This window comes from Schistocerca piceifrons, chromosome 1 (assembly GCF_021461385.2).
Source record: "Schistocerca piceifrons isolate TAMUIC-IGC-003096 chromosome 1, iqSchPice1.1, whole genome shotgun sequence".
In the NCBI taxonomy this organism is placed as follows: Eukaryota; Metazoa; Arthropoda; class Insecta; order Orthoptera; family Acrididae; genus Schistocerca; species Schistocerca piceifrons.
The window spans coordinates 469,068,317-469,645,032 of NC_060138.1; the positions used below are offsets into that span (position 1 = coordinate 469,068,317).

A 576,716-nucleotide genomic window follows, 5' to 3' on the forward strand; every position below is an offset into this window, starting at 1 on the left:
ACTAAATGTGTAAAACTTATAAGTAATTCTTGAATGTAAACGGTATAATGATTATTAATGAAATCTTCTGATTAGTAAGAAGTTTATGTATTTATGTGTATTTAAAATGATGATATGTGTAAAATGTACAAATAACTAATGTATGAATAATGTATAATGTGTAAAGTATAATGTAAAAATTGGTAACAGCTATACTTTTATGACTATGTAAAATGTATTTTGATGAAGCCAACTGCATGGTAAATATGCTGAACGGCTAATAAATAAAATAAATGAAACATATATGACAAAAATGTCACACAGATGTTAAGAGGCCCTCACCACACATTCAATATCATTGTCAATATGTCAATATAATGACCATCTAAGTGGGAGTATCATTGTATTGTCACTGCTGAAAATACTGACAAACAGCACTGATGACAACAAAAAGATTGTCCCTATTACCAATACATAATGAGCATTTGAGGATGAATATTATCAGTCTGACAATTCACCATTCTGTCCCTTGCATTTTCTCAATTTGGTTTCTGCACAATACAGCCAGTACACTCTAAGTTCAACCAAATTTAGAATTTTAAACTTTTTAAAATTAAGGAAGACATGATGGCTTAATTTATTTAATGTTACAGAAACAACCCATGTCTATGCAGTCAGTCCTCAAAAGTATTTTTGAACAAATATTTAAAACAGGCTCGCTAATAGTGTTTGTGCACATTGAAACACTAAATTTAAGACACTCAAATAACCTGCCTGTAGCCAAAAGTTTCCAAGCTTGTCCTAACTGCTTGTTGACTGATACTACTTATGTCATCTTCTAGCTATATTTCATTTTTCAGTTCTTTCTTAGATTAACATTAGTAAATAATTCTTGTCCATTATGGATGTATTATAAAATTGCAACAGTTGAAACTGAAGACAATTTACAATGATAGCTACAACCATTTGCCTCTATAGGCATTTATTTTTCCATGATGACATTTCAAGATGCCTAGCATCCTACCTTCAGATATTTACATTTATTCATGTGCCATGAACATTATTTCTTTACTAATGGCTTTGCAGAATTTTGTAATGGAAGTTTTTAAGACAGCTATTATAAAATATCATAAGTAAAGAAAACAATGCTCATGACATTCAAATAAATGTAAACATCTGAAGATGGGGTAGACATAAAATGAATATACTCTCAAAACCACATTTTTGAGTCATAATTTGTTGGTGTGGTATATCAGGAAGGGGTGTCATTCACATTGTTGTATTACCTCATAAACATTGATGTAACAGATGCAATAGTTTTGACTTTATGATCGCTAGAAGTGGTGCTGTCACATTACATTGAGGCAGCCAGCAAGCTCAAGTAAGTATATAAATCAGCACTGCAGGTCACCAAAGGATGCATAAAGAAACAGAGCAAATTCATGCAAAGTAAGGACAGGCAGTTTAAGAGTACTGAAAGTTGAGAGTGGATGGGATAATGAAATGTAGAAATGTGTTATCTTTACTGAAGTGACAATACAATGAATGTTCATACTATTTTCATGTTATAGTAATTAATTAATTGATGCTTATAATTAATAATAATAATAATAATGAGCGTATGGCATTGGTGGCCGGGAGACCCCTCGCGGGGCGGTTCGTCTGCCGCTCCACAAGTTCTTTAATGCCACTACGGCGACTTGCGAGTGAATGAGGGTGAAATGATGATGAAAGACACACAACACCCAGTCATCTCGAGGCACAGAAAATCCCCGACCCCACCGGGAATCGAACCCGGGACCCCGTGCGCGGGAAGCAAGAACGCTACCGCAAGCCCACAAGCCGCGGGCATGCTTATAATTATTTGGCAGTGATTCTCACCAAAATATTCTCTTCCTTAAACTCCTATCATTCATATATTTGCACTATGGCCTCTGGTACAGTTCTGGCTGTGTTTACAGTTTGTGCACAGGGTCTTGTTCTGTGCTGCTTAGTGGTTCTGTTTATTAATTTTAATATTTTTTTCAGTATAGGTTGCCTATAAGTACATTTTATTTGGTATCATATATTACTTTACAGATGCTTTTTGTCAGAATTTTTTTATGTGAGTTACATTATGTTTCTCTATGTCAGTTTATTCGGTTGATGTTTGAAGCTTATTTTGCTTTTATAGTAGTCCAGGATAGGAACACACTGGATTAATTGTAATGTCATCCTCCCCTACCCAGTGGAATGCATCATTCTTGAGTTAAAAAGAACACTGTGCAACCTACAACTATTTTTTTAAATGGTAGCAATAGCATTATGGTTGTATCACCATGCCAAGATGGAATGGAGTAACTTTTATTAGGAAACAGTGAAGATTTTTGTGAATTGGGGTAGTGATAAGCTGTGTTAGTGTTATTTATGAATAATAATGATAATGATGATTATGACAATGATATTGATGAAGGTGATGATGATGATGATGATGATGATGATGATGATGATGTATGAAGAATTATTTGTGAAAAGTAACAGAGTAGTATGGGAAGTGGGAGAATGAAGTCATGATTAGGGCTAAACTATCTTGAAATATAGTGAATAATGTTTGTAAGTTCATAAAAAATGTTGGAAGAAAATAAATAGAATTGTCTGTATATTGAAGTCATTGTATTTGAAGTACTATATGTATTAACTTGTTTTTCAGCAAAGACAAGTGGAATAAAAATAAATGTGTTTTAAGTCATCTTGTCTGCTTATGGGACTAAAAGTAATTGCTAACAACATCTGAGGTAGGACACATACTGAATTAAGTAGTAATGTTTTAATACAGGTACAACTGATTCCTGGGAAGATGCAAAAGAAATTGAGAAATTGTAAGAAAAGTAGAGATTCCTGATGAATATCAATCTAACAAGAGGAATGCTGATACCACTAACCATTTAAAACAAATTGCTGGAGTTTCATTTCAGTTTGTTCATAGTAGTGTTAGTTTAAGAATGATTTACAATGTGTATAAGAAAAGTAATGAAACTGAACTTTATCTACCAAAGTTCTTTCTAATGTCGCTTTTTTTTTTCCAAATAACAGTATTGTCCCTTTCAAAGTAGTTCGCTTCAGCAGCTATACAGTAGCGGAGTCATTGTTCCCAGTCTTGCTAGCAGCACTAAGAGTCTTAAACTGACAGGGCCTTTAACACAAACTTTTGAATGTTCTCAAGAGTCCCAATGTGATGTCCTTTTAAGACATTTTTCAACTCTGACAAAAGAAGAAGTCACAAGGTCTCATATCAGGTGAGTAGTGGTCCTTTGAAACAACACAAATGCCTTTTGAGGTCAAAAATTCCATGATGGAAGTGGCTGTGAGATATGGGGCATTGTCATCATGCAGCATCCAGTTGTCCGCTATGCCCAGTCTCATGCATATCATACTTTTCTTGAGCTTTTCCATGACATCACTGTAAAATGCTTGGTTGACAGTTTGTTCTGTAGAAACAAATTCCTTAAACACAATACCCCTACTCTCAAAAAGCCAGTAAGCACTGTTTTGATATTCAATCTGCTCATTCAAGCTTTCTCCAGTCAAGGAGATGTTTCAGAATGCCACTCCTCACTTTGATGCTTTGTCTCAGGATGGCACTCAGAGATCCAGGATTCATCACCTTTGATCACTTACCGAACCATTCTGACAATCCTTTCAAGAAGATCAATGCACATATTTCTTCAATTGTCCCTTTGCCTTAGATTTGAGGCTTTTTGCCACCCTTTTGGCACAAACCTTTCACATGTGCAAATCTTCAGTCAAAATTTCATGTACAATGAAAGTGTTTAAGTTCAGAAGGTCATTATCCTTTTTTATTGTTAAGTGTCAGCCCGATCTCACAAGGCCTGCACATGTTCAACATTTTTGTTGGGTTTTAAAGCTGAAGGTCTCCCTGACTGAGGTTCATCTTCATCATGTCCTCAGCATTCCAAAAATTATTTGTGCCAGTGAAAAAAAGGTGCTCTTGATAAGATATGTTCCCCATTGGTGATAAACATCTTAGTAAATTAGCTTACTACGCCTATTTTCACTCATTACTTTCATATGGCATCATATTTTGGGGTAATTCATCACTGAGGAATAAAGTATTTATTGCACAAAAGCGTGTAATCAGAATAATAGCTGGAGTCCACCCAAGATCATCCTGCAGACATTTATTTAAGGATCTAGGGATATTCACAGTAGCTTCTCAGTATATATACTCTCTTATGAAATTTGTTATTAACAACCAAACCCAATTCAAAAGTAATAGCAGTGTGCATAACTACAATACTAGGAGAAAGGATGATCTTCACTATTCAAGATTAAATCTAACTTTGGCACAGAAAGGGGTGAATTATACTGGCACTAAAGTCTTTGGTCACTTACCAAATAGTATCAAAAGTCTGACAGATAACCAACAAGTATTTAAGAAGAAATTAAAAGAATTTCTGAATGACAACTCCTTCTACTCCATAGAGGAATTTTTAGATATAAATTAAGACAAAAAAAAAATATTAAAAAAATAAAAAAAAAATAAAAATAAAAATAAAGAAAAACAAAAAAACACAAAAAAATAAAGTTGTTATATTAACTTAAGTATGTTGTTAAATTAACCTAATTATGTCATGTATTGGAAAATTCGACTCGTTCCACATCATTACAAAATATCGTATTCATGATCCATGGAACTAGTATTAATCTAATCTAATCTAATCTAATCTGGCCTGTTTCCAACTTTTCAAAGGTCACACTTGTGGATTCACCTAATTTAACATGAAAATTGGTTGCATATAATTGCTGTGGACTTCAACCATCTCCAGCCACATCAGATCTGTATTCCTGTTGTACAGCATGTGTACTCATTACTTCCAGTAAATGTTTCAAATGGATCACTCTCTTGTTTCCTTCCCAGTGTTTGATTTCTTCTACCACTTACCCCTAACGTTTAGGGCCATGGATTGCTATGCAGTTTTCAACCCTTATGTTGTGCTCTGCTCTCCTGCAGGTCTGTCACATTTCTGGGACTCCCTGTATATATCAGGGTGCTTGAGAAGATGACAGAGCTGTTTTTGTCAATACAGAGTGTTTGTAAGGCTTTGTTTTCATCAAGCGCTGCACATGATGCTTTCAAAAAGTTTTTCTGTTGGTTGCTAAAAACAGAAACTACCATTCTAAAAAAAATTCTTCAAGCTTTATTTTAGTTAATTGTAACCAAGACAATATAACCATTAGATGCAATATACAGTATACCTACATTATTTGCTGACAATAACTGGATGGCTGTAATTAAAGCATAGCTACTCACAGTGTCACAGTGTGGGCGGTAATTATAATATGGTAGCAAAACTTGTTAGTTATTGTGACATGTTAATGCAGAACTGATAGACACTAGAAAAAAAATTAGTTCCAATTTTGGTCACCAGGTGTTGGGAATGCAAGAAAGACGTATAGAAATGTTCACACACGTAATGGATTAGGAATGTGACATGGACAGAAAATGTCATACAAGTGAGAAAGACATAATTTTGAGTTTATTATTAACCACAATTTATACAGTTTGTTCAATATGAACATCAGAGGTGTCAGAGAGACGCTGTACAGCACCACATTTGCAACTGATGGCTAAAATTCAAACTCATTTTTTTCCAGTGTTGTTTGGTTCTGCAGTAACACATTAGCGTGGCTACCTAGTTTTGATGCCTTCCAGAAATTACAGCCCACACTGGATCTCCTTGAGTAGTGGCACTTCAATCATAATCACCTGGCACAATTGTGTGTGAGTGAATTCCTAAGGGACCAAACTGCTGCTGTCATCAGTCCCTACTTAAACTACCTTGTGCTGAGAACAACACACACACCCATGCCCAAGGGAAGACTCAAACCTCCAGCAGGAGGGGCCATGCAATCCGTGACATGGTGCTTAAAACCGCGCAGCCATTCCACGCAACCTGGTACAATTAGTTTGAATTATATCTTCCACAATGATATTAAATCCAGCATGTAAAAAGCTTCTTACTGAAGTGCAACACTAAGATGAAAATTTTCTTGTTTATTATCAATATCCTAAATGGTATATTACAGGAAAACAAAATTTAGAACAATGTTATAGAAAGAGTGTAGGTAGTAAGTGGAGATGAGATGGGAGATACGATACGGAGAGAAGAATTTGACACAGCACCAACAGACAAAGGTGGACACAAGGTGTGAGGGTACTGGAGTGTAGTATCTGTAAGTGGTTGTTCTTTGGAGGGTGACATTGGCCAGTGGTGCAGAGAGTCACAAGTAGAGGCAGTTGTTGAGAGGCTGTGGAAGGTGTAGGCTGCGTGAGCCAAAGGCGGATGCGTAGCGAAGGATTTATCTCTATGTTTAATAATAGTGGCACACAGTTTGAATAATAGTGTGTTTATGTTTGTGCAGTGTGATAAAGGAAATAAATTAAATTTTACCAGTTCTTAATGCGTCTCCATCAGTTAGTACCACACCATTGCATTTACCAATGAACGAAGTCTCGATATACACGGTCAACTACAACAAGAGGATTGTAACATAATAATCATTAATTAACCCAAATAATCTCCAAGGAGAAGGGAGATTATAAAGGCATCTGGAATACATGGGATTCCTTCAGAACTATTGAGAACCATGGGAGATCCAGCTATGACAAAACTGTAACACCACCAAAATACACTCAGACTTCAGGAGGAAGCTAGTAGTTCCAGTTCCAAAGATGGCAGGTGCTAACAGATGAGAATACTACTGACTTCTGTGTTTAATAAATACTTGTTGCAAATTATTGACACAAATTATTTACAGATGAATGGGAAAGCTGGTACAAGCTGATCTCAGGGAAGATCAGTTAGAGTTTTGAAGAGGTTTATGAACACATTGGGCAATACTGACCCTACAGCTTATCTTAGGAGATAGAAGAAAGGTAAAGCTACATTTTTAGCATTTGTACATTTATGGAAACCTTTTGATAACACTGAAATTCTGAAGGTAGCAGAAATAAAATACAAGGAGAGATAGTTTATTTACACCTTGTACAGAAATCACATTGTATTTACTAGAGTTGTGGGATATGGAGGGAAAATAGAAGCTGAGAAGGGAGTGAAACATGGTTGTGGTCTTCCCCTGGCATTATTCAATTTATATACCAAGTGAGCAGTAAATTAAACCAAGGAGAATTTTCTAAAGGCAATTAAAGATCATGGAAAAGAAATAAAAACTTTGACGTTTGCTGATGACATTGTAGTTCAGGCAGAGACAGCAAAGGACTTGAAGTAGCAGTTGAACAGGATGGATTGTGTCTTGGAAAGAGATTATAAGATGAACATTAACTAAAGTTAAAGCAAGGGCAATGGAATGAAGCCAAGTAAAAACAGATGATGCCAAGGAATTTAGATTAGGAAATGGGACATTAAAAGTAGTAGATGAGTATTGCCATTTGGCCAGCAAAATAACTTATGATAGCCAAAGAAATGTATTTCTGAAAGAGAGAAATCTCACAATACCTAATACAAAAGTAATTAAATGGAAGTCTTTTCTGAAAGTATTTGTGTGGAGTGTAACTTTGTACGAAAGTGAAACACTGATGATCAGCAGTTCAGACAAGAAGAGACTTTTATTGCTATAGAATGATGTAGAAGACTGAATCAGTAGATCAAATAATTAATGAGAGGGCACTAAATTGAATAGGGACAAAAAGAAATTTGTGACACTACTTGAGGTAAAGAAAGGAGAAGTTGTAAGGACATGCCCTGAGCCTTCAAGGAACAGTCAGTTTGCTAATAAAGGAAAGATTGGGGGGCTAAAAATTGTAGAAGGAGACCTAACTATGGATACTGTAAGCCAGTTGAAATTAAGTTGCAGAAGTTATTCAGAGATGGAGAGGCCTGCACTGGATAGGCAGGAGATTGGCATCAAACCAGTCTTCAGACCTGAAGATCTCAACAACGACGATACCCGACTGAGTGAAGGATAATTTTCTTGTCCTGTAAAACATCTTACATAACATCAAAATCAAAGTAATGAGCTGGGAATCAATGGTGAGAAGCAAAAATGAGAAGAAGAGTTAAACAGAGATTGAAGCATTTTGTAACTTATGTGAGACAGCAGTGAAATTTTGAACTGATGCTTCTTAATTCAACATTCAGACGAAAGGTGTAGTTCTTTAATGTGGACTTCTTCACTGTTGCAGCTTCTCCTATGCTGGTAGCTGCAAACTTTTCTCAGATTTCAGCTTTCTGCTAAAGAACAGAAAGTACTTCTTGAGAAATACACTTACATTCCTCCATAAGTTACATTAATATAGTTCTTCATATCAAAGAATGAACAGTTTTGTTTTGTGGGCTATATCCAATTTCCTGTAAGTTATGCATTTTTTATTATACTAGAGCATGTTAATTTGTAGAGGCCACTTGAAGATCTTAAATTAATGATTGAAACCTGAAGACATTTTTTATGTATAATTTTAGTGTGCAAGGGAGTAGATGCTACAAAACAATTGCCTGTAGTGTAGAGATTACAAAAGAAGCAATTGTATGTATATATGATAATATATGCTCCATGTACAAATAATACAGACTTCAATTCAATATAGAAACATAAAGAGAACTGCTATAACTGTATTGGTACATACAGTTAAGTTATCCAACATAAGAACAGAGAGGGGCTGGCTGTTGAAACTGACTGGTTACCAATGTGAGCACTCTCTCACAGGTGACTTGCAGGTACTTGTAAATAATAAACACAAAAAATGATAACCTCCCCTACCTAGAAAATAACTCTCAATAGTAAAAAGCATAGCAATAAGACACCTTGATTGTTATTATTTCTCATAATCATAAAACTAACAACACGGAATTTTAATGTTGCTAGATTTAATGTCACATTTGACAGGGGAAGAAATGTGTAGAGATCAATATATAGATATGAGAAATGATATGCAAACATGTAGTCTAGACCTGATGCTAAAGGAAATAGGAATTTTACAGCAACAGTAATGCAAGTAAACTGTACTAGCAATAAACAGTGATGATAAGTTTAGTACAGGGGAGTACAGTTCAGAAGTCATTCCTTACAAAGCTCAGAATTCAGGTAAGGTTGTAAACATTAAAAGGAGCTAAACTACCTAAAGAAAGTAGGTATTTGTAAGTAGAAGATAGATAGATGCTTCCTATTGACCAAGGTACAGTGCCAAACTAGATGAAATGATGGGTTGTACGGGTGCACCAATGAAAGGATGACCCACCCCAAAAATAGGAGTGGAGATGTACAGTGTGATGCTGTCATAGTGAAAATGGGTTATTATTGGGAATTAACTCTCTGTGGTGTGATGTAATTACGCAATTCCTACAGTGGAAGGACACTGCTGAATTTGATACTTACTTCAAAGTTATAAGGCAGGTAAACTTACCAGAACTTACAATCCAAATTGTAAATAATTTTTATGATTGGACAATGACAGGTGTCTGAGAGTTGTAAGTAAATCATGGTGCAAGGAATTTTAAGCAAATAAAGAAAAGTCTCACAGCAACAAAAGCATTGCTAGTTGTTCCGAGCATGTGACTCCTCTAATTAATGGCTGAACCACAATGTAATAAAGATATAGCAAAATTACCTTTGCTCACTGTCATGTATCCTGAAAATTATCTGAAAATTTTGGGTTCAACAACTAAACTGTGACCAGGTCTCTGATCATAACTGGGGAAGGTTCCTTTGCAATTTTGAAGTGTTTTGTATTCTGTACATGCAATGTATAAGAAGCCTAATGTTAATTGGACACACATAACCACATGTTTGGGTTTTTAAGCATCTTTAGGGGAGGTTTGGTTATTTAGTCCAAGTAATTAGTTTGGTTTATTAATAAAATGATGATTGTTGTGTCATGTTGCTACCCTCTCCACTAGGCATCAATGGTAGAGTGTTAGAACCACTTTTCAGTGCCTGGTGAGGGGAAGCTGATGGAGTGATTTCTGTAAAATAAGTGGTAATCTTTATTCTCTGACCCATTGGTGAAGAGCCTCCCAGTGTGGATCCTTGGGAGGGGAGGTGGGATGGATACCAGTTTTTGTGGATTATCTTTTTCTTTCTGTCTTTGGTTTTAACATTCCTAGTCTTTACTTTCCTTTTTTCTCCATCTGGAGTACCATGCCTATCCTCCCTCTCTTCTACAATTAACAATTTCCATTGTGCAAACTCTTCTCCTAACCCATATATCAAAACCTGTTTTCTCAGGATTGCCAGAGATGTAGCATGTGCACCGATAATTACCGGAGGATGTAGAGTTAATATAGAATTTCATGAAAGTTCATGATGGATTTATGAAGCTAGGAAAGCAAATGATTTCCATATTTTATATATACATAGTTAAAACACATTTGAAAATGTAGGAATGGCATGCAATGGATGTATTTTGAAATCACTGTCACAACTGTGATTAAAGTAACAACCTTTAGTAATACCAAACCACATAAACATTTCATACTGATTGTAACCCAAGTGTTCAATGACAATTATATAGTGAGCTTAAATTGTTATTGGTATAACCTGGTAAGGAGTGACATATTTGGAGAACATACCCAGTGGCTTCCATTTCCTTTCACTGAAGGACAGCTCTTTGCAATGGATGGGCTCAAATGACCCAAAAATGTCAACTGATTGATGTGGAACTGTGCTGCCAGAGGGGGGAGCTTTAACTGAGAGTGGAGAGCCATATGACACGGTCGTGGTGTCATGGGTGATCAAAAAACGCAATAATTAATGTTGGAAGTAGTGACTTACAATGTCTGGTAGTGTCTTTTCTATGAGTGTGATACTCCAACAAGACATAAGTGTGTGATGCTCTAATTTTACTGTTCTTAAATGATCAAATATGAATATCAATTAACTGTCAAAAATAGTTGTATTATTCAGTGTGTATTACTTTATGTTTGATTGTTGCAGCGTTCCCAGGGCTCTATTTGCGATATTTTCAAATATAGTTGGGTTGTATTAACTGAAGAGTATCTTATTCCACTTTGATAATTTCAGCTAAATAATGATGAGATTTACAAATGGACACCAATGCGACTGATATGGAAACATCAACAATAAAAGAAAGAGTGATAATGCCAGTATCGACAGTGACTGTGAGTAGTAACACATGTATTCAGACTGTAGTCTTCAGTGAATTTTAACATTGCTATGTACTGTGATTATTCTTATTGTAAGCAGACATTTATTCAGTCTATAGCTTTCAGCAAATTTAGACATTGCTACATACTGTGACTATTCTTACTGTGAAAAATAAAAACCTTGCATATACACTGTTATAGTTCCTACACTGAAAGTGAAACGAAGACATACTCAGAGGTAGTCATGTTTGTTATTTTGTTAATGGCGATTGCTTATAAAGAGAAGAAGAGAGAGTAATTCCCTGTATGGTGGTGGAGTTCTGCTTTTGGGATGGGTATCAGACAATTCAGTTGACTTTTGTTGTCAGCGACATCAGGTTTTTTCCATTACAGTCTATGTAATTAAGATAAGCTGACTTTAAGTGTTGGCATTCATAATCTGAAGTACAAGTAACATTATTAGAATGAGCCAACCTGAATGAATACTTAGTACGAATGGATTATGTACACAAATCAAGATTTTATTTATTTGAAATTTAAAGAAATAAGTATGTAGTCGAAATAAAAGACTAGTGTTTGGCTTGTAATTCTACAAAGAATTTGCAGTGATAGTAGTTTTTTAGTCTGTTGTGAATGTCACATGTTTATGGCAACATCATTCGTCTAAGAAGAGGGCTGAGAGGTATAACATACCACTTCTGCAAACTGATGTGTTACACAATGTTTATAGCACCAAAGAATAACGATCACCAAATATACTGTTAAATTCCATTAGTAGGATTAGTGAGATTGAATGTGCATATTGTGTGGAAAATTTGTATCATTTGTGCATGTTATAGAGCACGTTGGACACAGTGTTTCTGCAAGGAGGTATGAAGCTAGCAGTTTGGCCACACTTTGTGGCACCTGCTGGTTTGGTGATTGCTCCAAGCAGCTGTGTCCCTTCCTTGGAGACATGCTGCACTCCATGGAATAGCGTGTACCATGACAATGAACTACATCACAGAAGAGAAAAAAAGAGGGTCAATGTAGCTCGTTCTTCTCTTAGTGATATATAGATTTTGAGAAAGGAATTTTGTATTTCACTCTTATTATCATCATCCATTTCACTTTTCACTTTGTTATGGAGGACTTTCAGTTAGAATGTGGTGTAAAGCTTTAGTTAGGAATTGTTAAACTGTAAAAGTACATCAAAATCAGAATCAATAGATGAAGTCCCTCTCAGAATACGTATCAAATGTGGAGGAAACAACTGAACCTACATCATAAAGAGCACAGAAAGCTCAGACACTTACATTCCTGTTATTTGTTTATTATATCAGTAGAGAAATCAAGCCACTACAAATCAGGTTAAGTCCCTCTGTTTCACAACTTTGAAATAAGCCTCAAAACCAACTACATCATACTTCAGTAGAAACTTTCAGTGACACTCCCTTCCTCAGAAGGCTATCTCTCAACCACCACCAAGTTTCTAGTCCTTTTGAGTTTAGGTATAGCCTACAGGTTACAGAGCCCATGGCAAATGACAGGTAGCCCGCATGATATCATGAACTGAGTGCGGAGTTGTGAGGTATTACATAGGCTTCGAGTGTGGGATTCTTGGATTCAGTAAGCTTTTAGCAGCTGTGTGAGGACCATCACCTGCAAGTGAACTTTTCTTTAGTTGAATTTGTTTCAAGTAGTGTACCTTCATATCAGAAAATGGTCCACAAACTGACAGAGATACTAGGTAAGCACAAAAAGTCCTTGCTTAATTATGAGTAATATGTTTATCTTGCTTTTGAAAAGGATATAGCAGTCCATTGCTTGTTGTGGGTGTTAAAGTGGGTTTTACTTTCTGTGTACCTGGTTGTATTGTAAATTACAGGATGAATAAGGAAAAAAGTACTTCAATATTTTCATTTTCAAAAGATGCAAACACTCAGGCTAAGTGACCACAAGCAAGTCCTCATGCAATTTCACTCATGGGAAGAATTCTGTAGTTTGTGCTAAGCATTTTGCTTTCTGGATGACCATCCTACGCATTTTGCTTCCTGGATGACCATCCTACATGTCTCTTTATCTGTCTGCTGGAAACAAATTGTCAGAGGAAAGAGCAAAAAAGAATTTGTGTTGAGATGAACTAAATATCAGTGTAAGGTGTGAGCAGGACAAGATTTGAACTATGATGCTTTTACATAGAGAGTAAATGAACTGAGTTTAAGTGATTTTTGTTAGAAGATTGCCAAGATTTTCACTTTATTTTACAGACTTTGTGCCAAAGATGTCTTATTTATAACATATTCTATAAAACTTTTAAGAGACTTCAGTACAGAAATATGTTTCAATAGCTGCAAGGTGCCTTCCAGTAACTGTAGGGGGATATTATGTGATGCTCTACATTAGAGAATTTATTTTGCCATATGAGTAACTTTTAGAATGGCAACTGTGTGGATGTTAAGGTCAAATTCGACAATGTTTGTTCCACAATAGATCAATTTATTAGTGAGTTAAAAAGTGATAGTGAACAGTTAAATTTTACTAGAAAGCTACAGTCTGTGGAGGAGCAAATTGAAAATAGTTTACTTAATTGACCACAATCTTCCCCAGAGATTATCCTGTGTGCCTCCTGTAATCTTGCCCTCCTACACATCACTACTAAAATTCTCAGTCCCTGCAGAAGTTTTCAAAGCTTCGAGAGGCATAAGATCTACAAAAGAAAAATTTCTTACTTATCTCGTTTAAGAGAAAAATGTCATCAATTGCACCCAAGTGAGAAAATTGTGAAAGTCCTTTTAGATGAAACACATATTTCACCAAAGATCACATACAGAAGTGGCTGTTTACAGGGAATCTCAGAAAACGATGAAGTTGCAAACAAAATCCAGGCATATATGCTGACTTCTTTATTTTCCAGTATTGTGATAATGATAACATGATTAGTCTTTTTCCTTCAAAGACACTTCATGCAAATAAGCTCAAAGATCTTGCTCTTAAGGTCATTAAAACACTAAAAGATGTGAGGTACACCATTTTGTCACGGATAAGTGATAGTAAGAGAATCAGCCACAATTCATTTCATTCGTTGTGGTAAAACTAAAGAATTTCGTACCTAACAATATTACAAAAAGGATAGTTCCTACTCACCATGTAGAGGAGATGCTGAGTCACAGATAGGCACAACAAAAAGACTATAACAAAATGAGCTTTCCGTTAACAAGGCCTCTGTCGAAAAAAGACAACACATATTCAGTCGCACACACACTCATGCAAACACAACTCACACACACAATACTACAGTCTCTGGTGGCTTTATCTGGCTTCAGCTGCCAGAGACTGTGGGCATGTGTGTGTGAACTGCATTTGCAAGAGAGAGAGAGAGAGAGAGAGAGAAAGTATTTGTGTGTGTCTGTTGTCCTCTTTCAACAAAGGCCTTGTTGACCAAGACCTCATTTTCCGACAGTCATTGTGTTGTGCTTACCTGTGACCTAGCATCTTCGCTATATGGTAAGCAGCAACGATCCTTTTCATTATACTGTTCGTTTCCATCCTGGATTTTCCATTGTTCGAATTTCATACCAAAATCATGTAATCCAACAAAGAAAATATTTTTGCTTTTTGACACTGTTCATACATTTAAAAATATACATTAAAATGGGATGAATAGAAACAAAAGTGAACTTTCGATTAAAAATTTACTTATTGCTTCTTAATATAAACAATAACATTACCCCTGTCACCATATGATTATTATTAAATTATTTTATTTCAATAAAATTTTAAAAAATATAAACGTGGTATTTCTAATCATCCTGCTGATAAGGGGGAATAGAAACAGTGCTGTAAAACTATGGTTGTTTCTGTTAAAAGCAAACAGAGGTGGCTAGAAACTATGAAATATATATTTTTAGATTAGGAAATAAATATATAAACATTTATTTCGCAAGATAATGGTTTATTAATGTAAAAAGTAAGTAACACAAACAGACACATACATACACACAAAATTCAAGCTTTCGCAATAAACCGTTGCCTCATCAGGAAAGAGGGAAGGAGAGGGAAAGATGAAAGGAAGTGGGTTTTAAGGGAGAGGGTAAGGAGTCATTCCAATCCCGGGAGCGGAAAGACTTACCTTAGGGGGAAAAAAGGATGGGTATACACTCGCACACATACACATATCCATCCACACATATACAGACACAAGCAGACATATTTAAGGTCCTTAAATATGTCTGCTTGTGTCTGTATATGTGTGCTCTCTGTTGGATCTTCTCTATCTCTTCTATCAACCCTATCTGGTACGGATCCCACACCACTGAGCAGTATCCAAGCAGTGGGTGAACAAGCGTACTGTAACCTACTTCCTTTGTTTTCGGATTGCATTTCCTTAGGATTCTTCCAATGAATCTCAGTCTGGCATCTGCTTTACCGATAATCAACTTCATATGATCATTCCATTTTAAATCACTCCTAATGCGTACTCCCAGATAATTTATGGAATTAACTGCTTCCAGTTGCTGACCTGCTATTTTGTAGCTAAATGATAAGGGATCTATCTTTCTATGTATTCACAGCACATTACACTTGTCTACATTGAGATTATAATACAAGCACACAAAGGGAATATAGTGTCACAGAAGTAGGTATACAACTAAGATATTTCTAATTTCTAATACAAACTATAAGATCACGTGTTTTCAACTTAGAATTCAGGCAGAGAGAACAAACATTTCTTTGCCAGGAATAATTTAAGTTTAATTTTAAAGATATTTCCATCATAAGGACATAAGTCTTTTGGCAAGTTGTTAAACCAAATTTGACCACTGATGTATGGGCTGTGATCTGTTATTTTTAACTTTGTTCTTTGCCTAAAGTAACTATTTTTATTTCTAGTGTTGTGGTCATGTATGTCATTGCATCTTCTTGAATATTTTTGATGATTTACAAAAAATAAAATTACCTTATATAAATACAGGGAATACACTGTAAGGTACTTATGTTGCCCAGAAATCTCTCTAACAGAATCATTATGACCCAGGATCATTTAGTAATCACGAAAGCGTTACAGAGATGATAGATAAACTCCAGTGGAAGACTCTGCAGGAGAGATGCTCAGTAGGTCGGTACGGGCTTTTGTTAAAGTTTTGAGAACATACCTTCACCGAAGAGTCCAGCAGTATATTGCTCCCTCCTACGTATATCTCGCGAAGAGACCATGAGGATAAAATCAGAGAGATTAGAGCCCACACAGAAGCATACAGACAATCCTTCTTTCCACGAACAATACGAGACTGGAATAGAAGGGAGAACCGATAGAGGTACTCAGGGTACCCTCCACCACACACCGTCAGGTGGCTTGCGGAGTATGGATGTAGATGTAGATGTAGATATATCAACTATTTGTTTTGTTTGTATTTTAAGAACATCTTCATAATTATGTAAACAACACTGATGTTTGCAATAGTCATCACTTTTTTGACTCTATAAATAAATAAATGTTAACATCAGATTTGATGCAAGAGAGGTCATTTTTTATATGGTCAGGAATTGTGTTTTTCGCATACTCCTCCAGTGATGAGGTTATATTTTGATGGCATATTTGAATAGCAACTCTGAAACAAGAGAGATATGTTAGTTGTGCATATAACATAGCTAGAAAATGGATAATAGGTTTTTATATAATATTAATATGGCTTACTAGAGTTTTTTTTTTTTTTTCAAAAAAAGATCTTGCTGTAATGGGATAAATAGAAACATCAAAACTGTTATGTTTCTACTACCATTTTTTATTGATGTTACAGGCAGTATTTACAATGCCATTAACTGTCACATGAAGAATACGTTTACTTACCAGAGAAGTTCAAAGCACGTAGAAACATGTTTTGCAAAGTTTCAAGCTAGACACTAGGATAAAAGTCAACTTACAGTGCTACCAAACAATCATAACATAATTTCCTTATTGCTCTAAAGTATTTCCAAGCCAAAAACAATAATAGTTAAAAATAATGCCCAGTACAAACTTATAGTACACAAAGTAATTATGTATATGAAGCTTTGTCTCTATTCACCCCGTTGTTTCTATTCATCCTGTTTTATGCTTCAAAAGAACTGGTTAAATCAATGTGATAACGAACAAATATTTTGTATTTCCTTGTTCTCAGGACTGTTCTAAAGTTTTAACTGCTAGTTTGAAAGAGCTGAAGATTCTCCATCTTTCAGAAGAGGGTATATTAGTTAAGTTAGCACCACCATTGTCAAAGACGGTATTGCATCCCGCAAATATTCAATGTCAAAATGTTTTATTGGCAATGCAACTTTCTGATGAAAAGGATGTGTCAGCTCTATATTGATTTTTAAGGAGAGGGTTCCATAAGCAGTGCAGAATTTATTTAGATTATTCTTTTGTTATAGGAGAATGTGAATTTTCATTATCCTAACACTATTGTCATTTCAGAGACTCATTGCGAGATCCAGTACACAGTGTTCATAACGCCAGTACACAGTACTTGATAAATTTTGCAAGTTCCTAATGCACTGGAAAAATGTACCACCACCTATATCTCCCTCCAAACATACTGGAAAACTACCACCTAATATATTTTTTCCTTGCTACATAGAACAACAATAATCATTCATTTAACTAGATATGTTTTCGGTATTGTTGGTTGGTTGGGTGGCTCAGGGGAGGGGACCAAACAGTGAGGTTGTTGGTACCATCAGACTGGGGAAGAATGGGGAAGAAATTCAGCTGCGCCCTTTCAAAAGAACAATCCTGGCAGCGATTTTTAGTGAAATCATGGGAAACCTGAATCAGGGTGGCCGGACGCAGATTTGAACCATTGTCCTCCTAAATACAAGTCCAGTGTGCTAACCATTGCGCCACCTCACTCAGCAGCACTGTTGTGGGCTGCAAATACTTATTATTAGGTAAGCTTCAAATAAATCATCTAGAGAGTAGGTAGGCAAATGTATGGTGCATGTTACCATGTGCCAGTTTCACAGATCTTAAACTCTGAAAAGAAACTGAAAATAATGAAAATGTTAAACATGAGGTCTGCACTCTTTGGAGACTTCCGTTTAAAACACCTGACACTGAATTTTGTAAAAATACCTGATGAAAAAGTGTCTATTAGGAATTTAGAACATGTTCATGAATATGTAAATGAAATAGGAATCCCTGAAAATGATTTAAGTGTTCTGTTTCATATTGGTGGTTGTGCATTTCATTGCTTATTGAAATTTGTAAATGAGAGAAATGAATGCAGAATACTTTTTGTTACTGCTTAGACTTCACTACAAGTAGAATAAACAGTGATATTAAAGCTAACAGTTATCCAGTCTGTGCAGAGGTGCCTTAAAGCAACCATCTGATTGAAGGCTACAAATTATTTCAAACACTTGTATATGATGACTTTAAACATTTGTTTCTAAGCAGCACAAATCATAGGCAAGTGCTCAAACAGCTTTTGGCAAAGATGCGAAAGAAATCATTTCAAAAACATGTCACATTTTGGGTAACATTTTCACAAATAATTATTCTAAAAGAAGTATCAACTTCCTTGCAATCTACAGCAGATGTAAGTTAGTTAAATTTTCCAAATAAATGTAGATTTATGTATAGTGATGTGTGTTACGTTTTCAATTTTTTAATTCTGGATGTTCATTTTTCTTCACCAAATGATAAAGAAATCATATTTTTCACATTACATCAAGTTCCAGTAATACCAATTTCACAAAAGCTCAAAACTGAAGCAAACTTTTAAGTAATCCCCTTTGAGCTAAGTCAACAATAGTAGGAATAGGATAGATTGCTACTCACCGTAAAGATGACCCATTGAGGTGTAGACAGGCAAAACAAAAAGACTTTCACTGTGCCTGTCTGCAACTCAATGGGTCATCTTGATGATGAACATCAATCTATCCTATTCCTAATATTGTTGTTATTCCATCCTGGAGTTTCCAATGTTTGGCACTAATACTGCTAAGTGTGGATAAAATTTCAGTTTTCCTTTCTCACTTCATTCACACCTGTTATGTAATCTGCACGAAATGTGCAATGTATGATGATTTACATGGGCACACCAAAATTTCCAGCTGGAAATGGCACCATGAACTACTAACACTATCACACCTGTCACTAGAGGCAGTCACAGCCCTCCCTTCATGAAAGCCTTGGTTTAGATCATCCTTGCTTTATACTATTCATTATATCATTTATAAATAATAGTACAGTATCCTGTGTAATATTACACCTCTACTCCTGTATTTTGATGTAAGTGACTCCTATCTCATCTACAATGCTTACCCAGTTACGAGGTTCCTCATCTGCTGTCTCTAAAGTATACCCCTCTGTGTTCCAGTCAACAAGACCAAAGGTTATTTACATCACTGCAAATCTATTACTCTCCTGCAGCTTTGAATGGTCCTGTGTACGTGTCATCTGGAAGAGAGCTTGTCATTTTGTCATTGAACGGTTATGTAAGTTTACTTACCCAATTCCTTTTCTTCACCTCTACATGTCATTTCTAACATACAGCACCAGTGAATGTGAGAGAGATGGTAATGGTTGTATTTTTACCACAACAATACATGGCATCCTATTATATACTCATTATAGATACAGTTATTAATGCCTTCCTTGAGATTAGCTTGTATATTGGAAACGCATGGAAGTACTTGCTACTTTATGTCAGCATTCAAATTCTTAACTCTCCATGCTAGTCTGCCAATCTGCACATATGTAATTACATTTATTAGAACATGTAAGGGCAATTTGTCTGCTCTGTGCAAAATTTAGGCCACTTCTAGATGTTATCTTTGTGGTTTATGGACTCATAGAGATTGTCTTAATCTTCCATCTAATTTGCCATTCTCCCCACATATAACTACATTTATTGGAATATGTTAGGACTATTTGTGTGCCCCATTTAAAAATTGGGTCTCTTCTAGATGTTATCTTTGTGGATTATGGAGTCACAGAGATTGTTTTCCTTGTACGTTTAGTGCTAAGAAACACTCATGAGAGAAAGCATATAACCATTCTGTTGTCAGTGTAACTGTGGCTCACATCTTGTTATCTACTATGTATAAGATAGATAAGGGAAATACAATTTAAAAAGGACAGGGTAGTAGGAGAAGGAGAGATTCTTATACAAAAATCTAAATTGTAAAAAATATAAAGGTCAACTTGAGCCTTTTAACTATCGTTCAAAAACGTTCACCCACATTGTGAACCCTCCTGAGGTCACTATGGCTCTTAACTATCATTTCTGTGTGCCCATTACATCAAACAGAGCATTCTGAGACACTTTTTTACATACCCCTCTCAACCCACAAACTGTACCTCAGTTTGCTTAAGGGCGCAAGGCTGCCTACATTCCACCTAAAATTTCCTCTTCTGTCTTTTTTTTAATTTTTCAAAAGTATTTGAAATCACTATTTGACATAACATAATGTTCAGGTGTAAAGGTATTGGTAAGCTTGACTCAGTCTTTTTCATAAGTAATCACTTTACTCTGTGTCAGCACTGAGCGATTTGTATTTAATATTATTTTAATATTATGAAAATATCCATAGATAATCTTATGTAAACATCAGACACGTCATAAAAATAGACATCACATGCTACAAGACAACAAAAATTAAAGTAATTACTCTTAAATTTTGGCAAGAATCTGTTACACAGTACTCCGCCTTACAGAATACACTTGGAAACAACTGAGTCAAAAGTCATAAGTGAAAATTGTTTTGATGCCACTGACAGTGGAATACATATACTGGTACTATTTTTGTTAAGACTGTAAGATAGGCAGCTTTCAGAGGTTGTATTAAGGACCAAAACAAGGAAAATAATGTCTACTTAACATGAGCTCTAAAATGCATACCTTAAGAGCTAGGAGCACTTGTTCATCTTTAATACTGTAAAACACATAACTTCTACTGCAATATCTTTGGTTTCCATATTCTGGACCAAAATTGCCTGTGAAAATGGGCTCTACAATGCTTGCTTTAAGAGCTATGAGCTCTTTTTCATTTTTGCTATTGTGAAACTCATCTCTTCTATTGAACAAGTGTCCATAGCTCTTCAGGTATACAGTTTAGAGCCCATATTTATGGCTCACTTTTTTTCTTGTTTTAATCCATACTATATCCTTCAAAAACATGGAAACCAAAGAGCATGCACTAAAAGAGATGCGTTTCATAGCACTAAAGGTGAACAAGTGCTCGTAACTCTTAAGGTATGCAGTTTATAGTCCATGTATGCTGGCCATTTTTTTTCTCTTTTTGGTCCATACTACCAATTCTGAAAGTTGCCTATTGTATAATACTAGCAAACTGCTAATCTGGTACAAATATTCCATTGTCAGTAGTATCAGATAATTTTTGTTTATAACTTTCAACTAAATCATTTTCAGAGCAGGCTCCCTTACCCCGGATTGATACATTTACCCTTCTCCATGATCCCTGTAAGTTTGAAACAAACAATGGAAAATCCAGGATGAAATAATGTCAGTATTATGAAAAGGATAGATTGCTACTCATGATATATAGGAGATACTGAATCGCAGATAGGAACAACAAAAAGACAGTGAAACCAGTAAGCTTTGGGCCAGAAAGGCCTTCATCCAAATCAGACAACTCTCTCTCTCTCTCTCTCTCTCTCTCTCTCTCTCTCTCTCATATAATCACAACTCTCTCTCTCACACACACACACACACACACACACACACACACACACACACACGCGCGCGCACGCGCGCGCGCCCGCGCGCGCACACACACACACACACGACCAAAGTCTCTGGCTGCCAAGACTTCATCAGCCGGAGATTGTGGTTATCTGTGTATGAAGTGAATTTGTGTGTGTGTGTGTGTGTGTGTGTGTGTGTGTGTGTGTGTGTGTGTGTTTTGTCTAACTCAGATGATGGCCTTTCTGGCCAGAAGCTTATTGGTTTGACTGTCTTTTTGTTGTGCCTTTCTATGACTCAACATCTTCACTATATAATGAACAGCAACCATCAATATTACTGTCACAAATGTACTAAAGTTGAAATGCAAACTTACTCATTGGGCAGTGTCATATGTGAAACTGACAGGGCATATAGCCCAATTAGAAAAAGAAAATGCCAGGCTTAGAGAAGAAAATGTAAACAAGACTGTCTGTTCATTCACTAGTGCGGCAGCCACTGCTCCACTCATTCAGTCATGACAAAATCAAAAATTGAGACCACACAAGTTAGGCAAGGTAGCACACTTTTCATTAAATCCAAGGACAAGAAAGATACAAAGGAGATACAAACATGTCTGACAGAACTAACTGGCCCAAAAAAAGAAAAGATAAGAATTGAGAAAATAAAGACAGTAAACAATATAATGAAAACTGGAACACAAACAGGAAAGGAAACAGAGAAACTGAAATAAAATTCAGAGCTAAATAAAGAAACGATAAGTGAGCCACCTTGGAAGTAGAAGCGGAAAGTGATAGTGTATGATGTCCCAGTTATCATGCCAGAAAGTGAATTAATTAAGTCACTGTATGAACAGAACTTGGAGGAAATGACATACAGGAAGCAATTCTTAGCAAATACAAAACTCAGATTTAAAACAGGCCCATGGGAGAAGCTGATAGCAAATTATGTACTGAAGTTAAATCCAAAAGCCAGAGCAAAATTGGTTATGCAGAAAAGAATGTACACTGGATTTTGATTAACCACTGTGACGGACTATGTTGCAGTCAACAAGTGCTATAACTACCATGACTATGGGCACATTGCAAAGCACTCTAAGGAAAACAAACCAACATGCTTCCACAATGGAGAGTGTGACAATCCACAAAAGAACTCTATAAATACCAAGCAAGTTCCAGTGTGCAAAAAGGAAGAAATCGTGCAGCCAACAAGGTAAAGACTGCGATGTACCAAATGTTCTTGTAGTGGGGAATTCAAAAAGCCAAATATAGATTTTGAACCATTGCGTGATCCACTTATGAGCATCACATGAAACCCCAGAGTAAATACAATCTCAGCAAGTATCATATTGACAGTCGAAGAAGATGAAACACTGTCCAGGAAGAAAATTATTAAACCCAAGCCCACTGATCAAGCAGATTATAAAATTACCTGCCATCTTTGTAGGAAATGGAAACCTCCATTGAAAAGAAAGTGAGAGACAGAAAGAGGCAAAATATTCTGGTCCAGTGTGTAGGAGAGAATGAGAAGAGACATAGCGACACAAATGGAAAATGTAACTAACCATATAGAAAAGGGCAATAACGAGATGGACAGTAAAATGCTAATAGTAAGAATAATAAAGGGTAGGTGTGGAGTTTCTGGAGGTAGCTAAGAAGAAAGGAAAATGAGGAATGGACAGCATGCCTATTTCTAGAAAACAAAGACTTAAAGAAGGACATACTATCAAATTCAGAAAAAGTTGAAAGTGCAATAAATGCCAGGTGTGAAAGCACACAACACATTTTAGTAGCAGGGTGTGCTAGCACGCAACAGCTGATAGAGGAATATTGTGAAAATACACAGGTCATAAAACTTATAGATGGCAATGTGAATTACCTAAAGGATACAAACAGTGGTGGACATGATATGAAGAATGGAAGAAGTCTATTGCCAGACCCACAGCCTGATTATGAAATGTGTGAAAATGAAATAGACTGGCTAAATTAGAGGATATGCATATGTTAACTGTAGCAATAAGACACCTGGCTAGGCAAAGTTATCCAGAAGGCTGTACCATAAATTTTCCTGTCACAGAGGAAGTTGGTCATATTCTGCTCAGTATCAACAACATGCCAGCAGATACAAAGAAACTGCAGACTCTGTTTGACGTCATCTTTAAGAGGAGACAGGATACATTTGATATCGAGCATCTGTACAGGCAATTAGTGATGACACATGGCTGAATTGTATATAATTACATGTTACCATGGCCCCACAGCTATGTGCACACTAGGGTCCTGTAGCATTCACTTACAATTAAAACAAACCTTGACAGCAGTGGAACAGAGACAAATGATTAAAATCAGCTAGATAAATGCAATTCACAGTGCCACGGTGATGCAAGAATCTAAGAAAGTGTTAGAGGAGTTTGACCAATACATACTATTTATACAGGGGCATATACCAGAAATGGGACATTTCTCCACATTCCAGTTCCAGTGCAGATGATAACATTAGGTCAATATTCAATGGCTGTTATAGTGGTACCAGATAAAAACATAACAATGACAAAGATATATCAACTCTGTGACAAAGATGAGACAACAATAGAAATAATGACTTCTTTAGGGAAATTTTACATAAATCAATACTTTCAATACAGCCAGGATATACAACCACACATAGAAAACTTAAAAATAGCAGCAGTACTGGGTCAACATGACAGACACATTTTTGTAATGGACACAGACACAAAATCAATATTAGGGCATAGCAGAGTAATGGACGTAAGAGGACTCTGCCCTCAGGACATTATACAGGAACTTGACCTTAATGTCATGAACAGGTGACTCAACCCATCCACTTTTCAAAATCATGCAGGTGCAGCAACAAATATAAACATCACCTTTGCAAATTCAAAAGTCAGTGACCATATTGGCAACTGGAAAGTCTATGATGGACTTACAACAGTTGACCATAATCCCATTCACTTATTCACTTCACAATTACAAACACAGATAATGACTTACACATTAAATCCATCCTGAGTGATAACACAATCTACATAGAGTTAATTGGGAACTTTTTAAGTCAGAATTCAAGATACAAAAACTGTAAGGAAGCAGATCTGATGTCAATGCCAAAGCGTACGAATAGGTACAAGCACTGCAGACAGCGCAAGACAAGGTGATCTCAACATTTTTAGGAAATCAAAATGGTTTAAAATTCCCTGGAGTTCCACCCTACAGTTCTTAAGACATAGAGCAAGGCAGGTGAGGAGGTACTACCGAAGATCTTTAGGTGTAACAGAATGACAAAGAAGTCTGATTTTCTACTGAACAGTCAAACAACAACATAAGGAACTACTATATCAAACAAGAGTAGAAAAATGTAAGGTTTACATTAAGGACCAAAGATAACAGATGTTTAGGGTTTTCTACACAAATAAGATACAATCACCCACTGAATTATCAACCCTGAGAAGATCTGACTGCACGATGATGGCAGAGTGGGAAACATCAGTTCAGTACCTATTCAGAACTTTGTTGGTGGACAATACAATGATGGAAGACACAGAAGTCCATCAGTATCTTCACTCTAAATTACTAGAGAAGCATTTGAATAACAGTGATGTGATTCCATTTGCCCAGGAGGAAGTGAGACTGGCAAAAGTGAGGTTAAAGAAGAAGAAAGCATTAGGACCTGGTATAATACCAGCAGAAGTGTTGCAACAGCTAGTGGACAAAACAGTGCCATATATAACAGCGTTATTAAAAGACTATCTTTCACAGGGTTGAGTGCACAGAATCTGGAAAATCTTGAATATCACTATACTAAAACAAGGTGAAGGCAAAGACCCAAAAAAACTGAACTTTTACAGGCTGACTTGCTTGGTAAATGCTCTAGTCAAAGTACAGAAAAAGCTTATGTGACACCACCTGAAGGACATTTAGCAGACATGAGCCACTTGCAGTACAGTGTTAGGAAAGTGAAATCCACCAAGGATGTGATAAACAATGTAATGAATACTGTGAACACCTCAGATGACAAGTATGTTATAAACATAATGATTGATATTGCTGGGCATTTGGTAATTTGTTGCGGCCTGCCCTGTTCAAAAGACTGAAACAGATGGACTGTCCAAAGACTGTCTATAATGGTTTACAAGATTATTGCACAGACAGACAGGTGCAATTAGAATATCCTGGAAGGAAATTATGAAAGACGTCCCAAAATGCTGGCCACAGGGCTCTGTTTGTGGTCCAGAATTCTGGGATGTAGGTATACAGCCATTACTGTACCAGCTTCAGAGTATAACAAACACTAGAGGCTGCATCACCTATGTAGACATTCTGAAAATTATAATACATGCTAACAGAAGGGCGATATCAGAGAAAAACAGTAGGGTGATTCTTGAAAGACTAAGCAGCTGATGCATAGAAAACAAATTAATGATATCAGTGCCCAAAACAGTTTATATGTTACTAAAAGAAACATTATCAAGAACAAGAAATCCCACAATCAGAGTAAATGACCAACCTGTGACAAGAAGATCAAACACGTGTACATGTGCAAACACAACTCACATACACATGATTGCAGTCTCTGGTAGCTGAAGCCACAATGCCAGCAGCAGCATGATGGGTGTGGCAAATGGGTGGGGGTAAGGAGGAGGTTGGGGTGGGGAGTGGGAGTGATAGTAGAGTAGGGGTGAAGGTCAGTGAAGTGCTACTGGGGCGCATGCAGGGACAAGTTGGAGAGAGGGTAGGGCAGTTAGGTGCAGTCGGTTGGTTAGACGTAAGGCCGGGGAGAGGGGAGTGTGGGCAGGGGAGGGGGGGGGGGGTAATGGAAAAGGAGAGAAGTAAAAAAATTGGGTGCTAAATTAAAAGGAATTGGCCGTAATATTAATGTTTTATTGATAGTAGGATCGATTTTCGATCACATAGTGATCATCTTCAGTGCTGTACAAATTAAACTCAGACACTGGTATCAAGTTATCAATAACCAAAACTGAGAAGCGATCACGTGAGAAAAAGATTGACTAATCAATGGAAGGATAATTTTTTACGAGTCAGGGCGTGGACTGTCAGAAGCTTGAATGTGGTAGGGAAACTAGAAAATCTGAAAAGGGAAATGCAAAGGCTCAATCTAGATATAGTAGGGGTCAGTGAAGTGAAGTGGAAAGAAGACAAGGATTTCTGGTCAGACGAGTGTAGGGTAATATCAACAGCAGCAGAAAATGGTATAACAGGAGTAGGATTCGTTATGAATAGGAAGGTAGGGCAGAGAGTGTGTTACTGTGAACAGTTCAGTGACATGGTTGTTCTTATCAGAATTGACAGCAAACCAACACTGACAATGGTAGGTCAGGTATACATGCAGATGTCGCAAGTTGAAGATGAAGAGGCAGAGAAAGTATATGAGGATATTGAAAGAATAATACAGTATGTAAATGGATATGAAAATCTAATAGTCATGGGAGGCTGGAATGCAGTTGTAGGGGAAGGAGTAGCAGAAAAGGTTACAGGAGAATATGGGCTTGGGAAAAGGAGTGAGAGAGGAGAAAGACTAATTGAGTCCTGTAACAAGTTTCAGCCAGTAATAGCGAATACTCTGTTCCTTAGACAACCCAAATAAAATGGTTTTTTATCTTTTTTGTAACAAAACTGAGCTGCAGATTTGAAGAGAGCTATACACAGCAAGTGGCTAGAATTTTTACAATATCTTTCTAAACCCTCAATCTCTAACCTTGAAAATTTTGGCAATATCTGCTTTTGTTCCCTAGATACAGCGATTCAAATTTACATTACATGTATATGTAAAATACACATGTAAAATACAGTGTGAGGCAAAATTCAAATAACAGCAGCAAATTACAAAAATTTTAACTCAACATTCTCTAGGTATTTGTCCAGAACTGCCATCTTCCCATTTTCAAAAATCTTTGTCTGTAACTGAGAAACACCCCAAAAACACAATTTTTGAGTACTGAAACTGAGCTGCAGATTCCAAGATGCCTATGCACAAGAAATGGGTGTAATTTTTACTATACATTCCTAAGACCCCAATCTCAGACAAACTTGAAAATTTTCTTGATATTTTTATCTGCTTCTGAAATAAAGAGTTTCAAAGTTACAGTACTTGTAGACATAAAATACAACATAAAATCTGTTGTGAGGTGAAAATACAGTTTATAAAGTGACATAGCATAGAGAAATATGCTGTAAAGTGTCTCTGTTATCAACAGACTGGTTCTGGGAACCTCATGTTGTACTACTAAAGCACATAGAAAATTTTCGTGTGCATGAAATTTAGTTTCACATAAGTAAACTATTAAAATTTTACTGATCCTTCAATTTCTTTCATGTGAGTGACATATCCTACTTCAGCAGGGAATAGGAAGAAACAAGCAGAAAAAGCACAAAAAAAAGGAAATAAGCTCATTTTTGGAGGATTATGACTGTAAAGTCAGGTTACCAGCTGCCTCATTTCACCTTCCTCGGGATCTTTCAAACTTTTTCCAAAAGTTTGGTATGCACACACATTCACATTTTTTTAATTCTGAGAGAGAAGAAAACTGTAGTGGCAGAGAGAGAGAGAGAGAAGTAACAAATACTGGACGATAGTAATCAGTGATTGTGGTATAGAAAGAGTGAAGAAGATGATGACAGCATGAGAGAAAGAGAGGGACACACTGCAGTGGAACATATTTCACAGCAACTGAACAATGCTAGGAAAAGAGTGAAGGAGACAGTGCCAGTGGAAGAGGAATAAAGAGATGGAGAAAGTAGAAATAGGTGAGAGAAAATGTAATGAGAAACAGAGCCTATGACAATACCAATGAGGAAGAGAGAGACAATGACAATGAGAAGAGACAGCAACAGTGGGAAAGAATAAATAAAGTAGTAGAAGTGAGAGAGAGCAAGAGGGAGGCAGTGAAAGAGAGAGCAGACAGTACTAGTAGGACAGAACAAAAGAGACTGTGGCCATGAGACAAGAGATAAGGGCAGTTAGAGAGACACAAAGAGATAATGACAATGAGTTGTACCGAATAAGTGAGTAAGACTGGGCAAGTGGGAGTGGATGGGTATGAGCGACTTACAGTGATGAACTAGAAGGTGTGAGCAAGTTACAGTTAGGTGAACGTGTGTGAGTGAGAGGGGAGTTGCATATTAAACAGTGTTGTGTATGTTAACTTTCCAAAGATTAGATTAGATTAGATTTGCTTTCATTCCAATTGATCTGTAGTGAGGAGGTCTTCCAGGATGTAGAACATGTCAGAAAAACAATAATACATGACAAATATTTGCAACTGAAACAAATAAGCTAATGTACCTTCCACAGGTCACAAGAGTAATGATCATCATTTGTTTTAATGAACACTATACGAAAGAATCATTTTACAAACACTAGTGCACTGAATTTAAAATAAAAAAAGCTTTTTTTTTGTAAGGTTATAAACACGTACTGAAATTGTACTTACACACACACAAATATACACACACACACAAAATAAAAAAAATAAAACCAGTTGGTTCTACTGAGAAATTCATCACTGGAGTAAAAGGAATTGGCCACCAATAAATCCTTTAGGCTTCTCTTAAACAGAATTGCATTGGTTGTTAAGCTTTTTATGGCTGCTGGCAAGTTATTGAAAATGTGTGTTCCTGAACAATGCACGCCTTTTTGTACAAGAGTAAGTTACTTTAAATCCTTGTGGAGATTATTCTTATCTCTAGTATTGATTCCATGAATTGAGCTGTTGGTTTGAAAAAGTGATATATTTTTAATGACAAATTTCATTAAGGAATAAATATATTGGGAAGCAGTAGTTAGTATCCCTAGTTCCTTAAACCGGCTTCTGCAGGATGTTCTGGAGTTCACACCACATATAATGGCACGTTTTTGTGCCTGTAAAACTTTAGCTTGGCTTGATGAATTACCCCAAAAAATAATCCCATGTGACATTATGGAATGAAAGTAAGCATAGTATGCCAGCTTTTTCATTTTTATATCCCCTATGTCTGACACAATTCACATTGCAGGTAGAGATTTGTTAAGACACTTCAGCAGTTCTGTGGTGTGCTCCTCCCAGTTGAATTTATTATCAAGCCGTAATCCCAAGAATTTAACACTGTCCATTTCTTCTATCTGCTTGTCATCGTATGTAAGGCATATACTCGTGGGACACGCCTTACAAATTCTGAACTGTATGTAGTGCATGTTTTCAAAGTTTAGTGACAAACAATTGGCAAGAAACCAGTAATTAATTTCCACAAATATTTTATCAGCCGATCTTTCTAAGACTACACTTGATTTGCTATTTATTGCAATGTTTGTATCATCAGCAAACAAAACGAACTTGGCATCTGGTAATGTTACTGATGAAAGGTCGTTGGTATACACAAGAAAAAATAAGGGCCCTAAAATGGAACCTTGTGGGACTCCACATGTAATTAGTTCCCAGTTGGATGATGCCTGATGCTTAATACATGTTTCTTTCCTAATAACACCCTTTGTTTCCTGTCAGAGATATAAGATTTGAACCATTTTGCAGCATTTTCTGTTACACCATAATATTCTAATTTACTTTAAAGGATATTGTGATTTACACAGTCAAATGCCTTTGACAGATCACAAAATATACCAGTTGCCTGCTATTTTTTGTCTAATAAATTAAGCACATTTTCACTGTAAGTGTAGATAGCCTTCTCAATTTCATAACCCTTTAGAAATCCGAACTGCGACTTTGACAGTATGTTATTTGAGAATGCTAGCAAAAGTGAAATTGGATGGAAATTTGATGCTATTTCTTTATCTCCCTTCTTAAACAGTGGCTTAACTTCAGCATATTTCAACCATTCAGGAAATATTCCACTGATAAACGGCTGGTTACACAGATAGCTTAATATGTTACTTAACTCAGAATCACATTCTTTAATTAACTTTGTTGACATTTCATCATACCCACTAGATGTTTTTTATTTTAAAGATTTTATGATGGACATTATTTCTGCTGGGGTAGTGAGGGTCGAATTCATATTATGGAAGTTACTTGAAATGTCTGGTCTGAAGTATTCCACAGCAGTATCTACAGAACCTGACAACCCCATCTTTTCAGTAAGTTATAAAATGTTTGTTAAAAAGTTCTGCAACACTATACACATCTCTACCGATGTATCATTTACTCTTAATGCTATTTGTCCCTCTTCATGTCTGGTTCTACTAGTCTCCTCCTTCACAATATCTCATAGTGTCTTTATTTTGTTATCTGATATGACTATCTTTTCCTTGTAATATATTTGCTTTGATGCCCGTATTACAGTCTTTAATATTTTGCAGTATTTCTTGTAATGTGCTATAGCATCAACATCAGAACTGTTTCAGATTGACAGATACAGTTTTCTTTTTGTTTTAGAAGATACTCCTATTCCTTGAGTAATCTGTGGCTTCTTCGTAGACTTTGCTCTAGCCTTGGTTGGTTTTAGGGAAAAACAGTGTTCAAATAAGGTAAGCACTTTATTAGCAAAAGTGTTGTATTTTTCATTCATGCCATGAGCACTGTAAACATCAATCCAGTGAATGTCTCTCAGGAGTGTCCTAAAATAATGTATTTTTGGCTTATTGATTACCCTCTTGAGCTCAGATTTAACAGATTTTATATCATGTTCCGTATTAACATTTAACAGAAGGAACTGCATGTCATGGTCTGGGAGCCCATTGACTATTGGTTTTGTAATATAATTTTGTTCATTGGACTTTTCTATAAAGATATTATCAATGGCTATTTGTGAGCAATTGGCTACCATAATGGGGAACTTTACAGTGGGAATTAAGTTGAATAACTGTGTTACTAACTCAAATAAGTTCTTATTGGGAGAGTCTTTAAGTAAATCTACATTGAAATCACCAGCAACCACTATTTCTTTGTTTTTGGTTGTTAAATGGGCCAGTACAGCTTCAAGGTTGTTTATGAACAGATTAAAGTTACCTGCAGGTGTTTGATATACACATAATATTATGAAGGATTTTTTGTGAAATTCTACTTCTGTTGCACATGCTTCCATATGCTGTTCTAGGGAAAATTTATGAATGTCTGTGTTCTTAAATTTATGACAGTTCCTGATGGATGTGGCAACTCCTCCTTTCTCCATTTCTGCTCTACAAAAGTGAGATGGTAACGTAAACCCTGTAACACTTAAAAGTTCTGTACCAGTGGTCACATGATATTCAGAGAGACAAATTATGTCAGCTGGGTTTGAGGACTCTAATTCATTTATGCAGATAATTAACTCATTAATTTTATTTCTCAGTCCTCGAATATTTTGATGCAATAAAGATAGCTGACATTTCACATTGACTGAGTTAAAATTGGGTAGAGGTGAACTATCTGCTGACTGTTGAAGATTCTTAACCAATAACTGTTTATGCTGATGTAATAAGCTAGAATTATGTTTTTTGGTTTCTTTCTCAAACTGAAGGTTTTTCTCAGTCCTAACTTCTCTTAAAATTTGGTTTCTTTCTGTCCTCCCTACCCTAAAAAAGGGTCTTTTCTGAACCGTATGACCACTGGTATTTTATCACTCATGACACTGCCTTCCCCCTTTAACTTTACTGCTATTTTCCAGCCAGTTTACCCTTCCCTTTCCTGTTGAGGTGAAGGCCATGCCTAGTATAATCCCACCTATTGAGAGAATCAACAGGAACCACACCAATGTGTGACCCTGCACCTGACAAAAGCAGCTGTTCTAATTCCAAATTAACTCTCTTGACAGAAGAGTTCAAATGAGGTCAGTCATGGCACCCAAGAACAGATACAAACTCAACGCTAGTATTTGATGCTGATGCAATCTCTGCCAGGTCACACTCCATACTGTACCCAGGATCTCTTTCAATACTATTACCTGCCCCACCCACTATAACCATGGTGTCTTCCCTAGTGAAATCTTTGCAAAGTGATCCTGAATCCTCTGTCACCTGCTCCAGCCAGCACTAGGCTTAAAAAAATTAGTGACCTGGTATTCAGATTTTAGTTCATCCTGCAAAAGTTGGCCAACACCTCTTCCATGGGAACTACCTAACAACAACATTTTCTTTCTCTTTACTGATTTTCCTACATTCTTACTTTTCAATTTGCTGCTGAAAGTTTGTTGTACCCTGTCTACACCTGCAACTGCTTGAGGCTCACCAGCTTCTAACTGAAGCAACAGGTCAAATCTATTTTCCACATTCACCACAAAGCTGACAGACAAAGTTCTAGGCCTGTTCCTCCTGTTGCCTGTTGCCACTTCCCACCTCTCTTTACCCTTCTCCCTCCTTAACCTGTCAACATCTCCCCTGGTCTTGTCTAACTCAGCCTGAAGGGTGGCAATTTTCCCCTCCTTTTCTAGTATCTTCCTATCTATACTACATATCCTATAAAACCACTGATGAGTCTCATTTATTTCCCCTGTTCCCATGCCACTACAGTCACCCACATGGAAAAAACTACAGGACCCGTCACACCAAAGCCCCGACCTAACAATTCTACGGCAAGTCAAGCACTTTTCAGTCATGATAAACGTAATAGTTTATTAAGAATAAGTCAGTTAAATTACAGATAAACACAAAAATATGGTTCCACAAATTTGGCCTATACGCAACTGTGTGTAAACAAAAACAACAGTTTGGGAGCACTTTAAAAGATGCTGTGGAAGGTAGAATGAGGCATCTGGTACTCCACTTTTCAGTTAGTCTTTTAAATAGGAGCATATTCACCTTTTTTGTGCTCTAATAGAAGCATTTTTCCACAGGTAAGTAATAATCCATATTCTCTTAATTTAGGCTAATGTGTTTATCTGCAGCAAATGATCTTTCTCCATTGCAAGAAGTGGCAGATAAATATACAAATGAGGAAACTGGGGAAAGTATAAGGTTGAGTAATTCCAGAGCCTTTGACTTTCACCACCAAAAATTGCTCTAGCTTCTCTGTCAAACAAAATAATATTAGATCTGTTTATTCCAACAAATCTGTCACTAATAATCATGGTGTCCCAAAATATTCACATTGTTGATTCCTGATCACTTCCTCAGCTCAAATCAAAATTAAAAGAAGAAGAGTGTAAAATAACCTTGAGGGCTGAAGGAAGATTAGAGCATGGCTGCTTCTCAGTGGTTTGCAAAAATGCAGCATTCCAAAGTAATGACATTATAGCCCTGCTTGGTGAAAGCTCTGACATTACTGTTGAAAAGAATGGTTTATCATTGCTTATGGGATTTCACATTTTATGGAGCAAAATGGAAAAAATGCACTATTATGCATAATAGTGTAATATTATGTGCTAAAGGCAGAGAAAGGTGATTAATACCAAAAAAAGTGTAAAATATGTCATATTAAGTATAAAAACTGCAATATACATGAATTTATTTCCTGTAAGGTCAAAATATGACAAAATGTACAAGAAAACCCTGAGGCTTGCAGTGACACAGCATGAATGGCACTTATTTGTTTAAAATGTCTGAAATTTTATCCAATCCACACATAGCTGTGCCCATTAGCACATCACTTCTGGGATCAGGGGGTGGGGGGGGGGGGGAGGGGGGGAGGAGATAGTTGACCTTATATTAGAAGACTGACATGTGTTTTTATAGTAAAGAGATAATACATTATATTAGAATTATAATTCATTTGGTAATAGAGTAAAGTTATCGCATTGCCAATTCTTGAGTAATTTTATAGACCAAATACTATTCATATGAAGGTCTCTAGAGCAAATTACATACATAAATTAAAAAATACATATGTTTTCATAATAAATGCAAAATATAAGCCCTTGTAAGGTCCTCACTAACAAATCCTCCCCCCCTCTGGCCCTCATTTCACAAAACCATGGCTACATCCTTGGTTGTAGTAGTGAGTAGTGTAGTCTAGAATCATAAATTACAGTATTTGTGATCTACCAATGCCACATTGTGTATTAAACCAGTAGTGTGTTCCTTCTGGATTCCAGATTAATAGATCTCTGTGTGCCAGATGGCCAAATAGTAGTATACAGGTATTTTCTTTCCTTTTCTTAATTATTATTAATATTATCAATTATTACTACTGTTTTAACATAGTTATTCTATGTAGATTTCCCAACCCCTTAAATACCATAATGCTTAGTTATTACTAACACATTTTAAACTGTGTTAAAATAGCATGTGCTTCATTTGTGTTAATTCAAGTGCATCATTCAATTTGGTGTTTTATATAGATAACAGACTACAAGAAAATAGGAAATAAATAATAAAATCTACTCTTTTCTTTATCGGTGAAAGTTTGTAACACCATCATATAATCACCCTTCATATCTGTTCCAAAACTTCAGTTAAATTTCTTTTTGTCAAAATATAATAATCTTTCCTAAAAGGTTGATTTGCTAAAATATCTGGTGAAGAAGGAGTGTTAATGATTAATTTGACATTTTGATTGTTATCCTCCTCCATAGTTGAGAAAATGGAATGGAAAATGTCTTATCAGCCAGAACGTTATGGCCACCTACCTAATAGTCAGTATATCTATTCTTGACTTGGATAACAGCAGTGATACATCATACCATGGAAGCAATGAAACCTTGGTAGAACACTTGGATAACAGCAGTGATACATCATAGCATGGAAGCAATGAAACCTTGGTAGAACACTGTCTCTGCACATACAAGTCACGTAATTCCTGTAAATTCTGGGAAGGGGAGTGATGAGCTCTGACACCATGTTCAATCAATGCCAGAGTTGTTCGATTGGGTTCAGATCTGGTTATTTTGGGGGCCAGCACATCAGTTGGAGCTTTCCACTGTGTTCCTTGAACCATACCATCACACTCATGGCCTTGTGACATGGTATATCATCTTGTTGAAAAATGCCACTGCTGCTGGGAAACAGCAGTGTATGATACTCCTTGGCCATCACGATGCCTTGCACAAGCTCCACTGGTCCCATGGATGCCCACGTGAATATTCCCCAGAGCATAATGGAGCTGCCACCAGCTTGTCTCTGTTCCACAGCACAGGTATCAAGGAGCAGTTCCTCTGGAAGATGATGGATTTGTGCCCTCCCATTGGTATAATGAAGAAGCTATCAGGATTCATCAGACCATGCAATGCTCTGCCATCATGCTGGCATCCAGTGCCAGTGACCACAAGCCCATTTCAGTCATAGTTGCCAATGTTGTGGCATTATCAGTGGCACATGCATGTGTTGTCAGCTGTGGAAGCCCTTTGCTAGGAGTGTTCAGTGCCCTGTGTATTCAGACACACTTCACTTGTACTGTGCCCAGCATTAGAGTCTGATGTTAGTTCTGCCACAGTTCACCACCTATCTTGTTTTACTAGACTGCCTAGCCCATGACATGTGACATCTGTAATGAGGGGTGGCCGCCCAACCTCAAGATGTCTGCATGTGGTTTCACCACCTGTTTAAGAAACTTACCACAGCATTCCTCAAACACCTGATAAATCATACAGCTTCTGAAAATGCACATGCTGAGTCTCCATTCTATCATAGTCTGCCCTCAGTCAAACTTAGATTGCACACCTTCCCAATTCTACACAGAGACAGCATGCTCACTGATATTTCATGCACCATGCCTGTGTCTGACTGACAGTCATTCCTAGCCATGTGTTCCTGCTATCACCTGGTGGGTTTGTATCAATAGTAGATCAGTGGCCACAATGTTTGGGCTGATCAGTGTATATCTTTCTTTGAAATATTAAAACTTACAGTGTCTAAGATTTGTTTTGTTTCAATATTTAACGCAACAAAACCTGTAATGAATGAACTTACCACAAAACAGAATTGCATTGGTTGTTAAGCTTTTTATGGCTGCTGGCAAGTTATTGAAAATGTGTGTTCCTGAACAATGCACGCCTTTTTGTACAAGAGTAAGTTACTTTAAATCCTTGTGGAGATTATTCTTATCTCTAGTATTGATTCCATGAATTGAGCTGTTGGTTTGAAAAGTGGTATATTTTTAATGACAAATTTCATTAAGGAATAAATATATTGGGAAGCAGTAGTTAGTATCCCTAGTTCCTTAAACCGGCTTCTGCAGGATGTTCTGGAGTTCACACCACATATAATGGCACGTTTTTGTGCCTGTAAAACTTTAGCTTGGCTTGATGAATTACCCCAAAAAATAATCCCATGTGACATTATGGAATGAAAGTAAGCATAGTATGCCAGCTTTTTCATTTTTATATCCCCTATGTCTGACACAATTCGCATTGCAGGTAGAGATTTGTTAAGACACTTCAGCAGTTCTGTGGTGTGCTCCTCCCAGTTGAATTTATTATCAAGCTGTAATCCCAAGAATTTAACACTGTCCATTTCTTCTATCTGCTTGTCATCGTATGTAAGGCATATACTCGTGGGACACGCCTTACAAGTTCTGAACTGTATGTAGTGCATGTTTTCAAAGTTTAGTGACAAACAATTGGCAAGGAACCAGTAATTAATTTCCACAAATATTTTATCAGCCGATCTTTCTAAGACTACACTTGATTTGCTATTTATTGCAATGTTTGTATCATCAGCAAACAAAACGAACTTGGCATCTGGTAATGTTACTGATGAAAGGTCGTTGGTATACACAAGAAAAAATAAGGGCCCTAAAATGGAACCTTGTGGGACTCCACATGTAATTAGTTCCCAGTTGGATGATGCCTGATGCTTAATACATGTTTCTTTCCTAATAACACCCTTTGTTTCCTGTCAGAGATATAAGATTTGAACCATTTTGCAGCATTTTCTGTTACACCATAATATTCTAATTTACTTTAAAGGATATTGTGATTTACACAGTCAAATGCCTTTGACAGATCACAAAATATACCAGTTGCCTGCTATTTTTTGTCTAATAAATTAAGCACATTTTCACTGTAAGTGTAGATAGCCTTCTCAATTTCATAACCCTTTAGAAATCCGAACTGCGACTTTGACAGTATGTTATTTGAGAATGCTAGCAAAAGTGAAATTGGATGGAAATTTGATGCTATTTCTTTATCTCCCTTCTTAAACAGTGGCTTAACTTCAGCATATTTCAACCATTCAGGAAATATTCCACTGATAAACGGCTGGTTACACAGATAGCTTAATATGTTACTTAACTCAGAATCACATTCTTTAATTAACTTTGTTGACATTTCATCATACCCACTAGATGTTTTTTATTTTAAAGATTTTATGATGGACATTATTTCTGCTGGGGTAGTGAGGGTCGAATTCATATTATGGAAGTTACTTGAAATGTCTGGTCTGAAGTATTCCACAGCAGTATCTACAGAACCTGACAACCCCATCTTTTCAGTAAGTTATAAAATGTTTGTTAAAAAGTTCTGCAACACTATACACATCTCTACCGATGTATCATTTACTCTTAATGCTATTTGTCCCTCTTCATGTCTGGTTCTACTAGTCTCCTCCTTCACAATATCTCATAGTGTCTTTATTTTGTTATCTGATATGACTATCTTTTCCTTGTAATATATTTGCTTTGATGCCCGTATTACAGTCTTTAATATTTTGCAGTATTTCTTGTAATGTGCTATAGCATCAACATCAGAACTGTTTCAGATTGACAGATACAGTTTTCTTTTTGTTTTAGAAGATACTCCTATTCCTTGAGTAATCTGTGGCTTCTTCGTAGACTTTGCTCTAGCCTTGGTTGGTTTTAGGGAAAAACAGTGTTCAAATAAGGTAAGCACTTTATTAGCAAAAGTGTTGTATTTTTCATTCATGCCATGAGCACTGTAAACATCAATCCAGTGAATGTCTCTCAGGAGTGTCCTAAAATAATGTATTTTTGGCTTATTGATTACCCTCTTGAGCTCAGATTTAACAGATTTTATATCATGTTCCGTATTAACATTTAACAGAAGGAACTGCATGTCATGGTCTGGGAGCCCATTGACTATTGGTTTTGTAATATAATTTTGTTCATTGGACTTTTCTATAAAGATATTATCAATGGCTATTTGTGAGCAATTGGCTACCATAATGGGGAACTTTACAGTGGGAATTAAGTTGAATAACTGTGTTACTAACTCAAATAAGTTCTTATTGGGAGAGTCTTTAAGTAAATCTACATTGAAATCACCAGCAACCACTATTTCTTTGTTTTTGGTTGTTAAATGGGCCAGTACAGCTTCAAGGTTGTTTATGAACAGATTAAAGTTACCTGCAGGTGTTTGATATACACATAATATTATGAAGGATTTTTTGTGAAATTCTACTTCTGTTGCACATGCTTCCATATGCTGTTCTAGGGAAAATTTATGAATGTCTGTGTTCTTAAATTTATGACAGTTCCTGATGGATGTGGCAACTCCTCCTTTCTCCATTTCTGCTCTACAAAAGTGAGATGGTAACGTAAACCCTGTAACACTTAAAAGTTCTGTACCAGTGGTCACATGATATTCAGAGAGACAAATTATGTCAGCTGGGTTTGAGGACTCTAATTCATTTATGCAGATAATTAACTCATTAATTTTATTTCTCAGTCCTCGAATATTTTGATGCAATAAAGATAGCTGACATTTCACATTGACTGAGTTAAAATTGGGTAGAGGTGAACTATCTGCTGACTGTTGAAGATTCTTAACCAATAACTGTTTATGCTGATGTAATAAGCTAGAATTATGTTTTTTGGTTTCTTTCTCAAACTGAAGGTTTTTCTCAGTCCTAACTTCTCTTAAAATTTGGTTTCTTTCTGTCCTCCCTACCCTAAAAAAGGGTCTTTTCTGAACCGTATGACCACTGGTATTTTATCACTCATGACACTGCCTTCCCCCTTTAACTTTACTGCTATTTTCCAGCCAGTTTACCCTTCCCTTTCCTGTTGAGGTGAAGGCCATGCCTAGTATAATCCCACCTATTGAGAGAATCAACAGGAACCACACCAATGTGTGACCCTGCACCTGACAAAAGCAGCTGTTCTAATTCCAAATTAACTCTCTTGACAGAAGAGTTCAAATGAGGTCAGTCATGGCACCCAAGAACAGATACAAACTCAACGCTAGTATTTGATGCTGATGCAATCTCTGCCAGGTCACACTCCATACTGTACCCAGGATCTCTTTCAATACTATTACCTGCCCCACCCACTATAACCATGGTGTCTTCCCTAGTGAAATCTTTGCAAAGTGATCCTGAATCCTCTGTCACCTGCTCCAGCCAGCACTAGGCTTAAAAAAATTAGTGACCTGGTATTCAGATTTTAGTTCATCCTGCAAAAGTTGGCCAACACCTCTTCCATGGGAACTACCTAACAACAACATTTTCTTTCTCTTTACTGATTTTCCTACATTCTTACTTTTCAATTTGCTGCTGAAAGTTTGTTGTACCCTGTCTACACCTGCAACTGCTTGAGGCTCACCAGCTTCTAACTGAAGCAACAGGTCAAATCTATTTTCCACATTCACCACAAAGCTGACAGACAAAGTTCTAGGCCTGTTCCTCCTGTTGCCTGTTGCCACTTCCCACCTCTCTTTACCCTTCTCCCTCCTTAACCTGTCAACATCTCCCCTGGTCTTGTCTAACTCAGCCTGAAGGGTGGCAATTTTCCCCTCCTTTTCTAGTATCTTCCTATCTATACTACATATCCTATAAAACCACTGATGAGTCTCATTTATTTCCCCTGTTCCCATGCCACTACAGTCACCCACATGGAAAAAACTACAGGACCCGTCACACCAAAGCCCCGACCTAACAATTCTACGGCAAGTCAAGCACTTTTCAGTCATGATAAACGTAATAGTTTATTAAGAATAAGTCAGTTAAATTACAGATAAACACAAAAATATGGTTCCACAAATTTGGCCTATACGCAACTGTGTGTAAACAAAAACAACAGTTTGGGAGCACTTTAAAAGATGCTGTGGAAGGTAGAATGAGGCATCTGGTACTCCACTTTTCAGTTAGTCTTTTAAATAGGAGCATATTCACCTTTTTTGTGCTCTAATAGAAGCATTTTTCCACAGGTAAGTAATAATCCATATTCTCTTAATTTAGGCTAATGTGTTTATCTGCAGCAAATGATCTTTCTCCATTGCAAGAAGTGGCAGATAAATATACAAATGAGGAAACTGGGGAAAGTATAAGGTTGAGTAATTCCAGAGCCTTTGACTTTCACCACCAAAAATTGCTCTAGCTTCTCTGTCAAACAAAATAATATTAGATCTGTTTATTCCAACAAATCTGTCACTAATAATCATGGTGTCCCAAAATATTCACATTGTTGATTCCTGATCACTTCCTCAGCTCAAATCAAAATTAAAAGAAGAAGAGTGTAAAATAACCTTGAGGGCTGAAGGAAGATTAGAGCATGGCTGCTTCTCAGTGGTTTGCAAAAATGCAGCATTCCAAAGTAATGACATTATAGCCCTGCTTGGTGAAAGCTCTGACATTACTGTTGAAAAGAATGGTTTATCATTGCTTATGGGATTTCACATTTTATGGAGCAAAATGGAAAAAATGCACTATTATGCATAATAGTGTAATATTATGTGCTAAAGGCAGAGAAAGGTGATTAATACCAAAAAAAGTGTAAAATATGTCATATTAAGTATAAAAACTGCAATATACATGAATTTATTTCCTGTAAGGTCAAAATATGACAAAATGTACAAGAAAACCCTGAGGCTTGCAGTGACACAGCATGAATGGCACTTATTTGTTTAAAATGTCTGAAATTTTATCCAATCCACACATAGCTGTGCCCATTAGCACATCACTTCTGGGATCAGGGGGTGGGGGGGGGGGGGAGGGGGGGAGGAGATAGTTGACCTTATATTAGAAGACTGACATGTGTTTTTATAGTAAAGAGATAATACATTATATTAGAATTATAATTCATTTGGTAATAGAGTAAAGTTATCGCATTGCCAATTCTTGAGTAATTTTATAGACCAAATACTATTCATATGAAGGTCTCTAGAGCAAATTACATACATAAATTAAAAAATACATATGTTTTCATAATAAATGCAAAATATAAGCCCTTGTAAGGTCCTCACTAACAAATCCTCCCCCCCTCTGGCCCTCATTTCACAAAACCATGGCTACATCCTTGGTTGTAGTAGTGAGTAGTGTAGTCTAGAATCATAAATTACAGTATTTGTGATCTACCAATGCCACATTGTGTATTAAACCAGTAGTGTGTTCCTTCTGGATTCCAGATTAATAGATCTCTGTGTGCCAGATGGCCAAATAGTAGTATACAGGTATTTTCTTTCCTTTTCTTAATTATTATTAATATTATCAATTATTACTACTGTTTTAACATAGTTATTCTATGTAGATTTCCCAACCCCTTAAATACCATAATGCTTAGTTATTACTAACACATTTTAAACTGTGTTAAAATAGCATGTGCTTCATTTGTGTTAATTCAAGTGCATCATTCAATTTGGTGTTTTATATAGATAACAGACTACAAGAAAATAGGAAATAAATAATAAAATCTACTCTTTTCTTTATCGGTGAAAGTTTGTAACACCATCATATAATCACCCTTCATATCTGTTCCAAAACTTCAGTTAAATTTCTTTTTGTCAAAATATAATAATCTTTCCTAAAAGGTTGATTTGCTAAAATATCTGGTGAAGAAGGAGTGTTAATGATTAATTTGACATTTTGATTGTTATCCTCCTCCATAGTTGAGAAAATGGAATGGAAAATGTCTTATCAGCCAGAACGTTATGGCCACCTACCTAATAGTCAGTATATCTATTCTTGACTTGGATAACAGCAGTGATACATCATACCATGGAAGCAATGAAACCTTGGTAGAACACTTGGATAACAGCAGTGATACATCATAGCATGGAAGCAATGAAACCTTGGTAGAACACTGTCTCTGCACATACAAGTCACGTAATTCCTGTAAATTCTGGGAAGGGGAGTGATGAGCTCTGACACCATGTTCAATCAATGCCAGAGTTGTTCGATTGGGTTCAGATCTGGTTATTTTGGGGGCCAGCACATCAGTTGGAGCTTTCCACTGTGTTCCTTGAACCATACCATCACACTCATGGCCTTGTGACATGGTATATCATCTTGTTGAAAAATGCCACTGCTGCTGGGAAACAGCAGTGTATGATACTCCTTGGCCATCACGATGCCTTGCACAAGCTCCACTGGTCCCATGGATGCCCACGTGAATATTCCCCAGAGCATAATGGAGCTGCCACCAGCTTGTCTCTGTTCCACAGCACAGGTATCAAGGAGCAGTTCCTCTGGAAGATGATGGATTTGTGCCCTCCCATTGGTATAATGAAGAAGCTATCAGGATTCATCAGACCATGCAATGCTCTGCCATCATGCTGGCATCCAGTGCCAGTGACCACAAGCCCATTTCAGTCATAGTTGCCAATGTTGTGGCATTATCAGTGGCACATGCATGTGTTGTCAGCTGTGGAAGCCCTTTGCTAGGAGTGTTCAGTGCCCTGTGTATTCAGACACACTTCACTTGTACTGTGCCCAGCATTAGAGTCTGATGTTAGTTCTGCCACAGTTCACCACCTATCTTGTTTTACTAGACTGCCTAGCCCATGACATGTGACATCTGTAATGAGGGGTGGCCGCCCAACCTCAAGATGTCTGCATGTGGTTTCACCACCTGTTTAAGAAACTTACCACAGCATTCCTCAAACACCTGATAAATCATACAGCTTCTGAAATGCACATGCTGAGTCTCCATTCTATCATAGTCTGCCCTCAGTCAAACTTAGATTGCACACCTTCCCAATTCTACACAGAGACAGCATGCTCACTGATATTTCATGCACCATGCCTGTGTCTGACTGACAGTCATTCCTAGCCATGTGTTCCTGCTATCACCTGGTGGGTTTGTATCAATAGTAGATCAGTGGCCACAATGTTTGGGCTGATCAGTGTATATCTTTCTTTGAAATATTAAAACTTACAGTGTCTAAGATTTGTTTTGTTTCAATATTTAACGCAACAAAACCTGTAATGAATGAACTTACCACAAAACAGAATTGCATTGGTTGTTAAGCTTTTTATGGCTGCTGGCAAGTTATTGAAAATGTGTGTTCCTGAACAATGCACGCCTTTTTGTACAAGAGTAAGTTACTTTAAATCCTTGTGGAGATTATTCTTATCTCTAGTATTGATTCCATGAATTGAGCTGTTGGTTTGAAAAAGTGGTATATTTTTAATGACAAATTTCATTAAGGAATAAATATATTGGGAAGCAGTAGTTAGTATCCCTAGTTCCTTAAACCGGCTTCTGCAGGATGTTCTGGAGTTCACACCACATATAATGGCACGTTTTTGTGCCTGTAAAACTTTAGCTTGGCTTGATGAATTACCCCAAAAAATAATCCCATGTGACATTATGGAATGAAAGTAAGCATAGTATGCCAGCTTTTTCATTTTTATATCCCCTATGTCTGACACAATTCGCATTGCAGGTAGAGATTTGTTAAGACACTTCAGCAGTTCTGTGGTGTGCTCCTCCCAGTTGAATTTATTATCAAGCTGTAATCCCAAGAATTTAACACTGTCCATTTCTTCTATCTGCTTGTCATCGTATGTAAGGCATATACTCGTGGGACACGCCTTACAAGTTCTGAACTGTATGTAGTGCATGTTTTCAAAGTTTAGTGACAAACAATTGGCAAGGAACCAGTAATTAATTTCCACAAATATTTTATCAGCCGATCTTTCTAAGACTACACTTGATTTGCTATTTATTGCAATGTTTGTATCATCAGCAAACAAAACGAACTTGGCATCTGGTAATGTTACTGATGAAAGGTCGTTGGTATACACAAGAAAAAATAAGGGCCCTAAAATGGAACCTTGTGGGACTCCACATGTAATTAGTTCCCAGTTGGATGATGCCTGATGCTTAATACATGTTTCTTTCCTAATAACACCCTTTGTTTCCTGTCAGAGATATAAGATTTGAACCATTTTGCAGCATTTTCTGTTACACCATAATATTCTAATTTACTTTAAAGGATATTGTGATTTACACAGTCAAATGCCTTTGACAGATCACAAAATATACCAGTTGCCTGCTATTTTTTGTCTAATAAATTAAGCACATTTTCACTGTAAGTGTAGATAGCCTTCTCAATTTCATAACCCTTTAGAAATCCGAACTGCGACTTTGACAGTATGTTATTTGAGAATGCTAGCAAAAGTGAAATTGGATGGAAATTTGATGCTATTTCTTTATCTCCCTTCTTAAACAGTGGCTTAACTTCAGCATATTTCAACCATTCAGGAAATATTCCACTGATAAACGGCTGGTTACACAGATAGCTTAATATGTTACTTAACTCAGAATCACATTCTTTAATTAACTTTGTTGACATTTCATCATACCCACTAGATGTTTTTTATTTTAAAGATTTTATGATGGACATTATTTCTGCTGGGGTAGTGAGGGTCGAATTCATATTATGGAAGTTACTTGAAATGTCTGGTCTGAAGTATTCCACAGCAGTATCTACAGAACCTGACAACCCCATCTTTTCAGTAAGTTATAAAATGTTTGTTAAAAAGTTCTGCAACACTATACACATCTCTACCGATGTATCATTTACTCTTAATGCTATTTGTCCCTCTTCATGTCTGGTTCTACTAGTCTCCTCCTTCACAATATCTCATAGTGTCTTTATTTTGTTATCTGATATGACTATCTTTTCCTTGTAATATATTTGCTTTGATGCCCGTATTACAGTCTTTAATATTTTGCAGTATTTCTTGTAATGTGCTATAGCATCAACATCAGAACTGTTTCAGATTGACAGATACAGTTTTCTTTTTGTTTTAGAAGATACTCCTATTCCTTGAGTAATCTGTGGCTTCTTCGTAGACTTTGCTCTAGCCTTGGTTGGTTTTAGGGAAAAACAGTGTTCAAATAAGGTAAGCACTTTATTAGCAAAAGTGTTGTATTTTTCATTCATGCCATGAGCACTGTAAACATCAATCCAGTGAATGTCTCTCAGGAGTGTCCTAAAATAATGTATTTTTGGCTTATTGATTACCCTCTTGAGCTCAGATTTAACAGATTTTATATCATGTTCCGTATTAACATTTAACAGAAGGAACTGCATGTCATGGTCTGGGAGCCCATTGACTATTGGTTTTGTAATATAATTTTGTTCATTGGACTTTTCTATAAAGATATTATCAATGGCTATTTGTGAGCAATTGGCTACCATAATGGGGAACTTTACAGTGGGAATTAAGTTGAATAACTGTGTTACTAACTCAAATAAGTTCTTATTGGGAGAGTCTTTAAGTAAATCTACATTGAAATCACCAGCAACCACTATTTCTTTGTTTTTGGTTGTTAAATGGGCCAGTACAGCTTCAAGGTTGTTTATGAACAGATTAAAGTTACCTGCAGGTGTTTGATATACACATAATATTATGAAGGATTTTTTGTGAAATTCTACTTCTGTTGCACATGCTTCCATATGCTGTTCTAGGGAAAATTTATGAATGTCTGTGTTCTTAAATTTATGACAGTTCCTGATGGATGTGGCAACTCCTCCTTTCTCCATTTCTGCTCTACAAAAGTGAGATGGTAACGTAAACCCTGTAACACTTAAAAGTTCTGTACCAGTGGTCACATGATATTCAGAGAGACAAATTATGTCAGCTGGGTTTGAGGACTCTAATTCATTTATGCAGATAATTAACTCATTAATTTTATTTCTCAGTCCTCGAATATTTTGATGCAATAAAGATAGCTGACATTTCACATTGACTGAGTTAAAATTGGGTAGAGGTGAACTATCTGCTGACTGTTGAAGATTCTTAACCAATAACTGTTTATGCTGATGTAATAAGCTAGAATTATGTTTTTTGGTTTCTTTCTCAAACTGAAGGTTTTTCTCAGTCCTAACTTCTCTTAAAATTTGGTTTCTTTCTGTCCTCCCTACCCTAAAAAAGGGTCTTTTCTGAACCGTATGACCACTGGTATTTTATCACTCATGACACTGCCTTCCCCCTTTAACTTTACTGCTATTTTCCAGCCAGTTTACCCTTCCCTTTCCTGTTGAGGTGAAGGCCATGCCTAGTATAATCCCACCTATTGAGAGAATCAACAGGAACCACACCAATGTGTGACCCTGCACCTGACAAAAGCAGCTGTTCTAATTCCAAATTAACTCTCTTGACAGAAGAGTTCAAATGAGGTCAGTCATGGCACCCAAGAACAGATACAAACTCAACGCTAGTATTTGATGCTGATGCAATCTCTGCCAGGTCACACTCCATACTGTACCCAGGATCTCTTTCAATACTATTACCTGCCCCACCCACTATAACCATGGTGTCTTCCCTAGTGAAATCTTTGCAAAGTGATCCTGAATCCTCTGTCACCTGCTCCAGCCAGCACTAGGCTTAAAAAAATTAGTGACCTGGTATTCAGATTTTAGTTCATCCTGCAAAAGTTGGCCAACACCTCTTCCATGGGAACTACCTAACAACAACATTTTCTTTCTCTTTACTGATTTTCCTACATTCTTACTTTTCAATTTGCTGCTGAAAGTTTGTTGTACCCTGTCTACACCTGCAACTGCTTGAGGCTCACCAGCTTCTAACTGAAGCAACAGGTCAAATCTATTTTCCACATTCACCACAAAGCTGACAGACAAAGTTCTAGGCCTGTTCCTCCTGTTGCCTGTTGCCACTTCCCACCTCTCTTTACCCTTCTCCCTCCTTAACCTGTCAACATCTCCCCTGGTCTTGTCTAACTCAGCCTGAAGGGTGGCAATTTTCCCCTCCTTTTCTAGTATCTTCCTATCTATACTACATATCCTATAAAACCACTGATGAGTCTCATTTATTTCCCCTGTTCCCATGCCACTACAGTCACCCACATGGAAAAAACTACAGGACCCGTCACACCAAAGCCCCGACCTAACAATTCTACGGCAAGTCAAGCACTTTTCAGTCATGATAAACGTAATAGTTTATTAAGAATAAGTCAGTTAAATTACAGATAAACACAAAAATATGGTTCCACAAATTTGGCCTATACGCAACTGTGTGTAAACAAAAACAACAGTTTGGGAGCACTTTAAAAGATGCTGTGGAAGGTAGAATGAGGCATCTGGTACTCCACTTTTCAGTTAGTCTTTTAAATAGGAGCATATTCACCTTTTTTGTGCTCTAATAGAAGCATTTTTCCACAGGTAAGTAATAATCCATATTCTCTTAATTTAGGCTAATGTGTTTATCTGCAGCAAATGATCTTTCTCCATTGCAAGAAGTGGCAGATAAATATACAAATGAGGAAACTGGGGAAAGTATAAGGTTGAGTAATTCCAGAGCCTTTGACTTTCACCACCAAAAATTGCTCTAGCTTCTCTGTCAAACAAAATAATATTAGATCTGTTTATTCCAACAAATCTGTCACTAATAATCATGGTGTCCCAAAATATTCACATTGTTGATTCCTGATCACTTCCTCAGCTCAAATCAAAATTAAAAGAAGAAGAGTGTAAAATAACCTTGAGGGCTGAAGGAAGATTAGAGCATGGCTGCTTCTCAGTGGTTTGCAAAAATGCAGCATTCCAAAGTAATGACATTATAGCCCTGCTTGGTGAAAGCTCTGACATTACTGTTGAAAAGAATGGTTTATCATTGCTTATGGGATTTCACATTTTATGGAGCAAAATGGAAAAAATGCACTATTATGCATAATAGTGTAATATTATGTGCTAAAGGCAGAGAAAGGTGATTAATACCAAAAAAAGTGTAAAATATGTCATATTAAGTATAAAAACTGCAATATACATGAATTTATTTCCTGTAAGGTCAAAATATGACAAAATGTACAAGAAAACCCTGAGGCTTGCAGTGACACAGCATGAATGGCACTTATTTGTTTAAAATGTCTGAAATTTTATCCAATCCACACATAGCTGTGCCCATTAGCACATCACTTCTGGGATCAGGGGGTGGGGGGGGGGGGAGGGGGGGAGGAGATAGTTGACCTTATATTAGAAGACTGACATGTGTTTTTATAGTAAAGAGATAATACATTATATTAGAATTATAATTCATTTGGTAATAGAGTAAAGTTATCGCATTGCCAATTCTTGAGTAATTTTATAGACCAAATACTATTCATATGAAGGTCTCTAGAGCAAATTACATACATAAATTAAAAAAATACATATGTTTTCATAATAAATGCAAAATATAAGCCCTTGTAAGGTCCTCACTAACAAATCCTCCCCCCCTCTGGCCCTCATTTCACAAAACCATGGCTACATCCTTGGTTGTAGTAGTGAGTAGTGTAGTCTAGAATCATAAATTACAGTATTTGTGATCTACCAATGCCACATTGTGTATTAAACCAGTAGTGTGTTCCTTCTGGATTCCAGATTAATAGATCTCTGTGTGCCAGATGGCCAAATAGTAGTATACAGGTATTTTCTTTCCTTTTTTAATTATTATTAATATTATCAATTATTACTACTGTTTTAACATAGTTATTCTATGTAGATTTCCCAACCCCTTAAATACCATAATGCTTAGTTATTACTAACACATTTTAAAGTGTGTTAAAATAGCATGTGCTTCATTTGTGTTAATTCAAGTGCATCATTCAATTTGGTGTTTTATATAGATAACAGACTACAAGAAAATAGGAAATAAATAATAAAATCTACTCTTTTCTTTATCGGTGAAAGTTTGTAACACCATCATATAATCACCCTTCATATCTGTTCCAAAACTTCAGTTAAATTTCTTTTTGTCAAAATATAATAATCTTTCCTAAAAGGTTGATTTGCTAAAATATCTGGTGAAGAAGGAGTGTTAATGATTAATTTGACATTTTGATTGTTATCCTCCTCCATAGTTGAGAAAATGGAATGGAAAATGTCTTATCAGCCAGAACGTTATGGCCACCTACCTAATAGTCAGTATATCTATTCTTGACTTGGATAACAGCAGTGATACATCATACCATGGAAGCAATGAAACCTTGGTAGAACACTTGGATAACAGCAGTGATACATCATAGCATGGAAGCAATGAAACCTTGGTAGAACACTGTCTCTGCACATACAAGTCACGTAATTCCTGTAAATTCTGGGAAGGGGAGTGATGAGCTCTGACACCATGTTCAATCAATGCCAGAGTTGTTCGATTGGGTTCAGATCTGGTTATTTTGGGGGCCAGCACATCAGTTGGAGCTTTCCACTGTGTTCCTTGAACCATACCATCACACTCATGGCCTTGTGACATGGTATATCATCTTGTTGAAAAATGCCACTGCTGCTGGGAAACAGCAGTGTATGATACTCCTTGGCCATCACGATGCCTTGCACAAGCTCCACTGGTCCCATGGATGCCCACGTGAATATTCCCCAGAGCATAATGGAGCTGCCACCAGCTTGTCTCTGTTCCACAGCACAGGTATCAAGGAGCAGTTCCTCTGGAAGATGATGGATTTGTGCCCTCCCATTGGTATAATGAAGAAGCTATCAGGATTCATCAGACCATGCAATGCTCTGCCATCATGCTGGCATCCAGTGCCAATGACCACAAGCCCATTTCAGTCATAGTTGCCAATGTTGTGGCATTATCAGTGGCACATGCATGTGTTGTCAGCTGTGGAAGCCCTTTGCTAGGAGTGTTCAGTGCCCTGTGTATTCAGACACACTTCACTTGTACTGTGCCCAGCATTAGAGTCTGATGTTAGTTCTGCCACAGTTCACCACCTATCTTGTTTTACTAGACTGCCTAGCCCATGACACGTGACATCTGTAATGAGGGGTGGCCGCCCAACCTCAAGATGTCTGCATGTGGTTTCACCACCTGTTTAAGAAACTTACCACAGCACTCCTCAAACACCTGATAAATCATACAGCTTCTGAAATGCACATGCTGAGTCTCCATTCTATCATAGTCTGCCCTCAGTCAAACTTAGATTGCACACCTTCCCAATTCTACACAGAGACAGCATGCTCACTGATATTTCATGCACCATGCCTGTGTCTGACTGACAGTCATTCCTAGCCATGTGTTCCTGCTATCACCTGGTGGGTTTGTATCAATAGTAGATCAGTGGCCACAATGTTTGGGCTGATCAGTGTATATCTTTCTTTGAAATATTAAAACTTACAGTGTCTAAGATTTGTTTTGTTTCAATATTTAACGCAACAAAACCTGTAATGAATGAACTTACCACAAAACAGAATTGCATTGGTTGTTAAGCTTTTTATGGCTGCTGGCAAGTTATTGAAAATGTGTGTTCCTGAACAATGCACGCCTTTTTGTACAAGAGTAAGTTACTTTAAATCCTTGTGGAGATTATTCTTATCTCTAGTATTGATTCCATGAATTGAGCTGTTGGTTTGAAAAAGTGGTATATTTTTAATGACAAATTTCATTAAGGAATAAATATATTGGGAAGCAGTAGTTAGTATCCCTAGTTCCTTAAACCGGCTTCTGCAGGATGTTCTGGAGTTCACACCACATATAATGGCACGTTTTTGTGCCTGTAAAACTTTAGCTTGGCTTGATGAATTACCCCAAAAAATAATCCCATGTGACATTATGGAATGAAAGTAAGCATAGTATGCCAGCTTTTTCATTTTTATATCCCCTATGTCTGACACAATTCGCATTGCAGGTAGAGATTTGTTAAGACACTTCAGCAGTTCTGTGGTGTGCTCCTCCCAGTTGAATTTATTATCAAGCCGTAATCCCAAGAATTTAACACTGTCCATTTCTTCTATCTGCTTGTCATCGTATGTAAGGCATATACTCGTGGGACACGCCTTACAAGTTCTGAACTGTATGTAGTGCATGTTTTCAAAGTTTAGTGACAAACAATTGGCAAGGAACCAGTAATTAATTTCCACAAATATTTTATCAGCCGATCTTTCTAAGACTACACTTGATTTGCTATTTATTGCAATGTTTGTATCATCAGCAAACAAAACGAACTTGGCATCTGGTAATGTTACTGATGAAAGGTCGTTGGTATACACAAGAAAAAATAAGGGCCCTAAAATGGAACCTTGTGGGACTCCACATGTAATTAGTTCCCAGTTGGATGATGCCTGATGCTTAATACATGTTTCTTTCCTAATAACACCCTTTGTTTCCTGTCAGAGATATAAGATTTGAACCATTTTGCAGCATTTTCTGTTACACCATAATATTCTAATTTACTTTAAAGGATATTGTGATTTACACAGTCAAATGCCTTTGACAGATCACAAAATATACCAGTTGCCTGCTATTTTTTGTCTAATAAATTAAGCACATTTTCACTGTAAGTGTAGATAGCCTTCTCAATTTCATAACCCTTTAGAAATCCGAACTGCGACTTTGACAGTATGTTATTTGAGAATGCTAGCAAAAGTGAAATTGGATGGAAATTTGATGCTATTTCTTTATCTCCCTTCTTAAACAGTGGCTTAACTTCAGCATATTTCAACCATTCAGGAAATATTCCACTGATAAACAGCTGGTTACACAGATAGCTTAATATGTTACTTAACTCAGAATCACATTCTTTAATTAACTTTGTTGACATTTCATCATACCCACTAGATGTTTTTTATTTTAAAGATTTTATGATGGACATTATTTCTGCTGGGGTAGTGAGGGTCGAATTCATATTATGGAAGTTACTTGAAATGTCTGGTCTGAAGTATTCCACAGCAGTATCTACAGAACCTGACAACCCCATCTTTTCAGTAAGTTATAAAATGTTTGTTAAAAAGTTCTGCAACACTATACACATCTCTACCGATGTATCATTTACTCTTAATGCTATTTGTCCCTCTTCATGTCTGGTTCTACTAGTCTCCTCCTTCACAATATCTCATAGTGTCTTTATTTTGTTATCTGATATGACTATCTTTTCCTTGTAATATATTTGCTTTGATGCCCGTATTACAGTCTTTAATATTTTGCAGTATTTCTTGTAATGTGCTATAGCATCAACATCAGAACTGTTTCAGATTGACAGATACAGTTTTCTTTTTGTTTTAGAAGATACTCCTATTCCTTGAGTAATCTGTGGCTTCTTCGTAGACTTTGCTCTAGCCTTGGTTGGTTTTAGGGAAAAACAGTGTTCAAATAAGGTAAGCACTTTATTAGCAAAAGTGTTGTATTTTTCATTCATGCCATGAGCACTGTAAACATCAATCCAGTGAATGTCTCTCAGGAGTGTCCTAAAATAATGTATTTTTGGCTTATTGATTACCCTCTTGAGCTCAGATTTAACAGATTTTATATCATGTTCCGTATTAACATTTAACAGAAGGAACTGCATGTCATGGTCTGGGAGCCCATTGACTATTGGTTTTGTAATATAATTTTGTTCATTGGACTTTTCTATAAAGATATTATCAATGGCTATTTGTGAGCAATTGGCTACCATAATGGGGAACTTTACAGTGGGAATTAAGTTGAATAACTGTGTTACTAACTCAAATAAGTTCTTATTGGGAGAGTCTTTAAGTAAATCTACATTGAAATCACCAGCAACCACTATTTCTTTGTTTTTGGTTGTTAAATGGGCCAGTACAGCTTCAAGGTTGTTTATGAACAGATTAAAGTTACCTGCAGGTGTTTGATATACACATAATATTATGAAGGATTTTTTGTGAAATTCTACTTCTGTTGCACATGCTTCCATATGCTGTTCTAGGGAAAATTTATGAATGTCTGTGTTCTTAAATTTATGACAGTTCCTGATGGATGTGGCAACTCCTCCTTTCTCCATTTCTGCTCTACAAAAGTGAGATGGTAACGTAAACCCTGTAACACTTAAAAGTTCTGTACCAGTGGTCACATGATATTCAGAGAGACAAATTATGTCAGCTGGGTTTGAGGACTCTAATTCATTTATGCAGATAATTAACTCATTAATTTTATTTCTCAGTCCTCGAATATTTTGATGCAATAAAGATAGCTGACATTTCACATTGACTGAGTTAAAATTGGGTAGAGGTGAACTATCTGCTGACTGTTGAAGATTCTTAACCAATAACTGTTTATGCTGATGTAATAAGCTAGAATTATGTTTTTTGGTTTCTTTCTCAAACTGAAGGTTTTTCTCAGTCCTAACTTCTCTTAAAATTTGGTTTCTTTCTGTCCTCCCTACCCTAAAAAAGGGTCTTTTCTGAACCGTATGACCACTGGTATTTTATCACTCATGACACTGCCTTCCCCCTTTAACTTTACTGCTATTTTCCAGCCAGTTTACCCTTCCCTTTCCTGTTGAGGTGAAGGCCATGCCTAGTATAATCCCACCTATTGAGAGAATCAACAGGAACCACACCAATGTGTGACCCTGCACCTGACAAAAGCAGCTGTTCTAATTCCAAATTAACTCTCTTGACAGAAGAGTTCAAATGAGGTCAGTCATGGCACCCAAGAACAGATACAAACTCAACGCTAGTATTTGATGCTGATGCAATCTCTGCCAGGTCACACTCCATACTGTACCCAGGATCTCTTTCAATACTATTACCTGCCCCACCCACTATAACCATGGTGTCTTCCCTAGTGAAATCTTTGCAAAGTGATCCTGAATCCTCTGTCACCTGCTCCAGCCAGCACTAGGCTTAAAAAAATTAGTGACCTGGTATTCAGATTTTAGTTCATCCTGCAAAAGTTGGCCAACACCTCTTCCATGGGAACTACCTAACAACAACATTTTCTTTCTCTTTACTGATTTTCCTACATTCTTACTTTTCAATTTGCTGCTGAAAGTTTGTTGTACCCTGTCTACACCTGCAACTGCTTGAGGCTCACCAGCTTCTAACTGAAGCAACAGGTCAAATCTATTTTCCACATTCACCACAAAGCTGACAGACAAAGTTCTAGGCCTGTTCCTCCTGTTGCCTGTTGCCACTTCCCACCCCTCTTTACCCTTCTCCCTCCTTAACCTGTCAACATCTCCCCTGGTCTTGTCTAACTCAGCCTGAAGGGTGGCAATTTTCCCCTCCTTTTCTAGTATCTTCCTATCTATACTACATATCCTATAAAACCACTGATGAGTCTCATTTATTTCCCCTGTTCCCATGCCACTACAGTCACCCACATGGAAAAAACTACAGGACCCGTCACACCAAAGCCCCGACCTAACAATTCTACGGCAAGTCAAGCACTTTTCAGTCATGATAAACGTAATAGTTTATTAAGAATAAGTCAGTTAAATTACAGATAAACACAAAAATATGGTTCCACAAATTTGGCCTATACGCAACTGTGTGTAAACAAAAACAGTTTGGGAGCACTTTAAAAGATGCTGTGGAAGGTAGAATGAGGCATCTGGTACTCCACTTTTCAGTTAGTCTTTTAAATAGGAGCATATTCACCTTTTTTGTGCTCTAATAGAAGCATTTTTCCACAGGTAAGTAATAATCCATATTCTCTTAATTTAGGCTAATGTGTTTATCTGCAGCAAATGATCTTTCTCCATTGCAAGAAGTGGCAGATAAATATACAAATGAGGAAACTGGGGAAAGTATAAGGTTGAGTAATTCCAGAGCCTTTGACTTTCACCACCAAAAATTGCTCTAGCTTCTCTGTCAAACAAAATAATATTAGATCTGTTTATTCCAACAAATCTGTCACTAATAATCATGGTGTCCCAAAATATTCACATTGTTGATTCCTGATCACTTCCTCAGCTCAAATCAAAATTAAAAGAAGAAGAGTGTAAAATAACCTTGAGGGCTGAAGGAAGATTAGAGCATGGCTGCTTCTCAGTGGTTTGCAAAAATGCAGCATTCCAAAGTAATGACATTATAGCCCTGCTTGGTGAAAGCTCTGACATTACTGTTGAAAAGAATGGTTTATCATTGCTTATGGGATTTCACATTTTATGGAGCAAAATGGAAAAAATGCACTATTATGCATAATAGTGTAATATTATGTGCTAAAGGCAGAGAAAGGTGATTAATACCAAAAAAAGTGTAAAATATGTCATATTAAGTATAAAAACTGCAATATACATGAATTTATTTCCTGTAAGGTCAAAATATGACAAAATGTACAAGAAAACCCTGAGGCTTGCAGTGACACAGCATGAATGGCACTTATTTGTTTAAAATGTCTGAAATTTTATCCAATCCACACATAGCTGTGCCCATTAGCACATCACTTCTGGGATCAGGGGGTGGGGGGGGGGGGGAGGGGGGGAGGAGATAGTTGACCTTATATTAGAAGACTGACATGTGTTTTTATAGTAAAGAGATAATACATTATATTAGAATTATAATTCATTTGGTAATAGAGTAAAGGTATCGCATTGCCAATTCTTGAGTAATTTTATAGACCAAATACTATTCATATGAAGGTCTCTAGAGCAAATTACATACATAAATTAAAAAAATACATATGTTTTCATAATAAATGCAAAATATAAGCCCTTGTAAGGTCCTCACTAACAAATCCTCCCCCCTCTGGCCCTCATTTCACAAAACCATGGCTACATCCTTGGTTGTAGTAGTGAGTAGTGCAGTCTAGAATCATAAATTACAGTATTTGTGATCTACCAATGCCACATTGTGTATTAAACCAGTAGTGTGTTCCTTCTGGATTCCAGATTAATAGATCTCTGTGTGCCAGATGGCCAAATAGTAGTATACAGGTATTTTCTTTCCTTTTTTTAATTATTATTAATATTATCAATTATTACTACTGTTTTAACATAGTTATTCTATGTAGATTTCCCAACCCCTTAAATACCATAATGCTTAGTTATTACTAACACATTTTAAACTGTGTTAAAATAGCATGTGCTTCATTTGTGTTAATTCAAGTGCATCATTCAATTTGGTGTTTTATATAGATAACAGACTACAAGAAAATAGGAAATAAATAATAAAATCTACTCTTTTCTTTATCGGTGAAAGTTTGTAACACCATCATATAATCACCCTTCATATCTGTTCCAAAACTTCAGTTAAATTTCTTTTTGTCAAAATATAATAATCTTTCCTAAAAGGTTGATTTGCTAAAATATCTGGTGAAGAAGGAGTGTTAATGATTAATTTGACATTTTAATTGTTATCCTCCTCCATAGTTGAGAAAATGGAATGGAAAATGTCTTATCAGCCAGAACGTTATGGCCACCTACCTAATAGTCAGTATATCTATTCTTGACTTGGATAACAGCAGTGATACATCATACCATGGAAGCAATGAAACCTTGGTAGAACACTTGGATAACAGCAGTGATACATCATAGCATGGAAGCAATGAAACCTTGGTAGAACACTGTCTCTGCACATACAAGTCACGTAATTCCTGTAAATTCTGGGAAGGGGAGTGATGAGCTCTGACACCATGTTCAATCAATGCCAGAGTTGTTCGATTGGGTTCAGATCTGGTTATTTTGGGGGCCAGCACATCAGTTGGAGCTTTCCACTGTGTTCCTTGAACCATACCATCACACTCATGGCCTTGTGACATGGTATATCATCTTGTTGAAAAATGCCACTGCTGCTGGGAAACAGCAGTGTATGATACTCCTTGGCCATCACGATGCCTTGCACAAGCTCCACTGGTCCCATGGATGCCCACGTGAATATTCCCCAGAGCATAATGGAGCTGCCACCAGCTTGTCTCTGTTCCACAGCACAGGTATCAAGGAGCAGTTCCTCTGGAAGATGATGGATTTGTGCCCTCCCATTGGTATAATGAAGAAGCTATCAGGATTCATCAGACCATGCAATGCTCTGCCATCATGCTGGCATCCAGTGCCAGTGACCACAAGCCCATTTCAGTCATAGTTGCCAATGTTGTGGCATTATCAGTGGCACATGCATGTGTTGTCAGCTGTGGAGGCCCTTTGCTAGGAGTGTTCAGTGCCCTGTGTATTCAGACACACTTCACTTGTACTGTGCCCAGCATTAGAGTCTGATGTTAGTTCTGCCACAGTTCACCACCTATCTTGTTTTACTAGACTGCCTAGCCCATGACATGTGACATCTGTAATGAGGGGTGGCCGCCCAACCTCAAGATGTCTGCATGTGGTTTCACCACCTGTTTAAGAAACTTACCACAGCACTCCTCAAACACCTGATAAATCATACAGCTTCTGAAATGCACATGCTGAGTCTCCATTCTATCATAGTCTGCCCTCAGTCAAACTTAGATTGCACACCTTCCCCATTCTACACAGAGACAGCATGCTCACTGATATTTCATGCACCATGCCTGTGTCTGACTGACAGTCATTCCTAGCCATGTGTTCCTGCTATCACCTGGTGGGTTTGTATCAATAGTAGATCAGTGGCCACAATGTTTGGGCTGATCAGTGTATATCTTTCTTTGAAATATTAAAACTTACAGTGTCTAAGATTTGTTTTGTTTCAATATTTAATGCAACAAAACCTGTAATGAATGAACTTACCACAAAATCAGATAATATAGCTACACAAAATGTACTTTCTTTGTTATTTTTATGACAGTAGATTCTAATTCAGTAATTTGGGTACTTAATTTTAAGTTTTCTTTATACAAGTCTCTTATGTTTTCCTGAAGATTTTAATTTGTGATTTATAATTTGATCTTTAATTCATCACCTTGGGCTTCAATACTCACATTTAATTTGAACTTATTTGCATCTGAATTAGAACTCTGAGTACCTATGTTTGCATTAACTCATCCAGGAGGTCCTTTCCCTGAGACTTTAATTGTTCAAACTGTTCATTAAGATGTCTGAATATTTCTTCTATGTTTTGCTCCAGTTTCCAAGTCAGGATAGCCATACAGTTACAAAATAAATACTCCTGGTTTAAAACTGATCTGTCCTTACTAATAACTGTCACCATAAATATTTCCCCTCTGAGGCATCACTTCCATTGTCATGGTATGCACTTTTCCATGGTGTGGTGTGCTTCTCTGAGAGTATTACTTGGAGTAAGTGCTCCTCCAGCAGGTACCGTAAATGCTTAGTAACACTGCTACTATTGTCCCGTCTCGGAGACAGACATCTCCTACAGGGCCAAGGTACAAAGAACAAGCACAAACAACACAAATTCCCAACAGTTTACAATTCTAAACTACACTCCTGGAAATTGAAATAAGAACACCGTGAATTCATTGTCCCAGGAAGGGGAAACTTTATTGACACATTCCTGGGGGTCAGATACATCACATGATCACACTGACAGAACCACAGGCACATAGACACAGGCAACAGAGCATGCACAATGTCGGCACTAGTACAGTGTATATCCACCTTTCGCAGCAATGCAGGCTGCTATTCTCCCATGGAGACGATCGTAGAGATGCTGGATGTAGTCCTGTGGAACAGCTTGACATGCCATTTCCACCTGGCGCCTCAGTTGGACCAGCGTTCGTGCTGGACATGCAGACCGCGTGAGACGACGCTTCATCCAGTCCCAAACATGCTCAATGGGGGACAGATCCGGAGATCTTGCTGGCCAGGGTAGTTGACTTACACCTTCTAGAGCACGTTGGGTGGCACGGGATACATGCGGACGTGCATTGTCCTGTTGGAACAGCAAGTTCCCTTGCCGGTCTAGGAATGGTAGAATGATGGGTTCGATGACGGTTTGGATGTACCGTGCACTATTCAGTGTCCCCATCGACGATCACCAGTGGTGTACGGCCAGTGTAGGAGTTCGCCTCCCCACACCATGATGCCGTGTGTTGGACCTGTGTGCCTCGGTCGTATGCAGTCCTGATTGTGGCGCTCACCTGCACGGCGCCAAACACGCATACGACCATCATTGGCACCAAGGGCAGAAGCGACTCTCATCGCTGAAGACGACACCGTCTCCATTCGTCCCTCCATTCACACCTGTCGCGACACCACTGGAGGCGGGCTGCACGATGTTGGGGCGTGAGCGGAAGATGGCCTAACGGTGTGTGGGACCGTAGCCCAGCTTCATGGAGACGGTTGCGAATGGTCCTCGCCGATACCCCAAGAGCAACAGTGTCCCTAATTTGCTGGGAAGTGGCGGTGCGGTCCCCTACGGTACTGCGTAGGATCCTACGGTCTTGGCATGCATCCGTGCGTCGCTGCGGTCCGGCCCCAGGGTCGACGGGCACGTGCACCTTCCGCCGACCACTGGCGACAACATCGATGTACTGTGGAGACCTCACGCCCCACGTGTTGAGCAATTCGGCGGTACGTCCACCCGGCCTCCCGCATGCCCACTATACCGCCCTCGCTCAAAGTCCGTCAACTGCACATACGGTTCACGTCCACGCTGTCGCGGCATGCTACCAGTGTTAAAGACTGTGATGGAGCCCCGTATGCCACGGCAAACTGGCTGACATTGACGGCGGCAGTGCACAAATGCTGCGCAGCTAGCGCCATTCGACGGCCAACACCGCGGTTCCTGGTGTGTCCGCTGTGCCGTGCGTGTGATCATTGCTTGTACAGCCCTCTCGCAGTATCCGGAGCAAGAATGGTGGGTCTGACACACCGGTGTCAATGTGTTCTTTTTCCCATTTCCAGGAGTGTAATTAACTAATAACAAATACTTCCACTGAGGCAACTGTCATTAGCAGCCAGGTAGACATTGTGTAACACATCTGTTCCCTTCTATTACCTTTCTTATTTAATATGTTAATTGAGGAGCCAATAACAAAAGTGAAAGAAATGTGGGCTGGAAGCAAAATTGACAGTATGCATATTCACCACATCATGTTTGCTTGTGACATTACAACTGTAGCACACTCAGTGAAGGGACGAAATAAAATGCCTGAGGTCATAAACCAAGAGATACAAAAACCAAACTAAAAATAAATAAATACCAAGAAGACAAAAGTTATGATCACAGACAAGAGAGCACTTGGACCTAAGTTTAACCCAAGAATAGGCAGTCAGTAACTTGAGGAACTAACTGGATTTCGTGATCTCAGAAGCATTTGTGAATGGAAACAATAGATGCGTTGATGACATCAAGAGAAGTGTAAAACTGGCCATGAACACCTTCCAAAATGAGAAGAACCTTCTGCTGAACAAGCACATCAGTGTCTATATAAGGAAAATATCTGTAAAGACTTTTATAGGGAGTATCCTGAGACAGCATATGAAACTGAGGTACCAACAAAGCAGGAGAAATCTGGCCTCAAAGCTGCAGAAATGTGGTTCTGGAGAAGAATTTATTTATTCTTCATAATTATAGCCTATTATATGACAAGCTAAAATAGGCCATACAAACCACATTTCCTTGGGTAGTAATAAATTATGTATTAACTGTTTATTTCTGATAATTAATTTTTAAAATGCTACAACTACTTCTATTATTACAAAACTACAATAAAACCATTAACGAGTTGTCCAGCTACTAATACTACTATAAGCACTACATAACCTATTGTCTGTTCATTTATTGTGGTGCATTTAATTTGTAGATGGTTGTTTCCACTACTGGATCCATCCTAGTACTACCCCAGTCAACAGACTTTGTCTGCTGGATTCCTTGGGCATCGGGCAGCACATCAGCAGCATTTCCACTATTGCAAGTAATTCCACCCATGACTGTTGTCTGCAAGTTGACACCTCCATGATCATTTGTACCAATGCCATGTAGATTCTTGGGACAATATTTCATTCAGTGGTTTCTGACCTCAGCTATCTTCTCTCTATCCGCTAAGTATGAAGGTTGTACCAAAAGTAAGGTTCCCATATTTTTACAAATAGAAAACATTGTTTATTGTTATTAATTTATACATTGTTGAAAAGCTTACACTTTTGTCTATTTTTCAACATAGTCTCCATTTTTTGACACACTTTTATAGACAGTGCTCCAGCTTTTGTATTCCTAAGTTGAAGAAGTCTCCTGCCAACCCGTTGAGGAAGTGTGTGACCTTTGATCCGACTTTATCATTGCTCTTGAAGCGTTTGCCACTTAAGTATTCCTTTAGCTTGGGGAAGGGGTGATAATCTCTGGGGGCTAAGTCCAGGCTGTATGGGGGATGGGGCATAACAGTCCACCCAAATTCCTGTGTTTGACGAGCGACGTGGGGTCGAGTGTTGTCGTGAAGAAGCACTACTCCCTCCATTAGTCATCCTCTCCATCGATTCCAGATTGCTCACCAGAGTTTGGTCAGTGTTTCACAATATCTTTCTGAGTTTATTGTCATTCCAGGTTGCATGAAATAGATGCGGAGTACCCCCTTCTGATCCCAAAACACAGTTGCCATAACCTTTCCTGCCGACTGTGTTTGTTTGAATTTTTTTGGCGGCGGTGAACCAGATTGATGCCACTGATGAGATTGTTGATTGTTTTGGGAGTGTAATGAAACACCCACATTTCATCTCCCATGATGATAGAGTCCAACATCTTCTCCTCGTTGCCTCCCCACTCACACTGTTGAAGAAACTTGCGAGCACAGTCAAGGCGTTGCTCCTTGCATCCATCAGGCAGCATCCGGGGAATGCAGTGAGCACACACCTTACAATAACCCAACATTTCTGTGCTGTGGGAAGCTTCAGGAATGCGTTAAACACGTTCACGGACAGTGACCCTCCGATCTTTGAGCAACTCTCTGTTGATCTTCTCGACAATTGCATCTGAAACCAGCAGTCTTCCACTTCATTCTTCATCGGGAACTTCTATGTGACCCTCAACAAATGCCCTGCACCATTTGTGGACATGCTGAATGGACATGCACTCTTCACCATAAACCTCAGTCAGCTGCCGATGAATCTCCATGGGTGGTAACTTCCTTGCATAGAGATTACTGCTCGAGCCTCACACTTGGCAGGAGCAGTGATCAACACTTCCATCTCTGACACCAGCCAAGCCAACACTGAGCAATGCAGCAAATTGCGGACAGGTGGGCTCGAGAGTGGGAGAACCACTACATGTGGCACTGTTGTCGGACCTAGCACCTTCCCTCGGGGCTGTAGCTCATTGGAAACCTTACTTTTGGTACAATGCTCATACATTGTCTAACTTGGATGGTGGCATGCAGACTTATGGGTGAATGCCCCATGAAGTCTTCCTTGGCCTTCATGGATACTGCGGCAGCAGTACCACCCAAGATGCACCAGGTTGACTCACTCCTTAGTACTGCTTTGGGATCCAATCTCATACCTTATGTGCAATACCCCCCCCCCCCCCCTCCCCGCAACTTCAGAGAGTGCACAGTCTCACAGTGTGTGTTCTGGTGTGCCCACAATGTCACAGTTGCATCTGTCATTCATCTGTCTTTTGATTTTGTACCTTCATGCTGCATATGGGCCATGGTCAGTCATGTAATATATTAAACCACTTAATGGGTTAAGAAATCTCATTTTTTAATATCTGTCTGATGTTAGAGAGAAATTTGTATGTTCTCCTGCCTGTACCTGAAGTGTCCCATTCATTTTTCCATGTATTTTTTTTGTAATATGCGATATTTCATCAACTTTTTTGAATTGGTCTCAGTTCCAAGCAACCTTCACATTTCCATTTGGTTGCCTTTCTCTTACCAGTAAAGAAGAATTTAAGAGCTAGCTGGAATGACAGAAAAATGAATGAGATGGTTTTGTAAGAAATAGGAGAGAAGGAAGAACAATTGAAAGTGATAGGCCAGCACAAAGTAAAAGTAATTGGATGCTTAATTACAAAACAGCTTTGAAGAGATGACTAAGACCATGCTGTTTATAAAAAGTATGATCAGTGAGATGGGATGTTCTTCACAAATGAAGATGAAGAAGACTGCTGTGGCTATGGAGGGGCTTAGCCCTTTTACAGAAGAAAATGTAATATACCCAGTTTCATAAATATCATTCACAAAAATTTTAATGACATAAACACAAAACCCAGTAATGACATCTACACCACAATGAAAAAGAATTTGCTGTGTAAACAGGTGGTTACTTTGAAGTTTATGAGATGTTTTGTTCTACAACCCATTCATTTAGGTAGCAAGTTCTTTTTCCATAAAGACTGGACTGATTTTTTTTCTGCCAAACATGTTTTGGACAGGCACCCATCTTCAATGGCTGAACAGTGCTCTGTATTTAGGTATTGATTCTTGCCACTGAAATAGGGTAGATATATGCAGATGTAGGTATCTGGTAGTGAGTGGCAGCAGTCTCTAAGAGACTGTGGGACAAAATGTTCTCTTACAAGATTTCCTAACAGGCACACCATTATAAGCACCCTATAAATTTCTTTTTCCATTCAGAAAGTGATTCAAAGTAAATACTTTAATGAAATTACATTCTCAATAAATGTCTTATCCCTAACTTTGTTGGTAAAACAAGACAAGCTGAAGAGTAAACAATTACTAGAAACAGTTGAAAATAGATTGTATTATTAAATTATTGGAAACTGGTCATTCATTTACAATAATCAATCTCCAGAATGAGGTTGCAGAGTATGTCACTACTCAAATACTACATTTCCTGCTGTACTGAAACACTTGGTTAAATTTTTTAAGTATTCTGTGATTTTTCATGTCATGTCACTCAACACACAAATATAGATTACTTGTATCAAAGGAAAATACAGTTGAGAAAACTAATTAATTTGAGACGTAATTGTGACCATTATTTAGCTTCAGGAGGTGAAATGTGTAGCACTGCCAGATGTAAAAGTGACACACTAGCTCCTTTATCATGGAGGAGAAAGTGATAGGTTGTGGAAGGCTAAAAAGGAAGGGCTGATCACTCAGATCCTGGAGTGAGATGGACTCACCTGTAGCTTACAGTGTTGCTGGGGGCAGACAAAGACCCCTGGGAGCCAGGTTTTGAATCTGTTCAATACCTCTGCACCCCATATTATCTTGATTCTTACTCATACTGATTTCTCTCAGTCTTCACAATTAATTAAATGTCATGATATTGCTTGCATTTCCTTTATTAAAAATTACAAATCAGCAACAAAACTTTATCCCTTTTTCTAACATCTACATATATGTACTTATCATGCAAGCCATCATATGGTGCATGGTGGAGGACTCCTTGTACCACTACTACTCATTTTGTTTCTTGCCCCACTTGCAAATGGAGCAAGGGAAAAATGGCTGTCTATATGCCTCTGTTTGAGAGCTAATTTCTCTTATCTTGTCTTCACAGTCCTTATGTGAATTGTACATTGGCAGCAGCAAAACTGTTCTGCAGTCATTTGCAAATGCTAGTTCTCAAAATTTTCTCAATAGTGTTTCACGACACGAATATCATCTAGGGCTTTATATTTGATTTCACAAAACATCTATGTAATACTCAAATACAGATGAAACCTACCAGTAACAAATATAGCAGCACTCATTTGAACTGATTTGATGTCTTCCCTTAATTTGACCTAGTGACCACTAGTTTTCTATATGTGGCCTCCTATATGTGGCTGTCTATATGTGGCCTCCTCCTCCTAATAAACCTATGTCAACAATTTGCCTTCCTTACTGCTGTGACTGTGTCCAGCGTCATGCAACTGGTATTGTATTTGAACATTACATGATTGTTTTTCCCACTCATCTGCATTACGTTGCATTTTTATACATTTTGAGCAAACTGCCATTCATCATGCCAAATATAAAGTCATCCAGTATCCTTCTATAGTTGCTCAGTTATGATACTTTCCCATAAAGCTAATTTGGTGGACAATCTCAGAAGAATGAGCAATACTACAGCTGAACCAACAGCAACACCAGGAGCTGAAGAGCCATCAGTAACAACAACAAAAGTGAATATGCAGTCAGGGTCATCAAGGAAAACACCAGAAACAGTTTTAGAAAAGAAGAAGGTATCCACAGTCAGCACTAAGTCACCAACAACATCCTATGCAAATATCTTGTCAAGTGCCACAAATCAGTCAGCCCACGACATCCAAGTGGAAACAGCAAAAAATGTGCAGCCACACTCCAAATCAGTACCACTGGAAACTGTGACAAGATCTTCAACATGAAAACGCAGACCTCCAGCCCACAGCCAGGATTTTTTATGGGCGAGAACACCAGTAGCTCCCTGCTAGCAGCAAACCAAAGAAAAACAGGTGCAGAGCAAAATTTTCATGAACCAAAACTACAAGAAAACCCGGTGAGTGGTGTCAAAATTCATTCCATTGGAAAACAGTCACTATTATCCTTTAAAATATTACACCATAATGAGCAGTCAATGTTTAATAAGTTACTAGAAATAGATCTCTTCCTAAAAACAAAGCCACACTTAGATGTTCTCTGTATTACTGAACACTGGTTAACAGAAGACAAAATTTAAAAAAAAACCACTTGGCGAATTTACTCTAGCTGGTTATTCTTGTCGGAACAAAAGTAAGGGAGGTGGTACAGCAATCTATGTCAAAAAATATTTAAGATACAAAAGCCTCACAAAGTACAATAATATGCAAATAGAAACAGACTTTGAATTCTCCTTAATTATCTTAACAGACTATAACCTACTGATACTGAATGTATATAGAGCCCCTGATGGGAACATCCAAACCTTCAAACACTCCCTCGAAGCACTACTCACAAAAATTCACTCACTAAACAAAAATCTATTAATAAGTGGAGACTTTAATATTGACTTCCTCACACCTGGAAAAAACAAAGACGAATTGTTGAATATTACAAATTCATTCAACCTATCCCCAACTGTAAACACACCAACCAGGATCACAAAAAATTCAAAAACAGCTCTAGATCAGATTTTCATAAACACAGACAAACTGCACCACTCAATCGAAGTCATCAGCACAGGTTACAGTGACCATGAAGCCCAAATACTAACAGCGAATTTAAATTACATAGGACAATATCCCACAATAACTAAAATGCAAAGGCAATTTAATGATGATAATATAAGGCTTTTTAACTATCTGTTAAGGGCTGAAAACTGGGCAGAGTTCTATATAGAAAATGATGTAAACTACATATTTAATTCCTTCATGAAACATTTCTCCACCACTTCAATACTGCATTTCCACTGAAATCCAGGAAAATCGGAAACAAACACACAAACTCATGGGTAACAAAAGGGATAAGGATTTCCAGCCAAAAAAAGCGTGACTTAAAAAATCACATGAAACACCATGATGTCGATGATCAGTTTAGATCATATTGTAAGACCTATTTTGCAATCTATAGGAAAGTTTCCAGAATGAGATTTTCACTCTGCAGCGGAGTGTGCGCTGATATGAAACTCCCTGGCAGATTAAAACTTTATAAGAAAGTTATCCAACAAGCAAAAAAATTATACAATGATAAATTTATAAAGGAATCTAACAATAAAATGAAAGGCTTGTGGACAGTTGTAAAAAATGAAACAAACAGTAAGCAGCATGTTATAAACAAAACATTAAAACTAAACCTAAATGATGAAGTCACATCAGATCCCCAAAAAATAGTAAATGGTTTTAATGACTATTTTAGCAAAATAGCAGAAAACCTGATAAAGAACAACTGCCACAGACCAAATGCTCAACACCAAACACTAATAGAAACCGCATCATTACAGGCATCAATGTTCCTTCACAAAGTCTCCAATCCTGAAGTACTTACAGTTATAAAAGGACTAAAGAATAAGTACTCCAGTGGTAGTGACAATATTCCTGATTTAATTGTAAAGAAATGTGGAGAATCCATTGTAGAACCCCTAACCCACATAATAAATGCATCCTTTACAAATGGAGTTTTCCCTGACGTACTAAAGACTTCTAAAATTACCCCACTTCACAAAAAGGGCTCTAAAAATGATGTAGCCAATTACCGGCCCATAGCACAACTCAGCTCATTCTCAAAAATATTTGAAAAATTATTTTACACCAGATTGGAAGACTTTACTAATAAACTATCCTTATTGACAAAACACCAGCATGGTTTTAGAAAGCAAAAGACAACTACCACATTATTTATGAGTATCTCAACGAAACCTTAAAAGCACTGGATAATAAGGAAATCAGTACTGGTATCTTTTTAGATTTATCCAAAGCGTTTGATGTAATTGACCATACCATACTCCTTAAGAAGTTAGCAAATAAAGGTCTAAGAGGAATGGCAAACAAATGGTTAGAATCTTACCTGTCAAACAGATTTCAAAAAGTTGAAATTAATTTTGAAAAAAAGAATACAACCACCCATCAATCTACTGTCCACTCCTCTGACACAATGCCTATTAGATATGGTGTGCCACAAGGCTCAATCCTGGGACCCATACTGTTTCTGCTATACATTGATGATATAAGCACAAAGCTTGCTACAGGACATACCACACTATTTGCCGATGACACAAGTATTCTAATAACTGGTACTGATACAGAGGACCACAACCAAAAAATTAAACCGCTTATGTCGTCACTCAGCAAATGGTTCAACAAGAACAAACTGATTATAAACATACAGAAAACAACCTACATCAACTTCAGACTCTTATCCCAAAAACAAGAAATGCCTGATGTGATTCTAAATAACCAAGAGCTTATGTGTGTGGACTCTGTCAAGTTTCTTGGCATATGGCTTGCAGAAAATCTTAAGTGGGAGACACACACAAATTATATCTCAAAAAAGCTCTCAACTGTGTGTTACATTTTAAGGATACTCAAAAAATCAGTCACAAAATCTGTTCTCATACATGTATATTATGCTTACTTCCATTCTACATTACAGTATGGAATCATATTTTGGGGGAACTCACCTGGAGGTAGATATATTTTCAAAATGCAAAAAATGGCAATACGCATAATATGTAATCTAAGACATAATGAATCATGCAGACAACATTTCAAAATAAATGGAATTATGACACTGCCCTCTGCTTACATTTATAATATCGTCTCATTTGTCAAGTCATACCTGTTAAACAATGACTGCACACTAAAATTCAATGGAGATATTCATAACTATGCAACAAGGCAGCAATCTGACCTACATATGATTCAGTCCAGAACTACCTGCTACCAAAAAAGTGTTTTAAATGTTGGGATAAAAATGGATAATAATTTACCCAATGAAATCAAAGCAACAAAGAACCCAAGAGCCTTCACACATAAGTTAAAAAAATATCTCTTGGACCATTGCTTTTATGCAGTTGATCATTTTTTTGAAAGGGGTTAAAAATGTAAAAAATATGATAAATGTTCAATTAGGTCTGAAAATTATATACTGTGCATGTCTATGAAATACACTGGACTACTTTACTATTACATTTCTATTGGCTGTTTGTATTTTACCATACAACATTTGCATTTACTGTTTTGTTAAAGACAGCTAACTTCCTCATTGCAAAATAATGTAAAATCAATTTATTAAATATTACCTGCAAATATGTTCCCTTGACCTATCCAATGTCATATGTAAAACCTTACATCTCTTTGATTTGTATTAACTGTTTTGTTGAAGATAGATAATTTCCTTGCTACAAAATAATGTAAACATCAATTTGTAAAAATTACTGTAAATGGCTCTCTTGACCTATCCAATATCATATGTACAGCTGTACAATACTATGATTGCCTGGATCAATAAAAATACAATACAATACAATACAATACAATATACTACAGCCTATACACTGCACTATCATCAATGATGTTTTGTCTATCGTGTCCTCACTACAGTTGGGACATCTCATCCTTGGGTCTGAGTAACCCAACTTTCCATTTTAAACTTCTCAAATCCATTCCTCTCTTTTCCCTGTGGAAGAAACTATTAGTTCCAAAAGCTAGGCAGTTTATCACTTCTGTTAACAGCAGTACACATTTCACCTCCTGAAGATAAGACAACATGAAACAGTTCTGAATAAATGGAGAGAGGGAGAGAGGGGGTGGATGGTGGAAGGGGTAGGGAGAGTAGCCCTTGGAGCATGGACATAGAGTGATGTTTGCATTACACTGTTCACAAAAGACATATTTCCAGATCCTAGTCTGACATACAGTTTTAGCCTGTCACATACCCTGCAAAAGAGGCGAATAGAGCCATTTTGCTGTCAAATATATTTGTCAGCATTTGCCACACCTCATAAAATCCCCAAACAAATCTGCACCTATACTATAGACTAGGAACATATACTCCAATATGCCACAATCATTAATAACAAACAAGAACTGTGTTTTAAATTTTTCAAGTGATAAACACCTACATTTCAAAGAGAGTAAAATCATTTCTGGCTCACTCTCATAATTTGTATTTCACTCACATTCATGTGTATTCTTGTATCTTTAAGAATACTGGTATCAGACATCACCACCATATTGCAAAATGCAATATGAACATAAAAATTGGAGAATTGACATGTATAAAGTCTCCAGTAATCCAGACAGAAATTCACACATTTTGCTATTGGCCAGCCCAATATCTGATAATGAATGGAAATGACTCCCTTTTGCCATGTTTGCACAGGTACTGTGCGCATAATATATACTGGTATACCTACAGTGTGTTAGTTAAAGGGCATGTGAGCAAACACACAGGGAACCTTAACCTGCTTGCACTATGCACAGAACTACAAAGAATGTAGTGCTGGATACAAATAGCATGTCTATGTCATGCTGCACAAACTTTGCAATTCTCACATTTGTATTTATAGAAGGAGACCATAATGTATTGTCAAACAAAAGCACAGTTTCAAACACACTTTGTCACTGATCTACAGTTTGCAACATCAAACTCTGTATTTTTCACTGGAAGAAAAATGACTCCCTGCTGTGTTCTTTAAGAATCAATACTTATGACTGTACAGTTATAAAGAGCTATTGGTGATCAATACCACAAATGAAACTAATATAAAACCAGAAAAATAAGTTAATGGCAGCATCAAAAACTGACATGAAGGATGCTTTTAATAATCTTTCATGCTGTTATGAGGTCATGGCACCTCCTCTTCACCAATCAACTTTGGTCCTACATGGTAGTGACAATTATTTCCACACATCAATTGGAGGCATAAAGTCTGTAAATGAGTCTGCAATCATGTTTGGCACTTTATCCATACACTGAGTTGACAAAGTTCGTGGGATACATCCTAACACTGTGTTAGACCTCCTTTTGGCAGGTATAGTGCATCAACTCAGTGTGGCATGGCAACAAGTCATTGGAAATCTCCTGCAGAAATATTAATCCATGCTGCCTCTATAGCCATCCACAGTTGATAAAATGGTGGCAGTGTAGGATTTTGTGCACAAACTGACTTCTCAGTTATATCCCATAAATGTTTGATGGGTCACCAAATCAACTGTCCAGAATGTTAATGAAACAAATTGCAAACAGTTGTGGTCTGGTGACACTGCGCATTGCCATCCATAAATATTACATCTTCGTTTGGGAACATGAAGTCCACGAATGGCTGCAGATGGTTTCTATGTAGCTAAAAATAACCATTTCCAGTGAGTGATCAGTTCATTTGGACCAGAGGACACAGCCCACACTATTATACAGCCACTATCAGCTTGTACAGTGACAACTTGCATCCATGGCTTTATGGGGCTAGCACCACACTTGAGCCCTATGGTCAGCTCTTATCAACTGAAATCGGCACTCACCTTACCAGGCCACAGTTATGCAGTCACCTAGGGTCCAACCAACATGGTCACAAACCCACAAGAGGTGTTGCAGGCGATTTCATGCAGTTAGCAAAGTCTTTCATGTCAGTTGTCCATTGCCACAGACCTTTAACACCAAATTTCACAGCACTGTCCTAACAGATACTTGCATTGTACATCCCACGTGGATTTCTGTGGTTATTTCATGCAGTGTTGCTTGTCTGTTAGCACCGACAGCTCCATGCAACTGCGGCTGCTCTTGGTCATTAAGTGAAGGCTGTCGGTTGCTTGTTGCCCATGGTGAGAGATATTGCCGAAGTTGCTGAAATTTGGATTCATGGCACACTCTTGACAGTGTGGTTCTCGGAATATTGAATGCTCTAATGATTTCTGAAGCAGAAAGTCCCATGCTGCTAGTTCTGACTACCATTCTGTGTTCAGAGACTCTTAATTCCTGCCATGCAACCACAATCACATCGGAAATCTTTTGTCGTCAAACACCTGAGTACAAATGACAGCTCTGCCAATATGCTGACCTTTTATACATTGTGTAAATGATACTACTGCCATCTATATATGTGAATGGTGAGGGTATGAGATTTCCCAGAAGTTTTGTAGCCAAAGTTTTTGGAAATAAGTCATTTCATTCATTGAGGGTGAAATCTCATACCATTTTTGAATATAAATGAACAAGCTTTATTAGCGGAAAGTCTGTTCATTTGTTTATCTCAAACAATTGTCCAAAAGTGAAAAGTTTAATTATTATGTAAGAGGATCTATTAAGGACCAGGTCTTGTTTCGTATGTTTTATTATTATTGTCCGTGGTATCCCAAAAGAGCTTCATGCTGCCTAAGGGTTTTTTTCCCCCCCTTAGGCATTAATAAATCAGTGTGGATGAGTTCTGGTTCTGCTAGAAGTTGTATTCTTCTACAGATGTAAGAAGAATTATCTATGAGTCAGGGGTTTACAGACTTTTGGAAGCTGAAGACCAGTGCAGTGCTGAGGTAAATTGTAAGTTACCAAACCCTGTCACCCTATCACTATCCCATGACTTTTTTCACCTCAATGCAAATGTCTGCATTGGTCATGTATTACTATTTAATCTGAGATGACCAGCTTTGGCCACTGCTATCATCAGTCTAAGTGAACTTGTATCTTCTTACAGTCACTCAGCTTTGAAAACTTACCGTACAGCACAGCATCATCAGCAAACAATCACAGACTGCTGCCCACCTCTCTGCTAAATCATGCATGTATATAGAGAACAGCAGTAGTCTAGTCGCACTTCCCCAGGGCGCTCCTGTATTTTATTTTATGTTTATTGTTAGAAAAAATTTTAACCATGTAAAATCATTTTAATTAAAGACTATGTATATTCTATTTTAAACTACTAAACCTGTTATAATGATCTTTTATGTGCTCAGCACTAACTCAGTCTGTCAGCTATAGCTTGTGTTTGTGTAAGTATGGAATTGCCTCAGGCCATCACCAGCATATGTTATGTACATTTATGTACAGAATGTTTGACTTGATACTTGTATTAGAATACTTTTAATGGTATGTAATGGCTGTCAGCCATATTATCTGTTTTGTGTATTCTTAGATTTTCTGTATATTTGGCCTTCAGCCAGTTGAACTTACTACTGTCACACTAGTTTTTATGCTGTTTTGTACTGTTACAGGGCTCTTATGAATTCAGCTACAAATACATTTAGCCCAAATGGCACCACACAGTATTGAAAACACTTACCTCCATACAAAAAAGGCAGCATACTTTCCAGAATTAATTTCAAGTGGGATCTAGTGAAATCCAAAGGTCAAGTCCAAACTACTCATGAATTTTATATAATCAAATTTGTGTGACAGCTTGTCCATATTCTCAGAATGGTCATTCTCTGTGATAAGAAGTTTATTAAGGTGTCTATAATCGAAAACAATTCTCACTCCACCATTTCTCTTACTAACCACAAGCAAAGGATTATTGTAAGCACTCCTACTTCTCTCAATTACTCCCCTTATTTCCATTCTCTGAATTTCTTTCTCAATACCTTTCCTTTTTGAAACTGGTATAATATAGGGTTTGAGAAAGAAAGATTGAAGATCTCTAAGGTAAAGCATTGTATTGTATTGTATTGTATGTTAACCAGGGACCTAGAAACAACGGAGAGGCTCTGTCCCCGCCACAGCCACAGTGGTCCACAAACCCATGATGACTACCGCAGTCCACTTCACCCCTCTGCCACGCCACACCGAACCCAGGGTTATTGTGTGGTTCGGCCCCCGGTGGGCCCTCAGGGAATGTCTCACACCAGACGAGTGTAACCCCTATGTTTGCGTGGTAGAGTAATGGTGGTGTACGCGTACGTGGAGAACTTGTTTGCGCAGCAATCACTGACATAGTGTAACTGAGGCAGAATAAGGGAAACCAGCAAGCATTTGATGAGGCAGATGGAAAACCACCTAAGAACCATCAACAGACTGGCAGGTTCACCAGACCTAGACGCAAATCTGCCGGGCGGATTCGTGCCGGGGACCAGGTGCTCCTTTGCGCCCGGAAAGCTGTGCGTTAGAGCACACGGCCAACTGGGCAGGCAAGGTAAAGCATACACTGATAGCTTTTCACTTTCCCTGGTCTTTCACTGAACACATTTCTAAACTCCAATAACAAATCCCGAAGTTGATCCCTCTTGGTCATTAAGAGTTGTAGCTTCCCTCGCTTCAGAGCCTACTACACTTCCAAAATCCTGATCCTCAGTATCAACTTTTTTATTATCATCAATCATCTGGTACTCTCCTTGGTTCACAATATTTTGCAAATAGCTACATTTTTTCCCACAGTTTAAAATATGGAAATAAGTTTTCACATAAATATTATCTAGGTTCCAAAATAAACAATTCTTTAGCAAACCATCCAAAACAAGCCTCAACTTTCACTTTCCAATGCATACCGAGAATTATATTTTCTTCCAGATTAGCGATCACTAAACTTCCATGTTCAAAGGTCTTGTCTTCTGTACAAAAAGTTAAAAGTACTTGAGATTTTACTAATTTGCTTTGCTTACCTGTAGTTCCTCTTACTTATACACTTACAATGGGAATTTCCACAAAATTGTTACTACACTTGATATTGTCCCTAAATTGCTCAGATATACCACAAATTGGGCTACCTATATCAATCAAACAGTAACCTTCCCACTGATCAGTTTTAATTTTATTGTAAGGACACCAAAAACCTGAATCATCCTCTCTGTTAGACACTTCATGCAAAAGATCACTTTCAATTTCATCAAATGTTACATCCACACTGTCTTCACAAGGTTTTATCAGTTTTACAGGTATCATAACATTATGTTGATTTCTCATGTTGTCAGGTAAAGATTTAACACAATGGATAGATTCCATGGCACAACTAACATCACTTGTTACAGAAGGAACGCAAAACACGATACTGTCAAAATTACACTTCCTGCTTAGATCCTCTTTCACTTCATTCCACCAACTGGGATACAAATTCTGACTAACCACAGCTAACTTATTCCAGAATGGACCTTTAGCTATGTTATCATCAATCTGGCCCCAAACAAACTTCAAAAAGTTTTCATCTTTATTCTCCAGCCTCAAAGATTCCTCACATTTACTGTTTAGATCACTACTCGGCACGACATAAATGAAAAACTGTTTTGACTGGACTGGTAGTCCATGAGTCTCTCTTACAACCTCACATACATCACTTACCTTACCTGTACTGTCAACACCATTTACAAATAACTCTGAAACTTCATTATTCTTAAACTCCACAAATACCTGATAATCATCATCATCATCTTCCTCCAAAATTACTTCATCAACAACATCACTAACAATCCAAGTCTCATCTCCATCCAAGTCATTCACTTACATTCATTTGCAATAAGCCACCAGTCTGAGACTTCAAAGCTCTCTTTCATGTCTATATCAAAAATACCACTTAGTTCAGGTCACCTGATTTACATACATCAACAACACTATTTTTCAACCAAGAGAAGAAATCATCAGTGCAAACTACATCAAAATTCTTACTACTCTCACATTCTGGTTTGTGATTAGCATTTACATTTTCTAAAACATCAACTTTTTCATTCATATTTTTAACCCCTCTGACAACCCATTTTTCAACTCTGAAACTTGCTTACTAGGTTGATCTATCTGATCTTGTATTCTGTCCATTTTGCTATTGTTTTCAGTTCTTATTTAAGTTAATTGATTATTAACTGCACTAAATTTGCTATTGTTGTCTGTCTTCATTCCCTCTGCTTTTGCTAAAATTAACTGCAAATCATCAGCATTTACTGTTTCTTTGCAGTCTACAATTTCACTCAGCTCAAATATGTCCTGACTGGATCCTGCAGCTTTCATTTCTACCTCACTTTTGCTTTTGTCCCTATTCATTTTGCTAACAAGCGCATGACTCCACAAACAAATTAACTTCACAAACAGTTTGTACTTATCTTTCCTTTCTTGTGTCCCTGGTTGTAGTTGTAAAGTCCTCTTCACTTTCCTTTGATATGGTCCATCATTACTGGTAGTACATCATCACTGTTGGCATGATTTGCTTTGTTGAGCAGCATTCAGTTTTTTGCTCATGTGATCAAAAATTTATTTGTTCATAAATTTCAAAAATTACCAAAATAAGGCACTTTCTGCACCAGAAAAAACTTCATTATTAGCCAATTAATCATGGATGATGCCCACACTTGTAATCTCCTCCCTCCTTCCAAGTTGCAGCTATTGTTCACAATAAGCAAAGTCTTTTCTTAAGACTTGAGAGAAGTTTGTTGTTGTTGTGGTCTTCAGTCATGAGACTGGTTTGATGCAGCTCTCCATGCTACTCTATCCTGTGCAAGCCTCTTCATCTCCCAGTACCTACTGCAGCCTACATCTTTCTGAATCTGCTTAGTGTATTCATCTCTTGGTCTCCCTCTACAATTTTTACCCTACACACTGCCCTCCAGTACAAAATTGGTGATCCCTTGATGCCTCAGAACATGTCCTACCAACCGATCCCTTCTTCTAGTCAAGTTGTGCCACAAACTCCTCTTCTCCCCAATTCTATTCAATGCCTCCTCATTAGTTATGTGATCTACCCATCTAATTTTCAGCAATCTTCTGTAGCAACACATTTCGAAAGCTTCTATTCTCTTCTTGTCCAAACTATTTGTCATCCACGGTTCACTTCCATACATGGCTACACTCCATACAAATACTTTCAGAAACGACTTCCTGACACTTAAATCAATACTCAATGTTAACAAATTTCTCTTCTTTAGAAACACTTTCCTTGCCATTGCCAGTCTACATTTTATATCCTCTCTACTTCGACCATCATCAGTTATTTTGCTCCCCAAATAGCAAAACTCCTTTACTACTTTAAGTGTCTCATTTCCTAATCTAATTCCCTCAGCATCACCCAACTTAATTCGACTACATTCCATTATCCTCATTTTGCTTTTGTTGATGTTCATCTTATACCCTCCTTTCAAGACACTATCCATTCCATTCAACTGCTCTTCCAAGTCCTTTGCTGTCTCTGACAGAATTACTATGTCATCGGCGAACCTCAAAGTTTTTATTTCTTCTCCATGGATTTTAATACCTACTCTGAACTTTTCTTTCATTTCCTTTACTGCTTGCTCAATATACAGATTGAATAGCAACGGGGAGAGGCTACAACACTGTCTCACTCCCTTCCCAACCACTGCTTCCCTTTCATGTCCCTCGACTCTTATAACTGCCATCTGCTTTCTGTACAAATTGTAAATTGCCTCTCGTTCCCTGTATTTTACCCCTGCCACCTTTAGAATTTGAAAGAGAGTATTCCAGTCAACATTGTCAAAAGCTTTCTCTAAGTCTACAGATGCTACAAACGTAGGTTTGTCTTTCCTTAATCTTTCTTCCAACATAAGTCGTAGGGTCAGTATTGCCTCACGTGTTCCAACATTTCTATGGAATCCAAACTGATCTTCCCCAAGGTTGGCTTCTACCAGTTTTTCCATTCGTCTGTAAAGAATTCGCATTAGTATTTTGCAGCTGTGACTTATTAAACTGATAGTTCAGTAATTTTCACATCTGTCAACACCTGCTTTCTTTGGGATTGGAATTATTATATTCTTCTTGAAGTCTGAGGGAATTTAGCCTGTCTCATACATCTTGCTCACCAGATGGTAGAGTTTTGTCAGGACTGGCTCTCCCAAGGTCGTCAGTAGTTCTAATGGAATGTTGTCTACTCCCGGGGCCTTGTTTTGACTTAGGTCTTTCAGTGCTCTGTCAAACTCTTCACGCAGTATCATATCTCCCATTTCATCTTCATCTACCTCCTCTTCCATTTCCATAATATTTTCCTCAAGAACATCGCCCCTGTATAGACCCTCTATATACTCCTTCCACCTTTCTGCTTTCCCTTCTTTGCTTAGAACTGGGTTTCCATCTGAGCTCTTGATATTCATGCAAGTGGTTCTCTTTTCTCCAAATGTCTCTTTAACTTTCCTGTAGGCAGTATCTATCTGACCCCTCACGAGATAAGCCTCTACATCCTTACATTTGTCCTCTAGCCATCCCTGCTTAGCCATTTTGCACTTCCTGTCGATCTCATTTTTGAGACATTTGTATTCCTTTTTGCCTGCTTCACTTGCTGCATTTTTGTATTTTCTCCTTTCATCAATTAAATTCAGTATCTCTTCTGTTACCCAAGGATTTCTACTAGCCCTTGCCTTTTTACCTACTTGATCCTCTGCTGCCTTCACTATTTCATTCCTCAAAGCTACCCATTCTTCTTCTACCGTATTTCTTTCCCCCATTCCTGTCAATTGTTCCCTTATGCTCTCCTTGAAACTCTGTACAACCTCTGGTTCTTTCAGTTTATCCAGGTCCCACCTCCTTAAATTCCCAACTTTTTGCAGTTTCTTCAGTTTTAATCTACAGTTCATAACCAACAGATTGTGGTCAGAGTCCACATCTGCCCCTGGAAATGTCTTACAATTTAAAATCTGGTTCTTAAATCTCTGTCGTACCATTATATAATCTATCTGAAACCTTTTAGTATCTCCAGGGTTCTTCCATGTATACAAGCTTCTTTCATGATTCTTGAACCAAGTGTTAGCTATGATAATTTATGCTCTGTGCAAAATTCTAACAGGCGGCTTCCTCTTTCATTTCTTAGCCCCAATCCATATTCGCCTACTACGTTTCCTTCTCTTCCTTTTACTACTGTTGAATTCCAGTCACCCATGACTATTAAATTTTCATCTCCCTTCACTACTTGAATAATTTCTTTTATCTCATCATACATTTCATCAATTTCTTCATCATCTGCAGAGCTAGTTGGCATATAAACTTGTACTGCTGTAGTAGACGTGGGCTTCATGTCTATCTTGGCCACAATAATGCATTCACTATACTGTTTGTAGTAGGTTATCTGTGCTCCTATTTTTTTATTCATTATTAAACCTACTCCTGCATTACCCCTATTTGATTTTGTATTTATAACCTTGTATTCACCTGACCAAAAGCCTTGTTCCTCCTGCCACTGAACTTCACTAATTCCCACTATTTCTAACTTTAACCTATCCATTTCCCTTTTTAAATTTTCTAACCTACCTGCCCGATTAAGGGATCTGACATTCCACGCTCCGATCCGTAGAATGCCAGTTTTCTTTCTCCTGATAACGATGTCCTCTTGAGTAGTCCGCACCCGGAGATCTTCGAATGGTGGACTATTTTACCTCTGGAATATTTTACCCAAGAGGATGCCATCATCATTTAATCATACAGTAAAGCGGCATGCTCTCAGGAAAAATTACAGCTGTAGTTTCCCCTTGCTTTCAGCCGTTCGCAGTACCAAAACAGCAAGGCCGTTTTGGTTAGTGTTACAGGGCCAGATCAGTCAGTCATCCAGACTGTTGCCCCTGCAACTACTAAAGAGGCTGCTGCCCCTCTTCAGGAACCACACGTTTGTCTGGCCTCTCAACACATACCCCACCATTGTGGTTGCACCTACGGTACGGCTATCTGTATCGTTGCGGCACGCAAGCCTCCTCACCAACAGCAAGGTCCATGGTTCATAGAGGGGTTGAGAGGAGTAAGATTACAATGAACTTTTTAGTTGACTTATTTTTTTTCTTGTAGAGTTGGCTCCAGTTCTTCTTGCCTAGGTGTCTGATTCTTGAAGCTAAAATTCTCACATTTTAGGTTCTCACGGTTGAATTGATCTAAATAATTTTGAAGATTGATGTTGCAGAATTTGTGTTTTTACATTTATTTATTTTGTCACACAGTCTTTTGAACTTTCACATTAACAAAACCAAAATTACATTGTTAGCCCGAAATACAAAAATATGTCCAGTCACATCAGAGGCTTGCTTACTACTACTTCAGTCTGCGATAGTAACAGTATTCCAAAGGATTCACAATTTTTCTTGATGAATGAATTTCTATTACTTTCAGTTATTATTTCATAAATGAATCCAGAAATAAACAAAATAAAAATAACTAGACTGTGTAATTAATAAAAGAAATTTTAAATATGCCAAATAATCCACAATTTCAAATGTTCCTAAAAAAAATGTTAACTGTACATTCTGAACTAGTATTTATCAATTATAACACCCAAAATAATAATTCCTATTGATAAATTTTAGCTTGAAATATAACATATTGTGTATAAAATCATATAAATTTTTTCAGAAAAGCAGCTGAGATAATACTGACCCACCCATCATTTGAAAAATATTACTGGTTTCAACTACTACTGTTGAGGAATAGTAATGCTAGAGGAGAAAGTCCTGTTACAAGGTGACATGGAGCAACAGTGGAGGAGTTGCTACCAGATGTCCCGTAAGCAACTGAGAAACATGCTTCTATCATTGGCATTTGTTACAGTGGCTTACATAATGTGTGACAGATTGGTAGAAATTTGGGCAGTGATGTCTGCTTCTAATTCTATCAATGATTTTCACAAATCCCAGATGACCTGATAAGGAAGCATTCTGATGATATTTCAATATGGATGGTTTAAATGAACTGGTATGTGAGCAACCATTCCCATCCCATTGTTCCATCTATTAAACTGAATTCTCCTTTGACAGTTTATTTTTTATTTATTTTTTTTATTTTTTATAAGACCTCAGTAATGTTGGAATTTCCTTTATTCAGCTGCAGGGTTTGATAGTGCAGTGATGACCGTGTTATCACCAGCTTTATGATGTTCCTCTGATGTATTTCACAAAAGATATTCAGCATCATTGTTTTAGGATCAATTTCTGTGTACAACTATGGCATATTTCTCAAGCTTCAGCACCAATTTTTTTAATCATCCTGATAGATCATTCAGGTATGCCAGCCAGCATAAAAAATGGTGGTCCATCACAACAGTGAACGATCTGAATGCAAATGGGGTCTGATTTTAGTAACCACCCAACATTCAGCAGGGTACTCTCTCCTTTCTGCAACTTCCTGGATTAGTGTTAGAGCTGTACTGTGAACCATTAGCAACAGTGTGCAGTTTCAGCTCAGCATTCTCAGAAAAAAGTGCCAAACTGCAAAAGATGTCAGCACCTCCTTAAGCATAGAGAGAGATATTTCTTGCTTCTCACTTTAAAAAAATCTTGTATCACCCAGCTGTACTTCTTGCAATGACCATGCCCTGAAACTGAAATCATTTATAAAACATCTGCAGTGGGAGCACATTCTGAGATACGTGCTGAGGAGCTGGAAAATCTGTTATGGCTGTTACTGTTTCTAGATAAGGGTGGACTCTCTTTCCATGAAGTAGGCAGCAAATATATGTTGTCTGTTTACCCGTCATGCAATCAAACATTCATGGAGCAATGCATGACTTTGAAGTCATAGAGGCCATCAGCCATTAGGAAAGCATTTTTCTTTTCTGGTCAGCCTCATCAGCCTCAATCTGCCAGTAGCCAGGCTCTATACCCATAGTAAAAAAAATGTAGTTTTCTCACCACAGACAGTCCAAAGCCTCTTCAATTGTTGAATGGGTATAAGTCCTTTTTGGTGATTTTCTTTATCCAGCAGTAATCAACACAAAAACAGCATATGTTATCTCCCTTCTTCTCAAGGACCACAGGAGAGGAGCAAGTACTTTTGATAGATGAATGATGTCTTGTAGCATCTTCTCCACCACTTATTGAATCATTCATTGTTCAGATAGAGGCGCTTTACATGAGTCAGGGATCGTTCTTGGTTGATATCGGGTGTCACACTGGGTTGTCTGGTCTGCTTCATTTCCATCCAAGACAAGAATGACGCAAAAACTGGTACAGAAACACCAATACTCACTGACATTGTTCTTCTGTCAAGCTAGGATCTATTACTGGCTTGATAGTATATTCCTCTGGTGGCAGTCATCAATGGTAGTGAAGTAGTTCAATTCTCCATCAATGTCACTGTGCTGACCATCCTAGATTGCTTTGATTGTCATTATCTGCATACCCTCAGGGATAAGTCACAGCAGTTAATAGCAATTTGTGACCCAGAACTATCCTTGTCCATTTGTGATAGTTATGTTTGTTGCTGGCATATAGATTTCTTTTGTGAGGCTGTGTATTAATTTGGCATCCAGATAGTTGACTAGTACTTATTTCATTAAAAATGTTGGGAAAAGTTTGTCTTCAATGATAGACAATAGTCCAGAGCAATAGTGTTGTTTTGTGAAGTTGGAATAGCTACGTCATCCTAGAGCCCTAGTCTTTCACAGTCTATGGCTCTTGCAATGACTGTTAGATGATATATGGAAAGATAACATTGTGGCTTCATTCAGGTAAAATGACAAATTAGAAGGACTGTGTTCTATCATTGATATTTGTTCTCATAATACAGGTTCTTGTTATTTGGGCTTATTTTCCATTTGCAACCTCCAGAACAATGGCCATTTAATCTTGGAACATAACTGGAGTACATGCAGGGTTTGACCCCTTCTACTCATGATGTGGCATGACATTTATACCCTTCTGGTTACTGCTCCTCAATCCCTCAGGTGCTCCATCTTTGTAGACAAATAGCTTTACATCTCACCAGCTCTGATTGTAAACATTCTGTTTAGAGGCTTATCACTAAAGAACACCAGGGAATGTTACCGACACACACGGACAGAACAAACAGCAATAACAGCAGTGCTACTATCATGGCCTAACTGTGGGTCACGTGATCTCTTGCAGAGCCCCCAGTTACTCCACTGCTATGGTGTACTTCAGCCATGGTACACACTCCAGTGGCCAGTTAGAGTCACAGCTTGGCTCTGGACCACTCGCATCGGTCATCCATGGTATTCCGTTTGTTGGAGCACATCCAACTCTGCACTATAATGCTTGGAAGCCATCATCAGTCTCTCTGGCACCCAGTGCTATGGTGTAGTTGCACAGTAGTGATTTCATCATGATTTACATCATGATCTGCATCATGATGTACATCATGATGAACCTCTGGTGTTGCTACATTCAAACTGATCAATGATTGTCATTTCTGTTACCATTTTCTTGTACAAAACTTTACTGCTCAGTGGTGAGACTGAAATAAATCTTAGTTGCCAAACTAAATGTGCAATACAGGCTATCAACCTACATGTGGACATAAAAGTAGTGATGAGGATTCTTGGTTTCTGTTCCACAGTGCTGACTTAGTATTTCATGGGAGTCTCCCCTCTTTTGTGTACCTCAGACTGTTGCAGCACTGTTGTTCCAGTTACAGACCATGCAGAGCAACAGCAGGGCCATGCAGCACAATGCCACACTCTTCCTGCAATAGTCTGCCTACCCAGCCACAGGACCGCCATGGACACTGACACTGCAGCCTGCCACTGTCCTTGCCCAGCAGCACCTCATCCTTTCAGTTGTTTCCCATTCTCCAATATTGACACATCAGCACCCAATGCTCCAGGTCACTGTCAACACATTGGAGCCATGGTCCGCTTTCCTTGAACATCTGGAGCATTCCTTTGTGGCCATCATCATCACTGAGGACTCCCACCAATGAGCTCTTCTCCTAGCCTGGTCCAGTTCTTTGGCCTATCACCTTCTTCAGTCCCATAATCCTGGAGTCAAACTTTCTACCCTTGCCTATGCTCGTGTGTGTGAGTAGCTCATTGTTTATTATGATGCTCACAAAGGATCCCATGATCCTGTGTACTCTCTCCCTTCCAGGGCTTCCTCTCTGGCCTCCTGGCTCAGTCCTTCCACTGGCTCTTCCCATCCAGACTGATCACATCATCTATTGCTTCCTGCATCTTTGTTACCAGTCCTGGCACCAACCATGGCATTGTCTACTCTGCTTCATGGTTTCTACTCTTTTGTGCGCCATGAATGCAGCTGTTCCTGGTTCTGACACCTGCAACCTCCTCCTGCACCCCTGGCTCCAGCATCTCTAACCCATCTGCCACTGGCTCACCCAGTCCCAGCCATTCTGAGGATATCATATCTCTTTCTCCAGTCAAAGCTGGTGCCACCTCCAACCCCACCAGCTCTGGCACCACTGGTGCCCGACATCAGTGCCAGCACCACCTGCTCCAGCAATGTGAACCCTTCCAATGCTGGCACACCAGCCACTGTCCCTCTGAGCATGAGCACAATGTTTCTCCTGTCCTTTGGCGCCCATGCCTTGTGGCCAATCTCCTTCATGGGATTGGTGCCCAATGATATCCTATGTTCTGTCTTCCTTGTTTTCCACTTCCCCATTTCCTCTTTCCTTGGTGCCCTCTGCACCTGCACCTCCCATATGCCTTGAAGCCCCAAAGTGCTCTCCTGCTCACCTCGGTATGACACTGTGCCCTACTGTAGTCAAACAAGCCTGCAGTCAGTTTCTCCTGCCTGGTTTTTGCACCTCTTATTTTTAGCAGCTTTCCCTGATGCTGGATTTTCATACTCCAAACACACATCATGACATCCTTCCCACTCTCCCTCGCTTCCCTTCAGCCAACCTATCTCCTGTCAACCATGCTCCTTCATCTGTTTCTCGATCAGCATCTTTCTCCACACCCTCCATGTTTACTGCAGCAGCCATCACACCTCCTACTGGTTAAGCCTGTGTTGTGGCCAGCCCTCCTGTCCCCACCATAGCCAGCCAGCCACATCACTAGTTCTGCATCTCTCTCTCACTCTCACTCTCTCTCTCTCTCTCTCTCTCTCTCTCTCTCTCTCTCTCTCTCTCTCTCTCTCTCTTTTTTAAAAAAAAAGAGGGTCTATTTTCACTAAAGTGAGGTGTTACAGGATGTGGGTACTATGATGTTCGCACATGTCTTGTTAGGGTTAACCATTAATACACACTCATTGGGTTGAAAGTCAAATGAAGGGTAGCAGTTTGAAGAACAGAGGGAAAAAAGTGCCAAGGCAAGCGCCAAAGGAATAAAACTTCTGCAATAGTTAGGTCAGGTAGTAAGAGCACTAGTGGATGTCTTGCTGCCTGTGACAGGTTATGCAAGGATAGGCTTTGTTAGTAGTGGGTATCATGGAGGTCGATATCTTTGATGTTGTGCAGTGCTGTTACTCAGTGGCTGCTGTGGGGTGCCACTGTTGATTTCTTAGTCAGTATCAGCAAACCTGTAACAGTTACAGTCATCAAAATTTTGTGTCGTATAGGTCATATATCAGATGCACATTGTAGGGTGATGTTGGCGATTTGTTTGAGTGTCTGTGTGCCAGCTTGTTGGTTTCTCTAGTGTAGCCTGTTGGTCAGCTTTAATAGCAGCTGGCATATCCAGTCAACATTGCTGATATGCATGGGTTTGCCATCACTTGTCAATTGGTGTATGCTGGCTTGACATAGAGGGCTATGTCCTAGCTAGTAGTGTCTTTGGCCATTTATGCTTCCACCTATGGTTGTAATCATAGTTTCCCAGAGTAAGGATGAAAGGATTGTTCGAGTGTCTCAAGTTCCTATACAGTCGGGTGCCATGTTTTTTGAATATTTCCTTGAGGGTTTCAAGGCAGTATTCATTGTGAAGATCCATGGTGCATGTGTAGCTTGAAGTGTTGCTAATGACATGTAGCACTTTGTTCTGTATGATCTGCAGGTGGCGTAGGCATGTAGGAGCTGCATATCCCCAGATGGGAGCTGCTCACATCATCAGGTCTAATCAGTGTCATGTATATGGAACTCAACACCTTTCTATTCAGTGTACTTCCCTGTTGAGCACTGGGTAGAGATGTCTGACCCTCACATGTGCTCTGTCGGCAACGTATTCAATGTGGCCCCCCATGTAAGTTTCCAGTTCAGTCAGACAGCAAGATATCTGACTTTCTCTCAGAAATGTATTGGGCGTATATGTAGTGTTACCTGTCTACAGTGTTGATGTTTGCACAGTAGCTTCAGTCTGCATGTGAACAGAACTGCTTCGCAGTTGTTGATGGATAGAGACTGACATAATATGATAAGGTGAAGAGCATTGTCAAAGGTGGGCTGGGGTATAAAGGAATTTTTATGGTCAGGTCACTGAAAGGGGTGCCATGGGTTAGATAGCATTTATGGAACAGGGCATGGGTCTGGGTTCTAGGCAGAGAAATGGATACTTTTCTGAACTTGTGCAGATAGATGGCACAGGGGACCACTGTGGTAGGGATGTTGTTGACAAATAAGAAATGATGTGGAAAATAAATGAGTGGAAAGCATTATGTGGTTATAAGTGGGACTGGGTCTCACTTGTGGTCTAGGGATAGCGTCTTTGATTAATAATCAAAATGTACTCAGTCCCAGATTCGAAACCTGCTACTGCTTAAATTTTGATTAATAATCAGCATTGGTGATCGAAGACTTCGAGTATAAGAAGTTGTACTCGTTCTGCCAATGGCCTTGTCAAAGAGGATGGAGGAGCAGACAGAGGTTCAGGGAACACTCTTGTCCTAGGGGAGGAAACTGCCCCTAAGGGCAGAAAAATCAGCAATGATCAATGACATGAGGATCCAGAAGGCAATGGAAACCACTCCATTAAAGACACATAACATGTATCCACAGGACATGTGGCCTGTAATTGAAAAGGTGTCATGATGACTACTCCATTGGCAAAAGATTCTGGAATAGTTCCCCATTTAGATCTCTGGGAGGGAACTGTAAAGAGGGAGGTAACCATGAGAAAAATACTGAATAATAACTGAAAGGATAACATTCTATGAGTTGGGGCATGGAATGTCAGTAGCTTGAACATGGTAGGGAAAATAGAAAATCTGAAAAGGGAAATGCATAGGATATAGTAGTGGTCAGTGAACTGAAATGGAAAGAAGACAAGGATATGTCGTCAGATGAGTATAGGGTAATATCAACATCAGCGGAAAATGGTATAACAGGTATAGAATTCATTATGAATAGGAAAGTAGGGCAGAGCGTGTGTTATAGTTCAGTAATAGGGTTGTTCTTATCAGAATCGACAGCAAAGCAATGTTGACAATGATAGTTCAGGTATACATGATGATGTCACAAGCTGAAGATGGAGAGATAGAGAAAGCGAATGAAGATGTTGGAAGGATAATACAGTACATAAGGGGAGACAAAAATACAATAATCATGGGGGACTGGAATTCAGTTGTAGGGGAAAGAGTAAAAGAAAAGATTACAGATGAATATGGGCTTGGGACAAGAAATGAGGGAGGAGAAAGACTAATTGAGTTCTGTAATAAATTTCAGCTGGTAATAGTGAATGTTCTGTTTAAGAATCACAAGAGTAGGAGGTATACTTGGAAAATGCATTCCAACCAAGGCTTGGCAGTTCTGAGTGCCATCTTTATTTGTGAATTAATGTTTGATGGCTTCCATTCTTGCACAAGGATGGCTGTGTCATCCACGTAGGTGGCCAACATCGTGTTTTGTGTTGCTGGGAAGTCGTTAATGTACCGGGTGAACAAGATGGGCCCTAAGATGCCTCCCTGGGATACTCCAGCTTGGATACCATGTTGTGTCAATTGTTTGCCCTACACATCAGTGTTAAAACATCTGTTTATGAAATATGAGTGTATGAGATGTATGAGTCTGTCTGGGAAACCAGCTTCACTCAGTTTGTGTATAAGGCCGTTGCGCCAAAAATGGTCTAAAGCTTTTTCGGTGTCCAGAACATGGCCCCTGTGGTTTTTTCATGTTGTAGCCATGTGTTATAAGTTCATCTATGTGGAGGAGTTGTTGAGTGGTGATTCCTAAAGCCAAATTGCTCCAGTCTTAGGGTGTCACTGATGATGCAGTGCCTAGTGATGCATTTTAGTATTACCTTCTCAACAATTTTGCTGAGCGAGCACAGCAGACTGATGGGTCAGTAATTTTGTGGGGGGGAATGGTCTTTTCCTGGCTTCCTGAACATCAGGCTCTTGGCCGCCTTCCAAAGTCAGGTAAGTGCTGGAGTTCTAGGATGGCATTTGTTATGTGTGCAAGGCATTCTACAGCTCTATCTGTGAACTCCTAGAGGACAGTTTTGAATTCCATTAGGCCCAGGGGCTTTCGTAGCATTGGTATGCTTTATAGCCCATGTAATTTTGTTTGTGCAAGTGCATCTAATTTCACTGCGTGAGGGCTGCGCTACAAGTCATGTAACCTCCTAGTCCACTTCAAGTGTGAATACTGGATCTGAAGGAGCCAGATTCAGTATGAAAGACACTGCAAGTGTTGTGGCCATAAGCTCTGCCTTCTCCATCATGGAGTAAGCTGGGCCAACTGGTCCTTGTAGAGTGGGAATGTAATGTTTCTCCCTGGTGAAGTGTCTGACTTGCTTCCATATGCCACAACTTGTATCTAGCCTTACAAGTTTCTGTCCCCATTGTTCATTTTGAAATGTTTGTATTTTGTCTCGTATTATGCCCTGGAGTCTGTTGACATGCAGTTTATAGAACAGGCTCCTTGTACACTGCCAGTATCGCCTGAGATGGTTCCTCATTGAGATAAGGTCCAGGATTTCCAGGGGCAGGGCCGTTGAGTGTTGTTTTGGTGTTGTACATGGAATGGCATCAGTCATTGCATCTTGGACGACAGTAGTAAGAGCCTCCACTGCCTCATCAGTTTGTTGCATGTTGTTAATTTTGTGGGTGTCTGGAATACAACTATCACAAGTTTCTTGAACAGTATCCAATTCACATGCTTGTAGTTCAGTATCCTGTGTGGTTCTGTGTACTGCAGTGTTTCTTCCAGGCATGGCTCATGGTTTCTATACGGGGGAAGGCTGCGGCATTAATCGATCGGAGCCAACATAGATCTCAGGTTATGCTACAGATTAGTCTGACATAAACAACTAAGAATTCAGGGGGAAGGGGTGGGCAGATCACTCTCTACCCATAATTTTACGTACTGTATCTTCTATAATCAGGTATTAAATATCATTAGAAGCTAACTTCGAGTTAAAATCTTTGGTTAGTGTTTTTATACATCATTATTACATTTTCTGACACTTTGCAGCAAATCATATGAAAAGACGCATTTCGGAGAGATCTTTAATGCGGGTCTGGAAGCACCAAGTTTTTCACTTTCATCCTATGGCCGTGTTCCAAGTTTTTACCTATTAATTTGCACACCGAATTCATACTGCGCTTGTTTCACACTCGCGGTATGTCGCAGATATTCACCAGCAACTAAAACTCACTAAAATCCTACAAAATATACTCCAAAAAGGAAACTTGCTAATATCACATGGTATCAACAAAAGCAGTCAGCATCAGCAAGCAAGGAAAGTAAAGTAACAAGACAAATTTCGCGCGTTTTGTCCTCTAACCACTTATGAAACTCACACTAGACGGCAGTACTGGTATGTTACTGTAGTGTAGTGCACTCTGGCGGGATATTTGCAAACTTATTCTAAATGTGGATAAAATAGCCAATAGCAGAAACAAAACAACTATGTAAAACATTATCAAAACAATAATACTAAATGTCGATTAATGACGCATCAAAGCGTAGTAGAGATGTGCAGAGACAGAGATTGGATAGCGAAGTTTCGGCCACTCTACATTCCTTTATTATATAGATAGTGGAACCTGAAAAATGTGTGGTGGTTGGTATGACACCCTTAGGCTGCAAGCTCTGAGCCTTCGGGTCGCCCATAAAGAGCAGTACTATGTTGAAGCCATGCCCCCAAACCGCTACTACATGCAGCTTACGGACGTTCCAAGGCGCAGCCTAAACACTACTAACCGTTCGGAAAACATCTATCGATACAAACAGTTCCAAAAACGTTGACCATCGTTATTTTAATTGGAATGGGAAATATGCGAAATTCGTCCTGATAATTTAAATTATGTAATACGTTCTTGCAAAATTTACTTTAACATATATTTTGGGGCGGCTCCGCCTCAGAGCCTTTAATTACGAGCCGCGCCTGGTTTCTTCTGTGTGTAGTATTACAGGTGTGTGGTCTGAGTCCAGATTGTTTTCAGCCATAAGGTTGAGTGTGCATTACATGCCCTTGGTGAGGGCTATGTCTAGCACGTCTGGCCTGCCTTGGGCCTGTGTAGGCACATACGAGGTAATGTCGGGCCCAAGTATAATATAGTATTGGCCTAGTGCATGTTCATACAGTCTCTTGCCGGTGGAGGTACATATCCATGAGTTCCAGTTGAGTGTTTTATGTTTAGATCTCCAGTGGAGAATACCCATGGTGCTACGTTGATAACTGTGCTGATATCGTGTTTTACTATGTTTCTAGGAGGATTGTACACTGATACCAGTGAGGTGTTGGCTCCACTGAACTTGACCCTGATGGTCATGGCCTCTAGTATCACAAGCACAGGGAACTCATTGTTCATGTGTTCTATTCTTTGTATATGATGATTGCTGTGCTGCCTCCCCTCCTGCCATCTGCTCGGTCAGTACGATAAACGCAATAGCCTGGGATATTTAGCTGTTTGTGAGGCAAAAAAAGTGTTTCGTTCACTAGGGCAATTCAGATACCCTTTTGCTCCATGGACGCAACCATTTTGGCTCTTTTGTTTGTGTTCCTGTTGGCATTCCAAAACAGGATCTGTGAGTTTGTGTTGGCATCTGCATTTTGGGGCTGGTGTGGTATGTTATCCATGTATTGGTGTAAATAGTGGCGTGATAATGGCTTGTATGCTAGTCCAGTTGAGTGAGCACATGAACTGTGTGAAGAGTTGTGAGACACACACCATAATCTCCATGACTACTTCAGTGGTCATGAGTCTGGGGAATAATGTCTCCATTATTCTTCGGAGTGTTGGGGTAATGTTGGGAGTGTCGTCCTGTGGGTTGTTAGTTGTGTTGGCAGTCGCTCGTACTTGTGTTGGCATCTGGTGTGGGCTGGCTTGTGTGTCAGCTGTTTGAGTGACAGTTGTGGGTACCTGAGTGGTCTCTGTGGTGTGTGGGTGTGCTGTGTGGGTCAGTGTGTTGGTGTCTGAATTGTGTTCATGTGTATTGGTGTCCTGTTGTCCATGCATTTGTTGTGGTGTGGTTGTGTCTCTCCTGCTCCAGTTGTTTCTCCTTCTCCTTTTCCTTCTCTGTTGTGGCTGTCCCTGTGTTGGTGCATCTACTGTAGTCTGTGGTGGGCTGTAGTCTGCAATCTCAGGGGGTAGGGTTGTGGTGTTATTTGTGTTGTGTGGTGCACTGAGTGCGGGTGTGGTGTTGGGTGTTGTGTGTTTGGGTTGTGTGTCTCTTGTTGGGGATGTTTGTTGAGCATGTACTGAGCTCCAAGGTCCCTCTGTCCGCCCCATGCTGCTGGGGCTGCCAGCAACCACTCCAGCAGAGGATATTCCACTCCTTACTGGGTGCAGGGGCGGTTTCAGAGCTGTGTTGGTGGTAGTTTTTGTGTGTTTAGCTATTTTGCGCCTCAGAGCTTCTTTGTATGCAATACACCCCCTGCAGTTGGCCGGATGGACCACACTACAGTTGGCACATTTGTGTGGTGCTGTGCTGGGGAGTTTACACTGTTGTGTCATGTGACCACCATCACATTTTCGGCATTGTGTCATGTGACAACCAGCACATTTTTGGCAACAGGGAGCGAGACCGCATCGGATACCCATGTGCACAAAGCGCTGGCAGTTGTGGCATTGTTGGGAGGTGTGCAGCATGTTGTAGACTTCAACATTGGCAACCATGTGAAGAAATAATTTTAACTTCAGCAGGTCACAGGTTTTGGCTATGTCAGCCAGCTCCAACATGTAGATGTGTGATGGTCTCACTGTGCCGAACTCTGTCATTTGATTTACACAAATGCACTCCCATTCAAGGGCATGAGTTCGCTATGTACTGTCTCAATCAGGGTTGAGAGTCTACCTCCTTGATCATGTACTGCTGGGTCTTTTCCAGGGCTGTCCTGTATGTGAAGTGTTCTACCTTTCTTTCTTTCAGAAAGTCCAGCAGATTCATGTAGTCTGATTTGTTTAGAGGGAATAGTTGGTGTCTTTCACATAGAAGAGTGGGGTAGGGGTAATAGTCTGAAGGTGTTAGTCCATATGAGCAGAGATTCTCTCAGTGGGAATGCAGTAACCAGACAATGGAGCATCTTGGATGGTTTGGCTTATGGACTTCAGGAAGTACATAGAAGATAGGAGTGCAGGAGTGGCAAGGATGAGGACAGAGACAGACTCAGGGGAGAGGTTCTGGGATGGGTCTAAGCATTTGAGAAGGAACTGGAGATCCTGCTGGGTTTCTGGAATGTGGTCACTGTGTCAGGGTATGTAGGTGGATGAATCTGACAGCTGGCAGAGTCCATGGGTGAGGTAATCCCTGCAGTTCACAACCACATTGGTGGAGGCTTTGCTGTCAGGTAGGATTATAAGGTTGGAATCAGTTTTTAGATGGTGGATTCTTGTCCTTTTTGGGGGTGTAATGCTGGTTTCCACATAGAGGGATTTGGGGAATGAGGGTGAAGCAATGTTTGATGTTAAGACATACTAGAATGTTAACAGGGGGTTATCTGGTGGCAGTAGGCGTGATCATGGTGGTCCATCCAACACAAAACATAAAAGCTGGTTGTCCACATGAATGGCCACTGATGATGGCCAAGGGGCAGCTTGACCACTCAGTTGCTGAAGATGCTGCCCAACACAATTTGCTCCACTTCAGTGACTGCATCACAGCCTGCACAATCCATATCCTTCCTACCAACACCATATTCTCTATATTGTGCAGGTGGGAACTTTCCCTGCAATATAAACCTGGCCTGAACCTTCATTAGTTCCTGTCCTTCCCTTAGCTATCTCATTCTCTGCTCCTACTCCAGCATTACACAGCCATATATTCTGCAATACACACCAGCCTTTTCCCCTTTTCTTCTTCTCTTCTCTCCTTTCCTGCCCACTTTCACACCCTTCCACCCCCCCCCCCCCCCCCACTTTAAATCTTCCAACTTCACCTTTTTTAGATTGAAGTCAGCTGATAGGTATACCTGCTTAAAGGAGGTCCCTCTAATTAAGGACTCACCTTCAGAGGACATCATGTTTCCAAGTAGAGAAGGAGTTAGCATATTTCATCAAAATATAACAGGTATTAAAGATAAAGTTAGTGAACTGCTTATAGATGTTGACTCTGAAATTATTGGTATATTGGAGCACCACTTAAATAATTTGACAATTCAGAGGCTTCCTTTACCAGGATACAGATTAGCTGGCTGTTTTTCAAGGAGTTCCTTGTGGAGTGGGGGAGTGGCCATGTATGTAGAAAATAGTACTCAATTTGAGTCCATAGACGTATCACGGCACTGCACTGAACAGATATTTGAATGATGTGCAGGGGCAGTTGAATTTAGTGAAACTAAACTTCTAATTGTTGTTGTTTATATGTCCCCTAACTTTGACTTCAGAGCATATCTGCTCAAGCTAGAGAGGGTTCTTGATTCACTTTGTAGGAAGTACCAGAAATTAGTTACATGTGGTGACTTCAATACAAATTTTGTATATGATTGTGCAAGAAAAAGGATGTTGGTAGATCTCCTAAACTCATATGATCTGATGCAGACTGTGTTTTTTTTCCAACTAGGGTGTACGGGAACAGTAGCACAGCCATAGACAATATTTTTATTCATTCTTCATTACTAGATGGGTATTCTGTTAGTAAAAGGGTGAATGGCCTTTCAAACCATGATGCTCAAATTTTAACACTAAAAGGCTTTTGTACTCAAACAAATGTCACACATCATTACAAACTATGTAGGAAAGTTAATCCCAACAGCGGTAGAGAGTTTTTTAAACCTTGTCAGGGAACAAGAATGGCAGGATGTTCATAGTGCCGATAACACAGATGATAAATATTATGCTTTCCATAACACATTTCTCATGTTCTTTGAGAGTTGCTTTCCATTAGAACATTCTAAATGGGGTACTAGCAGTAATAGGCAGCCCGGATGGCTGACTAGTGGGATAAGGCTATCATGTAGAACAAAGCAGGAATTATATCAAAATGTTAGAAGTAGTCACAATCAAGCTACAGTAGTCCATTACAAACAGTATTGTAAGGTGCTTAAAAATGTTATTAGGAAGGCAAAGGGTATGTGTTATGCAAATAGAATAGTTAATGCACAGGATAAAATTAAAACCATATCGTCAGCTGTGAAGGAAGTGTCTGGTCAGCAGCACAAGGTCGACAATATAAAGTCAGTTCATAGTAAAAATATTTCTGTTACTGATAAATTAGATGCATGTACAGTATTTAACAATCATTTTCTGAGCATTATTGGTGAATTAAATAAAAAGGAATCATATAACTTTCTTGGCAAATGCCTTTCCGAGATTCATGTCTGAAATACTCCTCTGTGATACAGACAAGGGGAAGATTTTGTATTTATACAGTGATCTCCAGCAGTATAAACATGTAAATGAATGTATAAACACCTGAGGATGGGCACAAACCTGAAACCGGTCATGTGACAAATAAATAACCTTTTATTGTGACTGGTAGCGGATATTTTTCTACACCCTATGACATGCTTGTTTCATTGTAAGTCATTTTAAAGCTCCCTTCAGTGTGAATTCATGTTGAGTTTCATCCATCATCCATTTGTTCCATTCCTCTCATAGACACTTCAAATGGTTCATTTATCAAGCCATCAGGAGGTTGCAATTGTGAAGTAAGTCCTCCCAGGATATCAGCAAGCTCTTTGTATTTTCCCGTCTCAGTTTCTCTTTTACAGAATTTTTCAAATGACTTCTAAACTAATCTAGCACAAGAAGAGAGCTCTTCTTCAATAAACCACTTCCCTTCTCTCCCACACACTGTTAATCCATAATTTCATACCAGCCTTATAAATCTACCCATTGTCATGTATGTGAACAACAACACGTGGTAGTATTTCACAAGGTTTTGGCATTGTTTTGTGCTTGAAAATGCTCATTTAATCAAGTTTAGTACTGTCAGCAGAACATTAAAGGACAACAGTGTATTGCATTTTTCATGCCCACTTGTTTTTATAGTCACACCTTTCATGGCAACAGTTCTGTTACTTGGCACATCAAATGTCACAGGAGTTTTGTCCATATTTGTTATTTGGCTTATTTCCACATTGGTTTTCTTTTGATGTTGAATAATAAAGCAATGGATATATAATATTTTCTCTTCATACTCTTGTGGTATTTTATGAGATATTTTGTTTCAATTCATGTGCTAGGTCCATGATGCTTCATAAGCCTGTAGCACCAACCAACTCCTCTTTTAAAGTAGCGCTAACTTATGAGCATGTGTTTGAGTCATTTTATAATTAATTCCAATGCCATTTTGATGGTGTCCTTGAATCCATTTCAGTAAGTCATCTTCTAGTTTTGGCCACTTATCATTCAGTCCTCTATTTGCACATTTAGTCTTCCTCATTTTTTTCAGATCTTCTTTACTAGCCAGCTTATTGTCAATGGTTTTTTCTGTTGGTGGAGGGCCAAAATGCCACTCAGCTGCTCTGTTTCCATGTTGTTCTGCATATCCTATTACTTTCATTTATAGCCCAAATCATACAAATTCTTTTTATTTTTTCCCATTACAAAATTAGCTACTAACAAAAATGCTGTTGATAACACAAACCACTTTAAATTCAAGTTCACTGTCATTGTACACTGCAATGACATATCAGAGGCTATACAGTGTTCTGGGTTTGTGATAACAGTGTGGGAGGGAGACAGTGTTAGCAAGCTTGTGGATCCCTGCAACTCACTTTTGTCACACCAGTGCAGTGATGCTGCCAGTTGATTCCAATGTTGCCAGATATGGTAGGTTTCCCTGCAGCTTTGAACATGTGGCCATTTTCATGAATGGCAGGAATTTTAAATCAAACACTGGACATTTTAATATTAATTTCAAATACAAGGCATACCTGAATTTTGGAGGCAATTGTTTGAAGAAAAATGCGCATCTTATAGTCTGTAAAATATGCAACAGCCAAGGTTTGAAGTTGAACGAATATTTCTGTTTCCAATAATACACCAAACATAACATCAGCATTGGTGCTGAGGTATTTGGTGACACAGTGCTACTGAAGTCTGTGTTTCCCCCAAATGAATCACAGCAGTTTTTAAAGATCTTGCATTCAAACTTTATGACAATAATGAGACTGCCGCCGCCATTGCCCACTGCCACAACGTTCTTGTAGTAACAATATGTCCATTGTTTCTAACCTCTGTAAAATGACTGAACACACATGAATTGATCATTTTATAAGTATCCTGAGCCAATTCTCTGCTTGTCACTTGGGTCCTTAATTGCAATAGCTGTTTTGTACTTGTGAGCTTGGACACTTGTATGCTACCCAGCAGTGATTGGCACTGTCTGAAAAACAGTTACTAATGGTTATTGTTTGTCTTCAAGAAGTTAGTGGTAGACAAAATCTAATTTTAATAGTATTGGACATGCTTCTTTATTTTGTAAACAATTCCATTGTATTTATGATGTCACAAAAATAATGATGTCACTGATCTCATATACTTCTGTGACAACAAAAAGAAAAAAATGACATCATAAGACTGGATCTGAACCTGGAGAACAAAAATTCAAACCTTTGCTGGTTGCCACTACACTGTCAACTCTCTTGGTATAACTTTGACTGCCACTTTCCCAGAAACTTTCGAGTCTATAGATAATATGTTGCTAGCACTTCATCTCCTTGAATGTTTTTCTGTGTTAACAGACAGTAAAATTGTTCAGTTCAGCATAACCATGAAGTGGTGTGTCTCACAAAATCTGTCACCATACACCACATTTATTTTTGAATCCAATTTGCTTAATTTTTTCTTCTGTTTCAGTATCTAAATCATCAACCATCTCATCTACTGCTTTTTGTACAGGTTTTAACTCTTTAATCTCCTTTGCTGCTTAGAATCATCTTTGACAAAGTTATTTTCTAAAACTATGACTCTGTTTTCAACTATGTCTATTCTGGAATTCATACAACTTAAGTCAGCTTCCACCTTATCTTTTAATTCTGTGATCTGATTATTGATTTGCTCAATATTTTCTGCATTTCACATTTGAAAATGTCATTATTGGATTTTATTGTATACTCTATTCTACATTGCAGTTGCGATTTCAAAGGTTCACTGTGAATTTTATTTCAGTTTTCATTGTAGATTGTAGTTCTACCATTGGAGAACTTAAATTCCCCATTTGTGCTAACACTGATCTCAAAAAATCATTCAGGTTGTAATGTCCCTACGTAATATGAACTGATGGTTCCATGGTGTATAGTAATGTGGTTATGCTATTTTCATCATATCTGTTAAGTGAAGTGAAAAGGATTTTTTTTATTGTTGTGAATGAAAAATAAAATGTAAATCTTAATAATGTAGCAGACCACTTAACTAATATCATTGTAATATTCCAGCTGTGAGCTCCAGTGATGATGCGCTACTGTAATTGAGGCGACAACGCTCTTTGCTGTGAAAAAGAGCATCTATGCCTTTTGTAATTTTGGAGACATTGTTTTTTGATGGTCAGATATGTAGTTTAGTTTACATACAGACACAACCGCAGAGGAGATACAACTTGTAATCGCAATTATCAAGAATAAAAAATTTATTTTGTGAAAACGAAGGTAAATATTGTCTACGAACTTTTATTCAATATTGGATCCCCAGGCCTTCGTAAAACAATTAGTGTGTTCAGCAATCCAGTGTAGAGTGATTTCTTCACAAATTAAGAATGCTGGGCAAATCTGCTACTATCATGGTCCGAATGACGCAAAATACTTCGTCGTCAGCTTGTGTGTTAAAGACGTTCCATAAGTGACCAGTTTGTTAGTAAGAAGATATAATACTGCCACTGCCGTTCAGCCTTCTCATTTTGAAAGTGTTTCCAGAAAATCTTATGATGACTGTGAGTACTTTGGCAGCCACAAGAGATGGACTTTTCATCATGAGTTGTAGCAGTTTTCTCCGACTCTGCCTGGTGTTCTCAGAGAACCAGAGAAACAAATCTCTGACCGCCAACTCGTCCCGTACCTAACCTGTTCTCTCCTTACAGCAGCCAGAAGAAAACACATTCATCTATAGCCAAATTTTTTCACTGACTTTTATATTAGAAAGATCAAAATTTTAAAATCTATGCATCTAGGCAAAAAATCAAAAGACAGTTTAAATGGAGTGCTTGTCTTATCTGTGTCAAAGTCAAAGGCCAAGATAATTAATTTTTCTTTATGATGTAGCAGTTCACTACAGAGTGGTGACCAATTGATAGGACTGCTTGCAAAGTTAGGGAACTTGTTAGGATTTTGTATCATTTCCATGTACGTATGCTACTGGTACGAAGTGTACTATAACATGTGTTTCTGTGTTGCATACCCTGTCCTTGTTTGAGACCACAATGAGGACAGAGGGCCAGCAGACTGATACTGTACGGTTCACCACAACAGATCAGCTGAATGCCCAGGCTGCAGACAAGCAACAGCAAGTTTACCCATCTGGACTCTAATACTGTCCTTTTCTGTATAGTCTTCCTATTTCTATTAGTTATAGATGTATATTTAAAAGAAAAAAAATCATGTGTAGATTTGTACTGATTTTAAGTGTGTGTTTTGAAACTACTACTTATATTTTTTTCCACTGGTAGTTCAGAACCTGTAATGACCACAGCTAGGACTGAGGAGTTTAACATTAAATATCCTTTACTTAGGACATCCCAAACGGTGCAGTTGTTAACTGCAAATAAACAATCGATATCTGCTAAAGTGCAAGCTGTAGCAACTGAAGAGTCTAGGATACATTCCACACAAGAATCAATGGCATAAAAATAAGACAAAATTTCCACTGTAGTTCATACTGCAGCAGTAGAACAGGTGAGTCTTTCTGCTAAACAAGATGGTCTTGTTAAGCAGCAGGAGGCACTAGTAACTGAACAAGCAAATATCAGGCTAACTATGCAAGATATTATTGCTATGGTTAAGTCATTGCCAACCAAACAGGATTTTGAGAGTTTGAATTGCATAGTGGATCATTTAAGCATTCAGCAAAGTGATTGTGCTATGGAAATGGCAAATCTTAAGCTGTCCCAGGAGAAAGTTCCTGAGGAAATCTCTAAAATCCAAACTGAAGTGAAAGATGCTGCCACAACCATAGATTCTCTTGTGTCCAAATTTGGAACTTGTTAAATCAGATTGTGCCACAGTTATGGAAGAGAGGGTGTGTTAATGAACAACTGAAACAAGCTGTGCAAAACGTTCAACTGGCTAATGTATCGGATTCCACAAGGATCTAGATTGATAGTGATGTGACCAGCCAACAGCTTGGTGAAGAGTTCTTGAGGAGGAAAGACAATATAACCAAATCGATTGAAGAATGTTCCAAGTCAATAAAGGAAATAAGAGTGAGTGGTTCTGACACACATGTCACATTTTCTGACGCGCCAAAGCAAAATGTGATGAATTCAGCGTTAGTGATGAGTAGATCTACGCCTATGACAAAAAGTGCACATGTGGTGTCAGACCCTTTTTATGGCAATATACCACCCAATGGTGTATACACCCAAATGTTACCTGATGTGAAGCTCCTAAAGCACCAGCAGTTACAAGCCTTCTGTCCAGAGAAGAAAACTGTTAACCCCGTCGTTTTCATTCACGGGTTAAGAGGTGTTTTACCCCATGCATGGACTGATGCGCAAAAGATTTCTTTTGTTGCTGGCTATGTACAAGGGGAAGGTAGTTTATGGTGCTCGGATATTATGGAAACCTCTGGCACCTATGAGGATTTTGAGCAAGCATTCTTGAGTAGGTATTGGTCTAAGGGAATTCAAAAACAACTGAAAAAAGAGGTTTATAATCCAGAATCATTTTCAGTCAAGAGTGGGAACTTGCATCATTACTTTGAGAAGTACCTGAATAAAAATATATATTGCGAGACTCCAGTCCCACAGGTGGATATTTTGAAGATTATTAAGGCAAAGTTACTGGTCAAGATACATGAAAAACTCCCAAAGACAATGTTGAATACTTTCTCTCTGTCGTTGACACCATCAACCTATTAAATGAAGACTTAAGAGCTAAAAATCAGGGGAATGGGTCCTCTACTAGTGTAAACAAGAACTTTGCATACCACTCAAGACCGAGGGGCAATAATAATAGTAGAGTGTACAGCAGAGCTCAGGCTTCCAAGCTCAGCATAACAAACAACAGCTGAATGGCAGCCAAATATTGAATGCCAAAACAGTGCAGTTACAGCCTTGCTGGGTGAAAAATAAATCTAATGGGCAAAGATTCAGTCTGATGCAAACCATGAATCAAAATAACCACAACCAACATAGTCAGAATAATCAGCAGTTCCACAGGAATAATCCAAACTGGCAACCACAAAATATTAACCAGTAATCTCCAAATACAGATGACTGGAGAGAGTAACCACCAGTGATTACGGATGTCACTGATGAACCCAGACTCCATGTGTTAAACTAAAGACACCGTATTGTGCCCTGGAGAATTGGTTGGGTGTGATGTAAGGGGCTCTGGCAAGAGAGTTGTCATGTTCCAATGCAATGACAGACAGAGATTAGTAGATGAACTTACGCATGACGTCCAGCATTGTATGACCAAGAGCATGACCATTCCTATACTGGTGATATATGCAGCAGTCTATGGCCAGAGATTAGTAGATGAACTTACGCATGACGTCCAGCATTGTATGACCAAGAGCATGACCATTCCTATACTGGTGATATATGCAGCAGTCTATGGCCATGCCATTAAAGTTATTCTTGATACAGTAGCAAATGTGAATGCAATCTCCACAGCACTGTTTGAGATGCTGACAAGACACTGGAAACTACCAGTCTTTCCTCTGAAAATTGTGAAGTTATAGGTTCAATCAGTACCAGGGCACAAAAGGTAAAGATACAGACTGTTATTGAATTAAGAATAGGAAATGTAGCAAATTTATTCACGTTCCTAGTAATAAATAAATTAATAGAAGACTGTATTTTGGGTATTGAGAGTATCTGGGAGACAGACGTGAAATTAGACTTCTTTTCAGGCTGTGCCTCTTTTAAGATTGATGATGAGAATGTGTGTATGGAGCTGATCAGAGAAGACTGTAGCCATGGAAGATATTGTTGGAGTTCAACAATTAAGCTTGTAAGGTGTTTCATGAATAGTCGGAGATCAAATGCAGAAGAGGTTTATCAAGTATGCACAGTAACTGATGTTATATCTCAAAAGATGTCTTAATCTGTATGGACAATTGACAGTGAAAACAACTGACTGACTTATTGAAGCAGAATATCGATGTCTTTAGCAAACAGCCAGATATAGTGAAAGGCTATGTGTGTAATTTAGAAGTGTACCCACATAGTACCTATTGCAAAAGTTTTTATCCTGTACCTTGGTGACTTCAATGATCTGTTGATGAAGAATTGCAATGAATGTTCAATTGGAGTATCCAGGCATTGGTTGCTGTTTCAGGACCTGAAGCGTGTAGTCAACTTACACTTTTTGTTGATGATGTTCTCATTCCTACATGGGAAGAACACATTAACCTCTTGGCCAAAGTCATAAATGCATTTAGTGAAGCAGGCATGACAGCTAACGTGCAAAAATCTGATTTTTCACTGCAACACATCCATTTCCTCAGGCATATAATAGACAATAAGGGAATAATGCTGGATTCAGCAAAGTTGAGTGCCATCAAGAATTTTCCCACCCCATCAAACAAGAAGCAGTTAAAATCTTTCATAGTAATGACGACCTTCTATAGGCAAATTTTAAACAAATAGGTGATGAATGCAGAGCCCTTACACCAGCTTCTACAAAAAAAAAAAAAAAAAAAAACATACCATGGAGGTGGACAGATGACTGCGAAGTTGCATTCCAGCTCATCAAAGACACTCTTGCAGATGCAAAATTGTTGCACCACCCAGATATGACTTTGGCATTTCGTTTGATGACTGATTCATCAAGCATGGTTTAGGTTGCTGTTTGTTTCAAATCAAGGGCATTAATACTAAGCCTATGTTCTGTCCATATCTTAGACAAGTTGAGTTTTATCAAGTTGCAAGCACTCCTACACAGCTGCAGAATTGGAAGCTTTGGCAGTTAGTTGTGTGGGTGTTTGGAAAATTCCACTATTATTTGTTTGGAGCATGCACTACTGTGTACTGTGATCATCAAACTCTCACGTTCTTACAACAATGCAACCTACTTCATGCTCATCTATCACACTGTGGCTTTACATGATTATAAATTCATAGTTGTATACATAAGGGTACAACATAATCGAATTACAGATGCTTTATCTAGACTACCTGAAGGTTTGGAGAACATTACCACTGTGGAAAATGAGGAGAAGCAACATAGGATCTTGCTGATGAAAGATTTGGAATCCAAGAGATATCATTTATACATGTGTAGTAACCTGTATGTCCTCCAGAAACGAGATGATCATTCGTCTATAATTCTGAATAAGCTGAGTCAGCCACAGGCAACGGCCTTGCCGCAGTGGATACACTGGTTCCCGTGAGATCACCGAAGTTAAGCGCTGTCGGGCGTGCTCAGCACTTGGATGGGTGACCATCGAGGCCGCCATGCGCTGTTGCCATTTTTCGGGGTGCACTCAGCCTCATGATGCCAATTGAGGAGCTACTCGACTGAATAGTAGCGGCTTCGGTCAAGAATACCATCATAACGAGCGGGAGGGCAGTGTGCTGACCCCATGCCCCTCCTATCCGCATCCTCTTCGGAGGATGACACGGCGGTTGGATGGTCCCAATGGGCCACTTGTGGCCTGTAGATGGAGTGGTTTTTTTTTTGAGTCAGCCACACTAAGGGCACCTCCAAAGAGTTTTCAAAGCAGTTGATCATATTTTGTTCTGCAGAAGGTCTGATACTTCAGATAAGTAGTGTGTATGCATGACAGAAGATTACATGGAAAAGCTCATACTGCACACTCACTATGTTTGGGGACATTTTGTCATACTTAAATGTGCAAGTAAGATAGATAGCTATTGTTACTTTTCAAATATCAGGAGTAGGGTTCAGCAGGTTTTGAAGAAATACAAAGTTTGACAGCTGACTGAGCCTTGTAACAAAGGTACACAAAATGAGATGCACTCCATCATTCCACATAAGCCCTTACATCTAATCTCTGTAGACATCTATGGGCCAGTTCCGAGGGCAAGAGGAGGTAGTAAATACAAAGATGTATTTTTGGATACGTTTTCTAAGTATGTAATGTTGTACCCAATTCGATCAGCTACCAGCAAATCCATTATCAAGAAATTGTTTTCTGATTTTATTCCATCTGTTGGGAAACCAAGAACAATTCTAACAGACAATGCAACAATTTTCATGTGCTATGCTTGGAAGAAGGCTTTACTGGAAGCAAATATTACATATGTCATAACGTCATGTTATAATCCCAGAGCGTGTCCCATCAAATGTGTATTTAGAGAGTTAAACCGTTTTATGAGAACCTACTGCTCAATGATGCAAACCAAGTGGATTTTTTCTGTTGGAAGACTTCACTACAATTGTAAATAGCCTACTGCATACAACTACTGGTTATACTTTGGAACAATTGCTAGTAAATACCAAAGAAAATAATGAGTGTGTGCAAGCATTACCGAAGATATCCTGAAATAGGATCTCATGGGAAGAAAAAATTCACAATGCTTACCTCAACATGAAAGAGAAAGCTCTTATGACAGAAGAGAAATGACGAGGGATTAAAGAGAAGCCAATATTATAATTTTGGAGATTTGGTACTATTGAGATCTCACTCAAGATCTTCACTTCTGTAGAAGAGGGCAAAGAAGTGGCAAAGAATATGTTATTATAAAACTGCCACTCCAGGTGCAGATCTTTGGCATATCCAAAGACGTTGAAAATAAAGGGTTTATACCCTCATAAGGATTTTAAAATGTTCTATAAATAATTCTGTGTACTTTTTTTATATGTATGTCATGATCTGTGTAACTATATGATCTGTAAATAGGAGTTATTTACATTATGTAATTTGTTTCCTACGATATGTGTTGATAATATATCACCATTGTGTGCAATGAACTGGTGTTCTAAAATGAGTGGACTTTCAATACAGATGTAGGGATATAACTGATTCATTTATGGTTACTTTCACCATGCTTGACTTTCTTGTCAATTGTCAGTACTTGCAGGATAATCTGCATGTTGTGTTGTTGTGGTCTTCAGTCCTGAGACTGGTTTGATGCAGCTCTCCATGCTACTCTAACCTGTGCAAGCTTTTTCATCTCCCAGTACCTACTGCAACCTACATCCTTCTGAATCTGCTTAGTGTATTCATCTCTTGGTCCCCCTCTACTATTTTTACCCTCCACTCTGCCCTCCAATACTAAATTGACGATCCCTCGATGTCTCATAACGTGTCCTACCAACCGATCCCTTCTTCTAGTCAAGTTGTGCCACAAACTTCTCTTCCCCCCAATCCTATTCAACACTTCCTCATTAGTTATGTGAGCTACCCATCTAATCTTCAGCATTCTTCTGTAGCACCACATTTCGAAAGCTTCTATTCTCTTCTTGTCCAAACTATTTATCGTCCATGTTTCACTTCCATACATGGCTACACTCCATACGAATACTTTCAGAAATGACTTCCTGACACTTAAATCAATACTGGATGTTAACAAATTTCTCTTCTTCAGAAACGCTTTCCTTGCCATTGCCAGCCTACATTTTATATCCTCTCTACTTCGACCATCATCAGTTATTTTGCTCCCCAAATAACAAAACTCCTTTACTACTTTAAGTGCCTCATTTCCTAATCTAATTCCCTCAGCATCACCCGACTTAATTAGACTACATTCCATTATCCTTGTTTTGCTTTTGTTGATGTTCATCTTATATCCTCCTTTCAAGACACTGTCCATTCCATTCAACTGCTCTTCCAAGTCCTTTGCTGTCTCTGACAGAATTACAATGTCATCGGCGAACCTCAAAGTTTTTATTTCTTCTCCATGAATTTTAATACCTACTCTGAATTTTTCTTTTGTTTCCTTTACTGCTTGTTCAATATACAGATTGAACAACACCGGGGACAGGCTACAACCCTGTCTTACTCCCTTCCCAACCACTGCTTCCCTTTCATGTCCCTCGACTCTTATAACTGCCATCTGGTTTCTGTTCAAATTGTAAATAGCCTTTCGCTCCCTGTATTTTACCCCTGCCACCTTTAGAATTTGAAAGAGAGTATTCCAGTCAACATTGTCAAAAGCTTTCTCTAAGTCTACAAATGCTAGAAACGTAGGTTTGCCTTTCCTTAATCTTTCTTCTAAGATAAGTCGTAGGGTCAGTATTGCCTCACGTGTTCCAGTGTTTCTATGGAATCCAAACTGATCTTCCCCGAGGTTGGCTTCTACTAGTTTTTCCATTCGTCTGTAAAGAATTCGTATTAGTATTTTGCAGCTGTGACTTATTAAGCTGATAGTTCGGTAATTTTCACATCTGTCAACACCTGCTTTCTTTGGGATTAGAATTATTATATTCTTCTTGAAGTCTGAGGGTATTTCGCCTGTTTCATACATCTTGCTCACCAGATGGTAGAGTTTTGTCAGGACTGGCTCTCCCACGGCCGTCAGTAGTTCCAATGGAATATTGTCTACTCCGGGGGCCTTGTTTCGACTCAGGTCTTTCAGTGCTCTGTCAAACTCTTCACGCAGTATCGTATCTCCCATTTCATCTTCATCTACATCCTCTTCCATTTCCATAATATTGTCCTCAAGTACATCGCCCTTGTATAGACCCTCTATATACTCCTTCCACCTTTCTTCTTTCCCTTCTTTGCTTAGAACTGGGTTTCCATCTGAGCTCTTGATATTCATACAAGTCGTTCTCTTATCTCCAAAGCTCTCTTTAATTTTCCTGTAGGCAGTATCTATCTTACCCCTAGTGAGATAGGCCTCTACATCCTTACATTTGTCCTCTAGCCATCCCTGCTTAGCCATTTTGCACTTCCTGTCGATCTCATTTTTGAGACGTTTGTATTCCTTTTTGCCTGTTTCACTTACTGCATTTTTATATTTTCTCCTTTCATCAATTAAATTCAATATTTCTTCTGTTATCCAAGGATTTCTACCAGCCCTCGTCTTTTTACCTACTTGATCCTCTGCTGCCTTCACTACTTCATTCCTCAAAGCTACCCATTCTTCTTCTACTGTATTTATTTCCCCCATTCCTGTCAATTGCTCCCTTATGCTCTCCCTGAATCTCTGTACAACCTCTGGTTCTTTTAGTTTATCCAGGTCCCATCTCCTTAAATTCCCACCTTTTTGCAGTTTCTTCAGTTTTAATCTACAGGTCATAACCAATAGATTGTGGTCAGAGTCCACATCTGCCCCTGGAAATGTCTTACAATTTAAAACCTGGTTCCTAAATCTCTGTCTTACCATTATATAATCTATCTGATACCTTTTAGTATCTCCAGGGTTCTTCCATGTATACAACCTTCTTTCATGATTCTTAAACCAAGTGTTAGTTATGATTATGTTGTGCTCTGTGTAAAATTCTACCAGGCGGCTTCCTCTTTCATTTCTGTCCCCCAATCCATATTCACCTACTATGTTTCCTTCTCTCCCTTTTCCTACACTCGAATTCCAGTCACCCATGACTATTAAATTTTCGTCTCCCTTCACAATCTGAATAATTTCTTTTATTTCATCATACATTTCTTCAATTTCTTCGTCATCTGCAGAGCTAGTTGGCATATAAACTTGTACTACTGTAGTAGGTGTGGGCTTCGTATCTATCTTGGCCACAATAATGCATTCACTATGCTGTTTGTAGTAGCTTACCCGCATTCCTATTTTCCTGTTCATTATTAAACTTACTCCTGCATTACCCCTATTTGATTTTGTGTTTATAACCCTGTAGTCACCTGACCAGAAGTCTTGTTCCTCCTGCCACCGAACTTCACTAATTCCCACTATATCTAACTTCAACCTATCCATTTCCCTTTTTAAATTTTCTAACCTACCTGCCCGATTAAGGGATCTGACATTCCACGCTCCGATCCGTAGAACGCCAGTTTTCTTTCTCCTGATAATGACATCCTCTTGAGTAGTCCCCGCCCGGAGATCCGAATGGGGGACTATTTTACCTCTGGAATATTTTATCCAAGAGGACGCCATCATCATGTAATCATACAGTAAAGCTGCATGCCCTCGGGAAAAATTACGGCTGTAGTTTCCCCTTGCTTTCAGCCGTTCGCAGTACCAGCACAGCAAGGCCGTTTTGGTTATTGTTACAAGGCCAGATCAGTCAATCATCCAGACTGTTGCCCTTGCAACTACTGAAAAGGCTGCTGCCCCTCTTCAGGAACCACATGTTTGTCTGGCCTCTCAACAGATACCCCTTCGTTGTGGTTGCACCTACGGTACGGCTATCTGTATCGCTGAGGCACGCAAGCCTCCCCACCAACGGCAAGGTCCATGGTTCGAGGGGGGGGGGGGGGATCTGCATATTGCTTTTTTTTTATTCTCTAGGTTGTTCCATTTTTTGCAGCTTTCTGATTTTGTGTCTTAGCATTAAGTGAGTTTCATGGACTCTTTCATCTGAATAGGATGTCCTACCTCTTTTCCTGTTCTTTTGTTATTTATAAATATAGTGTTCTAGCTTTTTGAACCTTCAGATAGTAAAACTTGGAAATATTATCATATACATGTAATTGTTCTGTAACATTATTTGTTGTGTTTTGTTGTGATTACTGTGTCTCATGTTGACTAGTAACTGTTCTGGACAGTATTCTTTGGAACTGTGTGAAGTTGCCTTTAGCGACGTAAACACATTATTGAGAATACTGGAATGAGAGCTAATTTGGTTAATATTACATTTTAGAGTAGTGTATTCACTTCTTCTCTAGGCTATCTATTGAAGGTTTTGCTTTCCTTACCATATTTAGATCAAAAATGAAGTATTTCATAAAGGCTGGTAATCGCTAGTTTTGTTTACATTTTTTAGGCATAAATATCACACGAGTGTAGATTTTCACTTTTGACTAGAGTTATCGCTTCAAAGCCAAATTAATTCATGTCTGTCATACAGAGTTTAGGCAGTTAAAACTTTCAGAAATAAGTTTAAAAGTTTGTTTACATTAGTGTTTATTTATGGATTAGTACAGGTTATGAAACTACTGTGGTCTTGTGCCAACTTATTCTCTGAATAAAATGTTCTTGGGTTTCCAACCACATCAATTGTTTAAAACTACACGAGCTTTCAGCCAAACACTCCTGGGCCATTGTCAAGTCGTACCACTGGCAATTGACGTGGTTGGAAATCCAAGAACATTTTATTCAATGTTACCACTGCGAGACTCTGCATTCATGCATAAACTTATTTTCGTACCACTTGCAATTGACGTGGTTGGAAACCCAAGAACATTTTATTCAATGTTACCACCGCGAGACTCTGCATTCATGCATAAACTTATTTTCTACTTTTGTGTTAAGTTTTACTATCAAACCATGTGTGACAAATGTGGTGGTTGCCATAGAAATTTGGAAAGGGGGGGGGGGGGGATGTTCTGTGTGGACTGTAAGTTATGGTTTCATTGGGGCGAATGTAGTGGCAAGAAAATGAGAGTAGAAAATGAGGCTTTTCCATGGCAGTGTATGTTATGTAGAAAGGACAGAAAAATCACTGAACAGGAGGCAAAAATTTGTGCCCTTATGGCTGAATTAGAAAACACGAACTTGGAATTATGCAGGTTAGGTTAGGTTAGGCTAGGTTAGGTTAGGTTATGTTAGGGGAGGAAAAAAGAGACCTGGAACTGGAAAAAGGTAGCAAGCAAAGGGTGGAAAAGGAAAACACTTGAAAAAACTCCAGAAATTCAAACAGTAAATCAGTTTGGCTTGCTATCTGAAGTGAAGGAAGTGCCTCATCCAGATGTAGTTGAAAGTAGGTTGAAGCAGGATATTAGCTTAAAGAAAAAAAGACAGGTCAGGATCACACCAGAATAGGAAAAGAAGAATTCTGCGTATAAGCAGCAATCATGGGAGGGATGTGGGCCAGCAGCTTCAGGAGAAATTAGGTGCAGGGTACCAGGTCACAAGTTTTGTGAAACCAAGTGCTAGCCTTAGCCAGGTGACAAAAAACTTAGGTCAGCTATGCATGGACTTTGAGAAGGAGGATCAGGTAATTATAGATTGGGGGGGCAGGAAACAGCCTGTCTATGAATCCAAGACACAGTATTAGGAGTGATCTGATTAAAATAGGAGCAGAAACTGAGCACACAAATGTGGGGTTTGTGGAGGTCTTTCAGCACCATGATCAGCCCTGGGTAAACACTGCTGTAAGGCATGTTAACACTGAGCTGAACGGGATGCTCCAGACACTGGAAAAATCTCACATAAGTGTTGTTCCAGTTAATGCCATTGGTCAGTGGGATACACTACACATGGCCTGCACCTGAATAGGAAGGGGAAAAATAAGTTAGCTTCTCTATTAGCAGAAACTGTAAGGGGGGCCACAGTCACACAAAGAGTGGTCCCTGTGATTAATGGGTCCAGGCAGACAGGTTTTTTAGGTTAAAGCCAAAGTCCAGACAGACAACAATCAAGATAAATAAATTAAAAGAAACTTCAAGTACAATAAATAGGGGCAAAGCTAAGGGCAGTATTAAGTTACTTCATCAAAATATCAGGGGAATAAAGAATAAAGTAGATGAGCTATTAGTGTGTTTAGATTATCTCAAAAATAAGAATGAGATTGATATACTCTGTCTGTCTGAACACCATGTGATTGTGGGGATGGATAGTGATGGATAAAGGAGGAGTTGCCATTTTCATAAAACAAGGGTATAAATACAAAACTGTAGAAGTAAGCAAATTTTGTGTTGATCAGCACTTTGAGGTTTGTGCATGTGAACTTCAGCTAGATAATGTAATATTGATATTAGCAACAGTGTACAGTTCCCCATTAGGAGTTTCGGAGCTATTCATAAAAAAGTTTCACTCCCTATTATGCTGTATGTCAGACAAAAAAAAGTAGTTATTAATCTGTGGTGATTTTAATGTAAACTTTCTAAGTAATTCTGATAGGAAAAGTGAACTAGAAGTGTTATTAACAACATATAACTTAGAATCAGTGGTCAATTTACCTACACGTATAGCTCAAGACAGTAGCACTCTAACAGATAATGTATTTGTACAGAGAGAGGATGTAAAACAAACACATGCTTTCCCTGTGGTAAATTGATTGTCAGACCATGATGTACAACTGATTAACTTACAAAACCTAACAGGGTGTACAGTTCAGAAACCATTAAGTAGAAGTGTGAGGTTGCTCAACCCAGTATCTATAGAGCACTTCAGAGAAAGTTTAAGTGATGTTAATTGGGGAGATGCATGTAATGAGCCAAATGGTAATGACAAATGCAATATATTTCTTGATAAATTTATATCACTTTTTGAACATTGTTTCCCAAAGAAAATTACTAAATGAAATACCACACACTTTTCAAAGAAACCTTGGATTACTACAGGTATTAAAGTGTCTTCAGAAAGAAAAAGATAACTGTACAAGACAGCGAGACAACAGTAAAGATCCAGAAGTAGTTTTACACTATAAACATTATTGTGACACACTGAGAAAAGTTGTAAGGAAATCAAGAAATATGTATGTTAAAGAAGAAATTAACAACTCCAGCAATAAAATCAAATCAATATGGAATGTTGTTAGAATGGAGACAGGAAAAGTAACTATTGGGGTAAGTAGTATTACTATTAAAGAGAATGAGACCATCCTAACCAACAGTACATAAGTAACTAATGTATTTAACAACCATTTCTTAAGTGTAGGAGAAAAAATTGGTGAGGATAGGTCAAAAGAAAAAGCCAGGCAGTACATAGAAGAGTCAGTTTTGAAAAATTTTAGATTAAGTTTCACCTAACAACCTCTTGTGAAATAAGTAAAATTATTAAATCTCTGAAAAATAAATGTTCTGCTGGAGTATATGACATCTCTAATAAGACATTAAAACAATGTGGAGCAATAACAGCTGATGTTCTGAGTCACATATGTAATGCATCACTAACTCAAAGAATTTTCCCTGAACAGGTTAAAATATGCCATTGTTAGGCCTCTCTACAAAAAGGGGGGCACCACAGAAACCAATAATTATCAGCCAGTATCCTCACTTACAGCATTTTCAAAAATCTTCGAGAAAGTAATGTACTCAAGAGTGGTTAGCCATCTCAACAGTAATGAGATACTTAGTAAATCACAGTTCTGATTTCAAAAATGCTGTTCCACTGAGACAGCAATACACAATTTCACTGCCCACATAATAGAGTCTTTAAATAGTAAAATGTCACCAATAGGAATTTTCTGTGACTTGTCCAAAGCATTTGATTGTGTGAACCATGATATTATGTTACAGAAATTAAAATTCTATGGTATAAAACGAATAGCATATGAGTCTGCCTACAGAACAGGAAACAAAAAGTTTCTTTATATGGGTCAAATGATTTAAATAAGTTTGCCACTTCATCTAACTGGGGTGCAATTACATTAGGTGTTCCACAGGGTTCAATCATGGGTCTCCTTCTGTTCTTGATATATGTAAACCACCTTCCTTCTTATCCAAAACAAGAAGCTGAACTGACACTGTTTTCTGATTATACAAGCATCATTATTAATCCAGTAAAAGAAACTGCAACTGAAAATGATACAAATAAGGTCTTTGGAAAAGTAATTAATTGGTTTTCAGCAAATGGGCTTGGTTTAAACTTTGAAAAAACTCAGTACATCCAATATCCTGGTGCAAAAATTACAGTTCATTCAAAAAATATAAAATATCAACAGAAGTCTGTAGACAGGGTAGAGCATACTAAGTTTTTTGGTGTGCATGTGGATGATAATCTTAATGGGAAAATTCATATTTTGGATCTTCTAAAGCGACTAAGTTCAGCAACTTTTGCAATCAGAATAACTGCCAAGTTTAAGGATATAGGAATTAGTAAGCTAACATACTTGCCATACTTTCACTCTCTGATGTTGTACAGAATAATATTTTGGGGTATCTCAACACTTAGACAAAAAGTATTTACTGTTCAAAAGAAAGTGATTAGAATAATGTGTGGAGTTCATAGTTGCACATCTTGTAAGCATCTTTTTAAAAGATTGGGAATTCTTACAACAGTCTCACAGTACATTTACTCACTAATGAAATTTGTTCTCAACAACATGGACCAGTTTAAAAACAACAGTGACATTCATGATTATAATACCAGAAAAAGAAAGACTTACACTATCTTTTACTCAACCTATCTGTGGCACAGAAAGGGGTAAAATATGCTGCTATAAAAATTTTTGGCAAATTACCAGATGAAATAAAATGTCTGACTGACAGCAGTAATAGCTTCAAAAATAAATTGAAATCATATCTCCTTGACAACTCCTTCTATACCATAGATGAATTCTTGAATAGTAATAAATAAATCTATAAATATAGTATATGCATGTTGTACCATTTAAGGGAATGGGGAAAATAATAGAAATATTAATCTTTAACACTGTAGTGTAAAATATATATACATAAAATCTTGTTTCATATGTGCATTTCTTGTGCACTTGACATGTTCCACATCATAACGGCTACTTTACCATGCGACTGATCAATGGAACATACAGCCAACTAACTAAAACTAACTAACTACAGTGAACTTTGTTCCTGTGAGTTGTTTCATGCCTGTATCCTGTCTGACAATGAAACTTCAATGGAAGTGCTGTCGATTGACAGTGATGTTGTTGTTTTTGTTGTATTGGGCAGGCTTGTGTTACTATGCAAAGAGAGTGATCCATCTTGCTCAATCACTAGTATGCCTGCGGTGGTTTGCACCAATCTCTGAAGAGTTCTGATGCCATTTTTTACTGTAACTGTGGACAATGTATCTGGTGTTGTGAAGATATCTCGGTGTCACTTTCACCGTGCGAACTTTCGACACAGGAGCGAGTTGGGTAGAGTTGAACACTAACCCATTTTATTTCAGATAGGCACTATAGTTAGCTGTTTTGTCCTTGCTCATTCTTTTATACCTTGTTGTATGTCACGAGAACTTCAATCTTGGCACTGTGAGGCCTTAGTCGTTCCACCCCAGCCTCCAGTCCATCCATTCCTTCACTAATAGTTTCGCATCTAACCACCTGACCAGCCATCACCCCCGACCACCATTCCATGCTGATGTCTTGCAGCTTTTCACCATCCTGTTGCACCATCGGCATCACACCGCCAGCATTGTACCATTATCACCATATCATTGACATAATATCCAGAACATGATTGTCTCTTAAATTAATCTTGTACTGTGTGAATAAATCCATTTTCAAAGATTCTAAACAATTCTGCAAACATTTAAACAATTTTCTGTATTTTTTTTTGTTTCATACAAACTGAATAACATTTCTCTTCAATTTTCACACTGAAAACCAATATGTTTGATTTAAAGTTTCAGTGTTTTTCCTGAATATGATAATTACAACCAGTCTGGAGAGGCCCATTGGGGAGTTTTGGTCTCGTATTTCCTCCACCAACCCCGCCCAAATGAGTGGGCCTCATTTCCACTGTAAAATTCATTCCCGAGAAAGTTAGTATGATTATTTATGCCAGCCAGTTATGAGTGTTTGCTAAGAAAGTACATACAACTCAATTATTTCATTTGTAACCATAATATTCATGAACAAACTGTTTAGAAACTCCAATACTTTGAAAATTATGTTATGCCAATTTATCTGTTTGAATAGATGTTGTAGTCACAGAAATGTTTCGAAAAAAATATTTTGTGACCAAGAGGGGCCATCTAATGTCCCTACGTAGTGTGTACTGATGGTTCTATGGTGTATAGTAAAGTGCTTATGTTATTTGCCTCATATCTGTTAAATGAAGTGAAAAGAACTTTTTTATTGTTGTGAATAAAAAAAATATGTAAATCTTAATAACACAGTGGAGCACTTAACTAATATCATTGTAATATTCTGGCTGCAAGTACCAGCGATGGCGTGCTACCGCAATTGAGATGACAATGCTCTTTGCTTCAAAATGGAGCATCTATCTACGCCTTTTGTAACTTTGGAGATAAGGAATGGCTATGGGCCATTGTTTTTTGGGGGTCAGATACATAGTTTAGTTTGCTTATAGACATAATTAGAAGTGCAGAGGAGATACAACTTGTAATCGCAATTATTAAGCATAAAAATTTTATTTCATGGAAAAGAAGGTAAATATCATCTACAAACTTTTATTCGATGCTGGATCCCCAGACTTTCATAAAACGATTAGTGTATTTAGCAATCCAGTGAATAGTAATTTCTTTGCAAATTAACAATACTGGGTGAATCTGCTACTATCATGGTTCAAACAATGTGAAATATTTCGCCGTCAGCTTGTGTGTTAAAGACGTTCCCTAAGCAACCAGTTTGTTAGTAAGAAGACATCATACTGTCACATTAAATCTTATGGTGACTCTAAATACTTTAACTGCCATGAGAGGTGGAGTTTTCATCGTGAGTTGAAGCAGTTTTCTCCGACTTTGCCTGGCATTCTCTGATAACCAGAGAAACAGAAACCTCCGAGCGCCAACTCATCCTGTACCTAACCTGTTCTCTCCTTAAAGCAGCCACGAAGAAAACATATTCATATAAAAGAGGGATACATTCCACGTGGGAAAAATATATCTAAAAACAAAGATGATGTAACTGACCAAACGAAAGCATTGGCATGTTGATAGACACACAAACAAACACAAACACACACACAAAATTCAAGCTTTCGCAACCAATGGTTGCTTCGTCAGGAAAGTGGGAAGGAGAGGGAAAGACGAAAGGATGTGGGTTTTAAGGGAGAGGGTAAGGAGTCATTCCAATCCCAGGAGCGGAAAGACTTACCTTAGGGGGAAAAAAGGACAGGTATACACTCGCACACACACACACATATCCATCCGCATATATACAGATACAAGCAGACATGTCTGTATATGTGTGGATGGATATGTGTGTGTGTGTGTGTGCGAGTGTATACCTGTCCTTTTTTCCCCCTAAGGTAAGTCTTTCCCCTACCGGGATTGGAATGACTCCTTACCCTCTCCCTTAAAACCCACATCCTTTCGTCTTTCCCTCTCCTTCCCTCTTTCCTGACGAAGCAACCGTTGGTTGCGAAAGCTTGAATTTTGTCTGTGTGTTTGTGTTTGTTTGTGTGTCTATCAACATGCTAATGCTTTCGTTTGGTAAGTTACATCATCTTTGTTTTTAGAAAACATATTCATATATAGATAATCAAACAACGGAAAATCCAGGATGGAATGTAACAATACCAGAGAAGGAAAGTTGCTACTCACCACATAGCGGAGATGCTGAGTCATGATAGGCACAACAAAAAGATTCACACAATTAAAGCTTTCGGCCATTAAGCTGAAAGCTTTAATTGTGTGAATCTTTTTGTTGTGCCTATCGCGACTCGGCATCTCCACTATATGGTGAGTAGCAACTTTCCTTCACATGTATAGATAAATCCATGCATCCAGGCAAAAAATCAAGAGAGAGTTTAAACACAGTACCTGCCCAATGTGTGTCAAACTCAAAGGTCAAGTCAATTAATTTTTCTTTACACTGTAGCAGTCCAACTGCCTGATTCACTGTTTCTTTATTTGTTAACAAATTTTCCATTGATTGATTTTATCTTCATTTATTGTTAGTTTTGTTAACATGATCACAAGCCACTTAATCTGTAAATGTGAAAATTTGAAGTTTATGTACTTGTCTTGTCTTTTATTCTGGGATGTTGTTTGGAAATCTTCTTGTGTCCTTTTACTATCATTTATCATTAACAGTTTCTCTTGTATCAAATTTAATTCATAATATACAAATCCAGGTTAAGTTCAAGATATTTATGTCTTCTTGTCATAGAATTCCTTTCTTACATCATATTTCAGAAAAAATTACTTTATCTGAGACACAAAATAAAATTAATATCTTTGCAAAAACAAAGGATCCTGGAATGAGATCCCACATTTAACAGTAACATTCCATCAGACCAATCAACAAGAATACATTGTAATGATGTAATCAAAGTATACACATTTATTTGCCAGAACTATCTGATTTGTAAATGCTAAACAGAATGCAATGGGAAACAGCACTGTATATCATTTCAGTTATGGTCAGAGAGGTCACAGTTCATAGTAATTGACAGAAAGTTATTAAGTAAAACAAAAGTGGTTTCTGGTGTTCCCTGAGGTAGTGTTATAGGCTCTTTGCTGTGCCTTATCTATACAAATGATTTAGGAGACAATCCGAGCAGCTGTCTTAGGTTATTTGCAGATGATGCTGTCATTTATCATTTAGTAAAGCCATTAGAAGATCAAAACCAATTGCAAAACAATTTAGATATCAGATATGGTTTGAAAATTGGCAGTTGACACTAAATAAGAAGAACTGTGAGGTCATCCACATGAGCACTAAAAGGAATCTGTTAAGCTTCATTTACACAATAAATCAATCAAATCTAAAAGAAATAAATTCAACTAAATACCTAGGAACTACAATTATGAACAGCTTAAATTGGAAAGAACTCATAGAAAGTGTTGTGGTGAAGGTGAACCAAAGACTGCATTTTATTGGCAGGACACTTAGATGATAGAAGGAATCTACTACAGGCACTGCCTACACTACACTTGTCCATCCTCTTTTGGAGTACTGCTGCACGGTGTGGGATCCTTACCAGATAGGATAACAGAGTAGATTGATAAAGTTCAAATACGGGCAGCACATTTTGCATTATCAAGAAATAGGGGACAGAGTATCATGAACATGGTACAGGATTTGGTGTGCAAATCATTAAAGCAAAGGTATTTTTCGTTGTTTGGGATCTTCTCACGTAATTTCAATCAGCAACTTTCTCCTCCAAATCTGAAAACATTTTGTTGACACTGGCCTACATAGATAGAAATTGTTATCCTAATAAAATAAGTCAGAACTTGCACAGAAAGATTCAGATGTTCATTTTTTCCACACGCTGTTTGTGAGTGAAATAATAGAGAATAAGTGCAAAGGTGATTCAATGAACCCTCTGCCAGGCACCTAAGTATGATTTGCAGTGTAGCATTGCAGATATAGATGTAGATGGCTGTTGAAACAACCAAAAACACTTTTAATACTCATTTGATTCTGTGGAGTGTCTGTGGCTCAGCCCTTCAGCTTAACACTCCTTAGAGAACAAGTGGGCAATCGGGGGCCAGCAGGTCAGAACCAGCCCATGACTGGTTTCAATCTGACTTGCAGAAGAAATTTTTGGGAGAGACTGTGAGGTGCATGCATTTTACTCCACCAAAATTGCATGTTTGGCCCCCCCTTGGGTTTGCAGCTCATGGCGCAGACCAATGAAAGTTTTGCTTACTCCTTACATGCACACTGCAATTTTCAAACCACTGGATTTGAACAATAAACAGAAACAAGTTTGCAGTCTGAGCATGAGGTTATGGCCTACGCGTTCATGTGCATGCAGAGAATAGGGAAAACAGCTCACTACCCTGAAGGAATGCTGTCAGAAGTATTTTCACCTCTGGATCAATGCTGATGACACAGACACATTACTTACTGCTTATGGCATACATCTGTGCTACACATTGATAGATTGCAAACATTGTTGGTAGACAACAAGAATGGTATGAAAATTACTGATTACTCATGAAATTTGCTGATTTGGTCGATGGCAGCAGTGGCCATAACTTGAACAAACCGGTTATCTGTTGTTAGTTCACATGTTTATTTTTCCCTGATGACAGTTCATGATGTCTGGTATCCCACCTTCAGACATTTACATTTCTTTTATGCATTGTGCACATTGTTTCTTTACTAAAGGTATTGCAGCATTTTGCAATGGAGGTTTTTAAGAGAGCTACTGTCAAACTTCATTTGTTAATAAGCAAAATTAATGAAACATAAATAAATGTAAACATATGAAGATGTGGTGAATATAAATGAATGTACTTTCAAAATGCATGGTTTGAAGCATAATCTGATGGTGTGGTTTGTCGGAGAATCCCACACATTATCCCACAAACATTAACATCACAGACACTATAGTTTTTTCTTTGTATGATACAAGTGCTATTGCCATATCACATGATGAGGTGACCTGTGAGCTTAAGTAAGTATATGAATCAGACCCGCAGGTCACCGAAGGTTGCCCATGCCTTTCTTGAGGGATGATTCTTGAAGTGTGGGTTTGTAAAGTATCAGTGAAAATATTAATTCACAGTCTAATGTCACTTGTATATTTCCAGATCCAATATTTCTAACAATCAGTTTCACATTTTTGATTTTATACACTTCAATATTACACACTGAGCTCACAGTAACCAGGTTGAAAATGAAACTTTACTTCATAACATCAACAAGTCTACACTGCTATCCTTGAAAGCTGAATAAACGTTCTGGTACATGAAAAACTATAAGAAGAGTGTGTAATTCTATGCAGCAAAGTGTCAGTGATCCATTTTTACAGTACTAATCTCTTTATCTTCCCATAATTAAAAAATAAGCAAATTAAGTTTTGTGCATGTTTTCTGTATGATTGCATTGACATTTACCAAGAAAACATGACTAAGGATATAAACAAAATGTGCAGAAATAATTTAATTATTTATTTTAGAACATAACTTTGAAATGGAATCTCTGTGATCAAACAGTACCAAACATGAGACACTTGGCAACTACAGACAAAAGAAACAAATGGATTTTACCAGATAATGAACTTCTTTAAAATCAGAGATGGCTTCCTTAAATATTACATGAAACATGAAAAAGAATGAAACTGTACATAAATGTTCTCATACAATCCATTGATGCCATAAGCTTCCTTACTGAACACCAGATTTGCAATTTTCTAAAAAACATATTTGAAAAATGAGTAGAACTGTAAATTTTATAGATCAGGGTTGTTATCATAACCTACCATTCAACAAAGGTCCCTGAGGTACCAATTCATTGCAGTATCCACCTAAATTTCATTGGCCTGAGGTTGTGATTGATTCCTTTTCTCACTTCTCTTTTGTGTTCCATATATATCTGGTCACTTCTGACACTGTCTTGGTAAGAACCTTTGTCCTTGACAGCACCCCTCAGACTTTGCTATCAGATAATGACACAGCATTCTCCTCACATGAATTTGAACAGTTTTGTGCCACACCCTTTCACCTGGGCTCCAACAGTCATGTGGAGTGCTCTTCTGCACTTTCAACCCACCTCAAAAAGATGATGATGTCCAAAACTGCACCTAATGCCCTCTATAGTTTTGTGATATTTTACAAGGACACTCCAGTTAAAGGTCACAACCCAGCAGAATAGCTTTGTGGCCATCTGCATTGTGCCCTCTTGTACATGCTGCACTCATCTCCTCCACATGTCTTCACCAAGACCTCTTCCTTCCTGGTGAGCACTCCAACGTACATCTGCAAGTTCAGACACTACCCAGACTGGATCTGCAGGATGATTTCTGCCCACTACAGGTCCATGATATACACCGTGACCTCTGCCTATGCCATCTAAATCAACCTTGTCTCCACCGCTCTGGTCATTAGCTACCTGCTTCTCCACCACTGGTGGACACTCCAGTCCCTTTGCGGCTCATAGAACTTCCATGAAGCCTCATATTACCACAGCCTTCTGCAGCAGCATTCACTGACACCTATTTGCCACCCTTACAGGAGACAGCTCTGCCAAATCATGTGCCAACTGTTCCTACTCCTCTGGGGGTTGCTGCTGGGGTAGTGGGGATGTAATAGCACCATCTGATGTTGCTATGGAAACTGAGAACCTCAAGCAATGTTAGTGTTGGCCACTGTGTGCCATTACCCAGATGTTGCTTTCCACCAGGACCACCCTCTGGTGGAGGCATACCTACCAGAATTCAACACATAGCAGTGGATGATCCAGGATGAAATAACAACAATATTATGAAAAGAATAGATTGCTACTCACCATTTAATGGAGATGTTGAGTTGCAGACAGGCACAACAAAAACACTGCTAAACAAGTGAGCTTTTGGCCAAAAAGCATCCTTCTAAAGTAGACAACAAACAAACATTCATGCAAGCACAACTCACACATCCATGTCCACTGTTTCTGGCCTCTGAGCTCAGATTGCAAACAGCTGCCTTCCAGGAGTATAAAGTGTTATGGTGGGGACAGGATAGGGCTGCTAGGTGCAGTCAGGAGGTTAGTTGGCAGTGGGGTGGGGGGAAGGGGGAAGGGAACAGGGGGAGGAGAGAAGTAAAGAGACTGTGGCTGCACTGGAGAAATAGAAGGTTGTGTAGTGCTGGAGTGGGAGCGAGGTAGAAGACAGGTGGATGAAGGATAGTGACTATGAAGGTTATGGAATTAGGATATATTGCAGGGAGAGTTCCCACTTGTGCAGTTTAGAAAACTGGTGTTCGTAGCAAGGTTTCAGATGGCACAGGCTGTGAAGCAGTCATTTAAGTGAAAAACATTTTGTTGGGCAGCATGATAAGTAACTGGATGGACAACCTGTTTCGTAGCCACAGTTTGCCACTGATCATTCATGGGGACTGACATCTTCTTGGTTGTCATGCCCACATAGAATACATCACAGTGGTTGCAGCTTAGCTCGTAGATCAGATAACTGCTTTCACAGGTAACCTTGCCTTTGATGGGATATGTGAAGCTTGTGACTGGACTGGAGCAGCTGATGTGGTAGGACACATGGTACAGGTCTTGTGTCTAGGTCTGTTGCAGGAATATGAGCCAGAAGGCGAGGGGTTGGGAATAGGGTGGGGTAGGATGGATGAGCATATTGTGTAGATGCAGTGGGCAGTGGAACACCACTGTGGGAGACATGATAGGGATAGTGGGTAGGATGTTTCTCATTTCAGGGCACAACAAGAGATTGTTGAAACCCTGGCAGAGAATGTGATTCAATTGCTCTAGTCCTGAGTTGCACTGAGTCACCAGGGGAATGCTCCTATGTGGCTGGATGGTGGGACTTTGGAAGGTGGTGGGTGAATGGAAAGGTAATGTGTGGGAGATCTGTTTCTGTAGAAGGTTGGGAGGATAATTTCAGTCTGTGGACAGCTCAGTGAGACCATTGGTATATCTGGAGAGGAACTTCTTATTCATTCACAACATCTTCATGGTCTACGTCAAAGGTGAGGACACCTGATCCAAATTCCTGCAGAACCCCAACACGTTCACCCCCATTTGCTTCACCTAGTTCTCCACAACCCAGCAAGCCACCTTCCTCATTGTTGACCTCCACTTCAAAAACAGCTACATCAAACGACTCCACAACACATCAGGACTACCAGTCACCAGCAATACCTCCAGTTGCCACCCTTTCCATACCAGTAAATCCCTTCCTAACAGCCTAGCCACTTACCGCTGCTGCATCTACAGTGACAAGCAGTAACTCCAAATATAGTGAGGGTCCCACTGAAGCCTTCACAGACTGAAATTAGCCTCCCAACCTTGTATAACGACAGCTCTCCCTTACTTTATCTCTACAGTCATTCACCACTTTCCAAAGTCCCACCATTCAGCCACAAAGGAGGATTCCCCTCATGATTCAGCACCACACAGCACTGGATCATCTGAACAAAATTATCTCTCAGGGTTTTGACTAGCTCTTGTCATAACCAGAAATGAGAAATATCCTACCCACTATCCTTCCCAACTCTCCCACAGTGGTATTCCACTGCCCACCCCACCTATGCAATATTCTTGTCCATCCCTACCCCACGACTGCATCCTATCCCTTGCCTTCTGGCTCTGTCTCTGCAATAGACCTAGACTAGAGATGGGTCGTTCGTTAACTAATGGGTCCAAAGGAATGGTTCAGCACGATGAACAGAACAAGCAATGAATGAACTCTCAGGAATGGTCTTTCATAGTTCACTTCAGTTGTGGCTTTCAACTTATAGTTCCCCGGAATGGGAAACAGTCAGTCTCATTCCCACAACTGCACGTCGGCTGGTCTCTTTCCAGCCTCGGTCCCATTCCCGTTGGTCTTGGTCGTGGCTTACTACTTACAGTTCCCAGGAATTTTCTTTTATTTATTTATTTATTTTGCCAGGATGTCTCCCTTGTCATTCTTCCAACTAACGAACAACAATTGTGCACTTTCTGTGTTACAAATTTCTCTTATCAATGTTGTGTAACAAAATGGCTCTGACAGCTTAGTGTGAGCTAGGATTCTCTGCTGAGGGAGGACACTGGGCTGCTGAAGAAGGTCTGATGATATTACAGTGACTTTTTTTATCGAAACTTGCTTACAATCATTACCAGTGGTGTGGAGCCTTCCAGCTGTTGACTGCACATTCCACTGCTGAGCGGCTGACACTATGTCATCAGGTTCTTGTGTTTCCTGGCCACAGTGAGTGAAGCTGGCAGGGGCATCAGGCTGCATCACACTCCCAGGCTCAGAGTGCAGCAGCCTTCTGTTGGTGACCAGGGCCGGTACAAACATGGCTCGACCCTGAAGTGGTACTCTTGGGATGGCAGCAGAGCGTGGAATTGCCCCTGGCACCCACAGGCTTAAGCAGCTGGCACTGGTTCAGATCACAGCTATGGCAGAAGTGTCTGCATTATCTGCAGGACATTCAGCAATGCAGGTTTGAAATTGCATCACTGCCCAACTGTTTCATGATGATGGGCAGGTTTGGGCATCCTTTAATACTCCTTCTCTGTGCTGATTTCTGCTATTTACCATAGTTAGTGCACTTTGCTGAACCATCTGTAATGTGTTCGTGACCTCTTGGTTGTTGTATGGGGTTGCAATACTTCTGCAGGTTGCGTCAAGTGTCAGCAACAAGTGTCATCTTTCGCCAACATAGTATTGCAAAGTTGCTGATCACACAGTCCCTTTCCCAGCTGGACCAACTTGGCAGTGCCCTGGTATCATCATGACATTCCCTGCTGGTTTCAAGATTCACTTATAACTTCATTTCCTTACAGCTGCCACTTGGCGCTGATAGGCTCAGCCAAATGTAACTGAGTTTTGTCAGGACAAATTCACCATGTCATTGTCAGGTCAGCAGCTCATAATTATATTAAAATGACTTGTTTTGGGGTCAGCTGTGTATGACTGTTTGGAAAGGAGTATTTAATGTCCTATTGGCACTTATTAATAATCTCATGTGGATGCATAGTAATTTTGTGTTAAATTTGTGGTAGCATGATTGAATGGATTACGTGTTTACTGCATAACTTCAGCCTTGAATGAACACCGTTGTATGCTCACTCTATTACTGACTGAGTTTGGTACTTATTTTATGGGAAAGGCTTGATGCACATTACCTTTGTTATATGCTGGTTTAATAGAAGACTAGACTCATTCTCTATCAGAGAATGCTGATTTAAGAGCCATTCATATTGATCAGTTGTCAACTGCTGTGAAATCAGACCACACAGAAGATCATTAGGGATCTTCTTGACTTTTGGATGTCTCTGGCAGAGGCTCTTTAGCTTGTTCAGATACAAAGAGGACAAAAATGTGTGGCACTAATGGAAAAAAGTTAGGCAACTGAAGAAAGATAAAAATGCACAAACCTCACCTAGTCTGTTGAAACGATGTGATGGGTATGACAACTGGTCCACAGTGGATGACACTTTGTCAACACAAACATGTCAGTATCAGCACTGCAATAACAAAACTGAGAGAGCATAAAATCTAAAACCTCTGCTTTTCAAAGAGAAAGGATTGTTTCAAATTATTCCACAAATAGTGAATGACTGTGAACCCTGAGTTTGTATTACAAAAGTTAGAGATTTGTTGTGATTGTCACATTTTTATGCTATAGATTATGAGTTGTAAACTATATAGCATTTTGTTAGCATTTCTGTCAAACAAAAACAAAATAACAAGATTTTATTCATTAATATTCTTCATAACATCAAATATGTTGCAGTAAGTCAGACAATTAAGCTGAAAGAAAACCTGACATAGATGAACATAAATTTTACTGAAAGATTTTTAATTATTTTTTCATAATCTAAGAAGCCCAACTATTGAAAGAATCCAAAGTAATTCACAATTATATTAAAGAAAGTGTTTATGGTGGAAAGGACTGTGGTATATTCATCCATAGTTCTCTCCATATCAAGCCCAACAACAATCAGCTGTACCTGTACTTTGACAGTTATTCCTGCCATTCCAAAAACTCACTCCTGTTTAGCCTGGCCGCCTGTGGACAGTTTATGTGCTGTGATGACAATTCCATTGGCCAGTGCACTGGAGGTCTCACTAAGGCCTTCACAGACAGACACTATCCCAATCCTTCAACCCTATCCCAAAGCAGATTTGATAAACATATGCTTACACACAGTCAGTCCTCTCATCACCACCAAAAACCAGCTGCAAATGAGCATGCACATCCCTGGGGAAGATCCAGTGCACTTGGCACATCCTACTCCAGTCTGATCACATTCTTATCCTATTCCATCAGAGGCAGGGCCTCCTATGAAAGCAGCCATGTCATATGCCTGCATCCATTCTGTTGCAATTCCTGCACAGCATTTTATGTGGGCATGACCATCAATCAGTTGTCCACCTGAATAAATGGCTACCACCAAACTGTGGCAAAGAGCAGAGTTGACAACCCAGAGGAGGGATATGCTGCTGAGCATGACATTTAACATGCTCAATTTCAATGGCTGCTTCATACCCCCCTGCCCCCCCTCACCTCCAGCATCAACTTTTCTGAGCTATAAAGATAGGAGTTGTCTTTGCAACACATCCATCATCGCTGAGTCCTCCTGGCCTCAATATCTGCAACACTCTGCACCGCAAGCACCTCCACCCTGCCATCCCTTCACTCATCCTGCATCAAACCCCGTTAGCTCACTCTCCCCTTTCCTTTTTCATTCACCACCTTCCTATCCACTCCTGCATGTCGTCACCATTATGTGTAGCACAAACTCATTGGTGTCAGTACCCATGTGTTACTTTTGCAATCTGTGTACCTGTTGCCTCTCCCTCCCACACTCCTATGCAATGCACCATCTGCCCTTTTATTCCATCAGTCACCCTTCCCCGAGCCTCGCTTCATTCATCACTTCCTTTCTCACATCTCTCACTTCATTTGGCACAAGCCCTCAAGCCAGCTAACTTACAGAACTGCAGCTGGTACAATACAGCTGTACAGAATGGGCATATGTGTGTATGGAGGTTGGGGGCGGAGGAGGGATGAGCAGGGGAGGGGGGGGGGGGGCGGAGGAGGCGTGTGTGTGTGTGTGTGTGTGTGTGTGTGTGTGTTGTGTGGTTTTTTTTACATTCTGCCAGAACTTTCTGTTATGATGTTTTATAATCTAGTCACACTAAGAACAGCTTTATGAAATAATTACTCACTTTTACATTGTTAAAAATAACCAGCTAATAGCAGCATTTGTAAAATATAACAGTAGGAACAAAACAGGCTTCTTCTACTCATTATATAAGCTTAGATTTGCACAGAAGAAGCCAAAGTATGCAACTATTACAATAATTTTACTTTCTCACTTGTGAATTAATGGTACTGCTAGACAATGAAAACAGTTTAATTTATAAACTGAAATAATTTTTATTGAGAACTTCTCCATGGTGTAACAGAACAAGTTTAAGTGTAGAAAAAGATTAGTGTAATATCCAATCATTTAGAGGATCAGCAAGTAGCCATATTTTCTCTGAATAAATATAAGTCCACTGACTAGATTTATAACATAGTGAGACATCATGACTATGTTTCATTAAGACACAAGTAACTTAATTGTGCTTCCAGTAAGAAATCCATCAAAAATATGCAGTGGTCTTAACACCATGCATGTCAGCTGTTGTAATGTGTTCAGTGTAAAAGCATGATGATGCAAGCACAATATTCAGGGTGACAAAGTGGGTAAAAATTGCAGGAAAGAATCTTTGAGAGGACAGTGAGTGAAAAAGATCATACATATATATGAACAGGAATGCATGGTGTCTATGCTACAGGGTATTCATTAATTCATCATGCCTGTACAGCAGGCAGTACGAAATGTGCACTGATGAAACCACCAATAGTCAAGAGTCTGAAGTGGCCCTAACATGCCTCTAAGCACACAAGAACATGATGCAGAAGTGATTGATGCACACATTCAAATGTGCTACTCTGCAAGCAAATGAGATCACAGGCAGCATGAATGCATTGTTCCAGTGTGTGCATGTCCAGGATGGGCACTGAATATATGGCTTCTTTCAGGTTCCCCAACAGGCAGAAATCTAAAGTATTTATGTCTGATGACTGGGCAGGCTATGTGACTGGACCATTCCATTCAATCCATCAAGGAAGGTAGGTGTTAAAGTGAGGTGTTGTGTAAGGGTGACTGGTCCCATGAGTCAGTCACCAATAATCACTGCCCACAAATTAAGGCTTAACTGGTGCTGATACTTCACTGTCACCATACCACGTGGATTCTCTGTAGCCCACATATGGTTGTCATAAACGTTGATGATATCACCCCTCGTCTGTGAATAGGATGAATGACAGAAATCACAGCACCATTGTGGCCTGTATGACAAACCAGCAAAAAAACTGTCACCACAGAGGGAAGTCCACAAGCAATAATGCCTGCATGGAGTGTAAGTAATATTGATAGCAGCGGTTGTTGTGGAGAATGTTCCACTTGATTGTGTGGCTTACCCTGTGCTGGTAGGTCACCTGCCTGTTGCTGAAAACTGGGACATATTCTGCAGTATTCAATACATGTTCCCCCAAGCTACCATCCTACATGGATAGCCATTCCCCTTTTCACACAAATCATGAAACGCTGTTTTAGACAGTTCATGTTGTGGTTGTTGCCAGCAGGAATACTTTCCCCTGTATAGTTGTACTGCCCCCCCAGTGAACCATGAACCTTGCCCTTGGTGGGGAGGCTTGCGTGCCTCAGCAATACAGATAGTCGTACCGTAGGTGCAACCACAACGGAGGGGTATCTGTTGAGAGGCCAGACAAACGAGTGGTTCCTGAAGAGGGGCAGCAGCCTTTTCAGTAGTTGCAGGGGCAACGGTCTGGATGATTGACTGATCTGGCCTTGCAACAATAACCAAAATGGCCTTGCTGTGCTGGTACTGTGAACAGTTGAAAGCAAGGGGAAACTATAGCCGTAATTTTTCCCGAGGGCATGCAGCTTTACTTATGGTTAATGATGATGGCATCCTCTTGGGTAAAATATTCCAGAGGTAAAATAGTCCCCCATTCGGATCTCCGGGTGGGAACAACTCAAGAGGACGTCGTTATCAGGAGAAAGAAAACTTGCGTTTTACGGATCAGAGCATGGAATGTCAGATCCCTTAATCGGGCAGGTAGGATAGAAAATTTATAAAGGGAAATGGATAGGTTAAAGTTAGATATAGTGGGAATTAGTGAAGTTCGGTGGCAGGAGGAACAAGACTTTTGGTCAGGTGAATACAGGCTTATAAATTAAAGTCAAATAGGGGTAATGCAGGAGTAGGTTTAATAATGAATAAAAAATAGGAATGCGGGTAAGCTACTACAAACAGCATAGTGAACCCATTATTGTGGCCAAGATAGACACAAAGCCCACGCCTACTACAGTAGTACAAGTTTATATGCCAACTAGCTCTGCAGATGACGAAGAAATTGAAGTAATGTATGACGAAATAAAAGAACTTATTCAGATAGTGAAGCGAGATGAAAATTTAATAGTCATGGGTGAATGGAATTCGGTAGTAGGAAAAGGGAGAGTAGGAAATGTAGTAGGTGAATATGGATTGGGGGTAAGAAATGAAAGAGGAAGCCGCTTGGTAGAATTTTGCACAGAGCACAACTTAATCATAGCTAACACTTGGTTCAAGAATCATAAAAGAAGGTTGTATACATGGAAGAAGCCTGGAGATACTGACACATTTCAGGTAGATGATATAATGGTAAGACTGAGATTTAGGAACCAGGTCTTAAATTGTAAGACATTTCCAGGGGCAGATGTGGACTCTGACCACAATCTATTGGTTATGAACTGTAGATTAAAACTGAAGAAACTGCAGAAAGGTGGGAATTTAAGGAGATGGGATCTGGATAAACTGACTAAACCAGAGGTTGTACAGAATTTCAGGGAGAGCGTAAGGGAACAAATGGCAGGAATGGGGGAAAGAAATACAGTAGAAGAAGAATGGGTGGCTTTGAGGGATGAAGTAGCGAAGGCAGCAGAGGATCAAGTAGGTAAAAAGACGAGGGCTAGTAAAAATCCTTGGGTAACAGAAGAAATATTGAATTTAATTGATGAAAGGAGAAAATATAAAAATGCAGTAAATGAAGCAGGCAAAAAGGAATACAAATGTCTCAAAAATGAGATCGACAGGAAGTGCAAAATGGCTAAGCAGGGATAGCTAGAGGATAAATGTAAAGATGTAGAGGCTTATCTCACTAGTGGTAAGATAGATACTGCCTACAGGAAAATTAAAGAGACCTTTGGAGAAAAGAGAACCACTTGTATGAATATTAAGAGCTCAGATGGAAACCCAGTTCTAAGCAAAGAAGGGAAAGCAGAAAAGTGGAAGGAGTATATAGAGGGTCTATACAAGGGTGATGTACTTGAGGACAATATTATGGAAATGGAAGAGGATGTAGATGAAGATGAAATGGGAGATATGATACTGCATAAAGAGTTTGACAGAGCACTGAAAGACCTGAGTTGAAACAAGGCCCCAGGAGTAGACAACATTCCATTAGAACTACTGACGGGATTGGGAGAGCCAGTTCTGACAAAACTCTACCATCTGGTGAGCAAGATGTATGAGACAGGCGAAATACCCTCAGACTTCAAGAAGAATATAATAATTCCAATCCCAAAGAAAGCAGGTGTTGACAGATGTGGAAATTACTGAACCATCAGTTTAATAAGTCACGGCTGCAAAATACTAACGCGAATTCTTTACAGACGAATGGAAAAACTAGTAGAAGCCGACCTCGGGGAAGATCAGTTTGGATTCTGTAGAAATATTGGAACGCGTGAGGCAATACTGACCCTACGACTTATCTTAGAAGAAAGATTAAGGAAAAGCAAGCCTACGTTTCTAGCATTTGTAGACTTAGAGAAAGCTTTTGACAATGTTGACTGGAATACTCTCTTTCAAATTCTGAAGGTGGCAGGGTAAAATATAGGGAGCAAAAGGCTATTTACAATTTGTATAGAAACCAAATGGCAGTTATAAGAGTTGAGGGGCATGAAAGGGAAGCAGTGGTTAGGAAGAAAGTGAGACAGGGTTGTAGCCTCTCCCCAATGTTATTCAATCTGTATATTGAACAAGCAGTAAAGGAAACAAAAGAAAAAGCAGTGAAAAAAAAAAAAAAAAAAAAAAGAAGAAGAAAAAGAGAGAGAGAGAGAGAAATTCGGAGTAGGTATTTGAGGTTTGCCGATGACATTGTAATTCTGTCAGAGACAGCAAAGGACTTGGAAGAGCAGTTGAATGGAATGGATAGTGTCTTGAAAGGAGGGTATAAGATGAACATCAACAAAAGCAAAATGAGGATAATGGAATGTAGTCGAATTAAGTCAGATGATGCTGAGGGTATTAGATTAAGAAATGAGACACTTAAAGTAGTAAAGGAGTTTTGCTATTTGGGGAGCAAAATAACTGATGATGGTCAAAGTAGAGAGGATATAAAATGTAGACTGGCAATGGAAAGGAAAGCGTTTCTGAACAAGAGAAATTTGTTAACATCGAGTATAGATTTAAGTGTCAGGAAGTCGTTTCTGAAAGTATTTGTATGGAGTATAGCCACGTATGCAAGTGAAACGTGGACGATAAATAGTTTGGACAAGAAGAGAATAGAAGCTTTCGAAATGTGGTGCTACAGAAGAATGCTGAAGATTAGATGGGTAGCTCACATAACTAATGAGGAAGTGTTGAATAGGATTGGGGGGAAGAGAAGTTTGTGGCACAACTTGACTAGAAGAAGGGATCGGTTGGTAGGACACGTTATGAGACATCGAGGGATCATCAATTTAGTATTGGAGGGCAGAGTGGAGGGTAAAAATAGTAGAGGGGGACCAAGAGATGAATACACTAAGCAGATTCAGAAGGATGTAGGTTGCAGTAGGTACTGGGAGATGAAGAAGCTTGCACAGGATAGAGTAGCATGGAGAGCTGCATCAAACCAGTCTCAGGACTGAAGACCACAACAACAACAACAGTTGTGCTGTTACCCATCCATTGCTATTTGTATGTCCATATGTGAAGACCATATCAGCCTGTTCCTGGTCAATATACCAGGCCACTGTCTCTCAGTGCTGCACTACATCATACACATCCACACTAGAGTGAGGCAGCAATAGCAGTGAAGCAGATGCCTTCTAGTACCAAGGTATGAGCACACCTCATACCTCTTGACTGTGGCGTTAAAACAGTATTATAAACAGTACAATCTCACTTGCCTGACGTGTTGGCATGTTTGCATTCAGTCACTGAAACCTACACTGCCAAAGATCTTTTATCCCCACCTTCAAGTGAGTGTACCTCCCTTGGAGCACATTTCCAGTCATATGTCCACATGACCTTTTTCGCTCCTTATCACCACAGAGAACATTTCCTTCAGTTTGCTCCATTTACCAAAACTGCCTTGTATAATGAAAAAATAAAACACTTAATATGCACAGAATGAAATACAGAAGTCTCTGCAAGTTAAAGAAACATTGCTCAAGTGTCTCATAATTGATGACAAGCCAACATGATCACAGGCTATCAGGAAATGACTGAGCAGCTGACCATAAGCATTTATCATTTTAATGGGAAATGATATGTGCTGTGATGAAATCCAAGGGACGTTAAATGACTACAAACAATTTCTTTGAAGCTGAGAATCATACTCTTACAATGTGGATTTGGTAACTCAGCCAGTAGAGCACTTGCCGTGACAGGCAAAGGTCCCCAGTTCCAGTACTGGTCAGTTTTAATCTGTTAGTGCATACTCAGCTGCACAGTGAAAAATCCATTCTACAGCAGACAATACCACCAGAATCTTCTCATACCTCTGTAGCAAACACCATGTAGTGTAAGAACTGATGAGAAAGGTATATGCCTACCTCTTGTTCTTTCAGGTAGGTGTATTTGTGTTGCACATGAATTAAATATTTCAGTAAATTAAAGCAGTTCATATTTTACACATATTTATCTCACTCAGCAATGTACTATTATTGAACTTCATGTCTTTGTCCCTTAGTAGTCAATATCAGATCAGAAGGGATGCTCTCCAGAAGAAAAAGAGATTCTATTCACAGGCAGAGAATAATGATCAATGGGACATAGAATGAAAATGCATGCACCATGGTAACTGTAGTTACACATTAAGAAGTAGAATGTCCTTCAAAGACAGTTCCAGTAGAGGCATAGAAGAAGAGAGGAGTATCAAATTAGATTTCCTCATAAGAAATCAGTGGTGGCTGTGGACTTGTGCATGAAAAGAATGATTCAAATTAGATTGGAAGTGTGGACCTGAGGTGCTTGGGAAGTGGAGGTGTGAACTACTTGGTGAGCAATTATTGGTATGCCAGTACCAGTGAAATATTTAATGTTAATTTTCCTTATGAGATCTAAGAGGTCTCCAACTATACTGTTTAATTAAACAAGTATTTGGGGCAAAGTTGAAACAGTTTATTTTGTTGTGAACTTTAAAGTTTTTTAATAATACAAGCATGCTGCAGGAGTAACAATATCAGCATACATATCCACAAGTGTTACACTGCTTCGGATTTTCAAAGTGTCACCCAAATTACTTGACAGTCTGCAGAGAGATTCAAACTGTCAATTAGCTTGGTGGACTAACCACATACAATACATTTGCAGAATGTAAAATTTTTGCAACTACAAGTAAACAACTGAAATTTGTATGCACTCAGCACTTTCTGTTTCCTGCAGTTCATAAGTGCAAAGTACTGTTTAGGATGAGAGAAGGAAGAAATAATAACAGTAGAATATATTTAAAAACAAAGATGGTGTGACTTACCATACGAAAGCACTGGCAGGTCGATAGAAACACAAACAGACACATACATACACACAAAATTCAAGCTTTCGCAACGAACTGTTGCCTCATCAGGAAAGAGGGAAGGAGAGGGAAAGACGAAAGGAAGTGGGTTTTAAGGGAGAGGGTAAGGAGTCATTCCAATCCCGGGAGCGGAAAGACTTACCTTAGGGGGAAAAAAGGACGGGTATACACTCACACACACACACATATCCATCCACACATATACAGACACAAGCAGACATGGATGGATATGTGTGTGTGTGCGAGTGTATACCCGTCCTTTTTTCCCCCTAAGGTAAGTCTTTCCACTCCCGGGATTGGAATGACTCCTTACCTTCTCCCTTAAAACCCACTTCCTTTCGTCTTTCCCTCTCCTTCCCTCTTTCCTGATGAGGCAACAGTTTGTTACGAAAGCTTGAATTTTGTGTGTATGTATGTGTCTGTTTGTGTTTCTATCGACCTGCCAGCGCTTTCGTATAGTAAGTCACATCATCTTTGTTTTTAAATATATTTTTCCCATGTGGAATGTTTCCCTCTATTATATTAACAGTAGAATATGTTATACATAAATCTGTTCCATAAACATGTCTTATCTTAACTAATTATCTGATACGACAAAGAAATACAGCAAGTAAGGTCATTATAAAATATAACAAAAAAACACCACTTAGGATAACACACACCTCCTTCCCTCCATTTTCCATGTTTCTCACTATTTTTAAGTGGTTAAAACATTCACAATCATTTGTATTAGGAGGGCAAAAAGGTTCAAATATCTATGTGAACTATCAGCTGAGTCAAATTCTAGAATGGTTCCTTCGGTGGACCCCAGGCAATTCATTCCCTTTTCTTTTTTTAATGAGTTAATGCCCTATTACTAATGACTTTATTGTCAATAGTGTATACTCCAGTTTTCATTTTGTACCTACTCAGTCCAGTACCTAACTGCAACTACTCACCCCTCTCTTAGTGCTTGTTTCCATTTTTTGAACTGCTCTATTTTATGAATCCATTATGTTCAATAACATTGCAGAACAATGTCAGATATTGAAATTTCATAATTTGTTCTCCCTTATTTTATTTCTAACCTACACATAACTGGACAAGTCCCTTATACCTGAATTATGGATGACTTACCTTATTCAGTGTTTCAAAATTCTTCACATTTTTTCTTCCCTGCTCCCTCTCATCATAACCAAGAACACAAAGAGCAAAAGTAGAAAACCTCTTATATTTATAGTGTCACTATCTACTGTTTTTTTTCTTTTCTTACTGTTTTTTCCAAGAAGTAAAAATTCATTTACTTTCTTATATGCGATATACAACCCACACAGTTTCTCAGAAATGGAGATGCAATGTCTGTTTCTTGATGAACAGCTATCAAAACAAAATGTCTTTAATTTTGTTTCAAAATAATAATAATAAAAAACTGAGGTGCCCATATTTGAACCAATACAATAGAACTGGAGGGATGTAGTAATATACAAAATACACTCCTGGAAATTGAAATAAGAACACCGTGAATTCATTGTCCCAGGAAGGGGAAACTTTATTGACACATTCCTGGGGTCAGATACATCACATGATCACACTGACAGAACCACAGGCACATAGACACAGGCAACAGAGCATGCACAATGTCGGCACTAGTACAGTGTATATCCACCTTTCGCAGCAACGCAGGCTGCTATTCTCCCATGGAGACAATCGTAGAGATGCTGGATGTAGTCCTGTGGAATGGCTTGCCATGCCATTTCCACCTGGTGCCTCAGTTGGACCAGCGTTCGTGCTGGACGTGCAGACCGCGTGAGACGACGCTTCATCCAGTCCCAAACATGCTCAATGGGGGACAGATCCGGAGATCTTGCTGGCCAGGGTAGTTGACTTACACCTTCTAGAGCACGTTGGGTGGCACGGGATACATGCGGACGTGCATTGTCGTGTTGGAACAGCAAGTTCCCTTGCCGGTCTAGGAATGGTAGAACGATGGGTTCGATGACGGTTTGGATGTACCGTGCACTATTCAGTGTCCCCTCGACGATCACCAGTGGTGTACGGCCAGTGTAGGAGATCGCTCCCCATACCATGATGCCGGGTGTTGGCCCTGTGTGCCTCGGTCGTATGCAGTCCTGATTGTGGCGCTCACCTGCACGGCGCCAAACACGCATACGACCATCATTGGCACCAAGGCAGAAGCGACTCTCATCGCTGAAGACGACACGTCTCCATTCGTCCCTCCATTCACGCCTGTCGCGACACCATTGGAGGCGGGCTGCACGATGTTGGGGCGTGAGCGGAAGACGGCCTAACGGTGTGCGGGACCGTAGCCCAGCTTCATGGAGACGGTTGCGAATGGTCCTCGCTGATACCCCAGGAGCAACAGTGTCCCTAATTTGCTGGGAAGTGGCGGTGCGGTCACCTACGGCACTGCATAGGATCCTACGGTCTTGGCGTGCATCCGTGCGTCGCTGCGGTCCGGTCCCAGGTCGACGGGCACGTGCACCTTCCGCCGACCACTGGCGACAACATCGATGTACTGTGGAGACCTCATGCCCCACGTGTTGAGCAATTCGGCAGTATGTCCACCCGGCCTCCCGCATGCCCACTATACGCCCTCGCTCAAAGTCCGTCAACTGCACATACGGTTCACGTCCACGCTGTCGCGGCATGCTACCAGTGTTAAAGACTGCGATGGAGCTCCGTATGCCACGGCAAACTGGCTGACACTGACGGCGGCGGTGCACAAATGCTGCGCAGCTAGCGCCATTCGACGGCCAACACCGCGGTTCCTGGTGTGTCCGCTGTGCTGTGCGTGTGATCATTGCTTGTACAGCCCTCTCGCAGTGTCCGGAGCAAGTATGGTGGGTCTGACACACCGGTGTCAATGTGTTCTTTTTTCCATTTCCAGGAGTGTACATCTTACATGACAAATAATAAAAGAACAAATTATATCCATGATGGTAGATGGTGGCTGTGAACGGAGCAGGTGCTCATGTCCTGAATGCTAATTGCTAAGGAGAGATGCTGTCACTAACAAACTGATCGATCATATGGTCTTGGTGGGGCGAAGGGTGAGCAGCCTAGCTGCTGTTTCTCCTTTATCTTCTCTGGGTGTTGTTTTTGTCCTTTCTGATGAATTGTCATGACACTACTTCTTGAGATATTTGAATCCAAGACATTATAAACATGTTCCCCGTTATCTGGGGTGAAGACTGGATTGGCATTGATGATCCTTAACTCCTTCCTTGACACTGTGTTGTACAACATGCCATGAATGTGGCAAGGTCACACAGTTTGCGCAGAAGGGGAAGCTTAGGGGTGTCCACTAGTGTGAAAGGGTAGGGTTGTCTTTATGGAGGTAGGTCCCATCTCTAAGAGACACTGCAATCTTCTTGAAGAAGGGCTGCATGCTGTGCTCGTTCGGGAGCGGCACACACTCAGACAGGCCTCCTTCTTCCACACAGCCTCCACAGTGGGAGGGAGAGCGGGTGTCTCCACATCCATCAGCATAGGCTTTGCCTCTCACATTTCTGCAGAGGATGGGGCTGTGGGCGTCAGTGTGGTGGCACCCACCCTCATCGGCTACCTCACAGGGGAGACGGTGGCAGAGATAGACATCATCTTCAGAGCTCACAGCTCATCACACAGCTGTTGCAGCTGGTGGTGGATGGCAGTGAGCTCCTCTTTCATGGTGGCCCTCTGGGCCACAACGACAGGTTGGAAGCCAGCCATCGGTATCAGCTTCACAGTGGCGCAGCCTGCTTCCCTCGCTAGAGTGGTGGAGAGGGGGGAGGAGGGGGTGGGGCTGGCATCTGTCTTTTTGCCAGAGACCACCGCAGGGCATGGGGCAGCTTTCTGATCTATGTTCTTTAATGCAGTTACGGCTGTGCGAGTTTTTGGCATGGGAACCAGTGCAATTCATGCACTTGGCAGCCACACCATGCGGCTTGGGGCAGGTGCATGTGTCATGCACTTCCGCACACTTCAAGAATGCAACCGTGCCCTTGCATGTCTTTCCAACATGCCCCATGCGCTAGCACTTGAAACACTGCTCTACAGTGCACTTCTTCAGTTGTCTTTTGCAGCCACGATCTTTCTCAATGGCTTCCATCAGGAATTCAAGTGCAGCAGCAAGCGAGTGACAAAGTGAGCAGCAGCGAGTCAAGCAGCAGAATGCATTGTGTTGTGTGCTAAGGAGAGTGATGCAGTGTTGCTTAAATATATGATATTCCGCCCACTGCACATCAATACATCAGCGACAGCCAGTCAGGCATACAGGACATCAAATGGGTTTTACAATAAAGTTTATAAGAAATGGTCACATGGAAGCTAACAACACATGAGGAAATAGGTGCCTTATATTATATAAAATAACTGCTATACACAGCATTATGTCAATCTGTGCTAAAATATATATATAAAAGAGATATCCTCCAATCATAATCTGTTGTGAGAACCTCAATATCCATCTGTGGGCATTTATCGTAAATTCGTACACTGTATGGCAGCAAAGAAGGTGGTTAGGCTAACAGTCCCCATGGAGATGGAGTGATCATATCAATATGTGCCATCCAGCAGGAGAGGATCGCAGAGCTGTAGCAGTGGCTGGAAGTCAAGACACGTACTGGCATGCAGGTTGACACTGCAAGTGGAGTATTGCTATTAGATCGTAATTCCAATGAAAATATTGCTTGAGCAACACCATTATCATCGAAGCGTCATGCAGGTGACAATGTGCTCATTTCACAGGACCAATTTCAAATCTGCGACATTGACTAGTTGTTACCAACTACTGATATGAAAGTAAGATGACTGTCATAATATGTGTCATCCCCCAGATGACATTAACCAAGTTACTGACAAGATAACAAATAAAGTATGATACCTAAAGCATTAAAAAGGGAAAACTATGTAAGTTACATCAAAATAAGTTTGGCGCAAAGTCTCATTTATCCACCAAGGTACTCAAGGACATAAAACAATGAACATAAGAAAATTGAAGTTTAAAAAACTTTGAACCTAGTTATTTACAGTCGGTCCATAAAATAGGTGTACAAAATGTATGATGTACAGAAATATAGGTTACAACACTACAATGCAATACATCATGGACCCATCTAAGTAGTCATAAGCATAAAACAATTGCACAAACAGTCAAAAGTTAAATGATAATGGAACTGTTGTTGTGTGCATGTTGTTGTTGTTGTGGTCTTCAGTCCTGAGACTGGTTTGATGCAGCTCTCCATGCTACTCTATCCTGTGCAAGCTTCTTCATCTCCCAGTACCTACTGCAACCTACATCCTTCTGAATCTGCTTAATGTATTCATCTCTTGGTCTCCCTCTACTATTTTTACCCTCCACGCTGCCCTCCAATACTAAATTGGTGATCCCTTGATGCCTCAGAACATGTCCTACCAACCGATCACTTCTTCTGGTCAAGCTGTGCCAGCAACTTCTCTTCTCCCCAATCCTATTCAATACTTCCTCATTAGTTATGTGATCTACCCATCTAATCTTCAGCATTCTACTGTAGCACCACATTTCGAAAGCTTCTATTCTCTTCTTGTCCAAACTATTTATCATCCATGTTTCACTTGCATACATGGCTACACTCCATACAAATACTTTCAGAAATGACTTTCTGACACTTAAATCTATACTCGATGTTAACAAATTTCTCTTGTTCAGAAACGCTTTCCTTGCCACTCGATGTTAACAAATTTCTCTTGTTCAGAAACGCTTTCCTTGCCATTGCCAGTCTACATTTTTTATCCTCTCTACTTTGACCATCATCAGTTATTTTGCTCCCCAAATAGCAAAACTCCTTTACTACTTTAAGTGTCTCATTTCCTAATCTAATTCCCTCAGCATCACCCGACTTAATTCGACTACATTCCATTATCCTCATTTTGCTTTTGTTGATGTTCATCTTATACCCTCCTTTCAAGACGCTAACCATTCCACTCAACTGCTCTTCCAAGTCCTTTGCTGTCTCTGACAGAATTATAATGTCATCGGCGAACCTCAAAGTATTTATTCCTTCTCCATGAATTTTAATACCTATACCGAATTTTTCTTTTGTTTCCTTTACTGCTTGCTCAATATACAGATTGAACAACATCGGGGAGAGGCTACAACCCTGTCTTACTCCCTTCCCAACCACTGCTTCCCTTTCATGTCCCTCGACTCTTATAACTGCCATCTGGTTTCTGTACAAATTGTAAATAGCCTTTCGCTCCCTGTATTTTACCCCTGCCACCTTCAGAATTTGAAAGAGAGTATTTCAGTCAATATTGTCAATAGCTTTCTCTAAGTCTACAAATGCTAGAAAAGTAGGTTTGCCTTACCTTAATTTTTCTTCTAAGATAAGTCGTAAGGTCAGTATTGCCTCACGTGTTCCAGTATTTCTATGGAATCCAAACTGATCTTCCCCGAGGTCGGCTTCTACCAGTTTTTCCGTTCGTCTGTAAAGAATTCGTGTTAGTATTTTGCAGCTGTGGCTTATTAAACTGTTGCTCGGTAATTTTCACATCTGTCAACACCTGCTTTCTTTGGGATTGGGATTATTATATTCTTCTTGAAGTCTGAGGGTATTTCGCCTGTCTCATACATCTTGCTCACCAGATGGTAGAGTTTTGTCAGGACTGGCTCTCCCAAGGCCGTCAGTAGTTCCAATGGAATGTTGTCTACTACTCAGGTCTTTTAGTGCCCTGTCAAACTCTTCACGCAGTATCGTATCTCCCATTTCATCTTCATCTACATCCTCTTCCATTTCCATAATATTGTCCTCAAGTACATCACCGTTGTATAGATCCTCTATATACCCCTTCCACCTTTCTGCTTTCCCTTCTTTGCTTAGAACTGGGTTTCCATCTGAGCTCTTGATGTTCATACAAGTGGTTCTCTTATCTCCAAAGTACTCTTTAATTTTCCTGTAGGCAGTATCTATCTTACCCCTAGTGAGATAAGCCTCTACATCTTTACATTTGTCCTCTAGCCATGCCTGCTTAGCCATTTTGCACTTCCTGTCGATCTCATTTTTGAGACATTTGTATTCCTTTTTGCCTGCTTCATTTACTGCATTTTTATATTTTCTCCTTTCATCAATTAAATTCAATATTTCTTCTGTTACCCAAGGATTTCTACTAGCCCTCGTCTTTTTACCTACTTGATCCTCTGCTGCCTTCACTACTTCATTCCTCAAAGCTACCCATTCTTCTTCTACTGTATTTCTTTCCCCTATTCCTGTCAATTGTTCCCTTATGCTCTCCCTGAAACTCTGTACAACCTCTGGTTCTTTCAGTTTATCCAGGTCTCATCTCCTTAAGTTCCCACCTTTTTGCAGTTTCTTCAGTTTTAATCTACAGGTCATAACCAATAGATTGTGGTCAGAGTCCACATCTGCCCCTAGAAATGTCTTACAATTTAAGACCTGGGTCCTAAATCTCTGTCTTACCATTATATAATCTATCTGATACCTTTTAGTATCTCCAGGGTTCTTCCATGTATACAACCTTCTTTCATGATTCTTAAACCAAGTGCTAGCTATGATTATGTTGTGCTCTGTGCAAAATTCTACCAGGCAGCTTCCTCTTTCATTTCTGTCCCCCAATCCATATTCACCTACTACGTTTCCTTCTCTCCCTTTTCCTACTGTTGAATTCCAGTCACCCATGACTATTAAATTTTCGTCACCCTTCACTATCTGAATAATTTCTTTTATTTCATCATACATTTCTTCAATTTCTTCGTCATCTGCAGAGCTAGTTGTGTGCATATTGTAACAATATGCATCACCCTTCTACACCTTAATACATAGTGTACGTACCAACTTTAGTTCCAGTCACATTTTAAGAAGGGAAAATTGGTACATTCAAGAAGAGTAAATGTGAAGTTAAAGTACTGATGGAAACAAAAACCTGTCTCTCTCTCTCTCTCTCTCTCTCTCTCTCTCTCTCTCTCTCTCTCTCTCTCTCTCTCTGTGTGCGTGTGTGTGTGTGTGTGTGTGTGTGTGTGTGCGCGCGCGCGCGCGCGCACCCTGAAACTATGATAGCTATATCTTACATTTCTTATTCAAGCAAAACCTCAACACCTCATTTAACATCACAATCAAAGAACAACAAACTATAGAACATCCTACGTTGACTCTTGTTTGCTAGTCTGCTAGAAACAATTACAGTATTTGAATCATCAATGAAAACTAGTCATTCTGCTTCATGGTTTCTAGAATACAGGGGGTTTCTCGCCCAGTTAAGAAATAATCACCAATTTTCAACACAATCTTTGATGCTCCTAATCTCTTTTCTGGAAATTGAATTTCATTTGTTATCTAAAAGGCTACATGATTAACAGAACATCACAAGCTGATTACTGCTGTCGGCAACAACAGTGAAACTGACAACTCCACAACCTTCCAGCCTTATAACATATTCAAGGAAGACAAGAATTCTCATTGACTGGTACACTTCAACATATCAGGAGTGACACAAGGATATTTCATGCAATGAGAGAACTGACTTGGCATAGCCTGCGATAACTTCGTCTTCTGATTTCTGGCACAATAATTTATTATTGAACAGAAAATAATAAAGCAGTAATTCTGAAAGATCATCTATCATTGTCAGTTATGGACTCACAGATGTGACAGGATATCAAGGGACTCAAGGGAGAAGTAATATTAATATAAGCTGCTCAAAAAATTGTTTTTTTGTACCTCTATAATGACTAGCACAGTTTGAGTTCTTTTTAAAGTGGAAACTTTGCCAAAGCTCTTTTGAGCATATTGCTGCTTACAGAAACCTGCAGATTGGAGGTAAAAGAAAAACCTCCATTCTCAGTAGAGGCCACTCACTCACACTCTCTCTCTCTCTCTCTCTCTCTCTCTCTCCCCCCCCCCCCCCCCCCCCCCACAATTGTGAAGGGCACAATGTGGCTTGTGTATATGATATGGCAGCATTCAAACATTCAGCTGCTATCATGACATGCAAAATATTGAAGGTTTTCCTCATAATTGTCACCTGCGAACAACAATACCAATCAATGACTGCTACCTAGAAATTACGGCTTTTAGATGCCCTGAGGAGAATACAGTATAACTGTATGTACCCTTTTCTGTAGGCAACTGGAAGGGCTGTATCACCCACACAGTACACAACCATCCGTACATGACCAATTTGTCCTATAAGTACTCATCAGAAACAACAGCACAATACCACAGCATTGTGATGCACAGAAAAGGTGGGCAGGAGAAAACCTGGAACTGAACCTGGATCAATGGTGTCAGGCTCAATTCACCAACAGGTGCAGGATTTTTCTGACGTCACTATTATTGATCATTTGGGGCCTGAACAGTATAGTGAAAGGATCCTCCAAACAATTGTCCAGCACTACAGTCAACATTTTTGCAACACGTTTGTCTATCAAGGCACTAATATGCAAGCACACCACACGCACCTAATGAACACCTTACTCTAGGAAACATGAATCAACCAATGGAATGGTCTGTGGTATCTGCTGACATGGACAAAACTAAGAATGCTTGAGAACTGCAACCAGGGTTTCAACTATATCTCACTGTGCCCTGAAATGAAGTGTATACTCCCCACTATCCTTCACAAATCTGTCATAGTGGTATTCTATCACCCACTGAACCAACAAAATATCCTTGTCCATCCCTACTCCAACCTTGCTCCCAACCTCTTGCCTCATGGCTCATATCTCTGTAACAATGGTAGATGCAAAACCTGTCCCATTCATCTTCCCAATACCAGCTACTCCAGTCCTGTCATAGGCATCTCCTACTCCATCAAAGGCAGGGCTACCTGTGAAAGCAGCCATGTCATCTACAAACAAAACTGTAATCACTGTGCCACTTTCTATGTGAGCATGACAATTACCAAGCTGTCTGTCCACACGAATGGCCATTGCCAAACTGTGGCCAAGAAGCTGCTGGACCAACTAGTTGCTGAACATGCTGCCAACAAAATGTAGTTCACTTGAACGATTGCTTCACAGCTTGCACTCTCTGAATTCTTCCTGCCAACACTGTTGTAGTTGTTGTTGTTGTGGTCTTCAGTCCTGAGACTGGTTTGATGCAGCTCTCCATGCTATTCTATCCTGTGCAAACTTCTTCATCTCTCAGTACCTACTGCAGCCTACATCCTTCTGAATCTGCTTAGTATATTCATCTCTTGGTCTCCCTCTGCGATTTTTACCCTCCACGCTGCCCTCCAATACTAAATTGGTGATCCCACGATGTCTAAGAACATGTCCTACCAACCGATCCCTTCTTCTAGTCAAGTTGTGCCACAAGCTCTTTTTCTCCCCAATTCTATTCAATACCTCCTCATTAGTTATGTGATCTTCCCATCTAACATTCAGCATTCTTCTGTGGCACCACATTTCGAAAGCTTCTATTCTTTTCTTGTCTAAAGTATTTATCGTCCACGTTTCACTTCCATACATGGCTGCACTCCATACAAATACTTTCAGAAACGACTTCCCTGACATTTAAATCTATACTCGATGTTAACAAATTTTTCTTCTTCAGAAACGCTTTCCTTGCCATTGCCAGTCTACATTTTATATCCTCTCTACTTTGAGCATCGTCAGTTATTTTGTTCCCCAAATAGCAAAACTCCTTTACTACTTTAAGTGTCTCATTTCCTAATCTAATTCCCTCAGCATCACCCGACTTAATTCGAGTACATTCCATTATCCTCGTTTTGCTTTGTTGATGTTCATCTTATACCCTCCTTTCAAGACACTGTCAATTCGGTTCAGCTGCTCTTCCAAGTTTTTATTTCTTCAACATGGATTTTAATACCTACTCCGAACTTTTCTTTTGTTTCCTTTATTGCTTGCTCAATATACAGATTGAATAACATTGAGGATAGGCTACAACCTTGTCTCACTCCCTTCCCAACCACTGCTTCCGTTTCATGCCCCTCGACTCTTATAACTGCCATCTGCTTTCTGTTCAAATTGTAAATAGCCTTTCGATCCCTGTATTTTACGCCTGCCACCTTCAGAATTTGAAAGAGAGTATTCCAGTCAACATTGTCAAAAGCTTTCTCTAAGTCTCCAAATGCTAGAAACGTAGGTTTGTCTTTCCTTAATCTTTCTTCCAAGATAAGTCGTAGGGTCAGTATTGCCTCACGTGTTCCAACATTTCTACGGAATCCAAACTGATCTTCCCCGAGGTCGGCTTCTACTAGTTTTTCCATTCGTCTGTAAAGAATTCGCGTTAGTATTTTGCAGCTGTGACTTATTAAACTGATAGTTCAGTAATTTTCACATCTGTCAACACCTGCTTTCTTTGGGATTGGAGTTATTATATTCTTCTTGAAGTCTGAGGGTATTTCGCCTGTCTCATACATCTTGCTCACCAGATGGTAGAGTTTTGTCAGGACTGGCTCTCCCAAGGCTGTCAGTAGTTCTAATGGACTGTTGTCTACTCCGGGGGCCTTGTTTCAACTCAGGTCTTTCAGTGCTCTGTCAAACTCTTTATGCAGTATCATATCTCCCATTTCATCTTCATCTACATCCTCTTCCATTTCCATAATATTGTCCTCAAGTATGTCGCCCTTGTATAGACCCTCTATATACTCCTTCCCCCTTTCTGCTTTCCCTTCTTTGCTTAGAACTGGGTTTCCATCAAAGCTCTTGATATTCATGCAAGTGGTTCTCCTTTCTCCGAAGGTCTCTTTAATTTTCCTGTAAGCAGTATCTATCTTACCCCTAGTGAGAGAAGCCTCTACATCCTTACATTTGTCCTCTAGCCATGCCTGCTTAGCCATTTTGCACTTCCTGTCGATCTCATTTTTGAGACGTTTGTATTCCTTTTTGCCTGCTTCATTTACTGCATTTTTATATTTTCTTCTTTCATAAATTAAATTCAATATTTCTTCTGTTACCCAAGGGTTTCTACCAGCCCTCGTGTTTCTACCTATTTGATCCTCTGCTGCCTTCACTATTTCATCCCTCAATGCTACCCATTCTTCTTCTACTGTATTTCTTTCCCCCATTCCTGTCAATTGTTTCCTTATGCTCTCCCTGAAACTCTGTACAAGCTCTGGTTCTTTCAGTTTATCCAGGTCCCCTCTCCATAAATTCCCACCTTTTTGCAGTTTCTTCAGTTTTAATCTACAGTTCATAACCAATAGATTGTGGTCAGAGTCCACATCTGCCCCTGGAAATGTCATACAATTTAAAACCTGGTTCCTAAATCTCTGTCTTACCGTTACATAATCTATCTGATACCTTTTAGTATCTCCAGGGTTCTTCCATGTATACAACCTTCTTGAACCAAGAGTTAGCTATGATTAAGTTATGCTCTGCGCAAAATTCTACCAGACAGCTTCCTCTCTCATTTCTCAGCCCCAATCCATATTCACATACTATGTTTCCTTCTCTCCCTTTTCCTACTGACAAATTACAGTCACCCATGACTACTAAATTTTCGTCTCCCTTCACTACCTGAATAATTTCTTTTATCTCATCATACATTTCATCAATTTCTTCATCGACTGCAGAGCTAGTTGGCATATAAACTTGTACTACTGTAGTAGGTGTGGGCTTTGTGTCTATCTTGGCCACAATAATGCGTTCACTATGCTGTTTGTAGTAGATTACCCGCACTCCTATTTTTTTTATTCATTATTAAACCTACTCCTGCATTACCCCTATTTGATTTTGTATTTATAGCCCTGTATTCACCTGACCAAAAGTCTTGTTCCTCCTGCCACCGAACTTCACTAATTCCCACTATATCTAACTTTAACCTATCCATTTCCCTTTTTAAATTTTCTAACCTACCTGTCCAATTAAGGGATCTGACATTCCACGCTCCGATCCGTAGAACGCCAGTTTTCTTTCTCCTGATAACATCATCCTCTTGAGTAGTCCCCGCCCGGAGATCTGAATGGGGGACTATTTTACCTCCGGAATATTTTACCCAAGAGGACGCCATCATCATTTAATCACACAGTAAAGCTGCAAGCCCTCAGGAAAAATTACGGCTGTAGTTTCCCCTTGCTTTCAGCCGTTCGCAGTACCAGAACAGCAAGGCCATTTTGGTTAGTGTTACAAGGCCAGATCAGTCAATCATCCAGACTGTTGCCCCTGCCAACACTAGTTTTCCTAAACTCTCTAAAACATATCTGCTGTTCTCAGTCTCTGCTTCTCCGTCTACCACCCATCTAACCTCTTTCCTGGTTCCACTGATTCCAGTGTCTGTAGACAGTGGCCACGTGTGATCTTTACTTTCTATATTGCTGTTACTCTCCAAATACTCACAACTTTAAACAAGGCTGACAGCAGCAATCATATATAAACTTTCAATAAATGCTGCATACAGCCAATCAGTTGCATTAAGTTTATTGTAATAAGCATTGACCACATTTTAGTATTACTATGAGTATCTCCTTCACAAGTATGAAAGTAATATAACTTGCAGTACGTCAAAAACTATGCATGTATTATGAGCTAAAATGATTGAGTCAAATAGCAGGAATAATAGATAAGTCCTCCATGAAAAAGAGCAAGACTCCACAGGCACAACTTATAAAAACATTTTTGGATTAAAGGAGACCCTTACCAAAAGACAGAGGTGTTGAAAAGTTGATAGACACATACACAAAAGAAAGAAAACTTGGAAGCTTTCAGAGTTACCCTAAAAACACACACACAGGAGGAGGGAGCCAGGTGGCAGGGAGAGGGACTCAAGGGTGGGTGGCTCACAGCTCAGAGCAGCAGCCAGTTTGCCAGCTAGGAATGCAGAGTGGAACAGTGGTGGGTATATGCACTGGCATGATTGTAGCAGCCATAGGTGCGCAACACATGCTGAAAGTGACATGGGATTATAAATTAGGAGGGGATGATGGGATGGAAGAAGGGGAAATTGTTGGGTCGAGTATGCGGGGGCAGTCAGTTGCCTGAGACTGAGGCCAGGATGATTGTGGGAGCAGAGGATGTGTTGTAAGGATAACTTATGTCTCTGTAGTTCAGAGAAGCTGGTAGTGGAGAGAATGATCCAGATGGCTCAGGTAGTGAAGCAGCTATTGAAACTGAGCAGTGCTTGGCAGCGTGTTGTGCCACTGGGTGGTCAACATTGTTCTTAACAACAGTTTGGCAGTGGCCATTCATGCTGGTAGACACCTGGTTGGCAGTCATACCAACATAAGAGGTGTGTAGTGTTTGTAGGAGAGATGGTGTATGACATGGCCGCTTTCATAGTTGGCCATGCCTCTCATGGGGCAAAGGGTTGGATGTGGGAGTGACATAGGTATGGACCAGGATATTGTTTAGGTTGGGTGGGCAATGGAACGCCACTTTAACAGAGGTGGGAGGGACCTTGAGTAGGACGTCCCTCATTTCAGGGCAGGATGAGAATTAATCAGAGCACTGGCAAAGGATATGGTTCAGCTGTTCCAGTCCAAGGTGATACTGGGTGAGTAGAGGGGGGGGGGGGCACCTTTGTAGCTGATTTTTGGGGTGGTGAGGTGACTGGGGTTATGTGAGGATATGGCATGGAAACTCTGTTTGTAGACTAGGTTTGGGGGTATTGACTGCCTGTGAAGGCCTTTGATGGGTCTTCAGCATAATGAGCAAGGGAGTTCTCATTACTACAGATATGTTGTCCATGGTTGGCTAGGCTGTATGGGAAGGATTTTTTGGTGCAGAAGGGATGGCAGCTGTTGAAATGCAGGTATTGTTAGTGGTTAGTGGGTTTAATTGGGACAGAATTGGGGGTGGAGCCGACAGAGAGGTGGAGGTCAATGTCCAGAAAGATGGTGTGCTGGACACCATATTCCATCACTAAGCCACTGCTTCTGTCAACATCTTGCCACAGGAATCATATTCATGTGACAGACCAAGGTCCAAGACCTGGCCAATCCACCCACCCGGCACCTCCTACTCCAGATCTGTCACAGGCTTCTGCTAACCCATCAGAGGCAGGGATAACTGTGAAAGCAGACATGTCTTTCGTCACCTCTGTTGCAAACAATTCACAACTTTTTATGTTGGTATGATTACCAGGCAGCTGTCCAACAGTATGAATGGCCACTGCCAAACTGTTGTCAAGAACAAGTTGACCACCCAAAGGCACAACATCCAGCAGATTTCTATGGTCTCTTCATAATCTAACTCATCTGGACACTTCTCTCCACCAATATCTTCTCTGAAGTATGCAGATGGGAATTATCCTTACAACACAAAATCCAATCCCACAGTCATCTTGGCCCCAATCTCTGGTAATCCGCCATCTCCACACCCTCCATCCAACAGTTCCCCTTCATCCGTCCTGTCATCCTCGCCCAATTCAAGTCCCAAAGTCACCTCCAGTGTGTGCCACTCCCCACTGGCCACTACAATTGTGCCAGCCATATACCTGCCACTCCTCAACCCTGCATTTCAAGCTCGCAAGCCAGCCACCTCCCTCTAAGCCACTAGCCACCCATGATCATTTCCTCTTCCTGCCTCCCTCTCTCTCTACCCCCCCCCCCCCCCCACACGTGACACTACTCCCACAATAACCAGATAACATGCCAAAAAATAGTGTTAGTCTACCCCGCATCATGTAGCTGTGTGTGTGTGTGTGTGTGTGTGTGTGTGTGTGTGTGTGTGTGTGTGTGTGTGTGTGTGTGTGAGGGGGAGAGGGATGGTGGCACTTGCATGCATGTGTCCTTACCCTCTCAGAAAAATCTTACATCAAAGTTCTGCAGCATTCAAACGGAAATCAAAATTAATTATAATAGTCCAAATGTCAGCTGATAGTGTTCATTGAGTATACAGGAACTGTTGTTGAGATATGAATGAACAGTGTGCTATTAGCTTTTTGCATTATGAAATATCCTTTTTTGAAGAATGTATAAACAAAACAGTATTGCACACTAGGAACAAACAGAATGAGGCTGTACTGCTTTCAACAGACTAGCTTTGTATTCAGGAGGATGGTGACTACTAATTCCCTTCTGGTCATCCTGATTTAGAATTTCTATGGTTTGCTTGAATTACTTAAGGCAGAGGACAGGATGGTTCCTGCTATAAGGAAGCTGCCAATTACATTTATCATTCTTGTCAAACTAGACCTGTAAGTATATGAATGTCTGCTGTATGTCATAAAACGATTGTTTTAAACATTAACTGAATTTTTCGTAGGCACTTGACCCAACATGACATTAATATCAAATAGGGATTACTCCTACCATTCTGCAAACCTATATTTATTTTGGCATGAAACAAGCTTTTGGCTTCTTGAGTCATGAGACAAGTTACAAAATCATGGTTTAGTCACAGCATACAGAGATAGGATTTTTGGGAGGATAGACTGCTACTCACCACGTAGAGGAAGTGTTCAGTGACAGACAGGCACAATGAATAAAGACAGCTAGATAAACTGACCGACAAAAAAAAGCATCTGGAAGAGTAAATGAAATGAAAGTTCATGAACTGAGAGCATATGTGATATTATTTCAGTGATTACAAAATCAAGTCAGATTTACAAAAAAACTGGCCAGTATCAGCCCACTTATCAGTATGACGTTGCACGCCTTCTAACCTGGATGCATGCTTTGATTCAGTTAGGATTGGTGTCATAAGATCATTGTACCACCTACTGATGCAGGCTGGCCAACAACTGTTTGAAATGTTCCTTGATGTCCTGTTACACATGTTCTTTCGGGGACAGATCTGGGGATCTTGCTGGCTTTGCGAGTATATCAACATTGCACAACAGCTCATAGAGGCATATGCTGTGAGTACAAAAGCATTATATTGTTGAAAAATGGGACCACAGTACTGTTGTACAAGAGGTAGCACATGAAGTTTGAGGATGCCCATGTATCATTGTATCATCAGAAATCCCTCAGTCACTATGTGCCATGACCTTACATCATACCTGATGGGTCCCCACATCATGACACCAGGAGTAATACCGCTGTGCCTCTTCAAAACATCGAAGATTGGGACTTCTCGCTAGGTTTTCTCCATACTCATCAATGCTGGTCACCCAGGGTAGTGCGGAACAGCAATTCATCACTGAACACAATGTAACACCATCCATCACCAGTCCATTTTCCTGTCACACCACCACTTCATATCCAACTGTTTGTGTTGTGATGTCAACAGCAGGCTGTGCATGCAACAGTAATTCAGTAGTCCAGTAGCTGCTAGTCTCTGACCAATGGTGTGTGATGAAACAGACTATTACACAGAATCCACTACTAGTTCTCAGATAGCAGATACAGATACAGATGTGAAGCAGTTTAAATATGGTTGGTGCAGAATATGACAATCTACCCTTTTAGTCATCAGACTTGGTTAATTAGAACCTCGATGACAAGTACACCTGCCTTCATGTTGCCATATAACCCAATATCAGGCCACTGCCACACATAAATGCCCCAAAAATCTGGTTATTGTACAATTTGATGGCCACCTACATGGAGGCTCCAAAGAGGCCCCTTTCAAAATGCCAGATGTTGACGACACCACCTCATATCAGGCACCTCCATGTCCTTCACAGTTATCACTCAAAATCTGATGCTGTTCACGGCCCTTATATGTGTTGTCATGACTAGTAACAGTACCAAACCAAACAAAACTAATGCACTTTGGCTGCCTTTCTACCTGTCTCAGAGAACAACAACTCTAATCATTTACATAGCCCGCAATGGTTTGTGCATGTTCAAAGTTAAATTGAAATCTTATTAAGTCTTCTGGACACGTGAGTGCAGCACGGGGGTGGGGGGGGGGGAGGAGCAAACTGTTGCCTCCAGATTCTAAAGCCCACTTGTGAGTGCATCTGAGGTGAGCAGAGATCCTTGCTGCAGTGGGTAGAGGGAGAACAGAAGAGGTATTGGGCAAGTAGGGGGGGGGGGGGGGGGGGGAGACTGAAGGGTAGGGTTAGAGACGGATGCTAATGTAGGGGCAGGATATTGGGTAGCTAGGTACAGCATTGAGAGGCTATGCTGAAGCAGTAGTAGAAAAGGGGATTAGAGAGGAGAGAAGAGAAGTAGAAAGGACGAAGCACTAGATGGGGGTTCTGGGGGTGGATAGAAGACACGTGTAGAGCTGGAGTGGGAGCAGTGGAGGGAACAAAGGCAGTGGAGGTTAGGCACTAGTGAAGATTGAGACCAGAAAGTTATGGAAATGAAGGATATCTTGCAAGGAGAGTTCTTACTGCACAATTCAGAAAAGCTGGTGTTAATGGGAACAATCCAGATGATGCAGACTATGAAGCAGTTGTTGAAGTGGGTGGTCCAGTTCTCTCTTGGCCAAAGTTTGGCAGTGATTATTCAAGTGGGCAGACAACCTGTTAGTGGTCCAACCACAGCAGGCCACATGGTAGTTGCAGCTATGCTGATAGATCACATGACTGCTTTTTTTGGCTGTTTTTACATGTGGCTCAACTTTTGATGGGACATGAGATGCATGTGACAGGACTGGGGTGGGTGGAAGTGGAAGTGTGTATGGGACAGGTCTTGCATCTATGTCTATTGCACTGATATGAGCTGTGTGGCAAGGAGTTGGCAGGTGAGGTGGAACAGGGGCATTGAAGATATTGTGTAAGTTAGGCAGGTGGTGAAATACCCACTGTGAGAGGGGTGGGAAGGATAGCAAGGAGAGTATTTCTTATTCCAGGGCACAGAAAGAGAAAGTAAAAACCACAGCAGAGAACGTGATTAAATTTTTCCAGCCTTGGTGGTACTGAGTCATGAAGGGGATGCTCATCTGTGGCCAGTCAGTGGTTATGTGGATGCTAGGTGGCTGAAGAGATGAGGCATGGGAGATGCATTTCTGAATTGGCGTGGAGAGTAAATTCGTCTTTTACAGTCTAAGTAAGTCTTGGGATTTTTGGAGAGGGGCTACTCATCACTTCAGATACGAAGACTACAGGTGACTATGCACTTATATGGATATGGTGCTGTCCAAAAGAACAGAGTAATGAGTGTGTTGGGGTGGGACACTATGAATGTAGTGTGTGGACATACAAGGTGAAAATGTGGATCTCGCAGGAGGCATGCGCAAGATAGTCCCTGCAGTCGCACTATCCACTGTGCCCTCGGTGACTCAGATGGCTAGAGCATCTGCCCTGTTAGCAGGAGATCCCGGGTTCGAGTCCCAGTCGGGGCACACATTTTCACCTGCCCCCTTGATATATATCAATGCCCGTTAACAGCTGAAGGTATTAATATAATTCTAATTTCGTACAGGTGACTACGCTGTATGGTAGGGACTTCTTGGTGTAGAATGGGTGGCAACAGGCAAATTGGAGATATTGTTGGTGGCTGGTAGGCTTGATGTGGACAGAGGTACTCATGTAGCCATCTTTGAGGTGGAGGTTGTTGTCAAGGAAAGTGGTTCAGAGTGTACAAATGGAAAAGAAGAAAAAAAAGCTCTCAGATTTTTCCCACATTTCCCAGTTAAAAATACACTTTAGCTCTGATGAAAAGTCACTTACCCCCAGGTAAAAATACAATTTTTCCTTGGTGAAAATACGTTTTTTTCTGAGTTAAACAACAATATACTTTCCCTCGGAGCTGTAAAACTGATCAGTTCTTTGAACAGTGAAGGTTTTATACACCAGCGTAGAACTTCCTGGCACTTTATGAAATGAAACCCAGCAAAAAACAACACATTTTGTAAGGATCTTTGATGCACGGCAACGTTTACATTGTATATTTTCATATTACGAAAGTATGAACACAAATTCCACCAAATACAGCACAGCAGCTTCCAGGAACTGAAACTGATATTGTGGCACACTTTGATCAGCCAGTTACATGTCACATGTCACATTATCCCACCAGCCAATGACAGTAGATGCTCAGAACACAGCACGCATGATGTAGTTAGTCAATGCCAAAATCATGATAAATAGCACAAATATGCAAATAAGAAAAATCAGTGATTTAAATTAATATGCAAACACTGTACCTACAAGGAAAGTTAAGCCTTCATATATAATATCGGTTGTCAAAAGATTTTTGCTATTTTTTCTGAGGGTGGTGTTGGGCAGGGTCCTACAAGCACAGCTTAAATTGTAGCAGCTGGATATTTCTGATGAGCATGATTATAAATTTCACTGCTGTGCACCAACCATTTCGTGGGTGACCTAGCTGAATACATGTTTAGTCAAGAACTTACTTTTCAATAGAAAAGCCAATTACATGTGAAACTGCTCAAGAATTCTCTTTGCACTCATTTTTTAAAAGATGATTATACTTTTTGCCATTGCTACTGCATATTTGGTAACCCATGAAAGAATTAAAATAAATACAAAGAACTAACCTCTATTTAGGGTGTGTTACCTTCTAAGATATATCACAAACAAATGTGGTAGTAAATTATTCGGTGCTTCTATAGACACATTGTCAATAGCAGCACTACTGATTACTACAACTCTTGTTATAAACTGTATGAAGGAATATTAGATTATATGAAATGACATGGTACTTGGAGTATAACTGTATACTAGATTTGCTCCTACAACTGAAGTTTTATTTCTGTTTTATTCTCTCGTTTGTTTTATTGCTGCAGTATTACTCTGCAGCAGAGGGCTAAAATAAAATTATTTGTTAGAGTATCGGTTCTTCATACCAAAATTACAAAAATTTAACTGAAAACTAAAACAATGAAAAACGTCCGGAATTTTAAAAAAAGGTTATCATGTGTTTCCCGAATTTCTCCCGGATGACAAAATTTCCGGGTTTTCCTGGATTTCTCTGTTGTCCTGGGGCATATACACCCTGTGGCTTGTTAGGCTGAGGATGATCAGGTAAAGTAGATGAGGGAGGAGGTGTTGAGGTTCTGGATGAATATAGATAGTGTGTCCTAACACTCAGTCCAAATCATGAAGATGTCATCAGTGAATCTCTACCAGGTGAGATGTTTGGGATTCTGGATGGCAAGCAAGGGTTCCCCCCAAATCACCCCTGAAAAGGCTGACACAGAACAGTATCATGTGGATATCTATTGCTGTACCATGGATTTGTTTGTAGGTTTGGATTGTAGATTTGGTGTTCTCCTTCCCGGTCACCACTGTGAAGCATATCCTCACTAACAATTGCTTATCCTTTGAAGGCATCACCTGCAAACACATCCGTAGTACAGAAATGGGCACCTACATGGCATCATTCTGTGCCAACCTATTCATGGGCCATCAAAAAGAATCCTTCCTAGCCACCCAAAACCCAAAACCCTCACCTGGTTCAGATTCATTGCAGACATCTTCATGATCTGAACCAAGGGTGAGGATACCCTATCCTCATTCCTCCAGAACCTCAACAGCTCCATCATTCACTTCACCTGGTCCTCTTCAGATCAACAAGCCACCTTCCTTGATGTCGACCTCCACCTCAAGGATTGCTACATTCTCACCTCCATCCACACCAAGCCAACCAAACACCAACAATATGTCCACCTTGACAGCTGCCACCCATTTCTTGCCAAGGAGTCCCCTTCTACACAACTTAACCACCTGTGGTTATTGCATCTGTAGTGATGAGCTGTCCCTGCCATGCGAAAGGTCTCACTGAGGCCTATCTCCACCATGGTTTTGACTGCTGTGCAGCATTCTATAGCAGCATGAGCACTAAGAAGCTGTCTGCTAGCATGAATGGCTACTGCCAAACTGTGGCCATGGGATAGCTGGCTGGACCACTCAGTTGTTGAGTATGCCACATAACACAATGTGTTTTGTGCAGTCCTAAAGCATCAACTGCACACCGACCAGTGCAGTGCCGTGAAATGGCATCAAGAAGGCACTGACTCGCACGCCAATGGAAATAGCAGACAGCACCACACCTAGAGGAAGACAGTTCAGTGGCCCCCTATCAATGCTGACTTCATCAACTACCCATCACTGGTCGGCCCTAGTTTGGTCACAGGATTCAAGAGCATCAGTACTGAGTAATAGGAAAATGTTACTCAGCCTGTGTTCTGCAAGTAGTAATAGAGAGTGAAGCACTTGTATGTAGGAGGCTCAGAAAGCAAAGGAAGTTAAGTATCGTTTCTTCCCTTTTCGAAATAAAGAGTTCAATTAACCTTAAAGTGTTTTGTACAGGTGATGTAGGATTCCTGCCACCAACCATCACAACTTGTCTCGTTCCTTGTTTGTGTTGGTGCTGACTCTCACAGTAGCCAACACAACATGTTTGACTTCAACATCTGCTCCACAGCCTTACCATCTGGATTCTTCCCACCAACAGCAGCTTTTCTGACTTGTGGAATTGAGAACTCTCCTCGCATTATATCCTTCATTCCTGTAACCCTCTTGGCCTCAGTCTTCACTAGTCTCCATTCTCCACCTACCTCTATCCCCTTCCATGCTATCTTCCTAGCCCTACACACTCCTATCCCCTGAACACACCTGCATATTCTATTCCCTTTCTCTACTTCTCTATTCCCCCCTCCCCCTGTCAAAACACAGCCTCCCAATGAGGCATCTAGCATCCCACTATCCTGTCCCTGCTAAGTCCCTGTATACTCCCCCAAGGAGCACTAGCGCATTTCTCCACCTCTATCCTGCTATTCCTCCCTCTCTCCACCCCATGCCTCCACTGTGCCCACACTACTCACACCAGACAATGGCCCTGCTAACCTCAGTGCAGCTGAAGTCAGACTTTAGAGCCCGGAAATGACATTGCCCCTTTTTGTGCGTGTTATACACCTGTGAATGTATGTGTGTTTTTATCCACATCAGATAAAGGCCTTAGACTGATAGCTAAATAATATCTAGCAGTCTTTACTCAATGTGCTTGTCTAACACTAGCAGTCTTTATTCCATGTGGTTGCCTGACACTCAACAACTCCTCATGTAGCAAGCAGCAATCTGTCCTTTTCTTACTGCTGTACAGATAGCATTTTAAATTATTGGCACACTTTTTATACAATTTTTGTAGAATAGTATAAGTGTTTCAATAAAATGTGAGGACTGTTCAGTAAAGAATTTCTCACACTAGAATTTAATCTGTTCTGTTAGCTTAATGTGTAACAAACATGCCATATTAGTTTCATTGTTGACATTCCCGGATGCAGAAACGATTCTGAAGGAACTTTCAAAAAATGGATTCCTGTGTGTCTTTGAAAACTGGCAGAAATGCTGGGACAAGTGCTTCACATTCAAAGGAAACTATTTCGAGAAGGACCATCAAAATTTTGAGGATAAGTAAAATTATGTTGTCCAACGCCAGAAAAAAAGGATCATTTCTTATGAACAGCCCTTCCTCTGCCCCCACGCCATTTTCACTAATCTCTTCGCATCATACTTGGTGTTAGGGGTATAAAAGCAGATATTTCTAGTGATGATTGGGGACAGTGTACTGAATAACATTAAATCAGTATTTACTTCATTTGCAGACTAATAATTACTGCTATTACGAGTAGTATGTTTTTAGGTTGGTTAGTACTTCAAGTAAGCATGGCAAAAGCAAGCTGTTAATGTTTAATTTTCTCTTGGCGGCAGGTTAGGTATTGAAGTGTGGACACATGGACACAAAACAGGAAGTCTACACTGAAAGGCACAGTCAACTATGCGACACAGTTACGACCGTGCAGAAAACATCAGACAGTAAATTGTGTAACGTGTTTGAGGGAAGAGAGTTAGATGAAGAGAAAACAAACTAACACACTGAAATGGGAACAAATTAAGGTAACAATTATCACAATGTTCTACTCCTAACACCCTGCAAGTATCAGATAATGAGCGTCTGATTTTGTACTATTGTAGCAGAGCACTTTGTGATGACTGTAGGTATGATAAACACACAGTTATTAAGTAGCTTTACATTAGATGACATATTGTCTTATAAACTTTAATTCTGTAATATGGACATTTCATAGGAAATCAACCACTAAAAAATAAAATTTTAGTTCAATGTTTTGGAAGTTTGTAGTTTTTTATCCTTTTATTCAGCCTACAAAATATAGAAAATGTAAAACTCAATTTTTTTGGACAGTAAGCATAATATGAGGAAAGAGGGAAAACATACCACATACCGGTGCTACATACACAAATATACATACATGGTCAATACTGCATTGTAAGACCTATTTTGTTGCTCTACCTCAATAACAGACTTGGAAACATGCAAGACAGTTGTCATGAAAGTCTACAGGCTCCCCAATAAGAAATGTTCAACACTTCATGAAGCAATTAGAGGGGATAGTTGACAAGGCTTTGTAGAAATAACTGTGAAACAATTGTGTGTGGAGATTTTCTCTCAGATACTTTAACTTCTGACTGGGAGCACCTAGAGTTACTGATGTACAAATGTGGTTTGACCCCACAGCAAAATTGCCAACAAGAGTAGAACACTGTACAACAGCAATTGACAATTTTTTTCTAAATCCAACTGACTTCAATGAAATAGATGTGAGCCCCGTAATAAATGGTTTATCTGATCACGAGGGTCAATGGCAACAATAAAGCAATCCCAATGATCAAATTTAGCTAAGAAACGAAAAGGAAAATCTCACAGAATTGTAAATTCTGGCTCAGTTAACTGCTGAGAGAGAATTTGGAGGATAATAGAGTGGTAGAAATTTACCAAGGGCACACAAAATATGAGAAATTTAATTCTTTCCTAAAAATATTCTCCCAATTTTTAGTTTTCGATTATTTAAAATCCATCTAATGCAAAATACAATTTATTTCTTTTTTATTTACCTACATATGTTTTGACACCTATGTGTCATCTTTTGCGAGTCAAATTTAATTCGGTAATACATAATGCAAAGTCCATGGTTGTTTACCTGTTTTAAGTTTAAAAACTACAACAGCTGGATTTTGTTTAATTTGTTTGGTTTGGTCACCTGAAATTTTTGTGCCCTTACTTTACAAAAAAAGCCAACCTATAAAAAATTCACTTGCAATGTAATTTTCAGGCAAACAGTCAAAATAAACTAAAAAATGCATGTTTTGTATTTTTTCAGGCATAACATATATAAAAACACATTATCTTTTCATTACATTTTACACAAATAAGTTTGACTCACATGGGATAACATATGAATGTTGAAACACGTCTATCAAAACAAATGCGACATAAATTGTGTGTGCTAAATGACTTAAAAATACACTATAGTCACTATTGCAAAATTTTTCAGCATGTCACCCAAATGGCAAAACTCCTGTGATATACATAAAAAATTCAAAACTCCCAGAACAAGTTAAAGATGATTTGGAACATTATTAGTATGAAATGAGTAAAATCAGCACTAGTGAGTACACTGGACTCCCAATGACAGTAAAAGGCAGAGAGATATGAAATTCAAATCATTGGGCGCTAAATTCATTGAAATCTTCTTAAAAGTAGCTGAAGACATGGGGACAAAAAATGGTCCATTATAAGTGAATTGATGGAAGTATATTCCAAAACAAAAATGAAAGTAGTTATAGATTGATAGTAGTTATAGATTGATCCTTCCTCATTCCCAAATTCTCAACAATTTTTAATTATATATTACAACAGAATACAGAACCTTTTAACAATAGCTCAGTTTGACTTCCGTAACAGCTTCCCTGTAGAGAAATTAATATTTGATCTCATAAACTCAGTTCTAGAAACACTGAGCAATAAAGATTATCTTGGCATTTTCTGACATCTCTCCAAGGCCTATGATTGGATAGATCATAAAATTCTGTTAGGTAAACTAAAATGATATGGCATCCTTTGCAAGAGGTAAGTCATACCCTACTAGCAGAAAACATAGGGTCACATTAGCAAATGACACAACAGGTTAAATTTAGAGTGAGGGAAACACTAAATATGGTATGCTGCAAAGTTCAGCACTTAGCTCACTCTTCAAAAATTATAATGTGTGCTGATGACCCAAGAACAGTGGTGAAAGACCCAAAAACATCCACACCAGCGCAGCCAGGAAAACTGTGGAACAGGTTCACATCACACTTACAAAAACTCATGTCATGCAATTTCAAATAAATAAAAATGACTTAAGGCATGAAAAGCAGAGATCAGAAGGGTATGCAATGGATGAGACACTATGTATGAAGATGTTGGGAATCTAAGGTGATATCAACATGTGAATAAGTTAACCAAAAAGCTCAGTTCTGTCTGCTTCGCACTCGTAAATCTATCTCTGTGTTGGCATGTATACAACAGTGCTTGCATACTTTGGCAGTTCTCACTTCTGTCATATGGTATGGCAATAAGAATACTGAGTAAAGTTGTTAACAAACATCTTGCAAGGACCTAGGAATTCTAACACTTACGTGCCAATACATATACTGTTTGACGCAGGAAGGAGAAGATGGACTGAATTAGAAAATTGAAAATTCCCAGTTATTAAAAAGAAAAAAAAAGTAAATGAATACCTTAGGAGGCACTCTTTCTGCAATTTATCAAAACTCTTGGACACAATAATGTAAATTCCAATTAACTATAATATTTGAACCTCTGATGGGATAGGATAAGCCTCCAACAGGACTGGAAGTGCTGGGTGGGTGGATTGGGCAGGTCTTGCAACTGTGCCTTCCGCAAGGATATAGTCCATATGGCAAGGGGTTGCGACTGGGAGTGGCATATTGATAGATTAGGATGTTGGGAAGGTTGGGTGGGAAATGGAGCACCACTTTAAGGGGCAGGAAGGATCTTGAATAGGATGTCCCTCATTTCAGGGCAGGATGATAGGTAATCAAAACCCTGACAAAGAATGTGCTTCAGTTGTTCCAATCAGGGGTGGTAATGGGTGGTGAAGGGAGCACTCCTCTGCAGTTGGTAGGAGGATTGGGAGTGTGTAGGGAAATGGCAAGGGAGATACGTTAGCAGACTAGGTCTGATGGTAGTGCCTGTCTGTGAAGGCCTCGGTGAGACCCTCAGCATACTGGGCAAGGGATCCTTGTCACTGCAGATACTCCATATGCTAGTGGCCAGGCTGTGAGAGAGATATTTTTTGGTGTGAAAGAGATGGTAACTGTCATAATGCAGGGTGATTGGTTTTTAATGTGGACAGAGATGTGGATGGAGCCATCAAAGAGAGGGAGGTCAAAGTCCTGGAAGGCGAAGCAGCTGGGAGAGAAGGTGTTGACTTTGTGAAGGAATGAGGGTAGGGTGTCTTGGCCTGGGTCCAGATCATTAAGATAGTAGGGGTTTAGTGTTTTGGGAAGCCGGGAAGGTCGGTCTCCTCTAGATGGCCTTTAAACAGGTTGACATAGGAGGGTGCCATGTGGTCTCCAAACCCACTACCTCATTCCTCTGTCTTTTCCTTACATTATTTATAACATCAAAAAGACAGAAAATGTTATTTGACAGTGTGCATCTCAAATGGAGCTTATGTGAAAATATAAGAATGAAGAACTGTATGAAGCTGCTTAAAGACGGTAACACAGTAAAGAAATTGCAGTCAGTGGCCCAATAATAAAGAAAAAAGCAGCTCATTTAACAAACAACTTGGCAGCAGTAGCTTGTCTGCAGCAAGTGACAGTTTGCTATTTAACTTTCACCTGCTATTTAACTTTCACCAGGGAAAGTCATTCAGCTATCAAAACATACAAAGAAGAGTTTGTAAAGAAGATATGCAAGAACATAGATGAAGACTATTTAACTGCTGATGCCTTCTACAATGCTGATAAAATGGCCCTCTTCTACGAGAGTCTTCATTCAAAACCTTTAGCTGCCAAGAACAAGAAGGAAGGTAGTTCATATAATCAACTGAAATAATGCATAGCATTAATGGCAAAATGGCCATAAACTACGGCTCATGGTGACTGGGAAACCCCACTGTTTTTAACACAGTGAAAGAAATACATTACCAGTGCAAAATTGAGCTCAGAGGAAAGAGTGGATGCAGACAAATATTTTCTCGGTGGTTCCACAAAACATCTGTATTGCTGTGAGAGAAGAGCTGAAGAACAAAGAGCTTCTGCTGAAAGCTATCCTTATATTTAGGAATGCTCCCAGTAATCCATCTGATAACATAGAAAAATGATGAAAAATAAATTATCATCCACACGTTTCATTTTTCTCTCTCTCAGTTTGAAATAGAATAACGGTAACTCTCAACCATACATTAGTTACAACAATTAATACATCAGACCAAGTTTCAGAGTTGTTGTTGTTGTTGTTGTGGTCCTCAGTCCTGAGACTGGTTTGATGCAGCTCTCCATGCTACTCTATCCTGTGCAAGCTTTTTCATCTCCCAGTACCTACTGCAACCTACATCCTTCTGAATCTGCTTAGTGTATTCATCTCTTGGTCTCCCTCTACGATTTTTACCCTCCACGCTGCCCTCCAATACTAAATTGGTGATCCCTTGATGCCTCAGAACATGTCCTACCAACCGATCCCTTCTTCTGGTCAAGTTGTGCCACAAACTTCTCTTCTCCCCAATCCTATTCAATACTTCCTCATTAGTTATGTGATCTACCCATCTAATCTTCAGCATTCTTCTGTAGCACCACATTTCGAAAGCTTCTATTCTCTTCTTGTCCAAACTATTTATCGTCCATGTTTCACTTCCATACATGGCTACACTCCATACGAATACTTTCAGAAATGACTTCCTGACACTTAAATCAATACTGGATGTTAACAAATTTCTCTTCTGCAGAAACGCTTTCCTTGCCATTGCCAGCCCACATTTTATATCCTCTCTACTTCGACCATCATCAGTTATTTTGCTTCCCAAATAACAAAACTCCTTTACTACTTTAAGTGCCTCATTTCCTAATCTAATTCCCTCAGCATCACCCGACTTAATTAGACTACATTCCATTATCCTTGTTTTGCTTTTGTTGATGTTCATCTTATATCCTCCTTTCAAGACACTGTCCATTCCATTCAACTGCTCTTCCAAGTCCTTTGCTGTCTCTGACAAAATTACAATGTCATCGGCGAACCTCAAAGTTTTTATTTCTTCTCCATGAATTTTAATACCTACTCCGAATTTTTCTTTTGTTTCCTTTACTGCTTGCCCAATATACATACTGAACAACATCGGGGAGAGGCTACAACCCTGTCTTACTCCCTTCCCAACCACTGCTTCCCTTTCATGTCCTTCAACTCTTATAACTGCCATCTGGTTTCTGTACAAATTGTAAATAGCCTTTCGCTCCCTGTATTTTACCCCTGCCACCTTTAGAATTTGAAAGAGAGTATTCCAGTCAACATTGTCAAAAGCTTTCTCTAAGTCTACAAATGCTAGAAACGTAGGTTTGCCTTTCCTTAATCTTTCTTCTAAGATAAGTCGTAAGGTCAGTATTGCCTCACGTGTTCCAGTGTTTCTACGGAATCCAAACTGATCTTCCCCGAGGTTGGCTTCTACTAGTTTTTCCATTCGTCTGTAAAGAATTCGTGTTAGTATTTTGCAGCTGTGACTTATTAAGCTGATAGTTCGGTAATTTTCACATCTGTCAACACCTGCTTTCTTTGGGATTGGAATTATTATATTCTTCTTGAAGTCTGAGGGTATTTCGCCTGTTTCATACATCTTGCTCACCAGATGGTAGAGTTTTGTCAGGACTGACTCTCCCACGGCCGTCAGTAGTTCCAATGGAATATTGTCTACTCCGGGGGCCTTGTTTCGACTCAGGTCTTTCAGTGCTCTGTCAAACTCTTCACGCAGTATCGTATCTCCATTTCATCTTCATCTACATCCTCTTCCATTTCCATAATATTGTCCTCAAGTACATCGCCCTTGTATAGACCCTCTATATACTCCTTCCACCTTTCTGCTTTCCCTTCTTTGCTTAGAACTGGGTTTCCATCTGAGCTCTTGATATTCATACAAGTCGTTCTCTTATCTCCAAAGGTCTCTTTAATTTTCCTGTAGGCGGTATCTATCTTACCCCTAGTGAGATAGGCCTCTACATCCTTACATTTGTCATCTAGCCATCCCTGCTTAGCCATTTTGCACTTCCTGTCGATCTCATTTTTGAGACGTTTGTATTCCTTTTTGCCTGTTTCATTTACTGCATTTTTATATTTTCTCCTTTCATCAATTAAATTCAATATTTCTTCTGTTACCCAAGGATTTCTACTAGCCCTCGTCTTTTTACCTACTTGATCCTCTGCTGCCTTCACTACTTCATTCCACAAAGCTACCCATTCTTCTTCTACTGTATTTATTTCCCCCATTCCTGTCAATTGCTCCCTTATGCTCTCCCTGAATCTCTGTACAACCTCTGGTTCTTTTAGTTTATCCAGGTCCCATCTCCTTAAATTCCCACCTTTTTGCGGTTTCTCCAGTTTTAATCTACAGGTCATAACCAATAGATTGTGGTCAGAGTCCACATCTGCCCCTGGAAATGTATTACAATTTAAAACCTGGTTTCTAAATCTCTGTCTTACCATTATATAATCTATCTGATACCTTTTAGTATCTCCAGGGTTCTTCCATGTATACAACCTTCTTTCATGATTCTTAAACCAAGTGTTAGTTATGATTATGTTGTGCTCTGTGCAAAATTCGACCAGGCGGCTTCCTCTTTCATTTCTGTCCCCCAATCCATATTCACCTACTATGTTTCCTTCTCTCCCTTTTCCTACACTCGAATTCCAGTCACCCATGACTATTGAATTTTCATCTCCCTTCACAATCTGAATAATTTCTTTTATTTCATCATACATTTCTTCAATTTCTTCGTCATCTGCAGAGCTAGTTGGCATATAAACTTGTACTACTGTAGTAGGCGTGGGCTTCGTATCTATCTTGGCCACAATAATGCGTTCACTATGCTGTTTGTAGTAGCTTACCCGCATTCCTATTTTCCTATTCATTATTAAACCTACTCCTGCATTACCCCTATTTGATTTTGTGTTTATAACCCTGTAGTCACCTGACCAGAAGTCTTGTTCCTCCTGCCACCGAACTTCACTAATTCCCACTATATCTAACTTCAACCTATCCATTTCCCTTTTTAAATTTTCTAACCTACCTGCCTGATTAAGGGATCTGACATTCCACGCTCCGATCCGTAGAACGCCAGTTTTCTTTCTCCTGATAATGACATCCTCTTGAGTAGTCCCCGCCCGGAGATCCGAATGGGGGACTATTTTACCTCCGGAATATTTTATCCAAGAGGACGCCATCATCATGTAATCATACAGTAAAGCTGCATGCCCTCGGGAAAAATTACGGCTGTAGTTTCCCCTTGCTTTCAGCCGTTCGCAGTACCAGCACAGCAAGACCGTTTTGGTTATTGTTACAAGGCCAAATCAGTCAATCATCCAGACTGTTGCCCTTGCAACTACTGAAAAGGTTGCTGCCCCTCTTCAGGAACCAGACGTTTGTCTGGCCTCTCAACAGATACCCCTCCGTTGTGGTTGCACCTACGGTACGGCTATCTGTATCGCTGAGGCACGCAAGCCTCCCCACCAACGGCAAGGTCCATGGTTCAGAGATCAGTTCAAAATCTTCATCACTTTAATATACAAATGAATTACTTTTCCCTCTGTCTATAATTCTCTTTTACTCGATCCTCTTTCTTTGCCTGTGAATTATAGGCTCTGATAATAACTTTACATTTTTTTTAAATCACCTTGCAAATAACAGAAAGTGTATTCATCCTAAAATAGGACACGACAAGAGTTACCAGTAAACAAGCCTTTCCTTCCCATTTACAGTATATTACGCAACCAGTTATGTCTTAAATATGACTTGGTTCTGAATGTGAAGCCACACTTTGTAAGACATGACAAGTCATAAGCATGTGGAAACATAGTGCTCATAAACAATTCCAATATGCTGTGTCTACAGCACGAAATGTTATAAGATGAAAACTGTGGCTGATGGCAGTTTACCAGTGCAATTCAGTGATTGGTATTTGTTCATGTATACTTCCATAAATGAACTATTGAACACATTTATGTAAGTCACCTTTAACCGAAAACACACATGAATGCACATGCAGGGCTTCCAAGGCCCTGCCCTAATTAAAATTTTTCCTCTTTTCGTATAATCATTCTTTGGAGTTAAATTTATTTCTGTCAAATTTATTGTCATATTGAAAGATTCCTAAGATACTGTAACAGGATCTGGTAGGCCTGATTAACATTTTATTAATTTTTGAAAAAAACTCTTAAGAGTGAATTTTTATTAGTTACACCCATTTACATACAACATATACAAATAATTTTATTATTCACTTATCAGTTGCAGTTTACATTTTATAACATTTATTACAACCAATTTCGTCAATTAAAACATACTCATTATTCACAATATTATGTATATAGGCAATATTTTGACAAAAAGTTATTATTCATTGTTCACATAAAATTCCATTTTTCTTAGTTTTCAACATGTGACAAACAAGAAGCACAAAGAACACTACTATGTTCCTTACAAATGTTGATTTTACACTTAATCCATGTCATAGCACTTTTCCTGTGTTTATTATATGGACAATAATTGTATCTTCTTCTTTTTCCTGAAACATGCAGTTGGTTCAGCAATATGACATCTTTTGAACACCACATCTTTGCATGGCATCAACTATTTTCTTTGGAAGACTACGGATCTGAATACGAAGTTCCATTAGTGGTCTTACCATTTCCTCTGCTAAATCTCTTAGGAACAAACGCCTTTTATCACTTCTTCCACTATGGTATGTCAGATGTTGGGCGAAAAATAAAATTTCACTGTTCATTGCTGCTACGTCCATCATATTCATCCATAATGCAGATGACCATCTTCTTGTTTGTCTCTTGCAAGTGTAATAATGAATTTTCTGGACCATTTGATCTACTCCACCCTTCGTGGAGTTATAGAACTTTATTATATATGGTTTCTTTTTTGCATGAGTTTCATCAATGTTTCTGTCGTGATGCATTGTGCTAATGAGAACTACATACTTTTTCTTTTTGGAAACATAACACCATTGTAATGTCACCTCTAAATGCAAACAAAGAGGAATGAATCGCTCTTGAGGCAGATGGTTTCATCTCATTAGGAATTTCTGGTTTATTTTGTTTGATTATTCCCACCACTGTAATTTGCTTCTGAAGCATCTCTTCTGCCAGCTGCACACTAGTAAAGATGTTGTCAACAGTAATATTTTTTGATGATCCTTCAATGCTTTTAGCAAGATCTTTCACCACATTCTATCCAAGATTTTTCTGAATAGGTTCATGGGGCTTCCTTCCCGTGTAAACAATTCCGTTTAAAGCATATGCAGATGTAGCATCACACAAACCAAGTATTTTTATGCCATACTTGGCTGGTTTAGAGGGCATATACTGGGTGGAGCTGCATCTTCCACGGAATGAGACTAGCTGTTCGTCAACTGTGAGCGAATCATTGGGAATCATTCTATTTCTACACTTGTCAAGAAATAGTTCCCATACGTAGCGAACAGCTGCAAGTTAGCCATCTGCAGATCGAGCTTCACGGGTATGCCTGTCATCAAATCTAATCATTCTCCTTATATCCTCGACTCTATTTACCGATATGGTGGCCTTATATGTAGGATTTGCCTTTTCATCCAAGAATAATTCTCTAATAAGGACATCCCAACTCTTCTCAACACCAGAAAGCAGTAAAAGACCAAGAAAACCCTCCATTTCAGCAAGCGAAATGTTTTTCCATGTTTTATCATGTAAAGCAGCCACTCTTCTGCCTTAAATATTTGTGCAGTTAGTGATTTCCTCTAGTATTTCCTTGGAGATGAAATAGTCCCAGGCATCCTTATGTTTACAGGTTTTCAAACCACAGGCAGGACCAGGTACTTTCTTTACAATATTATGGACAGGCGCACGAAACGTTGGAGGAGGATCTAATTTCCAAATCGTTCCATTCCGACTAATGTATGTGTGGTCTTCTATACCTTTTTGTAGTGGCTCTTCATTATCAGACTCTGATGAAGTAATATTATCGGAAGGACTGTCATCTGCCTCAGTATTCACATCTGCAGGTTCATTGGCTGATTCTTCACTACTTGCATCTTCAAAAATATTTCCTTCCTCGTAAGAATCATCTTCTTCAAACCACTGAGCCACAACACTTTCAAAATTAGCTGCATTTGCACGTACTGACTCTCTTGCTTTGCGTGTCGAAGCCATAGCAAAAGGCATGTCTCTCGAACAGCAGCTTGTGCAGCACTAAACGAGTCATACTCATAACAAAATGGGCCTTGCAGCAACAAACAAACTACAGTAACAATAAGGCTGACAAGAGCAGCACAGGATAACAATACTATGCAATAATAAAACATATGATAGCAAAAAGATCAATAATACACCGACATTGCCAATATGTGAAAGTAGTGTGTATTATTTTTTAGTTATACTATTACTACTGCAGCTACTGCTGCTGTTGGCACTCCTGTTGCTGGAAGTACCACTACAGTTATTGTTGAATTAATAACTGCTCCCAAACAAATGTTGAAGACAATATAGGCTAAAGAACATTTATAAATGTGTGAGAACTTCTGAAGCCCTGCTTGTGCACTCATGGTGTATGGGTTAACGTATTGAGTTATACAAAAAACTTAAAAAGATTTCTCATTCAGACTTGATAGGAGGAATGTCACAGTGTTAGTGAACGAGTACTGGAAAGCAGTTTGAAATCAAACAAAAAATTGCAGAATTTTTTTAAAAATGAAGGCATACAAGGGCCTCAGAGGCCCTGTATATGCATCCTAGGGTTAAAGAAAGTAAATTAAAGGTTACTAAGGAAACAAAAACTCTCAGAATTTGTATGCAGATCTTAATTTTTGAGAATTTGGAGGACAGTGGGAATGTCAATAATTTCATAGTTTATGTGCAAAACAGGATGAAAATTAGTGTCAGATGACGATGATGATGATATTTGGTTTGTGGGGCACTAAACTGTGCTGTTGTCAGCATCCATACAAATTCCCAATCTGTTCACAGACTAGTCAAACCACTTGTCCCAAATGATGATGAAATGTCCCTGGGCAGAGAAAATCCTCGACCTGGTGGAAATTGAACCTGGGACCCCATGATTCAGAGGTAGCATTATTATCAGGGTGAAAACACCAAACAACCACAGACTAGAAGACATATCAGCTGATCAGAGTAAAATGGTGAAGTTCTGAACCATTGTAAGACCTTGAATCTTGAACTTAATACTGACATTTTCTGTACTGGGACCACATTTTCTGTACTGGTACCCAAGGCACTATACACATTAACTTTTATTCAAGAGGCTAAACAAGGGTAGATTGCAATGAAGAGACATAACTCCCTATACAACCTTGATAAACCTGTAAAGGCGACATTCATAAAGTTTACACTTCTGAACAGAACACACAAAATGCAAACACAATGAGATTCCACTTTTTTACATGTATTTCCTGAATTATTCACTCAATGTACCTAATGAACCACAAGGTTGCTGCCAATTATGCAGCTTGCAGTTCATGGGAATGACAAATTGCAGACTGGATGATATTGTAGTGCTTTAAGTTAAAGATTACTCTATTAGACAGATCTCTTAGCTGTCAAGTCAGCCAACTAGTTCTAATGGCTGTCTCACTAGCACACTTCATGCGTTAAATGGCAGTCAAACAGAACACTATTCTTACTAATTACTGTCAGTTTACTAGTGGGTCATCCTTACATTTGACAAGAAGGAGCAATATATCAAATTCGGAAATAGAAACACTGCTTTTAGAAAGTGATGTCAACATTAGTGAGGAAAATGAAAGCAACATGGACTCAGCATCACTTGACAACAATACAACATTGCAGCAACCACCAAATTTTTTTGTGCAAATTACTCCAGATTTTTTTAAGTGTTAGAAATGTTAAAAATGTGCCACAATACAGAATGACATGAAGAGTTATCTTCAGTATTCTATAGATGGCACTTCCAAAGAACAATAGCTAGCTAAAGAAACTTCCATGTGTCCAATACATAGCTTTTCATCTGAATTCAGCAGCAAGATCTAGGAGGTTCACAGCTAGCAAGACAGAACAGGTGATGAAATGAAGAGACTGATTGGAACATTCCTTTTTCAGCAAATTCTGCACAAGCCTGAAAACAAACTGTACTTTTCTGTGGAGAAGATCATTGACAGACAATTCTTTGGAAAATATGTGAATAAAAACAGGTTTCATCTTTTACTGAAATTTTTCCACTCTGCAGACATCGTATGTCCTCTTCTCAATTGTTAGAATCTCTTTTGCTCTGGAAAGGTCATCTTCTATGCAATCAACTTATCCCTTCAAAACACACCAGATTTGTTATCAAAATGTGTAACTGTGTTAGAGCTGTTCTGGACGTACTTGGGACTTTCGTTTATATTAGAGAGGACACAAATTACAGTAGCTGTCATCCTAAGAGGGTATAACTCCTCAAATTCTTTTGGAGCTTGCTTGTTATTTACTCAGGAGGAAATATTATCATTTTCATCACAAGTGGTATACTAATCCAGAATCAGCTGACAGTACAATAGAAAGTAGTTCCCCAACATATTGAAAAATGAATAACTCAAGAAGGGAGAATACACAACAGCATACGGATACAAGCAGATGCTGATCAAATGGAAGGATACGAGAAGAATGTGAAGGATCAGCAGCATGTTCCATGTAAATGCATTGGTAAAAGTAAATTCAAAGAATTGCATTGTGTAAAGCTGTGTTTCATAATGGATTACAAAAATGATATGGAAGGCATTGCTAGGAGCAAATTTCCAGTTGCAAAGCTACCAACTGGTCCACATTCATGGAAAATATTTTCAGAAGCTTTTTCGTCATTTATTGGACATGCATATGTTCTGTAACAAAACAAGATTACAAAAGAAACAGAATGAAATTCATTACTAGGTTTAGCGAACAGTTCACTGTATTCTCTCCACTAAATGGATTAACAATTGGACATTAACCTCAAACACAAACAGCAACGCAGCTTATAGCCAAGCATATTTGGACTTTTGTCAAGCTGAACAAAGACAACAAGAACAAAAGACGTGGAGTATGCACAAGATGAGGCTTTTGAAAATTGACATCTTACTGGTGCGTAGAATGAGAAGTAGCTCTGTGTGTAGCAACACGTTTTAAAATATTTCACACACACCACTCCGTCTACAGGCCACAAGTGGCCCATCGGAGGAGGAAGAGGATGCGGATAGGAGGGGCATGGGGTCAGCACACTGCTCTCCTGGTCGTTCTGATGGTATTCTTGACTGAAGCTGCTACTATTCGTTCGAGTAGCTCCTCAATTGGCATCACAAGGCTGAGTGCACCACAAAAACTGGCAACAGCGCATGGCGGCCTGGATGGTCACCCATACAAGTGCCGAGCACGCCCGACAGTGCTTAACTTCGGTGATCTCACGGGAACCGGTGTATCCACTGCGGCGAGGCACACAAAAAAATATATTTTGTGAAAATAAATTTAACAGCTTTTTTAATATATTGTATTCAGTTCCAGTTTAGGTCCATTAATGAAAACCTACAAAATGTTTTCATAAGTGGGCAATGCACTTGATGTGACTGCACTATTTTGTGCTAAGAGAAATTTACACACTGAGGCAAAGATCCACTCATGTCTAATACCCACGTTAAGGATTGGTGGCCAACTAAATGGTAAAATGACAGATTCATTACCTTAAGAATCTGTGAAAAATGGAAACTACTTTTTAAAATCTTTTCGCATACAAATGATGAAGTTCAAACATGTCAAAACTTTGTTGTTGTTGTTACAATGTGATGAAAATGTGCTGGTTCCATTGATCACTTGTTTGTCAACACACCTTCAAAAGGAGCACCAAAACATATCCCCTGAGGATGTGTAAAAAGTTTCATCTCCATTTGCAAAACTGCTTTGATCTGCCTAATATAAAATAAGCTGAAGCTCACATTTTACAATGCTAATAAAAGAAATACCATTCAGCATATATCGAACAAAGGCACCAACTCTAGAAGTATGTTTCCTGGAAATGAGTAGCAACTTCAAAATATTTGTCTGCTATATGGCTTTCAAACTAATTTCGTTCCTTTTTCCAACCACTCAATCACTTTATCATCTGGGATTTCTCATGTAAAAGAACTAAAAAATACTAAAAGGATGACTAATTATCCAATTAGTTGTTGATATCATTTTTTGCATGTTCCACAATACCTAAAGATCATTACACTTTTACACTTCGCAGTGCATTAGAAAATATTTCATAATATTACAAAAACATTGCACCCAAGTAACCAAAACAAGTTTGGTCAACAACAGATACATCATAAAAGGCTCAATTCCAAACAAAAAGTCAGTTTCTAAGATATCTGTAAGTGCAGACACCTCATATTTACTGTAGAGCTTCCATGTTCAGGATACTATTATGCTACACATGTTAGAAACATTCCGATGCTACAGTGAGAGACAAAAATTTTCTTACAGATATAACACTCAAAACATGTGTCTGGCACTATGCTCATAGATTTGAAGTGTCATAGGGGTGTCACTCAGTTAAAGCTTACTTAGCAACTACCCTCACCTAAAAGCGACAGTCTTTCAAATTTCCACTTACATTATTTGTACTAACTGATTTCTAATGATTACACTACAATTATCTGATAAGGCTCGGGATCCTAACCGTCAATTGTGCAGAATTGATGGATGTTATGAATTGGTAAGAGGAATGTTAATGGAATGTTTTAGAAACAGTAATAAAAAATTTAACTCCCTTTTATCTTTTCTGTTTCAAGTATGTGTTTATTTAAATCATTGTCAGGACTTACTTATAATTCAGAAGCCATAGCTCTATAGCTATTCTGCCAAGATCGTGAATGGAATTAAGAAATTAGATCATAATAGTGGAAATCCAAGATAAAAACATTATATATAAAGGGAGCAATTATTTTAAACAAAATATGGGCAAGGAGAAACAGCAGCAATGAAAACAAGAAGGGGGTGAGGGGGGAGGCTGACTGAATCATAATCTCTAGAAATAAAACTACTGGGGATTAATAATGGATGGTAAATATAAAATTGTATATGACAATAATATAGTTAATGGGAGGGATGAAAATTCAGTTCAGGAAAGACAAAACTAGTACAGAAGTTACTGTTATTAAGGCAACATTTGTCACTCATGGCATGGGATTTGGAGAGATATTTCCTTCCTCTCTACCAATATACAATGACCATTCAATAAATAACCAGAAAAATTGCATAAAAAAATACAAAATTTCAACAAAGGTTATGCTTCTTAGTTATTTTTTGGTGGCGCCCTAGAGCTGTTAATGAGATGGTGCTGGCTTGCCTGCTTCGTGAACAGGATGCTAGGAGCCAGTGAAACAAAATGGCAGCACCCTTGCAGGTTTGCACCAATGTGGAACAGCAGAGTCTAATTAGATTTCTGTTAGCTGAATGGTTGAAACCAATCAAAATTCACTGTCAGATGGTAGTGCAATGTGGTGAAAATTGTTTGAGTCAAACACAGGTATCTGAGTGGGCAGATAAGTTCAAACAGTGTGTAGCAACTCTCACCTGACATACTGTTGTGACTCGCCGATCTTTCAAAGTGCCGCCGTGCAGTTACGCGCGTCCTCTACATGTGGCGCTGTCTGCCAGCCATGTAGCAGCAGCATCACCTAAGCGGTCAGCCAGCCAGTGGCCGCTAGACTTGGACTCAGTTATGATTTGACTGTTGAAGTGTATACACGTCTTACTCTGTTTACTTGATCTGTGACTTTCATGTAGTGCATCTTCCTTGAAATATATTTGTTCAACTTGAAGTTATTACACATACATCTACAGAACACCAAATTAAAATGTTTATCTTTTTCTACGTTTTCATGAAGTATATTTATTAAATTTCATGCATGTTTTTCTGTTCAAGAAGTTCAATCTCACATTTTTTAAGGGTAAATTCACTCAATATGTAGCGCAATAGTTGCTCACTGAACAGCCAGCTATATAGCTCATTAATGCATCAGTGTCCATTAGTGACACATTGGGAGTGTAGCAAGTTCTGTATCTGGGATTCCATTAGTCTTGCTAGAATGGTTAATATGTGTGTGCACTGTGTGTGGATGCAAGAGGAGCTGGCCTCAGTTCACTAACAGCTGAATTCGCTTTTGGCTACAGTCATCACCTTCAGGCTGCTGCCTCCGGGTGTGGCAGTGGCAGAGAATCCGAGCATCACACAGTACACCTCAGGTGTCGCCTGTGTTGCCCGTGGGCTCTGCTACTGAGGCATCTCTCTGTGTACCCGACGGAACGGATCCACCCTCACAGCAGGGTGAGAGTTGGGTGCGAATGCATTTGCATCGCTCGAGATGGAGGGCCAGTGTGGAGACTGGGCACCTGGCCTCGCCAGTTCATCCTGTGAGTGCACCAGTGGCCGCTCCTTCCGCATAGTCTGAGTGGGCACAGGGAGGGAGTGGTTTACTGGTTATCAGAAGTTCCAACATTGGGTGTGTTATGGTGCCCCTTAGACAGATAGCGTTCAGGGCTGGGAAGAAAGCCAATGTGCACATGGCCTCATCTGAGATGTGGAGGCAGCCTTGCCTGCGGCGCGAGCATGCAGGGTGCAGTCGTCTGCAAGTAGTGGCTCATGTTGCAGGGGTTCCGAGACCATCCTCAGTTGATTTAGGTGGCTGGCAGAAGTGGTAAAGACTGTGGGGTGCAAACAGAGCTCACAATTTGCACCATTATTCCTAGAAGCTTCAATGACTCTGTGATGGTCTTGGCAGCTGATTTCTAGTTCAGTATAATTGTGTGGGGATTTGTAGGACTCCCCTTGATAGGTCAGAGGTGCACTACAGAAAGGAAACAACTACTCAGGTAGCAGAGTACTTGGAGAGTGCACATGAGGATTTTTTAGGTTAGACAGTAGTTTGAGGTCCTTTGATGAACACTCACCAATCGATATGCAGCAAGGGAAATCAGACCATGTTCAGACACTTCAACTGTAAAAATTTTATCAATAAACTGTCAAATGATTCGTGATAAAGTTTGCTAATTTACTGCCCTCCAGGAAAGTTCTCACATTCAAATCATTCTTGGGACCGAGAGTAGCTGAAACCTGAAGTGAAAATCTCTGAGATATTTAGCAAATTGTGAAATATGTACCAGAAAGACAGATTAGAGGCCACAGGAGTAGTAGTATCATTGCAGTTAACAAAAATATTCTCTCTTTTGACATCAAAGCTGAGTGTGACAGTGAAGTCATGCATAACAGGTGTAGGGTGAAACCAAGTTAACTGCTGGATGTTTCTAGTGGTCAAACGATTCTGCTGTGACAGTTCTATACCGTAGTCATTCAAAGACAGTCTATGGTCCGCAGCATGTAAATACCCAGACCATGCAATACTAGTTGGAGGCAACTTTAATCTACCAACTGTAGACTGCAGTCTATGGATTCATTGTGGAGGGTACAGACAGATCGTTGTGCGAAATACTTTGGAACAAGTTTTCTGAAAACTGTATTGAGCAACTAGCTCGGCAGCCCACACGCAATGGAAACATCTTAGACCTTGTAGCTACAAATATGCTGGATCTTATCGACAGTGTCAGCATAGAAGCAGTTATTAGTGATCATGATGTCACCATAGCAACTATGAGTACAAATGTTAATAAATCAGTCAAGAACGCTAGGAGACTGTTTGTACTATAGAGCAGATAAGCTGTTGTCAGCATCTCACTTAAACAGTGAATTGACATCACTCAGTTCCAGTACGAGGGACGTAAAGGAATTGTGGGCGAAGTTTAAGCACACTGTAAATCATGGTCTGTAGAGTTATGTGCCTAGTAAGTGAGTAAGGGATGGAAAAGACCCACCGTGGTTTAATAATGAAATTCAGAAGACGCTGAGGAAGCATAGGCTGTTGCACTCACAGTTCAAAAGAGAACACACAAATAACGACATGCAAAGGTTAGTAGAACTTTGTGCGCCTATGAAAAGACCTATGCGTGAAGCATAGACCACTGTCATATCTTAGCAGAAGATCTGGTACACACCCAAGAAAAGTCTGGACATATGTAAAGTCGCTAAGTGCGTGTAAGGCTTCCACTCAGTCCCTTGTTGACCAGTCTGGAGTGGCAGCTGAAGATAGCAAAACTAAAGTGAAGTTTTAAGTTTCACATTCAAGAAATAGTTCACAAAAGAGAATCATAAAAACATACTGTCATTTGACCATCGGACAGGCTCCCTTACGGACAATATACTGATAATCATTCCTGACATAGAGAAACATCTGAACGATTGGAGAGAAAATAAAGCACCAGGTCCAGATGGAATTCCAACTCGGTTTTACAAAGAGTACTCTATGGCATTGGCCCCTTACCTAGCTTGCATTTATAGTGAATCTCATGTCCAGCTCAAAGTTCCAAGCGACTGGAGAAAAGCATAGGTTACTCCTATGTACAAGTTGGGTAAAAGAACAGATCCACAAAATTAAAGACCAATACCCCTAAGTTCAGTCTGTTGAAGAATCCTTGGCATATTCTCAGTTCGAATATAACAAACTTTCTCGAGACTGAGAAGCTTATGTCCACGAAAGCGCAGTTTTAGAAAGCATCTCTCATGCGAAACTCAGCTTGCCCTTTTCTCACATGATATACTTTGAACTATGGATGAAGGGCAACAGGCCGATTCCATGTTTTTAGATTTCCGGGAAGCATTTGACACAGTACCCCATTGCAGGCTGTTAACAAAGGTATGAGAATATGGAGTAAGTTCACCGATATGTGACTGGCTTGAAGACTCCTTAAATAATAGAATCCAGTGTAGCGGAACTCTGAATTTCGCCGCACTACACTCGTTCCCTCAGACATAAATTATAACGTCGCAGCGGTATGAGTGCTCGACGGCAGAGAAAATACTAAAATTGTAACTCTTTTTTTCTATCCGTTTCTTTTGTCTCTCAAGAGTGGAAGCTTAATGCAGATGTAAAAATCTTATTAGCTAGTCTTGATCTGATTTTAATGTGTAGACATATTGTGGAAGTTGTTATGAAATTCGGAGGATAGAAGTAGCAAAGTAAATTAAATTGCATTCAGTATCAAGATGATTTTAATTTCTATAAATTAGTGATTCCTGGACGATTGCAAGACTTCAGAGCAGACTTTTCACGCAGAAATGAAGTAGCAGATTTTTGAAGACCTGGACGCTGCACGAAAGAAGACATGTTAACATGGTAAAGGATGAACTCTTATCTATGCCATTCCCCCTCCCCCCCGTCAGTTACATTTTGTTATTCTCTGTTCTTTTTCAATAATTTTTGTAGTGGAAATTGGTTTAAATTTTGCTCAGAAACGCCACAAGGACCACCCCAACAATAGCTTTTCCGAATCATGAAGTCCGATAGCTTTTCTGTGATACGAAGTCCGATTTACATTTCATTCTTTCCCTTTTTCATGGTCATTTACGATTTTAAAACCCCCTTTTTATTCACCATTTCTTCCCACATTTTCAACCTTTTCTTTTCTTCTCTTCTCTTTTCTTTTTCTTTTTTATTAATCACTACACCAGTATGTTGTCCTTGATGGTGAGTGTTCATAAGAGACCAGAGTATTGTCAGAAGTGCCCCAGGGAAGTGTGATAGGACTGCTGTTGTTCTACATACACATAAATGATTTGTAGAACAGGGTGGGCAGCAATCTGCAGATGTTTACTGATGATGTTGTTGTGTTCGGTAAGTTGTCGGGACTGTAGGAAGATACAAGACAACTTAGACAAAATTTCTATTTGGTGTGATGGCTAGCAACTAGCTCTAAAAGCAAATGGGTAGGAAGAGCATACTTGAAATGTTCGGATACAATATTAAAAGTGTCCTGCCTGACACAGTTAAGTCATTTAAATATCTGGGCATAACGTTGCAAAGCAATATGAAATGGAATGGACACATGAGAACTGGGGTAGGGAAGGCAAATGGTCGACTTCCATTTATTGGGAGAATTTTAGGGAAATGTGGTTTACATGTAAAGGATACTGCATATAGGACACTGGTGTGACCCATTCATGAGTACCGCTCAAGTGTTTGGGATCCATACCAGGTCGGATCAAAGGAAGACATCAAAGCAATTCAAAGGCAGGCTGTTAGATTTGTTACCAGTAGGTTCAAAAAACTTGTAAGTGTTACAGAGATGCTTCAGGAGCTCAATGGGAATCCTTTAGGAAAGACGGCATTCTTTTCGAGAAACACTACTGAGAAAATTTAAAGAACTGGCATATGAAGCTAACTGCTGAAAAATTCTACTGCCATCAACATACATTGCACATAGGACTGAGGAGATAAGATACAAGAAATTACGGCTCATACGGGGGCATATAGACAGTCGTTTTTCGCTTGCTCCATTTGCAAGTGGAAGAGGGGAGAGAATGACCAGTAGTGGTACATGGTGCCCTCCTCCACACACTGTATGGTGGCTTGCAGAGTATCTATGTAGATGTAGATGTAGATGATTCGCTACACCCAGGATGCTCACCTGTGCTATCACGATAACAACACTGCAAGAGTCGATGGGCTGATATGAGGGAGGGAAAAAAAAATGGGAAGTGACAGTGTAGCAACAATAAACATTGTCTGATCAGCACACCATATTGTTCATGATGTACTAATGTTCAAGAAAATTTTATGAGGTGGGTTCCAAACTACTTGACTTCAGAAACTAAAGAAAAGTGCATGGACACGTTCTGGGAGACCTGAAGTTCATCTTCTTGCCCTAACCCCCATGTTCCCCAGAGCTTGCAGCTTCAGATCTTCACATTTTTTAACCCACTGAAAGACGCTCTTAGTGGTTCAGTGTTCAGCAGCAGTGCATTACTGGTTATGCGTATGCCCCCCAAGAATTTTTTGCACCTAGAATTGAGAAGCTTGTCCAGCTCTGGCACAAGTGTGTAGAACTTGAGGGGGGGGATTATGTTGAAATATAAGTGAGTGTTGTATTTCATTCTTGTAATAGATTCTTTTTAGTAAAATCTGGCTTTCTATTGAATACCCTTGTATTTTCTTTTTCTTTACTTTTCATATTTGCAACTTGAACTGTTTTCCTTTTGGATTAAGTTACCATTTCTAATTTATACAAGCTTAATACTCAATGTGGAGTTCCTCTCATTGTCAGACTGATTAATCTCTCATTAGCATTAAGAAGATGTTTCTTGTCTGTCTCAACCATTCTGTGTATTTGATATTCACATTCCTAATCCTGATTTACACAGCATTTATTTGACTAAAACAGTGCAAAATTTAAATTACAAAGATTACTACAATCAGAGATAACAAATGTACTTATCACAGTGATAGAAACTGCAGCTTGTTGCATAAAAAACATATAAAAATATATTGTCTAACTAGAAGTTGCAAGACTTGTGCTGTAAGTGCACTAGCCTTCCTTACACGCACTGTCTGTTTGTTTGGGAAGTGATTGTACATGCTCCCCACATCACATTAATGACATAATCAGTTAACTGCAGGGGCTTGCTAAGTTAAAAATGGACTTTTGAAAATGTTCCAAAATAGTTATTTTTCGGGAGCTACAGTCATATCCCTTTATAAACAAGAATACTACTATCAACCATGAATGCCAAAAATTGGGAAACAGCATTTAATGATACTAGGTAAAGTCTGAAGCAAGTTTAATAGGCCAATAGTATGGCAGATAAAATATTCTTGTCAGTCTCCAAATCCATCAATTACACGATGATTGATTCCTTTTTGTTGTTTTTTTTTTTTTAAATAATACTTTTTCCCACTGAACAGCAATTACACATGGTCCAACCACATTAATGTGACCACTGCCTATGTTTGATGTCAAGATGCAATGAACACTTGTAGGCAGCAGGTGGAATCACATTTTAACTTCCACTGAACAAATGGCCATTGGAATGTCCAGTGTGAAATGTCTGCATGTGTTATGGTTGGGAGAATGTTTTCATGGGTTATCTAATCATTTTGGAAGGCACAATAGATCAACACAAGTGTCCATCTACCCTCGTGGAGTTGTCCACCTCTACATGCAGTAGTTTGTTTTTCCTGGATGTCACTGACACTTCCTGCATCTCTTGCAGCAGTCCACATAGCAGAAAGTGTTATTCACGCTCTTGATAGGTGGTCACATTAGGGACTGGACAGTATAAATCAGCATTTTCTATATCTGTATTATTACACACCTTTGCAGTAAGCAAAGTCAATTAAATTTATACCTTGAAAGAAGCGAGACTGATTCTAACAGTTCACTCAAAGCTTTCCAACAACAGCAACAGTGCCTTCGCAGGAGTAACTATAAAAATGTTGTACATCCACAACCAACACGTTATGATGCCTTGTCAGGCTGCAGTGCTGGGACAATGTAAGTCATCTGAAACAACGTAGTCATGACTGAGTATGTATTTGCCTTCAGTGATTTGCCAAATATTCCATATATGAGAACTGAAAAATAGCTCCTGTAATAAAAGTAAAGAAGAGCCCGGTGTATTGTGATTTACATTCAGAGTTTCTCTGACTGGACACACAGTGTAAACCAAATGTTTTTATTGATGGAAAGAGATTTAGGGAGTAGACTTATTGCTCAACACTAATACACATTAAATTTATACTTCCGGTGAAATGTATCCTTGAAATGCAACTGCTATTATTCTAACTTTCCTCTTCCTGTTATTAGTTGTGTTTACAGATTTCCAATCTCTGACCAAACTGTTAATTCTTTACCCCATGTACTCCAATTTCCAACACCTTCTTTTATTTCCCTTCTCTGTACTCCTGCCACTATCAAATATTTTCCCAACACAGATTATGGGTGACTGACAGCTCATAACTTTGTTCTTTAATCCAAAACTCCAGGCTGCAATATTAACAACACTAGGGGAAGGATAGATTGCTAGTCATCATCAAGATGACACACAAAGTTGCAGACAGCCACAATGAAAAGTCACTCTCTCACACTCTCTCTCTCTCTCTCTCTCTCTCTCTCTCTCTCTCTCTCTCTCTCTCTCTCTCTCTCACACACACACACACACACACACACACACACACACACACACACAAAAAAAGCAAGTACAACTCGAACATATACGACCGCCATCTCCAGCAGCTTGGATCGGAATGCATTCGCCTGGGCATTCCATTCCAAGCAGCCGGAAATGGCTGTCATGTGTGTTTTGAGATGTGCTTGCTTGCGTGCATGTGTGTATGTTCCGAAGAAGGCCTTTGTTGAAAAGTTAAATGTGTAACAATCTTTTTGTTGTGCCTGTCTAAAACTCAAAGTGTCATCTTTATGGTGAATAGCAATCTATCCTCTTCCCAATATTGGTAAGTCTACATACAGTTCTTTTATGATACCTTGCACATAAAAAGAAACTCACAGTTATTCTGGATTCTGAAAAGTGCATTTTACAGTCCTTTCTGATCATCGTTTCACCATATCAAACAATCTGTTGACTACAGTTGCTTTATATTTTTTACTATCTATTTAATAAATTTCTGTATTTTCCAAAAGCAGATCTTTAGGTCCTCCGCATCATTAAGCTACAGGCAGAATTTTTTTTCTACAGCTGCACCTAATTCCTATATACCAGAAATTATTTATTTATTTATGTTTCAAAAAATCTGTGTCCCTATACTACCAATTAAAAGACACTGTCATCAAATTAAGTTCCATATAAACAAAGATGATGTAACTTACCAAACGAAAGCGTTGGTATGTTGATAGACACAAGAACAAACACAAACACACACACAAAATTCAAGCTTTCGCAACCCACGGCTGCTTCATCAGGAAAGACGAAAGGATGTGGGTTTTAAGGGAGAGGGTAAGGAGTCATTCCAATCCCGGGAGCGGAAAGACTTATCTTAGCGGGAAAGAAGGACAGGTATACACTCGCACACACACCCATATCTATCCGCGGATGTATGATCTGTATACGTGTAGGTGGATGTGTGTGTGCGTGTGCGTGTGCGTGTGCGTGTGCGTGTGCGTGTGCGTGTGCGTGTGTGTGTGTGTGTGTGTGTGTGTGCGCGTGTGCGTGAGCGTGTGCGCGAGTGTATACCCATCCTTTTTTCCCCCTAAGGTAAGTCTTTCCGCTCCTGGGATTGGAATGACTCCTTACCCTCTCCCTTAAAACCCACATCCTTTGGTCTTTCCCTCTCCTTCCCACTTTGCTGATGAAGCAACTGTAGGTTGCGAAAGTCTGTAATCTATGTGTGTGTTTGTGTGTTTTTTGTCTCTATCAACATACCAACGCTTTCGTTTGGTAAGTTACAGCATCTTTGGTTTTAGATATATTTTTCCCACGTGGAATGTTTCCCTCTATATATATGAAGTGGCAGTGCTCAACTACTGATTCATTTCTATTGAGTTTGATATTTTTTTATTCTCAACCATTCTGGTGTCTCCAGTAAGTTGATTATTTTGAGTCCTTATCAGTGATAAAAATTGCAGTACACAACCATTATGACACAAACCCTTATAAAACTTCTCTTTATCATATAGGCACTTCTCACACTTTTAGGATTTTTGGCAAAATTCATGACATACATTAATTGATACAGTTTTTGAAATATGTTTATTAGAAACGATAACTGTCAAACTTTAGACGGTTACCTATTAATGGAATATCTAAGATTCCAAATATCACATCATACATGGTGAAATATTTGCAAAAATTTGGAACTAAATTATTCTGAGGTAACAAAATGAAGGCCACTGATCGCTGCTCACATTTTTTGCAGACTGAAGAGCAATGTCAAAGCCTCAAATGACAGTGTGTCACAACAGTTGCGCTTCTTGAGACACTTTTCAACAGCCACTAACACATGGTCATTTCAACATTTAGTATTTCAGACTTTTTTCATTTTAAAACTAGTATACAAACTTATGGTGTACGAAATATAATTAATGACAAAAATGAGTTCCTGTCAAAGTTGAATTTTGGCAATTCTTTTATTAAAAATACATAATATATCTAATCTGTCAGCATATCACTAGATAACAATGACCCTAATACAGAAATGTAGACCAGAACTCAACTGGTAGTAATACTGATGATCTTCACATTCCATTTCAATAATAAGAAAATGCCTACGAACAGGTTACGGCAATGTTAAAATTTAACAAAAACTAGCATTTATTCTTGATAGCCCAAGAAATAAATAATAACACAAAAGAGTACACAAAATAATAATTTTAACACATTTCAGCTAATTTATTAACTGAAATGGGTACATAAATCAGAAAAACTCAAAACACATACTCACATTAAAAAATTCATTAATACTGAAAAAACATTAGTTTTACTTTTGCACTGGGTGATCTTTACTGGTTAAACTCTGTTTCGATACAAAAAATTTCTTATTGTTTCTGCTGAAAATGTGGGTCCATTAGAGAAAAATATGAATTGTGCTCGTTAACAACACAAATTTTGTAAAACAAATTGTTTCATCAGGACATTGGTTGAAAAATAGGTGTAGTTTCCTGTCTCCCGATGTGTATTCAGCACAATTTTTATAACAGTGTACCTGATACACAACATTTCCTTCTTTTGCTAAGAAATAAAAATGCATGCCACACAAACAATAAACACAATACATGTACATTCACAAAATTCAAAATATATGAGAAGCATACATAATTTACCAAGCTAATAACAATGTAACGTATGTATGTTACCAACAATTGTACTCCGAGGTAGACATAACTTATTGGAATAATTGTGAAATAATTTTTATATGCATAGAAAACAGTCACCAATTCAAGAGAAAACTAAAATTTCGGTTGAAATTTCAGAAATATATTTTATATAAACAGTATTATGAAAAAAGGAAAATGACTGAATTATTTCCTTTTGTAGAAGGTCATCCCCTGATAAAAATCAAATAAAGCAACTGCTTTTGAATAGAACAATTAAAATGTAATACAGTTTATGATACATTCACAGCTGTTGAACTGCGATGGATATGTACTTGTATTTATCCCTTTTACAAATATACTTACACCATCAACAACACGTTATAAATGGCAGGACACTTTTATGACTTATTACCACACTTTACTTTTTATCAAACAGTGGCAGTTTTGAACGAACTGCTCCTTCACAAATCATCAATCTCTGTGTTGCATTAACAGTTCGTTTTGTGCACAAAGTTCGATCATTATGTGCACCAGGTACAGACCTCCCTTGATGATGAGAAGCCTGTTGTTGAGCAATAGCAGCCTTCTCCAAAGATTTTCGGAGAAGAGCAATTTTTGAGGAACGTATAGCATCATTCAAATTTGAGCTTTCCATACGACGTGCAAAGTCTACTGGTGAATTCCTGCTCCCACAAGTACCTTGATGGAAAAGCAGATCTCTTTGGTGTTTCACAGAGAAAGATCCATCAGGTAATTCCCACACTGAAGTGCCTCTCTCTGCAGTACTTGACAATCTGGACACAGTGTTTGTTGCTGCACCACTTTGTTTCCTTTCAAAGTATTCCACTATTCTGCTTATGTGACGAGGTCGTGCACTGCAATTCCTGTCCTCCCAGTAGGAAATATCACTCCCACCTAAACTAGATATATCTTCTGAGCTGTCAGTATAGATGGATGATGACCGCTTTGCTGAATAAATAAGAGAATGGTGATGAGGTGTACTACGAGCCACAATGCCACCAGGAGTACTGAGTTCATCAAAGTCACAAAGTTCACCACTACCTGATCTCAAAGAACTCACAGTAGTAGTTGAGTTTGCAGAATCATCCAACAGAAACAAAGATGATGCTGCTGAGGAAGACGAGAGTGTCGCTGATGAAGTGTTATGATGGCTACGGGGCACTGTGTGAATACTTCCAAATTCAGAGGGCAGTAACAAGTCCCCGGCCGTAATAGTAAAATCTTCGCTAACACTACTAAAGAAGCCTGATTCACAGGACCCTCTTCGTCTTAATGTGGTTGGAAGGCCCAGTCCTCCACCAGGGTCCTCTGTCAAAAGGACACCGGCATCAGCAAGATTTAAGCTTGATGAAGATACCCTGTGATTGATAAAAAGTGGTGTATGCTGAGAATCTTGTAATGTACAAGTCTCTGAAAGTGATTCAGACTTCGGACTCTCACTAGCTATAAACAATGGATGTGATAACATTAAATTAGAAGAATCCATGTCACTATCTTCAACAGTAACACACTTCATATTTATTTCACCAGAAGTTTTTTGGCTGTTTGATGTCACTTGATTTTTCTTTGGTATGTTACTTTCTTCATCTGAAGAAAAAGTGCTTGATGCAAGCCGAGGTGTTGATAAGTTTTTCATATTTAAGAAAATTCTTCTGCGCATCATTGTAGGTGAAGATGGCAGAGAAAGCGGTTGGTTTATCTTCTGAACTTTCAGCACACCAGATGCTGAATCACTGTCATCTGGTGATGATTGGACAACTGAGTCGCCTTTTATTCCTGAAATAGATGCCTCGTGGATGGAATCAGTTTCTGCTGTTGGTGTACTTGGAGGTGTTGGGCCATAGAATGGTGATGGCAGCTCGAAGCACGATGAAAACAAATCTCCTCCTGGTCCCGCCATGAATGAGCTAGAGCTGCTGCCTTTATTAAGGCCTCCCAGAATTTTCTTCACTCCTCTGAACTGTGACAGAGCAGCAAAGGGATTGGCTCGAGATGGTTTGTAGTGGGGGTCCTGCCGCACCATGCTCTCTCCCACATGCTTTGGCGTCACCACAAAATGGCAGCGGGCCTTTTCACTTGGTGCAGTATGCATTGGGAACACCAGGTTGCCAACATCTTCAGACCAAGATCGACGATGGCACACTGTAAAGACAAAACAAGTGTTAAACAAAATTGCATCTCTCAACACCCTTAGACATAAAAATTTGACAAATATCAACTGAATGTCAAATGTTATTCCAGGTTTAGGGTATTAAATTACTTTAAAATGATACAGTATAGTGAATGAACATAGTAACAATGCATGCTTCATAGTTTTTAGTCATTAACAATGACAGCTACTTATACAAGCTAAGTCTAACAATTACCATATTTTTAGTTCAGGGACAAAGAATCAAATTTTCTCTTTACAATAATGAGAACTCAATATCTGAAGTGCTCCCCATTCAAATCTCCCTCCCCCCCCCCCCCTCTCTCTGCAAACCATCACAACACGTACTTCTCTTCTCATTGTAAATAAGAATTCGAAAGATTAAATTATCTCCTATTTGTCATTATTTCCATGCTGGGATAGATGGAAACCCAATAACATACACTCTTTTTCCTTGCAACCTTTTTCACACATCACAAATATTATGTTTTGGCATTTACTTAGAAATTCATCCACTAACATAAGCCACCAAACAACATGATGGAGCAAGAGTATAGCAGCACAAGATGCACTGGTGTAATCTCAACCACTTAGGGTACTAACTCAGCTCCCTGTGAAAGTTTGGCCCTAACAACTGGTTGGTAGTAGACACAGATACTGAAGGACACAAACACTAACCCTGAAAGAAGAAACTTATGCTAGGTTACTATTTTTCTTCTGCATTGCAAGAGAGTATTTACCACAAATGCCACAAGAACAAATAGGTGCAGTGAAGCTACAACAGACATGTTAAATTCATCCAACAACAGTTTACAACCTGATCATGGGTAAGAAACCTGTATTAACCTAACTGTGTACTTGTGTATGTGAGAAATTTTCTGTCATACTGAATGTATTTCTACGGCACATTTCTGAATGAATAAACGAAGTTCACTTCTGAGATCAATTTTTTCTCCTTGAAACTGAGGGTAGCTGTATTTAACTGTTATTATACCAACAGTATGATGCAATGTATCTTAACCAGCTTTGTTTTGCTGATGGCATTATATTGTTTGCCTTCACTGCAGCTAAACTTCAACAATGAATGGAAGAAAATAATAGAACAAGTATGAAAATAAATTTGAAAGCAATTACACTACGACAAAATAATGTTTAACCTACATATTGATAAAGGAACTCTAGAAACTAACAACAAAATCACAGAACCTGTTGACAACAATGACTGATTGACAATAAAAATTAACAGACAAATAGAAATGTCCAGCACTGTTTTTGGTAAACTAAACAAAATTTTAAAAACTAAATTTTCAATAAGCTGCGAACAGGTTGTTTACAACCCATGTGTATTAGCTGTTTTCCTTACGGCAGCGAGTCATGGAGTTAATTTAAAAAAATATTCAAAAACTAGGGGTTGCTCAGTGATCAATGGAAATTACTGTAGAAGTGACTGGGACTAATAGCCCACCAAATAGGTGGTGCAATCCAAGAGGTAAGAAAAGATAAATGGAATATGGATCAATTACATTAGAAAACACAAAGAGATAACAAGGATAATTGCAGCTGAAGATTGCAATGCGCTGAAAAGTCTAGAGGCAGCCTTTTTCCATATATGACACTGATGCAGTTTTTGTTTCTGCTGCTGCTGCTGCAGCTGGTGGTGGTGGTGGTGGTGGTGGTGATACAGTCATACATGAATCTGAACAAAATTGGCTTGGGGTAAGCAACCACGAGAGTGGTATGGAGGCAATACATAATTCATTGCCTCCATAACAATAATAAATTATGTAATGTTGGTCACCTTTCTTGAGCTGTGCAGCATCACGTTCTTCTGGAGCAGCTCCAGTTCCTGCACATGAAATAACCTCTTCACTTCGAGCACCTGCTACCGCAGGTGCTGCAGCACAGACACGATCTACTGGCAGTGAAGCACAGCCCAAGATTTGTATTTCCTGCTGGTCTTGTTGCTGTTTCTGCTGGAGTTCATAATCAGCAATGATTCGATTAAGACGGATAACAATTTCTGCGAAAGATGGACGGCTTTTTGGCTCAAACTGAAAAAAAATAATAATGATGATGATGTAAATTATTAGGTGCACCATATAATTTGAAATGTTAACCAGATACACAATTTGCTCCAATTAAAATTACCTGAGGAGATAATAAGGAAACCTACACCTCTTTAAGAACCACTGGTATACACAGAATGGTTTTCTGCTAGACATATTAAATTATATAAATGGTATAAGTAAGTTACCATTATAAATTCAGAACAATTACATCACAAATGAACACAAATGTCAGCGAGTTAAAAATTGCCATACCACGGATGCACACATTTAAAAATTGAAAAACACTCCAATCTAGCATTTGGTACTTTTGTTTCCTGTCTCAGGAACTAGAGGAAGATAGGTTTGTGAAGGTTGGAAAAGAGGGGAGCTCTGTGACTACAGGTTGAAGGGGACCCACATATTGTGAGGACAAGTGGGGAAAAGATCAATGAGGAGGAGTCAGAGAGAGTAAGAGGTTGAAGATGGTACTCTGTTAAGCACTGTGACAACTTCTGTCTAGTGATGATAGAAGGAGGTAGTATAGCTGGAATATGAGCTACCTGACTGAGAGGTGGAATGAGTAGTACAGTTAAGAATAATAGGAAATGTAGCAGGTGAACTCTACTTTGGTTACAATACAGAAAGGAAGACAGGTTATTATTCTTGACAGACTGACTTTCTATTGTGTAAAGGTCAGATGTTCTCAACTGTGCATTATCTTACTTTCATCCAGTCACAGCCTGTCTAACGATAATCCCCCGCCCTTCAAAATTTTGATACATGAAGTTCCATTTTTAGTTCTTCATCAGTTAACACCTATCTTTACATGACACCATCTCATCCAATTACAACAATAAATCCAACCTTTGTTGGTGACAAGATTCAAAGCTTTATCATTTGTTTACAACAAAATGTAGAATGAAACTAAATACTTACTGTGCAACATGAGAATGCTAATTTTAGAAATTCTGGAGGGCACGGACCACACATTTCACTGAAAGCTAAATAATCTAGACCAAAATTTTCCGTTCGTGGAAGAATGTCTGGATCTGCTTCCACACGGGCTATTAGTTCACAAAGGATTATACCATATGAAAATACATCAGACTTTTCATTGTACCACTGGCCTTTTAGGCATTCAGGTGACATCCAGTAAGGTGAACCAACAGTTGGTAATCTATATGGACACCTGAAAAGGAAAAATTAGGTTACCATGTAATGCATACTGCTTGTATTCTAATACTACAGCATACATCAATGAAATTAATATAATTTCATAAATATCACTGTGAACTTATATAAATGACCATAAAATGCTATCAAGTAAACCTGTTCACATGATTTGAATGTGTGTGTTACAAGAAGAGATATGAAGTGTCATACTGCAGGGGTGTCAACAGTATGAAGACACAAGAAGTCACCTCAGAGGTAGGAATGATATTTGCTTTACACCTTATACAAAATGTGTTCACGAAATGATGGGACAAGCAGAAGGAAAGAAATATTAACTCACAACACTTTCTGGAATTTCCTTCCACGTTTAAGACAGTGATAACACAGGATTATTTCTAGAGATTAACTGTTGAATGCCACGCAGAGAATATAATGTTTCTTAATATGATCAACAACAAGGTTATCCATATATCTCAACAATTAGTGACCTGCTTTTTCTTCCTAATCTTTTACATTTTGAGCCTTCCAACTTCTTGCAAATGTTTACTACAGTTTCAATACCTCAACACCACTTACATCTACACTTCATAGTGTAACACATCACTTTTTGGTCAAATGTTTGAGTGAAGCAAAAACACAACTCCCTATAAATTACACAGTGTGTGTTTGTCCAAATTTTCACAGCAAAACGAAGAGTGTGAAATGGACAAATGAGGTATCAAACTGACGAGCATGAGGTCTAGTTTAGCAAAAATATATTTAATTGGATGGATGAATCAGAGTAACTAAGAAAAAAATTATGACTTGAGGGAAAATTGAAATGTTTCATGTGGAGCTACTACTAGGTACGTAAATGAAGGAAGAGTCAAAAACTACTTCCCTTAAGGTCTAACAAGATAGTGCATAAAAAGTTGCAATGGTGTGATATTTAACTGTTAAAATAGTTTCCTTTTGAATTAGGCACTCAATTCAGGACATTTCGAGAAGATAAGACGCTGCAAAGATAAATGAGGTGCCAGAAATACCACACTTCCTACACACAACTCAAAAACAAGAAATTAAAAAATAAATAAAAATGAAATAAATAATAAAAGACAAAATATTTGGCAAAATGATTTGTCCAAAAGTAAGAAATAAACCAGATTACAAAAACATTTGACATGCCTTTGAATTATGCTCGAAGTTAAGTACAGCAAATGAGATGCCAATAGAGAATTTAAATCTCAATGCTTAAATTAGAATTTTAGAGTACTGCAGACTGTGCAGCCACTGTTCTATGGCTCTGATATATTTCTATCAACTATGACTGAAGGTGCAAAAAAGTTCCAACAATTTTTCAGTCTGCGGAATTTATCAATTATCTGGGAAGAGAATGTGCATTCTCTACTGGCACCTAATTTGCTGTGCATGATCAACCCTCACTGAAAAGAACATTAAATATCTGTCTATTTTAAGCTTTGTTTTTAGACAAATCTTTTGACTTTTTCTTAACAACCTCACAGAACTGAAAATCAGTTGTGCTGTGATCTACAATGTTTAAAAATACTACTGCAGTACTTACATTGGATCTGGAATTTTAGCAGCAAGTCCGAAGTCACCAACAACTGCTATCATTTCACCTGACTCCTCATTGTTCTTTATAAGAACATTCTAAAACAAAGCAGAATAAACTATGAATGATGTCTCTCTCATGCTCCATCACCACAATGAAATAAAAATAGAAAGATCACATTTCTCATTTACTACACTGCACTGCCCAGTAACTGTTCAATGTCTACTGTTAAACAGATCTTTGCTGATATGGGCATTAGGAAGAATGATAATTCTATGTTAAGTTTGTGTGCTGTAACTATTTTATCTTCTGTCAGCAACATAAGGGTACATGCCTGTCTGAAATAAAAACCCAAAACCCATGATTATTCCTCTCATATTGCTAACATTAACTTTACAATTCATAAGATTGACAATATCATGAAAAGCGTAGATTGCTACTCATCATACAGTGGAGATGTTGAGTCACAGACAGGTACAACAGGAATACTGCTAGACAAGTGAGCTTTTGCCCAAAAGGTCTTCTGAATTAGACAACAAACACACACACATTCCAGCAAATGCAACACATGCACACAAGACCACTGTCCCTGGCTCTCTCTCTCTCTCTCTCTCTCTCTCTCTCTCTCTCTCTCTCTCTCTCAGTGTGTGTGTGTGTGTGTGTGTGTGTGTGTGTGTGATAGTGTGTGTGTGTGTGTGTGTTTGTTTTGTCTAAGGCCTTTTGGCCAAAAGCTTACATGCCTAGCAGTCTTCCGTTGTGCCTGTTTATGACTTCCCAAACTGTAGTAAACTCTTAGTTAAATTAAAAGTGAAACATGTACTGCTTGGGCTTCACATCTAAAAAATTCTGACAAAATTCATTAATTCAATAATGTGTAAAATGTCTGAAAATGACATAAAATTACGAATATGACTGTGAAAACAGACTGTAGATTATGTTATTTGTAGATCAGATGTGTAGAAAAACAGACTACACAGTTGTTACAAACAACACTGCCTAGAATATCACAGGGCCATAGACACGGGTTCACAGGTAGATGCCGTGTTTCTTGACTTCCGCAAGGCGTTCGATACAGTTCCCCACAGTCGTTTAATGAACAAAGTAAGAGCATATGGACTATCAGACCAATTGTGTGATTGGATTGAGGAGTTCCTAGATAACAGGACGCAGCAAGTCATTCTCAATGGAGAGAAGTCTTCCGAAGTAAGAGTGATTTCAGGTGTGCCGCAGGGGAGTGTCATAGGACCGTTGCTATTCACAATATACATAAATAACCTTGTGGATGACATCGGAAGTTCACTGAGGCTTTTTGCAGATGATGCTGTGGTGTATCGAGAGGTTGTAACAATGGAAAATTGTACTGAAATGCAGGAGGATCTGCAGCGAATTGACGCATGGTGCAGGGAATGGCAATTGAATCTCAATGTAGACAAGTGTAATGTGCTGCGAATACACAGAAAGATAGATCCTTTATCATTTAGCTACAAAATAGCAGGCCAGCAACTGGAAGCAGTTAATACCATAAATTATCTGGGAGTACGCATTAGGAGTGATTTAAAATGGAATGATCATATAATGTTGATCGTCAGTAAAGCAGATGCCAGACTGAGATTCATTGGAAGAATCCTAAGGAAATGCAATCCGAAAACAAAGGAAGTAGGTTACAGTACGCTTGTTCGCCCACTGCTTGAATACTGCTCAGCAGTGTGGGATCCGTACCAGATACGGTTGATAGAAGATATAGAGAAGATCCAACGGAGAGCAGCGCGCTTCGTTACAGGATCATTTAGTAATCGCGAAAGTGTTACGGAGATGATAGATAAACTCCAGTGGAAGACTCTGCAGGAGAGACGCTCAGTAGCTCGGTACGGGCTTTTGTCAAAATTTCGAGAACATACATTCACCGAAGAGTCAAGCAGTATAATGCTCCCTCCTACGTATATCTCGCGAAGAGACCATGAGGATAAAATCAGAGAGATTAGAGCCCACACAGAGGCATACCGACAATCCTTCTTTCCACGAACAATACGAGACTGGAATAGAAGGGAGAACCGATAGAGGTACTCAAGGTACCCTCCGCCACACACCGTCAGGTGGCTTGCAGAGTATGGATGTAGATGTAGATGTAGATGTAGGTCTTGGGTAACTAACAGCAGAAAGAGAGTGCTTCTGTTACTGGCGACAGAAAGAGTACCTAATACTATCACATACACAATATCTTAAGCCTGCCCTTTACTATGTATGTGCATGAATTAATTAACTTTTGCTTTGCATGGGAAAAAAGGAAAATATATTGTTTCTAGTAACAGAACAACACAAAAAATTGTGCCAAAACTGATCAATACAGTAACACTTGAATTGAATAACAGTCTGTAATATTTCATCTGTCAAGTACCCCTGCAAATTACAGTGTAACTCTCATACTATATCAATAAGTGCTAATTTAAAACCAGTAACTATGGAAAATTAAGGAACCTGATATTTAGAAAGACTGACCTTGGAAGTAAGGTCCCTATGGAAAACTCCCCGAGAGTGCAGATACTCCATTCCTCTGGCTATATCCAGTGCAAGCTTCATCCTTGTAAGATGAGGAAGTTCCACACTAGAATTCTGAATAAGCTGCTCCAAGCTGCCTCCATTGATATACTGAAACATACAATATTTTTCTCTCGTGTCTTGCATAGAATCTACCCAACTTATAACTTTCAACATTAATACAATTTTTTTCCAACGAAAATAAAGATTGCAACTTTGAAGTAACAAATAGCACACAAAGATAATCAACTGATCACACACTTAACAGAAAATGCTTTCATTATTGATGAAGCACAGCTAATAGTTATGCCCACATTCACAGGTAATGTTGAGATAACCACATCTCACAGCATTTAAGAATGTTTGCTAGTTAACATTACAGTTCTTGAAGTCAACACAGAACAACCAAAACAATTTAAACTTACAACAAATCACTTTACTTCACATATGCCAATTAGTCACAATTTACTTAGTAGAAGTTTTCTGCTGGTAAATTATGCAAAAACAAATTAAAAGTAACTCTTATTTTATCAGGATGAAATATGTTTCAAATATCACCTTCATATACTATAGAAGTAGCTAACTTTACCCTCACAAGTTCCTGTGAGAGATATGTAACATACTCGTTCTCAGGCAGACAGTTAGATTATAGATTTGATTTTACTACACGTTTTATTGACTTTCTTAGTCACCTTCATAAGGTTCTGCCAGTATTTCTCAAATAAATGGAACTATTCCAAAGCCACTGTGACTGATAAGGAAAAACCAAAGAAAACATCAATCTATATGTCCAGAAGGGGATTCTAACCTTGCTCCTCCTGAAAGCAAGTCCAGAGCTGTGTCACTACGCTTGGTTTGTCAGCTGAGGGAGGAGATGGAAGAGGGAATGTACTTTACCAGTTAGTCACTCATGTGTGGGAGATTTCAATGCTTCAATACCAATTCAAAATTAGGGAGCTACTCTAAAATAAAACTGCCTTACCAATATGCTTATAGGAACATAATAACTCTACTTTCAGATTTTTCTTTAATTTGATATGACAGTAAAACTGCATGTTGTGAGTAAAAGAATTATATTATTTTATTTAAAGAAAGACATATACGCACACTACTAGCAGCAGCTGATAAAACAAATATAAATATGTGCTACCAGTTTTGATACAAATGAGTAAGAGGAGTGCACCCTACAAGAGACAGACAGATAGTTTTAAGAGAAAAAAAATAACGAAATAAAGTTACCCAAAGAACTTTTCTTGTTTCTTTGTCTCTACATGTCTGCGGTTTTGGTTGATGAAGAAATCTCTGAGCCACAGTAACACAGTACACCACAAGAGGAGACATAATAAAAAAGTGCAGCCTTTTGATAAAGTGAAGTATCGTGGGGTAAATCATTTTCTGCATTTGAAAAGAAACAATCTGGAAAAATCCATGCTGAGGTGGACGCGTAGGGCAACAGTGAGCTACCATTTGACGCAGTGTTAAGATGACGCAGATGCTTCTAGTGTGGTCAAACAAGTCTGAATGATGAATGAAGTGGCAGATCATGTCCCTGTGAAATATGGCATTAGCAGAAATGTTGCAAATGTGTCAGACTAATCCAGAGGACTTCCTTAGCCACCTAAACACAATGGGCTCGGGGACATAGGAACAAAGCACACCTAAGCACAATGGGCTCGGGGACATAGGAGCAAAGCACGCGTTTTCATTACGATGAAAAAGGAAAAATATCTAATGATGTGAACAACCGAATGAAAACACACGATTCAGTTGTTTGTTGGAAAAATTAACTCATTTTTTGAGTGACACTAGTCCTTGGGAGCAGCCAAATGAAAACTATCAATTCAGTTGGTTGTAGTTTTAAGTATTCGATGGACTATTCATTAATTCTTCAGAGTGAAACCACTGTTTTCATTATTTAAAACTGATTAATATCCAGATTCAATTAACAAATAACTAATTAAGCTGATGTATCACTGGAAGTCAAAACTTAAGCATAAAAGTCCCGAAGTGTACAAGGACAAAAAGGAACACTGACTGAATTCTGTTTTAATGAAAAGGTAAGATGACGCCCATTAATTAAAAATTATTTGAATCTAGCCATCAAATACTTATTTAACCATTTCTTTGCGTATAAGGTAAATATATTGTGCAGAAAATTACATTACTGGCTACGTACATGGGTGGTTTCTTCTCAAATCATACACGTGAAGTGTGTGTGTGCGCACGCCACAGTGTAGTTTGGTAATTTGCCGATAGTCAGTGCTAGTTGCAAACATGGCCAGTTCAGGTGTGGAGTGAGCTTTCTGTGTGTTGGAGTTCGACAAAAGCAAGTGTGCTACAGCTGTTCAACGGATGTTTAGAACCAAGTACAGTAAGAAGCCACCAACAAGGAAGGCCATTTACCACTGGCACAACAATTTCATTACAATGGGTTGCTTGTGCCTGGTAAAGAGGAGCGGACGTCCCAGTGTGAGTGAAGTGAATGTGGGCATGTATGAGAGACATTCATAAAAAGTCCAAGGAAATCGGTGTGACATGCGTCCCGTGAACTCGAAATAGCTCCAATGACTGTGTGGAAAGTCCTGCAACAGAAGCTGTCTATGAAACCATTCAAATTGGAGCCAGTGCATAAGCTCAATGACAATGACAAAGACAAACATTCTGCGTTGTTCACAGTTGCAAGAATTGAATGAGGGTGGGGGGGGGGGGGGGAGGCATTGTTGATCACTTAATTTTTAGCAATGAAGCCACTTTTCACGCTAATGGGAAAGTGAACAGGCATAATTGTCAAATCTGGGGTACAGAGTATCCACACGAATGCACTGAATTTGAGCGTGATTCCCCAAAGGTGAATGTTTTTTTTGTGTCTTGTCACGTCAAAAACTGTACGAGCCATTCTTATTCGCCAAGAGCACTTTCACTGGATATTCCTACTTGGACATGTTGCAGCAATGGCTGATGCCTCAAATGCAATCGGACTCTCCGTTCATTTTTCAGCAGGATGGGCCTGCAGCCCATTTTCATTGTGAAGTTCATGGGTACCCGAAGACGGAACTGCCGCATCAATGGATCGGCCATGCTACAGAACGGGGCAGCTGTTCCATGAAATGCCCCCCCCCCCCACCCCCCCCACCCTCCCCCATCACCAGATCTCACTCCGTGTGACTTTTTTCTGTGGAGACACATTAAAGATCTGGTGTATGTAATGCCTCTACCACGTCATGTAGCAGAGCTCCGGGGTAGAATACGGGAAGCCACTGCCACAGTCAACGATGCCATGCTGGAACGGGTATGGCAAGAAATTGATTACTGTATTGACATCTTCCAAATCACTCATGATTCGTGTATCAAATATTTGTAAAAAAAACTTTCAGAGTTTCTCTTCAAACTGCAATATGTATGACATCTGTACAATGTTTAGTCCTTGTGCAATTAATAATTGAAAGTGTTCCCTGCTTTATGTAGACCCTGTATATATATGTATGTTGAAGTTCCACATGATACCTCTCCAAAACTACAATATTTTGATTTTCTGATGATTTGTTAAAATGCTACAGACCTCTCTATATGAGAGTGTTTGTGAAATTGTCTTAACAAAAGAGAAAATTGAAAAATTGTAATAAAGAAATGAAAAGTTATAGATATCTGAATTTATTTTCAATAAATACTTTGTTCCAAATACTATGAGACATTATTAATACACACACACTTCTGAGCTTTTTTCATTTTTTCTTTAAATATAAACTATGAAAATTTGTAACTTTTTGCAAAGTTCAAAATAATGTTTTGAAAATGTGAATTGTCACAGGATGTTAATTGTCTTGAGAAATGATAAAGTGGAAGGACTGCTGTCAGCTATGAATGAGATTCTTAAACTGTCAAAATATTTGTTCATAAAGATGAAAGCATCTGAAATTTTTTGGTTATTTAGAAATTATTTTCTCCAAACCCCCTGTCCTAAATGTTCTAAAAATTTCATGGTATGTTAGCTGGTCATTGTATTTAGGGAATGTACAATCAGAGTGGGCAGTTCTTGTCTGTACAAAATGTGAGAAACTGTTTAGGTACCTGGCTCTCCTATCAAGGTCAAAAAATCGTAGACACTTAAACATTTAAACTGATCACTGATTTTAAGTAAATGTCATGCAAAACTGGTTTTTCTGATTCAAAATAATTATTTTACAACATTATAAGTGAGTGGGAAAACTACTCATAATTTTGTTCGAAAGTGTTTTATAACAAGAATGATATATGTAGAATATTTATACTCATTTTTCTTTTTATGATATTATTCACAAAATTATTATTGTTTTGGTCATGATTTTCCTTACTGAACTCATATAGCCAAGCTGAATATGCACATAGACAAGGATGATACAACAAGAGCCATACTTGGGAAATGGGAACTGCGCACTGATCTTTTGAATCATTTGAAAGCATTATCAGGACCATGAGGTGTCATATAGGAGATGGTTCTATCATGCAGCTCATGAGAGACACTTGATGTGCCACACCCATGACTAATTGTCAAACACACAAGAAATTAAATGGCTCACTACAAAGTCTTCTAATGTATATTGGGGTCTCTGCATTTCACACACAGTAACAGGCTGCATTCCATGGAGAACCGTTGTTGCAATGTATGCGCCACCCCAGGATGAATCCCAGTAGTGACTTGATTGAATTCCTCCCATAGGCTTCACAGTAGACCACTCTCTCTCTTTTTTAAATGGAACTCCCTTAATGTACTTTCATTTAGAATTAAGAGTTTCATGTTTGTTACTAATGCTGATATAGTGTGTACAAATCCAACAGCATCTCTTATAGCATCAACAGCTTCATGCTGGAGATTAAATCTTGTTGCAAGATGTTTACAGAGACCTTGTACCCCATCACATGCACTTTTTCCATGACCTGTTGCTGAAGATACCCATTTTTTTCTTAATTCCTGTATTACAGTGTTGACCAACTCATAAAGCTGAAAGCAGTTTTTAAAATGAGATGCTGCACCATCAGTCACATACACATGTTTAGGAAATGCATGGCCTCTAGATGCTATGTCATCAATGATTATGCTGACAGCATAACATGCATGTGCACTGTCATGAATGAGATCATTACTGACAATAACAAAACAGTATAATGTGCCGAGGGCGTGAGCAACACATGTGAATATTGATACCTGTGGTGTGTGCCAGTGGTAACTTTGAATTTCGTTGTGCAAAGCAACAGACCAGTTCTCGGCGAAGACAAAATGAAGAACTAATGTGTCAGTATTCTGGGACGTGGCTGACTTTACTTCTTCAGGCCTGTCTCTGAATCCTCCGGATATAATGGTGAGCTATTCCTTTCATGATCCAAACCTGTGGAACAAACTTCTCTGGCTCTACTGTCTTCTTTGCCAACTCTCTTCCCTCCCACAATGCATAGGTTGCAGCACTGTCAGTATCCTGAAGGTGTAATGCTTCAACAGTCATAACTTCAGCACTAGGATACATTGCACGCTCCTGCAACAAGCATTTATCTTGAGGCTCTTGTCATATACACTAAAGCAATAGGTCCATCTCTGTGTACGTCTTTATGGTGACACTGCTTGTGACAAAACAAAAAAGATTAAAATTAGTGCAGTAAATACATGTGCATACTTCTTTCACTGGCTGCCATTTTACCTATTTTGGTCGTAAGGAGTCGAACTTTGAGAGACCAGTTATTAAATTCAGCTTCTCCTTTTTCATTAGGAAATATAGTTCTCTTATTGTTCTTGTCATATATCTTTCTACCTTTTTCACCATTTTGACCAACAGAAATAACATCAGCCCATTTGGGAGTTTTTTGTCAACACTTAGGTAATATTCTAGAGTAACAGAAAGTGTATCAGCCTGCAACGGATGCCCACAGTAAGAATCTGTGGATGCCCAAATACCTTTCTTATTATGAAATGAAATTTTCACTCTACAGCGGAGTGTGCGTCGATATGAAACTTCCTGGCAGACTAAACTGTGTGTCAGACTAAGACTCGAACATGGGACATTTGCTCTACCATCTGAGCACTTGCCCGCAATAGGCAAAGGTCCCGAGTTCGAGTCTCAGTCCGGCATACAGTTTTAATCTGCCAGGAAGTTTCACTTTTCTCATTCTTTATTTTATGACCTTTTGAAAGAAAATTATGTGAAGGATTGGCTCTGTATTTCTATATCTACTGCTTAGAGTAGTTACCTGGTACCAGTGTCAGTAATTGTATCTTCTCAGTACAGATGGCTGTATTTGGGTTTCTGAAACCCCACGTTACATTTCATACACGTTCTGCAAGTGCATCTACATTATATAGGCCCTACTTCACAAAATTCTGAAGATATTGTTTGTGTAAAACTTATTTTCAATTTCTTCCACTTTTTTTTACATTCTGTTTTCTTCTTGTGCTTCTTACATTTCCCGGAAGTTTTAGGTGGGGATACAGTAGGGGCTACAGCAGAAATTCTAACATTCAACACATCAACAACTTCACACCCTGGAATATAAACATCTGCACTATCTTCTTCAGTTTCACATTCGTGTGATTGTGATCGTTCAGGTGGGTTGCCACTAAATTTCTTCTTGTGGAGAGTGTAGCTATTCCTGCACAATGGATTCGATGCTAAAACTGTCACTCGAGGACCAAGATATTTCTGCACTACCTTTGACAGTTTCCAACAACTGTGAAGTGTTTTTCGCCATTCTTAAACACCACCTTCTTGTGTCTTTTTTCATACTCCATACGCCTCACTCTTTTACTACTGTATTTCCTCACTGATATTGTATCTTACAAAAAGTTCAAACCAAACAAAACTCCACCAGAATTTAGAATGGTAGATGTGCAAGTTCTCACTCGTTTGTTATAAACAGAAAAGCTCTGGAAATACAGTTGCCAACATGCATATTTTCACTAGAAACTCAGTTATGCGAAATATGTAGAATCATGTTCTCTCATCCCACGTGGCACACAGATACGTCTTCCTCTTTCCTCGGATGACGAAGTCATTACTCGGCGCACATTTAAAAAATTACGACGAGATGATTTTAAAAGGCAGAACGTTCCCTAAACAGCTAAAATGCAGACGTCTTCAACTAAATCGCGTATTACGTACGTTTTCGCTGTTCATGCAGTGAAACTTCAGCATCAAGCATGACATTTTAATACATTACTTCTTTACTACCCACTCTATTCGCAACACAATTTGCAGACAGTATTCATTTATACTCCTCAATGTACCTTCAAACTTATATCATTGAACGACACATAGTTCGGGAGATTGACGGCTTAGGCATTCGGGCGCGTGAGAAACTTGCTTCCGCTTAAAATGGAGCGCAAATTATCCACACCATATTCATCCAGTGCCTCATAATGTGAGCACGCAGCAACTTCCAACAAACTTTCGGCACAGTTTCAAATCTTTTCTAACCTTTTTCTCGCTTACGTGCTTAACGACAAATATTTAACACACTACCGGTAAGTCATTTCTAAAGCAATCAGTACATACAGTCAATTTTATACATGGAATAGAAATTCTCCAAAGAATCAGGGGTTTACTGGTATGTTCTTAATTCTACTTGGACGAAAATCAGATGACAAAAAAATGTGACCTAGTCACACTTGCTTTCATCTGCTTTCCTTTTTCTTATCTGGGGAGTTTTTGAACCCAAAACTGGGCTACGTCCAGTGCTTCCCCACTGTAATTCACGACGGTACATATACTAGGATTGGTCAGGAGATATTCTATATACTGATATTCGCCACGGTCACTTCTGTCGCCTTATGAATCTATACGGCTGTACTTAATTAGGTGTGCCTTCACTAATGGTACTACGCCCATTTTGGCACGTTTCAGGCTACTCCAAATATTCTATCTCAGGTTCTCGTCACTGGGAATCTACTGCGCTGGAGGGTCACTAAGTCCAAGTATCTTGTGGGAATGAAGTCTTCTAGGTCCACAGCAAACGCCAAAGTGGTACATCAAAGGCATACTTAAGCTTCTATTTGTTCGTGATCACTTGTACAGTTTACTGTGCAGCATGGGCTTCATGCAAATGGTTATTAATCAGTGTGTTTCATTTAAGCTTGAGTAGAGTATTTCAGCATGCACTGATCTGGACCACACCGGGCAAACATATTCCGCCGTGTAGAAGCCTCAGCTGTGATTATCAGCACCTTTGGTCTAGCTCCCCCATCTGCTGCTAGCCACTTTTCTCACTACGACTTTATGAAGGGTCTTCTCGCAGAGATGTTTTTACGACAATAACTGGTCTGGTACGACGTCCAGGTATGATGGATTACCTGCGCGTTCCAAGGTGATACCACTCCAGGTTGCATTCAGCAACTGATTTGCTTGTTTTGGGCGAAAAGGGAAGGCGCCGACTTGGGTCTTTAAGGGATATGGTTACGTTCGTTCTACGCCAGCGTGCATTTAAATCCCAAAATCATTAAGAGACTGTGCAGTAAATGGATGAAGTAGTAGAAAAATGTTTCCCGAAACACCTGTTTTCATTTTGACGTTAATCAAAACAAAGGGTCCAAGCTGTAGTCAGGAAACCATGCCCCACTACATCGTAACATCTCCACATGTGGCAATGAATATTCACTACCTGAGGACGACGACGACATCTAATGAACGTGCAGCCATTCAACAAATAATTAACTCACTTCTGAAATAAACTTAATAGCTAGTTTCGGATAAACGGCTGATATTTTTTAATGCGATGTCCTGGCGCTAGACAACAGACTGCATTCTTCGCGTACCTATGCTCTGAACACGTCAAGTTAAACACGAGAACATCAATGCACACATTTTTACTTCCAATCGATGGATGAAAGCATACTCGATCAGAAAAAGCAATACATGTAATGACTAAGAAACTGTTACCAGACTATACTATTGTTATTTGACGAACATGACTTCCCGAGAAGAAGAAAACAGTTGCAGAGCTTTTAGATTTGATCTCTGAAAATTTTCTATGATTTGCATCGAGAAAACGCTTCATATAAGCAGTTTTCGTGAAGCTATGTAGAAAACTGCATTGGAATCAACTTAAGATGTACAGAATATGAACTGTACATGGGAAGCATTTCATTCGATTTTGTACGGAAACTGATGCACATTTGTCACTACTGACATTTTCTAAAGTACCGTAGAATAGTAAACACGTTTTACTGCTTATGTAGTCGCTAAGTTCTTTTTTTTTTTCTTCATTTTAGTGATCCAGAACCGTTGTCAGAAATAGGCTACAAAAGCAACATGCCACGTCATCTGACGGGCAGTGATCAATTACGTTTCTCAAATCGTTCTATAGCAGCTCCCCAACTGATTGCTGGCTACAAATATATGATCGATGGATACTTAGTTCGTTTCTATGCTATGCATACGACGGAGGTGGTGACAGTTAGGGGCAGTCGCTCCCAATCAAGTCCTAGTGTTACCCAGTGACTACCAGAAGAGATCGGAGTCGCTTAGCAACTGAAGGTTTAATTGCGACAATATATCTGTGTAAACAAGTCGTTGCATTCCAAAACTATCTCTGATAGATAGAGAGATTAACCTTCCTCATAGCTGCAACGAAATTACACTGATACACGAAGCTGTATCTTCCGATAACGAAATGGTTCAAATGGCTCTGAGCACTATGGGACTTAACATCTGAGGTCATCAGTCCCCTAGAACTTAAGAGCTACTTAAACCTAACTAAACTAAGGACATCACACACATCCATGTTCGAGGCAGGATTCGAACCTGTGACCGTAGCAGTCACGCGATTCCGGACTGAAGCGCCCAGAACCGCTAGTCCACCGCGGCCGGCTGATAACGAAAGACTCGTCATTTACTAAAGTAGGCAAATTGACCCACCGAAACAACTGTAAACGAAAACGAAACTGTGGATGTGCCAAGTTTGTTGTTCGAAACACTGGAGTTATTTGAATGCTGAACTGTGTTTCTTTCTTATTAATAAAATATGTAAAGAGATTAGAATCAAAATGAAAATGCGAATAATTCAGAAAAAATGAGTACCTGTTGCATGAATAATTTTCACACAAAGTATTTTAGAAGTAAAAGTTTCGTGGCGTAAATCGATATCTGAAATGCTACAACAGGATACAGAAATTTCATAGGTTTATTACGTGTCGATGACCATATCGCCAGCAGTATTTTCAAGTACGGTATCACAACTCTTATACACTACTGGCCATTAAAATTGCTACACCACGAAGATGACGTGCTACAGACGCGAAATTTAACCGCTAGGAAAGAGATGCTGTGATATGCAAATGATTAGCATTTCAGAGCATTCACACAAGGTTGACGCCGGTGGCGACACCTACAACGTGATGATATGAGGAAAGTTTCCAACCGATTTCTCATACACAAACAGCAGTTGACCGGTGTTGCACTATTGGCACTGAGTAATTGGGTCGACACTATTCTGATTCAAAAATAACAGAACATACAGTTTTTTACGAAATTACGTTGATTTGAGTTTTTTTTCTCCATACTGCGTAGCAAATCATAATAGACCATTAATCCTATAACTCAACTATCTACCTCGTAAAGGTGATAACGTGAATTCTCACTTGGCAGAGAAAAAATGCGTTTTCTTTTTGAGACGAAAAAAGGCACTTATTATTTTTTCCCATTGGTTCAAATGCGTCCGGTACAAAAGTGTTGTAGATGGGCTACATTTAGTCGACCTCAACAAACATAACGGCAGACAACGTGGAACAAATGCGACAGATGCTGGCGAAAAATCGGCATATGTCAGGGGGAAATTGGGATTTGAAAGAGCACTGGTAACTTCTTTCATTCACGAAGCTGTAGGTAAGCTGGAAGGAAAGATGAACGGGAACTCCTGGAGATTTCACTGGCACCTCTGGCGGAGATGCTTGACTTTTTCCTTCGACCATCAACACGGGCGATGGATATCTGATGAAGAGTCGGCGGCAGTGTTCAAATTTCTGCACATCACATTTCGACGGACGTCCTATGCCTAATGCGTGCTGCAATCGAGCCCCAAAATTGTTTTCGCTGCCATTTTCCTAAAACCCTATAAATTTTGCCAAAATATACTGTGTCAAAGGTGACTACTTTGATAATGCATAAATGTACTTTATTTGTATATTCATTTCTTTTGCTTTTTTAAACCATACACGCTGGCCATTGTGGCCGAGCGGTTCTAGGCTCTTCGGACCGGAACCGCGCGACTGCTACGGTCGCAGGTTCGAATCCTGGCTCGGGCATGGATGTGTGTGATGTCCTTAGGTCAGTTAGGTTTAAGTAGTTCTAAGTTCTAGGGGACTGATAGCTTCAGATGTTAAGTCCCACAGTGCTCAGAGCCATTTGAACCAAACCATACACTCGACTGTTTAAACAGACTTCGCGGGTTGCTCCTAAACGCACACCACATGCGGGAAAAATATAGCAACAGATCTATGCGGTGCTTAACAGACACTGAACCGCCGAACAATATAAATCAAAATGGAATATGCGGAAGTTCACTTCCAAGCTCCTCGAACCACGTAGCACGATTCTGACCTTGTGACACAGAAAGTGAACATGCTGGAAGATGACATACCAACTGTGGAAGACATCTAGCGTGAAGGGACGCAGGTAGCCCGCAATAATGTTACGTAATCCACAGCCCTCCAGACGCCTTGGCATACTACCATAGGTCTCGTGGAAGCACACATTATGTCCTCCATAGCCTAACACTACCGCCACAGGCCTGCGTTCGTGGCATGGTGCACGATACGAGGATCCGTTCGCCTGGAAGACGACGTATTCGGTCACGATCTATGAACTGATGTAACAAGAATCGCGATCCAATCGACCAGGCGTCAAGTTTCCAATAACTGCGGTCCAGTCTGGATGATCCCGTGAGCACTGCAGTCTTACCTGATGTTGACGCTGGGAACACGAATGAGTCGCCTGCCTTGGAGGCGCATGTTGAACAATGTGTGCTGAACGGTGTGCTCCGACACACATCTGCCTATACCAGCAGCAATATCTGAACAGTATACATATTCTTCCGCGAAAAGTTGCTGTGTAACTACGGATATGCTTTGTGCTCTGTCGTCGGATTAGTCACAGACCGCTGCCTATCCTACTTTTGAAAAGCGGCCAGACCGGCGACTTCCACGTTCTGTGACGAGGCGAGGACGTCCAACACCTTGTCGCCTACTCGTAGTCTCACCGTCATTCAACCATTTTTCCCTAGGTGCTCACGACGGTAGCAGACAAACCACAAACCAGCTGTTCCGTTTCCACCATGCTTGTTCCAAATCGTATTTCCTCTGTCAAAACCGCTTATGTCAATGGATTTCGGCATTTACGGTCCTTAGCGTCGCTCTGCTCTGCTTGTATACTTTCCTTACAGCGTTAAGTGTCTGCAACGCCACTAGGTGGCATTCAATCTCACGGTGGGCAGCCGTCATAATGTTCTGGATCATCAGCATACGCTACGTTGTTCTTCCCTCTACATGATCACAACTGAAGGTGAGTTTCAAACGTCCTAAAATGCCAAAATGTTATTTGTTTGGTTACTCGAGAAGGTTTCGTTAAGTTTATGTTTCATACGACGCAGCGTTAGACAGCATGAAGCGCTGCGGACCTCAAATATCAATCGCGCCGCTTGTGGCAGGTAATGCTGCGGCCACTGCCTGCCCGCTATCTGCCCCTGCTGTCACTGCAGATGACAGCTCTGTGGCCACAGAGGCAACCAAATTGTACCCACCTAGATGAAAGCCGCGTCCTCTGCCGATGGCACACTATTTACATAGTCTATCGTGGCCGCTGGCCGCAACTTCAGAAAGGTAATGCTTGCTCTCCCAGTTGTTTGACTGTCTGTCTTACAGTAAAGCCCATAGAGTATACACATTCTTTCGTGGAAGGCTGTGTAGGTACCGATATTGCACTGAACGGAACACGTCATGTTCGAGAGTGGAACGGTGGAGGAATAGTCAGACTGGTCCAAACACTTGAGTATGAATTTCAGAATGGTCGAGTGAAGCAGAAAATCTTTGCGATGGCGAAGATTTGTCCCAATAAACTGTGACTGAAAAAACTTAGTGAAGTTTTTACAAAAGGGCAATTTTCCGAATTTTCTTTTAGCTTTCCTTTGTGTCTATATTACTTTCGATCTCTCGAAATGGGCTCTTTCCGTTCGGCGGACAAAGTTGTTCCTGCCTTCCTGACATTTTCTGCTACGCCAACTACCTTGTCACAAATTTTACGCCTAAAACTTACTCTGCCTTGTGTGTCAAGTTGTGTTACTCCTGCTTCTTTCAGATCACCTTTCACTGCACCGATTTATTATTATTATTATTATTATTATATTCTCCAAGTTTCGTAAAATTCCACAATACGTCTAGTTAATCGTGCGAAAAGCCTAAATCCAATGACCGAGCGGAAACTGGACGCCGGCGCTACTGAATGCCAGTCTAGTGCCTTAAGCAGCGCACTATCTCGCTCAATTAGAAAAGAAATCCTATTCCATTCATTCAAAGATCTGTCAACAGTCATCGCATCGCGGCAGTCTTATTCAGTAGCCAGAATGTAACAGAAACAATTAAAACCTGAAAATTTTCCAAAAATTTAAAGTACCGGTATCGGTATATTTCTCAACTACTCGTCTGTCGTGATAGACTCTGGCCTCATTTAAACGTTGCAAGAAATTGCTGGATACCATCATGCACAAATCAATCACATGGTTCTTCTCACTGCCTGGCATACGTTTTGTAGATCTGAAAGTTATGCTGAGCAGGTCGATTTTTATCCGTAACATCACATAAAATATTCTTTCAACGATAAAACAGAAACGAAGTCTTTACGGACATACATTTACGCAGTATTTTTTTTTTCTTTGTTTTGGTATGAGTAATCCAGCAACAAACTACTTTTATGTACTTTTGATTTCATGCAGATATATACGCGCACAAATTTGAAACTCTTTAAGTACCAACAAGAAACTTGAATGTTCCAAAATATGATCTTTGGAAATTAATCTTCTTTAATGACGTACCATCGTACCATAGATTTTGAGTTTGTTTGTTTGTTTGAGCTGATAGTATAACCACTGAAGAGGCGAGATTTTCGTGAAAAACGATAAAACTAAACTACGAGCAGTAATAAAGCACATCGTTTCCCTGTGGTAATCACACACATTATAAAAGAGTTAGAACGGGACATCTAAGGACTTTGTCCATCGGTTTCGATGATTAAGAAGCGAGCTCTTAAACATTAGCGTATTCGTGTATCCACTGAAGATGATTGGCGCTAACGACATCCGAATAGAAGTAAGAACTTGCAAAAATTCATAATGCTGCATTTAATAATCGTCAGCTGAAAGTATGCGAGCTCGTAGCCATTGCAAATATCTCGGTAGGGCGTGCACATCGCATTTTACGCCAACTTTTGGATATAACTACACTTCTCGCGCAGTGTGTACTGCATATGGTAATCATCGACCAAAAAACCAATGAACACTGTTGAAAATTATTCAGCGTTGTTTAGTTGCAATTATAATAAAATTCTCCCACGTTTCATAACAGTAAATGATTCACTTTCACATGCCAGGGACAGAAAGGCAGTCGCAACAGTAAGCGATTGAAGATAAAAATGCACCAAGGCAAGCAAAAACATCCCACTTGCAAGAAAAGTTGCAGGTACCGTTACTGTGCTTTGAGAGCAAAGTATCCAACTGAACACGGATGGGGTAGTAAACCGCCCGTGGTCTATTTGAAAGAACTATTTCAGATATAGCCATAAGCGATTTAGATAAACCATGGAAAGCCTAAATATGGGAGACCATACGAAACTTTTAACCCCACTGTTCCCAATGCGAGCCCAGTGCCTTAGTCATCGCGCTACGTCTTAAGATCAAAAATCGAAAGGAAAAGTAAATAAATGTTACATCGAGAAGCAAACAGAAGTCATAAGAGGTTGGATTTGTGACATAAGCAACAAGCGAATGTCTGCGGTAACATGACAGACCACTCTTCACAGTAGTCGCCACTTATTGGCTTGCTCTTGAAAGGCCTCTGCAGATTGATTGGTGAATCCAGTTTGCCGTGATAGTTAGCTCGGCAAGTAAGCACTGTTTGTTCCGTAACTGGTTGCTTGTACAAAGTTGAATGATGCATTCGCAGACTTATATTCGCGAACGCTTATACGAAATAACCGCATACTTAGTTTGGTATGATTGAAACGAAAATCCAGCACGGTAAGTCTCCAGTTATGAGTGGATTTGTATGTTTGTAATTGACTACTTATTTCTATAGAGAAGTTCTTCTATAGCGACAGTCGAAAAGTTTTACCGCATTTTACTTCATCCATACTACGCCAAACGTAAGAATCGCTAGTGGGAAACACAAATCATGTTTTATTCTATTTTTTATTTATTTTTAAATCGGAATATCTCTACTAATTTCAAGATGGCCGCGCGGGGTAGCCGTGAGGTCTAGCCGCGCCTTGTCACGGTTCGCGCGGCTGCTCCAGTCAGAGGTTCGAGTCCTCCCTCGGGCATGGGTGTGTGTGTGTGTGTGTGTGTGTTGTCATTAGCGTAAGTTACTTTAAGTTAGGTTAAGTAGTGTGTAAGCCTAGGGACCGATAACCTCCGTAGTTTGGTCCCACAGGAACTTGACACAAACTAAATAAAAAATTTAAGCTGCAATGGACTGACGAGAAAACACTTCACCAGTGTATAAATGTAGCGCAAGCTTTTGGTTAATATTTCCAATTGCTTAAACAGATGCCTGAGGATGTTTGTGTGTAAACTCCACTTATAGTTCCGATTACTTTTTGCCTAACTGAACTGCATTAGGCGAGTCTCTCTGCAGTCGGGCTGAAAAGTGTGGCAAATTTCTCCGACATAGAAGGAAATATTGTTAAATGGCAAGAACGCCGTCAGCCATGATTCCTGCAATGGTTTCATTCAACCATTGTAAACCTAACGTGCGGTTGTTTATTGACAATTATTTTAAGATGAAGGGAGTCGCATGTTTCGTAGACATTTCTAAAAGCTATGTCTATCGTCGAACGTTTTCATTTAAGAAAGTTGGCTACGATCCGGATGCAAAACTTAGTCGAGGGATATTTGTTGGGACTCAGCACCAGCATTCAAGAATGAACTGGCTGGGTACTACTGTGCTGATCCGTTACATACGTACCCTCCCCTCCTCCCCCCTCTCTAATTTCCATTTGTAAATTATAGTGTTTTATGTACGTGTATGAGTCATTTTCCAGAACATGAAAGGATAGAAAATTATTTCTTGCACGATAAATTCATTAAAATTGTTCTACAGATTTCTATTCGACTGAACTTGGACTTAAATGCAAACGGTGCTGTTAATAAACAGATACGCGATCTCAAAGACTATGAATTAACCTACAGTACCAGTTGCTTTCCACTGTTTTAATAAATGATTTCCTTCAGTCTTTCATCCTCACATTTAAAAACGCATGGGGTTTCTTACTTCTGAAAACTTAATTCAGTTACAAAGCCATGTGTACCTTGTATGGCAGAAACTACCCCAAGCTTTTCCGAGTTCGCAGTTCGTCCACTCCTCCTAGAGGGGCACCAACAGTGGCGTAGTAGATATTTATCTGCCAGAAGTATTATGATAATTATTCCGTGGTACGCGTAATCTTGTTATTAATTGTTTTGCAAAGACAGTGTACTATGCAAACTTCGGTAGTAAATGGATGAAAAACGGGAGAAGAAGTTGTGGATTTCAATAATATGAAAGACATCTTCCATTAGGACAATGCATTGGCCCAAAAAAGTGCTTTGTTAAGGTGAAAACAGAGCGATCGAAAGAAAAAGTTGTTGGAACATTCTCCATGTACACTACTCACATATCATATTAGGAGTTTTTTTTATGGCCGTAGTAGACAATTATTTTGAGACTTTCCAGAACTGCACTTCAGGAATGGAACCTGGTCACTGGCAAAACTTTGCATTTACCAGAAAAGGGACGTCATCGAAAAGGACGTTCTTTTTTCTAAAAGACTACAGTCTTTCATTAGCAGCAAGGAAAGTATTGGTGTTATCGTCGTAAACGAAGCATAATATTTCCCGCCGGCCGAAGTGGCCGAGCGGTTCTAGGCGCTACAGTCTGGAACCGCGCGACCTCTGCGGTCGCAGATTCGAATCCTGCCTCGGGCATGGATGTGTGTGTTGTCCTTAGGTTAATTAGGTTTAAGTAGTTCTAAGTTCTAGGGGACTGATGGCCTCAGAAGTTAAGTCCCATAGTGCTCAGAGCCGTTTGAACCATTTGATAATATTTCCCAGTAACAGTAATTCTATCTACAACGTAGTACGGAGCATACCACTAGTTCCTGGAACGTTCCACAAACTGTCTCACTATATCCTCTACAGACTGACAGTCATGAAGTTTCTGACCTGTTTTCCTTGAGCGCGTCAGTCTGCTTTCACAGCATTACTTTTTGTCTGAATGAACATACTACCTTTTATAACTCAGTCATAAATTGTGTATACACACAGTAACCACTATTTTCTCTGACGAATCGCAATGCAATGGGCCGTCCTTTCGAAGGCCTTTCCTAAACAAAAACTGAGCGCTCATGGTTCAATTTACACCTGATTATGTTAATCAGCTGCTTTACACGAAAATGTGTTTTCAAAATGTATGCTAACCAATACAGTGGGGCTTCTTATTACGACAGGAAACACTTATGTCAACAATCTGTACAACAAACACCTTAAGGAGTAACTTCCCTGAAGTAGCAGTAATTACGAGTATTATGGCGCCACAACGTTGCACGTTGTATATTTAGCATATATACCTTCCCTTGGTGACAACATGATTTTTCATCGCTTTATTATTCTTCTTTTTCTGGACTAAAAACTAGATAAGGAATCGACGAGGATCGACAGAAATTCAGTTTTTTTCCAACTTGTTCCAATACCCCAGTATGCTTGCAAAGGAAAGAATTCAGTGAAAGCATACATAATCGTTTTGCAAAATGCGTTCATATTATCAGGGATATATTGCTGCCGTGTTTGTTGACCAGTGTTTGATAATGACGCACCCTTAGCATACCAAACTTCATGAACTATGCCTCGATTCGGTTCGCATCAGAGTGTCTCTTCCGTGGATTTCAACAGACAAAAGTAATGCTAGAACTGATGGGAGCCCACGGGGGACACGCTGAATTCACTCTCGGCAATATAAGGGTGTTCAAATTCTGTTTCGTAAGAAGTCTTGATAAAAATTAACGAAATTCAAAAACGCCGTGAGCACTGTACTAAACGAAATATTGGCATCAAACTGAAGCATAAACAGCGCAGCAGTTGCAGGAATAACGCAGGCAATTTCTAGCTTCTCGTGCACGAGTACTGCGGAAGATCGCTGTGTATTTATGAATAAGTCAGCTGGTTTGACATCGGGACTGGTCCTATTACATGCAACCGCTAAGTGCCTACACAACTGAATTTGATGGGCAAATGACGCTCTATTCGAAAAACTTTGTATAGGTGACTTATTGTGAAGTGCGTCAGCTACGGATCCAAGGAGAACTCGCCATAGGTCGCCCTCTGATCCAGTCGAAACTTGACAGGGTGAACATAAAAGGGCACTAACTGTAGCATAACTGTCAACACTCGGTAGTTTCTGAGAGCTGCGTGTAACCAACTGAGCGGTTAGTGCAGTGGCCAAGAGCACAGCTTCGAATTCCCGCGGCCCGTGTTCAAATCCAGTCTTATGTTTCTTCTCTCTTATATTGTGGCTGAAATATGTGACAACAATGTTTGTGTGACCTCGTGAAATAGATTGGAATTACTGACAAAAGAAATAAGCGTTTCAAATATTACTGAAAGTAACCTTTACCAACACAACCGACAAGAAATATTATTAAAAATTCGAGAGGCGTTCAATAAGTAACGCAACACATTTTTTTCTGAAAGCAGGTTGGTTTTATTCAGCATTCCAATCACCATATTACTCCCCACTCTTCTGGCTACAAAAACGTGTTTTTCAACATAATCCCCGCTCAATCCGACGTCCATACGCCACCTTTCTGGGAGGACCTATATCCCCTGATGGTACTACTATACTGGTCGACGTCGGAATCAACGTTTTAATGTACATTACCCTCCCCGTTATCTACATACTGCTTCCCACTGAATGCGTCCTCCCACTGAATGCGTCCTTCCACTGAGCCAAACAGATGGAAGTCGGAATGTGCGAGATACGGCCTGTAGGGTGGATGCCGAGCCCAGCCGGCACACATACCTTTGAGTATCCCAACTGGTGGACGAGTGTGTCAGAAGTACCAACACAGGCGTCCAGTTGAGCACAAGGTGTTTGATTTTGATCCGTCGATCACCTCGAATAAGAGCGTCCGCACGTTCCGACATTGTAGGAGTCACACCTGTGTGCGGCCAGCCGTCAAGCGGGAGCTCGGACAGGTTTACGCGACGCTTGTGATGTTCCCTCTTTTTATGTCTGAATGTGTTTGTAATACATATTGTCTTCAGGAACTCAATGGTTCTCTTGAAACATACCAGTAAGCAAAAAACTAAATACTAGATTTTACATGTTTTTAGTTTTCAGTTACTGCTAATTATAAACAATCTGTGGTGAATAATCTATTTTAATAAGATGTGAAATACTCATTTCTTTTGTCAATAATGGCACTGCACTTCATTATGTCTAAAAACTATTGATGTCACGTATGTGTACTTAGGCGAAAGAGAAGGAAAAAAAGTAAGAAGGATTCCACTACACAGAGCTCAGTAATTCGAACTTTTGTTCTTAGCCACTGCGATACAAACTCACTTGGCTACCCGCTGAGCGAACGGCCTGATGAAATGGCTTCCAAACTTTGACAATTTTGTCGGAAACTATTGAGTGTTGGGAGTTCGGCCAAAACAGGCGTCCCTTTATTTTCACCCTTCTTTCACCCTGCCACGTTTCGAATGGATCGGAGAGCGAGGTATCAAGAGTTCTCCTTGTCAAGATTTTGCGTACTGGATGAGCTGTGGTTGCACACAATCGTCAAGTCAACACCGTAATGTCATAGTCTCATGTACAGTTTGCTGCGGTCGCTGTGTATATTGCTTAACTATTTCCTCCCGTGACCAGAAGTACTAATTTATGCCGGTCAAACAACCTCAGAAAAAGGTGCACCAAAAAATCAGAAGCTAAAAGTTTCTCGACGAAACGATGGGTATGAAAGTTCTTAAATGTTCTTGACACAGAAGAAAAACAGGTTGAGTTATCTCACGTTTCCGGATTTAGACGAGGAGTGAATATAGTGTAAAATTGGTATTACTGTTAACTCTGAATGAACACCAAGGTTAAGAATGCATTTCTGTCTGAAATTTGCCACCACATACACACCCGACGTCGCAGCAAGCGATTACTACTTCGCCTTGGACTTAAAACAATGGCTTGGCGAACAAGGGTATGAAGATGAAGAAGCTCAAAGCCGCCGTGTTCGATTCCCAAACGAAGAATTCTATGCATAGGGGCCGAATTAGCTAGTCCAACTTTACGGAAAGTGCTCAAAAGTGAATAGAGTTACGTAGAAAAGTGAACATTACATGGAAAAGTGAAGTAAATGTGTAAGAAAACCCCCGATAAAGCCTTTTACTGGTGAGTATATAATAACCAAACAGCCCTTCCTATTACCATATTCTTACCTGTTCTGATACAGAGGTGAGCGCCTGTTTTTCAACCATTGAATGTGCTCTCACAGTGCAACAAAGTTTCAGAGAACTTAATTCACAAAAACTGGAGCAGTAGAGCTGTTCTCGCCACCCACTGGAAAGCAAAATCAGGGAGTCCCGGCGTACATTTACGCAAAATACTACGCAGAAATGTTTCTAGCAGTGGAAGAAATAAATACACATGCGTGTGGAGAAAATGTGTCCAATTTAATGACAACCGCCGCTGATTCAACGTATATGGTAAGTACACAAATTTGCATAGCAAATTTTTTCCGTACGCGCAAAATGATCCTTTCCCGTTGAGCGCAATAATACGTTTGTTTTAAACTCTTCGTCCATTGCCTCTGAACTGATTAATGCTGATGGAATTTGTCAGAGCGTAAGGTAGTTGGCCATGTCCATTAGAGTTACACAATGGTATACTGTGAAAAAAGGTTGGCCAACGATTATAGCTGCAAGCCTTCATTTGACTATAATTCTTTAAACCGACAAATAGATCCAATGAAATGTATTAATTAATTTCTAACAAACACGACAGTTACCGGTTGCGACTAAAGTGTGTTCACATATTTTACGGGAAAGTCTAAACTATGGTTACCCTATGCGGGGCATGCAGGTACTATGTTACTGCGTCGTTTTACCGAGATACCATCTGAGAAACAAAACATGAATATGTTACTCACCTCAGTCAGTGCGTGTAGCTGCCCCTCGTGAACGCATACACCCATGAACCTGTGTAAATAAAAGTAGGTAATCAATTTTTCAGTACTGTATATCACTAGAATATCTATCATCATCTGTAAAACTCCTCAGCTAGCGATTTTTCTAGTTCGTTACATCTTTAGTTCAGCGTTTACCAAGACTCCAACAACTACGTGAGCTGTACCGAAATCGGAGGTCAGTTATCACTAAATTACAGAAGAACGGAGGTCAGTTATCACTAAATTACAGAAGAAATGTTTTTACTGTGTCTATTAATACTACAGAGTGTATCTTCTGTATATAGTTATGGGACAAGTCTGCCAGAAGGTGTACCATTGAACAATGCATGCTTTCTTGAACGAATGGACAGAATTATTTCTGTCACGCAATGTAACGCGTTCCTGTACAACTCAAATGTGTTACATCACAGGTTCCGTGGGTCTCCAGAATGATGTCTCATTGTGCAGTAGAGTGTGTGCTGATTCGAAACTTATTACAGATGTGTGCCGGATCGGAACTCAAATTTTGTACTCTTGCTTTCGCGAGCAAATGCTATACCGACTGAGTTACCCAGGCATGACTCATTTTGCAAACTTCTGTGACATAGGAGATTTGCTACTGGTGGAAGTAAAGCTGTAGCGGCGGATCGTGAGTCGTGCCTGGATAGCTAAGTCGGTAAAAGTATTTGCTCGACAAAGGTAAAGGATCTAGGTTCGAGTCCCGATCCGGCACACAGTTTTAATTTGGCACGAAGTTTCGTTGTCTCTCTTGTGAAACACAATTTACGGCGAAAAGATAGTTCATTACATCTATAACTCAATTGCAAACTACTTGAAATCTATGTAAAGTTGATGCAAATTAGTATTTTGTAGCTTAAAAAATAAAGAAGTAGTATAAGGAATATAAATTGGTTAACAACCGAAACAGAGATGGTTGCTGTGTGGGAGTGAACGTGCTCGTCGTCACAGCGAATGCAACGGCCTGACACGTAACATCACTGGGATTTCTTCACATTTTGACTCGCCGTTGACGTGGTAGTCGAGCACAAGATGGCAAGTCGTAAAGTACTGGCGCTTCTGATTGTGGACAGGTCGTGTGAAATCACCGCATGGGGAACACAGAGGTCGTGGAAGCACTGGACTACATTCGGATAAAAATACTGCGCCATAGCCAATTACCGTCAGCAACACGTTGATGAAATGATCCTGGATTCCAACAGCGGGTACACACACAGTGCCGCAAATCAATAGCACGTTAACTGCTGGACGAAGACGACGACGACGACCTGAGATGAGTCATACTAGCCCCATCTACCATCTAGGTATGGGGTAGCTCTGTTCACCGTCGTGCGTCAGTAGGCACAAAGGCAGCTTGAGAGCAAAAACATCGCCAATGGACCGCTCTAAGCATAGAAAAATGGTCACCTGGGCTAAAGAGTCCTGTAGGTGCACAAGTGCGGGAAAAACCGTAAGTGACGATCCACCCGGCTTGCCTTTATGGTTTGTTGATATGTGATGTAACTGAACCCCTGGTAAGTCTGCCATGGATCTTACCATCGAACGATACACCATTCTACTGTCCATGATGTGTACCCTATTGTGAATCTAAAGTCCTCCGCAGGTTGTCTGTATTTCAAGCTAAACTCTGCACCACCCCATTCCTTCCGAATTCAGTCGGAATTGACCGAGGTACGCATCAAGAATATGACTGTGTTTGTGTTGCTCCTTAGATCACCTGAGGTCAGTCAGACTTAACCAGACCTACGTCGCTATCGAGGGGGACGCACGCGCCTTGAATCCAGCTCCTATCATTCTCTGTGAGCTACAGTTGCCAACTGAACGGTCATGAATCACAATAGCTTCCGAACATTTTGACTTTCTTGCGTAGTTCGTGTCACGACGCCTAACAGCTATAATCAGGATGGAAGGGAGTGCTACACACTGCAATGCAATTTATCATTAATGTACATGTGCAAGACAATTTTTATTTGTTTTATGTCCAGGGCCTTACTACTCAACTACGATGGTTTTGGTCGCTTGTATGGCTTTCTGTGTTTCGCCACCCATGTACAAACTAATTTGAAAATAGGTTTTAACAAAAATTAACATTCTCTGTCTTGCAATAATGTCTAGTAGTTGTCTTCCGGATACAACACGGCTCAGCGTACGGATTTTGGGCTCTTCAGGGATTTACGTAAGGGAAACAAGATTCCACGTTACGCAGTGCCATTTTTCAGGAACAGTCATCCGAATTCACGAGACTATATATTTTACAAGAATGAAAACTGATATTTAAGGTGCATCTTAACTTAAGCATCGAAAGTAAAAGTTTATCTTGACATCAGCTGTAAGTCGTCAGTTACTGTGATTGCCAGTAGAGGTCTCCTTTTTGCTGAGCACCGAGACTCCTACAACGTAAGAGGGCGTACAAATATCGCTTTACACAATTGGCCTCCAAGGTAGCCCGACCTCAAGGTACGTGTTTTTAAAAAAAAATTATTTTATTTATTTGTTTATTTTTGCGGAGGTTTGTGAAAGGCTCTGTCTATGTGCTTTCCTTTCAACTGCAACTCAAAACCAGTGAATGTAGTAACTCCAGTGCGCTTGCATAAATGTGTCAAGAGGGGAACTGTCGCCTAGAAGTGCGTCATGTGGCCGATGGAGGCCACACTGAACATTTAAGAAAGGTAAGTGAATACTTTGATTCTAAACATAATTGTAAAAAGTACCTCAAGATTCTAGTGCATGTACATGAAGGACATACCCTCGTAAAAGGTGATGGTTCTTTTGGAAAGTAATGCAACGTTTGGCCCTATGTAAACTTTAAAATTTACCCCAAGTTTCTATCTCTGTTTATGTAGAAGGAACGGTCTTGTGAAACGAATGAACCTTTTCGAAACATGCTGTGTATGGACTCAGTCTGAGATAGATTAGGCCCTTCAAAACTTTCTGTCATGAAACAGGTCAGATCCTCTCTTACACATCTGCTTAGAGCTTTATCATCTCTGCATATGACGAGTTAATCACTATGTCGCACCTGCTGATGCTATCCCGACCCCAAGAGTAATTCCCTGTTTTGAACTAAACGACAAGAGCATCCGATGGCAAGGGAACTACAGTGAAGCGCCAAAGGAACTGGTATAGATATGAGTATTCAAATACAAAGATATGCAAACAGGCACAATATGGCGCTGCTGTCGGCAAAGCCTATATACGACAACAAGTGTCTGGTGCAGTTGTTATATCTGTTACTGCTACAACAATAGCAGGTTATCAAGATTTAAGTGAGTTCAAACGTGGTGTTATAGTCAGCGCACGAACGATGGGCACAGCATCGCCGAAGTAGCGATGAAGTCGGGATTTTCTCATAAGATCATTTCACGACAGTACCGTGAGTACCAGGAATCCGGTAAAATGAAATCTCCGACATCGCTGCGGCCAGAAAAAGATCCTGCAAGAGCGGGACCAATGACGACCGAAGAGAATCGTTCAACGTGACAGAAGTGCAAGCCTGCCACAAATTGCTGTAGATTTCAATGCTGGGCAGCAACAAGTGTCAGCGTGCGAACCATTCAACGAAACATCATCGATATGGGCTTTCGGAGCCGAAGGACCACTCACGTATCCCTTGATGACTGCACGACACAAAGCTTTACGCCTCGCCTGAGATCGTCAACACCGACAGTGGACAGTTGATGACTGGAAAACACGTTGCTTGGTCGGACGAGTCTCGTTTCAAACTGTATCGAGCGGATGGACGTTTACGGATATGGAGACAACCTCAAGAATCTATGGATCCTGCATGTCATCAGGGGACTGTTCGAGCTGGTAGAGGCTCTGTAACGGTGTGGGGCGTGTGCAGCAGGAGTGATATGCGACCCCTGATACGCCTACATACGACTCTCATAGGTGACACGTGCGTAAGCGTTCTGTTTGATCACCTGCATCATGTCCACTGTGGATTCCGACGGACTTAGGCAATACCAGTAGGACTATGGGACACCCCACATGTCCAGAATTGCTACAGCGTGGCTCAAGGAACACTCCTCTGAGTTTAAACACTTCCGCTGGCCACCAAACTTCCCAGACGCGAACATTACTGAGCATGCGATGCCTTGCAACGTGCTGTTCAGAAGAGATTTCTACCTCCTCATACTCTTACGGATTTATCGACAGCCCTGCAGGATTAATGGTGTCAGTTCCCTCAAGCACTACTTCAGACATTAGTCGCGCCCATGCCACGTTGTGTTGCGGCACTTCTGTGTGCTCGCAGGGGCCCTACACCATATTGGGCAGGTGTGCCAGTTTCTTCGGTGTATAACTGTGGACACATGACCTAAAAATATTCATATTTGGCTTGAGGTTTGATATATACAGTGATGAATAACTAAATACGGAATCTACAGAGCGATTCACGAGGAAATGCAAATATTTTAATATATTATTCTACAAGATTTTGCCTGAAATTTACCGACTTTGCTAATATGAAGCCATCGCAAAACTGTACGAGGTGAAACAAAAGCACGAATTCCATTTATTTTGTTGTTACTGATCTGGTGAATCTAATACAATACACACATCAAAAAAAGGTTGAGCATCACCCTAGTTCTCAGAACTCATGAAGATAGACGTTGACTGTGGATATTGTACCACAGACACAGTCCCTTTGACTGTTCAGTGATGTCACTAAACCCACCCAAAGGTGTAAATAGCCATGCATGAGCAGCTACCATTAGACGGAGAAGGTCTGACAGCCGATCAGTTCCAATCATTCCACCAGGAAGGAGGTACACGGCTCGTGTTGTCTGCAGTTCAATCATGCCTAGACGGTCAATACCGCGGTTCGATCGCGTTCGCATTGTTACTTTGTGCCAGGAAGGACTCTCAACAAGGGCGTCTCTGAGTGAGCCAAAGAGATGTTGTTCGGACATGGAGGAGATACAGAAAGACAGGAACTGTCGATGACATGCCTCGCTCAGGCCGGCCAAGGGCTACTACTGCATTGGATGACCCCTACCTACGGATTATGGTTCTGAGGAACTCTGACAGCAAGGCCAATATGTTGAATAATGCTTTTCGTGCAGCCACAGGACGTCGTGTTAGGACTCTAACAGTGGGCAATAGGCTGCATGATTCGCAACTTCACTTCCGATGTCCATGGCGAGGTCTATCTTTGCAACTACGACACCATGCAGTGCGGTACAGATGGGCCCAACAACATGCCGAATGGACCGATCAGTATTGGCATCACGTTCTCTTCACCGGTGAGTGTCGCATATGCCTTCAACCACACAATCGTAGGTTTGGTGGCAACCCAGTCAGGCTAAACGCCTTAGACATACTGTCCAGCGAGTGCAGCAAGGTGGAGGTTAACTGCTGTTTTGGGGTGACATTATGTGGGGCCGACGTACGCCGCTGGTGGTCATGGAATGCGCCGTAACGGCTGTACGGTATGTGAATGCCGTCCTCCGACCGATGGTGCAACCGTATCGCTGCGTATTGGCGAGGCATTCGTCTTCATGGACGACAATTCGCGTCCCCCATTGTGCACATTTTGTGAATGACTTCTTTCAGGATACCGTCATCGGTCGACTAGAGTGGCCAGCATGTTCTCCAGACAAGAACCCTATCGGACATGCCTGGGATAGACTGAAAAGGGTTGTTTATGGACGACGTGACTCACCAACCACCCTGAGGGATCTACGCCAAATCGCCGTTGAGGAGTGGGACAATCTGGACTTGAACTTGTGGAAAATATGCCACGATGCATACAGGCGTGCATCAATGCAAGAGAACGTACTACTGGGTATCAGAGGTACCGGTTTGTATCGCAATCTGGACCACCACCTCTGAAGGTCTCGCTGTATGTTGGTACAACATGCAACGTGCGGTTTTCATGAGCAATACAAAGGGCGAAAATGATGTTTATGTTGATCTTTATTCCAATTTTCTGTACAGGTTTCGGAACCGAGGTGACGCACAACTTTTTTTGATGTGTGTCTGACTAAGACGTGTATCTGCAGTAGTTTTCCAAAAGCAAAGAAGTAATTTCGTAAAATTTATAATTTATGAACTACTTTGTCCAATATGTTTTTAAATTCCAGACAACTGCACAAAGTTTTCAACAGCAGTTGTAGAGAATTTAATTTTGGAAAAATGATGGTAATAACGTTAATAGAAACTGTAATAAAGTGTCAGATAATCTGCTTTCATTCATGTTAAACCGGAAAAAACAAAATCAGTGTAAAGGAAGCTGTACAGTGTACATAAAAAACTAAGTCTTTTCAAGGTTAGAAAACGACTGAAACAACTCACTAACGGTTCCCAACAATGAAATAAACGTTTCTACATTCTTAATGAAAAGCAAACAAATTTACTTGTGTAATAATCTTTGCTTCTCTGGATGTTTATCTACATCATACTTCTAAGCCACCTAATGGTGTGAGGTGGAGGGTACTTTTGGTACCACAATCTGATCCCTCCAACCCTGTTCCACTCGCGAATAGTCCGTGGAAAGAATGATTGCCGGTAAGCCTGTGTATTGGCTCTAATTTCTCAACTTTTCTCCTCGTGGTCAATACGCGAGATGTATGTGGGAGGAATTAATATGTTGTCCGATTACTCCTGGAAAGAGCTGTTCCGAAATTTCAAAAGTAAATCTCTTCGTGATGCACAACTCCTCTCTTGAAACGTCTGCCAGTGGAGTTTGTTTATAGCATCTCCGTAACGCTCTCTCGCCAGCTATACGATCCCGTGACGAAACGCACCGCTCTTCGTTGGATCTTCTGTATCTCCTCTTATCAGTCCTACCTGATAGGGATCCCCGAAAGATGAGCAGTACTGAAGAATCGGACGAACAAGCGCCTTATAAGCCACTTCATTCGTGGATGAGTTACATTTCCTTAAGATTTTTCCGGTCAATCTGAGTCTGGTATCTGCTTTTCCCATATAAAACTATATGGTCATTCCACTTACGGTCGCTCTGGGTAGTTGCGCCTATCCTCCAGCCTCCAGCTGTTTGTCATCAATAGTATAGTTGTACATAAGTGGATTTCTTTTCTTATGTATGAGCTTACTATCTTCTGACGTTGCCACTTTGATAACTGCATCATCTGCGAATGGCCTTAAAGAGTATCCGACGCTTTCTACTAGATCATTTATGTATACTGTAAACATCAATGGTCCTATCATACCTCCTTATGGTACTCCGGATATTACCTTTACATCTGTCGATTTAGTTCCGTTAAGAGCGACGTGTTGAGTTCTATCTGCAAAAAAGTCTTTAATCCAATCGCAGATACTCCGTAAGCTCTTTTTTTTTTTTCATTAAACGGCAATGTGGGACGGTGTCAAATGCCTTCCTGAAATCAAGGAACACGGCTTCAGCCTGAGCGCCGTTGTCTACTGCGCTATGGATCTCATGGAGGAACAGAGCGAGCTGAGTTTCGCAGGATCTCTGCTTGCGGAATCCAAGTTGATTTTTATAGAAGAAGATCATTTTCCAAGAACGTCATAATTCTACTGGAAAACTACTGCAGATACACGTCTGGGACATGTTTCATTAGATCCACCAGACCAATAACAACAAAATAAATGGAAATCGTGCTTTAATTTAACCTCCTACAGTTTTGCAATGGCTTCATACTAACGAAGTTGCTAAATTTCAGGCAAAATCTCGTATTAGTCGTAACTCCGTAACTAAACATTTGCGGACCTATGTTTATATGAAATTTTTTCTTGAATTTTACCGGTAGAATAACATATTAAAATATTTGCATATCTTCGTCAATCACCCTATATATGCAAAGTGAAAGAATCGTACGTCCACAGAGGCACCATCGGATCACAGAAAGGGTTGGCACTGCGCGCAAACCACTAATTAACGTATGGTGCTTAGTTTCTCTCCACAAAGGCAATCTGGCAGCCCCCCCCCACCTCTCTCTCTCTCTCTCTCTCTCTCTCTCTCTCTCTCTCTCTCTGTGTGTGTGTGTGTGTGTGTGTGTGTGTGTGTGTGTGTGTGTGTGTGTGCGCGCGCGCGCGCGCGAGAGAGAGAGAGAGAGAGAGAGAGAGAGAGAGAGAGAGAGAGAGGGGGGGGGGGGGGGGAGATGGGGATGAGAGGGAGAGGGAGAGGGGGAGAGAGAGAGAGAGAGAGAGAGAGAGAGAGAGAGAGAGAGAGAGAGACCTTTGTCCAAATGTCAGTGCGTTTACTGTGGATGGAAGGCCCAAAAAAGCGGAAAGTAGCATCCGGTAATCAGTAAATTCTGCATGTCATTCTGTGAATGCCACAAAAGATGAATGGAAATTGTTCTCCACTCCAAATAGAGAAAGACAGTAGTCTGAAATCCGAAGCCGGCAGAGGGCCAGTAGGAAGGAACGAATGCGTCTGATTAAGAAGACGTGAATGCGAAATGTAATACTATGCTGTGCAACGAGCTTCGAAAACTGTCGATAGCGAAGTGAACTTTGAAGTAGGTTTTGTTACTTAATTCAGAGTAGCAAAATCGATGATGTCAACGAACACATATAAGGGTAGGGGAGCTATCATGAAGCACTGCCTGTATCGATAAAATATCAAATGTGCTTTTGTGTTTGTCTTGTTTCAGCCGATGAATGACAAATGGAAACTTAGTATGTAGTATTTGTTTGGTTTCATCCATATCTCAAGAAAAATCTGGTGTAGAATATTACTGTTTACATAATTTACAGCGCTCACGAGTTCGTGAACAATATGCGGTACATTCCTAATTTTACAGGATTAACGTTGAAAATTAGCATTAACACTCTACAAACAAAAAATACTGTTAAGCTACCTAATAGCAAAGATATCAACTCCAGTTTACGCTGTTGCATCCATAATTTCGAAAGAAAAAAAGCTGAACGTGCAGCTGTAAAGTGGTAATGCAAACTTACCCCAAGATGTTGGGATGAGATAACTTATTCATTAGCTGCACCTCCTTGAGCATGTTCGGCCTATTTGACCGCAAAAGATTCATCTTCAAGACCATCACTTGTCCTGTTGTTCGATGCGTGACCTGTAACAAAGAAAACAGCGGGCTATGTAGCAGTGGAAAATTCAGCACACGTTCCTGAACACAGGCGTTTCAGATGTTCGCTCCATTATCAACACTTTGTTTAAAATTTATTGTTTTACGAACAAAGTTTCAATTCCATTTACTGCCATAAATCCTATTGGGAGCTTTTCATAAAGAATCTTCGGAAAAATTCGTTGCTATTACGTCTGAAAATGTTGTGTAATATTCTTGAACATGCTGTAATTAAGACGTAAATATACTGACTTGTCTCAATGAGCCAAAAAGTAACGGTCTGCAAAGTCAGGGATGACTTTGTGACCGAACGGATCTACTGAAATTACTTAAACTTTTAACGTGTAGCCCAGTCGTGCCTCTGCTGACTTATTCTCACGTGCTGTCAAAATGTGTGAAGTTCCTTCGAATTCCGCAGTGAAACATGTGCACAAGACGGTTAAAAAGCATGGAGAAAATAAATTGTACTTTATGCTTTCAAAGTAAGTCTAGGGAAAAAAGTTGTTGCTACATCTGATAGTATCGAATTTCCTTGTCCAGTGTATGGGGTGCGCGGAAAGGAAAATTTAAAACAGATTAACTGTACGTTCCTTGTAAAACGAGAAAACTGCAACCGTTATATTCAGCAAATACAAACACTTTCGTGATTGATGTTGGAAGCAAAAACTGCTATGAACGGAATGGCTACGATTCCACTGCACGTTCCTGCGGAATGCTCGTGTCGAATGATAGGAAAGGCGCCACTCGTTCCTTCCCGAAATGATGTTGCGCCACAGGAGATAAGGTTCCACCTTGCCCACAGGTGAATTATTTAACGGGTGCAACGTCCTTCGCATGAGGGAGGTAACAACGCTTTCGCCGTGGCTCTCCTTCCGATTTAATTACGCAAGATTAATGTGGTCTCTACTTACTGTTTTCGCAGAACTAGCGCTCTCCGACTTCCGCACGTTGAGCCGGTGCGCCAGTTTCCGGTCAGTATCTCATTAAGCGCATTGCCGTCGTATCTTCATTCGGCATGCGCGCCGGCTGCAGTTCCTCAGCTTTCTACTGTGCCGCTTTGGAGCCAGGCAGCATAACTTCCGGGCGTCCATTGTTCGTGCCACATAATAACGTTAGAGCCGCTGCCGTCTTCGTTCGCTACACAGGTCCGAAGAAAGGAACTCTCGGGAGAACTAAATGGAGCGAAGTGCGTGTCACCTGCCGTTGGCCCGTCAAATCGATCTACCAACTTTGGTGTCTTTCTTCTTAAGAAATCAGCATGTATCCTGTCGAGATCTGAGGTCATCTGAATTCACCATGACCAAATGATTATGTAGTAACGAAACATTTATCCCATGTCTTGGCAAGAAATTTACTGCATATTAATGCTTTACAGGCATCCTTAGCAGAAATGGGATTAAACATCTACAATAAACTGTATGAAACATATGGGAGCATCTACACTGCTGGTCACAAAACTGCAACACCATGAACGAGAGTAAATGAATAAATTTATTTATTGTACGTATATAGTATAGTAGAAAAATTATGTGGTTAAATTCGTAAATGATTTCGGTGCATACAGTGAGCAAAATTTAGAACACACGGGTGCTAGGGCATTGATACCCGTTGAGGAAAAGGGAGAGGGGGGGCAGGGGGGGGGGGCGTCTAGCTATCAGAGAAAGCACAAAAGTAGTGTTGTCAGGCCATTTTCAAGAAAATTGTTTAAACTCGATATTACGCACGTTTTTAACAGAGTCTTAACTGAAACTAGTTCATGGCTCCATGTAAGTCGACATTCGTATTGCAAAATATTACAAATATTCCGTAACCCTAGGTCTTCTGGTAGCATGAACTGATCCCCCGTTCTCTGCTTCCCTGTTCCACAACAGAATAAGAGAGAGAAAGCGTAACTGTCGGCAAGCCTCTGTATCGGCTAATATCTCTACCTTTCTTGTCGTGGCCATTTAGCAAGATGTATATGGCAGGAAGTAATATGTTGTCCGACTCTTCCCAGAAAGTACTCCGTGATGCACAACATCTCTTGTAACGTCTACCAATGGAGTTTGTTGTGCTTCTCGATAAATCTCCCGCGCCGTCTGCACGATTCCGTGACGAAACTCACCGCTCTGCGTTGGACCTTCTCTATCTCTTCTACCAGTCTTATATTGTAAGAGTCCCAGACTGATGAACAATACTCGAGAATCGGCTGAACAAACGCCTTGTAAGCCACTTCCTTTGTGGATGAGTTACATTTCCTTGAGATTCTGCCTGTGCTCTCAGTCTGGCGTCTGCTTTTCGTGTTCGGCGTATGGCTCCGGTGCATCGTACTGCGTCTGCAGGCGGCAATCTGAGCAGCAGTTGGCCCACAGTGACGCAACAAGCTGTTACAAATCAGTTACATCAAGGAAAGCTCCGAGCCAGACGCTCTCTAGTGTGCATTCCACTGACCCCAAACCAACGCCATTTGCGACTTCAGTGGTGTCGATCGAAAGCTCACTGGAGGGCAGGGTGGACGCTATTGTATTTGGTCGTGAAAACTGGTTCTGCCTCGTTGCTAATGACGGACGTATGTTCGTTACAAAGAGGCCAGTTAAGGGCCTGCAGTCAACCTGTCTATGTGCTAGACACAATGGACCCACACCTGGAGTTATGGTCTGGGGTGCTGGTTTGTACCACAGGAAGAGCACTTTCGTGGTTGCGCAACGCACCCTGATTGCAAAATTATACGCCAGTCTGATGATTCGATCTGTTGTGCTGCCATTCATAAACAGTATTGCAGGGGTATTTTCGAACGGGATAACAATCGCCCACATACCGTTGTCGTAACCCAACATGATCTGCAGAGTGTCGACAAGTTGCCATGGCCTGCTCGATCACCAGATCTGTCTCCGATCGAGCATTTGGGACATCATCGGACGACAACTCGAGCACCATCCACAAATAGCATTAATCGTCCCTCTACTGACCGACCGAGGGCAACAGGCATGGAACTCCATCCCACATACTGTCATTCAGCATCTGTACAACACAATGCATGCACGTCTGCAGGCTTGTGTACAATGACCTGGCGGTTACACCGGTCATTAACGTATCAGCATTTCACATTTGGAATATCTCACGCTGACATTAACCTGCGATTTTGCGATGTTAATCATTTAAATATATCTCCTAGAAAAATATATTCCCAAAATTTCTTTACTCTACACTTATTATTTTTTTGGTGTTAAGATTTTTTCCGTCAATGTATACAGCAATTATGAACTATCTCCTACCAAAATCGTGTAAAAATTCTCGTATATACACTTGGTATGAATCTCTAGCGTGTCCGTAATTGGTCAAAAATCTGTTCTCAATTTTGATTCGGTAGGAGATACGTTTTCTTCTTCAGACAGACCGGCCACTGTGTCCGAGCGGTTCTAGGCGCTCAGTCCGGAACCACGCGGCTGTTACGTTCGCAGGTTCAAATCCTGCCTCGGGCATGGATGTGTGTGATGTCCTTAGGTTAGTTAGGTTTGTGCGTCTAGGGGACTGATGACCTCAGATGTTAAGTCCCACAGTGCTTAGAGCCATTTGAACCATTTTTTCTGCAGACAGGCGAAATTTTCGCGTTCAGTAAGGTGTCCTACATGAGAGCTGACGTGCACAACGCTTTGCGAACCGGTAGTGGCAATGGTGTGGGAACAGACAACGCGTGGCTTCAATAGCAACCGACGGGAGCAGACCGAAACGCCAGCTGTCTATAGCCAACTACTTTTAATCTGACGATGCAGATCCCATGCAGCAATCTGGCGGTATACAGTTGCAGAGACGGGCACCTGCCGTGGGCAGCGAACACGCGTGCGAAAGAGGTGAGAGTCCTGGCGTTCCGGCTGCGGTCGCGGTTTCTATAATAAACCGGCGTGCTTCTGGGGCCCTTCTCCGCGGCCCGCATACCCGCCGCGCACACAATGGGACGAGGGAGTGCCGCTGCACACGATAGCATCTGCCGTAACGGCTTCAGGTGCAGCATAGTTCTCGTCTACAAGTGAACACGACAAGCGAAATTACTAGTCTAACAGGCCTCCCTAAAAGATACACCCTAACGTTCCGTTGTTCAACACTGATTCGCAAGCGGGATTGTGTGCTGTTGCCTAACATAACCAAATAAGTGCGCGATGGAAAGCAACGAATACCAATCGAGCAGAAGAGTGGAAATGAAGAGGACAACTGAAGTAGCGTCACAATAAAAATGTATAGGGAACCTACGCACGTAGTTCGTCTGTGGCGTAGCTGTCTTCTGCACCCCAGCGTCGCGATCAGCTCTCCGCCGATTATGATAACGTCCGTGTCTTCGCTCGTCTTTCTAGAACACTATCAAGAATCCTGTGGGAATACGTTTGTAGGGTTACCCAATTAAACGTGATGGTTGTTTCTGCCGAGTTGTATAGGTATCCAGTTATTTCAATAATTCGCTCTCAAAGAAGTGATCGGGTGGTATCTACCACCATCGCTGACATACAGTAATATGATGACTAATCGCGGACTTCGTTGCGGACTGACACACTTTTAACGTCTTTAACTCGAGCTATTACGATATATTCATTTTTAATATCAGTGACGCACGAGTTTTCTCAGTGACAGAGAGTGAAAAGTCGATGTCCAAACTACAGAGATGCATTTCTTTCTTAATTATTGGGGTACGAGAAGATCCGCTATCCAGCTAATGCTATTATATTGTTAATGAATAATACAAGGCACTCAAGTCAACATCTTATAATATGTTATCAGTACCACGCAAGACTGTATGCGCTTCAGTATATCATATTAGAACTCCCCCGATCGCGACGTAATATGAACCTTTTCAGTTTCGTGAATTACTCGGTAGCAAAATACGTCACGACGAAAAAGTAAAAACGTTAGTGTAAATCATATGCATGAGCACTCACATATCTGCTGCAAGCTCCGTTTCATTTGTCATCAAATGGAGAAGGACAAAAACAAGACGAATCCGATATACAAAATTTAATCACTGTCTGACAAGCTGCGGATTCGAAATAGGAGAATTTTCTAGCCAAAACAACCACGTGAGTTCGCTATTTTACTCCTCAAATCAGGTACTACGATTCTGGGCTTATGTCGCGGACATTTATCCTGTTGGAAGATGCACGGCCGTTGGAGGATTCAGCTGATACACAACATGTTCACGTAGCCCACAGCTGTCACGGTGACTTCGATTGCTATTAAAGGTCCGATGGAAGGCTAAGTGAGTGACTCCCGCAGCATAATACCGCCCCATCGCCATCCGTCCCAGACGCGATGATTTATTCGAGCAATCGTTCGCATGGAAGATTCAGTCACGACCATCGACCTGGGGTAACAAGAATCGTGATTCATCCGGCCCGTCGACAAGATTCCAATGATCTACGGTCCAATATCTATGATCACCTGCCCACTGCAACCCTAATAGACGATGTCGTTCCCGTCAACATCGGAACACGTATGGTGCGCTTAAAATGCCGTGGCTGCTACATGCGCAGTCGGCTGGGGAAGCGTGGGGAGGGTCGCTCAGAGCGCTGTAGGGGAAATGCTAAAGCCTACGCTCACATTTTTCGTAAATATTACGTGGGGCCCCTCCACGCCCACACTTGCATGGTGACCATTCAAAAAGATCTACTGTCACCTCTTCTTTTGTTAGTATCTAAAAACAATTCCTCCGAAAACGCAGCGATTTATTTTCGCCTGTCTTGTTAGCCATTTGTAACTTTTCAGAGAAGCGTCATGAGTGAGAATTTTGAGTAGAACATAGCCATTACTCTGGTTGCCATGATAAAATTCGCCTTTTATGCCAACACACAGCCGAGTTTACACTGTCTCGCCTCACTAACACGTTGAGCAGACAATTGCGAGAGAATGCTTAAATAATGGTTTACCAAGTTTATTAAGTGAGGAACTGATGGAAAGTAAAGTCAATAACTTATAAAAAGGAAAACGTGTAATGTCTTCGCATATGTTGTTCCAAAACCCGTAGCATTTCTCGTTTCGCCAGTTATCGATGGCCCTTAAAAATTACATTTTGTCACCGAAAAAGTCTGTAGTTATTGGAATAACGCGGTGGATAATTAAATTTTACATAATAACGTTATGGTAAAATACTCTCGTCTTTGCGTGCTGTCAATCTGCCAAACTCTCATTTCGATATTTGAAACCATTTATGAAATATAAGGAATGTTGTGGATATTTCACCCTGGCTTTATCGCTGGCGCGGCGGGATCACCAATGAGTGTGCTACATCAGATCAATTTTTCTCGAGGTTGGTGAGAAATACATACCTCTATCCAAGTCTAAAGAAAAATTCGACATGTCACCTAAATTTCATACGCAACAAAATTTTATGTAACATGCACCAAAAGCAAAATCATAGCGCCCTCTATTTTTCACTGCACACGTTTCCGAATTTCACACCGTGTCTTACTTTCAAGTAAATATCACAATAATTATCACTATTAACGAAATCATGGGCACTTAATCATCATCCTGACAGATACAGCTACAAGTAAAGCAAAAACGATTTTTTTTACCGAATAGTTTCTGTAAAACCATTTGAGAAATATTGCAGGGCGCTCACCTCGATTCTGTCATCGCTGAGCGGCCAAAAGGTGGAAAACACTTATCATCGGCCTCGCTTCCGAACGAACGAATGAACTCGCCCAGCGCTTTGGAGGCAAACTGGTCACTGCGCATCGGGCTAGTACCCACACTGGGACAACCCATATCCCCTCACGCCTCCGGACATGCCCAAGCCTCCCCTTCCCTTCCCTTCCCTTCCTTTCTGTTCCTGCATTTTCTCTCGACAGTAACCTCAGCTGTTGTAAAATGACGCAGGTAACGCAGAATGTCGATGAACTAGAAGAATCGCGTAAATCATCATCGCCTCCCATGACACTTGGCCTCATAGCAGCAGCACTAAAGGCATGTTTGGCTAGTCGTATATTTTATTTGGCGAGTTTTGCGCCTGTAATAAAAGTCTTATTAAGACGAAGAGCGTTTCACTTTGAAATAAAGCATCCTCAGTGAACTACAGAGAAACCCGCTTGGCCCTAACAAGACTTTTATTACAGTAGCAAAAGACGGTATTAACCTCTATATACCGTGTAAAACTGCGACTGCGGAAAAAAAGAGGCCATAATACAAAGAAGAAAACATGTACGCTGTTTTCACTACCAAGCAGTATTAATAAATATTCTGTACATTTGAGTCTCGCTGCCCCGTTGGTGTGCGTCCAGTAGTGTTGGGTAGGGAGAGCTGAGAGGTTCCCCTCGCGAGTGTCCCGGTAAGTGGCGGCAACTGCACGCATGTAAGCGATCTGCTAAGAAACTATTCCGTTTGCAAATGTGGTATTCCCAAGAACGGTGCACATTAGCAAGCAGCAGAGCGCCGCGGGCACGGCATGCCAATTAGGGTGGTGCGAGAACGAAAGCTGGCGGCGTCTCTTTACGCTGCCCGCTCAAATATCACAAAGAAAGTGAGCCTCGCCGGCGACGCCTTGTAGCTGCAGCTCGGATCTCCTGGGCGAAACCTAACACCTCGAAAATTGTTATAGACCGAAATGGTGCCAGATTAATGGGGCTACCTAAAGGGGCAGCACAGATATTTCAAGAAACCCGTCATTTACGAGTAAGCTCACGCCATGCAAGTGCTTCCGCTCCACTTCCATTGCCAGTAAAACTAGAAAAATAACTGGGATACGCTTACACGAGGTGGTGTGGTCGAAATGCGCGCCGAAATGTTTCTTGTGGTCTGCATTTCGACGACTGTAATATCCGGTGTACCATAAGGAAGTGTGATAGCACCGTTGGTGTTTACAATATGTATAAATGATCTAGTAGAAAGCGTCGGATACTTTTTAAGGGTATTCGCAGATGATGCAGTTGTCTATACCAAAGTAGCAACACCAGTAGATGGTAAGAATTTGCAGAACGACCAGCAGAGAACTGATGAATTGTGCAGGCTCTGGCAGTTGCCCCTGAACGTAAATAAAAGTAACATATAGCGCATACATAGGAAAAGAAATCCACAACTGTACAGCTACATTATTGATGACAAACAGCCGGAGACAACGTCTGCCGTAAAATATCTAGACGTAACTTATCCAGAGTGACCTTAAGTTGAATGACCATATAAAACACATAGTGGGAAAAGCAGATCCCAGACTCAGATTGAACGGAAGAATCTTAAGGAAATGTAACTCATCCACGAAAGAAGTGGCTTATAAGGCGCTTGTTCGACCGATTCTTGAGAATCATTTATCTATCTGGGCCGGCCGTAGTGTCCGAGCGGTTCTAGGCCCTTCAGTCTGCGACCGCTACGGTCGCAGGTTCGAATCCTGCCTCGGGCACGGATGTGTGTGATGTCCTTTAGGTTAGTTAAGTTTACGTAGTTCTAAGTTCTAGGGGACTGATGACTTTAGTTGTTAAGTCCCATAGTGCTCAGAGCCATATGAACCAACCTACCATTTGTCTCGCTGAAACGTCAGTCACAAGGTAATTTTATTCGGAGGACACAATCTACCCCCTCGCCCTTCCTCCCCAACTGACGGTTCCTGGATCCCTTCTATCAGTTGAATTGTGCTGTATATTTCTTTTTTCCTCGCTTCCTAAATCATCTCATTAATTATCCGATCTACCCATCCAACTTTAGCATTCTTTTGTGGCATTATATTACATTTGTTTTACCAAATGATGTATTTTCCAGGCGCCTGTTGCATGCGCACTGTGATCCGGAGTCCACGTTTAATTGCATAGCTTCCTGTGTGTAATGAGCTCCTTAATCCAGCAGATAGGAGGGATATAAACTCCTATGTGTAACTTCTAGCGTTATTGAATTAACTTACGAAAGAAACATATTGCGACACGACTTTTTTAAGTACTTTTATCGCGGCGATTAATTTCCCATGTTCGTGCGTTTGTCGCTTACTCTCTCCACTGTACATACGTAGATTCGCAGTGATTAAATTCTATACATTCCGTAAGTATTTCAACGCCTCGAAGATCCGGTCACTCTAGTTTGTGAAAACAGCGCAAAGGATCGCTCGGCAGTATAAAAAGAACGCCATCAAGAATAGCGCAATGATGCAACAGGCGCACAGTACGACTGCTCTGCAACAGACTGCGAAAATAACCTCGCTGAAACTTCTCAGGAGAAGCGTAAAATAGTTTGTATCGCTCGAAATTATTGAAAACATACTTTCCCTAAAAATATGCCGTATAACAGATAAAGGTCTGATATGGTTGGGCAGCGATTAAGTACGAGACTAAAGACGCAAAAGTCTCGGGATCGATGCCCGGTCGGTTCCAAGACTTTCATCTGTGACTTAATACTTTCTTCATCTTGGCTGTATCTGTTGGTGTGAAAGGAGCTGAACTGCATCTTGTTTCGAAGTCCAAGTTGAATTCTAGGTGCCTCTAGAACAGGTTGGGTCACAGGTCAGTCAGGCTGAAGATCAGAGACAAGCAACAGACTCCAACTGGACCACACCTACTAGAACACAGTGGTGTCTAAACCAACCTCCAGGTTGATGACTCTTTTTACATTTACCTTATATAAATACATGAATTCACCTGTTCCACAACTTGTTTAATTTGAAAGTGGCAGAACAGGAATGTATCTCTTTTGAATGCATTATGGGAACAGCAGTGATCAATAAAATTGTAAATAATTACTATTAAAAACAGTCTTGATCACAATTTATTTTATAAGGTGACCGGTTTCGACCACTGCTGTGGTCATCTTCAGACCATTGAGTGGAAACCCCTTTCTGTTGGAGAATCACAACAGAAAGGGGTTTCCACTCAATGGTCTGAAGATGACCACAGCAGTGGTCGAAACCGGTCACCTTATAAAATAAATTGTGATCAAGACTGTTTTTAATAGTAATTATTTAGGAATGTATCTGATATGCAGTGACACAGTGCGTGCTAGAATGCACAGTTTATGAACCTTGCTGAGGCATGAAAGAGCATAATCAACAAGAAACGACGAACTGGAACAAAATACCATCTGTACTGCAGACGTCAGACAGCAAGACAAGTATGAGTACGTGACACTAACAAAATAAATGAACCTAGTGGCAATGGTAAAACCACGCCGAAACGTGATTGGGTGTTAATAAGAGTGTGTCTGCTCAAGGCAGAACTGTATTTTTATAATTACATACGGCAAGACATCTCACTTTAGATGCATCATCATTCTCACTTCGAAGCTCGTGACCTACAGTAACATAGTCATTCGATACAGTTTTTCTGCCCAGTGGACTGAACTAAGGCCACACTGTTGCCCTGTATCAATACATGGCTCTGCACCTGGGCTGGCACTCTGCGCCGAACAGCTTCAATTACCCTCCGATATATGGACTGTCCTCATTTCTCTCCATCCATACACGGCAACGATCTTGCCCAATTTCCTTCGATCGACCATGAGAACAAGCTTCCATGAAGGGCGATGAGTCGTAACCGCACACAAAAGTGTATTTTTCCTTTCTAGCGCTTAAGCAAAGAAAATTACTTGCTATTATCAGAAAGTATCTTACGAATAAACGTAGGAAAATTTCGCTGTTTCAATAAAAAATAAGTATTTATTTATTTTTATGTACTCCTTTTTTATTAATTTATCACTGGTTTCTAGCGTAGATACTTTTAGATCAACAAAAATTGAAAAGGACTAACAAATGCAGCATTATGAACTCCTGACGCTCTATCAATAGTACTTCAAACCTCAATTAGCCACCGATGTTGAATGTTTTAATGATTTCCGGGATAGCTCGTTAACAATTACCGGATCTTTCTTATAAACCAGTTAAGAGAAGAGATATTCTTCGCTTTTCACAACACTGCTGTTACCGTCGAAGACTCATGCGTATTTTATAAACAAAAACTGAATCAACTGTCTGTATTTCGGCTTTACTTCAGAGCGAAAGATTCAATGTTTAGAAATTTCAATCGAGGCTTTTTATCACGGCATGGTAAATCAGTGGTAACTGAAGAAGGCTACGTACGAGTTTAAAGGAAAAATTTTATACGGACTTCAGAATTTAAAGCAGAAATTTTTCGTATAGTCCTCATAAAAAAAAAAGATAGGTCATCGAGTGACAGTTCTTCGATGGACCAATTCTATGTTGGAACAGCAAACGACCTCTATGTACGAAGGCATGAAACCACTGCTGAAATTATGTCGATAATTTTAGTTCTTGCCACAATGATGCTCACATCAGACACTATAAGCTAATATTTTAAATTGAATTTGATCCCACACAGCAGTAAAATTGTTGTGCCAGTTCAGAAGGGGGCATTGCATCCGATGTTGACCGGAACATTTTCAGGTGTTATAACTGTCAAATGAAATACAGAAAATTACATCTGTAGTAAATTCCATAGAAGAGCTAGATGAAATAGTCTCCGCACGAAATATTTGATAAACCCTTGAAGTTTTCCATTGGACTTGCTAACAGTAGCCACCGACTGCCTTCATATCGTTTCGATCATACAGAGGCCGTTTTGAATGACGTACACCTGTTAACAGTCCCAACAAAAACGTCGCATTCGTTACAGCTTTTTCTTGTACTAGAGCAGATAAGTACATCCTGAAAATTTATATCTCTGCAGTATAAGATTGGAATGTAAATCAAATGTTCGATTTTCGATCATTCTGTACAGATACATTCCCCAAATAATGTTGAAGAAACTCTTCATTTTATTCAGCGCACCAATGTAACAGGAATGCTTACCCGCCTCCAAGAGTAAGGTGCTACAGGAAAGAGCTGCATTTCAGTTACACTTAAAATTTCGTTAGCTTTTTACTAGCATGTAAGAGTTAGTTTACCGACATAGTTCTGCCATAGGTCCGGGCAGCGAGCACATATTCAACCATTCTCGCAACACCCGACGAAGACGACTGAAACAGTCATCGAAATACTGTTAATAAAAATGTAATCGTCCGACATAAGAAAAAAAGAGCTAGTGACGGATGTTCTGTGCAAGGCGAAGTCTCTGGAAATGAATGGGTCAAGGACGTGGAAAGAAATTGGTCGCGTTCTTTTTAAAAGAAACCAACGTTTTTCGTTTTTTGAGAAATCATAGGAAAATCAAGTCAGGTTTTTGCATCCCGCTCCTACCAATGCCCGTCCTATGGCTTGACGAATGCGTCACTTCAATCGACGACTTAAAGATATTCTATCAATTATGTCGGGAAAATCTTAAAAATTCCACTTGTATGCAAATTTATGACGTTTGCAACTAGAAATTGTCAACACTAGACCATTCAGAGGAATTTACCATCTGTGTATTCCAACCGACATCGCTGCCACTGTTCCAGTTGCACCCATAGTTACATTACTTCACATAAATCTGTTCCACGTATTCCTCGGAGAAGAGTTTCAGAGCTGTGGAGAGAAGCCAAATATTAACAGTTTACTCGAATGAAATACTGTTCAATTTTGTGGTAATGAAATAATATGAAACCGGCAGAATGTTAACACGGTATGAACTATAATAAAAAGCATTAGTTCAAAGAATTCATATGACGATACTCACCAGTGGTGTGTGAGAAAATTGACAACAGAACTCTGTTATTTTATCCACGAGAGGGACAGTATGCCTCGGTTGGTTGTTTCATGCAAGTATCTGACTCCTTTATGCAATAAAGCTGAACAACTCAAATCTCTATTGATATTGTTTTTATTCTTGTACCATAATCAAGCCTTTCTTTTGCGTTGAAAACGGTAGATGTGGCCAATTGCAAAAACGACAATTACATATTACGAAGAAGCTTGTAAAACATAAGGTACTTTAAAGATAGGTCATGTCAAGACGCCGAATAACTCAAAACCAGACGTAGCTATTTTGACGTGCTTCTGTACTATGAAAATCTGATTTCTGAAAATCAGTTTGCTGCGCCTCTATACTCCCCTAAAATGACTTCGAAACGCAATGTTGATTTAAAACTGAAGAATAATTTAGAGCCATTTTAAAATTCCTTAAAGGTGTAATCAATGCAGCTTACATAAGCGTTTTGTTAAATCTCGAGTGTGATCATGCAAATACCGATTATAAGCCATTCAAATCCAAAGACTAGATACACACTGTTCTTGGACTTCATTGCTCGAATATAGAATACACTCTGACCAAAATATAATTAGTCAGGTAAAAGAGATCAAAGGCTAAACAGCAAAGACATCATAAGAAAACTATCGAAATCGAGTCCGAATATCAGAAGACACTGCTGAAAGATAGCTTACAAAAACATTCGACAAAATCGCAAAGCCGGTTAGTTGTGCAAGTGACAATCTAAAGATCATAGTGACAGAATATCACTATAAAAGAATTGCATCTATACTTCTGTTTCACATGAGATTAAGCTTCCAAATCAACTTGGACGTATCCCACTTTGCTGTCAGTTGGTTAAAGGAAGTGGTACTGAGACGATTAAATAAGTTATTTTTCATTTCTTAAGTTGAGGCCTTTTTCCGCCTGTCTTGGCACTTTGGTGAATTTTCTTATCCAAAATTTCAGTCTTATTACTGTGGTCTGCTTCCAAGAACTGGTTGCATATTGTGACTGTGCAGCCAGTTCGTGGATGAAGCACTCATAAGAATGTCGAAACTTTGGGAAAAAGTTAAGATGACGAAGACATCAGATACGGAGCACAAGTTCGCACAGGGAGGGACTCCGACAGGCTGTTCTTTTCAAAGAAACCGTCCGGCCGTTAGTCTTAGTTGATTTACTGAAACCTGAAATAACTTAATCTGGATGGCAAGATGCAAGTTTGAAACGCCGTTGTCCCGATTACGATTCCAGTATCTTACCATTTTACACCAAAGACGTGGTAGCAGTATACAACTGTTAACATCATTAAACGCCGCGAAAGCCTATCTTCATATACGATGACTTCAAACGTTACATTAGCTATACACTGAGCCCCAGGAGGGAAGGTCATTATTCAGGGGTAGGACAGGAATAATCAATTGAAGCAAAAAGGTCAAGTAAACATGGACTCTGAAATGCATACCTTAGGAGCTACGAGCACTTGTTCATCTTATTTATTGTGAAACAAATCTGTTCTACTGAACATCATAGATTTACTAGATTTTTTTTCTTCCAATGATCGTTCCCGTCCTATTCCCGAATACTGACCTTTCCTCCTGGGAAACCAAGTTTTTTACTTCCGTCATCTGCAAAAACTGGCCTATATGCATCTCGTGGCGCTGCAAATGCTTCATCACTTACGCTCACTGGAAACGACGAAAGCACTCATGACAGACCAACACGGCACACTATACCCAATGTATAAATTGCCTTTAATTTGTGTTACAGACGGCATTTAATATCGTCCTGTGGCGAAACTAGATCCAATCAATACTGCAATAGTCAGTAATGCACTGTGGGGGCGGGGCAGCGCAGACGGCGGGTGCGCACCCAACACCAGCTGATCTGCTGACCCACATCGCTCCCTCTGCTGACACACTTGCGGACTGCGCGTGCGCGCCGCGCGGACATGGGCGGCAGTGGACGCGTGCTGCTCCACAGCTCCCCAGAGACGCGCTCACCTGCCGCCGCATCAACATCGCGCTCCGTTGTGTTGTGTTGCATAAAATCGCCGCCTCACCGCGCCGCTGTCGCAACCTCCGCCCGCCGGCGCCAGTGCCGGCTTTTTTTTTATGTCGCTCTCTTTCTTCGTCATCGTCCCGTCGCCCGCATTCTCCCCGCCACATCGCTGCACGCTCCGTGACGCGAATATCAAGCAAACAACGCAGCTGTCGAGTTACACAGTCACTGCGCAATAGCCCAGATTTAAAGGCATCGTCTATTGTGTTAACAACTGTATCCTCATCTCCCTGCCGACAGGAAACTGTGCAACCCCCAGTCTGCGCAACAGTCTTGATACTCCATATGGGTCTCTGAAAATGCGGTCACACACACCCAGAATTTCTTAATTCGGTGAAGACTCATTTACTTCTGGATAAACTATCACTCGCTGAACAGTTCTAGTCATCATAATTTAATTTTGACTACTGTGTCTTATTTCACTTCAGTCGAAAGATAGGATGATACCTTTGGCAAGGTATCTTTTCCCGTAAATTATGTAAATCGAAGGTGGGGGCTAGGGGGCGTGGGCGAGGGAGAGAGAGGGAAGGAAATGGAAGGGATTCAGCGACATCGGGACTTTCATGTGATCTCCTGCCTACTAGGCAGCTGAGTTAACCGCTGCGCCACATGGACACAGTGTTCATCGCAGTTGCGCGCACTATCACGGTATGCTCCTCGGCCGACTCACATTCCCACCCAGCGCCACATATTGGCAGTCCCCGTCCATGTCTTAAATGCTCGCTGATTACAGATACCCGCTAGAGGTTGCACTGAAGGTTGTGGCTTCATTGCTCATCGAGGCGAATCGAATAATGTGAATGCATTGTGTCTGTTCTTTCGTCCGAAGGAACGCACACCACGCATTCACATAACCTTCTAGCAAAGTTATTTATAAGGCATCAACTGGAGACGCTAGCCGTACACATTCCATTCACGCTACATTTAAACTCCCGGCGTTGCTACTGCTACATCACCTGAGTGTGTTTCTGCTGAGTGTGATGAGAATGGAGAGAAATCTACAGCGTGTCGATAAACAATACCGACAAACTTCGAGAGGCTGTAGAGGGTGTCATGAGGGACAACTTGAGGATCGAAACCTAAGTCCGGAAACGTCCATCGACGCTACAGGACATCAAATTTACAGGCGCTGGCACCTGCCACAGGACCCTCCTTCGGCAGCATACGTTACTGTGCGCTGATGTACCGTAGGCGGAAACTCTCTTAATTCAGTGATCGCATCTGATTACCATGACCGCCAGAGCAGAAGACGAAACTAGATGCTGGGCAGAAAGAGCCTGTCTCCTGTGAATGCCATGCTCTGACGCCTCGATGAATGACGTTACAGGAAAAAAATTAACTATGAATGAAAACGAAACCGCCGTCCATCGAGGAAACGGAGCATCGCACAGGCCTCTCTACGCAGCTCCATCCCTCCACCGGCGATCGTTGCGATCAGTCGCTATCACTAATAACAAACAACATTTCGAGACGTCCTGTCTATGTTTCGTCAGAGAAAAATGTAATGTTTCCTGCCGAGGGGCGGCCTAGCGACAGGTGCCGCCGCCTGTAACTTCAACGCTTTTCCATAGAAGGCGTTTCCGGTTCAAATGGCTCTGAGCACTATGGAACTTAACTGCTGTGGTCATCAGTCCCCTAGAACTTAGAACTACTTAAACCTAACTAACCTAAGGACATCACACACATCCATGCCCGAGGCAGGATTCGAACCTGCGACGTAGCGGTCGCGCGGTTCCAGACTGAAGCGCCTAGAACCGCTCCGCCACTCCGGCCGGCAGCGTTTCCGGAAACAGTTTCCTATGCTCAATTTCTTCCTTAAGACACGCTCTACAAACCCTCGGAATCTGTCGGTAGCGTAATGTAACACACTTTACAACAAGATAAATATCTGAATCACTTCGTTTTGCGTGCCTAAATAATTCAGTTGGTAGTGCAGTGTCGCGATAGACGCAGATCCAGATTACAGCCCAATCCGGCACAAACCCGTACCATATTAAACGAGATGTAAACTCCTCATATAATTAAACAATTCAGGCGCTTCCTGATTGTAAAGAATCGTTCACCAATCTGGCGGTTGGGTGGAACAACACAGTGCTTTCTTAGGAATAGTCCTTGATTTCTTCTGACCTCTGATCTAGATCACGCAGGGGAACCTCCAGTTTAAGGCGGAATCTGAATGAGGGTGTGACTTCATTTTTTCCCCATAAAAGAGAGGCGAAAAGCACGTTAACTTAAACAAAATCGTGCATTTAACCAGAGACCGATCGAAAAAGTATTAGCGTTACACCTGGCAGTTCACTACACAGCCCTTTTAATCATTCAAAAACAAGACAAAGGAACATTTTCTCAAAAATTGCTACCGTCACTAACAATAACGTCTCGTACACCAGTTAGAGACTAGGTGAATGTAACTAGATATAAGCGATTATTATTGATTAACGAAAGGCAACTTCACTAAAGAGCAAAGAAACTGGTACAACTGCCTAATATCGTGTACGGCTCCCGCGAGCACGCAGAAGTGCCGCAACACGATGTGGCATGGACTCGACTAATGTCTGAAGTAGTGCTGGAGGGAATAGACACCATGAATCCTGCAGGGCTGTCCACATATCCATAAGACTACGAGGGATAGAGATCGCTTCTGAACAACACGTCGCAAGCCATCCCCAGATATCCTCAATAACGTTAACGTCTGGGGAGTTTGGAGGCCAGCCGTCTTCCTGGAGGACAATCTTTAGCAATTCTGGGCGTGTGAGGTGTCGCATTGTCCTGTCGAAATTGTCCAAGTCCGTCAGAATGCACAATGAGCATGAATGGATGCAGGTGATCAGACAGGATGCTTATGTACGTGTCACCTCTTCAGACTTGTATCTAGACGTATCAGGCGTCCCATATCACTCCAACTGCACATGTTCGACACCATTATACAGCCTCCACCAGCTTAAACAGCCCCTGCTGACATGCTGGGACCGTAGCTTCTGTATACTTGTACACGTCCATCCGGTCGACGTGATTTGAAACGAGACTCGTCCGACCAGGCAACATGTTTCCAGTCATCAACAGTCCAATGTCGGTGCTGACGGGCTCAGGCGAGGCGTAAAGCTTTGTGTCGTGCAGCCATCAAGAATACACGAATGGGCTTTCGGCTCCGAAAGCCTATATCGATGATGTTTCGTTGAATGGTTTGCACGATGACACTTGTTGGTGGCCCAGCAATGAAATCTGCAGCAATTTGCGAAAGCGTTGCACTTCTGTCACGTTGAACGATTCCTTTCAGTCGTCGTTGGTCCCATTCTTGCAGGATCTTTTTCCGGCGGCAGCGATGTCGGAGATGTGATGTTTTGCCGGATTCCTGGCATTAACGTTACACTCCTGAAATGCTCGTACGGGAGAATCCCCACTTCATCGCTACCGCGGAGATGCTATGTCCCATCGCTCATGCGCCTACTATAATACCACGTTCAAATTTACTTAAATCTTGATTACATGTTATTGCAGCAACAGTAACCGATCTAACAACTGTGCCAGACGCACGGCATAAGTACAACGTTCCCATCGTGTCAAATACGATGTTTTAGAACAGCGGAGCAATGGCCACAGAAAACTTTGTTAGCAAAATTCGTGAGGAAATTTCAAAATGATGCAAAAGCTCGGTATGGATCCTTCGCAAAGATCATAACAAATGGGATTTTAGGACCCGTCGTCGACAAGGTCGTTACAGGAAGAGAACGAACTCTGATTGCGGAAGAAAATCGGTCGTGTTCTCTTAAAAGAACTATCTGGACATATGTCTAAAGCTACTTATGGAAATCATGGGAAAACTACATCTGGATTGTCACGTCGGGATTTGAACACCCGTCCTCCCGAAAACAGCATTTAGAGGAATTACCCACCAGTTACGTAAACTGTCCGAACAATCTCTGCCGACATTGTCATCAGACAACACTATTACAAATACGCTACAGGAAGTGCATGTCACGTTAATGAAACTGGAAAAGCAATCTGTGACCTCTGACAGAGACGCTGTTCCTTGTACCGGAAATTGTGGTTTTATTTTTCTTGTCGAATGTCTGTCTTTATAAATATGAAAATCAAAGTAGAATATCGCAGCTATAAACAATGAAATTACCTAGTGTCTTTTGTCTTCAGTATAGTATCTATTCCGATACCAGATTTAAATTAACGGTTCTGTTTAATATGGGTTCCTTTCCTTAGTAGGCCATTACTGAATTTATTCGACGTAGAGCGTAAAATAATCTTAGGGTCTTTGTCCACGGTTCCTTAGTGTTTGATATCATATAAATTTTACCTCTCTTGCGTTTTAAAATCAAATAATGCGTAAATTTCTGTCAAACGCAGTAACGAAGCACTCTTGTCAGAAACTGTTCTAGCTTCAACAGCTATACGTTTCAATGATCCACACATTTCACTTAATTTTTCTTATAAATTTTAATACTTCCATTACACGCATTCTGTTCCATCATTTTCCTTACAAAGAATGCTTTTATTGTAAATGACATACCAAATTTACATGTCCACTGTAAAAACTGTCATTTTGAAACCTTCTTGAGAAGTGAAGGAGGTCCAAACTTCGGTAGCAGTTGCCCTGTAAAATGATAAAAAAAGAGAAAACAAGGAAAGAACTGAGCCTATACAGGCCGTTACTCTGTCTTTAGAAATCACACAACATGGCTTCCCAAACGGCATCACTACAGTCAAAAAGTCTGAAAGTTGGTACGCAATACGCCGGCCGGAGTGGCCGTACGGTTCTAGGCGCTACAGTCTGGAACCGCGCGACCGCTACGGTCGCAGGTTCGAATCTTGCCTCGGGCATGGATGTGTGTGATGTCCTTAGGGTAGTTAGGTTTAAGTAGTTCTAAGTTCTAGGGGACTGATGACCTCAGCAGTTAAGTCCCACAGTGTTCAGAGTCATTTGAACCATTTTTTTGGTACGCAATACTATTTCAGCTTGTTTACACAGCATATTCCCTCCACTTCCCGAGATACGAGAAAGAAAGCTCCACAAGTGAACTTTTATACTGTAGCAGCCATCAGTAACTCGAATAATGAAATAAGAAAGTGAGTTTCATGTTTAACGTTTGATTTCGACGAGTGATAACGGAAGGAAAATAAGCTCTAGTGGAACAAGGGCAGGGAAGCGAATCGTACGTGGTGCTTTCTTCCCGAAGGAAAGATCTCGGCATTTAAGTTAATCGATTTAGAAGAACTATAGTAAAAATAAATGCGGATGACTGCTCGGAAATCTGAACTCCGCTCTCTTATTGCTGTGTCAATGCGTAGCCACGTTCAGTTCGAGTGAACGAGATGGTTTAGTTGTTGTAACTGTCCTGTATAACAAGCTCATTTCGTCAAGGAAACGCCACCACTGTCTGCTTTCCGCTGGCACAGCAATGACATGTGTGTGTAATACATTGAAGGGCTACGAACTTACTACATACTGTACTTCGCGGTAAGCCAGCGAAGTACAGCTTGCCTCCGACTTAGCCTCTGCGCAAGCTGCTTACGTAACTGTCCAGGATGGCAGAGGTCGTTCGTTAACTAATTGTATTACCTTAAAAAAGACTTCACGTCGCTTATTTCTCGGCGAGTTGTACATGTTTCACCACTGGCAACACACGAACCACAATTAATATTAAAATTATGTCCTTTCTAACGACATAGTTTTAGTTTTAAAAAACATTCTTCTGTTTGTGGAGAGGATTACACGGAAGAAGAAAACCACACAGGAGTGCTTCTTGTAACGAGTGCCCAGCCCCTTTCAAATCAAGCGCCTCCTATGCAAGTAAATCTTACAGTACTTTTCACAAGTGATTTCATTGTCTTACAATTGCGAAAAACAGCGAGAAGTTCTTTCTTTTCAGGCTTCGCCTAACATACAACTGGTTGTTTCAGTATGATATTTTTTCTTCGAAATATATATTGACAGAGCTGACTGCGAATCTGCAACATGTGTCGACCTCAGAATTTACTTTTCCCATCCATGCATCGCGCTACTTAAACGTCAAGCTGTTCTGATCTTTAACTGAGCCACTAAGTAATTAACGGAAAGCCGTAAGGCTTGGATACCGTGCCGCTAATTCCACTGGTTAAGATTAATCGACAAAAGGGCGAATTTAATCGCTGTAATCAACAATTTATCACTTTTTACAACTAACGCAGGTGATCAACTTAGTTATGATCTGTGCAAGCACGCGCGAACTGTGATCATATAATTTTAACTCCCGGATGATAGCTGCTGAAAAACGTTGCTAAGCAATACTTACAGCTTACAAGGGTATATATGGCAATGTGAATATCTGCTGTAGAATGCGCCCCGACATTGTGTCAGCTTACAAGGGTATATATGGCAATGTGAATATCTGCTGTAGAATGCGCCCAGACATTGTGTCAGTACTGTATATTATACTATTAGTTACTGATACTGCATGCGACCTATTTTAAACATTTAATTTGACCATGAAGATATAACTTTCTTACTATGTACTGTTAGAGTAAGAACACTTCATACAATTTTATTAGGCATATTACTTTTATGAATTATTTGCTTTACTTGTCCACCATTGTTGGTGATACGCGCCCGTACACTCGCCATAACCTCGCAAAGAGTGTCACTTATTATGGCCTCGATTTCTGCGTGAATGTTGTTTTTCAAATTCTCAATAAGACTGTCGGGCTGTTAGAATAAATTTCTTAGGATTCCAGAAATCCCACTGAAAAGAGTCATTCACCGAGCAAACGTGATTGCCAGTTGACGTCACAAAAGCGGGGAACAAGATGCTGTGGGAACATTTTGATTAAGGCTGTTACGGACGTTATGCACCATCCTACAGTTGTAGAACACTCCCGTAGCGTATCACAAGTAAGCGTACACTACGCTAGTTTTCCGAGTTGTCCTGGTCAGTTACGATCGTAACTGCGTTACCTGTACGTCAGGTGTATTGCGGACATATCGGGCGATACCTCATTTCGATCCGTTTATTTGCATACAAAAGCATCTCACTAGATTCCCCAAAAACCGGAAGCAGTGAACCGCCTTTTAACTTAGTGAGGATATATGGAGGGACGCGTAACGTACGGAATATTTTTGTTCTACTTAGTTCTCCACCTGCCTGTTACTTAAACAGTAATTATAGCAAAACTGAAATTTTAAAGTTTTAATTCAGTTTTTATTTGAAAATTGTTGATTTGTAACTTGGAACGCAGGTATGCCGTAGAAAAATAATAATAATAAAACAAACAATACAGATTTACCATAAAGTGCTAAAAAACGAAATTTCCTCAAGAAAAGGTAAAATTAAGAAAACCCGCATAATAAAAACTTATGAAACGTCTCTTCAATACTTCATCGAGCTTTTGTAAAACGCCTTTGATCCTGACGAAAAACGATCTACTGAGTAGAAAACAAGGATAGGTATGTTTGTGCACGTAAACTGTACTTGCATCAAAATTAATCGCTTTGGTTACATAAAAGCGCAAAAGTTATGTGGTCAACCAATTTTGTTACTTATCACATAAAATTTATATTTTAAGGATATGAAATACACAGTGGAGTAACAGTGAACGATGTGCTGTTGTAATTACTTGAAAAACAAACAAACAAAATAAAGAGAAGTCATTTGCTCCAAGTTTCTCTCACACACGTTAATTTATGTTTCTTTCCCTCCCAATGCTTCGAACACAGACCGTAATCCTACCATTTAATACGTCTTTCATGTACAGTACGAAAGCCATCGAACAGTAGTTTCGGTAGAGCGCAACTCCACATCGTCCTACTGGAACCATGACTGCATATGGATATTATTACGACACATTTCTTGCATTAAAAACTGTAGCAACGTGACAACATATCTCATGTTACGGATGCTGTGCCACCTCCATCATTCTCAAAAAAGTACGGACCAGTGTCTTACCCTGTGCAAACATGCCACACCACACAGTAACTTTTAAACTATGATGTGGCCTTTCGTGCTTTTGATGATGATTGGTCGGCCCCCAGTTCCGCAAGTTTTGTTTGTTAACATAGCCGGATAAATGAAAATGGGCCTCCCACACACCATGAAATTGTTGAAAAAAATCAGGGTGGATGTTGACCATATCCAGAAGCTGTGCTCAAAACTTGTCACGTGCTCGTTGATGCTCCACTTGGAACTTGTAGGCATGGAAATGAATATCCAGATGCACGGTCCGTCACAGAATTCCGTCCCAGGTATTAAGGACAGGCAAAAGCCTACGAACTGATCGCACAGGACTTCACCGAAAAGCCGTGCTTAATTTTGCAATGTTGTGGGAGGTGCGAACCGTTTGTGATCTACAGATTGGAGACTTTTTCGTCGCAGATCGTGTTTCTGTGAACTGTTAAACCTATCGCGCAATCGACTTTTGCGACAGAACTTGATATTACGACCAATGTCAAAAAGTTGACGGAAAAGGAAACAGTGCATTCCTACGGCGATACCACCACTTTTCAAAAAGTTTAAACTACGAACCCACGACGTTTGTTTGACCAACGACTGATACTGAGTTGCAACGTTTTGAACCGCAGTACGGACAAGCACAAACATGAACCCTCTAGGAAGCCATGTTCAACACTGGCGCACAATTTAAAACAGGTCACTGTTTCTGCCGCACCCAGTAGCAGGAAAATATCTTAGCCCCTCTTATTTACCTCTTATCTGATAGTAGTTAAGTTCTGCAAAAATGTCTCACGGACCTTGTAACTCCACATTTGGGCGTAGTAGCTTTATGAACAGAAATGGTGGAAAAGGGAAAAGGCGGTAACTTTTTTTAAAAGAACTGCCTCAGCTTTCAGGAGAAACCGAAACAGATAAATCTCTGTTTCCAGACGGAGGAACATTCCCCCCCCCCCCCCCCCCCTTTCCTTGGTGGTTAGTCTAACACTTCAACCACAGCAGTACCTACTTTGTTACAATGTTAATACTGACCTTTATGAACTATGGAAGACGTCTGTGTATTTTCGTCCGGACAGAATACAAACTACGACACTCCACCACATTGTAATTAGGAATGAAATGATAATTATTTTCACGAGAATGCGAACCAACGAATACAAGCGGATAACACAAGCAGTTGGAGTGCAGAAACAAGATTATCGCAGAAATTCTAATGATGCAAGTGCAAAATGTTTGGAAGTTCGTAAAATACGAAGACCCAACAGCCAGTGTTATAGCGTAACATCATAACCTATTATTGATGTTATGGACATTGGTTATTATTATCGTCGTAAAAAATACACTGTGTGCGTCTATAAAACTGTCGTTTTGTCTGTTTAAATACCTGCCAAAAATATATAAAAAATGGCTGGCAAGAGTTCGACCAGCATTTCTGTAGCTCCATAAATTTACTACAACATAATGAACTCAAAGATTCTTTCTATTTTTATAGAGGAGTGCCCGGATACGAAATCACCTCCTTGAGCAGCACTGCAGCGGGCGGGCGGATCAGGTCCGAATGACGTATCCCGCGGCGTGAGGCGGCAAAACGTGCAGAATAGCCCGCAGCAGCTATTTGCGACAGCCGAGCATCGCCGGAGCCACACACGTCGCCGGCGCTCCGGTCTGGCTCGTTTACTGCCCACCGTTGACGACCGCGCGTGCTTCTTCTAGCCCACAATATTCACGTTTCTGTCGTATCCCCCATATGCAAGACTTCTTCACTGTCCAAACAAGTTTCATAACGACTCACACCAACTCCGGATCCTTCACCTGCACAACAAGCAAACTCGCAAGTTGGGCAAAAGTGCCCTTACTGCCAGTACCCGAGCTCTGCAACTAGCAGTGATTTTCGCTTGGCCATTTCCTGCAGTACATCATTAAACCATATTGAAATAGTGTCGTAACGTTAATTTGAATAATACTACCGTATTTTTATTACAACATTTACAAAAAAATAAGTTATTACCCTTAAGAAAATGAAATGAGCGTATGGCATTGTTGGCCGGGAGGCCCCATCCGTGGAAGTTATGCCGCCAAGTACAAGTCTTATTTCAGTCTACGCTACATTGGGCGACTTGCGTGCCGGTGATGAGGATGAAATGATCATGACAACACGACACCCAGCCCACGAGCGGAGAAAAATCTCCAACACGGCCGGGAATCGAACCCGACTCCGCTGCATGGGAGGCAAGCACGTTACCACCCAGCTAAGCAGGTGACATTACTTAAAAAACCCTCACTCATAGAAAAATTGGCGGTAAAATTTTTCAAGAAAAAAAAGATACACTGCCGAAGAAAACAAGTATGCCCTTTTAGAGGTTCCTAGTTCACTCAAGATTTATTGTTGCAGGAGAGCATACGGTGTACAAGAAATGATTACATTTACAGGTCAACAGCACAAGTGATTCTGAGGTACCAGGTGTCGACCCATCCTGAAACATTCATATTAACACGTTGCATAGCCTCCACAGGCGGCAATGCAGGCGCTGACTCTGACATCCAGTCGATCGTACGGATGGCGAAAAACTGTCCTCGGAAACCTAATGCCACGCCTGCTCGACTTGTTAAGTAGTTCTGTAAGAGTTGTTGACTGAAGAGCCACACGAGCCACATTCACCACACGTGCTCGATTTGAGCACAAGTCCAGAGATTGTGCGTGCCAGATAAGTTGCCGCACGTTTTGCAGGGCACGTCGAGTTTCACGGATAGCGTGCGCGTGAGCATTATCCTGTTGGAATCACTTTCCTGTTGCAAGGGCGGATCTAACAACGTTCTTCACATACTGAGCACTAGTTAGCGTCCCCTCCAGAGACACCAAAGGTGAACGAGAGTTGTGTCTTACTGCACCGCAGACCTTAAGGACAATGGTGGGGCCAGTGCGTCTTGGACGAATCCACTCTACGAGACAGCGCTCAACAGGTCTACGTCGTACGCAGAAACGACCATTACTAGCGTGCAGGCAGAATCTCCTTTCATCGCTGAAGACCAAGGAGCGCCACTCCGTCTTCCAAGTGATCCTCTGTCGGCACCAACCGAGCTGTGCGCGTCGATGCTGTGGCGTGAGTAGAACATGGCTAAAGACGTGCTTGCCTATAATAAGCGGTTCGCAACAGTTCCGGGTTGACACGACTGGGCTCACAAGCTCTCTTATCTGTGTTGTGATAGCTGTACGATCTGTCAACGCTGCACTTACAATAAGACGATCCTGGGGGGCTTCTGTCTAGTGTGGACGTCCAGAACCTCGTCTACTGGTGCGAGAATGTTCACGTGACCCCTGGTGCGAGAATGTTCACGTGACCCCTAACCCCAGCAACGTTCTCCGAAAGCATCATTCCGCCACCCAGAGGGCCACAATTTTTTACTCGTTTCAAACCCGCTCAGTTGGCCGTAAGAAGCAGGAGTGCGTCTCCGTAGCATGATTGCCTGCATGCTTCAGACGTTTGCACGACACTGAGCCTACTGGCTGTAAGCATTCCCTACTAAAGGGTACACACATATGGCACTCTGGTAGCTATGTTATTATGCTATCTGTTGCCGGATGAAGCTTAAATCATTATCAATACTTCTACTACCCTCCAAGTGGCATATGCCATCATCGGATCAAAATCAACGTCGTCTTTCCAGTTGTACCATTTTTTTTTCTCCGGCAGTGTATAATAATAAGCTTGAATTACAAAGTACATTCATTTCGATGATATTTTTAATCTAACAACACCATTTAAGATTGCATTTGTTGAAGTGTATTTCGTACAATCTGCTGATTTTACCATTGCATGTCCGCCCCCGGTAGCTGAGTGGTCAACGCGACAGACTGTCAATCCTAAGGGCCCGGGTTCGATTCCCGGCTGGGTCGGAGATTTTCTCCGCTCAGGGACTGGGTGTTGTGTTGTCCTAATCATCATCATTTCATCCCCATCGACGAGCAAGTCGCCGAAGTGGCGTCAAATCCAAAGACTTGCACCAGGCGAACGGTCTACCCGACGGGAGGCCCTAGCCACACGACATTTTATTTCATACCATTGCATCATTCTCTTCTGGCTGAATACTTATCTTTCTTTGGCTTATTTGTCAGTTTTCTTTTTGCGTGGAATCAGAACCAACACTATTTAGCCGAATGTCTGTTTAGACTCTCCTGAAGTTACTCCCAAAAATTTTAATGATGGGTAAGCCGAATCAAACGAAGAGTTAAAAGTATCTAGCTATTAGTCCAGTTCCAGCAGCAGCCTCCAAGAAACAATTTTTACGTTTTGTCTCGTCGCCGTTGTTGAGCGAACTATCTTTGAGACATGTTGTAAACGAAATCACACCCATCTAGACGCAGGTCTTATACCATTAACAGAATCACATGAAACAGTTGTCAATATTTTTCGTCTTATTACATTTCAAACCATATCGTACAACGAAATAACAGTTTCTACATATGTTAAACGCCATCGGTGTCACCGCACTCACGAGCGAAGTAGACGCCGCCTTCTAGTGACTACTTACCTTCTTCAAAATGTGCTCCAGCAGTATTAGTTCTGTAACACGAACCTGTCGTTTTGGAGGCCTTCTGCTAATCAGCGATGGTCGCAACTGTATTTCATCTTATTCAAGAATGTATCCAACCGAGAAAAGCACAATACACTGTGCGCCTGAGAGATGTCGACTGTTCAGACACAGGAGAGCTTGTCTGCCAGGTACCTATAAAGTTCTCCTAAAAATACAGTCAACGACTCCCTAAAAAACAACTTAAAACAAGAATGTGCCGGGGCCTTTTAAACAGAAGTGCCCGTAACAGCATGTAATCTGATAAAATTTCTTTTCACTAATAAAATAAAAATAAATAGTAATCAATTAATGGAGAAAATATCCTTTAACCACGAATGGGCATAAAAGCTCGTAAGCGAAAGAAGAGTTCGGTCGATAATGATTAAGCATGGCAAGAGTTTTTTTTTTTTAAACGTAGTTTCCCAAAACACTGAGCTAAGATTTTCTTTTTTATGTTACGTTTTACGAGCAGTGAAAGTGTTGCTTACGATGGATAAGTAATGAAGGAATTTCCATACGGTATGGATGGGAGTTTATTCAATGATGTTATGAAAACAGAACAAGGTAGGTTTATACTTTTCTATAAAACGTAGTCCTTTTCCCGAAGGTATGCTGCACTTCAATAAAACAAAAACAAGGTTCCTACAACGGCAAGGCAAACTTGAGAACAGACAGACGGCTCCACGTACATGGAATTTTTCAGCCAGATGAGACATAAAAAATGTATTCCAGTATGCCGGGATCCATCTAGGGCGACAAACAGTTTTAATGTGTAAAGGAGGTGCACACGCCACTGCTAAGTGGAAGGTATTTTATTCAACAGCTAATTTAATTCGCTCGATTGTAGCCCGCATATCTCATTGTCAGCACGTCCGTTTTCCTTGAACAGCCTAACTACGGAACGAGATATATACGTCGTTCGCAACAGAAAGAGCACGGAAAACAGTGTACGCCAATTCCAGATTCCCCAAGCAACATCTAGTACCTACAGAATGACTCAATCCGCTAATAAAGCACACAAAAATCATACGTATTTCACTTAAAGAGGTATTCTCACGCGACTACTGTGTTGATGTGTGTATGACATCGTGAGAAGCCAGATAGAATCACCATAAAATAAACACATAAAAGGTTGCACTAACGAGTAGCATACAGGTACTGTCCACAATGGTGGGGAGAAAACCACGTTCTGCCAACTGATGACACAGATTTTTCACAGTGGTACACAAAATATGCGTCCAATGGTATGTGAAAGCGGGCGGGGAGGAAGGGAGGTAAAGGGAAAGGGGGAGAGAAGAAATAATACGCATAACTTGACAAATTAACGAAATTTCTTCGTTTGTTTGTAGACTGACGGACCATTAGGACGCCAAAACAACTAAAAGAGGACGAAGAGAAGGAATCCGTCTTCGTCTTGGCGCAGGAAGTTTCTAATCCATCGTTTGATAGGACATACGAAACTATCGCAGAACAATTTTCAGAACCGAACTAGTCAATGGACTAGAATTCGGGAGGCCTGCTGTTCAAAGCCCCGTCTGACCATTCAGCTTTATGTTTTTCACGATTGGCCTGAAGATAAATTCCGGGACGGTTCCTCTGAAAAGAACACTGCTGAGAGCCTTCCACTTCTTGTATTGAAGATTGCGCTACGGCTCTATTAAACCACGTCGTCGACTGCACGTTAAGCCATAATCTTCGTTTCTTCCTACATCATACAGTTCTTAGCGATGACAAACTATTTCATCGAGACTATACGTCCAGAAATTCAAGAAACAGCTTGCTCGTTATGGCATGAAGTAAGTGACTACTGTACAAGTAGTTCACGGTGTGTTTCTGGGATCTTAACATCACTTACACAGAAGGAGTACTGACCGGTTAGGGCTAGCACGTGCTCAGCACTAATAGCAATAAGCGTTTTACCATCACATTTTATCTCAAGCACAGTCTTGACTAGAGTTAGGAAGGTTAATTTCTCAATGGAGTGGCAAAGCGGAATGATGCATATATGAAAGAGTGGATTAGTTATTCGAAGGACCATGGTTAGATTCTTTCCAGGAGCGCCTTAGCTGTCTTTGAGTTTCACGACATCAGTTCCGCAGTCCCAATGCGCCCTTCTTAAGCACTGCAATAACCGTTTGCCTGCTAGATAATCACCAGTATAAGGAAACCCTTCTTAAAGAAACTGTGACAAGTTATCTTTGCATTATTTTTCTTGTGTTAATGTTTAATTGTAGTCAGGAAAATTCTTGGTAATATTTTATGGTTCATGCTTTGGCAGCTATGTGCGCCCTGGCTATGTTCTGTGCACATGCTTTCACACACCTGTTCCCCACGCTACTGTACACATTTTGCTAACAAATGTCGCTATGCAGATTGCCTGTATCTGAGCAGAGCTTAGCACGAGTGGCCACGGGGAAAATCCCTTCTTCTGGGACGCGAATTATAAAAACGAGGGAATTCCCACGTCAAGCTTCTAAGATAAAACATTTCCTAATGGGAAATACCTGAGAAGGTGCCGCAAGTAAATGACATCAATCAAATTACGTAATATAAGTTCTTAACAACCTCTAACAGATATAACTGCATTATGGTAGGTCAACTGAACCTGCTCGTATAGAGTAAGTAGCAAGCTAATGCGCTGCGCGAGGGGAAGGTGCGGCAATTGTACATCGAATCCGCGCGGTGGATGGACGACCGTAGCTGGTGCACTGACAGGCCTCCATCTCCCGCATCGGAAAACGGGATACACGAACAGCTGAAATACGGTGACACACACAACACAATTCACACACAGGTGGCGCACACGGTCCTCGCTCAGATAACTGCCGGCTGCGGCGACAGGATCGGCATCCGGTCGCAAAGTTTAATGTGCCGAGACTTGAGCACAGCGGCGCCTGTACAGACTGCGTAAAACGCTAACCAAGAGAAATGACGGTAGGTCAGCTGAAAGTAACTGACAGCGCAAGAATTTAAACGAATGCAGTCTTAGAGCTGTTAATTTGGGCGTTATACGTACAGTTCTAGTTCTCTGTCTGCGCGTATGATCCATGCCTGAGGCAGGATTCGAACCTGCGACCGTAGCAGTAGCGTGGTTCCGGACTGAAGCGCCTAGAACCCCTCGGCTACTGCGGCCGGCTCACCCGATAGTAGTAAGGAGCATTTTGTGTGGTGTCTCGGTAGATATTTGCACTTCTCTTTTGAAATGGATAGTAGTAGTTCTCGGAAACAATTATTGCTCGCCATGTGACTCCTACAACGATCGGTGTTGACGGAAAGAGTGTTTGTTTCTCTTTACTAGCGAACTTTTTTTTTAAGTAAAACTCTTTTGTAGTGGAATTTTTTGTGCGCAAATTAGTCTAGTGTCATATTCAGTTTAGCTATGTGTATTAACACGGATAATCAAGCACAAAGCATAACCGCAAAGTACTCCATCAGCGAGTGAGTAGCAGGGCGAAGATGAATTACATATCCCGAAACACTAGAGACAATTCGTCTCACGACTCTTAGGGGAGACTCATGCACGTACGAAGTTGATGTAGCTTCTTGCTACAACAGACGTGAAAAATTTTGTGAACAGTGATAGGTTCCTATGTGTTTATTATCATCAAACACGATTCCGATTCTGTTCCTTCACCGTATGTGCCTAATACACTGCTACCTCGAACAGCGGCGTTCGCTCGTGTTCATAGGGGGCAACCGAAGTTGTTTCAACGCGAGGTACTGCTTACACGCTCAGCCAGTAACGACCTTGCTAATTACCTCAACCAAAACAAAACAAAACAGAATATGACGCGAGTCTACACTAGTGGTGGAGCTCTGAAGGGAGGAAGGGAGCAGCAAGTGTTGCGGCACGGGAGACCGGTCCGGCGACCGGCTTGCGGTACATACAGCCTACACGCGGCTCGTTACGGACGGCCTTGCCATGGTCGCGGCCGCCACAGACCTGTGTAAGCGGCTTCCGGTGCGACTGCATTCGCGCTTCGGCTTCCCGTTAGCCGCGTCCTTGCCGCAGGCCTTCCGGTCTGCGTCGTACACATCTTGTTCTATTGCCTCTGAGTAGTGCTGTTAACTCTGCATCGGCGACTGTCTCGTGTCTCCATCAACATTCTTCTATGTTCGAGAGTTACTTTGAAAGCTGCCTTTGCATAAGGCAAAACACATACGATTGAGTTGGCCCCGATACTAAATTCTTTCGAAAATGGCGTAACACTGACACGCGCAAAGATGAAAGAGAGAAAAGAAATATTTGTGGTCAAGACGAGAATTTTATTATAATTACTTACGTTACCTACTAATTGCCGCATTTCGCACATGTGAAGGCATATACAGGAGATAAACACTCCCAGACCCACTGTGTACGCTGCGTCACTATCGATTTAAAAGGCGCTCTGCGCAGGAATCGGAGTCACCTTGTGAAACAGACTGTAGGCGTTACTCGTGACGTATCTGGGTAAACAGAATGGAGACTCGCCTGCTCGCACTTCAGTCTGCTGACAGACTACAACTGGTCGCTTTGATTCGTCTTTCCACTGTTCTTGGTACATGCGATCTTCTGGACAATCCGTGACACTGTCAGTGATTACAGGATACTACCATGGTTCATACAGGGTGTTTCAAAAATGACCGGTATATTTGAAACGGCAATAAAAACTAAACGGGCAGCGATAGAAATACACCGTTTGTTGCAATATGCTTGGGACAACAGTACATTTTCAGGCAGACAAACTTTCGAAATTACAGTAGTTACAATTTTCAACAACAGATGGCGCTGCGGTCTGGGAAACTCTATAGTACGATATTTTCCACATATCCACCATGCGTAGCAATAATATGGCGTAGTCTCTGAATGAAATTACCCGAAACCTTTGACAACGTGTCTGGCGGAATGGCTTCACATGCAGATGAGATGTACTGCTTCAGCTGTTCAATTGTTTCTGGATTCTGGCGGTACACCTGGTCTTTCAAGTGTCCCCACAGAAAGAAGTCACAGGGGTTCATGTCTGGCGAATAGGGAGGCCAATCCATGCCGCCTCCTGTATGTTTCGGATAGCCCAAAGCAATCACACGATCATCGAAATATTCATTCAGGAAATTAAAGCCGTCGGCCGTGCGATGTGGCCGGGCACCATCTTGCATAAACCACGAGGTGTTCGCAGTGTCGTCTAAGGCAGTTTGTACCGCCACAAGTTCACGAAGAATGTCCAGATAGCGTGATGCAGTAATCGTTTCGGATCTGAAAAATGGGCCAATGATTCCTTTGGAAGAAATGGCGGCCCAGACCAGTACTTTTTGAGGATGCAGGGACGATGGGACTGCAACATGGGGCTTTTCGGTTCCCCATATGCGCCAGTTCTGTTTATTGACGAAGCCGTCCAGGTAAAAATAAGCTTCGTCAGTAAACCAAATGCTGCCCACACGCATATCGCCGTCATCAATCTTGTGCACTATATCGTTAGCGAATGTCTCTCGTGCAGCAATGGTAGCGGCGCTGAGGGGTTGCCGCGTTTGAATTTTGTATGGATAGAGGTGTAAACTCTGGTGCATGAGACGATACGTGGACGTTGGCGTCATTTGGACCGCAGCTGCAACACGGCGAACGGAAACCCGAGGCCGCTGTCGGATCACCTGCTGCACTAGCTGCGCGTTGCCCTCTGTGGTTGCCGTATGCGGTCGCCCTACCTTTCCAGCACGTTCATCCGTCACGTTCCCAGTCCGTTGAAATTTTTCAAACAGATCCTTTATTGTATCGCTTTTCGGTCCTTTGGTTACATTAAACCTCCGTTGAAAACTTCGTCTTGTTGCAACAACACTGTGTTCTAGGCGGTGGAATTCCAACACCAGAAAAATCCTCTTCTAAGGAATAAACCATGTTGTCTACAGCACACTTGCACGTTGTGAACAGCACACGCTTACAGCAGAACGACGACGTACAGAATGGCGCACCCACAGACTGCGTTGTCTTCTATATCTTTCACATCACTTGCAGCGCCATCTGTTGTTGAAAATTGTAAGTACTGTAATTTCGAAAGTTTGTCCGCCTGAAAATGTACTGTTGTCCCAAGCATATTGCAACAAACGGTGTATTTCTAGCGCTGCTCGTTTAGTTTTTATTGCAGTTTCAAATATACCGGTCATTTTTGAAACACCCTGTAAGAGCGCTTGTGTGGTCAGCCGACTTCCACCACATCGAACGCATCTTCCATGTCATCGAGCGAGATGCTCGTGGCTGACACCACACTGTACAACCTTCATGAACTTGAAAAAAATATGTTCGCTCCATCGGCAGTAATTCATTTCCTGTATTTTTTATTACATACGAAGTCCAACTAAACAGTCATGGATGTAGTGTCACGTATAACTGCATTATTTGTCATTCCTGATGGCTCCGTTTTTTATGAAAGAAGATGTGGATCTGTACATTACGTTATTGAATTTTATTGTTGCAAATTGTGTATTACTACAACTATTGCAATGATATGATTGGAACAACTTACATTTCCGTAGTATCGGCTAATATCTCCATACACAGAATTAAGGTAAAATAATCCTTCCTTCCTTCCTTCCTAAATTTCACGTCAATATCTTTGATAATATAGGTCACAACACAGCCTACCTCCTGTCCACACTGGTTTATCTTTGGCTTGCTTGAAGAGGTGTCGCTGCACGCATTTCATTACTCCCTGACAGTAGTATCTGGCTTGGGTGTGTGCTACTGTTTGTGCTGTATCGAATACCAAAGCTACAACTTTCAATCCTGGTAATGTGGTAAACCATTTTATTAAATGATGTTTTCAACTACTGCCTACTTACTATTTTTACTTGTATTTGCATAGTGCTTAATTTCTATTTATTTTATTTTAGGCCAACCACGGACTGCCCATTACAATGTCTGTAATTCAAAAATGTAATTAACAGATTAAATACTTGTAACTGTTCTTTTTATTGTTTTTTGTCTGATTTTATGTAATAACCGAGCGTTTCTTTGTAATCTGTATTCTAATTATGTTTTTCTGGTATGTCTTAAGTTACTTGAGAATGGACACACAGCCCAAGCGTCGTTGCATGCAAACTGAAGATAAAGTGGAAGTGAGTGAGTGAGTGAGTGAGTGAGTGAGTGAAGGCGTGTGACTAGGGCCTCCCGTCGGGTATACCGTTCGCCGGGTGCAAGTCTTTCTACTTGACGCCACTTCGGCGAATAGCACGCCGATTGGGGATGAAATGATGATGATTAGGACAACACAACACCCATTCCCTGAGCAGAGAAAATCTCCGACCCAGCCGGGAATCGAACCCGGGCCCTTAGGATTGACAGTGTCGCGCTGACCACTTTTTTTTTTGTTTTGTTTTTTGTTTAAGTTCGTTGCATCTGCTCGGGGCGGACGTCGTAAGACATCCATTTTAGTTCGTTGTTGATCTGTTAACTCAGTTTTTTTTACCCTCTGACCGAACACGCTGAGCTACCGTGCAGGCATATAATAATGGCGTGTGACGAGGGCTTCCCGTAGGGTAGACTGCTCGCCTGATGCAAGTCTTTCGATTTGACGCCACTTCGGCGACTTGCGCGTCGATGGGGATGAAATGATGATGATAAACACACAACACCCAGTCATCACGAGGTAGAGAAAATCCCTGACCCCGCCGGGAATCGAACACGGGACCCCGTGCGCAGTAAGAGAACGCTACCGCAAGACCACGAGCTACGGACCACTCAGCTACCGGCGGCGGACAATATGGAATTTGATAACAGCTAATGTAGAAAACTAATTTCTTTCAACAACCTGCACGAGCTGGGGACGCCAGTTTGCAAGGCCACGGATCAGAGTGGACACCCAGGGCTTCTGGTGGCTCGTTGTGCCTATGCTTTGGTAGTTAGGTTGTGGCTTCGGTGCCAACTGACATGGCTAAAGGTTGCTGCGACTTTTCCTGACGAGGGGATAGAAAAATAGGAAATTATGTCTAACAGAGCTGCTGACGGATGCACATTCTCCTAAAGCCAGTGCCCAACTTTCTCACAGATCCTACTCCTTACCTGACTTGTGCGCTTTGAAATGGCTCTTCCAACTTTGATGATTCTGAGAGAACAGTATATCATCCGCACAATGGCATCGCCCATTTTTTAATACGAAACAATTAGGCCATCTTACCCGGCAAAACTATTTCTTAACATCGGACGCGTACGAAATACACCGCGCAAGTATAAGGAATGCAAACAGCGGCACGAAAGCTGAGGACCTCGATGCAGACGAATTTGTGATCAGTGGGAAATGTTCCCACAATTTCTTGTTTAAAACGTTAGCGCATTTTAGCTTTAGGCCACGGTCGACATGGTCTGCTGACCCAAGGTAACACTCCTCACACTGCGGTGAAGGAAAATCCTAACAATGGGAAAACTGTCGCTTTTTGGGAAAAAGAAGCGCAACCGCAAAGCAAATCGTTCTTGCACAGAGGCAAAGAAGTACTGACACTGCAGGAGAAGTACTTCTCCATCGCCACGACCTTGCTTTATAGCAACCAGAGCAGAATAAAGCAGAATGCTGGAACAAAAGTTCATAAAACACTTGGCAGCGGTTTTCTAATACAGGGAAACTCTCGATCCTGCCCATTGTACAGGAAAGAAATACATATAAAATATTTTTACGCAGAAAAAATTTAGTAGTTTTATTAATGGTACGGGCATTTCCTATGGACTTCTTTTATAATACACTTGGTATATACGTTGATATAAAACCATCAAGTTTGACACCTGCTTTTATTCATACACGATATAGATGAACATTCAGAAAGAAACGACTGTATTCATGTAATTCACAGTTTTCCCAAGAAAGTCTTTCCATACAACACTGGTGTGTGTGTGTGTGTGTGTGTGTGTGTGTGTGTGTGTGTGTGTGTGGGTGGGTGTGTATGTATGTGTGTGTGTGTGGTGTGAGCCGCTAACATTTGTATGAGAGGTGTATCCTTATTACGATTAAATTAGATAAGCTTTATTGTTGGCGAAATTTATCATCTTTAATGGTATAGCGAATACTGATATGGGAAAGGGCCGAAGTAGTCAACTGATGCTTTTTATTTCCTTTGCTTGTGATTCGGTGTTGGTAGACTGCGCAATCTTCAGGTTTACAGTACTTCTCCAACGTTAGAAAGTAAATCTTTAGGCGCTGTCGCTTCCTGAAAGGTATTTACATCATCTTGACGTAAAGCAAGATACGAAGCTTTACTATAGCAATAATGGCGCATAATACAGTTCTGCCCACCGCGAAAATTTTACACGGAATAGTAATGGGCAACTTCGGTGGTTGCGCAGACAATTTCTACATAACTGGAAAAAGTGATGTCTTATTGACGCTACTACGGAGCGGATTAAATGGGCTCGATTATTCCGTAGCCTAATGATCTTGGGTTCCACTGCTGCAGACTTTGTTATCTAGTTAAGGAGTCGCAGACGTCAACTTCTCTCGTAATCACGGCCCCTCACGTCAACAACTCTGTGGCACAAAGTGTGGTGAACTTTAGGGGCAAAATTTCTCAGAAACATTTTATTAGTCGCCTGTTCATCAAAAGCACCCCCCCCCCCCCCCCCAATGAAAGCAACAGGCGGGCAGCGAGTCTGAGTTCGTAGTTCCGAAGAAAAGCCATTTTACTGCTCTCTGACGATCCTTTACCGCCAAGGGAACTGTCCTTTGTGCTGCACTTCTCGCATTATCCTTACGAAGAATTCTTCTTCTGGCCATCCAACGCTAGCCGGACGCATCAGACGAGTGTTGACCTTGATAACATGAAGAAGAAGAAGAACGCTCTTGACGACAACTAATGATCATTCTCTTGATCTTAAACGTGAAGTTTCATTCACAGCGACGATGAGGTTAAAACTGGAGCCCAAAATACGTACCTTGCAGACGAGACCAGTTCGGTGTGCCGAAACAATGCAGTCGCAAGCGCAACGAAAGCTGTTTAATTCGGGATACTATTGTCTCGCCGCGGCTTTCCTTCTCAGCAGTATTCCCCACGCGGCGCTGCCAGAGCCAACACACGGCAGATATTGCACCTGGGCACGGCGCCAGCAACACCGACCCGTCCACGTCTTCGGATGAGCGGAGGCGAGCTTCACAGCGACAGTCCTCGCAGTAAAAGAAACAGCACAACAGAAGCAGTCCTTGTAAAAAAACCTTGATCTCGTTTTCCGCTTCCTGGACACCGACGGTACACCCAAACAATGATACTCTCCCAACTAAACTGTGTCGTATCTTTTCTTACGGAAGCCGCACACAAACAAATCTCAGAAGCATGTCACTAGGTCGGACACGTTGTTTGGTTACAAGCGGTTACTGTATACTGAAGAACGAACATGAGTCAACTCAAAAGAACTTTTTTATAAATTTGCAAGAGCGTTTTTACACTTGTCCTACATGTTGACTACTGTTCATGGTTGCATTTATCACAGAGGAAAAAGATTCCGGGTGTGTAGCAGTGAAATTTCTAATTGTGCTGTGTCACATCGTTTTAGTAAGCCGAAGTGCCAAAACCGTTCAATTGTGCCAAGTTAAATACGATTAGGTCTATAAGGCGCGATGGAGAAACACAAGGTGTTTTAATAAGAATACATATATTTCGAATGCCTATATTTATTGAACTGTAAGGCATACAACTATGAAACTTAGGACACACATTTACGAATCTCTGAAGTATAGATTACATATATTTAATATGAAATTCGCCAGCGATGCGAGCAATATCATATCGACACTCGACTTCCTCCAATACTCGGATAAGCATGTCCATCATCACTTAGGTTATGGTAGTACGCATCCGGTTCTTCAACTGTTCTACATTCTGCAGTCTGTTGGTATACAAACATTATCCTTAATCAAAATCAGGTAGTCACAGGGCGTCAAATCCAGTATGCTGGATAGCGGTTTGAATTCGTGCGACATTTTCGACGGAAACATGAGGGCGGCCAGGACTCTTCCCTATACATATACATTGTCTACGACTGTGGACACCATTTGCGAATGTTCCATCCATTTGGGAGATCAGTTAAGTACCTCTTGCATTGTAATTCGCAAACTCGGGAACACGAAACGATTTCCGAAGTGCAGTAGCCATTTTGCAACACGAATTGGTAATCAAACAAATAGAAGACAACCGACGTCTAGCGGCAATGAATATAAACTAGACAATGTATTCTTTCCTCCAATAACCGCGACGTAGCGCAGCGATCGATGATTTCGACAACATAGTACTTTGTAATACGGATATTCTTTTTGAAACACACTGACCCGTATATGAAATAAGTTTCCCTTAATTTACGTCTATGGTCACAATCTTGTTTGTTTAACAGATTGCCAGTTTCGACCGGTAATCTGTTAAACAAACAAGATTGTGACCATAAACGTAAAGTAAAGGAAACACTGTACTGTAATGTAACATCTGTCAATTACTTATGTAAATAGCTGATTCCTAACATTAGTTTCAAAGGTAATTCCTAGGGGTGAGCTCTCTATCTCGTGGTTACGTAAGCTTATGCATCTGAACAATCAAAAATCGGGGACGATATAACAACTACACTGCGCGTCACAGAAAATGTTTATATTCATATCAGGAAAGTGAACGTTCAAAGAGCAGTGACGAAACGTACTTCTTCAGGCCACATACGTATCACATGATGGCCAAGGTGGTAAAATTAGCGAAGTCCGGGCGTTTACAAAGACACACCGACAGTCTTTATTCCAGCACTCGATCCATGTGCTCTCGCCTGAATCGCTCATGGTCGTTCGCTGTTGCAGTGTCACTCGTCACGAAGATAGATGATTCAAATTTCGCTCTTGGAAGAAAGTTTTCGTAGTCATTAATTGGCCAGAAATGGGAGGAGTACACGATCATCACCCTCAGCCCCAATGCCCTGGCTAAAATCCAAACACCTTGGCAGTGTCTCACAGACTAATGGCATGTGACACCACTAACAGACCTGTCATTCGAGAGTAGTAAGCTATGTGCCGACACAGGCCTTAACTTTTTCCCCTTGTTTCATTTCCCACCGTCAACAACTCTCACGAACAAAAGAAACTATGTACATAAAGTACGGTAAATACATTTTATTCATTAATCTCTGTTTCACGCACTTATAGAGCGCGGGGAATAATGTAATGCGAACCTTTATTAGTCGAATCACTCTAGCCATCTTGACGGGTTCGATAAGTAGGAAGTGAAGAATATTTCTAAGTTTATACATTAAATGGATTCCCTATTGCAAATGAGGACAACCACCAGCTGTAGAATGGAACGACGACACTGAAAATTTGTGCCGGGCCACGACTCGAACCCGGGTTTCCCGCTTGCGAGCAGTCGCGTTACAATTTGGCTATCCGTGCACGACTCACGGCCAAACCTAAACTTCCGTATGTCGTCAGCCATGCGTCTATGACCCGTACTCTTACACCCATTACTTATATTCCCGTACAGGTCAAACGTTGTACTTGAAAGTCGCTTGCCCAATATCAACAGATAAATACGATATTGCAGTGCCTGCGTTATTCTGATTACTGTGCAATGTTCCTTTGGACATGCAAGCGTGTTTAAAGGAACACTGCAGAGTAATCAGAATAACACAGGCACTGCAATATCGTATTTGTAATTTTCGCCGTCGTTCTGATTCTCTGACTTCACGAAGTACGTGCTCGTGAGATATATGCTGTCTTTCCTCGAATACTTTCCAGTTTAGATTTCTTTTCACATTTTTGTAGGCCTAACACTTTCTCGCCAGTCAGCCTAGCCTGCGACCATATGCACCGCTAGTCATTGTACACTGAGGAGACAAAGAAACTGATACACCTGCCTAATATCGGGTAGCGCATCCGCGAGCACGCAGAAGTGCCGCAACACGACGTGGCATGGACACGAGTAACGTCTGGAGTAGTGTTGGAGGGAATCGAACACCATCAGGACTGTCCATAAATCCGTAAGAGTACCAGGGGGTGGAGATCTCTTCTGAACAGCACGTTGCAAGACATCCCAGATATGCTCAATAATGTTGATGTCCGTGGAGTTTTGTGGCCAGCGGAAGCGTTTAAACACAGAAGAGAGTTCCTGGAGGCCATTCTGTAGCAGTTATTGACGTGTCAGGTGTCGCACTGTCCTGCTGGAATTGCCCACGTCCGTCGGAATCCACAATGGGCGTGAATGGATGCTTGTGATCAGACAGGATGCTTACGCACGTGTCACCTGTCCGAGACGTATCTAAACCTATCAGGGGTCCCATATCACTCCAATTGTACACGCCCCACACCGTTACAGTGCCTCCACCAGCTTGAACAGTCCCCTGCTGACATGCAGGGTCCATGGATTCATGAGATTGTATCCACACTCGTACATGTCCATCCGTTCGATACAATTTGAAACTAAATTCGTTCGACCAGGCAACATGTTTCCAGTCATCAACAGTCCAACGTCGGTGTTGACGGGCCCAGGTGAGGCGTAAAGCTTTGTGTCGTACAATCATCAAGGATACACGAGTGGTTCTTCGACTCAAAAAGCCAATATCGATGATGTTTCGTTCAATGGTTCGCACGATGACACTTGTCGATAGCCCTGAATAGAAATCTGCAGCAATTTGCGGAAGGGTTGCACTTCAGTCACGTTGAGCGATTCTCTTCAGTCGGCGTTGGTTCCGTTCTTGCAGGATCTTTTTCCGGCCGCAGCGATGTCGTAGATTTGATGTTTTACCGAATTCCTTATATTCACGTACATTCGTGAAATGGTCGTAAGGGAAAATCCCCGCATCATCTCCACCTCGGAGATGCTGTGTCCTATCGCTCGTGCGCCGACTATAACACCACGTTCAAACTCACTTAAATCTTGACAACCTGCTATTGTTGCAGCAGTAACAGATCTAACAACTGCGCCAGACACTTCTTGTATTATACAGGCAGCGCCATACTCTGCCTGTTTACATATATTTGAATAAGCATGCCTATACCAGTTCCTTTGGCGCTTCAGTGTATGTGCGCGATGTCCAATGTCCGTCCTGCGCGACGAATTATCTCACACACGTGAATAGTAGTCCATTGTGGGCTACACGAATGTTTTATCAGTAACTTCTTCAGTAGATGAACTATATTCCATCAGTACTCTATTAACGAAAAGAATCCTGACACTCTGTTTACGAACAACAGAGCCTGTCAATGTGGTCGTGCCACTTTGTTGCTCTGTTATTTCCAGGTACACGTATGTCAGAAATAACTCGAGATGTGATTGACTTATTTTTTAGTCAAGAACTATTAAATTTCGTAAGCGTACTACCCGGCATTCATCTAGATGGAAAACAATTATTACACTTGGTGTAATGAATGACAGTAGTGTTTCTACGTGGATAAACGGACGATAATGACTGTAACAAAGAAAAAGAGGTCCTGATAGAATGTGATTTCAAGATTAGTGGTAAATGTTTGGAGATGGTACAACGAAGCTATATGAAATGGAACAAACACGTAATATCAGTAAGAGGTAAGGCGAATGAAAGATTTGTTGCAAGGGTTTTGGGAAAATACGGTGCTTCTTCAAAAGTAACTACATAAAAGACACGGGAGTGACCAAATATGGAGCACTGCTCCAGTGTTTGGAGTCCTTCTAAGGCAGAGATGATGCCGGGTATATAACTAATTTACATACGCGACGCTAGGGTCGTAAAACTTCATTACAGCTCGTAAGAAGGAGTAGCAGAGACTCTCAGAGTACATAAATTGGAATCTCTGGAAGGATGGTGACGCTGATCTGGCGAAACAAGTGGTAATAAAGGAATACTAAGCGATAATTCTGCTGCCCCGATCGTATATCTTGGGAAAGGATAAGATATTTGGGCTCGTACTAAGGTACTGGTACACAGAGTGTCATTTGTCGCTCGGTCCATGTGCACATCGGATAGCACTGAAAATCGCAACTTCTAAAAAAAAAAAAAGTTTACAATGACGTAGCCATTTCGATACAAGGTAGAAGTTTTACTAAAATATGCCTGGATTTTACTATAATTTCGAATATATAACCCTTGCGGTAAGAAACTTGTACAAACCCTAGACACCTCCCAACGGGCGTACGAGTTTGCTTACTCAAGCGCGAATGCATCAGTAACCAAGAAATATAGCACTGGTTCTCTACGTATCTTCTGCCATACGTCACACATGGGTTTTTGGGAGTAGACATACGGAACCATTGCCCGAAACGCAGTAAGTAACGAAGTTTTACACACATCAAAAAAAGTTTTCCATCACCTCAGTTCCGAGAGTTCCGGAACCTGTACAGAAAAAACGGCCTACATCCTTCTGAATCTGCTTAGTGTATTCATCTCTTGGTCTCCCTCTACGATTTTTACCGTCCACGCTGCCCTCCAATGCTAAATTTGTGATCCCTTGATGCCTCAGAACATGTCCTACCAACCGGTCCCTTCTTCTTGTCGAATTGTGCCACAAACTCCTCTTCCCCCAATTCCATTCAATACCTCCTCATTAGTTATGTGATCTACCCGTCTAATCTTCAGCATTCTTCTGTAGCACCACATTTCGAACGCTTCTATTCTCTTCTTGTCCAAACTATTTATCGTCCATGTTTCACTTCCATACATGGCTGCTACACTCCATACAAATACTTTCAGAAACGACTTCCGGACACTTAAATCTATACTCGATGTTAACAAATGTCTCTTCTTCAGAAACGCTTTCCTTGCCATTGCCAGTCTACATTTTATATCCTCTCTACTTCGACCATCATCAGTTATTTTGCTCCCCAAATAGCAAAACTCCTTTACTACTTTAAGTGTCTCATTTCCTAATCTAATTCCCTCAGCATCACCCGACTTAATTCGACTACATTCCATTATCCTCGTTTTGCTTTTGCTGATGTTCATCTTATACCCTTCTTTCAAGACACCGTCCATTCCGTTCAACTGCTCTTCCAAATCAGTTGTTGTCTCTTTTCGTTATTTAGGGTCAACTGCCAATTTTCGCACCATACAGAAATCTTTTATAAATCGTTTTGCAATTTGTTTTGATCTTCTGATGACTTTATTAGTTGATAAACGACAGCGTCATCTGCAAACAACCGAAAGATGGCTGCTCAGATTGTCTCCCAAATCGTTTATGTAGGTAAGGAACAGCCAAGAGCCTGTAACACTACCGAGGGGAATGCCAGAAATCAATTCTGTTTTACTCGATGACTCTCAGTGAATTATTACGAACTGTAACCTCTCTGAAGGGAAGTCACAAATCCAGTCACGCAACTGAGACGATATTCAATAAGCACGCAATTTCACTACAAGCCGCTCGTGCGGTACAATAACAAAAGCCTTCCGGAAATCCAAAAATTCGAGATCGATCTGAAATCCCTTGTCAATAGCACTCAGCACTTCATGCGAATAAAGAGCTAGTTGTGTTTCACAAGAACGCTGTTTTCTAAACCCATGTTGACTGTGTGCAGATAGACCGTATTCGTCGAGGTAATTCGTAACGTTCGGACACAATATATGTTCCAAAATCTTGCTGCATATCGACGTTAATGATATGGGCCTCCTACTACCTTTCCTCAATACTGGTGCGACCTGTGCAACTTTCCAGTCTTTGGGTACCGATCTTTCGTCGAGCGAACGGTTGTATATGATTCTTGAGTATGGAGCTATTGCATCAGCATAATATGAAAGGAACCTAATTGGTATGCAGTCTGGACCAGAAAACTTGCTTTTATTAAGTGATGTAAGTTGCTTCACTACTCCGAGGATATTTACTTCTGCGTTACTCATGTTGGCAGCTGTTCTCGTTTCGAATTCTGGAATATTTACTTTGTCTTCTTTTGTGAGGGAATTTCGGAAGGGTGTGTTTAGTAACTCTGCTTTGGCAGCACTGTCTTCGATAGTACCTCCATTGCAATCGCGCAGAGAAGGCATTGATTGTTTCTTGCCGATAACATACTTCACATACGACCAGAATCTCTTTGAATTTTCTGCCAGGTTTCGAGACAAAGTTTCGTTGTGGAAACTGTTATAAGCATCTCGCATTGAAGTCCGACTAAATTTCGAGCTTCTGTGAAAGATCGCCAATCTAGGGAATTTTGCGTCTGTTTAAATTTGGGATGTTTGTTTCGTTATTTCTGCAACTGTGTTCTGACCCGTTTCGTGTACCAAGGAGGATCAGCTCCGTCTTTTGTTAACTTCTCTGATATAAATCTACCATTGCTGCCGGTTTTATTTCTTTGAATTCAAGCCACATCTGGTCTACACTTATATTATTAATTTGGAAGAACTGGAAATTGTCTTTCAGGAAGGCGTCAAGTGAATTTTTATCTGCTTTTTTGAATTGGTATTTTCGTTTATTTTTGGAGGATTTAGGGGTTCAAATATGGTTCAAATGGCTCTGAGCACTATGCAACTTAACTTCTGAGGCCATCAGTCGCCTAGAATTTAGAACTAATTAAACCCAACTAACCTAAGGACATCACACACACACACACACACACACACACACACACACACACACATCCATGCCCGAGGCAGGATTCGAACCTGCGACCGGAGCGGTCGCTCGGGTCCAGACTGTAGCGCCTAGAACCGCATGGCCACTCCAGCCGGCGATTTGGGGGTTACAATATTCAGTCTCGCTACGCCAACCCTGTGTTCACTAATCCATGTGTCAGTTTTGATACTCGTTATAACTCAGGATCATTTGTTGCTAAGAGGTCAAGTGTGTTTTCACTACCGTTTACTATTCCCGTGGTCTCATGAACCAACTGCTCGAAATAATTTTCAGAGAATGCGTTTAGCACAATTTCGGATGATGTTTGATGTTGTTGATGTTTGATGTAATCATGTGTGACTAGAACAGGACGGAGCTCCAGCACAGTTTTCCCGTCTTCTTCACGAGTTTCTCGATGAAGAATTTACAAATTTCGGCAATATCTCACGAACCACTGAAATGACCACAACGAAGACAGTACCTTACCATGCCAGACGACTCATCAGGGGAAATCATCAGGTCCCATGAAGCTCACAAGATTAATGAAGAATTGCCCAAGTGTGTTGAGGGAGCCTTTAAACGCGTAACTCATAAGGCGTTCCGCAAGATGTTAACGAAGACATTGGGATGTATAGATCTTTGTGTAACGCACGATGGTGCACATACAGCTCTGCTGCATACACAGCTTTTATACGTAGTGACTACAATATGGACTACACTAGTTTGACCTTGGCGTACAGGCATAGGCGTCCACACGGGAGAGGATGAAGAGTAGTATAAGGGCGAGGGGGAGGAGCGAGGTGAGGGCGGCGGGGGAGTGACAAGAGCGGTAACTTTTCCACCGCTGAATCAGACGTATTGACTTCATATATCTTACAAAGTTGTCGGCTGTGTCTGGCAAGAAGTGTCTGATTATACTAAATCGAAGAATTTTGCATTGGCGAGCGCTGCAAAGAATACTGCAGATTTTTTTAAGTTTATTTCTCTTTATTTTGACATTTTCCTTCTTCGGTTATATTGCTGTTCAACTGGACTTTAACAGTCGTTTTGACTTTTTTCAATGAAAAATTATCGTCATCCGGTCACGATCGAATACCCTGAAGATAACCAGAAGGAAGATGTAATTTCAGATCGCTGACTAAGAATGGTGGCATTAATATTATTATAAAGATATGTACTATTAAAATACGCTTACCATTTCGGCATCATGGTAATCTATCCTTATAACGTGAGTGACTCCTTATCAGTACTTTGAGATGTGTTTGTGCAACTGCCGTTAAATTTAGTTTTTGGCGGACGTGTAAGTTCGCAAACTCACAGAATATGTTATGTAAACAAACACCAATTTTAATATCGTGCACCGTCTTGAATGAATTTTTGAGCAGCCCATGGCTGCGGGGCTTTCTCGAAAACACTGCGTACTGCACACAACCTCCGGCCGTCTTGCAAAGTTCGACCGGATCAGTCTGAAGTGAAACGAGATAAGGTTCTTCCAGTCATCGTGCTAAAACAGGGTAGGAAATTCGCAGTGGAGACGAGTTGACCACGCCAACGACTGTATCCCACGAGCATCTCATCTCATTTCCCGACCGGTCCCTCCCACCAGCACCGGCCAGTGGAAACAGTCGCCTCCCCAGAGCAAACCATGGTTTCAACATTCTAGGACGCGCTCCAAATTGGAACTATTTTAGGAGTGCCACAGCCGCGCCGTGCCGTGCCACGCTGCGCCGCCGGCTTCGCTATGCGGCAGCCCTGCGTCGCAGCTCAACCTAAAGCAGATATACACCAGCTGTCCCTCAACGCAGAGCCAATGCGGCGCCCTGTTCATGTTCGCTGCTGGCGTTCCCGACGTTAAGCAGCGTCTTCAGGAAATCTCCACTGTTTTCAGCCATTCCCGGCTGCCACAAAAACCTTACGACTTCCACCGTCCAGGAAGATTACGAATGTTATGGTCGCTTTCACGGCCGCCATTAAATTACCGCCGCTGCAGGGAATACATATTTCAGATGTATGTGAAAGAAATAGTAATTATGGCACGCACAGGCATATCTACAAATTCTTATTTCATGCCACATTCAGAGTCCGCCTAAAAGTACTCGTTAATCATCACGGGCAATAAACGTTTTAGGAACGAAACTGCAACGGTTCCTACACATTGCAGAACCCAGTAACGTGACATCCAACGAACGTAAAAATACCTTTGGGCTGTTTGATGCTTTAAGGAAATAAGGTTAATGCCACATGTCCCGTTTCTTCTTCTCCTTCTTCGTTTTGGTCATCTGAAGAACAGCTCAGCTTCGTTTCTTTGGTCTTTCTCCTTGTCCAGTATCCTATCGCTCTCATACTCTGCGACCTTCTTCATGCTTCTGTCCATGATGATTCGGATCTGGGTCTCGCTGTGTCTTGTAAATCTGTGAAAACCTGTATTTTTTACTTTAAAATCACCTTCTTGTTTATCTCTAGTTGCCGTAATTCATTTCTTCGAGATCCCTCAGTACCGCTTGGATCCATCGTACTTTGGTTCTCTTGTTCACTAGTAAGCGTGTTATTCAAAGTGTTTACCTCCCCCGGCCCATTCAGAGGATGTGTCCGAAAAACACACTTCTTTTCCTGATGATGTCCCAAGATTCTCTCTATTTTGGTACCCAGTTCTTGGTTCGCTCGTCTTCTAAATTGACCACCTTCTGTTCTTAAACGTTCCAATATTCTCCTAAGGATCTTTCGTTCCACCAGTTCTATTCTCTTATGCCCTCCTGTTCTTACGGGGATAAGAGTTTCTGCTGCGTATATAGCTTAATGGCGGATCACTGGCAATGCCTTAATTTTGCACTGATCGAAATATTCTTCTTATTGCAGATGTCCATAGTTGGTTTGTATTCTAAATTAATTTTGTTTATTTGTGTTCCCATTGTTTCCTTTCCGGTTAAATATAATGGCATCAACGCCAGGAAAATTTAATTGCTATATTGAAACATGATCAAACAGTTGTATGGACGAACTTCTGTAGGTAGTACGAATAAAGAACTATCATCGAGTTCGTCAAAACCGAAGTAGTACAGCAACTTCGCGAAAATATATAGACGTGAAATGTGTTACTAGACATCATAAAAGAGGCGAATCAGACGCCAAACTCGTAACAGCGAATTTCCAGTGCGCTCTGTGCGAAAGGTTGCTCTAACTCCGCGAATCCCTTATACTATCGTACGTAACGACTTACGAAGACGAACTCAACCTGACGATTATTGACTGCAGTTACAGTACAAATTTAAATCTGGTGACGTGAAGAGACATGGCACATGCTAAGTAGTTTCTTCCATATTTTTAGAAGATGAAGTTTTTCTTTAATACGTTAGCATTTCCGTAAGAAAACTTCTTGTGTTAGGAAAACAATAAACGTAACGCCTGGATGAATTATTAGCAGAGCAGAATCCACCAGTTGGTATTGCATATCGTGTCGAGTGTGGGTGGAAGTACGATTCAAATGAGATGATCGAAGAATCCTTACAGTTGTATCTGCAGAAGACGATTGAAGAAGGAAAAACATTTTTGAATTTGCAGATCAGAATATGTAACAGTACTTCTTCCACTGCTACCAGGAGTCATGTTATTGCGTCATGTTATTGCGTTGTAAAATACCTAACACGTATAACATATTAGGCCCGCCAAAACACTATTTGTCGAAGTCTACTGGACAAAATACATTTATCTGAATTTCGAAACCAGACCACAGAGGTGTGCTCTGCGTAATTTGATACGTTACTTAGTGGTGTTACCTAACTGAGGTGTCTGCGACGTAAAATTTGTGGCTGCTAGGCGTCGGATGACGGAAGCATGCGGGGGAAACTATCGGTTTTCATCGCCCACTTGAAATCGATCTCCTGTTCCACATTACGTAACTCATAACAATGTCTCCGTGCCTCTCTTAGGTCGTGCTCACGATACACATTTAGCTCCTCAAAAATTTACGAAATTCTTACTTCCCAAGGTGTGTGGCGGCTATTTGGATATCGCTTCCTTGGCGTAGTATCTGTGGTAGAATGATTAGACAACCAGTGAAGGAATGAACTTTGATAAGCGATGTATTAGTGGCAAAAAACGAGAGAGGGAAGCATGCGGCTCCCAAAACATAATATAAAAAGCCGCTCATAAAATACTTTCCATCATTCCTTCTTCAAAGGGCTAGGTTAAGGGGGTATTTTCTGGTGGAAGCTAATTAATGAAGTTAATTTGTGTTAATCACTACCGCTGGAAATATAAACTTAAGCATCAGACAAAGCATACCAGGGAACATGGAGGAAGATAACAAGAAACCAGAATCATTCATTTGAAGCATTCTCAAGCACTGAGGTATTGCTCAACAAGTTTCTGAGAAACAAAAAAATGGCCAGCGAAGCACTAACTTGTAAGCATGATCTAACAGCCATAAGATATGTTTATGACTTGGAAAATGACTGCTGTGGAATTAAAGGTTGGCGAACACACGCACAAAACATTCGAAAGCGCGCGCGCGCGTACACACACACACACACACACACACACACACACACACACACACTTTAGTAACACGTAACGTTCCCGATTGTCGCGAGTTAGTAGTAATTTCGTCACCCATGCACGTTCATACCCTTTCCACATCTTTAAACAAAACGATAATGTAGTCATGACAAAGTACTAGCTTAAATGAAAAGCTCAGTCTCCGCTTAAACATACATACACAGGCATCTTATCCGCATGGCTGTAACGGATCGTGAAGCCACGTCTCGATCGCTGAGTCAACAGATGGGGACGTTTGCAAGACAACAATCATCTGCACGAACAGTTCGACGACGTTTGCAGCAGCATGGACTATCAGCTCGGAGACTATGGCTGCGGTTACCCTTTACGCTGCATCGCAGACTGGCGTAGCACCTGGCGTGATGGTATGGGGTGCTATTCGTTACACGTCTCGGTCACCTCTTGTTCGCATTGACGGCACTTTGAACAGAGGACGTTACATTTCAGATGTGGCTCTACCCTTCATTCGATCCTTGCGAAACTCTACATTTCAGCAGGATAATTCACGACCGCATGTTGCAGGTCCTGTATGGGCCTTTCTGGATACAGAAAATGTTCGACTGTTGCCCTGGCCAGCACATTCTCCAGATCTCTCACCAATTGAAAACGTCTGGTCAATGGTGGCCGAGCAACTGGCTCGTCACAATGCGCCAGTCACTACTCTTGAACTGTGGTATCGTGTTGAAGCTGCATGGGCAGCTGTACCTGTACACTGCCCATCCAAGCTCTGTTTGACTCAATGCCCAGGCGTATCAAGGGCGTTATTACGGCCAGAGGTGGTTGTTCTGGGTACTGATTTCTCAGGATCTGTGCACCCACATTGCGTGAAAATGTAATCACATGTCAGTTCTAGTATAATATATTTGTCCAATGAATACCCGTTTATCATCTGCATTTCTTCTTGGTGTAGCAATTTTAATGGTCAGTAATGTATTTTAAATTTCCTACAAAAAGACCCTACTGATTTTTTTTTCTGGGGATCGAATGCTTTGCGCGAATCGAGCGAATGAATATGAGAACCATGCATGTGGTTTTTGAACGCGTTGTGGGTTGCATAAAGCCGATAAGCAGGGAAAGCTGAATAACCGCGTATAAATGATCAGTATTTCCATACTTCAACCGTGAATAGGTCAGACGGAACCATATAGCTAACAGTCATATTATGATTGCTTGATTTATTGAGTGTAGCAGTGTACTGTAAATGAGCACCACAGTACTCTACAGATATGCCCCGGGAAGTGCCAAGTACCCAGCCGAAGTTCGTGGCCACGTGACGGTGAACAGCCTGTTCAAATGAAGTACCGCGTACAGTCTGGGGCGCGCCTCCCTGCGGCCAGGCGTAGTGCGGAGCATGTCAGCCGGTGACCGTGGAGCCGCGAGATGAGATGAGGTGAGGAAGCGCCGTGAGAAAGGGCCCGGGTCTCGCTTCCAGAAGATTCCCTCGCGACCGCTGTTTGGCAGGCGCTGCACTCTGGCTGGCGCGGCCTCTGCCTCGCCACGGCACGGCACCAGGCTGATTCATCGCTGCACTGCTCTCTCACGCGGACTCGCCGATTTAATTTTACCCGGGCCCAACTCGTCTGTTTCGGACGCGCCCCACCCGACCTTCCCTCACAGCGAACCACAGGCCACTCTCCGCTTCGCGGAAGGACGAAGAAAGAAAGAAAGAAAGGCATCTTTCTAACATAACGGTGGTAGGCAATGAAAACCTCCTAACTCCATTTCGTTGAATTTTACAAGAGAAGCAAACAAAAATAATATAAAGTGATACAGAGAAAGTTGCTAAGGTGTACCTATATAGTAGGAGCCTAGTTATTGACAGATTAGAGAAATCCACGCAATTTCAAATCTCTCTTTGATAATGGAGTCACCGGTTACTGGATTACGAGGTTCTCACAGACACGTGGAATTTCATTGCCTACCATTGATATCCTACTGTCTTCTCATTATGCATACAGGTTGTGCTGGTAAATACAATCTGCAGCAAATCGGGGCTTAAGGACTGGTTGTTTAAGAAATCGGCGAAACGTGAAGAAGAAAACGAGGCAAGGGGGGGGGGGGGGGGGGGGGAGGGAGAGAGAGAGAGAGAGAGAGAGAGAGAGAGAGAGAGAGAGAGAGAGAGAGATGGTGGTAGTGGTGGTGGTTGTGGTGATGGCGATGAAGACGACGAAATTTTTAGTCATTAAATAAGTACCAGTACCCCTTTCTCCGATTATTTGAAGAATCGAATTCCCACGTGTAAAAGAGCTTCAAATTTCCGATTAGATATTTGATGTTAAGTATGTAGGCGAGAAAGGGTAAGAACGCGTTTGAAATTATGTTTAAAGCCTGCCGGATGACACTAAGTACTCTTGCTATTAAACCCAGGATGGGTACCGTCTGTGCAATTTGCGCTCCGTTTTAAGCAAAATCTAGTTTTTCATGCACGCCAATGTTTATGACTTTATATCTGCTGAACTGTGTTTCGTACACTGACATAATTCTGCAAACACATGCAGCGGTATACCTGGAGGTTGTCTGCAAAATTTGATGCGAATACAATTAGCAGTACAGAAATAATAAATTAGAACATCATTCCGCATGCGTAAGCTTTACTGCATGAACAGTGAAACTGTTGTAAGCGATAAACTCTTTTTTCATTTCATCATTTTGCTGTAGTGTGTGTGTGTGTGTGTGTGTGTGTGTGTGTGTGTGTCAGAGAGAGAGAGAGAGAGAGAGAGAGAGAGAGAGAGAGAGAGAGAGGACGAGTGGTGGCTGTAAGCGAGGGAAACATTTCGTTAATTTTTGAAATTAAGAGAGAAATTTGTCGGAAGTTGCTAAGATCTTTCATTCTCAAACACTGGATGAAGCAGTCTCTAACTGTAATACTTGCCTTATTGTTTTAAAAGCTTATACGGTATATTATGACACAATTTTAAATTCGATCAGTTATTACATGACATATTGAAAATGAAATTTTTGTTGTGCCTAAAAGGGGTTAGATGGGTAATCTGCAACTTGGGCCATGAATTGGGTTAGCCCTTTAGTAATATAGATTTCCTAACAATACATTATGGGTAAAGTTGGTACACTGGTAGAACTACACTCACAGGCAAAATATAAACTGTCGTTGCAGTCTTCAGTTTGAGTAGTAGTTGTTATAACAAAAAGAAATGTCATAAAACTACTTTTGTAATTATATTACGAGTAGGTGGATATATGCCGCGGCTAGGTGGTTGTCAATGCAGAGTCCCTTACATACTCGGGAGCGCCTCAGCGCCCTTTCCTGCAACAATTCTTTTCTTGTAGAGGACGTTGTCATAGCTACAGAGTATGTAGGCAGTACGACCTGGCGCCTAATTCCAAATTTGTCGAAACATTATAAATTGAAGAAATGATACGGGTAGTAGTAAAGTCGATACCGTATATCGTTATGATATGTAAGAGAGCACATATGCAGCATAAACGAACATTACAACTTAAACAAAATAAATCTGATTTTTCATTAGTTTTTTTGACATCCATGTCATAAGCTCGTCGACAAAATATCCGTAACACAAAAACATGTGCACTGCCAGATTATTTATGTAGCAACACACGTACGATAAAGTACAGTATACTAACTACTAATGAAACTCTAAAACGTAAGATGAGCCGCTGTCTAGCTTTGTAGGTGTAGTTACTGAATGACCTAAGTAGCATCTTGCTGCATTCACATTGTTTCTATTTACTATTCGAAATAGATACACATTGTTTCCACTGACTGAATTGAGAACGCCGGAGGTCTTTGTGCAGATATCTAGAAGTCCCCCGTTTCTCGCGTCCCCCCCCCCCCCCCCCCCCCCAATGCAAACGAAAGCATGAAACGGAAAAGTGGACAACAGCGAAGAATGGAAGTACTAATTGACGTGCCAAAAGATGTCACGGCCAGTCAATGCGCAAGAGGGGGCATAAGTTGGGACACTTTTCAGAAAAAGGGGGGGGGGGGGGTGTACCGGTGATAAAAAAAAAATGGAGGCCATGCTACTTTCCAATTTGCTCTTGTACTGGGGCGTCCCTATTGTTCATCGGCTGACCACGACTTCCTGGTAAAGCATGTCGTAAGTTCCTTAATCACAGTCACCGACACTTATTTCGAAACTCTGATGTACCCGAACATTTTTGAAGTGAAAGTGCATTATACTGCCAATTGTCAGCGGTGCTCAAACATCGGGACATTTGGCGTCCCGCGTAAGGCTTGGACGAGATGGCTCGTGATACCACTAAAAAGATAAGGTCTTCTCTCAAAAATCGATAACTGTGGCACCTCTACCTACTGGTCGATAGAACGTTTTTTTCACGGAGACGAAACCTTTTTCACATTCAAAATGAAAGGATTCAATGTACACGACGGAACGATATGGTGCAGTGGTCATGAGAGTGCACTCGAATGTGGTAGAAGTTGGATCCTTTAAAGTTAGGTCTATCTTACACAAAACTCCAGATTTACAGTTGCTCGTGTGAAATACGAAGAATGACAACATTTTCGCCTATAACTGCTGGCAGCGTAGCTGTTCTCGTAAATTCGAATTTGGGAAATAAGTCTGCTTACCGTGCGACAACGTGGCCAGCAGCACTCGCAAATACTGGAAGAATCACGAGTTTTATGTTTTGCGTGGCCATCATCCGCAGCAAACACAGAAATATTCACTTTGTAAATAAAAACCGGCCACTTTCTTGCTACGATGTATCTTATTTGTTCCAGACGTATTTGGTCTTTTACGCCATCTTCAGTGGAATCTAGAATGATACAGTTGCGATATTTGTTAATTATAAAACAGTTCACGGAAAAAGAACATGAAGTGAGCTGTTTTATAATCTACAAATACTGTTCTGTAACGCACGTTTAGTACATTCATGTGAGCTCTTAATAAGGCTGTATAGCGGTGGACCTTTGGCTTATGACAGTTGAGAAGCATCGCTATTGTCGTAACGGAGAATCGTTATCAGCTGGTTATCTCTAATCCCTTGTTCCTACACAGATAGTTCTCCCACGGATCTTCGGGAGGGAGTGAACAGAAGTGTGATGTTGACACGTGATACGCCGCTTAATGGAAGAGCGCAGGGTAGGGTATTTGAACGTTCGAGGCCTAAACGGAAACTGTTTTCTTAACCTGAATAGGCGCAAAAAGCCCTGTAAGTAAACACCCTGAATGAAACTAAGCAAACATGCCATATCGAAGTTCCAATAACGGGAACACGAAGAACAACCATCAGGTAAGTGAGGTAAGCTCAAGTCATTTCTCAACAATATCACATTCACTAAACCGAGGATAACAGCATCTGAAATAATGATATACCTCAGGTTTGGCATAAATCGCTAGTCATCACTATTACAGTATTTTTTACACAGTTTGTACCTTGAAATTGTATTAGTATCAGCAACACCACTTCAGTTACCATTCTATCAGTGTTACCACATCTGACACGTTTCGTGTCAAACAACCAAAAGGTAAAAAATTAAGATGCAATTTTTCTATTAATCACAACGATTTCGGTCACGAAAAGGTTTTATAAAAGATTAAATCGCATAAGAAAACATACTAATGAAGTTTATTTCACTGCCAAGGTAGACATGTTAGAATAACATTCTTATTTTTAAAACTTGTGGATAAATCTTATGGACCTTGCTGCAGATCGTCAAAGTGATAGTTCAGACAAAACATCTGTTACCTGATCTAAGACGAAAGCTGTGGTAGAATTTAAAGGAAAATGCCATGAAGATCACATAGTAGTCTCCAATAAGCAGGAAAAAGTTTCAAAACAAAAGTGGTAGGGCCTATATACTGTCTAATGTTTTGTATAATTGTAACATTATTCTGATAAACAAGTAGCCTTTCATATCAGCTATTCTGATAAACAAGTAGCCTTTCATATCAGCTGAATCTTAAATAAAACTAACCAGTCCGGCTGTAAGTGCGACGGCAAGAAAGACGTGTATGGTGTCAAAACACATTTAGCAGAAAAAGCAGTCACCAAATAAATATCGACATGAGCTGGCTGGCTCTGAGCACTATGGGACTCAACTGCTGAGGTCATTAGTCCCCTAGAACTTAGAACTAGTTAAACCTAACTAACCTAAGGACATCACAAACATCCATGCCCGAGGCAGGATTCGAACCTGCGACCGTAGCGGTCTTGCGGTTCCAGACTGCAGTGCCTTTAACCGCACGGCCACTTAGGCCGGCCGACATGAGCTGACACCAACTCAGAACAGGAATTTTAACTCTCGGGGAAAAATGACAACAGCGCAAAAAAAAATATTTTATCTGAAGCGCTCTACTCTGATAGCAAAAGTAACCACTATCACTTACATTGTTTTCATTGCGTTTCTCACAGATGAGTCAAACCTGTTTTACGTCAAAGTAAAAATCTTGTCCACATCTCAGTATGTTTGACACGTACACAAGAAAGTGTGATGAAACACAAATGTTATGTAGATAAGGTTCTGACTCGTTTGATAAATTTTGAGAGACTGTACAGTTCCTGGCCAGCGCTAGAAAATAAGATCAGGCTGGTTACAGAACACAGGCTGATGAAGCAACGCCTACCGACTGATGAAGTGGGTGAGTTAACACGGCGGAAACGACAGATCAGGGTGACAGCTCTCTGGGGGGGGATATCTTTCGGCGCTATCAAGACATATCCGGTGCGCACGGCCACACAACAGCACTCTAGTAACCAGGCACAATTCTTCCCAGAAACACACCAGGTGCAAACGCATCAAAGTATTTATCATCAGGTATCACTATCATCATCAGGTACATCAGTATCATCATCATCATCATCATCATCATCATCGTCGTCATCAGGTATCACTATCTACATTTCTTTTACAAGTTTAGCAGTATTCATAGCGAGGACATAAACATCATTTCGTAGAAGAGCCGTAAACTATGAGCTACAAGACTTCAGCGCAAACGCCAAATAAAGGTAATGGCTTCCGCAGTACATTCCACACGTGTTTATGTAAGTGGTCAGAGTTACTTAAGGATTTCATTATTTCCAACACTCCTCCAGCTTAGTATTTTACTGTTACAATTTTTAAACGCCATAACTCTGACAGTTTTTAAATATGTTTACGGTATTTACACGATTAAAACTTAGTACCGAATCCCACATACATGAGAAACGCACTATCAAGTGTATGACTATAATCCAGTTTCCCTTCTAGGAACGAAGATCTGTGTTCGACTTGCCTTCGACGACGTAGCCATTGCAGACGGAGCACAAGTTCGAAATGGGAAAGGGAATCGATCATGTTCACTTCGAAGGACCCATCTCAGCATTTGCCTTGAGCGGTTTAGGTTAAGCACGGATGGATGGACGGGGATCTGAACCACCTTCCTCCTGAAGAGAGGGCAGCGTCTTAATTGCTGCACCAACTCTCTATGTAGGTTCCCCCCCCCCCCCCCCCCTCCTCCTCCTCATCCTCCGGACACACACACACACACACACACACACACACACACACACACACACACACAGAGAGAGAGAGAGAGAGAGAGAGAGAGAGAGAGAGAGAGAGAGAGAGAGAGAGAGTGAGAGGGAGGGAGGGAGGGGGCGGTCTGGAACGTTACAGAAATACACATTTAAAAACAACGGTGTATGGAAAGTAGGTAAAACCATAATATCGCCTCATTTCTCAGATACATGGCCGTTAAAACGAATCCTTGTTCAAAGACGACATATTTACGAGGCGAAAGAGAAAAAGAAAGTGCAAATTACAGGTGGTCTCGAACAGGAAACCTGGAATATATATTTATTTTCTAATCACTCGATAGCTACGATAAGCCGACAAATCACAGACAGATTTTAAGTCAACTCTTTAACAACTTGTGTAACCACATCAATCATGTTATACGCCTGTTAAGACAGAAAGTAGCAGATCGTTACCAAATTAATCTGAAAGTAAGCCTTCAGTCTCGGTGAGCTCCCTCATTTCAACGCTGATAATGGATGATGGGATCTTCTGAATCGAGACACTGTGCGGCCTAAAATACAACGGACTGTAGCTGTATTAATGTTGCAGCTGTAGGCTAGCAATTACTATTTGTCAAAGAACGAACTACAAACGTTTTCTACGAGCATTGTTCTAATTGACGCTTTACAAGCTTCTAAATTTATCCAAGCCAGTCAGGAATTAGCTGTCGTTTAAATTTTAGTAAGTTGGCAATAAACGACTCGTGAGACACACACAGACTAATGTAACTTGATGTAAACAAGTTTTACAGTAATCGCATGGGTTATATGAGGTGAAATTGTTAACCTGCAGTTCCGAGGGGTCGACAGTGGTTTACAGCTCACTGTCTCCACAGTACGAATATAATCACACTATACACGTAGTAAGTGTGTGCGACAACGCGTTCCGAATCTCCTACAGTCCAACGCAATTAAAATTACGGAATTTGTGGGAGGTGTGACTACCTTATCGGTAAAAGCAAGGAGACTACTTCGTTTAATCGTTACTTGGGGAATAAACTCGGTGACGATTCCGGCACGTATCACAAATGCAAAAGTCTCGGCTGGAATCGCAGGTGTTGCCGGTGATGCAGCTAAGAGCGGCTCCCAGGCAGTACCAGCAACAAGTTGTGACACCCTGTAACGCGAGCGGTCGAGTCCCGGAAGCGACGCAGATTTCCTCGTCTGCCAGCTGAGTTTGCGCCACCGGCGAGCGCAAAAGCTTTCCGCGAAGAGGCCGGGACGTGCCAAGGCGGCGCGAGGACATGGCTGCTTTTATCGCTCACGACGCGGCCTGACACAATCAGTTAAGATTAGCGGCGATAAAGGAGGCGGCAGCGACGGCGACGGCGGCGGTGAGGCTGCGGTCGCGGAGCGCGCCCGCTCTCGGGTCTCGGGTTACCACACCGGGCAGCGCACAGGTATCGCGTTTCGCCGGCGCGTTCCCTGCTCCCTGTCTGCGCGGCTCTCGGTAGCGTGCCTGAGGTCCCGGCCGGCCACACGCCAACAAGTGGGCGCGCTTTTCATCTTCCGCCGCTCCCTCCACTTCACTGGGTAGCAAGGCCGTGGGAGACCGATGAGCTGTAATATTCGTCGCGTATCACAACAAAACACCTTTTAGTTTTTATCTATTTGTCTCTTACTTGTTTCGACGAACTAGCTTACGTAACACGGAGTAATTACAAAATGTTTCACAGTGTCATTTGGCTATGTTGTCGTCGCCTCAAGTGGCTAACTTTGCGATACCTGTGTGGAGACTGCGCGCTGTTGACCGTTCATTGTCGTCGTCCTCCGCGTTCTCCCAACACAGAAAAAATCTCTGGCAGTACCGGCAATCGAGCCCGCGTCCTCCGTGTGGCATTCAGACACGCTAACCTTCAGCAGGACTATTTCCATCACCAGGCACTACGAAAAGGTGTTACCACAATGCGAAAGGCAGACCTTTGATGCTATTTTACGACATTTCATGCACACTTCGTTGGCTTCAACTGTAATAAAACAGACGTCCACGGAATACGTGCATTCTCTACAAGCCCCCTAGCAAGCCTCGTGTTAGGCTAGGCGCAAATTGAGACGCGTATAGCGCGTGTGGCGCGACGCAGCGCAGCGCGCGTTTTTATAACATCACAGGTTCAAATAGGGCCGCGCAAATTGCGACGCGACGCGACTGGGACGCGACACGCGCCTGCGCCAGGTCGCGCGGCGTTGTGGTTGAGGCACAGTTTCTCGCGCCGCGCTTGCCTCGTGGGAAATTTGAGGGGGGGAGCGGAAAAGTAGCCCAGCCATATGCTCACATCGGAACGACGCTTATCAGCAGTGGTAGTATTGCCAATACGATAAATTTTGCCTTACTGTATACTGAATGCCGGCCGGGGTGGCCGAGCGGTTCTAGGCGCTACAGTCTGGAACCGCGCGACCGCTACGGTTGCAGGTTCGAATCCTGCCTCCGGCATGGATGTGTGTGATGTCCTTAGGTTAGTTTGGTTTAAGTAGTTCTAAGTTCTAGGCGACTGATGACATCAGATGTTAAGTCCCATAGTGCTCAGAGCCGTTTGAACCATTTTTGTATACTGAATTTTATTGCCTTTGTGTAGTGTTTCGTTTTTCGCCATTTAAACGCTCCAGCTTTCTTCGTTAGCACGTTATACTTTTCTGTTATTTATATCTGCATAGTTTTGTTTTGTTTCTCTTCCGTCAAGAAAAATGTATACTTCAGTAACTGATGAGGCATTGGCCGCTGGAATTTGCACCATATGCCTCCGTGATGTTTTCAGATCGCAAGAAGGGACAGGGGGTAGTGAATAAGGAAGCAAGGAATATTATAAAATCATGTGATTAAGAATCAAGGCAGGAAAGTAAAGCAATGTTATATTCCCGCTGCCTAGTAAGCTAGCGTATCTGTACGATCTGTTACAAAAATTTAGAAAGGGATAATCTCCACAGGTGTGATCCCTTTGTTCTTGTGGTAAAAAGCGTCCAAGATCTGAAGTATAGAAGTTTCACTGTGATTACTCTGATATGTATGTAATAATGTAATAAGACACACTGTACTACATGTATATGAACAACATATTTCCAGTGCAAGCTAGAAACAGTCGAAAAGCAGTCACAAATGACAATGTTTTAATTGGTTCGCCGTGATGAGAAAAAGCATTTCAATTGTTGCATGGACATTATCAGCATTAATAAACTAATTATACAACAACAGGCTACACAAATGAAGAAAATAGTTGGAATTATTACGAAACTAGGAATATCCTAAAAGAGTGTTATCATTAGATATATTTAATTTGTTGAAATGCACTGCTGACAAATGCAGATCTACTTTCATGACAATGTTTTTCGAACTCCATCTCACAAGGCACACTTGGCTAACTTGTGCATTCCTGTCGCGCGCATTATCCTTCGCTGCTGACAATACACTGACCATTGTGTTGTGCGACAGATCAATTGTTTATTTTTCTCAATAACTATTTTATTCGCGATCACGCATTGTCAGTTTGGCAAGCCCTAGGTGAGTAAACAGTATCTGGCATGTGCCTATCATTCCGCCTGAAGGAACGCTCGTCATTATTTTAATACTGCTCAGATCAAGAGAAGGAATAAAATCCTTTCGTAAGTTTCCATTCCCGTCGCTCACTGTTAAAAATACGATGGATTACGGAGATTCCACCAAAATTCCAACAGAATTGCCAATCTGTTTTTGAGTGAGTTGTTAACCTTTTCTCATTCGAAGAAGCATCATTTCTCTTGGTGACTGTTTTAATTGTACTTTCTTTTTCACAATGTAATTTGCCAAACTCATCTCACAGCAGCTAATGAGACAGAATTCCGAAACGTAGGGCCTCATTAAACAAGTAATTGACAATTACAGAGCTCAATAGCTTACGAAAACCCTCATAGTATCGGTTTCCAGTAACATAAAAGAAGAAATTTCATGTGTATTTTCATACTAGGAAGCTCTTGATTCGGTAGCTGTCGATAACTCTTAAAAAATTACAGTCACTGGAGTAAAATAAATAAAAAGGGAAGTATAAATACTGATATATCGCCATAGATAAGTTCCGTGTGTTTAATAATCGGCAAAAGTCTCTCCTCCTTGTGTGCTATCATTCGCCAAACTTTCGTTTCGATGTCTCGAGCGGTTTAGGAGATATGAGAGATGTTGCGAGTATTTCATTCTCGCGGGCGTGAGATCGGAAGTGAGCGCGCTACATGGGATCCATTTTCTCGAGATCGGAGGCACATAGGGATCTCCTCCCAAGTCTATACAAAAGTTCAGCATGTTAGCTAAATTTCATACGCAGCAACATATGGTGTAATACGCACCAAACGCAAAATCATAGCGACCCCTAATTTTCGTTGCAAACTTTTTGAATTTTGCGTAGTCTTACTAAAATATGTACATCACAATAAGAATGGTCATTAGCGAGGTGATGGGCACAAAGCTGAGGAGGAGGAGGAGGAGAGTAGTGTTTAACGTCCCGTCGACAACGAGGTCATTAGAGACGGAGCGCAAGCTCGGGTGAGGGAAGGATGGGGAAGGAAATCAGCCGTGCCCTTTCAAAGGAACCATCCCGGCATTTTCCTGAAGCGATTTAGGGAAATCACGGAAAACCTAAATCAGGATGGCCGGAGACGGGATTGAACCGTCGTCCTCCCGAATGCGAGTCCAGTGTGCTAACCACTGCGCCACCTCGCTCGGTCACGAAGCTGACATATAACGGTACAAGTAAGGCAAAAATCATATATTTTCAGAGAATAGTTTCTGTAAAATCGCTTGTGAAAGATAAGAGGTTGCGCGCACTTCAGTTCAGTCAGCGCAGAGCGTCGCCAATCGGCGCGTGCGAAGTATGGTGTACGCGTCGCAATATGCGCTGCACACGCGCGACCCGTGCGGCACGTACGTGTCGCGCTGTAGTGTCGTGTCACGTCACACGTGCTATACGCTTCTCAATTTGCGCCTAGCCTTACGCTTTTGGTGGCTACGGTAACGCATCTTATCAAATCTGGTAGCAACGTCGTCGGAAAGTGTAGGGGTATAAACTTTGGCCCTGACGCAATCCTACAAGGATCAAGCACAAGCCGGAAGTGGGAAGGCCGACGATACGTAGGAATTAATGTCTGTGGCCAACTCATCCACCTAGCAGCTGTTTCTCCGATACTGTGCCTACTAAAAATCTGACGAATTTTCCACAATATATGGAGTAACTGCAGCCATTGGACAAGGGTCCTTGTGGGAAAGAAGAGAAAAATCTTTAAAAATGAACCAAACAACGTGAAATAATAATTGCGAATTTATGAGATATCTCCGTAGTAGCAATAGGTAAATGTTTCTCGTTTCGGGGTATATCCGTCTAGAAAGTCAACTGTGCGACGGACAGAGAGGATAAATGGTTCAAATGGCTCTGAGCACTATGGGACTTCACTGCTGAGGTCATCAGTCCCCTAGAACTTAGAACTACTTAAAACTAACTAACCTAAGGACATCACACACATCCATGCCCGAGGCAGGATTCGAACCTGCGACCGTAGCGGTCGCGCGGTTCCAGACTGTAGCGCTTAGAACCGCTCGGCCAGTCCGGCCGGCGGACGGAGAGAACAATTGCGACATGCGGTAGTCCATTATCTATGACAAGCCTATATACCAATTACAGATTTGAGAAGAACTTTAAAATCGGATTTATAACAAGATAATATGAAAGTAGAGCTTCTTATACGTCGTCAATAAGTTAACTTCGTAAAATACTGCTACGACATTGGATATAATAGTTAAAAGTGTCTTTTATATTTTGCACAAATAGCAAGTCTTAGCGCAAAATCGGGATTCAATGTCAGAAGCGGGTTAAAAAACCTTTTCTAGCGATACATCCTACATCCCTGTATGATTTACATGTGCTGTAGTTCACAAACAGGTGTAATATAGGAACAGAACCGTTAAAAGAATATTTGCGACGACAGAGAACAGTTGCATTCTCTTCCGTCCTCCTAAGTGTCGACGACGTGATCATTACAGACGGAGCTCACGGTAGCAGTGGGGAAAAGTGGTAGGAAACCGGGCGTGACTTTTTCAAAGAAACTGCCACTGCTTTCAGTCGTTGACGGAGACCACGAAGCATATCTGAATGGCCGGACGGCGATTTGACAGTCTACAGTAACCTCGTTACGTAGTTCTGTCACTGTTTTTATTCCACACCGTCTACCAAAAAACAAGTGACGTCCCTACAATATGGCAACAACTCAGTTCTCACGAATAATTACGATTATTCCATGTTGCATCTAATAATTTCTACGTTAGCATTACTATAGCCAGAAATGTTAGCGCTGATCAACTGTTGCAACAATACAAAGGCACAGCAGTTTGTGAGGTTGCACTTTATCATGTCAGTTCGAATTCTGAAAGCTGAAGAAATTTGCATACGCAGTATTTGACGGAACGGGAAGGAGAGATATAGGGGTGAGGGTGGTGGTGGTGGTGGTGGTGGTGGTGGTGGTGGTGGTGGTGGCGGCGGCGGCGGCGGCGGCGGCGGCGGCACCATCAGCATGAAGTTATTTGTCTTGAGTTGCATCCAAAATCGCTACGCTAGACACTCTCTCATAATATGAGGGCACGACCCTGTTGGTGACAAGTCATTCCGATAAAGGCATAAACATAGACGGAACAAGAAAATTCTCGGATAAGAGGAAGTATTGGCAATCTCATAGCTACAGTATTACTCCTTCACCTATACATGGTTTAAGAGAAGGTCTTTGCCGAATGCAGTCCAACTTCCCGCGCACCTATCCAAAGAGGAGTGGTCAGTCATATCGCGGCAAAGAGAATGCTATTTTGTCAAAAACTGACATTTTGAACACGTGGCTGTGTGCAAAATATAGGCTGACTCTCACATGGAAGATAACAGCAACCCTGAAATCATGCATCCGAGTAGCACATACACACCACTTTATTGCCAGTGGAAGGTCACATTTCCATCCGGTACCCCTCCCGTCGGAGGTTCGAGTCCTCCCTCGGGCGCGCGCGCGCTTGTGTGTGTGTGTGTGTGTGTGTGTGTGTGTGTGTGTGTGTGTGTGTGTGGTCCTTAGTGTAAGCTAGTTTGGGACCGGTGACCTCAGCGATTTTGGTCCCATAAGACCTGACCACAAATTTCCAAAAAAAAAAAATCCATCCGGTACCAGTTTTACGCCGTCTACGACACTCGAAAGCGATAATTGTTGAGGTCGCTTATCATTAACGAGCCTCTGGAGACAAGAATTCCGGTAATAATTATCCGCAATGAGTTTTAATTGGGCAGAGATTTTATTTCCTTTTGAGTATCACTTGATAGCTGGCCACTCTGTGGGAACGTGATCTTGGCTCTTAGCTACGCAACATTAACCGTCCATTATTCGGCGGAATTTTGCTTTCTCTGCCCTTCTGCAGTTTATGGGTTAGTTCTTCCTTAACCCCAGTCAGGTAGTCTTTAGGGAACAGACACAATAGATGCCGTGTGTTGCGGTCGAGACGTAATAGGCTGCATTAACGTCTGGAGCTTTTCTCATTACATCAGTTTTTCCTAGCGTTTTTTAAGGTGGAAATAAACTTGTTGGCGGGAAGCAACACTTTCATCGTTCTTCTACACAGTGGCTAGAAGCAAGAGAAACTAGATACGGAGAAGAATTACAATAACGATCTAGATTCACTAATCACTTGGTTCCATAAGGAGAAAGTGAGGAAACGGCTGCTCCCTAACGAAATAATAAGATGAAAGATACAGTTTTTAGGCTGTGTATTGGGTCATAACAATGGACAACAAACATTGTTGCTGCTAATCACCAGTTATTCACTGCGTGCCAGAAAACCTCGAAGTGCAGCGGCTACCTTCATAATTATGTATAAGACCGCAAACGATAGGAAACCGAAAAGAAAATTGCTTTGGTTGACGAGAGAATTGCATCGCCAAAGAATGTGTAGTATGGAAACAGACACGCAAGGTATGAATTTCGAAATGATAGAAGATAAAATTTAAACATAGACGATAACAGCAAACAGCCACTTTTTAGAATGATATTTATTTGTTTAAATAGTGCCGTTACCGGTTTCGAACCGAAAGGTTCGTCTTCAGACGAGTGTGGGGTATATAGTCAATTTCGGAGGCGGTTGTGAAATGTTTTGGAGGTTCTTTTCTAACAATTGGATCGTTTCATTCAGGTTACCTCTAACATTCTCTGTGACCCCGTGTTGCCCTTTTGTCTGTATCTTCATGATGTGTGAGCTGTGGACAATCCCATGTTCCGAAATAACTACACGCGTACCATGCTGGTTTGACGAATGGTGAGCTACCCTCTCACACCTCGATTTTAACACCGTAGAAAATGTCGCTGACTCTGGCCAGAGGCACACGGTATTAGCGTGATGTCTCGAGCAGGCGACGAATCTTTTGTCCCATATACTTTTGTTCCAATGTCGTTGTGTTCACACACGATGCTCACGGGCTGGTAGATGTAACGTCTGTGAATGTAAATACGTTCACTATCTGGTCGAAAGTACCCAAGGACCTATTAAGGGACATTAATATGTGGTGTATACATCCTTCGCCTTTATGACGGCTTGAACTCTGCTGGGGACCTCTTTCAATGACGTGCTTCAATACCTGTGAAGGAATGGAAGGCGATTATTCCTCAAGAGCCGACACCAGAGAAGATAGTGATGTTGGACAGTGGGTCTGGAGCGAAGTCGACGTTCTAACTCATTCAAAAGGTATTCCTTTGCGTTCAGGTCGGGACTCTGAACAGGCCACTACATTTCAGTAAATGTTACAGCCCACAAACTATTGCCTCACTTACGGTAGTTCACGGAAGGGTGAATTGACATGCTGATACAAACCATCATCGTTTCCGTACTGTTCCTCTACAACAAACAGTACAAATTGCTGTAAAAATGTGATCGTATCCTTCCGCATTTAGCTTTTTTTTATTTATTTATTTTTTAAGCGGAAGAAGGGAATCACACCTTACCCACGGAAAGCAGCCGCAAACCATGACGTCATTATCTCTCTTCTTTACTGCTGGTATTAAACACGATGGCATATAACGCTCTCCAAGCATTCGCCAAACCCTTCCATCGGATTGATGGCGGGTATGGTGTGATTCAGTAGGCGGGTATGGCGTGATTCAGTAACTCCAAATGAGTCGTTTCCTTTCATTTACTCTGCAATGCGTCGCACCGAGGTGACGAAAGTCGTGGGATACGCCGTAATATCATGTTGAACCTACTTTTGAAGGGCGTGTTGCAACAACTCGGTCGTCCGAGGTGGCCGAGCGGTTCTAGGCGCTACAGTCTGGAACCGCGCGACTGCTACGGTCGCAGGTTCTAATCCTGCCTAGGGCATGGATGTGTGTGATGTCCTTACGTTATTTATGTTTAAGTAGTTCTAAGTTCTAGGGGACTGATGTCCTCAGAAGTTAAGTCCCATAGTGCTCAGAGCAATTTGAATTATTTTTTGCAACAACTCGACGTTGCCTTGACTCGACAAATCGTTGGAAGTTCCCTGCAGAAATAACGAGCCATGCTGCCTCTACAGCCGTCCATAACTGCGGAAGTGTTGTCGGTGCAAGATTTTGTGCATGAACTGACCTATCAATAACGTCTCATAAATGTTCGATGGGATTCCTGTCGGGCGATCTGGATGGCCAAATCATTCACTAGAATTGTCCAAAATGCTCTTCGAACCAATAGTTAACAATTGTGACCCGGTGACATGGGGCATTGTTATCAGTAAAAATTCCATGGTTGCTCGGGAACGTGGAGTCCGTGAATGATTGAAAATGATCTCCAAGTAGCCGAACATAACTATTACCAGCCAATAATCAGTTCATTTGGATCAGAAGACCCAGTCCATTCCATGTAAACGCAGGCCATACCATTATGGAGCCACCACCAACTTGCACATGCCTTTTTGGGTCCCTGACCAGGCCACGGTTTTCCAGTCGTCTAAGGTCCAACCGATATGGTCACGGGCCCAGGACAGGTGCTACAGGTAATGTCGTGTTGTTAGCAAAAGGCACTCGCGTTGATGTGCCAGTCCCTTAACGCCAAATTTCGCCGCAGTGTCTAACGGATACGTTCGTCGTACATCCCACCTTGATTTCTGTAATTTCTTGTCTCTTAGCAGTAACAACACCGCTGCACTAGGTCGTTAAGTGAAGGCCGACGTCCACTGCGTTGTCCTTGGTGAGAGGAAATGCCTAAAATTTGGTATTCTCGGCACATTTATGACACCGTGGACCTCGGAATAATGAATCTGACAATGATTTTCGAAATGGAATGTCCCATGAACTACAACTACCATTCCGATTTCAAAGTCTGTTAATACCCCTCGCGCGGCCATAATCAAGTCGCAAATCTTTTTCGAAAATGACAACTCCGCCAAGGCACTGTTCCTTTATACATTCTGTACATGATACTAACGCGATCCGTATGTGTGACCCAGCGAGGTGGCGTAGTGGTTAGCACACTGGGCTCGCATTCGGGGGGACGACGGTTCAATTCCGCGTCCGGCCATCCTGATTTAGGTTCTCCGTGATTTCGCTGAATCGCTCCAGGCAAATTCCGGGATAGTTCCTTTGAAAGGGCACGGCTGACTTCCTTCCCCGCCCTTCCTTAGTCCGATGACATCGATGTTTGGTCTTCACCCGCAAACAAGCCAACCATGTGCATATCGCTATACACACGATTATTTCTTGTGTGTTACTTACACATATACGACAATCAGATTTGAGATAGTTTAATATCTACAACTGCATTAGGAACCCAGATAAATGGACAGAATTAAATAACACAGCAGACAAAATCTCTAGACAATTACAAGCAGAGTTCAATAGAGGGAGACCATGGAGAGACAGACCGAGAGGACGGAGATCTTCAACTAATTATAGCAGTACTGACGAACTCGATGATCATATTACTGATAATGATACAGACACAGATCTGGTAATTTAACTGATTCACATTTGTAACATTTTGTTGTATAACTTTGTATAAATTTACGTAACAAACTGTAATCAAATGTGGTAATGTGTAGTAGTATTAAATGCTAAATATGAATTACAGTAGAGTATGTTTGGATATAGAATAGGGTAAAAAAACTGCTGGTGAGAGGGCCATTGCTCGATGACATCATTCCGAGCCCTGCCTCTCACACCAGCATCACAAAAAAAGTATTATTATTGTAACAAGATCGTATTAATCACTACAGATGTTGGATATGGATACACAATATGAGAACCAGTATTTAGAGTGGTAAGGCTCGAGGAATGTTCCGAGGTTTTCTTCTCATGGCCTTGTTGGTGAAGGGACACTTAGTAAATATTTTTTTTTGTATTTTTGAGTTGGTATACTTCAAATTATAAATATTTAAAGATTATTTTTGTATTATTAATATTTAAAATTACAAGTATGTATGTTTGTATTTTCTTTTTCTTTGCTAATTATTAAATGCTGCTCAGTAGCTGACTAAAACTGCCCGACACTGTACTTGCTCCGCCTCCACGAGTCGGGACACGGGCTCCACGGGGCGGGACACGGGCAAAGGCACATCAGTAACTCAAGTTCATATATGTATTAGATCAGTATGTGTAGCTTTGATGGGTCTATGTTCATTACTATGTGGATTTTCCCCGTTCTTGATGTTGAGTTACTGATGTGACGGCTAAGAGACCAACTGCAGTATTACAGCCCGCTTTTTTTTTTTTTTTTAACAGGCAGCGGGCCTATTTGGCAAGCAGCAGGTGGGAAAAAAACAAAAAAAAAACACATGAGTTTTGTCACCTTCGTTTATACCACCTTAAGGCTTCACAAACACTTCATCGGCAGTCGAATTGGGCAGTTTTAGAGAGGCTGAAATGGCTCTGAGCACTATGGGACTTAACATCTGACGTCATCAGTCCCCTAGAACTTAGAACTACTTAAACCTAACTAACCTAAGGACATCACACACATCCATGCCCGAGGCAGGATTCGAACCTGCGACCGTAGTGGTAGCGTGGTGCCAGACTGAAGCGCCTAGAGCCGCTCGGCCACACTGGCCGGCTTAGAGGGGCTGAAATCTCCGCGATGGATTTGTTCTTCACGTGGCTTCCAACGCCTGTTCGATGTTCGAAGCGGCTGAGCTATCCCGACCTACGAGTTCTGTTGCTGCAACTTCTGTACTGGCGAAACAATACGCCCCCCAATTCATTTCATACCGGCGGGTCCGTCTCTCGTAACATCTAGCGGTCATTTCTGTATTATGTATGGGCGTGAAGATATTTATAATCAGGTGCAATCAAATCGATCGCCCACATTCCTACGATCAGGTTTCTCTTTCAACACGTGACATAAGGAAATTGCAACAAACTCCAGAGAAAAATATGCTTGTGAAGCAGTGGTAGACAGCAGAGAGGACATCCGCCGCTCCCGAAAGCTTGGCCGAAGAGAACGCCGAGCGAGCGGCGAGAACTGTGAAAGTGAAAGCGAACCGAGCGTCCGGCGTGGCGCCGGCGCTGGCGCGGCCGTCACGGACGCGGCGGCAGATGTCGGTGAAAACTCTCACCAGGTGGCGGGGGGCGGCGTCTGGGCCGCGCATCGCCGCCCGGAAGGAGCTTCCGACCGGAAAAGCCGCCGCGCAAGCGCCGGAAGCCAGCCGCTGCCCCCGGGGCCGGCGCCGGACCCCTGCGGCGCGCAGGCTGTAAACACGCGGCCGGCGGCGGGTCAGCTGGCACACACACGCTGCGCCGTGCTGACCTTGCGCCGCAGCCTAGTTGACCAATCTGGGAAACGGCGTTAAAGCTGCTAGCCTCGTTCTCGGCCAAGCGAGGTTAGAGGCGCCCTGCGGTGGGAGAGGTCACAGCTGCGTTCCCGCTGACTCACAATGCGAGCGGCCTAGCGTCCGTAGAGGACACTACCCTCTCTCCTGAATGTCGTCTCCGACTCACAACCACCGTATCACATCTTCTACAGAGGTGAGCGAATCTTACTAGTTAGGAATTAAGTTAGATAAAAAAAGAAAACGCGAGAATGACATAGTAGTACGGAAAGCACAAGGCAGAAGGCTCTGAGCACTATGGGACTTAACATCTGTGGTCATCAGTCCCCTAGAACTTAGAGCTACTTACACCTAACTAACCTCAGGACATCACACACATCCATGCCCGAGGCAGGATTCGAATCTGCGACCGTAGCGGTCACGCGGTTCTAGACTGAAGCGCCTAGAACCGCACGGCTACACTGGCCGGCACAAGGCAAAAGGGTTGTGTGTTTGTCGAACTTCCAGCCGGATCCTACAATCAAACGACTTCTTTCGCATACAATTACGGCGAAGACGGCTGATAATCAGTGCGGATCCACCAGGCTCGAACTCTTGCGGGAATCGGCGAAATCTTGCGAGTAATGAGGATAATGGGCAAGGGGCACTGCATTTGCAGTGTGTAGATAAACTGAGAATTTGGGTCTGACGGGTGGCGTGCTAGTACAGCCCGTGCAGTTGCGATGACCGCTGTGTCCGGGTGGCTTAGTGATCAGAGCAAATGCTTAAGTACGCGAGAGACACGAGTCCGAATCCAGGACCGGCACGAGTTTTCAACATCACCCATTGATTTACGTCAATGCCCACTCACAGCCAATGTCTTTAATTCATTTGTGTCTTTAATGAAATGATATTTCGGCGTTCTAATTGGCCGCCATCTGTAGATCATAAGTTGAAGCAGAGGAGAACAAATTACCCTTCCAGTCTACCTATTCACATCTCGCCGCAACTAGTAACGCATCTCAACTTGCCGAAACGGAGACAGAAGAGTACATGTGTACTGAAGCGCGGCGCTTAAAGCAGACCAACTTGAGTGTTTTCGCAAGCCTGGCAAGCTTCACGGGACCCGTTCAGCCTGCTGAACCTGACAACATGTTGTGCTGTCGGTCCAACGTGACTACAGAATAGCCAGGGTTATGTTAGCGTAGGTAGTTCCACTGTACCTCAGCTATTTTAAACGTGCTAGCAGCAAGACGAGCAAACCAAATTTAAAGGAGACTGATCAGCATGGGAAAAGTTTTCGTCTGAAACGCAGCAGCAGAAATAAGATGCCCAGGACTTTGCCCAATCGGACTCGCTATGTCATCCCACGCTATAGTGTCAACCGCTTTGCTATAGTGCGTAACTTTCTTGCTGAGATCGATATCTGGGTCCCGAGCCTAAGTGTTCCGCGACGAATTTAGCGGCATGGTGGGGGTTTCTGACAACAGTCGACATCAAATGATGATGACAACCAAATGTCGGGTTAAAGTGTTTGCCTTTTAGCTACATCACTCAACGAAACACTCGACAGCCTCAGCATCACTAGGAAGTCAACAAAACGTTAAGGTTTTTATTCTTTTATGCATTTAGCGGCACATCATACCGCCCTCTTTCTGGTGCTATGCTTAACTGTCGGCGACAGCAAGTAACTGTGTGGGCAAACTTACCTGAAAGTATCAACATATGCCAGATACTAGTCTATCGAGAACCATTTCTAAGAACTAAACGTGTAATAAGGAAAGGCAAAATCTTGCAGCTTCAGACGAATGAGAGAAACGCAAGAACAACTACGTGACAAAAATTAACCATCTCCTTTACAGCTGTAAAGACCTCATCTCATGGTACAAGTTAAAGGACTGTATTTCTCCAGAAGAAGACGGAGATTCATAACTAATGGCAAATTGACGATTCGTTTCACAAACTGCTTATATGCCCTATTATTGCTGCTTTTCTGCTCCGATGTCTAGGGTTAAACTGCCTACATCGTCTGTGTGAATGTCTAGCTCGAAAACTTCAGAGAGACTAGAATGTAGTTCTTTCGCCACGCAGATTTCGGTCAAATTAATATGTACTATAGATGTAATGTACAGTTGTAGCACCATCGCTAATCGCTGTGTACACAATTAAGTATACTACAATAAAGATAATAATGCAGATAGGACAGAACATAAAGTAACAGCTGCGAGACTCCGCGACAAAGCGATACGACTGACATTTACCACTGCAAACATTCGGCTTCTAAGTCGAATCCATGCTGCCTACTACGACAAAGTCGTAAAAAGTCCTAAATGCTAAGATTCACAATTATATTTCTTCCTGACAAATCAATACACGTACTTTTAATCTCAATTTCTGTTCTCTCTTAATAAGTCAGTTACAATATTACAATACCAGCCTAACGAGTAATACATTTTCATTATTGTTTATCTATTATATAAATACAATATACAGCTTGATTTGGCCGCTTACACACTCGTAAACGTACTGAGATGAACAGAACATACCAATGAAAGTTTTCTTTCATGTGAGAGAACAACTTTCTAGTCCAGTCCATTTAATTTTGTATCTACTCTGACAACACGCTGTAATGAGCACGGTATGAGCATTAACCTATCCGGTCCACTTAGTCACTGCGTCACTACTTTCTGTTTATGAGACGAAGTCGTAAAATTGAACTCTTTGCGTGCAAAAGAAGTGAAGTCTCAAACTCTCTACTGTTATTAATTCTTCATAAAAGGTCGGTGAAAGTTCAGCCAGCGATAGGAATCGCAGGTATCCCGCTACTGTTAGGGCATGCAGTCTAGTTTTCGCGCACATACGCCACAGTAATACCCACTTCTCCTCATTACCTCTGGAGCGTTTTCCACGCAGGATTCTTTAATAGAAAGTGGACAGGACAGGACAACTCGCCAAAATTTTCTTTTTCCACCGTTTCTTAAGTCCTTTGGCTTTGTGCAACGTGGCATCTTTGTTAGGATACCTCTATAGTGCTTTACAGTAACAGTCTGGCTCTTACGTCATAGCATGTTTCACCAAGATTTTGATAACGACAAAATTGTATCAGTACCACATTCCTCGACGATGAATGCGTATTCTACAACTCCGATTTTAGTCCCTTTTCCGGAGAACCCAGTTGTCGCATATCGTAAATCCAATAATGGTGCAACGTGAGGGGGCGGCCAGATTTTTCTTGGAAATTGTCAATATCATCAGCGTGGACTGCTTCCTCCGAGAGCAAGTCTATAGGAAAGTGACTCACAGGACCGACGCATTGCTACCAGAGAGCTATTGTGCAAATTTCTAGTAAAATAAATAAATAAATAAAATCTGATACCTCGACCAGATTCCTCTCTGAATAATAAACCTCGTCTTATCCTCTGCTAATTGTACTGTACTGTAGACATTCACTATGCACAACGCCGCAACGACGACGGTTATGTGCTCAGGGCGTTGCTGAAAGGTGACAAGTTAATGACGACCCACTGTCACACGCCATAATAACAAGTTTGACATCACTGCGGCAATCACTCTTGCGCTGACGTTAGCTGCGCCATCCGTCAGAAATGTGTGCCAAGGAGGCCTCATAAGGAGCCGGTGCAGTTTCATAAGGGACCACGAGAAGGCCCATACTAACGAAGCCTGCGTGTAATTTGAAGCACGTTCACCTTCTAAGGAAACTCCCCTATGAACATAATCGCACTAACATCTCACTACAAATTTCACATCGTCATCTTTCAGTCTACCCACGCTACGTCTTTTCTCATTTTTTCTTAGTTTTCTAAGAAGGAAGGGTTGAAGAAAAATTAGCGTATTTTTTATTTTTTTCTGTGTAGACAACGACGCGGCCTTCGGTAATGCATGCATAATCTCAGTCTGCGTTATGGGGAAGGAAATGGTATGCGCGTTCTCTTTTATTAAAAGAAAAAAAATCATCCCAGCGATAAGCCTAAGTAATTTAGGGAAACTACATAAAACTTAAATCTGCATCGGTCAGCGGGTGTATCAAGCCGGCTCATCCAGAATGCTAGCCAGTGTCTTCGCACTGTCCCACCTCCCTCAGCGCAGCAGTACCGTGAAGCGAACTGCATGCTCAAGTACGTGATGTTACGTTTAAAGACTGTGCTGGAAGTTTTCCCTGGCAAGCAGCTGAGAACTACCACGCGTGTCCATACGATGGGTACCGCTTATCTTTCAGGGCGAATTTTTACTCTACAACGGAATGTGTGAAGGTACTAGCGAAAGTCATGCTACAGGTATGAGGACGGGTTGTAAGTCGTGTTTCAATAGTTCAGACGGCAGAGCACTTTCTCGAGAAAGTGAACGGTCCCGGTCCGATATACGGTTTTAATCTTCCATGAAGTTTCATCGCTTATTTTATTAAGACACCACCAGAGAATAAAAATTTTAAAATGGTTCGGGATCTTGAAGGTAGACATATGGGTGATTAGAGACGCTATGAGAGATACTAATGAACTATGTAACAAATGAAATGATTTTTTTGAGTTCCTGTCCATGTCTCCCCTGAAAGAGTCGATTATTTCTCGCTGCAAAAATGGAAGATCAGCATATAATTCGTTACACAGGTGGGCCACTGAACACTGGCTACAGCAGTCAATGTAATCGAAATAGACAACTGACGTGTCAAATGTCTAACTGCGTAATGAGGATGACCGTGACGAATGCTTTGCTACACATTATTTGAATTGTTATGGAAAGAAAATGACAGAAGCAGTCGACAACACAGTCTATTGCTGTGGAGTAGCACCAAATAGGTCAGCAAGCTTAATGTCGCCGCCTGACGGGCGGATCGCCATTGACAAACTCGCGCATTCTCATCCGTAAGACAATGTGGACGGACTGACGAAAAAAGCAACCCATCATAGTCCATAATTCTGTCGACGCGATCATTAAGGCATTTCAGTTGTAATTTAGCTTGAAGAGCACAGGCTTCCTTCTAAGATCTTTCCTAAAATTGTGGCACATTTGCAACAAAATGGTCTCATAGGGATTTCAACTTCGCTCCTTCGGATGAGGGGCCACAGCCTAATATACGATACCACGTCACGTTGTGAGAAGTTTAGAATCTAAACCAGGACACAGTAGCGTTTGCGATAGCACTTCTCCGAAACGACTGTCTGTCTTCGCTCGCCATCTTAATATCGTTTTGTGGGGTCGACCGTGGGAAAGAATACACTAAAAACAGACAACATAAATACAGCAGTGCTAGAAACAACCAAAAACTTAGTAAATTTTCCATCCTACGGCTGACTACATATTCAGAAATACCGGCGAAATAAAAGAGAGATGTTAGCGGCTACATTACTGCATCATAAGAATAACCTTTCCGTTACTCCCCGCTTTCTTTCAGAATATTTTCTGCTACCTCATAATGTCTAGCTGTTTGCAACAGCTGCCAAAATATTATACCGGCAGTGCCATACTGAAGTCTCACACTGAATATCAGACGCAAAGTAGTCAATGAAATACAGAGGAAAAGGCATCAAAACGACCCACAGCACTTAATATATAACGTCAAACAGTACCCACTCCTCTTACGTCAAGGAAGAGCTTTGTCCAATGGACAGTATCGCTGGAAGGCCGACCTGAAACACGTCACGTATTTTTATCTTTGTACACACTAAAAAAGACATATCTGAACTCAAGAGAAAATCACACAAGGGCAGCAACTACAGCACAATGCATGCTGAGCACTGAACAGACTAAGAACAAGAGTCGCAAAATGCAAAGTAAACATTGTTAAGTGGTTCAAAATGGTTCAAATGGCTCTGAGCACTATGGGATTTAACATCGGAGGTCATCAGTCCCCTAGAACTTAGAACTACTTAAACCTAACTAACCTAAGGACATCACACACATCCATGCCCGAGGCAGGATTCGAACCTGCGACCGTAGCGGGCACGCGGTTCCAGACTGAAGCGCCTAGAACCGTACGGCCACACCGGCCGGCATGGTTAAGTGGGGCTCCTTTGAAGATGACGAGTGTGAATCCGGAGAAAAACAGAGGACTGCTCAAGTGCTTATAGACGCAGCTTATAGACAGCGGAAGATTTATTTTTATTCAATGACATGGCCATTAAAGCTACAGCGTTTTGGAAGAAAGCAGTTTAGATGTTCCTGCGCGAACACACAACGTACAGTAAGTAATGAAGAGGTGATAGTAATAGGTTAGCTTTGCCAATGGAATATAAACACGATAATGATAATTGAAAGGTGTGGATTCTACAGTAGACAAGATAGTAATTTCTCGTCATCGTTGTCTTATTTTCGCTCGTAATGTGTCTATTTAGACAACAGCTTCTTTCTTTCTTTATCCATCGTTTGAATGCAAGCTTCAGCTCGAGCTCTCAACTGAAGAAAAAAAAAACATTATTTAAAAATTTATCAAGGGATACGGTTAGAGTAACTGTAATGTCTATTTACAAAGTTAGATAATACTGGACATCACAGCAGCAGGAATAATGTAGTAGATCTATACCAGCAGTATGTAATGTTGAATATCTTCAGGGGGTCTATTAGCACATGAAAAGACTGGATTGGAATGAGGTTTGCATCCGACGAAATGAGAAAAATGAGACGTATGGGCGTCATTCAGGCGGCCAATTTTTCCTGCAGATAGCGTCAAGAGATAGCGTTGGAGCATAAAGTAAAAATATGCTCCACTGTCCTATTGATTCGAAAGAAAGTAAAATAAAGTGTTCAGACGTCAAACGCAAGACCTCTTTCTGTTTGAAGTGCTATATTGCGTGCTAAATTTGATCTCTTATCGAATGCTTTAATATGTATTTTCAAAAGCCAATGAACTATACGGTAATACTTTGTGACACTAATCCTAGGTATTGAAAGGCAACTGTACGGTGATAACGAAGACTCCGTGTCCTTACCTGATGCAATATATCACCGTCGGTGTCGTGTAACGGTTCACTAAGACACCAATCAAATGGCTAAATGTCGGCTTGGTCAAAACGGTTGGCTATATGGCACAATTTGTGTCGATACACAGAATTACGGAAATGCTCTGCGTGATGGAATAACGTAACAAGTTATACCACACTACGATCAGCGTAACAGTTGTCGTTCCCCGTCAGCGAATAGTTTAGCTCTACCTAAGAAGATTAGCAATGACATGCTGACAGTAACTTGAGAAAGTTAAGGTCATTTATCTGGATGTAAATTTCAGTCACATATAAAAGAGGATTCGGTTGTCATTTTGTGCTTGGATAACATGAATAAGTCTGGAAAATAACAGTGTTCAACGTGTCATCGATAACGAGGTCATCACAGTCATAGCTGAAGTTCCAAGTGAACAAGAAAGGCCACCAGAGGTCTGATATTCTGTCGTATTAATTTACTTGGGGAAACTACAGAAAAGTTTAATCTAGGTTGTTAAAGGGTGAATGTTAAGACCGTTGTCCTCGAATGAGCCTAGTGTTTTAATAATTGTGCAATATCGTTCATCTGCAGATGTGAAACCAATGTTGAATTCTTTTCTCAGATTTCTTCATTTTAACTACCAAAATAACGCCGACAGATGCATGCCGAGTTATTATTATAACGTTTCTTATGCATCTCCTGCTGCAATCAGTTTCTCGTCCCTTAAGATAGAATTATCAGTTAAAGTTAACGATTTCTACTGCATTCTCGAAGCTGTTTCACCAATGCAACTTATGTAAAAGAACTATTAAGAACCATGCTTTACGAGGCTGACGAACAGTGGCATTAGACTTGAGGGGTATAATGCTCTGCGTGATTTGGGCAGGAGAATCTTATAGGGAAAAGTCAAAGTGATGAACAGGTACAGGATCGATTCAGAGGGCTAAGAACGCAGCAAAGTTCCAAATACAAGACTGCGTAGATCTTAAGTCCTGGCGATATTGTGCAAACAGAACTAACACAGAATGCAGCACACTACGCGTAGCCTATAGTATTATTAGAAATTATTTCTCCTCCTGTTTTGCCATCATTCTCCTTCCACTTGTAATGTGGGCTGGTGTTCCCATAATTACTGTAACTCTTGATATGAAATCAAAGCTAAACGATTTACTTATTACTGTTCTTACTGAAATTTATGATACCCAGCAACAGCTTAGGAAGAAAGCTTGTGTGATAAAACCAGACAATAATAACAATAAAAAGAATAAACACTTGTAGAAATTTCCTCATCAGCATAAAAAACAACGGAACATCAGATGAATCAGTCATTAGCGAAATGGAATGTTATTACAGTACTCACTTTCTGATATGAACGCTGAACATACTAAACACAAGCCGGTCTGTGTTTAAAATGGACCGTTTGCGCTAAGAAACGTGGTCGTAATTACAGGTGGACAATGTATTCCATTGTGGCATTTCAGTATTAAGCACCTTCCACTAGTAATCCATTAACAGCCACAGCTGCGTAACGTATATCTTATGTGTAGTTGAATCTAAACCGAACCTCTTTCCGTTTGACTTCTCTATCACTCTCGCCCAGTTACAAGTAAACAGGATGTTTCCTGAGAGCTAAGGTCAGCTCAGTTCAAGGGTGACATTGTTTACTACCCAGAATCAGCAGCTACAGTGATGCTTCATGGTACGAGACACAGCATCCCCGTTGAAAATCACAGCATTGCAGAAATGTATGGAACCAGCCAATCACCATCTGGAGCTAACGTCTATTATAGTATACCATCAGTTCTCATAATCAATCGGACGCGATCGGTCACAGGACAGTTACGTCTTCGACGTTCTGTATTATCTTTTTCTGTCGCAAGGTTAACCAGTCTTTCTTTACAGGAAAGTTCGTTTTCTGTTAACAGCATTCTATGAAAGCGCTAGCTGTAAGGTTTCTGCGTGGCTTGCACGGACTGAACGCTCCCTTGTGTCTCTCTTCCGACTGGATCAAGAAGCCTCGGTCTGGAACAGCAAAGTGGCTGTGCTGTGCGCAAACAGGAAATTGGCGGCGTCGCCATCTGGATTACACGTGTCCTCGCGGGTCGCCGCCGGCGAACACTGGCACCGCTGTTGTAAACAGACCGCGTACACAGTGCCTACATACATGCACACATCTGCATCAGGTAGGGCGCCGGACTACTAGCAAATTTTCAATTCGCGCTCACTTTTCCCAAATCGTCGTGACAGCCCATTCTTTTATATTTAGCAAGACGATGAAAAGGAAAACAACAATAATTTATCTGAAAATATGGTCTAATATTTTCGTAATCACTTTCGTTGAATTCAGAATAGTCTATGACTCAGTCGTTACGATGTCTCTGAAATTCTCCACGAACTAGACTTAGATATAAAACCACAGCTCTTATTAAGCAAACAATAACACACTTTCATTGTAAAGTGATATTTAGAGGAGAAATTTCAATAAATTTTTAGACAAAGTTGTCCCAGACAAGAAGATGGCTTCTCCCTGCTGCTCTATAACAGTGCTCTGGAAAAAATAAGAGAGTGGAGAATATCATTAGGAGAAGGTCGAATCAGTTATGGAGTTCGATTAGGTTACAATAGGGAAAACCTACAAGAAGACTGTCTAGCATTTGCAGACGACCTAGCTTTTTTTTTCAGACTTACTGGATACAGCCACTAGATAGATAGAATAGATAGAAGTCAGCTCCAAAACTAAATATGGAGATCTGAGAGAAGTAACAAATGCAAGTGTCTAGGAAAAGTAACTGAATAAATCATTTCGGTGAAAGAATTCATTAAAACACGAGTTAATAAGATGAAAACAGTGTACTTCATCACTATGGATGTATAAGTAATAGAAATCAATATCCCCCAATGCTAGGCTTAGACACAAGTCTGGATCAAAACGCGGTGATGCAAGCACTGGCAATTACAGAAAAAAATACAAAGGAAAATTTTGAGACTACATAGAAGAGAAACACAATACAGAAGACATCATAATAGCGAGCTTTTTCAGAAGTACAGACACGATTAGGAAATTAAGAATGTCCAAAAGATGAAACCCATCAGACTGACAAAGAGGCTTCACTTATTTTGGTAAATTAAAAGTGGACAACACAGGGTGCACAGAAATTAGAAAAGACATAGTCGCATTCCGAATTACTCCACAAGACACTGAGGACCAATTCCAACTCGGAAGGAAATTGCAAGAGTCTAAAGGTTACCATGAAAAAGCTTGAAGCCAGGTCAGGTGAGTAGGGGGAATGAGAAAACACTTCAATGTCGTTGTCCACGAAACAACGTCACCATTTTAAGTATGAAACACAGTCCTTACCCTTATCGCTGCCGCTACAGTTCTGGGTGCTGTACAGTGCTTCCGTCTCTGTCATACAGTCACGTATTTTAAAACAAACTGCACGTTTTTGCTTGTTTCCTACCCTGAGAAAAATCTCAAAAGTGTTATAACTTGAATACAACTCGTATAAAGTACCTAACTCTCACTACTTTTAGAAAGTCATAATTTACACAATATACCCGGTCCAGTCACAATCTCACCACGCCCACGCGCGACGTTAACGTGCAATAACCACTTACAGACGGTATGTGGCAGCACTAGTAGTGAAGGGGATATAAGGCGTGTCGGACGGACGCGGAAATTTTTGTCAAAAGGGGCATGATCATTGCCTTTTGGGCCAAGGACGGAAGCATTTCCTGAACGGCTAATTTTGTATAAACTGCTCGAGTGCCGTCATGGTTGAAGTACACGGCAAAAGGGTACCAACAGTGTCTCCACAACGATAGTTAGCGAACGTTGCAGCGTATGGGCCTCCGCAGCAGGTGCCTGGCTGATGCACCCATTTTGACGGTTGTGCATCAGCGACGAAGGCTGGATTTTGTACGCCAACACAACTGGACATCAACTGATAGATGACAGGTGGCTTTGCCAGATGAAACACGTTTTATGCTCCATCGGACAGACGGCCGTTGCTGTGTACGGCGTGAAACGTCTCCGCAAATACCCTGCAACAATCGTCGGACGGTTAAAGGCCGGAGGAGGAGGCGTTATGGTCTGTGTGATGTTTTCGTGCCATTCTCCGGGTGATCTGTTCATTTTGGAAGGCACAATGAATCAACACAGGTATGGGGACCATGTCCAACCCTACATGCAGTAGTTTATCTTCCACGCGATGGCATCTACCAGCAGGACAATGCAACGTGTCATACAGGTCGCAGTAAACGTGCGTGGTTCGAAGAGCACCAGGGTGAGTACACCGTACTCTCCTGGTTACCAAATTCCTCGGATTTAAACCAAATCGAGAACCTGCGGGACAGCCTCGATCGGGCTAGTCGCAGCGTGGATCCCCATCCGCGAAGTCTCGCGCAGCTGGCCACGGCGCTGGAGCCAGCATGGCTCCAAATCCTTGACTGTTCCTTCCAAAACCTCACTGACTCACTTTCTGCACGTCTCGCAGCGGTTCGCAGTGTAAAAGGTGGTTATTCAGGCTTTTGAAGGGTGCTCACATTAAGGTGACTAGAAAGTGTAAAATCGAAGTATGCGCTCAACAATTACCGATATTGCACTTAGAATTAAGACTGGGAACACAGGTCTGAAAATTATGGCTGCCTGAGAGAGCAAATGAGGGCAACGGTGTTACTGTTACGTTCCCACCTACGTTCGGGAAGTTGGCCTTCTGTTACGTCGCCGTTGTTGTTGTTGTTGATACTTTCCGTTACTGTTTTCCATTACTCAGCTTCTCGGTTCTACCCGTCGACTTACCACACCTCCTCCTCCTCCCCCCTCGCCCGAAGCATCCCGCCACCGCCACACCTTCACCTGCCCATGTTAGGCCAAATTCTTCTGGCTGAGTCATGTAGTACTATCACCGTCAGAGGGTGGTACGGGACCACAAGTCCCACCGCCACACCTCCAAAGTGAATTGCAGTGACGGAGTCACTGCCCTGTGGAAATTTACTGCCTCACCAACACAGTTAGACCGCAATAGACCGGTGATGCTGTATCCGCAGTCATGTGAAATATTCCAGTCCCCGTGGCGACATGAGTACGCTCTCTCCCTACTAGCAGCAGCGGTGTCTGTTTCAATTTCGAAAGGTGTAACTTCTTATAGGTCACGGCTAACTTTCTGCTACAGCTCTCCGATAACTAATTTGCTCATCTTCTACGAAAGAAAGCAATGTAAACGACTGGCATATGGATGTTCATTCACAGCGTGCTTCTTTCCGCTCCCAGTAATATGAACCGTCTGCAGGGGTACAAGTAAAAGCAGAGGTGATGCACCAAACGCATTCCCATGCCCTAAATCGGCTGCGCTGTCCACGGGAGGCAGCCGACTTTCGCAAGTGATTACTGAGAACCGAGGATAATCCGCGTGTTAGCGATGCCGACGGTGCCGTCGAACGGGAGAGACCGAGCCCGATCGATTGCCACAGCCGTAACAAGCACCGCACTCCACTGCCCACCGGGGAGTCCTAAAGTAGCGAATTCCCGTTTCTTTCTCCGACAAGTGAAATTCCGTTATTGCTATCTCCGCGGAAAGCAGCCAGTTGTCAGTTACGCGCAGCTGGTTTCCCTCCCCGGGCGGTCACGCCTCGATCATTCGTTGCTCCGACTGACCGAAACAATATCTCCAGTATCACAATAAATATCGTGGACCGGGAGAGCACTTCCGCAGACGATGGTACTACTGCCGTAACAGCAAACGCGCTGATTGGAGTTTAACATCCCGTCGACACAGAGATCATTAGAGACTGGACACTAGCTCATTTGGTCCATGAGGAGATGAAGAAAACGGCCGCGGCTTTGCTCAAGAAACCACTCTGGCATTCGCCTGAAATAATTTCCGAAACCTGTGGAAATGTGAATTTGGTCAGCGTAATAGGGGAATGCCCTCACTACTACCGAATGCTAACTAACCATCAGAGCTTCGTTCCATTTTTCACGGATATAGGTGCTGGCTACTAAGTTGAGTGTGGTGCCATTGTGTACACTAAATTTCATAAAGAGCAGGACGAGCAAAAGCGAAAACTTCGTTCACACATGGGAAGCCTTCTCGTTACGATACTTGTGGATACAGTTTTCAACCGCTGAAAACCACTACGAAAATCTGGAGATTGATGGAAGAATAGTGCTGTTTAGTGTCCCGTCGACGACATTTTCATTACACATACACACACGAGCTCGGATTTCTGCACACAAAAGAAAATCGACCGTGTCCTGTTCAAAGGAACGATCCTGGGATTTGTCTACAGCGAGAAGGAAAGCCATGGAAAATCAAACTGGATGATCAGATGGACAGACGGAAATTTGAACTGCATTTCTACCGAATGTCAGTCAGATGTGTCAATCTCCGCGTCATCCCGCTATGTTTATTTGGAAAACTGGTTGTAAGGCAGGTGAATAAATACGGCATTTCCATGTCTCCCCTCAGGGGCAAAGTCACATCAGCTCTGTGGAAAGTACGAGGGTGTGTTGGAAAGTAATACAATTTTTTTTATGAGGAAGCGCTTTTCAACCTTCTTAAATAAAACAAACGTTATCAACATTCTACGTCTTTATTCTTCATGTCTACATATTCATTTCTCAACAGAGTCGCCCTAGCGGCGAACACATGTCTCCCAATGATGGAACAGTTTGATTATACCATCACTGTAGAATGTACGACTTTGTTCACGAAGCCACAACCTAATCTCTGCTTGTACAGCCTCATCACCATTAAAGTGAAGTCCTGGAGGGTGTTCTTTAAGTTCTGCAAACAAATGAAAATCGGATGGGGCCCTATTTTATGGTGTGTGATCGACGACAGTGAGACCAAGGCGTCGGATTGTTGCAGACGTCACAGCGCCCGTGTGTGATCTGGCATTGTCATGCTGAAGAAGAGTGTGTTCCCTGTGTGGACAAACCCATATTACACGTTACAACTCAGAGCCATCTAGCGGCAGAGTACTACAATATATAAACATGAAGAATAAAGATGTAGAATGTTGACATGTGGAATACTCGGGTCTACTGCCGGATGTTTGTGTCGCTCTGGCACAATATTTCGGCCATGTAACTCGTTGCCTTCTTCAGGTGCTACCTGAGACTGCCGTATTGGAGGACCTTGTCCAGTATTTATGCCCAGAGGGCGCTGGGTGCTCTCTCTGCCGTCCGCGCCCGCCAGATTTACGAATGTACTAAGGACGTTCCGCCACGAAAAACGGAAGGTAAGTTATTTCGGAGACAGCTCGGTAAGGTGTGATAGGACCACAGCTGTTAACCTTACATTTTAATTGGCTAGCCAGGTATTAGTTATGCAGACGACGGGGTTTCCTATGATAAAGTTCTGCTGGATTAAGATTGTGCAAATATCCAGCCACATCTTGATATGATATTTATGCGAGGAAAAGTCTGACAATTGGCGCTAACACCTTTGCGCTAACACGAGATATGCACTGAAATGAAATTAAGCATGTTTGTTCCGTGTTTGCGAAGGCATGCAGCGTGAAAGTCTTCAATGAGCATTTGATCACGCTGTCACGGGTTAGATTAACCGCATCCTTTCACAAATGTCAGAATGGCCTTTTGCCGGGAGTCTTGTGCGGCCTTTCACGGATGCAACAGAAAAAAAAACACAAACACTCATCACGCATGCGATTGGCCGGATGATTGATACATAGGCCAGACAAGAGGCGAATCTATTTTTCGAACTTTTAACAGTTGATGTAATCCACTGAGACGATCTTGGGTTTCGATGAAGTATAATGTACGTAAATCAAATATAGAGTAATAAATTTGCTAGAATATATATGAGGGCTGTCTTTAAGGAGGTAGTATAAAGGAATGGAGAAATCGTAGTCACTGCCCAGAACACAGTACCTTGTAACATTATCATCATTGTCAATGCATCTCGTTTCAAATGGAGAAAAACTTCGTATCCATGAACAACAGTACTTCCGCCCGAGACCGAGAGTAAAGGTACAGTGACAGCAGCGCACAAGTATCAAAAAAGACGGGGAACTAAAGCGAGAAGAGAGTTCTACGACCGGACGTTCCGCAGTCTCTGATTGCATGTCTGTAGGGCAAATAGATGCTACGCTTTCCCTCGTAATTAAATGTGTATGGGCACTTCAAGAGAACGGCCTCCTGATTATGCCTGCTCTGTTAAGATTTATTGTATACAGTTTAGATAAATTCTCAATGACTAATGATCTTTCGCACTTACAGGAAATTGTCAAACTTTGTGAGAGTGAGGGAAGCTCATTTAATTTAACTCATTCAGAATGCTTTTATTCGGCAATGTTCTGACAAAAGTAAGCTTGGAGTACCGTACAGTTATCTTACAGATTGAACTGGATCTAAGACTGGGTACAATATAACACGATACCTGTTTAAGACGTTAATGAAAGTTTAGAAAATATTGTCAGATAGACAATGAATTACAAACTGGTACACAGGACAGTGTCTGCACTATTTACAGTCGGTCGTGAGTGTTACTATTAATCTCAACAGTATTACTTCTAAACGATAGGATACAATGAGGCAAAAGATTCGCTTTCTCAGTTTTTGTAATGGTAACATGCCTTACATAACAGTAATTGGAAGTGCGACATCTAAATCGCACTTTCAAAAGAATGTGGAAAAAATAGTACAGTATGAATTAAGGTATTTTCCTAGTGGACTTTCACCCCAATATTCGGAAAAACCTAAATTACCAGCAAGGACACAAATTATGTTATCGCTGGGACGCAATAGACACTCATGTTTGCGATAAATCAGACAAATCTTAATGAACTTGACCCAAGTTAATCAACTACAGACGAGCCACTCGTCCGATATTATCTGCCTTTCCGTCTCGTGAGTGTTTTTGCTGCAGTCGATTAGGCACCTAGCGACGAGATGCTGAGATACAGCGGTTAATTCGAAAGCCTGGACCACAATTCATTATCAATATTCACTCGAGGTTCGAAAAGTAATGACTTCATGGATAAGTCCAGGTCCATTTTACGTTAAGGAAAGTATTCACCGGATATCTTCATCTGAAGCTACTGAAAGGCATTTTAACCTAAAACCAACCCCTATCAACATATCCAGTTGAGCGAAGCGTACGCCCCAGTTCTTCTGTTGTCTCCAAGTGTTAATAAAGTGGAATTAGCAACAACTAAATGAAAATCGACATGAATTGGAACCCAGATGAACAATAAAGGTAATTTCTTTTGATCTATAATATTCAGTATCAGTTTAGAGCTGATGTCACAGCAGTTTTCAAAAATGGAGTACAACCTGTCTACAAAACAAAAAATTGCTCATAAAAAACATGCAATTTTGTATCAAACGCAACGGATTTCCCTATCCCCCATCGATATCTATACGTAATGAGGCTTCATCTGTTTCATTCTCGTTAAAGCATTGTTTTAAATACAAACAGCATCATAAAAGTGTATTACGTGTGTTACGCTGCTGCATTTGTTATCTTTTAATAGACGTAAATCCATACTGATACTTCAAATGTACTTTCCGTACTGAAGGACGTACAAACAATAACAAACTTTACATTCGAAAAATCAAAGTTATTCGAAGCCTGTAAGTAAAACAGTGATTCATTTACAAACTACAATAATACAACAACCCATTTATATTGTTCTGTTGATACATTTTGGGATACGGGTTGGCTATCACGACTTCACTACGAGATTCCACACATACAATTCAGCCCGTTCATCATTATCGACGGAACAATTCCATTGCATTACAAACAACATGATTTAGTGCACGAGATAACGACGCTAAACCCAAAATAATAGTTAACCAATTTTCATTGGCAAGTTGAAAAATAAAAGTGTTATGTTAGAAAATACAGTAATACCAAAAACCCTACTATCTCCAATATACCACAGTTTTAGCGCGAGACTGTATAATATCGCCGAAGATCACATTATGGCCACATCGCCTCAGTTTCTACATGGCACTCTGTTCATTTCTGTGGTGTTATTGTCCGTGGCTGCTTTATAATCACTGAAAGTATTTTAATTCCGCCTTTGCCACTATAATAAAATACATGTTTTCGTCACCAAACGCGTTTCGTTTTAATGAAATAAAACGTATCAGTCTGTAATGATTGATAGTTATAAGTTCGCTTTCTTCTAGTGGAAAATCGGTTCGTTACAAAGGATGTTGATTTTATTTGCGGTATTTCATGCCAGGTTTTCAATGACATCAGGAAACGCCATCTGCTTGCACGTTTTGGCTTATTCTTTCTTTTAGAACTGTCGGTTCTGGCCTAATCCCACCCTAATTTATAAAACTATACATACATTGATGTGAAACACACCGCAATATACCAACATTGCTATTTGTTTGTATCTTTCTGGTTAATTAAATGAAACAACACACATATGACGAAGAACAGAAAAACAACATTTTCAGATTAAAGAAAAAGCTAGCGGTAAAGTTGGTAATGCTGCACAGAACACACGAGGCACATGTGGCCAGGAAGATACAAACAGTAGTGGTCCTATGTTGTAGAATGTTTCACATCAAGAAACGTATAGCTCTGGAAAGCAACATGGGAGTAGGCCAGAATCAACAGTGCCAAAAGAAGAAGCAGCTCAAAAACGTGCAAGCAGACGGCGCTTCCTGACGCGAGCACAAACTAGGCACAAAATATTGCAATTAAAATCATTTTTTGTAACCAGCCGTTTTCCCAGATGTGACTTCAGTATCATTAGCAGAAATTCACCTGGTGCGTTATACTTCTGTGAAGTTTGCAAATAAGGACGCTTTCGTATTTAAGTCTGGCGAGTGGATGCGGAACAAAACAAGGTCTATTAGTGTAACAAAATGATCCAACCCATTAGTGTTAATCTATCGGACGGATATCCCCACAGGCGCCTGCATTCATGATACTGCTTAAGCACTCTAAGTGGACCTGTTGCATCCTCTAAGACGATCAAGAAGTCATACCAAAATAAAACGACAAAATTGGGTAAATCATCACGACCACAATAATCATTTCTCACACAGTAGAATTCTTCAGTAACCAATAATGGTATTCCGTATTGGAGACAGCGAAGCCAAAAAGTAAACATACCATAGTTTTAAACAAACCTCATTCCAGTGACGAGCAGCAATTAAAATAAACCATGAAGAATCTCTCCCACAATGATGACGGTTCGCTAAGTAATAGATAACTAACCCACGGCGAGCAGCAAAACGACAGTAAAAGAAAGTGATGAAATGTGTCGTTACTTATAATTAACTGCATTTGCCTTAAATGAGTTCCGCTGTCGTTGCATGTCATTAACAGTCTTTCATAGCACAAAGCACAGTCGGAAGTCGTGCGCATCATTAATGTTTTTATCGGTGCAATTATGTACGTAACCATTTAAGACTACATCAAGTTTCTCGCGCAATACCACCAAACGCTTGTAGCTTTCTGCGTTAGCAGTTCCATCAGATTATAGGCGCAATTGTCGGATGTCGTGGCCGTAGGAGTTAATGGAATATCTTGCGAATACTTGCCATCGTGTGTACTCACTGTCAGACCAGGTGTAGAAGATCGTAGAAATAAATTACTCGTCGTTAAAAGCAAGCTTCTGATGCGGTAATTCCTGCACATAATTTGGCGTCAAATTTTAGAATCCATTAATTCTCTATTTTTTCATCGAATAGTCCAACGCGTTAAGCACTACATAAGCCACGCAATACAACGAAAGAAAAACTATTTTCTGTGCCCTGTAGCAGCAAATTACTTAAGTGTGTAGCCCTCGCTAATACACGGATACCAGAAGTTACATTTGGACAACTAGGGAACTGAATCCGACCGCAATTTCTGTTAATGTGTGTTTCTGATCTGTTTTAGTCATGTGTGCGTGATTCACGACAGAAAAAAGCATGCAAAGCCTTACGAAACTGACAACTAGCGGAAGTCCTATGGTCTCCGCAAAACAAATGATCTCTTGCGAACGTCTTTTCCTCACTTTGACTAGCAATTTGTACACGAATATTAAATTGTTACAACACGGAAGGGGAGACGCACTCGAATTCAGCTCAAACTAAGGAAATTTTGATTTTTTTTATTATTTCGAACAGACTGGTGTTTTCTTTGTAAAATTGAATATGTTTCACACTAGTATGATGATTACGTTCCGTGATACATTTCAACTACATTGCAGTTCAAGTGCCCCGCCCACTGTCATACCATAATAAGTTGTCAGGCATTTTACTTCGTGTACAAACCACGATAAGTAAGCGTCTTTGTTTACGTTTCACCTATTTCCCGGCCTGTTCTCTAGCTGGCAGTTTAGCGTTGTTTCACGCTACTGGAGAAATGGCTGGTTCAAATAGCTCTGAGCACTATAGGACTTAACATCTGAGGTCACCAGTCCCCTAGAACTTAAAACTACTTAAACGTAACTAACCTAAGGACATCACACACATCCATACCCGAGGCAGGATTCGAACCTGCGACCGTAGCGGTCACGCGGTTCCAGACGGAAGCGCCTACAACCGCTCGGCCACAACGGCCGGCCGTCAATGAACGCCTGCACTCGGTAATTTATAATTTTTTACGAAAAAAATGTTTGTGCACAACGAAATTTCAAAATTTTTAATGTTAGAAACGATGTAGCAAGAAAAATGGATGTACTGTAGAGACTAGGAGTCAATCCAAGGTTAAACGCAAAGTATTAACCCTTTATGCATACTGTAGCTGATAAGCTACAGACCTCATTTCTTCGATTTATTCCATATGGAGAAACATTTTCGATCAAATTCGTTATGTAGCTAAGTGTATACACTCCGCTGCAGTTTCTAGTAGTTCTTCATAGCGATCATAGATGGCAGGACGAGCTGAAGCAGTTCGACAGTGAGCTGTGTGGACATACTGCCAAGTGTGTGTTTTGGCGGAAAGTTGAGGTGTGTTTTTGGTGTTTGTGCACTGATTTCTGGGTTTGAAAATTACTTTTTCATTTTGAAAACGTAAGTAGATATGTTGTAAACAGTTAATTCGAGTGTCTTTGCGATAGATTTGAAATGAGGCCTGTTTTTGTGTATGTAGCTTATCAGCTACATTTTTCATTTACTGCATTTCAGGCGCTGACGTAAAAATGTCTCGAAAGAGTCAAGAAGAAATGCTTATGGAATGGTTAGAGATTCCACTAAGCAGTGATGACGATCTTGAGTGTTTCTCTGACGATTCCATTCAAGATGAGACATATGTTGCTCCAGAATCTGTTGATTGTGATAGTGACAGTAGTGACGAAGAAAGTCAAGTACCAGTAATTAGGACTGAAGATGTTTCTGGAACAAGACAATCTGATGTTATAATGAAGGAATCGACGTCACAGTTGTCTGATAATGCTCTGAAACTGCCATGCAGCAGCAAAAATGTTACCAAAAACATCAGGAGTGTGGTTTGGAAAGATAAACAGTTGATTATTCCCGAACTGCAGACAAAATTTCATGGCAATACTTCGTTACCAGAAGAAGTAATAAACTTAAATACTCCATACCAATTCTTCAAACATATATTTCCATCTAAATTGTTTGATCTAATTGTCGAAGAGTCTCATAGATACAGTGTGCAGTGTAATCCTGATAGACCAATAGATTTATCCTGTGATGACATAAAAAAATTTATAGGCATCTGTCTCGTAATGTCAATAGTTCATGTACCTAATACGAGGGATTACTGGGGAGAAGTTACTGGTACTCATCTGATCAAGACAACAATGACAGTGAATCAGTATGAGCAAATACGTAAGTTTCTTCACTTCAATGACAACAGTGCAATGATACCCAGAGGTGAAAAAGGTCATGATAGACTCTTCAAGATAAGACCCATAATAGAATTGATGAGATCTCGGTTTCAAACAATACCTGTTGAGGAGTGTGTTTCTGTTGATGAACAGATATGTTCAACAAAGGCTAGAAGTTATTTGAAACAATACATGCCAAACAAGCCTCATAAATATGGATACAAATTATTTGTTATTAGTGGCATATCTGGTTATGCCTACGATTTTGAGATTTTCACTGGAGATGAAAATGAACCAGAAAAAAGAGTGACTGGGGAGGAAGACTTGGGAGCAAGTGCAAATGTTGTAGTTCGACTCAGTAGGATACTACCAAGAAATATGAACCACAAACTGTACTGTGACAATTATTACACAAGTCTGCCACTGCTTGTATGGTTACATAAACAAGGAATTTACTCACTTGGGACAGTCAGAAGAAACAGAGTGCCAGACTGCAAGCTCCCTTCAGAAGATGAGCTGAAGAAAGTGGCACGAGGTGCATCAGTAGAGCGCGTCGCAACAGTGGATGGTGTCGACATATCAAATGTAGTGTGGAAAGATAACAAGAGTGTGATGTTGCTTTCTACACTTGCTGGACAGCAGCCTATTCATGAAGCAGGGAGGGATGACAAAAAAACAAAGTCAAGAATAACAATACCTTGTCCACAAATAATTAAGCTCTACAATAAACATATGGGAGGTGTTGACCTTCTTGACAGCGTAATGGGTCGACATAAAATTCTTGTGAAAAGTCGAAAATGGTATATAAGATTGTTTTACCATCTCCTGGACATGGGAGTAGTCAATTCCTGGCTGTTGTATAGGAGAGTAGCAGAAACCAAAGGGATTAGGAGAACTATGAAACTCTCCGAATTTCGAATGGAAATTGCTCACTGTTTGTGTCGCTCAGGTCAAACTTCAGCAAAACGTGGAAGGCCAAGTAATGAACTCGAAAACCAAATACAAGCTAAGAAGACAAAGGGGCCCACAGCACATGTACCTCCACAAGATGTAAGGCTGGATCAAGTAGGTCACCTGCCTTCGTACTTGCAAGTGAGACAGAGGTGCAAAATGCCAGGATGCAAGGGATTTTCCTGGGTTCAGTGTAATAAATGTGCAGTTGCATTGTGTTTGCACAAACAAAAGAACTGTTTTCAAACTTTTCATGTAAAGTGATTATCACATGCTTGGGTACAAACCTGTTGGAACTAGATACCTTATTGTTCATATATAAAAGTGTATAAAATATACAATAAATGCTCAATATTTACAACATTATACAAAGTATTTAATCATAATCAACAATTAAATTACGAGAGATTTGGTCAAAATTGAGGGAGCAAAATAAGCACATTTATTGTGGCTCGTAAGGTGTTAACTCAAAATGTAGCTGATCAGCTACAAAGCGATTTTCAACAATAGTGCTTTGTTAATTTAATTTAAAAAAATTTTTCAATATTTTTTTCGAAATGTAGGCATTATAAACTAAACATGGTAATTTTTACAGCTTGAAATAAAAAATCATGCATTTAAGAGTTAACTTTTTTAAGAGTTCATAACGCAGAAATAGGGACATTCAAATCCACACAGGCAAAAAGCAGACAGTAAAGAGGAAAAAAGAGAGACGATGTCTATGATGCTGAATATGAAAAAGGAAAAATTTTAATTTTAAGAACTGTGATTCAAATTTTCAAGTTAGAAACCCCAGGCACTATTAGTTTTAGAAATATGACTCACAAATTCAAATGGTTCAAATGGCTCTGAGCACTATGGGACTTAACATCTTAGGTCATCAGTCCCCTAGAACTTAGAACTACTTAAACCTAACTAACCTAAGGACATCACACACATCCATGCCCGAGGCAGGATTCGAACTTGCGACCGTAGCGACTCACAAGTGCTTCAATTTTTCTGCAGGTGTTCCTAGAATACTAAAAACCAACGGATGCCACATTTGGCTTTGTGACTAATACTTTTCATTCAGGCAAAAAAATCTTAATTTGTTCCAAATGTAATGTTTAAACAAATGTCAACAAACACGACTTCAATGGCTCTGTATCAACATATGGTTGCCTACAATTATTGCTTCGCTCTTCTTTCAACTTTTAAAGTCTAATCTTTAATAGTTTGTTCAGAACTGGTACCTGAACATCTTAATAGAATAGGGGAACGGGGGAGCACATCTAGTGTCTGTGTTATTGGGGTTACGTTTTGTTCAGAGCCTGGCTTGGCACAGTGTTCCGCTTGGGAATACTGTTATCGCTGAGAGTTTTGAAATTTTTATTAGTCTTTGAGAACGTGAGGAATTAAAGCAATAATAATTTCATGGAGAGAATCGTCAATTGGTTGGAAAATCATTCTTCTGTTCCTTACAAACGCCTTCATACACGTCTGCTGCGCAGCAAACTAATACAAAGAAAAGCAATATTAAATGAAAAACTGTTCTCATTAATTAGTTTTTATTTACTATTTCGAACATTTGACACGAATACAGCCGGATAATATGCCCCTTCAACGAAGATAGCCTACACACTCCTACATGAAGCAATAAACAAGCGCAGCAAGACAACTTTGATTATCCTTTAAAGGTAGACATGACGCAAACAAGTATTTAGCCTCCTCCAAACCCGTAAAAAGTTCATACGAAACACGTCTTTTTTTCACAACTTCTGACACTACTCGTAAGTTAGAAGCATCTCGTTTTCAGAAAAATTTACGTTGCATTGGTGAAGGGAGGTCCATCTTCCCGGCAGCCTTGTTATTTAAAGAAAGGGACCCACTGCCGCAAATGTGGCTTCAGTCGCTGGAGGACGTGGCAATAAAATCTACTGTTAACAACCCAAGTTGTTTCAGGGACGAATTCCTCTGGCAGTGTAACATCAACACATGAAACGTCAGCCAACAAATTTGTGTTCCTCGAGTTTATATCCAAGCAGTCAAAAGAATAACTCGTTAGCGGAGTAATAAATATTTCACGGTTAGGTAATTCTGCGTGCTCCCATACATTCTTGAAGTAAGAGAGAAAAAATCGTAGTCTTAAAGGGCAAAAAAAGTGATACGAGGAATAATGTTAAGGATTTTTTTTAAAAAAAGTTACATGTATTACACCGAGAAATGCCACCACACTATAGTTGTAACCAGTTTCAAGTAATAACTCACACACATACATACATACATACATACATACATAGTCGTACATACATACATAAATACTTGTACCATAGAGCATGAACACGACTTTTCATAATTATGTGGAACGTGTCACTTTAACATAAGTTTTCTTTACACAAAATTAATTTTTTTTTCAGTTACTACTTCATATCTAAACATTCATCTATTGAGTGGGAGTTGTCATTCAGAAATTCTTTTAATTTGTTTTTAAATATTGGTTGGCTGTATGTCAGACTTCTAATGCTGTTTGGAAAATAAACGAACATTTTTGTGGCAGCATAATTCATCCCCTTCTAAACCGAAGTCAGGTTTAACCCAGAATACTGAAGATCATCCTTTCTTCAAGTGTTGTAGCTATGCATTTCGCTGTATTTTTGAATTGGAATGGGTTACTAATAACAAATTTCATAAGTGAAAATATGTATTGCGAAGGTACTGTGAATATCTCGAGTTCCTTAAAAAAAAGTCTGCAAGGTGATATTGGATGGGCTCTAGCTTATTGTAAACAGTCTTCTGACTGGTTTGATACGGCCCGTCACGAATTCCTCTCCTGAGCCAACCTCTTCATCTCAGAGTGGCAACTGCAACCTACGTCCTCAATTATTTGCTAGATGTATTCCTATCTCTGTCTTCGTCTACTGTTTTTACCCGGTACAGCTCACTCTAGTACAATGGAAGTCATTTCCTCATGTCTTAAAAGATGTCCTATCATCCTGTCCCTTTTCCTTACCCGTGTTTTCCATACATTCCTTTCCTCTCGGATTCTGCGCAGAACTTCCCCATTCCTTACCTTATCAGCTCACCTAATTTTCAACATTCGTCTGTAGCACCAGATCTCAAATGCTTCGGTTCTTTTCTGTTCCGGTTTTCCCACAGTCCATGTTACACTACCGTACCATACAATGCTGTATTCCATACGTACTAAGGCCGAAATTTGGTATTAGTAGCCTTCTTTTCGCCAGGAATGCCCTTATTTGTCATGGTTGGTCTACTTTCGATGTCCTCCATGCTTCGTCCGTTATTGGTTATTATACTGCGTAGGTAGCAGAATTCCTTAACTTCACCTACTTCGTGACCATCAATCCTGATATCAAGTTTCTCGCTGTTCTCATTTCTACTAGTTCTCATTACCTTCGTCTTTCTTCGATTTACTCTCAATCCATACTGTGTACTCATTAGACTGTTCATTCCGTTCAGCAGATCATGTAATTCTTCTTCAATTTCACTCAGGACAGCAATGTCATCAGCGAATCGTATCTTGATACCCTTTCACCTTGAATTTTAATTCCACTCTTGAACCTTTCTTTTATTTCCATCATTGCTTCCTCTATGTACAGATTGAACAGTAGGGGTGAAAGGCTACATCCTTGTCTTGCACCCTTTTTATCAGAACTTTGTTCTTGGTCGTCCACTCTTATTATTCCCTCTTGGCTGTTGTACATATTGCATATGACCCATCTCTCCCTATAGATTACTCTTACTTTTCTCAGAATTTCGAACATCTTGCACCATTTTATATTGTTGAAAGCTTTCTCCAGGTCGACAAATCCTATGAATATGTCTTGATTTTTCTTTAGTCTTGCTTCCATTACTAACCGCAACGTCAGAATTGCCTCTCTCGCGCCTTTACCTTTCCTAAAACCAAACTGATCGTCATCTAGCGCATCCTCATTTTTCTTTTCCATTCTTCTGTATATTATTCTTGGCAGCAGCTTGGATGCATGAACTGTTAAGCTGATTGTGCGATAATTCTCGCACTTCTCAGCTCTTGCCGTCATCGGAATTGTGTGGATGATGCTTTTCCGAAACTCAGATCGTATGTCGCCAGAGTCATACGTTCTACACACCAACGTAAATAGTCGTTTTGTTGCCATTTCCCCCAACGATTTTACAAATTCTGATGGAATGTTATCTATCCCTTCTGCCTTATTTGACCTTAAGTCCTCCAAAGTTCTGTTAAATTCTCATTCTAGTACTGGATCCCCTATCTCTTCTAATTAGACTCCAGTTTCTTCTTCTATCACATCAGACAAATCTTCCCCCTCATAGAGGCTTTCAATGTATTCTTTCCACCTATCCGCTCTCTCCTCTGCATTTAACATATTCTCCTGTAACTCCTTCCCCTACAACTGCATTCCAGTCCCCCATGACTATTAGATTTTCATCCCCCTTTACATACTGTATTACATCCTCATGCACTTCCTCTACCTCTTCATCTTCAGCTTGCGACGTCGGCATGTATACCTGAACTACGCTGTCGGTGGTGGTTTGCTGTCGATTCTTATAAGAACAACCGTGTCACTGAACTGTTCGCAGTAACACGCTCTCTGCCCTACCTTCCTATTCATAACGAATCCTACTCCCTTTATACCATTTTCTGCTGCTGTTGATATTATCTTGTACTCATCTGACCAGAAATCCTTGTCTTCCTTCCACTTCACTTCACTGACGCCTACTATATCTAGATTGAGCCTTTGCATTTCACTTTTCAAATTTTCTAGTTTCTCTACCAAGTTCAAGCTTCTGGCATACCACGCCCCGACTCGTTGAACGTTATCTTTCGTTAATTATTCAATCTTTTTCTCATGGTAGTGTCTCCCTTGGCAGCCCCTCCCGGAGATCCGAATGGGAGACTATTCCGGAATCTTTTGCGAATGGAGAGATCATCATAACACTTCTTCCAGCTACTATTCTGATTACAAGCATTTGTGGGATAAATATATTTTCTCTTAATGATCAGTTACCCCAAAATATGATACCACATGCAAGCAGTGAATGAAAATAGGCATAGTAGGCTAATTTACTGATATGTTTATCAACAAAATTTGTAATAACCCTAATAGGATACGCAACTGAACCTAACCGTCTCAGCAGATCCTCGATGTTTTTCTTCCAATTCATTTCTCATCAATGCACACACCCAGAAACTTTAAATAGCCTGCCTTAGCAACAGACTTTTGTTCATAGACTATATTTATCACTGTTGTTATGCCGTTTACTGTGCAAAATTGTACATACTGTGGTGTTGTTTTTTTTTTTTTTTTTTTCAAAATTTATTGAGAGTCCATTTGCAGATAATCACTTCATAATTTTCTGAAAGACATTATTTACAATTTCCTGAGCTGATTCTTACTTGTTGGGTGTGCTTATTATATTTGTATCATCAGCAAAAAGAACTAGCTTTGCAGCTCCAAGAATATCGAATGGCTAGTCATTAATATATATTAAGAACAACAAGGGACCCAAAACTGAACCCTGTGGGACACCAATCTTGATACCTCCAAAGTTAGAGGACTCTGCTGATTTTTGCCGACTATATTTTAATCCACTCTTAAATAGTATTTTCAGAACAAAAACATCACATTGTTTACTACTCAGCTTCTTATATGGATATTAGTAATTTTATTTTATTTTTAAAAGGCAATTCATGGGCACTATGCTAATATTGATCTCTATCTCATTTGTAACACAGAAAATGGGAAAAATGGGTTGTTATAGTGGATAAAACTATGTTAATGATTGCACGCACAGAAGGAAAAGGAGTCCACGAGTTTCTTCAGGTATGCCGTATCAGCTGAATCCACTCGCGGATGGTTAGTTCCCGTAATGTTACGATATCGGGGGAGATGCTGACTGCTACGTTTCACCCATTTCTACAGGTAGTTCCAGACATTTGCTATGGGATTAATACTGGTTTATTTAGCGGATCCATAGAGATGCGACAGAATGCCATTGTCTCGTCATATGACGAACGTTAGTGTGGAGTCCTGTGAACATGGCTGTTACTGTCTTGGAAGACGAGAATACCACAGCATACTTATGGAGAAGATGTAGTAGGGCAGCGACAATATAGAGATAAACTTCTCGGTCAATATTTAGGGTGACCTGAGTGAGTGAGCTTATGTCACTGCTCGAAAAGAACCCCCGAAACACCACAGAATCATTTCCGGCCTGAACTACTCGCTCCATACAATGAGGGCTAAACGCCTCACTGGGTCGTCGGTGCATCATTTAACACACAGAGAGAATAGCGACTCGTCATACCTCACTACACGCCAGCAGTGGCTTCTTTAGTGTTTGGTACACCGAAGACGTGAAGTTTCAAGTGGTGCTCCGAGTGGTGCTGCCGAATGTTCGGGTTTTCCCCGATTTGTTCTAATTTTGAGGGCATCCGGGGGCATAATTTTCGGTGTTGCAGTACACCGACTTTCGTAAGTTTGTATCATATATGTCCGTTGAGACTTTTTTATCTCCTGCCTATGTCTTTTAATTGTACGCTTGCTTCTAATTCTTTGTAAAGCGCCCTAAAACCCCAATAACAACCTACTTCATTTCACATGCAAAAAGCCAAAAAGTAAGTGCACATTTAATAACGATTTGCAAAAGAAATATCTAATGTTGAAAAATTACGACTCTGTGTGTCCAGGAAAATAAGAGGATTTGACCCAAATGTTTGAGGTTTTCGAAATCTTTGTTCGGGGCATGGAATTTAAGTGATGGCAGGCCTACTCGACGGCAATATTTTTTTCCTTGATACACAACTCAAAGAGGCCAGTGCTTCCAGTATCCTTCGCAATGTTCGCTCGGAAACAGATTGAGACGGAGCTGAATTCCCTGACAGCAGCAGTTCGTGTCTGGTTTGAAACCGATTGTCACTGCCAAGGCAAAAAACTCGGTCAGTTTGGATCATTCTGGCGTCACTGTTCTCACGCTGTGTTACATGCCTGCCAGTGGTACGCTAATTCTTGTACACGCACTGGACCGTCGGCGTCGACACACACACACACACACACACACACACACACACACACACACACACACACACAAACAAATCGGTCAACTTCATTCACAGTGTGGTCATGGTCACGTCCAAACACGACAGCGCCTTTCAGCCAATCTGTCACGTCTACATATCGGCCCATGTTGCTGAGCTGATTCCGCACAACACATACACACCCACTTCACTGTCACAACATTGGCAGACACACGATCGCATGGGACAGCGCTCCACACCTACCAGTATGCTGTTTCAATGGCGTAACCAGTACTTCGTTGAGTGAGCTTATATGTAACTATTTATTTCCGAGCTGCTTCCGTGACCGTTATAGGAAGTGCCCTCTTGCCATGAATTTCACAGTTTTTTCGAAGAGTACCGCTACAGAGATTCTGTGAGCACGGTTTATTTTCAGAACATGATACTAGTGTAAATCACGACGTGAACGCGAAAGCGTGAAACACTTTGCGACCCTAGTCCCAAGCAAAGCGCTCAGGCTGCAGCCACGTCGATAATGGGAAAGCGGCTGTGAATGATGCTGCCTGCGCCTATGCAGACGGCGGACGCAGTGCAGGCGGTACACGAGGGCCACGCCGACAGCGGCGCGGCGCTGTCCAGAGCACATCTCTCACGCCGAGTGGCGCGCCTGGAATGCGGGCACTGGACCCGGCCGGCTGCAAACACCACAGCCACCGCTGGCGGCATTCCGCGCCGCTTTTGCATCGCTCCATTAACGACGGCCGCCGCCAGATAAGAAGGCCGCGAGCCCAAGCACGATCGTGTTGAGCACCTGGCGTCCCCACCAGCTGCGAGAAAGTCTCGTTAACCGTGCGGTACGCTTCCGCTATTTACGACCACTGCTTGCTTTTCCCCCTTCTCAGTCGCATGGCACAGCGGTTGAGCACAAACAGATAATTTGTTCCGATCCTTTACGCTCAAAATTATATAAACGTTACAAGGTTATGATCATGGTGATGGTGCTGCTGGTGGTGAATGGGGTTTGACGCATCCAAGAGACTCAACAGCGCCTTTATTACTCCCTTTATTCTCACAATCAACGTTACAACTGACGAGTTTTACGGATAATACTGGCTGAGTCGTGTCAACAGTTATGACGCTGTCACATGAAATGATTAACGGAGAAAAGTGAGTGGGAGTATTGACGAAAGATGTAGAATATGCACAGGTGCTGAAGGTAGAGAGTGGAGGGAGGAAGTGTGCGGCTAAAGGGTTCATACAATAAGAGTTCTGCGCTGACACAAGGACAGGCTTTCATAAAAAAGGAAGGGACATTCAATTTATTATGGGTGGTAAGAGCAAATATCAAGGTGGATTTAAAGTTTATGTTATACTGGGGTGGTGTTGAGTTAGGCTGTCGTCGCCGCCGCCGTCGTCACCTTCTCTGGGGCTTAACAAATTACAAGAGGTATCTCTGCCCCAATTCCATCCCATAAGTCAAGTACTAAAATGACTGTTCTAAAGCAAGTGGTGATATCCCTTAAGAATGACACAAGGCGAACTGATTTCGTACCATCGCCAGCTAGGATCTGTAACAATGATTCGCCAAGACACAATCTACGCCAAGTCAAGTGAGTGTACACGTGCTTTAAGGATGGGTGCAGCTGACTGTCAGTGTCGCCCCAGACGCGAACTAAGAAGGTTTTATTGCCCTCTCTTGTCGTAGTATGTACATCTACATATATAATCCGCAAGCTACCGTACGGTACGATTCAACCCGCAAACACAGTGAGGGAAACAGCGAGACTGTTTATCAGCCTCGGTACGAGCCCTAATACGTACCTCTCATCTTATCTTCGTGGTTCTTATGCGAAATGAAGTTGGCGGAATTTGAGTCCACCCGCAGCCCGCCTCAAATGCCGGTTCTCCAAAATTTAGCAATAGTGTTTCGCGAAAAAAGCACTGTTTTCCCTACACGGATTCCCATCGGTGTTCACGAAGCATCTCTGTCATATTTGCGTGCTGATCGACCCTACAGGTAAAAAAATCTAGCATCACGCCTTTGAAATGTTTCGAAGTCTTCCTTTAATCCGACCTGGCGGGGATCCCAAACACTCGAGCAGTATTCAAGAACGGGTCGCACTAGTCTTGCACACGACGTCTCCTTTACAGATGAGCTACACTTTCTCAAAAAACGAAGTCGAGTATTCGCCTTCCCTACTACCAACCTGACATGCTAGTTTTATTTCATATCGCTCTGCAACGTGTCGTCTACAGACTTATTCGCTGTGACTATGTCACGCAGCACATTACTAATGCTGTATTCGAACGTCATAGGATTGTTTTCCCTACTCAACCGTATTAACTTTCCTTTTTCTTCGTTTAGAGAAAGCTTTCGTTCACCACACAAACTAAAAATTCTGTCTAAGTCATCCTGTATCCCCCCGTACAACCATTCAATGACGATACCTTCCCGTACGCGACAGTGTCGTCAGTAAATAGCCATAAATTGCTGTTCACTCTGCCCACCAGGATCATTACGCATATTAAAAATAATAGCTATCCAATAATACTTCCCTGGGGTAGTCCTTACGATACGCTTGTCTTTGATACCCTTGTACCTGATGACCACTCGCAGTCGAGGACAACGCACTGAGTTCCATCATTTAAAAATTCGAATCCCCCACATATCTGGGAATCTGATGAAAGGGCCCTGTAGCCACCTTTCACTGTACCATATGCTCGTACCATCCACCGTGTCAAATGCTTTGCGTAAATCTTGGAATAAGGTATCTGTGCTTATCTGAGGACACAAGTTTCTCTGTCTCAAGGAAATTTATTACATTCGAACTCAGAACATGTTGAAGAATTTTGCACGAAATCTGTGTTAAGCATATCGATCTGTAACTATGTAGCGGCGTGTAAGCTAATTATGATCAATACTGATGTGACAAGACTACAGCTTCTTTTCGAAAGGATCGAATTCTGCATTTCTTGATACAAGCTTCTACAGAGTGTGTTGGATCGGATGTTGGTCATCACCTCTTCTTCCCATTTTTGTAGAATACACCGTCTCACGTCTCAGATGTACCCGTGAGTCGGTTTCGGAGACTTGTACTGGCAGCAGTTTTACTGTAGAGGCTAACTTTTCTTAATGTAGGCGAACAAGACTGAAAGAAACAGGATTCCCCCATTCAGACGCTCACATGGCCATATTCTGCAGACCTATGTATACAATGTTAGTGCTAAGTGAAATACTGATAAAGATGAGTTCAGACGACGACTTTATGTCGCGTATGAACTGATACATGGACACAATGATCACCGATTCTTCTGATATCTTAGGACTCGTACTCGAAATTCGTGATGGACCAGTGTCAGTCGCTGTACTCGTTTCATAATAAGAAAACCATGAGCAACGCACAGCTCGAACCAAAACGGTGTACATAAAATATTGTTAACGGCTACCATGCAAATGCTTGCTGGGGTTGGCGTTGTCGTAAACGAGGTAGCTACGGCGCGGTCTCTGCCGTTATAGTCTGCAACGTTAGTTCAAACATCCTCCACACAAAACTGCCCCGTTAAAGTGTCTGCATGTTATTAGTATCACCACCACCACTACTATTACCATAATCCTAGGCACCTGTGCCACAAAAGTGGCGACGACGGCATATTATATTTAAGGTTGTGCACAGGGGAACCATTAACAAACTATAGCTCCAGAACAGAAACTTGCATCTACACTTGCCTAAACCCCGGACTAAGGCATTACGGCATGAGTCCAAAAGTCATTTAGGGGAAGCTAGTCCAGAGTACAGAGCATTTCGTTCAGTAAGAAATTAAGTGTTTTACTACAGTTAGCTCTTGCGTAGTACGCGATCGACGGTGGCCACGTAGGACACGCAGAAGTACGCTCGCAACGCGCTGTTAGCACAGAGTATACGGGCAAGATAAATGTTACGCAAAGCACCATGCTGACGTTAATTGGTGTCGTCCAACTCGCTTTCTCTGTCCGAGCTGGCGATGATGCAGCAAGTTTCCCGTATACCGAAATACAAGTGGCCTGCACTTACAGTGAGAGCTGAATGTCAGTGACCAGCTCTCTGATCTGTTGAATAACACTAATATTTGAACAGCGACTTCCCACTATTCTGAGTGGGAGAACCAACAGATGCTAGACTCCTGGTGGTCCTTTCAGTGAATGTTTGTTCTCTTCCGGCACGATAGAGATCTGCTTAACGAACTGTGACTTGCTGATATTTGTACCGTCCGATGCCTTCTCCGATACCACGAGCGCACAGGCAAGAAACGCGGCGTCAGTGCTTACTTCCGAAAGGCAAAGCTATATCTATGTAACTTTCGTTCCTTGTGTTGCGCCATCCGATGCTCGCATGCGTCTGTAAATCGAAGCAACCAACAGCTGCCTAGACCGAACAATTTTCTCAGCAAGGTTGAGACAGACGAGTTAAAAAACGAAGTGTGGCTAAGAAGTTCCGATTCGATGATCAGCCCGCTTCTGCAGTCGAAGCCGAAGTTAAAAGATTGGCGGAAGTCTGTGTTCTGTCCATAATATCTCCTATTTTCACAATGTATGCAACTACACGTTTTCAGATCCATGTACACTGTCATGGAACACCATGTGTCGATTGCCTTGGTTCATGAAACAAATTGCTCTAACACTGAAATATTACTGTCTCCACAATAATTCACGAAACCGAAAACAGACTACTCGCGGATGAATAAGGGCATTGCTTAATTTTGTGTTATTAGGTAATCACATAAAGACAACATTCAGTCTCACGCCTTTCCTGTATTATTAACTGCACAAGAACCATCTTAAAATAAGACAGACATATCCGAATGGCAACATTCCGCTGTTTTCCTAGAACACTATGAAATCTCAAGAGCAATTGTCTCACTTCCCTCAGAGAACCGCAGTAAAACTTACAGGAATTTGGAATGCCACCCCACATCCACAAACAACTGCAATTTTTCTCTTCACACGTACAATGTTTTTCGATACCTATGTTATCATCTTCGGGTGCTATCTCTATAGTATAATTTTGACACAGCACCTGCAGATGAAGCCATGCGTTGTACATTAGGAACGGATAAAAAACTATGAAACTAAACTCCGTCCGAACAGACCTTGGTAGGCCCAACAGAACCGACCGGCCGCCGTGTCATCCTCACCCCACAGGCGTCACTGGATGCGGATGTGGAGGGGCATGTGGTCAGCACACCGCTCTCCTGGCAGTATGTCAGTTTACGAGACCGGAGCCGCTACTTCTCAATAAAGTAGCTCCTAAGTTTGCCTCACAAGTGCTGAGTACAGCCAGCACCCTCCTCTATAGGAGGTGCTGGTACAGCCCGCTTGCCAAAAGCGCTAGGCAGACCCGATGGTCACCCATCCAAGTGCTAGCCCAGTCCAACAGTGCTTCACATCGGTGATCTGACGGGAGCCGGTGTTACCACTGGGGCAAGGCCGTTGGCAGGAACCGATGAAAGGCTATGGCAAATATAGCTGTTGTTTTATTCCAAATTACATTTACGATCTACAGACAAGGATAAATTAACTAAAAGAAAAAAACTATAACTCGAAGTAAATTATAGTCAGCAATTAGTCTGCTGTGTAGCTTGAAGAACGCTCTTAGGCCACCATGCCTCTTTGCAGACGACTGTCATTGTGGCAGTTTTTAACTCCTGTATAAAGTTACCGCATCTGTGTCCATGGTTGAACAGTCAAATCGCGGCACGAAATTTCTTGCCACATTTTTCGCAGTTGAGACACAAGGGGCTTCAGCAGTGTTGCGAAGCCTATTGCTTAAGCATTTCAAAACGAACGATTTCGTGCCGTAGCGTCCCAGCAGTTCAGTAGTGGTGCCGTTCAAGCCTCACACTGAAGCACGTCTCGAAGTTAGTACTGCTTACGTCAACCGTTTCTCTGTCGCTCTTGCGGGTATCTTTGATCCTAATCAAGGGTCTTTCCACGAGTTTCTGTGTGTGAGCAGTAAGTTCGAATATGGGCTCAATTTTATCACTTCTCAAAACTCATGCAAAGAGCTCTCCAAAAGTTGGTTCAGCTTTCCAATCCACTGTTACAGACCTTAGATGATTCGGCAGAACGAAGTCACCAGAAATGATGAACTACTCTCCGGACAGCACCGTCCAGAAACATACTGGGCAGATGGGGAAACGGTCGATATGCATTCTACAGGGTAACGAATGGGATGGGGCATAGTGGTACGATGCTGGAGTGGTACGCGGATTCAGTTTCTCGTCCAGCCATACAGATTTAGGTTTTACGTGGTTTCCCTAAACAGATTAGGAAGACTGTTGGAAAAAGGAGAAGACCATTCCCAGTCGCTGACCTAACCGTGACTGTGTCCAAAAACATCCTCGACGGGAAGTTAACCCACATCTTACTTTCTTTCACTGAACCTGTTCCGTCTTGCTCGTGTTTACGCTCACCGCGAATAACCGACAGGTGTAATATTGGTATGTTCCTGCTATGGTGTTCAGTCCGGATATTGGTTTGATGCAGCTCTCCATGCCAGTCTATTCTGTGCAAGCCTCTTCATCTCTGCGCAACTACTGCAGCCTACATCCATTTGAAGCTACTTTCAAGCTTTGATCGTCTGACTTTTTTTTAATCGCACCATTTTCCATTACGACCACATTTCAAAAAGTTTTATCCTTTTCTTGTCTGAGATGCTTATAATTCACGTTTGACCTCCGTACAAGGATACAATCCAGAAAAATATCTTCAGAAATGATTTCCTAACAAATAAATTTATATTAGATTTTCACAAATTCCTCTTCTGCGGAATGCTTTTATTGCTATTGCCAGTCTGCATTTCGTATCCTCTCTACTTCGGCCACTGTCACTTATTCTGCTGGCCAAATGGTAAACTGATCTACTAGAAAGTGTCCATTTCCTAATGTAGTTCCATCAACATCGCCTGATTTAATTCGACTACATTCGATTACCATTATTTTATTTTTGTTGATATTCATCTTCATAATCTCTTTTCACGATACTAAACATCCGTTTTGATCTCGTAAACTGACGTACGGTCGTGAGAGCGGTGTGATGACCATATGCCCCTCCGTATCTGCATCCAGTGACTTGAGGATGACACGGCGGTCGGTCGGTGCTTTTTGGCCTCCATGGCCTATTGGGAGGTGGGGGGTTTAGTTTTTTTAGCCATCCCGTTTAACTGATGTTCCAAGGCCTTAGTAATCTCTGATACACAGAACGCTATGTAGTAAGAGTGTATGTAGGTTTTCGGCAGTTTTTGTGTATCCGCCAAATGTTACACGTCACCCTGCTAAGTGCTTGAGAATGTCTAATAAGGAAAACACACGCCAAACTGCTAACTACCTTATGTTCTCTCTTGGCACCAGCAAACACTATTGTGTATCCGAAGTGCCAGCGATGGAAAATAACTACCCATTAGCGACATATGAGTCACGTAAGGCGCCGCAAGTAGCGCTAACAGGCCAGCTTGCCGACACTGTCACTGAACACCTGTTCACAACTGACCTACTATCTGCATTAAAGGTTCCAGTGGTAAAACTCATTTGAGCGAGTCAAAGTGTTACTGGACTTCTCTACGAGGTATTCTAACACTCGAGGCAGACAAGAACGAAAGCATTCGAGGTTCGTTCTTCACCATCTATCCGTAATCTGTTAGTATCACGATGTATGTGACAGCAGAAGACTGTTCCTTGTCACATGTCCCTCTCTCTACCACACAGGACGTGCACCCGCCGCGAAACCCGACACCTGGTCTGCGCTGCACAACAGTTCCCCGCGCTCTTCCTCTCTTCTGCTCCTATCCCTTCCCATCTCGCGGAAAGTCAGAAATAGCGGCCCGCCGGCGCGCCGCCTGCCAGAAATACCGGCGGGTCGCGGTCGCAGCTGTGGAGACCCAGCCCGGCGCGGAGTAGCGCAGCGAAACCGACAAGGGGCACCCGGCAGGTAGATAAGCACTCCCACACAAGACGAGCCCGGCCCTCGACGAACAATGGCCGTGCCGACCCTTGGCTGCGCCACTTGCTACCGCGTGAGGGCTTCTGCCAACAAGTCGGGGAGAAAGCGGCGACTACAATGTTTACGGCCGACGCAGGAATCGCAGCAAGCAGTTCTCGGAACTCCTGGAAAGTCAGTTCCATAACTCTAAAATCTCGTACATGTCGCTGCCTGACGTAAGAGTTCCGATTTAAGCGATTTCAGTCACTGGTGCAATGTACCTACAATATACCTTCACTATGCCACAGCAATGGTAATGTTACCAATGACAGCGTCACTCGAAAAGTGAAGTTCCTCAACGTAGTTTTTCGAAATTCCTTCACCAAAGAAGATGCAGTAAACGTACCAGAATTCGAAAAAAGATCCGCTGTCAGCATAATTAATTCAAAATAAATACCCTCAGTGTATCGAAGCACATTAAGCTACTTACTGAAGTCAAGTACTCCGGTACACACTACCCATTATGTTCCTTTCGGAGTGCGTTTACGAGAGCTCGATTTTTAAATGTCATATACCATCAGTCGCTCGACGAAATATCTGTACCTAAATACTGAAAAGTTGCACAGGTCGCACCAATACTGAAGACAGGAAATAGGAGTAATCCGCTGAATTACAGACCAATATCACCGACGTCGATTTGCAGCAGGATTTTGGTACATATACTGTGTTCGAACATTACAAAAAAACATGGAAGGACGATCTACTGATCAATACGCAGCACGGGTATACCGTTCTGCTGAAACAGAACCAGCTCTTTATTCACACGGAATATTGAGCGTTATCCACAGTGGATCGAAAACTGATTCCATATTTCTACATTTCCGGAAGGCCTTTGACACCGTTCCTCTCATGTGACTTCTAATAAAATTGCGCGCCTATGAAGTATCGTCTCAGCTGATCGTGATTTCCCAAGAGAGAGGTCACTGTTCGTAGTAACTGACAAAGTCATCTAGCGAAACAAATATATGTGGTTCTTCAAGCGAGTGTTACGGGCCCTCTGCTATTCCTTATCTATACTTACAAACGATTTAGGAGACAATCTGAGCACCCCTTTAGATTGCTTGCATATGACGTTGACGTTCACCGCCTACTAGCCATCGAAAGGTCAGAACAAATTGCAAAATCCCTCAGAGTGGGATAACGAAAAAACAGGCATCGTCGAATCTAATATAAAATATAAACATTTTTTGAATAAAACATGTTTTTCAACAGCTTCAACAATAATAGAACGATATTCATGCAAGAAGGCTGAGCATAGGTTGAGAATTTATTACGTTGACAGCAAAAATCAACATCCTGATAAGAAAACTTAAGATTAGCAATAAGATTAATAACTTCGTTTAGGTATTTATATATTTAAGCAATGGAAAATAATGTTTGGGATGGACACAGAGAGAATCAAAGAAGAATGCAAATGGTTTAAATTTACTTACGGATATCGCTCCCCATTTTCAACTACCTGAATCCAATGTAGCTACCAGAGCGACGAATAGAAGTGAGACATGTATCTTGAATGAGAAAACCATCTAAAAATTGGAGCTGCATCAAAGACGACGGAAATAAAGATCAGGAACAGGGCACGAAGCCTAGATGGGAAAAGACTGGCACTGGAGATCCCACAGTAAGTGTTAGGAAATTGGAGATGGGAAGCGCCGAAAATCTAACGAACTAATGAATTGTGCGAACTGTTTCATGCATTCCTCGTGATAAGAATCGAATTAGCATCACGAGGCGCAGACATGAAGATGGTAGTATGTGTATAAAGTTTGGTTTCTAGCTAGCAGTGGGTGGAAAACTGCAAATAATAATGGTATAGACATATGGAGATTTTGTTAATATGGTGTGCGTAAGTTGATCAAATCGAAACAAGTATAAAGGGACAGTGGTGTGAGATGAAGCACAAAAATACATTTCATTCGGTATCGACCCGCCCTGAAACGTCTGTAATTGGACACACGCACTTGATTAATGTTCACTGAATGAAAATTTTTCATTTGACGCAGCATAGCAATAGCAAACCACACAACGGAAAATGCAGATCACTTCATTCCTCAGAAAGTTGTAACTGTTCTCCAGTTCACAGAGTTGATCTTGGGCTTCGTGGTCTTAAAGTCTGCAAATTGCTACCACCCTAGTTACCTGGTTCTTCTATTTACTTTGGCTTTCATTGCGACCGACTCAACTGTTTCAGTAGGTTAATGAGACTACTCTGTTTCTGCAAATAACACACAAAAGCGGTGACCAGAACATGAAAACTTCGCTATTAAAATCTCCGCGTCCCACAAAAGATTACTTTTATTTGCACTTCCCTGTGTCAGCCGAAAGCTCTTGTTATATGAGTTACGATCTTTAGTTATTCTGTAACATAATACGATTGACTCTTAATTTCTTCTATAGCTTAGTAGCGCAGCAAATTACTGACAGACTACAAACAGAAAGGTCCAGTGTTTAGTCTTCCGTTATTTTTTAAGATTTCCGTCACATCGATACTACCACCTCCGACAGCGTGTATCTGAACGAGCGAGGAAAATACAGTACCTCGGTTTTTATCAACGTTAATTTGTAACTGGGGCTCCAATACGGGCGTATCTGGTAAAGCACCCTGGTGTTCAAATCAATCGTCGTGCGAATGACAGCTATACTTTACAAGAGACGGATAACGTATCTGTGTAGAGTAGTGTTTAAACGAAAAAATATTCCATTTCATGCTGTACAGTACTAACCCTGACGTATTAAAAAGTTATCACAATACTTCGCGACTTCATGTCGCAGCTATGTTACAATAATTTTCATAAATTTACCGTGTCTTCGACGTCTTTATCGTTACAGACGAAGCAGCAGCTTAGTTTTCCAACAATGGAGGAGGAAATCAGCATTAGTTCCGTTCAAGGAACTGTCTTGGCCTATGTCTATGGCTATTTTGGGAAACTATGGGTACAAAACTTATCCACAATATTAACGACGCAGTAGCTTTAGGGGGTCTCGGAAACTGACATACGGCCGGGAGTGCGGTGTGCTGACCACATGCCCTCCATACCCGCATCCAGTGAAGCCTGTGGGCTGAGGGTGACACGGCGGCCAGTCGGTACCTCTGGGCCTTCATGGCCTGTGCGGGAGTAGCAGCTTTGGGCACTACAGAGATGGAACGCCGAAGTTCCTCTTTTCTTTTCCTTCTAACCTTATCTAATATTCCTTTTTTTGCCACGTTCACTTAAAAGGTCTGAAGCATTCTGAATCTTTATATATTTTCAGTGTATGTGTACATAAGAAAATCTTTTGGGCTGTATCCACATGATCAGCACAACTGTTGTTGATATGGTTTGCAATCCAAAGACTGCTTTGATGCAACTAGTCTATCCTGGATAAGTGTCTTTATCTCTAGAGACTACTGCTACCTACATCCACTTGAAAATCTTCCTTACTGTAACGAAGCCTTTGTCTGCCTCTACAATTTTTCCCATCGCCCACAGTTAGTTCCACCACTTGATGCGTCATGATGCTTCCCAACAAGCATACATTCTGCTAGTAAAGTTTTTTCTTTGTTTTCCTGTTCGATTCAGTACATCTCCACAAGTTAATCTCCAATATTCTACGGTAGCAGCACATTTCGCGAGCTTCAGTTTTCTCTTATCTGTACTGCTTTTAGACTAGGTTTAATTTACGCACATGAATAAAATTCAAACAAATACCTTTACTAAAAACTTTGTAACACATCAATTAATGTACAATGCTTACAAATTTGACTTTTTCAGGAAGCTATTGCCAATGTAGACTTTATATTCTTTCCTTCGATACGCATCGGTTACTTAGCTGTCTGTTTCTTCCAAACTAATTCCCGCGGCATCTCATCAGACAGCGAAAAAATTGAGCAAATGAGAAGAAAATATGAAAAAGAGGAAAAATTAAAACACCGAACTATTTTCGAACGCTTACGGAACGTAACTAAACCAAAAGTAACGAAACGGAAACAAGCATGGCCTTTACTCATCTCTACCGAGCGCTGGAAAGGGGTACGTGCGCTGGCTTACGATCATGTTGCGACTTGATACCATAACTTGCTCAGTTCGTCTCTTTGTTTGTGTCTCTGAAGATCGTTTGTTAAACGTTAGTTGTATTGAGTGGTTCCGTTGATGTTTTTAGTTCTATTATTATTTCCTGTGGATAACCGATCACGTATTCACACGTTAGAATTTATACTTCTCTTTTAACATATCTACAAGTAGTAAAAGATAAATGCAGTTCATCAAATCCAAACATAAAAATGAATTAGTGTCTGTCTGTAAGTATGGCTGTCGGTGTCTGAGACTCGCAGCACGAGAAAAGAACTACATTGCTTTTCTCAAACAAATTGGCATCGTTTTCTTAAAATTAGAGATATACGCAAATAATAATATTTGTTTTCTAGGTACGGACGACAAAGCATGAAAATTGAGGGCTGACCCAGAAAATTCATAGTTGTGCCGTTGGATTTTGGCGGTGGCGGTGAGGAGGGGGGGGGGGGGGGGGGGATATCGCAGAGACCGACAGTAGAAAGAAAGAGAGCGCTTCATTTTTCAATTCTCGCCTAGGGCGGCAGAACACCTAGCGACGGCCCTGCCTCTGTGTGCTTAGCCTTTATTTTGTCAGGCAATGTGTTATCTGTCATATGTGAGAATTACTTGAGAATGTTTATTTTTTAATTTGCATTAGTGTCACAATGAGCGCCTAAGAGTAGTTTGTGGGGGCGTTGACCAGGAGGCAATTCCTGAAGCGCCCCTCCAGCTGCGACGCAAGCAGCTGCAAGGGGCTGTGTATCACGTGCGGACGCGTCCCTCGGAAGAGGCAGGCGGCCAGATGGCGGCGTTCCTGCCCAGGCCGCGACATTACTCATCCGCGGACCGCCGCCGGTGCCGCTGCCAAGATGCGTGCGTGCCCGCCAGAGGTCGAGCCGACCTCAGCTGGCGCCTACCGGCAGCGGTGGCGCCTCTGGTATTTCACAATGCGACGCCGAGGTCGCAGGTCGGCACATTTCCGCTACGGCGAAAAGGATACACTGACGGAGGAACAAACGCCGATACTCGATAAAGGTGCAATGTCGCGCGGCTCGTTTACGCGCTGTGTAACACATGTGGTCTGGGGGTAGCGTCTTTGATTAGTAATTAACGTCCTGGGTCCGGGTTCGAATCCCACCATTCTTTAAATTTTGATTAATAATCAGCATTAGCGGCCGAAGACTTCCGACATAAGAAGTCATCCTCACTCTGCCAACGGCCTTGTCAAAGAATGCTAACTGAGGTTCAGGGCACACTCTTGTCCTAGGGATGGGAAACTGCCTCTAACGGCGGAAGTTAATAGGAATATAAAAAAAGGGAGGAAGGTTTATCTGTTTAGCAAGAGTAATAGAAGGCAGATTTCAGACTACCTAACAGATCAAAACGAAAATTTCTGTTCCGACACTGACAATGTTGAGTGTTTATGGAAAAAGTTCAAGGCAATCGTAAAATGCGTTTTAGACAGGTACGTGCCGAGTAAAACTGTGAGGGACGGGAAAAACCCACCGTGGTACAACAAAGTTAGGAAACTACTGCGAAAGCAAAGAGAGCTCCACTCCAAGTTTAAACGCAGCCAAAACCTCTCCGACAAACAGAAGCTAAACGATGTCAAAGTTAGCGTAAGGAGGGCTATGCGTGAAGCGTTCAGTGCCCTCCGCCACACACCGTTGGGTGGCTTGCGGAGTATAAAAAAAATAAAAAAAATAAAAAAAAGTGAATTCGAAAGTAAAATTCTATGTACCGACTTGACAGAAAATCCTAGGAAGTTCTGGTCTTACGTTAAATCATTAAGTGGCTCGAAACAGCATATCCAGACACTACGGGATGATGATGGCATTGAAACAGAGGATGACACGCGTAAAGCTGAAATACTAAACACCTTTTTCCAAAGCTGTTTCACAGAGGAAGACCGCACTGCAGTTCCTTCTCTAAATCCTCGGACAAACGAAAAAATGGCTGACATCGAAATAAGTGTCCAAGGAATAGAAAAGCAACTGGAATCACTCAATAGAGGAAAGTCCACTGGACCTGACGGGATACCAATTCGATTCTACACAGAGTACGCGAAAGAACTTGCACCCCCTTCTAACAGCCGTGTACCGCAAGTCTCTAGAGGTACGGAGGGTTCCAAATGATTGGAAAAGAGCACAGGTAGTCTCAGTCTTCAAGAAGGGTTGTCGAGCAGATGCGCAAAACTATAGACCTATATCTCTGACGTCGATCTGTTGTAGAATTTTAGAACATGTTTTTTGCTCGAGTATCATGTCGTTTTTGGAAACCCAGAATCTACTATGTAGGAATCAACATGGATTCCGGAAACAGCGTAGAATTTTGTAGAATTTTAGAACATGTTTTTTGCTCGAGTATCATGTTGTTTTTGGAAACCCAGAATCTACTATGTAGGAATCAACATGGATTCCGGAAACAGCGATCGTGAGAGACCCAACTCGCTTCATTTGTTCATGAGACCCAGAAAATATTAGATACAGGCTCCCAGGTAGATGCTATTTTTCTTGACTTCCGGAAGGCGTTCGATACAGTTCCGCACTGTCGCCTGATAAACAAAGTAAGAGCCTACGGAATATCAGACCAGCTGTGTGGCTGGATTGAAGAGTTTTTAGCAAACAGAACACAGCATGTTGTTATCAATGGAGAGACGTCTACAGACGTTAAAGTAACCTCTGGCGTGCCACAGGGGAGTGTTATGGGACCATTGCTTTTCACAATATATATAAATGACCTAGTAGATAGTGTCGGAAGTTCCATGCGGCTTTTCGCGGATGATGCTGTAGTATACAGAGAAGTTGCAGCATTAGAAAATTGTAGCGAAATGCAGGAAGATCTGCAGCGGATAGGCACTTGGTGCAGGGAGTGGCAACTGACCCTTAACATAGACAAATGTAATGTATTGCGAATACATAGAAAGAAGGATCCTTTATTGTATGATTATATGATAGCGGAACAAACACTGGTAGCAGTTACTTCTGTAAAATATCTGGGAGTATGCGTGCGGAACGATTTGAAGTGGAATGATCATATAAAATTAATTGTTGGTAAGGCGGGTACCAGGTTGAGATTCATTGGGAGAGTGCTTAGAAAATGTAGTCCATCAACAAAGGAGGTGGCTTACAAAACACTCGTTCGACCTATGCTTGAGTATTGCTCATCAGTGTGGGATCCGTACCAGATCGGTTTGACGGAGGAGATAGAGAAGATCCAAAGAAGAGCGGCGCGTTTCGTCACAGGGTTATTTGGTAACCGTGATAGCGTTACGGAGATGTTTAATAAACTCAAGTGGCAGACTCTGCAAGAGAGGCGCTCTGCATCGCGGTGTAGCTTGCTCGCCAGGTTTCGAGAGGGTGCGTTTCTGGATGAGGTATCGAATATATTGCTTCCCCCTACTTATACCTCCCGAGGAGATCACGAATGTAAAATTAGAGAGATTAGAGCGCGCACGGAGGCTTTCAGACAGTCGTTCTTCCCACGAACCATACGCGACTGGAACAGGAAAGGGAGGTAATGACAGTGGCACGTAAAGTGCCCTCCGCCACACACCGTTGGGTGGCTTGCGGAGTATAAATGTAGATGTAGATGTAGATGTAGAAGAATCAGCAATGATCAATGGCATGAGGAAGCAGAAGGCAGTGGAAAACACTGCATTAAAGATACACACCATGTATCCACAGGACATGTGGCCTGTAACTGAAAGTGTCATGATGATCTCTCCATTCGCAAAAGATTCCGGAATAGTCTCCCATTCGGATCTCCGGGAGGGGCTGCCAAGGGGGAGGCTACCATGAGAAAAAGATTGAATAACCAACGAAAGATAACGTTCAACGAGTCGGGGCGTGGTATGCCAGAAGCTTGAACTTGATAGAGAAACTAGAAAATTTGAAAAGTCAAATGCAAAGGCTGAATCTAGATATAGTAGGGGTCAGTGAAGTGAAGTGGAAGGAAGAAAAGGATTTCTGGTCAGATGAGTACAGGATAATATCAACAGCAGCAGAAAATGGTATAAAGGGAGTAGGATTCGTTATGAATAGGAAGGTAGGGCAGAGAGCGTGTTACTGCGAACAGTTCAGTGACACGGTTGTTCTTTTAAGAATCGACAGCAAACCACCACCGACAGCGGTAGTTCAGGTATACATGCCGACGTCGCAAGCTGAAGATGAAGAGGTAGAGGAAGTGTATAAGAATATTGAAAGGGTAATACAGATACAGAAAATAATCGAAGCATTTGAGATGTCGTACTACAGACGAATGTTGAAAATTATGTGGACCGATAGGGTAAGGAATGAGGAGGTTCTGCGCAGAATCGGAGAGGAAAGGAATATATGGAAAACACCGATACGGAAAAGGGACAGGATGATAGGACACCTGTTAAGATATGAAGAAATGTCTTCCATAGTACTAGAGTGAGCTGTAGAGGGCAAAAACAGTAGAAGAAGACAGAGATTGGAATACTTCCAGCACATAACTGAGGACGCAGGTTGCAAGTGCTACACTGAGATGAAGAGGCTGGCACAGGAGAGAAATTCGTGGCGGGCCGCATCAACATCAATCAGAAGACTGATGGGGAAAAGAAAAGTGTAGCAAGTAATCAATTTATATTATACAGATGAAGTCGCTAACGTATGTGAATAGAGTGTTGGTCTAAAAGCACAATTATATATGTTTACTTTGGACAAAAATATGGAGTCACTACAAAAACAACGCTTTACGTGCCAAGTACGGTGTAGTAAAACAGTTGGAATTCAAAACAGTTTCCTCTCGCCTCAGAATCGATGGTTTTCAAGGGAAACTTACAACTTTTTTCCTGCAAAATAACGGCCAGGTCAGGTAACGATAATGGAAGTGGATAGCTATCGCGCGCCGTCCTCTCGAAAATTGACCACATAGGCTCAATAATATTGAGATATGGTGACTGTGGTGGCCAGTGGATAAGCGATCATACATCCTCGTGCTCGCAAAACCAGACCTGGACCATGTGAGGTGCGTGAACTGCGACCCTGCTGTCTGAGAACACCACTGGGTAACAAATATTGCACCATGGGATGGACCGCATCACACAAAATGGTCGCATAATCCTTGACAGTAATGCCATCTTGACAAGTAAACATGGAATTCAAGGATATACATTTGTTCATCGTGATTAAATAAAACGTTTCAGTGTAAAAGTTCGGCCAATAGTCGTACCACATAGTATACTGTGCATATGAAAAGTTAAGCGTAATCTATCTTGAAACAATAAATAATGACTCTCTTTTACATTACAGTGTTTCAGCATCACCAAACAGAGCCTTTCAGCATTACCGAACAGAGCCTTTTGTGAGCCATATTTGCCGCCCTGTGTGGCCGAGAGGTTCTAGGCGCTACAGTCTGGAACCGCACGACCGCTACGGTCGCAGGTTATAATCCTGCCTAGGGCATGGGTGTGTGCGACGTCCTTATGTTAGTTAGGTTTATGTCATTCTAAGTTCTAGGGGACTGATGACCTAAGATGTTAAGTCCCATAGTGCTCAGAGCCATTTGAACCAAGTAATTAAAGTCAGTTACACATAAAATATTAGTTAAAGGATACACCACGATGCGACTTGTTACGAGGAATATCGTAACAGATCTCATAGGCTAGTAGTAGTAGTACAGAGAAGAGCAATCTTACAAGTTTTTTCGGCTTACAGTGTTAGCAGCAATGAGATGGAAGTTAACTTCACGACTGTCTTGTAGTCCTCAAGCGAGCCTCGTGAGCAACTGAAGTTCGTTGTGTCAGAATCTAATCAGCTAATTTATTCATGAGGCTCTACGCCTTCACAAAAGAAACCACCTCAGCTTAGAGGCGGAGCGCCAACGTCATGTTGAAGCAACTGTTCGAAAATGTTCATACTCAAAATCTTCTCAAACAAAAAAGATAATTAATGAATTTTTCGAAGAAAGATTAGGATCTCATCGACAATGCACTACTAGCTCGAATTGGGGAAGGATAGGGAAGGGAATCGGCTGAGGTCTTTCAAAGGAACCATCCCGGCGCACATGTCGCATCATAATGTATCCCGTGACTAATGTTCAAGTTGTAACTGACTTCGATAACTGCTTTGACTTTGTAGTACTGACGTTACCATTTGTTATCAGTAAATGCTGACTTTTGATCCCTCTGTTTTCTTTCTTTTCGTTGGGGTGGCGTAATAGAGATATGGTTCATAAAACGCACCGTAGATTATACGCCCCTGGTTGTCAGGCCATATGGCGCAGCGACAGTCACGTGAGTATCTCATTGCTGTCTGGGGAGACCCCAATACACGTCTTACGGCTGGATTCTCACTGACGAGAGTAGAATTGTCTCCAGTGGTGAGTCGCGCTTCGTACTGAGTCCCAATGACCAGCGAAGAAGTGTCTGGAGAGAACGGACAGGGGTAGGATACTAACCTGACAGTCGCCCGCCGTACAGCCCGAGGATGGTCTGGGATGCCATTTCATTTCATAGCCGGACCCCTTTGGTTGTCATCCGCGGCACTCTTACAGCACAGCGGAACGCCGACGATATTCTATGACCCGTTTTGTTGCCCTTCATAGTAGACTATCCTGGCCTTACATTTCAGCAAGATAATGCGCGCGCGGCGAGAATTTCAGCTGCTGCTTTTCGTGCTTGCCAAACCCTGCATTGGCCAGCAAGGTCGCCGGATCTCTCTCCAATCAAGAACGTTTAGAACATTATGGACAGGACCTTCCAACCAGTTCGGGATTTTGACGATCTAACACGCTAACTGTACAGAATTTGCACGATATCGATCAGGAGGACATTCAACAACGCTATCAATCAATGCGAAGCCGAAACACTGATTGCATAAGGGCCAGAGGTGGACCAAACAATTTACTGACTTGGTCAATTTGTGAATAAACTCATGCAATTTGCCTGAGATTTTAATCATTTATTTGTTTGTACATGTACATCACGTGTACCGATTTCTGTCGCATACGGATAATTCTTTCGTGGTGTGTATTTTCTACGTCTTAGCATGTATATATCTTGGTTTACCTGTGGTTGTTACTCGCATTTCCACCTGACAATCGCAGCATTAACATTCGACTTTGGAACGGTTGAAGTGTCCTCATGGCTTCGTTACTCCGTCGACATCCAAAGACAGCTCTTACGTTGCAAGCCACTGAGCTCTCCCGACCGACGCGATCTGCTGTTACTACTTCTGTATCGGTGGCACCGTACCGCGTATCATGTTGTTTTGAACGACGGCTGGTTCGAATGGCTCTGAGCACTGTGGGACTTAACTGCTGAGGTCATCAGTCCCCTAGAACTTAGAACTACTTAAACCTAACTAACCTAAGGACATCACACACATCCATGCCCGAGGCAGGATTCGAACAGCTCGGCCACTTCGGCCGGCACGACCGCTGGGCTTCGCGTTCTGTCTCAATTTGGGGTCTGTGACGGAGAGGGGGGGGGGGGGGGGGGGGGTGGATTGCGTGCTCTGCTGTTAAAATATGTTTTTATTCTGTTTTGGTATGTGTGATTTGAGTGATTTAATGACGGTGATTTTCGGATGTTTGTAGTCGACCTGGAATGGGTCAGTGACTAAGGATGAGATGACTAGATGAGGTGAATTTTCTGAATTTGTGTAGAATGATTGCGTTTTATGTTGAATGATTTATGAGATGGTGTGAATGTTTGTGTCTCTGTACACAAGTGTGAATGGAACAAACCAAGCTGCATCAGTTATCATCCTGAGAGCCTTGTTTTGAACTATTTGTAGTTTTCTTACGTGAGCATCTGCGGCCATGCCCCAGATCTCACAGCTATGAAGTAAAGCTACGACGACACCATCTTCCATATGCGTAACCTGACTTGAGTGGTCTGTCCATTGCCTTTGGGCAATGAAAATAGATGTTACAGTGCACCCGAAACCTGATTACAGGCGTTGAATGTGCGTGCATTCCACAAGAGTATTTTATCAAATTTTAGACCTGAATATTTGACCAGGGGCGTTCCCATCCATCGATAAAGATTTGACGGTTGGAAGGTCTCCTTCTGCTTGTGAACTTTATGGTATTGCACGTGGTCCGACTGATACCAATTTTCCAGCAATTACACCACAGTCCAACCTGTTCAAAGTGCCTTTGGATATTGAACACTTTGTGAAGTGCTTTTCGGGTGATGCATAGACAGCTGTGTTGTCTGCAAATAGGGCAAGATGAATGCTGTCCCGGTTTGGCAGGTCGTTCGTAAAAATACTGTGCAGGGTGGCCGCAAAACAAATCCCTGGGAGAATCCTGCCTCGACTGAGTAAACACTGCTCTCATGTCCATTTTAGCTTACATAAAATTTCCTACTGCGTAAGAAAGAGTGCAACAAGTTCAAGAGATGTTGCGGACAGTCAAACTGGTGGAACTGGCAGCACAATATACTATGCCTCCTTTTATGCTGGCCGGGCCAACTCGCCTGACATCTTACGGTCAATTTCGCGTAAGGTAAAGGTGTGTGTGTCCGGATACTTTCGACCACACCCCCGCCCTTTCCGCTTGCGCCCACTGCTAGTGTTGTCCGGGGCCTCGCCGTTCCGAAATATTCCTCCTGCCGGTCGCCACCGGAGGCCTCTGCGGTGTCGGTGTCGGGGTGGCCAAGAACCCGCGCCCCGGCCTGGGGCGGCGCTAACAAAGGCGGGACGAGCGGCTCTCGAGCGCGCGCCGCCGCGGGAACCGCCCGCCTAGAACAAGCGGCCGCGCTCCGCAAACAAAAGGACGCGGCCTGCAGCTAATAAGCCGGCAGGCGGGCGGGAGGGGCTCAGTCATCCACGTCTCGCCGCCCCTAAGATACCGGAAAAACTCCTACAAGTCGAAACAAGGGCACTGTGCGTCGAGTTGTGCAGAGATCTGCATCGACTTAGGTCTAATTAACTGCCGGAAGAAAAATTAGTACACCTGGATTTTGACCCGATGACAGCATATACCACCTGGGGGATAGTAGATGTACTGATAATGGTTTCAACGTCGTCCACAAACAAATCTCAGAGCGCCATATATGTTTATCCCTTAATAGGAAATGCTCACAGCTAGAAGGCTCAGTGTGGTGAGAACGTGTGAAGCAAGCAGGCAACCACACCACAGAGATGCAATCGTGCTTCCTACAGCAAACTGAGCGAGTTTGAAACGGTCCAAATTATGGCCTTCCGAGTGGCGGAATGGTCCTTTCGCGGAATCGCCACACAAGTTGGACGTGGTGCGTCAGTTGTGCAACGATGCTGGTATCTGTGGGCACGTGAACATTACCACACCTGTAGAAGAGGAGGTTCCGGACGTCCACGAAGCACAGACGCCTACCAGAGCGTCTTATTGTAAAGGCAACAACAGCAGATTGCACAGCTACCACGGCAGAGAGGGTTTGTGAATCCAGACGTCTCAATACGAAATTTTGCGAACCGGTTATTAGCAGAGGGAGTACGGGCAGCCACACCTCCAGCCCGTCTTCCACTCGACGTGCACAGCTCAACTGGTGCCGTCAAAGGATCACTTGGAAGATGGAACGGCGCGCCGTGGTCTTCAGGGGTAAAAGCAGATTCTGCCTGCACACAAATGAAGGTCGATTTCGCGAACGACGTAGACATGGAGAGCGCTGTCTATTAGAGTGCAATCGTCCAAAACACACTGGCCCCACCCCTGACCCCTGTCCTTATGGTCGGTGGCGTGATAAGCTACAATTCTCGTTCATCTTTGGTGTTTCTGGAGGGAACGCTAACTAGCTCTCGATAAGTTCAGAGTGTTGTTGGATCCGTTCTTGCAGCCGGCCGGTGTGGCCGTGCGGTTAAAGGCGCTTCAGTCTGGAACCGCGTGACCGCTACGGTCGCAGGGTCGAATCCTGCCTCGGGCATGGATGTGTGTGATGTCCTTAGGTTAGTTAGGTTTAATTAGTTCTAAGTTCTAGGCGACTGATGACCTCAGAAGTTACGTCGCATAGTGCTCAGAACCATTTGAACCGTTCTTGCAACAGCAACGTGATGTGTTGTTCCAACAGGACCACGCTCGCCCACGCACTGTCCATGAAACTTAAGGTGCTCTACAAGACATGCAGTAACTTTCCCGGTCGGCACGAAATCCGAATTTGTCACCAATCGAGTACTCATATGGGATATGATGGCACGAGAAGTGATTCGTCGACACGTCAACCAAGAACTCTTCATGGAACTACGTGAATATCTCGAGCAGGCGTAACATAACGTATGACAGGATAGTATTCACCATTTGTACGATCGACTGGATGCTAGCGTCACCGCCCGCATTGCTGCCTGTGTACGCTACACCGTGTTCTAATGTGGGTGTTTTAGCACCGGTGGATATGTGGTACCTTAGAACCGCTTGTGCTATTTGATTTGTAAATGTAATCATTTCATGTACCCCATATGCATTGTCCTGAGTGAACTAGAATCCTTTAAAAGGGTTTAACAACTTGTTTTCGGCACTGTAACATTATGATACTTCTGGATACGGAAAATCTTCTCTGTAGGAATCAACGTGTGTTCCGGAAACAACGATCGTGTGAAACACAGCTCGCTCCGTTCGTGCACGGTACCCAAAAAGCAGTATACTCTATACCGGCACCCAGTTGATGTAGTGTTCCTTGACTTCCGGAAGGTGTTAGACAAAGTTCCGCACTGCTGCCTAATGAATAATATAAGTGCCTACGTATTATCAGACCAGCTGTGCGACTGACTCGAGTGTTTCTAGTGAACAGAACACAGAATGTCATCTCAATGGAGGAAGTCTTCAGACGTAAATGTAACTGCTGATGATGCTGTTATATATACGGAAGTTGTAGCACTGAAAACTTATAGCCAAATAAAAGAACATATGAAGAATATCGACGCTTGGTGTGGGGATTAGCACTTGACCTTCGGGAATGATTTCGGGCGCTCACAGAACACCTTTGCAAGACATTCTGGAGTGACACAAATGTTATTTTTCCCACAATATAAATGGAAGGTTTCCTTCACAGCAGGTCTAAAACACGGGAACTGTGGAGAGATTCTGTCAGGTGCAATGCAGTACAAGAATGTCTAATAAGTGGAAGGGAAGATGGAACTAAAGGGAACATATACAACGTATAACTGAAGCAAATGACAATTTGGAAACATGGCATTTGTTGACAGAAACGTCGTTTTTGAAGTTGTGCTAGACTGAAAAATTAGGTGATTTGGCCACGAACCTCAGCAGAGTGATGGGAGCACAAGTTGGCCACTGTTCGTTGCGACGAACTGATATTTCTCCGGAAGCTAAGACTTTCGAAAAGGCAGTGTAGTGATTTAGCTTGGTATGTATTGCTTTTCGGTGGCGGTCCTGTATTAGTTTGTAGAGATAATAGCAGTTAGAGAGAGTTTCGGTCGAAGTATCGGATCTAACTACGTTTGTAATAATTTGTACTGTTTCATGGGAAGCACAATGTTTGCCTTTGGGTGGCGGACTTAGGTTCACTTCAATGAGTATGCCTGAGTGTAATGCGCTAATATGAGATCTCGAATCAATGGTGTAGAAGCTGTAAGTACCTAATAGTGAGTCGTAAGTTGCATCGAGGCTGGTGATATCAAAATTACTCCACAAGAAGGAGTGTACGAGATACTCCTTGCGTCCAAAAAGTTTCGAGAGTGAATGAATAAGAAATAGAGAAAAGTTAAGATGGCGGCTTTAATGCTTCAGCTGTCGTACAGTGTTCCCCCCCCCCCCCCCACCTCCACCAATTGCGAACAACACATGGAGAGTCCGCGCGTCACGGTCGTTTCATTTCGTTTCTACAACTAAGAATATGAAATTAATCATTTACGTACAGTCTGAGCCCCTCCTTAACTTGATATTATTTATTAGTATGAAAATATATAATCATCAAAAAGAAAGAAGGAAGCCGAAAGGCCTGACGACAGCTCATCTTTCGACTTTGTCGATTCCGTTTGTACAAGGGAAAAGGTGCAGAAAGCAGAGCCGGCGGAACATTGCTGAGACAGGGGTGAGAGGTGGCCTTGTCGTGTTCCGTTTTGGGGAACACTTTTCAAGTGGGAAAAAAAGTTTGGTGCCATGTCGTCAAGAATCGGAAGAGTCCTCGGAAAACATGGAATTAAGTGTGTTTTTCAACCATCTGCAAAATTGAGAAAACTGTTGGATTCGGTTAAGGATGATCTTGGCCTGAGGAAATGTGGTGTGTACAAGATTCCTTGTCAATGTGGGGCAGCGTATAAAAGCCAGACATGCCGCACAGTACAAGAACGCTGCGATGAACATCAGCGTCATACACGCCTTCGTCAACCGGAAAAGTCTTCAACTGCGGAACACTGTCTGAATACAGGACATCGCATGATTTATGAAAAGACGGAAGTTTTATCCCCGGCATCATCTTCCTGGGTTTGCGTCATTAAGGAAGCAATACATATCCGTACAGCCGATGAGCTCATCAACAGAAATGCGGGATTTCAACTGAACACACCCTGGAGCCCTGCATTGGCTGCTATTAAATTACGACGCGATAATCAAGATTCTTCCATAACACTGGCCTAGTACGGCTGTTGGTGAGTAACGTCTGGCCGCACTGTTGGCAGACGCAGCGTATAGTGCACTCGCAGGAGAGCCGCTCTGCGATTTTCGGCAGAGGGAGTTTGAATATGGCACTAGCTATCTGCAATCATTGCGCATGCGCGATTTCCGCGCCTTCGCATTCTAGAAATGGGGCGCCGACGTGCAGATACCGTCAGTCGTACCTAGCCACCAGCAAGGTTGAGCCACCTGAAGATGTCGACAGTGGCTCCGATGAAATATTGTGGAATTTGCACAACGTGATCCGGCGGCAAACCCGTGAAGACTATTTACAATATGTCCGCCGGGAAAGTTTGAAGAGTCACAAAATATTTACCGCTGACAAACTGAGCAGTGGAGAGTAGCCAGACTGCAGTGATAGTGAGAGGTCGTGTTTCGGTGCGCTCCGTTAAGACATTACAATTTTGTGCCATCATATACACATATTACTGGAAGAATACTTCCGCATGAAAAAGTCATCTCTGGTAATTACTAGCCGTGGTTGCAAGACTCGCTAGCCTAAATTATGGTGCTGCAACGATTGCACCACTTTGCTTCAAGCAGGCTTAATAAGGGCAGGCATTAGGATTCCACAGTCATATTATTTTAACCAGAGACGTGAAGAATTTGCAGAAATGTTTTTTTGGCACAGTATCCTCAAATGCACTGCTCATAACGAGGCACGCTACTGATTATTTATTCGTTTTTCTTGTAAACGGGGAGCCACACGTAGTTCAACGTGTATTGTGATCCAATGTGTCTTTGGTCAGTATAGCGACATTTATACCTAACGCTTCTGACTTTTTAATGTCAAGTATGTATTTCATTTTATTTAAATCCCACACTAAAATTTGTCAATGCTGACAGCAGTAAAAAGTAATTGCTATACTACAGCCAATTTAATGAGACAGAATTTTTGATGGGTCGCTTTGTTGCAGCACGTGAGCAAAATTTATTTGCATAATGTCTATTTCTTAAGGTTTCACGTGTATATTAAGTTTATTCAAACGACTATACTTCAAATTGTTTTTGAAAGTCTTAAGAGTAACGATAGGCTGTCGATAAATACATTGTCAGTTTCATTCTGATTCTAAAAAGGAGGTTTCAACATTATTAAAAAGTAACTGAAATATAACTGCGCCAAGTTGAATGAACAGATTTACCCTTCAAATTTCACACCTTCAGAATGGGGAGATCATAAATAGCAAATAGTGTAATTGAATTTCAGGAATAATTTCTCAAAGTGAGTGTAGTGACGGTTCCCGTTCCAGCGGCGAATTCAGTCACTGGAAAACATAAATTATCAAAACGACAAATCAAGGTAAGCAGCTAAGTGCAGCAAGTACTTTTTTGCTTAATATAACGACCCAATAGTTTGTCTACAAGACACTTCAGAAGTAGTTCGACAGACAAAATTCAGTCAGGAAAACACTCGGTCATGATAAGTAAAAAGAGTGCATTATAGTTCATCATAATGTTCAAAGTGTCAGTACGGCTGCTAGGATTCCAGAGTCTGAACTTAGACGTTACGGAAGACAGACAAAGTCGTAGCCCAGACTCTCGTGGAGCCAGGCGTAAAGAACGCTATATCTGAAGCGATTGAGTCGTCATAGTCCTTCATGTGAATTTCTGCACTTTGTCATTTTGTGATAGGTTCGTACTGGTAAATACCACGGCTCGTCGCCCGTGACGACGTTTTCTAGACCAGAACAACTCAGCGTTTTGCATTTCAATCAAGTCGCGATTCGGGAGTACAGGTGGGCTGGACAACCTTCGCACACACTTCGTTCTTCTTCAAAACATTCTGAAGAATGTCGAACAAGTGATTTAGATATGTTCCTCCACTGTGATTTGTGACACAACTACGTTGACACATGTCCCCTGCTTAACACTGCTTGCTCATAGTGTGTGCCCTACAGTTACATATGTTTTTGGGTGAAGTCCGCCTTTAGAAAAAACAATTTTGTTTTTTGCTCCAGACATATTTCACTGCAGTTGCAGCATCATCAGTGCGTTTTTTATTAGTATGGGTTCTTACCACATGGCGTGGTTTTCCTGCTCTGTTACGTTTTTACAGTGTCTGTTTTTATTTACGTTATTTGTCATCATCTTTTTTCGTTATCTTCTCCACTGTCAAGTTCTGTGTATTGGGCTGTCACTGTCACTGTTTACCAGCTTAAAAACAGGTGTTTAATCTGCCACATTAGTTACTGCGCTGACGTCGCTGATACACCAGGAATAAAATTAGCCTCGAAAGTTTCTGGCTTTTTGGACGGACTGTGTCGATCCCGTGTCTGACAAACGTCTGAGAAGAAAATCGGCGATGTCTTTACAAAGGAATAATCCCATAATTCACCTCATGTGATTTAGCAAAGCCACAGGGAACGTAAACCTGGGGGGCCAGACGGAGACTGGAATATCACAAATGCGGGGCATTGGCTATTACGTATTCCAGGACGTGGGTACTCACAATGTCAATAGCTGATACAGACAAGCAATTAATCACACTGGAAGAAGGCAAAATGAGGGATCCAATACGAATCAATTACTCCTTCAACACTGACGTGCAAATACTCGTGTCAACACTGAAGCTACAAATGATTCACAGAAAATCTGAAGAGATAAGAACTAAACCCAGAGCAGCTGTGTAACTAGCTACTGTTACAGTTAGAAAAGAAAATTGGGAACAAAATGGAAGTCACGCTCTTCCCCCACGTTATGCAATTTCCTCAGCCTCTTGCACGCAAAAAGAGGCATGGCCAGCGTACAGCAGGAGGTTCAGGCCCCCGGTCGCGCAGCGCTAATAGCTTGGCCATGCTCAATTAAGTCGTCGAGCGGTACTCCTGACGCAAATGTCATTAACGTGCGAAATTCACCCTGTAATGCGGTTACCGATGGTGGAGCGTGAACACAGTAACAAGTATCTGTATGAACACAAACATCGTTACACTGTACTGAACGGGAGCACTCCCCGCACAAGTATTGTGCCGCCATCATCATCACCACCACCCCCAGGCCAACAGCGAAACAAAAGTATTTTATACAACTACGAATTCGTTTTCTCTTCTGCTTAGAACTGGGTTCTTCCTCTTTGCTATACACAATATCTTCCATTTATTCGCATCTACATAGTGGCACCAATCATTACACCAAGTGGATATTTTGGTCACGCCTGTCTGCATTCCCTTGCGATCGCCCAACGACGATACTTCCCTGTGGATGCCAGCGATCAATTTTATGGTTTGGCTGAGTTTACCCGATTAACCGCGTATGTATATATATTTCAGTAAACTGGCATCAGCTGTCAAACGAATGGAGAGATCTGTACTCTCTTTGATTTTTTTCTGGAGACGAAATACTGTTACAAAGGAGCAGCGATGTGACGATGTTGGAGATTCTGTTAAAATCGAATACGGAAAAGGAATGTGGGATGACATTTAAAGGATTATTCTCCTAATGACACTGCTGCAGTGAAGTTCGGCACTCACTCTAACGCCAGGTGAAGCGGACAGAACCTGAATTTCTTGAAAATATTTTCACATACAAAAGTATAGAATTTTTGCACAGAATTTGGAAAAATATTTAGTAACATATTTCAACAAACGCTCAGTCGTTAGCATGGTGAAATTATTATCCTCATAATTTGCTAACAAAGCTTGTGAGGGTATAAGGAGTAGTTGTTTAGAATTTTAACATGCCGTCTGATATATTTTTCATTCATATTTCCTATGTTGTGCTTCATTTTTAGCGACTTTTAGTGCATGTTTCTGAAATTTTTCATTAATCCCCAAATAAATGCATATTTTGCTTATTTTCTGGGCATATCAATATGTCCTCTAATGCTTGCATTACTCTCAACTGAGCCGCCTAGCGACGTAACGCAGTCGTTAAGATGGTGACGGTGACTTTAACCTCGCGCTGGGGTGGGGGGACGCTGTTTCAAGCTCCGAACAGCCATTCTCATATATTTTCGAAAATACGGCACTAATTCCAGATTAAGTATCCGAACTGTGACTGTTATTTGAACATTACATACGTAAATGAATACATAAACAATTCAATAAACATAATAACAAAACGTCAAGAAAGATGATAGTTCTCAACCGCTCGGTTCAACCGTCCTTCCAACTATGACAAACCCATAGCTCCACTAATACTGTGTATGAAAAACTATGAATACATTGTGCCACGACGTAAGTCACGGCATGGCACAATATATGCGTACTTTTCCGCGCGTTCTAGTTGCTCAGTAATTAGTGTTTAACACATCCGAAGTCGGCTGCCGCCAGTAAATCCATCATCTTGTGACATTGTTCTATGAATGCAGAGTTAATGACAGACAACGAAACGTTTCACACGCTTAACTCAGACGACTCTAATTCACTGAACGGAATAACATTCAAAAGGATTTAACAGAGAAAGAAATTTAAAAAATACGAAAACTTGAAACAGTTTACCTCGTGACCTCACAAAAGAGCCTAAGAGTTGTCCAAAATACATTTTGCAGAATACTCGTTAAAACGTATGGCCTTAAAAAACTCTACGCTCAGTCACTATCTAAACAACATAAAATAATGAGGAATTACGACTAATAATTAATTTTTTTTTGTTCAGTAACAGATTACAATCCATCAGACTGTAAAATCTGAGCACTTACTGAAGTCAGCTCTTGTCAGCAACTTTTCATAAAAAACGCAAAAGGAAATAAGAAATATTCATACCTCATACCTGTTTAAGTCTCAAACTTCAGATTAACACGTACCTGCAAAAGAAAAAAATACACAGATTTAGGAATATTTCTCATGGACAGTTACAAAGTCAGAATAGAATTTATCAGTAAATCATCACAATCGCCATCATATACTTCTACAACAGCACTACAAGCTTCTTTCCAACATTTATTTGTATCACTGTATAAAGTGAATATCTTCCTTTTATTGTATCAGTATATCTGATTAAAAATCAGGAGACGCCTTAAGCACTGTGAATACAACGTTATTAAACAACTCAAGTAGGATGATTCGTTGAAAGCACGAGCCGAAGGTGTGAGAACAGTAACTACGGTACGGCAGGTGAGGTCTATCGTAAAAGGTGCCGCAACGCCGAGAGTTATTACTTATTATTAATAAAAGATCGTAATTGTTAAACACACTGATCTGAGGGAAACATTGTTTATTTGGCAAGCTACATTAATACGCCAATATTAATATATCATTGATGACAAAAACAGATGAGAAAAGGTTAAATGAACTGGAACGGTCGCTGCTCATACACACACTTGACAATTTATCTGTGCCCGGTATAGCGGTATTCATAGTGTAAATAGCGGTACTCGGAAAGGGAATAAAATTTCAAGGTAAATCAATAAAACTTCGATGTTTGCCGATGACAATGTTATTCTGTCAATGGCAGCAAGGATCTGGAACATAAGGAACAGAGTCTTGAAAAGAGGTTACATTATGAACGTAACATATAGTACAGCACAGGTAACTGAATGAAGCCGAATTAAATCAGACGATATGGCTGTAATAAAAACTAGACATTAAAAGTAGTAGGTTGTAGTTGTTGTCGTCTTCAGTCCTGAGACTGGTTTGGTGCAGCTCTCCATGCTATTCTATCCTTTGCAAGCTTCTTCATCTCCCAGTACCTACTGCAACCTACATCCTTCTGAATCTGCTTAGTGTATTGGTCTCTTGGTCTCCCTTTACGATTTTTACCCTCCACGCTGCCCTCCAATGCTAAATTTGTGATCCCTTGATGCCTCAAAACATGTCCTACCAACCGATCCCTTCTTCTAGTCAAGTTGTGCCACAAACTTCTCTTCTCCCCAATCCTATTCAATACCTCCTCATTAGTTACGTGATCTACCCACCTTACCTTCAGCATTCTTCTGTAGCACCACATTTCGAAAGCTTCTATTCTCTTCTTGTCCAAACTGGTTATCGTCCATGTTTCACTTCCATACATGACTACACTCCATACAAATACTTTCAGAAACGACTTCCTGACACTTAAATCTATACTCGATGTTAACAAATTTCTCTTCTTCAGAAACGCTTTCCTTGCCATTGCCAGTCTACATTTTATATCCTCTCTACTTCGACCATCATCAGTTATTTTACTCCCTAAATAGCAAAACTCCTTTACTACTTTAAGTGTCTCATGTCCTAATCTAATCCCTCAGCATCACCCGATTTAATTTGACTACATTCCATTATCCTCGTTCTGCTTTTGTTGATGTTCATCTTGTATCCTCCTTTCAAGACACTGTCCATTCCGTTCAACTGCTCTTCCAAGTCCTTTGCTGTCTCTGACAGAATTACAATGTCATCGGCGAACCTTAAAGTTTTTATTTCTTCTCCATGGATTTTAATACCTACTCCGAATTTTTCTTTTGTTTCCTTTACTGCTTGCTCAATATACAGATTGAATAACATCGGGGAGAGGCTACAACCCTGTCTCACTCCTTTCCCAACCACTGATTCCCTTTCATGCCCCTCGACTCTTATAACTGCCATCTGGTTTCTGTACAAATTGTAAATACCCTTTCGCTCCTTGTATTTTACCCCTGCCTTCAGAATTTGAAAGAGAGTATTCCAGTTAACGTTGTCAAAAGCTTTCTCTAAGTCTACAAATGCTAGAAACGTAGGTTTGCCTTTTCTTAATCTTTCTTCTAAGATAAGTCGTAAGGTTAGTATTGCCTCACGTGTTCCAACATTTCTACGGAATCCAAACTGATCTTCCCCGACTTCCGCTTCTACCAGTTTTTCCATTCGTCTGTAAAGAATTCGCGTTAGTATTTTGCAGCTGTGACTTATTTAACTGATAGTTCGGTAATTTTCACATCTGTCAACACCTGCTTTCTTTGGGATTGGAATTATTATATTCTTCTTGAAGTCTGTGGGTATTTCGCCTGTCTCATACATCTTGCTCACCAGATGGTAGAGTTTTGTCATGACTGGCTCTCCCAACGCCATCAGTAGTTCTAATGGAATGTTGTCTACTCCCGGGGCCTTGTTTCGACTCAGGTCTTTCAGTGCTCTGTCAAACTCTTCACGCAGTATCTTATCTCCCATTTCATCTTCATCTACATCCTACATCCTCTTCCATTTCCATAATATTGCCCTCAAGTACATCGCCCTTGTATAAACCCTCTATATACTCCTTCCACCTTTCTGCCTTCCCTTCTTTGCTTTGCTTAGGACTGGGTTGCCACCTGAGCTCTTGATATTCATACAAGTGGTTCTCTTCTCTCCAAAGGTCTCTTAAATTTTCCTGTAGGCAGTATCTATCTTACCCCTAGTGAGACAAGCCTCTACATCCTTACATTTGTCCTCTAGCCATCCCTGCTTAGCCATTTTGCACTTCCTGGCGATCTCATTTTTGAGACGTTTGTATTCCTTTTTGCCTGCTTCATTTACTGCATTTTTATATTTTCTCCTTTCATCAATTAAATTCAATATTTCTTCTGTTACCCAAGGATTTCTAAGAGCCCTCGTCTTTTTACCTACTTGATTGTCTGCTGCCTTCACCACTTCATCCCTCAGAGCTACCCATTCTTCTTTTACTGTATTTCTTTCCCCCATTCCTGTCAATTGTTCCCTTATGCTCTCCCTGAAACTCTCTACAACCTCTGCTTCTTTCAGTTTATCCAGGTCCCATCTCCTTAAATTCCTACCTTTTTGCAGTTTCTTCAGTTTCAATCTGCAGTTCATAACCAATAGATTGTGGTCAGAGTCCACATCTGCCCCTGGAAATGTCTTACAATTTAAAACCTGGTTCCTAAATCTCTGTCTTACCATTATATAATCTATCTGATACCTTTTAGTATCTCCAGGATTCTTCCAGGTATACAACCTTCTTTTATGATTCTTGAACCAAGTGTTAACTATGATTAAGTTATGCTCTGTGCAAAATTCTACAAGGCGGCTTCCTCTTTCATTTCTTCCCCCCAATCCATATTCACCTACTATGTTTCCTTCTCTCCCTTTTCCTACTGACGAATTCCAGTCACCCATGACTATTAAATTTTCGTCTCCCTTCACTACCTGAATAATTTCTTTTATCTCGTCATACATTTCTTCAATTTCTTCATCATCTGCAGAGCTAGTTGGCATATAAACTTGTACTACTGTAGTAGGCATGGGCTTTGTGTCTATCTTGGCCATATTAATGCGTTCACTATGCTGTTTGTAGTAGCTAACCCGCACTCCTATTTTTTTATTCATTATTAAACCTACTCCTGCATTACCCCTATTTGATTTTGTATTTATAACCCTGTAATCACCTGACCAAAAGTCTTGTTCCTCCTGCCACCGAACTTCACTAATTCCCACTATATCTAACTTCAACCTATCCATTTCCCTTTTCAAATTTTCTAACCTACCTGCCCGATTAAGGGATCTGACATTCCACGCTCCGATCCGTAGAATGCCAGTTTTCTTTCTCCTGATAACGACGTCCTCTTGAGTAGTCCCCGCCCGGAGATCCGAATGGGGGACTATTTTACCTCCGGAATATTTTACCCAAGAGGACGCCATCATCATTTAACCATACAGTAAAGCTGCATGCCCTTGGGAAAAATTACGGCTGTAGTTTCCCCTTGCTTTCAGCCGTTCGCAGTACCAGCACATCAAGGCCGTTTTGGTTAATGTTACAAGGCCAGATCAGTCAATCATCCAGACTGTTGCCCCTGCAACTACTGAAAAGGCTGCTGCCCCTCTTCAGGAACCACATGGGTGTCTGGCCTCTCAACAGATACCCCTCCGTTGTGGTTGCACCTACGGTACGGCCATCTGTATCGCCGAGGCACGCAGTAAGCTTTTCTATTTGGGCAGTAATTAACTGACAACGAGAGGACATGAAATTCCAACTCGCAACAGTGAAGAGCGTTCTGAAAAAGAGACATTTGCTATCATCGAATATTAATTTAAGTGTTAGAAAGTCTTTGTTGAAGCATTTTGTCTGGGGTGAAGCTATGTACAAAAGTGAAACGTGGACGATAGACATGTCCTACAAGGAGAGAGTAGGAGCTGTTAAAATATGGCGCTAGAAAAGAATGTTGAAGTTTAGATATGTAGATTGGTAACTAGTGAATAGGTATTGAATCTAACTGGGGAGAAGAGAGATTTATGGCACAACTTGACTAAAAGAAGAAACAGATCGACAGCACACATCATGAAGCATCAAGGAACCGTAAACTTGGTAACAGAGGGAAGTAGGGTGGGGTAATTATGTACATATGCCAATGCTTGAGGACAGCAAGCATGTTCAAATGAGTACAGGTACAGTAGTTATGAAGAAATGAAAATACTTGCACCAGGGCATTAAGCCACATGACATTAATTGATTATTGCGATGAACACCCTTGCATAGGATAACCTAACGTGCAGTCACATAAAACCAGTATCCGCACGGAAGACGACGACGGCAATTTATTTATTTTACTGATTCCTACAACCCCGGCCTATATTTATATAATATTATTGTATTTTCAACCATTTTTCAAACCGTTATATGTTTTAATTGACTATAAAATTATGTCTCAGCATAGTAGTAGTAGTAGTAATTAGGAAAGGGAATATAAAATCAGTAACGACGACGACGACGACAATACTACTACTAAACAAATCGGTACATATTGAAAAACATTTCCCTGGGCGTGGTCTCATCACAGGAGCTACATCACGTAGCGTCCACCGATTGATGTAAAGCCAGACACGTCACATCCGGGAGAAAACAAACCTGACAATGGCTACGCTTGGCAATAGCTTGGATGACTGAGCAACGGTACAGATGCTACAAGACCCACAAACTGATACCTAACAGACGGTTCTTTGCTCTTTAATTATAACTTCCATTTCATATTGAAAGCAGAAACTAGAAGGGGTAAACGATGACAAATACAACGTGACGTGATGCCATGATTCAGACATTAGGTTCTGCATTTCTTAAGATCGAAACTCAAATCCCTACTAGTCAGACCGACTTAAAGTTATTCGGTGAATAACCTAAATCATTCCAGTCCAATGTAGGACCGTTTTAAACGGGGCACATCCTTTCTTGCATCGTTCTTCCGCCGCTGAGTTTGCATTCAGCCGCTAATGATTACGACGGCGACAACTAACATTTGCCGCAGTAACAGTATGGCATATACAAGTGAATGGCATTAAGTGGTGTCCCATTTTGTTCTCTATGCTTCCCCAATCCTTAAGCTGTAGGTGGATAAATTTTGTCATAACTGTTTCGGCAGTGGTTTCCACGAAATGTTCTCCAAATGACAAATGTCACACTAGACTACACGGGACCCCTTCCCTCATCTTTCACTTGCGTTAACACATCAGTAGACATAGTATATTTACAGCATGGTAAGCGTAGCCTTCGACAGCCAACAAGGAAACCGTAAACCTCCTCCTGTGCTATTTCGTAACATAACTTCTTCTGCCTGTACCGAAAATAAACACGGACCTTGATGGCCGGTCGAGCAACTCTGTAGCAGCGGCTGAATAATATCACTACCGAAATATCGCGTAAATGAAGAAGGTGGCGACAGGTGTGAGCAGTGTGGTCTACACGAGGAACTGCCACGGCTGGGTTGAAATATTTCATTTCTGTTATCGGCTGTTACGTCGCGTAGTTCTATTTTTGTTGACGCTTTGCTCCTCCTCATTCTTCCTGCACAGTTTGATAGAGTTAAAAGTAGAATAATCAAAGATTAGATGCCGCGTGTTTCTTTAGCTGAAGGACATGGTGTCGCCACTCTTCATACCGATTTCAGAAAATGGCACGCAGTTTGCTATAAACGGCCTGAACACCAAGGGAAAAGACAATTGTCGCCGATTAATTTTGTTGTTGAATATCAATACACATATAAGGAGATCGTACAAAATCTTCAGATACCTGAAGTGCAGCTCCACGTAACGAAATGTGCTTCACATTCCCCCCAACGGAGATGAAATCGTGCTGCAGTCTCAAAATACCGAATTCTCGCACGTAATGGCCTCAGAAAGACACCTCCTTTCCTTGATTTTGAATATTCAGGGCAGTATCCTACATATTCCGAAGTATTTCTTCTATTGAGAGACGCTGAAAGGATATGGACATGTGAGTACAGTAACATATCAGCTACACAACCTTTTGAATATCAGAAAGCTCCGCGAATATACTTTTCAGGAAGAATGAATCGAGTCATCCTGGAACTCTGACAATATTTTGCGGCACGATCACATAAGTAGTATTATCAGTAATGCATCCGGTGTCTTATCTAGACGTCACAGATTATGGACATTTCTAGTAAATACTGCTCGTCGATCGTATGGAGGCGTACGAAATGATAACAGCCCACATCCCAACAAAACAGAGCCTCCCCTCATCATCTACATCTACATGGATACCCTGTAAATCACACGTGCAAGGCAGAGGGTTTATCGAACAACCTTCACAATAATTCTCTATTATTCCACTCTCAAACATAGCGCGGGAAGAACAAACACCTATATCTTTCCGTGCGAGCTCTGATTTCCCGTATTTTATTATGTTTACCGTTTCTCCCAATGTAGGACGGCGCCAAAAAAATATTTTCTCATTCAGAGAAGAATATTGGTGACTGAAATTCCGTGAGAAGATTCCGCCGCAACAGGAAACGCCTTTGTTTTATTGGTGTCCATCCCAAATCCTTTTTCATGTCCGTGACACTCTCCCCCCTACTTTGCGATAATACAAAACGTGCTGCTCTTCTTTGAACTTTCTCTCGATGTACTCCGTTAATTATATCTGGTAAGAATGTCAGACCGCGCAACAATACTCCAAAAGAGGACGGACAAGCGTAGTGGAGGCAGTCTCTTTAGTAGATTTGTTACATTTTCTAAGTGTTCTGTCAATAGAACGCAGTCTTTCGTTTGTCTTCCCATTATGTTTTCTCTTTGCACCTTCCAATTTAATTTTTTCTTAATTGCCTAGGCATTTAGTTGAATTTGGGGCTTTTAGAGGAGACTGTTTTATCGTGTAAACGAAGTTTAACGGATTCTTTCTAGAACTCATGTGGAGATCTCACACTATTCATTATTTAGAGTCAACTGCCAATTTTCGTGCCATTCGGATATCTTTTCTAATTCGTCTTGCAGTTTGTTTTGATCTACTGATGACTTTATTAGTCGATAAGTGACAGCGTCATCTGCAAACAACCTAAGACGGCTGCTCAGATTGTCTCCCAATTGGGGAACGCCAGAGTCACTTCTGTTTTACTCGATGACTTTCCATCAATTACTACGAACTGTGACCTCTCTTACAGGAAGTCACATATCCAGTCACGTAACTGATACGATATTCCATAAGAATGCAATTTCACTATAAGCCCCTTGTGTGGTACAGTGTCAAATGCCTTCTGGAAATGCAGAAATACGGACTCGATCTGAAATTAAGTGGACTACTCCTACTACCTTTCTTGAATATTGGTGTGACCTGTGCAACTTTCCAGTCTTTGGGCACGGATCTTCCGTCGAGCGGGCGGTGGTGCACGACTGTTACGTAAGGAGCTACTGCGTCGACATACTCTGAAAGGAATCTAATTGGTATACTGTCTGGACCAGAGACTTGCTCCGAGGATATCTACTCGTAAGTTACTCATGTTGGCAGCTGTTCTTGGTTCGAATTCTGGAATATTTACTTTATCTTCTTTGGTTAGGTATTTCGAAAGGCTGTGTTTAGTAACTCTGCTTTCGCAGTACAGTCGTCGATAGTAACTCCATTGCTATCGCGCAGAGAAGACATTCACTGTGTCTTGCTGGTACCATACTTTACATACGATCAGAATCTCTTTGGATATTCTGCCAGGTTGCGAAATAACGTTTTTGTTTGCGGGTTGTGGATTAACTGCATACTACAGGGGGAGGCAAAAGATTTTATATGCCACTATAATAGTCGAACAGTGTGACAAATCATAATAGCGTCTGGTGTGGGGTGTCTATAGGTGGGAGTGCAACTTATAGGAACTATGGCGACAGCGGCGGCCATATTGAATTCCACTATCTTGGATTTGGGTTACGTGTTTCAGATGGGAAGGGGGTTAAGTGGCAAATCATTTTGAACTGCCTCTTTCTCAGGCATACACAAATGACATCTGTTTTAAGATATCTTTATTTGCATAGGAGGTATGACCTGTCAAAGTTTTAAATTGTAAGGAGGTGATCAATTATGTTTACTGTAGCATGTGATTCACAATGGCACTTACACACCTGTCATCCATTTCACATATGACAGTATCAAGTTATTGGGCAAATTTCGTGCAACAGATTCTTTGGTGTACAAGCAACGCAGTGGATGTCCAAGAACAGCCACCGACGAGGAACCTGCAACAGCAATTGTGGCATCGTTTGTGAAAAGTCCACGTCGCAGTACGTGCCGGTTATCAGCAATGTCCAGTGTCAGTCAGCATGATCTCTCGTAGGATGACCCTGATCGGCGGGGGAAGTTTTGGAGAATGGGCTCTGAATCAGTGTAACAGGAATCCAAACTTCATACGACACGTGTTATTCAGTGACGAAGCTAATTTTTATATGCAAGGAGAAGTAAAAAAACAGACTTATCCTTACTTGTAAGACGGAAATCCCTCGTGGTGGATCTCTGTAAAGGTACTGGCGGTGAAAAAGTGATGGTTTGGTGTAGAATTTGGGACACAAGAATCGTGGGTGCAGTGTTTGCTGATGGAACTTTGAATGGTGAGCGGTACCTTAACACGCTCCGTGATTGTGTGCTTCCAACGCTGTTGAATCCGCTGCGTGATATCCCAACCAGCTTCCAGCAGGTCGGTGCATCTCCCCATTATGCTACTGAGGTCAGATGTGGATGAACTGTTTGGAGGTCACTGTATGGGTAGGAGGGGTCCTATCGAATGGCCACCATGTCCCCTGATCTTACACCTCTTGACTTTTATCTGTAGGTACCCTTGAAATCAATTGTGAAAGACGTAGAAATCAACAATGTAGCCTATCTTTGTATTGAGGAGGCGTGTGCCTCTGTTGACCCGCAGATCCTGCGAAGTGTGCGGCAGGATCGGGAAAAAAGACTCCCATTGTGCGCAATGGCAATGACAAGTGTCCTAAACTTTAACAGGCCATAACAACTACACAAATAAAGATATCTTAAAACTGATTCCACTTGTGTATTCCTCAGGAAGAGGTAGTACAAAATGTGCTACATGACCCCCTTCCCGTTTGAAACACGTAACCCAAATCCCAGATGGTGGATTTCAAGATGGTCGCCGCTGTCGCCGTAGCTCCTGTAAGTTGCACTACCACTTACAGACACCACATACCAGACGCCATAATGATAACTCACACCGTTCGACTTTTATATGTATGTATTCAGACTTTTGCCTCACCCTGCATAAAAAGTATTGTCTGTTGTTTCGGGATATTTGGGCGACACTTGTTTAATGATTTTTATGACGTTTCGCCAAGACGAATGGTTTGCACTGTCCAAGATTCATCCTCCATTGCCGCGCTCTTGCTGGTGAAGCGTCAGAAAAATCATTAAACGAACGTCGCCCAAAGATCCCGAGGCAAAAGTAGACATGTAATACGTCAACAGGTGACCACGAAAACTCTTGTTTAATGTATTTCACAGTTTGGCGAACCAACAGTTAGGTTTTCGACGCTCGACTTGATTGCTCCTACTCGATTTGATCTGCACCTGCTGGTCGTCATTTCACGAGAAAGGTCCATGTCTCGCATCTGCACACAGCTGTGCTCCAAGCACAGATTTCTACTTTAAAAAAGAGAAATAAAGGGCTGGTAGCTGGTTTGCTCTATTGGAAATTTGAATCAGCGCTTCGCTGACAACATCTAAAAGTTCGGTACATACACAGACCTACTTTCTTTTGATCCAGGTCAAACACGTCACACCACCAAATTTTTGCTACTGTACATTCTAGCATATCACTGGCTTCCAGTTTCACAACGAAGTGACTATTTTTTATTATAAGAGAGCATAATGAATGGCAACTTACTTGCCGGGCTCTTATTTTGTTAACTGTGTTATTGACAATACACTTTGAAACAGCATATTCGCTCGTATCAGCTGTATAACACAGAATATACTTTGAAGTTTTCCTTTTATCACATATGATATCATAAAATAGATTTAAAGGGGAGCCCGTCGTTGTGACCGAGCGGTTCCAGGCGCTTCAGTCTGGAACCACGCGACCGCTGCGGTCGCAGGATCGAATCCTGCCTCGGGCATGGATGTGTGTGATGTCCTTAGGTTAGTTAGGTTTAAGTAGTTCTAAGTTCTAGGTGACTGATGACCTCAGATGTTAAGTCCCAAAGTGCTCAGAGCCATTTGAACCATTTTAACAACGACTCTATTGCAGATAGTTATAATGTAGAAAACTCAGTGACTACACATTCCGCGGGTAGAGAGATAGAGAAAAAGAAAAAGTAGCGCGGAGATGACAGGGAATGTGCGAATAACACACAAATTCTCAAAGGCTACACAATGTTACAAAATTTACGACACGCTGATTTATAACCAACGACAGTAAATTATAAGCCGCATGATGCCACACACGCCTACACATATTAATCCCTTGCAAGACGTGAACAGAAATACTGATTACACGTAGCCGCCGCATGCTACCGCCTAGGTATGCGCCTGCTTGCTGCTCCCAGAATGCACCAAGATGTGTTGAAATATTTCAACCTTTTAGCAGGAAACAAGTAGTTTATGTTCCAGAAATGCAGTTTTGTAAACGATAACGAGAGAATATATAAAGCGAGAGAAATTTTATTTTCGATTAAAATAGTTTTTACAAGACATTTTATTTCTACGATATGCGTCCAGCTTGAATTGTGGTTACAAGATGTGATGCGCTATGACTCAGCGGGATGGAGGAGAGGCATGTGAATTATGAATTGTATCTGCTGCCTGACGCCTATTTGAGAAGGTCGTGCATTCTCGTGTACTAAATGCTACTCTTACTTTCGGTCATGCCTCATACCAACATTTTGATTTGCGTAAATTGCTGTTTGCAGCAACATAGTATCGTCCATATTAGGAGCAAATATTAATACGCCAATTTTCAAATGTGTACCGTCAAACAAAATGTGCATGTTCCTTAGTTACGTCGGGAAGCACGTGACTATATGGAGGAGGAGTGGATGCATCAGTGAGGATGTCGACCAATCATTTGATGCCTCGTGCGCATCCAAATTTAGAGGTTAATATGTGGTTTGTAATGTTCTACTTTTTATATTATCGGTGACCACGTTGAGAGTCTCCACTGATTTTCACAACGACGTATTTTCAAGCATACATTTAAAACAGGGGTATTTTATATTCTAGCTCAATGGGGAGGTGGCACTGGCTCAGCCTAGCGAAGCCAAAAATAAAAATAAAAAAACTGCTGGTCTTTGTTGAACGAATCATCCTCGCAAGTGCTTTAAGCAATGCGGAAATATCTTCATCACGATACCTGTGCCAGAATTTCGAAACATTGTCTTCATCACTGTGCCATAATACGCGAAAAACAAAGTGTATACTACGAAAAATTCAACGAATATTCCCGCCATTCTAGATCAGACAAGAAGAATTTTACACAAGCTGTGATAAATATAGAGCTCCAAAGTATGTTTTATGTACGTCGGCAGCAATAAAGACAAGTTGCATCATTCCATTATAATTACTTTACTAGCCAATTGCTAATTCCTTTCGCACTGTAGTAGGAGTAAAGGCAGTTAAAAGACCAGTCGACGTGAAGGTATCACAGACGAAGCACTTGCTCAGTCCACCAATCAAGAGGTAAGCAAACAATCTTCAAGTCGCTGGCTCTGCTGGATTTGATCTGAAGTGATCTAATCATTCTAGTGAACCATGAACATGATCATACAAATCACTGCCACAGGTAAAGGGGAAAAAAAAATCTACGAGAGACCGGAATCAAACCCCTAATCATTGGACTTTTAGTTTGACAGTCATCGAGTCAGCACAAAACCACGAAGTAAAACATTGAAAACTTAAATCACAAAGGCAGGGTCTAGTTTCGAATCTCACTCTGTCCTCTTTTAAAATCTTACAAATTGCGGCATTTAGTCCGACTCAGCGACAGGGGAGGGTAGCAACCAGTTGCACTAATGAACACAAATTAAGAAACTAATGAGAGTATAAGGACGTATCCAACTCTGTTGTAATAGAATGTCAAGTCAAAAACGTCTTCAGCTGTCTATACTTCCAATTTTATTTTATTTTAGCCAGCAGTTTCGGCGTCACACTACATCTTCAGGCGCCTTGACGACGTGTAGGAAGGATTTGGTGTATATGTTTGTATAACAGTCTGCGATTGATGAGTGACGGGATAGTGTTGTTAAAATGAAGTCTATGGTTACTATTGATTATATGGTGACTCCCTTTACGATTGTACATAAGGTGGGATTCTTCCTACATCGGCCATGGGGCCCGAAGATGGCGTAATTTAACGCCGAAACTGGTAGCAAAAACAAATTAAAATTGGAAATAAAGACCGCTGCAGCTACCATCCTGTATAAAGATGGACTTATGTAGATCTGTTGTAATATTCGGCTACACTCGTTTAAATTTACAGTGAAAAGAATTCACTCCGCTTTACTACCCAACACTTAACAACATTCCATCCGCAACTCTTGCTATTATATTAGCATCATTTCGTTTTTGGCTGCAGAGCGATCAGTTACCTATGTACTGCAAACAAAAAAAAGTTTTGATATAATAGTGACGTAGGTTTGAATCACAACTACGAATCTTTTTTAAATTCAAAACGATGGTCAGGAGTTTCAACTGACCCTCATTTTGCACGTTCGCCCTAACGTTTTAAGTCCCTAGTTTTGAAGCTGTTTTTTGTCATTTTACGCGTCAGATTCTCCAACGAGCGAACAGAACACGTAGCTGCTAACTGATAAATATTGAGAAACATCCCGAAACTGCTTTCTCGTGGAATGCTTGGGAACGGCACATACTAGTCAGTCAGCACCTACATACCAGCTCACGTCATGCCTCACAAAGTTCAAATAAATCCGCCTTCCGGGTCAGTCACAGCTGACGGTGTCGCTGACAGGCTAGAAAGCAGTGCCATTACCTAGTTCACACGAAGAAACTCACTCAGTAAAGTTTGCCATGTGACCGCGCCCATTTCGTAACCCGCCCGTTTTAAATAACACGGCGCAAGCAGATTAGCGGTAGCAACAGCACGATGTTCACCCTCCGACAGCGGTGCCGCGGTTTTCTAATGTAGAATGCGCAACGGGCCGTCTGCGGCAGACAGCATTCCGGCTGAAATCGCTGCTGCTAGCAGCGAAGGCGTGGGAGGTCCGACTCGTACAACAGCCTTGTAAGGCCGCGCGCCGCTGGCGACCGTAAGCGGATTTTCGCCGGCGCGGCTCTGCGCGTCCAGATTGCCGTGGCAGCTGCCGAACGGTACACACAGCACCGATTCACAGCTTGCTGTAAAAGGCACCGTATACCCAGCCTGCCACTCCCCTCCCTACACAGGGAAATCGTTTCACGGCTGTTTGAAACCTGCTGATCGGTTTTGTAATGGCTCACGGTAGGTGAAGCTTCACTTAATCGTGCGTGCGACCGTGCACGAAAAACAACAAAGTCCTTTTAAAGCAAGGCCGTCTACAACCCGAAAGTTGGTTTGAACGGCTCAGTTTATAAATACGCACCCTCGTAATGGATGTGGCAAGCAACTGGCTTCTTCCGACCCGTGAGAGAACTTACGCGATGCGCCAGTTACTTAGAAACTTGTAGGAGTTCAACATTGAACATGTTGCGGCGTAAATTAGCCTTCCTTCATTTCTTTATCTACACAAACAAAGCATATCTACAAGTGAAAGCAGTAACATGTGATAAACCATTGGCTCGGCAAAGAACTGAACGAAGACCCTTGAACTTACCCACAAAGTGGAAGAAATAACTGACTTATGCAGAATTCACAGCATCCATTCAATAATTTAGAGTTCTTCTTCTTCTGCACTGAAGTACTAGGCTTCTGCCTGGTATCCATCCCTTCCTTGGCGTACCCACCCTTCACTGGTCATCCCAGACTTCATCGGATCACCCGATTATAATTTCGAGCTTTGTAAGATAGTTTGCTACCGTTCATTCTAACGAGATGACCACCCCATTTTCTTCTGTAGTCTTCAATTTTCTTTCTGACGTTAAATACGTTTACGTCCTCCCTCTCGTCAATGTTTCTAAATCTATCTTCCCCGCTATAGCCTTTGACAGACCTAAGAAATCTCATTTCAGTTCCCTATATTTTATTTCCTTTTCTTATGTAAGTATTCCACGATTCACTTAGGTAGTGTGCTGTGGGGACAGCAACTACTTCAAAAAATATCATTCGTATTATTTTTTGTGTCTTGTTTCTGCAATACGTTCATTGTTTCAAATGTTTCGAAATTACGATACTTTCTTGTCTATATTGTCAAACTCGTACATGCTAGAACATGACATCAATTTTAATACGGTTGCGGTTGTTTAGGCATTCAAGTACTGAGAGTGCACATTTCATCAACAAAAAAAGGTCTTATGTACGAGAGCTGTTCAATAAAGAATGACAGTAATTTTTATGGTCATAATTTCGCGAGCTAAAATTTAATCTGAAGATATTCTGTTAGTTTAATGTGCAATAAACACGCCGGAGTAGTTTCATTGTTCGGACTCCTGTTTCCTCCTGCCAGTGAGAGGCAGGCAAGGTCGGACAAGTTCAGTATCACCTACCACTGCAATGGACGTAACACGCGAGGAACAATAAGGGGCTTTGAAATTATGCTTTCGTCTCAACCAATCTTCAGCTGAGGCCTATACAGTTTTACAGAAGGCCGATGGAGAGTCTGTTCTCCCTTACAGCACAGCTCGAAGGTGGTTTAAAATGTTTAAAGAGGGGAGACAATCAATTTCAAAGGAAGGTGGACCCGGTGCTCTAGTTACTGCTCTTACGAAAGAAACCATCAACACTGCTGCTGTCATTGTGTGAGAGGATCGACGAATTACCTTAGGATCACTTACTGAAATATTGAACATTTCAAGTGGCTCTAAGCACTATGGGACTTAACATCTGAGGTCATCAGTCCCCTAGAACTTAGAACTACTTAAACCTAACTAACCTAAGGACATAAAACACATCCATGCCCGAGGCAGGATTCGAACCTGCGACCGTAGCAGCAGCGCGGTTCCAGACTGAAGCGCCTAGAACCGCTCGACCACAGAGGCCGACTATTGACCATTTCACTGCCCACGAGTTGGTGACTGAAAAATTATACATGACACATGTTTGCGCGCGATGGGTTCCAAGACTATTGATTCCCGAACAAAAGGACATTAACGTGCAGGTCAGCATGCAGTTAAATTTGATGTAAGAGGAAGATCCAGAGTTTCTTCCAAGTGTAACCACTGCTGATGAAACTTGGCTACATCATTTTGATCCTGAGAGCAAATAGCAGAGAAAACAGCAAAGTTCAGCGTGGAAATCTCCATCACCAAGCCCCAAAAAAGCAAAAGTGGTTGCTTCTGCTGGGAAAGTTATGATCATCTCATTCTTTGATATTCATGGAATGGTTTATCAGTATGTTGTACCTGCACACACATCAGTAACTGGACAATACAACAGGGATGCCCTGAAAGCATTGAAAGTCCGTATCAGGTGCAAAAGAACACATTTCCGTGAAGCAGGCTTGATGCTGCACCACGATAATGCAAAGCCGCATAATGCCGATGTTGTTGCTGAATATCTTGCAAAAATCAACGTGAAGTGCATCCCTCACCCTCCCTGTAGTCTGCATTTAGCCCCATGTGACTTTTTTTCTATTTCCTAACATGAAGAAACGCCTTTGTGGGAGACATTATCGATCATCAGAAGCAGTGGTGAAGGGTGCGGAGCGATTTTGAAGGACCTCTCAAAAAATGGTTTACAGCATGTATTTGGCAGAAACGCTTGAACAAGTGCATCGCGTTCATGGGAGACTACTTTGAGGAGGACCATCAAAATTATGAGGATGAGTACAGATACGTTGTAAAAAATAATTATGATCATTCTTTATTGAACAGCCTTCGTATATATTAAACATTAACATATTCTTCTTTGTTTTCATATCCGTGATTACGAAATATTAACACAACGCTTTGGAAACACAGTTTACATGTCTTGGTTAAAGCATAGCAAGATGTGACAGCAACCAGATGTCAAATATTTTCATATTACGGGTTTATGCACATTATCCGGATAGAAGGCGTTCGTTCTTGCGCAATCTGTTTTTTATGCAGCAAAATAAATCTGCAATTTCCGTAACAGCCAAAATATGGACCGCTTGCTGCTTATCCTTCCTCACAAATATGCGACATAGCCACGGTGTTCCTTCTTAATCCACAACGGGCACAAATTATGTCAGTAAAGATTGCATCCACTAATACGAGTACATACCTCCGCATGCTATGATCAAGTCAACAGTTTACTTCCTTTGCTTTAAAAAGAACTGTTTAGTGTTTTAATGACGCAAACGCTTGCGTGAGTGTTCGCAGTGCCTTCACAGAAAGTAGTGCTGAAAATTACATACTTGTTCTATGTACAAACACATGATTCACAAGAGAAGAATAAATTCGGCAGCTGTTATTGTTTTTGACGCATTCTGTATGGCGTTAGCTGTAATACACCATGTGCAAACAATGCAACACTTGCGTTAAGAGAGGTCACTTATTTTTATTTTAGTTATAATAAACCGGCAGAATGTGTATTATTTCATTACCACGAGAATGTATCTGTTTATTGGCGTAACCTTGTTTCCTATTTGATATTGGAATAAATTGCCTTTTGGTGCTGACCGAGAGCAATAGAGCAATGTAAAATTGGAGGGGTAGAAAGAGAAACCTCGTCCGATTTTACTGGTTAGGATTTTCCCAAATATCCCCTCAACCACTACATGAGAATGGGAGGACGATCCCTTCGATAAGGTTTCGGGCAACTTTTTTCTTCTTGTGTTCGGTGTCTAATGACGAGGGGAAAGAAGAACAGCCATGTACTGTGAAAGGGACCATCCCGGCATTTGCCTTAAGCGATTTTAGCAAACCACGGAAAACCAAGTGCTGTGGCCGGACAAATATTTTGACCGCCAACCTCTCGAATACGTGTCCACTGTCTTAACCGTATGCAATATCCCGGTCGCCAATCTCACACGAGTTACATTACAAAAAAGAAGTAATAAAACATTTTAAATCAGTTGAATGATCAGAGATGGTGCACTGAAAACCGAAGAAATGGTGTTTCCACTATCTAAACATCAAGTACAAGCGGTAGTGGTCTGCCAATCAAAAATAAAGCACACATTCTCTCAGTATGACTTATCGGTCGTCCTCAGAGTCGTTTCCAGACAGCTAATTTCCCCTACTAGGCGAATGATTATCTGATGCCTCTTTGTTACTCGACTCCCTCCCCTACCACCCACAATAGTCCTTACCACGTGTACTCGTAACTATGTGCTGCGTACTTTTCCCAATATATAAAGTTCTCTGTTTCTGGTTATCAACACAAAACCAAATCTCTATTCAAAATATGTTATCGGCATAGGGAAGGAATATAGTTTCAGACCTTCGCATCCAGAAAATCTGTACAGAATTAATGCAAGACTGCCATTTCTCCACACACTTTCGACCCTCGCCTGTTATCGCTGCCACCGCCGCGAACAGTCCTTGCCGGTGTCGATTGTACCCAAGGTCGCCTCGTTTCAACAACTCTTAGAGTGGACGTGTTTTAAAACTGATCACGTATAGCTCTAACACGAAGATAAGCTACATCTGGTCTGTCCACGGACCCATAGGTGGCGAAGCAGACAGTCAACACAACAAAACATACACGCGATGCCCATCGCTCTCCTGATTTAGTGTTTCGAAATTTCGAAGACCGTACAAAGCTTTAAAATTTAATACAGTCATTTAAAAAAAACTGTTGAGACATTTCTTAGCTTTTGAGACACTTATTCACTTCTGGTTTAAACCGTATCAAGTCAGGGGTCAGAACGCAATTTAGTGGGGGGGGGGGGGGGGGGGGGAGACGGTGACGGGTTTGCGGAGGGGGAAGGGAGGAAAGGAAGAAAACTGAAATAAGCGGGTGCATTTTCACGGTATTTAAACCCTGTGTCTTATCGACTGCCCGTAATGTCAGCTTCCACATTAAAGAGTTCTGAAGAGATATAAAATATCAACAACTGTTCCGATAAGTAATTTTGTGGAGGCATTACTGTTGAAGACAATTTTCTTTTGGCAATTAATTACATCAAGACATACACTGCCCGCACGTCACTGTAAAGTGTATTGTGAAAGATACTTTCTGCCAATATTAGCGCCATGTTTCCTATGCATACACTAACGATGATGCTTAGGGCCAATTAATCCCGTTTCCATGAGATTACCCGAGCTGGAATCGAGATGTTCTGCAAGAGTTGTATTATCCGATGACTGGTTTTCCCCGAAGGCATAGATGGCGACACGCGAGAACGCACAAAACAAGGAGCCCTCGCTGTGAACTACTGTTTGCGAGCTAACATCCTAAGGATGTTCGGGCTCACACGCGGTTCCCCTTCATCGAAATGTCTTGGCTCAAATTCGTCTAGGGGTTGAACCGCACGTGTCGCATTACGCGCCCAGAATTAGACACTTGTGATCCTTTGGTTAAATTGTCTGGCTGATGACAAGTTTGCGAAACACTGAGGCTCAGTGGCAGTAGCCGGACGACCTCAGAAGATGTCTCCCGCCGATGGAGACGAAACGTTAGGTGGAAATTTTATACATCGACCACGGCCTCTCAGCCCGGAAGCTTCAACTGAACACAACAGCGGCCATGAAAGCCTATATTGTATGATTCTAGGGGACTGACGACCTGATATGTTAAGTCCCATAGTGCTCAGAGCCATTTTGACGATGCTACTTTCGCTTAATCATACAGGATAATACAACGCTTGTGTTTTCATCAGGTTTGTTGGACCACATTCTTGAGCTTGTGTTTCCTATATACAGTATATGAAATAGTACCTTTTCATTAGTTTAAAATTTATTTTTACAAAATTTTTATGTACAACGATTGAATCTTTTTTTCCCCTTTTCCTGGCAGATCTGAGGATGGTCATAATGAAGCGAAATCTTTAGTCTCGCAATAATTTGCTTACGATCACTGGAATTAAAGAAAGAAATTCTGAAATTTTGTTCTTCCTGAACGACTGTCTGTACTCTGAACTATGTCGCATCTTCTAAATTCTCTTCCAGTTACCCACATTTAAAGAAAGCTGTCACGCTGTGCACCATGTGGAGTTACTGTCGCCGTTGTCCTGAAGACTAGAGATGACTCTTTCCTGTAGACATCATGGTTAACAAACAACCTCTACATGGTGTTCACCCTTTCTGATAAATCACTTATATATTCTGAACCAATTAGCAGTTTTATTACATATTTGTTTTATTACATTTTCTTGGAGAACGCCCAATGTCACATTTATTTCTACTGAACATTCTTCGTCCAGTATAAGCTAAAGATTCTTTGAGCCATTCACTTAATTGTGAAGGTGGTTGTTGTTGTGGTCTTCAGTCCAGAGACTGGTTTGATGCAGCTCTCCATGCTACTCTATCCTGTGAAAGCTTCTTCATCTCCCAGTACCTACTGCAACCCACATCCTTCTGAATCTACTTTGTGTATTCATCTCTTGGTCTCCCTCTACGATTTTTACCCTCCACGCTGCCCTCCAATGCTAAATTGTCGATGCTTTGATGCCTCAGAACATGTCCTACCAACCGATCCCTTGAATGAGATTTTCACTCTGCAGCGGATATGAAACTTCCTGGCAGATTAAAACTGTGTGCCGGACCGAGACTCTGCCCGGCACACCGTTTTAATCTGCCAGGAAGTTTCAACCGATCCCTTCTTCTAGTCAAGGTGTGCCACAAATTTCTCCCTAATTCCATTCAGTACCTTCTCATTAGTTATGTGATCTACCCATCTAATCTTCAGCATTCTTCTGTAGCACTACATTTCGAAAACTTCTATTTTCTTCTTGTCCAAACTATTTATCGACCACGTTTCACTTCCACTCTTTACAATTATATCTTAGTCAGCAGTCGCAAATATTATAGAGCGTCGTGTAACTTTAAGAAAATTCATGTAATTACCAATGTAATGTGACTCGATTGCGAATGGTTCAGCAATCTTCAGAGGAAGAGCTCACTTGAAACAGCAATGAGCGGCAAATTAATGATAGGGATAGTACTGTCTGCCATACATAAGGTGCAAAAATAGACACATGCTTGAGAAAAACGAGATGTTTGGTTTCTTCGTAAGGCTGCTGCCTTCACCATCCCAGAACGGCGGTTGAGAGATTACGGTCGCCGCAAAAAGAATACAGGCGACTGTCGGTGACGCACATGGGCGATTAAGAGAGTGCGCGAAACGTGACCAGCCAGGCCGGTAGTCGCTGCAGGAAGACTCGCCTCGCAAGGCGGCCGGCAAACGCGATTACCCACCTGGCACAGCACGCGCCCACAAGGTGAACTCTATCTTATCGCTGGAGATTAGCCGCGACGCCTACGACGAATATCCTCTGCAGGTGCGATCCGACACCCCGCATTAGAAAGCTGCCTAGTACTACGGCCCCAGTCTTATGCTTTGTATAACATTCTCATCTAGAGTAACGCTCTAGCCTACCTCGCTGTAGTCTCATAATATGTGGCTATTCAAAAAGAAGGAACAGATTTCAGAGATTTATATCTTCCAAATTACAAAACGTAGCATCATAATTCCAACGTTCCTGGACAGACAACAGTTTAAAATTTGAACAGTCCGGGTAGACGTTCCAATCACGGCCGCATTGGCTCTGTTGCGTTCTTCTTCATGGAGAAAACTGTGACACTAACCTATCTAGACATGCTTCCTCGACGTGAAGATGATCCAGATGACTTCATTTCATGAAAGATGGCACCCCGCCTCATTTCTCTAAGCACGTCCGACGTTGCCTGAATGACACCATTTCAGGACGTTAGATTGGAAGAGAAGGAGCAGAAGATGAACTTCATCGCCAGCGGCCTCCCAGGTCTCCAGACCTCACACCTTGTGACTTATCTGTGGAGCTACGTACAAGATCGCGATTTTTTAAAATTTTGTTTATATGCGCCCTAGCCTGACGCTCTTGAACGTCTGCGACATCACATTGTTGAAGTCGTGAATTCGATAACGAGAGACCAGCTGCTTCGCGTGTAGTAGGAAATGAGCCACCGTTTTGATGTTTGTCGTGAAAAACATGGTGCTTATATTGAATGGATAAAAATTTGAACTTTTCCCTTTCCAGGAACGTTGGAAACGTGTTACTATCTTTTGTAGTCTGAAGCAATAAATGTTTGCAATCTGTTCCTTCTTGTTGAACAGCCCTGTATTTAATTCCAAAGAAAACAGCTACTAAGGATAAGCATGTTGTAAAATCAAGACTGACAGGTATGTCGGAAATGATACGAGGCAAATCCCAAAAGTAAGGTCTCCTATTTTTTATGAGTACATAGACCTGTTTATTTATACAATGGTTTACATCAGTTTACCGCTTGAACATTTAGCTATTTTTCTACATGATAGCCATTTCTGTCGATGCATTTTTGTAGACGCTGTGGCAGTTTTTGTATGACCATGTCATATCAGCTCGCAACCATGCTGTTCAGAAAGTTACGAACCTCTTCTTTCATCTCGTCGTCGGAGCTGAATCGCTGGGACCATAATTAACGCTGACAAGTACTGTGAGACCGAAAAAACTCAAACGGGCAATTCAGAACCGGAGAAGAGGAATATTGAGCAAGGGCGTACACATTCTCCATGACATCGCTCGGCAAACCGTTGCTCTCGTGTAACAGTTTCAGTGGAACATGATCACTCACCCACCCATCCTAGAGTCCTGACTTGGCGCCCAGTGACTATCACCTGTTCCCTAGGTTAAAAGAACATTTGGCCGGAAAGCGATTCAGCTCCGACGACGAGGTGAAAGAAGAGGTTCGTAACTTTCTGAACAGCATGGTTGCGAGCTAGTATGACATGGTCATACAAAAACTGCCACAGCGTCTACAAAAATTCATCGACAGAAATGGTGATTATGTCGAAAAATAGCTAACTATTCAAGCTGTAAACGGATGTAAACCACTGAAGAAACAAACACGTCTATGTACTCATAAAAAAATAGGAGACCTTACTTTTGGGATTACCCTCGTAGCTTGCGTTCTGATATGACCGAGTTCGCTGCACCGTAATTAAATGTTTTTACCAATTTTCCAGATATTCGTTAGGTTATTTGCGTATGCTGCCTACACACAACACACACACAAAAAAATTAAAATATCATAGACTCTCAGTGGATCGAAACTAAACTAAAATTCGGTCGACTGTCAACGACGCAAACAGTTTACAGAGTCATGAAAATGGTGTCATTTCTTTTCTGTAAAACACCTATACCTTGACTTTCCGATGTAAGTGTTTGCAGTTTCAGTTTTCTTGTGGTTGTTCTCGTTCCACGGATGATACGTGAAAAATCGCGAAATCTTATTCAAAAGTAAATGCAGAGCTTTGTTTACCAATTGAGCAAATTTACTTCAAACATGAAATACCACCGTCCCTGGTGGGAAAGAAGTCTTTTCATTTAGGCTTCTTCTGTGCAAGGACGTGCCCAAAACCTCTTTTGCACGCCAATTCGTAATCGACCTCGTAGCTTAAGCTGAAGTCTTGTGTTTAACAGAAAGCCACTTCCCGACTCAGTGGTCATCTTGGTCGTACCAAAGTGTTAACAATACACAGACAGGTAGAGGTGGAAGCGAAGCGTTTTGCGCCTGCGCGAGCCGCACGGAGAGTGCGCGACGATGCGGCGCCCCGCCCAGCCAAAGAAGGCAGTGCCGGGCGTTCGGGCGGCTGGCCGTATCGGGCACGAACATCTTATACGGGCAAGCTGGCGCCGCACAGCTCGGCGACGCCCTCTTAAGGAAACCGCGCGTCCGACGCCCGCGACAACTGCGCAACGCCTCTGCTGCGTGAACATCGAACCCCGCGTCGCACATGTAAAGTACTACGGTGAAAGGCGAACAGTAAGAATCCACGCATGGTAAGCTACTGGGCAAGCAACTCGGAAATCTGAATCAGTGGGTTAGGGAGTTGACGTGTGAGGAACCCTTACAACAAGTATCTTGGTAATTTAATAGTGAAGAACGCTAGTGACAGGGAGACTCATAAACACAGCGCAAGGGAGATGTAATTGGCCTTTTAAGTGACAATAAGACAGTTATATATTCTCAAGCAAAGATTAGAATAGGGGGATTGGATAAAAAGTTGTGGCAACACTGCCGTAACACAAAGGTCGTGCGGCGAATGGCATGCGTGATGTCTGTAGCTGATAGCACGAGATCAGCTGAAGTAACGCAGCGAGCGGCGACGGCTGTTTTTGCGTCAGCTGAAGTGTGTACTGTCTGAAAATGCGGGACGCCAGTTCATGCGCCCAAACAGCATGTTTAAACAAACTGCTGCTACTACAATTTCTTGCGAAGTCACCTTCGTCCCACACAGAGAAGAAAGCAAGGCACCTTCTGGCACTGCATCCCATCATCCTTCATGGTAATGAACGATGCCACACGGCGAATCCCTTGTAAGAGCTCCTGCGTACCTGGGGATTGGAGACATTGTAAAATCCACCGTATTCACCCGATATGACTCCATGCGATTTCCACCTGCTTGCCAGAATGAAGGAGCTTCTTCCTGACGCACTACAAAACAAGAGAAGATATAATCCGTGCACCGGGTGCTCCTTGCCAGACATCGACAGAGATGAACGCGCTGATACCGTACACGCCTTCCATTTACGAGTATGTTGCCACTACTTTTTATCCAATCCATGTACAGGAAGTTTGTGTACACGCAGTCTAATGTTTGGATTTGCTGACCGAGGAAGGCAGAAGAAATAAAGAAGATGGTAAAGAAGGAGAGGAAAATCGTACGAAAAATACCGAGGCCAATAAAACACAAAGGTGAATATAGTAATAGGAGTAATGAATATCTGTACAAAAAACTGAGCAAGTGAATGTAACGGTGAGAAAATGTGGAACAGTGTGTTACACCTATCTGGTTCGAATGATGAAAAAAGGATACGCACCAAAATTCTTGAATAACTCAACTGCAAAAAATCTTCCTGATGCAAGTAGCACCAATAAATCAGAACTGATCTCGAAAGAGACGAAAATAGAAGATACGTTTCGAAACAAGGTTTCAGAGAAAATCCAAAAGAAAACTGAGAAAAGTGCTTAGAAGCTCGGAAACAACACTGATCGAATGGATAATTATTGGAAGAAGTGGAACTTATCTAAGAAGTAATTATTTACTTCTTTCATAGCCCGTCCAAGAAGATAAATGGTATGGACATATGGAAACAGTGGACGCCTAGAAAAAAGTACGAGACGAAGATGGAGGATAACAGACCAAATCTGCGCATACACACTAGATTTAACACACAAATTACTACTCCGTTTTTGATAACCAAAAGTAAATGACGGTGCCTTCCTACAGGAAACAGTTTCCAATAGCGAATTTATGTTTGAACCTTCAACTAACTTTGCTATCAAGCCCATGGAACAAAGAAATGCTGCCCGACCAACGTCTTACTGTCTGCGTAAAGCTTCTTGGATGACTAACATCGATAGGAGTGTGGTCAAAATACTACACGGCCGCCTTTGGTGTCCACTTTCTAAACCGGAGTTGTGTTTCACGTTCATAATAGTTCCTAATGAGGCTGGGCGTATCATTTGTTCTCCATTAACGTAAATTTGGCCGAAGATCGACTCCGTGTCGTCTCTGTATCTAACGTCAGCACAACACACACTGTACAGCCTCAGTGGCTCAGAGAAAAATTTCCCTTTTCGTATTTTTACAATGTTGGCTTTTCCATTTTACCATTTTCCCCTTCTCCATCTGTCCCATTTTGCTCCTTTCTAATTTTTCAAGACGCTTTGTTCACTACTACTTCGTGCACTGTGTCTCACACCAAAAGGAAGCAAGCAGTGGTAATACAAAACTGGTCCAATAACACAGTGATGGTTGTGATACGGGAGAGGGAATCTGTTGCGGATGAGTGATTGCGTCACGAACGGTAAGGGGGAGGGATAGTGACAAAACCTAATCTGCAGTAAAGGCAATACAATGCACAAAAGGAACGTCAGCGGGCCCGCGGAGACAATGAAGAGATTTTTTACAACGCCGTTGTACCTTCTTTGTTCACTGGCGACCCTTTTTCTCCACTGTCGTCTTACAGCGACGCGCTGTACTTCCGGAACGTCGGGAATTAACGTTCACCGCGAGAATCAGAATCTCTAGCTTGGCAAAGATCTATAATCGTTACGACAGATATCGCCATTCACTGACAACATAATCGATTCGTTTACACACACACACACACACACACACACACAGACAGACAGAGAGAGAGAGAGAGAGAGAGAGAGAGAGAGAGAGAGAGCTGGAAATGCGACCACGACTACTATCGATTGTAAACGGATTAAGTAAATTGAGCCTTTTTAAATCTCTTTCAAGGCGTAACCGCGGAAGTTACGTGCGACTGCGCTACTTAATTCCCGTGGATTATGGAAGACGAATAGTTTCGCACTACACGACAACTTTCGATACACAATCGGCCAACTTTCCAGCGTCAAATATGTACTCATTGGTGGTTGAAATCAATTATTTATTAAGTAAATTAAATCCCACACAAACTTAACATCTGCCACTTAAATGACCTACGCCAAATAGAAAATAAAACTAAGTGCTGTAATGACAAATGGTACGTTCAAAATCTCACTCGCTTGTTCTTGATTTCAAGTCAAAGCAGGACATTCCGCATCACCGGCATTTCTATTTCGTAAGTGTGGAGACAATTAGACACATAGGTTAAAGGTATTTTTATATCGATAAACTCGAAAAATTTCTAACACATAAATGGGCACTCGTGGTATTCTTAACTAACGGGAGCTACTTATATACGCCCACACAAAAAAATGTTCTGTCACTGGATCACGTCCGTCGTGGACCAAAGAAAATGACAGGACATGCGCTTCTTCTTTAACTACGTAGCGTATCTTGCCATTAGTATGACAACATAAAGAAATGAATGACACACAGGGACAGGTGCGCTGCATCCGTGCTTTATCTTACATACAGCACTAACGCAACTACGAAGTCGCAAGTTGAAGTAATCGCTTTCTTCCCGGTGGATAAGTAAATACTGAGCATGTATAAAGTGCCTCAGCGCAGTGACACCTTCACCTCGTAGGCGTAGGATAAAAGCTTTTTAGACTAACGGCGCAGGTAGGTCACACGACATATTTCAGGCTTGCACCTGTTGTTTGACGTAAAATACCACAAGTCCGCATAATCTCACTTTATGAACTGTGCATTCCGAGTTCCACGTTTTATCACATCCAGTACAAATATACTTCCATCTTCGCTTTTTCGCTAACGTCAATCGCTTCTTCAGAATCTAAAAAGTTTTATTTTTTATTATTTAACCCTGTGGTGCATGAATTTCACTGCAGAGGACAACTTATAATGGTCAATTTTCTGGCATTTTCAATCAGTCATGAGGCTGCAAATGCATGCAGGACACAAAACCAGTAGGAAGTGCCGACTGCAGTGAATTGTGTGCATTTGCAGTCTCAGGACTGACTGAAAATGCTAAAGAAGCGACCATTAACAACTGTCCACTGTGGTGGACGCTATGCGCCACAGGGTTAATTTTGTGGCCGAGTGCCCTTCCCTGACGCCACAGCCGTAGAAATAATCTACGGTAGGGAATTGGTGTGTGCCATCTATTTATGAATCGTGTAAACTTTGATTTGTGTTTTACCGTATTTTAAATGTTTGCGTATATTCTCGGAGGCGGAATTTTGGGTGCAGCCTAGCATTTGCCGAAACGAACATGGGAAATCGTCTAAAAACCACATACACTTTGGCCGGTGCAGATTTTATCCAGCCGCATCTGTGTCACCTTCGTATCTCGCAAGCTATAGTGCGCTACGCGTTACGCTATAGGAGCAGGTAATTCTAGCTCAAATATGTAAATTAATTACTATGTACTATGAAACTTCTATTTATTTGTAGCCTCCTTACAGATTTTGCTAATGACTGATAGCTGTGTTTCGGTAAGGTTATAAAGTAGATTTCTGTTGAGAGCAACAGCACCTACAATAGTTCATGTATCAGAAATAAACCGCCTTCAGCTGTATATGGACTTTTACAGGAACACGTCCGGTTTCGTGATATCAAGTCAGATCTTCAGGTACATGTCTACAAGAATGGAAACGTACAATCGACATTATAATAGAAAGACACCTGTCCTAATATTCAGTGCTCTATAGCAACTAATGTGAAATACATGTCAGCAAAACACTTAAGCCCGGATACGGGCAGGAGGGAGACTCAAGATTCTCAAAATAAAATACTGTTACCTGTAACTAGCAAGGCGTCAGAGTTCAATTGAGAAGCTGACATATTAAAAAAGCGCATTTACCGCCTTTTCTTATTTTCTTATTTTGGTCTTGTCAATGTAGCATTTTGGTAAACGCGCTTTTAACATGTCAGTTATTCAACTGCTCAATCTGAACTATGACGCACTGCTTGTTCCGGGTAACTGTATTTTTATTTTGATAACGTTGAGTCTCCCTCCTGTCCGTATCAGGGCTTAACTGTTTTGCTGACGTGTGAATATTTCACATTAGTTGTTTATGAAACACTGAATATTGGGACAGGTATCTTTCTATAATAATGTCGATTGTACGTTTACAATCTTGTAGATGTACATCTGAAGATGTGATTTGACATCATGAGGCCGGTCGTGTTCCTGTAAAAGTTCATACACAGCTGAAAGCGGTTAATTTCTGAAACAAATGAAGTAATCATCACAAAGCAACTGCAGTCACTCTATTCAGTGCCACGAGTATCGTACGTGGATGCGAAACCCTTGTCAGCAGATTTAGAGGAATTTAGTAATTTCTCTCACAAAAACCCTCTCAGCCGGCCGGAGTGGCCGAGCGGTTCTAGGCGCTTCAGTCTGGAATCGCGCGACCGCTACGGTCGCAGGTTCGAATCCTGCCTCGGGCATGGATGTGTGTGATGTCCTTAGGTTACTTAGGTTTAAGTAGTTCTAAGTTCTAGGGGACTGATGACCTCCGATGATAAGTCCCATAGTGCTCAGAGCCATTTGAACCATTTTTTGAACCAAAAACCTTCTCTTGAAATTACCAGATTACACTGAACCTAAGGAATTCGAGTTCGCCCGATACGTACGACAAAAATAACATACACCTTGTATTGCAAGAAAGCGGAAATAGGATTTAAGGAAGGTAACTAAATTTATGCACAACAGTTTCCTGCAGCATTCTGACCTCTAAACTGCGAAGAGTATCGCTTATGTTGAACCACAACCTGATTTGCCGTTGACTATGATTTGTTTGCTTCGACAGAATTTAAAAAAAATTGGCCACGTGCGAATAGGACGCGCGCCCTGAGGGTTCCGTACCAATTCTGTACCAACTTAACCACGTATACAGACAGTTCACCCATCCCGGTAATCGAGAATCTCTGAGTTTTTGGCCTGTTATCACTGATACTGGCAAGATATCGGCTAGGGAATTCCAAGACTTTCGAGCATATTTTCATTTTAAGTTTGAAGTCTGATAACAAATGACAAAATAAATATATTTTTTGTTTGATAGAATTACAAATAACAGTTTTCCGATTTTTTTGCCTTTACTTGTACTGTGAAACCTTACTTCTCGCTAAATTTCATGATTCTAGGTTAACGGGAAGAACGCTACACATTTTAATGAGTGAGTTTACGACTATCATAATATGTGACATAAACAGCCGTATTTTTTGGTTGCACTGAGTTAGAAGCTTACATTTACTACACCGGCAATGGGATATAGACTTTAGTATGGGACAAATTTCAACTTGACACGTCAACCGGTTCCTAAGAAAAAGGGTTTTTCAACAGCTGAGCAGTCAGAGAGATGTATGGACAACAAAGTGATCTTTATAAGGGCGTCGTCTTTACCGACTGAGGTACAGAACCCTGAAAATGAGAATTAAGTATGAGAATAGGACTGAAAATTAATAAGACAAAATTTAAGCGTATCTATCATGCTACAACCAGAATACGAAATATTGGCGATTACGTTAGGGAACCAGAAGGCAAGTCCGCGTTCATTTATTCATGGCAGTGGAAAAATCTGTGTAGGCAGTCTCAAAGAAGAAAAATGTGCGAAAGGAATGAATGAGTTCGTTTGAAAAATTTACTGCTATACTGTATGATAAATTAGCGCTATGTTTGAGAAGACGGTGGTACGTGGACGGGTTGAGAAAATAATATAAGGTAAGATGATAAATTATTCCCTTGCCGGTCGCAAACTACGTTTTCGTAATGTGAACGGAGACAAGGTACAGCTGTTTTCTCGATGAAATGTGTGTGTATGTTGCTTTCAGAAATGATTAAACGGTATTTGTGACTGAATAATGACTGTGTGCTTCATCCCTCTATTCTCCGTGGTATATGACCTCGGTCATTCTATTCAATCTCAATTCTGAGACGAAAAAGGAAGGGTAGATATACAGACAAATAAAGCAAAATATCTATAAATATTAAATAGAACCAATACAAACAGGGAATTAAATAAACATTAAGTTTATATTAAGAACTTTGCGACGCGTGATGTCACGTTACTGTCACCGGGTTTACGTTGCGTGTGAACATTCGATAGGTAGCGCTCCGAAATCAAAGGTGAAAACATCGGTAGCAGTGAGAGTTTGAGTCAGGCCTGGAGGCGTACTCCAACAGCTCACTGGTTAAGACAACTGCTTGAGAAAAGCAGGTTATCCAAGTTCGTTTCCTAGACTAGCACAAATATTTTTCACAACATGTTCATGAATTAATTCTATCTGTGGCGCAAAATAATGTGGGATGGCAGAAGTAAGAAATATTTTTATTACTATCATAGTTAACATGCATAAACAAAAAAAAGTCCTAAAATCGTATCTAAGAATACAAAAACGTGCGCAACTGAAGTGAGGAGAAGGGAAAACAAACATTTACAGTATGATGCTACAGAAATAATGTACAAAAAGATTAAGTAAATAGTTCAAAAGCGACATGGTAAGGTACTAGAACTATGAGGGTAACCCAAAAATTATCCGCAATGTTGAAATAACTCCCCTTACAGTATTCATTCTGACCTCTGGACCTCGTTTATTTCATTGTTTTGCTGTTGCGGTACAGCTACGGGAGTTCGATCCAAATTCCTAAATGTGTCTTCCTTTGGTTGCAGATAGACCAAAGCAGCTCGCATAGACGTTTGCATCAAAGAAGAATAACGAACGATGATCCGGTTTTCGTGGTCGGAAGGTGGATCGGGGGTCCGCTTTCCATCAAGGACTTTCGGTAGAATACAGGAACAGCGTCTTGCTGCAACGGCGAGTCTGCGTGTTCCTGCAAAATTCAAAAACGGTCAGACAAGTATTACTCACGAGGAAGGAGCCGGATGACCGTCCACGGCCACAAACGATGACACCATTGAGCGTGCACGTGAAATGGTCCTGGTAGCCAGACGAGTGATGAAGTGGCACATCGTCTGCAAATCAGTCGTAGTTCTGCCTACAAAATCAGCCACAACAGACTTTGGTTTCTGCGCGAGATGGGTCGCGAAATAACTCACTGTGTTGCATACAGAAACGCGCTTGGATATGTGCCAAAAACAACTAATAATGTGACGGCTTTTTCGGCGGAATCATCACTAGTGACGAAACACGAATCCACCATCACGAGCCGGAAAGTAAACGACAGAGAACGAAATGTAAACAATTGACAATCGCCCAGCAGGAAAAAGTTCAAAACCCAACAACCCGCAGGAAAATTGATGCTTACCGTAATTAGGGACGCACAAGATCCAGTAGTGAATATTATCATGACAGTAGCACAACAATAAACAGTGCGCGTTACACTGAGATGGTCAGTGACAGGATAAAGTCTACAGTTCGAAGCAAACGCCGAGGACTACTGTCGGAAGTAGCTGCGTTGTTGCACAACGCCTGTCCCTATACCGCTGCCCTCGAGAGCGTTTCAGTAGTGTGGGCAGCGGTATATGGACAGGCGTTGTGCAACAACGCAGCTACGGAAACTCAAGTCTGAAGTAATGGCTCATCCTCGGTAAAGTCCTGATCTTGCCCCTTCCGTCTACCACTTGTTTGAACCACTCAAAGAGGCACGACCGGGCCGTCGATTCGCCTCGGATCAAGAAATGAACGACGCGGTGCATGCATGGTTCGCTCCTCAGCGGAGAACCACAGTTTCTGAGGGCATCATGAAGCTTGTGCAACGATGGACCACATTGAAAAATGATGTTAACATACGAGTCCTATTTGTATTGGAATAAAATGGGTAGTTACACTGCGGATAATTTTTTGATTACCATGGTAATAGGCGGGGAAAGAAGTCTGCAGAAAACTCGTAGCAGCAGAAGGGAGAGGTTAGAGGAATATCTGCTCCGACATACAGGAGTAGCTAACTCGATGGAAGAAGATGTAGAGGTGGGGAAAAACTGTACGGACAGACAAAATATGTAAGGGATTTTAGGGGATGTTAGCTGAATTACGCGTGACAGAATGAGAGGATTAGGTCTAGGCAGGAAGAGATGCAGGACTGCATCAAACCAATAAGAACACTGACAATCTGATATGAGTCTACGCGAGCCAGTGTGCGCGATGGAGGCTAGCAGCGACGACGGCAGCAGGTGGCTGGCTATTCATTAGGACGCGCGCGGGGTCAGCTTTTCTTCTAAGGAAATTGGGCCAGCGAGATGCTGAACAGCTGCGCGTCACGCTGTCTTGGCACCGACAAAGCGGGCAGCGCCTGAGGCGCTGCTACGCCACCGGCGCAGCGGTCTGGTCTGAAAACGCTCGGGCAAGCTCTCCACTGCCAGGCAGCCGGCAGCAAGCATTTCTCTGTGGCGAAGCAGCTACCTGCGCGGCTCCCTGGATTAGACACCACGACAAATGGCCGGCAACATTTTATTAAGACCCCTGAAGAACCTGACAAGCTAACAAGTCAAGAAAACAAGTTGCTATCTCTGTACAGTAATTATCTTATTTCTAAATATCTGTTTCAAAACTACCTAAATTGATCGTCATTTTGTTGCACATACAAGCAGCATGACTTGAGTAACGAACAACAGAAGAGGAAAAGACTGGTTTCTTGCATGATAGAAATGTTAGGGTCACGAACAGCTGGAACGGCTGCCGTGTGATAGACAATCATATATGTTTCGACAGTACAAATTTTATGAGAGACGTCTTGTTGATTTTGCACGCTTCCAAACCGACAAACTGCAGGTCACGTAACATGATCGACATTTCATCATGCGTCTTCAGCCAAATTTCTGTTCCGAGATGCAGAGCTACGTTAACATTTTCAAGACAAGATCTGCTAACGAAGTTGACATTTCCGTTGCATCATTGATAATGAAAGATAACAGGGCCGTGTCCTTGGCTAGTGAACTGCTGCTGTTTGGATGAACTGAAAATATTTAACATGTACACATACTGCCTTTGTCAAGTGTGTATATAATTCCATTCCACTTTGTTTTAATCACTCGACTGAAACTCCGCGTTTGCACTGCGATAATGAACAACATCCATTTTCATAAATGAGGCTCTAATAATGCATATGTTATTGTATGTTGTTTCAAGAAAATGTTAAGCTTTCGACAAAAGAGTTTCTCGTTTGCTAATCTGCTGGCCATAAAAGTTCTTCCTTCAGAAATTAGTCTTTAAACTCGCTAACCATGAAACATCGACTATATAAAAATTTATAGATATAACGCATTGACGGATTGTAAAGCGTGTCCACATGAAATCTTCCTGATTTTCGAACAGTTTAAAAACGAAAGAAAAAAACTGACATGCGTACTTACTGTTTGCGGCATCATTTAAAGCAACTCAAGAAGCTTTGCGCCGATTTTTTTCTAAACGATTCCTTTTGTATTGTCTCATGCGCTAAGAAATTACCATAAATGACTACATCTCACGAGGCAGCCGAATGCGTGGAATGGTTTGCGGAGACTAAATCGTCCATCGCTGTCTAAAAAAACTTCCAACGGTACTTTCGAAGGGTACCACCAGATGTTAAAATGATTAAGGCGTGGTATACCAAGTACCTAGGTACTGGGAATGTTAACAGACAGAGAGGTTCTGGTAGAAAACGCACATCTGATGAAATTGTAGGTATCTGTGACATTCTCCAAAAAAGCCCATCATAATCAATTCACCGAGCAGCCTTCTCTCAGCAGATCACAAGGTGCTGCATAAACGATGCTAACGAAGTTTAAGTTGTACAAGCATTGAAGAAAAACGACATGCAGCTTCGTCATTTGCAGCTATTGCGGTATTGGACCTGATGGGGTAAAACCCAAAGACGTAGATCTCTGACGAAGCAACCTTCCACTCATGTAGGAAGGGTAATCGGCAAAACATTCGCATCTGGGATTTGGAAAACTCCCATAGTTTGGACCTATTGTCCAAGACAGCGAAAAGGTGAATAGGTGGACCAACCAACTGGTTACCTCGAACTTCGGGAAATAACCCCTCAGGATTTCTTCCTATTTGGTTCTGTTAAAGACCTTGTGTATGCCTCGACTGTACATGTCATTGGCGATCTCCGCAGAACAGTGAATGCAGTAGCCTACATCACCCCAGAGTACTTGCGCGCACGTGGGTTGAGATACTGTGTCGCCTAGGACTTTTACAGGTTACGGAAAGAAACCACGGCAGAAGCGTTTTAATTTTTTGTGAAATCTGCTTTTTAACTTGTTTCATACGACAGTAAACCGGCAAGTACCTATGTCTTAATTTTTTTTTAATTTCGTTAGCAAATGGGGAGGTTTCATGCGGAAAACTTTGAACTGACACATCTAAATCTCACAAAACAATTTATTCAGTTTTAACCGTTCTGATAAGGTTACTTCACTTGCAGAAGTTGAAAATCAAAAGTTCTGCACGAAACCACCAATGCGTGAAACGGTGTTTCGAATCAACGAAAAGCTTGTTCAGACTTGTTAGGTAATGGTCAACCACCGAAGAGGTGTAGCGCGATCGAGAATTGGTAGAACCGAAGAATACTGCTGTGGTGCAACGTGCTCTGTTGTGGAATAACGCATCAACGCAAGCAGGTGTTAACACAAATATCGGATGTCAATAAAGAAAGTCTGAATCTGATGACAGCGTTGACAAGAGTTACATGCAAGCGTATACACCGACCAATGAAGCATCGCCTATTAGGCTGGAGCGTAAAAACGTATCATACAAGAGCATGCTTGTGAATTACTGAAGATAAATGTATGGTGAGATAAATGTATGGTCCACAGTAATTTTAGCCTCTTTTGCTGGCGTCATTTCTTTCGAAATTCAAGACAGTGCTTCAAGTCAAGACGGAGAGTTTCAGATTTTTCAAAACTTAGTCCAATGTAAGGGGCAAATCGATAGTTTCTTTGACAAACCTAACAGGCTAATCCGTTTCTTCACTGTGGTACGTACGCCAGACATGTAAACAATCAAAAAGATATCATTCTACCCCCCCCCCCCCCCCTCAACGTAAAATTGTTTGTTTTCTGCTGTTGTTGTAACCTTTGATTTTAATCCGGACAAAACACACGCCGTAAAGAAGCTATATGAACTAATTAGCACTGACTTCCGATAGTCAATTCAACAACCGAGAACAATATGGAGAGTGAGGTACTGCAGCAACGGCAGTGAAGAAATAAAGTAAAAGAACAAGTACTATTACTGCTCTGAATCTAAGTGAACACACACACATTACACAAGTCACAATGACATCCAATTTATAACGACTGTATAAAAAAAGAGTGGTACAGCATATTTCCGACTGATTTTATTTACTAGCAGATCGCCTTAATTATGTTGGAATTACGAAGGTACACGGAGTGAGGTGAACCGTACGTATTAACGCTTTTTTTAAAAAAAAAAGTTGCCTATCGGCAATGTACTAAAAATGCAACGCAGAAAACAACACGCCGTCTCATATAATCATGATTTTTACAGTAGATACTTTCTTATTGGTGTTCGTAATAACTTAAAGCGTACTGTCCTCAGCGGCAGCATTGTAGGAACTATGAGCAACAACGAAAGACGAACATGATGCTGCCTACTCCCACGACACGTTACATAAACCACAAAGCAAGGACAAAACGTCGTAAATCTCCCAGATACGCCCCCCCCCCCTCTTTGTGAATTTCAGACAGGTCTCTGAATAGATGGAAGAACAGGACAAGCATATCATGAGACTGTGAGAACGTCTAGTAGCGTGGCGAGACGACACGGCTGGAGACATGTTGGTTCCGCCAACGATGTCCGCTAAGGTCACAGCCGCCAAAGCCCGAAGTCACCTGAAAGTTATTTTTAGCCAACAAATTAGTCGTGCGAAAATAAACGACTTGCACACAATGATAGAAGTAAATTATTAGGCGAGCACAACGGCAGATGCTATACAAATGCGTCAGCAGCGAAGAAAAAAAAATGCAAATACCTGTAAAATTGTTCACAGCAAAACAACTAGAAAAATCTACCAGCCAACTAAATACGCGGTAAAAGTGTTGTTACTTAACGCAACATTTCTGCGAAGACAACGGAATATGTTACTTAGCTGAAATCGTCCTAATCTTACCGAAATACACTCTGTATTGATTCCAAGTAAAGTTAAAGTTGTGCAGCGGATGGGACTTGAACCCGGATACCTTTCGCTGTCACAGTGTTCCTAGTTTAATAATACGTGTATTCCTCATGAAATGATTCTATGGTTCGAACTCGCAGTCTTTCCTTTTAACTGAGTAAACAATTCTGTCTAAATACACATCAGAGATATGGTACGGGTCTACGAGCACATCTTCAAACAAGACTACCAGTTGAAAACTACGCAAACACCAAGAATAGGAGATGAACATCTCTGTTAACAGTAAAATTTTTGTTTGTTTTCGAGAGAATAACGCCTCCAAATTTGTTTTTCACCTTGCAGACACAGCTTACTCTTTATCTGAACAGCAGGCACATCTCGAGTAGCTTCTTTCGCCTCCATCGAAGTGAAGACTAGACCTACATCTACATCTACATGATTACTCTGCAATTCACATTTAAGTGCTTGGCAGAGGGCTCATCGAACCACAATCATACTATCTCCCTACCATTCCACTCCCGAACAGCGCGCGGGAAAAACGAACACCTAAACCTTTCCGTTCGAGCTCTGATTTCTCTTATTTTATTTTGATGATCATTCCTACCTATGTAGGTTGGGCTCAACAAAATATTTTCGCATTCGGAAGAGAAAGTTGGTGACTGAAATTTCGTAAATAGATCTCGCCGCGACGAAAAACGTCTTTGCTTTAATGACTTCCATCCCAACTCGCGTATCATATCTGCCACACCCTCTCCCCTATTACGCGATAATACAAAACGAGCTGCCCTTTTTTGCACCCTTTCGATGTGGCATGACCTTCTCGAGGCATCATCAAAAGCGATAGGATTGATAGAGAAGATCCAAAAAAGAGCTGCGCATTTTGTTATAGTTTCATGTAGCAAGCACGAAAGCGCCCCGTAGATGATCAACTAACTACAGAGGTGGACACTGCAAGAAAGGCGTTCTGCTTTACTAGGTGGTTTACCGTTCCGAGAGCGCGTGGTCCTAGAAGTCATGAAATAAATATATTGCTTCCTCTCACGTATACCTCCAGAACAGACCATGGAGATAAAATTGGAGAGATTTGAGCCCACACGGAGGATTACCGACAATCTTTTTTTCTGCGAACTGTTCGTGCCTGGAACAGGAAATGGTTGGAGGGGAGGGGGGGGGGGACTTGTGGCACACAAACGACACTCCTTCACACACCGCAAGGTAGCTTGCGGATGGTAGATGTAAACTGTGCTGCTCTATAAATTCTCAGCGCTTACCTACAACTGACTGTTCCAGAAACGAACACAGGATATATCTGAAAGGTACTCAACAGCGTTCACGTCATACGATTGAGGAAGCCAGGCTAGCGTCATCATATGTTGGGTTCATGTAACAACACTGTCTTGATTTGTAATACAAGGCGGTCTAAGAATGTGCTGAACCTATGAGACACGGGTGGCTCGTTGTCCAGAAAGGAACATCTGTATCATTCGCTTGTGAGGGATGCCTATAAACGAGATACACAAACTGAAGAAGAATAGAGGATTGTGGATGAGAAAAGACAGCTGCCATTGGTATCAAAAGGACTCGGTCAGGGATATGTCTTGACACCAATGTTATTCAGTTTATACAAAAAATTCAGTGAAGCAGTTCTCAGAAATCACCAGCAGTGTGATGACAGTTAATGTGATATACTTCAAAACGGTTTGCAAAAGGTAATACTGACTGCGCACACATGAAGACGAACTCTACAGATGGCTATCACCACTAAATCTAATCCCCATACGCAAGAGAGGAAAAAATTGCGAAGATCCAAAAATATGAAAAAGATTTACAGTTGCACACACAAGAGCATGAACACAGATGAAACAGGCACGACAGAAATTCGTAGTTGAAATTAGAGCTGGCAGAAAATACGAGAACATGAACAGTGTACGCACAGGAAGGCCGGAAGTATGAGCGAGTCCATCTAATATCCATCCGTTGTAAACGAATCGAAGCAGTCTGTCTAGAACAGAGGTAGCCAACCTGGTCCCTACCACTCGCTAATGGTCGTTCCAGCTTTCATGGCGGGCGACAAGTGATAGGGATTTTAAAAATATTTCCATTACGTTTTCATAAGATTTTGACATAAATTATTCGCCTAGTGTGGACGCTCTGTAATCATAACGGCATCAAAACGGAGGATAACAGCGAGGTGGCCGAACTCCTAAACTATATTTTCCTGAACAGTTTCACTAATACAGAGCGTACTGTAGTTCCTCCTCTACATCGTGGCGCGGATGTCAAAATGACATATCTAAAATAACTGATGGAAAAGCAACTGAAATCGCTCAACGCAAGATATGCCACTGGACCCGTCGAGACAACAATACGATTCTAGACTAAGTACGCGAAATAACTTTCTGTTCTTGCAGGAGCAGTATACCATAGGTCGCAGGATTTGATAAGCGTTCCTAGAGACTGAAAGTTGACGCAGGTTACTGCCGTTTTCAAGAAAGTTCGCCGAACAGATGCCTATATCTGTGACACCGGCATGTGATAGAATTTTGGAACATGCTCGCGTATTATGACATTTTTGTAGATGCTAAATCTCTAGAAATCAGCAAGGGGTTACGAAACAATGATCGTCTGAAACCCAGCTCGTTTTGCTCGTTCACGAGATACAAAAAGCAGTAGATATTGGCACGCAGGTGCGTGACCTTTTCCTTGACTTTCGGAAGGCATCCGATAAAATTCGAGACTGTCGCCTAATGAACAAAATACGAACGTACGTAATACCAGACCAGCTGTGTGACCTGATTCAAGAGTTTCTAGCAAACAGAACACAGCAAGGCACTCTCAACGGAGAGAAATTTTCAGACGTAAAAGTAACTTCGGTCGTACACCAAGGGAGTATTATACGACCGTTACTTTTTAGAGCATATATAAATCATCTAGTGGATAACATCAGGAGTTACTTCACGCTTTTCGCGGGTGATACTGTGATACAAAGAGAAGTGGCAACGCTAAAAATTGTAGCGAAATGTAGGAAGACTTGCGGAGGATAGAATCTTTGTGCAGGGACTGATTAACCGTCAACATAAACAGATGTAATATACTGCATATAAACAGGCAGAAAGAGCCTTCATTGTATAATCACGCGATTGCAGAACAATGGCTGAAAACAGTGGTATCCATTACATGTCTAGGCGCAGGCGTACGGAGTGACATGAAGTCGAACGACCACATAAAACTATACGCAACTAAAGCAGATGGCAAACTTAAATTCAATAAAAGACTCCGCAAACGAGGTAGCTCACAAAACAATTGTTCGATCAATACCTGAATATTGCTCGTCAGATAGGATTAATAAGGGAAATAGTGACGATCCAAAAAAGAGCAGCGCGTTTCGTTACATGTACACCTATTTAACGGGAAAGCGTGTGGGGATTCTCACCCAACTCTAGTGGTACATGCTGCATGAGACGCTTTCTGTGTCACGGTGCGGTTTATTGTTAAGGTTCCGAGAGCGTACGTTCCTAGAAGGACCAATTAATACGTTGCTTCTACCTAGGCATATCTTACAAAAAGGTCACGAAGGTAAAATTTGAGAGTTTCGAGAACACACTTACGGAGGCTTACCAGCAGTCGTTCTTCCCACGAATCATTTCGACTGGAATAGGAAGTGGGGGAGGTGACAACTGTACACGAAGTACCCTCCACCACACACCGTAAGGTGGCTTGCGGAATATAGAAATAGATGTTGTTGTTGAGGAGGAGGAGGAGGAAGAAGAAGAAATGCTAGACGCAATAAGGGGCCTATTCTATATCACATAAGCAACCCCGTATGTGGATGGTACCCAGAGTGCCAACAGTATGATGTACTAGAGCAATTCACGAACTCACGTATTTTCCAACGTGTGAGAACAATGATAGGCACACAGATTGGAATGTCACATGGCGAGCGTCCCATGTCAAAGTGTCAAGATGAATCTTTGTGCAGAATGACGTGGAGTTAAGGATGATTCCAGTCTGATATGGCAATTTCTGTACCTCTGAACTCATTATAGTGCTGGTGTTATGTTCTTGCGCAGAATTGGACTATGGGGAGATCGGCTTGAGAGTGGGTCTCGAAATACCCTGTTTATTGGGGAATGGCGTGTCAATTCTTGCATGACTTCGGAGATGGCATTGCACCTGGCTCTACTGATCTAGGCATTATTATATCCGCCGAGATCTCATGTCGAGGCTTCTTTCTGTATAGTGGGGTCCGACCAAAGGGGCTTTATGGCTAGTATACTTGGAGGTGAGTATGGAGCACTATCCGCAAACTAGTCAAATGAAAGTCACACTCGTTGGAACCCAAGACTTTGAAAGTCGATAATGTGCTTGCGAGAACAAATTTAGCTCAATAGGCATATACGGGCCTTAACGACATGACAGACAAGTATTATGCCAAATTGCTTTAATCGAAAGGCGACAAAACTGAAAATCTGGAATGCAGCAGTTGTTTAAATTTAAAATAACAGTAAAGCCAAAATTAACACCCTCCTTTAAAGCACAAACGTTATAAAATAATGCCATTTCAGTGTACTCATATTGGATGTATTCGAAAAACCAACACCCGATTCTATTAAGCCTGATCACTAGGCGCGATGCCTTGGTCTAAAACGTTGCAGATGGCTTTTTAAATTTTTCATTCAGCATTCTCTGAATACCAAATTTGTACAAGAAAGCGATTGAAAATGTTACCAGACAGAAGAGAAAGCAAGACTGTGTGAAAAATATACGAGTTATTCACGAGCAGCAGTTTCCTTGCGAACTGAGTAGGTAGAACAGAACTTGTGGAAAATCCCAGCAATTATCTGGGTTAAGAAGACAACAGCTTTCAGCCGTTACGCAATGTCACGAAAGAAAAGTCGTAAGTCATTGCAGTTGTTAAACGTCGACAACTACCTGAAGCAGTTTAGGTGTGAAGGCCATTTACAGTAGGCCTTAAGTAAAGATTCTGGGAATAGATCTTTCGTTACTTGGAAGTATTTTGCGATCGTGCAAAAACCGTTCGCTAGTGGACTTCTACTTAGGACTCCTAATTGTTCTTTGCTATTTCTCGGAATATCATCGTGTGCAATGAATGTCTTCGCGTCAAAAGCAAGCACACGTCGACAAAAGATTTAGTTCTTATAAGCTAAATAATCAATTATGTACGCGTCCTAGTGTTCAGATAAATGCGATATCTAATAATCGTTGCTCCAGCGTAGGTTTGCGATCGGACGCTGGAATGAACAGTGGTGATCGGTTTCCCGACTATATATAATAGGTAACGGTTTTGTCAGTGGAAAAGCGAAAGCCATTGTCGATGCTCCAGGAGTAAATATGATCAAGACAGCGCTGAAGATGCCGCTCAGTCAGACAGGTCGGTGGGGAAATGCAATAGATGGCAAAATTGTCAACAAAAAGGGAGCAGGAGATGCCCGGCGGGAGACAGGCCATGATAGGGTTAATGGCAATAGCAAAAAGGACGACACTCAGGACGGAACCTGAGGCATACCGTTTTCCTGGATAAAGGTTGCCGACAAGGTAGAACCCACACGCACCTTGAAAACTATATCTTGTAAAAATGCCTGAAGGAAACAGGGCAGGCGGCCACGCAAGCCCCTTGTGTAAAGAGTATGGAGGATACCAGTTCTCCAACTGGTGTCGTAGGCCTTCTCCAAATCGAAAAACACTGCCACAGTCTGGGATTTCCGTAGAAAACCATTCATAACATGGGTGGACAAAGTAACGAGATGGTCACCTGCAGAAAGCCGTAATCAAAAGCCACACAGTGCATTCGTCAGTAAATTGCGAGACTCGAGTCACCATACCATAAGGGCATGAACCATACGTTCCATTACCTTGCAAAGCAGCTAGTAAGAGAAATGGGGGGCTAGCTAGAAGGAAGGTTTTTGTCCTTACTGGTCTTAGGTATGGGTATGACGGTGGCTTCACGCCAGCATCCAGGAAATGTGCCCTCTGTCCAAATGCGGTTGTACGTGTTAAGCAGAAAGTGCTTGCCCGCAGCAGAAATTGCTGCACCATCTGAATGTAGATGGCGTCCGTCCCTGGGGCGAAGGATTGGGATGAACTGAGAGCATGATCGAGCTCCCTCCTAGTACAGGCGGAATTGTAGCACTCGCGATTCGAAGAAGAAAAGGCAATTACCCGAGACTCCTTCGCTCGTTTCTGATGAAGGAAGAGCTCGAAACGTCTGCAGAATTGTGGCCCAAGGTGTTGCAGATAGGTCCACGATAACATCGTCTGCTACCGTGAGGCTGGAAATGGGAGAATGGAACTTGGTCCCAGAGAGCGGTCGGAGGTTGGCCCACACGACAGAGGAAGGGGTGGAACTGTTCAAAAAACTAGTGAATGAAAACCAGCTAGCTCGATTGCTATCCCGAAGAACGCAACGACACCTTGCACGCATCTGTTTATAATGAATGCAATTTGCCATAGTAGGATGACGATTAAAAACGCGGAGAGCCCGTCTCCACGCGCGAATTGTATCACAGCATGCCTCAGTCCACCACGGGAGTGGGACACGACGTGGTAAAGGGGAAGTGCGAGGAATGGAACGTTCTTCAGCAGTAAGGATAACGTGAAATAATCCACCTGGTCATCACAACTGGGGAAATCTTGCTCTTCGGAGGTCACCAGGGAGGAGTAAAGCTGCCATTCACCCTTAGTAAGCTGCCATTTGGGCGTACACGCGGACGGCCTAGGAGTCAGCAAACGGAGAGCACACGGGAAATGGTCGCCCTCGTAGGTGTCAGAAAGAACGGACCACTCAAGACGATGGGCGAGCTGGGAAGTGCAAAAGGATAGGCCCAAATGGGAATAGATGTGCGAGGAGTCGGAAAGGAAAGTGCGTGCTCTAGTGTTAAGGCAGAAGAGGTTAAGTTGGTTAAGAAGGTCAGCCAAGAGGGCACCTCTCTGACAGGTCCTGGGAGAACCGTCGTGCAGCGGGAAGAGTCTTCGAATCATTAGCCTCATTACGTTTATTACGTTTACGTTTCGTAGACGTTGATTGGAAAGATGATTGACTCACTGCGAGAAAATCCCTCATGTTTGTCAGCGTCTCCGATGGTGCGCTCCTTCCAACTGGGGGCTCCCTTCACAAGGGGGCGCACCCACCTTAGGTGATTTTTCACACCTCCCGAACATCTGACACAGTGACCAATCGGCAGTTTGGGAAGATTGCAGCGCAGGCAATCACCCCTCCCTGGCCTGGCCTGTACCTGGGAGAACGTGCGAACCCTACCTATCGACCCTGGGCTGGGAATTACTTGTTACCCAGTCACCTGTTACGCGTCAGACGCGTGGGCCGGCCTTCAGGAGCACACAGAGAGGAAGAGAAAAAAGAGGAACCTCAAACGCCGAAGCGGAGGAACGAGAGGAGAAGGGAAACTAAGAAAAGAAAAGGAAGCGAAAAACAAAGATAAGACTGTTCTAACGTCAGCGACTACGTTTGAAATGTCTACTCCAAGATGAATAAATACAGCGTTGACGATACGGATAAATGCGTTATTAGGCAGTGCTATGTTATGTACAACGTTTCGTAAACGTCCGCAAGGTTTTATCGTACGGAAGTGGACTTCAAAACTAGCAAGGAAAATCTGGGAAAACTACTTATGGGGTTTGCTTTCAAAGATTGCCGCAGTAAACGAATCATCATGAGCTAACGAGACGACACAGTTTCAAAAATGCATACATCAGATTCTTACGAAGAAAGTGTGCATCAAAAGTAATGTGGCCAGTGGTTTTTTCATCTGAAATGTGCATTCATAAACAGTGAATAAACGTTTTCACGAGGATTGTGTGCGAGGAGTACTGTCAAATTAAGGTAACAGTTAATGTTTAATTGTTGTGCTACGTAGAAAATTAGTTTCTAGATGTGCAGTGTGCGACGGTGCTCCACTGCCGCATGCGCAGGCGCGAACGTACACGCACTCACACTTTAAATGCTAACATTTTATGGGACGGTGGTAAATATTACCTCAGGAATAAAATTGTTCCAGTCCTCAGGTTCAGACCAAGGCTTTCGGGAACTTTCCCTTAGTTATCAGCTGAATGCTTGAACTGGAGATACCCCTCTCAAATAATCTCAGTTGCGAGCCGAACTGCCCGACTCACAACCTAGTGGGATATTTGACTGAAAAAAGAACAGAAGTTCTACAACAGCAGCTCGCCTCGCTCTGATCAGCAGGAACCTGTACACACATACATGCATGAATCCCGGAACGTATTCTGTAACTGCCTCCTCCTCCCTGTTTTCCGGGCATAGGCACGACGGTGGGCTGAGTTCGCTTTGCCGGATAATAATGTCACCATCTTACTTAACTCCAGTGAACTCCACGTCAGTACAAAATGTATAAAACAGCTTCAAAGACTGGTTACTCTGTAAACGAGTAAAGATGTTATTAAAACTGTTAAAATTTTGTAAAATGAAGAAACCGCACAACAGTTGCTGAATCAACAATCATAAAATGTTAATTATTTGACGTTAAGCATGTAAGCGACAAAATGTATGAAAGAAGGTTGGAAGCTATGCTTAAAGCTTGTTGGAAGTCGCAAGGTCATCTCATTATGAAACACTGAATGACTGTGGTACGGGTAATTTGCGCTCTTTTTCAAGCAGAACTAGTTTTTCACGTCTCTTGAGCTTTATGATGCCATTTCCCCTGAACGGTGTGTCATACAATGATATTACGTCGTAGGGGCATTCAATGGTACACTTAGACACTGTTCGGAAAGTGTGTTGCGAATGGAGTTAGTAGTAAAGAAGCAATAAATTACAATGACACATCTGGTGCGCCGGCCCCGGTGGTCTAGCGGTTCTAGGCGCTCAGTCCGGAGCCGCGCGACTGCTACGGTCGCAGGTTCGAATCCTGCCTCGGGCATGGATGTGTGTGATGTCCTTAGGTTAGTTAGGTTTAAGTAGTTCTTAGTTCTAGGGGACTGATGACCATAGATGTTAAGTCCCATAGTGCTCAGAGCCATTTTTGAACATCTGGTGCTGAAGTTTTATTGGATGAACAGTGAAAATAAAATAAGCAATAAACTTCTTTCCTTTTTTTTTGGGGGGGGGGGGGGGGTGGCGAAGAAATGGTTCACAGAAAAAGATCGATAACGTTAGAAATCATGTGTGAAGTTTGTTGGAGGTCGCTAAGTGCTCTCACTCTTCAGATAATGAATAAAGTCGGGTATTTGCGCGCCGGGAGTAACGCTGCCTCAAAACAAACTTACTATTTCTAACGATAATATTTGTCTTACGGTGTGAAAATTTTTAACGTAAGATTATAGCTCTTATGAGCAGATTAGGATAGCATTTTAAATCTTGCTACGGTCGCAGGTTCGAATCCTGCCTCGGGCATGGATGTGTGTGATGTCCTTAGGTTAGTGAGGTTTAAGTAGTTCTAAGTTCTAGGGGACTGATGACCTTAGAAGTTAAGTCCCATAGTGCTCAGAGCCATTTGAACCATTTTTAAATCTCGTCTACAATTAGGCTGAATCTTGAAGAGCAAGTTATTGTTGCCCCTGATAGGTAGGCGGCATGAAAGTGGTACAGGGTTCCAGGTTCCGATGTAGTCTCTTAGTAGTAAGTTGTCAACAACACACATTTTTTTTTACTGAACGATATGTAAACATATTACAGTGTGGGAATTTCAGATTTCCCTCTTTTGTTTCGGTGTGTGCGGAAGGGGGGGGGGGGGGGTCAATGAGAAATGGCGTGAGATTCCTGTTCAGCACTGGGGAAAGCTAATGTACTGTGTCACGAGCCATCCAATGGTTTGTTATCAATTGATGACACTAGAGGTCCTAATCACATCTCATCTCATGGGGGAACACCCATACTACACTGTTCTAGCGGACCGGTGTTCTCGAGTACAATAGTATTGTAGCCAATTACTAAAAAATAGTGCAAAAGCAAAAGAGTGATCAGATTTGAGGCCGCTGGAGGAATTAAGAGCCACATTTCCAGAAACGGAGCGGACGCCGGGGGCACCTTTGCGGGCATTTCACGGCCCGTGCGTCAGGAGCACGGGTAAAAATAGCGACGCAGCGGCAGGCGGGCGGGTGCATCCCACGCAATTACGTAACTGCAGCGCCATCGGCGGGCTCGAGTCCCGCGTGGGAAGGGCGCACCGCTCCGCCTTCCTCCAGACCGGTCGGCCGCTGGCAGTCACAATGGCTTCGGGGAAGCTCCCAGCCGAGCAGAGTCGCGGCGCGCCACAGCGAGACACTTGGCACACACCGGCCACGCACGTCGCGATAAAAACACGCATGACTCTGCCGCGCCGAGTCACCCGGTCTTATTATAGCGCGCGCTGATCTAACGCTGAGCGGAATTCCAAGGACCGCTGGACGATAGCCCGAGCACTGGCGTCAATTATCAGAACTCTGAACACTAACTGAAAACGGTCTGTTCTTACGAAAATCACTTCTTCAAAGAAATAAACAGCGCTGGTCTATCGCTCATCTTCACCAAAGGCAGCGCGGCGAGGCTCCATGCAGAAACTTGCATTTAGGCATACCAGTTATCCACACCGCATTCTGACCCGCCCCCGTGTTTTCTTCTTCGGTCTTCGGACATATGAGGGCGGTTTGGTAAGTCTAGTAAAAAAAGCAAGAAAAATGTTTGTTTTGTAAATAGCTCACCTTATTTCTCGACATAGTCTCCGTCAAGGGATGTACACTTGGTCCTGCGACCCTCCAGCTTTTTCATCCCATCATAAAAACAGGTTGTGTCAAACTAAGCAAAATACTCGTCGACTGCGACTGTAACTTCTTCATTTGATGAAAATTTCTTCCCAGCAAGAGAAAGTTTCAAGTCAGCGAACAGCAAGACGTCAATTAGGAGTAAGTCTGATGAATAGGGTGGGTGACGAACCAATTGGAAGCCCAGTCCGGGCACTTTCTCCACTGTTATCATTGATATGAAGGATGGTGCATTATGCCAGTGAATGAGGACTTTGTGTTTTTCCAGCCAATGCTAGTTTCAAACGATCCAAAAATTACGTATAATTAGGCCTAGTTATGGTTCTGGCTTTTTCCAAGTGATCTATGTGGATTACAGCTTGGGAATCCCAAGTAACAGGGCCACCACCTTACCAGCTGACAAAATGGCCTTTGCCTTCTTCAGTGCACTTTCACCAACCTCTGTCCATTGCTTAGAGTGCCGTTTTGACTCTGGTGTGTAATGATGGATCCAGGATTGATTAACATTCACAAATCTGCGCAAAAAGTCTTGCGGACTGCGATTAAGTATCGGCAGAGATTGTGTTGAATGTTATGGTTATGCCGGATGCGCTTTTGGTCGATTGTGAGCAATTGTGGAACCCATCTCGCACACACAGCCAATTCTCCACGCCACACTCGCTCAGGTGAGGTGCCTATAGTTTCATCACTCTCAGGAATTTTTATTAGATGGTCTTGCATTAGCACGCTATCGATTTTGTCAAACGTTTCGTCTTCGATGCTTGGCCGATGACGTTTAAATTCATAAACCAAAAGCAAACTTTCTTCAATGATGGGGCTGTCCGCCTGAACTTCATCCTGTTCTGCTTTGATTCGTGCGGCACTCCAACCCTTCACATGAAGATGTTTAATAACAGCACGAAACTCGGCTTTCTCCATTCTTAAACACAGTTGACATAATGACCAATTCAGACGGCTGCCAACAATGAGATTCTTTATACGATCCTTCGAATAATCAAGCTTACCAACCACGACGGCGCAACAAAAACGTTCCACTCTTTCATCGAAATTTACCAGATTTATCATACCACCCTCGTAGAAGATCATTTTACTTAAATACAAGCTACATTGTCCCTGCTGTTAATTAAGACACCATATCAAGCAAATCAGTCTTAACCACAATGTTCGGCATCCTTACGAGATTCTATTTACTCTTCTCAGTAGACAGGTATGTCCCAATCAACTACGTCTCGTCTACTTTGAAGAGACGTTCTTTATCTATTTACATCATCTTGAAGATCAAAATATCCTGACTGAGACAGAACTAGTGAAATCTCTGTTGTACAGTATCTGGGCAATATCAGACTGAATGGAACATATTATATTTATACACATGCTCTACGAGTCTAATTAACGGGCCTGAAGCGGCCACTATGTGCCATTTAAGAGCTGCTCCCCTTCCTGTCTTATTCTTCACTAAAATGAAGGGAAAATTATTGTCGCATAGCTAAATAAGGGGGACGTCTGTCTTTATCTTGCCCTTCCAGTTTTAAATCGTTTTCGTGCAAGCGATCGTTCCCCAGCTTCACACAGTATCCACGACCGGACAACTTGTCAGGCGTAGCGATAATTCGGCCTTAGCTCGCGGCGGCCTCCTGGTAGCGTAGGTATATGCCACCCTGGCACTGCTGTCTGGAGGCATTAGGCTTATATCACGCGCCCACAAACCATATTCGTACATCAGTCTCTCTATTTGTGAATTTCGTATCAAAAGCCCAACAGCAGTTCAAATGGTTCAAATGGCTCTGAGCTCTGACTTAACTTTTGAGGTCATCAGTCCCATAGAACTTAGAACTACTTAAACCTAACTAACCTAAGGACATCACACACATTCATGCCCGAGGCAGGATTCGAACCTGCGACCGTAGCGGTCGCGCGGTTCCAGACTGTAGCGCCTAGAACCACTCGGCCACCCCGGCCGGCCCTACAGCAGTTCCTGAGATTCGTTCGAACATATAGATACATACTGCAGCGAGGGTCTTCATTTTTATAATCTGTAGATATAAAAGGCCCTGCTGAAAAACGTGCCCCGAATTTATGTAAAAATTTTTGAAGCTTTTTCAATACAACAAATTTTATTAATATTCTACATCTTTATTCTTCATGTCGACATACTTATTTCTCAACACATTCACCCAGTCGACGAACACATTTTTACGAACGAGAGACCAGTTTTGCTGATACCGACACTGTAGGATGATCGATTTTGTTGGCGAAGCCACCTCACCTCTGCTTGCAATGGTTCATCGCTGTTAAAGTGAAGTCTTCGAAGGCTTCTTCAAGTTTTGGAAACAGGTGATCGGATGGAACTATGGAGGATCATCGACAACAGTGAACCCAAAGCGTCGGATTGTGGCAGTCGTTTCAGTACTCGGTGTGGCCTGGCAGAGATGGTGCTCCATGTGTGGGTCAACTCCTCGAATTTTTGCTTTCAGAAAGTCGATTACAGCACGCTATTTCTCGAGCACCGACACAGTAACGTCACACACCGCCATGTTGTTGTGCGTGTTGTGGTGGTCCTCTGTCCAGAGACTGGTTTGACGCAGCTGTCCAGGCTACTCTATCCTGTGCGAGCTTCTTCATCTCCCAGTACCTACTGCAACCTACATCCTTCTGAATGTGCTTAGTTTATTAATCTCTTGGTCTTCCTCTACGATTTTTACCCTCCACACTGCCCTCCAATACTAAATTGGTGATCTCTTGATGCCTCAGAACATGTCCGACCAACCGCTCCCTTCTTCTAGTCAAGTTGTGCCACAAACTTGTCTTCTCCCCAATTCTATTCAGTACTTCCTCATTATTTACGTGAACTATTCATCTGATCTTCACCATTCTTCAGTAGCATAACACTTCGAAAGTCTCTATTCTCTTCTTGTCTATACTATTTATCGTCCATGTTTCACATCCATACATGGCTACACTCCATACAAATACTTTCAGAAAAGACTTCCTGACACTTAAATCTATATTCGATGTTAACAAATCTCTCTTCTTCACAAACGCATTCCTTGTCACTGCCAGTCTACATTTTATATCCTCTCTACTTCTACCACCATCAGTTATTTTGCTCCCCAAATAGCAAAACCCACCTACTACTTTAAGTGTCTCATTTCCTAATCTGATCCCTCAGCATCACCTGATTTAAGTCGACTACATTTCATTATCTTCGTTTTGCTTTGGTTGATTTTCATCTTATATCGTCCTTTCAAACCACTGTCCTTCCCGTTCAACTGCTCTTCCACGTCCTTTGCTGCCTCTGACAGAATTACAATGTCATCGCTCCGTGGATTTTAATACCTAAATCTAATTTTTCTTTTGTTTCCTTTACTGCTTGCTCAATATACAGATTGAATAACATCGGGGAGAGGCTACAACCCTGTCTCACTCCCTTCCCAACCACTCCTACCCTTTCATTCTCCTCGAGTCTTATAACTGCCATCTGGTTTCTGTACAAACTGTAAATAGCATTTAGCTCCCTGTATTTGACCCCTGCCACCTTCAGAATTTGAAAGATAGTATTCCAGTCAACATTGTCAAAAAGCTTTCTCTAAGTCTACAAATGCTAGAAACGCATGTTTCCCTTTCCTTAATCTATCTTATAAGATAAGTCGTAGGGTGAGTATTGCCTCACTTGTTCCAACATTTCTACAGAATCCAAACTGATCTTCCCCGAGGTCGGCGTCTACCAGTTTTTCCATTCGTTTGTAAAGAATTCGTGTTAGTATTTTGCAACCATGACGTATTAAACTGATAGTTCAGTAATTTTCACGTCTGTCAACACCTGCTTTCTTTGGGATTGGAATTATTATATTCTTCTTGACGTCTGAGGGTATTTCGACTGTCTCATACACCTTGCTCACCACATGGTAGAGTTTTTTCAGGGCTGGCTCTCCCAAGGACATCAGTAGTACTAATGGAATGTTGTCTACTCACGCGGCCTTGTCTCAACTTAGGTCTTACAGTGCTCTGTTAAACTCTTCACGCAGTATCATATCTTCCATTTCATCTTCATCTACATCCTCTTCCATTTCCATAATATTGTCCTCAAGTACATCGCCCTTGTATAGACCCTCTATATACCCCTTCCACCTTTCTGCTTTCCCTTCTTTGCTTAGAACTGGGTTTCTATATTCATAGAAGTGGTTCTCTTTTCTCCAAAGGTCTCTTTAATTTTCCTGTAGGCAGTATCTATCATACCCGTAGTGATATATGCTTCTACATCCTTATACTTGTCCTCTAGCCATCCCTGCTTAGCCATTTTGCATATCCTGTCGATCTTATTTTTGAGACGTTTGTATTCCTTTTTGCCTGCTTCATTTACTGCATTTTTATATTTTCCCCTTCCATCAATTAAATTCAATATTTTACACCTCGTCTATTTACCTACTTGATCCTCTGCTATTTAGTCAATCGTTCCCTAATGCTCTCCCTGAAACTTGTACAACCTCTGGTTCTTTCAGTTTCTACAGGTCCCATCTCCTTAAATTCCCACCTTTTTGCAGTTTCTTCAGTTTTAATCTACAGTTCATAACCAATAGATTGTGGTCAGAGTCCACATCTGCCCCTGGAAATATCTTACAATTTAACACCTGGTTTCTAAATCTCTGTCTTACCATTATATAATCTATCTGAAACCTTCCTGTGTCTCCAGGCCTCTTCATGTATACAACCTTCTTTCATGATTCTTGAACCAAGTGTTAGCTATGATTAAGTTATGCTCTGTGCAAAATTCTACCAGACGGCTTCCTCTTTGATTTCTTACCCCCTATCCATATTCACCTACTATGTTTCCTTCTCTCCCTTTTCCTACTCTCGAATTCCAGTCACCCATGACTATTAAATTTTCGTGTCCCTTCATGTGAATAATTTCTTTTATCTCATCATAAATTTCATCAATCTCTTCGTCATCTGCGGAGCTAGTTGGCATATAAACTTGTACTACTGTGGTAGGCGTGGGCTTTGTGTCTATCTTGGCCACAATAATGCGTTCACTACGCTGTTCGTAGTAGTTTACCCGCTGTCCCATTTTTTATTCATTATTAAACCTGCTCCTGCATTACCCCTATTTGATTTTGTATTTATAGCCTGTATTCACCCGACCGTAAGTCTTGTTCCTCCTGCCACCGAACTTCACTAATTCCCACTATATCTAACTTTAACCTATCCATTTCCCTTTTTAAATTTTCTAACCTACCTGCCCGATTAATGGATCTGACATTTCAAGCTCCAATACGTAGAACGCCAGTTTTCTTTCTCCTGATAACGACGTCCTCCTGAGTAGCCCCCGCCCGGAGATCCGAATGGGGGACTATTTTACTTCTGCAATATTTTGCCCAAGTGGATGCCATCATCATTTAACCATACAGTAAAACTGCATGCCCTCGGGAAAAATTATGGCTGTAGTTTCCCCTTGCTTTCAGCTATTCGCAGTACCAGCACATCAAGGCCGTTTTGGTTAATGTTACAAGGCCAAATCAGTCAATCATACAGACTGTTGCCCGTGAAACTACTAAAAAGGCTGCTGCCCCTCTTCAGGAACCACACATTTGTCTGGCCTCTCAACAGATACCCCTCCGTTGTGGTTGCACCTACGGTACGGCTATCTGTATCGCTGAGGCACGCAAGCCTCCCCACGAACGGCAAGGTCCATGGTTCATGGACACACTATAATTCGTAACCTTCTAGTGGCAGAGGGTGGCAACTTGCATCAGCGAAGCGGAAAAGTAATACCTCAACCGTTATTGAGAACAGAAAAAATAATTCGGTGGTATTATTTTCGGCATGTCCTCGTAGATGTAGAAGAAGGTAGGAAGATAGATGTGTAACACTAGATCCCTAAATTTAACAAACAGTGAATCTGCTTTGCTGCAGCGACTCCTACTATGTTCGCAGTGCAGCGTTTGAGTCACTAGTACGTCTCTTGATCACGTATGTTTTGCTTTCGTTAATTACGCAACTGGATGGTGGCAGGCCATTAGCAGTCACCGAATCTCCTGGACCTCTTTCCCCAGACAAACTGGGGGGGGGGGGGGGGGTACTCATACAATCGAGTAGTATTTTAGATGAGCTGCTCACATAATACTTACGTGGCGCGTCTGAAAATGATACCGTCTAGACTTTACCAAATTATGCACAACATTTCTTTTCCTTCTCCCTACATTCGAGTTCATACATTTGTTGTGGAGGCTGGTGGTCTTGCGGCAAAGGCTGTACCCGAAAATCCGAAGTTTATGGGACACAATCCATGTTCGACCAAGGAACTTTCAGTCTGCCTTCATTCCGAATGATGTGAGGATTCACCAGCAACGACATGTGGTTACAGTGACTTCATAGCAATGTGAATGCTCATAATAATGAAAGGGGGGTTCGTTACTGCAATTTTTAAGTAAAATCATTGGCTAGATACACAACTTCCACATGGTCTTGCTTATGCTGGTACAGTATCGCGACAATCTATAAGTTTACGCGGCAACAATGAATCGAAAAGCTCAAGTGAAGAGAAACTGACTGAATGGAAGAACTCGTCTAAGACGAAATGGATAGTTTCATTTCTTGTAGCAATGTTACAAAACAAGTTCATAAACTTTCCACAAAGACTGTACAGGAATATGTTGTAATCCACATGTGGTTTCCACATATGAAGAGGTGAAATGCTCCATGCGGAAGACAAGTCTTGTGTATCTTGCAATCACATGTTCAATAGCAAGTAGAAGAGGCAGTGACAGTGCGTCGCCTTGTTCCAGAGACTCCCAGGCACTGGACGCCAGCTTCCTCCCGCGGAAGTACCATTGGTCGGTGGCCCTCAGTCCACAACCAACAACTCATCTCCCTTCCCTTTCACTGTCAGCTACTGACCACAAGCGATTCGAGTGGCTTTCCCCTCTCGGTCGCTCTCCGCGTAGTACCCCCGCGTGCGCTCGGCGCTACGGAATGTAGATTTCATCGACAGAACGCCGGTGTATACTATACAGCGTTTTCTTGTGGCACTTCGAAAACGAATTGCCTTGCCTTAAGTGAGATTTTATCCCCTTCTAACACACTGACTCTGCGGGAAGCAGTTCTTGTCGTCTCCCCGAATTCTGATGACGATAACACGACTAAATATAGGAATACGTATAAAAGCGGAAAAAAGTGGAGTTGGGTACGGGCCAGTAATCACTTAATGACATTTGACAACAAGCTGCCCAAATGGCGTCAACAAGCTGGGAGTCACACGAGTATATCAATTACTGATAAGTATAAGAGGAACCAAGCAAAATGTCACAAATAGAAGGAAGATTCGTGATCGAGAACCAAATGGTTAGTACACCTACAATTTGTTACGACTAGTTTGACGCAGCTCTCCATGCTAGTCTATCACAAGCCTTTTCATATTTCGAATAAATATTCCAGCCTACATCATTTGTAATTGCTTACTGTATTCATATTTTGGTTTACCCTTTACAATTTTTACCCTCCCCCCCCCCCCCCACTTCTCTCCACTATTACCCTGCCAATGCATTCCATAGACAAATCACTTTTAATCAAAGTTAACCATGTATAAAACCAACAGAGATGAACTCAGTCAGGATTCTGTGTAACCCTGAAATATTAGTAATAAATCAAATACGACACTAGCACATTATATCATTTGCAGAAGGATATGGCACAAATGATGCCATAATCTATTTAAGAAATCATCAAGCATTCGTATAATATAATGTGGTTGGGGGAACCGCGCCAGAATCAGAGATCCAACATGGCAGCGTACATTGAAAATCATTTGGGAAAGGTCACTTCTTATTCTCGTTTAGCCTAAAAATGACTTAGTGGTTATATGGAAATAAGCTAATTCTTGCAAAAACAGTAACAAGCCACTGTGTAACAGCATATTTTGCTCTTAATAAATAGAACTATTAAGAGTGGCTGGTTGCTGTTTTCACTTCATTGTAAAAACTAACCTCAATTTTTTATTGCAGAGGAATATAATTACGCGAAATATGTCTTGATATTTTCGTTTTCTACTTCCACCGCAGCTGAAACAACAAGGTGATGATCTGAACTGCGTGGAAAATACTGAAATAAAAGGTAAGACTATATTTTTAGAACTGGGAACCAACCATTCAAGAAATCGGGGTTACGTAACCGGGAAGTATTTCAATAACTTTATAAAGCCAAGGTGTATTTGGAAACGAACATATTTCGTACGTTTCGATAGCCGTCCAGACACTTATATTGTTCCAAGATGATCAGCTTCAACAGCCTTATGCTGGCATCATCTAATGCTATGGAACTTCGCTATGTTAGATGACGTGACGTCGAGGCATAAAAGGCACTCCCCACATGCTTTGACTTCATCTAAATTAAGACGGCAATTTTATAACAGTTCCATTAAGATCAGATGGCAGCAGAACGCTTTTGAAAGCCGTGATCTTGGAACAACAGAAGTATCTACATTGCGATCGCCTCCCCCTCCCCCCCCCCCCCTCTCTCTCTCTCTCTCTCTCTCTCTCACACACACACACACACACACACACACACACACACACACACACACACACACGGAAAGACAAAATGACTCTGAGCACTACGGAACTTAACATCTGAGATCATCAGTCCCATAGAACTTAGAACTACTTAAACCTAACTAACCTTAGGACATCACACACATCCATGCCCGAGGCAGGATTCGAACCTACGACCGTAGCGGTCGAGAGGTTCCAGACTGAAACGCCTAGAACCGCTCAGCCACACGGAGAGAGAGAGAGAGAGAGAGAGAGAGAGAGAGAGAGAGAGAGATCGCCGGGCCCCTCTTTCCGTCTACTGCGCAAATGTGATATTGAGTCACTTATTGTTAGTCGTAACAATCCTGCACACTGTTGTGAACAGTCAGTCATTTGATATCACCTTTTGAAGTTGATGTTACAGGGAATGGCCAGATCTTCCACGATGAGTTCTTGTGGCTGATGCCATTAGGTAATAACCGGATTGCTAAGTGAATGGCAAATAATTTGACAGGAAGCTTGACTTTTTTCTCCTTTTTAAAGATAATTCCTATTAAGTTTGGTTACTTGGAAACTGAATCACAAAATGCCACAAATTTGCGCGATAGCTTGTAAGAAATTACTGTACTTCTTACTTCAAAATGTTCAAATTTGTGTGAATTCTTAAGGGACCAAACTGCTGAGGTCATCGGTCCCTAGCCTTACACACTACTTAAACTAACTTATGCTAAGAACAACACACACACACGCGCGCGACGATGACTCGAACCTCCGGCGAGAGGAGCCGCGCAGTCCGTGACATGGCGCCTCAAACCACGCGGCCACTTCTTACTACAATAATTATCTGGAAGATAGAGACTGAGCAGTCCGGTTACACTTTCTTCTCTTTCCCGGTACGTCTCTTCCAGTTTGCACTTAATTACTGACAGAATTACCGAAAAAACCACAAGATCCCATTAATATTTACCGTAGACTGCACAGATAACCAACGAAGACAATCGAAAATACCTTTGTTTTTATCATAAAGTACTATTTACTGCGGTTGCAAAACTTGGTACGTTTAATTCTTGAAAGTCCTTGCATTACTTACACATTACGCGCCGCTTACTGACAATTTATTTACAAAAATGCACTTAAACACACTATTTTGTATCACTTGCGTTTTGTTCACTTTCGGGAATAACTGTCCAATTTTTCACTATTCCTGTTTTTCATACCATTTTTTCCTGATGACGATTCTCATTTTCCGGAAAGTCAAAACGACAGTATAGTCAAATTTTGTCGTGCGTGCTCTAATAGCATACCCACACATACCAGTGGTTCGGTGTGCCTAGCCACCACATGTTCTCGGATCAGGAAGACATTCGTTCGCCTAATACAGTGAGGTGACAAAATATGTGATAGCGATATGCACACGTACAGATGGCGGTAGTATCGCGTACAGAGGGCAGTGCATTGGCGATGCTGTCATTTTAACTCAGGTGATTCATGTCAAAAGGTTCCCGAAGTGATTATGGCCACACGGTGGTAATTAACAGACTTTGAACGCAGAAATGTTAGTTGGAGCTAGACGCATAGTACGGTGCATTTCGGAAATCGATAGGGAATTCAATATTCTGAGATCCACAGTGTCAAAAGCGTGCCGAGAATAATTCCAGGCATTATCTCTCACCACGGACAACGCAGAGGCCGACGGTATTCACTTAACGACGAAGAGCATCGGAGTTCGCGTAGCGTTGTCGGTGCTATCAGACACAATGGGTGAAATAACTGCGGAAATCAATCAGGAACGTGCCACGTACGTATCCGTTAGGGCAGTACGGCGAAATTGGGAGAAATTGGGCTATGGCAGTAGACGACCGACGCGAGTGCTTTGCTATCAGCACGACATCGCCTGTAGCGCCTCTCCTGGGTTCGTGACCACATCGGTTGGACGCCAGATGCCTGGAAAACCTTGGCCTGGTCAGACGAGTCTCGATTTCAGTTGGTAAGAGCTGATGGTATCGTTCGATTGTGGTGCAGACCTCACGAAGCCATGGACCCAAGTTGTCAAGAATAGAATGTGCAAGCTGGTGATGGCTCCATAATGGTGTGGGCTGTGCTTACAGGGACCATTAACAAGAAAAGGTTAAGTTCGGCTACTTGGAAACCATTTGCAGCTATTCATGGACTTCGTGTACCCAAACAACGATGGACTTTTTATGGATGACAATGCGCAATATCACCCGGTCACAATTGCTCGCCACTGGTTTGAAGAATATTCTGGACAACTCGAGTGAATGGTTTGGCCACCCAGATCGCCCGACATGAATCCCAATCTCAAATTTATGGAATGACATTTGAGGGACATGAGTCAGTTCTTGCACGAACTCCTGCACCGGCAACAATTTGTCAATTATGGACGGCTATAAAGGCAGCATGGCTCTGTGTTTCTGCAAGGGACTTCCAGCGACTAGATGGGAGCATAGAACGTCGAGTTGCTGCACTACGCCGGACAAAACGAGGTCCGACAGGTATCCCATGACTTTTGAAACATCAGTGCAAACATCTGTCAGCCAATTCCGGTTCGTCTGCTCGTGGATATCTCCTAAACTACATCTCCACAACCCGAAATTTGTCTTGTAAACTGAACTATTCGTTGTAATTAAGCATCGATAATCTGTAAGGCGGATAATCCGCGTCTCCGAAAATCGAAGGCTTGCTGCACATTAAATGTTATTTCCGTGTTAAAGACGCTGTCAATGTCTGACGTTCAGTGTGTATAGGCGCGAACGACGGAGTTCACTATAGAACTCTTTCGACCGGCCATAACAGGGCGCGGCGTGTCCACGTCCGCGGCTCATTGTGTTGGCCGTCAGCATCTGATACTTCCTGGCGGTACCGTTGCAGAATTCCGATCCGCACACCTACGAGCGCCTTCCATTGTCACGCAGAAGTGCGAGCATTTCGCTGCGCGGCCCGACACTAGCTGACCTCCGCACGGTCGTTGCTCTGGCGAGATCAGATCCAGTTGCAGGGCACTTCCTGCCCGCGAGTCCTTTAACCGTCGTCCCAATCTGACGCCCCACTGCTACTTTACATTCGTCCGATGCCTGGATGCACTTTCGCCTCTCTGCTCTCTGCCCCCCCCCCCCCCCCAACCCCTGTCGGACTTCCCGTAATTCAGTTGCGGGGCCTGCTAATTCGCGTGTGACATTTTCTTACAGTTGAACGACGGCTTCCTGCCATATAAGCTTCATTACGGTTTTTGTTGCAAAGTGCCTCTTAGGCTCTGAATAAATCTGCACTCGGCCAACGTGTAATTATAAAAAAGGAAAGAGGCGTGTCGTGTTCCCGTCCAGACGCTGCGGTTGCAGCAGCGAAGAAGGGAAAGTTGAATCTATTACCGCGCAGCGGTAAGAATGAAACAGTTTTGGCGAAAAACGGGATTACTTCGTAATACTTCGTGTGTTCTTAATAAGGTATTTAACAGCACGTCACTGTGAAATTGAGCCTTCCTGAGAACGGTCATTACTCTCCGCTATTCAGTGTTCGCTTCGTCTTTCAAAAATTGTAAAACAATCTCAACCATTGTTACAAATAACGTTCTTGAAGAGGGTTTTATTATGAACTTCGGATTCATTATTCGGCAAAGATATTTCCGCCCATACTCCTTCGATACGAACAAGTAAGTTCTTGATCTCTGCCCTTAGTTTACCTGCTGGCTTTAGGTTGTAAGAGCAGATCTCAAAAGTACACGTGTGATCTGATCTAATGCAGTACCCTTATGATCGGTGCTTCACACTCTTTGTGCACTGTCTAATAACAGTTCTCCAAACTTGGCAAACAGAGTTTCACGAGAGTTACACTGGTTTTCTTCCAAAAAATCCCCTTCAAGTTTCCTAGTCATCTCTTTTACAATCTCGTATGACAACACCAAACTGTTGTAATTCCATCTGTTATCGCTATCAGGTCTGTTTTGAAGGAACCCCAAACACTAGAGCAGTACCCTTATGAAGCCACTGCAGTGTCTTTTATACATTTCCCTTAACAAAAGCACTGCGCTTTTCCAAAATTCCACCAACAAATCTAAGCCTTGCGTTGGCCTTCCCTTAGTGCTGATTTTACCTATTCGATCCATTTCATATCGCTCCTTTCTTGACCCTACATGTTTAAACAGCATCCAGAAGTTCGCAACTAGTATCGTGCACGTAAGTTTGGTTGATAGCTGATGATCAGTATCAAGCGGACTGAATAAGGCGTTTTTCTTCGAGGAATGATAAACTCTTCGTTTTAATCATCATTCTGGTAACACTGTTCATACATCAAATTTGCTTTGTGTGCTGCGGAAGTAGTCGAAGCAGTCTGTGACAGCAAAACGTTGAATTTGCAAAAATTATTGGCTGAAAACAAAAAACACGAGCGTATAAGGTCATTAAATTTTAAGTAGTTTTTTTCATGAAACTCGTTCCAAGATGAATATACACAAAAAAAGCCAAAAGTTGTAGAAACTTTTTTCTTAAATAAGTAAAAAACCTTAGCTCCAACGGAAAAGTGTTAAAGGAGCAAGTTGTAGTCCTTAAAAAGATCTATCGATTGCCTTTTTATCGGTATCGATTGCTTTTTTTAAGTTTCGAGTTATCTCAAAAAAAAGGTTAAGAATCGGGTTCTGTACAGCTCGTTAACATTCACGCTCCCATACAAAACACTACTTCTTTGAAAAATTAAAAAATAGTTATTTTTGAGATGTACTGTTTTTTTTAAAAACAGGCTCTCCCGATAATTTGCTACATCTTCTCAGCCGCTGGCCCCACAGTAATTGTTTTTAGCTTATTCTCTTCGCATAGAGTTCTGCTACCATACTATTAAATAATTTTTACAGTTGTTTTTTAATTGTAAGAAACAAACGACTACTTCGGAGAATTCATCAATAAAAGACACGTACGTAATAGTTTCTATTAGAATGATTTTATACATATGTTATTGACAGTCTTATTATTAAATATCTACATAAATAAATAAAATTCTTTAAAATTATCCTGGTGTGTTATATTTATTTAATTTGGTACCAAAACGAATTAAGTACTGAAATAATGAGGAACGTGTCGAACAACCCAGAAACAAGTAGAGCGTGTTATTAATTAAGGCTACTATTTAAAGTATTACATGAAAATACTATTCTAATAATACAAAATTATTAAAATTACTATAAACCTAAACAAAATGCAAGAAATACTGTTGTAATAATAAAAAATTGTAAACTTTACTATAGACCTAAACAAAATTTAAATTAAATATTTTCGGCGCTACTTTGCTTCCAAGGCGAAAATTGACGAACATCCCAGTTTCTCTCTTTCGAGTTACCCCAGAGTAACTACAAAAGGATTGTTGTACGTGTTCCAGAAGGCGAAATATCAAAGATTTTGCGAGAGCGGACCGTTTAGAATCAGTTATCAAAGCAACCGCGCCGGTTCCCCTGACTCCGCCGCCCGCTCCAGCTGATGCACTTCGCTCTTGCACGCTTTACTTTATTACTCAGTTATCAACACTAAAAACCAATGAAGCCCATCCCGGTATTTTTTTCTTGAAAAAAATTCAATATTAACCTCCACAAAGCTCATAGTTGTAGAATGTTAACTACACCTAATAGATTTTTTTTCTGAAGCCAATGTTATCTCAGTTTCTTTTTTCGTGAAAGAATATCTGCAACTTCTCTCTTTAAGAGTTATTTTCATAAAATAAAGACTGAGATAAACACACGTCGAACATCAAGTTCAAGTTTTCCAAACTCGTTCTTTGATCCTTACAATTAACAAAAGGGTAAAAATTATTTAATAGCATGGTACCGCAACTTTCTGCGATGAAGTCTGTACTGCAGGGCCATCGTCAGAGAAGATCCAGCCTGTTATCGGGAGCACTTCTTTCTCAAAAACTCGACATATCTAAAAAATGATTACTATTTTTTTAATTTTTAAAACAACTAGACTTTTGAATTTCCGCGGGCTACATTTACATCAAATAGTACGTTTGGAAAAGTGGATGTTAACGAGTTGTATAGAGTTTAACGGTTTTTCCGATGTATCTCGAGATGTAACAAAGCGATCGATACACATAAAAAACAATCAATAGGTCTTTCTAAGCCGTACATCTTCTCCGCTTAACACTTTTCCATTTGAGGTATGGTTTTTTACTTATTTACGAAAAACCGTTTCCTGCAACTTTGCGGATTTGATTTGGCCATATTCGCCATTTTGGATAGAATTTCATGAAACAGAAACAATTTTAAATTTAAGAGACCAGTGTGCATTTGCATATTCGGCACTGAAGTATCGCACTGAAGGTATGTAGCTACAGTTGATTAGTTCTCTCATGTTCAAGATCGTCATAGTAGAAGTAGCCTTCACTTTTAACATTCAAAACAGAGTCTACATCTACGTGATTACTCTGCTACTCACAATAAAGTGCCTGGCAGAGGGTTCCGTGAACCACCTCATGCTGTCTCTCTACCGTTCCACTCTCGAATGGCACGCGGAAAAAATGAGCACTTAAATTTTTCTGTGCGAGCCCTGATTTCTCTTATTTTATCGTGATGATCATTTCTCCCTATGTAGGTGGGTGCCAACAGAACGTTTTCGCAATCGGAGGAGAAAACTGGCGATTGAAATTTCATGAGAAGATTTCGTCGCAACGAAAAACGTCTTTGTTTTCATGATTGCCACTCCAATTTACGTATGATTTCTGTGGCACTATCTCCCCTATTCCGCGATAATACAAAACGAGTGGCCCTTCTTTGTACTTTTTCGAAGTCATCCGACAGTCCTACCTGATACGGATCCCACACCGCACAGCAATACTCCAGAATAGGGCGGACAAGCGTGGTGTAAGCAGTCTTTTTAGTAGATCTGTTGCACGTTCGAAGTGTTCTGCCAATGAATCGCAGTCTTTGGTTTGCTCTACCCACAATATTATCTATGTGATAGTTCCAATTTAGGTTATTTGTAATTGTAATCCCTAAGTATTTAATTGAATTTACAGCCCTCAGATTTGTGTGACTTATCGTGTAATCGAAATTTAGCTGATTTCTTTTAGTACTCATGTGAATGACTTCACACTTTTCTTTATTCAGGGTCAATTGCCACTTTTCGCACCATACAGATATCTTATCTAAATCATTTTGCAAGTCGTTTTGATCATCTGATGATTTTACAAGACTGTAAATGACAGCATCATCTGCAAACAACCTAGGACGATGCCCGTCAAAAACGCGTACACGTGCTAGCAATAAACAGATTAAAATCAGCAACAGCCAGTTGATAACGAACCATGTCTTGAAACTAACTACACTGTACACTCTGTGGTATCTTTCCAAGCGACGAAGTTCACTCGAGATAAGACAAGTCGCGTGATATTATCTGCATCCTTAGATGATAGTGGTAACATGAACGTTGATATTTATCTTGCAATTCTCGATGAACTGACGGAGATTGATAAGAGAAAATCAATTGGGTGTCTAGAAAAAAATCTCACAGCAATATTTTCTATACATGCATGCCTCCACACAATGATTCTTCTTGTGCACAGAAATAAGTGTAAGGAAAACAAAGAGTCCTGTGACCTTTAACAAAAAATGAACATCCTGGTAAATTACCGTACCACAGAAACTGAAAACCAAGATAAACACATCAAACACGCCCAGAAACTAATAAAAGAAGGAACTTTTCATGTGATAATGGAAATTAACTTCATATTTATTACGGTGAATGCACCAAAGGTATCTACCCTCTTGGATTGTGTCTTCTCTCCATTATGTCAGAAGTGTTCCCACCGACAAAGGCGAGAACAGAGCAAAGCGACAAAAAACTGGATGGAACTGTAAGTATAACCACAAAAAGTGTAATGATAACTGGATTGCGGACTATTTATAATAAACAATAAGCATGCTATTTTCAGGAAGAATTTTTTGCAGAAGAGATTAAAACTTATTATACTGCTTCTTTATTCTGCCTTCCAAAAGCCGACATTAATACACACTTCAACCAACTGATTCATTCCATTGTTAAAAAAAAACCATTTCTAACATTTGTGTGCACATATGTATTAGAGAAATCACTATTCACGTATTCTCTCAGGCTGTCATACTGCTATACTAAGGGATGATATTTGTATTTGCAAGCCCAATATAACGTCAATGACTGTCTGTTTAAGCATATCCTATAAGGGCATTACATCCTTGCAACTTGTGGATTTTTTTGGCCATTTTCGCCATTTTGGAACGAATTTCATGAAACAGAAACTATTTAAAATTTAATTTCCTATACGCTTATATTTTTTATTTTCAGATAATAACTTTGCAATCACTTCTCCATAATACTTGGACTCACGACAACCGTGCAGTTGCATACTCGGGAGTGACCTGTCGCAAAACACTGCACTGAAAATATGTAGTTACAATTCATTAGTTCTCTCGTGTTCAGGGTCATCAGATCCACAGTTTTCTGCATTTCTGCCTTTTGTTGTTACAGAAGTAAGCAAGTGCTTTGTTATATTTTGGGCAGCATGGGGCAAAGCCGTTTATTCGTTACAAACTTATAAGATATAGGTTTAAGTTCTGGTTTGAAGCGCCAAGTAATGGGTATTTGACATTTAATGGATATTTGATATGGCCCGACGAATGCTGGGATGCTGGTACACTGCCAGAAAACTACGCTGAAAATGAGCTTGGTTACGGAGTAGTTATGACGATGTCGACCAATTGGAGGAGCTGCCGAATAGATTGTATTTATTTACTTAATTTCATCTCCTGTCGGCCTCGCCTTGAAGCTAATAAACATTCAGGCCACACGTATAATAAGAGCCGACAGAATTCGTAAAGGTTATTATCTTCAGAAGGGAAATGAACGGAAAAAGAAACGTAGAGGAACATTAGACTTCATATCTGACTACTCAGCCGTTATTTCAGTGGCTTAACGGAATGGCAACAGTGGCAAGATACTATGATATTATGGATAACAGTTCAGCAACCAAGAGTTATTTACCACTGCATAAGTTTAGCTTTGGAATTGATAAAGCTGACCAAAATATTTCACTCATAGACTATCACGGGTAAAAAATGGCACTTCCACATTATTGTACATTTTGTCGCTGTAGCCGAGCACAACGCTTGGCACCTCTGGAGGGATGATGGTGGGAAACTGAACCACATGGCATTTCGTCGAAGAATCTTCACCGCAATTCTGGCATCAAACTGCTGTGTTATTATGCAATGAGGAAGACCATCTAAATCTGAAAATATGATTCTAGATATGACAAGCTGGAACACGTCGCTGGTTTGCCACTAGATCCTGTTTCGAGAAAGAAGAAACAACTTCATTGTCGCCAATGTCAATAAAAATCTACAACACAATGCATTAAATGTAGTGTACCACTTTATGTTTCTTCTTCCATACTGTTTCACACAAAGTATTGAGACAGTACTGAGTTTACTCTTAAGCAGTGACACTGTGTTAAGTGCATGTATATGAAGTCCTTCCAGAAGGATCGGATATCTTTCAAAAACTATGCAAAATTAAAAGCTTGAAACTACTATATACACATAACTTTCATTGTAAATGATTGATAATAAGTTGTCATTAAAGTGCAAACAAAAATAATTCAGCCTTATCTGGGTTACGTGATCGAAATAGGTCGTTTGTGTACGAGCCTTTAGGATGTCACAGAAACATGCTTACGCTCAAGAAGTAAGCCAACTAAAGTTGAAGATGGTTCAATACAGCTCGACTGGTTTCGGCGTTTGGCCATTATCAGATGTGGTTTGGTTATAAGCCGTCTCCTCAGACACTTCCCTCTTGCGATCAGATGCTCACAACGTCCCACTGCTAAAACCGATCGTGTTACATCAAATGCAAAAGGAACTGTCTTTGGCTTCTTTCTTATTCTGTTGGTTCATGTGTTCGTGATTGATACTTTACCCACATCTGGACACAGGAAGCCATTGCACGGTTCACCAGAATCATCAGTCCATTCCCTAGTTCAGAACGCGAGTGATTAGAGGGAAGAACGATTAACTGTATGCCTCTATAGGGACCCGAATTTTAATTTACGTACGGGGAATAGGAAGGCGTGATCACAAAACTGTTTACGGAGACACTTCAGGTGCTGAACTGGACTTTGTGGGTGACGTAAGTTACTTTTACCTGTGACCAAAAACATATAACGAATGGTGCAGCTCTTATTTGAATTCTTGCCGCTGTCATCTGTTAATCATATTCTCGTCGTCACTGAGGATTGATTACTCTGCAACTCATGGACGATTCACAGACACTGACATACCGCCAAAACGTTCTGTCCTCCACTATCCACTAAGTTGGCCTAACAGAAAAAACAACACTTAAAAAAAGGTGGGAGTCGACGTAGAAAGACGTGGAATAAGTCATACATGACGTGTAAGGAGGAACAGAAAATATGTTCTTTACACAAGGCAGGCACCACACCTCACATAAACCTGGACTACTTTTATCTTCCCGCGAGCAAATCACATTCGCGTTTTCGCACAGCTGGAATAAAAAGGACCCGGATATCTAAAACCGGAGCTCTTGACGTCAGGCATGACACACCGACGGCCTAAGCACCGTGTTCTCAAAGGCAGCCTCGGAAGCTAATTTTACTCCCGTGGAAAGTCTTGACAAATTCGCCAATACGGAATGTGAGTGGGCAGTATTTTAACTTCCGATAGGGCAGGATATTATTACGCAAGTGTGAATATCAGAAACACTTTACATTCATTCTACAAGTGTACACTGACTGTTTTCCACCAGAACCACAATGGTGATTGTGAGACATCTGAGTAACAGTGTACCCGCTCTCCCATCGCATGTTCATGAAAACTGCCGTCTGTCTGTCGAGGCGTGTGTTCAAGTTAGCTCGCATTTCCACATTTCAAGTGAAACATTGTCCGCTCAATTTTTATAATTATGTAAAAAATGAAGGTAAAGAGTATCACTTCTTCAGTAAAACTATCTTTACGGGAGTTACACTGCAGACATCGTACACGAATTTCACTTTTTTGTGTAACATAATTAAAACGATAATAAAATAATAACCTGCCCGAGGCAGGATTCGAACCTGCGACCGTAGCAGAAGCGCGGTTCCGCACTGAAGTGCCTCGAACCGCTCGGCCACAGCGGCCGGCGGCTTTGTCACAGTAAGTAGGTTTAAGAGCATGTAAGTTGTAGTAATGCAGAGATGAAGAGATGACAGGATAGACGAGCGTGGAGAATTGCATCAAACCAGTCGGCTGCCAGTGTGAAATGTGTTTGGCGTCTGATTTTTCTTTCCGATAGGCTCGCGGGCGTACGCAAGGGCGAGTGGCATTGTGCAGGTGAACTGGTTCTTATCGACCGCAGTGCAGCGCTGCGGCGCCCGGAAGCGGGCGGTATGGGACGAGTTTCACGTGTCTGGGAAGCCACTGACCTACATGGCGGTCGGCCTTGTCCCCGGAATGCGTGGTCGCTGGTGATTAACATCGACAGGGAAGACAGCCGGTCTGCCCGACGAAAGCCGGCGCGCGGCCGAGAAAGTCCGTCACAGCTGGGCGGCGAGCGCCACCAGCCACAATGCACCGACACTCCGGTGCAGCGCCTCCGGCTGCGAGAAACCTGCGACCACAGCCGACTCGCACAGCGTCCAGCGCGGTGCAACAGAGGAAATGCACCGTTTGTGGGAGATACTGTGTACTGCTACTACGCAGAGTCCGCAGAAGCAACAGATTTTTTTTTTCTGTTCTCTACTCCTGAGACTTTGGTGAGCTGGTGCAAAACAGATTTCGTTCTTTTCAGTAGACTGGACGTCGGGCAGAGAGGGTTTCCCAATTGGGAAAATTTGAAAGTGGATTTCCTGTTCCGGAAATGCCTGCTAACCAAGGGTTACGCTATGTGATCAAAAGTATCCGGACACCTGGCTGAAAATGACTTACAAGTTCGTGGTGCCCTCCATCGGTAATGGTGGAATTCAATATGGTGTTGGCCCACCCTTAGCTTTGATGACAGCTTCCGCTCTCGCAGGCATACGTTCAATCAGGTGCTGGAAGGTTTCTTGGGGAATGGCAGCCCATTCTTCAAGGAGTGCTGCACTGTGGAGAGAGATCGATGTCGGTCGGTGAGGCCTGGCACGACGTCTGCGTTCCAAGAGATCCCAAAGGTGTTCTATAGGATTCAGAGCAGGACTATGTGCAGGCCAGTCCGTTACGGGGATGTTATCGTCGTGTAACCACTCCGCCATAGGCCGTGTATTATGAACAGGTATTCAATTGTGTTGAAAGATGCAATCGCCATCCCCGAATTACTCTTCAACAGTGGGAAGCAAGAAGGTATTTAAAACATCAATGTAGACCTGTGCTGTGATAGTTTCACGCAAAACAACAAAGGGTGCAAGCCCCCTCCTTAAAAAACACGACCACACCATTAGACCGCAGCATCCGAATTTTACTGTTGGCACTACACACGCTGGCAGATGACGTTCACTAAGCATACGCCATATCCACAAACTGTCATCGGATCGCCAAATTGTGTACCGTGATCCGGCACTCCACACAACGTTTTTCCACTGTTCAATCGTCCAATGTTTACGCTCCTTACAGCAAGCGAGGCGTCGTTTGGCATTTAACGGCGTCATGTGGGGCTTATTAGCAGCCGCTCGACCATGAAATCCAAGTTCTCTCATCTCCCGCCTAACTGTCATAGTACTTGCAATGGATCCTGATGAAGTTTGGAATTCCTGTGTGACGGTCTGGTGAGATGTCTGCCTATTAAACACTACGACCCTCTTCAACTGTCAGCGGTCTCTGTCAGTAAAGAGACGAAATCGGCCTGTCCGCTTTTGTGCTATACGTGTCCCTTCACGTTTCCGCTTGACTATTACTATTATTACTACTACTTAGTATTAAGTATGTGTGTGAAATCTTATGGGACTTAACTGCTAAGGTCATCAGTCCCCAAGCTTACACACTACTTAGCCTAAATTATCCTAGGGACAAACACACACACCCATGCCCGAGGGAGGACTCGAACCTCCGCCGGGACCAGCCGCACAGTCCGCTTCACTATCACATCAGAAACAGTGGACCTAGGGATGTTTAGGAGTGTGGAAATCTCGCGTACAGACGTATGACACAAGTGACACTGAATCACCTGACCACGTCCGAAGTCCGTGAGTTCCGCGGTGCGCCCCATTCTGCTCTTTCACGATGTCTAATGACTACTGAGGTCGCCCGGCGGGGTCAGGGATTTTCTCTGCCTCGTGATGACTGGGTGTTGCGTGATGTCCTTAGGTTAGTTAGGTTTAAGTAGTTCTAAGTTCTAGGGGACTGATGATCATAGATGTTAAGTCCCATAGTGCTCAGAGCCATTTGAACCATTTTTGAACTACTGAGGTCGCTGGTATGGAGTACGTGGCAATGGGTGGCAGCAGAATGCACCTAATATGAAAAATGTATGTTTTTGCGTGTGTCCGCATACTTTTGATCACATAGTGTACCGCCGGTAAACGTTGGCTGGAACTGCGGGATTAGAAATATTTTAATTTTTGGGGATTCCAGTCGAAAATTAAAAGTAAGTGTGTGTTTTGAACACTGATTAGTCTCAGAATTAATAATAATAACAACAGTAAAATATCTAGAAGTAGCCGTTCTGAGCGACGTAAAGTGGAATGATCACATAAAACTCGCTGTAGGAAATCAGATGCCTGGCTGAGATTCACTGGCAGTATCTCGAGAAAATTTAATTCGTTCAAGAAAACAGTGGGTTACACGATTATTCGACCGATTCTTGAGTACTGGCCGTCATTCTGCAACCGTTACCAGGTTTCATTAATAGAACAGAGATGGAAAAGGGCACGTTCCGTCACGGGAAATTCCGAGACCGCACGCTCCAAGCAGACTTGGGCAACATGTTACTTATTTCCTAAATGACAACGACGAGAAAAATCTGAGGAACAGAGATCATACGGAGGTTTGCGCTCTTCCCATGCACCATTCAACAACGGGAATTACATTGCTCCGAATGATCTCAACATGTCAACTACTCCAAATACAGTTCGATGTTCTTTAATTCTGATGATTAATGACGCCGATAATAATATGTTCTTGGTTTTATCGATGGAGCTGAGGGTCTTTTAGATCAAAAGGCTCCACTAAAAGTAATCTGTAGGCTACATTAAATCAAATCAGTACGGCACCTCGGCGGAAAATGTGAAGAAAAAAAAATTAGATAAAATCTAGTTCGAACACTGATCCATGAATGTGAATGGGCAAAGGGAAGTGTAGAAGCAGTAATAAGTATTCCAACCCTCTCACTTGGACAGTTCCGACTTACATTTTGTACTGTTATCCTGTACTAATCAAGGGAAACATTGCGTTAGTTCTTTCATCAGGGTCGTTAAGGAGCCTTCCCTTCCCTTGCCAAATAAAGTAGTAGTTATACTCTACGTGGGCCACTGTCGACAAGAGCTAGTAAAAGGGACAAGAGAATGTTTTTTTTGAGTACTGTATGAACAGGATGATTCCACGAAGATGTTACAAACGTTCAGGGATGATGGAGAAAGGTAAATATATCAACGTGAGGTAAGGGACGCTGGTCTGGAACGACCAACTCGAAAAAGCATTGTTCTCTGGCTATGGGCCTCTTTCTATTGCAAGCTCTTTGCTTTCCATATTTTGGGAGGAGGTAGTATGGACCAAAACAAGAACAAATTTTCTAGTAAACAGGGGCTCTAAAACGCATACCTTGAGAGCTACGAGCCTTTGTTCAGTAGAAGAGGTGTCTCACAGTAGCAAAGATGAACAAGTGCTCAAAGTTCTTGAGGAATGCACTTTTAGAGTCCATTTTTTACGGATTTTTATTTTCCTCACTACCACCTGTCAAAACATGGAAAGCAGAGAGCTTGCAGCAGAAAAGGCCAACTGTCAGAAGTATCAGAGGTATTCAGACCAGGATCCCTTTCCTTCAATTGATACATCTACTCTTCTCTACCATCCTTCAAAGTTTGTTACGACACACAATCACCCTGCTTATTTTAGATGAGTCCGGCTGTAGAAACCATATTAATCCATTCGCTTAGTATGATAGCCCAACTGGAGCACGTCAGTTGTAATATAATAATTTTATTTCAACAATATTTTCCCGAAAAGTTAGCTCCGCAATTTCTTCCTCTGTCTGTGAATTGGGGCAAGGGTTGAAATAGAAGGATCGCGCCAAGAAAGGTCGTCATGTTCATGAAGTTTGGCTTAAATACCGCACAGCTTCACTACGCACGTTTATAATTATGGTATCCTAATGTCAAGAACAAAGATGAATGTTTTTCATCTTGAAGATGGAAAGGTTATTACAGATGTGGTCTTGTTTAAGGAACCACACTGGCATTCGACTGAAAGAATTTAGGAAAAACACAGCAAATACAGTTCAATTTAGCACGATGGGGATTTGAATTTCACTTCTATCGAATAGAAATCCACTGTATTAACAATGGCCCAAGATTTTTTTCCAGACTGATAAAAAGGTAAAAATTACATTGACTGCCGCAAAAAATTAATGCGCCCCATTGCTCGAACTAAAGAAGTTTTAAGCCAACACCATCCTGCACAACTAGAAAGCGATAACAAAGAACGCGTTCGAAGCGATCCAGGTCCTTAAACCTGATACACGTCTGTAATGACGTAGAGAGGCTGGACAAAAACATGGAAGCACTAAAAACACAACGCATTGCCATGCCTAATACGGCGTAGGAAAGCCGTTGGTATTCCAATCGTCTTGGAATGGATAAATACAGGCCGGTTTCCAATGCAATCTTACGCAATACTTCCAGCAAAGTAGAGGAAAGTTCAGGTAACGATGGTAGAGATGAACAGTGATCACTCACCCTTCTCTCCAAAGTAGACCACAAAGGCTCACAATATTGAGATGTGGAGACCGTGGTGGCCGGAGAAAATGCGACAATTCATCCTCGTGCCCAAAAAAACCAGTCTTGAACTTTGCGAACTGTGTAAACAGGACCCGTGTCATCTTTAAACACAGCACTATCCCCGGGGGAAAACGCGTTGTAACGTGATAAGACAAAATAGTCACATAATCCTTGGTAGTAATGTGACCTTGCACAGTAACCACAGGGCCCATGGTATACCATGATATGGCTCCCCAATCAACTCCCGCCATGTTTCTGTCTTGGAACTTAAGGAGTTGGAAATAATGTGTAACAAGACACATCCGACCAAATGACATACTTCCATTGCTCCACAGTACAGGTTTCGTGGCTTCCAAACAACCTTATCCCGTTAACAGCATTTGGATAACTGATGTATGGTTTTGGAATTCCAGCTCGCACTGAAATTCTCTACTAATGGAGCTCCCTTCGTGTTGTTTTGGTGCTTACAAGGTTTGAGTGCGACATTCAGTTATGCAGTGGCTTTTGCAGCTGTCTCTTCCATTACCGTCTATCACGATCACCAAACACTCACTTTCGTCCGCGCTGTGACCTAGCGCACTATGTTTTTCTTCTTTCCCTATACGAGGTACAAACCTCCGATACGGTGTCTCTTGAAATATCAAACACTTCAGCTACCTTGGTTTCGGAAGCACCCACCACAAGAGCACCGACTTTTGCTCTCGTTCGAATTCACTTACCTCATGACGCACTCTCAACTACAAAGAACGCTATTCTTACCACGACTGACACCAGCAACGTATTGATGACATTGCACAGATTCCGTTCGTGTTTAAATAAACCTTGTCTGGCATCTGCAGTTATGGTCAGGCATGCATTACTTGCAGTGTTTTGATATTTTTGTCCGACGACTACATTAAAGTTCTAGAAATTCAGAATCACGAGTGTCTATTAATGTGAATGAGCTCATGATGATGGTGATTGTGGTGGTGATGATGATGATGACGATGATGTTTGGTTTGTGGGGCGCTCAACTGCGCGGTTATCAGCGCCCGTACAAATTTCCAACCTTTGCTCAGTCCAATCTCGCCACTTTTCAGGAATGATGATGCAATGAGCAGGACAACCCAAACACCCTGTCATCTCGAGGCAGGTGAAAATCCCTGACCCCGCCGGGAATCGAACCCGGGACCCCGTGCTCGGGAATTGAGACCATGAGCTCATGCTTGAACGTCCCCCATTAGAAGTAGGCAGCAGTAAAAATATAATGGATAAGGGCGTCGATAAAACGAAGTAAGGGTGTGTGAGCTAATCAAGTGTATAACGAGGTGAACATCACAGGCTCCTATCTAATGACACCACATCACATGACATCAGCCGATTGCATTACGAGGCAATCTTACACACAAAATTCGTAGTGTGTCGAAGTGCGTGTGTGGGGGTGGGGGGTGGGGAGGAGGGGGGAGGGGGGGCGGGGGGCTGGGAGGCGCGGGGCGGGAGGGGGAGAGAGAGAGAGAGAGAGAGAGAGAAACTGTGTAAGCGAGGGGCAAGAGACGAATGCTTTACCAGATGATAGTTGCTCAAAAACGCCCGTTTCCTGTTCCCCATATAACGAACAGCAATAGTGCCAGCTGCGCCCCGGTACGAGGGGGGCGCGACGCACAGGAATAGGACCGGAGTTCTCCGTTCGCTTCGGGGCACTCCCCCACAGAACGGCGACGCATGCTCACCCGAGTTTCAGTTTTACTGGGACGCCCTCGCCCGTCACCAACCGGAGCGCGGAAGCGTGAAATTACGTTAACAACCGTCGTAGAGGGGTCTGCGAGCGCGCGCGCCAGCGCCACATGTGGTCCGTGGAACGCGAAGCGACGCCACACACACACACACACACACACACACACACACACACACACACACACACGATACCGAAGGCTGGCCGTTCGGCAACAAGAGCGAGGCAGCGGCAGCGAGCGTCCTGAATAAGAAGACTGGCCGGCGAGGACGCTGCTTTCTATGGCAATTACAGGTTGTAGCTGGCAGCACAAGGCACTTTCGAACGGCCGCGGCGTCCCCGAAGTGCCATAGCGCGCCGTGCCTTGACGTGACTGGAAGGAAAGTTGTGGCAGGATGGTCGCCACGGTGGGTCCCCCTGGTGAGTGGACAGCGGATTCAACACAACACCGGGCGCGTTCTCCGTGCTATGGTCCAAATCAGGATGCGGACACCCATCTCATTAAGACTAGCAGCGGACGGCTATGAAGAGGGTTAAACACACGAGATAACTGTCCAGTACAAAATCGTCTCATTCCATGTGTCGTCCTGCAAACGCTTCACAGTTACCCAGGGTTGTGAAAAACCCGGCTTCTTTTTAGAGAAACGATCCAGTGGATAAAACTGGTTTAATGGGTTTTATTGGCTTGCTTGGATTTTTTTGGTATTGACGATTCAGTAGTCCAGTTGAAATACCTACGACTAATTTATTCGAAATACTAACCCGTTCTTTCAACTACCTTATTAGTGCCTCGTTTGTTGGCCTTCCAGTACTGTATACATTGGTAGAATCTCCTCAACCTATGGACTTGTTTGGCAAAATTAAGAAGTGATTAAGTGGAAAGACCATAAAATTAGTTACTGTGTTCAAATTTTTTGCATGCTTCCAAAAAATTGAATTGTACTTTAGTCATTACGATTCTAAATCAAGTTAATTTTTTTCTGGAAGTGTAAATGTTTTGTTGTGTTTCTTATATTGCAAGAAAAGTTAAAACACGCTATTAATAGAAAAATTCTTGTGACAGTAAATAGTTGCCTTCAATAAATATGATGTGTCTCTTTAATTTGCTTAAGGCTAACTCTATAAGATATTATATCTTAATTAAATTTTTAGAATTAGTTAAAGTTGTGTTTTATTGTTTTTTCGGTGGTCTTTTTTTAATTTTTTAACCCCGACGTTTTTTTGGGCGTGGGTAGATTACAAGAACACAGCAATGGGAATTTTTCCTCGTTACCGACATAGCTATGTAGTGTGCATCAAAAATAACGACCGCATGTGTCACTAATGGATATCGTTGTTGGCTACTGAGCGACTGTCCCGGTGACCTATATCAAAATTTTCCACAGGTTGAAAGGTCTGGAATGTGGTTCATTAGGCATCGTAACGAACACGGGACTGCTCGAATACGTATGTAGCGCAATTCACGCCAGGCTGTGAGCCACACGAACTAGTGGATAATATTTCGTATCTGATTACTCATGTGAAAATAAGACCCAAATGGGGTCAAATTTCAGGAAATGATCCCTGCGACCATAAGTCGCAATAAAGATCATACGAATGTATGACCGGAAATGCATTCCAAGGGAGGGACACAAACCTGGGGATGGAAATAAAAGATGAAACTTCCTGGCTTCAGACTGTAGCGCCTAGAACCGCACGGCCACTCCGGCCGGCTCTCCTTATCCCACTGGTGGGTGCCGGGAAAGTTGACGACACCGTTCCCCGTAAAGGTAGCGTCTTCTGCAAATAGGATGGATGCCAGAAATCACGGCACCATAGTGGCTCGTGCGACTAACTAGTTGCGAAGGTAGGTCATTGAGTAATATGTCCAGCACGCGATGTGATAACGGATAGCGGCAGTTGTAGAGAATGCTCCACACGGTCATCTGGTTAATCCCACGCTGGCGGTCCACTTGCCCGGTGCTGATACCGAGGTCACTGTCAAGGATCTTTTATCTCCACTTACATGTGGGTCTACCTGTCTTGGAACGCATTTTCGGCCACATGTCAATAAAGAGCTTTTTTCCTCTCAAGGATTGTCTCCAGGAGTTTGTCTCAATTTCAAAAAATCACCTTGTATATGACGATAGGTCCGGAAAAGTTTAGTTTCTGTTTTATGGGACAGTTAACTGTAGCAACAGGGCAGCCCTCACAAGAGATGGGATACTGAATTTACGTAACAAGCAAGTGCTGGGATAATTAAATCACCAGGGAATAGTCGAATCATCGTTCTAACAGCGATTCTCAACTAACATATGGATCTGTCTTGTAGCTGATTGCTTCTTGGGACGTCCGATACGCCTAAAAAAGGAATGAAAACTTTTCTTCATTACACGTTGGCTGACTGTTGAATTTCAAATGAGCAGTTCGACAGGATATGCATTTCATGCACGGTGGTGTTGCCGCACATTTCAGAGTTAATACCTTTATGTACAATTATCTTGTTATTAGTTAGGTTGAGGTAGACCAATTCCTTGGGCTACACGTTATGACAAACTTTTCGGTTTTTTATTTTTGTTTTGTTTGATGATTCTTAGCTACGTGCAAAGCCAATGGTTTAAGTAACATATTGTTTAGGGACGTTTGGAAAACCCTAGTCAATGTGGGCGGTAAGAGATTTAAGCAAAGTTCCAACATGCTGGACCGTGTTGTACACTATGCATGGAGAGCAAGTCAAGTCTCCTTTTCCATAACAAACTTCGCATACAGCACAAACACTCATCGCCACCATTCACACTGTAACTAGCCAGCTGGTAAATTATTGATAGTTCGGAGAAAGTTTAACGCAATACCACCTTCATCATTAGCATCGAGGAGTATGCGGATTTCAGTTATTTATTCCGTCATTTATATATCCTGCACTATTATTACCATCATTATGATTATTTATGGTTATTATCATTAAACGCATATGAGAGAAAGAATAAGCAAGTTACACTACTGTTGGCCCGCCGGTGTGGCCGTGCGGTTCTAGGCGCTTCAGCCTGGAACCGCGTGACCGCCACGGTCGCAGGTTCGAATCCTGCCTCGGGCATGGATGTGTGTGATGTCCTTAGGTTAGTTAGGTTTAAGTAGTTCTAAGTTCTAGGGGACTGATGACCACAGATGTTAAGTCCCATAGTGCTCAGAGCCATTTGAACCATTACACTACTGTTGACTAAAATCTTATAACTTAAGTTGCTCTAGCAGTTATCAGCAGATAATCTGGGCAAGATGCAGGGTACAGCTGACATCTAGTAGGTGCTCCATGATCTGTGGTTCTCCGCAGTCACAGAAGTGGTATCCAAAGGGGAGTACCATTTCTTGAGGTTATTCCTGGATCTTCCAGCTCCATAACGACATCTGTTGAGTGACCTCCACAAGTTTCAATTCTGACCGTGCCCAGGTGGGAGAGGGCTTCCCAAGAGAGAGCCCAGGTAGAATTACTGTCAAATAGAGAAATCCACAGCTGTTTCCTATGTGTAGCTGCTGCTGTTTACAACACCGAACTGGTTTCGAGGAAACTTCTTCTGGATCTCAACCTTAGGGCTGCAGGAACGTGCCCGTGTAATGGATGGGTCTCCTGATGGACCTGGTATGTTGTCTCCGCTTCGGCAGGAACTTCACAACGATTATCTCGTACCGGTTATGTCCGCGAGCTGGCAAAGTTTTACGAGTGACACAGGTTTCAAACAACATGCAATAAATCTTCGCATTGCGTTTAGCACACTGTCAACTATGTTTTCGTGCACAGATCTGTACAAACAAATGAACTCTCAACGTTTTTAAATACTAAATACAAAAGCTTAAAATTCTGAAATTATCGAAGAAGCTACGGATAACGATGCAAGTAAGTCTCCAATAATGAGAAGAGCACGTCTGATGTTTCTGCAAACAAACAGAAACCTGGTGGATTTCTTAATGTACTGTATCTGAAGATTCGTCGGAAGATGAATCTGCAAGAGATATCGAAACTGTCGCAGATGAAATTTCGAAAAGTGTCAATGGTAAACTTAAATTTGCAAAAGTCAGCGACCTAACAGCCTGATAGTACAGATGTGAAATCATGTATCCACATCTTTACAAACTGGCATACTTTATACACTGCATTTCTAGCATCTAGCGCGCAATCCGAGAGCGACGTCTTTACTGCGAAACGAATAATGTAGGACCGACACCTAGCTATGAAGCCACAGACAACTGACTGTGTTGTCTTCTTGAATAGTCATTTTCCAAACTAAACAGGTACCTATACATCTTCTCTTACTCTACTATCTTTCTCAGAGTTACCAGAATTATTTAAAAAAATTTTCATGTTACCTTTCGTGTAGAGTTTTAAGCAGCATTAGATGGAAGGAGGAAATATTTTTTCTACAATTTATGAGTTTTTCTTTTAAGTTTTATAATAAAGGCGTCACTCAAGACATTGTTAGTATTTTTACTGTTTCCAATACCAACATTTAACTTCAAAGTCAGACTCGTGAAACATTATGAAACTATATGATGATGATCTATTACGTGCCTTTCTTACGCTTTTAACACGCATGGTAGCGTTATTATTGCAGAACGCGCCGTTGGAGCTCGTAGAACATTGTTGCTCTCTGTGAACAGTGAAATGGACTGGCACACCGTGAAGCATTGTTGTTTGCTGTGAACAATCAAATGACCAGCCCAGCGGAGCCTTATGATCTGTCGTTTCGCCTTACTTCATCGCCGACCTTATTTTCGTAAACGGGTTCCGAGACGTTCGCAGAGCTATCCGACGCGCTTCTGTTCCATGGAGCACTGTTGCAACAGCCCGTTGTAGAATATGTCAGCTCATTCATTTTAATAAGCCAAACCCGATAAGTTGCCGCAAGACTGGCATCTTAATAATTATTATTTTAATTACTATTATACATTCAGATCGAGTACCACTATACGATTTTGACCGTGCTGGGGAATGCGTTGTTAACATCTGTGAGGGCTAAAGACGGCGACATGTTTTTATCCCTAATTTTCCACTTTTAAGTGCACATTCTTTTGTCATCCTATGTCAGTTGTTCTAAGACGCCTGAGTAATTCCTGTTTCTTTTGCAGTAACAGAGCACAATTACGCAATTTCGAAAAGCAACCACAACGCGATAAGTAGGCTCTTGCAGGACAAGCCATTCTTTGGAGTTTTCGTTCTGTAATTCCTCTCTCTCTTGTTTTTAGGGTTCCGCACCTCAATCGGCAAAATCAGAACCCTTATAGGATCACTTCGTTGTTGTCCGTCCGTTTGTCTGTACGAATGTTCAAAACCCTCTTTCTCAGGAACGAGTAGACGTACCTTGTTGAAAATTATGTCACGTATGAAGGTCTACAGCTCCTTGCCAATGAAAAAAAATTGAACATTCTAAGTCAATGTAATAAAAAAGTCGGTTATTTCTATGCAGGGTGATTCACGAAGATAAGCAAATATTTACATATGTTATTCTACAAGTAAAACTAAAGAAAGAAGTTCATATAAACATAGGTCCGCAAATGTTTAGTTACGCAGTTACGGCTAATAAAACATTTTGCCTGAAATTTAGCAACTTCGCAAATATGAAGCCATCGCAAAACTGTACGAGGTTAAAGTAAAGCACGGTTTCCATGTATTTTGTTGCCTGTTGGTCTGGTGAATCTAACAAAACATGTCCCAGACATGCATCTGCAATAGTTTTCCAGAACATTCAGAAAAGCAAAGAAGTAATTTCGTAAAATTTTTAATTTATTAACTACTTGGCCCAATTTGTTTTTTAAATTCCAGACAACTGCAACCATAGCATTATCATCTCATTTGCTATAAATAAACATCATATGGCCGTATTCCTCTGTCGTAAATTTGAAAGACATCCCTATTTCATAAATAATCTACAAACTACAACAGCTACTATGTGGTTTCACTTATACACTGTTGTTACGTTCTTCCACTGAATCATACTGAAAACTTTTTTTCTTTAGTTTTACTTGTAGAATAACATATTAAAGTATTTGCATATCTTCGTGAATCACACTGGATTGTCATACTCGCAAACTCACTCATGAAAATCTACAGCGTACTTGCCGTTGGTGTAGAATCACGAAATTTGGCAAGAAGAAAGGTTTCACGGTACAAGTAAGGGAAGAGAATCACAAAATTGTTAAATTAAAACATTCTGAAAGACGAGTCCATGGGACCGATATCTGGCCAGTATCAATGTCGCCAACAGGCAAAACCCGCCAAAATCGTAGATTCCCGGAATGAATGGACTGTCTGTATACTTAATTATGTTTGTACGGAACACCCAGCGAGCGTCGTCCTCGCACCTGGCCATATTTAAGTACATACGCCGTAAATAATGTTCGATATAAAATCGGAAGTCTACCGCTGCGTCAAGTATATACGATGCATGCAAGACTTGTTATAGGGAGAAGGATAACTCATTGACATGATTCAGCATTGTGGAAATTGACGTACGCACGATAAACCAAGTATGTGACTAACATTAAACAATACGATTCACGGGACAACTTGTGCCACGACATCATCTGATTTCCCATTGCAGCTGAAATGATCCACAGAAAAATTAGCAAAATCTGCCTCAGTAATTATGAGAGTATATTATTATTATTTGCCTAGTGTATCGAGAATACGGAAGGTCATGTGGTATTAAATTACGAGAACCGTGTGCCAAATGCATGAAATCTGATACGATGATTCTTCTCATCAAATGGCTACATAAATACATTTTATGTTACTCTACGATGGAAAAAATAAGTTCAAATTTGACATGACTGTCACAGAAAAGTCCAGCCTTAGTTAGCGTCAAAGCCTAGTGCGGGCTTAAGCAGACAGCAAATTCTGGCGTGTTAAATTGCTTTACAAAACTTTAATATCTGCGGATGCGATGCGGGTAGCATTTTCCTTATCCGTGCGGACCTCTACCTATAGGAAGGAGTGGTGCTCTAATAGAGACCTAATGCACATCGCACTGAACCTGTTGCAATCTAGGAAGAATTTTTTGAGATGAGGCATTACGATCGTCTCAAATCTGTATTACGCTTTGGATTTCCTGTATCCAATGCATGTGTCTTGCTCTTAGCGTACTCTGTTTTACTAATAAATATAAAAGAGTTACTGTGAATCTTCAATACTACTTCCACTGCGTACTGTTGTAAGTGGAGCTACACTTCCGTGAACCGTGAACCATCTACTGAGTCCTCCCTCTTCTACTAGCGTAGCTGCTTCGATAGCCAAGTTCAAAGAATCTGATGAACACGAAGAAAGACGACAGTGATCGATGCCATCCCTTACAACAAATGCACGTAGACTTGCATGTTAGCGATGTAGTACCCACTTGCTGTAATTAGGAAATCTTGAGTAAGACAGCAGTCCTCATACCTGATTAAACATAAAGCGTTCAATGAAATACTAGACCTACAACTCAGTGTCCATACCGACAAATTTGATTTTGTCGTTCATGCTATCGTTACTTGCAATTAAAAAGGTAGGCTACTTTAATAATTTTCTCGACTATAACTATCAGTTCATTTTACCAACTTTCTGGTGATTACCGACATATTCCGCAATTACGAAATACAGGGTGATTGAGAAGTTCGGTAACATTTGAAAATACTCTGCCCTCTTACAGAAGGAAAGAAAATACAAAAGTTATTAATAGCATTAACTTAATGAAATACACCGTACAACGAAACAATTTAGGGCTTATTTAATAGCTGGCCTTAATAACCCCTATTAATGGCCATCATAAATCTAGCAATAGTTTACTATTAATGGGTTCCCGATAAATATCTTATTGTCCCATAGTTCGTAGATCCGTTACATATTAATATTATTTCAGAGTACTACAGGTACTTCACTGTCATGATAATGTAGACAGAGAAGTAAAAACTGAAGCACACGCATGAAATGACATAGGGTTTTATTGAAACCAACAATGAGTGCAAAAACTGGTCAACAGATGGCGCTGGACAGCAACGTCAGTGACGTAGCAAGAGATTTGCGCATATAACGAGCTGTAGTGAGAGAGGGAATCAGATGAGCCAGCAATCGCGGCACGCAGACTGCCACAGAAAAGGGCGCTGTTAGTGAAGCTTCACTATCATAACTGAGAATCTGCTACAGCAACTCTACGATCGTATCGCCAAAAGAAGGGTAAAGGTCGTGTAACAAGTGTAGCAGCTAAGAAAATGATCATGATGCTAGAAGCCACGGATTGTTTAGACAAGGGTTTCCCAAACTGTGTTCCGCACAACACTGGTGTTCTGCTGGAAGTAATGAAGTGCACAGAGAAAAACTATTAACAACATGGAGTTTTTTGTTTTCGACATTTTGATGAGATTACTTTTTTAAAATATATGATTTCTGTGTTATTAGTTAAGATTTAAAATTGAAGTAATCACTGAGTGAAACAAGTTTTTTCTCATTTTTAAAATTTTATTAAGCTTCAAAATAAACAATATGTTCCATCACCCCAGCAGGAGTCTCAAAGTGTTCCATCAGAGGAAAACTTTGGGACCCCCTGGTTTAGACCATCGGCTCCACAGTGGACGGCCAGTCACGAGCGCCGCTGTCGATGGGGCAGTTCAGGGAGATACGGAGACTTTTAGCGGTTTCATCTCCGAATGGTGAGGTCAGCGCTCGTGGAGTTGCACGTCGCACCGGCATTCCACGCACTACTATTTGGCGGGCGGGCCTTAAAGGCGGACCCTCCTACGCTACCCGTAGAAAATCCAGTGTCATCATGAACTGTTCGCCACCGATTTCGTGACGCGGAAAGGGTTTTCCGGCGGCCACTTCAAAAAATGGGGGAGGATGACGATTTGTTGTCTTATATCTTTAGCATTGGAGGGCAGCGTGGAGGGTAAAAATCGTAGAGGGAGACCAAAAGATGAATACACTAAGCAGATTCAGAAGGATGTAGGTTGCAGTAGGTACTGGGAGATGAAGAAGCTTGCACAGGATAGAGTAGCATGGAGAGCTGCATCAAACCAGTCTCAGGACTGAAGACCACAACAACAACAACAACAACAACAACATCTTGTGAACCAACGAAGGTCACTTCACAGTTCGAGGATATGTCGACACTCAAAACTGCAGAATTTGGGCTACCGTAAATCCTAGAACTGGCGAGGAAACCCGGCTGCACGACGACAGCGTCACGATGTGGTGTGAATGTACCACATCAATCGTGATCGGACCCTTTTTCTTCGAGGGAACGCTTTTCAAATTGTCAGAGCGACGGGAGCGAGGCACCCCGATGTGTTACAGAATCGTATCATCCCTAACCTGGGTGATAAACACCTGCTGGAAGGTGCGACTTTAATGCAGGATGGCGCTCCACCACCATACTACTACACATTGGAAAGATCTCATGGGCACATCGTTTGAGGAGGATCGCGTGCTGAGTCGCGCTTCCGACGTGCTTGGCCTACAAGGCCCCCAAGCTTCAATACGTGTGGTTACTGGTTGAGGGGTTACTTGAAGTAATTAGTCTACCCCGATCGCCCCACTTAATAAGAGATGCTAGCAGACAATATCCGATGTCCAGTTCTCACCAAGCCTACACAACATTGTCCCTCGGACTACAGCTATTGTTGATGCATTTGTTACAAATAACATTTTTGCAAAAAATCAACTGTTATGCTAATTATTGCTTTTGTGTTATACGAAGCACCATATGTTGCTCATTTTATGCACTTTTTTGGTGTCAAGAGAACCTTATGCCACTTCAAGCAAGTGTTTCAATTTTTACTTCTCTAACTACATTATTTCGTGAAGTATTATATCTTCAAATGTTAACAGAATTTTGGGTCACCCTGTAAAATACCGAGACTATGAATCATATCATAAATAAGAACAATTACAAGCGAAATACAAGCGTGTGCTTGCTATCTGCCAAGAAGGGCTTCTCGTACATGATGGCTTCGTCAAACCGACAGCTTAAACGTAGAATATAAAACAGTTTGTCAGTTCTCTGTAGAGTCAAACAGCGTTCACAAGACCAGGTCGAAAGCGAAAAACAATTCTCGCAACAGCGCTGTTTTGTACTCAAAACGTGACAAGGATAACGCAAATACAAACAGGTAGTCGGCAAAACCAGGCTGAACGAAGCGCTATTCGCAGACTTTGCTGGCAAACCTCCCGAGGATTGGTGAGCTTGCTGGCTTGCGGCCGAAGGGAAATTTCGCAGGAGAGGAGCTCCAAACCCGAGAACACTAAACATCTGTATGGAACAGGCCGTTGGTTGAGGATGCAACGCAAGTAATGAAGAGAGACGACAATATAATGTGACTGTTTGTACGATTAGAGAGAGAAAAAAGCCTAACTGGGAATATAAAAATGAAAATGTCATTTGCATCACTCTGGTTGAAATCAATGGCCATACATATTTTCAAAGAGTCATCAGGTACATTCTCTTCTTAAGGTATCTGAGGTTTTATTTTTTTGTGATGAACGTACACAAAACTTTTTACGGTAACTACGATTTTCGGTTTGGCGAGACACCTCGTGGTCTAGTGATGCGGGGAGGGTGCGATTCCAAGATTTTTTTCGGGGAAGTTGGCCAGGTGACTTAGCAAAAATCCACAGCAAGCCATCGCAGTTGCATCCAATGGAAAACTTACCTCCAGGATGGAAGAAGCAACGCGACAATTTGCTTTTGGCAGCAACACCGAAATTTTGTTTCTTCCGTTGTGTCGTATACAGCAGGACTCCACGAAACCGGACAGCAAGAGGATAGGATCGTCTCTAACTAGATTCCACTTCTTGGCTAACACTTGGATACTATGGCAATGTCAAACACATACGCCTGTGGCCTACTAATTTGCTGGTATAAAAGGTGGCGATGAAAAATGAGCAGCGGTTTGCTTGGCACGGGAGGAGAGGGTAGGGGAGGGAGAGGTGGCCGCTAGATTTACGACCTCCCCTGGACAGCGGAGTCTAACGAACTCGTGCCGCATTGCGGGCTCACCTTTCCGTTTACGTGACGAAAGCTACCAAAATAGCAACTGGCAGCGCTAAAAGCTCCATTATCGCTACTGAATCCAAAGCAGTTACGCGAATGAATGCGAATTCCAAGCAGATGCAAGTATTTCACTAAAGACAGATTATAAGCGCGCAATACGAAAAACATTTGATGCCCTAAAGGTCATTGTATTGCACTACAGTACCACAAATCCTAGAAAATTTCGATCACATCGTCAACCTGTTTTCTGTGGCAATTAAAAATTATATCTCTCACTCTGCAACGGAGCATGTGCTGAAATGGAAATTATCACTAACAATGATGTCTCGTGGAAGCGTCTCTAATGGATGGAACGTTAAAACACAATCTTCCTTCACTTTTTTCTAAATCGGGATGAGCGAGGTTCGAATCCTCATATGACTATACGCTTTTACGTTTTCTGTAGTATCCCTCGATTATTCCAAGCGAATGGCGACATGGCTTAATGGTGTGCTTTCGGATGTTCATCCCAGTTGTTGATTCAATTTTATGCATAATATAAACATCCGAAAGCATACCATTAATCACTCATATCGAGAAAACCTGAGCGATCCTGGAATGGCTTCTCCAACAGAGTTGATGCTTCTCGTCCAACGAATGTAACGCCCACATGACACACTCATATTCTGCTGCTTTCTTCCTTCAACATAAAACTGATACATGCTGAATTATCACAATTCCTGACCAGTTCCAAAGCAGCCCAACATAATAACTGCTCCACTGGTTCAAAGGCGCTACGTCGGATAATGCTGTGGAAGCTGCTCAGTAATTCAACGAGACAGCTGCTCGTCATTTTCAGGTACTTAATGTTGTGTTGCTGCATTGGCTTGCCAATACACGACGTATACGCTCTCTCGCTAGAAAAGCGCAGCCAACAAGCTAACTCCTGCATATGATCTGCTGATATATGAAGTCTTTGCAACTACTTTACCCGGAAATGTTGGTACGAAGAGGCCTGAATATGAGTAATTTATGTCGGTCGCAAGAAAGAATTCGAAGTACTGTGTGCTATTCTAATTATTTATGCGGACCTACTGTCTATGAAACCGGAATCCACTAATCGTATCATTTTTTAGTACCGCTTCGCTGCAAATCGTACAGGAAACTGAAGCTACAACTACACGTCATTCAGATTGAGTCATAACTAGCAAAACCAACAGTGTAAACAACTTATTCCAGCCGAAGAAATGGCATTACGAGTAGTAACTGCGATTGACAAGCAGTGCTCCAGGACATCTCATGTGTACACTTCAATCTGCTTTAGTAATGAACTGTAGCTTCACTCACGGGTGGTAAGCATTCGAGATTCTTGTTTCATTTTTTACACGTAAATATACGAATGGGCGATAGTGTGCAGGTGACAGCGAGCACCATCGGTCTTCTTGTGAATGAACCTGAGGCCGAGTATCTAGTGATGAGCAGGACTCATGCCTATTCAAGAGGATCTCTCCAACGACTGGTAGTCGGAACCCGTCCTCCTTAAGTGTTCATAATATTACATATCTGCCGGAAAATTTTGCACAGAATACATTATGTGAGTCAGAAATCAAAGAGAGAATTCAGACCGCAAACCGATCGTATTCAGTCTCGGTCAGTTTCTTAAATCGTGCTGTCTCTCAAATAATTTCAAAACCCAGCAGTGCAAAAAACTAATCCAACCCAAGCGGTTTTATGGCTGCGAAACTTTCAGAGGCCGAAAAAGCAAGACTTAAATAATGTTCTCGTTTTTGTGCGGGAAGTCATAAGGAAGACCTGTGATCCGGTACACGATGTGATCACTGGGAAATGGAGGATCCGGCGCAAATGTGAGCTGAGTGAGATCTACAACAGACCAAATATTATTGGCTTGATGAGAATCAAACGGCTTGTATGGGCACGTCGTGAGGCTCGGATGGATAAACATCGATTATCTTTGGGATCCGCGGATTTTACTTCCCGAGGAGGAAGAGCACTAGGCAGACGAAGGAACAGGTGGAGAGAAAACTTGCTGCAGACTGGCACAGAAGGTGACTCGCGGCAGAAAGCAGGAAATAGAATCTAGTGGAAGGAAAACCTTTTAGCTGCGTGCGGTACTCTTGGTCTGATCGCGAAAAATAAATACACTGACAGAAAAAATCTCAACAGAAGGACAATTAATGTAGAGCAAAGAAATTTCAGGAACACATCTGCACGGGTCTCATATTTCGAAGATAAACGTTTCAAGTTTACAGGTTAATATAAACGCGACAAAAGCCATTGCAAATGTGAAATGTTGGTGCATTAGAAACTAGTGTAATCGCAGATCACTAAATTCAAACATACAAACGTGCATGCATCGTGTCGTACAGGTGCCGGATGTCGGTATGTAGGATGGAGTTCCACGGGTGTTCTACTTGGTCGGTCAATACAGGGGCGGATAATGCCGGTTGCATATGACGCTGGAGTTGTCGTATTATAATGTCCGATAAGTGCTCGATTGGAGACAGATATGCTGATCGTGCATGCCAAGTCAACATGTCGACACCCTGTAGAGCATGTTGGGTTACAACAGTGGTATATGGGCGAGCGTTATGCTATTGGAAAACGCCCCTGGAATACGGATCATGAATGACAGTACAACAGGTCGAATCACCAACCTGACGTACAAATTTGCAGTCAGAGTGCTTGGGATAACCAGTGCGAGACTACTCTTGCTGTCATACGAAACCGATTCTCGGAACAAAATACCAGATGTATGTCCAGTGTGTCTAGGTCCCAGACAGGTTCGTTGGAGGCGTTCACCTGGCTTCCTCCAAACCCACACGCGGCCATCACTATCACCGAGGCAGAACTGGCTTTCATCAGAATACACAACAGACCTCCACTCTGCCCTCCAATGAGCCCTCGTTTGGCACCACTGAAGTCGCAGCTGTAGTTGTACGAGGGCAGTTCAATAAGTAATGCAACACATTTTTTTTCTCGGCCAATTTTGGTTGAAAAAACCGGAAATTTCTTGTGGAATATTTTCAAACATTCCCGCTTCGTCTCTTATAGTTTCATTGACTTCCGACAGATGGCAGCGCTGTACGGAGCTGTTAAAATGGCGTCTGTAACGGATGTGCGTTGCAAACAACGGGCAGTGATCGAGTTTCTTTTGGCGGAAAACCAGGGCATCTCAGATATGTCTACGGTGATCTGGCAGTGGACAAAAGTACGGTGAGTCGTTGGGCAAAGCGTGTGTCATCATCGCCGCAAGGTCAAGCAAGACTGTCTGATCTCCCGCGTGCGGGCCGGCCGTGCACAGCTGTGACTCCTGCAATGGCGAAGCGTGCGAACACACTCGTTCGAGATGATCGACGGATCACCATCAAACAACTCAGTGCTCAACTTGACATCTCTGTTGGTAGTGCTGTCACAATTGTTCACCAGTTGGGATATTCAAAGGTTTGTTCCCGCTGGGTCTCTCGTTGTCTAACCGAACACCATAAAGAGCAAAGGAGAACCATCTGTGCGGAATTGCTTGCTCGTCATGTGGCTGAGGGTGACAATTTCTTGTCAAAGATTGTTACAGGCGATGAAACATGGGTTCATCACTTCGAACCTGAAACAAAACGGCAATCAATGGAGTGGCGCCACACCCACTCCCCTACCAAGAAAAAGTTTAAAGCCATACCCTCAGCCGGTAAAGTCATGGTTACAGTCTTCTGTGACGCTGAAGGGGTTATTCTGTTCGATGTCCTTCCCCATGGTCAAACGATCAACTCTGAAGTGTATTGTGCTACTCTTCAGAAATTGAAGAAACGACTTCAGCGTGTTCGTAGGCACAAAAATCTGAACGAACTTCTCCTTCTTCATGACAACGCAAGCCCTCACACAAGTCTTCGCACCCGAGAGGAGCTCACAAAACTTCAGTAGACTGTTCTTCCTCATGCACCCTACAGCCCCGATCTCGCACCGTCGGATTTCCATATGTTTGGCCCAATGGAGGACGCAATCCGTGGGAGGCACTACGCGGATGATGAAGAAGTTATTGATGCAGTACGACGTTGGCTCCGACATCGACCAGTGGAATGGTACCGTGCAGGCATACAGGCCCTCATTTCAAGGTGGCGTAAGGCCGTAGCATTGAATGGAGATTACGTTGAAAAATAGTGTTGTGTAGCTAAAAGATTGGGGAATAACCTGGTGTATTTCAATGCTGAATAAAACAACCCCTGTTTCAGAAAATAAATGTGTTGCATTACTTATTGAACTGCCCTCGTATGTGGACAATGAAATGCACGCTACAGGGCGTCCGGCTATGAGCATTTCTTGAAGTAACCTATTTTTAACAGTTCCATGTGTCACTGTGATGCCAACTGCTGCTCGAACAGAAGTTGCAGACGAAATACGATGCGCCAGTCATACGCCGAATAAGATAGTCTTCCCTCTTGTAGTGCCAGATGGCTGTCTGGAGCCCTGTCTTTTTGAGACCGTACCTTCCCGTGACCACCGCTGCCAGCGATCATGTACAGTGGCTACAAGTGTTTTTGCACTATTGTGGAAGGAACATTCAGCTTTTCGCAGTTCTATTACATGACCTCGTTCGAACTCAGCAAGCTGTTGGTTATGGGTGTCTTTGTAATCCTAATGGCACCCTTGACTAACATTAACTCTCTACCTATAATTTCAACGGTAACTGATGCTCACGATCATCACAGCGCGTATTTACAGCAATCTGATTTGCATCCTGATAGTGGCGCTACCTGCGCCATTCTTACGCGATGGGGCGAAATTTGAACAGACGCCATCTTTCTGATGTAGAAACACACCTACGAACTTCCGCTTATCGGGCACAACTCCTATTTTGTGTTGTTTTTCCGTCAGTGTACAATAGAACATATGTTTGACAACAACAATAATAACGACCATGCTCTGGTTGCTGTACGCGGAAGTATTAGTCACACTGCGTCATTCACTGTTTTTGACTACCAGACGAGACGGGGAAGGACTATCAGGAACTTCGCGCATGACAGAGAAACTGACTCATTGTCCGAGTATACAACAGACATGAGAGTGATCTTGCGCATCGTACTAAATAAAGCTGTCCTCCACCCGAAAGTCCACTTGACCACTACAATGCCTTACTGGGCGTGGTCCTGCTGGATGTGGTATGCTCCTGCTCTCCTACGACGTGTGAACTGCCTTACCCTGCCAGTATTGTAAGAGGAAAAGATAACTGAAGTAAAAATCCGGTCTCTTCGTTTCCCACATCAAATTTACGAAACTCGTTTTGACGAAGATAATCGGCAAATAAAAGGAACAAAACAAAATCAGTAAATAATGAAAACACAAAACCAGATTAGTGATGCTCCCACGTTTTACGAACGTACTAAGCGAAGCGGGAACATAAGTCGGTAAGATCCTGAATTCGTGTATAACAAGTAATAGCTGGGACAAGAACGGCCGGCCTCCAGGGATACCGTGACAGGTGAGAGTTAAGCAGAGGATTGGGGTTAAAGGTGGGCGAGAGAGTCGGGCCGTCCCTCAGTCGACGGGAGCCAATGTCACGCTCTGCACCGCATACTACGTCGACCGGTGGACACACGCCAAGCAACGGACTTTCGGTTACATTCCTTCACGTGGTCAAGCCAGAGTTCGGACGATAGCACCTGTGCCTGATTCTCTGTGGTCACTGTACTTTTCTTTTCGAGATCTCACGTTGCGTTGACAGTGGCAAGTTTTCTCCAGCTGAGCTGGTCAAATATACAGGGCTAAATACTCCACTGCCGTACAGATCGTATTTGCAGAACTGTAAAAGTTACCTTTCCTCAGAATACAGATTACCACTGGTATTTCGAGAAGCATCGCTAGAGCCTTAATGAATTTCTGATACCTTCGACTGTTCTAACGTGTAAATATAGTAAGATCCAAATTAAAGATAACAGGGAGGCATGTTAACACAAAATGGTCAAATGGCTCTGAGCACTATGGGACTCAACTGCTGTGGTCATTAGTCCCCGAGAACTTAGAACTACTTAAACCTAACTAACCTAAGGACATCACACACATCCATGCCCGAGGCAGGTTTCGAACCTGCGACCGTAGCAGCCGCACGGTTCCGGACTGCGCGCCTAGAACCGCGAGACCACCGCGGCCGGCCATGTTAACACACTGGGCTTTAGAAACTCGTTGACGTCGAGTCACTGAAGATGAAATACAAGTTTGGCCTGGTCATAGGTAGACAAGGAAACCGGGTCGCGGTATTTTCCAACGAGTTATTCCGGCATTCGCATGTTGTACGCCGGATTCATCAATATAGGCCAAGACTAATACCGGTCATTAAACGAACTTCTTTCACTCTAACGCTATATAAAGTAAGATGAAACAACGCGATGGTTTGTTTGAACAAAAAAGTGTTTATCTGAACACAAAAGTGCTTATCTGTCGGAAGTAATATGCACTTCCCTTTGAACTGACGTAGAGCACCTACAGGTTAAAGTTCACTCCGAACCACGGTGCACCTTCCGACCTGGGACCGAAGGCCATAATCTGGCACTTTACCACCTAGCAACACCTAAGAGTATATTCTTGGAATTTCAAATCCTGGGCCAGGGCTCGAACCGTAACAACTCTCTTTCGCATGCTGGGCATATAGGCATACGGTAACACTTCAGAAAGTTACTAACAGCTTCAGTTTGTCACTGCGCCTCTGTGCATCTTCAAAACGGTTCCTCGGGAACGGGGAGAAATACATCAAGCCGAAGCTTTGAATCCATTCGTTAGGTGCCCTCGGGTGTTCGATGGATAGAACACTGTGTGTAAATGGCTAGTGCATTCGGTTTCCAATCCCGGTTTAGCACACAAATCGCTAACGCATTAATGTTTCGAACTGGTACGGCACTAAACAGTGGCTTGTAGAAGATGGACGCAGATTTAAATACGCTGTGCCATCGTTAATGAAACGTGTCCATATTACCCTGGGGTAATTTACTTTTGGATACGACATAAAGCCGCATTGTACAAACAAAAATCTGACTTTCACCAATGTAATTAGCGGTAGATCTAATGTAGCGTGGGCGTGTAGGGTATTCATCTGGCTCTCAGATATGACTACTGCATACGGATAGGTCTCAAAATCTTAGTTCCTTCTCTAGAAGCAGCCAAAGTTCCTTCTCTAGAAGCAGCCAACCGCTATGCATTCAGTTCTACCTTTGCGCCACTGTCTTCAGTATACACAACATGCATATACGTATAAGTCCTGTTTGCTTAGGCGCTGAGTGACCCTTCTGAGAGGAAAAAAAAAAGCAAACTGTTACTATGGATCTTCTTACAAAGAAATTTGTCTTAACTGATCTCTGGGGCGTGTGAATATGGGGTCTCAACTGTCACGATGCTACAATACAGATGGGAGATTTCACTATCCACACGGGTAATTTATCGTCCACTCTATGACGCTCACACAAGAGAGGATGTGTGGGTGAACTGATTTCGCTTGTTATCTAGTTATAAAGTGACGCAATTCAGTCAAAGCGCACGATGCCCAGCGTTCAACCAAGAAAGCGCTGTCCTGTGACTTGTCCTTTAATAACATAAATACTCACACGAAAGTATGAGATATTTAGGTCATTTTTCACCTCTTTCCGCCTCTAATGCATCTCACAGGTGTTATCATTCCAAAAAGACAACGAATAAAATATATCTTGTTCAAGACCCTGCTACACTACTTGAGAAGTTTTGTCAGGAATTGACAGTAATAGCCGGCCGCTGTGGCCAAGCGGTTCTAGGCGCTTCAGTCTGGAACAGCGCTACCGCTACGGTCGCAGGTTCGAATCCTGCCTCGGGCATGGATGTGTGTGATGTCCTTAGTTAGGTTTAAGTAGTTCTAAGTTCTAGGGGGCTGATGACCTCAGATGTTAAGTCCCATTGTGCTCAGTCATTTGAACCATTTTTTTGACAGTAATAAGATGAAAGCAACTGAAACTTATTACTGTGAGTTTAATATTGTTCTTAGAGAGGACATATAACATGTACTACATTTTACTATCATATTTTGCTATTCGGCTAAACTAAACGAAACGACACCATAATAGTTTGATTCTGTTCAGTATATTACTGTCTTTGTCGACAATTCGGTTCCCATCTCACAGTCTGTTACGCCGACTTGCAATGTAAACAAACAGCATCGCGTTTTCATTCTTAAAAATGAGGATGTTCTCCAATGTAGTTACCGTTATTAATTACGATCTCTCTGTGCATACATACAGAATGGTATAAGTTTTTATGTGTGGCACTATTACTAGATGAATTAATAATTATATATGCACACTTGACAGATATCTAGCTTGGCGGGTAAGAAGAAATACGTAAAAAAAATAAAAAATATCCGAAATAAATTAGACAGCCTCCAAAACAGAAACACCGTGAAACTAACACATTTACTCGCGATGTATTCTCCTATAACGTTGCGACGTATTTCCTATAACGTTGTCAACACAATTTCTGCAAATCTTACAATGAATTTATCTACGCTGCGTTAGAAAACTGAACACATACAATTTCGCGAATGGCAGAACAAGATCATGGTAACCTGACGCTTCTGTTCACGCATCTCATTTATTATTTACGGTATATTTTGCCTCGAATCGAGTTCAACATCCAAAAGCTGGTGATGTCATTCCAAATGGATTAACCCAGCTTCATCAGATAAGCTGTTGGGTATATCTAAACTGTTCAACGTGCGTTTTAGAGGGACAGCGCCTGTAGCATTCACGCAGTTCAGTGAGGCTAGGCAGCAACGACGCCTGAAGTAAGTAGTTTTCTACAGCAAACGGAAGGCGAAGTATTGCAATTATAGAAGGTCCAAAACTATCAACAATCCAGTATCTGACGGGAGCAAACTGTCATTACCAATTGAAAAGTTTGCCGGCCGGAGTGGCCGTGCGGTTCTAGGCGCTACAGTCTGGAACCGAGCGACCGCTACGGTCGCAGGTTCGAATCCTGCCTCGGGAATAGATGTGTGTGATGTCCTTAGGTTAGTTAGGTTTAACTAGTTCTAAGTTCTAGGGGACTAATGACCTCAGAAGTTGAGTCCCATAGTGCTCAGAGCCAATTGAAAAGTTACGCTCTGCCCTCTACTGCCCCTCCTCCCCACCCAGCCGTGGTGTTTTTCGTAGAATACAAAGTGTCCTAAATGGAACGGTCAGTGTTCAGGGATATGACACGAACGAACATTCGAAACATTGGCATACTTTAACAACTATGAGCACTACATCTTCGATACAGTGAAACACGTATGTTGCACTGCAAGCTGTTTGGTTTCCATACTTTTGGAGGAGGTAGCATGGACCAAAATATACCTAGTAAACAAGGGCTCTAAAGTGCACACCTTCGGAACCATGAACAGGACTTGTTCCTCATCGCTGTGTGAAATGCCTCTTCTTCTGAAGCAACTGCTCATAGCTCTCAATGTATCCATTTTAGAGCCGATGTTTACTAGACTTTTTTGTTTCGAATGATCGTTCCTGTCATATCCCTGCATACTGATCATTCCTCCAGGAACACCCTGTATGTACAACATACAGGATATGTAAATAATACACAGAAAAAATAATCAAACTTTTCTATTACATGTATTCTCAACAAACATTTCAGTTATCGTTATCACAGGTAAAAAGTGCGTTAAATGTGGTGGGAAAGCAGGCATCAGGCTACGCTACATATCAGTCTGTTAACCACATGCTTCATTTCGCACTCACATTCATTGGCACTATCACTCTCTAGCCTTACCATTAACTATGCACTTCGCCGATTAAATACATATGGTAATAATAAGTCTTTAGGAAGTTTATATAAGTTTTCCCTAGTGCCAGTAATCAACTCATTCTAAGTGCAAACAATGACAGCTATTTCGTTTTGGGAGTATCCTCCAATGTGAGAGTCACGAAAGTGTAGGTGATGCAGTTCAGTAGAGGGTAGTGGTCTCCTGTCTGATTTAATTTTAAATGGCTGTGCGAAGAATTTGCTCACATTTGCTCCTATTCCGTCTGATAAATGTTACGAGTTCACGAAAAAGAACCATGCTTTATCGAAATCTTTTGGAAGCAAACAGAAATTCAAAGGATTAGTCTTTTACAAATCAAAACGAACGCAGAACACACTTATGTTCTTGTTATCCAGCTATCAATTTAATCACTGTACTTTAATTCCCGGTATGCGCCCTTCGTACGTTCTACCCGGTGCAAGATACACCGCCACAATACTGCACAACTGTTGAATGAAAGCCCGCATCTCGTGGTCGTGCGGTAGCGTTCTCGCTTCCCACGCCCGGGTTCGATTCCCGACGGGGTCAGGAATTTTCTCTGCCTCGTGATGGCTGAGTGTTGTGTGCTGTCCTTAGGTTAGTTAGGTTTAAGTAGTTCTAAGTTCTAGGCGACTGATGACCATAGATGTTAAGTCCCATAGTGCTCAGAGCCATTCGAGCCATTGTTGAATGAAACACTACAGACACGTTTTGACAACAGAATGCCTATACAATTCAACGTAACGGGATTCGGCTAAGCGACGGCTCTCCACCTACGTCAACGCATTGTCTCGCACAACACAGCATCCAGAGGGCGTGTGTTGATTGCTAATCCATGCCGATCAGAGAAAGAGCGCTTCCTGTCGATTCTGTTGTCTGCTTTTTTACTACCAAGCGTACATCACCTGGTCCATCCCCTTTCAAGTTCATCTTCGTTGTTGCATTTCAACTTGAACCAAAGCAAGTTTCATCATGAATCTGTAACTCTAGAGAAACAAGAATGTCGATTCTGCTTTTGCTACTCCATATTCACAACCATTACAAACCGGTTCACCCACTCAATCTAAGATTCTTATAGCAAAAGCGGTTATGGAAACGACGTGAAAAGTCAATATATGCCGCTAAGCATCAGAGGCCACGGGCAATGCTCTTCTCCGCTCAAACAACGGTTAGTCAAAAGCACAGTGACGCTAATACATACGCACTTGTAATGTTCGTAGGTATCAAAGTAGCAGAGCTATACATGTGCAAGGTGTTACTCCGGTACTAGAATGGCATAATACGGCCAACAATCCATATACCTACACATACAATTATACAGCTGGACAGTGTAACAGCACTACAAATTCAAATTTCAAGACTCGATTCCTGTTTTCAAAACAGCAACATAAATAACCAGAGCTAAATGTGGCGTATTAACTGATTGTCACATCTAACAAGGTTTTTATGCTATCTTCGCCTACTTTGGTATGTTTCTGAGGGATCATTGCTACAAATATCCTTTACAATGTTAGCAATACGGATTTGCCACTCCAAGCGATGAAGATCATGGGAGTAACTTCCTAATCTTTAAACAAAACAAAAAAATATAAAAACTGCCATATTCGTCTAATCGAAAGAACAGTACTTACTGTATATGGGTAAAGAAGGGAGATAAAATAACCGGTGGGTTGGCGTTCTGAATGGGAGTACCCAGCAAAACCATGGCATACCGGTGTGGAAATTGTTATGTCTCGGTACAATATCGCGATCAAAGAAAATGATATAACTATTCGAAATAGTAATTAATGAGGAGCTTTCCGTTCCATTCCAGCCGTTTCACCACAATGAGAATTGTTATCACTTCTTGTGTATCTATCCATTACAAGTTTCAGAGGAAGATGCAGATTCTGCAACTTTGCATTAAACCATAAGATAAAATGTCCTGGATATACGCACATTCGCATAAACAAACGAATACTTGTTCAGTTGTTAACTCCTATATATTTGTGCAAAGCAATTTCGACAATGAATTCTATACATAATGCACAAAGGCAGGAGTCCACTGTTTTTCGACACCTACACGTTATGTCACACAGACACTTCATTGTTACAGATGTAACGTAAGATTCACCTTCGTTTGTGTATACTAAGCTTCCTGAAGGGCATTTTGAATCTTGGACAGACTTGACACTTCTATTCAAGGTCAGCAAGTGATTATGTGCCAGCAGTGATGGACATGGGTTCTTTTTCTTTTCGTTCCAGTAATCTTTATTTCTACGTGTCACAGGAGTATGAATCCTAACATGTTTGTCAATAACGACTGGTTTGTGTGACATTTTAACCTGAAAAAAAAATATTTAGTGCAAAATGTTTTAACCGAGATGCAATGCAAACCACGGTCAACTGTCTTCAGAAGAGGTAAAAAAAGCTTTTATGCAAACGTCCTACTTCATGCCACCAATATATGCATACATATGAAATTAAGTCTTGATTAGACGATATGATAGGAGTATCCTGATTGACTTCCAGCTTTACAACAACATGTACTTGATATTTATTTTTCTATCTTTACCATAAACGCTACAGCCTAAAATAATATGGTGTGTGCAAGTAACAATATCATACATAATTTAACGTTCCTAACAAGGTTGATTGACCGAATAAAATGCTGACTGAAAGGGCCCTTCGTTTGTCATGTTGATGCATTTCTTCAAATTTTAACCACTACAGATATAGTGTTTCTCCAGAACCTATCAGCTATTATTTGTGTATATTGCTCAAAGAGCTTCTATTTATTTGCTAGTCTCCAACCAACAATTCTTTTTGCGTTATACATTTTACTAAGAATAACACGTAACAATTTGTTGTAGACCTACAGATAAGCAAAAGTAGGAAAGATAATCTTCGGTGTTTAATTAGTATACAAGCAACACACACTCACCTTGAAGACTTCCGAAAAGAATCCAGATCCTATTTTCTCACAAGTGAAGTCGTCCAGTCTGTTCAGAGCAGATACAGCATGCCTTAAAGCTTGACATGATGATCCAGTCATCCGATTATTTTTTGTCGTTCCACTGTTCCCTTCCACATCTTCCTTTGCCACCCCTGCCGGATGCAAGGGCGGAATTAGATCTGTATCACATATCTGAAAATGTCTTTCACTCGCCGGTTGAAGTTCACAGTAACCGCTATCACTACCTCGGCTATTTGGCTGTCTTAACATTATTAAAGCTCATACACAAGTCACTGGTTTACAATGTTGATTGCGTTTTCTCACTTTACGTTATAAGGCAGTACGAACTTGGCGCTCCAAAACTATGTATACATTTCAGAAAGCACGCTGCACGTAAATATTTCTCTGTGTACATAACAAATAACGGTAGAATTTCTGCTGTTAATGTCATGTCTGCACACCAGTGTTTACACTCACCGGTAACATCACATGTTCACGACTGAAAACAGTAACTGCCAGACAGCGGCCTTAAGTAACCAAGTCACGGCAATACAGTAAAATAAAATTATTCATTGACTTTGCGGCAGTTGTGCTTCTGGTCAGTAAAAATTTCGAACGAGTTGTCACTTCTCCATTCACTAGGAGCGAACTATTTATCACCATTGTACACCAAAACAAACACGTATCAGATCATCTTTGGCTTTTAAAGATGCTCTAAAGTGACCAAAGTACGTGGCTGCGTGTGCATGCGCTCCGTCAGCTTCTCTCACCACTAATGAACTAAAAAACCTTGGAAGAACTTTCACCAGATACACCACTCAACCGCCATTTTAGAACTGCAGCGCGCTCTGCGGCACTCGGGGAGAACTAACGTGTGACGTCACACCAATTACCTGCCACATAGCATGCTGACTGAGCGGCGGCACGCTTTCGAAACAAGAACTCATTGCATCGCTCATTTCTGCGTAAGTAAGAGTCCAACGTCTGTGTCACAAGATTTAGTATTATTTTGCAGACAATGTTTGTTATCTGTGTCCTGTTAATGTAAAATATAACTTCACCAGTTTATTTTTTAGCGCAAGAACTAGAAGTAAAACGTTTTTGTTAGCACCAAGATCGTTTAAAATGAGTTTCCTTGGTCGAACTTAACGTAGAGTGACATCGTGAGTTCCGCAGGCTGAAAGAATACAGAGCCCATGAATTAAAATAATATCTTGCGACACAAAATTATCTACCCTAATATTTTCTTATTACAGACCGACGTCGGTAGTTTATCGACAGTGTCAAAGCATCAACATTGCTAAACAGTTAACCTTATGAAATATCCCTGCATAGTTATCAAAAACAATGATTTTAATGTAACTGCTTCTGAATTGCAATGCCCTTTAATTCTATACGCCAGGATAAAACTAACTCACTGTCACGGTGGACGTGAAACGTTGTGAGCTTTCTTGAGAGTGCTGAACTCATCACACAATCGGTCCACAAACCATGGAAGTATAAGGAAGTGTGTAAATTTCAAAGAATGCAAAAATCAACTGATGTAAGACTAAGTTACGTCTCTTTTTTACAAAACACTAATTCTTTTCCACCGACAAAAATACACGGGCTCATTCCAGTAATTCTTTCTGCACACAGCCATTTTATAGTAATAAAAACTAAAGGATGGACAATATTACGTTGACAGTTGTACAAAGTAGTGGTATTGCATTCATCTGGCAGATTATTAGCCAAGTATGTGAAACATAGAGCGTCCTGCACCCGTTTTCAGGCATTTGCTACATTGAAAGTAAACATATGAATCTCCGATATCAAATGTTGTGGAAAAATATGGATTAATTCATGATATAACAAGAGATAAATTTGTCCGGCCTTAGGAAGATCGATAAGGACGATTTTATGTTAACCTGTGAAGTTAAATCAAAAAGAGAATTTCACTTATGGTTAATGCAGAACACATTATCAACTTCGAAAGTGCATGGATATTAAAAATGTGGACATGTGCAAGCAGACAAGTGTCATATGCATAAACTGTGTTTTATAATCCATATTATACATGTCTCAAGTTTGCACAGATAGTACTAAAAACAGACGAGAACTGCTTTGTACACACAGTGGTGATATGAACGTAAACACCTGAAGATCACCTTTCGCTCCTCTAAATGTATTGTAAGGACATTTTAATAAAAATGAAGTGGCTTTTGTACTACCTTTCGCCGCGCGGGATTAGCCGAGCGGTCAATGGGCGCTGTGCGGCAGGTGCCGGCGGAGGTTCGAGTCCTCCCTCGGGCATGGGTGTGTGTGTGTGTGTGTGTGTGTGTGTGTGTGTGTGTGTGTGTGTGTGTGTGTGTGTGTGTGTCCATAGGATAATTTAGGTTAAGTAGTGTGTAAGCTTAGGGACTGATGACCTTAGCAATTAAGTCCCATAAGATTTCACACATTTTTGAACTACCTTTCATCCACCGATAATGATTTTGATTGGAACACCGCCATTTCCACACGCCTTTCCTTCTTTGATGCCTCAAATGGCAAATTTCTCCTCTAGCATTATTTCCGTAATGCAATTATTTTCGTTATTTGCTATCTGTTTTTTCTGATTCATCTCCTGACTACACAAAGAATTGTTCGAACGCTAGTACAATCTTTTCTGTGTTGTTTACTGTTATCCACCTTAAGTTTCTGTGTTGATTTTTTAATAATCTTATTGTTTACAAATGCTACTGTTATCGAATTTTCGTTACTTATTCACAAATCCTCTTGAAGACATGCAGGAGTAATTTTATTTAGGTCAGCGTATTCTATCACGTGTTTTTTTCTGGCAACGCTATATGAAAGGTAAATTTCGCCTGTAGTTCCAGCTTTGCTTCGTCCTGTATTTCTTACCTGATTAAATATTATAGACAAAAATAAGAGTTAGGGTGGAGCTGTGCCTCTTCTGTGAAGCCAGAGAGACATTTTAATTCGTGTACTTTATAAAAATAATTTTTATTTAATTTCTACGAATACATATCAGTTAAAAAACTATATTCACATTTTCTTGAGGTTGCAGAAATGAAATCATACACTAAGGCTCCAAGAAACTGGTACAGATATGCGTGTTCAAATACAGAGCTATGTAAACAGGCAGGTCGGCGACGCCTATATAAGACAACAAGTGTCTGGCACAGTTGTTAGATCGGTTACTGCTGCTACAATAGCAGTTTTTCAAGATTTAAGTGAGTCTGAACGTGGCGTTATAGTCGGCGCACGAGCGATGAGAACAGCATCTCCGAGGTAGCGATGAAGCGGGGATTTTCCCGTACGACCATTTCACGAGTGTACTGTGAATATCAGGAATCCGGTAAAAGTGCAACTGTTGCGCAAATTGCTGCATTTCAATTCTGGGTCATCAAAAAGAGTCAGCGTGCGAACCATTTAACGAAAAATAATCGATATTGGCTTTCGGAGCCGACGACCCACTCGTGTACCCTTCATGACTGCACGACACAAAGCTTTACGCCTCGCCTGGGCGCGCCAACATGGACATAGGACTGTTGATGACGGGTAACTTGTTGCCTGGTCGGGCGAGTCTCGTTTCAAATGGTATCGAGCGGATAGACGTGTACGGGTATAGAGACAGCATCATGAATCCATGGACCCTGCAGGTCAGCAGGGACTGTTCAAGCTGGTGGAGGCTCTGTAATGGTGTGAGGCGTGTGCAGTTGGAGTGATACGGGACGCCTGATACTTCTAGATACGGCTCTGACAGGCGACACGTACGTAAGCATCCTGTCTGATCACCTGCATCCATTCGTGTCCATTGTGCATCCCGACGGACTTGGACAATTCCAGCAGGACAATGCGACACTCCACACGTCCAGAATTGCTACAGAGTGGCTCCAGGCACACTCTTCTGAGTTGAAACACTTCCTCTGGCCACTCCCCAGACATGAACGTTACTGAACATATCTGGGATGTCTTTCAACGTGCTATTCAGTAAAGATCTCCACCCCCTCATATTCTTACGGATTTATGGACAGCCCTTCAGGATTCATGATGTCAGTTCCCTCCAGCACTACTACAGACATTACTCGAGTCCATGCAACGTCGTGCTGCGGCACTACTGTGACCTCGCGGGGGCCCTACACGATATTAGGCAGGTGTACCAGTTTCTTTGGCTCTTCAGGATTTGTTCAGTTTATTCTTTATTGTGAGTCTGGGTTCGGTGAAAGACCATTATCCATCAATAAACAATGAACTTAACAACAGCTTAAGTTCATATGTTGTGTCATTTCTACAATTTGTAAAAGCTGTGGAACATAACCAACAAATATGTTTTTTAAGCATGTTAATCATGTTCCATGTTGACGAAGAAGCCGTATTTTAGGATTCTGCAACACTGTAGGCCCACAATCGAATTCCTTTAGATCAGTGGCCGTCAAACTAAGGCCAGCGGGCCGCATGCGGCTCTAAACACAATTCCTGCGACCCGCGGTTCTCAGCCATATTGTTGAAGGTGCGGCTGAAAGGTTCGCTGAATGAGCTCAGAAAATGTAGAAGCAAGAGGTGTGGTGTCTAGGAAGCCTGCATATTCGGTTCGCTACACAAACATTCAAACAAATCGCATTAATGAGTTTTATTACAAAAGGTAAATTATAATACTTAACTTTTGCAATTACGCAGATGGGTCGCAAGCAAATGGCGACATACAAATAACCTATCTTCCTCAGTATGAACAATCCCAAGTCTGAGCTACATAGAGTGTACAAACGAAGTGACTAGAGTTGACGCAGCTATTCCAAGTTGCTAATCTTGAAGCTGCTATTGAACTGGGCCATCACCAGTCGGTCGTGACGCTTATGTTCTCTTCACATAGGGCCCGCCGCTGTCGCGTTGTCGTCCTGGATGGAGGTCCGATCAGCGTGCGATTCGCTGACTTCTTCTCACAGTCTTCTCTTCCCTGTCGCTCCCGACTTGCGCGCCGGCGCTTCGGTTTACGCCGTAACAAGAGCTACAAACAAAACACCTTTACTGGCCTTCAAAGTAATCACTGTTAGCTAGAAGACAGTTATCGGTTGTAAAAATGTTGGAAACTGTCAGCGAACGTTTGTTGTGGAAATGCTCAGAGCACCAGGACGACGCGCAACGTCTGCGACGCGTATGACTTTCAGAGCTAATTTAAGAGGGGAAAAAAAAAACAAAAGAAAACTGGGAGCGCCAAAACTGGAGAATAAGGAGAGTGTTAAATAACCGTCACCTTGAGCGAATAAGCTGAGCACACACACGTTGCGGATTACCACCGTGCTTCGAGCGGTTCCGCAAAATTAATTACCGGACAGTTTTCAATAGCTTTACAACCAATATCAGAAGGGTGTTCTAGCTAACGGTGATCAGTCAGAGATCATTCATTGAGCTTTTCTGATGCAGCTTGTGTAATAGTATGCAGCTAGCAATCAGCCGCCGAATTTAGAAACGTCTGCCACAGTTTGCCTGCTCATTAAGGAACAAAAATACAGAGACAGCCATATTTTAAGATTTGCTTAATTATAACTGACATCGGTGAATTCGGCCATGAGCTAAGTAAAGCTGGCCGCTTACCTCAAGAGCAGATGTGTCAGCAGTGCGCCAGCTGCGGGTTTAGATATGGCAGGGACAATGTTTTTTCGTTTGTCTTCCAGTGTTGACAACTCACGACCGTGTATGAGTCGAATCGACCAGTTGCTATGGTATAAATTTCAAATGGAAACAATATGGATTCGTGAATGCGCATTACAGAGACGATCATCTCCAAATGCTGTTCACATTTGTAGAAAGGAATATGGAGATAAGTTAAGGCTGTTGTAAAATGTCACACAAAGCAGAAGAAAAATGAAATTCCCAACATTTAGTAAAAATTTGTGATTGTGTCTCGTGTTGCATGAAGTACTTAAATATAAGTACAATTACTGTTATTAATCAACCAATCATCCATTCACAAAGCCAACACAACACTTCGTCAGGCAATTATGATGTCACAACTTTGAGGCCGCTGAGGGTGGCACTAATCTGAATCTGAGTACAGTCGACAGAAACTGTTCCGGGTGGTGCTGACTTTTAACGATCAGTACTTTGGTTCCAGCGGCCAACTTTTAGCGCCCATACTATAAGTAGTCGGCTGGGAACCCGTAACATACCAGTTTATGTAGGTTGGTTGGTTGGTTGGTTGGTTTGGGGAAGGAGACCAGACAGCGTGGTCATCGGTCTCATCGGATTAGGGAAGGATGGGGAAGGAAGTCGGCCGTGCCCTTTCAGAGGAACCATCCCGGCATTTGCCTGGAGTGATTTAGGGAAATCACGGAAAACCTAAATCAGGATGGCCGGACGCGGGATTGAACCGTCGTCCTTCCGAATGCGAGTCCAGTGTCTAACCACTGCGCCACCTCGCTCGGTAATTTATGTAGGCTACCAATTAATAACAAGATCGGTGCATAATGTCGCTGAGGTGCCGACCACAGTGTCAGTATTGGCTCTTTATCGAGAAAGTTTGACGACCACCGCTTTAGATAATTTCAATTTTTTAAAATTTTTTAATGGGATTTAACTGCTATGGTCATCAGTCCCTAAGCTTACACACTACTTAACCTAAATTATCCTAAGTACAAGTAGACACACCCATGCCCGGGGGAGGACTCGAACCTCCGCCGGCACCAGCCGCACAGTCCATGACTGCAGTGCCCATAGAGCGCTCTGCTAATCCCGCACGGCTCAAATTGTATTCACACTCTTCAAGAAAGGGATGCACGCAAACGTTCTCGACATCGACAGTAGGCTTCCAAGCTGTGAATGCTACACGATTTCACAGACAGATGGCGAACTCCTTCTAACAAAGTTCATAACTTGTATTTGTATTTCAATTTATCATCCTTTCATGCCGCAACCTTCGAACTGTTCATTTTTCCGTTTGTCACATTTCAGTTCCGTACATTTTTGTATGCTAGCCGTATAACTTAGGCAAAATTTTTTTAATGCCGCAATTAGTCATAACAACGGATTTCTTTTGTTGCAGGCCTCTGTCTCGTCTGCGAGTCTTTTGCACGATTCTCAGCCATTAATACCTTCTTTCACTGGGTCTCTTGTACCATATCAACTATGTATCAAATTATTTTTATTGTCGCTGTCGTTCAACACAACCTGCACCTGGATTCATACTATCTTTAAATAGAATCTGACTTTCCTATTTATTACGTTTCTCCCAGCATTCTTTCAAATTTCTCTCACTTAAAGTTTCGCTTCTTATCTGAATTTTCGTTTCATTATTATTATTATTATTATTATTATTATTATTATTATTATTATTATTATATTCCGATATCGCTGTATTTTAAAAGCGTAAGTAAAGTCTTTCACGACAGTACCCACCCCTCGTCTCCGTGTCTCGATTAATCAAGTTTTTTCTTTACTTCTTGGCCGTTTCTTGTATTTAAGTATTAGTATTTGATCTTATATCTCCCTGATTCAGTCACACTGTCTTTGCAATCAAATATAGAACTTAACTATACACCCTTCATAACGTTTCTAACCAGGCACACAAGTGTCACAAAACGGTTCCTAAATCTTCTGAAATGCCCCATCTGTTTACAGACGGACCATAAGTAGTAGACAACTCATTACTCTATTCTGTCGGTTTGTGTACATGACTACCAAAGTGTAAGAGGTGTCAGTCTTACTTTACCAGTGCTGCCTTCGTCACAAGAACACCCAGATATTAGCACTTTCTAATGAGTTCAGAAAAATAGTATGCGTTACCTTTTCATGCAAACAAATGGGAAGTTGCTGTCCCTCACCCCTTAAACGACTGGTACGGGAAGAAACCCTAATATGTGGTGCAATTCTAAGCGCCTTACGCCACGCATTTCACAGTGGTTTGCAGTATATGTATGTAGGTACACATACGACACATTATCGTATTGGTACTGATATCAGCTGATAGTGAGTGTGGTTTTTGCAATGACTGGTGTTATGAAAAGAATAAACAGCGTAGCATTAGCACATTCTTTCATAATGTATGTATAATGTGTGCACCGATTATTATCGGGAAATGAATTAACAGTATAGCACTAGTTTCTTAATCATGAAATAACTTCCTTGTAAGAACGCACAAAAAAAAAAAAAAAAATTTCAGTAGGAATGCTGTTTTTAAAATACTAGAGACTGACCTTTTGGGGAGATGGGGGCTCTAATTCATATCCAGCTTTCCTGATTTAGGTATTTAGTGGTTCTCCTAAATTACTTCAGACAAATGCCGGTGTGGTGACCTCACCATCCATTGCAATATCCATGGAAATATCACACAAAGAAGAGCTTTTGGCAGCGATATGAGTTCAGCCCTGGCCTTTCTCAGCTTGTTATGAACAATTGTACTGTTATAATATATTTCTGTTTTCCGTCCGTTACCGGTAATAAACTCGTGTTAGTTGCATTTACTAGCGTTCTGCATCATTCTGCGGGCATTCCCCACCGCATCTTCTAGCCTGCTTTGGTTCCTGCAATTATACCATGGGCGACTACCTGTCCTACACTTGTCAAACTAAACGTGTCGGTCTCAAGAATTGAAATTATGTCTTTTCCTTTACGTCATACGTCTTTTTATACTTTTGCAGTAGTTTCATTTGGATATTTCCCAGGTCTGCCATTCGTCTGTGAGCTACGATTTCATTTCAGCTGATCCTTCGATCTAATATTTACACGGAGGAAACTTGTGTAAAAAAATCGCCGAGGTACAGATTAGGGCAGCGAAGCACCTTCCTAAATAATTGTTTCCCATATCAGCACCCTCTGATGGCTATAATTTAGAAAACACTATCTTGCATGGCAAAATCAAAGGAGAAGACCACGAGAAAGAGCAGGAAGTAGATTGTTGGATCAAGGGAAAGAAGATCGTCGGTCTATTCTATTCACATTACATTGAAAAGAGCTGAAGCTTGCTGTGGATGGAGACGTCTAGTCGAATATTCAGCCATTTGAGATATAAGGTCATGAGACTCAGCAGTGACTAAATCGATTAATGATGATGATATTCACAAATGGACTTATTGCCAATATTGTTGATATGTGGAGGGTAACCGATCATTCGCAGAATATCGATCTCCGAAAGTTAAAATTTTATATCCAGGAACATTGTTCTGTATTGGATCTTCGACAGTAAGAAGGCAGTGTACAATATGGGCGGAAAGTAACTCCCTATTTTGAATTTTGAATTTCTATTGACGTTAAGTATAGAGAGTAATGATAGTTATCTTGTTTTATGGACTAAAGTATGCTATTTTGTTTCATATTTTTTCCAGAGCCTGTGAAGCTTTTGATTTTACTTTGAAACCACAGAGATGCCAGAACACTTTAAGCTTTGAGGAGAGAGCTAAAATTTCAGCAGGACTGGTGTTGCAGTCGGTAATTCAGGTCCGACAGTGCTGAAGAGGTCAACATGGAAAGCAAGTTGTTCGGGATGCAAAAGAATTAAAAATTGACACAGAAAATGAATGATTACTCGAAGTATCGTGTACATTAAGTGATCCTATGGGCCCTCGATATCGGCATCAGAGGAAAAGATGGCCACAGTGGGTGAGATGTTCGAGCGTAGCCCTTAAAAATCAACAAGGCAATCACAAGAGATTGTGGCATTCTCCACAAAGAGTTAGTCAACAGACCGCAGAAGCCTCATTACGCCCAAACGTTATATCCAGATGACTGCGATAGGTGTGTTGAATTTTGTGAAATGGTGCTCGCATGCCACGAAGATCATCCACATTTGTTGGAAAAGATCCTATGGGGGAATGTAGCTGTGTTTCATCTGGGGCGGGGGGGTTCGTTAATCGTCACAGTAGTCAATATTGGGCGGACGGTGATCCCAAAATAACCGTTGTGAATGCGAAGGGCAAGCTGAGAGTGACAGTGTGATGTGGATTAACTTCTTCCCGAATTACTGGACCCTGTCTGTCAAGAAATAATATGGACGCTGAAAAATATCTAGAAATGTTAGAACAATTTGTACGTTATACTATTTCTGAATGGGACGAGTCATCTGAACCTTTATTCATGCAAGATGGAGCTTCCCCTCGTTACGCCTTGCCTGTAGCACAGTGGTCTGATGAAGCTTTATAGGACGCTAGAGATCCCGCAGAATGGCCAGCGCGGAGTCCACATCTCACCGCAAGCTATATCTTTCCATGGGGACGGACTAAGGAAGAAGTGTATTGCAGAAAACCACAAACTATTGGCGAGCTAGAGATTAAGATCCTTACGGTCATATGGATAGTGATCCTGCTGAGATTTTGAGGAAGGTCATAACAAACGTACCTGCCCGTTTAAAACAATGTCTAGAAAATACTGGAGCGCACTCTGAGTTGTAACTTACAGAAAGGTAATGGTACACAGTAAACTACATGGATGCAAAAAAATTGGGTTTAACCTACAATATCGTATGAAGGAAAAAATGTTAAAAATAGGAATTTACTTTCCACCCACTCTGTGTTGTCCAACATCGACGTGATGAATTAGGCCTTAGTGCACCTGATCACCCGTTGCTTGTCTCTGACCATCTCCATTATTGCACAGTTTTGACAAATCATCGATGGTGAATAATTTCAACGTGGACATCTTAAGATCGATGCTGATAAACTGAGATTAAATCGTGAATATATAGAATGGCGTAGTATGTATGCACAGTAATGCCACTGATGAAATGGCAAACATCCCTAGTACATGAGTCTCCACTATATTGTTGCTATAATGTAAATCTCAGGCTCTACCAATGCTGCCGCTTATCCCCGTCGGAAGCGTTCAAAAGGAGAATTATCACGAGTAGAAACATTTTCGCAGCAAAAAATTTTGCATGGAAATAAATAAGGATTGTGCGGTAAAATAATCAGGCTTTTTAGATAAATTTAAAAAAATCTGTACTGTGAAAAAGTATGCGCAATACCGCGAACTGTTATAATGTACTCCTGAAATAGAGTTCCTGTTATGTTGGAAGTGTTTATATCTGCTTCTAAACCAAGTTAGTTACAAGAAATTGTGTAATCGTTGCGTCTCATAAAACGACGAAACAAATTTTTATCTTTTTAAAGTACTGAAGCAGCTGCAATAAATTCTTTTCTATAGCATTACTGAGAATGTGAAAAACGGAAAGAAAAGAGACCTGATTTCGTAGTCAGCTTTTGAATTATTTCTGTATCAGCAATAATTTTGTTATTATTGTTACACACGCAATACGCGAAAATGTTTGTCCTTGGAACATAATTGTGCAAATTGGCATATGCAGGCTATCAGTACATAGTATAGTTGGCATTCAGTTATTTTCTTTTCTTTTCTATAGCCAGGAGTTATTTAAGTGACAACGGAAGCTGGATCAGATCAGGAATTGTGTTGCGTTAGTAGGTTACTAGCGAACCCACGATTGTTTAAAGAAGCGAACTGCCATGTATAAAACACCTAACTTCTGCTCGCTTTACAGATGAATGTTAAATGTTTGACTCTAAGCATGCAAGCGAGAAAAGGTCCAGAAAGATTTGAAACTAGGTTTAAAATATATATAAAAAAAAAAGTTAAATTAACGAGGCCAAATGCGTCGTATTACTAGAGCAAATACACATGCAAGAACAGACACAACATTAGGTTCACTGCATTCAGACCTCCACTGCGGTGACACTTCCCCATGATGTGAGCCTCACCTGCCCATGTCCAGTTTCGGTCGTATTGGGCGCTTTAGTAGTGTGGAGACGTAGCTGTTTAACCAAAAATGCCAGGAAACGTTGTTTACAAGTGTGCTAATCGACCCGATCATAATCTAAAGTTTAAAGGAATCACATGCGATTTGTAAGTCGAGCAATTCAAGTAATATTTTATTTTATATACATGAATTATTGTTGCACTGTTAATTTTAATTGTAGTGGTTTTATTTGTCATTTGACTTTAGATTTGCTTTCTTTACTCAGTGTTCGTTCTTTCTCTTCTTTCCTGTATTTTTCATCGCCTCCCAAGTCGTCAACACGCCGACGTCTGAGCCACACTGTTAACAATGGTCTTGTCCCCGCACAACACACGGCTACGTAACCGCACTGATTTTTGAGGCGGCATCTGATACCCGAAATTCCTCTCGCCGATATTTATTATTCATTTTAGGGTCACCATACGTCCCGATTAATCAGCATTGTCCCGTTTTTTGAGGCTCAAAAATTTGTCCCGATTTTTTTTTTTTTTTTTTTGAAACAAGCAATTTGTCCCGATTTTCAAGGATTATTTTCAGATATTTACAAAGTGGTTAAAATATTTTCTGAGTGTCGATTTTATAAACTATCAATTGAAACTGACATTCCGTAAGTTACTACCCCCTGATAATATACAGCTTAAGCACTATAATTTTTGCGTACTCTTATTTTCTTTGATTTTGCTTGCCATTGTTGTCAATACTCAGTATCAGTTTCGTGAAGTGCTAGCACGTCGTGGCGATGCCGAAACGAAAATCAAAGTTTTCGGAAGAGCTTCAGAGGAAATTTCCTTGCTTCACTGCTACAGACAATGACTGTTCAGCAAACTGTTACGTATGTAACTATGCTGTATCCGTGTCTCATGGTAGTGCTGCAGATCCCAAGCATCATATGGAATCAGAGAAACACAGGAAGAATCTTCGATCGGCAGGTTCCTCGCAAAAAATGACGAGATATTTTGTAACTTCAAATACACAGAAACAGAAAAACGTAGCTGCAGCAGAAGGAACCCTGTCGTTCCATGTTGTTAAACACCACCAAAGCTATCGTTCTGACTGCAGTGTTCAACTAAACAAAAAAAAAAAATTCCTGATTCTAAGATTGCAGAAAATGTTTCGTGTGGAAGAACAAACTGTGAAGCATTTATCAACAATGTTATAGCTCCGCATTCCCAGAAACAGGTAATAGCTGCTATAAACAGTGCAAAATACTTTTCAATATTTATGGATGCCAGCAACCATGGGCTTCAGAAAATTTTTCCTGTGATAGTTCAGTATTTTTCTGTAAGTGAGGGTGGACTGCAGAAGAAATGGCTTGATCTTGATGAATTGCAGAACGAAAAGTCCGAAACAATTTCCAATTATCTTTCTCATATTATACAGTCATTTAGAATCATCTCAAAGTGTGTTGCATTTGGTGCAGACAATACTAACTGTAATTTTGGGGGGTTAATGAAGAAAGAGGGTAATAATTGTTTTCACACATCTGAAAGAAAAATTAAAAAACTCTAACATTGTTGGCATAGGTTGTCCAGCACATGTTGTTCATAACACACTTCAAAGTGCTTGTGATGTTTTACCCGTTGACATTGACATTGTCATGAAGTTGTACAACCATTTTCATATTTTTTTCTATTCGTGTTGCAGAACTGACTGAATTTTGTGAATTTGTTGGTGTCACTTATAAAAATTTGCTTTCCTTTTCCAAAACAAGGTGGCTTTCATTGTTGCCAGCCATAGAAAGAATCTTGAAAATGTATGAACCTTTGAAATCTTACTTTTTGTCACAGTCTAACTCAAAGTGCCCTGCAAACTTAAAGACCTTTTTCAGTGATCCTATAAATGAATGTTATTTACTTTTTGTACATTCACAAATGAGTGTTTTCCAACAATCCATTCTGAGCATTGAGAAACAGAATAATTCCATACTTGAAGTATTAGCAGTCTTAAATAAAGCTTTGGCACGTCTAAATTCAAGGAAACATGAACATTTTGTACCACTAAGCGTAAAAAAACTGCTGAATGATTGTGATGACCAGTCTGTTAAGAAATTTGACATAGCAGTATCAACTTTTTATGATGCTTCAGTAGACTATTTATCCTTATGGTTACAGGGAATAGCTGAGTTTTCTGCTCATGGATGATGCTCACAGAACCACCAGAATGGTCAGTAGTTGAAAATACTTTAATGTGGCTAAATGAAAAGGGCATTCTAGTAAATGACAGCCTCTTATTTGATGAAATAGCTCATATACAGTCGTTTGTAAAACAACAAGTGGAAACAGACAGTGAACAATGGAATCAGTTGATGGCACATGAAATATGGTGTATTTTCTTGCCAGTGTAATGAACAGTTCAGAGAATCGCTCAGTATAGCGCAGTACTTCTTTCCACTCCCTGCCCACAATGCAAATGTTGAAAGAGTTTTCAGCTTACTATCGCCACAGTGGACAGATGAGAGGAACAGTTTTACGGTGAGGAGCGTTAAGTGTATTTGACTGACCTGTTTAAACTTCAGTAAATACAGTTGCACTGACTTCTATTCATACCTATTAGGCAAACCTGAGTTGCTGAATGAAATTTCATCTTCGAAGAAATATGATTGCAGTGTGGAATCCACAAAACCATAAATACCTTGTGTTCAGTAAGAACTTTTTTGTAGTGATTGTTACTGTATGTCTTTCTACATTCTGTGTTATAAATATTACATTTGTTAATAAGTAAATTTCTAAAAACCTGAAATGTACTTCTTTCCAGTCTTTCCATTCTTTTTTTGGTTTTGTATACACACACACACACACACACACACACACACACAAATATTAGTGAAGGCTATATTTGCAGAGGAAGAAGAAATGTTAGCATTAAAAGTGATATTTAACGAGAAATAAAAATTGTCCCACTTTTTGGCCAAGAAAATGTATGAAAGTCCCACTTTTGTCCGAAGAGAATATGGTTATCCTATTCATTGCTCACAATTCCTCCTCCTTTAAAAAAAGTTTCTTGCTAGAACAGCCGGAGACAGCGGTCATGTGTGCGTGAGTTTAGTGTGTATGATTATATTAATGTGTATATGCGCTGTGCTTCCTTTCTGAAGAAGGATTTGGCTGAAAAGCAGTGTGAACACTCTTTTCATCGTGCCTGCCTTGTGCTCGGCCTGTGAGCAGCAATCTATCCGTTTCACAGTATAGTTATTCCCTCATGAAGTTTGCTGTGAATAATCCACTGCACTTCAACAGGAACAATGATGTACATAATTACAATACAAGACGAAGGAAAAAAATACATTCATTACACCACATTAAGGTCGCACAAACAGGGGCTAAGGTAGCACAAACAGGGGTTCAAAATGCTGCTACCAAAAGTTTTGATCACTTACCCATTGATATAAAATAGCTGCCACACAGTAAAGCAAAATTTGTAGCTAATCGTTTCTCTTTGATAAGTCCTCCTATTACGCAGAAGATGATCTATTATTGAAATGTTTTAATGGTGATGGGTAGGAATTACTGACTAATATCTGTGCACGTGTAACTAAAAAAACGTAAAAAATAAAAAATAGCATAGAGGCATATTTAGAATAAAATTGATGTTAATACATAATGGCCCGTTCGACATCATTAAGATTTATCATGCAAATGATACAAGGAACATGAAACTAACTGTACCACAGAACATTATATAGATTTATATACTTGGAAAACCTCAGAATGAAATTCAAAAGTAAAATCAAGCAGATGGTCAAAGTAGACATACATTGCAGTTTTGCTGTGTTTGGCTATTCCTGACAAACTGACAACGGGTGAGAAATATTCTGAGAAAAGAAGCAAATAGGCAAGCGCTGGAAAGGTAGGTCTACATCTTACGCAGGTTAGGCTATCATTACTAAAATGTTACTCACATGTTAAAGCAGAATACTCATTTTGAGGGGTCTGAAGCGTTTGAGACCATTCCCGTATTCAAGTTTATAGCAATCCATAATGTTGGGAGATGTTTAAAAATTATATCATTTGGTTACCCTGTAAGTTGCTGTTATTGGCCATACACTGAACGACCCACCATAGGTAAGATTTCAAAGTGAGAAGATGGGTAAACTTACAATGAGACTAATGCATTGACAATCTAATAAAACTGGATTCTATTCTGCATCTACGCAATTCTGTTTCATTGACATTTCAATAATCATTCACTTTGCTGACATGCACAAGATAGATAGCATGCCTTGCTTCTTTCCTCATTGCACACGTTTATGGACTAGCAAATTACACGTAGGTAAGATTTTTTTCGAACGTGAACACGTAAAATATTGTGTAAACGAGTTGACAGCTGAAATGTAACGAACAAGAAGCTGTACCGATACCAGTAAGCAAACGAGCATTGGTTTCAAAGTTCCAGTTTCACCTTCTTTAGATACAAATACAGTGAAAGAGTGATATTATGAAATGGATTACGAAAACGTGCTTTTCGCATCACTTCCTCCGTTCCTGGTTATCCGCAATATCGCAGCAAAAAATAAGTTACTTAACGAGGCCAAATGTGATATTCATGTAAGCTCTATAATTTTTAGTATTTGAAACAGTTATTGCGCACTTACGACAGAAATAATGAATAAGAATCAATCGTAAACAGTAGTCTGCTACGGTTTTGGGCTACTTAAATGGCTACAGGTCCCTCCCACTCTGGCTTCAACGTACAGCTTAAATCTGTAGCGCCACCTCCCTTCTGTTCATACCTCCATGACCATCTCCCTTCCTTTGGAAAGTTGTCACAGATATACACAATCAGACTCGCTTGTCAGCATTCGTCCGCTGCAGCACCAAAAAACCAAATCGCCGATTTATTAACAAAGAAAGCCGTAACGTTTGCAATTTTGGCATCTACGTGCTTCTATGGAATAATTTCGCTTTTCGTAATCTCTCCGTACAGTGAATACTGTGGTCTTGAAAGGACTGTTGAATGAAAACTCTTGCATGGTACCTAGTATCTTTTCATGTTCAACAATTTAACTGCTTGATACCGTTTACTATTTTTCTGAGCAGTCTTTTTTATGCACATAATTCGTTTGTGTAGCCAGAATCTTGAAGAATTGTATTTTTCAACTGACAACATGTGCATTATTGCGTACGCATTTGTTGACGAGAGAGTTCAGCAGCCGTATTGATATTTAATACTTTTTTAATACATCGTTTATTCTTCAGTCCCAGTTGAACAATTTTTTACAGGATGACTAGTTTCGATCTCTCGAATTATCTTCAGATCTCCGTGCATCAGCAACCAATTCTGTCTGTATCGGATCTGTTCTGATGTGTAGTGCCGATTCTACACGACGGGTTACTGACCCTATTGCATAGGATGATCCAAAGAGATGGAAAGTAGTCATACTGTAAAAAACCGTGTAACCGGGACGAAAAATAAGCGATATGTTAAGAACATTAAATGACAAAAAATGGTTTTGTGTTGTGAATGGTGATAGCTACCTTACCGTATGGAGTAAAAAGAACTGTGAACTTCCAGCACGCAGGAATAATTGCAGGTCAGCAACTTCTGTTAACCAGTACAACGAAAAACGAACCAAAGCTGCAAATACAACTTGCTTGTTTTTCGTTGTACCAAAATAATGCGATTACTTCTATTCCCCCTCCACACAGGTAAAATATACAAAAAAGCACCGCCTTTTTCTGTTCACTAAAAATGCAGTACGTTGTGACCTGAAAACAGGCCTGACTCCGAAACCAGTTGAGAGTAGATAAACACGTAGAAGTAATTAACTACTGCAACTTCGACTGTATTCTTAGCACAGATGGCTATGCATTGATCTACGTCCACATTGAAGCTGAGTACATGTCTCTTAACACCCCTTTATATTCATCTAAGGGCTGGGTCTGAGTGCGTAATGTCTATTGCAGTTTGACAGTTCTAATGCACCTCGCATTGTAGCTTATTTAGTTCCTTGATTAGAGTGAACAGACGTCTTTGTTACAACAAACGAGGCGTTAATCTAATAAGGAACTTGTTGTCGGATTTCTTTTGTTCTTATGATCACAACGTTGAGATAGGTCTTGCAGTATAAGCGTGAGGTCTCTGTAATGAAATGAGAATTGCTATTTTATAGTTATCTTACGCAGCATCAAGGCACCAAGTGCGAGGTTCCTGTAATGAAATGAGAATAGTTATTTTATTGGTTGTCTCGGACAGCCTCAAGGGATTGGACGTTTTGTAACAGGGATTTGAAAGGAATTTTCCTATAACTAAACGCCCTTTAAAAATAAAACAGATACATTCAAAGTGAATGTCAGGTCTCTGTCAGTGACAAATGCTTTCGAACAAAACTAGACAAAATGAACTGCTGTGTGATTAATGTTTAACATTTTGCTATTTGTTCTAAATTATATTGCTAGTTTTTTGCTGCAGTACCCACGATATCAGTCTGAAATCCTAGATAAATGCAGTTTCATACTGGCACCTCGGAACATTGTGTTGTGATTTTTTAAAAATGTAACAGTATTGTCGAAATTTTCGATGATAATCGTGCAACAGCAAATTATGTTCATTTGTAACATAGCTCTGACATCCTCTCTCTCATTTTTTCCACCAAGTATGACAGCAGATAAAAATAATATTTTTTGCATGCTTACAACACGTCCTACAGAATTATTTTCTGGGGTCATGTAGCTATAAAATGTGAAACTACTTTAGTATTTTACGAACGTGATTTACATGCATTCTTGTGTCATCTCTTGTACTGTACAAACATTTAAATAAATTTTCGGATGCTTGCGCGATTTTCTCTCCCCTGTCAGTTACTGCGCCATTTGCATTATATTACTGCATAATGCATTTGAGATATTGCACCCGATCGGCTGTATGTTGATCGAATTTGGAACTGTAATAATGGTGCATACGGCGGTATTAAAATATCTCAAGTTACGTAGCAAACAAATGAACATGTTCTCTTATATGTTACGCAGAGCAGTTGGTCAAAACAGATAACAGTGTTGTACGAAGAGACTTTCTCAAGACTGATACTTTATAAAAATCTAGCTATTTGCTATTTCGCGAATTGAAGATCATAAGATGGTAAAGCAGATTATTTTCCAACGTTCTTGATGCTATACAAAAGAACTCTCGTGGGCTGGACAAGAACAGAATTCGTTTTACGGGTCTGACAATCACTTGTAGAAGAACGTAGCTTAAGAAGAGAAAAAAATAGTCATCCGACAGAGGAGTACGCTCGTGAAAAGTGTGTTCAAATGTTTCCCATCCAAAGTGCTTAATTAATTGAGCCATGTGAACTGCTGCAATAGTAGGTCTCCTGCTGTGGAAAAAAAAGACCTTTGACCTCTGCATGGCGCGCCGCCCGTTGTCGTCCATCATTCTCACCTCCTTTAACCTCTGGGAGAACAACCTCGCTGTTACAGCTGTTTTTTACGATGAAGACGCAATTGCCTGTGACTACCCTTGACCTAACAGTTTATTGTTCATTCAGTACGTTAAAGTCAGCCGTGAGGCATTTGGGCGGCCCAGGAATAACAAAACTTTGTACGGAGCCTTTAGTATTGTGTAGCTGAATAACGAAGAGAAACTGCAAACTGGGCGTCACAGTTTACTGTAGCTTTGTTAACGATTTAGCCTTCAGGTCTTTCATTTCGGGGATCTAAATCTACACATATACTCTGTAAACAACTGTGAAGTGCATGGCAGAGGGTAAGTCCCATTGGTTCAGTTATCAAGGTTTTCCCCATTCCATTGAGGCATAGAGCGCGAGAAGAATGATTGCCTAAATGCCTCAATGCCTGTTGTTATTCGTCTAATCTTATCCTCACGATTCATATGGGGGCGATACGTAGATGGGTTTTAGTACATTCTTAGAATAATCACCTAAAACATTACTCCTAGAAACTTTCTAACGTTAAGTAGTTTTTCATGCGACAGTTTGCGTCTGTCTTCAAGCAGCCACCCTTTCAGTTCTCCCGCGACATTTTCTTACGGTTTAAACATACTTGTGACTATTCATACTACACTTCTTTGCAACTGTTCAGTACACCCTGTTAGTTCTGTTTGGTACAGGTCCCACTCTCATAAGCAGTGTTCTAGGATGGGTTGCACAGGTGTTCTCTAAGCATTCTTCCTCGTAGACTGATTGCAGTTTCCTTGTCTTCTACCAATGGCCCACAGTCTGCCGCCTGATTTACCTGTGACTGAGACTCTGCGAGCGTTCGATTTCATATTCGTACAAATTTTTGCATCCAGGTATTTGTATGAGCTGACCATTTCTAGATACAGTTCGTTGATATGGTAGTCACAAGATATTACATTTTTTAGTTTTGTGACGTACAAAATATTACATTCCTGAACATTTAATAGAAGGACAATTTTTGCAGCACTTTGAAATCTTATCAAGAGCTGACTGAATATCTGTGCAGCTATTTTCAGAAAGTACTTCATTATAGTTTACTGCATCATCTGCGAAAAGTCTCAGGTTACTATTAATATTGTCTATAATGTTGTGACAACTGGAAGAGATAACTCGAAATACATCGTCTTAGCGTATAGTTATTTGACTACTCTTATTGTCGCTTTAAATAAAAATACTAAAATTGTCTCTGATGTAGTAATCAGATTTATTGATCGCAGGGGCAGCAAATCTAAATAATATACCCCAACTATTGGCGATAAGTTTAACAAATGAAGTATATTGTTCTTAGTATATCACAAAATTTCGTGGGCTGGTGATAAACTCTACGTAATTAAGTGATCCTAAATTTAGCTCGAGCGCACAATATAGTGGTTGGCAAAACACTATACAAATAAAATGAATAAAGATAAGAAATAAAGGCGCTGATCACAGCTAAATTTTTTCGAAATCAGGCTCAACACTAGCAAACCAAATGATAAAACAACCGACACAATACAATAATCTTATGTGTCGATCAGCGACGAAAATAATCAAAGTCCCCCCTGGGGTGCAAACTAAGTTAAAAATCTGACTCAGTGCAAATAATCGACTTAACTTACTAAATACAAATTCTGCTGAACAACTGGTAGAAAGAAAACAGAATCCTGACCATTGAAGAATATCTCAAGTTCCCACTCAACTGACGTGAAATACAGGGTGTTTCAAAAAGAATATACGTATTTCGAATGCATATAATTATTATCTTTAAGACATACGAACATGAAACTTTACACACATATTTACAAACCCCTCAAGCTCAGATTGCAAATGTTCAATATGTCCTTTATTAGTGACACAAACAATATCACATCGATACTCAAATTCCTCCCATACTCGGGCAAGCATGTCCTTCGTCACTGATGTTATGGCAGTACGGATCCGCTTCTTCAACTCTTCCAGGTTCAGTGGGAGTGGTGGCACATAAAAGTTGTCTTTAACGAAACCCCACAGGAAGAAGTCAGAGAGTGTCAAATCCGGTAACCGTGGAGACCAGCTGAGATATGTTAAGCCGCCCGCTCCTTGACGACCAATCCAGCGGTTCGGTAGAGTTTCATTCAGATATTCACGCACTTGGCGACTCCAATGAGGGGGAGCCCCGTCTTGTTGAAAAATGAAGTTGTCTTCGTACAGCCTCGGAAACAACCAGTTTTGTAATATAGCGAGATACTGCTGACCGCTGACCGTGTTTCCATAAAAGAAGAATGGGCCATAAACAGATAATCGGGATATCGCACAAAACACAGTGACTTTGTGCGAATCTTGTACATATTCCATGGCAGCATGTGGGTTCTGTAGGCCCCAAATTTGAACATTGTGTTTGTTTACCTGACCACTAATATGGAAAGTCGCTTCATCACTGAACACGATGCGTTGTGCGAAAGTGTTATCATTGTCAATAGCATCAAGAATCTCGTTTCAAAATGCCACACGTTTGCGTTTCTCATCAGGACGCAGAGCTTGTGACAGCTATAACGTGTACGGCTTCATAACCAACCGAGTCTCAAAACACGCCAAATTGTTGTTGTAGGCAGACGAGTTGATTTTGAAGGACTACGTCGGAAAGCAGTTTGAATTCGTGCAACATTTTCTTCAGGAACACGGGGACGGCCAGGACTCTTCCCTTTACATTTACATCCTGTATCTAGAAACTGTCGATACCATCTGCGGATGTTCCAGTCATTCGGAGGATCAATTTGTTACCTCAACCTGATACGTCTTTGCACTGTAACCACGGAATTGCACTTCGCAAACTTGAGAACACAAAATGATTTGTGCTGCAGAGTAGTCATTTTAAACATATTAATATAAAGTAGACTATGTATTCGTTTCTCCAATAGCCGAGCCGAGGCGGCCCGATCGATAATTTGGACAAAATAATACTCTATAATACGTATATTCTTTTTGCACACCATGTATTTCAAAGTCTGCGAACGACGACGCGAAAATTTCTATCACTGAAAAGCGTGCTGCCGGTTCACCATTCACACTAGTTGGTCTTGCCTCTATCAGTCTACATTAAGCAGAGCAAAAGAGGAACATGGCCAACAACCTTTTAAACCATCGGCGCACCCACCCCGAAAAGTCCATGCCTCTATGTCACTTAATGAATTCATGGCATCAGCAGTCTCTATGCCAACTTTTTATGTGCAAATACAGTGGCGTTAGACTGGTTCTAAAAATCTAAACAGAACTGTTATACTTAATTCTGTCAGCAATAGTTTGCATGCAGCTCATTTTAAACAATTGCAAATTATAGCAGCGGTAATAAAAAAAGTTTATGATCTCTGTGCCATCACTAATCACAATATAGACATTTATGACACTTCTATCTTACAGGAATTAACTCCCTGTTTCTGCTACTGCAATCAGAATTAATACAGCTCTAATCAATTTCAATCGTGGGCAGAACTATGCAAATTTATAAACATTTAATTAAACATGCCGATTAAAAATTAAATTCTTACAAACTAAATCTTGTAGGCGGTGTGTAATCACGCCTGAGAACACATACAGCCTTGCTATGTGTGCAACTGTTTTGGATAAATTAATATGCTGATTTTAATAAAAAGTTTACTTAAAATGATTCTCACAATTAATTCATTATGCTATGAAAAATATGAATAGCTCAGTCGACGTGCATCGATGAGTGCTACAAATTGTTAGCTTGATCTCTTCTGTGTTACTAAACTGTAAATGCTATTAATTATTTTCTTGATTTCAGTTAAACGTCAAAAAGGGAGTCTAGTGGCCGATAGAAAGATCCAGTTATAATTTTATGCCCAGTTCTGATACTCTTGCTCAGACAATCTTGCAGCAGCTTTAGTTGCTATCTCTGTGCTATCTGTAATCGAAATGGACATTTATAAATAAAGCGCCAAACATGATTGCTGACTCTTTCACGGACTATATATCTTCAACCGAACTATCTTAGAGGATTTGAGTATCTTGACTACTATGACAAGTACACCATATCCATTTCCAATTAGCCCATCCTTTTGATACGCGCTTCGCTGCAAATGATATGGAAGTTCACTAGGATTCTTATACTCTCGCCTGTAGGAAGCATTTCTGTGAATGTGCAGCTACCTGAGTAGAAGCCTCTGATTGAGGTGAACAGCTGACCCATTTGGGGCACCTTACAATCGTTAACCACAAGGCGCATATGTAGGAACTCGCAGCCTAGCTTGTCACAGATCCTTGACAGTCCATGGTTCGAGCTGTCCACTAGACTCAAAACCAATGGCCCACGGTCTGTTCTGGGGACGATGCCGCAGATTGTAACCTTAGTTGAAACTCCGTGAGCAAATATGGTATTCTCAACCTTCTCTGCCAGTCGCTGGGATGATGCAAGTTTGACATCAGGGGCCCATAAAACAAGCTTTGTATGTACCTACGGGCGCCAGTCTGCAATCGGGCAGTTGGTTACACCCTGTTCCCATAAAGGCTGTCGAAATTCCACCTTCAAAATGTCGGATGTGGCCCTCATAGCAGTATACCAAAGTGCCACCCCACTTTGTTGACACTGGTGAAATAACGCTATCAGAGCAGTGCCCTAGGCATGTTACCACAAGCCACACCACCTTATCTGTGACATCATAATGATCATGTTCCAAACCATCCTAATCCCTTATATGCGGCGTATTTCAGAATCCAAGAAGCTAAACTTCATTTCTCTGTATGACGGTGGCCATTAAAACGAAACAGCCAATCATATCCCAGTAATTTATAAGTCATTAAAATAAGCAGCCAGTCACAATGTAAACTTAGAGAACTATTATGGCATACTCAAAAGTATCCAAAATATGTACAATGAGGGTGAGTGGGGATGAATTGCGAGGAGGTAACAGGCGGAGAGAAGAGTTGGATGGAAGGTGACGCACAGCAGGTTACAGTAGGTTGAGACCGCAATGATTTTGGGACCAAAGAATACGTTGTAAGGATAACTCCCATCTGCACATTTCAAAAAAGCTAATGGTGGGGAGGATACAGATGACCTCGGTTGAGAAGCAGCCATTGAAATCAAGCATGTTATGTTCAGTTGCATGTTTGGCCACACGGTGATTCACTTTGCTCTTGTCCATAGTTTGGGAGTGGCCATCCATTTTGGTGGACAGGTCATTGGTAGCCATATCAACATAAAAAGCTGAGCAATCACTGCAGCTGAGTTGGTATATGATATGGATGCTTTCACAGGTGGTCCTTCCTCTGATGGGGTAGAACAAGCCTGTGACATGAAGGGAATAGGAAGTGCTGTGTGTGTTGATGGGACAGGCCTTTCACCTGGGTGTTTCACACGGACACAATGTTTGTGGCAAGGAGTTGGGATTTGCAGTGGCATAGGGATGGACTAAGATGTTGTGAAGGTTGAGTGGGAGACTGAACACTATTTTAGGAGGGGTGGGAAGGATCTTGGGTAGGGCGTCCCTAATTTCAGGGCATGGCGATAGATAATCAGATCACTGACAAAGGGTGTGGTTCAGTTCCAGCATCCGCAGCAGAAACTAATCACCCAAGATAATTCTTCGGAAAAAATGAATGTGTGCACATTTCAGATCCACGCCGTTGATTTTCTGGAAAAAACGTAAGGATAAATTAAGAAAATGTTTGTTATTAATATGTAACTTCGTTATCAATCTTCTTAATACACTGGCTACACACAAAACTGTAACTTATTAATATCTAAATTGACTATCAGTCTCATTAATACACTGGTTACACACAATAATATGAAGGTTACAGAACAGACAAATCCCAAGATTGGATTATAGCTGCCCACTGTATGCCTGATGGTCCAGCTACGAATTACTTTGGCCATTTTGTTACTTCCTTTTTGGCTTTGCTGTAACTCTCACATTCGTTGGGCATTGGACGTTTTAGCCTTTTTCGATTCCTTCCAATGCAGGCTTTCCCAAGACTTACATTTTTTATAATTTAGAGCATATCTACGATTTATATGAGGCGACTGCTTTCACTATTTTATGATTTTCAATTTTATAACGATTTACGCTTACATTCTGGTGAATATTTCTGTTGTCTCACTTTGCGTCTTAGAAGTGTTTCACGAGATCTTCACAATGACACCCGGATCAATGACCTATCTACACTCTACACCAATTTATAAAATAACACAAAGCTGATTTGTAAAAATCACACACATGTACGTTCACTGTTACAATGACATCGTAGGCAAAACAAATATCGCGAGACAAACACATACAGTTTTTAATAGCTCAGATCCAACTGTATTTTCTTACACGAGAAAATTCTACTGGAAATTGAATAGGAGTTTTCACATAAAAAAAAACAAGCATCATGTTTTGTAATTTTTGACAAAAGCAACAGCACATGTGTAGAATGGCGACTGATAATTGCAGAAACATTCTTCATGGTTCAGTGACATAACTCTACAGACTCCATCCACCCCTCTGCTGGTATGGAGCGGGCTAGATAACATTTACTAAAAAAAAGCGCTGCAGAAGTATGTATTTTATATCTTCAGTTAAAAAAGCATGTATAGAATAAGAATGTGCAAATGAATTCTTACTTACGAAAGCTATCACTATCACCTATGAGGGACAAGGGAAAGATTGTAACGACCAGCGTTTGACTGTGAGAGTAGAATTCGACTATAACATGTGGAAAGAATCTATAGATAGTGAACACACACACACATACACACACACACACACACACAAACACTCACGCACACACACACACACACACACACACACACACACACACACACACACACAACTGTAGCGGAAGCAGCAGTCTCCCCATGAAGTGGGAACAGCTGATCGACATCATCATTACCTTCTGTCGCCGGCAATGGTCCATATGTCACCGTCACCTCAGGTGCTTGTGATGACTTGTATATGGACTCTGGCGTTCAAGATGGGCAGCCAGGCACTGGTTCTGGAGTCCATTTATCAAAAATTCCTGGAAGAAACAAATAAGCAACGTATAAGTGAAAATTTCAGTAACAGCACATGTATAGGATATGGTCGGATACTTATGCCTCTGATACTGATGCCTCTGGTTTGCTTCATTCACTGATGAGCTGGCTGTGAGGCCCACCCCTTGCTAACGCCTAACCGGGAGATGTGTAGTTGGGAATGTGGCAGTGGGATTGAGCGTTCTGCAGTCATGTTGAAACTGCATCTTGGGTTGGTAGTGCATGCTACACTGCCCAAGAGGGGGAAGGTTGTGAGGGAGTAAAACAAAACATTATTTACTTTATATCGTTTATTGGATCGTGTGGTCAAAGGTCCAAAGTGTTGCAATCATATTCATATATGTCATCTTCAGATGGTTCCAATGTATTCTGTAGTAATTATGGGCTAACAATAAGGCAGTTTTCCATGTCTTGATGCATTTCACATCTCTAAACGGTTTCTGTGACGCAGTTATTGTGTAAAATGTAGTAATAGTGCATCCACTCTTTGTGACTGCAACAAACACAACATCCTTAAATATCAGTTGTCCACATTCGTTATGGAAACTTCAAGTATCAGTAACAATGTTCGTGCGTTGAGGTATCTTCATTGGAACTGTTTGGAGGCAGCATTACAGCAACACATACAGTGTATATGAGTATCTGTGCAATCCCTGTGGGCAGTATATAATTTACCGTACAGTCATCTAGTGTTAACACATACGTGTTTAACGGAAAGTTTTTTGTAGCTTCAATTTCTACAAGAACAACAATAGGACCCAAATTCACACATTCATTTCTTTTGAGCAGTCTATTATGGCATGAGTGCCAACTTCTTATACTTATGCGTTAATAATAGAATCTGAAGAAATGAATTAAAGTTTATGCCACAGCCAGGACCTGAACCCAGGTCTCCTGCTTACTAGGCAGGTGAGTTAGCCATTACATCACCGTAGCAGTGTAGGTAACACAGCTGCATGGACCACTCCAGACAAATGCCCTCCCTAACATCATCTTCAATTCACGCCTTCAGCCTACTTTCCCCTTCTTAAATTCCCATGGATTATGTATGGATGCAACTTCTTCTTTTTTCAACTGCTCATAGTAATAAGACTGAAATTTACATACACATTGAACACCAATGTGTAAGCCTTATTGCTTTGATACTGTTATAAATTATCAGAGGAGTAAGAATATGAATAAGCTAAACTTTAACTATCAGCAATTTACAATTGTCAAATTCACTCAAATCACGTTTTGAGCTCATCTTCCTGTCAGTCTACGGCAGGTGTATGTTGAATTGAGGTTTTTATAGTTGAACTGTCAGGAGACATACGATAATATGAGGTATGGGAACGGTTACCATGAACAGAAACTTGAAGAAATTGAACTCTAGCAGCAAACATTTGTAAAACCTTTAAGTGTTCATCATTGGTTAATGAAATATTAGGCATTTTCTACACAAGTTTATCAATCACAATTTTATTTGTTTTTGACACACTGATTCCATGAATGGAAGCATTGTTGCCAGTTGCACTTCATATCAGAATTAATTCTTGTTTTACACTGATAAGAACACATTGTATGTCTTCATAAATCCTGTTAGTGGTTTGATTGGGATGCATGCATAATAGCATTTATATTCGTTAGTTGATGCGATGTTTTCTTTTTTGGTGAATCTTCTTTCATTTTGTAAAAGCTGTTCAGGTCAGATTTCGAAGTTTGGAACATACGTTTTAACGTTGATGTAATTCCAAAATTTCTCGTACAATCACTTTCAACACCATTCAGTTCGTATCTTACTTCCTGAAACAGAAATAGGAAGGCATTATATGTAAGATAGGATGGCGTAGTGGGAGTTCTATTCGTTTTGACAGATTTTCCTTCCAAGTATAGGAAACTGGTACTTGGAACTGTTAAAGCTTCCTGGTGCTGAATGAAAATCTTAATCTATTAATTGTTACTCCACGTTGTCAAAGCAAAAGGCTTGTACGAGAAATACACCTGTTGTATAACACTTTCATCATAATTCACAGGGGCAGTTATATCGTGTGACATTATTGCATAGGTTCGAGCCCAGAAAGTTGCAGTTCTTCCACGCTAGTACGGTGTGTTTCTGCTGTGAAGTGATACATTGATGGCTGTGGGTGTTGGTTTTGTACTACACCCCTAGACTGCTTCAAATCTAAATGTATTATGATTTTTTGCTGCGATAGTCGATGAGAATTTCTGTATTGGTCTACAGTATTCAACTCAAGATTGTCTGACGTCTGGACAGTCACTGGAAAATATACAGCGTTCTCTGGTATCTCAAGAATTTTACATCCTGTAGGGAAGAATTTGTAGACTGTTTAAATCAATTTATCACTTAGGTATCCGTTTGGTATTGTACTCAGTGTGATTTATGTTTATCAGCAGTAACTCTATCGGTTGAGACAGCATATAAAATTTATCATGATTTGGTTTCAAACATTGCTCCTTTGAGAGAACTAATACTACTGGTATAGAACCTTCCTGTTAAAAGTCTGTGTATTTAAATCATCGATATCATATGCACTGTAGCATATTTGCAGAACTTTTCACCTTCTAGATGTAGTTTACAGTTTCATGATGTGATATTCGGAGTGCTGTTATATGTTTCCAAACTGATCAATGGGATACTACGGTCTACTTGGCTTAAATCAGTTGGTGGAAAGTAATTTGCATGTGGAACTGAAAAGCGTCTTTTTAAATCAAAGTGTGTGACGTCACACCTATTGCTCATCTTGCAAATCGAGATATAATGTATTGTATACAGTTCTTCTTTGCAGACGTCAGGAACAATAAGAGACATAAATGTCCAGAAATTTGTATTGAAGTTTTTGTAACATCAAAAATTGTAGAACACACGCTTGTTGATATAATAGAAATGTAATTCTTCTGGTCGGTTTAGATCTCCAAATGAGTCGAAGTAGTGACTGCTATTTCGATTTTCTTAACATACATGCTACCCAGGAAGTTCCGTATCCTCCCATAACTTCTAAATTTACAATTCTGCATTCTTGCAATTTTCACATAGTCTTAGACAATGGATTTTGCATAAGTACTCCATGAAGTCTTAGCATGTGGAACTCTTTTACGGATTTAATCAGATCGGTATTTGTTAGTGGTCTGTTGGGCAATACAAACAGAAGTTTTTTTTGCACTAATGAACAATCCCAGTGCATGTCGGTATGATTTTAAAGATAGTCCTTTACTAATACCGACACATTCCATCACCCTGTTATGTTTTTTCGTCTCATCAACCAGTTTTTCTTCACCCTGCGTCGTTTTAATCGGTCTTCTTCTTATTATTGTTCTTTCCTGCTTCAGTGAATCTTTATCTGCTGATAACCGAACGCACATTTTTACGCATTCTTTTTTTTTTCTTTAGCTGATGACAAGAGGAATTCATAACTTACCAAAAATTTATCTTGGCACCTAATTTAAGCTTGTCATGCATTGCTTTATCAATTACAAATGCTGCAATATGTTGTCCAATACCAGCGACCCTTTTTGAGCCGGGTTTGTGGGTATACAATATCTTTTTCTGTGCAAGATTCATCCAAGAAATTAATTCGTTTATCACCACATGCTAGTTATTTTCGCGGGTTTGTTCCCTGCCTGCAATAGTTATTTGTAGCAATGTGTAATACTATAGGTAGCTTGTCGAGAATACAACCATTATCATGTATGATGCACTTCCTACTATGCAAGTTATGCTGTTGTATGTTTTGAGGGTTTACAAGCCTTGTTATATATCACATCTTCGACATCCATCCAATTGTTCTGTGACGAAGGTAAAGCAAGTCATCAAAACTATACTTTGTTCCCATAACGTCTCTTGACATGCTGTATGAGAAATACATCCATTTCGATACTTTTCTCTAATTTATCAGTGTAGAAACTTCCTCCTACCTGCATTTCGTTACCTCTGCTGTCTTTTACAACACATCTTTCAGATTCGTCTGCTGCATCTTTGACACTATAAGTATATCTGTTGACCAGTTGGCAGATATAATTCCTCAAATGCAGTCTCGTATTTTGTAGTATGTACCAAATCACCTACGTTAAATTACTATTTTCGTGGATCCAACATTTTAATTGGACTGTGTACAGTACATAGAAGTTTATTATTGTGAATGTGAATTGATTTCACGTTTATTATTCAATTTATACTGACAAATTCTGTTTTAAAGAATATCTATACCTATGTATGATTTACAAAGATTAAAATGCATTCACTTACGGGTTTTTATCAATCCGAACATTCCACAATACTTGCTTTCATCTGGGAGAATACTGTATACTGGTGTGTACCAAACCACTCCAACACTGTCTTGGAATGTCTGTAGCAGAACTCACCACCATGACTACTTTCAAGGTTTGGTGGACGGCACTTTGTTCCTATCTGCAGCAATTGGCCCATCGCCTATGCACCTTCCTTTCTCGTATTTGTTTTTACAGGTAAGACCCATGCAAATTTAGAATATGTACGAATGATTATTAAACTGTTTTCATAACTTTCATTCGCCAGTGACTCTTACTTGATATCTTAAAGATCAGCCAAGCCTCATATCGCAACACTCTTACAAGTGAGTATTTTGTGTGCCCGTTTGTGGAATTCTTGAACTGTCATCTCCATAATCATCAAGGACTGTGCCTGTAGCAGAGCTCTGAGATGATTAATATGATTTTGATTGTGTGGGAAGTATTTCCTGTAGGGGCTGATTAATCATACTGCTAATTTGTTGGGATCATCATACTACCATCAAGTAATGCAACACTTTTTTCGGAAAGCAGGTTGGTTTTATTCAAGATCCCAGTACACCTTATCATTCCCCACTCTTAAGGCTACAAAACCCTATTTTTGAACATAATCGCTGTTCAATGCGACTGCTTATGCTTCCGTATTGGGAGGTTACCATGAGAAAAAGATTGAATAATCAAGAAAGGATAACTTTCTACGAGTCGGGGCGTGGAATGTCAGAAGCTTGAACGTGGTAGGGAAACTAGAAAATCTGAAAAGGGAAATGCAAAGGCTCAATCTAGATATAGTAGGGGTCAGTGAAGTGAAGTGGAAGGAAGACAAGGATTTCTGGTCAGATGAGTATCGGGTAATATCAACAGCAGCAGAAAATGGTATAACAGGTGTAGGATTCGTTACGAACAGGAAGGTAGGGCAGAGGGTGTGTTACTGTGAACAGTTCAGTGACCGGGTTGTTCTAATCAGAATCGACAGACCAACACCGACAACGATAGTTCAGGTATACAAGCCGACGTCGCAAGCTGAAGATGAACAGATAGAGAAAGTGTATGAGGGTATTGAAAGGGTAATGCAGTATGTAAAGGGAGACGAAAATCTAATAGTCATGGGCGACTGGAATGCAGTTGTAGGGGAAGGAGTAGAAGAAAAGGTTACAGGAGAATATGGACTTGGGACAAGGAATGAAAGAGGAGAAAGACTAATTGAGTTCCGTAACAAGTTTCAGCTAGTAATAGCGAATACCCTGTTCAAGAATCACAATAGGAGGAGGTATACTTGGAAAAGGCCGGGAGATACGAGAAGATTTCAATTAGATTACATCATGGTCAGACAGAGATTCCGAAATCAGATACTGGATTGTAAGTCGTACCCAGGAGCAGATATAGACTCAGATCACAATATAGTAGTGATGAAGAGTAGGCTGAAGTTCAAGACATTAGTCAGGAAGAATCAATACGCAAAGAAGTGGGATACGGAAGTACTAAGGAATGACGAGATACGTTTGAAGTTCTCTAACGCTACAGATACAGCAATAAGGAATAGCGCAGTAGGCAGTACAGTTGAAGAGGAATGGACATCTCTAAAAAGGGCCATCACAGAAGTTGGGAAGGAAAACATAGGTACAAAGAAGGTAGATGCGAAGAAACCATGGGTAACAGAAGAAATACTTCAGTTGATTGATGAAAGGAGGAAGTACAAACATGTTCCGGGAAAATCAGGAATACAGAAATACAAGTCGCTGAGGAATGAAATAAATAGGAAGTGCAGGGAAGCTAAGACGAAATGGCTGCAGGAAAAATGTGAAGACATCGAAAAAGATATGATTGTCGGAAGGACAGACTCAGCATGCAGGAAAGTCAAAACAACCTTTGGTGACATTAAAAGCAACGGTGGTAACATTAAGAGTGCAACGGGAACTCCACTGTTAAATGCAGAGGAGAGAGCAGATAGGTGGAAAGAATACATTGAAAGCCTCTATGAGGGTGAAGATTTGTCTGATGTGATAGAAGAAGAAACAAGCGTCGATTTAGAAGAGATAGGGGATCCAGTATTAGAATCGGAATTTAAAAGAGCTTTGGAGGACTTACGGTCAAATAAGGCAGAGGGGATAGATAACATTCCATCAGAATTTCTAAAATCACTGGGGGAAGTGGCAAAAAAACGACTATTCACGTTGGTGTGTAGAATATATGAGTCTGGCGATATACCATCTGACTTTCGGAAAAGCATCACCCACACAGTTCCGAAGACGGCAAGAGCTGACAAGTGCGAGAACTATCGCACAATCAGCTTAACAGCTCATGCATCGAAGCTGCTTACAAGAATAATATACAGAAGAATGGAAAATAAAATTGAGAATACGCTAGGTGACGATCAGTTTGGCTTTAGGAAAAGTAAAGGGACGAGAGAGGCAATTCTGACGTTACGGCTAATAATGGAAGCAAGGCTAAAAAAAAATCAAGACAATTTCATAGGATTTGTCGACCTGGAAAAAGCGTTCGACAATATAAAATGGTGCAAGCTGTTCGAGATTCTGAAAAAAGTAGGGGTAAGCTATAGGGAGAGACGGGTCATATACAATATGTACAACAACCAAGAGGGAATAATAAGAGTGGACGATCAAGAACGAAGTGCTCGTATTAAGAAGGGTGTAAGACAAGGCTGTAGCCTTTCGCCCTTACTCTTCAATCTGTACATCGAGGAAGCAATGATGGAAATAAAAGAAAGTTTCAGGAGTGGAATTAAAATACAAGGTGAAAGGATATCAATGATACGATTCGCTGATGACATTGCTATCCAGAGTGAAAGTGAAGAAGAATTAAATGATCTGCTGGACGGAATGAACAGTCTAATGAGTACACAGTATGGCTTGAGAGTAAATCGGAGAAAGACCAAGGTAACGAGAAGTAGTAGAAATGAGAACAGCGAGAAACTTAACATCAGGATTGATGTTCACGAAGTCAAAGAAGTTAAGGAATTCTGCTACCTAGGCAGTAAAATAACCAGTGACGGACGGAGCAAGGAGGACACCAAAAGCAGACTCGCTATGGCAAAAAAGGCATTTCTGGCCAAGAGAAGTCTACTAATATCAACTACCGGCCTTAATTTGAGGAAGAAATTTCTGAGGATGTACGTCTGGAGTACAGCATTGCATGGTAGTGAAACATGGACTGTGGGAAAACCCGAACAGAAGAGAATCGAAGCATTTGAGATGTGGTGCTATAGACGAATGTTGAAAATTAGGTGGACTGGTAAGGTAAGGAATGAGGAGGTTCTACGCAGAATCGGAGAGGAAAGGAGTATGTGGAAAACACTGATAAAGAGAAGGGACAGGATGATAGGACATCTGCTAAGACATGAGGGAATGACTTCCATGGTACTAGAGGGAGCTGTAGAGGGCAAAAACTGTAGAGGAGGACAGAGATTGGAATACGTCAAGCAAATAATTGAGGACGTAGGTTGCAAGTGCTACTCTGAGATGAAGAGGTTAGCACAGGAAAGGAATTCGTGGTGGGCCGCATCAAACTGATGACCAAAAAAAAAAAAAAAAAAAAAATTGGGAGGTACCTTATACCTGCTTGGTACCCTCTACTTGTCGATATTGGAGCCAATGTTTTGTGGCATCAATAACCTCACCATCATCTACATACTGCTTCCCGTGGAGTCCATCGTTCACTGGACCAAACACATGGAAGTCGGAAGGTGCGAGGTCCGCGCTGGAGGGTTAGTCAGGAAGAACAGTCTAATGACGATTTGTGAGTTCTTCTCAAATACGCAGACTTACGTGAGGCCCTATATAGTCATGGAGAAGGAGAAGTTCGCACTTTTTCGGCGACGAACACCCTGAAGTCGTTCCTTGAAAACTTCAGAGTTGATCGTTCTACCATGAGGGAGACCATCAAACAGAATAACCCTTTCGAAGTCCCACAAGATGGTCGCCATGTCTTTAACCGCTGAGGGCGCAGCTTTGAACTTTGTCTTCAGAGTGGATGTGGTGAAGCACTAATCCATGGACTGCTGTTTTATTTCCAGTTCGAAATGATGAACCTATGTTCCACTTCTTGTGATGATGTTCGACCAAAAATTACCACGGTCAGCGTCACAAAATAGAAGCAATTCTACTCAGATGGTCCTTCGTTGCTCTTTATGGTCTTCTGCTTGGCGGTGAAAAACGCAGCATATACCTCAGTATGCTCCAACTGTTGGACGAGTGTGTCAGCACTACCAACAGGGACATCCAGCTGGGCAACGGGGTGAAATGAAAAAAATGAAATGATTGTATGGCACTGATGGCTGGGAGTCCCAACCTGGGGAAGTTTGGCCACTGAGTTGCGAGTCTTTTCAGTTGATCCCACATTGGACGACGATGAGGAAATGATGATTAGGACAACACAACACCCAGTCTCTGAGGAGAGAAAATCTCCGACATGGCTGGGAATTAAACGTGAGCCCGCTGCGTCACAGTCAGATGCGCTGACATCTTAGCTGAGGTGACAGACTGAGCAGCGAGGTGTTTTATTGTGGCCGTCGGTTACCTCGAGTGAAAGGGTCCGCTCGATCCAACATTGCAGGAGTCACAGCTGCGTGCGTCCGACCGGCACATGGGTTATGGGACCGGTTTGCGCGACCTTGTTCTAATGATGACAGACGCCACTTCCAACAACTCACCCTGCTTTGGTTCACTGCCTGGTCTCCGTAGACATTATGCAAGTGCCTATGAAAGTCTGCAGAGTTCTGGATTTCCCCCAAAAGAAAGTCAAAGACAACTCTCTGCTTGGAACGCTCCACAATTGCAGATGCATTTTTAAGGCTACCTATAGCGCCGCTACCTATCGGAAACTATAGTGCCTGTTGTGAGAATATTCCATGATGTTCCTCACTGAAGTCTGAATTTTTTAAAACCGAGATTAGCTTAGAAAAGAAATGTGTTGCATTACTTACTGATTGTCCTATATATTCCATCTATCTGGGTATTGCTTTGGTGTTTAACAGAAACAGCAATTGAAACTGGTTCTTCTCCATTATTTCCGTTATTGGTCGGTTCGGAAAGTCATTCAGGAGTTCCAGTAGCAAGCTTAAATGTTTCTCTGAGGATTTGGTTTTAGCAATAGTAGTTTATCTCTAATCGCCTTACATGTCTCAATGATATTGCGTTTTGTCGTATTCTTTTGTGTGCTAAACAGAAAGCACGCAACCTCAGACTGGTTGTGGTTTCGTTTTCTCATCCGTTAACGAATTTTCAGTTGCCACAACCACTGGAACTAACACTTTGATTGAATTTCTAGAATTTATTGTCAATATATTGAAAGTTCCTCTCAAATTTTATGTTAATGATCCTAGTATGATTTCCTGTCTGGATATTAATATCCATAATACTTTAATTGACGGTTTTAATTTTTGTGTTGTAATGTAATAAAACAAAATTTTTTATTTGTTTTGTGACTATTAGTGTAATGTAATAAAATAAAATACGAGCCGTGACTTATACAAAAAAGAAACACACATTAATGGAATGGCTCAGCATAAAAGAGAAATAACCAATGTAGGAATATTATTAACAGGGTAATACGTTGTTTAATTTAGCCCGACGTGTATAAGCACTCAGTAAACTAGCTCAGTTCTCAGGGTAGTTACGTAATCGTCGATACATCGTGGTTTCGTCTCGATTCGCCAATATAAGATAACAAGAGTAGCGTCTACAAATGAAATCCTATAATGGAACTGGAATCCTGTGACCAGACCTTTTCTGCCTGGGATGTTATCTCATGATATAAAGAAAATCAGTAAGTAAAATTGTTAAATTATTAGTAGCTGCCTCCGGTCTCGTAGGATATGAAATAAAGTTAATTGTCCTAACCGACGGCACGTCTCGTGGATGGGCTCAAAGAAAAATGTTAATGATTTTTCTAAGTTGGCGCCTAACAAAGAAAATTCTTTGTTAAGGCCCATATCTACTTAAGACAATAAAGGTATCAGATTTACAATAGATTGACCACATACACAAATTCTTTTGACAAAATAACCATTATATTTTTCGGGTTTTAAGAACAACTTACATTATCAGCTGGTACAGCAAGATGAGCTTTACATAAGAACGTCCTCTTAGGTCCGAATCCAAGCAGATAAGATAAGCGAATGACAAAGGAAAGAGCCTAGTATGATTTCCTGTCTGGATATTTATGTCCATAATGCTTTAATTGACAGTTTTAATTTTTGTGTGAATATACCCAGATGAATGTTCTCTCTGTGTACTTTCGCAGGCTAAATGTGTGGTACAAATGCAAATTTGTGCATAGTATAGACTAATATCTCTGTTACCCTCTTTCTTAAAATATATACTACATTCCCGGCCTACGTGCTAATTCGGTTTCAAGAAACATCACCGAGTCTTTAAAGGTATTAAGTTCATCTATGGTGTTGCATAGCTTTCTGATCCTGATTCATGCTTTGTATTAACATATTTAATATTTTTGTTCAGTTCTATAAGAGTATTAAATAATTCAGCTCCAACGTTTATGTACATTCACTTGCAAGGATGTGTCATACAACTTATTTGTCTACTGTGTGCTGTGTTCTGACACATTTGCATAGCATTTTATTATCGTCTATATAAAAACTTCTGAAAGTTTCCTCTGTATCGTCCTTCATTCAATTATCATTTTTAACAACAATAAAAACCAGCACTGCATGTGCTTGTAGTTATCTCCGCAAACAATTCTAAATTTATTGAACGTCATATCATTTCCTACGTATGCTTCTTGTTTAAAAGAGATAATAAGGTTTGCATTACCCCTTACGAGGTGTTTTAGAATTCCTGAATATGTTTGACTCAAATAAAAAGCTTCTACAAACATATGATGACCAAAATAGAAACATTTTCGTGTTCATTTCTGGTTTTCCAATGGACATCATCACATTATACCATCAATGCCTGACAGTCTCTTGTAGTAGCTGATAAGTGGACCAAAATAATGTTTCTGAAAATACATCTACATGTTCAAAGCGAACTTCGTCAGGCTGTAGAAGCATTGACATGATAACATTCGCCTTGCCACAGTCTGATTGGCCTTTAATTAACAATTTGTGCATTGTTGGACAGAACTGGACCATTCTTCTGTAGTACTGGACCACTCAGTTACTATTCATTCATCCAGTCACAATATTAACTATGTGACTACATTAGCAGACAAGGGAATTTGTAGTGAGAGAAAGAAGAAAAACATTGAATTACCTTTTTTTATTTACAGATACATTATATGTACAGCTCGGTATATAAATATATTTAAATGTAATCATGGCTTTGTTTCTACATCTTGTACGATGGAGTCACACATATAGTAACTACTGATATACAGCATGTGTCAAAATGATGGCTAATGACCTCTTGTTCCAGCTGTACATTTTGATGAGCAAGCTTCAACAAATTTTTCTAGAGCTTCTCACAGAAGCTGTTTACATATGGCTGTCAGCTGGTGTTCAACAACATGCTGGACTGTATAGCTCACATACATGAAATTCTTAAATGTATGCTCTTGTAAATGTGTGCATTATATGTCATTATTTATATTCACTTTCCCTGGGAAGTCACCACTGCAGATAATATGGTCATCTAATGCCACTGAGGGAGTCTGAGTGTTTTTGATGAACGTAGTTGCAATTAGCGTCGAACTGTTGCATAGATGGAACAACGTATTTCAGGGTAATGCCACTTTACTACCACAGAAATCCCTACTGGGCTGAACAGGCGTTCTGTTGCTCTTCTGACAAGAACTCATTTACTGTCGTTAACAATCACTGTATGTTGTATTGAACAGCAGTACTTTCGCCTCTGAAAGTTCAGACTGTGGTTTCATTAAAGGATGATGAGCGATGCCACCTGCAACAACGAGAATAACAAGTTCAACGGATGCTCATGCAGCACTCACACATACAGACACACACACACACACACACACACACACACACACACACACACACACACACATCGCTTGTTACACCTTGACAGCAAATACATAGTGGAAACGGTTTTTCCAGTGTGTGATTTTATTATTGTTGCAGTGTATAGAATTTAATAAAAATGTCAATGGCATGTCAGTGCATGATCTATCAGGACATCTCACTACCTCAGACACCTGAGGATTGCGCTTGATCCATGACACTCACAACACCATCCCCCATTGTATTGTTCTCCTTTTTCCAGTACATGCTGATGTGCAACTCTGGTGGGTTCATGAGGAAAAATATATTTGCGTTCTGGGTCTTATCATCTCATGACACAGCCAGACATAATCCAAAAAAATTGTCCCGGACCCGGGCTAATAATGATGGTGGTGAACAGGACGAAACTTACACGTGACTGCACGGGAAAAATACCGGTATATTCTGTGTTTTTTCCATCTCATGACACAGTTGTAGATCATCACCTGGATATTGACTATAGAGCGGGAGAGGTTTCCACGAGTCTGCTCTTGTGAAAACCCAGCCAGTACAGCTGAGAACATGACTGCAACCCTGGCTACGTGGTGCGTTTAGTTCCCTCAGTCGAGAACCATCTACAGGAATGTATGCTGTACAGCTAGCGAGCTGCTGCATGCTCCAGTGTAATTGTTTATAAATAAAAATAATAATTTTGATAGGACATGTACTTCCAAAATGTTTAGGGTATCCATGGACAGGTGCGATGGTAACTGTGGAGAAATGGGAGGGAAGGGGTGGAGGAATTGTGGGCATTTATAAGTTGCAAAAGTGGGCTAGATCCGCCATATTGACTTAGGGGATGGGGAGAGGGAGAAAGTAAGAAACCAGAATGGGATGTGTTGGGGACGGGAGGGGAAGGGGTGACCTTGACTCTGGCTGAGATGAAGGGGAAATCTGGCAATGTTGCATGAGGGAGTGAGTAACCTGTCTTTACTATGATTAAGATGGAAACCCTATTCTCTGTGTGAGAGCTGTTCTTCGACCACTGCTCGCCTGGAGTTACATCTAGGTCTCTGATGACTACCAAGTGAGGTGGCACAGTTGTTTGCACACTGGACTCGCATTCGGAAGGATTATGGTTCAGATCTCCCTCCGGCTATCCAGATGTAAGTTTATTGTGATTTCCCCGAATTACTCCAGGCAAACGCCAGGATCGTTCCTTTGTAAAGGACACAGAGGATTCCCTTCTCCATCCTTTCATAATCCGAGCTTGTGGTCCGTCCCTAACGTCTGCGTTGTCGATGGGGCATTATACTTTACTCTTCCTTCATTCCATCCAAGACAATGTTCTACATTTTCCCTACCAATAAGTCCTCAGGCCTCCTACAAATTTTACATGATACCCAATAGGATAGTACTTTCGTTAGTAAGCAAGCTTATTAATGATCAAATGGTTTCCGGAATATAAAAAATAGTTCATCTTCCTGACTTCTTTGACCCATAGCTTCGAGGATTTCATGCGAGAAACAGCGCGAGTTGAGTGTAATGCGACTGATGTTTTTGGAATCTAAGCTGACAAATACGCAGGCAGACATTCTGTTCAAGATACTTCTTTACACTTGTGTTCAAAATATGTTCTCCAACAAATGGTTGTAAAGGACATTAAACGGCAGTTTTCTTGATTAGTTCCTCTACCCTTCTTGTCAACGGGTGTGACCTTTGCTTTCTTCCTAGTATTGAATACAGTTTTGGTCTGAGAATCTACAGTAAATTACGGTTAAAAGAGAGGCGGACTCAGCTGCAAATCCTATGTAGAATCTGATACGGATTCCATTAGGACGTAGTTAATTGGTGAATCACATTTTGACTTGTAACAGTTAGCTCAAACTTTTCCCAATCTTTTATCTGTATGAACCTGGCGCACACCATCAATCGGAAGCAACAGTTCCGACTGATAACACGAACTTCCGTTTGAGACAGCAATCTGTCTGATGTTCAAAACTACTTACAGATTTTGAAAACTGGAACTCGGCTGAATTTGCATCTTTGTTACGATACTCTGAAAATTACTATACATTCTTTTGAAAAAGCTAGTAACGGTATCTCTGTAATTAATATAGTTATGGCGAAAGACTAAACGTCGTTTAGTGAAGACTTTCTTCTACATCTTCTGCATGAAAACAGATCATATTTTAAACGATTCTGAAAATCTTTGATGTGAACACTTTAGCTGAAGCATCCTGTCTATTGAGATAGTTCCCCCTTCTGGCAAGTGTTACTACAACCCCTTACGCCGTCGTAAAATATTAAAAATGACTGGAACTGCACTGATACTCTTGTACTTCCATGACAAACAACAAAAGTTATTTTCACCTTTGTGGATGTCTCTTCCCTCGCCTGGGGTGCTCTAGCTGTAGAAAGAGCAGTTATTCAATTACAAATCACATCAAATGCATTTTATTAAGTGGGCATCGTTGCTGTTATTTTTCGAAAGTGAAAAACAACATACTGCATCTGCCAATGCAATAAATATTATGTCGCTCAAACAGGCAGAAATTTCAGAATTCGATTCAAAGAACATATAGACTGTTACAGACTTGATGAATGTAACAAATCAGCAGTAGTAACTCACGTTAAAGACAGAGGCTACCCTTTGAAAATCGAAGACAACTCGAAATTTTACACAAAATAGGAAAAATTAAAAGAATGGAAATGAGCGTTTGGCGTCATTGGCCGGGAGGCCCCTCGCGGGGCAGGTCCGGCCGCCATATCGCAGGTCGTATTACATTCGGCGCCACATTGGGCGACCTGCACGCCGGATGGGGATGAAATGATGATGAACACAACACAACACCCAGTCCCTGAGCGGAGAAAATCTCCGACCCAGCCGGGAATCGAACCCGGGCCCAGAGGACGGCAATCCGTCACGCTGACCACTCAGCTACTGGGGCGGACATTAAAAGAATGGATACTATGGAAGAAAAGTAAATTTTCTTACATAATATAAAACATGGAGATAACATTCTTAATGAGATAACCGAATTCAAAAACTAATAATTCTTCAATAGTCTTAAGCCAGTTCTAACTCAATAGATTCAAGATGTCTCAATGTAAATAAACGACTACAAATCTGTCAGTACCAAGAATATCGATACAAAACCTCGATGGTCGATACTGACTCACATGCTACAAGTCCGTCATCTTGTGATAAGTGCATAATTTTTACATGTATGTCGATACAATTTGTGGACAAAATACGAAGTGCAATAGTGTAATGTTACTCAACAGATCCGCAATTACACCAGAGATGCAAGTGAAGCTACAAGGAGATGAAATCGTGAGGATCAACTGTTATACAAAAGCCTTTCACATTATTTTCGCAACACACAACTGTCGCAAATCTACCTGCATCCTATACAGTCTGTGATGTCATACATAACCAACAACAAGAAAAAAACCTCAGAAGACATCACTGACTTCGATTTCTGGCCACCCACTGCCCCCCTCCCGCCCAAATGCCACACCAGTCACTACAGTAACGAACAATGGACAAAAAGTTCTAGATTAATCTGTTTAAGACAGTTTATTTTTAAATAACATTTCTCTGTGTGTAAGTATGTATAAACGGCTGATGCTGAACAGAACATGTTCGGAACGCGTTGTATTACGTTAGATTAAATATAGCTAAAACAAAAAATAAAAAATTAATCAAACTGCGCGTTTCTATGACGATATGTGAGGCTTAGTGTTTTGTTGCTATGCTATCCTTAGCAATACAACTGAACACTTACCTGTGGTTGCATCCTGTGAGTAGTTTCACGACGTCGGCAAGCACAGATGAGATCATCTAGCAGAAGCCAACATACTCAGGGCTAAAGCTAGAACTTTGAGGTGATAAGAAACCTTATGGAGGCTTAGGAGATTCTAAAGGTGCCTCAAGGTTCGATGCGTTAAGTTTTAATATACCAAACAATGATTGCAATTGGGTTCACTTAGCCAGCCCACGACTGGGACTAAATAAATAACTTAAACGAAATGTAGAAACGGTCACACATGTGATACCACAATTGCGGCTTTTAAAAATGGAACTAACTGGTACCTACAGTCAGTAGATTTCTGAGACACACAGGCGCGATCCAGACCGGCACCTCAGCTGTGGGTTTACACCTACGCAGACGTCAGGAGCTCCACAGCCTGCGTAAGCTGACTTCTTGCAGTATGGCTAACTATTCTTAACTACTGATTCTCAGATCTTTAATAACTGCAAAACTGCCGACCCGGAGGTTATATCCTAATCCAATTGACGTAGTACATGTCCTGCCCACCGAGTTCGTGTCGTATTAGGTGATGTTCATATTCCATCGAACGCGTCCTGATGTTCAGAAATTTTCCAGGAGGCTCCTATTATCGTACGTTAGGCGCCTCCTAATCACAGAGCGGCGCTTCTGTCGATGTTGTTTATGTTGTTTAAAGTACCTCTCTGGAACACATAGCGAACGGCCCACATTCCAGGTCTCTGGCCGGCACCTAAACTGCGCCTTAATCGGCACTACTGAAACATAGCCTAGACTATTGTACTAATACTTGCCATTATTAATTAGAGAGAGAATTATCCGACTGGGACAGAAATCGATAGATGTGATGTACATATGCAGAAAAACAAATGATCACAATTTAAGAAAAAAACTGAGCAAGTCTTTGCGCATACATGACACTATCCTATCATACAAGGATAGCTTGCGTTTCTATTTCGCTTATGAATATTCCTGGAATCGGCATTGATCGCAGCTAAGGCAATTTTGTTCCAGGCGCGTCATCTTGTTTGAAATTAGGAACCCACATGAGTACTACACACCTTGATAAACGCCCAACGTGTTAGCAATAAACGTTATTTATTACAATAAAGTAAAACAAAGCAACCAGCCATTATTAACAGTGGCTGATGCTGTTCTACTGGATTGTAAGAACTAACGTGTATTTTCACACAGCCACGGTCTCTCCATGGTAAATTTCGCCGAAATGCTATCAACAGCTACGTATGACTCAAGCGAAATTAGCGAGAGTGACTGGCTTTTTCATCATCTTCAAGTATATTTTCGGGTAAGACATCTTTTCCTGTTCCGAAACCAAGGAGCTATAGTTGATCGCACCATATTCTTTGTGCCAAATTTCCTAGATCACAGAGCTCCAAGCACACCTCACAGTTTTGCTTATTAACTTGAAATTTCTGTCGTGCCAAAGATCTTAGAAGTCTCATTTCTACCGCTCACTTCTCTGTAATCGTTTGGTCATGAAAGTTCGTACCTCTGATCCATGCTGCAGTAAAGCTACAGTTATAGTATTATAGAATTTATTGTCTCCTCCCTGATTTGTTCAGAAGCCTTCTTTAAACCGTACCTAACATGCGTAAGTACCTTTCTAGTTTCTTTTCAGAAACTTTATCTTAGTTTTTTTCGATATAGGTAATTTATTAAACCTATGTTTTCTTCGCTAGATGCTAAATGTAAATGACTTAATCTCTCTATTAAAAAAAGTATGAGAACGTAATAAAAATACGACACTCAATGTGATATGTGATTGTCTATGTATAGTGGCGAAAGATATTTCCTGGAGTCATGTCTAATTTATGTGCATATGACCCCGTGACCTTACCAGTCAGTATAGTGGGATTTCGTCTAGTTTCGCCTATAATTGATCATTCATTTGTTTGACGTAAAGGCATTTCCAATTAGTGGGTAAAGCATATAATAAAAATGGATGCAAAAATCGTATATTATTTCTACTGAATTTTTGTGAGCCGAAAATTCAAAAATGTTACTCAAATGTCATGTACAAACAAAGGGCTGGAAGCTGTTGAGTTTAAAGGTCAATAAAATGAGCATGCGAATGAAACAGGAGGGACAGGGCTATTTTAACTAAAAGGGTTGGTGGAGTGGTATTGACATTGGACTTGAATTCCACAGGAGTGAGCTTCAAACCGTCTATGGATAGTCCAGATTTATGAATACGTACTGACAACTGAAAATTTATACTGGATGAAGACTGACAGCCATATTTTCCCTCTATCCCGAGCAGTCACTTTTTTAATTTACTTTTTCGTGACAATGGCAGATGAAGGCATCGTTCTTCCTGAAATAAATTTGACAAATTCTTTCATGAAATATAGTTTTAATCAATAATAAATAAGAATATTGTCTTCCTACAAAATAATTATATACACATTTTGTGAAATTAATACAGCTTCTTTCAAGGATTAAATGGTCATTCTTAGTAAAACGTAAAGTTTTTTGTCATTTATATTATTAAAGAAAGGGGGAAATAGCAGTTCGTAGGTTTAAGTCTCAAGTAGATATCTTTTAACTTCTTCTCTTCTTTTCTTTTTATTACTCTCTTTTCTACCCATTTTATTGTAGAACTTTCTCTTTTCGGTATTATTTCTTTAAAAAAATGCTTAATTCTCTTTGCAGATATGCTTCTTTGCTAATTTATGATGTTCCGCTGCAAGATGTGCCTAATAATCTTCTTTATATTCGTGCTATTTGTATAAATATAGTGGAGGCAAGTGTTATACCTGGTGGACAGTGCACCTAGGTGCACATGATGTTTCCTGCTCGGTGCTTCAATCTATTGACCTATTTTAGAATCATATGAAGTGCCGCACATGAAGACTGCCACAAGCAGTTTCCGAGATTTTCTACTGCTTTTGTTGCTGTAAGAGAGGAGATTGTGTTTTGTGTAGCGTTTGAAAAAATTTCGAGTTCTACATATTTAAGTGTTGTATAATATAGTAACAGAAACCAGATGGCAGTTATAAGAGTCGAGGGACATGAAAGGGAAGCAGTGGTTGGGAAGGGAGTAAGACAGGGTTGTAGCCTCTCCCCGATGTTGTTCAATCTGTATATTGAGCAAGCAGTAAAAGAAACAAAAGAAAAATTCGGAGTAGGTATTAAAATTCATGGAGAAGAAATAAAAACTTTGAGGTTCGCCGATGACATTGTAATTCTGTCAGAGACAGCAAAGGACTTGGAAGAGCAGTTGAATGGAATGGACAGTGTCTTGAAAGGAGGATATAAGATGAACATCAACAAAAGCAAAACAAGGATAATGGAATGTAGTCTAATTAAGTCGGGTGATGCTGAGGGAATTAGATTAGCAAATGAAGCACTTCAAGTAGTAAAGGAGTTTTGCTATTTGGGGAGCAAAATAACTGATGATGGTCGAAGTAGAGAGGATATAAAATGTAGGCTGGCAATGGCAAGGAAAGCGTTTCTGAAGAAGAGAAATTTGTTAACATCCAGTATTGATTTAAGTGTCAGGAAGTCATTTCTGAAAGTATTCGTATGGAGTGTAGCCATGTATGGAAGTGAAACATGGACGATAACCAGTTTGGACAAGAAGAGAATAGAAGCTTTCGAAATGTGGTGCTACAGAAGAATGCTGAAGATTAGATGGGTAGATCACATAACTAATGAGGAAGTATTGAATAGGATTGGGGAGAAGAGAAGTTTGTGGCACAACTTGACCAGAAGAAGGGATCGGTTGGTAGGACATGTTCTGAGGCATCAAGGGATCACCAATTTCGTATTGGAGGGCAGCGTGGAGGGTAAAAATCGTAGAGGGAGACCAAGAGATGAATAAACTAAACAGATTCAGAAGGATGTAGGTTGCAGTAGGTACTGGGAGATGAAAAAGCTTGCACAGGATAGAGTAGCATGGAGAGCTGCATGAAACCAGTCTCAGGACTGAAGACCACAACAACAACAATAATATAGTAAAGCTTTTTTTTCCTTCAGTGCAGAGTATTATGGTGTTTAAAATTCTTTATATCTTTAATACTAATTAAACCATACTCTGTCGTTTTGTACCACATTGTACCTTGTACTTTTTTGCCATGGAGCACAGGATATTTGCAAATGAATTGTTTCTTTAATGTCTCAGCAGTTTTTCCTTTCTCGAAAATGGAAAATTGTGTTAGCTGCCAGCAGCTTCTATCTCGAAATGTTTTTAGCTTGTAATTCGTTTTTAATAATACTTCTTCTTAACTTGAGTTCACTTACTGTTTGTTGGTGTGTAGCAGAGTAATAATAAATACAGTAGTGACAAGATTTTCTCGATTGTAACACTTTTAAATTTGAATAGAATATTTGTACCAATATACATGACGGTGTTTTCCCCTGGAACAGTTTTTCACTTTTGGAGAAACCTTATTTTCCCGAGCTAATTTTTGTGTATTGAGAAAAAGACTGCGGCACACATAAAATGAACACTCTCATTTACAAATGGAATGAGAAAATACGCTATAAAACAAAAAAAGAAGGCGCAAAGAGATTAATTATCCTAATGGGACGGAAATCGGTAGACGTGACGTACTTGTACAGACAAACAAATGATTACAGTTTTAGAAAACTACATGATTTATTCAAGGGAAAGAGCTTCACAAATTGAGCAACTCAATAATGCTCTGGTCCTCCAGCCCTTATTCAAGCGGTTCTTCGGCTTGGCATTGTTTGATATAACTCTTGGATGTCATCCTGAGAGATATCGTGCCGAAATCTGTCCAATCAGCGCGTCAGTTTTTCAGTATCCCAAAGTGGCTGCCCACAATGCTCCAAACGCTCTAAATTGGGAAGAAACACGGCGACCTTTATGGCCGAGGTAGGGTACGGCAAACTCGAAGAGAAGTAGTAGAAACTCTTTCCCTTTGCCGGGTGGGCATTATCGTGCTGAGATGTGAGCCCAGATGTAAGATGTAAGCTTGGCATGAAGGACAGCAAAATGGAGCGTAGAATATCGTCGACGTATCCCTTTGCTGTAAGCGTGCCACGGGTGACAACCATATGGGTCCTGCTATGAAAAGAAATAACATTCCAGTCCATCAATCCTAGCTGTCGATTTGTGTGGTGGGTGGGTATCCTGCTGCTGTCCAGTGTGTCCCCAGACACGTCTTCGCCATGGACCTTATTGAATGCAGTGGAATAACCTTCAGTGATGTGTCACCCTTCAATCTGAACCCTGATGATCAGCAAAGTTGTAACTGGAGACGCCCCAGACAGCGGTGGGACACTAACGTGAATATCGCCCATCGTACGGCCCAACAATCAGGAGTGATGCTCTGGGACATTTCTTTTCACAGTAGAACCCCTTTGGTCGTCATCCATGGCACCCTTACAGCACAACGTACATCGATGATATTACACGCTGCATTTTGTTGGTCTTCATGGATTACATTTCAGCAAGAGAATACCCTCCCGCCTAACCAAACAAGGCGAGAGTTTCTACTGCTTTTCTGCTTGCTTGCCAAACCCAACCTTGGCCAGCGAGGTCGCCAGATCTCGCACCGATTGAGAACGTTTGGAATATTATGGGCAGGGACCTCCACCCAGCTCTGTACTTTGAGGATCTAACGTTCCAGATGGACAGAATGTGGCACAGTATCACCCAGGAGGACGTCCAAAACTTTGTCAGTCAATGCCAAGCCGAAGAACAGCTAGCATAAGGGTCAGAGGTGTTGTTTATTTGTACATGTACATCAGATCTACCGATTTCTGTCCCATTTGCATAATTATTTTGCCGTGATTAATTTTTTTGTGTTAGGGAGTGCATTAAACTTCTCCAACAGGGCTGTCTAGAAGCCTGGAAAGCGTTCCAAGATACAGCACTCTCCCCTGCAGTGTCCGTCCCTCTATCCAGTTCACTTAATTTCTCTTGATGTTCTGGTACAATATTTCGCCTGGTTTGGGAAATACGATTGTTTTGTGGGGTTTAGAGAAGTTCTGTTTATAATGACAAGTTTCTGTCTGGCAACGGGCCAAATGCTCTCATGGCCACTAGGCTTTCGGAGCACGTCTGTTCTGCCTCAAACATTCATTGTCACTGTTGATTTCACCTATGTTTTCTGTAGACTGCTAGCAGACTTTATCCCGTAGGATATGTGGGGATAGTACCACGGGGTTGTTGAAGTACTGTGGCTTACTGCGCCACAAGGGATATATATGAAATGAATTAAGGCGAGTACGTACATCCTATACCTCTAGTATTAAATATGCAGTATTGACGACCCATTACCTCAGAACCTTTGACAGATAGAACTCTGAAATTTTTGGAAAATATAGTTTCACTCCTGTTTGATTACTGAACCAGAATCATAATATACAGACAAATAATTAGTTATGATGTTTTTTTAAATTTATGTTCAGTATTTTAAAGTCCACTTTTGATTCTGTGAATAAAAAACCAGTATAGGTAGAAAGGTATTGGTGGTTCAGCAGCAGCAGTATGTTAAGTGGTAACATAGTGTAAAATTAGATATACGTGTCTGTAATAGTTAATGGGTCAAATAATAAAAAAGGTAATTTTCAGGAAATTAAGTTTCAAAGTTTCATTTGACATCAGCTCCAATATGGAGTCATGCCAGCTCCTAGAAACAGCCAGGCTCGTAATCAGCATTATCTGGATCCTGTCCTTGTTCATCCTGCAAATCTAAAAGCTTCTTTATTTTCCTGCCTTTTGCTTCTTCAATCATTTCCTCTGCTACACGCTAATTCGATCCATTCGCTGGAAGGCTTGCAATGTGTTTACTGCTGGAGTGATAAGTTGCTCTAGTACCCTACTTCTGCCCTTATTACTATCATTAAACGTTATCACAGCGTCACAACCACCCAAGCATAGAGTTTTCATTCCTACAAAGGCCTTGCTTGGTACAGGGCTCCAAACAACATTATTGAAAGACTTATTCGGGTTTTGCGTTCGACATTTGGAAAGAAGGCCAGGGTGAGCTAACTCCCTATATATTGGTTTAACAGCTTCCATCACTGCAGATGATATGCTATTTTTGTGCCTAAATTGTTCCACTGTACCCGCTGTCTTAGCTTTGGGGTACTTGGACCACGAATCAGCACCAGGTAGGCAAAGATCATGTGTAGGTGTATCATCAGTGGCTAATTTGTGGAAGAATGTATCCCATACTGCTCTTTTCATCCCTTGTAGATCGTGTGTGTTGTTTCTTATTGCCAATCCAAAATACTGTTGAAGTTAATCAATGTTTTTTTCTGTAAGTCTTTCTTTATCATTTAGAGTCTTTCCATCTGATAAATTCTCTTTTCCTTTTATCCGCTCCAGTTTCCGAAGGCGTGTTTCCATCCGTTTTTGAACGTGGCCCACACATTCAATATTTAAAACCTGCTTTTCAACATAAGGTTGACTTTCTAGTACTGATTTGAAAGTCTTCGAATCACCAGCCCTTCAAGTACTCAGTGTAGCACACACCTCTCTCCTGCTGTGAGTGTCTGAACAGAGAAACAACTGCAGCAGCCTCCATACCCCCATCCCCTATAATTCTTAGCACAATTTGATTCATGACTTTCACTTGTTACATTAACTGATTTACACTGATGGCAGTATTTAGCTGGCATTTCGATGTCTAAAATTTTACCGGTGTCTACACTAGTGACAGGTGCAACTCCATTTTTAGATGTGTGGCCTCACTTCTGCCGAGTACCATAAACTGCCACAGTTAAATCTGTTGTGTTGTTTAATCCTACTGATTCTTTTTATCAGCAGCTTTCATAGTAACAACAGCAACACATTTGCCAATTACTTCAGTACACTTAATTGACCTGAATCGTGCATTTGGAAAGTTTGGCGTTGCACATAATACTTGAGCTGCAGTCGATCCTTTACCTATGCATCTCATTTCATACAAGACTCTAACATAGCTTTCAAATAAGTTATTCATGCACTTTTGAGAAGTCCTAGATGACTTAAAGAGCATGCAAACTTTGCACTGAATAACAAGTTTGTTAGCAAGCCCAATCCTTGCAGATGTGTCCTCACAGAAGCTAACTTGCCCATCACAAACATTATATGAGACAGCATCTTGTAAAACTTATGCTAACACACACAAATATAATAAAATATAACCGAAACTATTTACATGATCTTCTTTGTCAATAAAGAAATCCTCATGGGTTCCAAGTTTCTTCTTTGAAGCACTAGGAGGCGTGTTCTTATCATGTGTGTGTGATTCAGATGTATCCTGACTTCCATGGAAATGTCGCTTCTTAAAATAACCCTTTCTTTTCGTCATGTTGAAAAGAGGTATAAGAACGTGTAATAACGCTCCAAACCACTACGGCTACAGTTCAAATTCTATAAAACACTACAGCCACAGAGTAAATCCACAAAATGTTTGTGCAATACCGTCATTTCTGTTTACACACTGCATCCAACCTCTTAACGTTAATTCAACGAATAAATAGCTGAAAACCAGAGCCTTCTAGATTGAATAATACCAGAGATGGAGATACTTAAGGAAGTCAGTGCAGAATGACTGGATATTTTTGCACTTGCACTGTTAACTTTGAAAACTACACTTCCAACTGGAATTAATCACAAATGTTGCATCAAATTATTCAGGAGAAATCAAACATTATTAAGAGATAATAATGGGAAAATGTCACGTTTTGACCATTTTCAGCGTACGTACTCCCCTTAAATGCACTGAAATGAAATGAATGGATTCAACCATTACTTTTCATTCAGTGCATTATATCGATTCAGTTTATTTTAAGTCATTTACTTCAGTTTAGATTTAGGTTTTCCGACATCGCCTGGAACCTCTCAAGTCGAATTTCTGCGTTATTCCTGTGAGAAAAAGAATTACACCCTATTTTCTTTCTCATTCTTCTGCAGTCCGAACTTGAGATCTCTAATGAACGCACAATAATTATTGTACACACCATGTTGACCGCTTGTTTGATAAAAGATGGTTTCCGATGAGTGAGTGTCAGGGTTGTGTCTGCAGTCTTCTAAATAAGTCAGTTTTGAGCTTTGAAGATCAGACACCAGCAAGCATTCGTCGGAGGATAAGTACAAAGTATAGGGATACTTGCTCATTGTTTCATGGATTTCGACTGGTTGTGAAGACCAAAGAATTTTGTGATTCCGTTAAACTTTCGGTTGAAGACGTGAAACTTCATTTATTTGCAGTACAACACCCTGAATGAGCTGAATGGCGCCAGTAAAGTAAACTCATCGAGGTCGTCGCTTAAAAGACGCGAAAACTACACAATTCCGAGGACAAGTGGTGAGTACCAGACCAGTTTTTCTTTGTCGTCAGTCTTCTGACTGGTTTGATGCGGCCCGCCACGAAATCCTCTCCTGTGCTAACCTCTTCATCTCAGAGTAGCAGTTGCAACCTACGTCCTCAATTATTTGCTGGATGTATTCCAAGCTCTGTCTTCCTCTACAGTTTTTGCCCTCTACAGCTCCCTCTAGTACGCATGGAAGTCATTCCCTCATGTCTTAACAGATGTCCTATCATCCTTTCCCTTCTCCTTATCAGTGTTTTCCAGATATTCCTTTCCTCTCCGATTCTGCGCAGAACCTCCTCATTCCTTACCTTATCAGTGCACCTAATTTTCAACATTCGTCTGCAACACCACATCTCAAATGCTTCGATTGTCTTCTGTTCCGGTTTTCCCATAGTCCATGCTTTACTACCATACAATGCGGTACTTCAGACGTACTTTCTCAGAAATTTCTTCCTCAAATTAAGGCCGATGTTTGATATTAGTAGACTTCTCTTGGCATGGAATGCCTTTTTTGCCAGTGCTAGTCTGCTTTTGATGTCCTACTTGCTCCGTCCGTCATCGGTTATTTTACTGCCTAGGTAGCAGAATTCCTTAACTTCATCTACTTCGTGACCATCAATCCTGATGTTAAGTTTCTCGCTGTTCTCATTTCTACTACTTCTCATTTCTTTCGTCTTTCTTCGATTTACTCTCAACCAGTAACTTTTATCATGCAATAATATATTGACTAAAAGAAAGGATCGTCTGAAGGAAGCGTGGCGGGTAAAAACTGTAGAGGGAGACCGAAGCTTGACTACAGTAAGCAGTTTCGAAAGGATGTAGGTTGCAGTATCTATGCAGATGAATAGGCCTGCACAGGCTACACTAGTGCCGAGAGCTGCATCAGACCAGTCTTACGACTGCAGACCACAACAGCAACATGTAATATCTTGCTCATAAAGGAATAAAAGCTGAGAGAAAAGGCAAGCGTTTTATGGGAAAGTGAACAGTTCGTCCCGTAGGTTGCGCCTACATGCTGTGTAAATTTCACTTTGTTTTCTTGTGGGTTAAAAGATAGGACGCCGTACATTCAGCCTCTAAATGAGCGTGGTTTTTCTTCGCGTAAGACGAGGGTCCTAATCTCGCATCATCTCTACATTTCCGACTGCGGTATGACGGGGCAGCTTAGCCTTTCACCGAAATGAGCAGAGCGTCACTTTGGGAAACAGCGTCGGAAACGGAATCTAATTTCCCTTACGCAGTTCCCGGCGGAAAGTGTAGTGGCGCGACCACTTTCTACGAGAGTCACTGACCTGTACTCTTCGGAAGGAAGCGGCTTGCTCGCGGTACCCACGAACATCAGACGCCTCAGCAGAATTCCCACAGCACACAAAGCCACGTCTTCCCTCGGTTTCAAATGAAAGCGACAGTACTCACAACACGTCGACGCTCGCTTTCATCTTCACACGAAATTAGTGGCACTATTTTCACCCAGTCGAGCGTTTTGCATTCCATCTTGTTTTCACAGCAATTCCGCTCCTCACTCGAAATAATTTTCATCTTGCAGGTACGGTCTAACGGAAACATAAACCAACAACACTTGATACTAAACAAAAAAGAATTCGCACTACCTTCTTCTTCTTTTTTCATTTATTTTCCTGTTGCTCTATGGGGTCTGTATTGTTACATGGGTTTTGGCAATGTTATTGACAGATGATGTCCGGGTGCTCTCTCAGGTGGGACATGGATACCCGCTCATTATTCACCTAGTTGGATGTGGGCGACCGCCTAAAACCATATGCAGGCCGGCCAACTTACCAGCCTTAGTCGTTTATCCTCGAGGTGGATTCAACCCGGGGCAGGCTCGACTCCCCGAATCCCGGAAGCGGCGAAAAAATGGCTCTGAGCACTATGGGACTTAACTTCTGAGGTCATCAGTCCCGTAGAACTTAGAACTACTTAAACATAACTAACCTATGGACATCACACACATCCATGCCCGAGGCAGGATTCGAACCTGCGACCGTAGCGGTTGCGCGATTCCAGACTGTAGCGCCTAGAACCGCTCGGCCATACTGGCCGGCGGAAGCGGCGAGTTAACTCGTTCGGTTATCGTGTCGGGACAAAAGATGTGCCCTTTAGTCCGATCTAATTAGTTAGCATTTGACATTGAATGTCCAATGTTGCGACATTGTTGCGACAAGTACAGTCTGAAGCTACCCGCGACTGCGCTCTGCTCTCCACGGCGGTAGAAATTGGCTTTCAAATCTCTGTATCTTGAAAAGGCGACGTAAACAGTGTGAAAGACACGGATGATACAGTTCCCTACAGTGCTTCTAGGCATGTCAGAAGTTTGTTACTAATGTTAATCAGGGCTGGAGTTAATTTTTTGCAACGTGTGAAATCTTTCAGCGGAGGAAACAGATTCAATCTTACCACGTCATACGTGGAAAGATACAGAACTCACTGAAAAACAGAACTACTATGAATGATTCATTCGTATGCAAAACTCTGTATGAGGGGTGTCTAACCCGCAGCCTGTGGGCCGCATGCGGCCCAAAGCCTTTCTGGGCGACCTCTGAAGTGAGCATCAGTCACACAGTAGATAAAAAACTCCATAAAATTACGTTAATGTTAAGTTCTGATAAATTGAATATTTTCAATTTGTAGCTCCCGCTACGCGATGCCACTCTGTCATTGGTCCATCCAATTCGTAACACTGCGGCCTGGCGGCATCTGAACCAGTCTCGTTCTTATAACCGGCCAATTCGACGGATGCGCTCCTCTGATATCTTACAGCTACCTCAGCTGCAACTAGCAAACTGGAGATTTAGAGACGTATAACGAAATTAATTTATCGAAACACAACGAAATTCTGTTATATTTCCACAGAATTGTGGGACTGAATCATGGCCAATTCCAAGAATTCTTCATAAGTTTGGATGCAGCGTTTGATGATATCGTATATGTTACAGAAGTAAGGCGGTTCAGTCGAGGCCACATGTTAAAGAGATTTTATGACATCAAAATCAAAATCTGTGTCACAACTTGACGATGCTAATTGGGTGGCAGATTTAATATTTTTTGTAGATTCGACTGCTGCATTAGGTTGCTTAAACAGGCGTCTTCAAGGTAGAAACCTACTTGTTAGTACAATGTTTCAAACAGTAAAAGTTTTCAAAATGAAACTAAAGTTATGGCAAGCACGAGTAAATCCAAACAACTTTTTTTCATTTCAACAGTTTGCCAAACAATCCTAAAGACACGATGAAATCCGCAGCCATACTTTTCAGTTTGATGCGAGAATCTGAAAATCTATTTCAGGATTTTCGAAAAGTAATCAATTTTTTTATTATGTGGCGAGTTTTACAAGCAGTATAGATACTTTGACAGAAGATTTTCAGCTAGAATGCACAGAACTACAGTCTAACATTCAGCTAAAAGAAAAATCTGGTCACGTATCTTTGTTGGACTTTCACAAATCATACTTGCCCAGAGACAAATATCCCTTGCTGCACGCTCATGTGTTATATATATCATTTTTGGTCGGAAGCACGTATGTTTCTGAACAGTTAATTTTAAGAGAAAATCTCACAAAGACTAAAAATAGAACCAAAATCTCAGATGAGCAGCTTGCAAACACCCAGAGAATAGCAACCACTTCGATCGAACCTGGTACTAATATATTAATTTCCTAAATTCAGAGTAAAATGTCACATGAATTCTATGATTTTTAATTACTTGTATATCAAATTATTAATGAAATCTCATATATAAAATGTCAACTTAATACTTTCTTGCTGCTACGGTCGCAGGTTCGAATCCTGCCTCGGGCATGGATGTGTGTGATGTCCTTAGGTTAGTTAGGTTTAATTAGTTCTAAGTTCTAGGGGACTGATGACCTAAGATGTTAAGTCCCATAGTGCTCAGAACCATTTGAACCAATACTCTCTTGCTTTCTTAGAACAAAGATTCATGCTCTCTCTCTCTCTCTCTCTCTCTCTCTCTCTCTCTATATATATATATATATATATATATATATATATATATATATATATATATATATATATATATATATATATTTGATTGATGTGTGAGTAGTACAGTAAACCCACCAAATCTTGCATTTTTCACTCTACAAATTTTCTATGAGTGCCAGTCTGGTCACTCGACAGACGTCCAAGCCGTACGTGCTGTTGGAGTACGTAAACACGGTCGTTAATATACCCCCAAAGGTAAACGTTATGAGGTGCTATAGCTGGCGACCTGGAGGGCCAAGGGAAGAAAGCCACATCCTCTTCACAACTTCTCCGAATCCAGCGATGCGGAAGTTCATCATTTAGGCAGCGACCAAAATCGATGCTCCAGTGAGTGGGTGCCCCGCCTTGTCGGAAGATGAAATTCTCGGAATCAGCACTCTGTTGTGGAAACAACCACAGCTGCAACATATCGAGGTAAGAGGCACCCGTCGAAAGACTTGCGCCTGGCGAACGGTTTACCCGCCGGGAGGCCCTAGTCACACGACATTTACATTTACCCCTTAACTGCAGTTGAGCTTGTTAACCTTCCTAGGAGGAGTGAACAGAGGAACTATCTGAAATCTAGGCCAATGTGACGAAAAATGCATGGATTTTGTGGCGCTGCATTAATACTTTAATATATTATGTTCTGTTTTATGTTTCCTTATCCACATGTATCATGTTGCTTTCTCACTGTGTCTTGTGTGTGCGTGAATGTGGGTGAATGAATGTCTTTTCGTTTTCTTCTGTGTTTATTTTGTGGTAGGGGCAGAGCTGGTTGTCATCTGCTGGGAGCAGGAGATGTGTGCGTCTGTTAGGAGGCAGCGCAGGATGACCAACTTAGGATCCCTGTACCTGGGCAGAGAGGTTTATCCCTTTTGATCCGAGGGTTGTTTGTCTGTCAGGTTGGTGGCAAAAGCGAACACCTATGGTAGCTTCTGTTGGACCAGTAGTTCGGTGGAGAATGGACACTCTGGAGCTGGTTCTTGATAAGTACGAAAAAAATGGCTCTGAGGACTATGGGACTTAACACCTGAGGTCATCAGTCCCCTAGAACTACTTAAACCTAACTAACCTAAGGACGTCACACACATCCAGGATTCGAACCTGCGACCGTAGCAGTCGAGCGGTTCCGGACTGAAGCGCCTAGAACCGCACGGCCACCGCGGCCGGCTGATAAGTACGGATGTAGGTCCTAAGTTAGGGCGGAGATAGGATGTTCGTAGAGTCACTTTTTGCCTAAGTTAAATTTCGTTGAAATTCAGATTAACCGAAGTGTCATCATTTCACAGTCAGTTTATGCTTCGAGCTAACAGTATTAGCTAAAGATGATGTTCGATAGTTACGTTCTCGTACCTTGCTTTGTTTCTTTGGAACCACGTAGTGTGGAGGACCCACCACAGACATGATTAGATCGCTCTAATGACTCTGTCTCTAGTGTGATTGTGAGTATAATTTAATCTTTGTATGTGTGTGATTTTATTTATTTATTTCTTCCGTGATTTTTCGATACTATGTTTCGTGTACGTTTATCTTAAGATTGTAATTTATACTTGCGATTCAAGAGCCTCCTGTTCTACTACTGCACTGTAATGCATCGTGTCCGTTGCTGATTTAATTTGTTTTGTGCGCGTTATATTTGTGGAATTGTCTGATCTTTGTTGTTTAGAACGGTACCTTTTGTAACAGATTAGCTCCGTGGGTACTGAGTGTGCGTTAGATGATCAGAGGCCCTCAGCGTTGGATGATCAGAGGCCCTCAGCGTTGGTGATTTATTTCTAAATTGTTCTGTTTCATTAGCTGTTGTGGTTTTGACTAGGAATGTCGCCTACTTTTCGGCCTGAGAAAGCTTTCTGGTCTTTCATTGGACTCGATTTCATCAAGTGGTGACTCATTCACTAAAATTTTTCTGAGTTTGTGACCGCATTGTAAATATATATAAAACTACCGACGTTTCGGTCCCTGTTGCAAGCGACCTTCTTCAGGATGTAATTTAATTTATGTTGAAAAATAACAACACCTTGAAGAAGGTCGCTTGCAGCAGGGAACGAAACGTCGGTAGTTTCATATATATATTGACAATACGGTCACAAAACCAGAAAATATTTTTTGAGTTTGACAATGGCCTCGGAAGTCTACGTTTATAAGTGGTCACTTAGTCTGTTTGCACGTTAGCTGCGTGATTGGCCATTGCAGGCATTTACTGTTTAGAATTCCACAAACTGCATAAACCTTTTTGCACAGTAGTGCATGTCAGGAATAGTAGTGTTTTGTTCTTCTCAATCTTTGTTTCTCTGTTGTATGAATCCAATGTGAATGATAGAGTCTATACTTTCAATATTCCCTCGTGTTTTTTTTTCGTTCTTTCCATATTAAGTCGCCTTACAAGATATCACTGATGCAAGAACAGTAATTTAATTTGTTGATGAGGCACCAGGTACTTTCAGTTAAATGATTTCCTCCCTTAATATAAATATTGATTGATAAATAAAAATTGTTTCATAAATGATAACGTTTTGCTTCTTATATGTTATTTACCACACATTAATTTAGTACCATGCTTATTACACTTTTTAAAAATTAATATTTGATGCCCTGATTCAATAAGAAGTTAACTGGATTTGAGATTCTCCTTAAGGGCAATGGAGTGGAAAATTTATACATTCATACATAGCTACCCTTGCTAAATTGCATAATTCTTTTATTTGTTAAAAAAACTAAATATTCAAAATTTTTCAGTTCAGTTTTTCTTAAACTTTAGGGAGGCTTGTGGCGACCGTGAACTTAACAGTTATATATGGTGCAGATGTTTTTCAGCTCTCAGTTGGGACATCTTACACATGGCGACCATGACAGGAGTAGCTGAACCTGAAATCTTCTGATAATTAGAATTATTTTTTATGTTGTGTATGTATATGAATTTCTCTCCTCACAGCGCTCAACGAAGCTGTTCTCGTCGTTGTTTGTTGTTTGTGTATTTTGTTCTGTGGTTTTTTTTTATTATGAGTAACATCTCGTGGTCGTGCGGTAGCGTTCTCGCTTCCCACGCCTGGGTTCCCGGGTTCGATTCCCGGCGGGGTCAGGGATTTTCTCTTCCTCGTGATGGCTGGGTGTTGTGTGATGTCCTTAGGTTAGTTAGGTTTAAGTAGTTCTAAGTTCTAGGGGACTGATGACCATAGATGTTAAGTCCCATAGTGCTCAGAGCCATTTGAACCACGCTGAGAAACGAAATAGCGGTTGAAATAGGCAAAGTAGTGAGCTTTGTGGAGCAGCATCTTGGCCACTTGAAAATGAACAGTTAGGACGTTACGAAGTAGTCAAAGAACAGGCACGCTCAATGACAGAGAAATTACAGGCTTCGGAAACTCAGTCAGAACGGGACCGCGCATAGCTACTGTCCCAAGTGGGAGCGCGCATTGTCCAGAGGCTTTAAGGACCCAAGTGGACCGGAACAGCGACGCGATTAGCGCTCTCCAACAAGAACTCGAGCGATGCAAACATGAAAAATACTTCGGAAATGAGCTCGCGAAGGTTGTCGAAATGGGTGAGAATACCCAAAATACTCTGACGGCAGCGCGGAAGAAGTGCGATCATCACTGAAGTTTCAGCATGGACAATACCTAATTAATAGCCTGCAAGCGGGGATAACCCGTGAGTTAAATGAAGTTGTGACGGACCTCGGAGCACGTGTAGAGGGGCGGCCGCACGAAATAAAGCACTTGGAAATGGAAGCGCTGAGAGAGACTCTGGGCATGAGGGCGGATGGAACTTTAGCGACAACGATGTCGCTGAAAGCACACGGGGATGAACAAGAGATTCATGCAAACGATCTCCGTGGTGAGAAAGGCAGGAATTTGACTTCAAGCATTTCCTTTCGCTAAGAAAGATTGATGTCTTTAAAAACGCAAGTGACGGAATCCACCCCATCTGTTGAGCAGAACAGTTTGAGACTGCGCTATTTCCAACACGACCCAGTACCATAAAATTGAGTTTATGTGTGGTTTCCTAGCAGGCAAGCCCGCCACGTGTATGAGAACAGTAGCGCACCGTTGTGACACGGTACGTGAATTTAGACAAGCTTTCCTTTAGGCCTACTGGTCAGAAGCGGCACAGGACAGTGTAAAGCGTAAGACATTTATGATACACTTCTTGAGAAACTCAGGTTTCACGAGTGCGCCTCGTCTGTTCGATCACATGGCGCAAGCGAATCGATTCTTGTATAACACATTCTTACCAGGCGAGCCGATCCGGGTTTGTCTAACGAAGCTGCCCGCACATATGGGCCGCATGATTCTTGCCGCAAGGTGCAAAGATGATGTGGAAGCATTTAAAGAAATACTAAAAAATGGAAATGCCGTGTGGCTAGTGTATCCAGTCGGGGAGACCGGTCGCCTGGTGCAAGTCTTTCAAATTGACGCCACTTCGGCGACTTGCATGTCGATGGGGATGAAATGATGAATGTAAGGACAACACAGCACCCGGTCCCAGAGCGGAGAAAATCTCTGCCCCAACTGGGAATCGAACCCGGGTCGTTAGGTATGACATTCCGTCGCACTGACCACTCAGCTACCAGGGGCAGACAAAAAAATACTCCAGGAATTAGAATATGGTTCAGAGGTATATGCGTCTAATTACGCAGACGAACTCCGTGGTGCAAAGGCTCTGAGCACTATGGGACTTTACATCTAAGGTCATCAGTCCCCTAGAACTTAGAACTACTTAAACCTAACTAACCTAAGGACATCACACAACACCCAGTCATCACGAGGCAGAGAAAATCCCTGACCCCGCCGGGAATCGAACCCGGGAACCCGGGCGTGAGAAGCGAGAACGCTACCGCATGACCACGAGCTGCGGACTTCCGTGGTGCAGAGACGCGAAACACCAGTCATGGGCGTAGTAGAGATCACGAGCAAGAAAGATCCAGAGGACGTGACTGAACAGAAATAGTAATAACGGGCGACAGTTGCGTGAGAATAACCGGGGAAATGAGTCGAATAGAAACCGTCATTTTGGAAATGAGGGGGCGCATGCAAATTATCATGCAATCTCTGGAAACGCTGCAAACCGAAATCAAGAGGACAGAAAAAAGTGAAATTATCGTGTCGCACTGATGGCCGGGAGGCCCCATCCGGGGAAGTTGAGTCGTCGAGTTCCAAGTCTTATTTCAGATGATACCACATTGGGTGACTTGCGTGTCGGTGACGATGAAAGGATGGTGTGGATAACACAACACCCTGTCCACGATCGAAGAAAATCTCCAGGAATCGAACCCTGGCTCGTTGCATGGTAGGCAGACACGTTATCCCTCAGCGAAGCAGGCGGACAGGAGAGCAGAGACCACCACCTGGGACGGAAGTTAGGCCAGCGAACCCCCAACACTATCATTGTAATGAGAATAAGCGGCAAGAAATTTGACTTCTGGATGGTGCGGAACGGTACGAAATTGCTAGCAGGACTAATATGAGTATTTTGTACTTAGAGAGCGACGATATTCGGGAAGATTTATTATGAGAGGCTCCGGGCAGGGGAGTGCCAGTCATTACCCCCGTTGTTACAATCTCAGTTAGAGAACTGCAGTTACTGGTGAGGCGCATTCAGGGAATGCGAGAAGACAGGAGATTGGCCTATTCTTCCGGTGCGAGGGACGAAAGCAAGGGGGGGGGGGGACGATTTACGGAAAAAGCGTGGAGATCAAATGGCAAGTTCGGATGAACTTCAAAGGTCAAGGTTATGAATTTGAGTTTAATTTTTGTATTGTACCCCTTATAAAACGACTTTTTTTATGAAAACTATATATGTGTTTGGAGAGAGGGAGAGACTGATTTTTGATTGAGATTTTTACTTTAAGTCGTAACTGCTACCTGAATTTTGGTTGCTGCCTCCTTGAATGATCAGCTTCTGCACCAGTTGGTGACGTATTACAATTTGGAGGAAGTTATTGTTCTTTAAGGTTTAAAATACGACTCTGTTAGTTACTTGGCCGTATTGCTTAGCACACAAACTTCCTTCAAACTACACGTCCTGCTACATCAAAACTGGTCAGTGGAGTTCAGCACCATACTATTGTACAGGAACATAATCCAGTTATTGTAATTAAGAAATTATGAGAGGTTGTTACTTATTGAATGAAAACTATAGAGAATGCATTTCTTTTCCTGTATTTTAGTGAACTTTATACACTTACAATTCTGTCGATTGATAGACGGCGACGACAATGAAGTTCACCTCCTTTTCTAAAAACAAGATATTTCTATTCTTCACTTCCAGAAAATCTGTGTACATGAATGTTTGGCAACTCTTACACATGCTTTACTGGCTTTTATCACTAAAATGTCAATTTTCATTAAATGTAACAGAACGTTCTGAGCGACGACCTAGCAACACGTCCTCTTTCCACAAGATACAGATTAACAGTCCTCTTTTTCTTTTAATAAATCAATTGGTTTTTTTTATTTTTTAGTCGATACTCAAAGATTCACAACTACTATCGTTGCGGGGATTGCGCGCTAAAGGGTTTCTTGCTGACCAGCTGCGCTTCACTTCACTTCAAGTACTTTTTGCATCACATTTACATTTACGGTATTTACATACATTACTGAGCTTCTCAGAATAAAATCAGGCACAAATTCGTTAAAAAAAAAAAAAAAGCAGTGAGGCACACACAACATTATACCCTGACCCAGGTGGGACCATTCTGGGGACCGATTTTATATGCATATGCAATAATCGACGTTTGTGGAGGTTTTATGACGGTGGAGGTTCAAGTAACCCCGTGAGTTTAAGTTTTGACGAGCGTGTACTGCGCGATGAGTGTGAAGTGAGTTGCCTGAGATGTGCCACTCGTGCCGAATCGCAACCCGGCCTTGAGTTCAGCGTTAACCTGGTGGATCGGTCGGTTTCAATGTCTACAGAGTCAGGATAATGTTTTTGCCACTATTCCGAATGAGAGGATGTCCTGTTCCGGAAATCCGGACGCGGACCGGGAAGCTTAGTGTCAGATAATTATAAAATACGCAAGCATGTTTGTAAAAGCACCAGGGGCAATAAAGGGTTTTAATTACATGTTCAGAGTACGTGAACTCAAACCTTTATCGTGAAACCGTATTCTATTTCGCTTGCGTAAAAGGCGAGCGTAGAAAAGGAATTACAAAAGATGTTAGAGCAGGGAATTACTGAGCGAGCAAGAAGCTCATGGTACCAAAGAGGAACAATTCTGTTCGTTTAGTGTTGGGCTCCCGTCAAATAAATACTGTAATAATGCCGGGAACAGACAGGCCAGAGAGCCTGGATGAGCTTCTCCAACACTTCCATGGTGATCGATCTCCGATTGAGCTTTTGGCAGACTGCACTCGATCAGTCCTGCAGGCGATGTACTGCCTTTTCGCGTTATGGAAATTGTTTTCAGTTCCACCGCCTTCCGTTCGGACTAAAAGTATCTTCCGCTGCGTTCATCAGAAGACTAAACAGCATATTACCCGTCGATTTAAAAGCACGAGTAACAGTATATGTTGATGACATTCAAAAAATGTTCAAATGTGTGTGAAATCTTATGGGACTTAGCTGTTAAGGTTATCAGTCCCTAAGCTTACAAACTACTTAACCTAAATTATCCTAAGGACAAACACACACACCCATGCCCGAAGGAGGACTCGAACCTACGCCGGGACCAGCCGCACAGTCTATGACTGCAGCGCCTAGACCGCTCGGCTAATCCCACGCGGCGTTGATGACATTTTAATCGCAGAAAAGTCCTGGGAGGAACATAACTGGGTCCTGAACAGACTTTTGGACGTCTGTGCAGAGGCTGGAGCAACCGTCAACCTCGAAAAATCGCAGTTCGGACGAAAAGACATTAAATTCTTACGACATGTTGTGTGTGCGGACGGGATCGGACCCTACCCAGATAAAATGCGCCTATTGCCGAATGTGCAACTCCCACAACAAAAAGGCAACTAAGGGGATTTGCATGGCTCTGTTATTTTTAGACAAGATTTATCAGTGTGAATCTACCATCCAGTCCAAGTCTGCGTTTTCTGACGAGTAAAAACATTATCTGGATATGGGACCAACAGACAGATGACGAATTTAATAGCTTAAGAATAGTAATAGTTAACGGACCTCTACTTTCACAGCCCGATTTGAATCAGGACTTTTACTTAATGACAGCTGGCTCAATGAGTGGTTTGGGGGCGGTCTTGTTTGTAACAGATGGAGCAGACGACCCCACGGAATGGAAAACCATCTCGTTCGCAACCAGGTGCTCACTCGCACTGAGCAAAATTATTCAGTAACGCAGCACGAGGCGCTGGTAATCGTAAGAGTCTTCAAAAGGTTCCGGTATTACATGTTCGGTCGAACGACGAGTGTTCACTGAACACCGGGCCTTACAGATTTTAATGTGCTTAAAAATTGGACAGGGAAGACTAGGGAGGCGAACCTTACTGCCCCGACAGTATCAGTTCACTACAGAATACATTCCGGGAGAAAAGAATGTGATTGCGGACGCCCTCTCACGTGTTCCGGTAGGGCTAAAAATAATGAAGAAGGTGACTGGGGCGAGAATAACTTTAGTATCATGTACATCAAGGGAATTGCATTTGAAAACAATATCACTGCCTCGCTGAGTAACGTTAGTCGCTAGCAGGATAAGGATTAAGTGTGGCGTGATATTGAAACGAAATGGTACGATAGGAGTTACGGTTCGCTGCGGCAATGTTACCAGGTGTGGAATGGTATTCTGTTTAAGAGGGGAGGAATCGATAACACCCGATGGGTCTCGGCTATTACCGACGAGCTAGTGAACAAATTGGTACGGTATGTTCACTTAAGCTACGGTCACTTCGGCGCATGGAAGTGCTTTGAAACGCTGCGAGCGACCTGTTACTTCGATGACATGCTGAAGCGAATTCGTCCAGTCATTAGAGTTTGTAGGCCCTGTAAGCGAGCAAAACCGCCCTCTATGTCGCACCACTACATCCAATTGTTCCCAGCAGGCTCAGGGAACTCGCGGCTGTCGATCTCTTGGGGCCTCTTGTTTATTCCCGGAGAGGCTGTGTGTATGTGTTAGTGGCGATCGGACTCACCTCCAGCTTCATGTACCTGACTCCACTGCGACGAGCCACGGAAGAAACGGTGTCGGCAGTCTTCGCTGACCAGTTCCTAAAAGAAGTCGGTCCCGTAAAGCGCATTATCCAGACAACGGACCGCAGTTGTCTAGGCACTGGAAACGTTTGTTGAGGAGAAGGAAAATTAAGTCAATGTTCATACCTTTATTTCACGCAGCCTTCAATAAAGCTGATCGAACGATTACAGAGAGAAACAAATGGTACCGTTTATATTGTAGTCGCAATCATCAGAAAATGCAATCTGAAAACAAAGGAAGTAGGTTACAGTACACTTGTTCGCCCACTGCTTGAATACTGCTCAGCAGTGTGAGATCCGTACCAGATAGGGGTGATAGAAGAGATAGAGAAGATCCAATGGAGAGCAGCGCGCTTCGTTACAGGATCATTTAGTAATCGCGAAAGCGTTACGGAGATGATAGATAAACTCCAGTGGAAGACTCTGCAGGAGAGACGCTCAGTAGCTCGGTACGGGCTTTTGTTAAAGTTTCGATAACATACCTTCACCGAAGAGTCAAGCCGTATATTGCTCCCTCCTACGTATATCTCGCGAAGAGACAATGAGGATAAAATCAGAGAGATTAGAGCCCACACAGAAGCATACCGACAATCTTTCTTTCCACGAACAATACGAGACTGGAATAGAAGGGAGAACCGATAGAGGTTCTTAAGGTACCCTCCGCCACACACCGTCAGGTGGCTTGCAGAGTATGGATGTAGATGTAGATCAGTCATAGGATACGCACCAAAGTACCTTCCAGGTCCATCTAAATAAGTTGCCAGTGGCTCATCGATGCCACCACCTGTCCTGGTGCTCAAGGACACAGAACAACCGAGTAGGATTAAAGAGATCGTGCCTTGGCCAGAAGAACCGAGGTTACGGCACAGTGCTGTGGTAAACCTAGCACTGGAGAACATTAAAAAGACGACCGATGCCGGAGTAAGAGCATAATAAAGGAGAACCAGAGAGCCAGAGTTTACAGTGGGGCAGAAAGTCCTTGTCGGGACACTCAAGTTGTCCAATAAGCGGGCAGGGGTGTGCAAAAAGTTTTTTAGACTATTCAGTGGACCTTACCGAGTTATAAGAGTCAACATCCGAACGTTGCAGAAATAGAAGGGCTACGCAGCCGCAAATCAAAAGGGTTGCCCACATTTCGAATGTGGGACCGTTTTTGGAATATAGATATTCGAGACTGAATCTTCTTGCTTAGTGAAGATGTATTTTTCTTTGAGGAAGCACAAAAATAGGTAGGTTATATATAGTTACTTAGCAGTAGGAGATTTGTATTTTATTTCAATTGTGTTGTATCAAGCAATGATGTTTGCAGAGGTACTGTGTACAAAATGTGTTTGTACGGATATATTGTGTTCGTCTTCTGAAGTGTATGTTCAAGGTAACTTTCCTGGAAGTGGGTTGTTGTTCCAGCAAATGACACCGCCTTCATCAAGAAGAGGGGGCGGGGGACTGCTGCTCATTGTGGTACAGCGTTTAGAGCCTAAACTTCTTTATTTGCTAGCATGATAATCAGTCATTAATTTTAAATTAGTAAATTGGTGAAATCCTTAAAAAAGATGATTCTGGGTGTAAAATAATCGCATATTGTTTAACAACGGCCGGGCGCTGTGGCCGTGCGGTTCTAGGCGCTTCAGTCTGGAACCGCGTGACCGCTACGGTCGTAGGTTCGAATCCTGCCTCGGGCATGGATGTGTGTGATGTCCTTAGGTTAGTTAGGTTTAAGTAGTTCTAAGTTCTAGGGGACTGATAACCACAGATGTTAAGTCCCATAGTGCTCAGAGCCATTTGAACCATTTTAACAACGATTCTATTGTAGAGATAATGTTTTATGTATATAATTTTAGCAGTGAAATAATCTGTGACATTTATGTATGTTCAAGGGCGTGCCAGAAAATGTTTTCAGTCGAGATCGTGAGCGAATATAGCGAGCTCTAGAGAGAGACCATACCACAAACGTGGATAACGGTGTTATTCTGTATTGAGCAAAAATATTGCGCAAACGCCTTAAAATTAGTGGAAGTGTCTCACTGTGATATAAAGTAGATATTGCATTTGGCTCTATGCTGGAATGTAGTTAAAAGTAACCGGCAGGTGCTGGATTGTCACTGACCGACTTTCCTTGCGTCGTCTGTATTCTTACTCCCAAAATGTATACACAATTCTTTTGCCAAGAGCTCTATTAAATTTTTCTGGTATCATAATTTAAATTGGTTATGTAGTCGTAACTTTTAACAGTGTAACTGAAGGACAAAATCCAAGAATTGCTTAGATAATAATTATAATTTTTATTATCATACACAGACTATTGCTTTCATTTGGATTTTGTATGAGTATTGAATTAGGAGAGTATGTTTTCCTTGACGAGTGAGCATAACACTCGTATATAATTTTCATTTAGTAATTTATTTTTTGATTCCATGCTGCAGTAGTGCTGACAGATCAATCCATCAAATGCTAGAGACAAATTTGCCTATTTGTATAGCAATTACTAAATATGTGTTTAAGAAATTTGCCTTGCAATTAAAAATTTGATATTTGTTCTATAAGTGTTCGTTGATTCAGATTTCTTGCCTTTTGGTGCATGTAATCATTAGAGACTTGATCATTATGAATTTTATGTCATCCAATTTTGTTTTCGTTAGATCGCTTATTATGTGTCAGTTCTCTACTTCAGTATTAGTTAGATAAATGCCAGATTATAAAATCTTCCTCGGCCAATGAATTTTTTCCAATGTTAAAAGTAGTTAAAAGCATCATTCTCAACCTCAGTCCTTAAGACACACTGCAAGATTGTGGAGTTTGTAACGGAAATGGTTGCATAAAATTTATTATGTGTTCAATACGTCATTGCAGAGTTGCTTGGGTGGAGCACACAGATGAACGGCGCTGCCTGGAAATCTGGCCGTGGGTCATAGCAGTTCCCGGAAAACACTTTCGCTCATCACAGCTGGCGAGATGCGGCCACAGCAGAAGAAAGAACCTGCACGTTCCCCTCCCCACCTCGCGCCGGCTCGAAGGGTCTGCTGGACGCGGCAAGGGTGTCCACGACAGTCACTAACGGAATCGCCCAACCGGTTCGGAGGCCACACACAGATAAACGGCAGATAACACGTACTGCTACCGCCGGAGATGATGAAGGTCTGGGCAGTTGTCAAACCGCAGTCACCTGGACATCTGAGACGGCTACAATTCTAAACCAGAACAGAACAGGGCGTGCCTGAGAAACTGACGGGTGCACGGAGACGCTGGGCAGTGTTATTGAAGGACGGCTGAAAAGTGGAATGGTCGATATCCTCTGCTGGGCGCAGCCTCGAATCCTCCCGCGGTCAGAAAAATGGTACCGAATCCTCCCAAGCCCTCAAGGGTCTGAAAACCGGTGGGACCGAATCCTCCCGTTTGAAGCAGATAGCAGTTCTAAACGTTATGAATGCGTCAAGAAGGCAAAGGAAAGCATATGAAGTTACAGTAGAAGATAGTAAAAATTTTCACGCGTATTGTATGTTTAAAAGTTTTATCTTTTCCCTTATTAAGATAAAGTCCAGCCGGCACAGCGCCAGCGACTAAGTCCCGCTCAAGGTCACGCGCAAAGCGTGCATAAGTGAATCAATGTTTTTTGTTTAAAACATGGGAGGGTTAGGGGAAGGCCGGCCTTGTGGCCGAGCGGTTCTAGGCGCTTCAGTCTGTTCGAATCCTGCCTAGGGCATTGATGTGTGTGATGTTCTTAGGTTAGTTAGGTTTAAGTACTTTTACGTTCTAGGGGACTGGTGACCTCAGATGTTAAGTCCCATAGTATTCAGAGCCATTTGATTTGATACGGGAAGGAGATAAGGAACATGGCAGAGATAATTATGGTTCAAATGGCTCTGAGCACTATGGGGCTTAACATCTGAGGTCATCAGTCCCCTAGAACTTAGAACTACTTAAACCTAACTAACCTAAGGACATCACACACATCCACGCCCGAGGCAGGATTCGAACCTGTGACCGTAGCACGCGCGTGGTTCCAGACTGTAGCGCCTAGAACCGCTCAGCCATCCCGGCCGGCAGAGATAATTATATTATTGTCTATAATACAACATACAATGTGTCAGTTTGGGAGGATTCGGTCCTGTTACCTGCTTACCTACCTGGTTTCCAGAGGATTCGGGGTTGCGCCCCCTCTGCTGCCTAATACGGTGCGCAGAAGAGCCAATTAGCGCCACTTTGCGCAAAGGCATCCTACCAACCACTCAGCCACAAATAAATGTGTACACAAGCTGCGACACTGTCGCGAATAAAACAGTGACCCGCATATAGAATAAATTTCTTTTAGTTTACGTCTATGGTCACAAACTTTTTTGTTCACAGATTACCGGTTTCGGTCTATAATGACCATCTTCAGATCTGTGTTTTATAAAAACAATGACCTAATCTACTGTAGCCATAGTGGCATCGTCAAATGCTAAATGCAAAATCAGCACCAGCATCGTCAATTTTTTATATATTTATATATATTTGACGATGCTGGTGCTGATTTTGCATTTAACATTTGGCGATGCCACTATGGCTGCAGTACATTAGGACACTGTTTTTATAAAACACTTATCAGAAGATGGTAATTATAGACCGAAACGCCGGCCGGGGTGGCCGAGCGCTTCTAGGCACTACAGACTGGAACCGCGCGACCGCTACGGTCGCAGGTTCGAAGCCTGCCTCAGGCATGGATGTGTGTGATGTCCATAGGTTAGTTAGGTTTAAGTAGTTCTAAGTTCTAGGGGACTGATGACCTCAGAAGTTAAGTCCCATAGTGCTTAGAGCTATTTGAACTATTTGAATAGGCCGAAACCGGTAATCTGTGAACAAAAAAGTTTGTGACCATAGACGTAAACTAAAGGAAATTTAAAATAAATGAGTACGGCAAGAAGATTTGCATCGGGAATTTCAAGGGGTGCGCCTTCCATTGTGGAACGATGTCACCTGGAATAGCTCTGGGCAGTTGCCGTCAGACAAGTCTGGTGGCAATACATTTTGGTAGATGCCCTGTGCTGCAGAGAGTGGCACAAAGAAGAGCTTTTTGGAAATTTGGAAAATTTGTGGTAAGTTCCTATGGGACCAAACCACTTAGGTCACCAGTCTCTAGGATTACACACTACTTAATGTAACTTAAACTACCTTACGCTAAGGGCAAGACACACACCCATGCCCGAGGGAGGACTCGAATCTCCGACGAGGGGAGCCGAGCGAACGGTGTCAAGGCGCCTCAGACTGCATGGCTACCATGCGCGACTACGAAGAAGGGCTAGTTAGTGTCGCTCTCGTGCCAGAGTATCCACATGACCAAGAGCAGCACTGAACCAGAATAATGGAAAAAGTGATTCAGGCTATTTTTCCCGGAATGGACTGTTACACGTCGTTGAAATGGCGGTAGCCAAGAAGAAGCTTCTGGATACTGAGGACGCTCTAATCGTGACAATATTATGGACAGTTGGATGCACCACTGGTTGCTGGGTCGACAAGTTGCCTCATGATGTTTCTCTGAGACGACAGTAACCAGAAGAATTTTCAGTGATGTTTCTAAGTATAGAGAGCAATAAGGTCGTCGCCAGAATGGACACTTTGATACACTACTGCGAGTTTGGTCGACAGGTTGCCTCCATCTGTTAGTGAATGTAAAGACTCTGAACTGTAGCAAATGAAATAGTAATGTGATTGTGCAGTGCATTTGTAGTGTGGTGAGTGTTGCTTTTTTTTTTTTTTTTTTTTTTTTTTTTTAATCGAATGTGCCCATGGATGGCGAAATTAAGAATTTCTAGCATTTATTATTGTAGTGGTCATTATTTTCGAAAGGCTAAATCAAGGAAAAACAGAGTGCCTTTATCAATAGTTTGCATGTATGTTTTCACATGATTTTTTAAAGATCTTGACCACTTAGAACTATGATTTTTTCTGAACTTATATCAATGTTTCTGAACTTTAATATCTTAATTATCGAGTAACTTATCTCGTGAACATATTACATACTTCTTGAAACTACAGCTTTCCGCTATTTTTCAACATAGTCACCTTTTAAATTTAATGATTTGTCATAGTGTTTCACGAATTTCAAATTCCTTCTTCATAAAATTCTGGGGCCAGGAAGCGTAGTCAATCTTACACGACCATTCGAAGTTCGTCATCTTCATCGAAGTGCTACTACACAAGCTTCTTCATGCGAGTGAAGAGATTCGAGTTTGGAATGTATGGGAAATGATCAAAAACACACCATTTGAACTGCTTCAAAATCGTTAAGAGTTTCTCGGGTACTATGAGACAAGCGGTGTCTTGCAAAACACTAAATGTCAGCATACCATGACGTTTTCGGAGGTGGTCGCGGTTTCACGCTCCATGGATTGAAGCAGCAAAACTCTATCGGCTTCCCAAGAAACCGTAGGCGTAACCTTCGTCAATGAAAAAGTTTGGAGGGCCTTATTCGTCTTGCGTGGAGAACTGGTGTGGCCCAAAGCCACTGACTGTCGTTCCGTTTCGGCGTTTACTTACACCATCCAAGGTTTCTCACCAGCCACATTTTTCCTGAAAAAATCTTCTCCTTCCACGTCGTAGCGTGAAAGGAAGTCTGAAGCAAAGCTCATTCGCCTGGTTTTGTGGATCTCTGTGAGCAATTAGGGTACCCACCGAGCACAGAACTTTCGGGGTAAGTTATCGGTGACACCCTGACACAAAACCATACGTATGTGGGAATTGTTCAGGGAGTTCAGAGGTGGTGAATCTTTTATTTTTGAGGAACTGTGTCGTTAATTTTCTTGACGATATCATTACTCACAACAGAAGACCTGCTACTCCTCTCTTCATCATGAATGCTTTTGTTCTATCACTTTTAAAAAATTGGTCCCATTGCAGCAAAACACTTTCACATATAACGCTTGCACTGTATACAGTACACAATTAACGATGACTGTCAGCTGCCAAAACGTTTTACGCAAAAATGGATATTAAGGGGCGTTTAAAAAGAAAGGAGCCGGAGGCATAATTACAGAAACCAGTACCTGTATGTTAGAAGTATTGACCTTGGCAGCTGAGAGACTTGTCCCATTGTGACACAAGGCGGTGAATGACTGTCTCATAAAATTCCCGGGGCTGCAATGTTAACCAGTTTCGCACGTACAGCTGGACTCGTTGTCTGAGGTGAATCGTGAAAAAATGGCACTTAGAACGTGTTCCATTTCCAATCCCCACACGTCGGTTTTGCTTTTACACAGGCACTAATCGCAACTTTATACTGCGAGGGGCATTCGGGATTTGTGACTGCACCTCTCCTCTACTTGCAGCCGTCGAAGTTCTCGTGTGTAAGTGGCTGCACTATGCTGACTGCGGTGTTGCGTGTATTATTTTTTTTAATTTGCGTTCTGTAAGCGAAGCAGGCTGTTCGAATAATGACCCTTGGCAGTCAGGGACTTGTCATCCAAACATTTGAGAACAACGTAATTATATAACGGCAAGGCTAACGTATTCGTACAGTAATACTTAGGAGGACTGAGTTAAAATCCTCTCTCAACTATTCTAATTCATGTTTTTTGCCATTTTCCTGTGTCGTTTTTAGACGCTGCATCTGTCAAGACTAATGCTGATTTCCTACTTCGCTGTTGTAAAAATGAGACAGTGTAGTCGAAAACTGATGGGACGTTTAAATGTTTTCCTTCCTGCCGGAAAACCACCTCTTTCTGGAAGTGGGTAAACTACGAAAGGGACTAGAAACAGTCTCTTCTTCAAGCCAGTTCAGCGTCATGTATAGGCTAATGAGCGATATCACGAGCTCAAGGAAGGCACTACTTTCTGAGCTTAGGCAAGCACAGAAAATTTCTGGTGGGACTTTTGCTTCCCTACCGTACTCTATAAGAGCTAATGAATTCCGCAACACATTGTCAATTACATCCTCTTTACTCCTCCACTGCAAGTGTATCTGAAAGGTATGTAATTAGAATGTTTAAATACGTCCACAGATGCACTACTACATACATTATCTTCAGCTCTAACTGCTTCTATGCCAGTTTCAATTGAGACAGTCATCGTTAGGCGACATAAAATTGGTCACTTCGATCGAAACCAGGAGCAAATGAATGATTTTCTTCGGCAGCTCTTAGTCGTACATAAATGTAATTTTCTTTCAATATTTATGGTCCTTCATAAGATATAGTAACTGTTTATTGGTCAGACTCAAGAAATGTTGCAGTTGACTATGTCAGAAAAACGTACATCAGCTATGCTGTAGAACAGCATTTTTGAGCCTCTGTGTCACGCCCTTTTTGTATTCCTACTCAAGAGAAAGAAGTTTCTTTTGTTCCATGCCTTACATTCACACTGATCATCCAGAATATTATTAAAACCGCCCTACTATCGATACCTGGCTGAAACAAGTGACAGTGAATCTGAAGACAAGGAGCCAGAAGATCCTTCAGCTTAGGTAAGTGCAATCCATGTAAAAAGCTGACTTAATTTAAATGATTGTCTATTCATTTCAGGCTATAGTAGCGTCACTTGGCGAGAAACAACTGCTATAGTCGCCAGCACGAAAGTAGAGTCCTCAAGGTCACGGCCGCTGCCTGCCACCAGCAGGCATATGAAACGTCCCCTTAGAAAATTTAATGAATTACTGTGCTGGTAAACCCCTTTCGTTATTTGATTTACAAGCAGCTGAGCAAAACTGAACGTACTCGGACATTTCTCTCTTTACTTATTCTGATCATCACTAAACTGACAAACAATATTTTTAGCGCAACGCAATCTGACTTTCAATAATCCCTACAAAAGAATGGCCCTGACTAACAATAACCTATGCCTTTAATGAATCACTTACCTCACAAAAATCTTCGTTACTCGAACTACTGCAATACAGCGAGCGCCAATACTGCCAGCTAAATAAAAGATTCAAACCACTGAAGGCACTAACTACTGATAGGCATAGTTAGCAAATGAAAGATTTTGATAGAGAACAAACAATGTATTTACCTTAATAATATTCAAAAGTCATCATATATATATCAGTTCATGATATACAGTATTACAAATTTACTCCTTCTGTTGGACACACGTCCAGATCGTCCGCTCCCAAATTCGCCCGCCTCACGGCTTTGTTGCCACGTAGGTACCGTTAACCGTGCGGTAGGTAGGTTCAAATGGCTTTGAGCACTATGGGACTTAACATCTATGGTCATCAGTCCCCTAGAACTTAGAACTACTTAAACCTAACTAACCTAAGGACATCGCACAACACCCAGTCATGGTAGGTAGGTCAGAGCAGCTGAAAGCTCAGTGTTACCGTGCTATATCGAGTGTTCATGTCTGATCTCAGTGTCTTACTGTCTTTAGAAAGGTGCTTTGACATGTGTTCGGTGGTGAACAACAATGCAGGAGCAACGGCCTACTTGTAGTACTCCTCCGGTCAGTGTGTGTAAAGGGCGGAAAGACATTCGTAAACAATCGAAAATTATCATATCGAATGTACTCAAGTTTTTTACTGATCTGGCTGACAAGGAAGAAGCGAGAAATAACTTGAATTTTGCGCAAATTCATAAACTTACTGCTAAAGCGTGTGGTGTCTCCAAGTCAACTGTAGGTCATATTATCAAATCTGTGTCATTTTCAGAATCTCTAGACATGAATGAGTATTTCAATTCTCCAAGAAAGGGATACGAACGTGAACAGTAATCAACGGACCTTGACGATTTTAACAAAGAGCTCGTGTGTAGAGCTGTACTTGGATATTACTATAGAGGAGAGTACGTTTCCGAATCAAGAAGTGTAATAATGGACGGAAATTCTTCATGGAACGCAGAGATATTGCAGTAGCAAGAGCGCAGTTTTTGTGTATAATGCACTTCTTTCGTGCTGAAGACACCAGGCCTGTAGTGTACTTGGATGAAACTTGAGTTTCACAGAACCACACCAATAAATATATATGGCACGATTCCAGAGGAAACGACAGTTTGAAAGTGTCTACTGGTAAGAGGTGGCCGATTAATCATCACCCACGCTGGTTCATTAACCACAGGCTTCATACCAGGGGCCGCACTTGTTTTTTGTGGTGGGAAAAGTTCTTGCCAATCCGATTACCATTCAGAAATGAATGGAGAAGTTTTTCGGATAGAAAAGCTGCCACGTTCAAGTTGGCGCAAAGCAGATATTATGGAGTGGTTAAAGAGAAAGAATGTTTCATTTTCAGTCGATGAAGTGAAGGCTGAACTCCTGTCTAAGGTTGAAATCGTAGGTGCCAAAAAGACTTATGAATCAGACCAACTGACAAACGAAATGGGACACCAAGCGGTTTGTCTACCACTGTATCACTGCCAGTATAATCCCATTGAATTTATATGCGCCCAAGTAAAGCGAGATGTAGCGAAAAGGAATACACTTTCAAACTTGCTATTATCGTGAAGCTAACACACGAAGCTCTTGACAATGGTACTCAGCAGGACTGGGAGAGGTGCGTAAAACCCGCAGAAGCATTGCAAGAAACTGATTTCTTGAACCAGGTTTTAAGAGACACCATAGTGGACTCTGTAATGATACACCTGGCTGAAACAAGCGACAGTGAATCTGAACACAGGGAGCCAGAAGATCCTTCAGTTTAGGTAAGTGCCGTCTATGTAAAAAGCTGACTTAATTTAAGTGATTGTCTATTCATTTCAGTTATAGAGGACATAGTGCGAATGTTTTTTCCGTTACAGTTGACGTCTGATAAATTTATCACAAGTGCTGTCGATTAGTTTACTCGACAGTAAGTGTCAATTAAAATAAGATTGTCAATTCTACATTAATTAACAACAGTTTTTCCTAAAGACCTGTATCGAATGTCTTTACATTCGGATATAATCTTACTGCATTCGGTTTACTTGTACATTCTAACAATTAACTCCTATTTTTCATACAAAGATTTACTGGCGGTTTTCGTAGTAAAGATAAAGCAGTTATTAAATGACGAAACGTTGTGGTGGTTCTATATCGACTGTATATATAAACAGTGCAGTAACATCAGAACAGTCCTAGAACCTATTCTGATTCTCCGAGTAGAGCATAGAAATCCATAATATTTGACGACTTTTACAAAAAGCTAGAAGGTAGAATTGTATTACTTTAGTATGACAGAGGATAGTATCGGATGGCTAGAGAAATACAGGGTAATGTCCGTGATAAAATTGATTATTCTGGACAGTCACTGCAATTCACTGTCTTCTCTGCCCACTTGGTTTTTAATTCTGAAACTGTAATGATGGACGAAATTTTGTAACACAAGATAGGGACATCGCAGTTGTAAGAATGACGTTTTTGCGTACCAAAAACGTATTGCGTGCTGAGAATAAAAGGCTTACAGCAAATTAAGATAAAACTTGGGTTTCACAAAACCTTTCGAACAAATATTTTGCTCGACTTCAGTGAAAATATTGGCTTAAAAATAACTACAATTACTTTTGCGTAGTGTGTATTGGCTTTTGAGTGATGGATGCAATGACGAAGGACATGTATTAGCAGCCAGTAAAATATTTTCGGGAAGTAGGGAATATTCTCGGTCATGTTAAAGCGAGCCGTCCGAACAAAAACTCTTGGTGACGGCGGCCTACAACGACTCGCGCACTGCTGCGCACGGAATATCACGGAAGTAATTTGCCTCTGTACGTTATACGATACAATAACGATGTCTGAAATATTAGCAATAATAATTCTGTAGTTTTCTTAACAGCTTTCTCGCAGGAAATTTCTTTGCAGTTCTACAGAACGAAAATTCATCAGCGACTACATTTTACGCTACGCTGTCGGCACAGTTTCACGCCTCTTATAATATTTTATTTTTTATCTCAGAATACTTTTGTGTTTCCGAAATAAAAGACACAGCATATGCATCTGTAAACTTAGAGGATGTTCATATTATTTTTTCAGTCCAATTACATTAGTGATTCTGTTACTACCACAGATTGAAGTAAAAATTATTTTCTTCCAAAATTTCTTGTAGCGTTAGTTTTCATTTTTTTCCTAGCAGCTAGTGAGAATTTTCTTTTGGAAAGTACTCCATCATATTCTAGACTAAAAATAGAGTTGCTCAATATTTTTTTTAATTTTTTGCAAACATTTGAAATTATCACTAAAAAAGAAATTGGCAATGCTGTAAGACAGCGAGATGACCTTGAAGCCTTATTTTTGTGCCAGCCACTATAGTCCGACTCACGCGTGGCGCATATAATATCAGTGAGCGTGCTGCCGGTGTGTAAAATGGGGAAAGCGCGCGATCTATTTGAGTTTGACCGAGGGCAGATTGTGATGACCTGGAGTCTCTGCATGAGCATTTTGGAAAATGCACGACTTGTCAAGTGTTCGAGGAGTGCTGTGGTGTCTTCAGCACTTGGCGAAACCAAGATGAAACCACGTCCAGACGTCGTTGGGTTGGGCGGCCACCCCTCATTACAGATGTCGGACGTCGTAGGTTGGGCAGACTGGTAAAACAGGACAAGTGGCTAATTGTGGCGGAACTAACATTAGACTTTAGTGCTGGGCAGAGTACTAGTGTGTCTGAATATACAGTACGCCGAAAACTTCTAACGATGGGCCTTCACAGCCAATGTGCATGCAGGTGCCAGTGTGAACACCATGACATCGGCAACTATGACTGAAATGGGCACATGGCCATCAGCACTGGATGTTGGTGCAGTGCCAGAGCATTCATGGTCTGACGAATCCCGATACTTCTTCATCATACCGACGGGAGGACGCGAATCCGTCGTCCTCCAGGGCAATAGTTCCTTGACACCTGCCGGCCGGGGTGGCCGAGCGGTTCTAGGCGCTACAGTCTTGAACCGCGCGACCGCTACAGTCGCAGGTTCGAATCCTGCATCGGGCATGGGTGTGTGTGATGTCCTTAGGTTAGTTAGGTTTAAGTAGTTCTAAGTTCTGGGGGACTGATGACCCATAGTGCTCAGAGCCATTTGAACCATTTGAGTATCGTACACTGGTTGCAGACCACGTACACCCCTTCATGACGATCATGTTTCCCGACGGCAGTGACATTTTTCAACAACATAATGCGCCGTGTGACAACGCCAGGAGTGTGATGCAGTGGTTCGAGGAACATAGTGGTGAGTTATGGAGTGGTTCGAGGAATACAGTGCTAAGTTCCAATTGATGTGCTGGCCCCTCCTAACTCGCCAGATCTGAACCCAGTCGAACACGTCTGGGATGTGAATGAACGAGGCATCAGAGCTCATCGCCCGCTCCCCGGAATTTACGGGAATTGGTGACTTGTGTGTGCAGACGTGGTACCAGCTCCGTCAGCGACCTACCAAGACCTCCTTGCTTCCATGTCACGACGCGTCGCCGCTGTTATCCGTGCCAAAGGTGGACATACCGATTATTAGATAGGTGGTCATAGTGTTCTGGCTGATCAGTGTATAGTCACATGTTCCTGTTCAAGAGTCTTACGCAATAAATTTGTGAAATTTGTATACATACTCATTCCATAATAAAAACCATGTATTGCATACACTTTATGGGTTGTTTTTTTGTTTTTTTGCATCCAGGAAAAACGTCGTCTGTAAGTTTGTCGCGAAAGCTTGAAACGTACCTTAGTGAGCCTCAAAGGAGAGAAAGCTGATAAACGCTGCTCTAGAGTATGCTGAAACTGGATAAACGTTTCAGGAAGATGCCTAAAGAGCTTATTTGCATTTTTTACTGTGTTTCAGAGCTCCGTCGGGTGCATTTCGTAAGAGGCCCACAAACCTTCAGTTTAACTGTGCAGTTGTCCGTCCATATCGGAATTAGCAGAATTATCTGAACTGGAAGTGTGGCCTACATTCAGTATCCCCCCGCAGCGCAGTTCTCAGTTCTGGCGCTCCGTGTAATGTTCGTGACGGTCATGTGATCATGTGACTGCGCGACAGAAAAAGGAGAACTGCATTTATTTGTGTGATTGCGGCCGTATTACTTCCTTAATTCTTTCATAAAAGCTAATCGATGGTTGTTTATTTTTTTCACTGGACTATCACGAGTCGCGTCAGAATCCAGAACATGCTGTTTTTCTGTTAAAACATTGCATCAGCGGCCGCTTTTTTTTCCCTTTATTGGAATATCAAACACATTCTGTATCCCAAACCTAGGGAAGATTCCGTCAGCCTTCATTAAAAGCTAATAGCTCATTTTTTATCGCGAGTGTAGATAAGCTGCGCCGTTTTGTTTTGCCTTCTTCTGCAAATATTTTGCCTTCTTCTGCAAATACATGAAACATGAATACGTAGCTTCATTTTTTGAGGTGATTATTAAAACTTCATATTGCCTTTAATATGCTAATGTCGAATGTTCAGCAATAACCGCAGAACGTCTCAACATACATGGTATAAATTTATGTATGCTCTGTCGAATGTACAGCAATAACTGCAGAACATCTCAACATACATGGTATAAATTTATGTGTGCTCTGTCGCTGCTATCTTCAATGTGAAAACTCTGAAAATGTCCAACTTGGCGTACGGAAACCTACTGCAGAACTCCTTACTGTGTGATTTTCTGGACAGGGCATCCCTTTCTGGATGTTTGCGGAAAAAGTGAAAGCAAGACGGCGAGAAGTGAGGCGAATTAGTGGCTTGCGGTAACATTACGAAGCCACAGTCAATGATTATCTCCCAGGAATGGCGTGCTGTGTGACATGGCACATTTTCTCGCAGGAAGATGACGCCACTCTCCGATTTCTCCGGACGCTCGTTCTTAATGGATTTCTTCAGTGTATTTTCTTTGAACAAATACTTCAAAATGGTATTGATTCTCCGATTCTATGGGCCTCAGTTGACCATCGAACTGCGTTCTCACTCATAGCCTTATTTTCACAAAGCTGTTCATAAATAGCATCTCAAATACACCATTATAGCTATTATAGCTATTCTAAAATTTTATGTACATAGATCTTTATCTTCTGGTAAATAAAGAGAGATTACATATCATGCATGTGAAGCATATTAACAACTCGTTGCTTGGGGTTGCATACACTTTTTGTCGCTTCTGTATATTAACAGTTCGTGGTGCATATTTACTGACCATATCAACTCCGTCTCAGCGCTCTCCCATCGAGGAGCGAAGTGTAAATATTTATTCAAGCTGTTATTTATTGCACGCCCCACGCACCTTATCTCTCTCCTCCTCTCAATTTCTAATACTATGCCTGTCCTAATATCTGTTCATTGTTTTCTCATATTGTCGTTGCTTCACTTCAAAACGTACTTAATTTTCCCAACATGGGACTAATCTGTTGTAAAATATACTGAAAAAAGCGAAAAATGATCAACGATATTGCCAAAAGATGACCTTGGTGAAACATTTGTTCACTGAGTCATGACAATGTAGAAAACTGATACTGAGAATGTAAGCAGAAGCTTACATATAATAATGTCGGTCAGCGCTTGTGATTACAACGTGGAACCACCGTAGTAAACTTTTTATTAGTTTATTTATTGCTAAATGCAATATTGAGTTCTGAGAAAGCTCTTCATACAGTACGTCACTGATGTTTTGCAAGTGTAATGGAACGAGATAACGTCAAGGATAAGCGATTGTGTTGACAACTTTCGACATGTAAAAGCGTGTCACCGACGCTGCATGACATGTCTGAGGCATGTGCAATCTGGGACTTCAGTCACAGTTGGCAATCGGTGTCAATGACGCCCGACGTCATGCACCGCAACTTTATCTTACTGCGTATCTACATATTTGTTCTAAAGAAGTGTTACCGAAGAACATAAAAATGTGAGAAAATAGTCCGTGGCTTATAGTAATTCGCACATTATATTTCTGTTCAAAGTATTTTCCTTTTTTAAAATTGGAGCAAATATGTATGTAGTATCTATTGAGCAAAATCTAAATGAGCATGTCCGGATGAGGATATGAACACTACTGCTAAATAAAACAATTATAACCACTACGCCACTTATCTCGGCATTTCTCTTTAGCCCCTATTGTGTCCTTGAGTGTAATTATTCTAGCTTAATTATTTCCCATGACTGTTTCAGCTAAGGATCCCGAGTAATATGGATGTTCCTTCGTACACTTTCACGAAGAAAGTCTCCCTGAGGATGCACACAGTGTTTTCCCAAGGTTCAGCTCAGCGCTAGCAGCCCGGAAGTGGCGCTTTGGTAAGTAGTTCCTGAGGCTACACGTACATGCCAGCGGCTGAAATACAGTCAGAAACTTTCAGATGAACTCACATTTTCTAAATTACAAAAAATAGTGCGATTTTGTAGCTACGCAGAAAGGACCAGGTAACAAATCAAAAGGTTAAGTATTCAGTCCTCGGCTAGACCTAGAATTGTTTCCGGATTTTAACACGACGGTCCCCTATGACAACGATTTCTATACGACTATGTGAAATTACTGTGCGTCCCCTTGCAAATAACTGGATGAGTCAACTCTTCAGTTGGAGAAAAACTACGAACTCCAACAAGACAATGTCTAGTAAGACATTATGTTGTTCAAATCTACTTCGCACTTAAGGATGCAGCTTTGGTTTTATTTCAAAATCCAAAGCGTGAGGTGTCAGAAAAATCGAGTGGTTAGGGCACTCTAGTCTTTCTAAAACACGATACTGTGGCCTGCGAGTGATGTCGATACTATTTTGTTAGGTTTTCATAACGAATATGATTAGGAAAGAAATATTTTTGTCTACAAAGGACTTTACTGGAACAATAGTGAGACTGAGTCTGCTGACCAAACACAGCATGGCGTGTTAGATACTCGAAAGGGCTTTTAGACCGACATGTAGTGATTGTATGTAAAGAAGATGATAGTTTAAGTTGGGTTGGGTTGTTTGGGGGAGGAGACCAGACAGCGAGGTCATCGGTCTAGACAGTGTAAATGAAGGGCCTCTCTTACTGCGAAGGGCACAGGGTGAATCAGTTTTTATCCCTCGGATGTCACTCATTCCGAAGGACCTCTCTTCTAAATTTAATAGACTACTTTAATAGACTCCTTTCTAGGAGTCCACGATCACGATCGTCTATTTAATAAGGTTCGACGAGCATCGATGTTTACACAATATCGATAAGAATTTCATCGATTTTTCAATTCGATACTGGAGCATTGATATCATCGTATTATCGACGTTAAAGACAAAATATCGACCCCTGAAACCGGCAACAAAAGCAGGCTACATATCACCACTACTTTGCTTTCCTATTGAAACATCGAAACGAGATATTCCAAGGGCTGACAAGGTACCCCTAAATATTTCAAAATTTCATCATTTCCGTTATAAATCATGAATGCCAGGAGTTGTGGAAGCAACGGAATTTATTAATGGGCTTCAGAGCAAGATCTTCTCCTTAAAATTTGAACAAAGGACCACAGTTGCCAGATGAAAAGTTGTTAGAAGGATACGAAAGTGCCTTTGGGGCGAAGAAAATTGAAGACATTAAACAATATGTACAACTTGTTCCTGACAGTGAAAGTGTGTCATCCTTCTGGAATGAAATATTAACTTGGCCTACAGCAAACATGCAAGAAACGTTGGGTGGACTTCTCTACTGTAGTCATTAAATACTATTTTGTTTTGTTACTTGTTTTTCATTTTGCAAACAGTGTTAATTACCGAAAGCATTCAAATATGTTGTATTACAGCTTTGCAAGAAACATAAGAACAGTGTACTGTATTCTAAATAAAAATAGTTAATTTGGTTTTGTATTTTTTGAAATTTTTTAATCATCAAGTGCATTGATTGCAAAAACAACCTAAATCCACAGCATAAAAAGTTTTTTGCAATGCAAACGGATTAGCATGTAGGTTTGAGATGTTGACAACAAACCTGAGTGTTACTTAATCTTCAGCATAAGTTTCACCTTATTCTAATAATTTATATAGAACTTATATTGTTTTTTTCACTTTCCTTAAAAGTAGGTGAATGTGATTTAGGTTGTTTTTGCAGTCAGCGGTTCATTGGCGTTGTAAGAGAGACATCATCACATTTCGTGAAAAGTAGTGTACTTAACTTGCAGACAGTGATAATCTCTAGGGGTCTGTGTCGTTTGAATTCCACCGATCAGATTCTGGACTGTTTGTTAAGACAAGCTTGAAGCACTAGTTCTTGCTTTAAGAGTATGTCGTTTTACTCTCTTTCAGTGTAAAACAATCCACAATCACTAACACAGTTCAGTATCACAAGAAGAAACAAAAATACTTGGGAGCAATTACATTGTCATTAAATTTATTCGCAACTGCGATTATGAACAACCAGCAGTTGTAGAACAGATTGACGACAGTGAAAATTTTTGCCGGGCTGGGACTCAAACCGGATTTCCCGCTTACTGCGAGCGGTCACCTTACTATTTAGTTATCTGTGCACGACTCACGGTTGCACCCAGAGTTTTTCATATGTCGTCAACCATACTTCTAAAACCTGTACTCGTGCATCCATTCTGTGTAGTCCAGTATAGATGAGACATTTTACCTTAAAGTCGCCTGCTCGGTGTCGGCGGATAAATACGATGTTGCAGGGCCTATGTTGGCCTGAGTTACGATGGAAAGTTCCTTTGGACATGCAAGAATGAGGTGTGGCACTGTGTTGCCGGAAAAGGCTAGCGGTTGCTAGCCAAACAGTTGTATTAGGCATAGTTTAAGAGTGCCAAGGCAATATGTATTATAAGTGAGTTTTCTGTAAACAAGGAAGGCGTGACAATCACTCCTCATACAGTTCGTTGGGCACCAAATGGTGGGTGCTATCTTCATTGTCTGTTCTAAGAGTTAATTTTCTACAGTAACTACAGTCGATACAGCTGCGACTGAAAACATGTTCATTCACTGTTCTACATTTCGTTAAGAAATATTCTTCCTTGGGCAGTCTGCTATTTTCTTCTGAGCTAACTGTATGAGTTGTGGTCTTCTATCTGCTCTGATTTCCTACAGTAAAGCTATCGATACAGTTGCAACTGAAAGTGTTTTCGGAGATCTTTCTGTACACTCGTATGATGGATTAGCTTATCCTATGATTCGTTTTATACTACCTAAAGTGGTGGTCGCCAGATAACAAGTCTTATGCGTTCGGTATCAACACTTTCTTTAAATCAGCCAGCTCGATAGCTCACATCCAGATTATATAGCTGTCTCCAAGAAGTTACTTTACGACTTTCGATCTAACACCCAAGAAAATGGTTCTTTTACCGTGTTTCGAAGTATGTCGTTCTGGCGTGAGCTGTTTCAAATAGACCATGAACCTACTCTTTTGCAATAAGATTTAAATAATGTTCAGCAAAGCTCACCGGAAAACAGTGGTATGGTTTGCGTGAGTCATTCTAAACACATTGAGAACACAAAAAAGTACTCAGTGAATAAACTTTCTATGGTTTAATAATTCTCAAAACTTGTAAAAATTGTTGGATATCTACCTTTTTCTCTTCTTTGTAGTTTACTCGATGCTTCTCATTGGGACAGTATGTCTCGAGATGATATATTTCCTGTTTATTGAGGAGGAATCCAGGATCGTGTTTGTCAATGTGTTTTAATGTTAAAAAAGAATCGTCGCAAAACTTTTTCTCATAATGATATCTATTTTTTTTATAATTCCCTTTTAAAAAAAGAGTACTGGAATTACAAAACACATCCAACTTAACACTATAACAGCTCAGAATTACGTCCTGTCTTACTGCTACTAAAAAAACTAGTGTAACAGCTACTGAAAACGCACCAAAAAGGCAGAGAGATCAGCGATATATTTAGCAACACAAAGATGTTTGAAATCGATATATATAAACAATGACAATTTTATGTGTAATTTATTATTTCGATAATTGACTTTATTAATGCCGTAAATGATATAAAATTGTAGACATAATAATAATAATAATAACCATTTTCAATGTTTTTCAAAATTATAAAATATGTTTTTAGTACTGTTTGACGATTTTAGTATTGTTTGACAATTTTTTAGTATTAGAATCTTATATCCCAAAAAACTTTCCAGTACATATTTTACACCAAATTATATTTTACTGTCTGAATGCAAATAAAAAATTTAAAAAATTAAATGTGTGAAAAATTTTACTGGATCGTGTGATGACCTTATTGTTTGTGTCGTGTAGATACTAAAAAATAAAAATGTGCCTCTGACCAGTTCCACTAAAATGTAACAGAATAAACATTTTCTGCTCTGTTGCCACTATAAACAATTCCATTTATCTGAAAAATACAAAGAGAGATGCTTACCGAGTTGTTGGATCAAATAGCTGCAATTGTTTCTTCTACATTTATTGGAAGTCAGTTACACGGTAACGAAGATAAAAAGCGCTTTCTCGGAACTTCTTATATTTAATGTCTGTGATGGAACGGAATGCTTTTATCTCTTTTGCGCTAGGATGATAAAGTATTGAAGTATGTAATTGGAGGGCTGCATATGTAGTTTTTCTACTTCCTTGCGGGATAAGCTTGTCATTTATGTCTAATAAAACTTCCCTTCAATGAACCGGTTAGACAGAAGTCGTATAGGGTGTCCAGACTAGAGGTATACACAAAGGAAACCTTATAATGGAAGAACTCGACATTATATGTTGTTGGATAAATACGTAGTCGATGGAGACAGTCTCCATGAAGCGATCCTCACCATTAAATGAACAGCGCTGAGTCGTACATGGCGCATGCGCGCCAGTGACAGGACACGCTTATCTTGGTATGTTGGCGAACTGTGCAGTTTCACAGATGCCTCCCAACGTCATTCTCCAGCAGGTTGGTACCCCACCCCACCATCTTGAGGATATCATATTTCTCCAAGAGATGCCGAGCGTTAGATCGGAAGTAGTTGTGGGGAGGGGGGAGAGGGGGGGGGTGTCCCATTACCTGGCCCCCTAGGTCTCCTGTTCTAACTCCGCTGGATTTCAGTGTGTGGGCTTTTATCAAGGGCATTGTTTACAGAACAAGGGCTCGAAATCTGGCAGATTTGGAACAACGCGTCTACACCGAAATTTGGAGGCCGTATCACCTGTCATGCTTCTGAACATGTGATGTGAAGTGGAGCGTCGTATCGATATCTGTCTAGCTAGATACGGCGCCCGCACTGAATTTGCCACATACACAAAAATGTTTGGTTTCCTATGTACAATGTGGGACAGATGAACTTATAAATCTTAATAGGTACTGAAATATAAACAAATGTTTTTGTCTAACTCCAGCCCAGACTTCCTGTATGTTAACACCGAACACATTGACGTACGCTGAAAGAATGTTTGTTCACTTTCGATAAGGTCTTGAATCATCACTGTACCGACAACTACCAAAGTAAATACGTCATTTGCTATTACATTGAGATTGGAGTGAGAGTTTTTCCTTGCGTGTTGTAAGCAGAACGTTTTGAAACAATAATTAACATGTTAAGAATAATTTCTTATGTGCCTTATGAAGTGTGATGGGAATTCTATAGTTGGTGCAGTTATCTATAAGAATACGCAATCCAAGGAAAATTGTGACATTATACAAATGGTGGAATGATTGAGAGTTGCCTGTGAGTGCAATGTAAATTTTTATAACTTCAAAAACGTAAATCTGTGGTATATGATGACTGTAATATTAATGAGTAAAAGCTAGATTCAGTCATATGATGCAATTACGTAAGAGTAAGGTTGTGTGTGGATACGAAACTGATGGATCAGTGCACATGTTAGGGGGAATGGGGCCGGAGGGGGGAGGGGGGGGGGGGGGGGCAAGTGACATGCTTCGGTTCATCGACAGGGTATCGGCAAACTCCATTCTGCCTACGAAAGAGAGACTACTTACTACACAGTTGTGTAATGAATACGTGGGATCCACCCAGGGATGGTCTAACAATGAAGACATTTGAGTCGAATCTTGAAACTCTTGAAACGGCAATCTCTTCCAGTAAAGACAGCTAATATCTCACGAATTGACTATACAACTACGAAAAATGGTTTTCGTGACGAATCTAGGAATATTATTCATATTTTTTCCTTTTCTTATTCCTTTCATTAATCATCGTCATTATCATAGTTTTTCAACTCCAGTTTCCCGGTTGTGGTGTACAAGCACTCGTCATCTCGTTCTGTTTTCAAGATCTTCTGTTCAAGGACAGCTTCCCATTTGTGTCATTTCTCCTTCACACCTGATCTTACAGTCTCTATCCAGCGTTTTCTTGGTCTTACCCGTGGTCTTCTCACTACGAGGCTCAGGTTGAAATACCTTTTGGCAGGTCTTTGGCTGTTCATTCTCATTTGTGCGTTTCCTTATGACACTAGTAACAGGAATCTCAATACTACCTGCTCTTCTGTTCACCTAATTCCTTATTTTGTCTGATTCATAGTTCTAATAAATCTCATTTCTGAATTCTGCTGAGATCTTTGTTTAGTAGGGTACTTGTTTCTAAACCATATGCTAGGATTAGTACAAAATAGGTGTAGACATGGACGCTTTTGAATTTAATGACATTTTATCATCCCAGTGAAGATTTCTGGATCCTGATGAGCATCTGAGGTTGTTCCTTGCCTGTTGATGGTCATTTCTACTGTCTTTGTTTTACTTGTTTTTAGATCGAAATTTTTGAATCTGTTCTTTCAGTGATTAAGTTTCTTCTGTGCTTCAGCTTCTGTCTCTCCCTGTACTATCAATTTATCAGCAAAAACCAGGATGTTTGTTTCGCTGTCTATTTTGTTGATGGATTTTATGGTCTTGTCTATTACTATTACAAACATGAGTGGTGATTAGGCACTTCCTTGTTGGACACCTCTCTGTTTCAAACCATTCTAATCATTCGTTGCCTATCTGGACACAGCTGTTAACTCTTCTGGTATAGTATCTTAACTTTGTCGATTAGGTACTTTGGCGCTTTTTGGTCTTCCAAACTTTCCCATATCTTGTTTCGAGGAACACTGTCATATGCTTTTTCAGTGTCTTCAAATACAGTCACAAGATTTCTTCCATATTCTGTCAACATTCTTACTCCAAAAATAAGATCCATAGTATCTCGGTCTTTCCTGAATACATGTTGTTCTTCCTCAAGCGAAGGTTCTACTATCTTTCTAGTTCTCATTTCTATGATCTTTTCTAGCGGCTACAAAGTGTGTGACAGTGTGATACCTCTGTAATTTTCACATTTTCGTCCATTGCACTTTTTGAACAGAGAAGTGATGACTCCTTTACTTCTGGGATTTTACTTTCTTTCCAAACCAATGATAACACTCTTTATAGTCAATTTAAGCCTAATATACCAGCTGCCTTTATCGTGTCTGAGCTGAGTTTACCAAAGACTGTCGACTTTCCATTCCATATTTTCTTTAATGCTGTTTCTACCTCACGCCATGTTAATGGGTAACCGTTTGTTTGGACTTCATTAATAACACTACAGTCGTTGATGTTTGTATTGTCCCTATCTCCATTTAGCAGCATGTTGAAGTACTTTTTCATTTTATTCCTGATCCTTTCGTCTGTTCGGATTAAGTTACTGTCATCTGTTTCCAGGGCAAGGATGTTTACATATTCACTTCTTTGGCTCTTTAGTACTTTGTATAGTAATTTCCTACTTCCCTCACAGTCTTCCTCTATTCTTGTAGTAAAGTCTTCCCACCACTTTTCCTTTTCTTCTTGGATCAGTCTCTTTACAGCTAGTTTCTTTCTCCTGTATTCCTGAGCTAGATGTTCAATTGCTAATTCATTTCGTCTATAATCTGTTTTCTGTTTTCATGGTTTAATTTGTCGTAGCGGCTCCTTATCAGTTAACGAACCCGCACAACAGATAAGCAAGATGGTCTGCCGACCTCCCTTCAAGAACTCATTGGATTGAAACAATAACAGGCTTTCCGAATAAACACGGAACTACTTCGCCAGAGGACATGTGACAGTGTTCCAACAATTAGAACTCATGGGGACTCATGCAGCACTCTGCCGACTCGGCGTTATAAGATCGCGCGGACACTCAGACCGGCAGTGTTTACCGAGCGATAGGGCAGCTCCGGCCAGTACCTACGCCGTTTCTAGCATAGTATACTCGCCGTAGTATTCAGTAGCACGCTGTATATTGTAATTGGTAGAGAAGATTTTTGTCATTATTTTCTTTCATTGTCTTGTATTCTTATCTGGTTTTGACACTACAAGAATTGTGGAGTTTTCTTGTTGTTCTTGCGTTTGAAAATTAGTGTATACTCAGAAGGCGTTCTTTTTTAAAATTATAATAAAGTGCTTTCAGACTTGACTGTTAGTTCTTTCCTGCCGACCGCACGATACTGCAGAATTTCCTTTTCAGTAGGTTCCTTTCTTTTACTGCTCTCTTTACCTGGTCACTCCACCAAGGTGTTTCCTTCTCGTTTGGTGTGGCACTCGTTTTTCTACAGATGTCCGTGGCTTCTCTAACAAGGGTTTCTTTGAATAAGGGCAATTTTTCTTCATCTCCCCCTTTCTCAGTTCTGGGTATTTTGGCTGCTATTCGTGTTTTATAATTTCTATTATTTTCCACTCCCTTCAACAACCAAGTCTTAATCTTTGGCATTCTCTTTTGTTTAAATTTTGGCACTTGAACACCTTTAAGTCCGCAGTTAATAACCGCTGGTAGCTATCTAGGCACTCACTGGGAAAGACTTTAACATCTCATACTGATCAGCTTTTTTATCACTGATGATGAAGTCTATCATAGTCTTGAGCTTACCATCCCAACTGTATCTCGTTATTTTATGACTTTCCCTCTTCTGATACCATGTGTTCTTTATGGGTAAGTTCTTTCGTACACATAAATCAATTAGGTTCTCTCCTTCCGGGTTTCTGTTCACATGACCATGAGGGATGATGATGTTTTCACATATCAGTCTTTTTTTACCAATTTGAGCATTCAGATCGCCCATAACTGTGGTGCTTTCCTCTATTATTTGTTCTTCAAGTTCATTAAGAAAATGATCTTTCTCCTACGTGGTGCATCCTATCTGTGGTGCATATAGTTGCATAACAGTATGCTGTTTATTACCGATCCTTAGTCTCATCTGGATGATCCTGTCGCTCACGTATTTGACGTTTGTATGTCCATATCTTTATGGAGAACGAAGCCAATTCCATTTTTGGATTCATTGCTGTTACCACTACAGTATAGCACATATCCATTACTGGGTGGTTTCTTACCGTAACTTTTTCACTTTGCCGCACTCAACCCCAATATCCCGAGCTTATGAGTGTCCATAAGATCTACTAGATCATCACAGTTGTTGGTGAGAGCGAGGATACTGAGTGTACCAATTTTCAGTCATCTCTTTTTGGGAGGGTTTTGTCTCTTCTGGTAACTTCGATAAGCATCAGGCATTTGTCTGTCATTACTTCGAGCGGTACTAAAACCGTCATGTCTTGTGTTTAATTCAGTCTTCCATCTGAGGCTAGGTTTAGGTTTGAAAGCAGTATATATTTGCTCAGCTGTTGACTTGCTAGGCCTAACACAGGTTTATTCCTTCTCATTCGTTAATGAGAAGGGGAAAAATCCTTAATAAACTGCACAGTAAAAAGCACATACAAACACAGCTTTAATGAAACTGGAAAAACCCTTTACAAATTGTACTATAATAAATGCTTCCCACATTCTTAGGAGAACGGGACGAAAAGATTTATAAATTTTACAATAATAAGTACTCCTACCACAATCATAACCTTGATTTATGGTGTGCAGATACGTATGAAGAAGGAAGAAGAAACGAAATTTAGAATTTCATCTCTAACGTAATAGTTACTAAACAAAACAATACGTGGAATACAAGAGAATAGGAGGAGAAGACGACAAAATAAAATCAGGGTGGCAGGATAGTAAATTGAATTCGGTTTTCACAGATCGAGCCCTGTGCCAGAACACCGTGCCATCTCACCTAACGCGACACTGACGCTTCCAACTGGAATACCAGTGACGGGGCCAGTAGAGTAAGTGCAGTGGATTGCACCCTGGGCTGATACACAGTAGCAACGAGAAGTCTTTAACTAGCTGTCCCAGTTCAGTTTTCTTAGTAGATAAGTGACAGAAAGTTTTCTTGAACAGATTGCATATTTCCTTCTAAATTCACATTTATGCTCCGCAAGCCACCTTACGGAGTGGGCTGGAGGGTATTGGTACTACTACACTTCTCCCGTTCCATATTCTATTTGCGAAAGGTGCAAGGGAAGACCGATTGTAAATGCATAGAATACTGCGAAAAAACGAAAAAAGTAGCATATTAGCAAACTAAAAGCTTCTTCTTATTGTTGAATTCGCAACCACGCCTTCCAGCCTCCTCAGTGTATGAGAACTTATCAGCAACAACGACTTTGTAAAGCGGATGGTTACATCACTTTTTAATCCAGAAAACCTGATCAATAAGCTTATCCGATAGTCAGAAGCACTATCTGAAGTTAGGTCGAGATTAATCGGTGGAAATTCTAATAACGCTTGTCACTTAAACTAATGACAAATGACTGTGAAACATTTAAATCCTGTTTCGTAAGCACTACAATCGCATTAAAAGAAGGCACGTTTACACACTGCTTTGAAATGTTGGAACAGAGAGAGCGATTCTCATATCAAGAAGGTGGAGAAATACCTAAGGTGATTTTCACACAGTTTACAGTATTTGCCTCGAGAACTTTTGCAGCTTTATACAGATGTTATACATTACGTTTTCTTCTCTACTCGGATGCAATGGAAGGTTCTTGAAAATTAGTTTTATTTAGGTTTTAAATGATCTTACATCTCTAAAATGACACTGAAACTTATCAGATCTGCAACACAAAGAATCGACCAAATTTAAAGAAAATTGAACCTCTTGACTGTAAACTTCAAAACACTCCCCGGCGTACTCGGTGTTAAATAAGCTCATTTCACAAACTGCGCATACACAGACTGAAACCACTGATATTATGCATTAGTCGACTGATTACGGGCATCAGTAACGAACTGCACTGCTTCGTCATTATGCTCTGCCGCAAACTGATAATATAACACACGAAAAAGCACGTAGGTACAATACGTAAGCAATCCAAAAGGAGCGACAACGTGAAATATCACTCAGTATTTCCACTAGTTCAGAATGCCTACAAGATTAAGCATGGAAAATGATCGATCACCCTCTGGTATACTTATACCCTTCAAGAATTTGCATAAAGTTAATGTATGTATTTCGTATATGCGTAAAGATCGCGCCTTGACATTTCACTACAACCTACACAATTAGTATATGTTTACTTACAAATCTATAAATAGCTATTATCATGTCTTTCCCTTTTCCACGCTCAAACACATACCAAACTGTAGTTAACTATTACCTTCTCTCTCAAAGTTTCCGAAATATGATCATCTGACCCATCCTTTGTTACGTACGAATTAAAACAGCAAAGATCTACTTAATCACGAGTCAAAGATATTGTTTATCTGAGAAGGCTGAGTTTCCACGGAGGTAAAAAAAGAAGGGAGTTGTCATTACATCACACACTTGAAGCCGACGTCCGCCATCTTAAGTAGCCCAGAACATCAGGTTCACCACATTCATATCTCCACGTTTCTCCACAGTGATACTTAACCGTGACCTCATTCTGACGTGCCCGTATCAAGTTTCGACCGTATTGAGTGCTTCGATTGTGTGGAGACGTAGTTGTTTCACAAAATACCAGCTTGTGCTGTTTACAGATGTACTAATCGATCCGATCGTAGTCTAAAGTTTAAAGGAATCACATGCTGTTCATGCAATATTTGCTTTTGTATACTTGAATTATGGTTGGACCGTTTATTTTTATTGTAGTGGTTTTATTTTGACTTTACATTTACCTCACTTTATTCAGTGTCTGTTCTTTCTCTTCTGCCCTGAGTTTCTTTATTACCTTTTAAATCGCAAACGTTGCGATATCCAAGCCAATAAACGGACTAGTCCCCGCACAACGCACGACTACGTAAGTAACCAAGCTGATTGTTGAGGCAGCGTCTCATGCCATAAATTCCTACCGCTGATATTTATTCATTGACCATTGTTCACATTTCCTCCCCTTTAAAAACGACTCTGGCTAGAACAGCGGGAGACCGCGGTCAAGTGTGTGTAAGTTTTGTGTGCACGACTGTGAATATGTATGTGTGATTTGCTTACTTTCTGAAGAAGGCTTTGGCTGACAACTTATGTCGTCGTGCCTGGCTGCTGCTCGGCATGTGAGTAGCAGTCTATTCATTGCACAGTATAGTAATTCCCTCACGAAGTTTGTTGTAAATAATCCACTACATTTAAACAGGAACAATGATGTACCTAATTACAATATCGGAAGTAGAAATGACATTAATTATGGCACTTTCAGATTGTCTGTAGCACAAACAGGTGTTCACAACGCTGCGATAAAAAGTTTTGATAACTTGCCCAGCGACATAAAATGCCTAACAGACAGCAAAATAAAATCTGAAACTAAACTAAAAAGTATGTCTTTGACAAGTCCTTTTATCCCGCAGAAGGTTATCTGTTACTGTAATGGGTAAATGGTGACTGATAGGAATTACTAACATCTGTCTCTCTTTAATTAAAAAGCTAATAAATGATAGTATGGACGCATGTTTACAAAACAATTGGTGTCAGTACACAATAAGTCGTTCCACATCATTATCTTTTATCGTGTAAATGATTCTAACTAACTAACTACTGATACATCAAAAATCATGATATAAGCTTATACACTTTGAAAACCTCAAAATGAAATTCAAAAGTAAAATCTATCAGACAATCAAAGTAGACGTACATTCTAATTGTCCTACGTCTGGTTACTCCTGACAAACTGACAGAGTTACTGCCCGTACATATTCCGAGAAAAGAAGCAAATAGGATATAATGTTGGAAAGGTAGGCCTACTTTTTATACAGATTAGGCTGTCATTACTAAAAAAATTAATTACATGGATGTTAAAGCAAAATATCCATTTTACAGGGTCTTAAGTGTTTGAAACCATTCCCTTAATCACATTTATAACATTCCACGATGCTGGAGATGTTTAAACATTATATCGTTTTTTTTATTTTTCTTTATTTTTTACCCTGCAAATTGCTATTATTGGCAACACGTTCAGTGGCTCATTACAGGTAAGATTTCAAAGTGAGAAGATATGCAAACTACAGTGAGACTAATGTAGTAACAATCTAATAAAACAAGAATATTTTGCATGTAGGTATACCTCTATGCAGTTTTGTTTCTTTGAGCTTTTAATAATCGTTCACTTTGTTGACATGTGCAAGATACGATAGCACCCCTTGCTTCTTTCCTCATTGCCTGCGTTTACAGGCTAACAAAGCACACACGTGCAAGTTTTTTTGCAAACGTGAACATTATAAATGTCGTGCATACGAGCTGAAAGCTGAACATGTAAAGAACAGGAATTAGTAGCAGTAACAAATAAGCATTGGTTTCACAGTTCCAGTTTCGTTTGCTATCCACACAAGTAGAATAAAAGTGGAATTAAATGGTTTACGAAAGCATGTTTTTCACATCACTTCCTTCCCTTCTCGTTTCTTCCAAATATATCAACAAAAAACAAGTTATATTAGCGAGGTCGGCGCACTAGAGCACAAACGCATTCAAGAACAGAAAAACGTTCGACACTGCCTTCCTGACGCTATGTTATTCATGTAAGCACTATAATTTTTAGTATTTAAAACAGCTGCTGTATGCACACGATCGAAATAATAAGCAAGAAACAATCGTAAACAACAGTCTGATAATATTTTGGGGTACTCAAAATGCCGGCAGGCCGCACCCACACTGGCTTCAAAACAATGTACAGCCTAAATCTGTAGTGCAGCATCCCCCTTTTTTATTTATCTCCATTTCAGTTTCAAATATAGATATATCGTTAAAGTATGGTAAAACTATATCCTTTATTTTCCTTTGGTAACTCTTTAAGTTACTTTGCTACACATATTTCTTTGTCTTTAAAGACTAACATTTAATTAATATCTAGCTTTGATTTATTCCAATGTAATTAAAACCTGAACTGAATCTAACGTACTGTATTTAAATACGACGCAATATTATCCTTTTTTATTATAAGCTTGGATTGTTATTATGAGCTTGGATTGTTATTATGAGCTTGGAATTTTTTGTGTTATTAATTCTTTTTAATATTATTTTTGATTTTTTCTTTCTCTCAAAGACCGTAAGGATTTATTAATTTTACTAATACGAGCACATCAACTAACTACTGAATAGTAAGGTCAGAATTTATTCTTTTTCTTAACACTTCGATGGCGGTTGGGTTTATTTATCAAATAATGTGTGTGTGTGAATTCGTAAGTGATCAAACTGCTGAGGTCATCGGTCCCTAGACTTACACACTACCTAAACTAAGAACGACACACACACCCATGCCAGAGGGAGGACTCAGACCTCCGGCGGGAGGGTCGGCGCAATCCGTGACATGGTGCCTCTAACCGCGCAGCCACTCTGCGTTGCATCAAATAATGTCAGGTACATTCTACTGAAAAGGAGCTCCATTGTTATGAGATCTAACTGAGTCTCTCCGAAATTAAAAAAAAAAATTGTGCCACCACCACTTACCCCTAACAATTTAATAGTCATGCAAATGTGTACAACTTCAGTTGTTAGCTGCTAAGTAAAATCCATTTGCAGCTGAACCATTAATTCCTATTGAGGATCTAAATGACTATTTCGCAACGTTGACATCTTTACTTGATGAACGGATAAGGGGGCAAACCATCCACTCCTTCAAAGTATCAGTGATTGGTACAAACGGACATTTTTTTGCAGGCGGTAAACCCAAACACGATGAGGAGGTCCGTTTCGCGTATTCTGTCGGCAATCGCAGAACTTAGTAATATAACAGAGCAAATTATCACTTTTCTCGTCGAGCCTCTACTGCCCAAAATAAGGGACATTTTCAACCATTCTCTGACCTTCATTATCTTCCCAACATCCTGGAAGCAGGAACTCATAAAACCATTAGCTAAGGAGGATTCTGCCAACAGCCTTCCGACTACAGGCCCATTTGCATTCTACCAGTATTATCAAAGGCTTTAGAATACATAGTCCACGGACAGCTTACCAGTTACATAACATCAGATAGCCTTTTACATGAATAACAGTCGGGTTTCCGGCAAAACCGCAGCATGACGACAGCTCTTAAAAAAGTGACTGATGAACTGAACCAAGTTATGGACAAAGAACAGGTGACTATTACGTGCGTTTTGGATTGCAGGAAAGTTTTGGACACAGTTGACTTTGACATTCTAATTGCTAAACTCTTAAACCAAAGCTATTCTTCATGTGCTGTACAGTGGTTCCACTCATATCTTACATCACGTCAACATTGTTGGAACTAAAAGGTCGCGATGGAGGAGTGTGGTATCAGGGGTCCATGGAGGATCAGTACTGCGCCCATAACTTTCCTCATTATACATTCAAAAAAAATAAAAAATAAAAAAGACGCATCACGAAGGAATTACACAAATATGACGAAACTCGGTAGATGTGGCGTACATGTAGAGACAAACAAATGATTACAATTTCAAAAAACCGAGTAAGTGAACAGCGCCGTGATTCATCTCTGACCCTTATGCAAGCAGTTATTGGGGGTTGGCATTGATTGAAAGAACTGTTGGATGTTCTCTATAAGAGTATTGTGTCAAATTCTGTCCAAATGACTCGTTAGATTGTCAAAATCCCAAGTTGGTTGGAGGGTCCCGCCCAAAATGCTTCAAACGTGCTCAATTGGAGAGAGATCCGGTGGCCTTGCTGGTCAAGGTACGGTTTGACAAGCACAGTAGAAACTCTTGCCGTGTACCGACGGGCGTTATCTTGCTGTAATAAACCTCTGATTGGGTTGGTATGAAGGGCAACAAAACGGAGCGTATAATATCGTCGACATACCACTGCGCTGTAAGTGTGCCGCTGGTGACAACCAAAGGGGACATGATATTAAATGAAATGGCACCCAGACGATCCCTCCCAGATGTCGGCCCTTATGGTGCGTGACACTCGGGTTGGTATCGCAGGGCTGTTCGCCGTGTATCCAGGCACGTCTTCACTGGTCATTGGGGCCTGTAATCTCATTGACTGAAGTAGAGTTTTCTTCAGTGATGAGTCCCATTTTGATATCAGTCCCAATGACCAGCGAAGACTTTTCTGGAGACGTCCTGCACAATAGTGGCATACCAACCTGTCGCCCGTCATACGGCGTGACAACCGTGGGTGATGATCTGGGATGCCATTTCATTTCATACTAGGCCACTCTGGTTGTCATGCGCGGCATACTTACAGCACATCGGTACGTCGAGGATATTCTCACGTAGATACTACCGTTTTGTTGCCCTTCATGGCAAACTATACTGGGCTTACATTTCAACAACATAATGCTCATCGCACAGGGGAGAGTTTCTACTGTTTGTATTCGTGCGTGCCAAACCATACCCTGGCCAGAAAGGTCTCCTTTCCCAACTGAGAACGTTGAGAGTATTATGGGCAGAGCCCTCCAACTATCTCAGGATTTTCATAATCTAAAGCACCAATTAGATAGAGTTTGGCACGATATCTCTCAGGAGGGTATCCAACAAATCTGTCAATTAATGACATATGGGCCAGAGGTGGACCAACGCGTTATTGACTTGCTCAGTTTATGAAGCTCTTACTCTTGAATAAATCACCCAATTTTTCTGAAATTGTTAACATTTGTTTGTCTGTACATGTACACCACATCTATTGATTACCGTCCCATTTGGATAATCCCTTCGTGGTGCGCTATTTTTTCTGTCTTAAAGTGTATGTCATTGATCTGTCAACTGTTCTCTCCCACTGCAAATATCACCTGCACACTGACGACATTCAGTTACATCTAAGTCTAAGTTGCACAAACTTTTGGGCAGCCATCCAGCACGTAAATCCTGATTTACTTGTCTTACCTGAGTGGGCGCAGAGCACAGATTTGAAACTTTACCATCTAAAACGCAAGCTGTCTTAGTCGCTCACATAAGACTTATTACCACGCAACACAAAGACTCTTTGATCTTTAACCGGAAACGGCACAGAAAGAACCTTTTCCTTTTCTACACAGAACTTGGGGTTAATTCTGGACCGTCGCTTGCATGGTCTGAGAACGCAACTGCGGTCTGCAAGCTCTCAGCGACACTTCATTTATTACAGAAACACAAAAAAGTATTTCCTTTCTACCTTAAAAATAACATCGTAGAGTCACAGATACTCCGCATACTTCATTATGGTGACGCTGTTCTCCAAGGACTTTCGTACGAAAGCTCACTCACGCTAGAACTGGCGATGAAAGTTTCAGTGACATACATTTGCGGCGTACTCTACTTCGACCATATCACTGCTGCCTACGAATAGTTGTCATGTGTGCGTACTGATAAGCGTAGAGACTATCACACTTACTGTTTTCTCTATCGTCTTATCAATGACTGCACTCCCTCTTATTTAACTTCAGTTCTTACACCTTTTCCTGAACGGCACAGCAGAAATACTTATTCTCAACAAAGAAAATTCTCTCTGTACCAATCACATAACGCCGCCGTGATCTCTAAATCACTTTCTGTATCAGGATCCCGACTTTGGGCAATCTTCCTCAAAAATTCAATGAAATTAAATTTCTTCCAAAATTCAAAAGACGCTTAATGGCCCACCTTCTATAACAATAGCCATCTCTCCCATATACTAGTCTGCTGCTCACTCTCGTCAATAACTTCTGCCCCACAACTTTTTTCTCCCACGTGTTGGTAGAATTCTTTGTTTGAATTCTGTTCTTTCCTAACATCCACTTTCACTGTCATTTCGATCCTCACGTCTTTCTTTGTCCCCTCCGTTTCTGTAATACTAAACATGTATTCAAATGAGCTATATTAGTCTACATCATTTGCAATACTCTATACTATTATTATTATTAGTCTCAACTATTATTTTCATTATTATTGTTATTATTGACAAGTATTATCATCATAATATTAATAATAATTATTCCTGCGAATGCTTTTATAATATCCTTGGTGTGTTATGTTCCTGGCCAGATGTAAGACAGAGTCTTAAGACCTTAATCTGATCCGGCTAAATAAGTAATAAGTAAATAATTTCCCAATTTTTGTTACGGAAGTGGTTGGACACTTGATTGAGCTTCCCCTAATGTGCATGGCGCTGAATGCTGTCCCGTTTAATGGTTCCTTAGTACCACAATGAAAACTGGAATTCGATCAAATAAGCTTGTTAAGTTCACGGCAAATAAGGCTTACTAAAAATAACTTAATCATAGCTAACACTTGGTTCAAGAACCATGAAAGAAAGTTGTATACATAGAAGAGGCCTGGAGATACTGGAAGGTTTCAGATAGATTATATAATGGTAAGACAAAGATTTAGATTTAGGAACAGGTTTTCAATTGTAAGACATTTCCAGAGGCAGATGAGGACTCTAACCACAATCTATTGGTTATGAACTGTAGATTAAAACTGAAGCAACTGCAAAAATGTGGGAATTTAAGGAGATGGGACCTGGATAAACTGACAGAACCAGAGGTTGTACAGAGTTTCAGGCAGAGCATTAGGGAACGATTGACAAGAATGGGGGAAAGAAATACAGCACAAGAAGAATGGGTACCTTTGAGAGATGAAATAGTGAAGGCAGCAGAGGACCTAGTAGGTAAAGAGACGAGGGCTAGTAGAAATCCTTGGGTAAAAGAAGATGTATTGAATTTAATTGATGAAAGGAGAAAATGTAAAAATACAGTAAATGAAGCAGGCAAAAAGGAATACAAACATCTCAAAAATGAGATCGACAGGAAGTGCAAAATGGCTAAGTAGGGATGGCTAGAGGACAAATGTAAGGATGTAGAGGCATATATCACTATGGAGTAAGATAGATACTGCCTACAGGAAAATTAAAGATACCTTTGGAGAAAAGAGAACCACTTGCACGAATATCAAGAGTTCAGATGGAAACCCAGTTCTAAGCAAAGAGGGAAAAGCAGAAAGGTGGAAGGAGTACATAGACGGTCTATACAAGGGCGATGTATTTGCGGACAATATTATGGAAATGGAAGAGTATGTATATGAAGATGAAATGGGCGACGTGATACTGTGTGAAGAGTTTGACAGAGCACTGAAAGACCTGAGTCGAAATAAGGCCCCAGGAGTAGACATCATTCCATTAGAAATACTGATAGCCTTGTGAGAGCCGGCCCTGACAAAACTCTACCATCTGGTGAGCAAGATGTATGAGACAGGTGAAATACCCTCAGACTTCAAGAAGTTATAATAATTCCAGTCCCAAATAAAAGCAGGTGTTGACAGATGTGAAAATTACCAAACTATCAGTTTAATAAGTCATGGCTGCAAAATACTAACACGAAGTCTTTACAGACGAATGGAAAAACTGGTAGAAACCGACCTCGGGGAAGATCAGTTCGAATTCCGTAGAAATGTTGGAACACGTGAGGCAATACTCACCCTACGACTTATCTTAGAAGACAGATTAAGGAACGGCAAACCTTCGTTTCTAGCATTTGTAGACTTAGAGAAAGCTTTTGACAATGCTGACTGGAATACTCTATTTCAAATTCTGAAGGTGGCACGGATAAAACACAGGGAGCCAAAGTCTATTTACAATTTGTACAGAAACCAGATAGCAATTATAAGAGTCGAGGGGAATGAAAGGGAAGCAGTGGTTGGGAAGGGAGTGAGACAGGGTTGTAGCCTATCCCCGATGTTATTCAATCTGCATGTTGAATAAGCAGTAAAGGAAACAAAAGAATAATTTGGAGTAGGAATTAAAATCCATGGAGAAGAAATAAAAACTTTGAGGCTCGCTGATCACATTGTAATTCTGTCAGAGACAGCAAAGGATCTGGAAGAGCAGCTGAACGAAATGGAGAGTGTCTTGAAGGGAGGATATAAGATGAACATCAACAAAAGCAAAACGAGGATAATTGAATGTAGTCGAATTAAATCGGGTGATGCTGAGGGAATTAGATGAGGAAATGAGACACTTAAAGTAGTAGATGAGTTTTGCTATTTGGGGAGCAAAATAACTAATGATGGTTGAAGTAAAGAGGATATAAAATGTAGACTGGCAATGGCAAGGAAAGCGTTTCTGAGGAAGAGAAATTTGTTAACATCGAGTATAGATTTAAGTGTCAGGAAGCCGTATCTGAAAGTATTTGTATGGAGTGTAGCCATGTATGAAAGTGAAACGTGGATGATAAATAGTTTAGACAAGAAGAAAATATAAGCTTTTGATATGTAGTGCTACAGAAGAATGCTAAAGATTAGGTGGGTAGATCACGTAACTATTGAGGAGGTATTGAATAGAATTGGGGAGAAGAGAAATTTGTGGCACAACTTGACTAGAAGAAGGGATCGGTTGGTAGGGCATGTTCTATCACCAACTTTGTATTGGAGGGCAGCATGGAGGGTAAAAATCGTAGAGGGAGACCAAGAGATGAATACACTAAGCAGATTCAGAAGGATGTAGGTTGCAGTAGGTACTGGGAGATGAAGAAGCTTGCACAGGATAGAGTAGCATGGAGAGCTGCATCAAACCAGTCTCAGGACTTAAGACCACAACAACAACAACAATTCGAGAGTTCTCGTAATAATAACGTAGTTCTTGCTACAACGATAAATTTGCTCTTGATTATCACGACTCAAACCAATTCAATATACCCTTCATATACTACGAAAACAGAAATGGTCCTGCGCAGGATCACTGCTACAAGCCAGAACTAATCGGAACTTATGCGGATCCAAATTTTATTCTTGAAACACCAATAAAATTACATTCGAGCTGTTATCAACAAATGATTTGATAATTATTCTGCAATGTTTCACTAACATAATATTTCTCTAGCACAGCACCCTTGAACTAACCAATACCTCGAATTCCGTTAGTTACCTAATAGTGAACGTATAATGTACACCATTATCTCTAGGGGCCCACGAAAACTCGGTTGGGACTTGTATGTGAATAACTGTCAAAAAATCTATTTTTTAATTTTTGTCCTAAGAAATTCTCTACAGTTTTCTGAACGAGAAAAAGTTTACTTCCATCAAAATGGACCACAGAAAGTACCATAATTAGATGAATTTAGAAGTGGCTGCACGCACCACGATGGTTCCAAAACACACAGTCAGTTCTGTTGAAACTAAAGTTTTGCTCTCATTTGTTTCGTTTTTATGACTTTTTAATCCGTTAAGTTGGCTAACCTGCGAAAGCTTTACAGTTACTTATCTTTTGTTTATACAGAGAGTTTAGTCATTGTTTGCTGTTGTTTTAGAGCGAATATTTTGTTTACAGCGAAGTAATTGTGTGCGTGAGTTTCTTAGTCTACTTGAAAGCAACGGGAAGAATAAGAAGTTTTGTGTTAACGTAAATTTTATGGAATTCGGTTCACCAAAGGATTAACTCTGCTAATACTGAAATACAACGTAATGATACAACACTTGAATCAGCTTCAACTACTCCAAGTACTTCGAAGCTAAAACTGAAATATTTGGACAATAGGCTTGACAGTATTAATACTGATAATATAGAGACGCCAACTGTTGATTCAGGTTGTTGTTGAACTCTATGCTCTATCTGATCTAATAAATAAATCTTTGCAGTGTAGGGAATGTGACAACAGTGCTGTAAAGGTAGTTGAGGAGATTCATGCTAGAAGATGTTATGCATCAAAATTAAGAACTGTTCGTAATTTTTGTGCCTTAAACGAATGTTGCTATACTTATGGCGTAACTAAACAGAGAGTGTATAACACAAATATTAAACTTGCTTATGCTATGAGGTATATAGGCAAAGGGTACAGAAGTACACAAATTTTCTGTTCGCTTACGGATTTACCTTCCCCTGCAAGATTTGACAGGTATAATAAAATTATTCTACAGATTTCAGAAGAAGCAGCAAATTATAGTATGAAAAATGCTATCCAGTGAAGTGTAGACATGAATGACTACAACACCTGTATGTCTGCAGGCCTGGATGCATCCTGGCAACGAAGAGGCCATAGTTTCCTCAATGTTTTATTGACAGCTACCTCCTTTGACACTGGTAAAGTCATTGATGTGGAATATACACTCCTGGAAATGGAAAAAAGAACACATTGACCCCGGTGTGTCAGACCCATCATACTTGCTCCGGACACTGCGAGAGGGCTGTACAAGCAATGATCACACGCACGGCACAGCGGACACACCAGGAACCGCGGTGTTGGCCGTCGAATGGCGCTAGCTGCGCAGCATTTGTGCACCGCCGCCGTCAGTGTCAGCCAGTTTGCCGTGGCATACGGAGCTCCATCGCAGTCTTTAACACTGGTAGCATGCCGCGACAGCGTGGACGTGAACCGTATGTGCAGTTGACGGACTTTGAGCGAGGGCGTATAGTGGGCATGCGGGAGGCCGGGTGGACGTACCGCCGAATTGCTCAACACGTGGGGCGTGAGGTCTCCACAGTACATCGATGTTGTCGCCAGTGGTCGGCGGAAGGTGCACGTGCCCGTCGACCTGGGACCGGACCGAAGCGACGCACGGATGCACGCCAAGGCCGTAGGATCCTACGCAGTGCCGTAGGGGACCGCACCGCCACTTCCCAGCAAATTAGGGACACTGTTGCTCCTGGGGTATCGGCGAGGGGCCATTCGCAACCGTCTCCATGAAGCTGGGCTACGGTCCCGCACACCGTTAGGCCGTCTTCCGCTCACGCTCCAACATCGTGCAGCCCGCCTCCAGTGGTATCGCGACAGGCGTGAATGGAGGGACGAATGGAGACGTGTCGTCTTCAGCGATGAGAGTCGCTTCTGCCTTGGTGCCAATGATGGTCGTATGCGTGTTTGGCGCCGTGCAGGTGAGCGCCACAATCAGGACTGCATACGACCGAGGCACACAGGGCCAACACCCGGCATCATGGTGTGGGGAGCGGTCTCCTACACTGGCCGTACACCACTGGTGATCGTCGAGGGGACACTGAATAGTGCACGGTACATCCAAACCGTCATCGAACCCATCGTTCTACCATTCCTAGACCGGCAAGGGAACTTGCTGTTCCAACAGGACAATGCACGTCCGCATGTATCCCGTGCCACCCAACGTGCTCTAGAAGGTGTAAGTCAACTACCCTGGCCAGCAGGATCTCCGGATCTGTCCCCCATTGAGCATGTTTGGGACTGGATGAAGCGTCGTCTCACGCGGTCTGCACGTCCAGCACGAACGCTGGTCCAACTGAGGCGCCAGGTGGAAATGGCATGGCAAGCCGTTCTACAGGACTACATCGAGCATCTCTACGATCGTCTCCATGGGAGAATAGCAGCCTGCATTGCTGCGAAAGGTGGATATACACTGTACTAGTGCCGACATTGTGCATGCTCTGTTGCCTGTGTCTATGTGCCTGTGGTTCTGTCAGTGTGATCATGTGATATATCTGACCCCAGGAATGTGTCAATAAAGTTTCCCCTTCCTGGGACAATGAATTCACGGTGTTCTTATTTCAATTTCCAGGAGTGTATTACCAAGTACTGTCATGACTGTACTAGTGGAACTGAAAATCATAAATGTTTGATTAATTGTAGTGGTTATAGTGGAGGGATGGAATCTGAAGGTGTTGTGAAGATATTTCACAGGTCAGTGGAGAAATATGGTGTAATGTATACATCTTACCTCGGAGATGGAGACTCAAAAGGGTACCAAAAACTCTGAGAATCCAGACGTTATACTGACACAAAAATTCAAAAAATGGAATGTGTTGGACATGTCCAGAAAAGATTAGGTACAAGTCTGAGGAACCTGAAGAGGAATTTGAAGGGATGTAAATTAGCTGATGGTAAGTGCATTAGTGGACGTGATTGACTTACAGATGAAGAAATAACAGGTTGCAGTATTATTATGGACAAGCCATAAGACAAAATAAAAATGACGTTGAGGGAATGAAAGGCAGCATGGGCTACCGTCTTTCATAAATCCTCCACAGATGGCAGCCCATGTCATGCACCCTGCCCACCTGGCAGGGATTTATGGTGTGACTATCAGAGGGCTGCTACTCAAGGTGAGACCTATAACCATAAATATCCTTCGCAGTTTGCTATAGCGGAAGCTATGAAACCTCTATATAGGGATTTTAGTGACACAAGATTATTAGAGAAATGTTTATACATGGTAGGACTCAAAATCCAATTAAAAGTTTAAATGTGAACGATACCAAAAACTGTTCTAGTAGGACTAAATACTTTGAAAATAGGCGTGCTAGATGCTGTTCTATGTTTCAATGACGGTACAGTGTCAAGGCTTAATGTTATGGAACTGATGGGAGTGCCTGGTGAACTAAATACGCATAAAGCTCTAATTGCCATAGACCAAAGGAGACTCTTCGAAGCAGAAAAATCAGTTTTGGAAGCTGTGACAGAAGCACGGACAAGAAGCAGAAGCGTGATAAAGAGAAGGGAGGAAGAACAACACAGAGAACAAGATGAATATGGATCTGGGATGCATTAGCGCCATGCTAGTTTAATAGAAAAAGGGAGTTTTAACTTTGTCTTGAATTTCCCAAAAGTTAAGTTATTTCATGTTCTGGTACACTTTGGCTAAAACTATGAAAGACAGAGAGCTGAAATTTTGTATACTGTCTTAAAACATGCTTAACTAAAAGTAGATTACTCTTGTAAATTAACTTTGAAAATAAAATGCTTGTTTAAAGAAAAAACCTGAATTCATTTACAAAATTTTTGATAATCGTACTTAAAATTTTTTGTACCACGATCTATGACAGCACCACACTTTCGATAGTCTGCTTTAAAGATAATAGTGTAAAGAACTTGCAGGAAAAAATAAACCTTGTACTTTGTATTTTGAGTATATCTATGATGTACATAGATAATAAGCACGGTTTATTTCACTTCCAACAAAAAAATACAATTAAAACAAGAGTGAGAGCTAAATTTGTGTTTCATATATAAAAATGTTCCCAAAAGATGTCTTAGAAGATATTAAGTATTATATGGACATACTATTCTTATTCTTTGAATTGAATTACACTGTTTAGAAAACTAACAATTTTATCAAGGCTTCCCCTGGTATTCACAAACCAGTCACCTTAAGCTGACTTACCTAAACTCGGTCTAGCAATTCGACTACGCCAAGTCAAAACCGTACCATATTCGGTCTGGGATCTTGATTTTGCGCAAATCACAGCTATTCCCCCACAGTTACGCCACTTTACTACGTCCTGATCAAACCAGTACTGCCCTAACAGTCATACTAAATTTCAGAAACCATCAAAATTTGACAAACGAACAGCGCTACTAGTACTTTCTAACAATTAATGAACTGTGTCTGAACTCCGTCGGCTTATCTTTCATTTGCCAGCAGCTGGCTCGTGATACGGTACTCAAAATGGTTCAAATGGCTCTGAGCACTATGGGACTTAACATCTATGGTCATCAGTCCCCTAGTACTTAGAACTACTTAAACCTAACTAACCTAAGGACATCACACAACACCCAGTCATCACGAGGCAGAGAAAATCCCTGACCCCGCCGGGAATCGAACCCGGGAACCCGGGCGTGGGAAGCGAGAACGCTACCGCACGACCACGAGATGCGGGCGATACGGTACTGTTTGCTGCCGCGGAGTTTCAGCAGAAAATGGTTCAAATGGCTCTGAGCACTATGGGACCCAACATCTGAGGTCATAAGTCCCCTAGAACTTAGAACTACTTAAACCTAACTAACCTAAGGACATCACACACACCCATGCCCGATGCAGGATTCGAACCTGCGACCGTAGCAGTCCCGCGGTTCCGGACTGCAGCGCCAGAACCGCATGGCCACCGCGGCCGGCGTTTCAGCACACTCTCCGGTCTAACAGATCGCGGCATCTTTCTCCCTTCCTTCCATCTACAACAATTTTGCACGATTTACATAAAGAAATCGAGAAGAAATTACACGAAACTTTAATTCATATTCTTATTCATATGGCCTCACTGTTGATTGACGAATGCCGTTGGGCGGCATTCGTTTTCTTTCTTGTGACAAACGGCACGTAAATCTTGGCACGTTACGAATTGTTGAACATCAGTTGGCAACCACTTGAAACAATGAAGGTGGAGCATTCACATCAACCTAGTATGAGGTAGGCGGATATCACATCCGAATTTATTAAAAGAATATTAAGGAAGAGCCATTCATCCTCGGAGAAGGGCTTTTACGAAAAACTCGTACGATTTATTTTTGAGTATTGTTCGTTAGTGCGGAACTCTTACTTAATTGAATTACACTATATGATCAAAGGTCTCCATACAGTTGTGCCAACGGCCTTACCGCAGTGGTAAAACCGGTTCCCGTCAGATTACCGAAGTTAAGCGCTGTCGGGCTCGGCTAGCAAAAAAAATGGTTCCAATGGCTCTAAGCACTATGGGACTTAACATCTGTGGTCATCAGTCCCCTAGAACTTAGAACTACTTAAACCTAACTAACCTAAGAACATCACACATATCCACGCCCGAGGCAGGATTCGAACCTGCGACCGTAGCAGTCGCGCGGTTCCGGACTGAGCGCCTAGAACCGCTAGACCACCGCGGCCGGCGCTCGGCTAGCGCTTGGATGGGTGACATCCTGTCTGCCGAGCGCTGTTGGCAAGCGGGGTGCACTCAACCCTTAAGGGTAAACTGAGGAGCTACTTTATTGAGAAGTAGCGGCTCCGGTCTCGGACATACGGCCGGGAGAATGGTGTGTTGACCACGTGTCCCTTCATATCCGCATCCAGTGACGCCTGTGGGCTGCGCATGATACGGTGGCTGGTCAGTACCTTTGGGCCTTCATGGCCTGTTCGAGAGTTCACCCATACAGGTGTTATGGACATTAATAAGGGGTGTGACCATCTTTCGCCTTTATGACAGCTTGAACTCTGCTGGGGATACTTCCAATGAGGTGTCTGAATGTCTCTTGAGGAATGACAGCCAGTTCTTCCTCAAGAGGCGAAATGAGATGAGGTAGTGATGTTGGACGATGGGCCGTGGAGCGAGGTCGACGTTCTGACGCATCCCAAAGTTGCTCCATTGGGTTCAGGTCGGGACTGTGGGCAGGTCAGTCCATTTCAGAAATGTAAATGTCCACAAGCCTTGCCTTACAGATGATGCTTTATGACGGGGTGCATTATCAGGCTGATACAATCAGTCATCGTCTCCGAACTGTATCTCAACTGTACAGAGTACACAATGTAGTAAAATGTCTTCGTATCATATTTAGCGTTTTCTAATGCGTAATAAGAAGAACACAACCTAACCACGGAAAATACCCCTTACCGTAACATCATCTCCTCTGTATTTCACTGTTGGTACTACACATAATAGCAGGTAACGTTCTCCAGGCATTCGCCAACCTCAAACACTTCCAATGGATTGCCACAGGGTATAGTGTGATTCGTCATCACAAATCACACATTTCCAGTCATCCACTGTCCAGTTGCGTTACTCTGTACACCACCTCAAGCGTCATTTACCACTAACTGCAGAAATGTGTGGCTTGCGAAGAACTGAACGAACATTGTTCTCCATTCTTTCTCGCACAGTCACTGCGCTAGATGGTCTGTTGGTAGCCTTTTGGGAGTCGCAGTCCTTCCGCTGATTTAATGGGATATTTTACACCCACCCCTCGCAATGCTCGGCGGTTCCCGCCTGTCAGTACATGAGGTCTGCCTAGTCCTGGTTTAGATGTGGTTGTTCCTTCACATTTCCACTTCACAATCTCGTTACCAACAGTTGTTATCTCCGGCAGCTTTAGAAGGGTTCAAATGCCTCTAATGGATTTGTTATTCGGTTGACATGTAATGACTACTCCATGGACCGCACATGGTAGCCGCGTGGTCTTAGGCGCGTTGCCACGGTTCGCACGGCTCGCCCCGTCGGAGGTTCGAGTCCTTCCTCGGGCATGGGTGTGTCTGTTGACCTTATCGTAAGTTACTTTAAGTTGGATTAAGTAGTGTGTAAGCCGGGGGACCGATGACCTAAGCAGTTTGGTCCCATAGGAACGTACCACCACCACTACACCACTACTCCATGTTAGAAGTCACCGAGCTATCGTGCTGATCCATTCCGCTACTATTGTTCACCTACTGACAACACATTACTCACGGTCTCCTTTTACACTGGTGTGTCCGCCTCTCGTGACATCCAGTACTTAATACTGGGTCACTTAAAGTTGTTCGGATTCTTTTGATTAGATAGTATAGGTGTGGAACTAGACTAACAACGTAATTGTTCATTGCACATAGCGCTCATTTAATGATCAATACGCTAAAATCAGAGAATTTCAGATTTACGCAACTAGATATCGATAGTCGCTATTTCGTCATACCGTCCGCATATTGAATGTAAAGAAGATAAAAATAGTACAGTTGGACTGTGTACCCTCTACTACAGACCGCACGGTGGGTTGCGGAGTACTAATGGGTTGCCGGTCGACCTTACACCTCTGTGCAAGATAAAAATATCAGCTCGTCTCATTATTCGGGTCCCAGATTTAAGCCGCCAGGTAACATACCCGAAACAGTATGACCACTGCCCATCGCGAGACTGAATGCCACTTGGTGGGGTTGTGGGCACGCGACGCGGTAAGGAAAGTGTGCAAGCCAAGCAGAGACGAATGGGGAATCATTCTAGCGGTAATGCGGGCCGCAAATGGAGAAATCCATTGAAGATTGTTATGGCCCAGCGCCTAGCAACGAGCACCTCGGAAACAGTGACGCTGGCCAGCTGTCGTGAGCATCTATGGAAAGTGGCTGAAGGAAAGTGAAACCTTAGGTAGGTGACAAGGTGTTGGACGCCCACGGTTTACCAAAGAATGTGGACGGCGAGGAGTTGTCCGCTCTGAGAAGTACGATAGGAGGCGATCTGTGCCAGACATAACGACAGGAAACAATAGTGGTGTAGGCACAGGTATTTTAGGAACACAACGTGCAGTGCACATAGGCGAAAATGGGGTCTCTGCATCAGATAGTCACTGCGTGTTCCCATGTTCACCCAATGACACCGCCCGTTACGGTTGCAGTGGGCACATGGTCGTCGATATTGGCTGTCTATGAATGGAAACTTATCGCCTGGTCGGATGAATCACGTTTCTTGTTATTCCAGGTCGATGGTCATGCCTGGATATGCTGTCATCTAGGAGAATGGCGGCACGAAACATCCATCGCACCATGGACTTCGGAGTCCGATCATCTAGCCTGGAATGTAATAAGATGACTCTCTTGACTAACCCGGTTCTCAGAGCCTCTGTCTTCAGATTGCGAGTGTGGTTTAGGGAAGCCTCCTGTCTGGGTTAATGAAATAGGACTCAAAATCCTATTTAAATTGTGCTCCACGTCATAGGGAAATTTTATGAAAAACGTTGTTAGACCAATTACATCACCAACTTACAGAATAATTCAAGGATTTTACCTAAGCAGATGTGCAGTACGTAACGTTTCCAGGTCTGTCAGGCGATTAGTTAAGTTGAAACTAGTGGCAAAATATAGTATGATTTAATAGCAGGTTGTTGGTGGTATAAGAACGTCTTTCATACAATCATTTAATGTTAATGCGTCATACATGTAATACTGAAATACTGATACTGAAAGTGAACCAATTAGTTGCTTATTATATTCTGACTATTCTGCTGTCATGATTTCTTTTTCTTTTGAGTCAACGGTGTTCTGACTGGTTTGATGAGGCCTGTCACGAATACGTATCATGTGCGAACCTGTTCATCTTATAGTAGGTCTTGCACCCAGTGATCTCAGTTATCTGTCTAATGTATTCCTATCGTTCTCTTCCGATACAATTTTTACCCTCTACATCTCCCTGTAATATCAAGGAAGTTATTCCCTGATGTCTTAACATACGTCTTACCATCTTCTTCTTGTCCGTGTTCTCCAAATGTCACTCTCCTCCTCGCTTCTTTGAAGAACATCCTCATTCCTTATCAGTCTACCTAATTTTCAACATTCTTCCGTTCTTTAGCATAGCTTCGTTGCACTTCTGTTCTGTTATCCCACAGACCACGATTCACTACCATACAATGCTGTGCTTCAAATGTACATTCTCAGAAATTTATTCCTCACACTGAGGCCCATGTTATATACTAGTAGACTTCTCTTGGCCTGAAATGGCATCTTTTCCTGTGCTAATGTGTTTTTTATTTTCTTCCTTCTTCTTCTGCCTTGTGTTGCTCTGCTTCCAAGATAGCAGAATTCCTTAACTACGTCTCCTTTGTGGTCCCCAATTTCGATGTTAATGTTCTTGCTATTTTTATTTCTGCTATTCCTCATTACAGTCGTATTTCTTCAGTTTACTGTAAATCCTATTTTGTGCTCATTAGACTATTCGTTCCACTCAAAAGGTCTTGAAATGAGTCTTCATTTTCATTGAGGATAGCAATGCCATCAGCGAATCTCATCATTGACATTGTTTCACCCTGAATTTTAATATCACTGTTGAATTTTACTTTTATTTGGATTATTCGTTCTTCGGTGTATAGATTGAATTTTTTTTAATTCGAGTACTTCTTACGTGGTCTTCCAGTCTTACTGTCCCCTCTCGGTTCTTGTATATATTGTACATTAATCGTCTTCCCTTATGGCGTACACCAGGTTTCTTCAGAATTTCGAACATCTTGCACCATTTTACCTTGCCGAACGCTTTTTCCAGTTCGAGAAATCCTACAAACATTTCCTGATTATTCTCAAGTCTTGCTTCCATTATTACGCGTAGCCTCAGAACTGCCTCTCTGGTCCTTTACCTTTTCTAAAGCCATGTCATCCAACATATCTTTCCGAGATTTCACAAGAACCCAATGTTCTTCCAGGGACAACCTGTGGTTAGTCGTGGCATTAACGTCTGCCACCTAAAACACAACACGTATTGAATTTCAACACAGGCGATGGCCGATTAACGAAATATAGATACCGGTAATGGTCCACTAGAAACCATGAGCTCCTTCTTATCAGAACAGTCCGAAAACGCCGGTAAATAACACCTGCACGTTTGTCAGTAGAGTTCACACCCATCCTGTGATTCTCTCCCTGCTAATTGTTCCAGGCCCTTTTATTCACTTACGGCTTTCCGAAAGAATCGCCGGCCGCTGTGGCCGAGCAGTTCTAGGCACTTCAGTCCGAAACCGCGCTGCTGCTACGGTCTCAGGTTCGAATCCTGCCTCGGGTATGGATGTGTGTGATGTCCTTAGTTTAGTTAGGTTTAAGTAGTTCTAAGTCTAGGGGACTGATGACCTCAGAAGTTAAGTCCCATAGTGATTGGAACCATTTTAACCGAAAGAATTCTTGTGAATTTGAAACTATCCACAGTTAATGTGCAACACAGTTCCAATCTTAAACATTAAGGTTTTTTAGGCTTCTCTCGTGTTACTGCATGCCAAGGATGGAGAGGGTGTCCAGTTGTCCTGATGCACCTTAAAAGGTCTAATTGTTTAAGACAACTGGAGCGCTTAAACTGTGCATTTCAGAAATGTGTCCACTGTACTGTTACAAACATTTATGCTACATACACAGCCCCACGGCCTTCGATGACTTATTCTGATCCCTTTATGCCAACTGAGAAACATTGAATAAATTTCTTTTAGATGTGAGACAACGTCCTTAGTGCAAAAAAACTACCAACGTTTCTGCTGCTGTTACAGTCAGTCTTTATCACTGTGACGGTTTGTAATGTGTTATTGAAGGTTATTGAAGGTGCGTAGGTGCTTACGTGTCCACAGCCCTCCAGATGATACATGACAAGGGCCACTTGACATTCATTCCACGAAGGGAGAGGGAGACTAGTTGTTGATATCTGGTAATGTTTGATTTTAGGTAACTAGTACACCCTGAACAAGGCACCTGTAACAACAAACGAAACATTGAAACTTTCATCAAGACACCGTCATACTCACAAAAGAATTTTACTGAAATGGGCTCGAACCTCCCACACTCATAGGTACCTGGAGAGGATATTAATCACGCCTGACATACGAGGTTTGTCCGGAAAATACGTATAAAAGTTGAATAATAACTGTATTTTACAATTATTCAGGTATTACAATATGGTCTCCTTCAAAGTACTCGCCCTGAGACGCGATACACTTCTGCCAACGCCGTTTCCACTGTTGATAACATTCCTCAGAGTCTTCAGTTGTGATGTTGTTCGGTTGCCGTGTCGTTTCCGCCTTGATGGCTTCCACATCTCCCAAGTGCCGCCCCCGAAGCACCATTTTGCATTTTGGGAACATGAAGAAGTCACACGGGGCTAAATCGGGTGAATAAGGTGGGTGGTCTGTCACGGTGATTGAGCTTCGGGCCAAAAACTCGCGCACAACGAGCGACGTGTGAGCGGGCGCATTGTCGTGATGAAGGATCCACCTGCCCACATTTGCCAACTCCGGTCGAACTCGGGCCACACGAGCTCTGAGACGTGTCAGAACTTCAACGTAAAAATTTCCGTTCACTCTCTGGCCGGGAGGGACAAATTCCTTGTGAACAATGCCCCTAAAATCAAAGAAAACAATCAACATTGTCTTCACATTGGACCTTGATTTTCGCGACTTTTTTGTTCTCGGTTCTCCTGCTAGTTTCCGTTCCTTGCTTTGAGATTTGAGCTCCACATCGAATTCGTAAAACCAGGACTCGTCTCCGGTGATGACTCGGTTGAGAAAGTCCCCTCGTTTCTCTGCTTCCAACCAATCCTCACAGCACTCAACCCTCTTTGCTTTCTGTTCTGCCGTCAAGAGATTCGTTACGATTTTCGCACACAATTTCTTCATTTTAAGTTTTTGTGCCAGGATTTCGTGAACGATTGTTTTGGGGACCGACAGCTCGTCAGCAATCATTCTGACTTTCAATCTACGGTCTTTAAGAACACAAGTCCGAATTCGTTCAACAATTGCATCGGAACTCGATGTCGACGGGCGTCCTGGGCGAGGGTCATCGTTCACTTCTTCTCGGCCATCCCGCAACCTTTTTAACCACTTTTTCACGGTTGGTTCCTTCAGAGAATTGTCTCCGTAAACCTGTTTCAAACACTCAAAAATCTCACGGCCTTTCTTGCCTAGCTTTGCAAGAAACTTGATGTTGACGCGCTGTTCCTCAATCAGAGAGAGCTCCATGCCGACGGCAGGTGAAAAAGGGTAACTGTCAACAAGCTGCCGCACACTCCCAACGTCACGCAGAGTGCTCTGACTCGAACTGAGCGTTGATGGATTGATTACAGCAGTAGTCCCACCTGGCGGTGACTGAAACTTGTAACATAAAGACATTATTCAACTTTTATACGTATTTTCCGGACAAACCTCGTAGGTACCATCACGTAGTGCGTCTGTGGAGGTTTCTGTAATGGAAGTCTCTAAACAGAAATGTCGAAGGTCAGAGTCTGGGGATTCAAGGAATCCTTGCCTTAGTTGGAAAGAGCCGAAAGTCAGATCGTGGTAAGTCGAGAAAGTAAAAGAGGCAAGAAAGAATTACTTTCCTTCCGGGTAGTCCTTGCTCTGGGCAACATGATAAATTAAAACGAGTGCATAGTCTTGCAGTTACCGATCCCTACGCGCCTTAGTTAAGTAAGAAAGACGAAACGTAAGCTACAACGCCACTTATGAGCTTTGGGATTACCGAGGAAATCCTCTATAGCTGAGGCTGTGTACTATTGCTTCTCACTCACTCCTGCATAAGGTACAAAAGATGTATCGTGTGGACAAATCTGAACAGTGTCTAGTGTACTGTGGCATTAATGTTCTGGGTGATACGAAATCTATTATTTGCTAATGATACCTCCCCACTTCAAATACTTAGCTGACAGACAGACGGATAATCACTAGTACCACTTCAGGTCTTCATTTTATAACTCACTGTAGAGATCTCAGTTTTTTGTGTCCTTGGTGTCTTTAGCCGAAGCAACCATACATAAAATTACCTCTTCTCTCAAGCAGTATCAGTTCCGCTAACAACCACGAGCTTCCGACAGCTGTCACCGCCATCGTCATCAGGAGCAAACTAGTGACTGCTCTCAATAATTCGGTGTTCTCCTGTTACCATTCAAGTACGGAACTTTTCTGGCTTGGACCGGCCTCAAGGTGGTGATACGAACAGCCTGCTGCTGTCCAATTGTGCCACGGGGTTCCCTGACATCAGGAAGCACGGAGGATCGGTAAATCAAGTTTTTCTTCAGTCGTCGATGTTTTTGGTTGTTTTCGTCTTGCCTCCAACACCCTCGCAGCGTAGTTGATATCTACAATTAGAATTATTTCGAGATAGATGAATTTCAGTTGCTTTTACTATAACAGAGTCCCTATAAGATAAATGAAAACTCGTTACCTTGCACAGAGATTGATACCTAAAATTATGTTATTGTTGTTTTTTAAATGTTTTATTTAAAAATGTTGGCACACGCTGCATAGTAGAATAATTCAAGAGCCGATTTGATATACGACACACTTTAGTTTATAACGTAGCGGTAGTAGTATTGTGTGTATTTTGATGATGATGATGATGTTTGGTTTGTGGGACGCTCAACTACGCGGTTATCGGCGCCCGTACACATTCCCAATCTGCACACAGTCTAGCCACTTTCCTGATTGATGATGGAATGATGAGGACAACACGAACACCCAGTCCCAGGGCAGAGAAAATCCCAAACCCGGTCGGGAATCGAAACCGGGACCCCGTGATCCAAAGGTAGCAACGCTAGCCACTAGACCACGAGCCGTGGACAGTGTATGTATTTTGTCCAAATGGACAAACTCGAATGTCGTGCTGTCATAAAATCACTTGTTCTGTTCCACTAACGTCAACATAAATCCATCCAAAGTTGGCAAAGGTTAACAAGTAGTCTGCTCCTTGATTTGAACAGTTAAAAACTGGACAGGCGAAACAGAACGTTGTAAAAATGGACAGCTTGTTTCAAACGTGGCCATGCTTCTCTTGAAGATAATCCACTCGTAATTGAGGCTTGTGGGACTCAGATACCATTCAGCAGTCTTAAAATTGAAATGAGAGTTGAAATTACATAAAGAATTAATAGTAAACTAAACGTTAATCGAACCGGAATTTGTTACTAAGTAAAACTATTATCTTTCCCGTGGTTTAAAAAATTATGTATTACTTGCCTTTTACTGGCACTATTCAGATCTTGGTCGTGGCGTCGCAAACGCTCTAAATCGTTAGAGTCTGGTCTCTTTCCTCAGACAAATCTATGGCCTTCCTTATCTTCATACAGTACGACTTTGCGGTCATCCTGTAGTAGCTTCGACCTTGATAGAGCATCACCCTCTAATCTTCACTCTCTCCTTCACATGTTAATATTCCGATCGAAACGGTCGTCTTATCCCTATACATTAGCGAATCCTGTACAATTACTTTTTTATTACAGTGCCTGTTAAGCGATATAATGCTGTATGTGAATTAAAAATTACTATTTTACGATCTGGGGACAACAAATACAATGATCTGCATTTTTGTGAACCTACAAATCTCATACGGTTTTTATTTAAAATACAATAATGTATAAGAACATCGATGGAAAAATAGAAACCAATCTCCCTGAGCAGCCATAGCGTACAGATCTCCGTACCGGCACGTTCACAGGAACTCAGTCCGTCAGTTCACCTGATGATGGCGACATGTGTGATCGCCGAAATATTGTGCCCGTTGGACACTGTAGACCGGCAGTACACCCGTGGATATTTTAATTAATAAGAGCCGAGTTAAATACACCTTAAAAATACGTGTTTTCCTGTGCGAAATGCTTGGTTTATTTTAGTCAAACTAGTTTCAATGAGAATTACTTCATTATCAGTGTGCTCTTATTCTGAATATTAATGTGGTGGACAGGGATATACTTTGAAATAGCTGTATTTTCAACTTCAGCTTGTAACTACTACCAGTAACATTGGAAAGGATGCTAGATTCTCTACATATTTCTAGTACATGATCTTCAGAATAAAACGCTACTGATGCTGCCGAAACTCTCGTCGAAATCGATCTGAGGACAGCAAATATAATGATCTGCATCGTTGTGAAACTGCAAATCTCATGTTTTTACTGCAGACACGGGCCCATGTGGAGAAAAGTTGAAGTGTAAAATATACCTCACTATTCGAAGAAACATATGATTATTTTGCTAAATGGGGACAGAGCGAAGGAAAAGATGCCTGAGAGAATAAGGGTCCAAAAAGGTCATATGGACTTATGGCCGGAAAAGAGTTACAGGGAGCTACACCTACTTGAAGGTGGCGATAAAAAGGCGTTAAACTCTGAAGAATATGACCTCAGTGTCAACACCAGGCAGGTGGTTCTCCAGCCCTGGGTAAGCCAGACGACTGTGACGAATATCTTCCACGATAACTGGCCAATATCCGTATCATTTACAATGCATACAGGCCTTATTACTTGCCTCTGGGGCAACGGTGCGGTTTTGTCGCGGGTTCGTTCAACAGCCCACAATGGTCCTGGGATTTTTGTCAGCTACTCAATTCACAGATGATGCTTCCTTACGAAAGGCGGTATTGTCAACCTTTACAACACCCCCTGTCGGCTACGAAGTTTCTCCATGGTATGATGGCAGCGACCAACAGCACCAGTTCAGCCTCAATGTGTGGGTGGGGATTAATGGCGTCCCCTTCTGGAGGGTGGAACTAAAACACTAGTACAGACAGAACAAACCTCGTTGACTGGTTCTTTCTCATGTGTGCTTTAATCATTATAACCTACGTACTCAAAGATTTTTTATCTCCACCTTAAAGTGGGTGCACCTACCATGGAACACATTTCCGGCCATATGTCCATTATGACGCTTTTTGCTCCTCATTCTCTCAGGCATCGTTTCCTGCAGTTTGTCCCAGTGTAGTAAAATCATCCTGTATAAACGGCCTTGCAGATGTTGGAAGCGCCTTTTAACAGTTTTTAAGCGCTTGCAAATTAATTTTCTTATTTTTAACTCCGCCTAACACGAATATGTTTTAATAACAATGCGTCACGTTCTGTGGAACTCAATTATTTCATGCAAAATATATTTTACTAAGTTCGTGGTTGTTTTTCTATTTTAGGCCTAAAAGCTGTAACATGTGCATAGATGTAAAAACATTAACGTAAAAACAGAAAGAAAAAAGCACATATCATATATCTTAAGCCCAAATCTGACCACGATCTATTGGTTATGAACTGGAGATTAAAACTGAAGAAACTGCAAAGAGGTGGGAATTTAAGGAGATGGGACCTGGATAAACTGACTAAACCAGAGGTTGCACAGAGTTTCAGGGAGAGCATAAGGGAACAATTGACAGAGATGGGGGAAAAAGTACAGTAGAAGAAGAATGGGTAGCTCTGAGGGATGAAGTAGTGAAGGCAGCAGAGGATGAAGTAGGTAAAAAGATGAAGGCTAGTAGAAATCCTTGGGCAACAGGAGAAATATTGAATTTAATTGATGAAAGGAGAAAATATAAAAATGCAGTAAATGAAGCAGGCAAAAAGGAATACAAACGTCTCAAAAATGAGATCGACAAGAAGTGCAAAATGGCTAAGCAGGGATGCTAGAGGATAAATGTAAGGATGTAGAGGCTTATCTCGCTAGGGGTAAGATAGATACTGCCTACAGGAAAATGAAAGAGACATTTGGAGAGAAGAGATCACCTTGTATGAATATCAAGAGCTCAGATGGAAATTCAGTTCTAAGCTAAGAAGGGAAAGCCGAAAGGTGGAAGGAGTATATACAGGGTCTATACAAGGGCGATGTACTTGAGGACAATATTATGGAAATGGAAGATGAAATGGGAGATACGATACTGCGTGAAGAGTTTGACAGAACACTGAAAGACCTGAGTCGAAACAAGGCCCCGGGAGTAGACAACATTCCATTAGAACTACTGACGGCCTTGGGAGAGCCAGTCCTGACAAAACTCTACCATCTGGTGAGCAAGATGTATGAGATAGGTGAAATACCCTCAGACTTCAAAAAGAATATAATAATTCCAATCCCAAAGAAAGCAGGTGTTGACAGATGTGAAAATTACCGAACTATCAGTTTAATAAGTCACAGCTGCAACATACTAACACGAATTCTTTACAGACGAATGGAAAAACTGGTTGAAGCCGACCTCGGAGAAGATCAGTTTGGATTCCGTAGAAATGTTGGAACACGTGAGGCAATACTGATCCTACGACTTAGCTTAGAAGACAAATTAAGGAAAGGTAAACCTACGTTTCTAGCATTTGTAGACTTAGAGAAAGCTTTTGACAACGTTTACTGGAATATTTTTTCAAATTCTGAAGGTGGCAGGGGTAAAATACAGGGAGCGAAAGGCTATATACAATTTGTACAGAAACCAGATGGTAGTTATAAGAGTCGAGGGGCATTAAAGGGAAGCAGTGGTTGGGAAGGGAGTGAGACAGGGCTGTAGCCTCTCCCCGATGTTATTCAATCTGTATATTGAGGAAGCAATAAAGGAAACAAAAGAAAAATTCGGAGTAGGTATTAAAATCCATGGAGAAGAAATAAAAACATTGAGGTTCGCCGATGACATTGTAATTCTGTCAGAGACAGCAAAGGACTTGGAAGAGCAGTTGAACGGAATAGACAGTGTCTTGAAAGGAGGATATAAGATGAACATCAACAAAAGCAAAACGAGGATAATGGAATGTAGTCGAATTAAGTCGGGTGACGTTGAGGGAATTAGATTAGGAAATGAGGCACTTAAAGTAGTAAAGGAGTTTTGCTATTTGGGGAGCAAAATAACTGATGATGGTCGATGCAGAGAAGATATAAAATGTAGACTGGCAATGGTAAGGAAAGCGTTTCTGAAGAAGAGAAATTTATTAACATCGAGTATAGATTTAAATGTCAGGAAGTCGTTCTGAAAGTATTTGTATGGAGTGTAGCCATGTATGGAAGTGAAACGTGGACGATAAATAGCTTAGACAAGAAGAGAATAGAATCTTTCTAAATGTGGTGCTACAGAAGAATGCTGTAGATTAGATTGGTAGATCACATAACTAATGAGGAGGTATTGAATAGAATTGGGGTGAAGACGAGTTTGTGGCACAACTTGACAAGACCGATTGGTAGGACATGTTCTGAGGCATCAAGGGATCACAAATTTAGCATTGGAGGGCAGCGTGGAGGGTAAAAATCGTAGAGGGAGATCAAGAGATGAATACACTAAGCAGATTCAGAAGGGTGTAGGTTGCAGTAAGTACTGGGAGATGAAGAAGCTGGCACAGGATAGGGTAGCATGGAGAGCTGCATCAAACCAGTCTCAGGACTGAACGCCACAATAACAACAACAACAACAAGCCCAAAGTAGAAAAACGACCTTGAGGTTTGCATAATATTTTTACAGATAAAAACTGAGGTATAAATATGACGCACAGGAGTCAAAACATGTTTGGGTGAAAAGAAAAAAGAGTGGGCTCACATTGTGTTTTAGAGAAAGTGAAGTTTAGAATCCCATATATACACTCTAAGATGAAAAGACGACGCGCCACGAAGAAAGTATCCGAATGAGACGGAAATCGGTAGATGTGACGTACATGTACAGACTAACAAATTACATTTTCAGAAAAATTGGATGGTCTATTGAAGAGAAAGGTGTTCACAAACTGAGCAAATCAATAACTGTTGGTCCACCCCTGGTCCTTATGCAAGCAGTTACCAGCTTGGCACTGGCTGAGAGAGATGCTGGATGTCCTCCTGAGGGATATCGCTCCAAATTCTATCCAGTTCGAGAGTTAAATTGCCTCCAGGCACGTCTTCGCTGGTCATCAGTGTCAGTTCGAAAATTGACCCATCAGCGAAAACAATCCTACTCCAGCCAATGAGAGTACGGGCTGAAGACGCGTTTTGAGACGGTCCCGACAGCTGTGGGTGCCAACCTGAATGTCGCCTGTCATATCGCCCAACAACAAGAGCGATGGTCTCGGGTGCTATTTCCTTTCAGGCCCCCTCGGTTGTCAACCGCGGTACCTTTACAGCAGAGCGATATCTCGACGACATTGTACGCCCCGTTTTGTTGCCCTTCATTGCAATACGTCTTGGGCTCACATTTCATCAAGATAATGCCCGCCTGCAAACGGCGGGAGTTTCTTCTGGTTGCCTTCGTGTTTGCCACATCATCAGATCTTCCCTCACTTGAGAAAGTTTGGAGCGTTATAGGCAGGGCCCGCCAACCAGCTCGGATTCTGAAGATAGAACGTGACAATTGGACATAATTTGGCACAATATCCCTCAGGAGGACATCAAACTACTCTGTAAATCAATGCCAAGTCGAACAACTGCTTGCAGAAAGGTCAGAGGTGGAATAATGCACTATTGAGCTGCGCAGTTTGTGAGACTCTTTCTCTCGAATAAATCATCTTTTTTTTTTTAAAAAAATAATAATCATTTCTTTGTCCGTACATGTATGTCACATCTACCGATTTTCGTCCCGTACACATAATTTTTTCGAGATGTGTCGTATTTCCTCAGAGTGTGTAAACAACTCCATGAAATGAGATATTATCCTCAGTTGAATTGTGACCAACCTATTGGAAAACTTACACTGCAACTCCTAAGCGATTTTGTGAAGAACTTTCGTAGGCAAATCACTTACCGTGACCCAAGACAGAAAGCAAGTACCTGTTAGGATCAGTTACCCTATTACACTAGACAGTTTTCATACTCATTCAATGTTGACTCATGTTTGCGTAGATTCCACACGATTACCTCTTTATTTAAAGCATTTTTTGGTTTTGTAGGTCATAGGAATGACCATTAATTCATTCCGAGAGAGTAAAAACTAAGGATGCAGCATGCAATATATTTTCTGAAAGCATTCGCTGTCCATCTTCGCACAACGGATGGTGTAGTACAACAAAGAGACAAAAAAGAAGACGTGGTGTCGCAGTGATTAACTTTTTCTAAAAAAAAAAAATGGACGTATGTTGCTTCTCGCCGCGCGGGATTAGCCGTGCGGGCTAGGGCGCTGCACTTATGGACTGTGCGGCTGGACCCGGCGGAGGTTCGAGTCCTCCCTCGGGTATGGGTGTGTGCGTTTGTCCTTAGAATAATTTAGGTTAAGTATTGTGTAAGCTTAGGGACTGATGACCTTAGCAGTTAAGTCCCATAAGATTTCACACACATTTGAACATTTTGTTGCTTCTCAGAACGTGTACTACACGAGTGGAATGGCTCGTCCGATTTTTCCGCGATCAACAATTATAAGGACGACGAATTCATTGGAAACATAACACAAGTTCGAATGGGGGAAAGTGGGAAAGGAATCCGGCCAATTTGCAAAGGCACCAACCATTTACCTTAAAGGGTTTAGAGAAATCGCAGGCAGACTAAAGCTGGATGACCGGACAGGAATTTCACCTACCATCGTCCTGAATGTGAGCCCAAATAATAACAACAAACATGTCTCTCTTCTCAGCATGTTATAAAGTAAACCTGTTTTCTGTACGTCCCTAACATTATTCTGTAAGGAACGGATTGCAAAGACGTGGCCATCACGTGGGTAGCCTAGACAAAGCAAGGGCCCACGAACCGGCTGTCCCTGCTCGTTTTTTTACGACAGCAGAAGTAGCATGTATCTCAGACAATGAATGAGCGCGCGTGGGAACAAGTTAAACATGGCGTCATTGAGGAAGCGTCGTTGTGTAGCGTCCCAAGGAATCGGGTGTAGGAAGTTGTGTAACAAGATAATTACTTCGTAGCCCGGATGACGTCTAAATCCACAGCTTCATTTTCTAACTCCCAGGCGTCAAGAAACTCGTCGGCAATATTTACGACAAGTCGTCCTTTGTTAGCGCTGAAGAAAGAAAAAAACCTTCCACAAAAGTGAGAATAACAACATAGCCTTGTGTAAAGCTGATTCTCTTGTCTATGTTTCTTTTTAAATGTAACATCATTTAAGATACAATTTTTCAGAATGTTCTTTTATTTGCCGGCCGGTGTGGCCGAGCGGTTCTAGGCGCTACAGTCTGGAACCACGCGACCGCTATGGTCGCAGGTTCGAATCCTGCCTCGGGCATGGATGTTTGTGGCGTCCTTAGGTTAGTTAGGTTTAAGTAGTTCTAAGTTCTGATGACCTCAGATGTTAAGTCCCATAGTGCTCAGAGCCATTTGAAACATCTTTTTGTTCTTTTATTTTATTAAAGCGCGAGGTTCAAGGAATGTTGCGAAAGTAGAACTGCAAATGACAGATTAGTGACTGGGATAAATAAACCGACAATAGCTGAAAAATGGCCTGGATAATTTTTCTGGTAAAGCTGAAAGCTCTTTTGGACATTGTAAAATACTTCCCTTTGCTATACTTAATTATACTGTATAATGTTTACTCTCGTCTGGCTTGTATCAGGATACGTACTATGACCGCTTGTTTAAAGGTGCTTTGGTCCACCTGTGGAACATCGGCAATTCTAGGCTTGAATTCAATAAGTCCTTGGTAAGTTTTCGAAGGTAAGAGACACCAGATGACTACGAAGAGATCATGCATTTTCAGTAAATTACTGGCATATCGTTTGTTGGCTCCCGATAGTGTATCAGATGTGTTGCATCAGAGTCAGGTCAAGCAAATTTTGTGACCAAGACATCAGCATCAGCTCACTATTGTGCTCCTCAAATCCTGTAGCACAATTCTGGCCTTGTGACATGGACAGTTATCAGTTATCCTGCTGAAAGATAGCATCGCCGTCAGGGAAGACATGAAAGATGGAATGGTGCAGTTGGTCCGTGACCATGTACATGTGGTCCACAGTTGGCATGGTGCCTTCTATTACTATCACAGGTCCCGTGGAAGCCCAGATGAATGTTCCCTATAGCATAATCCCCCCCCCCCCCCCAACCCGCTCTACGCTCCGCAAAAATCTGACATCAGTGGCACTCTGACTGTGTACTGCACTGTCGTAGCCATTCTGCTTACAATGCCACGTATCGGAACTGTAAACAAACACCGTAGCACCGACAAGTATGCGGTGTTACACAGAATGACGTCAGTAGTGGCTGGTAACAACAAAGTCGCAATTCAAGATTAGCATTAGAGCAAGCACCACCTCTATCATTTATGTATCTCCCGTAGTGCATTACTCCGTATTTTGGAGACCCCAGTTAACTGCAGTCACACGTGTGTTAGCATGTTTTGTATATTTTAAAGATATGGGCAGTGTTCAGTTAGAAGATAAACCGTAACGACTCCTGTATATTGGATGATTGATTTACGTGATTCATTTCGCTCATATCCCCCACCCCCACCCCCGCCCCCTGCTTCCTTTTCTACTGTTTTGTCATACGGTCCATGTGACTCATCCAGATAATGGTGGAAGGCAGCGGAAGGTATTGGGGTTGGGTTGGGTTGTTTGGGGGAAGAGACCAAACAGCGAGGTCATCGGTCTCTTCGGATTAGGGAAGGACGGGGAAGGAAGTCGGCCGTGCCCTTTCAAAGGAACTATCCCGGCATTTCCCTGGAGCGATTTATGGAAATCACGGAAAACCTAAATCAGTATGGCCGGGAAGGTATTGTCCACTTGACAGATTTCCAAAGTATTCAACAGCACCTTAATTGGTACTGTTCTGTAGCTCTCAGCTAGGATCTGTGTGGAGTGTAGACTAGCTGCAGTTATCAGTGTGTGGTGGTGGTGGTGGTGGTGGTTAGTGTTTAACGTCCCGTCGACAACGAGATCATTAGAGTCGGAGCGCAAGCTCGGGTTAGGGAAGGATTGGGAAGGAAATCGGCCGTGCCCTTTCAAAGGAACCATCCCGGCATTTGCCTGAAACGATTTAGGGAAATCACGGAAAACCTAAATCAGGATGGCCGGAAACGGGATTGAACCGACGTCCTCCCGAATGCGAGTCCAGTGTTCAGTGTGTGGATACATGAATTAGAGTTGACTGTGAAGGACAGTATTGCAGTTAATAGCCAGTTGGTGGTCCTTGTTGCAAATGATCAAGCACCTTTTCATATCTGAAAGCAACAACAGTTGATAGGTATATCTCAGTTATGAGAAGAATAATGGTCAGAACATAAGCTGTCCCCTTCTGACCAAGAAATTGCTGCTAGAGTAGACAGGCTCGTCGTAACTTTTGCCATTTCCTCGTTTCTCATAATGATCCTGGGCAATATAGTATTTTAACGATCGTCTTTACCATCGTCTGCGAAGGCACCTAGCAATTTACTTTGCACACTCCTATACAACAACCTCTTCTTTCTGAGGAAATGGACGACGAGGTCAGTGGCGCTAGTAAATTACCTAACACATAAAGTGGTCTGACGCATGAGGTCAGGTATTTCCAAACAATGGCCTCGTAAAGCTCGCTTATAGTACACGACATGCTATCAGTTCGGTGACGCAAAAGGTACGATTAACAATATCATGCCGCAGATCGACAAGACATTGCCATTTTGTCGCAAGATGGAACAAAGATAAGGACCAGTCTATTATATTTGTGTCCTCTCTTACAACGTCTATGTAATCGTTCCAAGAACTCTTGATACAAGCAGTTAGGAAAGTAGCGGGCATAAACAACTTTGAAATAAGGACAACCTCTTGCAGAGAATCGACAGTCGGCGCTCGGTCTCTATGTACTGGCAGTTGATCTCGAAGTAAATAAATGTGATACATGGTGCGTAAGTAGGCCGATAGATGAATTACCATTAGGCAAAACCATTGGAAACTGTAAAATACCTAGAAGTAACGATCGGAAGCGATCAAAGTGTTAAGACAACATAAAACAAGTTTTGGGGAAAGCAGATCACAGGTTGAAATTCAGTGGAAGAATCTTAGGAAAATGTAATTCTTGCACAGAAGAAGGGACTTTCGGCTGTTCGACTTGTAACACTATCAGAGAAGACATCCCTGTAACGGGGCACTGTGACAGATGCTTCCTGGAAATCTAGAAAAATGCTATCTTCCTGTTAACATGTCTGTTAGATGTCATTAGTAACATTTGACAAGAGCTTAATGAGAAAGTTACCTAACGCAAAGTCTATTAGACTGGAATTTCTAACACATCATTCATTATTATTATTATTATTATTCAGGCGAGGGTGTTGTACCTAGAGGACAGTGCATCCACATTGCAGTCATGGACTGTGCTGCTGGTCCCGGCGGAGGTTCGAGTCCGCCCTCGGGCGCGGGTGTGTGCATTTGTCCTTAGGATAATTTAGGTTAAGTAGTGTGTAGGCTTAGGGACTGATGACCTTAGCAGTTAAGTCCCTTAAGATTTCACACACACTTGAACATTTTTTTTTTTTTGAACATTTGACAGTGTATCCAGATGTGGATGTAGGACAAATGATGTTTACTGGTCGGGGTTTCAGTCTGATGACCGATTTCAGAAATGCGCACTAGAGATCGCGATAAGCACTTTCCAGCATTTTCTATCGTTTTTGTTGTGAGACAACAGGTTGTGTTTTGTGCAGCGTTTATAAATACACTCCTGGAAATGGAAAAAAGAACACATTGACACCGGTGTGTCAGACCCACCATACTTGCTCCGGACACTGCGAGAGGGCTGTACAAGCAATGATCACACGCACGGCACAGCGGACACACCAGGAACCGCGGTGTTGGCCGTCGAATGGCGCTAGCTGCGCAGCATTTGTGCACCGCCGCCGTCAGTGTCAGCCAGTTTGCCGTGGCATACGGAGCTCCATCGCAGTCTTTAACACTGGTAGCATGCCGCGACAGCGTGGACGTGAACCGTATGTGCAGTTGACGGACTTTGAGCGAGGGCGTATAGTGGGCATGCGGGAGGCCGGGTGGACGTACCGCCGAATTGCTCAACACGTGGGGCGTGAGGTCTCCACAGTACATCGATGTTGTCGCCAGTGGTCGGCGGAAGGTGCACGTGCCCGTCGACCTGGGACCGGACCGCAGCGACGCACGGATGCACGCCAAGACCGTAGGATCCTACGCAGTGCCGTAGGGGACCGCACCGCCACTTCCCAGCAAATTAGGGACACTGTTGCTCCTGGGGTATCGGCGAGGACCATTCGCAACCGTCTCCATGAAGCTGGGCTACGGTCCCGCACACCGTTAGGCCGTCTTCCGCTCACGCCCCAACGTCGTGCAGCCCGCCTCCAGTGGTGTCGCGACAGGCGTGAATGGCGGGACGAATGGAGACGTGTCGTCTTCAGCGATGAGAGTCGCTTCTGCCTTGGTGCCAATGATGGTCGTATGCGTGTTTGGCGCCGTGCAGGTGAGCGCCACAATCAGGACTGCATACGACCGAGGCACACAGGGCCAACACCCGGCATCATGGTGTGGGGAGCGATCTCCTACACTGGCCGTACACCACTGGTGATCGTCGAGGGGACACTGAATAGTGCACGGTACATCCAAACCGTCATCGAACCCATCGTTCTACCATTCCTAGACCGGCAAGGGAACTTGCTGTTCCAACAGGACAGTGCACGTCCGCATGTATCCCGTGCCACCCAACGTGCTCTAGAAGGTGTAAGTCAACTACCCTGGCCAGCAAGATCTCCGGATCTGTCCCCCATTGAGCATGTTTGGGACTGGATGAAGCGTCGTCTCACGCGGTCTGCACGTCCAGCACGAACGCTGGTCCAACTGAGGCGCCAGGTGGAAATGGCATGGCAAGCCGTTCCACAGGACTACATCCAGCATCTCTACGATCGTCTCCATGGGAGAATAGCAGCCTGCATTGCTGCGAAAGGTGGATATACACTGTACTAGTGCCGACATTGTGCATGCTCTGTTGCCTGTGTCTATGTGCCTGTGGTTCTGTCAGTGTGATCATGTGATGTATCTGACCCCAGGAATGTGTCAATAAAGTTTCCCCTTCCTGGGACAATGAATTCACGGTGTTCTTATTTCAATTTCCAGGAGTGTATACTGACTTCCACACATTTCAAAAAAATGGTTCAAATGGCTCTGAGCACTATGGGACTTAACATCTGTGGTCATCAGTCCCCTAGAACTTAGAACTACTTAAACCTAACTAACCTAAGGACATCACACACATCCATGCCCGAGGCAGGATTCGAACCTGCGACCGTAGCGGTCGCACGGTTCCAGACTGAAGCGCCTAGAACCGCTCGGCCACCAGCGGCTGGCCACACATTTCAATACTGCATCATATATTACAGTTATCTGGAATTATACTGTTAATTTTCAGTTATAGCATTTTCTGCTGAGTAAAATTCTATGTACTTTTTTTTAAACTGGGTTGAATGTTTGGACGGTTAAGCCTTATTTTGTTTGTCATGCAGCATCTTGCACCTTCAGATGGAAGAACCTCTTGTGCCATGATATACCTGGCTTTAAAATGGAATAGCTTCTGTTTCAAAACGTTTTTAACTTGCAACTGGCTTTTGATAAAACTTCTACTTAATTTGATTTCTCCTAATGATTACTGGTGTGTTGTAGACTGATAATATAACAGTTTGGTTGTTAAAGACAATACGACAAGATGTTCTCGATTGCGGTACATTTAAAAAAATTTAATACATTATTTGTTCGTAGGTACAGGAGTATGTTGTACCTTGAAAGATTTTCTCACATTGGAAACTCTTTACTTTTACGCAATAATTTCTATAATTTCAGAAAAAAATGCAGCGCACAAAACCGTGCTATGATTTAAACATGGAGTAAGAAAATACATTTAGGTTCTGTTACAGGGATGCCTAGAGGCGAAATTCTGAGAAGTGTTCCAGGGCACAACACTTTATCCTACTGTAATGACTACTAGTCATTTCCTTCAATTCCTAATCATTAGTTATCCTATTGTAATGATTAGTATAACTAATAGCATTGTATTGTGCTCATGTTCAGGTGTAACAAATGCATAAATAAATAAACAAATAACTACTAAGAGTCCCAGAGGTGCAACACTCAAGAAAAGTGGCGTTTATATCACATCATTGCCCATGTTCCTTACATTTTTGTTACTTGTTTTAATACACAGTGTAGGAAGATTTTGTTACGGGAGGCTAGCAAACAGGTAGGATCACAAGGCAGATTCGTCGAACGATGCTTCAGATGGTCATACAACGTGATAACGGCTTTGTTACTTTCGCGAATCTTGTTATTCGCACATGGAATAAGTTCACAAATATGTGAATAGCTAGAAGAATTCTTAAATAATAGAACCCAGTATGTTGTCCTCGACGGCAAGTGTTCATCAGAGACAAGGGTGTCGTCGGGAGTTCCCCAGGGAAGTATGATAGAACCGCTGTTGTTCTATATACACATAAATAATTTGGCGGATAGGGTGGGCAGCAATCTGTGGTTGTTTGCTGATGATGCTGTGGTGTATGGTAAGGTGTCAAAGTTGAGTGATTGTAGGAATGTACAAGACGATTTAGACAAAATTTCCAGGTGGTATGATGAATGTCAGCTAGCCATAAATGTGGAAAAATGTAAATGCGGATGAGTAGGAAGATCAAACCTGTAATGTTCGGATACAGCATTACTAGTGTCCTGCTTCACAAAGTAAAGTCGTTTAAAAATCTGGGTGTAACGTTGCAAAACGATGAGGTGGAACGAGCAAGTGAAAGCTGTAGTAGGAAAGGCGAATGGTCAGCTTCGGTTTATTGGGAGAATTTTAGTATAGTGTGGTTCATTTGTAAAGGAGACCACATATAGGACGCTGGTGCGACCTATTCTTGAGTACTGCTCAAATGTTTGGGGTCTGTACCACGTCGGACTGAAGGAAGACATCGAAACAATTCAGAGGCGGGCTGCTAGATTTGTTACCGGTAGGTTCGAACAACACTTTATTAAGTGTTACACAATGCTTCAGGAACTCAAATGGGAATCCCTGGAGGGGAGGTGACGTTCTTTTCGAGAAAAACTATTGAGAAAATTTGGAGAACCGGCATTTGAAGGTGACTGCCGAACGATTTTACTGCCGCCACCACGCAGTGCGAATAAAGACCACGAACATAAGATACGAGAAATTAGGGCTCATACGGAGGCATATAGACAGTCTTTTTTCCCTCGCCCTATTTGCGAGTGCAACAGGAAAGGAAATGACTAGTAGTTGTACAAGATATCCTCCACCACGCACCGTACGGTGGCTATGTAGTTGTAGATATAGATGTGTGGCAAGAGTATAAAATTGACTGGCATGCCCGTGAGCGTTATGAAGATGTTCATCAAACTTCACTGGAGGATGCTTCAAGAGAAGTGATGTCCGTCACAGAGACGCTGACTGTTAAAATTCCGAGAGCAAACGTTTTAATTAGACTCCCGCAACATGTAATTTTGTTGCACATAAGTCTTGCGAAATGATCACTACAAGAACATTGGAATCAGATGTCGTACTGAGGGCTTACAAATTGTCGTTCTCCCTACTTACGATTGCTGAATGGACGAGAGTAAGGGACGAAATTATAGTCTTGCGCTGCTCGTAAAGAGCGATGTCTAAACGCGATGTTCTCGTGATCCCTTTGGGGCCAATACTAAAGGGGTAGTGTGCAGGGTGGGCCAAAATTTAAGGATGGTTTATACCAGTGAATGAATTAACGGCCTTGCCGCAGTGGATACACCGGTTCCCATTAGATCACCGAAGTTAAGCGCTCTCGGGCGTGGCCAGCCCTTGGATGGGTGACCATCCGGGCCGCCGCGCGCTGTTGGCATTTGTCGGGGTACACCCAGCCCCGTGATGCCAATTGAGGAGCTACTCGACCGAATAGTAGCGGCTCCAGTCAAAGAAAACCATCATAACGACCGGGAGAGTGGTGTGCTGACCACATGCCCCTCCTATCCACATCCTCACCTGAGGGTGACACGGCTGTCGGATGGTCCCAATGGGCCACTTGTGGCCTGAAGACGGAGTGCTTTATACTGGTGAATAACTCTTTTATTAATTCCTTCCTCCTTTCTTTTGTTTCAGATTCTGACAAGGCCAGGACGGAGACTGACCGTGCAAAAATTCATATCCGTTTAATATCAATGGAATCTAATGAAACACAAAACTGTTCACAGTTATAACCTCTTTTTGACTTTTGGCCCATCCTGTATATTCCTAGATTCATCACTGACAGCTCGTTATTGAAACTTCCTAACCAGGCTTTCACAGGATAGTTCGTGTATAACTTCTAATGTCTGCCAGTTAAGGTTTTGCAGATCTCCGTGACTCTCTGACATGGGTCAGCCAAACCTGTGACCATTCTTGCTGCACTTCGTTGTATACGTTCGATATCCCCAGTTAGTCCTATTTGATACATTTCACAAACACTTGAGCCATATTCGGGGACTATCCTTTTCCCACAGATTCGCCTGAGTGAGCATTTGACACATATATTGAACACACCTCCTCCTGCTTCTCCCTGTGTCCACCTCTGCCTCCATCTACCTGTCCACTTCATCCTCCCACTTCTCTCTCTGTGTGCCTGTTACTCACATTCTCCCCACTGTCTTCATCTCTCCTTCCCCCTCTATTTGTCCATTTCCTCGACCTCTCTTCTTGACCTATCTTCCTCCCCTTCCTCTGGCCATATCCTCCATCTCCTTTTTCTTTGCCAAGATTTTCTTTCTCTCCTCTTTGCGAATATGCTCTTCTCTATTCATTCCCTGTACATCACCTCCTTTACCTCTGTCTCTGTCCATTGCCTCCTCAACACATTCTATGTCCACCTCCTGCTCCTACACGCTCTGTCAGTCGCCTCCTACCCCTGTTTCTGTCCATCCCCTCTATTCAGTCCCTCTGTTCCTTCCCTTGCCCACCCCCACTTTCTCTCCATTCCCTCATTCCTCCACTCTCTATCCATACCCTCTTACCCCATCTCTCTGACTATCCCTTCCCGTTAATTCCCTCCTGTTCCTTCTCTCTGTGCATTCCCTCCTCTGTCCATCTCAGCCTTTGCCTTTCTCTTTTCATCTCCAGCTCCTCCTTCCTCTTTCTGTCTCCATCTCCCCCTCTGCCTTTTCTACCTGTTCACCAACCCTCTACACCTTTCACCTGCCTCATACATCTCCACATCCTTCCCTCTGTCCATTTCCTTGTCCTCCTTGGTCTATCCATCTTCTCCTGTATCCATCTCAGCCTGCCTCAGCCATTCTCGTCAGCACATGTAGCTTCTGCAATACTGTTCAATAAAGCAGAATGATACTGCTCCCACAACATGCAGTCCTGCAGGACAGGCGAAACATCAAGTGCTTGAAGGTCATTTATTTGCTCCATACATACAGGCTGCCACGAAGTAGA

At 41.3% G+C, this 576,716-nt stretch overlaps 1 protein-coding gene and 2 pseudogenes across 1 annotated transcript; 2 read left to right on the forward strand and 1 right to left on the reverse strand.

Annotated features, from left to right (window-relative positions):
- The first annotated feature begins 102,023 nt into the window (after positions 1 to 102,023).
- LOC124728599 lies at positions 102,024 to 102,141 on the forward strand (annotated as a pseudogene).
- Positions 102,142 to 179,988: 77,847 nt separating this feature from the next.
- Positions 179,989 to 445,898, reverse strand: LOC124794258. Its single transcript, XM_047258083.1, has 8 exons — positions 445,066 to 445,898; positions 220,871 to 220,992; positions 211,943 to 211,991; positions 190,509 to 190,658; positions 188,022 to 188,110; positions 186,224 to 186,476; positions 185,038 to 185,290; positions 179,989 to 183,232 (listed from the first exon to the last, which is right to left on the reverse strand). Exons 1-8 carry the CDS (start codon positions 445,345 to 445,347, stop codon positions 181,488 to 181,490), a joined length of 2,943 nt encoding a protein of 980 aa, XP_047114039.1. The 5' UTR covers positions 445,348 to 445,898; the 3' UTR covers positions 179,989 to 181,487.
- A 129,129-nt stretch (positions 445,899 to 575,027) lies between these two features.
- Positions 575,028 to 575,145, forward strand: LOC124722479 (annotated as a pseudogene).
- The last annotated feature ends 1,571 nt before the right edge of the window (positions 575,146 to 576,716 follow it).

Bases quoted from the DNA above. Each gene is read 5' to 3' on its own strand.
- LOC124794258 (XM_047258083.1), bottom strand. From the start codon at position 445,347: ATGTTAAGACAGCCAAATAGCCGAGGTAGTGATAGCGGTTACTGTGAA. The intron at 211,992-220,870 runs GTAAGTTTGCAT...TTATTTACACAG, and splicing joins TCTCATCCCAACATCTTGGG to GTTCATGGGTGTATGCGTTC. The intron at 186,477-188,021 runs GTAAGTACTGCA...TTTCCTTTTCAG, and splicing joins GCTAAAATTCCAGATCCAAT to GTGTCCATATAGATTACCAA.